Source organism: Serinus canaria, chromosome 3 (assembly GCF_022539315.1).
Source record: "Serinus canaria isolate serCan28SL12 chromosome 3, serCan2020, whole genome shotgun sequence".
NCBI classification, from domain to species: Eukaryota; Metazoa; Chordata; class Aves; order Passeriformes; family Fringillidae; genus Serinus; species Serinus canaria.
The window spans coordinates 36033025-36511631 of record NC_066316.1 but is presented as its reverse complement, the minus strand read 5'-3'; the positions used below and the strand labels follow the sequence as shown (position 1 = coordinate 36511631).

Here is a 478607-nt window from a genome sequence, read left to right as displayed (position 1 = left end):
GTCCTAGACTTTGTCTAAGACAGAACTGATGGTGAGGAGCTCTAGATGAGCTGCAAACAGAATCAATTCACTCTTGGTCAGATCTGGAGCCTTACAGACCCCAATGCCACATACTTCTGATTTGGGCAAGACAGCAAGGAAAGGTTTCATTCACAGAGTAGAAGCAGGGGCTCATGCCTGGCAAAAGGCTGGAGTCCTTATGAGCAAGGCCTGCCTGAAACTGTTACAGATACCTCTTGTAAAGTAATTGCCTAGCAATTACCAAGTTTTGTCTTTAAAACCACTCACTCACCAGACTAAAAATCAGGTTTAGGGTGGAAACCTGACCAACCCCATAATGTGTCCCCAAATAAGCTCTCTAGCTATTGGAAAACCAGGAGGTCAGGTTGTTGCTAAAGCATGTTCCTCTCCCACATCCATCTGCAAACCAGGATTCCAGGAGCACACCCTCATTTTGGCTGACAGTATCTGCCTGGAAGACACTGAGGAGGGATGAAGGCTAGAAAATTCAGTTCCCAGTCTTTGAGATGAACACAAAGTTAATGTTTAGTTGCTCTGGAAAAGGCCATCTGTGGATTTTACGGTTTATGATAGTTAGTAGTCTTGACGGTGGCCGTTCTGGCAGTTTTGGAGGCTGACATCTGCTATTTAACCACTGAGCAAAGCTTTGCTGGCTGTGACCACACAAATGCTTTACATTGCTCAAAGACCACTTTCATAACCTCTAGGAACAAGTAGGTAGCTTGGAGGTCCTGTCCACTCTCAGGAACTCTCCTGGCAAGTGCTGACTTGGGAAAAGCTTCTAGAGGCCAAACCCCAGTCCATCTCAATGGGAGCTTGTCGGGGAAAAGACCTGCATTCATTTTCATACATGTTTATAATGTGTCTCTTCTGTGGACCCTCACAGCACAGGTTTGGCACCCAGGCTTTGCGTCAGATTGCGAGTTCCATACCAACCAAATGACAGCCAAACAAATTCAGCTGTGTGTGTCTGGCACATGTCCATATTTCCATTTCTATTTCCTAGGAACCCAAGTTTCCAAGGAATCCTGCCAGACACGTCAGGATTATATGCAGAACTCGAGGCTTGCTGTGGAGAGGAAGTCCCACCTCCAGCAATGAGGGACCTTTGTCACTCACTTTAAAAGGAGCAGGGACTGTCCTTGTCCCTTTCTCATCCTTGCTCATCTTCATTCCCTGAATGACAGAACACCAGGGAGGTGGGAGAAAGCCCTGACATTTTCCTATATTTAGTTTGTCAAAAAGTGAATTGCTCATGGTAGTTGCAAAACCGAAGGAAGAGGAGCACAAAGCCACCCTGCTGGCTGGGCTGAGCTCCGCAGACTCCTCCACACTGGCACCCTTGGACACTCTGTGCCACCCAGCCCAGCCCCCTGCAGACTGCCCCTTGGAGCTTGATTGAAACGGGCTCCTGGTGGCACTGAGGGAGCTGCAGTGCTCCCACTCACCCTGCCTTTCCGTGCCCATCCGTGCAGAGGGACTCAGCCTGCTCCCTGTCTGTGCTTTAGCTGGATTCCCAGGGACACTCCTGGGGAGAGTCATGGCAGCTGCCTGGTTTTATTTAAGCTGCCTGCTGCTAAACTGTATTTGATGGAAGACTCACAGTACCCAGCAAGGGGCACTGAGGGAGCCAAGAAAGACACTGTAAACAGCATTTTCTCCCAATTTCTGAGGACAACGGAAGGCATGGCAATTACTGAAATGATGAGCAGGATAACAGCTGGCTCCTGGCCCTGCTGCTGGTGACTCCTGCAGCCCTGGGGGCTGGTGTAGCTCAGGCTCACACCTGCCCTGAGTTTCCAGAAGCTCAAACAAACATTTCTGAAGGTTGTATGTAAAGCCATTAAGATACTGTGAAATCCACAGAAAAGCTTCTGGACGGCCCCTGAGCTGGGGAATTTCGGACTTTGCACCCATCGAGCCCTTCTTTCTGCTATCAAGGCCAAAACAATGGGAGTACCCTTTCCATGCTTGACAATCAACATTGTGGTGGCATGAAGCATCCACAGAGCAGGTCAGTGACAAACACTGTGTGCACACTAAACAAACCTGTAGCCTAGCAAGAGGGCTTTGTACCTGAAATCTGTGATGGGGTTGCAGTTCACGTGAGAGTACCAGGGCACTGAAATACTTCCACGGTGAAAAAATTATTCTGGGACTGATACATCCACCCAGTAAAATCACCTAGACTCCCATGACTCATTTATGAAATATTTATTTATTGCTCCTCTGAACAATTCCTTGCTTGCTTTTATGTTGTTGCTAATAGCTTGCTTTCCCAAGTTTTCCACATATTTGCAACACACGATGGCTCAAGATGAAGGTTTCCCAGTTCTTTGTGTAGATTACTGCAGTCATCAGCCAAGGCACGGGAGCCTTCTAGGAGGTTGCTGCAAAGCTATAGGTAGCTTCTTATTAAGGTGCTTTTAAGGCTGTTCTGAACTGGCCATTTTCACCACTGGACATCACACAGAGTCCAGGACAGTGCACAGCCTTTGCCTGTGCACAGCCCCTTGACACATCCCAGAGCAACGACAGCCCCTCACTTGTCCCTGCAAAGGCACGGGATGTGCAATGGCACCAGCTAGCCAGAGGCCTGCTCAGAGGCACCGTTTCATTTTGGGATTCATTTTGTTGTCTCACTGGAAGCAAAAAACCCACTGAGAGAAAACCAAACAATCCAGTGTCTTGTAATATATATGTCCTATAATGTAATAGTTATGTTGAAGCCAGCTATGAAGATTTAGGATGTTATTTCCCCTCCTCAAACAGGGACTTCTAGTAAAACTGACCCTCATGCTAAGCCATTTTGACCTCTTCATAAGCTTACACCATAAAGTGTGGAGGCTGTTATACTGCCTTATCTTGTTGGGATTGTAAACCTTTGAGCTCTAAATTCTATAACCCTAGAAATTCTTCCCTAGGCAGGATGGAATAGAACTTTCTATTTTTTTTTTTTTAATGTACTGTGAGGTAACTTGTAGTTAAACCTGTGTTTCAGGTGGGAAACCTGTAAACTAAGGAATCCTACACCTGGCCCCGTCCTGGAAGCTCTTTTTGGCTGCAGGACCACGCTGGCTGGCCAGGAGCTGGGCTGCTCGCTGTGAGAAAATTCACACAGTGCCTGAGGTGTATGGCAGGGCTGAGTGAAGACTGACACAGAGACACTGGTGCCACCACACCTGCCTTCCTCTGCCTGGGACCATCTGCTGGCCTGAGGCACCTCAGGGTTTCACTGTTTTGATCTGGTAAACTGCTCAAGCTTTTTCCTGGGAACTGCAGATGGCAGCTGCAGAGGGCATTCAAGCCTAGTCATAACGAGATTGTCTTTCCTTGGCTGCCTTTGCAAACCCCCTCCGTGGGCATCCCCAGGTGGCAAAGCCCTGCTCCACAAAGAGAGGGTGGCACTGTGAGCTGCCCTGGCAGGGCAGAGCCACAGCAGGCTCAGCTGCCATGACCCAAAGAGAGCCCAGGCACAAAACAGCCGCCGTGACCCAAAGCCAGTGGAGGTGTGGAAGACTTATCCTGCTTTACCGTGGTTCTCTGATATTTGCCAAAAGTGAAGCAGAAAGCAAACATTCACTTCCATGCCCCTTCAGAAACTATTATGTTGTGGTTGGTATTTTCTAGAGACCTTTTTGCACCCTGTTCCCTCCCTCCTCCCCCTGCAACAGGAGATGGACACTTGATGTCTTTTTACAAGGGGAAAACCTCCACAGCTTCAAGAGCAAAGTCCCCTGACGAGAGGCTGAATCTGCTACAGAGCAGGACACAAAGTGGGCAGGAATGTGCTGGTTTCTCTGCAGTGGGGAGCAGGGAAAAGGGAAGATCCCTGAGGCTCATAAGGTGTTCACACTGCAGTGCGAGGTGGATGGCCCCAAAGAGCCCCAAGCCCCCTTGTCCTGTACAGAGGAAAATGCAACAAACTCCGAGGTTGGCTTTGGCACACTGCCGCATTCCCCCACCTCTAGAGGTGTTGCTTAAGGCACCACATCCGGCAGGAATAAAATCCTGGCCTTTGCTTCTCTCAGCTCCTCATTTGGCCCTGGCCCGAGCTGGGATTCCTGCCCAGATCTGTGCTGGCCTGGCAGGACTCGGTCACGAGGAACAGCAGTGAGGATAAAGCCTGGCTGGGCCATGAGCTTGACCTGAGCAAGTCTGCAGGGCTGCAGAGCTGGGCTGACTCTGCAGCTCTGCAGAACAACCAAGCAAACCAGTCTTTCCCCAGTTCACCAACAAGAAAAACCCTTTGCTCCTACCATCCAATAACCATCATTTTATGTCACGCAGTAGCAGATTTCAAAGGGTTCTTCCACAGCAGAAGAAATGTTGGTCTGTTGGGGAGCTTCTCCACTATCTTGGAAGGACACGTTTTGCCAAGGCTTTGGATTTTAATGGTTAAACAGTTTTCTGGCCTGGGTGTATCAGTCCCTTTTATGGATTGCATAAACTGCTTTGGGGCCGCAATGAAATGAATTTGGACAATGCCCATCTGAAGGATTTTTATTGATTTTCCCATTTGTCAGCTGTAAATAAGGCAGCATCCTTGCCTGGGTGCTGGCAGGCTGCCCCTTCCCAGACTTGGGATCAGAATTCCTCTGGTCTTTGCAGAAAACACCAAATCAGATTTTTGTTTATTGTTCTCATATTACGTAACAGTCCCCACAGAAAACATTTGGTAATGATAAGTAGTCTTTGTATATCCTCATTACTCTGACCTTTAAAAATACTGTTATTTACTGGTGCCTTCAGCCACAGATGTTCAGAAATTAACATTCCCAATCATGATAAGAATTTTCCTCAATCATCATTTCTGTTAGCCTGATGGGGAGCATCACTCTGCAGTAATTGTATTCTGATCACAGTCTCACCCATGGCACAGGCTGGGTACACAGTGTTGATGACATTAGTGAGAGCAGAAATGCAGACATTGCCAGCACCTCACCCCGCAGAACTCGACACGACTTTCACAAGGAGACTGAAGTACAGCAAGGAGGGGTGGGAAGAGCAGAGGCAAACCCCCAGCTGTGATACTCTCAGGCACATGGTGTGACTCCTGGGGATGGTGCTGTGCAGGGCCAGGAGCTGCACTCAATGATCCCTGAGGATCCTTTCCAGCTCAGCTCATTCTGTGCTTCTGTGGTCTTTGCTGCTCCAGCTCCAGGCTACCAGCTGTCCCTCAGCTGCATGGCTGCCACTATAGGTATGGAGAGCAATTCCTCTCCACAGCAGTGTGATTCCTGAAATTCCATCCAAAGACTAAAACAGCCTTTCCATCCTTCCCTGTGGGCTCCTGCAGCGTGCTGCTGCTGGTGGGAGGGATGGCAGCTCCAGGGCTTCGTCACACATCACCTGGGTGTCCACAAGGAACAGAACAGGGAGGATCCGGCCAGACCTCTTCTCTACCTGTTTTATCATGGGATTCTCAGCACCGCAAAGAGAGGCAGGAACAGGAAGACAGCACAAGAAATACTTCATTAAAAGGAGCTTCATTAAGAGTAAACAGGCAAGAACTGCTCAGAGCAGTGCACAGGGCCTGGGGGAGGGGAAGAGTGGTGCTCTTCTAATTTGCTCATCAGACACCCTTCTCTATTACTGTCTCCTGGTTCTTGCTCTGAAAGTCAAGTGGAATTGTCAAGAGGGATCACCTGTGATTTAAAGTGCAGTTTTCCTTCAAGACGTATGTAAATTTGCCACCTTCCCATTTGGAGCCTCTGGGACTGGGAATCAGAGCTGCTGAATTGGAGGGGCGGAGGAAGAAATCACTGCTCTTTCCTCAGCTTGTCAGCCCCACTAGACCAGCCCTTAACTGAAACAGAGATGGGAGAGCAGGCTCCTTAGCTGGTACCTTGGGGAGCAGGGAATGGGACCAGCAAGTGGTGCCTCACCCCAAGAGATGGAGGGGACCTCAAGGCATAGAAGAGGCTGCATGATTCTTCTCTTCCTCCTGTCCTGGGGGCAAGGAAATGAGAAGAGATCGTGGTCTGTCCTGATTTAGTCATCTTTAGAGTTAAAATGAACTCAGGCAGGATGCTTCAGCCCTGCCCTCCTGCCATAAGCCCCATCAGAATTTGGTTAACAAGGAGCTGGAGCATCTGAGAGTGCTGAAGAGCTTGTTGTGTGTATGCATTTCTGTGTGTGCCTGTCTCAGTGGCTATACAGAGATATGTTTAAAAGAAGGTTAATTGGTCTCCTGGGAACTATAAAGAACCTGTTAGGTTCCTTGGTGTGAGCAGTGACTGTATGAAGCCTAATTACCAAGCCTGAGTTATTCTTTCATATGGGGGGAGGGAATCTCTAAGGTTCTTATTAAAACCTACAAAAAGTCTAAAAAACGATGGAGTTAGAATTGATTTGTCCACGTTGATCAGAAGTGCAGAGCAAATAAAAACATTGAGCTTTCCCCAGGAAATATTAACAGGGATGACATAGGCCTGGCTTACACATTACTGTTGTGGGGATAAACATAAACCATTGTGCTAAATGGCAAGAATTGCAGACCACAGACTTTCAGGTAAGGTGCACTCCTTTTGCTCAGGGCTGGGAAAATTTACACTTTGATATTCTTGTAGGGTGCCCTTTATAAAAGAGCCATAACAAATCTATTTTCAGGCTAATTAAATTTGTAAAAAAGGAAAGGAGTTTTGTTTGGAAAAATGTACATTGAAAGGAAAGAGAAAATAGTAATCTGAATAAGAATAAAAGAGAAAAGGAAGAGAGGAACTCTAACATGGCTTAGGTGTGAAATAAAGAAAAGCACTTGCTTTGGATTTTTGGACGATTCTTTAGATGTTGTTGAGGCTCCATGGGTGGAAACAACTTTGTCTGTTTGGAGGAGGTACAGTGTAGACAGGAGCAGCTCACTGCTCTCTGCCCATGCTTGGCCCTCAGTTGTGGAGGAGCTCTCACAGAGTAATACCTGCAGTTGTGACAATGGCAGAGATGCCAGTCCCACCCGTGCCACCCACAGCCAGCGGTGGCAGGGCTGTAACACAGACACTGCCATGTTGCTGCAGCTCTGACACCAAATTCATGTGAGGCAGTTATTTGAAGAGTCATAGCCAGTTTCTGTCTTGTTAGGCTTGTTGGCGGGGGGTGGATTGGCTGAGGAGGGGAGGGGAGGGAGGGGAGGGGAGGGGAGGGAGGGGCGGGGAGGGGAGGGGAGGGGAGGGGAGGGGAGGGGGGGAGGGGAGGGGAGGGGAGGGGGGGGAGGGGGAGGGGAGGGGGGAGGGGAGGGGAGGGGGGAGGAGGGAGGGAGGGAGGAGAGGGAGGGAGCGGAGAGGAGAGGAGAGGAGAGGAGAGGAGAGGAGAGGGAGCGAGGAGAGAGGAGGAGGAGGAGCGGAGAGGCAGAGGAGAGGAGAGGAGAGGAGAGGAGAGGGAGGAGAGGACAGGAACGGACAGGAAAGGAAAGGAAAGGGAAAGGAAAGGAAAGGAAAGAGGAAAGGAGAGGAAAGGAAAGGAAAGGAACAGGACGGAAGGAAAGGAGCAGGAAGGCACCAGAAAGGAAAGGCCAGGAAATGAAAGGGAAGTCAAATGGAAAAGTAACGGGAAAGGTGAACGTCCCTTAAGTCACCATCCCTTCCTGTACCGTCCATGTCCCTGCTTAACCTTCCATTACCTTCCTTCCCTTCCCTTCCCTTTCCCCCCTTTCATTATTTTCCAAGGATCAACTATAAAGAAACTCAAGCATGGACATCTAACCCTGTCTGATTTGCCCAAGGTCAGACACAATTTCTGGTGCAGCAGAGGAGCCACGCCAGAACTCCATGTCCATAACTGTAAGACCTTCCTCCTTTTTCTTGTCTTATGGGAGATTTAATTCCGTTTCAGGAAAAAAAATCCTCATAATTGGCACAACCTCTGTGAAAAATGGAACTCTGTTCATTAAGAGCTTTGCAGTGGCCAGGGACTACTTGAAATATACTGGATGGGGAAAATGCCTCTGTATTCCATAAACATGCTCTGTAAAATATAACACGTCTAAGAAAGGCTCGCTTAAAAACCTAGCTGTCAGAGAAGAGAGTTACAATGAGAAGCAGAAAAAAAGGCTCAGTAGTGGGACAGTTTTCTTGGCATAAACCCATGCACAACAGACTTCACACACAGGTTGGCAGACTCAGAGAGGTCAAAGCTCTAAAAAACTGGTTTACTGCATTTTCTCTCTCTGCTTTTCTTTTGCTTTCTACTACCTCTACTGTGCACTGGATAATAGTCTGTTTGCCAAGGTCTTGGAGAGTTTTTACTTCCAACATCAGGTCAGCACCCTTGAGGGGCATGGATACAGAGAATTATGCCATGCTTAAAGAAATAACAGAGTTTAGGGAGCATTTATTTTTATTTAAGACAAATATTCTGTTCAACTGTAATCAGTTATTCTTAGCAAAGCTGTATCATTCCCCATGGTTTTTTCCCTGTGTTCTGCTACTGCTTTTCTTCCAAACACATAGCATGATTCTGCTCCCTCTGGGTGCAATGCAACATTGTTTTTCCTGGACTAATTTAAGGGAGAGTGACAAAACACAGGTGACTCAAAATGCATTCCTAAAACCTGAGGTGAACTCAAGGAACCATGGCCTTCCAAAAGGCAGCAGAAAAGCCTCCAACCTGCGGGAAGCAAGCAGCAAACCTGCCAGCATTACAGATAAAGTTGCAGTCTGCCTCTTTCTGACTTTAGCATCTTTATCTTACCACTAATACCAGCACCTGAAAAATTTGACAGATATTATTCATGAAAACTGAAACATGATGTCTGCGCTAAGATAACATTACTGGATTTGGAATGAGTGCTTATCTAATGTTGCCTCCTCCCTGGCACCCTTGCCTGCTGCTGGGCTTTCAAAGGATGCATTCAGGTAAATCCCTCCACAATCACAGACCAGCATTCTCTGCAGAAAATAGACTGGAGCAGAACCATCAAAAGAAAAAAATCTGCCCACAACAACCTCCCCTACAGCAATGCTGGTGGCTTTAGTGCCTGGGAATCTCCATGGGAAATTGCTCAGTAAACGACTGAAAACAACCAGAAAACGTGACTCTTGCCTTGACCAAGTTGAAAGAAATTTTGCATCAACAGTAATGAATATAAAGCATGGGTTATATATGCTTGAAGGTTATATATGAAGTCCCCTCCATTTGCAAATCTTAGTACCAGATATGTAAACACCAGAAAACATAAGCATGATCTTGACACAAAAATCATGTAAATTCCAATATGCATGTGCCCATTTAAAACCAGAATACAGGCTTTGAAGACTGGCTGTCCATCAGTACTTTGCCAGAACTCCCAGTAAGTGCAAAGGTCTGACCTTTTCCCCCAGACAATTTCCTTTCTCTAACAGCAGGAAGACCCAACCAAGCAGTGAATTTCTGTGAGGATTACTGCACTTCTTGGATGGTTGACAGGACCTGGCCTCTGGCAGCAAGCCATGCTATGTACTCCAGAAATGCAGTGCATTTCAGAGGTTGCTGCCTGCACTTTACTGCCGGGCAAGTGAACGCTCCAAATGCTGGAACAAATTCAAACATCTTGAAAGGAGATATCTTCCTCAGCCCTGGCATTCGTGTGCCACGGCTGTAAATTACGCCCGGAGTGTTCATTTTCTCTTTAAATGGGTTCTCATCGTGTAATAATTAATGGTGTCAAGTTACTGGTGTGAAAAAAGCCTGACTTTACAACAACGATGGATTAATGAAGTAACAGTCATGGCTGGAGTAGCAGCAATAAATTGTTAGAGGAGTGACACACCTGAAGCAATACTTTCAAAGGCCTTAAATTATTTGAGTTTCAACGTCCCTCATAAATTTTGGCTTTTGTTAATATTTGTTTCTGTGTTAAAAATGGAAGTAAACAGCTCTGGCAAGATCAAGTCTCTTGCTGATGAGCATGGGGAAATGGTGTGCCTGTGCTTCCCAAGACATCCTTGTCTTCCCAAGGGATGACAATGTTCATCTCTAGGTCTTTGGGCTTCTCTGACTGGGGATGTGACATTTAAACCCCACAGACTCAGAAAGGTCTAGAAGACATAGCACTGAGCTCACAGGTCCAAACATCTGTTTTTAAAACTGTTATGAAGTGAGAAACTCTTGAAGATGGCAAAATGGGGAAAAAGCAGAGTAAGCAACTTCTACCTATGATAAAATTTTTTATTTAATCCATTTTAGTATTCAATATTATAAGGTATGAAATGGAAGAAGAAGACAGACAAAGCCCAGGTCTATTGGGAGGGAAGAAAATCCCATATAAAACCATGGGAAACTTATTTGATGTCAAAGAGCACTGGATCAGGCTTTTGGAAACCATACCAAAGGGCAAGGCAAAGTGAAAAAAGTATATTCTCTTAATTTATAATGTGTCTGACAAGAGATTCCTAATTGCCAGCATAAACTGATACAAAAAATTGACTGCTGATATCAATGAAATTAGATCACTTTGTAACTGATGAAGACTCTGCATGCATTTCCCAATAATTACAATCAAATAATTAGGTATTGTTAGTTATTGTCAATAAGACTGATGATTGATGACAAAAAAAAATCCTCTAAAAATTACAGGAATTCTGCCAAACATCAACTCAATTCAGACCATACAGCAAAACTGATACTAAACCTTTTTGTAAAGCAAATAGGACCTAAAGAAAAAACACTAAAACCATTGAGAAGCTTCAGAATTAAATAGAAACCATTTTCTTTGTCCTTGAATATTTTGTTTTCCAGACTAGAGATTATCTTCACTGTATTCTCATCATGGCCTCACACTCTTCCTTTATCTCCATCAAGACTTTCATCAAGCTGTGATCTGTCCCATGGGTCACCTTCATAATATTATAGGCCTTTAGGAAAGAACAGAAAGGGACATGTTAGGCATTGTGCAGACCATGCAAAGGGACTGGACCCTGGAGCAGGGTGGGATGCAAGAACTGGTCCTCAAAGGGCTGGCACCTGGGGGCTTGAGTGCATGGCATGGCTGAAATAGGAAGGAAGCATCCTAAGCTGCATGGTGATTTGTCCCTGACAAAGAAGGAGGCATTGACACGTTATTCCTAGGTGTAAAAACCCACAAATATGCTGCACAACTGGGTGTATGGAATAGCAGAGAGAGATAATTTTCCACTGAGACATAAAGGCCATTTCAAGATTGGTCAACTACAACACCCAAGGTTTTGATACATTATTTAAAAGATGATGTTCATGGTGTTAGGAGCCTGAAAGTACTGTAAAACTAGAAATGGATTAATGCTTAACCCATGGAATAAAGTATCTTAACTCTATCAGGAGCAGCTATACATAATATCAAACAAATGAGCACATTAGTAGTTTCACTGTCAAAAAGCATGCAGGGGAATGGGACTTTGCTGCTCTTGCCAGGGACAATTTTCTCTGTATGTTTGTCATCTTCTACTGCTGGGCTAATTTATGCTTGCTGATGTCGCCTGTAGTGTTGCTGATTTCCTGCCACACATATGTCTGCAATGCTCTTTGCCCAGCTCCTGTTTGGATCATCACTTTTTATATGGCATTTCTGCTCCTTCCTTCTATTAAATTCCTCCTGCAAGGAGCGAAGTCCTAGATGGAAGCTGATTCAGCACTTCTGAAGATAGAACAAGGGAGCTAGTAGTGTACATGCAGGAGAAAAGATCAGAGATTTTTCATCATCTGAAATTGAAGAATTGCAAAACCTAAATGCAGCCTATGTTTCAAAGGATTCCTTGTCCTGTGGCTGATAAAATTCAGATAAATTTGCTTTGAATTGCAGCATTTCTTCTTGGGGAAGAAATGTTGAGGAAGAGGCCTCATTTAAATTGGATAGACAAAAGTAAATATATATTTTTGTGAATGAATGAAAGCCAACTTCCAAATTATGAAGACTGGCAGGCATATGGAAATTCCAGCACAGTTTATTTTTGCATCAAATTTGTTAATTCTTAAAAGAGGGAGGCAGCACAAGATTGAAAAAACAAGTTGAAATATCGGTCAAAACAAATCATAGTGAGCAAGGAGCTCTAAAAAGAGTCAAGTATGTTTTAAGCTACCACAGTGTCCTACTACTAAATGATAAAATTTGCACAGTTAAAAAGAATGATGGAAAAACTTTCATTGCTTTTAGAAATGGCACAGAAATGTGAAACAAAATCAGAAATACTAAATTTTTGTAACATGCAGCTGCACACAAACTAACTAGAAGGATCACCCCAGAGCAAAGTGGCTGGGTGAATTGGCCCTGGATCCTGACACATTGGTGCACAGTGCTTGCATGCCCTGTCCCAGAAAGCTGATGGATTTATTGTGAATGATGTATGCTAAGAGCTGTGCATCTGGATACATCAGAGTGACAGTCCTGGGGCAGCTGACCTGGATCTTCAGCCCCACTACAGCATGGAGGTCAGGCTGATAGTGATGGGCTTGGACCCTGACACCCTGAGATGCACAGCCAGAGATGTGTGTATAGATATACCTCCATTAAAAACCAATAATCCTCAATATCAAACCTAATATTGAGTTAATGCTACCATGGCTGCCTTTCTCCCACCTCCAACATTTTCTTTCCACTTCTTTTCTTTAGTAAGTATGGCAGACAAAAGCACTCAGTCTTTATCCTTTTGTTTCCTTGGAGGAAATAATTTTTATGCAATGTACCATCTCACACACTGCTGCACAAGTCAGAACCAGCTGCATCAAAGTCAGAACTGCAATGCCTTGTGTAATCCCTAAATTCAACTGGTATTAGGCTATGTAGCTGTTTTGGCAAAGGTCAGTGCAAAACTGGGATAATTTCAGCTCCAGCGCAAGGAATTGTTTCACTGGACAGAAGCAGGAACATGTGGGTGGGCTCTCTGCCCACTGCCCTGCTCTCAATCCCACAGCTCCCCAGCAGAGCTGAGGCTGAGCAGATTTGTGTGGTCTGTGTGGTCTCCCTCCCAGCTCAAAGAGCAAATCTAATTATGAAAAGCTACAATGGCAACACAGGCCACGGCGTCATCAGCTGCACCCTGAGGAATATAAATCCCTTTGGAGCAGAGGCAGGGCTGCTGCCCCATGAATGGAAATGAGGAGCAGTGCAGGTGTTTGTGCCTGATTTGCAGGGGGATGGAAGAGGATGCCATGGCCATGGCTGTGGGGAGCTGTGGGCAGGTGCAGGATGGCACAGCTCTGTCACAGGGAAAGCAGGCAGCAAGTGGCCATGTGCCAGAGTGGCAGGAAGCGTGGGCTGGTATTTCAGAGGGAGTATCTGTGCTTTTCCATCTCTCCTGACTGAAGAGTACAGGTTGTTAAAGCAGGCACAGGAATACTATCAATGACAGCTGGTAAACAACTCAGTGTTTGAAGCAAACACCTAGAGAAGGGATTTCTTCAGTGTTCCTGTGAGACCTGGGAAGGATTTTACCCCAGTTCCTGAGCTTTTTTGCCTCCAAAACAGGGAATTCTATAAGAAGGGAAGCTGTACAGTACCTGTTGTAGATGTTCATGAGACAAGACAGCTGCACCCATCAGCTCATGGGGGACAAAGTATTCCCATGACCATGCCATGTCAGGCACCTCAAATTGTTTTTCAGATTGGGCTCCAGTTCCTGTGTTTTACTGACAAAAGCTTTCCAGATCTATAACTCAGTCTGTCCTCTATTAGATCTTTCATATGTATGTGTATGCATCTAAAAAGAATATGTTGGTTGTAAAATATTACCTTCAGTTTTCATTCCAGAGGAGTATTGCCTCTCTGTAAAACTTCTATTTCAAAATCTAGCAAATAAGATTCTGCAGGGCCCAATATAAGTTTAGGGGGTGATTTCTTTCTAATAGGCAACTTAAAGCCCTCCACATTATTTAAACCTTTTTCAGGGTTGCAGGGCAGAGAGCTAAACCCAAAGGGCCCTAAGAGCAAGGTGGTTAGGATAGTGATTCATTTTTTTCTGGCACAGAGAGCAGCAGTGAGGGCTGGGCTGCAGAGCCAAGCCCTGATTTTAACAGACCCTGTCTCTGCTGCAGAGGCTGTCAGTCCCCAGCAGCACTGAGGCTGCGCCTGATTAAACAGGATTTATATGAGAGGTGAATTCCACCCAATTCCTCTGCACCTTCCATATCCTTCTTCCTAATGCCACAGTGAAATTAGTCTGACGAGGGCTCCAACAGGGTGCTGCTATTCAGTGTCAGAGTGCATTAAGAAGAGTAATGAAGCAGAGAAGGTAATCGAGTTTCTGCTCTGAGCATGTGGCATGCTCTGCTGACACATCTAATCACAAAGGGGCAAATTGTGTTCTCATGTAACTCCAGGACATTACCTGACTAATATTAGGAATCACATCCTTTAGTCACAACAAACTGGGAATTATATCTTCCTCTAATTTGTTCCAGTGTAGAAAGCAAGGAAGTGAATCCGTTGCAGAGCTCATCTGAAGAAGTTACATGGAGAAACAGGATGACAAGAAGCTCTTCCTCCTCTCAGCTGTGCTCCCAGGGAGTGGGAGTTCAGTTTCTCCTTCTCCCACACTTGGGTGAAAAAGGGGAGGCTGAATAGGGAATAGGCAAAGCCATGACAGGATTCTACACCTCAGTTGCAAAGCACTTTCTGTGTCCTTGTGGAGCACCAATGGCTTGGAGTCTCCGTTAGAGGCTCCCTGAAGTAGGACACAGAAGGGAAGCAGCACCTGAATGTCCCTTGGCAGAGAAAGAGGAGGTCACAGCCTAGAAAAGGTTTCTGTGTTAGGCATTGCCCAGTTTCCAAGGGATCACAGTGTAGCAATCTGGCTTGCAGCTTCTTCACCAAAAGCATAAATCCCCACTGCAATGCCCACCTTCACTGACTGGCAGCATTCATTTGTCTCTAGGGGAATTTGCTCCAGTTAAATCCAGTATCACATTAGAAATGCAATTAGAGCAATGCCTGTTGATATAATTGTAGCAGTGTCAATGAAAACAGAAGCTCCTCTGACTGGAGTCTCATTCTACTGCTAAAAGGAAAAGTCTGAATGTTTGGAAATTACAAATATTTTGGGGGAAAGAGCAGAGGGATTACCTGGCACATGACAGATATATGACATACTTCTGAATAATACATAAAAATAGAATTGATTACTCTTCTGCCTGCTTTATAATGATCAGAATTGGCTATAATTCAAGTAAAATACATCAAGTGAAGATTTAAGTCATACCAAGACATTGCAAGAGTGGCATCATATTAAATACTAATTTATTACTTCAACATATGAATATTATTCAGCTTGCATCATTAACCAGATGTTAAAACCAAAGAGGTATGGGGGTTGAAGAAAAGGTAAGTACAAAATACTAACACCTAGAGAGTCATGACTGATGTTATCTTTATAGGGGTCCTGGGCAGGAGGGGAGCAGCACCCCTCCCTCACCTCCAGTGGAGACAGCCATCCCCTTCTCTCCCAAGCAGTTGCCACAAAGCACTTTGTATAGCATGGACATGAATTGTGGGGAATGTAGAGCCAAATTCTTCACTTCTTTCCAGCACTGGTGCCAGAACTGGGCCTGCTCCTGCCCAGCAGACACAGGCAAGCCCTGGGGCCAGGTGGCTTTTGGCAGCACCCAGCAAAGGCAATGAGGAGCTGTGTCAGGAACTGGAGGGGAGCCAAGAGCCAGGATGGGGAGCCACATGGAGCATGTAAGTGTCTTCAGGGCAAGCTGATCACAGGACAATCAATAACATAAGAGAATAAGACCTTTTTGAAGGAAACTAGAGGCAGCACACCTTCCAGGGGGAGCAAAGCACCCCAGCAGTGATTGAGGGCTTGAGATGGGAGGCAAGATTCTACATCCTGAGGACATGTTGCACATGGAAAGGGATTATTTAATATACTTTAGATGACACTAACAGCAATATAACAGCAGGACAAATCAGAGCCTGAGGTACCAGGAAATGAATATAAAAGTCAGCTCAGGTACAAGAGGGATGGCTTAAAGCTGAAATGTAACTAACGAAGCACAGCTGCAAAACCAGATCAAAGATGATGAATGATAAGAAATAGGAGGATCAAGGGACATGCCTGTTGATTTCAGTGTGGCTCACAAGAAAATACACATGTTAAAGACAACGTTTTCCAGCCAGAAATCACAGAACCTGATAGGGAATAAGGAGGGTAGGCACTGCAGCTCTGCTCCTGTTCCTGTACTTTCAGTGCTCTCAGAATCACTTTGCTATGGGAATAAGGAACATATGAAGCACTGAGATAATTTATCTCTTCAGAACTAGTAGTAATTTTTCATCCAGACACCTCTGAGCTATCAAACTGTAATTAGCTGTGACTGTTGCTGGAGAATGTCAGTGCCTGAAATGCTGTGCTGAGCCACAGTGACCCATCACCACACCCAGCTGCAGTCTGGGGAAACACCACGGTGGAAGAAGTTGTGAGGAGCATCCAGAGACATGAGGGGGGAATCACACAGCAGTTTTGGGGGAAGCAAGGGAGGGGGATAGAGGAAAAATATTTCACCATACTGACCTGCTTCAAGGTTTCCAGTGCCTGAGGAACCATGCCTTGACTGTACTGCAGTTTGCCCACTCGCATCAGCTGGACAGCCCTCAGTGGATGGAAACCAGGATAATACAGTCTGTAGAGGAAAAGGGAGGAAAATGTGTCACTGTCAGCTCTCACCTTCACAGTCACTGCCTCTGCCGAGAGCTATTAGGGTGGGACTGCAAAGTCATTGTGAATGTTAATAAGGTACTCAGAGAAAATTAGCTGCAATGCTGAGAAGCATGAAATACTGAGGGGAATTAGCAAATTATTACTCTCCATCCCAGAGGAATGCCTTTAACATTATCCTGTTAGAAAGTGACGGGAGTGGGATTATTTAATTTGCTACTGTTGGATAATACAATAGCATTTACTGTAGTTAGTGTTGCAAACAGAGGTCCTTGACAATCTCAGGTCTCTGGAGAGGCATAATTTTAAGAGGAAGCTTCTTCAGGGAACCCAGTCCTAGATTGTCCAAGATGAAGGAGTTTGACTGGAGTGAAAGCAGGTATGTAACATCATGAGCACTGCTTCTGAGGATTTGTATGCTGCTCCCTGTTGCATAAAAAGAATTGGTTGTGTACATTCAAGGAAACATCTCAGACTTGGCTTGTTCATCTTCACAAACTATCTGCTGGTATGAGGATACATTCCTGTTCTTAATTAAATTCAAAGAAACAGAGATTCTGTTAAAAAAAAAAAAAAACATAATTATGCTCTCTTTTTTCTAGGAAGTCAAGGGAGAGTGGCATCATCAATAATTGCTCTCAAGGTGCTCTTGAAATGTTCATGGTGGCTGCTCCACATTTTTAAATTCCACTGACCCTCAGCTCATCATTTGTGGATTGTACCCCAGCCCCATGTTCTGGATGTGCAGATCATTCTATTTTGAAAAAGCAACTTGGGGGCTGCAGAAAGCCATGGATACAACTTGCCTGGAACTGGCCTCCAGAAAACATGAGGTGAAGGGACACACTTGGAAGTTAAGTTAGTTACAAAAGACCTTACATATTTTTTGACTAACTATACCAGAATCATAGAATAGTTAGGGTTGGAAGAGACCTCTGGAGATCATCCAGTCCAACCCACCCATCAGGGCAGGGTCACCTAGAGCAGGTAACAAAGCAACTCATCCAGGTAGGTTTTGAATTACTCCAGATGGAGAATCCATGACTTCCCTGGGTGGCCTGTTCCAGTGCTCTGCCAGCTTCAATGGAAGGAAGTTCTTCCTCGTGTTTTAGGTTATGGCCACTGCTCCTCATCCTGTCACTGGGCACCACTGAAATGAGTCTGGCACCATCCCCTTGGCACCCTCCTTTGAGAGGCTTAAATGCATTAATGAGATCCCCTCTGAATCTTCTCCAGACTGAACAGGCCCAGCTCCTGCAGTGTCTCCTCATGGAAGATGCTCCAGACTCCACATTGTCTTTGTGGCCTCTGTTGGACCCTCTCCAATATCTCCTTCTCTTTCTTGTGCTGAGGAGCCCAGATCTGGACACAGTATTCCAGAGGTGGCCTCACCAGGGCTGAATCATCTCTCAGCCTGCTGGCCACACTTCCCTATGCTCCCCAGGACACCATTGTCCCTCCTGGCCATAAGGGCACTGCTGGCTCATGGACAACTTGTCATCCACCAGGAACCCCAGGTCCTTCTCCACAGAGCTCTCTCCAGTAGGTCAGTCCCCAGTCTGTGCTGGCACTTGGGGTTTTCCTCCCAATTTTCTGCCCAATTCTCCAGCCCATCAAGGTCCCACTGAATGGCAGCAGAGCCTTCAGGTGATCCATGACACTCCCCCAGTTCAGTGTCATCAGCCAACTGGCTGGGGGGGCCTCCTATGCCACTGATAAACAAGTTGGATAAGAATGGGCCCAGTATTGATCCCTGGGGAATGCCAGTGACTACAGACTATGCAAATGAAAGAATAAAAGCCTTAAGCACAGCTCACCAGAGACAAACATCCTACTTGATCAAAGAGCATTTATTTTACTCAAGTACACCAGCAGTTGTGCTTGAGCAGTGTCTAAAAATACAAAATGAGTCACAACTTCAGGAAGAATTGCCAATAAGCTCTCCAAAATCTACTTTTTGAAGGAAATATTATTTTGGGTTTATGCCAAAACTGTGATCATCAGAGTTCAGGGTGACTATTAATGAATGATACCACTGCAGTCAGGAAGACACTTAAATTTGCATGAATATGATTAAATGCATGCTAAGACATTAAATGATGTAAATTTGTACAATGTAGAGAAATGTTCTGATAAGTCTGCATGTAAATGAATAAGTTATCTTTCTCTGTTAGATTTTCCTAATAAAGATGCAAACACAATTAAATACAAGTAATTGTTTAAATGGCAGCATATCTTGCTGTCCTTATAAATCTCTAATTAGGATGTGTAAACATAATGAAAAGTGTTTTCATACCCAAATTCCCCTATTCCACTGATCCCACGCAGTTTCAGTGAAGACATACAGAAATACATGGAAAGCATGCCTGGCAGGATCTCAGCAGCAACAGCTTTTGATCTGCCAAAGCCTCTCATGAAACAGCAGAAGCCAATTCCTCAATGAGAATAATCCATCCTGAATTGCCACAAGCACCTCCTGCTCAGCCCCCTTGTGGGTTGCAGTTCAGAAAGGCTGAAAAGCCAGCAGGCAAGAGAGAAGAAAAATGATAGCACTTATCTCAGTCCACTGACCACTCAGGAACTTCGAGGGTCTGGTTAAACAAACACTAGGAAATTATCACTAGGTTTATTTTTAGATTTAGTTTCTGGTTATTATATCAACATGGTGCTATCCGATACTAGTGAAGTAGGGAGAAAATGCAGAGATTTTAGTGTGAATTAATGAAGAGTAATAGAAATTCCAGCACTAACATGGACACAAATGGAAATAATGAGCACATGCACACCTTCATAAAAATTGAAAAGAATATGTTTGTATGAGTGTATCCTTCTGCTCTTCTCTGTGATTGCTGCAAAGGAAGGAGTGAAAATGTCATTTCTACTCCTCTTTGCCACCAGAAGGCCAGGATGTCTGGGGAAGGATCATAGCCACAGGAGAAGGTGCCAGGGAGACAAAGGTTTTTGCATGGGATGATAACCCATCTCTGTAGGCCCCATTAGACTGTTTCTGCCGTGTCCTGACAGCTCTGATTCTTTTGCCACTGCTCTTTCACAGCTGCTTCACATCTCTGTCGCTCCTCACCTTCATCTTTCATCCTATCAACCATCTTTTTAATCTTCCTTTCCTCACCCTTCTGAATAACCAGCCCCATCCTGATACCACCACAAAGAGGAAACGTGGGTCCTGCCTCACCTGCAGCCAAATGAGGGCTGGCAGCTCAGGCAGGAAACTCCAGGCTGTGCTTTAGTTCATCAGTGTGGTGCCTGCTAAACTTCACACGACACAGCGTGGGCCCATCAGAATCCAGAGTACGCCCCTCCATGCAGACGTGCTTCTGTCTGCAGATCATGCATTCACCTGCAGTCACCTGCAGGTCTGGGACTGTGGGAGGTGCAATGCCAGGGAAAACAGGCAGCAATTTAGCAATGGCAGGTACTCAGCCCAAACTACCAGCCATAAACTAAAGCAAGGGAAAACTTAGGATGAGGACAGAGGAGGAGTAAAATGTGTGAAATGAGGAGCCCTATGCTCATAAATATTTATAAAGCTGTTTTACTGAGCTGATTTATGCTCTCATCTTATGCATGCATATAGTTCCATTTTGCAAGTCTTAAAACTGGCATTTGAAACAACTGTTTATTTTCATATTCTGGAATAAATCTATTGAACTACTGGAACACTGTTTATGGAAGGACATCCAATGAGTGAGTTTACCAGAGAAATCCGGGCAGCTTGCAGCTCTTCTGGGAGATGTGCAAGTGGGGAAGATGCTGTTGGCTTCTTCAAGACATTCCCAAGACTCAGTATTATGAAACACTGGCGTGATAGAAAGAACTAAGCAGTGTCAGGCACTTGTGGGCCAATTTATTATCCCCATGCATTGCTCTGAACAAAAGCAAGTGGATACATTTAACAATAAGGAAGATATTTACCAGCCAAGGAACTGACACCTAAAGACTGTCAACAAGAGACCAAGATAACTGTAGAGAAATACATGCTGTAAAACATGTTACAGCTTGGGAAGAGTAGGATTTCAATCTGAAAAGGATTTTATGAGATTTATGAGGGCCTGAGGGACAAGAAGGGAAACAGTAACATCCTGAAAGCTGAAGTGAGCATAGTTCTGTGGAGTGATGCTTTCTTGCCCTTGGCACTGGTCAATGCCCAGTAGATCACTTGCAAAGAGAGATTAAACAAAATACAACCAACAAGTAAAGCTGCACTGTAAACAAGACAGCTGGAGGAGGCTGAGGAAGAGCTGTACGTTTTGTATCACATCCTCTGCTCTTATGAGGCAGCACAGCTTTGTTCCCATCTATGCCCAGCAGCATCCATGCTGGCCTGTTCCTCCTGCCTGCCCTCCTGCCTGTCAGCTGGTCCCCCCAGTATGGTGTCATCTGCAAAGCCCACAGAAGTGCCTTCTGTTGCCTCCTCCAGGTCACTGAAAATGGTGTGAGACAGGACAAGTCCCAGGACAGACCCCATGGTACCCCCGCTGTTACTGGCATCCAACAGGACAGACAGCCCAACAACCCTGGACAGACAGCCCAACAACCCTGGCACCCAGCACACCCCCAGGTGGGGTTGTACCTGTAGCTCTCTGCTCACCTGGGCTACAACACCCTGACCTGCGTGCTGGCTCCCTGACCGTCTCAGCCTAGCAAAGGTGAGCATGCTGTGAGCTCTCAGTGCCTGTTCTGCAGGTAGCCATCCTTCTGATGGAATTACAGGGCTCACACGCTCTCAGATAATCCCTGGCTCAGCTCTTATCCTGGGGTGTGCCTGGGAGGCTTCATAAAGAAGGCACCACCTAGCTAACTATTCAGAAGCACAAATGAAAGCTATTTTCCAGTATTCAGGTAGCTTGCACCAGTGCTTCACTGTTCCAAGCAGCAGCAGTTCCTGCATTTCATTCCCAAAATACAAGGATACCAATTTTCACTCAGTAAAGCAGTGGCCTATATGATGCAAAAGAGTAGCTGTTTCTAAGGAAATCCACTGCTCCTCTTGGTAATTCAGCCTCAAGGTTTGCCTTGATTAATCTCCAGAGAAGTCACTATTCATATACTTTATAAAGAAAAGTATTTTTTTTTTCTTCATTCTATGTATTAGCTCTGAATCGCTTGTGTTTCATGTAAGGAACAGTGTAAAAACCACAACCCTTGACAAAATTTAGCCAATTCCTTCTATTTCTTAATAATGTAGTTCCATTAATTCCACTCAACTGATCTCCAATTACAAGGTAAGCAGTCAGAGCTTTTGTGCTCCCTTGTGAATTAAAGCCTAGTATTAAAAAAAAAGAGACTATGCAAAATCACTGCCTTTTCTGATGACTCATATTCTAAAAGAGATGTCTACCATTCCTTGCAGATCAGTCTGTGGGGCTAACATTTATACTGCTGTCTTCAGCCTAGTGTAATTAGAAGCAGGAGGATTTATAAAACCTGAAATAAAGGTTTGAAATGGAAATGTTACAAGTCTTTTTACTGAGATGACATGTAAAAGGTGAGGCTATACATATAACTGTAAACTGGTTTTCAGTACCTTTCAGTGCAAGCAAATATGACAGCATAGAAGACATAAAGCAGCGTCAGGAGCCCCAGCAACACAGAAGGGAAAAAGAGGCTCCAGGGCTTCAGCAATGGTGGTAAGAAAAATATAAAGAGGAGAGTATCAGCCTCACAACAGAAATGTACACCACAAATACAGCACCCAGTAAGTTCAACCTTCTCTTCTTTCTCTGGCTTGTTCTTGATTTCTGAACTCTTCATTATCTGAGTACATTCATTAAAGCTGTTCACTGAACTGAAGCCTAGGAATTGGTTTTATGTTGTCCAGTTACTTGTTTTTTTCCTTAGTCAGTGATGTGAAACAAGTCAACTAATTCACATATTATTTCTATTCTTTGGCTGGGATGCTGATTGGGTTCTACACACTAGAACTATAATAAATATTTTCAGGAAAAATGTAGGGACAAATGCTTATTTCTACTAAAAAGTATGACATAATCAAAGAAATCACATGCATCAGGAACACAAGACAGGTAAACTAACTATACTCATTTAGGAGTTTACATATCTTCAAGTCAAAGGTGCTGCTCAGTCTGATCTGCACAGAATTTCACTTAGCAACTCCTGCTCCAGACCCAGCAATTTGAGGCTAAAGTAGTGCTTAAGAAGAAATGTTCTATTTATAGAAATTAATCTTTAGCAGCTTTATACATAATTTGGTCAATTTTTTATTTTTGAATGAGCACAAGCCCTGTGCAAGAGTTTTGCCTGGAACAAAGTAGGCTGTGGGGTTATTTTTGGAGAAAGTGGGAATGTGTCATTGACACTGGACTAGGTGACTGTTTTGAATGCTGAGTATTGAAAACAGTCTGGTTGGAACTTTGAAATTTTTAAGACCAATATATCTGTATTAACTGTTGTAAAATATTTAGGGGTCCCTGTGAAAGCCTTCAAAAAATATTGGCTTGGCTTTCATGTTAATATTAAATTTTTAAATTAGAATAATAATAATGTTAACCTGTTATTCTTTCTGTTTTTTCTTTCTCTTTCCCATTCTCTTTTTCTTCTTAACAACTTCCTGTCTATCTATCATGGATGAGCAGGTAAGTTTAAATCAGTTCAGTTCTTCACAATTCCCATTATACCTCTGCAGCCATGCTGTTTTCTGAGTAGAATACTAAATCCCTTACCTGTGGCAGACCTGATATACTCCAGCTGCCCTGGAATGTTTATTGTCCATTTTATCTCCCCATCACAGTGTCTCATGGAGACGATCAAAGCATCAGTGCACAGTTTAATTCTGGCATCAGACTTTACTATTTTTTCCTGGATTTGACCTCTCTCACTTGGATTTTAGGATCAGCTCCCCAGCACTAGCAGGGAGGTTTTCCTGGAGGAAACCACGAGTGCAGACCCTTCTTTAAAGCATTATAAAAATGCTTTGCCAGCAACGGGAAAACACTATGAGAAGAAATTTTATGCTGGGAGGTCTCTTACAAACTAAAGCAGGAGAAATTGCTTTCTGTGATTACTATGCAAAACTACTAATTGTCCCTAAGAGACTTCTTCTGGTCTAACCAAATAACACCAGAAAATGGTCATAATTTTCTGAGCCAGCTGGGGTGATACCAGTACAGATGTGCACACCTAACACCTCTGTTCAGAACTCATTTTGAAGACTCCATACCCTAATAAATATATCCTGGCTGTATATTTTTGCAGCCGAATTTAAATGTGCTGTCTCTCTCTCTTTGGATTGTTTTGTATTGGCAAAACTCTTGGTTATTTCCCAAGTATTGAGATCTTCGCCAATGCCCACAACTCATGTATGAGCCTCATCCTACTAAGCAGCAAAGTGCATGGCAGGACAGCCTTTGTTCTGCACAGATAGGGTATGGAGGCCCAGGCAAATGAAATAGTTTGTGCAATGTTACAAGGTAAAATCTCTGGGAAAGTTAAACCTTGATTTCATTGCAGCTCTAGGATGGCTTTTGGTTCATGCAGAGTCTGGGTCTTGTGTTTGTGCTGCCTTGCCTACCTGTCTGGCTCTAACAATCCAAATGAGAGTAAACATCATTTTAGAGGCTTAACTGTAGGCTTGCTGTATTTTGTAAACAAAATGTAGAGACAGTACCCATAGTTAAGAAACTTTTGTGCCAGACTGACAACCTATTTTTCTATTTCTTTTATCTATTCTGTTGTCACTCAAGAAATGTCCTGTTATTTCTGTGAAACAACTGCCTCTGGAAACTATTCAGGATTTAGATCTGTGAAAAAAAGTTTCAAAATATTTTTCATCACATCTGCATCTCATATTGTTCCATTACTATTTGTTTCAGTAATTTAACTGATGTGATCAAATAAGCAATCATACTTCTTAATTGACTGAATTCTCAAGAAATGTTAGCTATCCATCTCAGAAATTATTTCTCTCTGGCTGCTGATCATTCTGCCATATTCCTTATGATGATAATTTTATGTCACATTAAAATGAATATTGTTCCAGATGTTGTCTCTGCCAAGATTTGAATGATAACTCCAATAAAATGAAAAAATGGGATAAACTGCAATTTTAATCTTGGCTCTTGATCTAACTCATCCACTTAAAAAGCTAACTCTCAGTTTGAACTGTCTGCTTCAATGTTCTTTCCTCCTCTGATATTTGAGATGTTAAGGAAAGAAAGGGTGCCCAATCTGGAATGGAAATAAGAAAAGATTTTTTATGTATTGTCTCTTTGTCCTGGCTGAGCTTCAAAACATCTTGTAGCTGTTAGGGTTTTTTTTTTTTTTTCCTAAATTCACCTCTGCAGATAAAGGTGGCAGTGTGGACTGTCACTGCAGATAGGAACACACTGTCTCCACCCTTGCATAACCAGGAGAGTAAGAGACTAAGATCAACAGATCCTTTAGTTCAAAGGATTTATAAAATGATTTTAAAAGCCATACAGATTATATTGGGAGAATGCCAGAAAGCACAAGAAGGGTAAGAAATGCAGCAAAGGAACAAAAGGAAAGCTAATTAAAGAGAACATGTATGGGAAGAGAAACAAGAAACTGAAGGGAAATGTACACTAGAGACACTGTAATTTGTGAAAAAGATCTTGGCATCATCTTCTCCTCCAGCAACGAAACTCTGACCAGCTGTTGATGGTATGAAAAATGGCTCACTTTACCTATCTCATGCAGCTGAGAATACAAGATTGCAGGTACAAGAAATGCAAGTTTAGACTTTGGTCTTGATCAGAGACCTACAGGTTTACATGGTCTCTCTTCATCCACAGAGAGTGGCAGGAAAATGTAAAGCACTGATGGATCTCTATGCAAGTCACGTACTACCTTCCTCTAACTGATTCCCTCTGCTATGACACCAGTCCCCCAGTATCTGAGCCACCCACATCTAAATACTACTGGTATCAGCAAAGCTTGGAGAAGTCAGATGAGTGTGTGTGAGTGTTCACAAGCTGCAGAAGGAAGGATGGAACCGGCTGCACTGACATCTTCAGTGCAAAATGCCTTCTCTGTACTCACCAGTATCCCAGATCACCCCAGAAGTCTGCTGTAATACAAAAGTGAGAACATGTTCATTTATGACCACACCTGCCTTACAGCCTCACCTCTCTTTTCCTTTTTTCTTTTCCTTTCTCCCACAATGTTGTTACCTTTCAACATTTGTCAGGCCCGTGCTTTACCAGCTGCCATTTCAGTTTGTCTGTAGTGTTGGATACCACTCTTGTAAAAAATAATAGCAACAACAGCAACTGAATTAGCATTTGCAAAACTTAGTGACATTCTCATGCATAACTTGTTACCAGCACGTCTGAACAAGAACTCTATTACCCGATGTCAGATATCTCATTTAGACAACTAGCCCTACTCCTCCTCATGTCTCAGCTTTTCCATCTGTAAAATGACAACACAAACCTCTTTATTCAGTAGACTAATATGAAGGCTACATCCTATCATGTTTGTGAAGAGCTTTGACAGTTCTATAGGAAGATTCTGTAGGAGTTCAAAATATTAGCAATAGCTCTGAAAAGAATGGCAAATCCTTGGTAGGCTGCAGAGTTAAAATGTGACAGCCAAGCAACACCATCTGTCCGAGCTGGAGAGCACGTAACTTCTATCCAGTTGCTCAGCTGGCTACAAAATTTCTTGCATGACCCAAAAGGCATGTAAATTGCTCCAGAGCTTCCTAGGAAATAAAACAATCTGGAAGAAATGGGAGGGGGAAAATAGCATTCTTTACAGAAAAAAAAAGGAGACCAGCTATGAACTTTATGAATAGCAATCATGAGCAATAATCTGTCCCAGGCTCCAAAGCGCTGCCTAAAATGCTAGCTGAATATAAAGGAGAGATTTTTTTCAGGTAACACACCACAGTGTCTCTTCACAGCATGGAAAACAGTCTGCAATACTTCAAGTGACCAAGGCATGCTTGAACTCTGTTTGTAATTGAAAGTAGCATGTTCACTGAGCAAGCATTTTTCAGGGAAAGACAGGGTTGTGGTGCACCTTGATTAATGGGTATGTTTGTACCTTGGCAGTACAGGCACGAGGTAAAAATTTTTAAAGGGAAGATCTCAAGCCACCATTTTGTAATTGTATGTTATTGTTCCAAAAGATTGTAAGGATTTTCCATATTGTACCTAGCTATAGTTATGTGGCCAAGCCACTCAGGCTTATTTAGACAAATATGAGAGTATGAAAGATACTCTCCAATAGACACTTTCCATCAAATTTCCTCAGTATGAGGTTTTGGATTGAATTTCTAGATTAAGTCATTAGAGGTCCATATTTTGACATGATGAGGGTATATTTCTATAGGCAGGATAAGGGATGAACAATTCATTTAAGCTGAAGTGCAATGCATTCAGTGACCTACTGAATACACCTGTTGTATAAAAACAGAAACAAAGTCTTTGCAGACTGAAAATAAAGGGAGCAATACACAGGAACCCTGTTCCTAAAGAATTAGCTGTTTTTTTCTTCTACTTAGTGCCAACTAGATGAAATACATAATGGATCTGTTGCAAGGATGTTTTCTCCAATCATGAGAACTCCAGCTCTTTGTAAGGAGAGCTGTGGAAGGGTGGCCACTTCTCTGGGCCAGACCACAGGAGCAGTGGCTGAACATGTCCCTGAAGCTTATGGCCTTGAGCCCACCACAAGGACAAAACCAAACCAAACCAAACCAAACCCCAAGCAAACAAACAAACAAAACTAAAAACTCCAACCAACCAAAAAACCCGCTCTGAAAGCTGCAGAGGACATCCTTTGGAGTTACTTGACAGAGACTTGATTGTGGTGGAGCACACTTTGGGCAAGAATCCTCTGAAACAATCTGGCAAATGTTTACCCTGCATCCCACTCAGTGAGGGCAATACAGGCACAAAAGAGGAGCTACAACTGCACTATCATGCCTAAAGCACATGAGTAAATGGCTTGTAACAGTCTAAAATTATGAAACAGTGAGCAACCACATTCTCTCTCAGCTGACTGTATGGAGGCAATTACCACATTGATTTATGGATGAGTGGGGATGGAGGAGGGGAAATGAGCAAAAAAACCCATATGTGGACTCTGTCAAGTACTATTTTTTTCTATCAAATGTCAGTTGGTTCCTGCTGAGCTAAAGAAAGACTCTGTAACACTTGGCTCACGGTTCCCAGTAGTGGACCTCTGTGCAATGAGACCAGGTTCACAGTTCTAGCTCAAACCCTAGCCAGCACATGGGGGAGAGCTCCAGCAAGCTGCTGTGCAAGTGCAGCAGAGCTGTCAGGGTAATCAATCTGTGGGTGTTGGACCACTATTTCATCCCATGTCCTAGGTTATACCCCTTTGTTGGCTAAAGCTCTCTGGCATAATATTTACTTTTGGTTTCCCATTACATATACCAGCTGTGTTTGAGGCAGAACTCCAGTCTGTCTCACAACTCATTATTTCAAACAGTAAGAAGAAATTCCCTTTTCTCCTCTTTCCCAGATATTTTTCTTCTCTGTTTTCCTCTTCTAGTTTTTGCATCTTTCTTTCATAGTTTCTCTATCCTTACCCTTATATTTTCTTCTTTCAGTATTCTCTGTCCTAACAAGCTGCCTTTTTTCCCCTCTAACCAACTCTTATTATATTTTTATTCACAATTTTAATATTCCTTCACTCCAGGGTCCTCTCTACCTACCTACAACCAAAGTGCTAAGCCCTGTGTAGGCCGACTGCTCGTTTGGATGCACAATATCCATCTTTGAAGGAGCTGCTAGACCACTAACATCTGTTTCAAAATAAACTCCCTTTATGCACTGCAAATTACATGTTAAGACACGCAATGGTGTACTGTGCATAAAGCCTCAGGAAACCACCCATTGATCTATGATATGTCCATTAATCTCTACAGCCTAAAGGGCATCTTTCTAAATTTGTACAGGAGCCAGGCATGAGAAGAAATCTGTCAATACCCTTTTGTGAGGCACAGGAAAAACCACATACTGAGTCTTTGCTATTAAATGCGAATCCATAGAATGAGGCAGTCATCAAATTCTAAAATGGCATTTACTTGCCTCAAGCAAAAATAAAATGTCATGGCTCCTTCTAATTTTGCAAAGTACCACAATTTGATTGTCAATTTGTGATTTGTCTGAAATACAGCTCAGATATCTCCTGGCTTTCATGGCATCCTTTCTGAGGATTTTTGTATCCCTTCCAGTTTGTATTTCATGCTGGACTGGATGTATCTTAATAGAGTGCAGGAAAAGGCCTCTGCTAGGTGACAGCTTCTCTTCCAGAAAAATGGGGATCTTTCCTGGAATTACCTTGCAATGCACATCAAGTCACTGCAAGTTTTGTAATAATAAGGATTTCATGCTGCCCCTCTGATCTGTATTTTCTTTCTTTCTCTGCTCATGCTGGTACATCAAGTAATGTTCTCAGTCCACTTCCTCCCCCTTTTCATGAAAGACACATCTTTAAAAGGGCTCTACTAATTTCTTACTGGCTTTCAGCAGACTTTTTGGGAAAAAAAAATTACATACCTTATCAGAGTCCTTGATATTTAGTTATTTACACTATCACTTAAGAGGGACAGCTGATGAGAGTTGTACCTTCATATAAAAAGTCCTTCCAAGTTTTTATAAGTTACTATAAAGTACAAATAATATTAATAATGAGTTTTACAAAATATGTACCTTTTGCCAATGCTGGTTGGAGGCACGATACAGTAGTTTCTATAAAACTGCATTAACTGTATTAACTGTATAAAAGAGTATTAACTTCTTTGTGACATTTGTTTAGGAATAGAGATGAGCCATGAGGGAAATTTTGCTGTGCATAGATGTACACTGACAGCATGAATACTACTGTGTAGCAAAAGTATTTCCATCATGACATCAGGAGATTTAAAATGAATGCAGATTGCCTAAAAGATGAGCCCAGACAGATTAAATATACCCATGCCACAATTTTTTTTTGATTCTTACATGATAGAATGCGGATCAAGTAATTTCATACAATATATCATGCAATATTATGCAGCACACAAGAAATAATAGCTCAAGCCAATTTCATGTGGAGAAATACTTGAGAAAACAATCACTGAACGAGGCTATCTTCCCCTCAACAGAGAAGCCATAAATTGAGAGATTACTAGGTTAGAGTACAGGAATGCCTTGTTTTGTCTCCATGCCAGAGCACATACACTCACCTCTTCCATTCCTCTCTACCTTACAGACAGAGATTCAAAAACTTAAATAGGTTAAAGACAATTTATACATACTTTGGAGGAAGAGTGCTTGGCCAAAGCTCAGGTTCATACTTGCCAGTGTACATGAGACTATCACACTTGATTAGAAATTGTAACTGCAGTATGAAACCGTCCTCAAATGACAACTTAAAATTTTCAGCACTTACAATATGTGGGCAAGCAGAGTGATTTTCAGGAGGAGTCTGGAAGTAACTGCAATTCTTGGTAGACATAATTCTTCTGCATAATACCAGAGACAGCTTGTCTACCTACAGACTTTCAAGGTTAATTTGAATTCATTAACAATGTGAATTTAAAATTAATCACTTAATAATCACTTCAGCCATGTTGTAGATTCTGTCACTGAAAACTAACACAGAGTTATTTCATATTTAGGTTGATTCATTTCCAAAGCAAACTGGGCCAGACTGCAGTAAATTGAGAAAAACACATGTATTTGAAAAGATTAATTAAAGCACTCTAAAATCTATTTGGGTTATTTACCCTTGAAACACAAGCTTTGGTCAAACAAAAATGGTATGCCTCAAAACCAAAAGCCCTTCACTCTTGTGATCATTGGCTCAAAACATATGTAAAGATAAAATCCTATGATGATTATCATGTGATTGTCCTCTCTTTAGAACAAAATTTGATGGTTTTTATATGACTTGTTCCAAACAAAGAGGAGATAGCTAGGAAACTGGCTAATCTGGAAGGGAAAAAAAATTCTATAAAATGCTAGACAAAATGGGGCAAGAGTCAAACTAGACACAAGACTATATTTTGCATTATTAGGTTAATAAACTGGTTGTGCTCCATTTTGATCCAAATTTGATGGTACGATAACTATAAATTATGAAGTATTAGTTAGAAGTGGCATATTGTGCTTAATGTGCTAGCAACTACTAACCCAGCAGCAAACACATAATCAGTTGCTATAGTAATTCTAATCTCCACCTATGCCTCAAGAACTGTTAAGGGATGTGACGAATTCTGTCCTTTGCAAAATGTGTACTTTCCCATAATCGTGTTTAGTGGATTTTCTGCAGAACCCCCATGTGCATAGTGCACAGATCACACAGTGCCTTATCAGATTCAAATAACTGATTTGAATTTTTATTGAGCTTTCCTGACCTTTCCAATATACATCCAATTTGTGGTTACATCTTATATATATATATATATATATATATATATATAAAATTGATCTCAAATATCCCACTATGCATGTTTTTAAACAAAGGGAAACATGAAAGCAGTTTACTAGGAAAATGAAATCTGACCAAAAAGAATAAAAGGAGAGTACAGTAGTTAATTATTTCAAGCTTAAAAACTGGAAGCAATTCTCCCATGTGTATAAGGGCCAGTTCAGGTCCTGTACATCAATTAGGCCCACTTAAAGCACATTTTAAAGGCTTAGAGAGGATTTATATGGTGCATAAGCCTGGGGCTGTCTGCATGTGAATTTCATCCCCTATGAATATACCTGTCAAGATAGCTGAAATCTGAACATTAAGGAGGTTGTTAGCAAATCAAAATCTAAATTTGCAGACATTGTTACCTCAATTGTATTTGTCTCTTTCCTTTCTCACAGCAAAACAAAGTGGTTACAAGCACAAAGCAAGTGCAAGAAACAGTGGCCACAGTACTAAATTCTCTCATTTAAGCTGCCCTTAAGAGGAAGATGGATGGTACTCTCTGAAGAAAAAGATTTTTTCTCTGTCTTGATCTTCTAAAGGAAGAGCTTTTAGCTGTAGTCCATAAAATTAATTTCTATGTCAGGAAATGCAGGGAACAACAAATACTGCACCAAGCTCACAAGACCCACAAGCCTTCTATTACTTGTTGTGTTCACATGAATATAAGACCTAAGATGCATGATTAAATTTCATTATATGTGGACTTGGTATTAATCCCTGATGAGCAATTATTTAAGATTCATGGATTCTTAGTAATGACATGTTTCCCCATTCCTTCACATTTCTGCATTAGTGATCATTTCTAAGGAAGGCAAAATCCTGAAATCTGGAATCTCTACTTACCCCCAGAATTTTAGCATTTTTATTTGAGACATGAAACATTTTGACAAGTATTCAACTACTTAGATCCATGATAAATTATTACATAGAGGAAAAACTTCTGGAATAATTCATAATTCGTGGAGAAAAGTCAGATACTTCCTGTGTGAAATTTGCTCTGAAAGCATATGGAATTCAGGCTTTGCATTCTGTTGGAATTTTTCCTTGAAGATCCTCTCTGATCTCTCAACAATACCAGAATTGAGAGAACTTTTTTTTTTTTCCCTAACTTAATTTCTGGGCATTTATCTCTGGATCTCCTGATTTTTTCCTTCATGTCAAATTGCCAAAATATTGCCTTGTTTAAAACTCTCTTGAGAAAGAACATATTCTGCATTACCTGAAGAAAGCAGAATTTTTACCTCTTCCCACCCTTTCATCATGTGTCCACGTTCTTTCCAGAGCTTCCTGCAGTTGATTTTAAAGAGTTAACAAATCATCAGATCAATAACTACAGTTGAACATGGCTTGAGAAAACTCTAACATGACAGCAAGTGTAGAATTTATCCCAACAGTGTATTCATGCTGACAGCTCACAGAAATCTAACTTCAGATGCCAGGACAGGAAGCTTTGTCTTCCCAGTTTCCCAGTGTATGCAGTGCACAGTCAAGGACTCCTTGAGAAGGAAATTCAGAATATCCAACTCCCCCTGCTGAATATTCCTCAGCATTAATAATTCAAGATCACTTTATGAGCTCAGTTTTCTGTCATGTTGCCTCAGACTCCTAACTGTGGCATAAATTGTGTCACACTTTGATTCTTCAAATTGAAATGAGGATCCAGAACGATTGATTTTGCTTTTCATTTACTAATCTTTAATAAATATGGAAAGCTTCAGCACGGTGCATTTCTACAGGAGCAACACACTTGCAAAGAGAAAAGCTATTTACACTATAAACATCCTCATATAAATAAGCTGGATGTGCAAACTTCATCAATGATCACATTTACTACATGCTGTAGCAATAAATGTCTAGAGACTAAAAGCACAATTCTCCAAGGGACACAGTTTCTAATTTCTTTAGAAAACAAACACAATCTACCATGAAAAATGTAATGGTACTTTAATTACCAATCAGTGAATACCATGAGATATGCTTGCCTTCATTTTTTAATACCTTCTGCCATTTCCAGCAAATTGTGGAAAAAAAAATGGATGCCTTGAGTATTCTTCCTGTCTATTTCCACCAAAGAAAAAAAATAAAAGTAGAAAAACCCTCAAAATGAAGATTCAGATTCTTTTGGATCAGTCATACTCCAGGAGGAACACTAGCAATAATGAATATGGATACACAAACGCAGCTGCAGCATTCACATCAATAGCAAAGTAATGCAAAAATTTGCCCCTTTGGTAGAGTTCTGCTACATTAAAGTGCTAAAAAGCTCTTGGCTGTCTTACTCAAGGTTGCATCTTCGTTTTATAAGGTCAGCACTCTAGCATTTGGAAAATATTTTGTATTTTGCAATATTTACCACATTTCCTTCTCCAGAGATGTTGTAATCATTCAGGAATAGCAAAGCATATTGCATACATAAGAAAAACCTTATGAATAAAAACATTTCAGCATTTTGAAGAATTTCATTAAATGGGTATAGAGCTAATAAAAATATCAAGCTGCCTGCAGTGCAGTCTAGGCTGGGTTTTATACCACGCCCCACATACATACAGTGTCCTCTGAACAGTAGAAAATGTTACATTATATTGGCAAAGTCTCTGTAATTCTTAAATCTTCTCATAACTGAAAACCAACTTACATTCAAAAAGAATTTCTGTTTATTGTTATGGGGTGATGGGCAAACCAGACCAAATGTCTTCATTTGGGTCTCAATGGCTTTTGTTCATGCTGACCTCCAGCACAGGAGAGCTTCCTAAATATCAAAGTGTAGCTGAATTATTTAATTGAATATATTGTTATATTTAGTACCTAGCACTGAGAAAATAGCGAGAAAGGAAGTGTGTGATAGGGAGAATTTTTTTTGTCTACCAATGCTCCTAGAAAGAGGATGGAACAAAAATGTGTGTGCAAAGCTCTGTGCTCTTTACCGTGGTAACACATTTGATGGCAGGACACATGGATTAGCTAAAAAATGAACATTACAAATGTAAATATACCTCTGGGAATAAGGACATTTTATCTTTGGTAAACGTGCATCAGGCATAGCAATGTGGATATTATTATTACTACTACTACTATTACTATTACTATTATTTCCATTTAAAAAAACAATTAAATAATGATACAAATGATCAGAAGAACCCATGCTTCTCACATGAGAAATCCTTCCTGCTGCTTTGCTGGAAAGATACATCTCACAATAAAAGGTTTGGCCTCTAAAGATACAGTACTGTCAAACTGAAATATCAAAATGCTCTCACTTGGCTGTCACATCAGGAATTAATATTATACTGAAAGTCTAAATGAGGCAGAACCAGGTATTTTGAGCAGCACATTTCAGATTAAAGACCTTGAAAGGATCCTTTCAGAGGAAACCATCTTGAAATTTTTTTCTCCATATTCTTTATTTGATATTATACTATGCAGCACTCTAAACATCCTGTTTTGATGAAGAGCAGTAGGAAACCCAGGAAAATAGCACAAGCTAACTATGGAGAAAGCACCTTTTAAAATAGGTTTATCCAAGTTGATAATGCATAGATAAGGAATATTCACTGGAAATAAGCAATTCTGAGTGACGTCTTGCATATATATTTGTTCAAAGCCTTCTTGTTTGTCTTGCAACTATTATCATGATGAAAGAGTACAAAATAAAGGAAATCTATTATGATTTTTTTTATGACAACTGTGAAATGTAAGTTTTTTATTATCAGAATAGTATTTTTTAAAACAAGCACCTGGAAAGCCTTGATGTTTCAGTGGCATCTTAAAATCTGACTAGAAGTTTCAGAGGTTAATTTTAGTCATTGCTTTCTTACTGCTGTGCTCCTTTATTCCCCCAGGTTTTCCATGGACAGCATGAATTTGCATAGGCAATACAGCATTGAAGGAAGAGGCTAGAGCATAGAAAGCTGAAAAACTGTTACATGAAAAGTCAGAATAATTTGCTGGTGTTTCTCAGAACACGAGTGTTTCTTAGGGAATTTGCATTGGAAAATAATATTCTTCTAGAGCATTTGCTCTATTTCCACTGTCCAGGATAACTAATCACAAAAGCACTGGTATTAAACCAGTTAGCAGAGCTGAAACCCAGCAAAATGTGTCAAAAGTAGATGAATTTAACCTTGCAGTATTCAAGGAATGGAAACTATACCCTGGGGCACATTAGAGAAATACATGGATAGTAATTATCTAAAAGGAGATAACCAGTGTGGATTTAGAAAGGCAAGAGCCTCCCTAACTAATCTACTTGACCTTTATCATGAGGCTAAAGACAAGGCTGATAATAGGCTCTGCAAATAAAAGAGTGTGTTTGTATTTTCAGGAGGTCATGTGGGCGTCCACAACAAACAGATGAAAGGGGTGAAAAGAAAATAGCTCTATAAAAAACCTCAGAAAACTCATAAGAAAGCACGTACTGCAAGGAAAAGCATTTAACCCTCCACTGACCACACAACTGCAGCAACTCAACAGCAGCACTGGGGCAGCATTTCTTGCACCATCCACATGGTGAGTTTTCCAGTAAAGTAAAAGGTAGCTAGAGACTGTTAGTTCCATGGGAGCTGCTGGTCCTTTTAAATGTAAGTAAAAGAGAAAGTTTTATAGAATCCACAGGAATTTTAGTGTAGGTAAAAAATAGACTTGACAGACTAAGGAGCCATAGTACATAAATCCCTTTCTACACTCAGCTTTTTTAAAAATTGTTTATCTTGTTCTTTTTTTTTTTTTTTAATACAGCAGATAAACCTAGGGAAGGTAATGCTGTGATGGGTAACAAAGGTAAAATTGCTCTCAGAAAAAAGAGATCTTTCTTGAAACAGCTCTTCTAGTTCATGACAGTCTGCAGACGCTTTGTGCAAAGAATGCTTGGGCCACAGTGAAAGCCTGACAACCAGTGAAAGCCTTCTGACAACCACTTTCAAACCCCATGGAAATTAATGACATTTGGAGGATGCCCTCATAGTTTTATTTCCCTCTAACCAGGTGCCAAGGTGCTCCTCTGTCCATTTGGAATAGAGCAGCCAAGCTCTAGTGAGCTGAGTATTTTTCTCTTGCCTGCACTGCCTGAGCACGGGACATAGTTCCCTTCTCCATGCTTGGAAGATGGAAAAGATCCTCTGACACCTTGGTTGGAGGAATGACAGTTTCTGGAGGGGGGACTTTGTGTGTCAGGGGCAACCTTTTCGCTGGACTAAGGAAAAGTTAAGTTCTAGGGTCTTCATCCTTTTCCCAAAGGAGCAACTGGAAGGAGGACTGGATTTCTATCTCCTGTGGTAAAAGGAGATGCCATTGGTGATGACTCATATTTGTACTCTGAAGTTGCTGAGGAAATGGGGCATAAAAGAGAAGAAATTACAGAAATACACCCCCCATTCACTCACCCACACACTCCTTAACTCATTCTTCACCAAGGGACAGAGAGAGGAGGCAAAGAAATGAAGATAAATAGTTCAGAGTTAAAGAAACAGTGAGGAGTATAAAAAGAATTGGGAGTGAAAAGAATGTGATCCAAAACATGTCTGCATCTGATTTAGGTACCAAGACAAAGAGAAAAAGAAGAACATGAACTTAGGTATTCTAGAAGACCCATACTGTGTCTAACACCAAGCATTCACAGATCTTTAAACTTCAGAACAAAAATGCAACATGGTCTTTCCTGGAACATTTACTTTGTCCCCCTGCCTTGTTTACTGAGCAGACAGTGGCCATTGTCAGCTCTCCTTGATGGGGTCAGGAATTCACTTGCACACGTCCACTTCTGTCTTCTCGGGCAGACAGGCTAAGAAAATATACCTGAGTCAGCAATCTTGCATGTGCAACCACTGAGTCAACTTTCTCACCTCAAACACCAGGTTTTTCACCCTCAACAGAAGATTTATTTACTGTCCTGTTCTCACCCTGAAGTTAGCTAAGGGATTTTGAACATCTGGATTGCTACTTTATTTTCTGTTGATAGTGGTACCACTGGATCCAGCACAAACACACTGCATTACAATTTTTCCTTTCTTTTCTCTGTTTCAGAATGAGTGGTTTAGGTAGAGTATTTTGGGTACCTCTGGGAAGTCAGGAACCACTCAGAAAGTGTGAAGTAACAGGGTTGAGAACACGGAAAAGAGGTGAACTACATCTTACACTAGACCATACAGCAAGTTAGGCCATATGGTTAAAAAAAAAAAAAAATCTATGTATAGTAAAAGAGAACCCTCTGCAAATATTTTAAGCATTTGATCATATAAACAGCATCTGGAAATGTATATGTTGCTTCTTTTTTTTTTCCCCTCATTTCAGAAGAGTGCTAGAAGCAGCACAAAATATCCTGTACTTTGCAACGAAGTAGAACGTATTTGTCTGCATTTTAACTGAATTTATCAGGTCCTTGGTTTTGTTTCACAGTCAATGACAACTTGAATTCTACTATAATAAATATTCATAGCATGCATATTTCAGTCGTATGTGTGAATTAGTAAAGTTAAAGCTTGGTTTTCCTAATTAAAGCCATTAGTAAGGATTCCAAGATGACTTTGTGCTTGTGGAGAAACTTGCGAAAGAATTATCTCCATTTTTAAACTCCAGCATTTGGCTGGAAGTGTCTCAATGCTCAGCTAGTATGGTAGAAAGAATTTTTACCTGAGGGATAAAATCTGAGCTTTGAGTTTTAAAGGCTCATAATACAGTCACATAGTAAAATATTCTAAAATATTCTAAAATACGCTCATTTTAAGAACTCTACTAAAAAGAAATCTGAGAGAGCTGCACATATGCTCATGACTGTTCTGAAGGCAAAGGAGGAAGTAATTTTGGGAAATAAATTTGTTGTTATTCATTCCTTTCTCAGCTCTGTTAATAATTTGCTCTGTTCGAGCCCAATTTTAAGAACACTGATGGAGGCCAGTGACCTCCAGCTGAGTTGAATCATGTGGGGGAATGGCACATTCAGCTCCTGAAAAATCATTACTGGAAACTACAAAATGCAAGATGGTGGTTTATCTAATATAGCAACTCCCAGGATATGGTCCCTTGAGGATTGCTTTGGGTTATGCAAGGGTCTCGCCTTGATTTAAATATCTCAATTTTAAATGTTGGGAAAGCATCCAAAGGTGAGGTGAGAATTATCTAGAGCAAGACACCGTTTGGATAGTAGAAGCAGTGATAGTATTTGTGGGCAAACACAGGCAAGCTGCTGCTGTTTGTCATTTGTAGGTTGTCTTCCAAGAGAAAAAGGATGTCATTTGGAAAAGAAAATACATGTCTTTAGCTGAGATGGGCAGGAATGTGGGAAAATAGGGAAGACAGTGCTTGGTGTTATGGGAGACCATATGGAAAAGAAAGTAACTCAGACATTTGGTAGGTGCCAAAATTGCCTTTGAAAAAAGGAGTTGATGCTCCCCTGCAGTCGACAGACTGAGTAGCCAAAGCTACCTAATCAGTGCTAGGGTACCTAACAAACTGAGATGTTCACTTGTCATGGCTCAGTCACACTAATAGGGTTTCCCTTCTGCAGCCAGGCTGCCCTTCATACCTGGAAGGTATCCTTCCTCTACACATCCATAAAACTGGTTTGTTAGATTTCAACAAATCCCTCATTAGAACTCCTCCTCCTTGTCACAGTTCCTGGATAATGCCTCGGTCATGTAGGAATTGGTGACCTGTCACCCATGCACACAGACTCAGACTGTCTCAGGCTGGAAAGAACTGATGTCCTGGTCACACTCTATCTCACTGGAAGCCTGTCCTTCCCTGACCTGCTGGCTTTATCTTCTGTGGCAGCCAAGGGAAAAAAAAAAATCCCATTTTCAGCCTGATAACAAGATTTATGGGGCCATCATCTGTCTGCCTGTTCTTCTCTAGTAATTTCTGAATCCATTGGTCAATTTTAGTTAAATTTGGCACTGAAGTAGAAATCTCAGAGATGTTCTGGTAATCTAAACCACCAAGATAACAGAAGATAAAGATACCAGCAGTACATTCCCCAAGGTAAAGAACACAGTGTGAGCTTTGCCCTGAGAGAGCTATGATGGAATGCACGCAGGAGAAATGCTATAAATTCTCTGCTCCTGAAACTCTGCTTTCTGCACTATAAATTCATTATGCCCATCTGAAATTCTAGAGAATTCCAGTAAATTCTCTGATGTGTAACAGGTACTGCATGAACACTGCACTATAGCTGTCATTCAGTGAGCCAGCATAAAAGTCAGTCAGTCAGAGGCAAAAATCTAATGGAAAAATAGCTCCTTCAGCTCTGGAGGCCAGTGAACAGCTCAGTGGCTGAGCACTAGCATGGTGATATTTTGTTCCTTTCGAGCTAACATGCCAGGAGCTTTTTCCAGGCAGAACCTACCCTGGTGTTGATCACACTGTCATGAAGTACCTGTGCATTAAGAAGCAGTGAAAGCTACAAGGAGCCTACTAAACTGATCTCTGAAGTCCTGTGATCTGAGGAGTCCACAAAATGCAAATTTCTAGCATGCTCATTGCACATGTCTTCAGCCAACTCTTCTGTATCCTTCTACATTTATGGACAGCACTTCAGGAAAATCTGTGGCTTACAAAAGGCAAACATTTACATGTAAAGAAGAAAAACAGATCTCCTGAGTGACTGTTGTTAGCAAGCTGTCTTCAGGAGGAGAATAAACCAGACAACATTCTTTAAAGTATGCTTATTAATTAATTTGGTTTTTTTCTGAAATAAAGTAGCATTCTTATTAGACACAGAAGGTTGGATATATCTTAAATAAGTATCACTTGACTCTGGTCTGGTATGATTTGTATTAGAAACTTGAAGGTCAGTGATAGCTTGGACAAAGGGCAAGCAGAGACTGGCACTGGGGATGAAACAGGGCAACATGCAGTGACACAAGGCAGACATTGTACAAAACTGGAGATATTTTCACACTAAAGTAGGAGCAATGGTGGCAGCTATTAAAAACAAAGTAGTACAGAAATCAGGGCTTGCTCCTTCAGACTGTATTGAAACATCCACAACACTTCCACAAACAACATAATACCACATTACACAGTCAGAGGCTGGATTTATTCTTACTAGGGACATACTGGCCCCATTTTCCTAATACTCCAAGTTAAATATTATAATTACCTCTGGTCCCCCTGTTCCACCAACCTCTGTCTGCCTTTAAAATATATTTCTAAACAAAGTCACTGTACTGAAGTCACTGAAACCCAAGAGCTGTGACAGAGTAAGAAGAAGGTGGCAGTCATGCAAGTATCCATCTTCACACCAATGGATACACAATCTTAGAATGCTTCTGGCACAATATCCAATATAATCCCCATGTAAAAAAAAAGTTTCTGAGAAATAATAAATACCAGCTTATTAAGGACTGTCATAGTTTGTGACAAACTCTTACACTGCACAGTGTGCTTACCAAAAGGAAAGCATTGTAGTTGGACAGCTTCAATTTTTTAATTATAAATTCGATTTTTATTTCCATGAACTCATTCAGTATATTTTGTCTCTGATGTTAAGTTACAAGTTCATAACTAAAAAAAAAAGCTTGATAATGTTGGGTTCTTTTTTTAAAAAATTATCCAAAATCCTTTTGCTTAGCATAAGAAGGTGCATTACACAGTGAAGAGTGTTATAATGATGGCTCACAAAATTTCCTCTGCTAAGTTACTGCTTTTCTGGGTTACATGATAAAATATTTTTTTATCTCCATCAGGGTGTGAAAAGCAGGTATATTCACCTATTGAGAACAAAGTAAAAATGCAAAATGTGGCTATGCTAAAATTAGAGCAGATTCATTGAACCCAGGGAGAAATAAAAACATCTGTCAACATATTGTAACAAAAACTCCTGCAGTGATCAAAAGCTGTAAGTGTAGCTCACTTATAGAGAAGTTAGCTAATTTAAAAATTATGTATGGGAAAGGAGTCAGGTCTTGGATATATAAAAGTGACCATTCCCACAGAGATGGGAGGAAGTGTAACACACTGCAGGAACCACACACGGGAGATTCATGCATAGGAGGACAAGTGCATGGGACTGACTGCACTTCCAGGCATGTAAGAGAAGAGGACCTGTTGCAGCATTGCTCCTGAATAACCAATTATCCAGAGATAAATTTTTCCAGCTGACTTTTCCCAGGGATCTTTTTTGTCAGATGTGACAGATACAGAGAAGACAAGTAACAGGCACTCTGCCAGGGGTGGGGAGAACAAAGGAGAGGTCAGAAGACCAAGTTTCCTACCTGGCATGTGAGATGTGACAGCTCTGAAAATACTGGGGGCATTTCCCTATGACTCATCCATAAGCCACGTACAGCTGACTGATCTAGAACCAGCACAAGAGATGAAACTCAAGCCTCAAGGAAACCAAGAGAACTCTGCCAATAACTACAACAATGCCAAGTATTCCACCTGATGGCCTTGAACTTTTTCCAAAAACACTGCGAAGGATTGTGTTGACTTTGATATATGAAAGAATGCAGACTCAACAAAATTTCTCAACCTCGTCCAGGCAGTGTACTAAGAACTGCTGTGTATGCAGTGACTTTTTCTTCCACATAATGGAAGAATTGTTGTGTATGCAATGACTTTTTCTTCCACATGATCTTCAACATGATCTTCTGAAACAGCAGACATAATTTAAGATTTTCCTTGGTTTTAAAATTTTTAACCATTTTTACCATAGTATTTTTTTCTCCATACATTAAAAAGAAACCAAAACTAATTAAAACATACCAACAAAAAGCAGGCAGGAAAACAAATGTTTTCACTGATCCTGTGTAAATTCTGTAAATCTAAAGCATTCATTGAGATGCTATATCACAGAGCACTATGTGTGTTAAATGCAGATGTTGAGTTCTGATGGCATAATTTCTAAGAGAAGTATGGGCCCCAGAATAAAGAAATATACTGGCTGCTATTTATGGCTCGTTCATGTAATTTGTACTTTCTCCCTCTCCTCAATAAGAGTGACTTCTGCCTATAGCTGTGCCACTGAGGAGAGCAGCAGAATCACAGCTTTCAATTAGTTGTGGGGGCACCTAAATTTACCAAACTCCTGGTGACTTGTGGTTGTTTTATGCTAAGATAGGTGTCTGGTGCAGGAGTTTTTTCCCCTGCACCAGGACATTAAAAACTGCTTTCTGCTATGTGAATATTTTGGTGTCTACTAATACATTCAAACCTGAGCTTAAACAGCTTCTCTCCTTATAGGCACTCCATCTGTGGCCTCTTATCTTCTGACTTGTAGGAACCTCATACACTTGACATCTCTGTCTTTATGCAGGTTGCCAGGTAGCACTGACAAGCAAAGGTACACACACAGATAACACAATCAGAGAAGCCTCACTCACACTGAAATGTCTTTAATTTCTAACTGGTTGCTGAAAGACCAAGCTCTTACTGGGACAATGTATGACAATCTTTCTTTTATGGCATGTCCCTGGACCTTGCCGTTCTGCTCTCCAGTACTCTGGGTAGAAAGAATATTCATGACACAATACTGGTGTGGGTAACAACTAAGGGTTTGGGTCTGTGTTTTTCTGTGCAGCTATACACATTTTGCCATGTTTTGAATAGTCAAGATTCCCTTAGGAGGAGGTATGACATTTATTGAGCCTTTCAAAATCACGCTAAGGATGTGTCCTACTAACACCTTAACACATGCAAAACAGCTTAATAGAATATTATATACTGTACCCTGAAGAACATATAAAATGTAGTTTTAAAGTTCACTGAAGACTGCAGCACACACAATTCACAAGAGTAGAATTATATTTCCAGAGATACACTTTTAATATTATTTGTTACTCTGTTTACCCCAGGCAAATTTCTCACTATCAGCTGAAACGAGATCTGTGCCACAGGTACAGAAATTCTGCACTACACAGAAGGCAAGATGGCAGAAATCCACATACTCTTTTTAATTTTGGCAGATGCATTGAAATGCTTGCTTTCAAATAATGAAAATCTAGCCTTTCCTTTGGTTCACTTAATAAACAGATTTAGTTCAGTATAAAACAATTAGATAAATGTCAATGTAGGCTGTCTGCAAATTCCATGCCAAGGTTCAATTTCATCAAATTCTGAAACAGAAAAACCAAACTGTTGCTGCCACAGTAGCACACAACTCAATGTCCTTAAAGTAGCGGTGAAGCATTACACAAATATAAGAGTCATCCAGATCTTGACATGGGTTTTATTATTTTTCAGATAAGCAGGTGGAAGAGACCAGAAAGTCTTCTTTAAGGATGCAAATGTAATGTCTTCCTTACATTCATACCCTAATAGAATTCAACTTGCAACCATTGTCCGAAGAGTTTTACAGTGTGCTTCAACAGATCAGCAGGATACTTAACATTTAATTTTAAAATGTTACAGATTTTTATGTAACTTCCATGCAAAAGTACCTTATTTTTATAGGTGTTATTGATTTATACCAGAATTTTAAGACATTCTTGCCATGGACCTAATTTTCCATTTAACTGTAATGAGACTCCAGCATTGTATTCTTCATGTTGTTGTATTCTTTATGTTGTCGAATCCTTCATCTTTTTTTTTTTTTTTAGTTCCTTAGGATATATCCTCGATTATATGCTAATTTTTACTTATTATTTTAGGAGAGAAGCATGCCTTCTAAACACAAGTCCCTTCATTACGAGTTTCTGTGCACTTACTAATGCTAGGTTCCCCACGTGTAGCTACCAGCACCTTACTGAAAATTCAAACACATGTGGCCTGTGTTTATTTGGGTTAAAACAAGTAAGCATCAAGCAAATCTGATAGAAGCTGCACACTTTCAAGAATCAATCCATTTTACAGGTTCCATCTGCTCTTAAGTGCTTCCCAGAGAACAAACACTGTGTCAGTATACCACATATTTCCATTGCACTATCCCAAACACACTTAAGCTGCTGACAGATTAATGCTTAGCTCACTTGTGGCATACATTCTTGGGTTCTTACACATGTTCTTATAAGGAAATGGAACTCACTAAGCACTTAATCACAAGCTGGGGCAGTGTTATGGCCTGGAATACAACACACTAACTCTGTTTCAGGAACAGGCTAAGGTATCTCTATTTAAGCCATCGCTGTCACTACCACTGCCAAAGGCCCTGGAAATCAAATTACCTTTGTCAACCTCAGTTAAACAAAAGTAAGCAGAAATTTGCCAAAGGGTAGCCCTGAGAGCCAGGGATGAGCCACCTGAGGAGCATGCAGAAAGGGCCAAAGGAACGTGCTGTTTACTGGAACACAACTTGTCTGGCTTAAGCATGTGCATATTTGCTTGAATATATTACAAAGAAATCTTGGTAAAAGGACTGCAAAGACAGAAACCAATTTATCAAAAAACAGTATTAATTGAAAAACTGAAGTAAAATACAACACAACTTTCTAAAGATATCCAGTTAGTTGTGGATTTACCTGATTAGGAAGCAGTGACAGCAAGAGGAACACATCTGAGTATATGCAGACGTGAACATACACAATGAATGTCTTCATTTGTGCTTGGGAGAAAGGTGAAGTTTCATGGAAAAGCCTTTGCATCCTTACTTGATGTAAACCAAGTTCTGTCAGTTCAGAGCAGTCAAGAACTTCATCTTGTTTGATGATTAAATACAGGACACAAAAAGGAAGGGGTAGTGCTTTTTGGGGTGAATGGCAGGAAAATTGTAAGCAATTATTTTCTGCATTCCATCTGGTAAATATTTATCCAGTTCTGACCACTGAAAGAGATTTCATAGAAGAAGCCTCAGTAATTCCCTCCCTAGGCAGACTGATCCCCCACTATGTACCCCACACTGTTATCACCAACAGTGATACTTGGAATCATAAATGTTGGAGAAGACCTCTAAGCTCATGGAGTCCAGCTGTTAACACAGCACTATGGAAATCACCAACAAACCATATCCTCAAGTGTCATATCCACACAGCTTTTGAATGCTTCACCAGAGATGGTGATTCCACCACTTCCCTGGGCAGCCTATTCCAGTGCCTGACCACCCTTTCAGTCAAGAAACTTTTCTCAATATCTAATCTAAGCCTCCCCTGTTTCACCTTGTGCCCAGTTCCTCTCATCCTGCCCTATGTTGCCTGGGAGAAGAGACTGGCTCCCAGAGAAATGCCTTCTCCAGTGAATTGTATGTTGCTGAGCACTGTAGTGAGATTGGGATCCACAAGCCAGCCCTGATTTCCATGTAGATGTGTCCTTTCAATATATGAGAGACTTCTGTCACTTTTCTCTTTTTTAGCTTAGCAGGGTCTGAGTGCAACTTGCCGTGAGTTTTTTGTGTCACTGGATGCAGTCAGTGCTCTACCCTGGTGTTTTTCAGATGCAAAGATCAAGAACAGTGACAGCCCTCACCACTGCAAAACAAGATGGGAAAAGTCCTGTCCCACTGCAATATCTGGAGTTGGTTGTTCTTTCATGGACTTAGTTTAACACATCATAGGTTAACCACTGGACTTTCTTGTTCTCCTCAAGGTATCAGAAGTCAGGAGGGCTTCCCTGGGACAGTGCTGCTCTCAGAGAAAGGCAGGAGGTTGAAAACATAGGGTATTTAATAAAATTAACAATTTTAGTTACGTCAATAGACTTTTGTGTCACAGATTAATGTTGATGCTCTCTCACATGGAAAAGACCTTGCCACCCACATTTCCCACCCCTTCCACCTCTGTCTTTTTCCTCCATTGGCACAAGCAACCTAACACAATTTAATAGCATCTCTTGATAAACATCCAGCATTGGTAGAGCTGGCTCAAACTGCAGACTTGCCAGCAAGACAATACACAGATGAACTGCATCCAGACAGGTAGCAACAGATAAAGCTTGAGTATGCATTCAGGATTTTATCTTACTGTAAGCACGCAAACCTGTTTTCCATTTCAAAATTCTGAGATGTTGAATTGGTAGAGGTAGTATTACCCAAGTTGGTTAGGCATTTTGAAATCCCTTGAAAAACAAGAGAACTTATGCTGGCACAGTACTGAGACAAATATCTGAGATAACTTATCTTTAGCTATGGTCATGAGACTATGCAACTAATTAGTAGGGCATTCCCCTGGCCATAAGTTACTCTGTGATTTTTTGGTAAGATTTGAGAAGTTGTGCTGCATTTCAGAAGACACAATGTCTGTGTTTCGGAACATCTCCAACTACAACATGCAGCAATTTTCCTTTCTTCTTAAGCAAGGTCTCCAGTCATATTTACATAAACATTTTTATAACATATAATTTGTGCTGCTCTCTAAAGCAAAGTACTTCACAAAATGCTTTGGTAAATCTTGCAAATTAGCCCTATGCTGAGAAAATTAATCTCCTAAATATTTTTTCCTTTTTATGACTGTATATACTGAGACTTTTGTTTTGTAGCAAAGTAGGATCTAATTCCATTTTTCAAAGTCTGCCAAGCACACTCTTGCATGAAAATATTTTTTTTTCTCGTTCTCTTTTATATTTCATCAACACTGATTCAAGTAGAAAGACCTGGTTCAGGATGCTTCCACTTGTTGGCTGTCACTTTTGCCAGTTTTCAGAAGGTTTCTGAAAGGCTGGCCAGCCTTAAAAGAACAATGTATCCTTGGTGTGCATCATTCAACATACCTGAATTAAGATGTAAATGAATTCATGATGTTGCTACAATGAAAACACTTTGATTCCAGAACTTTATCTTCACTTCTGGCAGCCCATCAGCCGTATCCTGCAAGAGCACACTGCATGGCTAGAGAAAGCTGATTTTCCTTTTTAGGAGAGTGTTTGCAACTTAGGAGAGTGTGGCAAGTAGCCATTTGCTTTGCCCTCTCCCTTTTTAATATTTTGTGGTGATGGGGAAGAGTTAAAAGAAAGGCCTTTTCACCCTAATTTTGATATTTCTAGGCCTCTTGTCATTGTTCTTTGGTTGCCTATATCACAGACCCATGCTCTTCCTTCACTGGACATGTGTGCATTGCATTCCTCGAAGACGACTTTATTTTGGTTTTAAAATATGTATTTTTTTATCATTAATCAGTGGGCTTGCACTATTTTCTGAGAGTGATTCTTTCCTCTCTGATATATTTCTCTTGCTCTCACATTCATCAGTTTTCATGGCCCTTTGGGTGGCCACTTTCTGTGTCTGTGAACCTTTTTCCTTAGCAGCACTATAGCCTGCCTGCTTTTTAGCCTTCCAGCACTTGTAATCAGTTACCATCTTTATTCTGCTGTCTACCCAAAATCATTTGCTTTTGTTTCTTCCTTCCTACTTTCATCTTCAAAGTCACCTAAATAAAGCTGATTCAGGCTTCTGTGTCTTGCCTGATGATAAAATGACAAACTGAACCTGAGAAAAGAAGTTCCAGTATACTCAGGGGAAGAGAAGAAGAGAGAAGCAGGGAATCACCTCCTTAACCATGGAACTGGTTTATCTGAAGGCTGAAAAGCATCTCAGGGCTGGATACCAGCACACAGTAGTTGGGATTCTGCCCTCAAGCAGATAGAATTTCTAATAGAAAACCAGAGTGGAAAGGAAGCACTTTTTGTGGCAGCCAAGGGAATACATGCAGAAGGGTTTTACAGTTGACCATAAGGTCAATACAACATCAACTCTTTCACTTGAAGTTGCATAATCCAATATTAGATGCTGTCCAGGTAAGTAAGAAAAAAAGATTAGGCATTGACTAAATTTCTGAAGGCCATAAACTGCTGTATTTATGAGGTAGCACAAGTAGTGTTTCCATAGCAGTTGGTATTCTCAGCATTTCCCTGTGGCATAATTCTACTGCTAATTATATAAAGCGGAGTTATAACCCAATGTGGCTGTGTTGATTCTCATACCAGAGAAATTATTAGATAATTTAGAATAAGATTTGATACCTAGAGTGTTCTTTGTATAGAAAGAATTGATTTTCTGGTTTTATGGGGTTAAGGAAAATTGATTAACAGACCTTGACCAGGTCAAGTGAAACACAGCTCATAAGGATTTGGTATGGTGGACAGGAATATGCATGACCCTATTAACAAAGGTAACCTTATGCACCCAAAAGTAAGGATATTCCTGGTTTTCAGGTATATCCAAGTAAAGCATTCCTAATTACATCTTCCACAACATTTTAGCCCTTTTTCTCAATAACAGGCAAATTCAAGATCCGGTGAGTTTGTAGCCTACCATCATATCACCAACCATGTGGTCTCTAGGATTTGCTCACTGCAGTAACTTACACTTTCCTCCCATCTGCATGCTCTTCTCTTTTTTCTTCCTTTTCCTATCAATATGAGTCTGTGAAATCTCAGATTTACTCAGCATCACCTATTTTACTACAGAACCTCTGTGATCTTCATTCTTTGCATTCCCTGCTGCATGGATCATCTCAATAGGAACTTAGTAACTCATTGTCATGGCTCTTGTTTGACAATACCTCCTCCTTCGATTTTCAGGCTCAGCACACCCCTCTTCAAAGCACCATCTTTGCATCTCCCACTCTCCCTGGCTGTTCACTTTGATTCACCCTTTAAACAAACTATGTTCTTCAATTTCTTTGCTCTCCTTATCCACTGCTCCTTTCCTCTTCTCTTCCTCATGACTGTGGTTTTCTTTTTCAGTAACTTTTCTGGTTTTTCAATGGGGAAAAACACTGCCTTTTCATCTTTTTCAGCCTTTATCTCTACTATCTCTTCTCTTGCTTAAATAGCACAATTTTACTTTTTCACTACTGTTCACATCTCTACCACAAGAAACTCTTAATCGATTTCCACCTTGGAAATACTGCCCAGTCTCCTCTCTCTGCTTCCTCAACTCAAATTGACAATTTATTCTAACAAAGAAATAGGTATTTTATTATTTAAAATCAGACTCTTCCTAATTTTCCCCTCAGAGTATGCATTGTTCCTTACAGCTTCTCTTCTCCTGTTTCCTTCATGCCCTCTCTATTTTTCTCTTTCATCAGAGATAGAATTGTAATTTATCTGTCTTTTTAAGTGATTCTCCTCCCTTTTTTCTCCCTTTCCCCATGATTTCTACCTCTAAAGTAGCTTTTGCAAAGCAATGATCAGTTACTGTCAAAGGAATCCAAAATGCCATAGATGTTTCATATGTCTCTATTTTTTAACTGTTAATTGCTCCCTTGAAATCACTTGCCAAGCTCATTTATGTTTAGGTTCTAACCAAACTTTTGTTTAGAATCTCTATGCCATCAATGCCACCCTTTTCTTCTTAGCAAAATCCATACAGACACTGTGAATTCCCCAAAATTGTTCTCAAAATTGTTTCAATAGAAAAACTATGTGGCTTTTTTTTTTCATGGCACACAAATCTTTTTAATATCTGCTCATGCATATACTCACTTCTGTTTTTTAAGCATGTCCTTTAACTAGTGTGTAATAGCAAGCAGACTAATGAAAAGAGCTCAGGGCTTAATGCATAAGCCCTTACTTTGTAAATTGCAAGCATGCACATACAAAAAACCAAGAAAGGATCCCCTGATTACAAGACAAAAATACCAACTATCAGTGCTTAAGTAAAAAAGAAAAGCAAACAAAGCAAGGAATACCAAAAGCAAACTGAATCTTTTGGCCCTGGTAGACAGACAGACTGGGACAGAAATCCTTATTCGAGGTAAAGCATGAACCTCTCTGGATGGTCTAACATCTTAATCTGAAAGTGATCCTACAGTAAAAAAAAAAAAACAAAAAAACCCAAAGAAATCCCTGCAGATGAAGTTATCATTGCAAAGAACACAGAGCTTTCAAGATCTGTGAAATCCAAGAACACCTGGAAATGCTATGTGTGAAATTAAGAAATCAACACTTGCAGTTGTGTCAGAGAAATATGCAACTCTGGGAAAGTTGGTGATTTAGTTCACCAATATCACTAGGAGATCACTATCTGTAAAATTAAAATTCAAATAGCTCTTGACATAAATGAAAGATGAAACTAGAAACTAAACCTGAAACTAGAGATAGAAAACTGAAGATAGTAAGCACCCCTATACAAATATAGAGCTACTGGACATACACTGACCCAAAGATCTTGCAGCAATGAAGCTATTTAAGGAAATCTTAGCCCAAGAAATGTGGCATACACTGAACAAGGTACTGCAAATTAACACTGCTGTTGCTGAACTTCTACTCATGTGTGATAGAGTCTATTGGACAAGCCAGTGGTCTCAAAATTATACCCAAAAACCAGATGACATGACTGGAGAGAATAGTTAGAATTGTTACCCATATGCACAATATGTGAAAATGAAGAAAGGTGGAAGGGGGAGCACTTATAGGAGTGTGGGTTTATGGAAGTCATTGAGGATTATGCAGGTCAGTATCACTTTGGGGGACAACTCATGGTTGTTATGGAAACATACAAGAAAAACAAAACTAGGAAAGAAGCAAAGAATTGAAGGTCATGGTGCTATGCAGACATGCACAGCAAGCAACCAGCAAAACAGAAAATCCATTTCCTACATGGGAAAGGGATTGATCAGGTCACAGAAAATTGAGGCACCAGACTTCAGATGTAAAACCTCTCTTTTTCATTTTTTGGAAAAGGCTGTTGGGACTGGAGGGCAGGAAGTAGGGAGGAATAGAAGACAGAAGTGGTCTGCTGAAGTGTTTTAATGGATTCCTAAACACATCAGCCCACTGGCAAGCATTATCCCTGTGTATGGGCAAAATAGGTACACTGAAGCCAAAAACAGTGTAAATATTGTTACAAGCATCTGTCTTTTGGAAGAATTACCTACAATTAACCAGAGACAGTACACTCTCTTATTTATACTGGATTTTTCTCTTCTTTTGACACATTTTGCTCTAAACATTAAATGCCACGGGCATTTTCTAAAACCCCCAGCATAGTGAATAAGGAAGATTTAGTTCTTTCTGTTCTTTGTTTCATTATTTCTTTAAATTGCTTTCTCCACCTTGACATTTTTCTCTCCCTCTCGGGTGATGCCAGAGGTAAGATTTATGTTTACAACTGATGGTTTATGATTAAGACATTGAACTTTGGTCACGGAATTAGTACTGTCTCTAGGTTCAGAAAGCCGGCAGCCACGCTCGAAGCCCCGGGGGACCTTCCCTAACCAGGGTGCCGACTGGGACGAATCCGGGCTGTAACCCTTAAGCAGTAGCATCCCCCAGTGGCCCTGGCTATCACTGCAGTGCAGTTTTGGGGATAGTTTTCGGCTCCCTAGCTTTCAATGTAAACACCAATTCAATTCAAGTGCCTCAGAACTAGCCAGTACACAGAGGTGTGTTGACCTCAGTAAAGAATCAAAGGTATTTGATTTAAAAAATTATTTCCAGTCATTGCATATATCACGTGTGTATTGCAAAACACATAGCTCTAAAACCAGGATTTTTTTCCTAAATGCATTCATTTTCCTAAAAGCAGACCAAAAGAAAGCCAGACTCTATTGGAAATCCTTCTTGAAGAAGAGAAAATAGGGTTAGAGTTTGTTCCAAGAATATTAAGTTCTATAGCTTTTTTTGGCTTTTTTACAAGATCATAATTCAAGGGAAGGATACTATAGCAACCATCAATTTTTAATCTACCTTTTGATAGAAGTTCACATATTTAGAAAATATAGACCATCATATATATTGAATTAGATTTCTAAATCAAAAATTCCTGGCTGGTATTTCATTAACCCAATGAAAATTCAACCATGTTCCCAGAAAAAGACAAGAACACACCAGCCATTGCTCTTAAACCCAGCCCTTTGCAGAACAATCCAAAATTGCACTCACTGGGATTGCTTTCCCTGTTCCCTAAATGAACTCAGTCACTGACAAAAGGTGAAGTAATGGGGTACTACAGAATATTACTGGAAGGGGTGGAGAATAGGAGGAGGTAGAAGGGCAGACAAATGATGCACAGATAACACAAATATGGGGTGCTTGCACCCACCCAGCTCCCTCCCACTGCAGAAGCAGAGCAGTCACACTGCACAAGCCCTGCATTTGTGCTGACTCAGAGGAGAGGGGCTGCAGGGGGAAGGACATCCAAGGCTGCTGGGTGGAGAGCCAGAGCTGCACTTCTGCACGGGATGAAAAGAAGGAATTTTCTCTTGTGATACTGAAGCCCCCCAGTTACTTCTAATGCTGCAGCACTGGAGATGAAGGGATTTCAATTAAAACAACCCATCTGAAAATCAGTGGGATTTCTACATTAGCTTGAAATTCAGCAGGGGATTATAATCAGTGCAGAGCAGGAATCAATGAACATTTTTGTCGTCTCTGTATCGGAATCTCACCAGATCTGATGTCCCATGAGCCCAAAGAGGTGACATGGTGCTATCCAGCAGGTAAGCCCAGCAGGCCTGTGGTGTCACATAGTCACTTCTTTTCCTCCTCTTACCCTTGTCACAATAGCTGAGGACATCTAGCTGAGTTTTATAACAGATGCATTTTTCCACTCCCTGGCAGCAGTGTAAAGCACTGAATACTTGAGACAAGGGGAAAATATACCCCAAACCTAATCCCCAGAACATATGTGCCTTGTCAGTAATTTAAGGGCTAAATGCTGGGTCCTTCCTCTGAGGTAACCTAAGGGAAATCTGTCTTTCTCAGTATCTCTGAATCTGATCCTTCACGAGCAGCAGTCAGAGCTGAGTGTGAATGTGCTAACTGAGACACGACAAACCCATGTAACACCTCTTGCTGATATTCTGTTATTCTGTGGTTAAGGCTCATGAGGATTTTTGAAAGGAAGTTTATTTTTGCAAGCTGCTGAGTGCTGACTATGACATGGGGCAGCTTTCACTTAGGCAAATGTCTTAGCTTTGGTTAAGGCTCTTGGACAGACAGGCTATTAATGTGGCATTTTCTAGGAAAGCCTTGTAGATACCCTTGGCTTAGGCTTTTCAGTGAAAGTACATGTTGTAAGTTTTAACAAAAAATGGATGGCTTTGGTTCAGCACAAAAGGAGAAGGCAGCTTTTCATCTTGGCAGACAGCTCCTTTCTTTTTGCTAAACCATTTCAGAGGTCCTGAACAATGCTCCTTATGGGTTATTATTGCTACCTAGAAAACTGGGCCTGGTATCCAGTGTGACAAATCAGTTTTATGTAGTACAGATATATCTCTGCCACTTACATGACGTGGATGATTCTGAAAAAGTCAGCAACCATCATAATGAAAACATACATTATGATACAATGTGTCACACAGCACTGAAAATTAATCCTGCTGCTAAAGAAATGGAAAATGCACAATAAACACATTACCTGAAATTAAAACTGGTTCTGACCAAGTCTCCAGAGCCTTTAAAGTTGTAACAATGATTTCCTATTTATATGGACTGCGCGAATTCTCAGGTGATTCCCTGTGGAGATCTGTATGAATACTTTTTCCAGAGCTGAGGAAAGGAAAATAGGTAGCTATAATGGAACTGCAGGAGCAGCCAAGCAGTAGATTGATTCAACAGGAGAAATTCAATGTATCCCAAAGGATTTCCTAGGATTTGCTCTCCTGCTGCTTAGGGCACAATTTGTTGTAATGAGAAACTGAGGATTTTGTTTCAGGTGTGTCAAAGCTTGCAGTGATGACTTGAAGGTATAAAGAAAAAGAAACAACTGAAAATCTCTCTTAAATAATTATTTTGGGTGAGGAGAGACTAACGACAAGCTCTCCAAGGTGCAAAAAAGGTCAAATATCTCATGTAAATAATTACTATCTTAAGAGATGCTAATTGGATGCACAGTCAAATCCTTCATCTCCAAACTGCTGCATGAAACAGCTTGAAAACTATGGTACACTTCAGCAAGCAAAACAGAGAAAGCTTTATTAAATTATCTGGTAAGACTGCAATTGGTCTCACTGTAATCTCTGCTCTCAGAAATATCTGCAGAAAAAAAAAATGCTCAGTTTTCAGTTGTGAAGAACTGAGTTAACAACTTATAAAAAACCCAACCCAAAACAACTGAGGTTTTAGGTTTTTTTATTTAAGAGGGGAGCATTTAAACATGCAGACTACTCTGTTCACCTGAAGTGTGCCACAAGGTAGAACACTGGCAGGGAGCATGTACTGCTGCAGTACTACATAAGCCCTGTGTAAAAGGTTAAGTGGGACATGCACAACGTGAATTTCACCCTGAAGAAAGGTGAACATTTTTTGGCACTCATGTCCTCCTCTGTGACAATGAACAGCCATTATGAACACAGAGCTACTCCACAGTTGGGATGCACCATAGCCTGTGCAGGTTTTATCAATGATCACTTTTTGGTGAAAGCTCTGACACACTATGTTCCTCAAGAGAAGCCCTGAGTTTTATTCAGAAACAGGCTGCCATATGGGATTTCCTCAGGCAAAATGCTGAATGCTGATGGCATCTTCATTTGATTAAGGAAAATATGTAACATCTGAAATGTTCATATTCACAGTGGAGCATATTGTTCAGCTCTAGCATACCCCTCATGCTTCTCAGCATCACACAGTGTACTGAAACTGTATTGAAACATCACGTGGTCCACCAACAGAGAATAAATGGATGCTGTAAAAAATACCTTCCTGAGAATGAACATTCATGTGTGAATGACATTGTACCTGGACACTCAGCACAGGCTCACACTTAGTTACAAACAATGCTACTATTCAGAACTCAGAACCCAGAGATGTGAGTCTTTTAAAGCTTTTAGCACACTGACCAAAGCATCTGCCCTTTCTCTACTAGATGGCCAAAGTTGCATTACAGCTCCAGGCTCCAATCAACTTCAAGCCTTATCACAGATATGAACACCTAGACTATCCTTCCTTATCAACAAAAGACCATCAGACTCAGAAAATCCCCCAGCACATAGCACAGGAACAAGTACTGATCATGAGAGAAGAAAAGCAAGTACTTCACCACCTTGATCTCTCCCCAAAATAAGGACCAGGAGCTTTTTAATTTCCAGTTGAAATTGCATTTTGCAAGACTTTTTAATTCTTTCTGTAAAATCTATGTGTTGAGTATACAGAGAATACACATTATTTCAACCAGCCACCTGTCCCTCACTTTTGCCCTGTATCAGCATAAAACACTGATACCCTCATGTCAATGGAGCCTGAAACAGAAAGTGAGTTTCTGATCAGGGATGGGGCAGCATCTGAACATGTGAAAAAGCAAGGAGACAATAATAAGTTGTTATTATTATTATTATAGTTCCTGTTATCCTTTTATTTGCTTGCAGCCTGACTGTGAAAGCAGAATGAGCATCCTGCTTCATTCACTAACCTAGAAAGCAATGCAAGATAGACACAAGAAATAAAAACCAGTAAGAAGTATCAAGATGAAGCACAGTCTTTTCACTTTTAATGGTACAGCCAGCCCTCCCCTATCTTTGGAACCAGCTGAAGCAATGACACCCCTTACCTGTATGGTTCCAGAGTCCTGCTGCCATAATACAATGCTTCTTCCCAGGATTCAAGGTTAATACAGGCATCCATGGCACAGTCAAGCATTTTCAGCTGATAGATATTTGTATCTGGTAGATGACCCTTGTGGCTCCTCAAGAGATTCTGGCATCTTGCCAGAACATGCTTCCACTCTGTTATTGGCCTTAGTTAAAGAAATATATTTAAGCAGACAAAAATACAATTTCTAAATGCTGTTTAGCAAGGAGCAAGAGCCTCAAAGCATTAAAATAGAAAAGCTGCCATCATTCCAGACTCTGCTACAATTCTTGAAAACATACTTAAATGCTGAAGTGGCAGCTTAGGTAACTGTGCTTGGTTTACAAGCAGCAAAACAATTTTTAAAGAAGGCAGTATTTGAGCAAGAAATGGTAAAAGAATTTTATTTGGGTACTGAAACATTATTTACTTAAGATACTCTAGTTCTTAAAGCTAAGGGCAAGAGTCCATGGAAATGTCTTTAATGTTTTTTTAAAAGTCCCAGCAGCTAAAAAAAGAATATATATATATATATATATATATATATATATATATATATATATATATATATATATAATGACTCATTCTTTTATGCTGCAAAATTTTTGTAGAATTCTGGTGAAATTAGAATCTTTTCTTGAAATTAATGAATTTTCTCCTTGAAACACTCATGAAGAGCATTGTGACTTTTTTTTCTTGTACAGCTGCACGTTTCATGCATGAGAAAGAAAAGAATCACAGTTTTGATGTCTGAGTAGTTCAGGACTAATGATATTGGCAGTAAAAGAGATTTTCACCTCCAATACTACAAGAAGATTTTTTGTGAGGTTGGAATACCAACCTCCTCCTTTTGTGAGGAAAGATAACCTTGCACTCACTTTATTTGGATATTCCTTAGCACAAATCACTTTTTTCATTACAGTCTACACTGATTTGACTTCTCTGAGGACCAGATTCTTCTCTCTCTGACTGCACCTAATCTGAATCCCAAAACTTGCAGTTTTCAGATGAGTATTACCACCCGTGATTGTACCCATGGGAGTCCCAGAATGCGAGCAGTCTAAACACCAAGATACTTCTCACACAAGTAAGAAGACATGAAATAAAGAAGAAATTAGACTTACAGCAAGAGAGGTGATAACATTGATTGTATTATAGCCCTTTCCACACAATCAGCTCAAGGAAGTCCAGCAGTTATCTTCACAAATTATTGCAAGTACTTTTCACTCTAATCCAGCAATGAATTTAAAGTGTACAATGATAAACCTATGAAGTAATTAGTCCATCTTGAACATGGGAATATTTACATACTTAAATTTTAGAATGTGACCACCACGGGCCAGGATTTATGGCATGGTTGTTACAAGGCTAAACTAATTATTTGTGAATTGCTCTCATGCCCTTGGACTGAAAGAGCCATATAAGGGAAGGAACGTGTTATTATAAAATTGCCCCTTAACCTTTATATCTTTGGCAAACATCCATGTATTCTTTACAACTGATTAAGGACAAAAAACAGAAGAAAGAGGGATGTTATTTCTACTTGATACAATTTTTGTAGAAAGTACAAACCACTGACATTTTTGAAAGATTACCATTTTAGCTGATGCACAGTATGTCTGCTTTTACGTCTCATTATTCTGCTTTGTGCACTCACCAGCATCTGATAGCAGATGTGCTATACAACAAAATTTTCAGGTAAGTAAAATTGCAAACTAGAAAACCTGCCATCAGCTGCAACAGTACCAAAGAGCTGCATATCCTGCATCAGCCCAGGAGTAGAGGAGGGCTGCCCCAAGCAGCTCGAACTGTAAATTCAGCATTTCAACACCCCACCAGTTACCATCAGTAGGTCAGAGTGTGGGAGTCACCAACTTTCTCAACTGTAGAAAGTGTTGATTTAATTAGTTTAAAAAATGATATTTGCAGGAGCTAATACCTATGTGCCTCAGTCTGCCAGGAAGGATTTCTAGTCACTATTGGGAAGTGGACAAAAGTCAAGTTCCTGCTTCAATTCTGCACTGGCCACTGCATGGCAGTTACCACTAGCATTGCGGTGCAGTGCAAGGAAAGATGACACCTTTCAAATTGTGCATGACTGAGAACAGAAGCTGAACAGACAACAAGAATAGATTTCTCCAGCCAGTCCCAATGCCTTTTATTACCACACGTTTGATTAATTTAAAAGTATCAGTTAAATCAGTAATCTTAATTAAAGACACTCGCAAAATACATTAGTGCAGTTTCTCCTGCAATTTGATACAGGAATATTAAATAGGACCAGTATTCTGACTGCATAGTTTAAGCATAAGAACTATTGCACCTTCAGGTTGCATATCTATAAGTTAACATGCAGGTTGAAATGTGGACCCTGAAGATCTATTTCAGTTCTGTCTGTTTCAGTCCAGTGACTACAGAGGAACTTCAAATAAACTAGAAATGATGTGAGATTAAAACAAGTTGAGATTATTGTTTCCCCTTTGCTAAAAAAAATTAATCTCTCTGGATTAGAAAGAAACAAACCAGTGTAAGGGACTGGGCTTTTTGTTACTGTATAAATTGTGATCATTTGTTTCCAGCCTGGAATATCACTATGCAAATTTGTTTTTCATGATGCCAAAAAGGAGTACTGGAAGATTAAATTCTTTCTAGCTTGAGAGAAAACCCATGTTTCTGAGAGTGGGAAGGCATCTTGCCACAACAGGCCAAATTCCCAGTCAGGGAAATTCCACTGAATAGACCAAGATAAGAAAGAGATTAATAAACCCATAGTATTCTAGTAAGAATCTCTACCTCTCTTCTGCTCATCTTTTTTTGGTTGCTGCTGTTCACCAATTTCTTTAATTGAATTGAATATCTACATGACAGCCATTAGACTCCAGTTCTGTTTATTAGTGCAAGATCATTTCATTCAATTTGCTTAATTATCAATTATTATTATATATTATTATATCTTATTATAATGATGCTATAATGTCTGCTGTGAACCTGTCTGTGATTATTTCCTTGTTATTGTCATTGCTGTGCAAAGAATGAGACCCTGTAAACGTTCACACCGAAAGTAACAGGACAAAGAATTTAACTTTGCCCAAATTAAGCTTTCTTTTATTTAGAAGTGGATTTATATGAAATGGTGGGCTGTGATAGCAGAAATCTAAATCAGAGCCAAAATATCCTTTCATGTCCTTGGTTGTTACTACCCCTCCCATGAAGCAGTTCCATTCCAAGTAATGAGAGATTCTATTATTAATACAATTAGGAATTTTACACATTTTAAACATCAAATGAATTAAAAAACATTACAATAAAGAGAATGTAAATATAAGGAAACTAATCTCAAGAGATGAACTAATGCATACTCATGGGATCTTTTCACAACTGAATGACAGACTATAGCCTGTCACTGAAAGGATACCTTCTTTTGATTTTGGATATCTCACTTCATTTACAGCATCTTTGACTTCTTTCCAGGCATGCTCTTCACCAGCCAATTTCTCAGCATCCTGGAAAATGGAAACAAATGCATATAATGAGAAAAAAACCAGTAAAATGATAATATGCAGTAATGATGAAAAAACAGAGTTAAAGGATTTAGCTGTTAAAAGCTACTTGCAGAAACTGTATTGCTGTTTTCATAAACACAAAACCCCCATTTCATCTGGAATTCATACTCACCCTGTTTTGTAAGCAAATGAGATGATATAGAGAAAAATGAATGCAAACTTGGAAACATGAAACACTCAAATCAGATATTAAGTTTGCAACAAGAGCTACGATCAACTGGAAGAAAAGAATTAATAGCCTGTTTTTACTATCAAAATGTATTGGGGAGATTAAGTTCTTCCAAAGACCTGCTACCTAAGACTTCCCTTAAGCACACTGTAGAAAGGATTTAGCAAATAATTTTGCTTAACCACATGGAGATTATAGAGGCAAACAGTGGGAGTTACGCTTCATCCATTACAGTTATAAACATGATGTTCCAGGAGAAGTGTACAACTCAGAAAAAAGCTGAACTATCATTTAAATCATCACTATTTCTTCCCTACTCCATTGGATTTTACAAGCTACATTTTCCTATCACTTTCTCATAAAGAAAAAAAAAAGTTTAATGGCTACAGCAGTAAAGAGAAAGTTTCCCATTTCAACTCTCTAGCGGTGACTAACTGAACTTTAGGCAAACCACTTGGAACAAATGCATTAAATCATCTACAGACACAGTTAAGCATCTTGTGGGATTTCCAAAAGCATCCAGTTCTTCAATTTCCATTGCTACAGAACTAAAATGCCTTTAAAACTCTGGCCTGTATACACTGCAGTTCATTACTGCTCTCTCCTTATAAAAGACCCTGCTACTTTGAATAAGAGGTTTTTTAAGTGCAAAGTATTGCAGGAATATTTTTAATGCAGTTCTAAAAAGATTCAGCAGGGGTAGAGGTCTGCAGAGGAAGAGAGAAAGTGTGTTAAAATCTTACCAAGCACTGTGAAACCAAGAGATGCTCACCAGGAATCACAGAAGCACCTCCACTCAAAAGCCTATCATCTGTAACTCCTTAGAATTGTATCATTTACTTATTCCACTGCTCCCCATTTGCCATAAATTCAGAAAAAATTTACAGTGAGAATCAGCACTCAGTTTCACATTTAATTTGCAGTTTTGTCTTTCCATCTGCCTCATGAAACAGCAGACCTCTGTGGATTCCAGGGATGATTAAATCAAGATTAAATCAAGGTTGTTCTCAGCTGCCCTACCTTCCTGTAGAGCCTTACAAGGGGAGTGGCCTGACACCACTGCATTTTGTACATAAACTTCCCTTACAATCAGTTCTCTGAACAAAATGATTACCTGGAAATAATTTTAGGCAGAGCTGAATTTGCCACCAGAAGGCATAAGGTGAATGTTAGGACAAACCTGCTGATACCACAGAAATTTTACCAGCACAGTGAGTGAACCTGCCCAGCCCTCTTCCAGCTTTGCAGGAGATGGACACTGAATCTCCTACTGCCAATGTAACCTCCACTGATTTTTGTGGGACTACATCTACTTCTGAACACAGCTGGTTAACCTGGAACAATCTCTCTAAAAATGCTTTCATGGATCAGGTGCTGCTCATTGACTGATCTAAAAAATAAATCCAGCCTATAAGATACTAATAATGACATCTGTGAAATCCTCCATTTAAGGAGCTATGAAACCAGAAGAATTGTTTTGTTATCTTTTCTCACTAGCTCAAGTATCTTTCAGAGTGTTTCTCTAAATGTTGTAAGCCTAGCAACTAAAACCTCAGAAGCATGGGAATTGAGAGAGATTTATAAGTGAAAGAAGGAAAACAACTATGCAGCAAGGCCAAAGACTTGGGGCTCAGTTTGCACATAGCAAGACTGATGGATGAATGACTAAAGTGTTCACTCAGATGGGATTAACCTTTCTCTGTCTAGTGCAGCTTTTGGAGTTACTGTTGTCTTCTAGCATTTAATTAGCAGCATAAAGCAGGGCAAGGTTGGGGGTTCCAACCTTCACTCTAGGGCACAGAGTTAACTCAACACTGGCTTCATGTCCAGGTAGAGAATAGAGACTGTCTGTTGGGCCAGTAAACCCTCAGCCCTCTCTGGATGGATGGTCTTCATCCTTTTTGCATGAGAGTTTAGGATGGAGGGATCTGGGCAGGATGCCTGGCTCTGGGAAGGATTTAAGTCACAGGATTGAATGAAATGTTTTCTGTGTTCTTAAAATGAGGCATTTTAGGGATTGGCTGACATAAGAATAAGCAAAGATATGGCTAGCTTGGCATTTTACATTTCTACTGTTCTTCATCAGATTTCCACACATGAAAGAAGTCCTGTCCTTTCCTAAATGCTCTAGTTCAAGGTATAGAGACTGTTTCCAAACAGGCAGCCAAGCAGGGGCTGCAAAACAACAGGAGAGGTTGTCACTGGGAACACTGCCTTCCAGCCAAAGAAAGCTTATCTTATTTCTGCTTGAACTATGGTTTATATGTTTTTATCCTTTGTAAAACTGACATTTGCTGGTTACATTGCACTCTTTTAATCCATTTGTATATTTAGAAGAGCAGATATTGGTCAGGGAAAACTTCAGTCCTTCTTTTTCACTTGTCTCAAGGCAGCCTGGGAGTCCAGTACCTCCTACAAAGCTTTGATTACTTCTGCCTATGTGGGACTGGATAGCTGAATACTGAAAACAGGCACATAATGAAGATGCCATTGGACATACTTCAAATAGCAGAAGATAGATAGAAGAAAGATAGAAAAATAGAAGAAAGATAAGCTTTAAGTTGTTTTTCTCCCTTGGAAAACACCTTCAAAGTCATGGCCATGCAGTATGATTAAGCCAGTTACAAACACAAAGCTGCCTTGGAGTTGGAACTATGAAAAGAATTGACATGATTAAAAGTTATACTGAATTTTTTAATTCAACCTAAGAGCATGGCTGTAACAGCTATGAGAGATACAGCTTTCTGTGCAGTAATGTCCTTTCAAAGATCTCTTTTGAGAATCAGTTCCCAGTCAAACCTCCAGGTGTGCAGAGCTGCCAACATTAAGGATGGACTTTTTTTATTTTTAGAAAAGAACACCAGCTGAAGAGAAAAATAAGCTTTTGAAAAAGAAGGAAGAGCTGGCAATTTCTGCCTAATTATTTTCCTTATTTCTAACTCTGACACTAAATGCAAGAGTCTGTTTCTCAGAACAACAAAATATTTTTCTCTTGGTCCAAAATATAATTAGACCAGATAATCTAGTCACAAAGCATTAACAAAAGAGAGAGAAACAAGAGAACTGGAGGGTGTCTGATGAGGACTATAATCTCTTTGAAGACTGGTCAAATATAAAATGATCTGCAGTTCTAGCTTTAAGTGATAGAAAGTTTTATTATAAAAGCATCATCTCCTGGAACAAGTACAGACATCAGACACCACAGAAATAGCATTTGAAAATAATCACTTCTTCCATTCTCTAGTATTTCTATCTAAAAATTACTTCTCTCTCTCTGTCTTTTCTGCTACTTGAGTGTCCTGAACACATTCCATCCTTAATGGAACTGTCCTTAGAAAGGAGTGTAATCTACAAAGTACAGATAAATGCCTCTCTTTCCTTCCTCTTCCTTCACACCACTCCTCTTCCCCCAGTTACTCCTCTGTTTCTTATTCTTCCTGAAAATGCTCCCTGCCTATTTGTTTCAGGCACCGCTGCTAGTTAGCAATCACTGTTCTTTGTGATCCCAGCATTAAAAATCCTGATTGCTAAAAGATTCCCACATGGACAGCATGTCCTTTAATATTTCTCTTACCAAAACAAGCACATGCCAACCAGTAAGCACCATTGCCCTCTCCCCAAAAGTGCTCCCACAGCCCCACCACTGCTCATCTGTTATGCACTGCCCCTCCAAAACTTTCCTGACCACTAGAAAGATTTATTAAGGGCTAGTTCTCCTTTCACATTCAGGATACAGTATAGTTATGAGACATGGATTTTTGGTCCTCTATACAGAGTTCATCTTTCTCCTTGTCATAGGTGGAGGTAGAGAAACAAGCCCAACATTCCACAGAGAGGAAACCATGAAGCACTCCTCACCTCCCTTCAGAGAAGGGAGATCTGGCAACTGGAATATCCAAATGGTGAATAACCCCTATACCTCTTTTTCTTCTTCCCAGCATTCCTCCCATTTGAAGTATGTCCAATGGCATCTTCATTATGTGCCTGTTTTCAGTATTCAGCTATCCAGTCCCACATAGGCAGAAGTAATCAAAGCTTTGTAGGAGGTACTGGACTCCCAGGCTGCCTTGAGACAAGTGAAAAAGAAGGACTGAAGTTTTCCCTGACCAATATCTGCTCTTCTAAATATACAAATGGATTAAAAGAGTGCAATGTAACCAGCAAATGTCAGTTTTACAAAGGATAAAAACATATAAACCATAGTTCAAACAGAAATTAGGAGTCTAACAGGAAATATGATTGGATAGGATATTTTTGCAAGACTGAAAAATCACAGTAAATAATAATTTTTTCTGAACACAAAATAGATTTCAAAATAATAATAATAATAATAATAATAATAGTAATAGTAACAGCAGCAGATAACCCTGTTCTCCTTTTTTTGTGAAAACTTAATTTTTAAGTTTTCTGAACTTTCGTACTTTAACACCTTAAAAGCTGTAAATCTCTCAAATACCTAACCATTTCACAGAAACTGTTGTTTATTGCATATGATTTGCTTAATTTTTAAAAATTTCTAAAAGTTTAAGCAACTGCAAATGTGCATCTGAATAGAACAGAGGAGCTCATACACATTTAAATCAGGAAATAACATTTTAGAACAGATCTGATACATTGAAAGCATAAATAATGGTTTTGTATTTCTGTTTCTATTTTAAAGTGCAGGAATTGCTGCATGTTTATTTCCAGTAAACTCAGTAACTCATTGTTTTATGCTAGACAGCAAAGAAAAGCATTAAACGAGCAACGACACTGCACATCTTCTGAAGTTTCCCTTTCAGAGAGATGAAGAGTGTCAGTGAGAAAATGTGGTACACAAGCTGTGATATTGCAGCTATGCTAAGTTTCTGACATGAGTTCTTCAGAGCAAAAAGGGCAGGAGGGCCTGCCAGGCAATCACAGGTGCAGGCAGCTACAGGCACAGCAGAAGAAAAAGCACACTTGAGTGATTCCTCAAAATAGCTGAGATATCTCCTACAAAACGTTTTCTGGATAAAGTTTAAACTCAGAATCAAAGACTTCTCATCTCTTGTTCTGAGGGCTGTGGTTTATAGACGCCTGCAGCTTCAGCTGAGGATTCACTCACCTTCAGTCTCGTGGATGCATTTCATTAAGAACTACAAGTATGTGAAATTATCAGTGCACACAGCCCAAGATTTACAAGGGATTTCTGAAGTTTTAAAAGCTCCCTTGCTCTGCTCCATGAAAAATAATGCCAGGTTCACAAATACCAGTTTATCTATCCTCTGCAACCCACATAAGGTTATCCTCACCAGAAGCCTTGTGTTTTCTGTCACCTGGCTGGGAAAAATGGCAATTCCAAAGGTACTCTATTTGCAGACAAAAAACTGCTGTGCTCCCTGCAAGGCTACTGAGAGGGGATGGGCTTCAACTTCTGAGCAAATTGAATTTGTACTTTTTAATTTTGAATTCTGAGAGTAGAATAAGACACATTGGAGCTGGATGCTGTATTGAATCTGTGCAGGGCATTGCTCAGTATTAGGCAGGCTGCATTCCCTCACACAATCAATAGCAGCTCTTCATGCATTACTGGCTCTGGTGTCTGGAAGTGCATAAGAACTGCACAAGCTAGTAACACTCTAAATCATACAGGTATTGGAAAATTTAGCAGTTCTTCACACCATTCATGTTTAAGTGCTCTACTTAGGCACTGAGATCAAGATGAAGGTCTTCCCACACCCTGCATACAAGTAGTGCAAAAAAACAAATGCCTTCACAGGGCAGTGTGAATAACCTTCCCTTAACATTATCCAACTTAGTTACAACATTACTATATTTACATAGAAATTTAAAAGTGACATCAAAAACAAAAGCTGTGGGAATTTTTTTAAAATGAGATGCTTTCAATAAAGAGAAAGATAAGATCAGCAAGTGTATTTTAAGAACTCACTTCAATTTAATAAAATTAAATTGGACTAAGATAAGTCCATCTTAGATTTAATTAAGCCAAACTGTAAGGTAAGAGAAGCAAAGAGACAAACAATTCTTAACCTCTACCACTGCAAGTCCAATATTTGCCAGGTTCACAATTCTGCACAGCAGAAAATAGTAATTCCATTTCTGTCAGAGTCGTACTCCATTCTCCTTCACTGCAATCCCATTTCAGCTATTAATTTATGTGATTTTTTTTTAGACACACACATTTTTAAACAACCTTTTCAAAGATCACTGCATCTGTATTTTGTATGATACATGGGCAATCTCATAAATGTGAAAGAAATTTTATAGTGAAGAAAACTGACATCATTCTTCCTACTGACTCCCTTGCTATATAGATTCAAGATTATAGATTTCCTTGCCAGAGGAAAACACAATGTTTTCTATTTCTTTTGTGAGTGTTCAGACACCCATGCTGAGATTCATTTGCTCACATGTAGATATTTGGGCCACCCTTCACTATGACAAAGAAACACTCTCTGGGTGCAACTTGCATTATCCTAAAGCAGGCTTCTAAAATATGTCAGATGAATAAAAGTCAAAGTCTGTTCATTCTTCTGCATTTTATCCATAAAGAAAGTCTAGAGCAACTAGCTCAGATGATGACATTTATCCTGTAGCTGTCTGAGATGTGGTGAAATAAATTGTAGCTGTAGATCCCCCTTTCAGATGTAGAACACCCTTGCAGTGGTGGTGCCTTATATTTCAATAAGTCCAATTTACCAGCAATTCCAGTTACTCTCTATTATTTACCTGTTCTCAGAAATGCTTATTATTCTCTCAGTCTTTGTCATCCATTAATTTTACTGGCAATGTTTTTGCAATTCCTTTCACTTAATTCATGAAAATGCTGTGTACTCTACAAACAGGGTTATTATGAATACACTTTGGAATTATTTCATAAACATTATATATAACTGATTATTATGGTGTATGGTGATTTAATATTTAAGTGTATTGTCAGAACAACCTTCAGAGTGTATATAGAGTGTGCAGATATAAAAATTCCTGTAGTTAGAGAAAATACACCCAAAAAAGCTCAAAGTTTTCATTAGTCTCAAACATCAGAGCCCAATGGAACTTCTTTAAAACCAATAAAACCCAGATCAAGTGTTGTTATTAGAGCTTATCTGTTTTACATCCACTCTTTGTAATAAAAATCTCAACAAATAATATTACAGACAGCATTTTCTGTCTTAAAAAGCAGTATAAAAGGATGTAATTAGCAAGAAAGCATGATAGTATCTAAAGACAGGTCTGCCAAAATATAATAAATACACAGGGCTAAGCAGCTAAACTACATCATAGCATCTTGCTACTTGGAGACTCCTCAAATGAAAGGCACATGTATTTAATGCATTCAAGTCATTTCAGTTAAGTGTAAGTCATTCTGGTTGCTGACCCAAACATTTGCCATATTTATTTTTAAACGAAGTCCCTTACATACTACTACTCTTTCTGGAGTCACACTTGCCCATCTTTGTGTCACACACAGCTCAGGCCCCTGGGGATGACTGACACTTTGCAGGCCCAAGACCTCAGTGCCTACCCAGTCAGGGTGATGAGCAACAGGACTGAGTTTTGTGTCTGTAACAGCACTGCCTCTATAAATCTCCCTGTGTCAGGAGCTTAGGGTTGACTGCACAATTCCCATCCGAGCTGCATAGGTTACAAGCAGAAATAAAAATTGATTGGACAGTGGGAAGAACAATAAATAGAAGTTCACTATTTATCAACTCATAAAAACCAGAAATGAGGAAAAGAAGAGGAAATTACTTAGCAGGAGTGAAAGAGGGCCTTATGCCAGATCAGCCAAAAATTCTTGTCACGTTTGTAATTCCATTGTAATTTCCAGCATTGGTACAAAAACAAGCCCTGTGTTAGTTCATCTACCTGAGCAAAGACACTGTTCAGCCTAATCCCTAGCAACAGTGAGACTGGTATTTCACAGACTGTCTTAGACATTGTACATTTGTTAAGGCAATCTCCAGGTCTCCCACAGCACACAAACTGACAGCTATAAGGCAAATCTTCTTTATTCCTTAATTCTGCATCCTGTGGAGATATGGAGTGGCACTGAGTGCATTTAGGGGCTCAGAAGAGATTTGTAGGTCCAAAATCCTCAGAATTTTCAGTTATTCACAAGGTATAATCCAATCCACATTCATCAGTTCACTGAAATATGCACTTAAGTTCAAAAGCATATATAAATCCCATTGAAGTTAATATCTATGCAGATGACTAAATACTTCACTAACTAGAAATGTAGTTACTTGTGAAGTTCAATATATGCTTCAGTGATCTGAAGAACTTGTTCCCATTGAATTATTGGTTCTCACTGAAGATATACTGACATTACTTTAGATTCTATTTTTGAACACTAATATCAAAACAATTTATTAACTTAATGCATGAGATACCTCATGATAAAATTGTAGCTATAGTAATTCTGCTTTTTAAATGTATACTGCAATGTAAAAATATAGTATTTACTTCAGCATATGCTTTCTGAATGAATGGGTGTGAAATACAGGAGGCTGATGGTTTAGAAAAGAACATGCAACATAATTAAGATCATACATAGTTGATCAATCCACTCTACACCTTAAAATATTTGCTGGATCTCAAAATTCCTAGAGTACTACTAAAAACTGGTTGCCTAACTCACTAGCATGCTTCTTGAATATTTAGCATCAGTACTCAAATCCACACTCTCCAGTCTCCAAGTGTTTTAAGGTCATGAATAAAGGAGGTTGAATTAATTTTTTACAGCTGCAGCTCCCTGAGTGAGCACAATACCTGGAGTTTCCTCCTCTAGAATTTTGCCAAAATATTTGACTTCTGACTAGATTAATATTAGTTTAATATAATCAAAGAAGAGGTTTTCAAATACTTTAAAAAGATTATGTAGAGCGTTTTAGTCATTTCAAAAACTTCTTTGGAGAATTATTATTGACTGTCCCCTAACTAACACCAATTTAATCAGCAAAGGTTTTTCCAGGGTTTGAGGGAAGCAGTCAGAAACACTCCACAAGGCAAACAAGAGCTTGAAACAGTTTCCAGTACCTTTCTAGTACTCTGTTGTTCCAATTCGAAAATAGGAACATTTTAGTCATTTTCATGAAAAATATGAAAGAAAGTGAAAGGGACATGCTCTAAAACATCCCAATGCCATGAAAACTATTATAAGACCCTTGAATATTTCTCAGGGCCTTTATTTACTGTCTGGATAGCTGTAGGAGCTCTGCATGCATGCAGCTGGCTCCTGTTGACTGCCAGTGTTAGAAGTATTTATGTGCCTCAGCATTTAATGGTGATGGGCCAAGGTCACTCAAAGGAAGGAGAGGCAGCCTCCACCACAAAACCTGTACTGAAAATTAGACATCTTGACTTACCTAAAAACAACTGCTCATGGGACCTGATGCAAGAACATGATTTGGTGTTACATCATCTACACTGGATTTCCAGTTTTCCAAAACACTCCACAGTACCAGTAATCTGTGTTCTGATAAGTACTCTCCTTTGAGAACTTCACTCATTGCTTGAGAACAGACAAACTGTCCTAAAATATTTCTCCCAATCAGATGGATGAGTGCTGCCCTTCCAAAAAGCTACCTCAACACTTTCTTTGTAACATTTCTTTTGCAGGTCAGGGTTTGTGGCAAGGGAGAAGCAGCTTACTTCATATGGACCCTCACCCTCATTAACCAAATCCAGAGTAGTAGCTACAGAACCTCACAGTATCTCTCTCCAAAATGTCTAGAGATTGAAACTACTGTATTATTAGATAGTAGCTGGAATCACATCTAAAGCACTCAAAGCTCAGAAGGATTTCTTTTGTGCATGGGAATGATGCAAGCTTTACATAAAACTGTACACTTGAAATACTTTGAGAGTAAAAATTTTGTTTTCTAGATATTGTCAAAGGAAATGCAGAAGCTTTATTTTATATCCAGCACTAAGACAAAGATTCATACCATAATCAATATGATGCAGCAACAAGTTTTTCTTAATGAGGGTGTTCAGATAAATCTTGGGCACAATTGTGATACACTGTTTTACTACAATCCCCAGTTCAAACCACTGCTGATGGTATAATCAACATCTTCCATACAATACACTGAGCAATCCCATGGAAAACAGCAGAACATCCTGCAGTGGGTCAAAAAAATTGCACAATCCTCTGCTGTAACTCTCGTGGCTGGAGTACAGACAGCCTTCTAAAGCCTGCTGGCTTCTACACACACAAAAGTTTCTCTTCATGTCTCAGAATAGAGCTCACAAATACAAAATTTATAACTACAGCTTAGTTACTGCATTGTTGTGACATGAATTAAATTATGGCAAGAAGCTGATATGGCACATTGCTTATCACAGCAATTTTTCAAGCCAAAGCATTTAGTCTGCAGTTTTACAGTCTCAAAAGTTATAGGCTTCCTTGTTATTCAAATGAGCTCATTCTTGCTTTAATACACCTCAGAGAATATTAGTTAAGGACTGGAAATGATTTAGGCACTGAGGATGATTCTGTCTTTCTCAACCTATGGTGCTTCCCACAAATTCAGCCAGAACCTCAATTTTGAATTATTACACTGTCAAAAAGCAATTAGAATGAAGTCATGATACCTGATGACCTTGCCACACAGTTCTAAATCAGTCAATCAATATTTGAAAAATAAAATTTGGCTTGCAAAGGGTGCTTAAGAGCTTAGAGGCAGCTGGCAGGAAAGCAGGAAAGACAGCTCTCTTAATTTAAATAAGCCTAGAGTGAAAGATACACTTTCACAACGTGGCATGGGAAATAGCAATGTGAGTCTTTGTGGTAAGTTCCATACTGAGATATACTAAAGAATAACTCATCTTTTTTAAATTTACTCATATAATGGGCATTTCAGCATCTAATTTATGAAGGGAGATATGAAATAGTGCTTCACATTACCTAACAGAGGTCACAAAACAAAAAGCAGCAAAAGGAAACAACCCCCAGCATGTACTGGATGTGGAACACATTGTTCATGAAATAGGAAAATCTTTTAAACTGTCCTTGCATGTTCCATGCATGGACCTTTGCACACACCTATGCATACAATACTGCTTTTCCCATTCCGACCTGTGTTTGTCCAGTGTAGGTACATGCCCACTTCACCCCAAAAAGCAATCACAGTGAAATGGACCAGAGAATATTCTGTTCTTCCAAGAGAGGGAATGGTTTAGTTCACAGATTTAATGATGGGTAGATTACCAGATAAAAATCAGGACCTCTGGATTAAACTGTTCCCAGACTTTTTAAAGCCATAACTGACCCATATAAGGTAAAACCATGGTGACACTTATGGGCTCAATGCGCACAAACCTGCTTAACACAACCAGCCATTATTCCTCTCCTCTGATTGGAATTTTCAGCAAACTAGGACAACAGGCTCTGCAATGAAACTAATCTTTACCAAGCAATTACACCTCCTGTATTTGCAGTAATTATTTCTAGTGATTTCTGGGCATTGTATGGACAGTAAGTGATCTCAGAAAAAAATACACTGTAAGAAAGGAAAGATTTATCAGGACAATTTTTTTTGGCTAAGAAAAACGAAACAAAAGACAAATTGCTGAGCAACATTAAGTATATAGTATACAATGAGGATGGCATTAAGAACCAGAAATTTGGAGTATGCAGAAAGCATATTTAGAATCTGAAGAGAAAGACACATAATGCACTGATATGAAGGAGAATCATAAGAACATAGTAGATAACATTTATTCAGAATGGAAAAGGTTCCCATGGACTAGTATTGGGTGATGTCTTCAAGGCAATATCTTCAAGAAGGAATGAGTTAAAAACAAAAAAAACTTTAGCTGAAATTACTTAAAGATGTCATATTAAAAAAAAAATATCAATGAGATAATAAAATTGTGTCCTATTTTAAGTAACTTTCAAATTTGCTGATAAACAGTAGACTACTTTTCCACCTTTTTTTTTCCTCCATGTTGGTGTGATTTCAGATTGTTTGTTGACTTTAATGTTGCTATTATTTATAAAATCTGCAGTATCAGAATCACAGCTACATTGTTTTTCAGGGTTTTAGACTGCACAGAGTAAAAAGAATATTTAACCTAAAAGCTGAGAGTCTAAGAATAGACAAACCAATAAAATGGAAGGATCAAAATGTACAGCATGCCCATAAAGGCTGACTTTATGGTTAGCCCATATAATTTTGCTGTCCTAGTTTGGGTTTTCAAAGGTAAATGATAAATTGCTTTGCTGTCAGAAAGGATTTTGCTTACATCCAGAGAACCAATGAAAAAAGATATTTCCAATCACTTTCTTCGATTTTTTTCTTTAAAATTCATAGCTCATTAAAATATACACTTGGAAAGAAAAAAGATCCAAGCTCCTATTTTTACTTGATTTGGAACAGGAATCTAGAAGAAAGATTCAGTGCACATCCTGGACTTGCCTGAATCTCACCCATCACCTGAAGCACTAAGAGAGTTGTGGGGCTCCCTTAGCCCGTAGGGTCTGCTCTAGCAGCTAGGAAAAAATGTCATGCTGGCTCTGATGTAGATATTATTTTGTCCAAAGTGGATGACCTTCAACCAGAGAGATTCTTGTATCCAGAAAATCAAAACTCATTCAGTCCAGAAATCTGCAGTTTAAAGTTGCCACATCCTTTTTGTTTTTTTAATGACTTATGGGATCTGAATTGAAACCTATCATATTTCAATCAAATTACCTAATTAATGGCATTTTAAAAGATCCAACACACTGCAAAATAGAAAAATGTGACTGATAAACAGATCAAGAAAAAGCATCCAAAATCAAGATTATTCCCTAAGGTACTACTGTTATTAGAAACCACCTTGACAGGCTGAAACACATAAGATTTTATAGGAGCTCCAGCAAAAGAGAATTCAGAGATTCAAGTTCAGAAATGACTGGCTTGCATACATATTTAGGGGAAAAAAGTCTCTCCAAAACCATTGCAGGAAAAAGTGTTTGGTAAGTGATTTTTATGACCTAGTCTTATATTTAAATGACTGCTGTTTCTCTCTGAATATTCTATGTTTATTTTAGATTGCTAATCCACAGTGAGACTTTTCTTATTTCTGCTTGTCATTCAGCAGAAACCAAACAGTGACTGCTGTAGGAATGACAACATCTGAAAAAAAGAAAAATTCCTACCATTAATATCTAGCTCTAACACTCCCAAGGAAGCTGGACATCCAGAAAGGACAGATCCAGAAGGATCCAGGCACTTAAATGTAGCTGCAACAGTCTAAAAAAGTGTTGAGAATGCCCTCTCTTCCTTTGGTAAAAAAAGTGTTTCTCCTCATAACATCTGCCAGAAGATTTAAGTTTTCTATTAGATGGATGGATCCGAAAAGAATGAGATTCTGCTCCACTGGGATGAGCAGAAAGCCAGACTCCCAGGAGGGTGCCAGACTCCCAACTTCAATGTTTGCTTTAAATTTGAACTCAGTGGACCAAACCAATTCAGGTTGCCCTATTAAGGATCTCCTGACAAGGCAGAGAATTTACATACATCTTTCAACTCATGTCTATTTATAAGAACAGCCAGATCTTTTCCATGACCTTGACAACCCAAGTGAGCTCCAGCTGGATGCTGCCAAGTGGTGACCAGAGCACACTGAGGCAGTCCCCAAGCAACTGGGATAGGCAAGCTGTCATGGAAAAATGATCACAGTGCATTTGCCACTGTCTTTGGAACTGCACTTTAGAGGGAAAAAAATTACAATGCTGAAAGATGGAAGGAGCCTCAGAAGTCATGTAAGAAATGCTAAGAAGCTGAAGACATGATGGCTTTGTTAATGAACAAGAGATCCCAGAAATTAGAAGCAGCTGCCTTGTTTTTTACTGTTATTTTTGGCACTAGAATAAGAAAAGCCCTCTGTCCTTGGCTGTTTGGAAATCCATCCCAAGAGGGTAGGATCCTCTGAAAGAAAGAGTGTTAGTCTGACTGCTGGATTTCAGGAATGAATCCAGGGTTTACATCACTACCAAATGCCTTGCCAGAGGGAAGAAATAGCCAGCCACCTATGGAGAGAAACAGCATTGTGTCCCAGCAGGCTCCAGTTACTGCCACTGACTTTTGTAGGCACTGGTTACATTGACATGGGGCTGGAAGAGTAGGTGGGTGAAACATGACTGATCTCCTGTAGTTTGCTTCAAAGGCAATTCTAGTGGCAAAACAGTAAAAAAGACAAGGAATAAAAAATTTCTACAATTAAGTATTGCAAATTCTGTATTTTGATAGAAAATTAATTAAACAGGATTCTATTGGAACAAAATCCTGATAATTTTTTAACACACTGCTTGGTACTTAACAAGTTTTTAGAATCATGACTAGAGAAACAGATGCTTCTAGTTTTGTCTTTGCTTTGATCAAAGGGTTTAATGTTCAGTTAGCTGTATAAAGAGACCTGTTTCCAACAATCCTTGCTTCGCAGGCTTCATCTTCAGAATTAATTTGGAGGTCTATCTTTCATATCGTACTTGGGAAACTTAGTGAGAATGTAAATGTCTAGATATAAATAAATATTAGGAAAACTGGGACACAAACTTATGGAACTTCACAATTCAGCAATTTTAAAGGCACTTCTTAACATATAATTTTGTGTTTCTTGTGTCCTAAATATATGATCCCTGAGGGAGGGTGACATTTTTGTACTCACACCAGTAAAGTGATCTTGCATGAAGCTTATACATCCTAATTAAAAACAACAATCAATAATAATACTCTTCATCTAACAACACCTCTGTAATTTAAGCACATATTCTTCAAAGGTATTGCTGAGAACAAACATTAGGATCAAAGTTGAAAATGTTGTATAATGTACCTTTGGTCATATTCAGGAAATCTGGGGACAAATCAACCACAGACATATGCTGCAGCAACTGATTTGATCAATTTACTTACATTTGATGAAGTTCAAAACTACAGTTGTTTTGCTCCCTCTGCTAGAAAAACAACATCAAAACTTCAGGTTCAGGAACTTATTTGGGGGGTGTGGGTTTATAACAGAGCTGGTGGATTTATGTAATAACAGGTAAAGAACTGCAGGTGGTGTTTTTATGTAGAGGTTGATGGCTTGGTTGCTGTTCAGGTGACCTGATTTTGAGAGCCCTTGAGCTGGAAAATGGACTTGTGATGCTTCCTACCAAAATTCAGGCTGCAGTATAAGTAGGTACTTTTTGCAAAGCAAAAGAAATTATTAAAGGAACAACATGCTTACTGGCATTATGCTGTTATTAACTTTGGCAACTCTCAGACACTGGCCAAATATAAAAATGATTCAGAGTCAAGTCCATTGCTTTTGACCTTGTAATAAATAAAAGCTTTCCAAAAACCAAGCTAGACTAAAATATTAAATCCCGGCTCCAAAAGAGAAACCTGACTCAAAACAAAACCATTCTATAAGCACAAATGTCCCTGAAATCCTTGGCTGAAGATGAACAACATGAACAATTCTCTGGCTCATGATGTGGAAAAAACTGTTCTTCATTTAAAATGTTTGTCATCAGTGTAAACCCATCTTTAATTATAATTAATGGAAGGGGCTTTTATGTGCTGGAATATGTTGCCTAGAGTTCAGCCTGGCACACATTCCTGAATTACAGTGGAGATTGATCTTAAAATGGAGCAAAGAATGATGTGTAAAGCTGTCAAAGATACAATGAACTGAAGACAATACAGTAGCTATAACTTAAAGTATTGACAGAGAGGAAGTATTCTATGAGTGATTTTTAGGAAGACATCGATTTTTCCCCTCTTTTAGTTCCAGATTTGTTTTCTCTAACTTTGGACAAAAGTCTTGTTTAGATTTGTAGTTAGTGCCATTTAATTTCTCCGAACCACCAAAATGTTCACCTCAATCTTGTCTTAACCAGCTTACAGTGGTGTATTTGTACTTGCAAGGCTGCTTGACCAGCTGCTAGAAGACACTGGCCAGCATCATAGTAATTCCTTAGAATTAAAATGCAGCTCACATTGAGGCTCAGGCACAAAATTATTTAAGATTCCCAGCTCAGCTATTGCCACTGTTTGCTTCTATGTTTTCTCATCCTTGATAGCAGCTATACACCTAGATTATTCTGTGACTGTGTTCACAGCTGGAGAGGAAGATAAAGAACTACTACTGTATAGCAAAGATTCACTTTGGAGTCCTTTCACCTGCAGTGACCAGTGAGGAACATTCCCTCTCATTTTGCATGCAGTGCCACTGTGACTGCTGAGCCATGGAACCCTTCCCTTGGTCTGGTGAGTGCCAGTGTGCATCAGTTGATGCTAAACTTCAGTAACTTTGGCTTCAGCAAGAGTGCCTGGGGTTGGGCTGCAGCCCCTTTCATGACACTGAAAATGTAGGCTTTGCCTGTCTCTAATATCTGCGATATTAGAATCTCAGATCCTGACAATTGTGCAAGGGAGCTGTGTTCATCTAGGCAGTGTTGGAACTGCACTCTGGTTATCCATGTCAGCTAGCACAGAAATGTCACCGTGTCAGTCTGGATTTTGTGTTTATATATATTTCATGGAGCAGCATAATTTTTCTCATCAAATTTTATCTGTCTAAAGAGTGGGCAATTTACTTCAAGGCATTCCTTTAACCTCTTTTATCCATTCCAATTTTCATGGATTTCTACTGAAGACAGTATGAATGAGCTACTTGTCTTTGCTCTTTGTATGAGGGAGGCACAAAGCACACAAATAAACCCCAAACTATTCTGCTACAAGGAATTATTCTCATTTTAAAAAATCCATCACATAAAGCTAAAATACCTTAGAAAATACAGCACCTTTATTCATTATCCTTTGGGCACCAGAATATTCAGCAGAAGTATAAATTACGTATAAATTATCTTCTTCCTGCATTTTTAGAGACTGAACAAACCACAGCTTCACAGAACATTCACAAAAATGATCCCCAATACAGTCTGATCTGTTTTCTAGTCAAAAACCTGTTGAGCTCCAATTGAAATGGTGGCTTCCTACCAATTATGAAAAAAAAAGGGTTGGATCTTAGAAAACACAAAAGTTGGTCTTGAATAAAACAAACTTCCCAAGGTCACTTGCAGTCTAGTAGTTGACTTGAGAACAGAAACATGGTACCATCTTCCTTTTTCACTCAGGCATTTAACACTAAATGAACAAGCCTTTAAAAATACAGCAGGAAACATAAATTTCATTGATAATTATCTTGCCAAGTGTTTTTATAAATATGAATAAATAAGGATGCATGTAACTAAGTACAAATAAACATAAGGTTTATGGGCTCTTCGTATAAACTTGTCACATATATTTCACAGGGGATTTGCAGGATCACTTTCAAAATATCACAAAAGATGTAGAATAAAAGCTACAGTACAAATCACTTGACTTAAAACTTTATTATAAATTGATGTGTGCATCTTGAGAGCTTTCACTAGTCCCTAGTATGTGATCACAAGCACACTCAACAAGACTGGAGTAACACAAGCTCTAGAAGTGTTTTCTGTGTCTATAAATGTGGTTTCAAAAAGGGTTCTAGCTTTTTGGATGAGATGACTGCAACTGAAAAAAATCCCCAATACACAAGAACTTACTTGAATTGATAAAGCATTTCTGGAATTTGCATTTTTACCTATAAGAAAGATACATGAGATGAATTGCTGTTGACTAAACGATCTTTTTTTCTGCAAAACAATGTTGCAATATGGGAATTTACTTTTAGCTGACTATATTGATTTACAATATTGACTCTACCATTCTTGATGATCCAAAGTTACAGCTGTGCCTATTCTATTAACAAAGATTTTGCTTTTTAAAAATTTTCTAAGATGACTTGGAAATTTGTCTCAGGGATATTTCAGAAGGGATGTTTTGAATGATTTTATCAATTTTAAGCATCTAACTCTAAACCCAGAATTTCCAAAAATATTATCTCCTGCTGTACCTGCAGTGTTACATGACTCTCAGCTTACTGGCAATGACTAAGATAAATGGGAAAAAAACCCCAAGCAAACTAGTCATGTAGAGATTTTACAAATTCAGTTGTCACAGAGAAATGGAACACAGTACTACGAGGACTGCTGCAGATAACATTTAACACTCTAAACTGAAACTGAGGATAAAGATGTGCTCTTCATAGACATTAACAGACCTAGCTGCCATGATGCTTCTAGACTTTCACAGACCCTCTTAACGTGGTAGCAACCAGACAACCACAGAATTTCAGAATGCGGTCACAAAGAGCTTTCCAAACATGTCACAGTGTCATTCCCAGGGAAATTTTGTGAAAGGGCAAAACAAAGATCTATAGATTATGAACACAAATTAAAATATTATTTCAAAAAGAAAAAGATCATGAATTAATTTTAACCTATGTATGAGAGTACTGCTTTCATTAATATATGCACTTATAATTTCACTACAGTATTTTTTGATGTTATATGTTGATTCTTACAATGACACATACACCAGCCTGGAGATATTATTTCCTAAAACGTTCCACATGCTGAATGGTCTTTACACCACTTGCCTACCCTTTGACAAACTGTTAAGTGATCCTTGAAGACTCTTTAGCCTGCTTATTTTTCTTAATCATCATTGCATCTGTGAGGATGCCATTTACCTAAAACTAATGAAAAATTTCATGGCACTTGAGTGACCATCTTTAAAAGAAAGATAAAAAGAGGTCTTCACTTCACTGCCTCTGAGTAGAATTGCAGCAGCTTTTATCAGGCACAGAATGCCAACACAGACAGGAAGTAATTTAGCATTATGTCATAAGCCTGAAATTTTCTGTGTTCTCTTTTTTGAACTGCCTACTGATGAATCAAAGCATATGTTGTACTTTAAACTTTGGGGGTTTCTTTTTCTGGTTTTTTTTTTTCTGCGCAGCTATTATTTCACAAACCATATTATGCTCCTTGGAATTAAATTTTCATCAATACCTTGCTTACTGTTTCTAATCTTACAGGAACACATTTAGCTATGACAGGGGACTCACTTCAAACAGGCATTTGTGAAAATAAGAACAACTCTACATATAACAAAAGAGGCTAAGTGCATAAAAACTGCTATGAAGCCAGCCTCATTTTGCCCATTCCATTTAATCTCTCATCAGCCTCTGAGACAAATTTTGTGTGCCAAGGTTGTATAAATATGAAGCAAATCAGAATATAATCAAATGAGGCTAGGCTGAACCCTAGTAAGTGATCATATTGAACAAAAGTTTATCTACCACAGCCACTGACCTGCTACTCCAAGAACTTGTGATGTAAGTGAGCATAAAAACTACAAAGTCACCCAAGGATGTTCACCATTCTCTCTAACAACTGCTCAACAAGCTTGGTAGTTCTTGAAAATTACTGATGCAGGTGTTTGGCAAAATTAATTCAACATTGCTTTGAGGATAAGCACAACCTTCCTGTAGTATCAGACAAGTGGCTTCAGTTGAAGTTCCAAGATTACTCTTTTGAATAAAAAAAGTGCCAACACTTCCTGCTTGTCTTTCACAGCAACAAAAACACGCAAAGAGGGCAGAGGCAATTTTCTCCCCTCTACTGGCCATTCATTTGTAGCAAAAGATAAGTATTATGATAAGGAAGGAAAGCTGCTGACAGGCTTTGAAAATTCACTGGCAAGGAATTTCTTCTCCCAGCCTACCTTCTCTTGATTCTGGCAGAGTGGACAATCACATTCGAAGCAATACTGGCGCAGCAGCTGCTTCTGGCGTTCCCTGGTAGGCATCAGTGATTCAACGTAGCTGATGGTGAGCTGCATGCAGAACATTAAGAAAAAAGAGTTGGAATATTTTACAAAATATCCATTCTCTGTGTATATATTAGCAGAGGCAACATTTTTTTGGATAAAACATTTTTCCCAGCATAAAATAAAATGCTAACAGATTATTTTCTAGAAGAAATTGACTACTTTTACAGAAGGCGAGAAAAAGAGAAAGATAATTTCCATGGAAGAATACTTTTTCACATTTCAAGATCAATATTGTTTGAAATTATTAATTCCACCCAGAATTATCAATATTTCAACTTTTAATCCTTTTTTGTAGAAAAAGGAAGGATAGCAAAGAAGCTATGCATAAAGTATCTGAATCCCTTGTACATTAAATCTCATTTTCTGTCTAGCTCCAAAGCTTAAGTGTGTATTTATCACAGCTGTTATACAATATCCAACTATCTCCAAATTTTTTTTCTCAGGGAAGCCCCTACTTTCTTGCAAATATATGTTTGAGCCTGTGGATAATTCCTCTTATTCCATACCCATTTCCAGTATGTCTGTGATGTTTCCCTTGTGACCAAGGAAGCACAAAAGCATTGCAGTCTTAAGTTGTTGAAACTACTGACAAGAAGATTTATTAAAATGATAAAAGAAAATTTGTGCCTAAATTTGTGCCATTTTTCAACTTCTTACACTGTACAGAGTGAATTCCAATGAGCTACAGAGAAGTCTGTAGTTTGTTCACTTTGATGCCTGCCAGAAAGAATTTTACAGGACTAACCATTCGTAGAGTTCTTGAAGTGTTTAAAGTGCTTCAGAGGCACAAACTAATGATAAGGAAAAGGATATAACAAAAAACCAGCTCAGTTCAGACCAGTGTACAGTCACATGTTATTCAGTGATTACACTATACGCCCAACACACTTTGAAACACTCCAGAGGGGTCAGAGCTGGAAAAAAATCAGGTCACATTATTTCATCCTGAGCCTAGATACTTCAAATAATTGGGAGAATTTTCACACGGTTTTCAGTTGAATCATGAGAGTCCATTCAAAGAAATTACAGGAAAACCTGACCAATTTTAGTAATCACTACGAAATCCATTGTCAGAACCTGCATTTTTGCAAATTAGTGGGCATTCTAATTGAATGAGCAATTAACAAGCAACTAAAACAATGCCTGCATTTTTTTTTTTTCATTTATCATTGCAGTGAAATTTGAATACATATTGAAGGAGAACTGTGTTAAAAGAAGTCTACTGAAATGGCAAAGTCAAGCATTTAAAATAAATATGGCCTCACAATTGAAGATTAATAGTATAATTAATGAAAGAGACAAATTAAAATTCCACAATTAATCAAAAGTTAGCAAGTGTGAGAACTTTGTTAGGTTTAGAATTCTAGATAATGTTGTTCTGTCTCAGCTTGTGCATGTCTGAGCCAAGAGAGGATTAGTTTCACCATACTGGCTTACAGCAGAACAGTCTGTACTAATATTTTACATGGGAGCCTTACGCTTCCTTCTGATCTTTCTGCAGTGAATGGATGGAAATTGTGCTGCTTATTTATTTTCCATCCTTTCTTCCAAGCTTTTTCTCTTCTGCTCCATTATCTCCAATGTCCCTCTAATTCTGTCTCTTCTCTACCCCTCAACATATTATTTTCCTGTCTTATTCTCAACACTTGATTATCTAAACCTGTTTCCTAGCCATAAATTCTAGCTCCTTGCATAGCCACTTTTGGTACCATGAGTCTCAGATCTGTCCTTTAGCCTTATCCTTCACCTTTCCCCACTGTGTTCCCTTGCTTTCCCAAGTTAACAGTCCTTCTTGCCCACTCTGATTTCTCAAACCTCTTCAGTGACCCCAACAACTTTGTCCTCACTTCTTTCCACATGTGGTCTTAATCTGCATCCTCCTTGGTGTGGTAAGAAAGATCTGTCTCCCTTCCTTCCCACAAAGCATTTTCCATCCAAGCTGCAGTCCTAACCATCATCCTTCAGACATTCAAAAACCAATTTCCCTCTCCCATCAAAAGCCTCCCAATCTTCATGTCTCCTTGCAACTCACAAGTGTTTTCTGTCAAAATCACTTTACACACTGGCTGTTCCCTGTCTCTTGTCCTCTGCATAAACATCTCTGGTTTTGACTCATGTCCTACTGGACTTTGGGTTCAGGTGGCATCCAACAGTAAAAAGGATTTAACCAAGTTCAGACACAGTGCAAGACAGTAGGAATCCTGGAATCTTCTGGGAAAAAAATAATGTGAGATTAGTCTACTCTTTGCCAAAATATTTAAGACAATGGTTTAAGCCCTGTCATTACTATTGAAAGCATCATTAGTCAGGGTTTAGTTATAATACTGCAAAATAAACACAGTGCCAACACCAAATATACCTCACCTATCCAGCCTACAGGCTTCATCCCTTTCTCTCTTTATATTTTTGGTTTCCACCCCCTCCCCCCTTTTTCATTTATATTGCAGAAACCTTGGGGGTAGGAAGAAGTTAAAAAAACCCATTTATTTTTCAGAGGTTGCCAAACAGTTGTGGATATGAAGAGTCACGTACCAACATGCTCTGGATTAAAACATATGGCTGGGCAGAAAGAGGAGAGGCTTCATCACATTTATCTCTCTTTTTAGCATTTTAACGACTTAGGGTCTCTCTTGCCCAAGTTCAAATTCCCAGCCCTGCCAGCAGAAATCCATAAGGGAAAAAAAATGTTTGTAGCTGGGAGACTGAGTGGTAAAACATAACTAGAATATTTAGAAACATGATCAACCTGACAGTGACTGAGTCTATACTAAAAATTTAATTGTTTAAAACCAAAATTTCTGTATTCAAGTCTATCTTCTGTCCTTGCTTTAATTTTGGATCACTTCATTAGATTCAAGGCTCATTTAACTTGTACATATTTAGGAAATATGCCCATTTATCAAAGGTTGTCTTAATGGTATTTGCATGTGGGATGTATGCTACTAATTAAAACATTACTTCAACTGACCAAAGCTTGCCTCTTTATTGCATGGTTTATAAAGAATGCAATAAATCTCTTCCCCCCAAACTGGAGAATATATATTAAAAACATTTATGAAGGCAAGGAATTATTTAACAGCCATGTGACTTATTGACTCTTAAGACTCTCCCCTTAGAAATACTGCACTGTCTGAGCCCTGCTTCTTGCTCTGACACAGGAATTCTTTAATCATAGATATGGTGGTTAGTTTCTCATGTTCCTCATCTGCCAACTGAGGTAGACACAATTTTCCAGTACTGCCACGATGCAGTGGACTTAATTTATGAGGAGTTTTGTTGTTGTTGTTGGGTTTTTGTTTGGTTTTTGTTTGGTTGGTTTTTTGGGGTTTTTTGTTGTTTATTTTTTTTTTTTTTTGTAACAGAATATAAGCCACAAAATTTCTAGACAGAAAATTCTGTAAAAATTTAAAATCAAGTATTTCAATGCTAGTGGAAAAGGAACAAAAAGGGAATATTCTTGGTTGTGCAGTCATGGGTCTCAGAATCTTAGGGAGGGTTGTGTACAGAAATCTGGTCCTGAGACAGAGTTACAGAAGTGCTTAACAGTCTGCACTCTTTCTGTTTTGGCATATAAGATCAAAAGGCCTTCTGCAAGGGTGCAAAACCTGCACAACTTCTAATTCAAGGAAAATTTTTTTCTAAAATCTTAAATGAGACAAAATGTAATGTGTCAAGCATACACAGATAGAAAACTTCTCACAGAAATACAGTAACAAAACCACTATATAAATTGGTTGAAATCTATCATGAAAATAGATTTATTTGCTCATCTGAAATCATTATTTGTTTTCAGTATTTAAAAAAAATGTTGCTCTGTAAGGTACAGTCAGTTATATGATATTCTGAAGAAAGATACAAATTTGCTCTAACTGATCTCTGAAGCTGGTGAGAAGCAAAGCACCCATTTTGGAGCAGAACTGCACCTCAGCTAATCCATTCTGTCTCCCAGCAAGACTAATTGCTTTGAGAGGAGAGAGAGGAGAGGAGGTGAAATCATCTCGTGTCTTCCTGCAAAACACCAGGTAGACTCAGCAACTAACAAAAAGTCAATTGAAATTATAGCACACATCTTGATGTGTGAAGCACACGTGTTATAGCACACATCTTGCTGTTTGAAGTGGTTACTTAAGGGTAAGGAAATGATGAAGACCTCTTAAGAGTAGGCTGCTTGTCTTTTTGACAAATCTAGCTGATAGGCTGCTTTCCCAGTAAAGGAGCCCTCAGAATCTCTAGACATATAATTTTTGCTTTTCTTTATAATTCTTCCCCATATCTCACCTTTCTTTGCAGCATTTAAATTTCATTTTTGCGAAGAGCTGCAAGTAGAGGAAATCTTTGTGTGTTGTCAAATTAACATCATCTAAAGTTACAAAAACTGTAATAGTCAACATTACAGAGGAGTTGTGGGGCTCCTTCCCTAGCAGAGTTCAAGGCTGGGTTGGATGGAGCTCTGAGCAACCTGGTCTAGTGAAAGGTGCCTCTGCCCACAGCAAGGGACCAGACAATCTCTGAGGTCCCTTCCAACTCTAAACATTCTGTAATTCTGTCATTATCTTGAAGAGCCACAAGGTGTTATAACGAGTTCTGAGATTCTGGAATCAAAGTTCAGAATGCTGAGATGACCACAATGGCCAGTCATCTCAGCTCCCCAGGTCTCTGCTTTCCCTGCAATAAGAGGTGGTCAACAACTCCCTAGTGTGAGTAAACTGCTGCAGTGTGCTCTGACAGAATGTGCAAAAATGTATTCCTGTATGGATGGAATAGTCCTCCTCTACTGAGCTTGACTTGCTACCTAGCTTCTTATTTCTGATAAATCTTAGTGCTTAATTTCTCTGACTTATTTTATAGATGATCTCATGCTGTCTGCATCTAGTGTAAGTTTGAACAGGATAAGAGAAAATTTCTAGTGATTATAATTTTCTTGTTGCTTCATGACTTGAAATAATGTTCATCTTACCATCTCAGAGCACCCAATTTATTCAGAAAACCCAATCAGTTTCCTCCCTGACATGCATCTTCATTAGCTCAGATCATGACATGAGTTAAAACTCAGCTCACAACAGATGATACAGTTTCACGTACATATGTTTGTAAATTCAATGCCTGGCTATTACTAAAACTGAGCTCACCCTGCTGCAGGCAAGCAGAAAGGCAGTGTGGAAAGTTGCATCAAAATCATCATGCAGAACACAAAATGAAAAGAGGTAGAAGTTGTGTATAAGGAAAAGTAAATAGGTACTGACAATAATATTGAACTGCTGACTTGTACAGACCCTCACAAAAATTTTATTTCCCTTCTTACTCCCATTACAGATCTAAACCTAATACTGGCTTTGTAGCTTTACTTTGTCTCTTAAGCCTTAAGCCCATTTTATTTCTGGTAAGACATTATAGTCTGCTGTATTTCTAAAAAAGCAACCCATCTTAGTGAACTAGGAAGCCAAGAGGAAAGTTATGGTTTATGGATAAAATAGAAGGAAAGTGTCTATAATAATACTAAAACAAGAATGCTGGACTGAAAAAATGTCTATAATTAATAGCTCCACAAACATATATTGCATCCTGAAAGGTTTCTCTTGGCAAAAAGGTAAGCAGGCAAATACATTTCTGTTGGTTCTTAACACTGTTTTCCTGAAAATCGTATTCTACCACTTCCTTATTTTGATGGACTAAAAAAATTTTCTACCATTTACTTACTTTCATGCCCTAGTACCTTTGAGAAAAGATTATAAAAGAAGAAACTTCATAGGGAGGTAAATAAATTCTGTGCCTAAATCAAATAAGTATGGTCTTCATATTTACAGTGTTTTAAGAACAAGTGTGAATGAATCATATTTACATTAGGTTATGATTTTGAAATGACCAACAGCTAGGACTGTGTAGGTCATTGATGCATCTGAAATTACATATCTGCACACCTTTCCTTCCAGGTCTTACTGAATTAAGCAAATTCAGTACTGCATCGCTACAAAACACTTTTATTTTTGATTTCTAGTCACAAATGCTTATTTTCAAATTAATACAAGTGCTATTTTTTAAAAAAGTAGAGAATACCTTAGATCAAATCACAAATCTCTTGAAAAGGATATTTTGAAGTCTTTCCTAGTGAAATGGACAAGCAAACAAACCTTGTTTTGTTGCTTTCACTGTCAATGAAAGGTTTACTACGACTGCATGGTTGCCGCCTGACAAATGTTATTGTTGCAATGACTTAGGGAACACTGCATTCCACTCAGAAATACTCCAAGTGTTCCCATCAGGGTAAAGACACTCAAATACAAACAAAATGAAGTGCCTAGAGGAGGAAAGGAGGAACAGGAATTTATCAAGACTGCTAGTGATTTATGAGAAGTAATGATTACGGGGCCCAGGCAGTGTGAAGAGATGATTCTATTTATCATTTTCCTCCTGATAGCTATGTGCTAGAAAGTGGCATCAATATATCATCAAAATATTAAGCTGGTGGCCCGGCAGTCTGGAATTTATTTAGGGAGATGTCATTGTTGCAGGTGTCTGTGATGGAAGGGAGGACAAGTTAATTACCTCTTCACCAATCTGGATCTCTCGGACAGAGTGAAGTAAAAGCTGGAATCCTTCAAAAACGATCACACAGTTTGGGTCACAGCTGTGGTTCAGTAAAGACATGCTGTGAGGGGTGAAAGAAAGAAAAAAAAACTTAACAGAGGAGTCTCCTCTGCCATTTCCCATTTATCATTTGAAAGTAGCTAACATGATTACATCTGAAGTATCAAGCAATTAAGTCATGAAACAAATAAATTCCCTGTTAAATCAGCTGCTCCTGGTTAGGGGAGGAAAATGAATGCTTAGAAGATTTATATTCCTTGGTAATAGGAGCCATGCTGGGATCTCTTCAAATGTTTCTGCCTTTTGTGTATTCAGGGCAGGAGGAAGGCAATGGCCTCCCAGTGCCTCTCTGGGAGCCCTGATTCAGGGGACTGGACAAGAAGGGAACAAGGTAACCCTGTTACCTTGACACTTCCCTTGTTACCTTGACAGTAATTCCCTTGGCAAGAGGGACTGAGCTCTATTTCTGCTGCTTCTGCTCAGTTTCAGGGCACCAACCTTATCAATTACCTGTCATTGCAAGCCCAGCTCAAAGAAGCCAACAACCAACATGTATTTCCTATCAGGAGAAAATGGAGCATACTATGTCCCAAAGCCAAAGAAGTTGGTGTATAAAGTTGAGAGAGGAAACATGGCCATTGTCTCCGTTTTAAAGCAGATTTTGGCCCAGCCTCTGTTCTTGTGGCATGTGACAGCTGGGGCAGCACAGCTCATTTGGGAGCTGCTGGCACCCTCAGGAGACACAAGCACTGCACAAGCACACCCTTCCCTCTCTCTGAAGGAGGCTGCTAACAACATCTGCTATATAATTCTGAATCACCAGTTTCCTTAGCTGAGAAACAACTGACTTTGCCAGGCAAACGTTTCTGCTGTAGCAGAAATGGGGTTGATGGTTTTTTCCCTATGGGAATGACGGATTGAAAGAAAAATTCTGGCATTATCAGGCTGGAAAAAGAATTTTTGGCTTACCAAATTCTGTCCTTGTCCTTGTCTGATTCAGTTACTCAAAATCCCAACTGATGGTGGTAAAATAGAGGATGTTGCCAAGGGTCAGAGCCCTGCACCAAACCATGTTTATTTAGTTGGGTTTTTTTGACTCTTGCAGGAGCTATCAACAGGGGTCTGACTCTTTTGGTATCCCTTCTGGCCTAATAAATATCTGTGGTTAATCTCCTCAAGAACCCACTGGGAGAGTGTATCCCTTACACTTATTATGAGATCACTGGGCATACTCTCAAAGCTGCTCACAATGTGATGCACAGCAGGGCCATAGGATTTTACCTATTTCAAAATATTTTGTGATGCTGAAGCTATCAAGCCATACAACAACACAGAACCTCTTAATAAGGCTTAATAAAGAACCTTTAAATAAATCTTGTCTCATGGAGACACTAGTGTGTTTGATGGCAATTTCCTCTGGAAGCATATGAATTCATCTGGGAGGACATTTGCCAGGACTTGTAAACCACAGATTTAAAGTTCTCAATTTTTCCAGCTGTTTTGCTATAACAAAATCCTAAACTGCTCTGAAGTGACCCAGGAAAGAGTCTCCGGCATCCCTTGGCAGTGCATCATCATTGAACACAGACAGATATTTTCTTCACAATTAAGGGCTTTTTCAACCAAAAGCAAGCATTTCCCTAATAATAATGCTCAAAAATAATATTTCATTTTTCTCAATTATTGTTTTCATTTCATTATGAAATCAAATGACTGCTTTGCACTCTTCATGACACTAATTTCCATGTCCTCCTAACTACCTTTTCCTCATCTTTACTACAAAGCAGATCTCAAGATATTAAGTGTCCTTAGTTAAATCTTACATATAAGATTAGAAAGAAAAGAAACAGCAGTAACAGGCCAACTGAGGTACTGACAAACATAATTCAACCATGCATCAACAAAAAAATTAGATGGCAAAACATACTTTCAAACTACATACTAATTTTCCATGTTTATGATGACAGGTTACTAATTCTATGAAGATAAAACCTTCATTGGTACATACTTCTTTCCTAATACAAATAAGAAACAATAATTTTGTACATCAGCACAAAATTACTGTTACTGTTACAACAGTAACATCTATCTCTTAAGTGACTTATCTTTTCACCTTACTGGTTTCTTTGTTATGGTAATTTACTTAGAAATATATCAACCTTTTCCTTTTAATTACTAATTCTGAAGGCTCTCAGCTGCAAAATATCTGTATTCTAAAGCATCATTGAACAGCATTCCCTTACTAGTCCCAGTTACACATTCTTGATGTCAGCATTTATTCTTACTTAGAAAAGACTACCACCTCCAAAAAAAAAAAATATAAAGATGTATACCATTTAAACTGTTTTAATGCTGTAATAAGGACTATTAAGAATGCTTTCAACTAGATTGTGTTTTTTTTACTCTTCTTTAATTTATTTCTGTTTCCCAGTTTCTCATTTAGACATGTTACCTGCTGGTTTGATGGTCCTTACAGCTACCTTGGAAAAAAGGAGAAAAAAACTGACATAGATTTTGCCTGTGAATGAAACAGTGTCCATAGTACCTGGGATAGAGGCCAACACCAACATCCTGCATCTCTCCATTACTGATGGTGAAACAGTTACAGGTCACCTGTAAAAACAAGGGAAAAAAAATCCAGGATTACCAGAATCATTTGGAAACCCCACACTCGAGTGAAAAAAAAACCCTTCCAAAATAAAATGAAGGGGCAAATGGTAATTAGATGGGAAACATTCAAGCCCAACACTAGTGCTCTTTCATTTTAGAGCAATCACATCTGGGACACACTCTCCTGTAAAACTGCTGTCAATTAAAGGCAGAAATATTAGTATCCTGAAAAAATGTGGGGTTAAACACATGCAGGGGCCCTCCTTTCCTGAAGTAGAAGGAAAAGAAGAAGAAAAAAGCCACCCTACACAGAGTCTGAGAAGCTCAGCCTAGGAACAACCTGGCAGAGGATAGTGACTGCTGGTGAAAAGAGTGGCTGTTTTCCATGCAGGAAACTCTGCTGATACCAGGCTCTCACAGCACCTTTCAATGAGTAGCAGTGGAACCCAAAGAATACATAAATATATATATATATATATATATATATATATATATATATATATATATATATATATATATATATATATATATACACATACACACACACATATACATATATATATGTGTGTGTGTATCTATCTATCTATATATATATATATATGGGACTGATTAGAAGTAAATAGCAGCCTCAGTTGTGGCAACCTGATATGGGCACAAATAAATGCAAAATCTTTCACATTATGGGCATTTTGGTTTGCATGTAGAAGATCTGATGACAAAGCATGTTCAAATTGCCATCCAAGGGAAATACAACCTTTTCTTTAATTTCAAATATTCAGATTGTAAATGTATTCTTCCTTCATATAATCATACAATATTAAAATGTTTTTAGAAAATAATGGGGAAAATGGAAGATTTCTGTAAGCAGATTTAGTCCTACCTCAAACTATCAGACTGAGCCTTTTTAGTGTTCAAGATATATCACCACTTAGTAAATGATTAACAAGTACAACTTTCATGTGCTTAAATGAAAAAAAAACAGAATTCAATTGTGAATGTATTTTTTAGGTATTTGATTTTTGGGGAAGAGCTGGTTTTATTGGTTTTTTACATTCATTTTTTTAGATATGTTGATCAGCTATCATTGATGTATTAATATCTTCTTTAGAAAAATACTGGATGATACTGCACATAGAAGAAAAGTCCCAGGTCTCTTCTGCATAGCATTGGATTATTAATGTCATTAATTCTTATTAGAACAGAAAATTAGTTAAGAGTAGGGTTTGGCAGACACGGAAATGAGATTTGAAAGTTGCAGTTTTATTCACAGAGTAATTGTCCAGAACAGTAAATGCACACCTATGCTTTAAAGGGGTACGCTGAACAATTTGAGAGTATAAATTATCCTATAAATTGACAAATTATTATTTATGAGACCATTAACCATAAGGTGAAAATGAAATCCTCTTTCAAAATTTCTCATAAATTATGACAGCAACATTAATTTAAATAAATGTACATGCAGTAGGGCATGTGTTTTTGTAAACTGTTAAACAATACTTTGATTAGTCTATTATTTATGTAACCCTTTCAAATGTTCCCTATCAATTACCAAAATCATACATCTTAGTTATTTCTTTCCTGTTGACATTGGGTATAAAGTGTCAGACAACTTCAGAACAAAGATTAGTCCATTTCAGGTGGCAATTATCCTGGTTCTAAAAATATTGACTTGATTTTGGTATTTATTGAAAAAAATTGCCTTCCAGGTAAAATAGAAAGAAAGCCAGCTTTTGTGTGCCTTAGCTCTCTCTAACAGATCATAAAGTCGCAGAGGTCAAGCATCTCCTAGAAACAAATGAATTCCTCTTTCTTGCAAATCTCTTATTACAACCATAACATATTTATATTAATATTATTGAATTTTGATCACCATAGAGTTATAGAGACGGTTTCATCTTTTTCTACTGAAGTTATATATTATATTATGTGAAAAGTTTTACACACAGAAGTCACAATAGTTTTACTTCTTCCTTTTTGAAACATGCATCCGTTTTTTATACCAGGATATCTTCAAAGAAAAATTTGAGATGAATGAATGTGCTGAGATTCAGACATCAAGGGCTATTTTTAATAGTAGTTCACTGTGAGGTACTTTTTAACCTCTCAGATATTTTCACAATAGACAGGTGCATCTCAATATCCAGTGAGGCAGTGAAATGCCATCTAGTTTCTAATTATTTACAGTTTCAAATATAATACTGGGAATCCAAAGTATACAGGGCCAAATCTAAAAAGGCATTTAATACACAAACACAGGCAGAAGCCTAAGTGCTCCCATGAGTTCTGAGCTGTATGATTCAGTGCACAATCCTGCCAGAGGCATAGGATGTGTCAGGTGCTCTGAGGTTTGTTTAATCTCTGAGAAGACAATCTTTCCCCCTTTTAAGCTCAGGAATGGAAAACAACGACGGCAATACACAAATAATGTGTGCTGCAGATAGTAACCCTAGTCATGGCTGCTGTCTGTGCTCAGCAATGGAGAGAGAGGAACTGAGATTAGGGTGGAGAGGGAAGGAAGATCTCACCATTTACAGTGTGAGAAATTCTGATGTAATGACAATCCTCCATAGACAGCTAGCAGTCTACAATGATAGAAAATATGAAATATTCATAGCCTGCTACTATATGGTTGGGTTTCTGTTCTCTTTTAGATTTGTTACAAAGTTTTTTTTTTAAAAATCTACCTAATCACTTCTACATTTCTATTTATAAAAACTTTTAGGATGTTTTAAGTCTGACTTCAAGATCTGTTCTATCAAGGGGAGTGACAAGATTTCAAAAAAGAATTGGTATTGTAGATCACAACTTCCAAGGAACAAAATGAAGATGGCTTTTTTTTTTTTTTTTGAGAACACCCAAAGAAAAGTCAGTTTTTCTAGCTTCCCAAAATTCACAGATGCAGCTCAAATAACAGCCAAATCTGGAGTATCCAAATTTCTGCAGGAGAGCATGAGTAAGCTGCTTGTTCCTGAGGCAATTGTTTACAGATCAAAGCCTACTGGGACTGGAAGTTAACTAACTGTTTCTAGGGGAAAAAACCCAACACATAAACCCAAGGCAAAACAAACATTTTCTCATGCATCACAGCATTTCTTTCAAGTTGCATAGTTATTTTGTGCTATCTTTTTTTTATCTTAACTGATCCACCTTATTCCTTATACTACAGTCAGGTCCTATGTGATCACAGATTTAAAAATAAGAAAAATAAGCAATTCTCAGCAACTGAGTGCTTCAATAACAGCGTTCTTCCATATGCTCCTTGTTGTCTTAACTCCTGCAAAATCATTTGTCTCAGTAATTTAATTTGTGTTGGTCTCTTCTGAATCCTTTAAAAATTCCTCTCTATCCAGCTACAAAGCACTAAGACAGCATATCCACATACAGAAACAGAACCAAGTACTCACAAAGTTTGTTATACCCACAAATAAATAAAATTGCCGCGTATTTCAGAACTTCAAAGTGCAAAGACAAATTCCTTGCTATTTCTAAAATTTCTGAAAAAATTTTACATCTCCCAGCAGGAGAACAAAGGGAAAATTCTAAGGGGGGGGAGTCACAAACTTTTCAAAATGCAAAACTTCAAAATATTCTAGAGCGATCAAGCTGAATCATCATAGCCTGTTTGGCCACAGAGCCAAACTTAACAGTTAATAGAATTAACTTAACAGGTTATAGAATCACTTCCGAGTGTTTGAGTTACCTCCATGGCAATAAATCCTGCAAGTTTATTTAAAAGGAGGTGCTATTTGAGACAACCAACAATATTATATAAACTGACTGAATTAAATGAAAAGATTTGTTCTTTTGAGGCTGCACACATTTTAGAGATGTTCCCTTTACCCAGAGAGGTAATACAAGTAGAAGACATAATCTCTCCTAGACTGGTAAACACACAATGAGTAAACCAGCTTTACTGACTGGCCAATACTCTCAGGCATACCTTATCACCAAACAAAAATTACTGCAACCTGTTACATTTGATTTTCCCTCTGTGACTACTGAAAACTCTGTAAATTTACCCTGTAAAGAGGCCACTGTTCTCAAGATGTCTAAAGCTACTGTCTGAGCAATCTCTGTCATTGCCAGACTCACAGTCTAGAGAACAGTCATGATTTATTTTGGTGTTTGCATTTGACAGAGTACAGAGGCTTCAGTTTTGCAACATAACGAGCTGAATTTGCTCTCAGTTCAGACCTCATTCCTACAGCTTTATACTGAGGATTTGCCTTTGGGTTAAATAAAGCAGAGTTAGACTTGACAGCAGGACATTCCAGATTTGGAATTTCAGACACTCAGACAATGAAACACATCAATAAGGGTGTAAGGGAAAGAAAACAAATCATTATTGGCCAACACTCGCTGCACTGATCAAATTACAAACACCAGGGCTAATAATCAATCATTTTGTCTCCACGTGTTCCTGTTACTGCAGCACAGTGAGGCAGCTCTTACAACACACGTAAGAAACCCTCCCAAGGACTTCCAAAGGGTATATTGCACTGATAGGGTCAATACAATTTTCAGCTCTGACATACAATGACTCCAGCCATCCCTGTAAATGGTGTGTCACAGCTGGTGTATTCTAATCCACCACCAGGAAGAAAGCCATAACAAACCCTTTTCCCCTAATTTATTAACCCAATGCAATGTAAATTAAAAATAGATATTAAAAAAAAGGCCTTTCATGGATTATTAAGTTTCTCATTCACACTGAAGCTGCCTGGGTATATCACTGGTCGTGGCCAACTATTTAACAAAAGATACTGCAATGAGTTCTCGTGTTAACAGACTTCTCAAGAACTCAAACATTTTTCCAGGAGGAAGGGGTGAGCAGTAAATGCTATGTGAGGGGCACATTACCTCAAATGACCAAGGCATACTCCAGAGACCTTCTAGAACCACCACATCCCACTACAGTTCTGCACTGATAGCTCTTTCCCACTGGAAGATGAACAGAAAACAGGCACAGATGGTTGATAGATCTCAAATCTGCTAATTACTTCATTTGGCACACAGAGCACTAGAGCAACAGTGCTAAACTGTAAAGCCACAGCAGTGACAGGCCTGTCAAGCCCCTGCTTTAAGTGTACAACACTCAACTGCTTGTGCCTACAGTCCAGGACATCCAGGCTTTCTACTCAGACAGAGCTCCTCGCTCTGAAATGGCAGCTCTGTCCGTGGTGGGAAGGCATCTGCTACCTGAACACTGCCCTGGAAGGAGCCCTGGAATGAGGCACATTTGAAAACTAGACCTTTGTGCCTCATATATACATGCTTACAGGTTTTGCCATATCAGGCACTTAAAATCCAATCCTACAGTTCATTCAACTCAGGACACACTTACTGGCTTCCATGAGAGCCACAGAAACAAAATGAGATGAAAGAGATATCCGAAAGAAGAAAATAGGTGAAGAGGGGAAAAAAAAGCTTCTTCAGTGTTTTGACAGAATCACAGAAGAAACTGAGCTGGAAGTGACCACGAGGATCATTGACTCCAACTTCTGCCCAAGAATCACAGCATGGGCCCAAGTGTATTGTCCAAATGCTTCCAGACAGAAATCAAAACATATTAGAAGAACTTAGTCTGCAAATGTAAATAAGAAAACTTTCCCTAAGTAAAAGGCACACGTAGTTAATATGTTTATGATATTTGCTCAGAAGCCAAAGTATGCTGCAAAACCATGAAATTTGAAAAATTTGTTTCACACCTTGACTGAATTCACAAGTACTTAATTTTACTTCAAAGACTTCCTTATGATCTCTTGTGCCAGATCATCAACATTTTGGCTGAATTAAAGCCTACCATTTCTTCAGAGCTAGTTACACCAAAGATACACATTTCCAATTCCTTAGTTCTTCATCTTAAGCCTTTGGACATCTTTTCTTCACATCAACTAACAATATTTCAGGCCTTTTTTGCTATCCTAGCACAGGAAGTTTTCTGATGAGTGTGCAGAAGACAGGTATCCCTTGCAGATAGGCTGTCACCATCTACAAGACAGGAGACCAGAAATTTGCCCTGACATTAACAGATAATTTAGTGCAAGTGTGCTTCAGGCATCCCTTTACAGTACTCAGCTAAGTGGTGCAATTTTCATTGAAATGGAATGAAAATAGGTCATGGTAAATTACCTCCTCTCTCCTCAATCCCACACATACTTCTCCAATCTTTCAAATAAAAATATTTAGTTATGCAGCTAAATATATTTGATTACTAGGAATTTCAAAGCCATCATTACTAGGACAAATGTTATGTTTGCTATGAGCACCTTTTTCTTTTTAAATGCATGTGGAACATGTAGTTTAAAACCTGGACTTGAAAAGGTAAAGCTTGAAACATGCAAAATTATTGCACTCTTAGCGTAAAACAAATATCTTGAATTTTTGCAGGACTCCCATTAAAATTTTGTGCAACCTGTCTTAGCCTTTTCACAAATTTTCTTCTGACAACAGTCAGAAAGTCTCATGGTCCCCTTGGTGAAATTTTAGCTTTTACCCAGCTCTGTAAATGTTATTATTATTCCTGCTTTTTGGAACAGAACTGAAATGCATCTATTTCAGGAGCAGAACAGGAGAGTGAGAGCTGCAAAGCACTAATGGATCATATCACAGTATGCTTGCAGCATTTGGCATTATTAATTGGAGTGGAGTAGGAGCATGACATCCTTCTCTTCATCCTCATTTTCCTACTGGTAACTCCACTCCAGTGAAATGGGGCAGAGTTATTAGCTTGATTTCAACAGCCACTGCATGCCCACTTATTGAAAACACACTGCTTGTTTATGAATGGGATCAAACTTCATGGGCATCCAGGAGTCATTAACTGACATTGGGTTTGTCATGCCTATTTTGCTACAGATAGATGTTTAAATTCTTTGTAATGATATATTAAAAAAAAAAAAACAAGTTAGACTTACTATGAATTATTAGGGTGAGATTCAGCTACAGATGCTTGTATGAAAATTACATAGGCAAAGTCAAAACCTAATGAATTACTCTTACATAACTTCAGCTAATAATGTGGGTGGAACAAAGTACTACGTGCCACCTCTTTCCATTACTCAGGTGATTTCCTCACACCAAACTGCTAGGCAGTTCAAGATAGGTCAGAGAAATTCCAACCTAAATATTTCAGTCTTTGATGATGATATAGAGGCAATATACTTGTTATTCCTTTTGAAAGTGCTTGCTGAGCTGGACCTTCAAGTATATTTAACTTTTGAAGTTCATCAACCATAAGTCTTTGGATTTGGTCTATTTGGCTTCCTAGAATTTTTGCCTTGCCTTGCCTTTGCCTTCTCCCATAGTGCAATAATATCTTTTCTACTGAGCAGAGGGGATAGGGAACAAGGGGGACTATAAAAATCTGGAGAAAACTTTTTTATGCAATTGCTTTAAATTGTTTCTACTAGGAAATTTCTGAAAGTACAAAAGCTGAGAATGATTGAAAGAAATTTCAAAAGGGGTAGAAAAAAAGGAAACATCTCTTCCAAAACGTTATGGCCTGAAATGAGTGCTTTTTAATCTTAAAAACTTAAACAAATGTAAATAAATATCTTGATTTTGAAACTTCTTCTGAAACTGGCAACAAAACCCATTTGATTAATTTAGAAACATGGAAAGCATTTTTATGAAAAAACACTTTTTTTCAATTTTTATTTTTTTATATGCAGCATGTGGTTTTTGAACCAGCACTAGTCTCACTTTGCTACTTGACTTAAAATCTAAACCAGAGATGACTGGGGAGTTTTAGGACTGAACCTAAGACTTTTTTTCCTTGGTATGGTGAAAAGAAATACATGGCAACCCCATATGGAGCATATGACTAACAACCTGGCTGTGTCCATGATCACTGACGAGCCAGCCTAGCCCAAACCTGCTCTGTTTTGCATTAGCCAAACAAAATTTCAGGCTCTTATACTGTTTGTGCATTGAGGCCCAAAAGAAAACTGATACCACTGCCAGTTCCTTCAATTTTTCTTACACTTCTTCTCTATAGATAAGTTACTATTGTTTTGCTTTTGACATACAGTTTTACCAAAAGGAATAAGTGTAGTTCTTTTTATCATATCAATGAAGAAAAATAAAAAAAGTTTTAGGTAACTTAGATTTGTTTATTTTCCAACCTATTCCTGTAATTCAGACTGGGTGACGTTATTAGTTCTACAAATCAGTACATCAGACATGCCCTTTTGTAAATTCATCACCTTTAGTGACATAACCCCCTTTCTTCCCATTAAAGACATTAGGAAATCAGTAAGACAATAGGAATCACGTACTGTTCTTCCAGATAGTTGGCAGTCAAAAATCTTTTGAGAGCAGGTAATTTAAATTATGTGTAAAACCATGATTTGACAAATACATGTGCTGTTCGTAAAGTGCCAACAAAGAATATCCTAAATAAACTGTTCTCCTTTGAAATTTTTTGAGCATTTGGTTAGCATATGCCTACAGAATGCATTTTTTCCCACTCTTAGACCTTCCTTCCACAAGCAGGGTATGAAGAGTGCTGCCAGATACAATGACTGATGCTCCTGTGCCATAGCAGGTGATGTGTCTGAGGCAGCCTAGACCTGCCAGGAACAGGGAAAAGGAGTGGAGTACCACCTGGTATTCATCCTATTTATCAAGTCCAGGAGGCAATTAGAACTTTAACAGGAAAAATAAAACTGTGAAACAAAATCTCACTCTCTTTTTAACTCTGAAGCACTGAAATACCTAGCTGATTGCCTTAATGAGAGGTCTTTTGGGGGAAAAGAGTAGTGGCCTGTTGAAGGCACTGAAGAAATGGTTTAATCCAGACCACAGTTGAAGATCTCTTCCTGACTGAAAAGGAAAACTGTGCTCTACACATGTGCACTGCCACAGAAGGGTGAATATGCCCATAGAAAATAGCAGGAGATGTAAGCCAGAATATATAAGATGAAGGCAATGTAAGTATGAAGTAGAATAATATTTAATTTAAAGATGTGATGTGATGCATAGAACAAACTAAAGCTAAAGCAGTGAATTTAAGGTCTGTATAACTCAAGCACTCAATATTCAATGAGTTCTTGGATTTCCACAGAATGTGTGCATTCTTAATATCTTATCATTCTTAATAACTCCCCAAGGATTTCCAGCCAGCATTTCTTTTATATCTCTCTATTTTGGGGCCATTTTTTTTCAAACAATGCAATGACCAGGAAACAGTTTATATAATTCAGTTTTTGGAATTTCATTACACTGGACATCTCTCAACACAGCACATACATGTCCAGTTACAGTGAGGTACAGCTTTTGTGCTGATGCTGCTCATTTTCTCATTCCCCCAGTTCTAGTCCAACATTCTTGGACAATCCTATTTGATGACAAACCATAGTCAGTGAATGACATCTAACAATACTAAAGACTATTTGCTAGTGTTTTATACTATATTTGACATGAGGCAAATCTAAAAAACCCCCAGTCCTGCTCTGTGGTCCTGGTCTCCTTTGGAACACAGGGTGCACGTGGCACCCAGGACCTAAATCAGAACATTGCAGAGCTGCATTTCTCAGGCCAGGCCAAGGGACTTTGATTGAAAGGCTCTGGATGCTACAACCAGCTCCAACCAGAAATGACTGAAGAGTTGGTACCAAGTTACAGGAAACCCCTTTCGCATTTTGTCTGGATTCTTTTTACTTCTGAAGGTATCAGTAGAAAACAACTGCTATTTATGTCAAGAGAAGGAACCATGTACATGTATTGGGTGGTTACATGGGAACAGGGCTTTCAGTACCCACCATGCCTGTACTCCACAAACCAATACCCAGAAGCACCACTCCATCCATCAGGATTCCTTAGCAGAAGGCCATTACCTCAACAAAACAGAAAATTCCCAGCATACTGTTCCACCTACAACTGAACAGAATGCATTTTCCTTTGAAACAGTGTTTTTCTTTACCACATTAGATGTAGCCATTATACAGATTTTCTGCATTGTTAATATACACTATTATTATTTAGGAAAAAACATGCAATACTTAGAGAGAACATTAAGCACCACCTCCATTTGAGTAAGAGCCACAGAGAAAATGGAACAATTTACTCTAAATTAAGCTCAGACAGAGAACTCTGAGTCAAAGAACATCTAGCAATAAGTTGACAAAAGCACTGTAAACCAGCTAGATTTAAAGTAGCACAGCTAGAATCATAGCTTGCAGAAAAAGTCAGGAGAAAGCTGAAATTCTATGTATTCTTTCTACTTAATGAACTCTCTCAGGGCATACAGACTGTAAATTGGTGAGAAAATGGTCAAATAATTGCATTATTTGATCTTTTCACTTGTAATGGAAAAAAGAAAGTATTTAATTTTAAAAGTCTCTACCAGATATCTTGGAAATAAAGGAAGGTTATACAAACACTACATTGAGCTCACAGTTCAAATGCTTGTGGGTAGCTAACTAAAGTTCACAGACCTGTATGTAATTGCTGTCTACAGGAAATACTTGTGTTAGCAAAAGAATTTTCTCCCTGCTCCTTCACCTTTGCCCTTCCACAAACTCAGCAGCAAAGAAACTTCCTAAGAGCATTTCTGTGATGAACAAGGCTTTCTTCACCCTTACAAGATGAACTAAATATTACAGTCAGGAACAGAATCTTTCAACTTCTCAGAAATATGCTTTTAGCAACTATTAATTGATAAAGGGTATACTTATATACAAATAAGCTTGAAACAAAATAATCTACTCCCTGGTCATTTATCTTTGTCGAAACTTCACATGGCTGGGTTGGTTTTTTGGGTTTTTTTTTTTTTGAGCTTGCATCAAGAGTAAGAACAAAAAATTTACACTTATTTTAATGTAAATTGGCAGTGACTTCAGTGGCACCAGATGAGTTACACAAAACAGCAATCAAGTAGGAAGATAGTTCATAAATTGAACTTGAAATAAAATTTCTCTGAGCACTGAAATAGGGTGATCTAATTCCACGTGGTCAAATGTCTGTAAAATTCAGACAAAATAAATCACTGACAGTCTGCAAACTTTGATTTGCTTAATTCCTAACATAAGCTCTTCAGTACAACTGTCCCATGCTAACATTAAATAATAAAACATTTTTTTTTTTTAAACTAAGACAGTATCTGTGATATCATTAGATAGCCTGAATAGGGAAACTGGGAAGTTGAACAAACATTTTTAAAAATAACATTTCAATTTTTTCCCCCCTAGCTTGAGATACCTTGAAAGGCACAGATGAAAGGCACAGAAACTTTACATTTATCAAAATTGGTTGTGCTTTCCCAGGACTCAAATATATGTATCAAAATGATATATTGCCATTTACAAAGTGCCATTTACTGCCATAACAATACATTTTTCCATGGGAAAGTGACACTTTTGGGTTTGTACAAGTATCAAAGTTTCTTTACACAAAGAGCTGCATCATCTCACTTATACATGCAAGAGCAGGCAAGTAATTACCAGGGTGTAGCCTGCAAAGCTGATGCTTTCATTCAATTATACTTATGTTACAATTTTTAGGTTAAGTCAATAATCTTCATTACCCAGATTCAGGATATCAGAAACTTTAAGAACATGACCTCTGTATTTAGGACTCCCAACATGTGCTCTATTCATAGAGAGAGAATTACAATGGCCTTGTGTTATACATTCCAAGGGGGAAAGATGGCTGAGAGGGCTGTGATGGATTTACAAAACTAACAAAATATTTACAGAATACCCCTCTGAATTACAACACTCTCCTAGTGTTTTATGCTATTTTTTTGTGATATGCAGATTCACTCTTAGAAAATCCTTATGAACATTTTTCCTCCTCCTCACTTTGAGCTTTTTTCTCCCTTTTGTGCACACCTGATCTTTACATGTACCCAAAACAAGAAAACAGTGATTTCAGCAAGCAATGAAGACTAGCTGGTATTTCTATTACACCTGACAAAATGCAGGGTGACAGCAAAGAATAAAAATAAATATAATAATAAATATAGAATAAATAATCATTTTTGATCACATCACCTGTGGATCCTAGCAAATTCCTTGCCCTACATCCAAATGAAAACTCCAAATTTACACCGCAAAGCTCTCTTGTAATCATAACAAACTAAAGAAAGTGCAAAGTTGGATCAGAAATATGAACCACAAGGCAGAAGGTTATTCAAATCTACTGTTGCATTTCTTCTGCAGTTTATGACACTGATTCCCCTCCTTATGTTCACACTGTTTTTTACATAAACACCATGCCAAAAACCTAGATGTCAAAATACATTCTTCTGTCATGAATTAAGACCTTGAAAACTGAGTATTCAGTTATGATTATTTAAGAATACATTTTCCTTACATTTATATCTTGTCTCTCATCTGATTTGGCTGCATATGAAAATTTTACCTTCAAATTGTTATGACTACTTTCATGACTAGAACAAAGTAATTCAAAAACCCAAGAGATTTCACTCCAAGGAATCTTTCATGATACAATAAGATTTTAAAACAAAAAAATTACAAAATCACATTAGGTGAGTTTTCATTGTTAGCTTTTGTTATGAGAGCCATATGAGAGCAAACAAAGTACAGTCATTCCTTTTTCCACCAATGTGGAAATAATTCTCTTGTTTACATGTTATGACAGAATAGAATAATTCATTCCATCAATTCCTGTTTAAGTTACAGTTAAAATGTACTTTAAAACTATTTTACATGCTTTGTTATGTTTGGCCATTCATCTAAAATATAAAACAGCTGTGTGAAATTGTAAAATTGTAACATTTAGGTCTTAGAACAAGAATCTAAAATATCAAGCTTTCATATACCAAATACTTCCCTGGTTTTGTTTTGGTTTTGTCTTTTGCAGTTTTTTCTTTTGCCTTTAATTCTAATAAAAATGCAAAACATTTTGAAAGTTTAAATACTGATCTAGCCTTTGTAGTCAGCCTTTCCATACTGAGTCCAGCTGGTTTTCAATGGAGAGTCAGTAACATCACCTCCTTGGTGAAGTGGAAACAGGTGCCCCTTTCCATTGGCAAAGCTCTGACTTTGAATGAAGTACTGAAGCTTCACTGTTATTACCTCTTTGACATTTTATGCTCTCTGTGATAGCACCACATCAAAGTATCTTTTGAGCGATTACTATTTGATGGATCATCTCAGTCTGTTCAGATTGTGTAAGATATTAAAACCAAATATGTGAAAATTTTCCCTTAGGGTGAAATTTAGATTTCTAAATCTGTTTCTCCAAACTACATCTCCAAACCTTGAGTTAAATGTCCGTGACTTTTAACAATGAAGATAACAAGCAGGAAAAGAAAAAGCAACAAACACTATAAAATGACTGAATTGATAAAAAGAAATTAAATAGAACCCAAAACTACATGAGACGATGTATTCAAAACCAAGATCAAACAGATAACTTGTTTGGAATTAGCACTTAATAACAGTTTGTGGGTAGAGTGTGAAAGAGAGAATCTGGCAAAATACCAGTCAAGGCTGATGCAACTCAATTTCCTCCACCAGCAGCTCAAATGTATTACAATGTACAGGATGCAAAAGAACATAGGTAGAGTTTTGTTTCTAAAATTGTTGTACAACTTAGTTCTCTCAGTATTTCTAAGCAGCCATCCAGCTCAGACACATTCCTTACCTGTAAAGGCCTGCTGGTGTGATCTTGAAGGTGTCAGTGTGACAACCAGTGGCCAGCAGCAGCTTTTGCCTCTGCACAAAAATGCAGGGCTGAACTCAAGCCTTTGCAGCTGAATCTTCACCTGCCTGTGGATCTCCAGGTCCCTGGCTCCAAGCCACACTCACTAATTCACAAAATCTGTCTCTTATTAACTAAGGAGATATTACCAGTGGGACAGCTGGGGCCATGTAGACCACACACCTTGCCTTGGGAAGGGGGCTGGAGAAATACTGGAGTCCATCCTCTGACACCTTTGCACCTGGTCAGCACCTACCACATGGATATTGCACTGCCAGTTGTCTTATTGTAGGAATGACTGGACAAATCAGTATTAACACCTTGACCACATAATTATTCTCTTCTGCTGATTTACAAGCAAAAAGGTTCAGGTTGTCACCTAACTTTGTACAAACTATTCAGTCATTTGATGATGGAGAAATAAATGCTCCATGCTTTGCTCTTGTTTTAGAAAGAGGCCCTGCTCATGCAAGCACTTACAGAGAAATTTTTTTTTCCATCTGAGCTTTCTCAATAACTTTTAAAAGGTGGCTGACAGGTAGGTTACTCCTGCCATTTCTTACCTGCCTCAGTTAAGTCCCCCTGCAACCCAAGCCCTGTGAAAGGCTCACCCATTCACTTGAATATTGCTATTCCAGTCATAGCTAGTTGTGTTTTATGGCTTACTGTGTCTTAGTCCCTTCAGTGGGACTTCTGTAAGGAAGAAAATGTGAACTTCACATTTATTTTTTATTGAATACACATATGATTTTCATGCAGAATCTGGCCATTGGGAAGATTCCCAAGGCAGAAGACCCAGCACCATTCCCAGGATCTGCTGCATGAGATGGGAGGAAGACAGATACAATTGTGCAGGGTGCCTTTTTCCATGCTTATAATAATAATTATTATTATAATTTTATATAATATAAAATTATAATTATTTTTACATGCTTATTAATAAATATGTCACTGAGTAGTACTTGACAATACTTAAGGAAATGAATGCAGAATTCTCTTACCAGTGGAAACATGTTAAAGTGGGAAATCAAGTGAAGAACACTTTGTCTTAATAACTAAAAAATTATCTGCTCCACTATACTTCTCTAAGACTGGATAACAGCAGCAAAGGTCAAGAAAGCTGATCAGGTTCTAGGAGAGCTGAATCACTACCAGTATGTGGGAAGATAGAAGCAGGGATGTTTTAGTCAAAACCAAAAAATAATTACTGAGCTTCTAAAAAGCCATTATTTAAAAAGCTTTATTTATCCAAATCAGACACATCTATCCCAAGACATATAAAATGGCAATTGCAAAATAAATCTCACTGATATTTACTTATTCACACTTCTCCCTGGAGATCTCTGTGCATGACTATGAACATACTCTCATGCCACTTCATGTGTTTGTCTAAAAAAAGAGATGTTATTTAACAATATGGTCTTTGGCAGAAGTTAGACATAAAGCCACACATTCTGCAAACCAAGTATCCATAGTAACCAACTGCACAATAACTGAGCTTAGCTATTATCAATTTCAAAATAATTCACAAATAAAAATACAGCTTATTTAAATCAATAAACATCTGAGCCTGTTCATTCCCTTCATTTCAACAAGCAAATAATTTTCAAGAAATCATTTACCCTGCAAAAGCAGCTTTTTTCTTGACTTTTGGAATCCCTGATAGCAGACTGAAAATCTGTCAAAATTAATTTCAAATCAGCTCAAGCCTTCATTCTTGCTGTTGCTGCTTTTGACCTCCATGAGCCAACCATGAACTACATAGTAAAAACTCACACTCAAATACTAAAATTGTGACAGTTCCTAAGTCTGCAGACATGTATGCTGACTTAAAAATTAATGCTTTTAGTTTATTGCAGTTTATTACATTACATTGCAATGTAGATGCTAAATGTAAATCCCAGTCCCAAAGACAAGATGCAAGATGTCCTGCCCTAATACATTAGGAATTAAAGGAACAATGAATCTCAGAATATATTGATTTTTTATTTTTTAACCCACAGAGAAATTGTCACCCAGACCATGATGAGACTTTATATTTTGCAAATAAAATTTTCTTTTTTTTCCTCCTGGTATCATCTCATTATTGGAATGACCACTTTTGTAATTTCTCTTGCCTCAAATTCAGGAAGCAAAATAACACAGCATTTCATCAGTAGGGAGAAATGAAAAATGTAATGCTTTTGGATATCCTTTTCTCATTGCAGTGTCTCATAAAACTTAATTCCTGCTTCTCACTTTGGCAATTCAGTTTTCAGATGTCAGAAGGCCTGAAATACTATTTTTTGTCTATATATGTGTAGCTTTATATTTCTATTTGCTCAAGGACATCAAGCAACATGTAGACATTAATTAGTTAAGCATTACGACACCTCTGTGAAGAATGGAAATGCAGAACTGAATAATAAAGAAGTTGAATGTAACACCAAGGACACAAAGCACCTCAGCAGCAGTTTGGCCTACAAAGGAGTTTTCTTGAAGTCGTTGACTGTATCCAAAAGGTTTACGGTTAGAAAGGAAAAAAAACCCCTTAATGTTATTTCAAAAATAACAGAAGCATAAAATCCACAACTGAAATAGGATTCCTGGCTTTACCCTTCCCTGTGGCACACGATGATGGTGCAGAGCTGCAGTACAGCTGCAGGCACAGTGCTGTTCATGTTATGCCAGTTAAGGAGCCATGTACTATTTCATGTTTTCTGTCTTGGCTGCACGATGCTGTGAAATTGGACAGCAGCTCCAGTGCACTTCTCTGGTACATTTGCAGCCTGCACTTGCCTTTCTCTACTTATGCAGATTACTGCATGACTATTACACAGCAAACTCATCAAACAGAAAACACAAACGGGGGCAACACAAAGAGGAGGGGAAAAAAATTTCCTCAGCAGCCAAAACTCTTAAAGCTGCAGAGTGCTTTTAGAACCTCAACCACAAGGCAGGAAGGGAGAGCCCTGAAGTACCTGGGACAAGAGCAGCCAAACAGCACAAGACAATGAGATACTGGAGAGGGTCCAGAGGAGGCCACAAAGATGATGAGGAGTCTGGATCAGCTGAAGGAGCTGGGCCTGTTTAGTCTAGAGGAGAGAAGTGTGAGAGGGGCTCTCATTAATGCACATAAATACCTCGAAGGTGGGTGCCAAGTGGACGGTGCCAGGCTCTGTCTTCAGCGGTGCCCAGTGAGAGGATGAAGAGCAATGTCAACTAAAACACAAGAAGCTTCACCTCAACACGAGGAAGGACTTCTTTACACTGAGGGTGGCACAGCACTGGAACTAGCTGTTCAGGGAGGCCCTGGAATCTCCCACTCTGGAGACATCCAAAACCCACCCAGATGTGTTCCTGCACAACCTCCTCGAGGTGACACTGCCTTGGTTGGAGTGGATGACCTCCAGAGGTCCCTTCCAACACTACCTATTGTGTGAATCTGGGATATGCCAGGGCACAGGGAGGCTGCACAGCCCACCTGCTCCCCTTGCTCTGGGACCTTCACCTCCCACAGGCTGCAGCCTGCCTTGGCGGGGCAATGCTGCCTCTCCACACCCACAGCACAGACGGCGAGGGAGCGGCTGCCGTGGGGAAGGAACAGCTTTCCTGGGCCCCAGCAGGGCTGGGGGCTGCAATGTCTGTGGCCTCAAATGTGAGTGACTGCTCCAGGCCAGGAAAGCCCCCAGAAAATACACCCAGCACAAAAGATGTCAGGCTCCGAATTCACCACTGAACCCAACGCTGCTGGTGCGCTTGCTTGTGTGCCCTGTCAGTATTCACACTTGCCAAACACTTCTGACTTGGGGTCAGAAAGGTCTGAGTTGGCTCCTGTCTCCTGGTGAGCCAAGAAAGTCACTTGTGCCCCAGAGTGGGGCTCCCCAGGAAGGGCCCTTGGTCACCAGGAAGCCCTGAGGCTGTCAGAGCACAAAGGTGACAGAGCTTTTTGTCACTGCCTGGCAGCCACCAGCGGGCTCTGCCCTGTCCCTGCCCTGTCCTTGTCCCTGCCCTGAGCCCCCACGCTGACTGTGCACACACAGGGCCAATTTACACCAGTTGCTTTCTTCAGTGAGCAAGGTCATGGCAAAGCACTGCTTTGAAAAAGATTACAGTACTTAAGACATAATGACAACAGAAACAAATACTTTCTGTTCCTCCTCCCCACTCTCCATGACAGATGAAGAGCAACAAAAAAACTACAAAAAGCAGTGGAAGACTAGTAAGTAAACAGATGACTTTAAAACAGGTGTGACAAGAAAACCAGATTCTGGAAGAATTTAAATTATTTTCTTTCAATGAAAGAAGAAAATGTGAAAAGATTTCAAAGGCTGTCTTGCCCCTTCCCCTTCTTTCATGAGGAAATAGCCCTCAGTAGTCAAACACTTACTATGCACAAGAAAAACAATTTGTCATCAATAGTGCATTTTCCAAAATTATACTCTTGTCTGTATATTGAAAGCATGTGCAGTTTCTGGCTCCAAAACAAGTTATCTATAATGAATTTTCGGAAAGAAAAAAAGTGAGTTTTTTTCCTGAGAGAAGCAAAGCCCATATAAATGTGTGTAGGAAAATAATGCATGTGGGAAAATAATGTATGTATCTAGAAAAACATTCACTGCTATTCATTTTCAGTGGACAAATACTATGAACTATTTTTCTTGGAGTCATTGAAAATGCACAATGAAATCTGTGCTATTTTCCACTTTAGGAGGAACAGGTTGAGATGAATGGCAACTTATTTCCTTCTGTTTTCACAGAAGGCCCCAGCTAGAGAGTCTTAATTCAAATCCACATGGAACTTTTTAAAAACTGTGTGAAAAATTATGGTTTAAGATCATACACCCAAGTTTACATCATAGCTCAAAAATAATTTAAACAAATTTCCGGTTCTCTGGAGCCTTCATACATGCTTCTACAGGTATACATGCTGCATATAGCCTTCTGTGAATGATGCCTAAAGTACAAGGCTTCTTCAGGAAAAAAAAGGCAAATCTTGTCATGCAAATCCTAGTCTCACTGGAAATACCAGTTTTCCCTTCTAGAGTCAGTCCATAAACCTCAATAACAACACCAAGTAAACAGGAAAATGCAAATTCTTAAATTATTCATTCTGCTTTCAATAACTTTTCTTCAGTTTTCCTGCAAGACATTTGAAAGCCACTCTGTAGATGCCATGAATATAGGAGTGCAAAGCATTTAGATTAGTAGACCAGACACTTTGTTCTCAAGCAAGAAAGATTTTAACCAAAGTGTAGTGGTTGGTGTTAGATGGGACAGGGTACCTGAGCTATGTTTTACTCAGACAATATCTCTTCAGGAGATTATAATCAAAAGCAGCTGGGGCTCAGCCAAGTGAGAGGAGAAGATCCCTCACAGGAACAATAAGGAAAATTTGTAAACCAGATTTAACTGATGGTTTGTCAGGAAACGTTGTCTTGCAAAATCTTGAGTGTTTTATTGAGATGCCAGTCTCGTGCAATTCAAGCACATTTAACTTAAGCAATAACCTTTAGCAATAACCTGAGATTTGGGGAGTTTTCTGAATTATTTTCCTGGCATTTCTTATCTGTAAGACTTTTTTTTTATTGATGTTTAATTCTAAATTGGCATGAGTCAGGCACTTGGAGCTCAATCAGCCACAGCACTCCAAAGCACACCCAACAACAAAAACAAAGACATTATTCTAAAATGACAATAAATGTTTCTAATAGTACTGCTAAACAGTTTGCATATCCTACTATTGAGCTATTTGATTTCTCAAATCAAGAAACAACTAGAAGATGCCTGTGCTAATATGACCATTCCTGTAACAATTAGGACCATCCAACTTCTGAGACCCAGTAGGTGCTTTTAATACTGGACCAGTTCCTCAGCTGTGCATATCAGCACGGTTCAAGCAGATTTCACATGGTACTGTTATTATTTATAGCAATGAATGAAAGCCATCTGACAGTGACAAAAATGTAATATAATTAAGAAGGAAATTGGTTGCTTTCTTTGTAATGTTAAAAATTCTACCTAGGCCAAACTAAATTGCTGAATTCTTTTTGTCTGAGATTCACTCTCTTTTCTTTTTAACACATATCTCTGTTAAGGTTAGAATGAATTAAACATTATCACAAGAAAGAAAATGGCAATAAGTGCATTAATTGTACTGACAGCAGTTTCATTGATAGCACTCTTTCTTTACTGTACAGCAGTGTATTTGTCAAAATGTGGACTCTCTGCTCTGAGAACATGAAAATATAAAACCAACCAACTCTTATGTGAAAAAATCAGCAAATTGATCAAAAAAAATGTAGAAGTTTTATCACAGAAGTCCTTGACCTCCAAGACAGCTTTTCAAGTCAGTTAACTTCCCTTCTTAAAGAAGAACAATTTTCTTATGCTTATCTCAGACTGTGTGGGTGGATGAATGAAATCAAGCGTCTGTGAATCTCTCACAAAGATACCATGTCTCTGTTCTCAGGCTCCAACAGCATTTCTTGGTTTTATAAACCAACATGCCTGATGAATGATACAATTTTAGCCATCATTCTATATATTCAAAAGAATATGCATAATTATTTTCTAAATATATGCCTGATACAATCCCTGTCCAGGTTTTTAAACCGTCTAGCTCTTGCCCTCCTTTGGCAGCACTCATTGCAGGATCTGAGCAACTTTCCAACTGTCAGTCTGCACTCTGTATTCTGGAAGCCTGTCTTGTCCCAAAAGCTCCCCCAAAAGCACATATCTTTTTATTGTCTCATTCTGAAAATCTCCTCCTTCTGAAGATTACTGCATGGCTATGAAGAACTTCACTGACAGCCACAAAAACACTGCGCTTGTGCCAGTGCTATGTAAGACTAGACTGAATAAAGGAATCCCAAGAGATCATTCTGTCTCATGCCTTCCAAAATGTGCCAAAATTGTATCTATATAGAGGTGTTTAGTAGGGAATGGCAACACTTAATAGACTTCCAAGGAAAGTCCACATTAGTTACTGAATACGAAGATGCCAACATCTAACGCTATTTACTTCAGTAAACACAGCAAACTCAAAGGCAGCAGAGAGGATACAGAGGCCACACTGTACCCAAGGACAGAGTGTTCAGTTCTCAAGCCAGAGCAACCATTCTGCCTGGTGGGCTGCCATGCACCTGCACTGAAACAGAATCTAAAACCAGCAGCAGCCTCCAGTGCTGCACACACATCCTGGAACAAGACTCATTTCCTGAAACATCACAGTTATCCTAGTATTGACTCTGTCAGATAAATAAGCTTTAGATAGCTTGTGAGCAATTTCAGACTTCCTAGTGAAAAAAAAATCTAAGGATTTAAAAGAATAGATTGTAAGGTGTGGTCAGACAGGCACTGCATAGTGACTTAAATTAGTATTAAATTAGTTAGAGTTTACTTGTCATGAGAGAGAGGCTTGCAACAATCTGTTGCTGCATCTCAGCTCAAGGACTGTAACTTTTAGACATGCCAACTTAATAATTTACAATCATCTTCTCACAATTCTAATTTACATGACATTGGTTCAGCAAACAGATTACGCAGGTTGCAAACGACCTGCAGGGATATCATTGTATTAGTTAAAGTTGTAACAATGCAAATTAGGACAGTCCCCTGGCTATACACTCAGTCAAAAATCATTATTCTGGTGGTGCCAAATGTAGAATACATAACACACTAATAGGGTTTTCAGAAAATGTGGCATATCAGTAAAAGTATAGCAGCTACTGCCTTCCTGGCTTTTTTTTCCAGTGTCACATAAAAAGGTAAAACAAAATGTAGCAAGTAGAGGAAGACAGTGATAAAGACAGTGAATGAGAAAAAACCGTGTTATTTGCCTGTAACGCCCATCAATTCCTGCAGAAAAATAACTGAGAACATGAGCACAAATTTTCCAGCTTTTGACTTGCAACATACTTCCTCTGTGGCTTTGGTCAAATCACTTATCCTCTGTGTGACCCAGAGCTCTGCATTTAACAGAAATTGTTTTATCCAACTCTACCGTTCTGTGTCCCAGTTTTCTTTGTTTTCTCTCTGTCCTGTGAGGCTTCCATACCATTTCATAATATGATGCAACAACCACAAAAAGCTCAGGCCCTTTGTTCTTGTTTCCTACAACTTGCCCTAATGTCACATCCTGTTTTTTTCAGTAAATAAGCCCAGAGTCAAGCTACAGCCAAACCCCATGAAATATAAAATCTGTTCATGTGACATAAACCCAAACAAGTTAAACATTACTGTTTCAAACACATCTGAACTGTTAACCAGAATTCACTGACTTTGATTAGACTCATATCATCCTTCTCATATGGTTGACAGACAGATGCCAATTTCTCAAACACTGTTATGTAAAAATGTGCTTTTACATGAAAAAGATATCCAGAGGTCTTGCTTCAACTATATTGGATAATTCTAGCTTCTGCTTTTTTTGTTTGTAAAACACATGACCTGTAATGTTGCTTTACCAACGTTTTTTTCCAATTTTTCCAGGGAAGAAAACAGCAAGTTTTTTTAAATGTAGCTTTACAAGGTAGTAGCATTTTGTGTGACAGATAAAATTACTATAGTTAAGCTTACTGTAAATGAAGTACTTCTTAGTGAAAGATTGTTTTAATTCAATTATACTTTCATCCAAGAGGAAAAGAAAAAGCATAAAAAATACTAAGTGGTTAAAGAAACTTTGGTTCATGGGAAGAAAAAGTTTTCTCAAAAGAGGCCCTGAATACTTGTTGCAATTTTACTTGCTCAAAACCAACTGAACTGAGGAATTATCTTTCCCTTAAAAACATCATAGAAATGTATTCATGAAACTTTGTCATCGCTGAGCAAACAGATCTAAATTTTTCTTTTTACTGCAGGTGGTAATGAGTGGGTAAGAAGCAATGAATATCCTTTCAAGGAATTGCTTATTCATGTATTTCAAACATAATTTATTGAGAAGAAAATTCTCTCTTTTAAGACCATTTTGTCTTTGGTCTTTAAGGCCACCAGAAGAAGTGAGGAAGAAGACAGCAACATCTGCTGTCATAGGCAGATGCCCAGCACTGCCATGACTAAGGTCACTCTGTCTTTAGCATCTGTACTATACTCACTCCCCAGCACTGCCTCAGCAGGATGAAGAAGAGAAGAGGAAGACAAAAAGCAAGAAAATGTGTGTTTAGATAGACACTTTAATAACCAATCCTCACCCCTACCCCACGCTAGGGCTTTCTTTTGTTGATAAAGATGTCATACAGCCTGGAATATCCCTTTGGTGATTTGGGTCAGATGTCCCAGATGAGCGCCTGACTGCCCAGTCTACTGACTAGGAGAGAGCAGAGTGTGAAAAAGAGATAGCCTTGGGGCTGTTCCAGTGCTGTTTAGCAACAGCCAAAACATGGGTGTGTTTCTTACACTATTTTAGTCACAATTCCAAGACACAGTGCCATAGAGGCTGCTATGAAGAAAGTGAACTCCACCTTGGCCAAAACAAGTACAGTCCAGTACATCTGTAATTATTCTGCGTGTTGATGAACTAAAAAAAAAAATCAGTGTCCTCTATGCTCCCTAGTGCTCACTGCTCTTCTCTTGCCCAGTTACATTTACTCAGCTGAAATGTATCACAGCTCAACTTTACAAACCTGACATTTCTGTTGCTCTCCCATGTGATCTCTAACTGCTCAGTAAAGCAAGGGCACCACCACTGCTATTTTCCCTTCCCATAAATGATGCAACTCACACCTACACTGCTACAGATGACAGTTTAGAGATGGAATTTCAAGTGAAGGTTGAAACAATTAAAAATCATTGTGCTAAGAAATTCCAAGCACATAAAGAACAGAAAGTTTAAAGCAATTGGTCACAATCTATTTTGCCAAAAATCTCAGCGTCTGGGGAAATGATGCAGCAGGATCTACTGAGGGGATAATCAAGTTGGCAGAAGTAGTTCTGGAAAAGTTAAGAGGAACATGGATAAATTCTTCTGTATTTGCACTCTTAAATCCAGAGCATGTACCATTCCAAAAGATAATGTTTTAATTCAGTCTTAAATCATTGGCCAAAAAGAAAGAAATTGCAATGTTGCAGTCTGTGTCTCACAAAAAGAAAGACTGGATTACCACCCTAAGATTTTCAGAATGAGGACAAAACCCACCTTAAACTCTTTTCCATCTTTGATTATTGTCTCAAAATTAAATCTGTATAGTTCAGCTTAAACCTTTCAGTGTGCTTCTTCAATTCCAGCCACTCTACTGCAATCTCTGCTCACCAGAGATCTGTCCTCTCTAATAAGCTCTGCCTGGAAAGTCTGCCTGGGTTAAACTCTGCTTAACATTCAGCAAAGCTCCTTTCTTTATTTGCTTTACCTTTGTCACATACAATGTCTCAAGTAACCAATATCAAAGTGCACATTTGACATAAGAAGGTATGTCCTTTACACTTAGAAGGATAAATAGAAAAGGTTTGTATGATAAAAGTACCTTGAAATATCTTGATTCATTAAGTATGTTACTTTAAGATCCTGAGTGATTGATGTCAGAGCAAATGACAGGTAAACTTTTGATCTTTTTTTACAATTATATCAGATGGTCTAACAAAAGCCTACCTCAGTCTATAAGCCTCAGTTCTTTCTTTTGACATTCCTGGCTACAACACAGTTCCTAAATCCAGGATCTCTCCTAGCACTTGTCCTAGTTTTGGCCAGGACCTCAATGTAATTCAGTACCTGATCACATCATTGCCAGGCCTTGGGGAAAGGACTCTGGCTTCCAAGAAGAAGGGCATTCCTTCCAGAGGGAGAAAGGCATGGGCAAAACAGTCCAGTACTGTTTTATTTTACATGTAAATGGTTTCTTTGTCTTATACCTTTTGTTCTCTTCTGTTACTGTTCATTTTTTCATTTCATTGCTGTTAAATTGTTTTTATTTCAACCCACAATCTTTGCCTTTTGTGCTTTCAGTTGGAGGGACACTGAGTGGTGGGGTGGTTTTAGTGGGAGCATTAAATTGGAGAGTACCATTCCTAAGCCATGACAGCACTCTATGGAAGCCACAGCAGAACACTGCAGAGACAGTTTTGTATTTTCCCACTGATACTGATAAATACAACTAACACTGAGCTGAAGAAGTGACATGAGCTAAATTCTGTGTGTTCCTTAGTACATAGACCAAACTTTAATTCACTTTACTGTGATGTGTGCAGTAGTATTACGTAGTGGAAAGGCACTTCACATTTTTAATGTATTTCTGAAAATTTTATGTAAGTAAACCATTTATCAACTTACATAATCAGAGAGCAAATTTACTTTGAGAAGAATTCTGCCTTTCTGAGATGTAATTTAGCTTTCTGATTTGCTGGCTTATACATACAAAGTATAGAGACTTTATGAGGACCTCTCCAAAATCTTGATGTATCATTTGAGAATTATAAAACTATCTACCATTTGTACATAATCTTCCATCCAAAAGTATTTTAAAATTCACTACAAAATGTATTTCACATTGCTTGACACTGTACCTTGTTAAATAAGAACATTTTGAGCCCCACATCAACTAATGCTGCAGATGCTCCTTTATCATGAAGAGCTGTCACACTGCACATCTGGCCTGGACACATGGACACCCTGCTCTCAAGGGAATAGAAAGCATTACCCTAATTCTTGTTCCTTCCTTTCTGTTGTGCTCTTACCTGCAGACTTTTAGTGGGTTACATCACAACCCTCCTCCTCTTCCTCATGAGAGGAATATGAATGAGAATATGAGCCAAATTATGCCTTTAGCAAGCTCTATTCTCACACTCTGCTACTTAGTGCTCTCTACAAAATGATTAATTTCATTTTCTATCTATAGTTAATTTCTATGTCTTTTCAATTGATATATTTGGACTTTCTGGAGGTATTTGGAAATACCTCCTCAGGTATGGCAGTACCATGAAACACAGAAATAAGAAAGGCCATTTAGGAAGTCACTTTCAGTACTAAGTTACTCTTTGCATTATTAATATGTGATACAGAATTCGTACTCCAAGCTCCCAGTGAACTAGAATTGATGAGCCTGGAGGAAACACACACATTTACAATGAGTACTTCTCATGCAGTGCATGATTTGTAGAGCTGGGTAGCAATTGTGGAGATGCTGTAAACAGGAAAAAGCCAGCCAAGCTAGAAGGAATGTGCTAATTAAAGGATACAAGTGAAATGGAAGTTAAAAGCAGCCAGATAAGGAGAAGGGAAAATCCTGTCCCCAAACAAGAATGAAGGAAGGAAGGAGAGAGAAAGTGCCCCTTGCTAGATTTGCATATCATGTCCCAGGGCCCAGCCACAGCTAGCAGGGGAGGGAAACACTGATGCTTCACATCTCTATTTAGTGCAGCTCCCCAGGCAGCTTTCCTATTGAAAAAGATCTAGGAAGGAAGTTAAAAAGGAGGACGGACGACAAAAGGAACAAAAGAGAAGGCGCTGCAGTGGAGCTCAGAGCAGAAGCTGCTCCTAGGAAAGGGCGGTATCCCAGCAGCTCACTCTGCAGGTACATGCCAAGGACGGCCAAAGTCATTCCAGGCAAAACTAAGACACAGTGACTAAGGAAGAGGGCAAGTTCAGAAGCTGAGTAGTGGCATCATTGTATTCCTGGTGAGTTAAGTATTTAGGCAATATGTGTAAGTGAAGCTAATGCCTTTCATCACAGCAACAGATTGCAGTGTGGAGGGGGAAGAAAAAGACAAATTTTGGCTATACAAGCCCTTCTTCAAGAGAGCTGCTGAGGTGTGACACCCAGGAGCAACGTGTGAGTCAGGACAGCGCCCTCAGCTCTGGGACTTGGGTGAGATGTCCTGAAAAAGACCCAGGTTTGAACCAGAGGTATACCTGTGGCTATGGAATGAAGGCTTTAGCAAAACTTCATGTGCTTTCCATGAGCTCCCAGGCCTGGGAAGATGGCCTCTACCCATTGAAATATCCACAGATGTAAGAACAGGTGCAGAATTCGATGGCAGAGTCCAAAGTCTCCCAAAGTCCATTGTGAACCTGCTGACTTAGGGGACTTTGCATCAGGTCCTGAGATCAGATGCCATGTGGGAAGCCACAGACAAATCCATGAAGCAAAATGGATGGACATTGCAGTTCATATCTGAACTAACTCTTTCCATGGTTTTAACTCACAAATGTTCCTCGGTATTCAGCTAGCTGGCTTTTCTCAAACCCAGACTGCCAACAGTGGAAAAGAAACCTAAGGAGGAAGCACTTAAAACAATTAATAATCATTATAGGCTGGGTTTAGTTTAGCAAGTGTTATCTATGGTCTTGGAATATTTCTCTGAGGTTTTCTGGAAATTTATGAACCATGGGGAAAAAACTACTGATAATGCAAGGAACAGGCAAGAGCAGAGTGTTTTAAAACTGGAGAACCTTAAGGAGTTGCTGGGTTTGATTTATTTCAAAAAATATAAATCAGAGTTTTTTCCAGATTTTGTCCAAACTCTGAAGCATGAACAGAATAACAGGGAAAAAAATTCTTTTGACTTCTTAGAGCTCTGTAAAAATCTAAATTCTGAAGGTCTTAAAAGCAAGTTCTTCAGGAAAGGGAGTAAACAAATTAAACCACCATTCTTCTATTCCCCTCTGGTATCGACATTGTTAAATAGTCTCCAAATAACATTAAAGAGAAAACGTTCAACTGTTGAGGATCAGAAGGGTTTTTCAGTTTCAGTTTAATTAGCTTAAAGCTAAGAATATGTCCCACAATCTAATACCAAGTTCTTAGTCCATCTTTTCACATTTTGTGCCATTAATTATTTCTGTTATGCCGGTGGGAAAACAAAGATAGAGGCCCTAATCAGCGCTCCCAAGTGTTTGTTAATGAACTCTGAGGGGACCAAATAGTCATAATTGTCTTTCAGAACTGGAAACCTTCCTTGCAAATAGGTTCTTTGTCAGCATATCACATCTTTATATAGCTTAATGTTGCTTTTATCACTTTATTGCTTTTGTTACTTTTTCATGTGGGAAATGTTTTGATTAGATAGAATATACCCTCAGAGATTCATCCTTATCTTTCACAATAGCTATCTCTGCATTTACAGCAATAATTCAATCTGCATAATCCCAAATTTGTAGAATTTTCTCGTTATTTTATCATAGCACTTATCATCCTCCAACACACACAGACAGCTTAGCAATTATAATGACTGTATTATTACCATTTAACAGTGAGTTATAATGTTTGTGGTTAAGATAGAAAACCGGGCCAAAATCTAAATTTCAATAAAGGAATGCATCATTGTGGCAACACTAACAAGATCCTTTAGTGAATCCCTAGTATTCATCTGGACCTGTGACTACCATGGTATTTCTGGACCAAGATTCTGATTGAAACATCTCCCAAGAATGCTCTAAGCAAGCAAGGAGGCAGATTGTTTCTAACAATTGCCTAACACAGAGATTATTTCACAGCACATCTGCAAAGCCATTGGATTGTACCCACACAGCTGCTTCTAAGCAAGTCAAAGTTATTCCAACACCCAGCACTCAATTCAATTCAAACACCAGCCAAAGCAGCTGGACTGTGACAATGGCCAGCTGGCTGTGTGCAGGTGAGCTGGTACAGTCTAGACTGGGGTGTGTGCTGTGACAGCCGTGCTGCTGGAGCCCACGTGGGCAGTCTCTAGGTGCAGTGCACATCTCAGCTGAGTGCTGAGACAGCTCTATGTGATACATGTGATACAGGGTGGGTGAAGGGTGCTGACTCAGACCCCTCAAATGACAGGAAGGGGCAGGCGGGACTCCCCAAAAGAACACAGATGTGATCAGGTACAATGTTTATGTCCCTCTTTCCCCAAAGGAAATACCTGCCTAGCCTATATTGTTGCTGTTGGTTGGATCCCAACACCTGTGCAGATCTGCCTGTCACATAAAAGCATTCCTTTGCTTGAATACTAGTTCCCAAATGACAAATTATGCTCTTTTTTTTGCCAGACTGGGTGTGAACAAGTTGCAGTGCTTTGACTTTCCACCAATGCAGCCCTCTGCTGAGAACACTGCAAAAAGCAGCACTGAACTCCGTCCCATCTGTGTCTTGTGTGGTGTTTTTACAAAAACAATCATTCCCTGTGAAGTTATGGAGGAATGATGCAGAATGGACCTGGGTCTAAATCTGGAGCAGAGTAACTGAACTCTCATAGAGGAAATAAATTTCAGAGCAAGATCCAAAATATTTCAGGGAGGGGATAAACAGCTTGGTTTCTTCCTGTTTAATTCTAATGCCAAATTGTAATCACTAGTCTGCTCCTCAGCATAATCTAGAAAATATATAGTTTACCATGCAGTTCTTAAGATTTCAATTTATATTTAAACAAAAAGCAAATGCACACATACTTTAAAATCTGGTTTGATATCTTGAGACGAAATTGTGGCTCCATTTAATTCAGTGGAAAATTTGTCATTGACTTATGCACTTAATAATGTCAGCAGGCACTTTTTCACATAAAAGACTAAGGTTTCAGAATAAGCATGAAGGGACTGGCTTTGAAATGAAATTCAAGATTTCTTATTACTTTTGTTCCTCTCGTTCCAAAAGAAAAGAGAAATCAATATGGGTTAATACAACGTTTATATTTCTGTCATCCTGTTTTAAATCTAAAGTGAAAGGCATTGTTTTAACATTGCAAATGCTTCTTTCCTCCATAGAACTATAGATCAAGGTTTGACATAAGAAAAGCATAACCCTATAGGGAAGCTGAAAAATATTTAAAGCATTTTTTCATCATCTCTGAACACACGGAGTTCATTGCGTAGATTTATTACCATTAACTCACAATGTGTGCACTCACACATTTTCTTATTTTTGTGTCCTGTTCTTTCTTACTGTATCTGTGTCAGCCACCTCCCTTTCCTTCACATTAGATCCCTACTTAGCCAACATGTGTATCAATCCAGAAGGCAGGGCAATGGTGAGGGCAGCAGGAAATGCTGCTTTCGAGGTGTAACTGGCTTTCACAGTCAATGAGATCTTTTTGTGCTGGAAAACATCCTTTGTTGAGAAGAGATGTTTCTAGGGAGTGGCCAGAGTAATGAGACCTTTGGAAAAGCGGCAGGCATGGCCTTCCTTAGCCTGCACACAACATTCCCTGAATAAACCCTTGAGATTCCCCACCTGATCTAGGAAGAATAAAGGCTGAATTGAGACTAATCCTGAAAATCTCACTGAAAAACAAGTGAAAGTGACAATGGTTCCTTTTCTCCTTGCTTTTGGTTTTAGGTTTTTCTCTAAGTTTTTTTGTTTGTTTATGTTTTTTGTGCAAATGCAGGAGAATTTATGCATTGCTTAAATAATTCTAGGTAATACGATAGTAACAAGGCAATATGACCAGAGAGGATTTTTGATCACATAAATCAGGAGTATGATTCAATTAAAAAAAAAAGAAAAAGTGGTAAAATTTTACATTTAAAATTTTATAGTAATTTATAGTAATCCTAAAATAAATATACACAAAAGCATTATTAAATTATGGACTAAGTCATATATAAACCAAAATAGAAGACTAGGTTTGTGCTTCTAGTGACAGCTGTGCAGAACTATGGCATTACTTTTTTATTTTAATTTCTGATTTTAAAATTTCTTTTACTTTTTAAAAAACTAATTCATTTCATTTTAACATATGTATCCCCTAGAGCCACTGGGATTATATTGCTGGTATTTACCAATAATATTTATAGCAAACAATACATGTATGGACCTAAGCTTCCTTTTTCTAATGTCTGCTTTCACCCAGCTTGTCTGCTGGTACAGAGCAAGTGCAGAGCTCTACTGTTTCAGTAAAGCAAGGCTGATTTATACCAGCTGAGGATTTAGTCTTTCTTGCTTCCATGAATCCAAACAGTGTCTCACAGAGCTGTACAAATCTCTTATACAAGTATGTAACAGAAAATGTAGAAAGCTCTAAGATGGCTGAACATTTCCTCAGAGTGCTGAGACTTCCTGTTCATTACAGTGTAAGACAGAAATAACTCTCTGATGACTTGATCTCTTCAAAAAGAAAAGAATTCTGTACTGATATCTGCTAATCATGTCAAATTGAAGAAGCAAATTTATTTTACTATCCTCTGAAAACTGAAAATGATTAATAATTCTTTGCCCATGGCCTGAGGATCAATTCTGAAACAAACACTCCCTATTTTAGCCCAAAAAAATCACCTTACCCATCTGATTTACACATCACTGTCTAGTGAAGAACTAGGATGTGTTTCCCTACGTTACATCTATGATTTGTGCCACCATTTGTTAGGACATAAATCATTGAGCTTTATAATGCTTCAGATAATGGTATGTCATGGCTCCAGGGCATCTGTATGACCACAAAAATGAGCATGTAAAAACTGTCAGTATTTAACAAAATTATATAAAATCAATAACTTGCTAAGAAAGATTAGGCATTGCATGGACATGCAGGTGTAAAAAGTCCTGATGAGACAATACTTCAGGCATGCTGCCAATTATTATTAAAACATCATCCCTGAAATGGATTTTCTTCTTGTAAGAGAACAATAGAGTGTTTCCAAAAATGAAATAAAGTGCACAGTGCTGTCATGGTTGGGCAGAAGGGAGAAAATGTTAAATTCTCCTAGTTTTTCCATTTAAAAGAGAAAAATTTCTCATAAAAGGCTACTTTACAAGATGGAGTAAATCATACCATCTTCAAACACTGACTTTTGCAGAGGCCTCAGATATGACAGGTGGATATTTTTGCCCCTTGAAGTGTGATTTATAAGAAATGCTGTGTTTGGCAGGCTGTTATAACATGTCACAGTGCTATTAAATGCAAGTCAGAAGTTCTTTATAATTCATTAGCATTCTTTCTTGATTGGGAACTACACAGCCACCTGCCCCTGCTGTTATTCAAAAGTAAAGACAAGGTAGTCATTCAGAAAGTAGTGAACTGACAAGCATTTGGCGGGGACGAATACCAGAATATCACAAGACAAGTACAGAACAAGAGCAATGAAACTGCACATGATTTACTGGTCAAACTACTCATGTAAACTGCTGGGACTTATGCAAAACTTGTTTCTGCATCAGATAACCAGGGACTCATATCAGTATCAGGCAAATTTTGTAATTCCTTGTTTCTGAGACACTGAGTTTTACAGCAATCATGCACAAACAAAGTTGTTGCCCCACCATTTGTTATAATGTTCACACAAATGACATTAATACAAGAACTACCAGAGAAAAATCTTCAGCATTAAAAGGAAATCACTATCTAGTGTAACATGCAATTTGCACATTTTACATTTCTCATCAGTGAAGGCACTATCAGTTTCCAAGGATTCACCTTCATTTTTCATCTCCAATACAAGCAGTCTGACTTTTCTATTCATGCCAAAAATTCATTTCTTACACCAAGAAATAAAGAATCAAAAAGTCCTTTTATACAAACATGTCTATAAAGTTGATGAAAATAATCACTTATTTTTTTCCTGTTGTAGTTCATGCTGTAGACAGGCTGGAGGAAGCACTTCCCCTTTTGATTTCTTTACTTTGAAAATTATGTATCTAAATGTGAAATGGAGATTCTCTACATTGCTGATGTCTGTTTAGGAGAGACATTTTTCACAGACAACAGACTGCTAAAAGACTATCATTTGTGATCACTGACATTTCACATATCCAGGCCCAGAGACAGACTGTGATAGATTAGACCATTAGCTATGCCCTATTCTTGAGATATACAAAAAGAATATATATGCCCAAAAGTGTAGCTACTTAAGCTGCAATACACTTTTCTTCAAGTAATGTAAAACTTTAAAGAAATTCAGAAGCACCATATATTTTGATTACACTGAGTTACTAGCTCATAAGAGAGACCTGGTTTTCACTGAGCTACTTACGTGCCTAACATGTGAAGCTTTTACAAGTTGGATTTGTTGATAGAAATCCAGTCATAACAGTGAGAAAAGTGAAGTATTGCAAAGCTGAATGTAAATTATGCCACATGTGTGGCAGGCCAGTTTTTCTATGTGGAATTTGCCCAAGCAATTGAAAAGAGTGTGAAAGAGCATTGTGCTCTGGAGTTCTTCAATTCTGAAAATCAGTAACTAAATTCTCAAAATCCAAACACACTCTTTTATGCCTTAAAATGATTATACACCGAGTTCACAGCAATATTTCCTTTCTTCCTAAAAAAAAGAGCACAGGAAGAATACAATTTCTAGCTGAAACTTGAACTATGAATCACATCTATAATATCTATAAAGACTTCATGTGAAATTAATTTCTCCACTCTTATACTATACTTACTCGTATGCATTTAACATAGGAACACATACCCTTAACAGATTAATTTATTAATCACAATTTCAAAGTTTACAATTGTTGTTTTTTCATCTCTTCATAGAGAGTTGTTATAAAAGAGACTGAAAATAATCCTACACAAGGCAAGCAAAAAGGAAATACCACTGAACTGGCCCTCCTGTTATTACAGAGGAGAGAAGATAAGCTGTACAGCTGGGATTGCAATTTTCTAGACTGCAAAAGCCCAGCATTATCACTGTGTACACTCTTTCACCTTGGACCCATACACTGTGTACAACTCTTTCAGTTTTCAAGGAACTATTTAATGCCCTTCATCTGGAGGTTTAGACTGGACTGCAGGAAGCATTTTTTAACTGACTGAGAGGGTGATCAAATGCTGTAACAGGCTTCCCTAGAGAAGTGGTTACTGCCCCAAGCCTGTCAAGGTTTAAGAGGCATTTGGACAATGCCCTTAACTACAAGCTTTGTCTTGGCTGGTCTTTGTTCGGGCAGGTGGACCAGCTGATCACTGCATTCCAACTGAAATAATCTATTCCATTCCATTTTATGCTTCACACCTCTCCTCTAGCAAGTAGTAGGAAAGCAGGGGATCCAGATTAGATTCTAGCTCTTTTTAAAATCAGTTTGTGCTAAAATTTTAGGGGGTCACAGCTGAGGAAATTCTGTCAAGATCACACCAAAATCTTCAAGCTTCACAGTATGAAGCCTAGTACAGTGGAAGTCCTCTTAAGGAAAGTATTTACAAATAACAAACAGTGTTGAATGAAAGTTTCAGTGCAGTCTCTTTCATCAGCAGTTACACAAATCACCTCCTGCTCTACCACAAATATTGATTTATATTAATCACGAAACCTTCATGACTTGCAGGCATGAGAGAAAATCAATACAGTAATGTTCTTGTTGGTTTTCTGCCAGCCAGCATATTTGTGTGACAGAAGAGGGCACACAATGAAGCCCTGTGGTAAGTCTGTAGGTAAACAGCTGAGAAATGTGAGAGCAAAAATGCTGATAGTCAATGGAAAGTAAATCCTTTAACAGCCCTAACACAAATATGCTTTGAATGCTGATTTTATTCTTTCATCTCAGAAGCCTATATTTAGCATTCAGTATGAGAGAGCAACTCTAGGAACCACATTTCCACTAGGCATTTGGTACATCTCAGGCTTATTATTCAGATGTTACTGACAGATCTCCTCTCATACTCTTCATACATAAAAATTGCCAGAGAGAAGCCTACTTATTCAATACTAACAGTGCATTTAATTCACACCACATTTCTCTGTGAAACAAACACTGCTGTGTGACTTCATGACCCACATAACAACGTGCTCTTTAAAATAACACCTCCATGCTCTCAAACACACCTGTGTCAGGAAAATCAGCATATGGATGAATTAGTACTTTTGTGGCACTGGAACTGATATAACCAGATCTGTAGCATGGAAATCAAAGCAGAGATGCCAGCTGAATCACATAGCTAACAGAATGAGACTAAGTGGAGTAAAATACATCCATCTGTGCTGAGTGAGGTACTGACTCCTTAGACTGCTCTGTCTCCTGAAATGCACAAGGCCAGTGGAGCCAACAGAGATATTCCTGTTTATGTTTGAATGTTCGAGTTCCAATCTTCATGTAGAATTCTTTCTACTGAATTGTGGTTTGCTGCTTTCAAGTTTAACCTAGTTCTGCTTAAAAAATAGTACTATTATTCCACATATTTCTGTAATGGAGTGCAAAAATAAAGATTATAAAAAGTCACTGAATTCACTTTCCTAGAGTGTCCCAAAGTTCCTTTTGCATATAAGAAATTTTGGGGAAAGTAAGTTTTCTTTTCATATTGTACCAGGGAGAAAACCTAGATGCCACAATCTTAATTTCAGTTTTACATGCTAGGAAGTGAACTACAAGGTCAATGGTTTACAGCTGAAGCAAACTAAAGCAGAATCTAATTCTTACTAACAGAAGACAGCATAAGAAAAGTATGAGTATTCATTAGCAGCACTTCAAGAGATTATAATATGGCTAAAGTTGTTTTTAAAGCTAACTTCTGATATTAATGAATTTCAGCCATAACAGCTGTATTTAATTGACAAGGATGTCAGTTTGTCTTTAAACACAATTTATAAGAGGAACCAAAATTATGATCACAAAATGAATACCTATTTAAATCTTTAATTTCTATAACCTACTCCAAAAATGACCTCTTTGCAGTCATAAATTCCTCTCATGATAAAATGTTGAGATTTGCAAGAAAATGAAGGGTTACTATTTTCTAGCTCTCTCTAGAAACCCAGGAAATAACAGTTATATTGCGTTAGCCCTGTCTTAATGAAGCTGGAGGGACTGTCCAGAGAATATGAATGAAATATAAATATAAAATATAAGAAAAAACTTGGAGGTGTTACTCTTGACAGGTTGATTGGTGTTCTTTCTACTCAGGTCTGGTTTTCTCCAGTAAAGACACTGATTAGGGACAGGTGAATAACAATCAAGAAGAAACTGATAGACATAGTGTAATGGATTACTGCATGCTCTCTTTGATTTCATTTTAAGTCATAATTTTCTACTAATTTCTGCTACTTAGAGGTTGAACTATCTAAAATGGTTTTGTAATTTAAAACAATTGGTAAAAGTCCTAAAGTAGCAATGCTAATACAGGCTTTAGAGGGGGAAAACAAAGCAACAAGAAGGACATTGGAAATGTAAAAAATAATTTTACTCTACAATTTCAAAGAAGTTCAGTATGCATTGCATGGAATTCAGTAAGTGGTAAAATTTATCTGCAAGCATTATTTCTCCTTCTTTGCATACAGAACCCCTACATCATGTAAGAAATCACTGGAAAATATTTTACCATCTAAAAAAAGACCAGTGTAATATCATTCAGCCTCAGAAAAAATGGTGAGGTTTTATAAAACAAAATGATTTACAGAATGAAATGTTCTGAATTTGTTGTTTTTTCCTGTTTTGAAAGTTACAATATTTTTCCTGGTACTTTAAATACAGACAATAGTACTTTGAAACTAAAGCCTCAAAACACTTAATGCAAGCACTCTATATTTCCCTGAGTCCTTATGTAATGTTACTTTTCAAGAAAGTCTCCTTCAGTACAAAAATTACAATCCTCAAGCACGGGAGAATTGTGAGAGCTGTAGCTCCAGTGGCTGTCACTTCACCTTCTGGATCACCTACAAAGTCTGTGGTCAGACTCCCAGCCTTTTGCCAAGTTGAGGAATATCTCTGTGCACAAAGAGACTGGGGGAGCAGGCGGTACAGGAGTGAAGGATGAGGGAAGAGCACACCTGCACATGGCTCCCACGAGGCACCAGGGCAGCACACACAGACCTCAAAGTCACCTGAAATGAGACCTTGCCATTCAGCAAACAGTTTTCATTTCATTTGATTCACACCAAAGACAGCAGGTTTCCCTAGAATTCCATGGCAGAATATTTGCGTCTGAAAGCACTGAGAGGGAGCTGAGGTTATTGTGCTTTATGACCAGAAGAGACAGGAAACCAGGCTTTCTAGCATACTGCAACTCACAGAATTCATCAGTCGTGTGTTTCCTACCATGCAGGGCCAATACTGCAAGAACTTCAGCTCCAAGCAGCTGCAATACTTCTTCACAGCTAAATTCTATGCCTATGTAATTATATCCAGTTCTTCTGCACTTAATAAAGTGGCAGAAATTTACAGCAAGGGTTAGCATGAGAATCTCAGCCACCTTCAACGTTGGTATTAAGTACAGAATATCTCCATTTATCTCATTTGTTCCTGTCATAAACATCTTTAGAAGAATTCTACCTATTGCACAAAAAATTTATTTCCTCGAATTCCTACATCATGCATCACGGTAATTTCAACACTTATTTCCTTTCAACAATTCAGATAATTATGTTTAAGAACTTAGAACAAGCTTACATAAAGTCACTTTACTCTATTTATTATGTGACAGTTGCTGTATTACTCATGAGTAACCAGAGCCTGTCACATTGCAAAGTTTCATGAATAATATGTCATATATTATGCATGCATGTATAGTTCAGCATCGTCAAATATAACCAAACAATTAATAAAACAAATGAAGAATGCATAATTGAAGTGCTAAATCTGAGAATTCAGAACTGAAATTACTAGCAGAGGATTAGTCATCTGCCAGGGAAATATCCATTGTAAAGCAATCTGAGTGCACTCAACCAATCTACAGTTTTTTTAAAAAATTAAGTATCGCTATTAGAAACTGATTATACTTTTTAACAGCAATAAATCCCTCATGAAATTAGTTATTGTTTACCATAGTTGTAGCATTAACCTTTTGAAGCAAATTTAGCAAATTGCTATCTAATGATAATGACCAATTTTGAAAGGGATTACTCCTTAATTATATCATATACAGTAGTAGTCATAAGATATGATCATTTTGATGCCAACTGCACGTTAACAGAAAGAATCTGAATTGGAATAAACTGCAAACTGCATTAATCCAGAGTCAGTAGCTCATATAATTAGAAAGAGCATGAGGACTACTTTTATGTGTTATTTTTGTATGACCAAGGGAAAAAAAAAACAACACCTTTGGTTTACATTAGAATTATTATGACCTTTTAAAGGAGCTGCTAAAGCACGGACAAGTGTTTCCAAGGACCTATCTACTGTCAGACTTGTGCTTGCTCAATTGTCTACTTCATGTGACCTAACTAGCAGGACATAAGGAAGCATGGGACAGCCCTATTTTCAACACAGACATTTATTATTTAGGAGACCCTGAGTTACTGAGCTTTTACAAAGGGCCACTAGCTTCTCTTTCTACAAAACCACCAGCAGCAAAGCAAATAATGTCTCTAAAACCTGTCTATTCTACATAACATGTCACAAGCCGCTGTAGCTATAGTGTTAAATGCAAATTTCAAAATCTGATCAATGTATGCAAGATTATTTAATTAGGTTGGTGTTGGTTTTATCTATGGTTAAAATGGAATAAAATAAAAATGATCGCAACAATTCCAGTCTCATTCCAGTGGAGCTTCTGGACTTGTTTTGGATCTCTGCTCAGGCAGAACTCCTGTGTGCAGAGGAAGTGCCTTTTAGGGTTTGAGGTGATGGAACCATAGCAAAGACTTCTTATAAGAAGAAGGGATTCTCTAGCACCTCCAAACATTAACAGAAGTGCAAGAGAAATTCTGTAGCACCTCCAGAACAGAAGTGCAAGAGAAAAGGGCAACTGCCCCACCAACTAAGACAACCAAGGCTGTCTTCCCTAGTTCTAATAAATTAGTTCTAATAAATTAAGCAGTCTCCAGCATTTTCTGTGCATTCTAACCCATTCAATTCGGTCAGGAAGATGAGCACAGGATGTCCATTTTTATGCTTGCAGCAGCAGAGTCTCCAGAAGTGGGGTAGATAACAGATCTTCCAAGCAGAAAGTGGGGCTGTTTAGCAAAATGCAGTGATGTCCCACAGCACATGCCACTCACTGTGGCCATTTCTGCCCACGGTTTTGTGACACCGGCCAGTGGCTGTCACATCACTTCCAACACAGTGGCTGCCATCTCTTCTCCTTTAGTATGGCTGAAGAGCAGGTTTTAGAGTAGGATACAAGGTCACTCTCTCTCCTGCAGATAACCAGGTCCCTACAGCACAAGATCTAATGTGGAGGGACAAGAGGTATTTACTCCAAACTTGATTTCGGGCTCATTTAAGATTGACCTGCAGTACAAATGGCAGAAGATTTGTCATATATAAATTTGCTAAAATAAAGTAAACGGCACAGAAAATCTCATGTAATCCCCTGGTTAATCAAAACTGCTAAAGGGCTTAAATACTTAAAGTATTACAACTGCAACTTGAAAATCATCTTTGTTCATGTTTCTTGCTTATTTTTGTGCATGGCTGAGTAAAATCTCAAACCAGAGGGATAACTACTCCCAAACACGCAGGCATTTGGATCCAGATCTGAACTTTGTGGTTGGCCTTGCCTCCCCACTGGCTGAAGCCCAAACCTCCATTACCAAGCACCCCAAAGTGTGATACTGCTGAGAACACGTGTGGGAAACTTTGCTCTTACGCACACACAACTCCACAGTTGTCATCGCCTCAATCTCCACAGCCTTGGCTGCAAATCTGAATGAAGCCCAGTGGTGCCGCAGTCCTTTCCTCCCCCTCTTTAAAGTCATCTTTTTGTCCCCACTTTGAAATATATTTTCAGACAATGCCAACTGAAAACCCTCAAAGCTGGAATGCTTGCTGTCACTTAGACTATGCAAGGGAGAAAAGTTTTATTGGAAACATTCCTTCCCTTTCTTTTAATTTTTGCTGCTCCCACGCTGTTGTTGGCAGTTTTAGATCCATATCAGAAGAAAAGCATGTAAAATGCACGCAGCGAGGCAGTGGTCCTGTAAGGCACTTCATGTACACAAATATCTGCAGCTGTGCACTGCTTCTGATCTGTAGGAGCCTACACATGGGCACTGAGATCAGCACACATCAAATCCCTGTTATTAAATGCATGTGTCTTTAAAGCAATGAATCTTAATTCCTGCTAAGAGAGTCCAATAATAATAAGAAAAATAAATTATATTCACCCCCAGCAGAAGGGAAACTACAATCTCATTCTCTCTGTTCAGGTCATACCGGCCCAGAAATGCAAGAACACAAAAGACTAATAAGGCTTCTAGCGAGATGTCTTAAAAAACCTGAAGTACAATTAGCAATCAAATCATATTTACAGTTTTTTCCTCTCTACTGCCAGATGTCTTTTATGGATTTGCACTCTTGGTAGGCAGCAAGAACCATCAGCTAAAAGCCAGAATGGTGTATTCAGATTCCTACCTAATGTACACTTTAGCAATAAAGATAAGAAGCTGGAAAGAAATTAACAGGCAAGATATTAATCTCCAAGCACATTTAAATTGAGTTTAACTGTCTTACTGAAAGCAGTCCTTATAAACTTAGGAGCACAGAGCATAATAAAGGAGAAACTAAGTGATAATTAAGGAGTTGCTATATGCAACTGAGACTTGCTAGCCCAAAAGTTCACTTTGGCTTCATTGCCTGAAATCATATGCTGCAAATGAAGTAAAAACAAGAATAAGATTTATTGGAAAGCCAATGAATAGCAACCCTTTCTTGCAATTATTATTTTTCTTATATTTGAATTGAGCTATAACTACATGCTGACCTTTGAAATACATGCCTTAAAAGTACAGCATTTTTGTCATGAGTTTAGGAAATGAAATGTAAGACAAGAGACTTAGGAAAGCTTACAATAATAATTCACAGGAAATACTGCATTTCTGTCATATAATTTTACAACCAGCATAAAATCAAATGGGTATATATTTCAGCTGGCTTCTGGAGAGCTACCCATCAGTACAAATTCCCACAGAATGAAGCAGCCATACACCTCAAAAGGTACTGAATTTAGCAGAACCATATCTTGCAGCCTTGCTCATGCAGAAATTCCTCCCAATGCCTTGAGAAATGTTACTGGTACAAATAAATTAAGAGAGAACAAAAAAGCTGGCAGTATGCAGAACAAAAGCCTTTCTATTTCAACTTACCCAGGTTACTGATAAAATCAAATCTTTATGCAGGTTTGAGGTTTTGCCCTGATTTTATTTTCAGATTCACATTATATGTGCACATCTACATTCTGTCATTGATCCATAGTTGTGTATGAGGTATTTTGGGATATTTCTCCAGCCTGAGCACAACCCCTAGAGGAGCCACTTGTACTGCTTAACACAGCAACTCACAAAAGACCCACAGGTATCATCTGCAAGGAATATTTAATGATATGATTGGAACAGGTTGGTGATTTCTACCCTAGCTGACCCTTGTGCTCTAGTGAATCTATAGATCCAACAGGACACACATCTAGGCTCAAGTTTACATATTTCTAGTTTTACTCACAGAAGGACAAAATCTAGACTATAACATTTAGCAGAGAAATAAAAGAATTAATTACTACTAATTAGTATTTTTTAAAATACTTAATTCTACATATATTAGCCTAGGCAACAGTTGGTTTGAAAAGGCTGGAGATATTTTGGAGTTACTTTTGCTTTATTTCCCAGTGTAGTATAATCTTGAATTGCAGATATGGGTATCTGACATTACAGTATGCCAAGCAAAGCACTTCACACTTTCATTTATTTTTTCTACCCAGCAGATGGCCACCAAGCTTTTGCACTGAGGTGTATAAGAGCAGCTCTAATTACCTTTATCTTTGGACTGAGGTAGGCTTGGTATCTTTTAGTTACTTTCCTTCATTGTGAGTCTACCACTGCAATTTCTATTTTCTTGTCCTTGCTGTGAAATGCTGAGTCTTGGCTGTGTTTGTTTCAAAAATACTGCAATTCTGCTATGAGAACAGATGAAATTTTCAGCTGATAATAGATCAAAAGGTGCTCCTCTCAAGGCAGTCCCTAACCAGTTCACAGGTAATACAAATGTCTTTCTTAAAGCTGATGTCAGGAATATTTTGTCACTTGAAGTGAGGCAGGGACAAGCCTCAAACTCACGTAGATCATCCCCTCTCCAAAACACTGGCATTTTAATTCCTACATCCCTCTGGTGTGCAACTGATAGGCCTGGGCAATTCATCTCTGCTTTCCTGCATTCCCAATCTGCTGTCACCAGCTCTTCTTACACTGAAAACCAATCCTTGTTGGCAACTGGTCATGTAAAATATGACTTAAAAAAACATACCAGTAACTGTGAAGGTGGTACTATGAAATACTAAATTCAGACTGTTGTTGACTTTGGTATTACATGTTTGATGAGCAAGCTGGAATTCCCAAGTTGAGGAAGCAGTAATTAGCATGGAGGCTGGCTCAAATACACATCCATCCCCGAAGAGGATGGTCCTGTACCTGCATTCTTCATCCTTCCAACATCTAAAGCCATATTGTGCAGGTAACACACATGCAGCTTGTGACAAACCTGCAAATCCCCAAAGTTCTCTTGGTGGCCAGAGCCCTGTTCACATCAAAGGAGCATTTACTTTCCTTAAATGCAGAACTGAGATGACGACTCACCAAGTACTGGCAAAGGTCTCTGCAGGCAATAAGGGAGTGGTGAGTGGAACAGAGATTTAGTGGATGTCTTGACAATGCCACAATGAACAATGTGGAACTAATTTTATTTGGCATATATGCCCAAATTTTCTGTTACCAGGTGTTAGCAGTTGTCTGTCAAGGAATAAAAACATGACAACAAATTTACAACCCCTTTAACTGCTCCTCTGCCTTCCCATAAAGCATGTATACTCAGCTTTTACCTCCATTTCAATAATCAGTGATGCTACAGTAATATTTAGTGCTTTACCTTACAGCAATAAAAAACTGAGGAATTATGAGTGAATTCAACTTTAGTGGCCAAACTAAGTTCAACCTTTTGAAATGTCTTAATCTTACCGAACATTTACAGTTCTATTCCATATTTTCAAAGAGTTTTTTAATCAAAGACTTTTATAATCATTTAGTGAACAGAAGGAATTCTGCATTTGGAGGTCTGGGGATTTTGCCTACACAGTAAAGATCAGATTGTGATCACACAGATCTTTTACTATGAATTTTCCAATCTTTAGACAAGAATTTGGAAAAAAAGGATATAGAAGTTACATAAGAAAGAAAAGAAACAAAAAATATAAAGCAAAGGATTAAGTCTTCTTAATTCTGATTATTTTCTAAGGTACCTTTGTATAGAAAATTCATCATAATACACCCTTTTTCCTTGCTTTTGCTGAAAAATACATTAAAATAATTATGCCTGCCTTGTCTGAGAGAGCTGGTACATATTAAAAAAAATCTATGGGTCACTGAAATGGAGTTTTATAATAGAATGCATTTGTTGTACACTCATACAATGTGTATTAAAGTAAGAGGAAGCAAAACTTGCTACAAACAAATTTCATCATTTCATACTGTGGTGCATCTGTATAAAACAGCAGCTGGAACAACTCTGCAGGCTTCAATTAGTGGTTCTTAACACCAAATTACCAGTGTTGTACGTGCACAAACAGAAAGTGCCTCACCATTATCAGACAGGCAAGTGGATGTGTTATTTTCTCCCTTTTCTCCTATCCCTAGCTAATGTCTCATCATAACAACCTCGTCAGCTATCACTGATAATCTGCTCTACCTCTTGTCTTCATCTCAAACACAACCTCAAAAATGACTGTAAGTAATAACCAGCCTGGCTGTGAGCTGAAGGCAGGCAGGCAACAGGGAAAAGCTGTATGTGCAAATGGCTGACCTTCAAAAGAGCTGTTTGCAAAACATATGTGCTGCCACAAAACAATATTAAGTAACCTTTGCAGAGCTGCCACTCTCAGATTCACACTGAGGCTAATCAATATTGCCCTGCAGCACCAGAGAGGCATTTCCACACGCTCTTGAAGGCTCCTGGTTGAATGTCATTCAGCCTAATACCACTAACTTCAAAATAGCCCAGCAAACCCAAAAGAGGTAGCAACAAAGCAAAAGCCAGCCCAAAGTGCTTCCCCCAGCAGATGACCTCACTGGCACCCCCTCCTGCAAAAACCCTCCAAGACAGAAGCACTTTGAGGACCACCCAGCTAGACCATAGGAAATGAAGCTGATGAGGTCAGTGAATTTGCTGCTTCTATGAAAGAAGTTAGCTTTCCCTCCACCCAGCCTGTCTGTAGCTTTGTAGGAAAGAGGTTTTGTTTTATAAGTAAGGTTTTGTTTTATAAATAAGGGTCTGTGCCCATGAGGAATCATGGGGCTCACCATAAGTGCCCTTGCTGAGGGATTGTTTTCCTAACATATATCTGAATATTGGACTGCAGGGTCCCCACTCTCTCAAATTGCAGAAAACACTCAGCAGTATTATCCAGAGGGCTGGGTACCCAGCACAGCTTCAGCTGGAGCCCTGCTCCATTCGCCCCCAATGGGCTAATGGCTGCAGCTCAGAGCATGAGGCACTCACAGTAAAGGGTCTGAAGACAACTTTTTCCCTTCACATCACTCATTTGCTCTCCCTGGTGTTGCTCAGGCCTTGCAGCTCCCCAGCTCACAGCAGGAACTTCAATCCACTGTGTAATGACAGGCACACTCCAGCAGCTAAGGCAGCTCCTCTAACACACTGGCAGTCTAATTTATAAACTCCTTCCAGCATTTCAAAAATTAAAAAAAAAGCTTATTTGCCATGCATCTGATATACTTCCTCCATACAAAAAAGTCCGTGTGGAAACATAAATTTTTAATGTTCCTTTCTCCATTACTGATTCCCTCCATACTTTGTGAAGCACAGAATGATCTGTTGTTCATTTAAGAGTTTAAAATCCATACCAGTTTCTCGTAAGTAAAGCCAGCACACTGCTTTACTCAAGCGAGATCTACTGCACAAAGCACAATTACCCATCAATTGACTACACATCAATGGGACAGCACATGATTAGACAACAGTGGGGAATCCTAATGATCCCCTGTGAGAATTAGGGGAGTGCAAGCCTCTCATTTTCTGCTCCATGATGTGTAGATGAAAAGTGCACTGGAAAGAATACAAAATGAACGGCAGTAATTCTGCATCCTAACTTCATTTCCATGGGAATGTGGAACTGTAACAAGACCATGATGATCATATGGAAGATGAAATAAAACACTGACCACATTGTCTTAAGAGCACAATGACTTGTCCAATCTTTAGCCCTGATGTTTTCAAAGTGGCTGTTAGACACACACACGCTCAATCTCCAAGAATTTGGAGGTTCATCAATATCCACAGGTAGCTGTCAGATACACTGTGCTGCAGCTCTAGAGACATTTCACCTGATTCTGAGTGGAAAATTAATCCTCTGACAGGGCAGCCAAAATAATACAGCCCTCCCAGGGCCAGGCATAGTGCAACAGCACACTGCAAGGATGCTGACTAATTTTTATTTTTGTTCATTCCATTCTCCATCACATGGGTAAGGGAGAATTCAAACCATGCATATGGGTTTATTTAATCTTCTAAAGAAGAAAATAATTTTTAAATGAGCTATAAACCATGATTTCACACTCTATTCCTTTCAGCCCAGGACATATCAGCATCCCAAGAGAGATCTGAACGTTACCAAAGGCTATCAAATTAACAGAAATACATTGACAAAAAAGAGTTATGCTATGCTAGTGCAGCAATAATGGTGCTAAGTGATGGCAAAGCATGGCTAAGCTTAAAGCAAATTCCATTTTTTAGTGTTCAGAAAAATAAATGCAATTTCTGTCACCCGATTTTTGTCCTTGCTTGATTTTTTGACACATTTTAAAGGGATTCTGTGGCTTTTTCTTTTGTGGTTCTTTCACAATCAGTACTTTACAAGGTTTGACACAAAAAGCTCTTCAACAAAGCTGATCAAATTTCTTCACAGCTTTAAGAAAATTTAGTAATGTATACACCACAATACAAATTCAGGAGTTATACAGGGAAATTAGGGCATCAGTGTCCAGCACATGCAATTTTAGCAGAAACCTCCTGTCTTTCCTACTTTCCTACAAAAACCTAGTATCTTTCAGTAAGTGGATGTTTTACTGTTTTGAGTCTCTTGTGTCACACAGTAAAAATAACAATGTTTCCTTTGTTCCCTGGGCAGCCAATTTTGCGGAGCACATGCCAACACTATCAATGAAATTTTCCATACTAGATTAACCTCTTAGCTCACCTTGTCCACTACCAAGTGACTAATGTTATCCATATGGTATTCTCAAATATTACTTATTTTGCCAGTCTCAGTAAACCTAGTTTGGTTTCCTTCCTTGGCAACAGATGTGCATTGAATGGGGCTCTCAGTGAGCAAGAGCCCTCTAAAACGTAGCTCAGTTTTCTCTTGTTAACTTTATCCTCTCCAAAATCTTTCCTATCCCACTGCTCAAGTGCCATGCAATTAGTAACCTCCCCTCTTTCTTTAGTTTTTTCATCAGTACAGTTCAGTAGAAATCAGTATGACTTTAAGAAACTTTGAAGGAATTAAATGGTTGATTTAGCCTGAAACTTATTTATTATCATGTTGGGTGATGATCAACACGGAAGAGTAACAGTGAGGCACTTTTTACAGTGCTCTAAGCTAAGTCAGCAAAGGATTGGGAGAGAAAAGATGGGGCCATTTCTGTCTTTCCAGCATGCACTAACACCAAACACCTACAGTTTTGGCAGGCTTCTGAGACCTGCAGGTCTGGCTCAAACTCGTCTTTCCTTCCATTGCTCTGATTCTGTGGTGAAATATCTCAGGTAAGCAGAAGAATCTGACAGCACATCCATTTTTCTCTGATTTGTACTCACCAGTGCAGTACTTGAGCAGTTAATTATAACAAGCGGCGTACCAAAACCAGCGTGCTCTGGCAAACATCACTCAGGACACTTCTTTTGCAAGCTGCACACATACAAAGTGAACACCTCACTTCCACTTTGAGGAAGTAATAAAGCCTTTGGGTCACAGACATTGAAATTGCCCATATACTGGGAGAATTGAAAAGATGAAACACAAAGGCTGCTATGCCATATTTTGGACGACCTTCTCACTCCTAAAGTGCCCGTGACTATGTGATGTTGTTTGCTCCCTGTCTCAAGTCATTCCCTGTACATTCAATTAGCAAAAATAATTGCTTCATCACAAACTGAATAAAAATGCCAAGACCCATTTAGAGACAACAGCAATCATTAAACAAAACCCATTTGCAGGAGAGTTGAAGGCATTTCAAATACGCATATGAGATTTAAAAATAGAAGAACACTTCAGAGTGTTCAAACTGCAGACAAAATCCTGTTTAATTTCAAAGGTGGCAGGGTTACTAATGCAGCAGCTACTTCAAAGACGACAAAATAAATTGCTTTTTTAAAACACTGGCAGTTCCATCCAATATGATAGGAAATACAAAAGATTTGCCAAATATGAAATGTAACGTGCACAGGTTGTTCAAAAGATGCCTTAATTTGCATGACTGAGCACTACAAAAGGCATAATGTATCATCACAGTTGGGCTCAACTTTGGAAATTGCTGCTCAGTCATGAACCTCAAATAGTCAACCCAAAAGGCCATCTCTCCATTTTATTCCATAATGCTGGAAAAATAAAGTGTTGTTTATATAGCTGGAAGGCTTTGCTCTATTATAAAACACAACAGGAGAGTAATTTATTTAATATAATTATTTAGCATGTGCATGACCATAGATAAATAGCAATCCACTGAAGAATTTAAGGCCTCCCCTGAAATATTTTTACAATCCTCTCAAAACCAATGAACTTTTGACTCAATACTGGGTTTCGTTTTCAACAACTATTTCTCCTAAATCTGTTAGCAAGCTCTTATTACCTTTGCACTAAATGCAATTAAAACCCCAATACCATACACACAGAAAGGGATATGCCTGGTTACTGGGATCCTCATTCTAAGGCTGGGCTGGCAAGAGCTGTTCATCCACATTGAATTTTACTGGCTCCATACAGCAACTCGGCGAAGGTGCCAAATTAAATATTAACAGCCACATTTGGTTTATGTTTGAAAAGTTTCCCTTGCATTTAGGAGCTCATATAAACACAACACTGCATGGATAACACTGGCTGAGTCTCCAGGCTTCTCAGGTGTGCTGTTGCCTTTGCATCATATTGTCTCAATGTCCTTTGCATCATATTGTCTCAATGACAAAATGGTCACCTGGACAGATTCAGTTTACTCTACGGATCAGGTGATCCTTTAAGATGCCTTCAGAAGATGAGAATAAGGAAATACATAATGAAAACATTTAAATTTATCAACAAAAACTTGAAGCCTGTGCTTCAGGAAAAAAACCCCAAAATTGAGAGAAGAAACTGGAGGAAACTGGGGAACTGCACAGGTGTTTGCAAATAGTGGCTGGGTAAATAAATTCAGGCACAGGATAGGTACACACTGTGTGATGAGGGAACAGTTCCCTGCCAAGTCTCAATTTTTACCAGGACATACACATCTCCATCTGATCTAGAGAGCCAAAACAAGAACTCAAGCTCCCCAACTGCTTTGAAATTGAGAGGAATTGCTACCAGGACATTCAGTGATAGTGTAAACCATGAAAAAGAATGATTCTTAATGATTAGTATTTACTATATGATGGCTATTCATCCAGTTTTACAGGGACTTGAAGTATTCCTGAAAAAAACCCCAATAATGAAAAATAAATTGAATTTTTAAAGCTTTTTTCCATCACTTTCACATATGTGTGTGTATATCTATATGGATATACACATATAAATAAGGTACAATACTTAAATCCGTGTCTCCAGCTTCTATCAAACAAGACAAATGTCAAAGTAGTAATATCATACTTTTCCTATTAATAAAACAAGAGGATAATATCACCTTTCAGGAGTGGGAATGCTTCAGCATGTTCTCCCCTCCACTCCAAATTCATTGAACAGTAAATATTTCAAAGGGCTCAAGCTTGTTCGTTCACTCTTATTTTCCTCCAGCTTTGTATGGCTCCTTTGAAGCAGCTGTCCACAAAGGATCAGATACTGAGTTTTCTAATCCTGTTTCAATTTCTCAGCAAGACTTCTGAGTTCTATTAAAGATTAGGCAATATTTTTCAGTGCTGAGTCCTTCAAAGCATCTGAACAAGGAATGAGACCCCAAATTCACTAAACAAAGGTGACAGTGCTGTTGGCCATGAAACTCCTTAAAGGAGATCATTTCCATTAATGATAAAATAAAAATAAACCCCATGATTTAAACCAGCCCTTATCATGCCATCTGAATCAAAAAACATATGTACATAAGAAACTTCTACAACAAAGTAAATAGGAAACAACTGGGATTTTAGCAATTGTGCTCTATATGAAAAATGTTCAAAAAATGGTCAAAGTATATTGTGGGATGGAAAGCCAAATGTTCCTGTGTATTCCTTCCTTAAAATGCTGTTCTGTTTAGTAAAGATTGCAAACTCTCACATATAAAGTATGGGGTGTGAATCCTACCACAACAGTCCTGCAGGCAAGCATTTTCTCTAAATATGTATTATTCTGAGAAATTGCAAGTACCTGTGAACATGTGTATGTGTGTGTATATTTATCTGTGTATGTATGTGTGTGTGTGCCTGGGCACATTTGTGTGTGCCATCACACATTTGTGTTATGAACCTCCACATCTCACAAGTTCAGAGGTTCAAATTTCAGCTGGGTTGACAGTGCTTCTTAGTTAAATTATTCTTTATCCATTTCTGTGAAATATTTGTTGACACACAGGATGGAGATTTTGTTTTCTGAAATTTAGAATGAATCTTCGACAGATGTTTGGGTTATTAATGTCATGCAAATATAGCAAATTTCTTCTCTAAATATATTCCCCCTTACCTCTCCTACAGTTAAGGGATTTTAAGGGGAACTGCCAACTCAGGCTGATGACTTCATACCCACGCAGAGGCTCCTGCCCAGAAGGTTTCAGGATGGGAATGCACCAGTAAAGGTGAGTTCCAAGGTACAAGACAGGCTGCTGACCTTTAACTGCTCCTTTGAGATGCAGTGCCATATGGAGCCCACAGGCAGGGTGTGTGCTGGCACCCAGCAGTGAATGCAGAGGGCAAGCTGCCAGCCAGCTTCCCTTCCTGCAGTCAGAAAAGGGGCAGAGAGGGGCCCATGGCTCAGCTAAGGAGTTCAGAGAGCAGATCAAACCCTTCAACAGGGGAACTGTAACAGGAGAAAAGGTTGAGAATGTACACATTTAGTGGCACGTTTCAAAGTCAGACCCAAGTGAGTATCCTTGTGATATCCAAGTGAGTATTCCCTTCTCCTCTGCCTGTGTGCATGAGCATTCTGTGGATAGCTTCAGCTAGAGCCCCATGACTTAAAGGCAAGGGAGGCACAGTAGTGTCCAAAGTTGTGACGTGAACAAAACCAAAGCACAGCCCCTGCCAAGGGCAGCACTGCTCCTAAAACATCAACAGTGACACAGCACAGCTCCAGCTGGTGCTCCAGGCAGCTGCCCTGCCAAATTCTCAGGCACAGAGAGCAACAAGGAGACCTTGAGTTTGCCTGTCTGGCCTTCAGCAAAGTGGGGAATCCCAGTCTGAGTTTTGAGAATGTTCCTTTACCTTGTAAGAATTCCACTGTGATTTTTTTTTCCTAAATATTTGTTTGTTTTCTTTTTTCTGTTTGGTTTCGTTGTTGTTGTTGTTTTGGGGTTTTTTGGTTTGGGTTGGTTTTTTTTTTTTTAGAATAGGAGCCTGTTTAACACTTCCGCAGCAGTCTCACAAAGGTAAGCAGGCCTCTAAAAGGTTGTGTTCTACCAACACAGAAAACCAGAAACTGTCAGCAGTCCTTGTGCTGACAGGGTTCTCCTGAAGACCCATTCTGTCTGGTTTTGGAGCCCAGCTGATGAAAAAACAACTTTCTGTTATTGTCTTATTTCCTACTTCTCATTGCTTGTTTGCAAGTTACAGATCACGGGACTGACAAAAAATGAAACATCAGAAGTTTCATAGAGGAGGGGAAGAGGAAGAGGAAGAGGAAGAGGAAGAGGAAGAGGAAGAGGAAGAGGAAGAGGAAGAGGAAGAGGAAGAGGAAGAGGAAGAGGAAGAGGAAGAGGAAGAGGAAGAGGAAGAGGAAGAGGAAGAGAAGAGGAGAAGCAATTCCAACTGGAGAAGAGAAGAGAAGAGAAGAGAAGAGAAGAGAAGAGAAGAGAAGAGAAGAGAAGAGAAGAGAAGAGAAGAGAAGAGAAGAGAAGAGAAGAGAAGAGAAGAGAAGAGAAGAGAATAGAAGAGAAGAGAAGAGAACGAAGAGAAGAGAAGAGAAGAGAAGAGACGAGAAGAGAACGAGAGAGAAGAGAAGAGAAGAGAAGAGAAGAGAAGCAATTCCAACTGATTCAATTTGAAGAGCAATAGCATATGCCAAAACATTAGGATAGTATGAGATAGTTTGAGACCTTTTTTGAAAGAACAACCATTATTAAAAATAACACAACATACTGAAACTAAAAGATTTCCTCCAAATTTTAAGTTGACAGAGAAAAGCACAAGATTCCAAAATGCAGAGAGATTAGACAAGTATTTAAAAGAAATACAAATAACATCTCAAGTGAGCTTGGGTAAATACAGTGCCCAGTACCTGAAGGTGGTCTAGCACTTGATGTATTATAAGCCTTCCTTTTCCAGTACTAAATATAAGGATTTGGGAGGCTTTATCAAACTTTAGTAGTGCATCTTATTGCATTACTGTGGGGGGAGGAAGGAGACATGAGGAACAAAGGAGGGACCAGCAGGGGAATTCCACACCCAGAGTTCATTGGAAAAAAATACTGTAAGAGAAGGCCCTGTGCAACTTGCTTGGCAGATAACAGCAGCTGGCTTTCTTTACTAATGTTGCATCTGATTCAGAATTTAAAGAGGTTGAAGATTTTTCAGAACTATGCTTTTATTCTGCTGAATGTTTTGAAACGCAAAAAAGAGGAACTGCTTCAATTATTTATTCACTGTCCACTCAATTTTTCAGAAAAGGAAGATCTAAAAGCATATCTGGCAGCCTGTTTCTGTGCAGGAACACTCAAGTACTTGTCATCTGACATAAGCAAGCCAAATAATGCTGAGTCCCTTCTACTTTTTATTCCTGCAAAGGATTAAATTCAGAGATTAACCATGATGTCTTTCAACCACAGGCTCACATACTCATGAATAACCACAAGAGAACCTAAATCACTACTGAACATGTAATTTTATGTTGCATCTTCAAGAGCAGCATGTTCACTCTATAATAGTACAGAGACAGGGGTCATTCAGTGAGCTGATTCTGATATATGGCATACAAAGTTTTGGAGAGTTTTAGAATGGTTTTTCTATTATTTAGGTTTGGGAAAATAAGCTCAGTCTATTTTTAGGTTGTTATTTCGTAAGATAATTAAGATTGCAAGCAATTTAACTATTTTTCATAGTAAACCATAGACTGCAAAGTTACATTTAGAAAAATATTTCAAATATTTGCAATAGCAAGAAGAAATTCAACTTATTTTAAAAATAAGGCATTAAACAAAGATAATTTAGGGGTAGTGCTTGACCTATACATGTGTGCTGGAACCCTACTTTTGCTCTGATTAGCATCCAAAACTGATGAAGATTGTGAGCACCAGGAACAGGCTTTGACTGGATGATGAAGTACAGCAGAAGAGAAAATGAGCCTTGGTATGGTCTTGTTTTTTCAGTGGGTCAGGAGCCAGACCCACTGTGAATCCATCACTGTAACCCAATTCTTTCCTGCTATGTCCTGGAAAACTGCAATGTACAAGTCACTTCAAATCCCAAAGAGGCTTCCCACTGGCTGCAGCAACTTGGTTTGGGAAAATGGGCACAGATTCAGGTCATGATTCATTTTTCAACCTTTCCTTGCACATGTGGCATGGAACTAATAAGCAGCTTGCAAGCCTCATGATTGTCAGTAGCCCTCACACAACCTGACTTCTAACAGTGACAGCAGGAGTCACAGCAATGGGTACTCAATAGCCTCATATAATAAGCAGAACTGTCTAAAAGTCTAAGAAATACAGAATTAAGGGAATATTTTAGCCATTATTGAAGAAGCCAAATACTAGAAGTATGAAACTCTAAGGAAAACAGCATAATTATTCACATTCTAGCTTCCTTTATGTGTTCCTTATTGAAAAAAAATGTATTAAAGGTTTGCAACATTTTTTTCCTAAAATTCAGAATAGTAAATAAAGAATAAAACTGGTGCTAAATATGCAGTTACATTTTTACTCCTATATCTCATGAGGAAATATCATATGTCTATATCTGCAAATATTCTAGAAAATGAGACATGCATTTGAATCTTTGAGGTCTTATTTAACAAAGACAAATTCTTAATTCCTCACTTCAAATGCTGGCATGTGAAAACTGAACTGTTCTAAACACACAGAATATTGTGAAATATTTCTTTTTCGATCTTTTATTTTTGCTCTTTCTCAAGCAATTAAGACAAGTTGGAGAAATCAACACTGTTTTTCATAGATTCATTTTTAGCATTATCAACATTTTAGTTTCAACTTTTAATTGGTCTATTATGCTATGGAAACAGTATCATTTTGTTTTTACATTATGTAAATGATAATACAAAATTCAGAAATCAATGCTCTCAATAGAAGAAAAAAATGAAATACACACATTCCTATTAAAATTCTTATTCTGAATAATCTGCATATCTCAATGTAATGTGTGCTGATGGGAAGAAACATAGACCTGACTTTGAATGGAAACTGTTGGAAGTAGGGCATGGGCAATAAAAATGCTTTCAAATCATTCATCCAATTACATTTACATAAATCAAAGTGAGCTAAATGAAAACTAGAAACTTTGCAGATATTCACAGAGATCATAAAAGGAATAATGCATGTATTCCTTTCATGGTGCACTGGACATGGCTGAAAAATGTCAGTGGTCTGATTAGTAAGAACTTGCACATAGTCACAAGAGTAATTCAAACAGTATGTCTTGGCTTTAAACACTTACACAGTTGCATAACTTCAGAAAAATTTACTGCAAAAATACTCATTATATGCAGCTGCCTCTTAGAACCTAATATATATGTTGAGGTGATGTGCATTTGAGAAAATTACCATGGGCTAAACTGAAATGTTAGCACCAGCTGCAGTGCTGTATCTGCCTTAGGTTTTGAATTGTCCACAGTGAAGCAATCAGGTTATTTTAAAGCTCTTCTATAATTAGATCCCAAGTTCTTAATTTTGTTTTGAGCTTACATCAAGTTTCTTGTCATAAACACTGAACTCCCATAAGAAGTAGGAATAAGAGGGGCTGGAATATGGTAATGGACTGAGCCTTGAACCTATGTTTTAAAACCTGGATTCACTTCCCAGCACTTTTGCATTACCTTCAGCAAGTTTCTTCACCTTCCTGCACCTCACTGTGGTTTTTTCCCAGTGGCTTTTGCTGTTACCATTATATATTTAAAGCAGAGACCATTTCACATAATGTGTTTGGCCACTTCTACAGGGTGGCACTACTCCAAATTCAAGCCTTTAGATGCTACTGTGGCATCAATCAGAAGGTAAAAATAAAGACTTAAGATGTTTTCCAAATATCAGTGTTTCCATCCTGAAAATCTTATACTGTGACTAGTACTATCCAATAAATCATTGTTGAAAAAGACTAAATGTTGTTAATCCCTAATCAAAATATTTTTCCAATTTATTAACATGAAATTTATACAGGAAGCAATTTTAAATACTTACTAAATATTTACTCGCTTACTTACCATGATCTTATGAACCATTATGAAAAATTAATGGTGTGAGCTGAACTGATATTAAATTAAGTTTTAAAGCATTTCTGTTTTCTTTAAGCTTTTTTCTAAAAATGAATTCATCAGCATCTCAGTGACTGTTTTGAGGGAAGGAGGGAGAGAACTGCATGTGCTTACCTAAATCTGCTAATATGGTTATCCCTTCTGAATCAGGTGTCTTGGCATAATATTTTAGACCAGAGAGCAGTCCTTTCTCAAACAAGAAACATTCTTCTCAAAGTGAGAGCTGAAATCTGTCTCTCATCTCATTTCCTGTCTTTCTGGTTTTTAATCAAAATATATGAAGTCACTGCTTAAAATGGGTATTCAGTCACATGAATATTGTGGAACTGGTAGAATATAGATGTTTAGCAGTAGAAGAGAAGTGTGACAGAGGTTAAATCCCACTGATCTCATTCCTTATTGGAGCCAATGGATCACATTCAGATGATATTCAAGGCATCTCACATAAAGACTGTGAACCACATATAGGCCCCTATATGCTCCCCAGCAGTAATTTGCTATCCTGTTATGTAAATAGCTAATCATTCTCCAAAGTGTTGAATGCTCATCCAATTCCAGCAGAAACACAAGCACATATTTCAGGGTGCAGCTGAAACTGCGTTAGAGTGCTCTGAATGTGCCTCACTTCATCTGAAGGATACCAAATTGCAAACGTCCTCCTATAGACACACCCACACTCAAAGAGCAAGAAAAAGATTTCCCTCTTTTGATTAAATGCACTTATGGTATTTGTATCATAAAGCACTTTTAAATGTGAACACTCCTAATTATTACTGAGTAATTGCAACTCCCAAACTGACAACAGCTAATATTTATTTCTTTAACCAATCTGAATAATTTATCTCAAGTCAGTTTTAATGTTCCCTGTTACCCAGCCTCTTTGAGGATAGGAAAGATACATGATCCTCATGGGGCAGTTTTACCCATTGTACTGCATAAGGGAAGACTGGCAGTGCTCTTTCAGCATGTCTTGCTTTCACTAGATCTCAAGTTGATACTTGTGGTGGGTTGACATTGCCTGTACACCTGGTACTCACCACTCTACCATTTCCCTCCTTAGCTGGACAGGGGAGAGAAAATACAACGAAAGGGTTGTAAGCTGAGATAGGGACAGGGAGAGATCACTGACCAGTTACTGTCATGGGCAAAACAGGTGAGGCATAGGGAAATTAGTTTAATTTATTACTCATCACCTCAGACTAGGGACAGTGAAAAATGGAGCTATTCTTATAACTCTTTCTGGTGGAAGCTGCACAGATTTTTATCCCCTGCTTCTTGACTCTGTTATCCCAGAGGTGCTACTGCTGTCACTGATGGCCTTGGCCTTGGCCTTGGCCAGTGGTGGCTTCATCTTGGAGCTGGCTGGCACTGACTTTGTTGGACATGGGAGAAACTTCTGGCAACTTCTCATAGAAGCCACCCTTGTGGCCCACCTACACCAGTTTATGTATTATATTACAGGAGCTAACACAAACTTTGTTACTACACAGGTATCAAACTGCTCTTTCCCACTGTGATGCACCAGCTTCACACAAGTGACAGTCTGAGAATGTGGTGCTCCCATTTTTCCAAAAGCTTCTCAACAAGACTGGGCATTTTTAACAACAGAGTGCCTCTAGGGAATATCCTAGGAATATACCTCAGAAAGGTATGCCATCTTGCATAACAGCAGTTGTTCTCTACATGAAAGAATGTTACAACACCATATCAAGTAAAAGATCAGAACTTCAGTTTCTTTACAGAAAAACGAAAGATAGCGAGTGAATCGCACTTTCATTTTCCTACAATGCTCCAGGGTAACTGAAAATTTGCACAAGAAGAAAATATAGATAGATATAAATATTTCGTCTGCATGGAGCCACCCACTCAAATGATTAGAAAAAAACAAACATCACCAGCAGTAGTTGTGTAAACAAAGTAAAATAGGTATCTGTGAATATGTTTGTACTGCATCTTCCACTTTGTTTTTCTACTTGCAATTACAGCATTACCTGAGCCAACTTTTTGTATTTAGCGTGCCCTTAGTACCCAGCTCAAGTTATTTCCTAAAAACCCTCTCATAATCCACAAGACTACACAAGGTCAGAAATTTCAGCTATTGAAACCCTGCCATCTGAAGCTAGTTTTCCCATCATGAACACCTTCAGTTATCAGATTGCTTTTTCCACGTTTCCATTTTCACTCAGTAAATGAAAATTACATGCATCTCTATTTTAATGAGGAAAAAAATACAAAGTGAAGATCTCATGTCAGAAATCCAGTGGTTCAAATAAGACTGTTTTCCTTCCATCTCCCTACTCTTAATGCTTATTGCTCTTTTCCCCTGTGTTCATTAAACTGTCCTGTCTGCAGCAATATGAATCAAAGTCCACTCAGAATTACAAGACCCTAATGCAAAATGATCTATAAAGAACTTCATAATGCTGCTTAATTTGCCCATCTTTAGGGTAAGTTGCCCAAGATACAGAGATACCATTCTCATATCAGCTTTCCTAATGACTGGAACTCAGTCCTTAGATTAGTCCATCAGAAAGGATACTCATCAAGGCCAATTTAATCAGGTGTGTCTAAACAGTACCCAGTCAATGGAAAGAAAAACACTCACCAGCAAAGCCTAATCTGACTGCTGAGTCCCTGTGTGGAAGACAAACACCCTCTCCTTGACTGAGTATAGGTGGAGCTGATGGAGATATCCTTACTGAGCTAGTGTCAGCTTTCACAAAGAGCCCTGGCAGATCCATCTGCTCACCTCTATTTTCCTTTTTTCAGGCTTTACCATTAGAGGACAAAACTGCTGCCAAAACTCAGACCCCAGAATCTGAGTTTAAAACATCCTTAAACAGTCTCCATACCTCCAGAGTGTATACATTTAGCCATTCTGAAATTCAGATGCATGGAAATATCACATTTCCTACATCAAAATCTCACTGCAGTGGAGAGGCCTAGGAGATCAAAATCAGACTACAACTAAAAGCTTAGATATAAACACAGAATTTACAAAGTAAACTAAAATCTGAGCATCTGGGAAAAAAATTATATGCACATTTTTTGTGCAGGTGACAAACACTGAACTTTATGGGATATTAACAGAGGTCCTGTGCTGTTGTACATTATGTGGATGTATGCCACTAAAAATTAAGATGTGCATGTGGGTATTGACCGTGTTCATTCATGCAAGTGCACTCAAAAAAACATTCAGTGATATGAAAACAGTGTCATTGCATATGTATTTATGACTTTAAGGTGGATTCCTGCATTTTATAAATTTCTGAAGCGAGTAAAGAGTTGAGAAGGGAAGCTGATGCTGGGATGTTGATCATGGTAGCATCATCCCGGGCATCTGCACTGTGGTACAGGAAAAGGCAGGGCCTGGACAACAAGCAGCAGTGTCACTTCTTTCCAGACCACAGTCTTTCTGGTTGTGCAGGGAGCAGGCACAGGGAACACATCAAAAATACAGGCAAGATGTGTAAAGGAAAAAGAAATCCCAAAGAATGGACACTGACACCTATGCAATAAAAGATTACTCTCTAGGCTTCGTTACTTCCTTGGTTCCTCTGATATTCAAGGGTCTCACAGACTCACAAAACATCGACCTCCAGCAACCCCAGGTGGGTGAGAAGCACTCCCCTCACTACCCAGAGGGGCAGGAGCCAAGAGAGGACAAGAACAGGGAGGAGGGAGTCTGATGCAGCCTGGAGGATGGCACTGAGAGGTTTGGCCACCTGACCAACCTGAGATGAGAACTGAGGAGCCAGAGCACGTCTCCTCATTCAGCTCCTAAAGACAGAACCAGGGACTCACTCAAGCAAGACTTGCAAGTTCAGGCCTGTAAGCTCCAAGGAAAAGGACTGTTGATCACTCTAAATCCCGAGTGAAGCACCACCTTTCCACATTTTTCATGAATATGTCTTTCCACAGCCATAAATGTCTACAGAACTAGATTTTCCTATGCACATGGAAAGGGAATTCCCCACAATTAGGAAGACTACATAAAATTTCTTTTCCTTATTTGAATATATATAGCATCTAATTTCCCGATTGCCATATGTCGCACAACTATGTTCAGAAACACCGAAACAGTAAAACATACCTGTCATAAACTGTTCTTTTCAAAGCATACCACCAGCTAAACCATGGTAATAAAGTTAATTTTAACATAATGTGAAATAGGATAAGAATAAGGAGCACATTTCCCATGTTATGTGTATTTTCAAGTTTAAGGTACTCAAAACTAAGATGCTTACGTTTTCTAAATTTAAAAGCAACATGCATGGCAAATTATATTCTGGCCAACACTGCTTCTCAATCAAACATTCAGGGTTTTCCTGGACATACAGGGCTTTCACTGCAATTATTCAGGCAGAGTTAAATATAAATTTTTACCTTGAACCAAAGAGAGAACTTAATAGTTGGTAGTGAAGGATTACTTTCAAATTCTTCTTTAAACTCATTTCTTATCTTCAGTCCCATTTTCTCTGAACTTTAAAAATGAATGAAGGCTATTCAGTTTAAGGAAAACTGGCTGGATAAATCAACAGCATCACACATTTTGCATCAGACCAAATATTGATCCATGAAGGGTTATTTCTGAAGATTATTAGAAATGGAAAGCTTCCATGTGTTCTTTTTTTGTAACTCATTCATCTATTCCTATACAAATTGAAGTTTCATTTATGATTTTTATGGTTTGGTCTATACTTTCAAAAAATATTCAGGAGAAGTACACAAAAATTACCATGCCTTCATGAATTTTAAAGTATAAGTCTGCACTTTTAAACTACATTTCAATACTTTCAAATAAAATAATAAGCTATTTAATGCTTTATATTTAACTTGTTTTCCAAAGAAACCAAAATAAAAAATTCAAACATTTGGGAATCACAATTGCACCAAAGTTTAAGGGTCTGATCTCCCAAGAAAACCCAGACTCAGACAAAAATTTCATCATTACTGTCCATACCCAATTTCAAGGAGAATTAAAAGCACAGGAAACTTCTTTAGGAATTCTTTATTACATTGTGTACTCAGTTGAGGTTTTTGAGAACTCAGTAAAATTAATAAATTTCAGCTCAAAAAGACAAGGCACTATGTACTTTAGCTGGAAGCTATTTTATTTGTATATTATTTAAACATTTTCAAAAGGATATAACACAGGCTTTAGTTTCTGCCCTGGTAACTTTTTTTCAGCTGCTTTATAAGAAGTTTGCTGCTAATAACTAGATGGGATGTAAAGCACTAAGGAACATCAAAAAGTGGTTCTGGGATAAATATGTTTCACTGCCAACAAAGGAACTGAGTGTTTCTGCAAATCTAAGACAGAGTTTGGTTTTCTTTAGCAAGTGATGCTTTGTCAATGCTTTTAAACATGAACAGTTTCCATAATCCATTCAGTATATTAAATTACCAGTTTAGCTTTCAAGCAGAGTATACTGTCACAAGTCTGTTCTACCTCCCATATGTTCCAAACTTTAAAGATTTTCCAAATATCTGGTTTGGTCCCAGTGCTGTTCTATTGACAACAGGCCCAAACAAAATTTGTAAGGTAATGAAATTAGAGGGTATGTGACTTTGATCTGTTCTCTTCAGTGCACCACAGAAACCAGACCCTGAAAAGTACATCTGAAGATAAACAGCTCATAGTGTTGAAGCACTGTGGATTTTCAGCATTTCCTGTGCTGAAACAGCCTTGAGTGGGCTATGTAGATAAATGAACACCACGAAAAGCACAGATAGATCTGCTTGTGAGATGCTTAACACTGCCTGTGGGATAAACACTCATACAAGTCAAGATTCCACTGAGGATATATAAATTAAATATATCATTTGGAGAAACAATAAACAAAGATGCTGCACAAACTTAGAGCTGATCTGAGTAAGTGCAGATCAAGCTGATAAAATCTTGTGAAGTTACAGAACCTCCTGACACTGCAGCAGTGTCTGCAGACCCCTGATTGCACCAGAGGTGTCCCAGTTTCCATGCCACATACATTATGCTACATGTTGTACAGTGAACTGAATGAAAACTTAGATGAAGGCACAGGCCAGTGCTGACTTTAGCTGAAGTGGTGAGCAGGGTCAGTCTACCTGGGTGGAAAAATGCTGGAGAACCACTTCCCTTCCAGAAAACTGGCTGCAGGGAAGTGATAAAGCCCTAAAGCACAGGTACACCCATCCAAAGAGAGGCAGTTGGGTCATTCAAAGGACCTGCAAGAAACAGGGACAGGCACTTGTCTTCCCTCAAGCTGACTGGTTAGTGAGAGGGAACATTCCCTCCCAACACCTGCACCCTTCACATCATCTCCAGGAGAACATTTTCTAGTCTTTCCCAAGCCAGTCAGCAGCAGGCAAGCACTGACTTATGCACAAGTAAGGTGAGTATCTTCTCCCCACAGAAAGCTTTAATTATCTTAACCTGAATAGTTATGTTGGAAGCATCTACATTAAACAATCTCTTTAGTTTATTTAAGTGTGATAAGGAGGGAGTTAGTGCACAGTCTCAGTGTGGGAGACAGTTTCCTCAGACAAACAACACTTAACATCAGTGGAAGCTGAAGCTAACCAAATTCAGGCTAAAAATTTACTCACTGCCACACCAGATTGAAATGCAGAGGCTTTACCACTACCTGACACCTTGAAATCAAAACTTAGCTAACTGTTAAGGATGTGCTGTAATTCAGACGTGTTCATGGGCCTGACACAGCAACTATTGCTGTGGTTTGTTTGCAACACTATAGAGGTTATCACAGAAGATCTTGGCTCTGCCTCTGGCCACAGAGCACTTAAATCTATGATGCTACTCATTTTACTTTCACTTTGTCAGAAGAAAAGGTAAAATTAATCAGTCTGGATGTGAACTCAAGTCACCAGCCTAAACAAATAAGAAGGGCTAAAAGATAGAAACTCTTCATTTTAAGAGATTTTGCTGGGACAGTTTGAAGTCTATTCTACAATGTGAAAGGTTTGTTTTGTTCAGTTGGTTTTTTTAAGAGGAAAATGGCTGTGTCCTTATGGATGGCTTCACTCACAAATGTACATAAAAAGCAACGAGATCTTCCTACTCAAAACCATTTAATATAGAGTAATAAAAACAAATTAAATTGATGGAAACTGCTGATAAATTCGATAAAAAAAAATAATTACAATAAATTCCCCATAGACTTGAGGAATGTGAAATAATCGTTACCTGGCTCCAGGTGGAAACAATTTCTGTTTCCTTTCTGCAACTATTTCTGACATAGTTCAATTATAGTACAGGGTGAAATTAAGGCCTATTTTAAAGTGATAGGGCATGGCAAAGATATCTTGGAAAATACTTCTAACAGGCTTTCTAGCTGGATTCATCTGAAAATTCTCTTTGCTCTGTTTTATACTGATCATGGCAATAGTAAAAGCAAGAATAGCATAAGAGCATTTGTAGAAGGAAAGGAGTGTCATGAGAGAGCCCTTGAGTGCTCTCTGTGCCAGCTTTCCTCCTCCAACCTGAAAAATAAAATGTTGGTTCTTTGATGTTCTCCTATAAGTACTTTTCTTGTCTAGAGCATTTGCTGACAGCAATCTTCCAAACTCTTTATTCTTTCTAACAGTTTTTCTGGAAATGACTTTCTGAAATTATCCTACTTAAACAAATAAAAACCAGCCATCTTCTCAGGACTAGAAATCACTGGATTCATAGACACATGACACTGTAAGCAAAGATACACAGGAAAAAGATTGCAAGCAATCCATCAGGCAAAGCATCCAACAAAACCACAAGAATAGAGCCATGAGGAATGTTACTGTGCTGGTTTTGGCTGGAGTACAGTTGGTTTTCTTCACAGTGGCTCGTATGGGGCTGTGTTTTGGGTTTGTGCTGAGCATGGTGATGATAATATAGAGCTGGTTTTGCTATTGCTGAGCAGGGCTTAAACAGAGCCAAGGCCTTTGCTGCTTTTCCTAGACTCCCACTGGTGATGAGGCTGGAGTGCATGGGAAGTTAGGAGGAGGAGACACAGCTGGGACAGCAGACCCAAACTGACCAAAGGAATATCCCAGACCGTATGACATCCTGCTCAGCATATAAAGGGGAGGGGGGGGATGAAGAAGAGGAACATCTCAGTGATGCTATTTGTCTTGTCAAGTCACTGTTACCTGTAATGGGGCCCTGCTCCCCTGGAGATGGCTGAACACCTGCCTGCCCATCAGAAGTGGTGAATTAATTCCTTGTTTTGCTTTGCTCGTGTGACTTTTCCTTTCCCTGTTAAACTGTTTTTATCTCAGCCCATGAGCTTTCTCATTTTTACCCTTCCCATTCTCTCTCCATTTCCAGTGTTGGGGGAGAGAGTGAGTGGCTGCCTGGGGCTTGGCTGCTGGCTGGGGTTAAACCATGACAGTGGCTCAGTGAAAGCTTCAGGAATGGACATGTGAAGAGAGGGAACTTCCTTCAAGTACTCTCCTGCACTCTAAACACTTACAGCCACAGCTTTTCTTAAGCCAAGCATGCTTTCAGTCATTTACTAATTCTGCAGGGAACACTGCCAGGAATTTGCGTGATGTTTCAATACGCACAATGGCCTGTGGCAAGGATTTCCACTGATTAACAACACATGACGTACAGAACTGGCTGTTCCATTTTGCTTTGCATTTATCACCCACAAATTTAAGCATGAATCCTTTACCAACATTCAATAGCTGTAACACTCTTAGGAAGGATAAACACTACTGAAGTCTAATGTCCTACTCTGTCCTCAACTGGTTTTGGCCGTAATAGCAAAACAATCCGAATCACTCATCCAAAATGCTTCCTTGCAGGATCCCTGAGAAATCATCCCCTTGCCTAGGGTTTCCCACCTTACTCTAGAACAGGCATCATGAGCTCCATCAGCCACAGGCTGCCCACCAGGACCCAGACAGGGACACTTCTGTCACCTATCAAGGAAGTGGCACCCTTCCTGTGATAATCATAATCTCTTTCTCAGAGACATATCCAGTGAATGAGTGTTAGTAATAGCTTGCCTTGCTCTAATAAAACAGTCACACCGTAAGTACATTAAACAATGGTGGCCTCCTTTATTGCCACATGAATCAGAAAGACAAAAATCTGTACCCACTGATGGACCCTGCTTTTGCCAAGTTTGAATGCTGTGCTGTTATTTATTTAACTTTGGTCCTTGCAAAGTAAACAGATAGACAATTCTGGTTACACATATCTTTTACAGGGTTAGGGAAAATTAGAAACAGATGGTAGCAATACTAAGTGTACCTGTAAAAAATAAACACTCTGTTCTAAGGGTCTGGTTCAGAGCTATCTGAAATGAGAGAGAAGCTTTCACCAGGAGTCTGAAGGGGCACCTCACCATGCTGTGAGCTCTTGGTGACCGTGTCCAAAGCATCAGCCATGGGTGAACAGCCTGGTGCTCCCCTTAGCACGCAGAGCACGCACCCTCCTGGGTGATGTGCCCTGTGCACTTGCACTAATGGCAGGCAGGAAGAGAAGGGACACATCCACACCTCTGGTGTCTGAGTGGGCTGTGTTCCTCAGGAGAGAGTGTGCTGATGGTTGTGCAAGTGTAAACCACAGACAGGACTCCTCACCCTTCATGGAAATCAGCATCCCTGCAGGTGTGGAGCTGGAGAACAATTTTGCAAATACAGAGAAAAGAAAGCACAGGAAGTGGCTCCCCTACTTTGGAGTGACACTGACAAACTTCCATAGCTACACAGCCCAAAATAAATAGACTTAAGTAACTGTCCTGGTAACACTTCAGCAAAAGACTCCATAATTTTTTTTAATTATTCCACTAATTAAAGTAACTTTGGCAGTCTTCCTCCATTCCCCAATTAAACCAAACTCCTCATTTTTCTGTCAGCAAAGAAGTGAGACAGACCTTCATAAAAGAGAAATGTTCACAAAGTGCTACATTTCCTTCAATCAGAAAGCAAAAGCACAGATAAGGTATGAGTCCCACTAAATCAAGACCTACAATTAAAGAAACTGTTGTCTGCAGTCCATGGCAAATTTGTGTTTACATGGGAATTTTATCCAGCTTGTCACCTCATCAGCTTTCAGAACATATATTTCAGAGAATTTATTGCATAGTTAAATTATGCTGTCTCCTCAATTATTTCCCTTAAAAAGCATTAATAGGTCATATTATAAAGGTCCCATTTGTTTTTTTCTGGCTAATGACCAAGTAAAAGTTCTTTATGTAACCCAACATATTCATGTTTAAAAATATTTTGATTGCATCTAGAAAGATTTCAGAAGTTAATTTGAAAACAATTCTCTCTGAGTTCCATGCCGCCTTTATGATTTTGCAAGAATTTACAACCAATTTAAATTAGCATTTAGACTTAAAATGTAATGTATCATAATCCAATCTCTATCTCTTAAAAATTGTTAAAATTATTGAAGAAGACAAGCTACAATTTTTATTTTCACTTCAGCTAGGAGGGTTTTTTCAGTTCATTAATAGTATAGATACATATGCTGTCCATTCAAAGATGGGAAAATTGATGAAAAGTAATTAAGAGCACAAATTAAGTTTTGCTATCACTCTGAAATGAAATAACTATCACTAGATGCTAATTATCTGGCAAGTATAAGGAAAGACTGTCTGACAAGGGCATTCAGGGAAAAAAGTACCAGGTTTTTTAAGTACAATAATTCAATTTTTATGTGCTGCATGCTTCCTGCTCCCCTAGACAAGATCTCTGTGTAAGCACAGAGTGGATGTTTCTCTCCTCCCCAGCAGAAGATAAAGAAGGGCCAAAGAGTATTTGCAATGTCAGTCTCATTTCTAAGTCAAATTCAGCCAGCTATGAACAAAATTCTCAATATGAAGTAGTGATGATGCACTACTTTAATAATAGTCTGGGTTTTGTTTCTTCTTCCTCTCACAGATATGACCTATCTGTCAGGCTGAACTCTGGGGATCTTCTCCACATGCTAAATTATGCAAACCATTGCATTTTCTTTGAGCTTCCTGACATACTTTTACATCTACAGCCAAAAAAAAGGTGTTCCCTCCCTCTTCCCCCCACCCCTCCAGAATAAAAAAAAAAAGGCAGGCTGTCAGGAGCAGTGGCTCTCATCATTTCTATGCATGATCTAAGGGACAGCAGCCAACATGGCAGGGGGATGTTCTGTGCTCTCCCTGCAACGAAGGGAACAAAAGCAAGACACTGCTTAGAAGATTTTTCAGACCTTTCTAATCCTTAAAGGAACTGCAGGATTCAACCATATAAAAAAAAAAAAGCAGCCAGGTTCAGGGGAAGGGGTATGAACTGATGTGCCATGCCTTTTGGTTGAATTTGCCACAGCTGCTTCGCAGTACATACGGATGAACTGGGAAAATATATGGATGGTTACTTCAGAAATTTACTTCAATAAAATAGATAATTGGTATAAATGCTAAAAGAGGAAAGAAAACTCTTGCTCTATTTCTGAGCCACTTCTTTCTCCCTATAAAACCATATTCCCAAGACTCTGAGGGTAGAAATGCAGCCAGTGCAGCTGCCAGGACACAGCTGAGGGGTAATGGTATCTGCTGAACTTCAAGAGCAAAAGGCATTAGCAAACACAGGCAATGCAATCTCAAAATCTCCTACTGACAGGAGGCAAAAAGCCACATTTCCTACAGGCTCCTTCCTTGTTTATGTCTAGGAGGTTGTCTGAGACTAAAGGCTACTACCTTCCCTGTCACTTTTGGAATGTTATGTGTCTTCCTCTTCTTCCACTCATGTATTTTTTTTTATTTTTCAATAAATTACATATGTTCGTAATAGAAAGCACAAGCTACACAATGTGGATTCCTAAATCCTTGGAATTAATTAGTACTTCACTGAAGGGCCATTTAAGAAAAATGGACTTTTATTACTATGAGTAATCAGAGCAGTGCTGTTTACAGCAAGGGTATATTGTGGATGCCTCAAAACTGCTTTTGCAATATAGAAGAAACATTGGCAGCAAAAGGCACATATTGGCACACATCCATGCTGTTCCAGGTTGGTTATATTTACACTGCTCTGTAGAAAGCAGGCCCCAGTGGATATGTGGAAAGTATGTCAATATATCTGTGTTCAGCAGCCAGAGTTTCCTCTAAAAGAGAACAAGTTGTTTTTGTGCCAAGAGGAGGCCAGAAGACAACTGACACTGGACAATCACAGAGCTGGGGCCACGGTGCAAAACAGAGATTGAGCCAAAATGAGAGCATAAACATATCCACAAAATCCGTGTCACACACTCACTCGTGTAAATCACTTTAGGATACTTTGGAAGGACATCAATAGCATAAAAAATAATTTGTAACCTAATCACTGTGTGGGCATTTACCACCACAGCACACAGTACCCAGGGTCAGGGAATTAGTAAGATCTGAAGCTTTTCCATCTGCTTTCATTTTGCTTACTTTCTCCAACAGCAATACTTGGTGCACACTGAGTTTTGCTGTCCTCTGTCCATGGGCACATGCAGTTCTGCAGGTCTTAAACACAGAGGTAGAAAAGAAAACCAACAGAAACGATTGAGACAACAATATACAGCAGGAATATGAACAGCATCACATTAGGCAAAGCTGTTACTTCTTTTTTGGTTGCTTTTAAATCAGAGGCATTTCACTGTGCCTCTTTTTAATTAATATTTTTCCATAACAGTTTTATTTGTTGTGATTAAAGTGATATAATTCTTTACAATAGTTAAGCTATTTTATACAACACAAATGTCTCTCTGAGTCCCTGCTCTTTGTTTAAATTCAGAGAATTTAAGAATCAGTCTAGAATTTAACAAGACTGCACTCACAAAGTAAACCAGAAGGAATCCTGTTCTCACTGGACCACTATTTAAAGTGATGTTTATTTTGGCACTGGTAGTTATGGGATGTCTCTGTTAACATAACTGTGATCAATAAATGGACAACAAAGTTCTCTTGCAGGAGCCATCCATCTGCTACTTGCTGTTAAGGTAATGATTTGTATTCTGGATGTGTAGCCACATTACTACACGCTTTACATAATACAAGGATGCAATTACTGAAGCTGGGAGCAAAACCTTCATTTGTCTCATAGGTGGGGCAAATAAAAATAATGGCCTAGTGATATTAATACACAAGCAATATTACTGCTTCCATCTCTCCATTTTGATGCCAAGGACAATACATCCACATAAAACACACATCGCAGTATCTTGAGAACAACAAAAGGTTTCAGAAGTTATGGTATTGTAATAACTCCCCTTTCAGAAAGTTGATTAGACAATCTTAATAGGAAGTTCAGAGTTTCAACAACAAAAAATCCTCTGCCTTATTTAATGAGATCGTTTAATGAAGAGTGCTCAATTACACTTTTATGAAGACTTCCTCACGTCCCTTTAATTGCTCTTTCCCTTTCTAATTAACCTCTTGAATGCCAATCCAGCTTTCTTTCTGGCATGCCCATTACTGTGCCTTTCAAGTGTGATCCAGTTGCTCCCAGCCATGGCAGGAGGCACGGCGCCCACCCAGCGCCCTGCGGGAGGTGGCACCTGCGCGGGCCAGCCCCCCCTCCGCGGAGCCACCACGCACACTCTGCCTTGCCAGTCACCATGTGCTCTGCCCTCTGGTCTCAGCAGACTTTTGTGATTGAACTATTAAATGGAAAGAGCGACAATTCATCATGTTAATTAATCACAGAAATCAGTAACAGGAAGATTCACCAAAGATTGTGCACTTTTTTTCTCTTTCCGACAAAGAACTGAAAGTCCTTTCTGATTGACTGAATGCTGATCATTTCTGCAGCCTCTTGCCACTACAAAAGATGAATCTTATTCCAAGCTGCCTTTTGGGGATTTCGGCCAATATTTCTGAGGAAGTAGAGCAAATGATTCCATAGTGGGAAGACAAGATGTATTTTAAAAAGAAGCCAAAGATTTTATGGTAGTTAGGATGAAACTAGTAATGCTGAGAGAGAAGTCAGCAAATCAAGATATTCTTGTTATTTACAAAAATAAAGCATTTATTAATATTTGTTTTCTTCTTTCCAAGATAAACTACTAGAAGTTTAAACTACTACTCCACAACATTGTCTTTTTTTGCAAAGAAATATGGCAGAAGACATGAAAATTATATGCAGTATATCTGTTGCCTTAGTCCCCACTTGAGGCAGGGCAAATATTGCACAGACACAAGAAAATAATTTAGTCAAGGAAACTTGTCTCATAGCGGACAGCGACTAAAAAGTTTGCACTATAAAAAGCAAATTGCCATAAGCAATCCTCTGTTAAGCTACATAAAATCAAGGAGAGGAATAAAGACTGAAAATTCAGAACTGTCTGCATAGGCAGAGGAGAGAAGTGATTCAGGAGATGTAAACAATCTTGCTGCAAGTTTAGCTCTTTGCATGCCTTCTCTGTTTCTTGTCAAGTGCTCCCATAGAAGGAAGATCTTTGTACTCATAAACACACCCCTGGCCATAGCTTATCTTCTTGTCGTTCAAACTTCCTTGAACTGAGAGTTAAATTTCTCTAGAAGAAAGTTTACAGGCCACTGTATCTCTCTCACATTATCTACCATTTGTGAACAGCTATTTTTTGTAAGAGCATATTATTAGTGTGTTACAAAACCAAAGAAAGTAGAAAGGATTACTGAAAAACACAGTCATTTCCTGAAATCTCATTTAAAAACTCAATGTCTTCTAAACAAGCTTCCAAACAGGGTGAAGTCTTAGCTATAAGTTAACCAGAAACAAGCACTGGGCTTCAACCCCATGTGTCAATCAATCCTGGGAAGATCAGCTTTCTCAAATGTTGCTTTTGGCCCACCAGAGTTTTATTGCATTTACAGTATTATTGCCATAATTAATCAATAAACCAGTTTCCTGAAACAGCACTCTAGCTGCTTCGTTTACGTTCTTGTTTACCCTCAGATGCACATTTCTCATATGGGAAGCCTCACTCAGTCCCTCCTCACCAAGCAAGTTGGTTTTCAAGATCAGCCTCTATCAAATAACATTCCTGCACCTCTTATGCCTAAACTAAGATGTCAACAGTGTCTGTGTCCAATGTCTACCCCCCATAATCTTTCTATAAATGAATCACTGTCAGACCACACCTCTGGCAGTCGGTAACTCTTCCAAGCATGGCTGTCAGTGGATGTGGCACTGGCTGCACTGACAGGAAGTACAGCAGGGACACAAACAGTGGACTGGAACAAATGGGGGCTTATTTTAACCCCCAGGTACTTGGATGGTTGGAGAGACAGAGCCAGGCAAAAAGCAGTGCCAAAGAGCAGTGCAGAGGCTACAAGGAACTGGGAATACAACAAAAGGATAAATGCAACTGTACAAAGACAGTACCTGCTGGAATGTATCTGCATCCCTCAGACTTTAACATTTAAAGGGAGAGTATTTCTCCAAAACTTGCTGCTCCTAAGACTGAGAGGACCTGCATATCAGAGAGATTCAGAGCCTGCAGTCATATCATCAGTTTTTTCCAACGGGATTTAAATTCTCCCGGACACATATCTCAGGATAGGTTGTGAAGAAAGCCACCCCCGCTCCTCCCAACTTTTATTTTCTAGGCCGTGCTGAATGCTATGGACAAATACAATCAATTTAAATGCTCAGAAATGCCTCCCAAGTCTCCAGGCTGGACTTCACAGAAACAGCTTTCACTTCATTCTGTCAAAATAGAAGCTAACAGCATATGGGCATTCTGTAATATAGGGAACAATGATACAGACTCAGAAGTGAACTGACTGCACAGAACCCACATGAACAAATTGCAGCTGCTAGCAGGAAGCAAGTAAACTGGGTAGGCATAGAAAATTTTTAAACTTATAACAGCTTCAGCATAATGCATAGAATATTCCTCTGTTTCTGCTATAAATTTAAATCCAGGTCAACTATTTATGTGACCAAGTCCATCTTTCCCCTGACTCCTAGTATTTCAAACAGTTCCTGATTTGCTTCTTTAAATATCTTTGTTTTAAAGCTTTATTAATTTCAAAGAATTGCTGTATATCATACCAAATAACTGACTTCTGTGACATATATTTACCCCTGAGTGATGAATCAAGTTCCCTTTAAGAACAGAGGGCTTAGGTATACCATAGCTTTATTGTAGCAGGTTATTATTCTAATGCTTTCAAATGCTCTCAGATTCTCAATAGCAGATGCAACTCCCAGCAGTTTTGCTGTTTTCTTTGACCACCATTCAAAAATCCTATATACAAACACAATTTATTTTTCTGACACAGAAATAAACAGGCTGAAGTCAATACATTGAAATATCATCTCTATTTAGTGCTATGACCAAGAAGTCATGACTACCTTTTTGGAAACCTAGTATGTCATGACTATCTTTTAGGAAACCTATTGTCTCTTGAGTGAGACACAGACCATGATAATTCTAAACACCCAAAAGAAATATGGGGGTTTTGAGCCTGTTTTTAAAACATAGAAGATATCTATATATTGACACTTACAATAATGAGTACAAAACCACATATTTTCAGAGACTTCAAAGAAAGCTTCTGCTTTATTTCTTTCATGCAGAGTTAAGATGGAAAAAGATGGGCTTTTTTCATGCACAGTTAGGATAGAAAAATCTGAATCTTGTGAGAAGTTTGACACTGGATGTGTTTAACTTCACATAAATACAGCATTCGATTTTAAGTGAGCAGCTTCATAGCTCAGCAAGATTGCTTTGTTCTTAGTGACACTGGAAAACAATGGATAAGATGTCACACAGTACCAAAACTTTCAGGTTTCAGTTTTAAGACAGTGCTCTGCCAACTTCTAAACTACACTAGAACAATCCACATAGGTATTTTAAGAAGGAAAGAAGGAAAACCAGAATGAAACTGGGCAAACACAGCACATAGAGCCAAAAATGGTCATGCCAAACCATAAGGATAATCAATTTCTGGTATCTGCTCTGTACTGCAGAGGCAGACTGGAGTGAATGCTCATCCATATATTACGTTTCTCAGTCATGAACTTGGGTAGAGGACATTTTAAGAATTAAGAAAGTTTCAGGAAAACCTTATAAAGTGTCCTTTAAGACTTTATATAAACTCCCCCAGTACAAACCCAGATGCCCTTCACCTGCTGTCCTGGTGTAAAAAACTCATGCAAGCCCCACCAGGAAGTCTGGGAGCTTGGTCACAGTGTCATTCTAAGATAGAAGGAAGTCTGAAAGCTACTTGTCTCCTTTTTTTCCTCCAATCCTAAAATGTCAGCAGAATTTATGAAGGAAACATTACTTAGTAAAGGAAGACTTGCTTATTTTCAAACTTTTATGGAAATGGCATTGCAAAACCCATTTAGCATCCAACCATGAACAACAAGTTCAAAGTTCAATAACCATAGTGCATGGCACGATTTACACTTGCAAAGCCTTCAAGTCCTTCCAGACCTTTGCAGGAAGGATCCTGATCTGTAATTTCAGAAAACTAATTTGAAGTATTTCACAGGCATTTGTTTCCAATCCAAGTTACTTTAGTATGAATTTCTACTTAGCCTGGTGGGCCCCTGGTGGTGGCCTTGTGGTGGGACAGCTTCCCCAGGGCACCCAGGGAACTGTGCCCTTGGCAGAAAAGTCACCACAGCAAACACCACCTCCAATAACTCCCTGCTGCCCTTAGGTCTCTCCCAAAATCACAGAAAAGGGAATTTACATTTTTTCCAGCTCCCACTTCCAGTGAGATCAGCATTCTCATCTGCCACAATATTGGCATGATTGGGATGCATCAAACCTACAGCACTCACTCCCTTAAGAGATGCTCTTAAGAAACTGAATTGTTTGCTTTTGAAGTGACCTGACTGAAATTGAAGCATTTTGTTTAGATTTTCCCCAAATAAATCAAACTATTTCAGCAAAAGCAGATGGGCTTTCATGTGATAATTTGATTTTAATGAAATTTCCTTTTTCATTGTAGATATACTGGCATAGAATGTTGCAAATAAATTTCACAATGACTGGAAGTGTAAAAGCTGCCTGGATAATTCACTTGGTTATTGTTATTTTAAGAAACAATACTGAGAAATGGGAACTCAAGTCTAAAAATTAACAATGTAAGAAAAAAACAAAAATATTTTTCAGTAATGCAAATATGAGGTAATGAATACATACAACTAAAAGGAATAAAAACTGCTACCTCAGCAACACATGTTGCATATGGGAGAGAGGGCTCAGGCTAAGCTTGGTTCCAAAATTCCAACTGTCTATCATGAGCCTACAAAAGGGACAAAAATAAGATATCAATAGGCAACACCATTTCTCCTAACTCAGCCACAAGAAACAGAGAAATGGGGCGGCAGCCCTGACTGTGATTTTGCCAGGATTTATCCAAAGGCCTCTTGGAGACATAGAGAGTTTCCCTGATTCTAAATAAAAAATAAAAATTTTAAAAAATCAATACAATAAAATAAAATTTAAAAAAATTCAATTAAATTAAAAAAACCAAAATGAAATAAAATAAAATAAAATTAAAATTAAATCAGCAACAACAACAAAACAAACAAAAAAAAAACCCACCCAAAAAAACCCCAAATAAGAAGTGGCATGGGTAGCATCAACTCAAGACACAGTAATTTTCAAGCCTGCAACAGAGGCACAGATATTGTGTAAAGCTCATATGTTAGCACCTTGGGCATCTTCTGGCATATTTTCTTTTTCACTCATGTTTTGTCTGAAGTAAATTCTATTTAATCTTTTCATAGAAATGACAGGAATTGAAAGCATAATGTTTATTTGTAAGTACTTTTGATGGCACTAAATTCCAGAAGCTTTTCTCAGGGCCATGGCTTTTCCTTGAGGCACCTATTGGCAGAAGGGAAGGCAAATGCCAAGCATACCTGCAGGCTCTTCATGCAGGGTGCTGGCAGGAATTCTGCTACCAACCCAGCTGGCTACAACAGCTCCCAAGACTGGACGCACCTTCCTCTGCAATACTTGCTTGCAATTTTGTTCCCCTGCCAACTTGTTTAAAACCATCCAGAGCTAATCAAACTTTTTGTTGGTTTTTGGCTGCTTCCTTATCAAAACTTTACAAAACTTTAATTTCAGCCTCCTGAGCCCTGCAGCTGTAAATTAATTGAATAAAATTTACAAACATTATGCGCTGATAAAGCACTTCCAAGACTTTTCCCTATTCAGTTGACTTAGCTGCTTGGCATGACAGTTTTGCTTGACATGAGTTCAGAGCCTCTGGAAACCTTCCTAATCCCACTCTTCAGGCCTTGTGCCTATTCATGGAACCATGCTAACCCAACTCCTGAAAATTAATAAATCTCAAATGGTTTAAAGCCCTCAGAAGCATCCCTTGGTACACAGTCCACCTTCTTTATATTGCAGGCATCTTGTCGCACAGAGTAACTCTTATTTGAAAGACCTAAGAAGAAACCAGTCTAGTCCCCAAAGTTATTAACATTTAATAAAAGATCTCATTTAAGATTAATGTGGGTTGAAGCATAATTGCATTTACTACAGTCATTCTGACGTCATCTGCTTATGTATCAGTGCAATATTTCCGTATCAGTGCTCAAATAAATATTTTCAGTGGAATCACTGGATGATTTTTTTTATACTAAAGAAGAAAAAAATCTCTTTTGTCCATATAGCAATCCATAAAAACCCTCATCCTCATCATTTCAGGTAAGATTTTTGATTAGACCACAAAGCACAACTTTTTTGAGACACAGCATGCTGGTAGCAAATTAAAATGATTTCTTATATTCTCTGCCAAAGTAGGAGTAAAAACTATACATATTGTATGAAATATTTGGCTGCATGCTAAAGGAGTTTTCTTTTATTTTTATCTGTTTAATGTTTTGAAAACAACTGTTAGACAATAATCTGTAGGGACTACAATAGCCTTTCCGCTTAAAATGAAAATGAAAGTCCAAGTAACATCTCTGAGTCACACTTATTAGAGCTCACAAGAGAAGCACATGGAAGTAAAAATCCAGGCTGCAAATAAGTTGTTACATCAAGGCATGAATTAAAATGCAAGTCTATATCGACCTAAATTATATATGTAAATAGCTCTATGAAGTTTTGATGGGGATTAATTAATCCAAACAACTTTATCTCACCCCAAGATTCTTTCATTTCTATTTGTGTGGGGAGTTAACTACAACCAACATGATGCTAAAGTGATGCCAAAACCCAGAAGTACTGCTCTTTAAAGTAGCCAAAAGTTTGTGAAAAGTATTGGGTGCTTAAGGAAGGGAGGACCAGCTGTTGCCAAAACTGATATACTGGAAGAAAGTTTCACAGAAACTTTCTTCCATTCAACAAAAGAATGTGATTCAAAACAAAGTCCATAACATAAATAAAATATTGGAATCTATCCAGTCATGTAAGAGATGGAGAGAATACAAAACATTGCTCCTGTTTTGGCAGACTAATAATTTTAACAGAATGAGATCATCATTTGCATCAAACCCTTAAATCTACAGATGTGATGATGTCATGAAATTCCAAGAAAAATGTGGAAATATATTTTAGAAGTCAGATCAGAGCTATTGAATGACACAAAGAAACATGAAAGAGCAACGATTTTTTTAGCTCATCTTACTCATAATTCAGTCAAGCACACTACAACTAGCTAATATTTCATGGTCAGTATTTAAGCAATAAAAACGAAAATAAATTGAGGCCAAAAGAAAAAGAGTTTCCAAAGGCATCCTTTCAGTGCCCTTTTCCCACATCAGGAAAACAGAATTCAGGCACATTACTGCCATTTTTCCATTGAAAAGCTGCCACATGAATCAGCTGTGCCTTTAAGACCAAGTATTTGAAATGCCTTAGACTAATCTTAGGCAGAAAAAAAAAATAATTCTAATGTAGACTTTGAGCAATTGTTGCAATAATGCCCTTAATGGGACTGACCCCACACACACTGAACAAGGGACACCAGTGCCAGGGAGAAATATTCCACCAGTATTACTCAGCTGATCCCTGGAAAAATAAAGCAAGCCTCACCTAAAAAGGAGAAAAGAACAAGAAAAAAAAATTGAAAAGATGGGAATTTTCAACATCCAGTATTATGTCAACTTGATGTACAAACCCCAACTTTTTAGCTGCTCCTTCTAGTTTGAAAAATATGAACAATGTGCCTAGTACTTAATTTTTACAGTTCTAATCGTTATCTATCATGACACAGTCAAGTAGCCCAATCCATCTTAGCCAACACATACTTCATTAAGGAAGACGAAATACAAGTTTCTTCCTGTTGACAGTCATAGGGGAAAATGTTAGGTAATCCCAGAAGCTTTTTCCTTTAATATTTTTTTATTTAATATTATTGCAATTTCTAGAATTATAATTTTGAGGGGATGAGGGCATTTTATACAGAGACTATCAGTATTGTAGGTATGACACTGATGGAAACCAGGATAGTCTAAGTAATGATAAATCCTAAAACCTGATATGAATTAGATCTGCAGCACAGTGAGGGGTCACAAGCAGTAAAACAGGTTTTTAAAAGCTAATGTTTTCGAGCTTGTGTTTTGCTTTGAACCAATCATTTACCAAGGGTTCTGCTCCATTGCATCATCTCAGCATCATTTGAAGAGCAATCTTTTTCATTCTCTCATCACTCAGGCACCCAATCTTCATTCTTCACACCAATGTTTCAGTATCAAGAAGGCAGGCAAGTTCATTTGCGACTTGAACTGAAGAGCAGGAACTCTGTTGCCACTTCCCTGTGAGTACTGGGGAAAATACTGAGGCAGGCTATACATTTTATGTATCATCTCCTTACAAGTCACTTGACCTATACTCAAAAGTCCTGCCAAACCAATCTCTTACACCTAATATCATGGTTTGTATGCCATGTTACATTAGCTGGTTGGCAGGTTCTGTTGCTCTGTTATCAAGATGTTTAAGAATTAAGGGATGAATCTCCTTCTGCTTTTCTGTTAGTGATACTGAAAAGCTCTGAATATGCTGGAACAAAGGAGCTCCAAACTAGATAAATTATCAGGTTGCTTCAATACACATAAATAAATAGCAGAAAGGACTGCAAGCCTAACAATTCATAAGGGCTGTGAGAGACACAGAAGACCTCTGTTAAGTACAGTTAATGGCTAATATATGCATGTATGGGGTTTTTTTTAATGGAGACTTTAAAAAAATATATGATCCTATATAATTAACATTAAACTGAGGAGAACACTAAAGCTCACAAAATAGACAGATTTTTGAAATAAGCAAGAGATAATCTCCTTCATCAGAATAAATTTGCTTTTAAGAAATGTGATTTGAAAGTTGAATAGTAGAACTTATAAGGTACATGGTTCTGCCCACTATGAAAAATCTCAGACCATAATAATTGTATTTTTTCAATTCATGTTCTTTTCTAAGTTTTCTCAGGATTTTTAGCATCGCTGTTTGTTACAGACAATATATGATTGCCCCTTTGCAAAAGAGTGACAATTTCGAGGATTCCACCATAGGTGGAATAGCTTTTCTGGCAGAGAAGATCTGCTTTTTATTTTCTCCTTGTTTCTTCCTATTCACAACATGTGCACAAACTGAAACAACATAATGAGGATGCTGCAAACAGTTGCCAAACCACGCAAGGACAATTCCAGCAGCAGCCCAGATGAAATCACTTTGTCCAGGCAGGTGGTCAGAAACTACTCTTTCAGCTAGTGATATTTCATTCCAACTCAGCAAAGTGCCTTCCTGCACCATTTGCACTACCTTCACCTGACCCTCCATCAGAGATATGTCCCAGTAGGAACACTAACTCGAAACAGCAGGCACTTTCCTTTCTCCCTGTTCCAGTTTTGCTCCCTTGTTCTGAGGACAGAATGTATAAAATGTATAATGTAATGCTAAAACAGCACATCTAAAAAACATTTCAGAAAATAATGATGCAGTCCTAAAGCTGAGACCTCAGTCTTAAATGTGATGAGCCAAATGAGCTAGAAAGATAATTACCCTCTGTTGCTCTGAGGGAAGACTAAGAGAGGAGCTGGTGAGACAGGAGCTCGTGTAGACACAGGGATTCTGCTAGAAAATGAGCAGTGATGGCTGCATAACTCATGGGTGAGAGTCTGAAAGCTTTGCAGATGATCAGAAAGTGAGCACTGCACTGATAAGAGTGCAAAATTTTTATCTATGATGGACAGTTTCTCCCTAAATTATTTGGAGGCCAATGCACCAAAATTGTTATAGTGGATGCCTTTGGAGGCATTTTCCAGGTGAAACAGAGATTTAAAGCATTTAAGTCACACAAGTATGAAAGAGGTAAAATTACACTAAACCTGAAGACCAGGCTAATAAAATTAAAATGAAAAAAAAAATTAGGATGGGTTATTTTTAGGTGTCTTAAGAGAAGAACGTATAAAAGAGAAAACAGATAAATATACTTAAAGCTGCACTGTAAGTGCTGAATACTTCCAGTCATGCAACTCAGTCTGTGCTCTGACCTTCAGAGGGTGAGCACCAATTCCCCAGCTTCACCTCTGCAGCATTGGAAATTATGCTGCACGTACCTAATATATGTTTTAGTCACCATCTTTTGGCCATCCAAGCATCACAGAGAGATCTGGACTTCAAAGAGTGAAAAAATAACATTCACCTCAGATTTTAAAATGACTTATCAGTGAAATAAAGACAGAGACAGTTTCAAATAACTAAGCCAGAAATGAGATGTGTCTTTGCAATAACTAGGGAGCAAGGTGACAGACTGCCTATATCCATCCCAAAGTGTCTTCATCCATTCCACAATGGAACTACTTATGAAGCTAATATCATCAACAGTGTCTTCTATTCACTTAAAAATCAAGTAAGAAAGGCAACATACTATTAGATAACTGTAAATATTGCCCGAGGGCTTGTGTATGAAAGGATCAAGGTCTTTTGCAATTCTGCTGACAGATTATCACCCATTTAATTATTGAGGCCTCTACAAATTATGGAAAGACATGCAGATGTAATTAGGAGGGCTAGTCTTTTAATGAACTAACAAGAAGTGCTATAGGTAGTCAGACAATCATTGCTACCAGCAACACTAGAAGCTTTCTTATTAAAAAGTTAGTTTGCAAAGACAATTTTTTCAGGTGATGAAAAATGCATGCAGAAACCTAATACAAGTTAAATTATGATTTCTGCTCATTCTGAGCTCTCCTTTTATGCCAGAAAAATAGTCAGCAGTGCTCTGCTTCATGAGTCTCTTGGATGTGAAGGTAGCATAAAGTCATGGTTTCACACCTACACACAGGAACAGGAAGAGTAGTGTACTATGAATTAACTCAAAGGGCCTGGCAAAATCACACTAGGGTCCATGAAAAAAGTTAAAGTCCACATGTGACAGGACAACTGCCCACTTTCCAAAGTTCAAGCTGTAGGCAAACAGATGGGAACATTACTTTTCACAAAGCACAATCATGAACTGGAGTATTCACCACATTAAACCTTGCTAAAGCAGGTAAAATTAAATTAATTGGACTGCAGAGGTAGCATCCCAGTTCTTCAGGACTTTATTCACTCGAGGTTGCACACTTGTGTTTACTTCAGAGTCCTAGAAAGGATGCCCCAATCCCTCTCCTGGGTTTTTGCATAACAAATAAGTCTGGGAGAAAACTCTCTCCAGAGCAAGGGCTTAATGGCAGCTGTGTGATAGAAACTAAACTGCTCCCATCAGACCACAACAAAGGTTAACAAAAATCCAGGAGTCAAGAAGTGTGTTACAGGCTGTATAATAACACTAGTTTCATAGAACTCTTTTAATAATCATTCTTTTCTTTTTTTTTTTTTTTTTTTTTTTGTAAAACAAAGGTGTTGGAATCATCAAATCCTTCTGCAACAACAAAACTGAAGGAAATCCAACGTTGTCTCAGCCTATTAATAGGTTGAAAAAACAAAGGTATTCGATATTTCCAAAACATACTTGGCATAACTGTAGAATTTCACACTTGAAGTAGTAGGAATTAAATAGAAAATGTTAATATCTGAAGCTATTCATTTGTTACCTGTACATTCATTTGTTACCTAATTAGGTCATGAAAGGACTAAAGGCCACTGTGAGCCTGATGCTGTTAGGATCCAGCACACTGCAGAAAAAAAGGTTACTTGAACCTTGAACTTAGATGTCTCATCTCCTTCTAGAGGAACTTAGTTTAATCTTCTAACTTCTGAAAAAGAAACCCAAACCCATGTATGATATTGATTTAACAACTTAGAGAGTTTTCAGGAAAATCTTAATTGGAACTAAAATTGTATCCTTAAATGAAACAAAAGAGAGAAAAGACAGCTCTTAGAATAGTTAATAGAAAACCCCTGAAGTATCATTTTACTACTAATGTTATATATACATTTTACCAAGTACTTGCAGGGGATGACAGGTATTAAAAATATATTTTAAACCTACATTGATTCCAGCAGAATTTGAAATTCCTAAGTTGTTAAAGCAAGTAATTTTATTTGCCAGTAATCAATAAATTAACTGTAGCTTTACAAAGGCTGCCTTAAGTAAGCACAAGTACTAACATGACATCATTTGCAATAAAAATCCTGCATTATTGGGAACTTATGAACCTATCTAAAACCAAAGGTGCAAATCCTGTCATTATGAATGTTAATGGCAAAAGGCCTATTGAATTTAACAGCATTGAGGTTTGATTCAGTACTATTCTAGATCCAAAAATACTGCATATAATATAAATTATGAGACCTTGAAAGGACTCTAAAACCAACTTAAATATAGTAAAAAGAAAGCTTCAGTGACAAATTCAAATTAGTCTGTCTTAGAAAAACTAAATAGAAAGAAGGAAAGAGTATATCTTTGCCTTTTTTAGATAATTAAAACCTATAAATTGAAAACTGAATTGAAAATGAGAGCAGAAAATAAAGGCAATGATTAAATATTCACTGCATGCCAAGAGCAGCCCCTTAAATAAAGCTTTCATAGAGCAGCTGAGCTGATATCCTCTACTAAATTATGTTGTTGTTATTCATAAGTGGTTCTGACAAGAGTCAAATAGATGCAATAAAATAAAGTAGCATCATCAAATTTAAAAATAATAAAAAAATAACTTGGTAATTAATATAGCTCCACAGAAACAAAAAAACAAAAGCAAACAAAAGTGGGGAAAATCCTAGCATAGCTGTGAAGACCTTTGAAACCACCACATGCTGAACTTGCTGCACTGATAGACAGCTCCAATAACCACATCCACATACTGAATCACCCTTAAGGCATGGATGGCAGCAGCCAGGGGCTCACAGCTGGGGCAAAGGAAGAGGAATGCAATGTGAGCAGGGAGAGTCCCAGTGCGAGCCTGGGGCAAGGTAACTGCCCACAGAGCACCCAACTGCCTGCAAGCTGTGCCACTTGCACCAAAGATGTGAGTGAACCTAAACTGAAAGATGAGCTACCTTTCCACCAGGGACCCTTCACACTACAATGAGGACATGGAAAAATTGCCTATGTGCTGTAAGCAACATGACAGATTTCCAGCTTCTTAGTCACCCTAAGCCTCATGAAGTATTCCCTTGAACTGCTCCATTACTGAGTAGTAACTGATATCCAGAAAATACATTAGATGCCTCTAATCAGCTGATACAATCATTATGTCTGTTCTGCTAATGGTGCCTCAGATCAAACCATCATAGCAGCTCAAAAAGATAAGGAAAGAAATGGGAAGCTGCTGCCAGGGAGCGCGGGATTAATTCAGAGCAGCTGGAACATACACAGCAGTATTGGCTGCCTCTCAAGTAAGGAAAAAGAGGAGTTCAACCTGGAAATATCCTTTGGAAGAAGAATCAGAAGGATTCCCCAGTAAATAAGATTTTAACATACAGAGGGGGGAAAAAAGCATTCACTTCCCCATACTTATTACAGCAATATATGCATATCCCTAGCTAGTATTCTATATAATTTTCTGAAAAATCACTTTCAAGAGTGAAATAAATGTACTTTGAGTCTTTTTGATAAAGAAATATAAAAATACTATATCTATATACAGAACTTACTGTATATTTAATAATAATTTTAATTTAATACTACTATTATATAGAGAATCAAGCAGAAAGATCTTTTCCAATTAGATAAAGAAGCCACTTCAATGGCTGCTATCAAGAGGGCTGTTTTTTATTGTTCATTTCCAGTCAGAGAAATCTGTAGCTAATGTGGCTGCCCCACAACAGCTGCTAATACTGTAGAGATGCTTTTTTATAGTCTGGTTTCTAGCACTGCACTGCAGTACTGAGAGAAGTACAGGTAAAAGCAGGACACTGCCAGGCAAACACACTTAGCTGCACAGTCCCTATAAACTGTCCAGTGCAGGCACATGTTAAGGACATTTACTTTTGAGGTTAATAAAACTCGTTTTACAGTACACCATAGTCAGTAAAGGAAATTACTACCAATGACATTAGAAATGGACTGATTTTTGCACTTAGGAATACTTTTTACAGTTTGAGTCATGACCTAAAGCCCTAAGATTTTAACATACCATCAAGTGCCTTTTTAACAGTCTCTATAATCAGTCCTGTGGGAGCAGGAAAGATGCAGATTGTAAAGGGCACACAGAATTGGGCACATGAATTCATAAATGTGTTTTACTCAATCTCATATCCTTCAGTTTCTCAAGACTGAAATAAACCAAGAACTGGATTCAGAATCAAAACCAGTGTACCTGTATAATATTAGGAAGTCTAATATCTGTCCCTTAATATCTCTTTACTTAGTCAGAGCCAAAAGGAGGTTGGGAAGTATGAAGCACAGAGGTTGTGGAAATATTAGGAAGAAGCACAAAAGTTCTTCAGTAATGCCACAGGTAAGGCAGGGAAAGCTTTGGATTGAGTATATACACATGAGGGAACAAAACAGCAGGGTAATTTTTTTCCATGTTTCAAATCCATTACACTGCTATCATGTGCCCTGGTAACAAGTTTTGAAATTCTAGGTCATTAAACCCTTCCTCACAGGTCAGACTCACAGTGCCCATGGAGGCAGAGCTGCCCTCTCTCCTGGTTTCATCTGTCCTGCCAAAGGAGTTAGTCTGGGTCTCAGTGCCCAAAAACCAACACAGTGATGTAGCAGGTGGTGACTTTAGACCTCATACTACATCTGGGTTTCCAGGGGGAAGCAGAGCTTGTGCTCCCTGTGCACGTGCAGGCTTGGCCTTGATGGAGCTGGCCGGTGCTGCAGCTGCCACGAAAACTTCACAGCACCGTGACAAAAAGCACTGGATGTGACAAGGATCACTATTGTGGCTGTGACAAGAATCCCTGCAGCTGTGACAAAGATCACCATGGTGTCCTGCTGCTGGGATGCTGGCAGAATCCGCAGTGAAGCTCAGTGACGCTCGCTCTGTAATCCCTTTGACATGATTTTCCCAGGAGGAGCTTTTCTAGCAAATGTAGAAGGCTCAGAGGATCAGGGATTTCCCTTTGAGGTCCAGCAGCTAACACCTCTAAGCTGGGTTACAACCCCACCATGCTTAGACTGCCAAAGTAAAAATATTAATAAGGTCAAGTTATTCTGGTGGAAGGACAGCAAGATTTCTGATTTCTGGAGGACTTGTTTCCATGATGTCAAGATGGCTCTAGGGCTATTTTGCCATTGAACAAGTTCACCAGTAGATTTTCTGCTTCTCCAGCTGGATCCCAACAAATCTATGCAGCCTGATGGGATTCATCCAAAAGATAGGATTCATCTCACAAAGCTAGTTGATATCATCACAAAACCTCTCTCGATGATTTTTGAGCAGTCTTGGGAATCCAGAGAGGTCCAGCTGACTGAAAGCTGGCAAACATTGTCCTGTCTGAGCTCTTCTCTGTGGTGCCCAGTGACAGGACCTGAGGGAATGGCCTGAAGTTGTGTCAGGAGAGGTTTAGAGTGGATATAAGGAAAAGGTTCTTCACCCAGTGGGTGGTTGGGCACTGGAATAGCTCCCCAGGGAAGTAGGAGGACACCAGCCTGACAGAGTTCAAGTGTTTGGACAATGCTCTGAGGGACATGGTGTGACTCTTGGGGTGTCCTGTGCAAGGCCAGGAGTTGGACTTCTGTGATCTTTGTGGGTTCCTTCCAACTTGGCACATTCCATGAATCTGTGGGATTTATCAAAAATAAATGATTCTCTCTAAGGTTATCTCAATATTTTCAATGAAGTATCAAGTTGGTCTCTTTTAAAGGCCAAGGTCTTGCCCCAACATAAAGCTAAACTTGTCCCTGATATTTTGTGGAGAGTCTATAACAGAGATCACAGATCTGCTTTTTACTTAAAAAATATGACTTCCATTATATGGATCTATTTTCAGAGGCTTACTACAAGTAGTTAGTGATTTCAAATACTGGTATTTGGAACACAAGAGAGCAATACTCAAAAGAAGTTTGTTTGGTTCTCATTTTTTTGCTCGTAGGGAATCAACAAACTCTTAGCTGAATGCAGTACTCCTGTGTTGAATTAGAAGTGTATAAAGCAAAACAGAAATTACCAAACCAAATATTAACATGACATAACTGTACATGGTTTCAATTTTAGGATATCAATGTAACTAGCAAATCCACAAAGTAAGCCCTTTCAGCAGCCTAAAATAAGAAGAAACTGCTGTTTCTTCTTATTTTGTTTGTGACACTGACAGCAGCGTCACAAAGCTGTGAGTACAACAACAGCACACCATGGCCTGCCAGCAAGCAGCCAGCAGCCTGTGTGCTCTCTCATGCCCAGGAATACCCTTTAGCCACCTGTGCCAAGGGAAGCCACCTCTGTTTTCACCCTGGCACTCAAGGCAGCAGCTGTGACCACAAACTTTCAGGTGAAGGAGGGCTGAGTCTACTTCTTGCCCATGCCAAGGTTATCAGAGCAAATATCTTCGCGGTATTACCGCTCCTCCAGCTTGCTGCCCTTCTCTTCATTTCCAGTTGTGCTGACAAGAACCTGGTGTCATCAGAGCCCACTTCCCTCTTGTTATTGTTTTCCTCAATGGATTTATGTAGCTCTAAGGAGCTGCAAGCAAAAGTATCACTGCAAGAAATTGTTTAAACTCAATGCTGCTTTCTTGAACAAATAATGCTCTATTCTATTTCCTTCTCGAAAGCAAGGTGGGAGGTGACATCTTCTGTTAAAAATACCCCACAACAATCTACAATCTAAACTATAACAGTTCTGTTGATTTTGGGAGCCAGACAAGGCACAGTGTGTCCTTTGGGTTTCACAAGTTTGCCATGTGAATGAAATCAGATTCTCTGAAGGATAATTCCTGCCATCTCATTCAACCTCCGGTTGTCCACCATAATAAAATGTCACTTTGGCCTTTTCTTTATAAAAAAACACCAAAAAAATTAATAAAATACTAGATGGCAACCACACTGATATTCAAATTATGTAGGCATAAATTATAATTCAATTTCTAACACGGTCCTGTAGGACTAGCCATGAATTTGTACTTTTGTGAGAGAACCTGGGTTGTAATTTTCTTCATGTTCTTTAACATTATTCTAGGGCTTTATACATGGTCTCCATTATTGTATCTTGATCTACTGACAGTGAACAAGTGCTTACACAGTATTCTGTATTTCTTGGAGAGTCTTTATAAAATGCTTTCCTTGCTTAGTCTGCATTCATGTTAATTTGCACATTGAACACATGAAGAAATCTAGAGAAATTTAAGAAGGAAGTGAACCAGATTTGTTCATTCAACTAGTGAGGTTAAAGGAAGACCATGGTCTTTAAATGAAATAGAAGTAGACTCACACCACAAAATCCACCCTGCATAGAAGCTTTTCTTCAGCTAAGTTTACAGGACTGAGACAATACCCTGAGTCAAATAATGTCCTTCCCACAAGACTAAAAGCTGCCTCAAAGGTCCAGGTGGACCCAGTGATCAGCAGGGAGAGCGAACATGGGACAGTCAATGTGTTCCATTCCATAAGATCCTTCAGAAAGCCTCAAAGGTCTTCCCCTGAATTTCTGCAGATCTTCCTTCTTGTTCCATTAACATGCTCCTAATGTTCAGCAACCATTTTTTCACTTACAAAGCACCAGTTCTTAAGTTATAAAAAATAACACTTTATTTCAAAATAATTGCAGCATCCATCATCTAGCTCATAAACTGAGAGCTGGAGCCACTTGGTCATTTAGTTAATGGGTTCAAATAATGAAAGTTAAACAACAAAAAAACACACCACAAAAAAAAACCAAACCCAAATACATTAGATTAAAGTAACTTTTCATATTTTGCCAGAGTTTTCTTCCCTGAATTAAATTAAAATTTGCAACTATAAAGAGGCTGGCTTGGGGCTAGCATTTAAGATATACAGTATCTTAAAAAAAAAAAAAAAATATTAGGATGTGTTCCTTTTTCCCAGTACTGAAATGCTACTAGACCACATTTTATCATGGAACAGAAATTCAGTCAGTGTCCTTTATTTGCACTACAGCTGTCAAATAGGAGCTGAAGTTACAGAAACTTTCACAAATATGTGAAACTATTTAAGGTGTCTAATAAAGATTTTGGAAGACCAACTATGATGATTCGTCCACACAGACTCTAACCTGAAAATACTTTCTCAACACACATCACACTGCTTTGCCACAAACAAAACACTTCTTGTTCAAAAGCACAGTAAATTTTATCTAAAACTATAAATGGAGTGGTAAAGTGTTTATGTCAGTCAGTGAGTGAGATAAAGAGAACAGAAAAAGGTGTACTCAGAAGAAAAATAAGGTATTACAAATTTTCATACATCAACCTAAATACATTTACATCATCTCTGCATAGGGATAAAATACCAACTTCAGCTTCACTATTATTTCCTTCTTTTTAGAAGAGTAGGAAAATAATGTGACATATCATGGAGGATTTTTTTCCTAAAAGCATTGCTAAGTATCTTAGGAAGCTATAAAACCAAAAATAACAGGATGGACTTTCTCAGTAGGCTTTGGTAGACTGACCTCCACTCAGATAGGAAGTCAACAGAGCAAACTTTCAGGCAGCTCTGAGCTAGGCAGAGTGGCTGACAGGATAAGTGCCAGAGCCTCAGCCCAGGAGACTTCAATAAATTTGGGGGTTAACCAGCAGAAATGTCATGACCTTTGTAGGAAAGACATTCTGTGCTGTCCTTGTGAGCTAGCAAGGGCCTCCTGAAGATGAGAAGCCCCATATCTCTCCTGAAGGAAGACACCAAGGTTGTCACCATGGAGACAGAATGGAGGAGAGAAAGTTAAGAGATGTGGAGTCTGGCTAGCTCACAGAGTGACGTGGCTCCCCGATCACCTACTGGGAATTTTGTTTCTCTTTTATGACCAATGGGCAATGAATGTGTATGTTGGATTGGTGTCAGTGTCTTGAAAAAGTATAAAAGCAACGTTGCTAAAATAAATCACTCTCTTGCACCTTTTGATGGAGTCGTGTGCTTTTGTACTGTGTCGTGCTCTCTAACGACAGACCTTCAATAGCAAAAACCAGAGGGTTCTACAACCAGAGTGGAATAACCCCATGCACTGACTGAAACCTCACCAAGCAGCAGCCCTAGGGAACATGCCTGTGATGTTACAGAGAACACCACGCTGCAGAAGTGAGCCCTCACCGTGCACAGAACAAATTGCATGCTGAACTGTACCCGGAGGAGAGTGGCAGCACACTAAGGGAATCTCCTGCTGAGTCAGCCTGGGGAGACCCTCACTTCAAGAGGGATGCAGAGAAAATTGGAAAGCTCCAACTAAAGTGCCTAACACACATACCCTGTGCAGAGAGGCTGAAGGAGCTGGGCCTGATAATTTTGGTGAAGGAGAAACCACAGAGGTATTAAATATCTGCTTACAACTATTTGAAGGGCAGTTCTTTGGACAACACCATCAAACACCTCTAGGTAGGGTCAGACAGCATAACAAGGAAAACAACCACACAAAAAAGTTTCAGAGGTTAAAGTTGGACAGCTGGAAAAATATTTTCATTAGCAGCACTGGAATATCTTGTCAGACAGGTTGAGAGATTCTGTCCTTGTAGAGGTTCATCCAGACAAAGCAACGGCTGATCTGGTTCTTTGTTGCAACAGTCCTCTTCCAAGTAGTAGAACCTTGGATTATTGGAGGACTAGAACTAATTATCCCTTGAAGGGCCTTGAAGGTGGCATTTTTATCATTGCCCAAAATAATAGAGTTAAAAGCTATCCCTCCATTCATTCTCAATCTACTATTTTACTGATCATGTATTGTAACAGTTGATTTTTTTCCTTTATTTCCACTATATATTTCAGCGTGATACGTGTATTCACACAAAATCTCAGTGCTTCTTTACACCATTACAAAAAGCTGTTTTTAAACATGAACACATGTGCATCTGTCTAAACTGGATATCATTTACAAGACCTATGTCACAATGTTAATTCTTTTATTTATTGTTTAATTAGGTGGTGTTTCCATCACTGCACAAGGATTTTGATATTATAAAAGAGCTATATTGTTATACACTCACTGGCATCACTAACTAGACATTAAGCACAACTGAAGGAGATTTGAAAGAGTGCTTAAAATGCATCAGCCAGACAGGATCACCTCCTAAAATAATGTCATAATCCTCATCGTAATCTCTGTACTTGCTTAGAATGTACTGATGAATTTGCACCAAAGTGTTGTATACAAAAAGGGGGCATATCATCTGGGAAACAGAGGTCACTAGAAACCACTTTGTTCAATTAAATTCAAATGTTTTAATCAATGTCAAAGTTTCTTTCCTTAGAAGGCAGCTTCTTCTTTAAATTTCTAGCCAGGTAATGGTGTGTCAGTATTCAAACTAGACACAAATGGCATCCTTCATCTCTGAGAGAGAGCACATGTGCCAGTTACAGGCAGTTTTTGAATGGCTTTGTAAAGGTGTAAAGGAGAAGCTTAGGGAAAAGCAGCAGAAAGCCCATTCCTGAGTAACCTTAATGACTTCCTGAAATCCTCAGGGACTCAGGGCTGGGAGGAGGCTGGGGAATGGACACACCCCACATTGCTGAGCCACTGACCACCAGCTCTCCTCTGCTGGTGCCCACTCCCCAACCCTGATGGTGCCCAGCCTTGCCCTTTCCTTGCCACAAAACTCCTCATGCATTCCTCTGGAGGCAGGGATCACTGCTGCCTTGTCAGCCCATTTCTGATTAACAACCTGGCTTCGTTTGCAAAGAAGTGCAAGGTATTGTTCAAAGAGGCAGCCTTTGGTACCTTTGGTACCCTGGCCATCACAAATCATCTGGGCTAGCAGGGGTCTTCCAGAGGGCCAAGCCTGCTGGCAGCTAGTACCACCAGGGAAGAGATCCTACTTTAAATTATCCAGGAAAGAAAGTCTGTATCTGTTTGGCGGCTCACTAAGCATCTTAACTTTGAAGAGAAAAATAACAAATGGAGAAATCAACCAGCATTTATTTAGAAATCGCTGCAGTATGGGAAATGAAGAAAAGCAGCAACAGCAACAAAAACCCCACCCCAGAGAGGAAAGCTGAACGGCTGAGGATGTCCTTGGATGCTTTCCAATAACAGGCAGGCACACTTCATGCTGCTATAGCTACATAAAGGTGCTTGCTTGCAAATTCAGCAAGTGTGTTGCCATCAATAAACTGTTTTAAATAAGAAGCTTTGATGCAAATAGTTTGCTCTGATCTTTAGTTAGTGAAAGTAAAAAGTGTCTTACAGTAGCAAAGAGAATGCCTCTTCAGCAGATCATGAGTATGTCTTGCAGAAATACATATCCTTAAACCACCTTCAATACTTCTTTTCCATTTTGAACTCTTAGCATGATGCAATCCAAAAAATTTGAGATCAGAATAAACATCTGATTTCACACGAAACACAGACTATAATTATTTTTATATAATATATGCATAACGGTTAATTTAAGTTAAATTGCTACTGCCTACCTAAAATTATTAAGGAAGAATATTCAAAAATAATTTACCATTTGCCTATTTAAATAGTTGAAATATTGCTCAGGGTTAGCATGATTCACAGCACTTTAAATACCCAGAACAGCTCTCACTAATTTCTAGGCCCACAGCACTTTTGTTCAGATGCATCGCTGAGCACGTGCTGGCTCCTGGTGCTTGTGCCAAAGGAGACCCTTCAGAAAGAGAAACTTGATTTTGGGGCAAAATGCTGCCAGTGCAGAACAAAGGAGAATGGAATGGAATCGAATGTTCATCTCCACAGCACCCCAGACAGCCCCTATGGCTTGGGCAGGGGACAGAGAAACATTAAGGCATTTGTTTTCCAAAGCATACATTTTTTGTTCATTAGAGAAGAGATGGAAGATTTGTTAGGAGCGCAGAGGGAGTAGGTTAGACCAAAGCTTGATTCATGTCCTAGCTGATGCAGGTATAACTCATCCTGCAGGTATGGAGCTACCAAACAGGTAGAGAGGTGAGACAGGAATCCTATAAATGTCACCCCAAACTGTCAGCTCAGAAAATAGAGAATGAACACATGTCCATGAAACAAGTCTTCCAACAGATCCAGTCCCCAGCAGCAGCAGCCTGTTCCATTACATATTTTGTTCTCATGTATAGTATTATAAAATTGCTGTTCACATTACTGCAGCAGTTTCTGCCACTCATATTATCACCACAGGAATCAAAATCCATTTGGAGGCTTATGGGGAAATGCTGAGGCTTGTGCAAACAAGCAAGACCAAGCATTACAATAAACGCCAACAATATATAAACACAATTACAGTTTGGAAGTGAAATAACTGAATTAAGGGTGCTATCTGGCCAGAGAAAGCTGATTAAAGGCAATAGAGATAGAGGAAGTGAGATTACATCTAATTAGCTCACAAAAAAACCAAAAAAAAAAAAAAAAACCAGAACAAAAAAAACAGAACCTCCTCCAATTCTAAGGCTGATTAATTAATTAAAATTAGAAAAATATTTGCTATGTAAATATAAACCACTATATTTAAATTAAGAGTAGCTCATCTTTAGAATTAAATTTAGAATTAGAATTAGATTAAATTAAAAATTTAGAACTAGCTCACCTATATAAGGTTTAATAGCCATCTGTGGGAAAGGACCATAGATCATTAAGTACAGAAAAATACCTGACACAGCATATGCCACAGGTCTTTCCATTTCTTTTGTCCATCATACATATTGTATACTTAATATGAAGTAATACTCTGGCTTATCATGGGGTAATTTCATACAGATCCTGTATTTTTGAAGGAATGAGAAAATGTCTTAGAATCTATAAGAAGATCCTTAGAAAAATGATCTTTAAGAAAAAAAAAATTAAAACGAGAAGGCAATAAAATTTCTAAAAGAAGTTTGCCTTCCAAAATAAAATTTTTCCTTTTCCAAAAGAAATATGAGAAATGGAGCAAGTTAAAATGAGGAATATATCTCAAGCATATTAAAATCTAAAGCACTATGTCAAACTATAGCATCTTCAGGGGATAATTTTACATAGGAAACAAATAACAATATACACACATTTTCCAGGCATCCCAAGGTACTTCAAAGAGATCAGATGAAGGAATCAGGGTCAGCTGTCAGGAAAAAGTTCAGAACCAGCATCTCCCAAGATCCAAGCCAGAGCTGGATCCCCAACTGAGTTATGCACATTTATGAATATCTGGAAATTAAGGCAAGTTCACTGCTCAAATATACTGAATTAATGTCTCTGGAAAGCCAGAACCAGAGAATGAGTTTGGGCAAGGAATAGCTCAACATTCCCTTGAAATTAATTACTGAATTCAAATACTTTGCAGAGTCTACTGGCAGATGTAGGAAATGTTTCAGAATTAAAAAGTAACAATTATAAATAAAATAATTCAGAAAAGACTAGTAGACGAGATTTGCAGACCTGATCCCACAAACACACCATGAAACATAACTGCTGGAAATAATGTTACAAATATAACAGTTGATAGAAATAATTGGAAAGCTCCAGCTTCTTCTCAGTGTAAAGTCATAAAGAATGTCTCCATCCTATCATGTCAAGACCAGTCAGTGTCATTTTCCACAGACCAGAATAGCAGCTTCAGTAGGGATAGAAGAAAATTATTCAAGGAAATCTTTCCAGTTTCAAAAGCAGAGTTGCCACAATTATACCTTCCCATTTTCTTAAAAGTTTCTTATCTTTTCTCAACATTTTACTAAAATTTCTCATTTACCATATTGTTTTTTCTTGGCCAACACACACATCTGAGACATTATTTCAAAGACATTTCTGTAAAAGATATCATGGCAAGTGTAATAAGAAAGGGGAAAATAGGTCTATTTTAGATCCAACAGAACAATAACTTTTAAATTTTCCAAAAAATCCTGACAATCTATTCCTTGAGGGGTTTTTAGTCAAGTTTAAAGAACACAATTTATAAGGAATCTTCTCAGTGACTGGCAATTTAACAGAAACTCTACACACAGAGACCCCTCCTGTGAAGTCTGTACTGTACAATCTGACAGTTCACTGTTTTTATTTACAAATTCTTGTCTGAAAATAAAACTTATCTTCAACCCTTTATATTCTTGATGTTCAGATACCATATAAATATCACAAAAAGAATTGTGCATATTCAGTTTAAAGAGTCATTCAGACCCATGTTCTTATATACAAACAGACTAAAAGGTCAGGTACATGTACACAGACAAAAAGAAGCATCTATGTGTATTTATATGTGTATATATATATATATATATATATTTGTGTGTGTATATATATATATATATATACACACATCCACATCCACATATAGTTGTGGGTGTGTGGCAATCATCTGCACACAAACACACAATGGATATTCAATGCAAACACGAAACTTCAAACACACAAATTGCTTCTTAATACTCATCCTCCCATCATTTAATATAAATTATAATAATAAATATAAATTAATACTAAACTAATATGAGTACTTGAAATATTTAGTACATACACTGACAGTCTCTAGGATTAACACCAAATTTGACCAGAGGATAACAGTCATAAGAACTCTCACCAGCCGTAGCCTCTTTCTGTCATTTTTAACATCCAAAGGGTAAAGAAAACCTGATCTGAGCCAGGGTTTCTTTCTGCATGCTACAGATAGTCATCTCTGGCATCAGCAGACTAAGCCCAGGCTTCACATTGATTTTCTTTCTTCCTGATGTATACAGTGAAATTGAAGATCTATGCATTTCTGCTAAATGAGGTTCTGCCTTAGCTAATAGCAAACTATGACAATGGTCTGCAAAGAATTGGGTAAAGGAAAGCAGTCTTTTAAAAAAATTCACCACCAGCAGCTGTAAATTCATAACTGTCAATAAAATTGCTGAGGTTTTTATATGCACATTAACAGCATGCTTCAGTGTAAAATGGGATTCTTAATTCTTTTCACAGAGCATTAAATCATATTTAGGATTAGAAAGAATACTCAGGCAGCTACTGGCAGGTGCCCTCCCTTTCAAAACCTCTCTGCTCCCTATGTTTGTACTTTGTTGACTTCAACAATCTGATTGCAAAAAAATCTTCTTGAAGTAAAATCTAAAACCATAGGGTGCAGCTACACAATTTATGTTGGTTTTCATTGACTCCAAGAACAATTCCAGGAGCCCAGTGTGTTTTCTTGTAATGCCAGTGAGATACATTTCAAAAGGAATGTTAAGTTACAAGCAGAAGATGGTGCAGGATGGGGCTTCAGGATCCTTCAGCTGCATGGGAAAATGTTTTATACTTTCTGCATACTTCTGAGGGAGCACCTTAAATGCTGTGAGGATGGATTGATTAACTGGTAACACGGTTCCCAGCAGTCTGTAAGGACTCACTCAGGAAAACAGTGATACCCCCAGAGAACTATCTGTTATCAAAATGTTTCTCAGCTCCCAAATCTCACTGGGCACCAAAGGCACCTTTGCACTCTTGCTTATGTTTCATCCTGTCCCTCAAAAGGAACATGGAATGTACTAGACAAAATCTGTCCCTCTGATATCTTGTTCCCTAAGGGATTAATAAAACTATGTGACAATCAATCAGAGCACCTCCAGCCACTTGTCCACCCATCTTTCTCTTAACTTCACTGCCAGTGCAAACTAGCTAAGGCAGGAAGGCAGCACAGGAGCTGTGAGTATTTAATCCATGACTGTTGCTAAAAAAAAAAAATTAAATTGTTTAAGTCAAAGAACTCTGTCATTAGGACAATATATCACTTTTTAATATTTATTTTATATTATTATGAATTATTTCCTTTTAACTGTGGTACTTCCTTTAGGTAGGAATTTGACTTTGACTTGCAGTGTCTTTATCAGAGCTCTGTGCCTGTGCCCCCTGTCATGCTGTCCATCTGCTGCCCTGTTACGGGTTTGCCAGCCTTGTGCCCATCCCTCTGCTCCCAGGGCTCCCAAGAGCATTTCCACCCAGACCAAGGGGCTTTCTGGTGTGCTCATCTTGCACTCTCCTCTACTCAACTCAGTGTGCTGGCACTGCACATGAGGGGTGAAGCAGCCAGCATTCAGCTTCCCAACCTTCTCCAGAGGAAATGACAACCCCAGTGACCTGTTATTATTGAATTACATTTTAATGAAATGCTACTGCTGCACACCACTATGCAAAGAACATATGTGGCTGCAAGTGATTAATTACAGTCTTGAAGAAACTAATAAGAGATTCTCATGTTTAAAATACTTTATGGCAACTATTAATTTTTTCTCTCTAATTATCAGAATAGCAATGGAGTAATACACCTTTCACCTCAAATTTGCTTGTTTTTCATTTCCTTTATCTTTCAGGTTTTTCTATGCTATTTATTGGTTCTGTGCAACAACCAATCTTATGGATATAAACAACCAATTTATAGATATAAAATACATCAAGAATTAAATAAGACAAAAAAATTAATTTCATCAGAAATAAGTATTTTTTCCCAGAAATGACTGCCCTAGGAAATTCACACTATATTGTTTTCACATTTGCAAAGAGAATGAATTTTAGTATTGTGTCTCTCTAAGAGGTCTGTCTTCAGATGCTGAAAATGCTAAGCAGGAATACATCACCTTTAAGAAGCAATGAGCATCTACTGATAAACGCTGAAAATCCGTAGTAGTGTGCAAACCCAAAAGTACTGGCAATTTAGACTTATGTACACTAACTTCAGGGAGCTACATTCTCATTCCATCCAAAATAGAAATATGATTTTTCACCACGCTGGCCTGTTTGACAAACATGCACATCCCTATATTTTAAAGAGGAACCTACACAGGAACCAGAGGAACCAGTTATGGGAAATGGCTTTGTTTTTCTGTGATGGACTGTGAGGTACTCTGAAACCAGTTATTGACCCAAAACCACTGTCCAGCTGCAGAATTTCAGTACCAGGTCCTAACTGCTGAAGGAATATTGTTCACACTGATACGAAGTTTCATACTGATCAAATGTAACAAAACCTCATTTAATTTTTCACTAATTTTAATACACTGAAAAAGACTTCAAAGAACTTGCTTCTTGATGTCATTGTAAAACAAACAGAGTTGTTGGGTGAAGAAATGAAGAAAGCACCCACACACTGAGATGACCTTTCTGAATACTTTATGAACAGTCTGAATGTTATTTTTCAAAGCCAAACTATTTGTAAACCTTTTTTTTTATACGACTGAAAACTGGCCAAAGCCAGAAAAGAAAAAAGAAACCCTGAGGATACTAATCCATGCTCCCCTAAATTTATACCTTTTCCGCATGAAATAAAACCAACCACACCCTATCAGCACGTATGATTAAGATCTCTATTACAAAGCAGAACCAATTTCAGGAAAAAGCAGCTCTTTCAGGCATTCTTACAACGATTTTCAGTTTTACAGCAGGTCTGTGGTACCTCTGTCACGACACCTGGCTCAGCGGATGGCTGCGCACGCTCTGCAGAGCCACAGGCACCAGCCTGGCTTGCTAATGTGCACTGAGGCTGCTGCTGCTTGCGAGAGGACAGCCAGCTCAAGAACAATTATTTTGTCTTCTACCACTCCTGTTGCTGGTAGCTGCAGCCAAAGCACTTTAAATGGCATCAATTTGCTGCCATCTACAAGCATCAAGGTAGAACAAGACAAGCACAGACACCTATGGTAAATGCGCTCGCCTTCGCAAGCCTGGTGGGAGGATGAAAGCCTCGTTTTTTGGGAAAATTAACACGATGAGCTCTGCTGGTTTGTCCCCTGAAACACAACTCACATCCTCAGAAATGAGCAGCATAATGATGCTTTATTGCTTGAGAAAGCCACATATCCCAAGAGAATTTGTGTCATCATACACCAGGAGAAAGGCTGATGGAGCTGACTTTAGACTCTAATAAAAGAGGTGGGAAAGAGATGAAAAAACACCATGACAAAAGATGCTTTTGTTACTTGTTGAGATCAATCTGAATCAAAATGTGTTCAGAGTTATAATTTCTTATACAATTGAAAAAACTGCCAGTAGGAATAGCATGATTTTACTTTCCAATGTCGCTATAATTCTTATTCCTATCAAAGGAGGCTGAAAAAATTTCCAAGTTATTTCATTAGGAAATGCAGCTAATTTACAGGCAGGGTAATTTTCCCCCTACGAAATTGTATAATGAGCTTTAAACTCACTAAATAAAGGGTCTCTTCTCCAAGTGATTATGGTTAATTTACACAGGAATTAGTAGTGACTGGACCTCCTTTCAGAATTGCTTTAATAGAGCTGCGTTACCCAAAAAAAAAAAAAAAAACAAAAAAAAAAAAAAAAAAAAAATCAACAGCCTTGAAAAAAAATACTTCTCTGTGCAGCAGTGCCTACATACATTGTGTTCATAAATATCTTCTACAGGATAAGCACATAACTTTTAAATTTGGTATCAGAATCCAGAAACTCTCTAACGCTGATTTTATATTAAATTATTCACTTAGGCATTATGCTGATAGAATGTATAGAAAAGCCTAAAATAACAGATGGGCAGCAATGCAAGGGAGCAATCAATACTTTCATTTACAAAAGTTGCTGTCACTGTAGGCAATGTTAAATATTTATTCATATTTGTTGATATTACTATTATTATTATTATTTTATGGTGGGTTTTTTACTTATTATTCTGTCCAAAGAATGAACACTTTGGTTTATAGACAATTCTTACCAAATGTAGTCCAGTTTTCACATAGTCAAGTGGTAGCCAGAAAACCCCAGCATCTCCAAAATTCAGGTATTTTTGTGCATTTACATAGAAACTAGGCATTAGAAACCTTAGAGCAGCTTGTTAATGGTATCACTAAGGTAGCAGGTATCACACACAAATATCGTTTTTCCCTGGCAAGTTACAAAATGTAATTAAAATTCCTGTTACCTAAAGCAGTTGACCCTGAGGTTGTGGAAGTAGGAGAAATACATTTGGAAGTTTCAGTTAAAAATTTCACCTCCCCTACTTCTATCGTCTTCCTTTGTGGGAAGTCCTTATCATCTTTTCACTCTACCATAGAAGAGAGATTCATAATATTTAAGGTCTGGAAGGGGCCATTAAATCATGTAGCCTGTCCTCCTTTATCATGGCGTGCCTTTCATAGCAGGTCTACAGATCACTCAGAACCAGTGATATCTGTGGAGCTGGTTAAGTAAATCTAAGCCAAGATATCGAGAGTGGGCAACAAGACCATCCTATCACAGCAGCAAAGACAGCTTACAGGGAGTGAGAAGAAATTAATCTGAAAAAAAAAAAAAAAAAACCAGCAGTGAAAATGAATCATGGCAATAAGTGGGATGCAATCCATCCTCGGGAACCTGGCAGAGCCGTGGTGACTGGGGCACGGGCGCTGCCCCCGATGCCGGCGGGCCGAGGCGCGTTTGCGGCACATCATTGCCATCTGCTGCGCCGGGCCGAGAGCGCAGCGAGCGCCGGCCACGGGACAGCCAGACATCCTGCAAAGCCGCCTTCGCTACCTCCTCGCTTCCCTTTCACCCTTCCCACACCCACCCTGACGTGGCTGGGCCTCCCTCTAAGTCTGGAAGACGGGTGGGATCTGCTAAGTAATGCATGACCCGGCACCGTGCCATGGGCGCAGCCTGAGCGGGAGCTCCGCCGCGAGCACCGGGAGCTGCAGCCCGAGGCTGCCCTGGCAAGGGGCACGCACGCTGCCCAGCTCCCAGCAGCTCTGACAGAAGGAAATCCCTGGATCAGGTTCCTGGTGCAAAGTTACAAATGCTTTCTGGAGATGTTTTGTGCCCGGAAGTAATTTGCACACATTGGATCCAAACGACAAGACCAAAGAATTTGGGAGTGACAATGGTTTTCTCTGACAGAGATGTCTCTACTTCATCTTACAGAAATCCACCCTATGTATGGGTGAAACATCTGCTTCTGAAAGTGACTGCATACCCATATAATATATGCAAAAGGAACATATGCCTCTTGAATACAAATGTAGTAAAGCACCTGTGAAAATGCTTTTTAAATCATAACCAGCATTTACTGAACTGACACAAACCACTTAAAATAATTTAGATAATAAGCACTATCAAAGAACACAAAATGAACTTACTAATACCCACAGAATAATGAGGGACAACTTGCTGACAATATTGACACTCAACAAAGTTTGGCCACCACAGCAGCTCACATAAACCATTCAACCCACAAACTTAGATTATGTTTGAGTTTTGCACGACTGCACATAGCTTTTGGTAGCAACTGGATATAACCTTGGGCACTCCTGGGAGAAGGATAAGTCCACCCCCAGTTTTCTCCCTCCCTATCCCAGATCCAGGTACTATTCAAGCTGAGGAGGCAGCTCCCAGAGGCTGGGTGAGCACCCCCATTCATTGTGCCACAGAGCCACAAACTGGTGTTTGTTGGTTGATATATATTGCACACACTGAGCACTGCTCTGATACTTCAGGGAGACTGGGAATTGCTGCTCAATCTGTTTGGGTCAGCTGAGTGTCTTCAAACAAGTAATTTCTTGCCACCCCTCCAGCATCTCACTCCCTATCCCCCACAGAAATAGGGTAATAACAGCAACCTCCTCTGTGTAGCAGCTTGAGATTGTTATTTATAAGAGGAAACTATTACTGCTGAAATTAAGTCTTTACCAACTTCACCACATACGTGAATAACAGAGGTCCAGGAGCAATTTTCCAATCCATCTTCAGTGTTACTAATTTTAAAACAAAACTTTGTTGGACTCTGTTATTGACTATAAATGTTTTTTCCAGGGCAGACATGTCTGCCTCTTTACCCTTGTCTTTTCCAGCCAGTTTTTCTCTCTCATCCACCACAGCCCCCCTAACAGTGCCATACTGCTTTATACTTGTTGCACCAGCCACTTCATGACCTCTCACCTCAGCCTTCAGTAGCACTGAACTTCATTCAGCAGCTTCAGGAGCTCAATCATTGATTTGTTACTCAGACATGCTCAGCTGCTACATGGAGAGGTGCTGAAGCTTTGCACAGTGCTTGGAACAGAATATTGCTAAAACTCACAGAAACTTTCATTCTCCAAAGCAAATGTAAGGCTGACACAGCAACAATGCCCCAACACAACCAGCTGCTCTGATTTTTCTGGGGATTGACCTGAAAGAAGAGGAGGGAAGGTTTATTTGCCATTGACCCCAAAGAGTCATTTTTGCTTTGGACTCATTATTCAGGGTGTGTGGAAAAGGCACAGCACATCAGTACACAGACCCTCCAGAGAGAGGGTCACCCTGCAACTGAAGGAAGAGATTCTTCCATCTCTAACACTAAAGCAAGGATCCTGTCTCTTCTTTTTGGGTAGAATCAAGAACTGGTTTTGCAGATGAAGAAATGATAAATATTCATAAATGCATTTAAAAACTGGGCTGAAGAACCCCTCCCATGATTCTCAGCTTTGACACTCCTCACACACTAACACTTTCTGACCTGCAGAATGACACACATTTCTGTGCTATTTTACCAGTACCAAGCACTGCAGGGTAAAATGTTTTGCAGGAACAATGTAAGTATAAATCATAAAAGTGGGACACAGTATCTTTGTCCAAAATGGAGATGGTTTAACTTCACCAGGCAGTAAGCATCCAAAAGGCTCACAGGAGCACTGGCTATGTGTATATTAGCAGCTATTATAGACACACAGGAACTGGTCTATACACCAAAATTTAGTGCTGAGGATCTGTCACCCCCACTGTGTGTATTTCAGATTTTTCTGTTTCTCTGTTTAAACTTCAGACCAGCTCTGCTTTGATGCCTTGTCCTGAAGCTCACTCGCACCAGGTGTACATTCAAGACTCCCTGAGCACATCCTCTAGTTTAGTCTCAAAACCAAAAAGCATCAATTTCCTCTTTGTGTTCTGCTGCTCAACCAAAACCAACCAAAGGGGTCTGACTGGGAAATTCGCTTCAGAGGAACAACCCAAGCTGAATTAAAACATGAATATAGATGCACTTGTTGAGACACTTATTTTTTGTGGTCCATTAAGTCTTGACAAATGACCATATCTCAGTAATAACCACATGGAAGCACATCACAGGAACAGGATTTGAATTTTTGTTGTAGTTACATTAGACAATGACAGAACCCCCCCCAAGGACTTTAAGCATATATACACTGAATTGTTTCCATCCACAACCAGCTGAATTATTTGCAGACTGAGCTTAATTACAGCTTACCATCTCAGCAGGCACACCTCCACTGAAACTGGCTTGTTACCCTCTTTACAAAATCCTGTGATTTTTATTGCCAAAAAATATGCCAAATTTCCATATTAGTCACTCACTGAATTGCAGGGCATGGGACCCTGGGCATGGGCAGCATACCAGGGACACCAGCATCCCTCCTCACAACCAGATTGCCCTGCTCAGCTGAAGGATGAGATCCTGCTCTTCCCACATTCAGGATGATGTGGATGTAGAGGAGAGGACCCACAGGACAGTAGCAGAACCAGGGCTCAGGCAACCTCCTCACTCTAAGTGGGGTATAAACAGCCCTTAAGTTCCTTCTTTTTGTAGCTTTTCAGCTTCAAAGTCAAGTTAGCAAAATGGCTGTTGCTCTTGAAAGCACAGAAAAAAATAAAAACTTTAAAAAAATTGTAACAGGGAACACAAATTCCTCCACAAACAACTACTGTGAATTTGTCCCAAAAAAACCCATTTTGATCATCACTAAGATTTATCAGCCCCTGATTGCTCAGGGACATTATCTTGGCAGTGTCAACCCAGACTTTAGGCAAGAACCCAACATCATCAAAGCCACCACAGAAGTCAGTATTAATTTGCAACACTGTGGAAAGGGCCTCCAGACAGGAAAAAGGATGAAAATCACAAAAAGGAGGACATCCTCTCTTAAACCCAGATGGGGTCTCTCTGATCTTCCTCCCGAGGCACCCTGACAAAACAGAGCAGTGAAATTGCCACCTGTGCTGTTCTATAAACACTCCTTCACCCTGGAAACTGGGAAATTCAAACAATCTCAGATTTAGACCCTTTCACTCTCAAGAAACCAATCAACTTCTTTTCTGCTTGATACAAGTTTTAACATTTTAAAAAGTTTAAAAGGTGTTTGTTTTAAAGGTTGTTAAAGAAATAGTAGGAAAGAACCAAAACAGCATTAATTAACTGTTACCTTTCAACAGCTAGTGAACCACAAAAGCTTCAGTCAATTCCTTCCTTTTTTTTTTTTTTGTAAGTCAAACATTCAGGTTGTTATCCTCTGACACAAAATAAAGATTTTAAATTTTTGAGTGGAAGAAATTAGTGCCCTGTCCTCTTGCTATTAAGAAACATCTATTTTGCTATCATTCCTTTTCCAAAGCTTTTAGAAAGCCTAGTGAAAGTGGGAGCATACATTTCACATTTTCAAGACAGCACCTAAATTTTCATGTTACATGTTCCAATAAGGCACTTAGGAAAAAATATTTAGAAGCACCACAAGACACAAAGGTATCAGGGTAACTCATTGAGAACTGGCAGTCTCAGATACATCTCTCAGACAGCCACTGGTCTTATTCTCTCCTTCACAGATGGAATTACAGTGAGGAAAGAATTACAAAATGGGGGATGGAGTCAAACTGAGATGAACTGATATTTTATCATTATTTTAATAAATACATAATCTAGCTGCCTTATTTAGATAGATGCATTGGTTCCAGTGTAATTATTTCTATTGCCCATGGTTTTTGATGCTCTATGAGAGTAAATCCCTATCACCTAAAGCCAACAGAAGAGCTAATCTTGACTGCCTATAAAAGGGAAGTACTGTACAGCTGCTGAGACAAAGGGAAGAGTACCATTATTTCAAGTGATGTTTGGGATATTACAAAACCTTTTACAATGCTGAGAATATTCTTAGGAAAATGTGAGGCCTATTTTCTGACCAGATTCCAGATTTTTTTTGTGGTATCAAAGTGAAGAGTACAAGAGCAAAAGAGGTACCAAAGGAAAACCAGCAAGGAAACAGTGCCTGAAATGTTATGGTGAAACATTAAATGATCATGGCTGCAGCTTGCTGCCAGTGGAAATGAGGACACACTTCCCTTTCCAATACTGTCAGAAAGCTTGTCTGGGCAAGATGCCCAACAGTCCCCAGCCCAAATCACAGCCAACAAATTAATATAAGATGATCTTTCTGTTAAGGCTCTTTTTCATAAACAGGCTCATCCAGAATAGGAGCTAAAAAAAATAATAAAATTAAGAGCACAAATCTTCACCAGTTGCTTTGAAGAAATAACTTATTTTCAAATGCTTCAGCATAGCAGCTCCCAGGTAAAAAGAAAAAAGAAAAACTACCTCTAGAAATATTGCCAGAAAGGTGTACTCACTAGTCACTTTTCCAGGAAGTTTCATGCATGTAAGGCATTGCCTTTGAGACCATTTGCCACAATAAAATTAAACACAGCTGAAGATACAAGAAAATTCTCACATAAGAAAAAATTTTAAAACTTTAATTTTATCTCATTCTGAATAGCCAGTCTGCAGAAAAATTGCACAAAATGTATTTGACAGTTCAAGAATATAGGATATTATTTTGAAGAGATGCATCATATTTTTTTTTGGACAGTCTTTTTGAACAGTGATACATTTCAGTCCTCACTTTACCCAAAAGACTCATTGTTGTTGCAGCATGAGCAGCATTTGTGATATACTCCATTTCTGCTGGAAGGTGAAAAATATGCTAGGACACATGTACAATCTTAGGAGAACATATTGCAAGTTATGTAAAATTTATATTAAAAAACTCCACAATATAAATAGTTAGTGAGGGCTAGGGAGTTTTTTATACTTCTGCTGTTCAGAGGTAACTTTTTCATTAAAAAAAACCTGCTAGTAGTTAGAATTGGGGTATCAAAATCCTACTCAGCAAGTCCTTTCAGATTTTCAGAATTCCAGGCCTAACATGAGGCACTAGAGCTAGGAAATCACCTCTTGAAATCCTTTCCTGAAGTAGAATCATGAGCTGAGTCTGCCAGGAAGAACTATAAGAGTCCCCTCCTCACTTCTGAGCAGACAGAATACATGAAAACACACATGAAAAGCATCCATTTGTCCTTCCTATTAATATATACCAGCCCTGCAACCCACCTGCAAAAAAACTGAATTTATGGAAACATAACAATGGAACCAACTTGGCATGCAGGAGATAAAATGGGGATGCAAGGTGATAACAGTGTTTCAAAGGGCAGAAGAAATTCAGAATTGACCTCTACAAAGAATGTGTAACTCCATGTTCAGTATTGGGTCTTGACAATTTTAGTGTCACATATTTACTTCTCTGTTTAAATGTGACACAACATCTACCACACTTTTGTATGTGCATGTACAAACATGCATTAAAAAAATCTCAGGGAAAAAAGTGATAGTTGATGTACAGCAAGAATCCTATGGCAGAACAATTAAAAAAGATGCCAGAAAGCAGGCAGCACAACTAAGCTTCTTTGACTATGCTTTCTCATGCCATGAGAAAGCATAGTCAAAGAAGATCAGATAAGTAGGGCATAGGAATAATAAACATAACAGAATTACTAGATTTTAAAATAAATGTAGACTACATCATAAACTTACAGGTGCTGTCAATGTACAGTAAAGTTGAAAGAAAAATCCTCCATGACTAAGGATGAGTGAGTTGTGGGATCAGTTAAAGAGAACAATCTGAATTCAAAATAAAATTGTCCCCAAGACAAAAAAAGGTACCTGAGAAGGGAAGAAAGGAACAAATGTTAATGAACAAAAAAAAAAAAATCAAAAACAAACAAAAACCCAAACAAAAAGAAAAAAAGAAACAAACAAAAAAAACCCCACACCAATTAAGAATTCTATGGAGTTGAGCAGTAACAAGAAAAATGTTCTACAAAGTTAAAACTACAGGGAGGAGGAAAACACAATCACTTTCTAAGAGGATCAAATGCTCAAACAGCATCAGTGTCAAGTGCTGAGAGCCATCAGTCTTGCCACAAGAAAAAACGTGCCATGTACACTTATTAAATTCCCAGCACTGCAGTGCAAAGCTGTAACACCTTTCACAGTATATTAACAGTGTAACAACTGCCTCTAGAGAGGCTGGGAAGTTAAAAAGCTAAAAATTAACATTTGAATTTTAAAGTGTTCTTGGGTAGCAACTGAGTACCATATTAAGACTTTAAATTAATGGGAGCAGTGATGTATACTAGAAAAAACAGATTTATTTTATAACAACTGTGCACCACAGAGGATGGCAAGCCCTGTCAGAGTCCTGATAGTGACCCAGGATCTATCTTTTCACCATATGCTTCTAATAGGGTCTCTTCACCACTCTTGGCTTCAACTATAGGATCTCCAGAAGTCCCTTGCAACCATTCTGTGATTATTTCCCCAGCTGAAGGGGAAGAAAGATGACATATTTTAGAAAGCACACTGAGAACTATTAATTGTACTAGATAGATAATAACTCAGTGTTAATAATATTTTCATTAAGTCAAAGACTGGATAAGCAGAAGAGTCTTAGTTATCTTGCAGTAAAAAAGTTATAGGGACACCAACATTTACACACAGCATTTGTGTGAGATTTCCATTCAGTTAAAACAACTTCTAAGATGACTATAACTGAAAGGAGTTGAGAATGAAAAGAAACCCTCATTGTTTATGGTGTTTAAAGTAAATATTGTTTGCTCAACTTCCTTGAAATATTGCCTTGAGTATTTATATTTATTTCTTCCTGCAACAGATGAATAACACTTCGAGGAGAAAAATGTAAACCCAATGACATCTGCAAACATTCTGACTAGCATCTGAAACAAATGTTATTGTATGACTAACCCCTTACTTTGTTTATTCCTGTTAAAGAAAAAAACACGAATTCAAGTTTAGTTTTCCTAATTACAAAATATACTTACCATGAATTGTTGACTATTGGGTGCTTGTGCTACTTACCTGCAAAACAAGTCAAACAAACAGAGAGTTACTTCACAGCACAATAAACTACATAGGAGAGTGGATATAATTTAGGTGGCTTGATGAGCATCCCCTTTTTTGAATAGCAGAGTTAGATGAAAGAATGGAGGGAAGCCAACGATCCAGGGAAAAAAAAACATTTGAACTCCAGCTGGACTATTGATTATGTAAGAGGAAAGCTCAGTCTCAACAAAAGCACTTTATGACTTGAACACCACTGTCCCCAAGGTGAAGGGAAAAGTGCCAAAACTAAAACTTGCTAGCTCTGACTCAGAATTGCCTCTGTCCCACCTAAGATGAGCATCTGTAACATGGGACACAAGCTCTTTATGGGCTACTGTCTCCAGCATATTTGTTTTCCACACCAACTTCACAGGAGCCATGAACCAATATTGTTTATCTCCCGCAGAATTTCACAACTTAAATGAATTTATTAGCAAACTCCACTAAGACCTGTACACCCTCACTGAGAGTTGAGTAAGAACAGTTCTGTTACTGCATTTGACATTGCTGTGTCTTGGCCTCATTTTTTTTAAAAAAACTTTTCTTCTTCTGAAAACTATAAACATCTATTAAACTATAAGCATTTGTTACTATCTCTCTATCAAAGTTGAAAAAATGGCAAGGTTGCAAGTTATTAATAGCAGTAACTTTAAGCAAACAATGATAGAACTATTGGTTAGAAAGAGCCTCTGGACATCACCTACTCCAACTTCCTTTATTGGGAGTGCATAAAATTAGATCAGTTCTTGATTTTAGAAATCAATTCTTTGATTTCTATTTCTTTGAAATAGAAATTTCAAACAAGAAGTTCAATATGGAAACAACCCATGTTTAATTGATAAAATGTTTTGATTCAACAGTTTTCAGTATGTATTACTGTCAGACACTGCATATTTTTATAGCAGAAACACTATTATTGTGGTTCTTGGAGATACAAAGGTCTGAAGTTAACAGAGTTAACAGCTTGCTCATTCAAATCCCAATTTTGCAGGAAATTGTCTGAATACTCTTTGGTATGCAGCATCTTTGACATTATTATACCAAATACATGTTATTTATCCCTTAAATAATAAAATGTATACGAATAGGACAATTTTAAAGTACATAATTCATGCTTTACTACATATACATGATGTCCAAATTCTAAATTCATATTGGGGTCCTGGCAGCTTCCATAACAGAGAAGTCTGACAAGTTCATTTAAAAGTATAATCCACCATGACAATGATGCCTTTTGCTTTGAAGATTTAAAATAAAATACAATTTGAACAATAAAACTTCTCAAAACCAAAATCTTTCTTTTGGGAAGAAAAATAAACAAATAAAATCAGGGATGAAGGCAGAAGAAACAGTGGAGCCTTAAAACTGGCAAGAAATTCTCTCTAATAATTTTGCCACTGATCATGCCATAACCTTTGTTAAATGTATTTCATCTCAGCTCAAAATTTGAAACAGGTCTTGTGTGCAGTAAAAATGAATTCAGAAAAGTTTCATAGGTATATTCTCCTTTTAAGCCAAGTTTGTTAATCAATCATTCTAGAGAGTATAGAAAAACAATCTTTCGATTACTATCAGGAACAGTTACTTTTCACATCCTGAATTCCCCAGGTGATGTAAGGATATTAATACAATACACTATTCACAACATTATGACATGCCATAATTATCTCCATGGATGCCAGAAACAATTTTGACCATTGTGATACACTGGGTACTATCCAAAAGAAACAAACCCAGTACAGATTTTAAAATATGTGGGTGCAAGTGGACTATACTTTGATCACACTGACAAAAACTTGAAGAAAGCCAAGGGCAGCTGGGGCTGAGAAGGGATGATGCCAATTTAAACTTTAAGATTGACAGCTCTGTTTAGGTTAAGGAAAGCTGAGTGGATGTTTTTCAGCAAGGAAAAATCACTGTGGAGGAAGAGATGATGTAGGAGTAATATATTAAAAATAAATATGGAACTTGAGGGCATGTTTAATGTAAAGCAAGCCAAATGCTTTGCTAAAAAATGTGGCCTTTGTGGTCTTTAGAAACTATTACCATAATTTTTTTCCTCCCCTTGAGCTAAGTTCCTAAGAAGACATTAAAATATTTGTAAATGGTAATTAGTATTCAGAAACACATTTTAGCATGAGAAATAGAAATGTGCCCTGAGGAGCTCAGCCTTGCTGCCCTGAGACAAGTCTGTCCCCAACCCCAAACCTGGGCAAACAGCTTCCCAAGGCCTCGTGCTGCCATGGCTCCAGGGGCACAGAGTGACACCAGTGCTCACTCCTGCAGGAGTGAACCCTGGGAAAGCCCAAGAAAAGTGACAGCAAGGGACAGTGAAGGCTCTGGGTGGCACAGACACACAGGTCTGCCACCCTGGTGATAGGGAGTGATAAGCACTGCTTGAGTCTTCAAGAATCTGGAAAAATCTGAACTTGCAAACCAGTTGGAGGGAAGTAGAAGCGGCTAAGGAAAGTTTCTCCAACTAAAGTCAGCTCTGGGAGCAAACGTAATTTCCCAGGAGATCCAGCTCCAGTGTTTGCACAGGTCTGTTCTCACATGCTGCTTGTAATAATAATTCTCACCCAGGGTGCACTGCTTTAAGGAAGAACCAAGACCCTTCAAATTTGACACATCCTCTCCAGCAAAAAGCCAACAGGCACTTCTGCATCTGCTGCTACTCAGGACAAGCAATTAAGTACATGTGGTTTGGCTCTGCAGCCTTCCCAGACCTGCATTTGCATAGCACTTCATGCCCCCTCCTTCACTCCTGCACATTGGACAAGTCCTGCTTCAAGCTGGCTACAGAAACAAGGCCAGGATTTGGCCTCAAGAATTCCCCATTCCAAAAATTCCATTGATGTAACAGTTGCTGCATTCATATGACGACAGTAGAATTGCACCCACAGTGCAATCTGATGCCATGCCCCTGAGGATCACTTAAAACTACTGGCTTGAATCCTACCATGCACATTTTTTTCTCCAGGAAGGAGAAATACAAAACTCTCAATGATTTATAAAGAGCTGTTGAAAAGCCTTTACCAATCTCAGGAAAAGTTGGTTTTACTGGGTTTGGAAGGAAGGGGAAAACAACACAAAACTGTAGGCGTTCTTCTTGGTTTGCTTTTTGAAGCCATTAATTGATCAAATGGCCAACTCATCATATAAATACCTGGCATAGAGGAGAGAGGCTACAAGATATAAGGATGTGTTTCCAGTGAACAGGTTGTGATCCATTTGTTTCTCATAGGAAATTACCTCACTCACATTTTGCACAGCCATGGCCAACCTGCACAGCTACAGATTTCTGAACTCACCAAGGAAGGTCTCCAACTTCCAGGTTTTTACACATACATGTTATTCTCACCAACAATGTCAATGTCTACTGGGGCAAAAAGGAAGAGTCATTTCTGTATGTATGATAATTGATATCTCCAGAAAAACTTTCCCTAAAAAGGGTAAGGAACATCCCTATAGCTCTCCTTCAAAATTCCTAACGTCTTCTACTGTAATCTCAATAGAAATCTGCAATATTTGGGCTTTACCAAAATTTTCTTATTAAAACTAGCACTCTCCTTTGGGCCCAGGAGAGATCCCATGAGCTGGTTTCTTCCAGCAACACTCAGATGAAAGGATTTTTTTTTTGGACAACAAATAAAAATAATTTAATGTTAAATTCTGTTTTAGTATATATTTCTGCAATGCATATGTTATTTCCCTGATAGGACTGTATTTCTGCTTCCCAAACACATCCTGCCCTTCCCACAAAATATGTGCTATAACTGATCTACTTGGCCAAATCTAAGTTTAATACACATTAATAAAATCTATTGCCTAAAAGGTTTTATTCACTTCCTAAAAATAGCACTCCAGCTTTCAAAGGCATTTAAGGTGTAACTTCAAAGACATTACATATTGACCCAATGAAAAGCATGTTGAACCCAAAGTTTGGATCAAGCTTTTGGTGCTCAAAGAAAGCATTTTTAAGCATAATTATTTGAACTCAAATATATTTAATTCCATTCTGGAGCTATATCTTAAAAAAATAAATTTTCAGAAATAATACTTACAAAGCCATGAATTAGGTACTCTCTAAAAAAGAAATTTGAATGAACTTGCATTCACAAAGTTGGTGTTCTGGAATGAATTGGAACTTTATTTCTTATCAATGAATATTATTCACATCATTTTCTTCATCCATAAAATGTGAACAGCAGCTGTTATGCAAGTATTGGTAATGGGTTAAAAAAGGCTTATATAAAACCTAACCACTTTTGGAATCAGTAATGTTAACAATAAAAAATTGTTTTAAAATCAAATGTAGATCTTGGTGTAGTCTCTTTATACTCCAACACTTACAATAACAATGCACTTCATTTAGTTTCTAAAAACCTTAACATTTCTTGAAGTTATGGGGAAAATTCATACTCAAACAATCATTCCATACTCTTGGAATTCTTACTCAAACAATGAGTAACTCTTGCTGGACCAAGGACTGTAGATTTTGTAGATTCAAAAACCTGGAGAGGGAAATTTCTCCTGCCAATAGATCTTTATGTAATACACTGATTTCTCTTACAGATCTGACTTAATCTGGGTAAGTCCTCAGGTGCCTTGCCACAATTATTACTGAACATACAAATTCAGTTTACTAGCTTTAAGTAATCTGCATCTCTCCCTACACAGAAGTTATTTCCCGCATGTAGAAAAGGTGTCAGAATGAAAGGTTGTACATAAAAGCTGCACCATGGCTGATCACCTTGCTTTCAGCTTTTCCCAGTATGGTGATGGAAAAGCTCCAGATTTTATTTTCAGAAACACTCCTTTCTCCAAACATCAAACGCTCATTCATGATACCAGCACAAAAACTACTTCGAAACAGCCACAATAATAGCTGTGATCATACATGCAATTATGCATTACAAGAAATGGATGAAAGTTTTGTTCCAGAAGCTGGCAGATTTGCATGGATTTATTCAATCTGTGCTTTGGATAAAAGCATTCATCCCAACAAAGAATCTCAGGAGCTCAGTGGTCAGCAGGGTTGAAAGTCTGGGCTTGTGTTAAAAGATGACATTTGAAATGCAGTAAATATACCATTATTTTTAGCTCTGGACATGAAAAAAAAATTCCAGTGACACAAAATACAGTATTGCTGACCTTTGCTGGTCAAAACCTCATCTAAACCAAGGCAGTGGGGGTTCATACAGCTTAGTCTGCAATTCCATGAATTCAGTGTAAATACTCCTATGGATCAGTCTAGTTCAAAGACTTTTTTGGTCTAAAAACTTAGAGACACTGCAGTCACTGCCAGTGACTGACCTTGATGCAAACATCAGCTGATTATCTGGCAGACATCCCCTTTTTGAGCTGCATATGCCTTCCCAAATCAGTGACCATTCCATCTCTCATCAGCATGGCTATTTTCTGCTCTTTTGGAATTTTAAATACTGGAATAGAAACTATTCTTTTGATAACTTCCTTAATAATTTCCTCTTAAATATCTTTTAATATGTCCATTCTTTTCCTTATTTTGAACTCAAATGTCATTCCTTGCCTCTTACTATTTGTTTATTGATATTTCTGCATTCTGCCCAAGCCCTCACTGTTACACATACATTTAACACTAATCTGTTATTTTCCAGTGAAATATCTGTTCCATCAGTTCTCTTAGATCACTCTATTCCACTTATGGTCACTAAATACATAGCAGTCTGAAAGTTAAATATAAAATACAGAAATGCAGCAACTATGGAGAATTTCCACTAATGACTTCATACTCACAAATACTAGAACCTGCTTTTAGATGGAATTTGCTTTAATTGAGTTTGCTTTGCCAACAGGCTATCCAAAACAAAACTCTTAAGTGGATTAAAAAGCACTAGCTAAGCTTTCAATTACATTATTTGGCTTAAATTGCTTCTAAGGGCATAAAATAATGCCAAATAAATCATACCATTGAAAAATAATCAGCTGCTATTCTAAGGAAATTACTAAATTTTTGTTTAGCCATGGAAAAATACTCTGAGCTGGAATGCACAGGGACCCAGCACACACACTGAGTACACATCATTCTCTCTCTCTCACAAACGTCTCTCTTATGGGTTGACATATTTTTATCTTGCACTTCCTCAGCAGAAATGCACATACAAAAATGATGCCCAGTCACCTGAAACATCAGCAAAGCCTCTGGTCTGATGTGGGCTCCCTGTGACCTTCCCATGATGTGTCAAGCCTTTCCACAAGCATGCAAGGTGCAGGCACTGGGGAACACCTGGGATTTGCCAAGCCAATCGCAGACATGCTGTTACTCCTGTCCATGTGCTCAGGAAATAACAGGGCACAACAGGAGCAACCAAAATGCTCCCAGATGTACTGAAACGCCAGGGAAATTACTCCTGAGCACAGTGTCTACCCTGAAAAACACAAATGGTGTATTGAGCAAAAGGCTGCCCCTGCAGAGCCCCATGTCAAAGTCAGTTTGGCTTTCTTTCTGTTTCATGTATTTTTACAACTGCTCCTTTTGAAAGCTGCTCCAAGGCCTCACCACATCCTCGTTTAAATGATTTTTCTAATTAACAGTCTTCATTTATTCTTTCCCATTATAGCTATTAGTGGTAATGAAGTTACAGAGAGCAGTACAATGCCTTTCAAAGTCTTCATTTGAGTTCTCTGAACAACCAAACTCTTTTACTCCTCCCTATTCTTCATTATCAATCATTTTCATATCCCACAGTTCCTGCTCCACTTCAATTTCATCAATAGCAAGAGTTGATCTACATTTAAAAACCACCTCTGGAAATTCCTGAGCCAATAACTTTCAAGAATGCCTTTGCCTTTTTTTGTCAGCATGTCACCAGTGGCTGCTGCTGGTGGTTGATGGTATGGCTTAGCAGAACTGAGCTGTACACACTGGTCAGTCCTTTCCAGACTGGTGGAAATCTCTGGGAATGGTGGCTCACACTCCATAAGTAGTTCTTGTTAGCTGTCCCCAGCCACTGCAAAACACTTCTGTTGATCGAGTTTTTTAAGACAAGGTGGTCAAATATTGAAATAGCTTGCCCAGAGGAGTTGCAGATCTCCCTCCTTGGAGGCGGTTAAGATGTGAGTGGGCACAGCTCTGACACAGAAACCTGATCTAATCAGATCTGCTTTGAACTGTACTAGATCACCTCTTTGAGATCTCTTCCAACTTAAGTTATTCTAGAGTCTTTTCATTAGTCTATATATAGTGACTTGACCAGCAGTTTCTTAAGACTGAGGACAGTTATTATTGATAAGGTACTACTCATTTCACCTACTTTGCAAGATTTAAGCCAATGCCACAATTAATTTTATCCTCATTTTTCCTAACTGCAAAAACAAAGATATTGTTTTCATTTGCTGTAGGCTCTATGTCCACTTCTTAAGATCTGTTTTGAAAGTGGTCATTCATCCAAGTAGATCTGGAGTTTTTCTTTACCTTTCTTTCCAAGAAAGACAAGAATAACTTAGTTTTTTCTCTAGGTTTTGTACCTCTGACCTATGGGTCTAGTCTGACCCTACATTCAGTTTTTGAGCTCATTGCTGCAGCTATCAATATGAATGAGACTCCTTATAGTTGATGCTTTCAAAGATAGAAAATAAAACAAATTATAGACCTACTTTAGTCCATTCAATGAATATATTTAAGTAGCATTAGAGGGAGTCTTTTCACAGACATCTTTTTGGCATGCCTAAGCCTAGCCCAACAGAGCACAATCCCTTGCTGGTACTGGGACTATTAAGTAAACAAATGTCATATATCCTGAAATAAATGGGTTCAACCATCATTCTCCAATATAAAATTAACAGCTAATACAGCATGGTTGTTGTGCATCTTACTGTGGGACTGTCAGTCAGAGTCATGTTCAAATATAAAAATCACAATTCATTTTGCAGTATTTATGATGCAATGTATGAACACAGGTGTTTTCTGAGCAATGATGAATGATGAGACTAAAAACCAGACATCTGCACTGAGCAACACAAATAATTCAACTCCTGTTTGCTTCTCAAGAAGCACAGAGGAAATGCACCTTTAAGAAGCACCTGCAAATGCTTAACTATATCAGCTGTCAGGTGCATGTCTCCCCTCAACAATCTGCAGGAGAGAGACTTGAATTATTTCTGCTCAATTAATCACATTTCAACAAGCTGTAGTCCACTAGCAGCATAACATCATTAAAACCCACCCACACCTTTCACCTTAACCCTCCAGGCCAAAAAGCTAACCCTTCCTGGAGGCAAAAGAGCCTGGTCTTGCTATGGAGTCAGTAAACCCTCTGGTTTCACAGGTTGTGGCCAGTTTGGCTACAAAGCCAACTCCCTGCTCACAGGTGGGTATCATACAGAGATACCACCAATGAAGATTACTCCAGCAGGCAGTCAGTGCTCTGGGAGTTAGCACCAGCTGGTGCCAGCCTGGTGTCTTCTCAGCTCTCTCCAAGTACATTTGCAACAACTGGGAGAGCTGGCTCTCATATTAGGCTTTCTGCTGTAACCCTAAACTATCTGGAGCCCTTCTGTACTTCACTTGACTTCATTCTAATCTGCGAATTTACTTGCTCTAGCTCTTACAAGTCCTGAGAGCACACATTTAATATCTCAAATAGAGCTCTTTGAGATCATGCTGCCAAAATAGATGCACATACGTATAGCTTGAGGCAAAAGGGTATCTAACACTGTGAAATTTAAAAAAAAAAAAAAAAAAAGGACAAGGCAGGCAGTGCTTTCTTGCTGACAAATGTGTAAGACAATGTAGCAGACACACACTTTAGAAATGCAGGTGGGCTTTTACTCCTGGCAGTGCAATGAGAGAGGTAATTCCAGATGTGGGGAAAACGACACCCCTCAAAAAGGGATTTGCAATGATATAGCCCAGAGGAAGCCTGAAGCAAACTGGCACCATCTAGAAAGCTGGAAGAGAGCCAAACAAATTATGGCCCAGGCTCTTTGGAGCCCTGTTCCCCCCTTCAGTGGGAACTGCACAGGAAAAGGATGATTGTGAAAGGGCAGATGACGGGTAGAGCCCTCACTGCACATGGAAAGGAGTGTAAATTACACTCCCTTGTGCATACAGAGGCAGAGCCAGGTTCAAAATGCCTTATTATATTAAGCCACATTATGAAAATGACTGTTTACATTGGTTCATTAGTGTTTGTACAGGGCTGTGAACATGCAAAGTGGTAAGCATCAGCACAGGCATCAGCATGGTATCTCAACTTGGACAAGTTCATGAGTGTTGTAACAAAAGAAAATACACTTTACCCATAACAATTATCGCCTATAAAACGTGGTGTTTAGCATACTGTCTCTCTATGGCATTTCTGACCACAGAGAAAATGGTATCATTAGTGTGTAATGTTATACTGAGTAATTTATTCTTGCAAATGACAAAATGTGTGCAACCGTTAATAAATTATCAAATTCAACCCCTTAACTCACACATTTGGCACTGCAAGGCTATCTAAGTTCTGTGTTGTTAAAACACCTTGAGTCAGATTTAGTACAATGCCTTACGTTGTACTGTCTGGTGAAAGGAAGGTTACTTCTCAGCTTTCTATTTTTTCTTTATCTTTTAATTCTTTTGTAACTCTAGCAGACCTCAAATCAACAAGAGGTTTTAGGATTAAGTGCTGAGATCTATTGCCTGAGTTGAGTGCCTCAGCATCTCAGAAAGTCGGTTTTGTTAGGATGCCAATAGAGCAGTAAACACCATTAGCAGAAGAAATATCTGTTCTCTCTGCTGGGTAAAAGAGTGAAAGCAAGAGGGACTGCAAATGAATCTCTTCCCCCAACCTCTGTGCCCCTGCAGGGCAGGTCCTTTCCTCCAGACAGGCTTTCAGCTGAGCAATACCTGCTCATTGGCTGGGTCAAAGCAAATTCTCCAAGGCCTTCCTTGGTGCCCTTTCATACATATCTCTGCCATCCCCAAAGGTTGTCTGGGTCTCTCTGCCTCTCCTGGCTGCAGAGGCAGAACTCAGCATGTGAACTTGCCAGCTCTGCTCCAGCAGCCTCTCCTCCACAGGCTTTGGGAAAGAGCAGCCTGCCCTGTGCCCCAAAGGCATCTGGTGTTGGGGTCACAGGGGCCAGGGCAGCCTTTCCCTCCCCTTAGCTACAGCCTGTTAGAGGAGCTTGTGGCAGGAAGGGAACTGTTACACTTCAAGCAGGTTAATAATGAAAAGCCCCTTGAAGACTGGGGTGGAGGCCAATCTCACTTAATACTGGTATTAAAGACTGGAACAAAAATCTAACAATGAACAAATAAATTCCCTGAGACCTGAATGTCTGGAGGGAGGATTGGGGTTCACATAGCAGGGACTGGATTATCTGGAAGGGTAATAGAAATGGGATGAAATTGAATAGGTGTGTGCAAGGTCAGAAGCTTTGGGACTAATAACAAGACTTTCTGCTAGAAGCTGTGAGGTTGTCAGATGGAGGAACTATGTAGGGACAAGTATATTTGTAGAATATGGGATGTCTGCAAATCATTAGCCATGAAAAGAGTAAACACATCAGGTGATGTATATTCAGAAGAGTACAGCAAGATTAATTTTCCTTGTAAATGCCCCTTTGAGAGCTCCTGCTTTGAAATACTAAGGACAATGCCAACCATGTTGGAAAGAGTCCTTCCAACCAGAACAGCCCCAGAAATGGGCTTCAAAACCAGAAAATAATGTTTTGATGCAGCAGGACAGAACAACCTTGCTTCGTACTCTAGCAAGACCAGGACAGGATAGCATTCCTGTCTGGTCATTTGCCAGGCAAATTAAACAGTCCAAATGGAACATTAAGCTAAAAGACACACAGGTAGAGATTTTAAAAGATAGATTTTAAAAGAAGATAAGAAAGGATGAGTCTAGCAGAGAGTTTTGGAAGTGCCTTGTCTTAGATAGGGTTTGAAAAGTTCATAGAAAAGCGAAGGTCAGAGGATAAATGATGGAATAGGATCTCATTTATAGTAGAAAAATTTCTTCCTATGTGATACCAGATTGTTTTCCAAAACTTTCCTCTGTGTTTCTCTGCAGCACACCTTCACAAAAATTGCTTACTATTTTTTAGCATTGCTGAATACTGGTGGCAATATTTTTCCCCTCCATTTCTTGCAGAAGTGCCAATAGCTTTTTTACTTTTCACACTAATGCTCTAACACTGCAACTCTCAAACACCTGAAGGCACACCTGACTTCTTCTACCTGTTGTACCATGCAGAATCTCTCAGCAACAAGTAAAATGTGCAAAATGTGAAGGGAATGGGAAGTAAAATGTCCCCATTCTGCCTTGCTACAGCTGCCTCCGCTCAGCTGACTGTTATTACTTTTGTGATTTCTAAAAGAGTAGGGTGCATTCCTCCAAACCTGTGCTGTCACACTTCCCAAGCCAACAATGAGCCACCTGTAAGAAATACATCATCTCACTGCTTCCTCCATCCAAATACCATTGCAGATCCAGCCCTTCCCATTAAACAAAACCACTTGTTGTAGAGCAGCCTTGTCCTTAGCCTTGCACCACAGTAACTGCCCATGGGTTATTATCAGAGAGAAAAAGCACACAAAATACAAATCAGGCTGCCAGAGAGACTAAACCCCGTGAAAGAAAAACATCTGCAACAAGGAGACCTGAAAAAGTTGAATAAATAAGGCAGCAGCAAGCGTTTTGAGGAATGACCTAAAGGAAATAAAGAAAAAGTGGAATAGAAGAGTTTTCCTGATCTCAAATTCTGGAAGCACCAGAGACACACAGCTCCTCAGAGCTCTCCCTGTGCTTGAGAGTGTTTCAAGAAGCCAGAACTATTTCATGAGTGGTGCTAAAATAGTGGAAATGTATTCTGTGCTTGCTTTGACTAGACCCAGACACTGCAGAAACAGCTGCTGGAGAAGGACAGCCAACAGCTCCGAGCTCCAGCTTGGATAGTTAGCAGAAAGAGCAGAGAAATAGTTAAATTGAATGGGCAGAAAAGGAAGGTCTTCCCTCAGAGGGAGGTGTCCACCATCCCCTGATAAACAGCAAAGACATTTCTTGAGAGAGCTGTTTGCTGTTGAAAATATTAATTTCATCAGATTAGATTGGGTAAACATTTAAACTGAAGAAAAAAAGAAGAACATTTTTTGTCAATTTGAACAATACTGAACTTGAAATATTTCTATGCCCCTAAACCAGAATATTGCAAAATGCTGATTTTTCCAAGTGGAATGACAGAAAATTCAAAACTGTTCAGCTCACCTGGGGAATGGCAATTCCAATTTCCAATCAGCTTTCTCAGGTGTCACTGACAAAATTAGGCTTTGGATTGTCCCCATGCTTTAAGCTGGCTTTAAGTGGGCTCACAGTATTTTTGCCTTTCACTGGGGCAAAGAAATGCATTTATTATGTAACTAATAGCAGCACTGACCTCCTCTGTTGCAGCTTTTCAGGCCAGCTTTATTTCGTAGGTTGGAGATAAATGGTCCCTTCTTAAAAGTTAGGTACCAACTATTAAGCCATGAATTTAAATAAACAACAAGACATTTACAGATCACAACCCAAAAGCATGATCAGTTCCTCCTGACACTATATCCATTAGCTAGACTTTGCTTTTCCAACAGCCTCAGACTCAAGCCCAGTGCTCAAAGCTGCATCTAGTTTTTAAGTAAAACAAGCAAAAGTTTGATTTCTCTGGCTCCTTCTGTTAAAGAGCCAGAAAAATCAAAGGTCTTCTAAAGGTCTTTTTCACCTGCTCTAGGAGAACCACTTAAAAATTCCAAAGGCCTTAAAAATTTCATTATAAATGAGCTCCTAAAAAAGCTCAAGAGAAACAATTTTCTCACTTTCCATGTTAGAATCAGTCTTTCGCAATGACTGCACATTGGAAAACTGCAATTGTTGCCAACATGAAAAAAACACTTAGATCACAACATGAATTAATGAGCTTGCTTTTCACCTTTATCTCCCCCTTCTTCAGTGCTTTCCTCCCCCTCCCAAATAAATGAGCCATGTTCCTAATAAAGTGCTTGAAAGGAAGGCTGGGAAATTTAATAATAAAAAGCTTTCTGAAATTAAGTTTCTGGCACTGCTTTTAAAAAAAAGAAATTGTTATTACTTGGTCCTTTGCTTTTCCCCAAAGCAAATTTCAGTCCTTTGAGGACCACACAAATATAAAGCAGGTAATTTACAAACCTTTCATTTGGCAATTTGCCTGGTCCAAATAATGAAATATCATAGGAATTGCCAACTGACTATTTAAAGATTCTAGTGTAGGAAAAGAAACTGCACATTGCAGAAAAAGAAAGTCTCTGTCTAAACTATCAAACACTAGACCTTCAATGGGGCACAAATTGTTGAGCATGTTCATGTCCATGGGAAGCAGAAGGGAGCATTAAGAAGTGAAAACCCCATGACAGTTGCTAGAGTTCTTATCACATAATAAGTTTCCTAATCTCAGTTCTTTTGCATTTGCTGCACTGAAGATGACAAAGAGGAAGATACCATGTTTGCCTTATTTAAGTCCAAAACCAGAAATGAGAAAATATTTAGTGAAGCAAATCCAGACTTTTCCTCTGCTCATGTCATATTAAAATGAATTATCAACATACTCCAGACAATTTAGGAAACTGAAAACTGGCAACTAAAATGATAAAAACTTAATCAGGAGAACAAATGCAAAGCTATTTCTCTAATTTTGCATCAACTATAATGGTTTCAGGCTCTTTCTTACATAGCTCTCAAAGAGCAGTGTATGAAAATCAGGCTCCACTGAATTTTCTAGGAATTTTCCCATTGCACTGGGGAAGGACTGTGCCATAATGCAATAAATAATTCTGTAGAATCATTTAGGAAAGGACCTACAGGCTAAACTAAGAGGATCTGATATTGACATACATATCATGGTCACCTTCCTTGAGAAATAAAAATCAGCCAAGAAATCAAATTTGGAGTTTCAGGCTGAAAATCTGTTAGGTCCTGTGCATGTTTAAGTTTAGACAGATTAAAATTTTGAAACCTGTGTAAATGACACCTCAACATTTAAGGGCAGGGAGCTTATCAAACTATTAATTTTTCACTGAAAAGAGTTGAGAAGAGGCATATAGGTATCCAAAACAGGCAGCTGGCTCTGACATCCATTTTGTGATTAGTATGTTGCCTATCCAACAACAGAAAAGCATTCTGATGGATCAGAGCTACAAATTCTACACCATTTTTCACATGCTCAGAAAATTCTCCTGGAAATTGTGTTTTAAAGTGGCCAGAATTTTAAAAATACTATGAATAATTTCTAAACAGCTTCTTCCAAGTTTAGAAGAAGAAATGATGGATGAACAGTTATTCTTCAACCACTACTTTAAGTAAAATTAAAGGTTGAGACTATATAAGTGAAATTTTGGCCCTATGAAATATAAAGAGAAGTCACATATGCCAAAGTTCAAGATTTAAGCAATTCAAGATTAATCAGCATCATTTCAGTCTTAATTACCAGATCACTTATTTGATGTAAATCATTAATGCAATACCTGTTTTATTATTTTACCTTAACTCTAAAACTTCTAATAACTTTTTACACACAAAGTTTAGCAAATAAATATGTGTACTGAAACATTCCATATAATCTTGATTCTATCTTGATTTATCTCTCACATACAGATTTGTGAAAAATATACCCAAAAGATTTTATCTGTGGAACTGTCTCCTATAGTAATAATAAAAGAAGAAATCTATGAAGACTTACAGAAACCTCTTTTTCTCCCACAGGAAATGTCAAGGTCTTCTAAATAACTACCAAGGATAAGGTTTTTGAATAGGATTTCTGATTCAGCCACAAATAAGTTGCTATGATGTGGCTGGACTACTCTGTGCTTTGAGATCTACAGAAGGCTTAGAAACAAAATCCCATCACCACATTGAGCATTTTAAGTGCAGAATGGTTAAAAAGCTTCATCTTCTCCCTTACAAGAGCAATGTTAAGATACCACCACTGCTGGCCTATTGAAGGCTGTGGTGGGGCTGGAGGTATCCAAACCTCACTTGCTCCCACAAATGCCTCTTCCAGCAAGATCCGTCAGCACAGGCTCTTGGCTGTCTCCTGCCTTGCAAGCAGTGCAAAGCACTTCCAAAATCTTGTGTCATTTAAACTGCACAGAACACACTGGTTTAGCTCAATTAAAGCAGGTCCCCCTGGTAAAAAGTCAGGTTATGCCCTTAAAAGGTTAAATTATGCCACGTCATCAAATTAGACTTTGCTGTGGATAGGCACAATTAAAGCTGCTTGGTTTTTTCCTTATGAATAGGAATTGTATATTTATACCAAGAGCAAAAGGATCTCAGTGAAAACTGACAATGAATTAGAAAAGCCAGAATCCATAGGCAATTCTAAGAAGCATTCCCAAGTGCAGAATCTCATCCCGAATTTCAGAGGTGAAAAGAGAGCAGAGAGAGATTATCCTTCTACATCTTGTTCATGCCTAGTGTTTTCCAGGGAAAAAAACCCAAAACAAACAAAAAACCAAACCAAATTAAACCATGTAGCTTATAGATTCTCTACAGAGCTGAGCCAACTGTGCTGGGAGGAGAGATGCTCTGCTCCTGAAAAGGAAATATCCATGGCTTTGAGCACCAAGGGGAACAAAGCTTGTATGAACCTTTCCAGAGGAACAATTGACAGGGACCTTCAGCTTTACTCAGCTGAAAATGTTAGAAAATGGCCTTCTCTAGTTTTAGAGTGCATTCAGAAGTAAGTAACCAAATAACAGTACATCAGACAGTAGATTCCAAATTTCTGGAGCTTGCTTCTGATATCCTTTATAGGAGTGACCAGAAGGGTTTGGCTGAGAAGAGCCATGTCTGGCCTTTCATTACAACAGGCTGCATTTCACTTGAGAAGACACGACATCACCTGCTTTTACAGCACCACAGAGGTCTGGGAGAAGTGGGGCTTGCTCTTACAGCATCACTTGAAGGATCCTCAACAGACATCAAGCAAGGACACACACTGAGGGCATGGAAAAGCCACCAGGTCACAGCTTTGCCACTGATGTGCCCAAAGGAGTGTGGACCACACAGTGGGCTGTACATCCCAATGCCAAGGAGGACAACAGCCTCCTGGGTCTCTGTGTGTCTTAGTGTCACTGCACAGGGGTGGCTCACCACAGCTCAGCACCCCTCCACCTACTGGACCATTCCTTTCAGGGATATTGTCCTCCAGGATTCCTTTTAAACTGCAGACCTCAGACTAACCTGGGAAGGTAAATCCTCTGGAGACTGAGGGCAAATAGGATTACCTGCAACTCCCACTTCTCACCCAGCTGCACCACCATGGCTTCTCTGACATCTGCAGGGGAACAGAGATCACACAGCAGAACATCAAAGGATTTTGGGGGGTTATTTTACTTTTTCCTCCCAGGAGAAAGGAGGTCAGAGCTAAGAAACACTACTTGTTAATACTTTTATTCTGACTGTGCAATTCCCTCTCTCTTCTGGCTTGTGACATTTCGAGGTCTGCCACATTTCCCCACGGAGGGAGCAGCACATATGAGCCAGCCTGGCAGAGACTACCCTCCCCTGGGACACTCACACCCCTCACTCAGCTCTGAAGCACCAGTTTTCATCCTCATGCCCATCCTGCAGCAGGAGCAGTGCAGTGCCATCCTTTAATCTATGGTGCAGTAAAAATAAGTGCTGCTCACACTGTTGCAAAGTCCCCAGGCAGCTCTGCCCGGGAGCTTTTGTACTACACTGACTGATTGGAGTTTTCATTGCCTTCCTGGCCCCTCAGACACCAGCACCTCAGAGGATTACCCTTCTGCTCTTTCAAGCAATAACACTGAATTTCTGGGTAAGCAGAAATGTAATACTTCAGGGTGAAAAAGATTTTTAAACAGAAAGTTACTTCACCTGACTGAAATTGATGGGATAGCCTTTTGTCTATTCCTCTACTTTTATCTACAGGGAAGATCACCTCCTACAGTCCTTTGAGGGAGACCTACAGCAACCAACAGAGAACAGTTGAAATTAAACACTCCTAATGCCACTTTGGTTCTGCATTTCAGACTTCAGAAAACTTTGGGTCGGCCAGTTCGAGAAACAGACATGAATCCAAAGTCCAAGCCCAAAAAAAAGGTGCAAAAAACCTCTGAGGTCCTTGGAGCTCAGTGCTCCAAACACTGAGACATCCTAAAACTTCCTAATTGTGATACTGTTGAGGACACATAAACCTCAGAAAATGTGATCTCTTCATTCAGTGCACTCCTATAGCAACTGAAGATTTTCTCATCTTCATTTCAGTCAATATTTCTTTTAAATTTTTTTGCCTGCATATAAAGTGGGGCTGCTGTTTCAGAACTGCATCAGCCATGTACAATAATCAGCACTAAGTATTCCTGTCTGTAGAGTTTGTTTATTATTACTCTGAATCTCCTGATAATTTTTGCATTACTCTATATGGCTATATATTTGCCTTTCTGTATCTCCTTGATTCCTATTGTAGATGTAGGACCTTTCCTGGACTTACCTGTAAATAATTCTTGTACACAAAACAAAACAAAACAACAACAAAAAAGAAGCAAAAGTAGAAGTGAAATATTTTCTACTAATAGCTTAGGCAATAGGTTAAACTAATTCCTCCCAGGGGATGGGAGATTCCCCTCTGATTAGATTTCAGAGGAGTAGGAAGCAGACAATTAGATAATGAGACAACATCTCCCACTCTGGAAAGACTGTTTGAAGTGTTTCAAATATTTTTTTTAAACATAATTAAATTATGAATAGATTTGCTTTTTAGTTTTTAAAACACTCTAATTACCTTTTAAGTGCAACTGGATTTCATTCATTCCAGTGCTTAGAAAACATTTCTTTGTCTTAATACATCAGTGATAAGCAAAATTTCCCTTTTAGTAGTGTTGATTTATATTTTTGCATATTTATCTTCAACTCCTCCCACCCTTCCAATGACTAAATTTTCTTTATGTGAATGCCTATATTATGGAGCACCTACACATAATATCTTTTTTTTTGCCAAACATAAATAAGACCAATAACCTTGTTTTTATAAAGATTGCTACAAATATCTTGAATTTGTTGAAAACTGAAGCTAAAGCCATAATGTGTATTCCACTAAATTCCCATATAAGCTGTGAAAATTTTGATTCTTTAGTTCAGCTGAATTAACAAAAACCCCACTAAAACAAACAAATAAACAAAAAAAAAAAAAAAAAAAACCATTTTTTAAAATTATTATTTCTCTTCTGTGCATATAACCCAAAATAGCATTTTTGTAAGACAGAGGCAGCTGGCAGCAAAGTTGCCTGTTTTGCAGGTATTTGTAGTTGCCAGCTATCTGGAAGAGTCCCCAGTCTTGTCTCACAGCAAGTCAGGTTGTGTACCCAGCTGGCATCAAGCTACAGCCTTTATGGCAAACTGCAAAAGACTCTGAAGGAGGAACAGCTTTTCACAGAAAGGCAAAAAAAAAGAAAAAAGAAAAAAAAAGAAAAAAAGAAAAGAAAAGCAATTGGCCTGTGAGTACAAGACAAGAGGTTTAAGGTATTCAGAATGAAAATCTCTGCAAGAAGATCTTTTCTTACCTCTGGATTTCAGCTAGTTTGGGATCATCTGTCCTTCCAGTGTAAGTGTTCCCAGCATGCAGCTGGGAAAGCTGCCTAATCCAATCCTCCTGATCACATGAAGAGAATTTATCGTATGTCTTTGAGCTCTTGATTCCAGACAGATGACATTTTAATAATAACTTCTTTAGGACACTCAAAACTTCACAGACCCCTAAACAAGTGAAGGAAGCTTTGAAGAAAAGCAATTCTGAGGGAACAGCTACAACACATCTTACACTCTGCTGAACTCCTGAAGAGCTTTTAGTGTGCTAGCACACAGTGAGGACATATAGAGATTGATACAGACATACTGATTAACTGGCCTGTCTGATAACAGCTGGGGTGATGAAGATGTCAGTGTGCACCCCAGAGAGAGAGCACACTCTGCAGTGAGCTCAAAGGGAGCCCCAGCACCCATCTGCCACCAGGGGAGGGACTCAGGCACACCAGGCAGCACCTGCTTTGCCACCACCAAGCCAAATCACCCAGACTCCTGCAGAGAAATTTATAGGCATTGTTCAGCACCAGCTGGGTGCTTGTCCATGGGTGCACAAACATTCAGAAAAAAATGGGGAAAGAAACCCCATGCTTGCCATCATGGAAGAAATAACCACTTATTGTGGCAAAGCCACAAACAATTCAAGCGAGCCTTCACCAAAATGCTGTTATCAAAGCAGAGATAGGAACTGCAGGGACAGGAAGCCAGTGAAGGGTCAGGAGCCATCTAGAAATCATAGGAAGCAGAAGGCAGAAAGCCATGAGAATCACAGTGCTGATGGACAAAGCAAAAAACAAAATTCAAATTCTCGTCCTCGTACTTGGCCATAGTTCGAGCCACGGCTGCTGATGCTCCCTCACAACACAGGGTATTTTTAAAGAAGAAACTTCCAAATCTATGCAACTGTTCCTAGAAATTTTCACTATTTTGCAACATACAAACCAGAATTACAAATCAGCTTTGCCGTTCATACCCTGGATTGTTTTCATAGGCTGTCAAACTGTCTGTCTCTGTCCCTTTACTCACTGATTCACTTGTCACTTGTCTTTAAAGAAAACAGCTTAAAAATCTTGATTTAATAGGAAGAGTTAAAGGAAACAACACATTATGAAAATGCTTATAAAACATCTGTTACAAATCTTCAGTTTATTGCTTAAGGCATGGCAGCAGGTGTCCCACGCCCTCAAGCTGGTGAAAAATCTCTTCTATCCTGCAAACACATCAGCAGTGTCAAACTCTGAACATGAGCATGGCTCATCAGTTATTTAGTCAATCTAAAAGCCTCAAACTTGAGTGTAGTCTGAGAATGAGAGTGAAGATCAGAAGCATAGCAAAGATCTTTTCACTCATTTGACAAAATTATTTCAACTGAAAGAACTCAAAGATAAATCATGATTTTGGTGCCTAATAACTGCTCTATGTTAAAATGCTAGTTAGCAATGTTTCTTAGCTGGTTTTGGTTGAGTTCCACTTGTCTTTTTTAGTGATCCTTTCTCTTTTGCCATAAGGTTAGGGTGAGGTTAGGACATAATTTATGACACACTGCTCCTACCTTGGGGATGCTGCAGAGTGAATTTTTTGGGATTCTGAAAGAATCAGCTATAACTCAGAATGATAGAACTACTGTGGGAGTCCACTTCAGTTTGCTCTTTGTAGGTGTTTCACCCCCACCCCATCAGCACTCATCTGCAGATACTAGATTTTTTTGCTACAGGGAGTAATAGCAAGTTTCCATTTCCCTGACCTTCTTTCTAGCAAGCCTAATTTCAGTGTAATTCTTGAAATCCTCCCTATACTGATGGCCATTTTGGAGTCCATGGGGCAAGGAAAATGTCTTCTAACCAGGCAGACCTATACCATAAATCTCCCTTTTTCCACCAGTCTGAAACAGTGCTGCACACCCACCTGACCATTCCTTCTAATCTTCTCCCCTTTCACACACTAAAAAAGTCCAAACTGTTCTATGAGAACTAATTTTTAGAACTGAACTTTTAAGCCATTTTTAAAACTAAATCCAGGCTGTCCAGTGTGCCCCATAAAACTTTTTCAGCAAACATTTCTTCTGTTCCCTCATCCAAGCTACAGACATGAGTCTGAAACAGATTGTCCAACAACTTATATTGATGATTAAATTGCATGCCATGTTCTCTTTACCACAGGCAATGTTTTAGCTGCTCTGTTGTGTCCTGGTCTTGCTTTTTCAGAACTTCATGCCTTCACAGGTGACTCTGCAGTTTCAGATGAATTTTGCACATGCATCCTGCAAAGGCAATGGCAGGCAGGGTGCCCCAAACAGAACTGCACTGCAACTCTCTCACACAGCCAGGGAAAAAGGCCAGATGCATCTCTAATTTCCAATCTGCAAATGAAGCATCCTGTTTAATTTTGTGCTATTACATTATTCTCACTATACCATCCATCTTTAAATTTTATGGGATCCTAACAACGTTCTGGCTCCAGAAGGATTAAAGGATTGCTAAGTGCTGCTGTAGTACTACCTGGACCAGGTTGAAGTGAGCATTTAAATTTTTCAAGTTTTCTAACTGATCACACTGAGAAAAGATACAGTCATAGCTACCAAAAGATTTAAAATGATACAAAATTACTAATTTCTTAGTCCAGACTGCTTGACATTTACAAAATTAGCCTGATTTAAAAGGAAGGAAAAAATTACCTTGAGGGTATCTAAGCTCACAGGGTTATTAGCCTGAGGCTCACTGAAGAATGGTAATGAATTCATTCATTCCTAACATGGCAACACAGTTAAGGTAAAGAACACAGTCTCAAAATCCTCTGCACCCCATTTCCATTTAAATTCCTTATTGTTTATTAGCTGCCTAACTTCCCAGCCTGCAACACACTGCCTGCTTCAGGACCCAAAGGGGGCTTGGGACAATTCAGCTTCACCTTCACAGCCAGCACGTGGTAGGATTGCCCCACTGCAGGACTTCTCAGCTTTGTTGCATGTCTGTGTCTGCACTTGTGATGCAGGAGCAGGATCTAATTTGCCTGCTTCACAAAAGGTTCTGGAGAAGCAGCAGATGCAGTAACATCATGCTTAAGGAATTCAAAGAAGAGAAAATCCAATTTTTGCCTTTTTCTGTGACAAAGGAAGGAAGCGAAGAAAGCTGTTTTTCTGCCAGTAACAAAGCCAAGATTCCTGGTCTTTTGGCTATTGATTCTTATCAGTTCACTTGGACATTTTCAGGCTGGAATCATAAAGGTCAAAAATTTATATCAAGCAAGAAACATAAATAGAGTTTGCTGAACTTGCCTATCAGTGGGTAGGAGATGACTCTTAGCTCTGTATTTTATTTTATTACTACTGTGTCCAGATCAGCCACACACATTTCTACTACAGCCCTTGAGAACATGTCCAACGTGGCTTACCCAAGGGTCCAGGAAACTGAGCACTAAATATCCCAGAGCTCTCAATAAACACCAGTGGCAAAAATGACTCTTTAGTGCAGCTGACTGACACCTGCAGCCCCAGAGACAGAGAGAAATTGATGAAAACACCAGAGTGGTGAACAGGGCACAAAAGAAAGCATTTTATTTGGCCAGTCTCTGTGGAAGGACAAAAAAATAAACTGATAAATGAAAAGATCTCCACTTGATGACAAGTTACCCCTTGGCCCTGAAGCAGTCCAAAAGCTAGGCTAGCTTTATTGCACGATCACAGAAATCAGCAGTCAGATTGGAAAAGTTTGCTTACTGTTTTGGCAAAGTGCTTAAAATGGTATCAGATCAGGTTTTCTTCCTGACATTCAATCATTTTGAGACATGCCTGTCTCAAAAACTTAATAAGAAAATAAGGTAATGATCCTCAGAGAGGTTTTACAGAATTGATGGTATCCTCTCCCTCATCAAAACACAAGATTTCAACTGCTGTAATAAAATATTCACTATCACAGTAGTGATCCCACGACATTCCCTGGGTTATATTCACTAAAAACAATGCCCTAAATTCTATTGAAATGTAATGCTAGAGCAAGCCTAAATTGTGACAATTTTTAAATAAAATGGAATAAAATAATAAAATTTTGCAGCAAATCTGCTTGCTGCCTGTACCCAGTCCGATCTGCTGTTTGAAGAGCAAACCAAACGTTTTCCTTCTATCAGCAAAGCTAAACCAGCTCTCTTAACCCACAGATGAAGGTTTTCTGCCACTTTTCAGAACTTTTAAAGTAAGTGCTGGCTGAGCCCACTTGCTGGACTTGAGGTCACACCAGAAGAGCCATTCTGCTTGCCATGAGCTGTCAGGGTGAAAGAGACATGGCACAGGGACACCCACAGCCAAGAGCCACCTCCCCTTCCCTGCTGGACACACACCTGGCTCCACTTGCTGTGCATGTTGCAGGAGTTATGTGCTTTAAGCTGGGCTGGAGTTCAGCAGTCATGTGTGCCAAATTTTGCTCTGGATAAGTCATAAATCAACTCTGGCAAGCACGGATATCGAGACTTTGTGTTGAAATTTTGGCTGGTCCTCAAAGAAACAAGCAGCTTAGAATGCCATGAGCTCCTACGTGTGACTGATACACATTTTAAAGCAGTTCTACATTGCAAAAATTCCTTACAGAAACCTTTGGTTCTAAGGTATTTCAAATATTAGCTTAATAGAGAACCTCAAAAAGCAGAAGGCTACCTGCAAGTTTGATTCTTAAAAATTACAAGACTGTATTAGGTATGCCTGCCACAAAATAATGGAGCCACAGTAGCACTTATACTCTAAATTTAAAAGTTCCTTAACTACCCACAGATTTTCAGTACATTGAACAGTATGTGTCAGAAACTAAGACACTGAGTTCAGACAAAACTTTTTATCATAGCCTTGGATTTAAAAAGATAAAAAAAGAAAAAAGCAATTAAGTAGAAGAGATTGACAGTGAAATACAACATACTGCAATTGTTCATCTTATGATCAGACACTACCTGATAGGAACATACTCATTTAAGAGAGCAACTCTTTTTCAGTTGCCAAGAATATGCACACAGGAAAGGAAACACTGACTGCTTCAAGGAATTTAATGGCTCATCTCTAGTCTCAGAAGGTGACAATCTCCTAGAGCATCTACCATGGTCACTGCCACACTGTAAGAACACTAATTAGAGAGGAGTCTGGCTGAACTCTAAATCTGTATTTTCTTTATATGGATGTTTGAGCAAAATCCCACTTACAGCTTTGCTTGTTTTCCACTCTAATTGAAATCTGAATGATAAAAGCTATAGTTTCTCTTCTGCAGAAAGCTTTCCCACACTATGACTCACCTGCAATTCAGAGCTACCACATGACTTCTATTGAAATGTCATATCAGAATGACAAAATTAGCTTACTGTTATCTTTTTCTAGATGAAGACTATGTTCCCCATAAGAGTATGTGATCCCAATTACACGAGTCTCATGTCTACAAGTTCTTCTGAATGAATTATCACTGATTAAGGTGTGATGTAGCATGCAAACTGCCAGAGGCATCTGAAAAGCTCTGTTGTCAGTTGATGCATAATTTCCTTCAGTATTCAAAACAAAAGTAAGATCAGGTGAGCAGCAAAGATGCTTTCTTCACATGCAGAAATGTTTTATTACATATCTTCTCTCTACCATATTACTGCTTCCTAAAGTAGTTCATAACTCATTTTCCACAAAGCTGTCTACAATCTGATAGCCTAATTATATCCAAAAGTCCCCCTACCCTACCACTTTCCTCCCCCTACACTTCCTGAGCAATCATCTTTCAAAGGGAGACTATCACAACACCTCACCTATTCTCTCTTTGCAGCTAAAAATCACTGTTTCATGATTTCTCAGAAATCAGTGCCAGCGCTCCATCTCAGGTTCCTGACCTGTCAGCGCTGCATGGGCAGTCCAAAACCACACAACTCCCACGCTGTGCAGCTGCAAGGCTGTGTGCAGCATGTGTCTGTGGAGGCAGAGGGAGAGGAGCTGAGGCAGATCACTGCTGGTTTTCGATGCTTTGGAAACAAATGACAATATTCTACAAGCTGCTGTGATAATATGAGCAAATGACAGGCACGTATAACAAGCTCACAGATAAGGGACTGGACTGGATTTTCTCTTAACCACTTGAAATATTCTCTAGTTGAAGCAGAAGACAAACTCAGCTAGGGAGAAAATAATGTAAGTTGCAAGAGGTATCTCCAGCAAATGATAGATTTTGTTATGTATTCCCATATATAGCAAGCAGAGCACGGTGCCATGCCACACAAGCAGTGTCTCCTGATGTGCATTTCTGGAATACTGCTAATATCATGACTGCAAAACTAGGGATGTTGCTCTCAGGCACTACAGCAGAAAAGCAGTGGACAGTGTCTCATCTGAAGAGACCATGACATTTTGTTGCCCAAGACAGGGGTTAGTGGCATTCAAAAGCATCAATTTCTGTATTGATAAAAAAATAAGATTAATTGTACATTGGGATGACTGTACATATTGTGCATGTATGGATAAAATACATCAAAACTGGCTCAGTAATTAATCTTCCAAATGAGATTACAGAGATAAACCCTCTTTAGATTATCCTCATCAATATATATGAGAGCTGTAAAATCTTTTTGCAGCAGAAATTCAGGTTATTAAATCCTAAAAAAAAAACCCTGTCATTGCTGGCTGTGTTTCCTACTAGGCTAGCTTTTGACCACGGGCAGACTCAAAATACAGTAGAGAGCTTTCATTTCTAAAAATCTCATTGCTACTAATATCTTTTCAAATGTATCGGCATATTTTAATATCCAGTAATTCCACCTAATTATTTACAGGGCCCTGGCAGAGGTTCTGAGAGGGCAGCTGCAGCAAATTCCCATCCCTCATGTCCAGGGGTGATGCAGGACACTCCAAACAGAGAACACCCACCTGCACATCCAACAGCTTCATCATTCAAACCATGGCACTAATGAAAGAGAACCCAAGCAGACCTGAAAAGGCCCAAGAAGGCTCACTGTCACAATTAGCATTTCTTTAAAAGATGGATCTTTCTAGCAGAACCCTCATGGACAAGAGACTTCCAAAAGACAGCTATGATAATGTATTTTCCCAAGAATTAATATCCCTGCTTTCTTAATGCATGACAATGGCAGCCACTACCAAATGCTTTCCGTGCTGAAATTGCAAGTCAGTGCTTCAGGCAATCTTTAACAATTTTTGGTGTATTTAAAGCATTGCATGAGTGCCCCTATCTGTTTCATTATGAGAAACAGGGTATAAAGAATACCAGGATGCAACAGCTCCTTCAACTGATAAAGAAGTGTGGGTTTTAGTCAGCTGTATGCATTTTGCTTTGTCTTTTATATCTAAATGTGGTTTTCTCGTAGTATGTATCATCCTAAGACAAAGCATTTTGTGTGACCTAATGAGATCAGTGGACAGCAAATTCCAGCACACTAAATAAGAATTATTAAAGAAAAACCCTTTTTTGAATCCATCATCTCCTTTAGCACGAGGAATTCTAATTTTCTCCTGAATTTCCATCCTAGCACGGCAGCAGCCAGCAGCTGCTCTCCTGTCTGGAATATGCTGCTTTGAGTGCAGCCTCTAGTGAAATACACACATGAAACCTGACGCAAATAGAATCGTGAGATATAAGGAGTCATAAAGGAGATTTGATGAGCTTTAACTGCGGCCAAACGATACACAAGGAACATTCCCTGCAATAACATGCACCTCGTATGGATCCTATTTGCTTCCCCATGATAAAGTGGCAACTTAAGCTGCGAAAATTACTGCCATCCATCTCACCCCATGCATTCACATGCTTGGGAGGCCTAAGTGAATATGCAGCTACGTGTTTCGCAAACCAAATCTTTCTGCTAAGTCGAAAAACGGAGTTACGCACTTCACAGGAAATGATCAGGCAATGCATGAAGGCCTGGCACCAGTCCAGCCCATCCAAGCCCATCAACCCTGCTTCACACTGAACTCTTCTGCTCTCTAGGCCAGAATCAGATCCACAGTTCAAAGGTCCAATGACTCTGAAGAAAAAAGGGCAGAATTTATCCCTTAATTAAAAATTTTCTTTGTTATATGCTACACAGGCACGTCCTTTTGCTATTTTTCTGTGCACTGACAGTATTTGTTCTGTCCTCCCACAGGATCTCACTGATGTCACAGTGTGTTTATATGAAGCTTGATGTGTGAGGACCACATGGGCATATGCCCTATAGTGCAGATTTACAAGTATGTGTATATATAGGTTAATTGAACTAGATTCAACTCCAGTCCTCCAGCAGCAGTACATACCCATGAGGAAAGTGTTTTTTCTGCAAAACAGTGCTTGTGACATCTAAAAACTATTTTGTTAAATTTTCCTTTTTGTTTCAGTATATATCTTAAATACTTCCTTGAAATATGAGACATATTTGCATTACTTATGTCACTTTTCCTTTTTTCTACATTACCAGTTCTTTATACACTTCTATCACATTTCTATTTGCATGATATCTCTTTAAATATGATAGTTCTTTCACTCATTTGGGGGTTTTTTTATCTCTAGTATTATCATCAAACTTTCATTTTCTGCCTCTGGTCCCTTTCTTTATCTACTTTGCCTCAGAGAGATCATAATCCAACATTATTAATTATCTGACAGTGATATTGAAGAATATATTGCTGCTTATGTAATAGGAAAATCTAATTATTTTAATAAAGATATTATTGAATCCATCAGGTGAAACCTTGGTCTGATTTTTTTTTAAGACATTAACTCAGCAGAACTCTTACAGTTGCCATCTCTGTGACTGATGGTAACATGGCAGTGTAACATGGTACTGTAAATCTACAAGCAGGAACAGATTCCAAAATTTTGCCCTAAGAGCCAAACACTACAGTCTCTGCATACTTTTTGTGAAGCAGAATGAGCTACTGAGATATCATATATATTCAGAGGTCCAGGGACTGGCAGCACCATCTTCATCTGTCAAATGGAATAGATATTTAAAGCTGGTTTTGCCCTGAACAAAGATATGACAAGATATTTACAAAATTCAAGAAACAAAAGAACACTTCCACTCTCATATTTGTGGGGTTCCCAGACGAAGGAAGAAATGATGAATCTGACTGCATGTTCTTAGAAGGTTAATTTATTATTTTATGATACTATATTATATAAAAGAATACTAAACTAAACTATACCAAAGAATACAGAAGGGATACTTATAGAAGGCTAAAGGATAATAATGAAAACTTGGGACTCCTTCCCGACACAGCTTGGCCGTGATTGGCCATTCAGTCAAAACAATTCACAGCAGAAACCAATAAAACAATCACCTGTTGGTAAACAATGTCCAAACACATTCCAAAGCAGCAAAACACAGGAGAAGCCGATCAGATAATTATTGGTTTTTTTTTTTTCTCTGAGGCTTCTCAGCTTCCCAGGAGCAAAATCCTGGGCAAAGGGATTTTTCAGAAAATATGACGGTGACACTTCTGTCAAGACACAATTTCTCATTCTAATGGCCTGCCTGTACTATCATTGCTTTCAAAATGAAAGGTACACAGCACAACACCTACTTTTATACTCTTCTCCATGTACTGCTCTCTCGTGTTAGATGAACAATCCCTATGGATGTTTTCATCTAAGTTGCTCAAACACAAACCATGTGGGGAAGCTTACTATTCCCATTTTACAAATGAGAAGACTGGAACTAACTTTTTGTGTGGTCCCACAACTCAAGAAAACCGTGACTTGTTTGCCTCTCATGCAAGCACTGCCCAGAGCCTGCCTGCAGTGCACAACCTGCACCTGGCCAGCTCAGGGTCCCTGGGATGGCATCCACTCTGCAGATTGGTACCGAGAAGGCTGGCACATACAAATCCTGAAACTACTCACAGACCCATAAATATTTTTAGTAAATGAAAGAAGCACCTGTTTAATCAACGGACAAACTGCACAAGTAAGCAGCAAAGGCCAGTCCTGTTTAGTATCTTTATCAAATTATCTGGATGAGGGGATTGAGTGCACCCTCAGTAATTCTGCAGATGACTAAGCTGGAGGGGAGTGTTGATCTCCTGGAGAGCAGGAGGGCTCTGCAGAAGGACCAATGGGCCAAGGACAGCCCTGTGATGTTCAGCAAGGCAAAGTGCCAGGTCCTGCACTAGGGCCACAACAATGCCAGGCAGTACCACAGTCTGAGGGCAGAGTGGCTGGAAAGCTGCCTAGCAGAAAGGACCTGAGGGTGCTGATCAACAGTGGCTGGACAGGAGTCTGTGTCCGCCCAGGGGGCCAAGAAGGCTGATGGCATCCTGGTCTATATCAGCAGTGGTGTGGCCAGCAGGACCAGGACAGGGATTGTCCCCCTGTACTGGTGAGGCCACACCTTGAATCCAGTGATCAGTTCTGGGCTTCTCAATGCAAGAGGGACATTGATGTGCTGGAGCATGCCCAGAGGAAGGCAATGGAGCTGGTAAAGGAAATAAGTCATATGAGGAGCAGCTGAGGGAGCTGGGGCTGTTCAGCCTGAATAAAAAGGGGGACCCTTATCACTCTCTTACACCTTCCTGAAAGGGACCTATAGCCAAGTGGGGATTGGCTTCTTGTCCCAGGGAACAAGTGACAGGACAAGAGGACAATGCCTCAAGCCATGCCAGGGAGGTCCAGGCTGGAAAGCCTTTCCCTGAAAGGGTAGATAAGCATTGCAATGGGCAGACACTGCAATGGGCTTCCTGAGGAGGTGGTCGAGCCACCATCCCTGGCAGTGTTCAAGAAACAACTTGACATGGAACTTCACAGAAATATAGTCTATGTTGAGTTAGAAGGAGCCCACAAGAATCATCCAGTCCAACTCAGCCCTGTGCAGGACACCTCAAGAATCACACCATGTGCCTTGGAGCATTGTCCAAATACTTCTTGAACTCAGGCTGGTGTTGTGATCACTTTCCTGGGGAGCTGTTCCAGTGCCCAACCACCCTCTGGGTCAAGAAGCTTTTTCCAATATCCAGCATAAACCTCCCCTGACAAAGCTTCAGGCCATACACCTTCCTCTTTTGCCTTATTTCCAAGAGAAGATTCCTGTTCAGCCAAGCCAGGCTTCTTCCTTGCCTGCTTGACTTCTGGCATTTGGGAATTTTCTGTTCCTGTCCCGTTAAAGAGCTGATGTCTGAAAAGTGATCAGCACTGATGGACTCCAGCACACAAAAAAAAATTTTCCCAGGTGGCATTACTCACTAATTCCTTGAGCATCCTGAAACCTGCTCTCCTCATGTCCAGAGTACAGGTTTTGTTGTCACTTTTCCTCCTCTCAACAGGGATTTTAAACTCAATTGCTTCATGGCTGCTGTGGCCAAGACAACCACCGATCTCCACTTCGCTCTCGAGATCCACTCTGTTGTGCTACAGTTTAGTTGATATGGTGGTGGTCAATCAAAAGTTAGACTCGATAATCTTGGAGGCCTTTTCCAACCTTAATGATTCTGTTATTCTAACAGAATGAATGAATGGAAGGTAAGGAATGACCCACTTCATATCTAAATACTCTTTTGGTGGAATTCCCAGAGAAGGGAGAAAGCATGGGGAAACCATGGAGATATGTTAAGTCAAGAGCCCAAAGTGCCAGCACAACCAAGACCTGAAGCTGTTCACACAGCCACCTTCCACAGTATCAGGGCCTGGGCACAGCACCAAAAATGCAGAATCAAATAATGCAATGAAAGAAAAATTATTTACTACTTTTTCCTTCTTCTGTGGATGCAGAGACACATAAAGCAAAGAAATCTACATTAAAGATAAGGCTAATTAATTTGTGAGAGGGGAGGGAAAAAAACCAACCAAACAAAACAAAAATAGGATCAGACTTCATTACCCTGACAGCTTTTACATTGATGTACATAGAAAAAACTTGGCAGACAGAGCTGCTATGGTTTCCTCAGGATTGCTGAGGGACCTGGCGAACCGGCAGGAATATCACCAGGACAGGTTGTCCCTGAAAGTTAGCAGGCATAGTGATTCAGCACAGACTGTCAATTAAAATCTTTATATCACATTTTCTATCATCATAGCAGCAGGCCAGAATTGATATCCAACATTTAAGACTGAAAAAAAATGGTTTTAATTATTCTGAATTAACAGAGAGATACTGTTTATATAAGATTTATTAAAAGCCTTCAAACAGAAAACCGGGGGGAAAAAAGGGATGGAAAAAGCACAGTTCAACTTTAACTTGCTCAGTGCTTTTTCTGGATTTGAAAATACATATCATACAATATCATCTGAGAAGATTTCAGTGAACTCTTCTTGTATGCTGATACATTGAAGACATTTTGGGAGCTGTTTAGTGTAAATAATTAGTAGTAGTAGTTCCCTTCGAGAAGCAGTAAGTGTTCTCAGATACTGGATGGGCTGAGACTTTGAACTTTATAATCATGCCCAACTCAGGCCTCAAAGCCTGCTGCCCAGCTCCCCACAGGTGCAGAAGCACAAGGGATGACCTCAGGACCCAGTGGCTGAGTAAATAAGAAGGTTGTTCCTAAAAAGTCCCCTAAAAAGGGTGCCTGCCAAAGGCAGCAATGCCAGCAAGATCAGGTGCAGCAAGCACAGACATGCCTCCCAAAGCCAAAGCAACAAAGTGCCACCATTCCTGGTCTCTGTATGTGGACAGGAGTAACCCTGAGCAGGCAAAGGAAACAGAGAAAGGCATTTTCCCCCTAGGTATGACAGGGAACTTTCAAAAACAGCTTAGTTTTTGAACTAAGACAATTAGGGTGGCCCGTGATTCTTGACTCCTCAATGGACTCAAGAAGGGTATGAACACTGCAATGATCCCTGCAAGGAATGAGAAGAGGATGCAAGCAGAGAAGATAAAATCATTGTCAAAAATGTCACTCCTGGGTCCTACATATCCCCCCAGATGCATGTAGCAGCATTGCAGGGTACAGAAGCTATAAGCTTTCTGAAGCTAGGAAATTAGGGTGTTCAACACTTACATTTGGTAAGTGGAGGAGAGAAACAGGAGAGTGACTGCCAGCACTCATTGGGCTTGTTTAAATTGCTTTTCACCAGCACTATCAGCTGAACAGGTCTGTGCCAAGACACAAGCAAAAGCTATCAGTATAATAGCATTTTTATGCACTTCAGAGTGGTACTGGAAGGTACTGCAATAGGGATTAACATCAATATGGAGATATCCAGAAACAAGGAAGGAAAAAAATAGGTGGGTGGATTCAGAAAAATGAGTGAAAATACAAAATTCAGGAGGAAGCAGTTTTCCAGGGCACAACTGCACAGATTAGCAAGTTAGATGGTACCCAAACAAAATATCCAGCATTGACATTAACAATCAGTAAAAACAATCAGTAAAAATCCCAGCAGAAAGATGGAGATTCATTGAAATATAACACATTACCTTAAGTAATTATTAAGTTAATTGTTTAGGGATGCCAAAAATTATCTTTATATACTTCATATACTTTATAACAGGAAGAACAGAAGAGTCTCTTCAGAAATCAGTACAGTGACATATGAATAATGTTTGTGGAGTTCAAGGACCTTCTCTAAGTAGTCCAGAAAAAAAGAACCTCAAAACCAGACATTCTCCAATAAAAAAATCCTAACTACTAAAAATTTTACCTTCTGGTTTGTTTTTTTTTTAATCAGCTAATGAAACAATACCAAGAAGTTAGCTGGGATTTCCCATGCAGACCAGACTGAATTAAAGCTGTAGCAAAAGTCCAGACCAAGTAAGATGAACTACTCAAAATTTCATTTTTGCAGCACTAACACCTCTCTAGTGGTAAGTTTAAGGTTCTGGAGAGAAAACACTACAAAGCCATACAGCATCCTGCACTAAACATTAAACAGAATCCTTGACAGAAGTGTTATATGGAAGCAGGAAGAAGCATGAGTGGAGACTGTTAGACAATAACCAGCTTAACCCACGATGAAATAATGTACTGCACCAAGGTCTGGGTGATCAGTTACAGGAGATAAATAAATCTAGCACATTTCTACACACACCTCATTATAGAAGTACTTTCTAGAAAACTAACAGAACCACATACGCTGTAAAAAAAAGCAAATAAAGCCCCAGCTGACATGCAAAAAAGAAGCAGAAAGACATAATGTCTTAAACCCTTAAAATATATTGTGAGTATTTCCAGTCTATTCAGAATTTAATTCTGCTTTAAAACAGACCTTTAACATTCAGGTCTTTGTTAGCACATATGTCATTTAGTATGTGTCAGCACCTTTGGTACTTAAAAATCGCTGTGCATTTTGTTTTACCACCTATTTCACAGTTCTTTGTTCCTTGCACCACAAATAGAACTGTGTTTTTGAAAACTCTCTAGACACATGCTGCACTTTTTGCAATCTATTTTCTACAAAGAATTGCTCTCAAACTAGGTAGCGCTCTCTCTTGAACATGGTAATAAATACAAGAATGTTGAGACACACTCAGTAGTTAGTTATGCCCAATACCTTTTTTTTTTTTTTTTTTTTTTTTTTGAGTCTGGTAAGTAAATCATTCTTCACCTGCAAGTACATAGAGGCAATTATATTGGTTCCTGCTGAAAGCAGAAAAACAGCACAGAAAATAATAAATAGCAGAAAGAGGGTATTTAAATAGGCACTCAAGGTATGCTAGTTGCATTAAGGCAGGGATATATGATCCCATTTGAGCAGAACCTACAGAATGGCAGTACTGTGGTCTGCCCAAAGACTTAGGAGCTTACATTGACTGAACAATACAATAAAAAATGACATTTTTGGCCAAAAAAATAAAATTTCAACCATACAGTGAAACAAACTGATGGCATTCAAGAAAATATGAGAAACTGAATCTCAACAGTTGCAGGAGTTTTTTCAAGAAAAACAGGCTGATTAAGGCCTAAACAGAGAGATGACCTAACAATGTCTTTCTTCATTAAAGTGGCATCATTTCAGATAAATTCTACTGACCACAGTGCATTACTCAATAGGGGAATTCCAATTTTAGTACATCATAAATGATTTCTGAATTAGTATTTTAATGAGGTACCTTACAGCTGGCCTCTGCAATCAATGGGAAAATCAGATTTGCACAATGAAAATACAATATTTTCTTTTCCCTGATCCCCAAACTGACCCTAAATACTGACTCTAATATGATGTTGTAATGGAAAGGAAACTGTGCTATTACAGGAATCTGAAAGATCCCAAGAGAAGGTGGGGTGCTTTTGGGATTTATTAGATGTTGCCACTGCAATGCCCTTTCTTTGAAAAACTAGCACACAGTACCATTCCCTGCTGACTCTAAAGCACAGTGAATGTGAGCACAGCTCACAATTATGGCAAACTTTGAAACCTGTCAGTCAAGGAACAGAGTTGCTAATGCCAAACAAAACAGCAGATTTACACCTGGGAACTGAGGCTATAAAATAAGAAATACATTTTCTTTGCTCTCATTTATAACAATAGTGGGAGAATTAACTACAGGGGATTCTTAGCATATTTACAAGACACTACAGGAGGTTTTTAGCATATTTACAAGCAACAATAGCATAATTCTACTTGCAGAAGTTTAAATACTCTAAAGTCTACTCTGTCTTTAGTTTCTGTGATTTAAAGCATCTCTATCCACACCTTAAGTTTAAACAGCTCCATGCTCTACTAACTTGTCATGCTCAAATAGATTTTGATATGAATTCTCTAAAATCAGCAGGGCATTTCAGTTTGGAGTCTCTTTTTACTTTATTTTATGCTTTATTAAAAAAGGTGAAAGAAAAAAGCTTTTCCAAAGCTTCAGAATAACACTGATATTTATTTTTAGACTTTCTTTTAGTTTTCCATAATAAAATGTGCTGACACTAATGATGTGTGCAGTAGCTCTAGACATGAGATGTGTTAAGCTGCTGGGCTCTTCTTCTTTTACAGAGCAAGAATAAGAAATCAATGCATTTTCTATTCTGCTCCTTGGTGTTGGGAAAGATACCTGGAGGGGGATAGAAGAAACAGGACAAATATCAGGAATGTTCTGTGTCTTTTACATACTTGGTTGGGTGCAAATACCAAACTGGACCTTGTGGTGGTGTTCATAGGGGTCCCAGGTCGAGGGAAGAGATGAGAATCTTGACTCCATGTTTCAGAAGGCTGATTTATCATTTTATGATATATATTATATTAAAATAAAATTATATACTAAGACTATACTAAAAGAAAAGAGGAAGGAGACATCAGAAGGCTAGCAAAGGAAAGGAAGGGAATGATAATAAAATCTTGTGACTGCTCACAGCCTCGACACAGGTGGCTGTTGTTGGTAATCAAGTAAAAACAATTTCCCATGCTGGGTAAACAATTCTCCAAATCACATTCCAAAGCAGCAAAACATGGCGAAGCTGAAGCCTCTCAGCTTCACAGGAGAAAAGATCCTAATGAAAGGATTTTTCATAAAATATGTCCGTGCCAGGGCCTGGCCCAAACAGAAATCTGTTTCTGTTCTCCAGTCCTGGGGGAGATTGGGGCATGGGCTCATTGGACACAGCCATGCTCTGTGGCAGCTGTTTTGCAGCCAAACAGAGGTGGAGCTGAGGGGTGCTCAGATGGCAAGACTGGCTAAAACTCTCTTTGATCACATCCATCTCACATTTTTTTAATTTGAAATATAAAACCTAGATTCTATAAATACCGATCACATCACTCCTAACTTTTCTGTTTTAAGGGTTTATGTTAAAATGACGTCCCTGATCTAAGGAGTGCAGTGTGTGAGCACAATAATATACACAATTTCTCTTTGAGACAGGCTGAAGGACCAAGCCTGATCGTTTTCCCCACAGGAATAGCACCTACAGGAGGCACAGCAGTCAGCAGCATATGCTCCCTGCCACATTGCAGCCTACGCTCTCTTACAACATTGATCTGTGACGTGTGACTACAGCCTGTGGATAAAAATCACTTTCACTCCTCCTCCTTCACTGCATTGTAACACATTTACTTGCAGCAAGACTTGCACAAGCCTAAAAGGAAAGATAAGAGAGAAGACAGATGCATCTTCACCTGAATTTTAGAATGCAGCTGAGAGATTTTATAGAGAAACATCCCCCAGAGTTCTCCTGGACAGGTACTCATGTCCCGTGGGTAACTTAGCCTACCCACAATCAGCTAGAATCAAAAAAAGCCAGAATTACCAATTGCTTGAATTTGACACTAATTAACACTAACCAATTCAAAATATTGTCATATATCCTGGTAGATATTATTATTATTTAATACTTTATAATGCGTATACATTTTTAATAAAATTCTGGATCCATATCTGTAACATTTCCCTCATTTTTTTCATTAATTCTAATAAAAATTCATTCTATATTTATGCAATTCCAGGAAACTTACCAATTATTATGGTTGGAGCTGAACTGCAATGTGTAATCATTAAACTCACAAGATATATTCATCCAGGAATAATGGATGTAAGAATGTCCAAAAAACCCAAAATTTTCCACATGTGAGTTTCTTTTGTAAAAGCAATGCTTTAACCTCTCAGATGAAGTGAGACACCAGAGAAGATAAAATCTGAAAGTGGCTTTGCTATTTTTAGTGTAATTATAGCTCACTCCTGAAGGAAGGTGATGAAAAAGAAAGGAGAGTTTCAGAGGTTAGAAACACTGGAGCTTAAGATAGATCCATTTTCTGGTTTTTGCTTTCCCCTTAATTCTAAATACACCCATTTCATTAAATTAAGGCAGAATAAAGATATGGCACAGTATTTGTAGATTATCTGTTTGGGTCTTAGGCTATATACAGGAAGGGTTTTTTATATATATATATATATATATATATATATATATGTATATATATAGGGTTTAGTGCCTAATGTTATGGCACCAAACTTGGGTTTCCTGACACCATAAAGTCAGCAAAATGAGGCAGGTATCTAACACAGATGCCCTGATTTCTCTGTGGAAATCCCAATTAAAGAGCCTAACTAACTGGGACTGAGATTACACGGCATGTGGGACTCCTGGTCCAACACATGGTTTCATTCATTTTACAATCACAGTTACTACTGAAAGTAATTGTGATTGTAAAATAGGATTTTGCCTCTGAAAAATGAAGATGCTAGTTTGCCTTTTTTTTTTTCCTATGTCTGATACCATTCCTGCTGCTGTTGCACCATGGTGGGAGCTGCATTCCTCCACAGTTATTTCCTTGTCACTGCTCTGCTTTCCCCTCTTCTTCCTAAGTATATGACTGTGTGCTGATCCAAAAAACCCAGTCACTCAGAGCTCATGAAAACTGATCCTGGCAGTGCCTGAACTACCATCATAAATAATTTGGATTTAGACCCTGTTGCAAAGTAACAAGACTGCCAAATATTAAGCTAGCAAATAATTAGCTGAGTTTATAAGCTAAAAGCACTAAAAGCACTTTTCAACTTCATAAATTGTAACTGGTAGAAACTGAGAACTCCACCTCTAAGAAGAGATGCACTACACTTCTATAAACACAACTGCTCAATACAGCTCGAAATGTGCCAGTTAAAGCTCCCTGAGTATATAAATTCTGTTATCTGGATTATTTACTACTGTAGGATGTGCCACTTTGGTACTGTTCATATTACTTGCCTTTACTGTGTGTATATTTCATAGTCAATGAAAACCCATATTTATGAAATGATTAAGTGATACAGGATCTCTAAGGCCCCTTTCACAGTAAAATACTTTGACAGCATATGGTCTGACATATAATTATTTTACTCTATGATTTATTTATATGCTGTAAACTAAAAATATTTAGAAAGTTATCTTGTAGATTTGAATAATGGCCTATAAGAATCTGGCATTATTGCTATTTTATTCAGGAAAATACTATTATACATAGCCTTGTCTCAGATATGTTGCTCCATTTCTATGGCTTTACCATTTTGTATTACTACATCTAGAGCAGTTGAGGGATTCATTCAGGTCTATTTCACTTCATTATTCTAATTTAAGTGTGTAAAGCAGCTTGACTCACCTTCCATTTTCACTGGCATTTTTACAGCATAAAATTTGATGGCTACTCTATCAATCTTCACACAGATAGGAAATTTTTATTCAAAATTTGTGTGGCCTTTGAAAAGGCTGCACCAGACTTACTTGCATATATATGGTATGCCAACCTGAGCCTCAAGAGAGAATTTCCTTACTTCAAAAATTTTATGGTTTTAGGAAAACTACCTATGGAACACCATACACAACCATGAGATGCACAGTGCCCCTCAGTCCATCCCTTTGGAAAACAGAGGAGCCAGCAGGGGTGATGTAGAGAATTTTCAGTCACAGCAGCACACTGGAAATCAGCCCAAACTGAAGCTGTCTCCTTGCACTCTCCAGGAAGGCATTTTTCAGTGCATGCTGTAGCACAGGACACAGTGCATTTGCTTGAAAAGTGATCTCAAGAATCATACTGGCAACAAGTAAAACTTGAGCTATATTGATATTCTAATACACTGCAAAATGACTCCTGAAAGTCACTTTCCAAGGTTTTTTTAATGACTGTTGAAAGCTAACAGCAAACTTCTAGGACAGAAAAAATACTTTCTTAACTTGCTGCAAATGCCTACTGATACCTTGCCACAAAGAATGCTGCCTTTTAAGATTAATTTTAATGCATTCAAATTATATTCAAATTTCTGTAGGAGAGAGAATTGAATTCTACTAACATTTTTCCTGTCCTGAGGGAATATGTCCAGAATCTTCTTCATTTCACATCAGGAAAACCATAAAAATTAGAAAACTAGAAGACAATAGACTGAATACTTAATAGTGGCATAGCACATATGCATTATTTACAAGGCAAAAGAGCTGAATATTTGAAAAGTTGAAACCAGCTCCTGTATTAAAGAAAGGGGTATTTGAGATAAGATTACATGACTCCAATACTAATTTTTAGGCATTTTGAATTCAAATTCTACTCAGTAAGAATCACTGTAGATCACTGTATATTTATGAACAATAGCCAAAAACATCTTTTCAATTTTTAACAGAGTTGGAATAGGGGGAAAATCGACTTAAATTAAAAGAATTGAAGAAGCAAGTAAAGGCTTGCAGATTCAAATAATTTTGTTTCTAAAACCTGATTAGAAAAATATGTAACAAAAATTTACCACAAAATGACAAATATCTTGTGAAAAAGACCACCACTGGTTTATGATTTGAACCTGTCTCAGTGGTCTTTGAGCAGGCACTCTCAAAAACAGATATACTCTCCAGTGGAAGGGAGAGAATTAGAGTTTCCACACAGGGAATTTGACCCACTGTTGTTGTTGCAGCACAAGAACATTGTTTCAGTCACTCAAAATGTTTGACCAACTCTATGTCTTACAGAAGCCACAGAGCAGAAGGGATCTTTGGCATCTCAGGATGAGGCTAAACCTTTAAGCTGCTAAAAATAGGCCCATGTAAAGAAACCCCTATGACCACCTACTCTTGCAAGCTAAATGTAAGACCTCATAGCTGGTTCACAGAATCAAATATTTGATGAACAGGCAAGGCCCAGTGGATGTTTATGGAAAAAATTAACTCCTCAAAAGGATATAGTGTAGCACATGCATTGTAGAAGACAGAGCAGAAGGAGACAGAAGTAGCAAAGACCAAACCAGGATGTTCTTCTGAGATGTCTGAAGCCAGACCTGCCCTGCCTGGCAGGGAAAACAGCTACTCATGATTTGGTTTCACAGGCTGAAGAACATTCAAGGTCCTAAGAAATTCAAGTATACATCTACATCTACTTTCTTGTAAAATAAAACAATAATAAATGAAATTCTAAAGTGCTGCCCATCATTACTGCCCTGCAGTATGAAGTTATCAGTGTTCTATTACAAAATACATCTTACTAAACACTCACCATGCACATGTATATCTACAGAGTTATTGACTATTGCTGAGGCTTTGTGACCTCTAAGACCTCTCATTTGTTTCTACTGCCCAAAGGCAGCCAATGTGCTTTGTCTGGACTTATTCTACCTGAAGTCCAGCACTCCTGAGCCTAGAGAACTACTGCAAGGCCTGGAACTTACCAACCCATCCCACACAGGATACTCAAACAATTATTAGCTGGAGATTTTCTGGCAACTCTTCAGAGACCCTTATTTTAACATAGCAATACCACTTCTCATAAAATAATAAAATCACTAGGTTGGAAAAGACTATGCCCCTGTCGTGACTTCCTGTTATTTATGATTTCTGTTATTTTCCTGCCTTCCTTTTAGATTTTACTCTAGCTGCTCTTTCAGAACCAATTTTCATGTAACTGGATATTTTAATACGTACTTCATTGCCTGCAAGTGGCAGTGGAGTCAGAAACAGTGGGATTTTTGCTGTTTAAGACGAAGATGTACCCACTTCCAGAGTGATACTTCTTTTTGCTTTCTCTTTCTTCCTTCCTTTCTTTTCCTTGATTTACTTTCTCTTCAGTCTTTCTTGTATTTGGTAATATTTTTCATCTACTACACTTGTTAAAAGAAATCAGAAACAAAAAGCCAGTAGCAGATATCTGAAGCCACCTTTTCCCAATGTCACCTAGCCTGAATTAATTGTAGACATCTTGATCACTTTCCATTTCCACACAGATTTCTGCTTTCTAGTTATTTCCATATTCTCTGTATCGTTTCCTTCTTTTCTGTCAATTCTTTTTCTTTCTCTCATCCTTGCCTTCTGACATCACCTCATTCCATTTAATTCGATACCTCATTCAGCATATTAGCAACAAAAGACATAAACAAGTGGTGTTTCCCTCTCAAAAAACACGTCACTGTTAACATGAATTTTCGTGGTCAATTCAGAGACACTGTATGAGCGAAGATTACTGACCTTTCTCACATGGAACTTGTTAATGAAAATTATCTTTGTAGAGAAACATTTTCTGGGGTATCAAGACCATTTATGATGATATATGTACAGTGCATTATTATTATTTAATTCACACTTTAGATTTTAAGCTTAATGCAGAATGGCTGTGTTTTTAGGGTGGTCATTATTTATACAGAATACCTCACATTGCTTTGCAGAACCTGAAAACCTAGATTGATTGTCATAAGAAATCCTGCTTTGTATGAAACAATAGTTGCTGTTCTGGAGGAACAAAAAGTTAATCCTCAGGCTTTCAGCACATGTTTTTGGTATAAGAGCAACTTCCTCAGCGGCCCATCTTCTTTTCCCAGGCTTGTCCTGAAAACCCTACATTCTTTAAACAGCATAGGACCAATGTGAGAAATAATTAAACTTGCTTCCTCAGCATCATATCACTTCCCCAGAAACTCCAACTGATGTCAGCAGTACAAGCTTTAAAGGCACCTGAGTAGACTGCTGGCAGTTTTATGAGAGAGAAAAAAAGATTATAAGGGAACACTTCTCAGCCAGACCTACCTTGTCTGACTCTGTTTCATATCAAAGCTAAAAAATGTACAAAAACCCTGTCACCATTTCAGCTAATCACATTCTGTGGTTGCTGGCGTGTGTGTGCACGCACTGACCTCTACAATGTCATGACTTTCAGGTTGCTCATTGATTCCCAGGAATCAAAAATGCGATGCAAATAAGGAATTGCCAGTCAATTAGCTGTTATCACGAGCTCACAGTCTGTGGCAATGGGATGGCACACAGTTCTGCATGACAATTGGAAACAAGCCTCTTCCAGCCAGGTAAATATCCTCAAAGGCAAGACATGTCCCCTTTCAAAAAAGAGATGTAGTCAGCAACATGATTAAAGCCTTTGCACATGATAGTGGGCTGATTTTACATTTGTCAGCAATTTCAGAAGGTACGAGCCATCCCTTCTCACTTATCCTGTACATGTGATACCAATGTATTCACGGTTTCAGACTGCACACAGAAGGAAAGCTTTTCCTTTCCTCCTTATTACTCTTCAATTCCATCACTGCCAGCTAACTGTAATGAATCTACTTGGAGCTTCTTTAAAATGCCTATCATTTACCATATGTTCATGTAATTTTTAAGAGACAGCTATATAGTGCAAGTCGCATTTTTTCACCTACCAATATATGTCATTAAAATGAATATTCATGTGGCATCACCTACCAGAGTCATTAAAAGGCTTGTAAACACAGCCCACCAGTGCCTCTGGCACTCGTCAGTGATGAACTTTAACTCTCTGTCTGCAAGTGCTAAGCTCAGTTTAAAATAGAAAAACAAAATATTGGCATAAATTATCAAAGTTTATCAGTTTCATTAGAAAATTGGGATTTTTATAATACCTCCAGCATGCACTTACCTTTATTACAAGTCATTAAAAAGTTACTCTTGACTGGTCCAAACAACTACAAAAACATTTTAAATACATTATAATTTCTGTGGCTAGATTTCATGAAATTGCCATTATCCAAAAGGAAATATTTTTATCAATTACAGATTTATTATCATAAATCGCAGAAACCTAAAATGGTTTTTGCTGGAAGGGACTTTAAAGATCATCCAATTCCAACCACCCTGACATGGGCAGGGACATCTCCCACTAGACAACGTTGCTCAAAGCCCCATCCAACCTGGCCTTGAACACTCCCAGGGATGGACATTTACAGCTTCTCTGGGAAACCTGTTCCAGTGCCTCACCCTCCTCACAGCAGAGAATTTCTTCCTAATATCTAATCTAAATCTACCCTCTGTCAGAGTAAAGCCACTCTCCCTTGTCCTGTCACTACATGCCCTTAGAAACAGTCCCTGTCTCCCTTTAGGTACTGGAAGGCTGCAAGAGATCTTCCCAAGGCCACTCTTCCCCAGGCTGAACAATCCCAGTTCCCTTTGCCTTTCTGCACAGAAATGCTCCATGCCTCTAATCATCTTTGTGACCTCCTCTGGTCTTGCTCCAGCAGTTCCATGTCCTTCCTGTGCTGGCACCCCAGAGCTGGATGCAGGGTTCCAGGTGGGCTCTCACCAGAGCAGAGCAGAGGGGCAGAATTCCCTCCCTCCCCTGCTGCCCACGCTGCTCTGGATGCAGCCCAGGACACGTTTGGCTTTCTGGGCCGGGAGTGCCCATGGCTGGGTCATGTCCAGCCTCTCACCCACCAGCAACCCCAGCTCCTTTTCAATAGGGCTGCTCTCAACTTGTTCAGGTGAGGTACTGCAGAACCTGTGTGTGAAATAAAGGCTCTGTTGCATTTTCTCTTGTGGAAATTTCTCAGTGCAAAGGCCAATCAAACACCAGTTTGTGTGGGGGAAAAAGTGAGGACCAACAGCTCATTAGGAGCTGTGTGATCCAGAGTGCTCTACCCCAGCTTGTCCTTGTACAATCAGGTAACACATCCTAAGAGCATGTGAATGAAAAGGTGCTGCCATTCCACACCCACAACAAGGGTAAGCCTCATCCCACCTGACCCTGAATGTGTCCAGGGCATCCACAGCTCCCTGGACAATCTCTGCATTTGGCTAAACAGTACAGTAAAGAATAGTAAAGAATATGCATAAACAGTAAAGAATATGCACACCCTTAAAAACATGGAGTTTACCTTTTTTTTTTCCATATGTGCAGATTCCCTTTAGCCTATGTGTGAGAGTTCACTTTGGGAGCTCATTGCTCCTGAAAAGGTTTAGGCTCTCTCTGAGGGCTCACACTTTAAAGGAGCAACCAAGAGAAACACAGTTATCTGTCACTACTCCCTGGCCAGAATTTTTCCATCCACTGCAAACACTGCCAGGAAACAAATTCTTGTTTCATTTTATTTTAGGCAACAAAATAATTTCTTCCAAGCAGTCAGGTTTTTCAAAATATGAGTTCTTGTTGATACTCAGTTTTTTGGGAATGCAGCCTCAGTGTGAAATCCAAGGACCTTTGAAAATCTGGCCCTCATGCAAGCCAGTGCCAGATATACAACATATTGTATATACTGTGCTGAACATTCAGCACCTAAAAACCCTGGGCATGCAATCTCCCAAAAGGCTGGCAGTAACCATCCAAGCAAGTCATTTACCAGAATAAACATGGGATCCTACTCAAGGCAGGCAACTAGGAACTGCTCTGAATTTCCAGCAGTCTATTCTACACCATGTCAGCGCAAATGTCTTTATTTTCATTTTGGTCCTTGCATCACTGGACGACTAAACAGATGGTACATGAACAGTATGCAAAACATTTAATAATGCCAGGAAAGGTACAGTAATACCAGATGTTCTGGCCTGCTCACCTTGCTGTAGTTTAGATAACATTGAAAGAAAGATGCATGCCATTTTATTCTCCTTTTTCCCTCCTGAGTCCTCTTTTGGGGTCACCCCTACTAAAGAGAAGCTAAAACTAGGAAATTAGACTTAGCTGCTTTAAATGCAAGAAGAATTCTACACATTTTACCTTGCCCACTTGGTACTAAAGACACAAAAATAATGCAACCTGTAAAAGTGCTGCCTTCAGTCTATGGCCAAATATCTGTATAGCACATTAATTATGACCAGAATTTGGCTACAAGTGTTTATATAAGCTGAAAGTACAAAACAACACTAGCAAAAATGCTCCTCCTCAGATGAACTATGGGTGCTGGAATGGTAGGAGAAGAGGATACCTACCTCACCTTCCTTATGTGTCACTTTTAAAGCCAAAGAAGTGTAGCTCCTGAATAAGCATTGGTAAGACATGTGCTTTGTCACCTACAAGCATTTCTTCCTGGACAAACAGGAGCACATGGAGTCCTCGGGCCAAGTTTTTCCAGCCAAACCCATGTTGCAGATGATGATATAGAAAAATAGAAAATTTAGAAATACTCCTGCACCAACACATGGCTCTTGATTTTGTTCTTGCCCTAAGCACATATATTTTTACTAATATCTGAGCTTCTAGAAAGTAAAACAAAGTGAAAGTTAGAAACAAGAAAGGTTCATCTGTATTTACAGATCCAAAAATCACTACAAAATTACAAAATAAGCCAAAACTAAGAATTAAATTAATCCAAGATTTTGGAGAAATTATTTCAGTCTACATTTCTTATGCACATCTCAAGACACTTTCCTACTTCAAGTTGACTTTAGCAGGCACAGCTCACTCCTGCCTCACTGGAAGGGTTGAACTGCTTCCATTTTGGATTGTTGGCTACCTTAACAGACCCTGGTTCTATGGTTTGCCAAGATAAAAACATAAGTGTCTCATAGAAACCCTGATCTTAACAATATTTGAGCATTACAAGTTAGTTGGGGGAATCTTTGCATGAGAGCACACCACACCACAAAGGGGTATTTAGCAAAGTGGGCTCAGTAAATATAGGGAAAAAAACCTTGTTAGGCCACCTGGCCATTACAAGACAATGTTTCCCCCATGTCTGACCTTTTTTTAAGAATGAACAAAAGGTACTTCTAACATCCCCCTTAGCTCAGGTTCTCCCTCAGTGAGCCAATAAGCCTTCATTAAGCTATCCAAATTACGTTTTAAATTAAGGGAGCAGCACACATTCCTGCAAACGAGAATAAAGAGAGGCTTTTGGCAATGATCCTGCTCACTAATTATAGTATTTTATATTTATGCACTGCCTTTCATCTCCCAGGGTTCCAGAGTGCCTCACTAAGCAGTGGGCTCTGCTCACAACTGTTGCCTCCCCCTCACATCACTTCTGCTCACAGGACGGCAAAGTCTGACCATCTTCACAGGTGTTTGCCTCACACACAGAGACAAAAGCAGAGTGCCACTGTTGACACTATACTCAATAAATTTCATTAGCATGGAAAGCATAATACAATCAGGTCAAGGAAACTGGCCTCATCCAATGAAACCCAGATGAAAAAGGAAAGTGTTACAACTGGGCAAACCTACAGTACCTAAAAAGCAAAGGCAGCAACTAAGATACCTCTCCTAAACTCCTCCTAAGAGCAGTGATGTTCCTGGTGTTTACAGTTGCACATTAAAATTCCTGCCACAGGTGAAGACACTCACACTGCATAGTTAATCACAGCCACCTTTGACCATTAGTCAAAACCAAAGGCCACATGCCAGTATTCCTTAAGGTTGTGGCCCTCCTCTCCCCACCAGCTGATCACAAAAAGTGAACCACTATCACCATGCTGTCACTGAAGGACAAAAGCCAGCTCTCCCAACCAAGAAACCATGGATAACCTATGTCTGGGCACCACCTGTTGACAAAACAGCAGTAATTTGTCAGCTCAACTATATCAACTGAAGTAAAACCACTCCCAACAAAATCATCTCTAGCTGAGAAAGCCCCCGCAACACAGCCGTGCAGACTTCACAAAATCCCCTGCAGCTCTTCATTTCTGACCAACAAAAGCTGGGAAGATGGAGCAACTCCCACAGTCAAGGTCTTGGCAGAAAAACAATGCCTGCCCTCCCACACATCCCCCACCATAATCACAGCTGGGCTCAGCATGGGGCCATTCTCTCCCAGGCTTTTTTCTATTAAATGGAAGGGATTGTGATTTTGTTTTGTTCTAACAACTGCAAAGTGCTTTTTTTTTACCCCTGCAAAGCACTGCCATCCCTTAGACCCTCAGACCTTCTGTGAGTGCAGGGCTGTACAATCCCTCTTGGAAACCTGTGATTTTGTGCATTGTGCACTGAGTTGTGAGCAGGGCTGTAATGGGAGCTCTCATCAACCCATTAATTCATAACAAGCCACTCCACCAAAGTCACTGTTTGTCCACTTAGGATAGAAGGAAAGGAGAATGTCAGCAGTCCTTCAGCAGCTGCTTCAGCTCCCTTTAGACATTTGGTAAGTGGATGTGTACATAATCACATGCTGAAAAGGAAAAGTCAAGGGGGATGCAGCACTCTGCAGGAGGTTCTGGCACCAGCCACGGCCACTCAGGTCACAGGTCCACCAGCACAAGCATATGCTCCTCACACATCTCTTACAGAAACATCAGGAGCTTGGATCCCATCAGTCACACTGGTTTTAACCCCAGACAAACTTCAAAGTTTTTTTGCTTTACACATATATGAGATCAAAATAAGCCCCCCACCATCTTCAGCTCGCTGTAAACCAAAAAAGTTCTTGCAGGTCTGACTGGCCCAAAAATCAAAGTCCCTGAGCCTTTACAGGGAGACAACAAATCTGAAACCTTCACAGAATTTTTCTTTTTCAAATAATGACTAGTTGGACTTTTGTTTCTCATTTAGAAACTTTCTTTCCATGCAATTACAATATTAGAAGAAACTTGGTAAGAAGTGTGACAAGACAGAGCAATTTGAATTTCTGCAAGTGAAAAGTATGAAACGATTGCAGAAGGAGGACTCACTCTGCTGAGAGACACCTCCCATCTAGTGCTCAGTGAGCTAAACAGGGGAGAATATAATTTGCATAATGTTAAATTAGCAGCATAAATATATGCTAATCATACCCAGCTGCAAGCATCTCACTTTATCTCATGTGGTTAGAACAATGAAGTGATATAAAAAATTAAAGATAAGCTTGTATTGCAAAACTTAAAGGCAAATCCAAAGTTCCTCGAACTTGAAGCTTGTTCTTAGCTTGGCATCTTTAGAAGATTCCAGGCAGAGCAGTCCCTGGGGTCCCTTTGTATTTAACTTTCCCCACACGCCCTCACTGCCAGCCTATCTCTGCAAAGCCCTGCTGACCTCCTGTTCTCAATACACCATTTTCATCTTGCAGACTTTCTGTCAGCTTTCATTAAGTTCCAGATCAAGCAGAAGCAGTTTAGAAATAATTTAAAGCTTAAGTTGCCACCATCAGGAGTAAAGCACGGCAAAGCATCTAACATGACTGGAGCTGACAGGTCCCATTGAAATAAAAAAATCAAAATAAGGGTTTCTAAATTAATTTCCCCAAAAGGGAGGGTTACTCATGACTACAGCTTGGGTTATAGCAAGACTATATATTATGGGAATATATTAACTGCTGACCAGAACACAGGCTTTCTGATTAGTTTCTTCACAGGTGTTTAGAAAATACTTTTAAGTGCAGGCAAACAGAAATTTTTCATTAATTTCTGGTATGTTGTTGAAGGAAACAAAAAAGGTACCTATAAATCTCTGCATTAGCAAACCCAGATCATTTGCAGATGCATATACCACTCCAGACTTCTTTCTCCAGAAGAAAGCAAATCAAACACAAATAAAAGCAGAAGTTGATATTCAGGCTTTAAACCAAAAGACTATTACTTAAGTAAGGGACTTAGCAAAATCTAAGATACAATTTTGTAGCCTGGTGATGGTAACAAGAGTGGTAATGACTTTAAGGGAATGCTTGAGGGTTTTCTATGTCAAAATAAACGCAGACTCCATGCAAAATATTTGCAAATGAGAGAAGTTAGATCCTTGCATATTTCATGCATATACTTGTAAGTATGTAATAAAGCTTCTTAAAAGAAGCTTTTTTTGGTATGGGTACTGCATGTGTATGCACTGTCTGTTGATACAAAACCAAAACAGATTAGGAAAATCAATACTCAATTCCTTTCCTAGATTTTTATCCACTGTAGTACACAAAAGCAATTTCGGTCCTGGCTGCACTGGATCCTTACTTCAGCATTTATTAGATGAGTATATTTGTCATTCCTTCTGACAAATAGTAGATAACAGGGGGCAAATCAAGATAGTTTTATATTTAGTACATTTTTTTACATGTAAGCAAAACAGAAAACTGTTTTAAAAATATATATTTAGTTTCTCCAAGAGAGGAAAGAATGAGAAAAAGCATCGGCCATTTTTAGCCATGACCACAATCACTTGTATTCCTGGAGTCCAAGGGCTTTCTAAAATGTTGCCACTAGAGGAAGAAAGGCTGGTGTCAGGATTAGCTGACTGTTTCACACATCTGAATAAACACTGTGCATTCTAGACCACACTGTATGAAAACCATCATTTTCTCACAGTGACATTGACTGGTTTGCAGACTAAAGCTATAGAAACAAGAAAGAAACAGAGTTTTATGTTGGTCTAAAGAAGAGAAATGAAAATTAGTTTTAACCACAAAGTACATCAAAATATTCTGGTAACCTCACAGAATGAAACAGTTTGGGTGCTGAAATTTGGCTGCAGTGGAGTGTACCATCTAATTTTAAAATGATAAAATTATATTCATAATATCTGACCAGGACTTAGGTCAACTAAGAGTATTTCTTTCCTAACAAAGATTTTTTAAATTTTGTTCACTTTCCTCTGTGTTTCCCTTCTATCTTTTGAACAATGTTGACTGCACCAATTGTCCATGTTATAGCCAAATAACCATCATTAGCCTTTTGACTATATCAAGGACTCTGATTTTTCATCATGGCCTTCATGGATGTGTTCCTGTCCTCCTCTGTTTTCAGTGTTCAGTAGGATGTGTATGAAATCCATGTATTACTGTCTGTTTTTCAGGAGCTCCTGAAACTGTAGCACAGTGAAAAGAAAATGAGCCACAGCTCCAGGAGAAGGAACCCCCACTGAAGAGTAAGGGCAAACACACAAATTGCCTGGCACTGGAAATAAAAAGCAAATTGAAACACATGACTAGATGGACTGCAACATCTGCCTAGTGTGTTTTCATACACTGATGAAAAGGAGGGCCATGCATCAGAATCAGTGGAACATTAAAACCAGAAGGAAGTTATATAGGAGATGCTTTATAGTCACAAATTCAGGAGCCAAGAAAACAAGAAATGAATGAAAGCAATTTGAAAATGTCCACAGATCGTTCAAAAATAAAATATCACAGACTGAGATTTTGCGTTATGAATAGGGCTAATGAAAGTAAGCTGACAGTAACAAAAGTAATGATTTCAACAACTTTCATTCAGTGAAGCAAAAAATTAACAATTTCAGGGACAGAGATATATGTACCCACTCCTATTACAGAAAACAGTACATTAGCAGAGTAGCTAATGTCCAAAACTTAAGTATCACCTTCTTTTATTCCCAAACCACAGCCACACTCCCTCTGCTTTGTATTAAACTGGATGATTGCAACTGCTGCCTCTGCACTTCTTCACTTCTCTTCTGAATCCCAGAATGTAAGGTGTGCTGCTTATTGGACAAAAGACAGGCCTGGTTTAGTAAAATTATTCAGCTTCCCTCTCCACATCCATAACAAATAGATCATCTGCTTAAAACACAAGGAAAAAAGCTAAAATACCATTATTTCTAGGATATTTGTGGTACTTTAAAGACATCTATGCTCTACAAACTGAATTGAGACCTCCACTGTATTTCATACAAGTCCTCCAACAGTTGTCAAGTGGTAATGACTTTTACAGACTAGGAAAGATTAGCTTTTGTCTTTTTAATATAATATCTAATTCTCAATTGGAATAAAGTACTGAAAATGGCCTATTTCTGCAGAATTCCTTTCCTTTTCTCATGGTTGAAGTCATCTGTACCTTTCAACACCCTTGAAGCACTACATAAGAATTCATCTAAGAAATTACTGAAAGTGGTTTCAAAATAACCTGATTGTAACCCACATGTGTAATACTCATTATTATTAATGTAAAGTACAGGTATAGAGGAAGGGAGACTATGCAGCCTGAGACCAAGCATTTCACTGCTCCATGAATCTAAAAGAGTTACTGCCATTCATACCAAGCAACTGAAGCACAAACATTTCTTTTGCACCATTCCAAAACTATATCAAAGCGTGCTCCACAGCTGGTGGGTTTGTTGATGGCACTACACCTGTTTATTTCACAAGGTTTTAGTAGTGGGCATAAGAGAAACTGAGCTTTAAAAGGACCTCTTGGAAATAATGGAGTTACTCCCTTAAACTTCATGACTGAAATATATTCAAAGACAATTTAAAGAAAAGATTGCTCATAAATATAAATGTGTATTTTTATTAATTTGTTTAAAATACACGTCAATTTCTCAAACCTCAGAGGCTCTCTCTTATCTTTCTTCTGGGGAGGAAAAAGAAAATTCCCAACATGCAAAAGGAATGTAATTCATCTTCACTAACATTGTTTGTGATTAGTACAACACTTAAACCCCACTTGATGAACTGATTAACCAGTAAAAAAAAAAACCAGGTATTATTTTACACAACACAAACTACAAGAATACTTGTAAGGGTTAAACAGTGAGGTCAAGATTGTTGTGAATTGAAATATATTGCAAGTCCTGTTTCATAAATATTTGTGTATTTATGTTTATAAAACATCTGCACTGTTAGTTCTGAGGAAAGCATAATTATGACTTGATGGGCAGGCTAATAATTAGCATTCTTTCACCCCTATGTGGATCCTTATAAAGTCACATTTTCTTTTGTCAAAGCTGCAGCTGTACAGAAACCTCATTCCTTCTTAGACCATGCATTTACCTTCTGAGCATATAAATGGTATTATTGTGTAAACTTATTTAAAAGGTCAAATCCTTTCCTCTGGAGCTGGATAAGTGTTAAAAATACCTATCACGACACAAAATTTGTACTTCAAAGCATCTGAATTCCAAGGAAAAGCCATTTTGTTTAGTTTATCTTTTTAAAAAATAACCAACCAGACAAAATTGCTAGCATTATAATAAAGATCATTAAACTCAAATAATAATTCTGGGGGTGTGTGTTTTGTCTGCCTACTGGACTTCAGTCCTGAGAAGTCCCTTGTTCTTTCACCAGGCAGCAGCCCAGACCTGTTTATGGGGCTGTCCACAGCCCCAGAGCTCTCACCACACAGCTTATCTGCACAGTACTGAAAGCATTTATCACCTCAGGGACCCTCACCTACCCTACATATAATTACTGAAATGACAGCCAAGGTGGGAACAAAGTTTGCCATGCACTGATTAATTAGAAAATAAAACTGGAAAACCTGTGGCAAAAATTCTTTGGGGACTTCTTCCTGCCTCCAGTTCTGCCCCAGCACTCAGTGCCCCATTCCCTCCCAGGCTGAGGAAAACAGGCACTTTTCAGAATAACCAAGGGTGCCCTGCCTGTGTCACTCCAGGGACACCCCAGCTTTCCCACAAGCAGCCACGATGTGGTACAGACCATAAGCCCAAACCATCTGACCCAGATTAGTTTCTGCTGAAGAGATCATTATTTCTTTTAAACTAAAGGAATTCTCCTGTCTCCAAGCTCATCTTCTGGAAAAGAAAAGGCAGCTCCTCCCTCCAATATCCAGGGCTTAAAAACAAAAAGCCTGCTCACAACTTGGGAAACTGAAAAGGCAAACTGAACACTACCACAGATATTAACTTTTACTTAGTACCAACTGCAGTATTTTAACTTCTTATTCTCTAAATTGCAGTTTAATTATTTGTAGTTTAAAAATCAGATAGGATGATGAACCCTTCTCATCTTTTCTTTGCCTCATTCACATGGCCATGCCAAAAACCATCAGAACACATAGCACACAACAGAGCAGCAAAGGAATCTGATTTTCACTGCTCCTAATGGCAAAGATCTTCTGAAACAAGTGTTTTTGCACAAATTTGGCCTTCTGAGGTCTTCTGGAAGGAAATCACCACACTTTAACACCCTGAACACGAATTTTCAATTGACATCCAAACAGACTGCTCTCTCAATCTTTGTCTGGAATAAAATACACTTAATTTTGAATTGTAACAGTAAATAACATAAGTAAGCACATTCTGGGAGTTAAATGTAAATGACAAAAACATATGTTACACCAATGTTTATACAGAAGCATAGATCACATTTCTTGAAACACTCTAGTTATTGTCTTTCTAAGCATTGCTACAATGCCTTGAATACTAACGATGCTTCCTATAAAAGAAATACCACAAAATCATCCTACAAAGCTGGCTGGAGTGTCTTACTCAGAAGGCAAATATATCATGAGAATTCTACACAGACCACTGAGTGTGGGACTGAGAAGGACTGGGGTCTTCTTTCAGCCCTGTTGCTGTCTAATGTGCAGTTGCAGCAGCTTTTCATAGGGAAGTCTAACATTTCTCTGTCCCATTTCCATACATGCAGAATGGGAATAAGGACTTTTTTTCAACAAATCATTTTGTGATCAACAGGTGAAAACACGCTGTCTTGTCCAATCTGTCAAGCTTTCTCCATGCAACCTCATTTGTATTACTCATGCAGGAAGGATGCAAGAGAAAGATACTTCAGCTCCACAGAGCTAAAATTGTTCTCCTTGGCCATTCCCTGCTGCTGCTGTAACATATTTTGCGGCCAGCCTCCAGTACGGCTGGTGTTAAACAAACAGGAATGGTACCTACATCTGCTCACAGAAGGGTTGCCTAGCAACTGCAATCAAAGGGTGCTTTACCCTCACCACTCTACTGTAAATTAATAGAATTTTCTCTACAATATTCTAACACTTTTAGTGGCTATATATAAATGGTTTATTATTATTGTTATTATTATTTTTATTTTGTATTTAATGTGTTTCCTTTCATGATCTGATTCAGGCAAAAGCAGAGCAGCTAGAAAAGGTCAGATTATGAAGCACAAAAAGGTTCAGAGACTTGTTTGATGTAGAAATATTCTTTGACAGCTATATTGATGTAGAAATATTCTTTGACATTTATTTACTATACCCTTTTCTTCTGCCATTTCAGAATCTATTTCAGCTGCCCCATGGGAGCATGAAGCCATTAGCCTGAATTATCATTCTGAATGCAAATTTCACAGGGTAACACCAAATCATGAAGGTTTTGATTCCTGCATTCCTGATTCCTGAGATGCTTTGCCTTTGGAGAGGTTACAGGTCTGCTATTTGTTCGCATATTAACAGCATTGATTTTCAGTACACCTGACATTACAGTGCTCATTTATCACACCTGTAATAGCTGAATACCAGAAGATGTGCTGCAGTGTGCATGTCAACACAGAGAAAAGAAATTAGTATCTGAGATATTAAACAGGCTATGCAAGCAAGGAACCAAATCAATCAAACAGAGAGCAAAGAAAGCTGGTAGAGCCTATTCATCAGGTTTTAGCGAGTTTCATTTCCAACCATGCTGAAATAGGAGGAGAATTTTGATTTAAAAGGCTTTTACTGAAGACACTGAAGCAAAAAAAAATGGGACTTATTGGTGGACATTAAAGGTCTCGAACTCTCCTCATCACAAAGTAGCCATCTTTGCTAGCAGGAAGGATCAAAGAGGCTGGTAGAACCCAGATGTGCTTATTTACCTCCTTTCTTGCACTATGTCAAGGTATACTTTCACCAGGTCTGCATGTGAGCCTGCCAATGTCCTGGTCTACAGCCAGCCCTCAAAACGTCCTCCCTTTGAGGCAGCTACCCTTTGCTCTCCATCTTCCACACCACACACATTGTCCATGTGTATTTAAATGGCAGAAAATTATTTAAATTTCAACATCTGTCTCCCCACACCGTTCCATGTGTTAATTGTTAAAGGGGAAATGGCTTTGCCATTTGCTAGATGTAAGCATTTACCTGGACAGCAGCCAATGGAGCAGGTTGTTGTGCAAACATCCTGATGGAACAAAACCAGGCATGAAGCAGTAACAGAGAGAAGAACACACTTGTCCTCAAGCAGCAATCTCATATAAGAGTCCAGGCAAAACAACAAAATGAGCAAGATTTTATTTGTTTTGTCCATAACTATAATAAAGGTGAGGAATTTGAAAGTGCTTTGCTTAGAAGATTTTCTTTCTCCTCATTTCTTCTCCCACATATTAGTGCCTTATGCTCCATGCAATCCAACACCAAAAGCAACTCTAGCAAAAACAGCTCCTTAATTTTTCTGCTGTGCTTGTCTCTGATTAAAGGGTGAACTTTAATGTAAACAGCATTTCATACAAGGCCAGGAATTCACACAAAGTGGTAGGATGCAAGGTGGGCTTTTGATACTTCCAGAAACTACTGGAGGCCCGAGCCATGCACGTAGTGACCACAATTTAGCACCATCTGTGCTTGTATTAGGTTTCATAATCTTAAACATGCACTGTATTTGTGTGGTTCCCTCAGCAGCAGAACTGCAGCATATCCTGTCAGAATAGCAGCTAAAGATCCAGAAGTCTAATGCAAGATTGCTTAATAATTGCATAACTGTCTTGAAAATTCACTTTGAAATCATACCTTAACTCTTTGGAGATAAGGGCATGGTTGTTTGTGTAAGGACACATATTAAACTATTGTATTTTCCATCCAGGAAAAGTACCTTTGGTAAAGCTGACATAACTCAGCTTAAAAATACATTTCTTCACACTTGATTTATCCAGCCTGGAGAGTCCTAAAGTGGGGATTGTCTAGAATGTAAACAGCTCCATAATCCCAATCCGTCTTCTAGATACTTAATTCATATCTACCATTTATGAATGGAGAGGGAAGAAGGGTCCAAATGTGAGAGCACCACTGACTCACAAACTGGTGCTGATATTCCCTGCTCTGTTTTCCAATTCCTTTTGCAATAATTTCTGTTTCTACTTGTGAGGTTTTGATGTGTTGCCTTCTCTTGTGCATTGTTTAAGATTCCTCTATACTGAATTGGATCAAACACTAATCCCACAGTGTGCAAGCTCTTTCCTGTACCACGTGTGAGTGAGTAGGTTGTGCTGTTTGCACCCATACTGGATTTCACTGACGCCCTCTCTTCTCCAGCTAAGCTAACCAATACATCTTTTCTCTTTTATCTTTCAATCAATGGATCATTCTCTTACTTCATGGGAATTTAATATCTTTGAGAACCTTTAATGAGAGACTTCCCTTATAAACACTTGCAGACACCATCAGGGAATGACACTGATTTCTGAAGCATATCTTCTCTTTACAACTGCTGTGTTGGCAATCTCCATATGGCCTTTAAATTCACATAAATTAAGGGCCACATGCCCATAATTTTCAATCTTTACAACAGCTTCTATTCAATTCCTCTGAAATACTGCTTTGCGATTTACCTTGGAGCTATTTTTTAATTTCATTTTATTATTTTTTTAACAAGGATGTCATTAGCCTCTTGAAGTAACAAGGCAACAAGGTGGTTTTTAAACAGCTAGTTGCACACTAAATTGTTTGGCTACTTCTTCATGTTCCTTGTAACAATGCCCTGTTAATTTTTCTTAGTGGATCCACACCTTCACCTATCAGCTGTTCAAATTGAAACTGATCCTTCCTATGACAAAAAATTAGTTGGACCTAGTGCCTTCTAGAATGTTTTTAAAAATTATAAAGACAATTCTGCACAGATCAGCTAAATTTATCTTATTTATGTAGATCTTTTTACAAAAACATACATACATAAACACGAGTTTCATAAAAGGACAGAACTGGTAGAGAGTCTTTGACCGAGACACAAACTAATAAAGTAATTAAGCAAAGACACAAGAGAGCACTATTATCTTTAAAAGGTGCTTTTTGTTCTTTGGGCTCATATAAAAGACTATCAGAAACCTTCTGATGCCAAACAAAACAGAATTCTACAAGTTGTTTTCTATCAGTGATATTTTTGCCCAATGTCCAGGACGAATGATGAGGAGGACTCCATCTTACCAGAAGGCTAATTAATTACTGTATTATACTATACTATTCTATACTATATTACATTATATTATATTGTGATATCAATATATTACATTATATTACATCTAAACTGAACCTGCCAAGCACTCAACTCAACTCCAACTGCACAGCACCTCATGACTGCCAGCCAACAGTCCCAGCACAAACACACACACACACACACCAGGATTCCATTGGTCAGCGAGTCAAAATACACCAGAATCCAAATACCAATTCTCTTCAGGTAAACAATCTTCCACCATGCATTCCACTTGTGAACAAACACAGGCACAGCAAATGAGATAACAATTGGTTTTCCTTTCTCTGAGGTTCAGAGAATATGAATCCCAGAAATTTCTTGGGAAGTTGTGCCTTGCTTTTCTCTTTGAAGAGAAATGTGGTGACAGTTTTCCCCCCAAAAAAGCCAGCAAATATTAACTTGTCTCTGGAGCCAGGACTCCATGGAGTAAGTCCCTCAGGGGCAAAGGAAGGAGTGACCAAGTGGGTAGGGACAGGCAGGTGCTGGGTTTTATTCCACCAAAAGAGTCAGCCACTGGGAGGGTCAGAGGGACCCAAAGGTGAGACTGGGACAGGCCAGGGCAAACTGCTACACGTGCACAGCCACAGAAAATGGGACAAAGCTGTACCTCAGAGGGTGCCTTGGTGGCAGCTCAGCTTCTGAAGGCTTTGACTGCTCTGCTTACACTTGACAGCACCTTGCAGCTTGTACTGACCCAGGGCTGCATCAGAGACCAAACCCAGCCTTCCCTTTGCAACAAACACATTCACAGACCTATGCCTGTTTAATGAATATTAATTTGTTCATGAAGCTGTCAGGTCAATTTCCTCTTCAATCTCCATTATATTGCATGTTCCTTTTGTTGGTTTCTGGGGAAAAAAACCAGCAGCAGCCCTTATTTAGAAACAAAAAAAAAAGCCTCACTATGAGATTGACACGAAAGAAACTTGTTTCTCATCAGTAATTGCTTCCCCCTGGGCTTGACAATGTTTACAAATGAAAGCTTTTCCTTCCTATATGGCTTGACCTATCATGAATTATAGCTGGTGCTACTGATCCACACTCCTCCCTGCACACAAGGCTTGCTATCTCAATTTTGTACTGTAATTAACCATTTTCTGATGGCACATTATTTATTATTTGTCACCTTCAATTCTCCTGGTGTTTATACATCTCCACATATTAGCAGGCAATTCAAAAACTGTTATTAACAATATTAATATCCTAAGAGCTTGTTTGATGTGAGTGAGACATGGAGCTGGACTGCTTGACTACAAGGAATAAGGGGTTAGGGTTTTTTTGTTGGTGCTTATTTTTTAATTTGTGCATTAACTACCACCTTGCAGTCTTTGTTCACAAAAATCTTGGGCAGTCAAGGAGGAAATAAAAAAAAATAATGACTGAAATTTATAACTAATCTCATTTGACCATTACAGAGCTACCTAAGAGTGAAGCAAAGAAAAAAGAGAATAGGCATAACTTTGTTATTTTACCTTTCTATTAATCTTTTACTCTTGAAAAAAAATCAAAATAGGTCACATCTTTCCTCCCAAGACCAGCTTCAAAGTAAGTAGGACCTGTTGCACTAGAAGGAAAATCAAGATTTTTCAGGTATTCAAACCTAACTGCCCATATGATTCCTCTAAACTCAGGGTTGGGTTTTTCCTTACTCCTCCATATTCTCATTTATGCCAAGAGATAAAGGAATTCACTCTCAGACTCGACTCACTGTGCTTCAGAGCTGGTAATTAAAAACCTTTCAATAACAATCCTAGCTTGCTACACTTACCAACCTTTAGCCAGTCAGCTTCCCATTCTGCATCTTGCTCCACATTTCCCATAATCTCCGGCAGGCCACAGTTAACATCCCCCATCTCCCTTCCCTCCTCTCCCAAAGGGCACTGGGGCCAAGAGGGACAGCCTGCACCTTTGTGAGCTCAGGAGCCAAGGATCCGGCACCCCTCTAGCCCTTCTCAGGCAGGAAGGACACCAGAGCTCAGAGCCTGGGAAGAGTGGGACAAACACCCAGGAAGGAATGGGTGAGAGACATTGGAACAGGAAGAGCAGGCAGAGCTGAGATGGGATTCATTTTGTTCAGAGTTTTGCTTACAATATCATTGATGAGTACAAGCATCTGCTAAAAGGAAACAGTGTACAACCAGGATGTTTTTTCCAGAGAAGATGGTTCCAAAGGCCCCCCATGTGCTGCACGGTGCTCACAGCCCTGGGGCAGCAGGGGCTCACTGGGAGAACACCAGAAGCTCTTGGCAAGGAACAGACCAAGCCTCAAGCTGAGATGGCTTCAGGTGTGCATGAGGGGACAAAGCAGCAGCTGTTCTTCCCCAAATTTATTTGCTGACATAACAAACCAAGTTTAAAATGACAGAAGAGGCTCCCCACGCAAAGCACCTGTAAACATCAATAAGTATTTTCTTTTATTATAAACAATGCAACTTGAAATTATGTGCACAATGTAGTAATGAAAAACAAATTGCATGCTGCATAACTATTAGTGCACACTAACAGTCACATTTGATTGCTAAAGCTTTTGTTATCCAAAAAGTCAGAGGTTTTTCCCATTTTGCTATCCCATGAGAAAAAGGAATTGCCTTGGCAATGGTAACTTACTTGGGGTTGAAGTGCATCCAAAAGCCAGGACCTGCAAGCCTCTTATTTCTCACTTACTGTTAATTTAAACCTAATCTTTTTGTTTTTAAAGACTTGATTCAGGCCCTCTGATACATGCTGGACTAGAAATATATTGAAAATTGTGATTCTGCAAAGAACATTTTATAGACATCTCATATCACAGCAAAGTTCATCAGCTTCTTTTAAAATGCATAAATTAAAATATGCATTTTGTGGCCAATATTTAAATCAAAGTAGTTCATGTACTGCAGTATAGTTAAGACTAATTAGCTTCTCTGACAAATGGTGAATTTTCAGCAATTCAAGGTACTGAAAATATTTTCATTTATTCTCTACTCTTACTACTTTATTTTTCAGACATAAAGCTATGTATATTTATGTCTATTTTTCCCCCCCAACAGAAGAAATAAATTAACAGCATCAGGAAAATGGGATTTTACAATGAGTTAGCATTTATCACACCAAACCACTGAGACGCCTTGCTCAGCTGGAACTGTGCACATTCCCAGATGGTGTATTGGATTATAATTTCACAAAATTAGTTTACTCTCTCAACAGTTTCTCTTGCAATTTCCTCTGAAAAGTCATCTAAATACTTCCACAGTCTCTATTCCTACTCCCTGTGGAGTCTCCCAAATTTTTTCTGTATGGCATTATTTTACTTTGCTATCATGGAATATTATATGTAGGAATTTTGCTACTGAGATTCTATGGCATTCTTTTTATTCTTTCATTATAATATTTATATTAAGTTCTTTACAAGTTGGCTTTTTAATTTTTCATTATCCAATACCTTTCACACAGTTGACGCTGACTGTACCTGATATCTTTAATAACTACACTATAACTTGACATGTCCACGAGGACAATGAAAAGTAAAAAGTTATCTGTGTTGGCTTCTAGGTGATGGGAGAGCTGCACAAACCCTAGAAAGACAGCAGCATTTCTGCTGTATGGTAAGAGCAATTGGTTGGCCTGGGGCCAGGAGGTGACCCTGGACTTGTTGGATATTGGCGCTGAGTGCCAGCCCCAGGAGCCGCCTCTCCTGCTGCAGAGATGGGAAATGGTGGCAGACCCACTTTGTTTTCACAGCACACACTGCCCAAACCATCTGGTGTGCTGGTGGCTGAAGAGGAAGCAACAGCAATGACAGGCCAGAGATGGTTTGTGTTTACCTGCAGCCACATGAGGAACCCGGCACCAACTGGGTTAATGACCTACGAGCAATGGAGGCACCAACTTAACCTTCCTGAGACAGAAATTTCTCCTTAGAGACATCACCTGCAACAGTCTCCACCTGAAGGCCATGAGGCAGAGAGGAATAGGCTGATGTGGAATATTTAAAGATGAAACAGAACATTTTCCTCACCTAATCTGGGCTCACCCAACCTTAATTCTATGATTCTGTATTAAGTATATCAAGAAAAGAAACAGATTTACAGCTAAATTAGTAGATTACATTACTCAGAGCACCCAGTCTTAAAAATTGGTTTCATTCAGCCTTAGGGCTTGTCAGTGGCATTATACAATAAACAACCATGGACTGACATTATTCTCCCTTTGTTCTCAAATGAAGATTTCTCACTAATTTTTTTGTACAAGGGGAAGGAAGTTCATGTGTAATTTTTGGTGGTGAGACATTACAGCTCTCATTAATTTAACATCTCCTGTTAAACTGGAATGTGGCTTAGTTTGCTAAAATATTTGCATATTCTAGAAGTTCAGAAATTCATTGTTTGCTGTGCACATACATCCAATGTACCTCACACAGCAGTGGACCAAGCTCACACGATTAACAGAGCAGTTACAGTATTGCAGTGACACCCTTGCTGCTGCAGACCTCCAAAAGGAGCCCATTTTTGTGGTTTGTGTAGGTGCTGAAACAAAACACAATTTCTGATAAGCATCACTCCTGTTCCCAAAGATAAGTAATGAAACCCAGCCACAAACTCTCCCAACAATTCTGCTAAGTGAGCACAAGCAAATTTGATATCAAGCTAAGCCTCTTATTTGGTTATAATCACTATGTGGATGCACATTCCAGCCACACAGGGCATGTGCAAGCTGCTCAGTCAAACATCATTTCTGGTTAATGACAGAACATCTCATGCATAAAACATAGAAGTTTGTTTGGCCTTTACACTCCACCTTGTGCAAAGTCTCAAATAGTTCAGCATGCACAATGTATCAAAGAAAAAAGAAAAATTTAGGAATCCACAATCTTAACAAACGTGAAGCAGTAACCAATCATTACTGTTCCACTATAATCTCTGCTGTCCATAACGTCACTTCCTGAACATTGAAATGAAAAAATATTGTGTATATAATTATATATATAATTAATTAATATCATATAATTATTATATATCATTAATTATACATACATATAATTAATACACATATTCACTATGTGCTGCTCTTACAAAATCCTGCACACAGTGAAGCTATTTAAGCTGTCATTGGAACTGACACACTAATCAAAGCACCTGGAAAGCAACCATATTTTGAAGTGGAGCTGTGCTTTTTCCTTCTACCTTACTGGAGCTCTGGTGACTAATCTGTAAAATTATTCATGCATTTCTCCATCATTTACTCTTTTTAACAATTTCCTCTCTTTACTTAATGCAACAAGTTAAGCTTCATAAAAAGTGTAAAAAAGAAAATAATTAAAAACTGTTTCAAAATTCACAAATTTGGTGTTTAACAAAAATAAGCAAATCCACAATTCAGTAAAAGGATACATTTAGTTTTTAGTTAAGAAGTGTAGTTCTTTAGGATTTTTTATTTTCCTTCCTTGTGCATGGTTTTTGGATGACAGATTTTACTAGCAATGCTTCAACCCATGAAGGCTGCACATTGGAACTAGCATGCATAAATACATTTATACTCCTGTACATATAAGATCATATATACATATATGCCTGTTTACACACACATAAATGCACACATTGCTATATACACAAATAACCTTTCAGAGACCCAAATGCACCAGAGCATTTAAGCAAAGCACAAGAGGAAACAGGGTATACACAAATTGGTAGATCTGAAGATCTGCCACCGGCCTGGCAAAGAAATGCTTTTTCTCTGGCAGTTTGTGAACATATGCTCTTAGATGTGAGTCATATGTCAGACTACATCACACACACATATAAAATAACACGTCATTTACAAATTACAGACATTTCACATCTAAGCATTTCTGGAACATGACTGAATCCAAACCTTGAGTACTACAGGAAAGTTCATTGCAGAGACAATTTAACAGAGCAGAAGATGCCTTTCCCAAGATACCATTCCAAATTATTTTGGGTTATTTGCTAAGTGGACAGAAAAATATTGCTCATGTTTTGAACAAATTTCCTGTCAAGACCAAGAAGTGAGAAGGACAAACAGTCAGGCTGTGGTTATTCAGTCATCTCAGATGGTTTTTCCCCAACAGCTCAAGCCCCACCTGCCACACTGGAGATGTGCAGCTGTGCTGGTTTTGGATGGGATAAAATTAATTTTTTTCAGAGTAACTGGTAAGGGACTGTGTTTTGGATGTGGGCTGAAGACAGTGTTGAAAGAACAGGGATGTTTTAGTTTTACTGAGCACTGTTTACACGGAGCTAATGACTTTTGTGCTTCTCAACCCACCCCACCAGTAAGTGGGCTGGAGGTGCACAAGAAGTGGGGAGATGACAGAGCTGACCCAAGGGATATTCCATACCACACAGCTCATACTCTCTATATAAAGCTGGGGGAAGCAGGGGGGATGTTTAGAGTGATGGCGTTTGTCCTCCCAAGTCACTGAACATCTGCCTGCCCATGGAAGCAGTGAATGTATTCCTTATTTTGCCTTGCTTTGTGCACATTTTCTGCTTTCCCCATTAAACTTTTTTTTATCTCAACCCATGAGTTTTCTCACTTTTTCTTTTCCAGTTTTCTCCTTGATCCCCATGGTGAGGGAGTGAGTGAGCGCCTGCCTCGGGCTTGGCTGTTGGCTGGGACTAAACCATGAAAACAGCAGAGCCAGTTGGGAAGATATATTTTTCAAACACAGAGGAAACAAGAGTTTTCAGTTTTGACATAACTGGAGTTTCCTGTGCAGCCAAAGATCTTTCAAATGCCTCAAAGTACTTCATAACCTGGAGGAAGGACTTAGAGCTGGGGCTTCAAAGACCAAACCATACACCCCTGCCGTGCTTGATTCAGGGACATACAACCAATCACATCTAGCCCTGCTTCTCTGTCTTTAACCATCCCAGTTTCTCCAGTGGTAGGCCCAACCTCAGATCCTGAAGAAACAATAGGTTTTAATATAGGTGTGGGGGTGGAATGGTTAATGGTAAGGAGTTTTGGTATCTGAAGAGAAAGAAATTCCTACCCAGTCTATACTCTTCGGGCCCAGGAGGATGCCCCATGCAGCACTGACCACTCTACCAGAGGTGACTTTTATTTTCAGTTCACCCTGGATGGACTAGAACAAACAGGTAATATTCAAACACACAGCATGTTCATCAAAGTAATGAGTTATGAGAGTTGAGGGTTCAGAGAAAGCCATTTCCTGGTATTATCTTCCTTTAATCACTGAACATTGAACACCAGTTTATCAGAAAGCTGATTCTCACAAACTTTGGCTACCCACAGATAGCAAGAACACTTTTTCTCTCCCTATTTCTCTCAAATACTACTTTTTCTTTTCCCCTACAGCTCTTCCCAACCCCCCCCCCCCACCACCCCAATGCACACAAATTTTGTATTCCTCTCTGTACAGTTCTTTCTGATAGGAAATATTTGATTACATCTTCTTTTGTGTTCAGAGTTTTCTTTAAATTTTACTAGGATTTTTTTTGCCACTTTATTCTTGAAGTTGCCATTTCTGTGAATCATTAATTCAGAGATGCATGAACAATCTTACTTGATAGACTGTATATTATGTTACCTCTCACTTTCCTCTGTTATCTTACATGTTGTCAAATCAGACTTCAAATTATGTCACAGCTACTCTTTCTGAATGGTTAATTTTTCACTGAGAGTTACACAGATGGGCAATTATTTTAAGGCTTGAATACCTGCCAACAATTGTAGTAGCATGAAGCTGATCTCCAAAGCCCACACAACCACAGAGAACAACAAAAAACAGAACACAACTTTGAATGTCAACTATACCAATTTTTATGGGTGGCAAAGTTTAAAGAAAAATTTTCCACACCATTAAAAAAGCTTTCCATCACTACAAGCATCTACTTCTCTATATACAAACATCCAAAACTGCACATTTTAAATCCCACAGAAAAACTAGAGAGAACAAAATCAACTAATAGAATAACAATGTTTCATTTATTTGTGTTTTTTAAAAAAGCGCAACTACGCAGGGGACAAGTGGGGTAACCATCCTTTAAGCTTCATGTATTTATCTATAAAAATGAATAAAATATAAGCACCACTCTAGAAAAAGAAACATTACCTAGAGAAGTGGGAAGTGGGTCACTTTCCATTTCTTCTAGCCTGACAGCAGAACGGCCAGTGACTAATAAATCCTCTTTCAACTATCTGTTATTTACCCGCTGAAACTGGGACAAGAAATATAGAGAGTCCCTCAAATAAGCTTCTGAAAACTGTCCCTGCATTGTGGCTGTCTTCTGCTGCTGCATTCATTCTGCATCCTGACACTGCTACTGCTGCTGTTGACGCACTTACAGAACAGCCCAGGGCACAACTGAGATCAAAGGAAATCACCAAATGTACTTCTACATTCACCATGAACAATAACACACACATAACAGTGCACAGAAAAGTCTATCTATGCAAAGTCATACAGCACCCAGCCAAGTCTGGCACTCACCTAGAACACCTGCTGCCTTCCCTTATCTCCTCCTAAAAGCCCTCCAAAGTTTCTATCAATTTTCCAAAACTCTGAAACAAACCACCAGAGGCTTTGAAAAATGTACCTTGAGAATTACGACTACTTGTTTTCAACAGGATGAAACAAAACAGTGATAATAAGGATTAAACAAGGCAGCCACCTAGAGCAGACTTCCAACAGACAGCATTGCTGTGAAGCAGCCCATGCTTCAAGGTATACAGGGAGGAATCTTTGATATCCTGAAGAGATATCATTTACAGAGAGACATAAATATTTGGTTCCAAATCTATAAATGATTAAAGAAGTTAAAAGCTAACTACATGAGCCAGTCTTGTCTGAAAAGAAAATTCAAAAACTGTTGCAAACACTTCTTCAATGACATCGACTTTCTTAAGCACAGTACAGACTTCTCTCAACAGTGAACAATGGAACATGTGATGGTTCATGAGCAGACTCAGAAAGGGCTGGGTGCAGAACCACAAATTTCAAGAGAGTGCTCATTTTACAGGGCTCTGTTCAGTACTTTAGTAGATAATATTAGCAAGTGCCATCTCCATGCAATATATATCATTAGAATAAAAGGGAGAGTTCAGGCAAACTGTAAGAACAAACCCTGCTATTATTTGAGTATTTCCCTGATTTTATAATATTTTTTCCATTCGAGGTTTTTTTCATACATGATTCTCTTTCCTTTTCTCAATTTCTCTTCTAAAAATTTAGAAAATGGTCATGTTTGTAGAATGTCTGTTACAGAATTTTGAGGAAATCCTGACACTGATTTCAGGTGCATGAAATTGTGTTGGGCACATGGACAGGCATACACGGACACATGACCAGGCCTTGAGAGCAATGCCTCTTGACCTGAGTGTCCCACTAACCAATTACATTCCATGAGTAAGTAAGGATTGAGAAAATGAAGGGACCACACCAGAACATTTTACTCATTTATGATTAGCAAGGCCAACAATACATTCCAATGATGACTTTTAAAATTTCATTTCAATAAATTAATTATGCTGTTGAAACAGAGCTGTCTTCATAAACCACATACAGTTCTGATTCCAGAGCATGCAATAATTAAAGACATAGTCAGTAGCTCCTGCAGAGATTTTCTATTTTCAAGAGGAATAAAGTTAATTAACTTCTGGCTTTCCACAAGCAGGAAAACAAGAGGCAGCCTTCTAGACTGTGGTGATTTGGCCAGAACTGGTTTACTAAAGCAGCTTATCTATTTACCATTACATGGACTACCACATGAACATTCAGCTCTTCACAGAGGAAGGACTGACTGTTCCTCTTGCTCATGGCTAATTCACCCAAAACAGTCCCCAGACCTGAGTGGAGGTATTAATGGTGCAATCCATCAGCCAAAGGGAGGGAATACTGCACATCTCACAGAACCATGGGCTCAGGGAATGACTCTACACAGCAGATAACAGAAAAAGCAGTAGTTAGCATAGAGACAGGGAGCACGAGAAAAAGCAATGTACTACAGGGGAAATCAGGCCCATGATGAACCAACACAATTTCATCAGGAATTAATATGAACTCTTTGACTGCTCTCATTCAAATCAATGCTCTCTGAGCAGAAACCTACATGATTGTGCTGGCCTTCAACTAGGTGACTGCTAATTAGTAGCTGGACTGAGAAAGATGCTCCACTGTTTTAATACTTGAAAGAGAACTGGGTTGGCAACCTCTGTATAATTAGTTTCCTAACAAGAGAAAGGATTTCAGATATAGGATGTCTGCAGGAGGAGGGAGAGAGGAGAGCTCCATATTTATAAATATATTTTTGTTCATTCTTTTCACTCTGATGACCTCCCCTTTGTTTTCCTGCACAAGTTATCATTAATGCCATAATGCATATTATTAGCACATTCATTAGCACTGCTTTTCTTATGTCAACCTATCCTATCTCCTTGCCTTTCACATTTCTGTCAGAGAGACTCTCTATATTTAAATACATATACAAATTGCCAATACAGCATTCCTTTAAAAGGAAACTGCTACTACAGCTGACCAAAAAACTATAATTAAAACAATTTTTAATTACAGTATCTCTTTGAAGGCACTGTGTTTTTGCTAAGTATTAACTAATTTAAAATAACACCTGGAGTGTTTTTTCTTAAATCAAAGTATTTTATTTCACAGCAACATCTGTTGTAAAACATATTTTACCTCATTCACTCACCTGTGTTCCCCATATTCATTCATACCACCACTGACAGCAGATTTCCACTGATAGCCCAGAATGGCAAGATGCCACAGTCACTTGATTCAGTATTAGAGTTGAACCAAGGATGTCATTAACTACTAATACTGTCATGCCACTAATAATCCAAAAACTGAGTACAAGTCAAAATTAATTTTGTGCAAAATAAAAATAGTATTTTCTTAAGTTAAATTTTACATATTATTTTATCTCCATTTTACAGTAGATTTTGGAAGTATTTCAGTTTTGTAAACAAGAAATCAATGTAAAGCGCTTTCTCCCTCTCTTCTCCTGCTTCAGCTTCTCTTATTCACCAGAGCCAAACTCTCCATGTCTCCACCAGGAGCTTTTCCCATCTCACACAGGTCTGTCTAGCCCTGTAGAAAATCCAAAACACCAGTCCCACAGCAACTGTTTCCTCTCTCTCTCTCTCAAGACAAGGACCTACATTAGAGAATTATCATCTGCTTCTACGGTACAGATGCCCAAGGCAAGTGTGGAAGTAACTTCAGTCCTTCCTCCTTGGGATTCTCCAACACAACAGGCAAATTATTTTACCACATAGTTTCAGTGACTAATACCATAAAGCCATGAAAGCCCTCTTGGACAGCCTGTTGGAGAGGGAAGAATAAGCTATGATAATATTTTATAGGAAATTTCTATAAGCATCTCTGGTCTCCTGGACATTTTGGTGTTATTCGAACCTCAGAAATCTTCTGAGGCTTCACAATCTCTAATTCCAGGAGTTGTTACATTACTAGCACTGAAGAAAAATTAATATTAATTTTAAAAAATATATTAAAAAAGGAGAAAATTTAAATTCACAGAAAAAACCTCAAATAAGAAAAAAAAAGTCTCATTTGATTCAGATATATTTCAGTACTGTTATTATTGTCATGCAGCCTGAAATATCTAAAATAATCACAGGACAACAAAAACTGAAAGACAAGGTGAAGAACTGCTTGCTTACCAACATTTTGCTGCCCCTATTCCACCTCCCTTGGTGGCAAGAACCCTTTAACCTACTGTGCTGAGATTTGACTGGAAAAAAATTTTCTGCCAAATCCCAGCATCTGTAAAATCAAAGAGAAAATTTTAGAACTGGGTTCTATATCTGTACTGATTGGCAGTGGTCTTAGTCACAGATAGCATATAATTCTAACCTCTTTCATCTGAGAAAGGTACCACAGTCACATTTCTCCATATGGAGAGTTTATGAGACTTTACAGTAAGCTTTGGCAAGTTTTTCTTGTATAACTTTATGCAGGTTCATCCATCACAAGAAAGTTTTAAATTAATGACACTACAACATTTTATAAAGGAGATAAAACCCATTTCATTTTCCATCTTTCCTGACAAAAGTTCTTTTCTAATTTCAAAGTCCTTCATTAACTGATCAGGGATTACATTGCCATTAGCTAAATTTCATGTAAGTGCAGACAGATTAGAGACACAGGTATCTTAACATTAACCATTACTGTCTGAAGGAATGCATATTCCTTCTCCTGGCCAGTTAGCATCAAAAAAAAAAATAAATAGAAGTCATACTCACCTGCAATAATGAATAAAAGAGTGAATGCATAGACACTGGAAAGCTAAAGTGCATGTATTAAAAGAACAGCATTTCTTTTCATTTCTAAGAACATACCACTTCTTTCTAAACACTGTCTAAAAGGGGAGGGTTTAGGCTACTTGTATTTTTTTAATATGAAAAATATTCCATGAAAATGTTATCCTGTAAGCTAAAATTCTAATTTATAAGGCACAAGGCTTTAAATGCCTGTCTACATTTAAAGCCATGTTCATTTAACAGCCAGTCAGCCCCCTCCACCTTTAGCTATCTCTAGAGGGCAAAATGGAATGCCATTAGTAATTCTCAGTCTTGGAGGAAGCTCTGACCTGTGCACACAGTTTATCAAGCTCTTCTTTCTCTGCAACAGCTACAGATGGGGGCAATCCTCAAGAGACTTGCCCCTGCTGTTTTCTTCTGATGAAGCAACTTTTTGCATCTCCTCTGGTTTTTATTAACCAAAATACAGCTCCCTTTTAGTGTTTGAGTTTCCCCCCCCCTCCAAACACAAGGCTAGAGATGAAGATTGAATCCATCAAGGTTTAATGGTGAAAATGGCCACACCATGTGCTCTGTCTTCGTAAAAGTTAGTGAATTATAAGAAAAAAGAGCTGAGAAAATTCTTGGCATCAGTGGAAGAGTAGGCTCTTTACAAAGAGGCCTTTCACAATCTTTAAAATATAATCTTAACCCTGAAGACAAATACAACCCATGAATAATACACATATGCCACACCACTACCTTCATGAAGGCTAAAGTTTCATACACAGTTTGATCCAGAGTCAGCCCAACATAACATTGATGTTGATAGCACTACTCTGATTATGGTTTTATTATGTAAATTAAGGGAGCAAATTTTGCCTTAAAGAAGTACTAGATATGATGCTATTTCTGTAATACCTATGGTTTCTTCGTGGCATGTTTTTTTTTTCCTTTTTTATCTCCTTAAAAGCAGAGCAAACATTCCTTTTCATAGGGTAGGATCTGGAAAGGTTTCCTTTTTATTGAGATAGAGCTGTGTCCTATAAATATTGTTTCTACTATATCTGCATGATCTAAGATAATGGCTGTAATAGAAAAGACAATGAAAAATAATGAATGAGCTCATTTGAAATACAAGAGGCCTTGTCTTACTGGTAATAGCCAGAGGATGCCATAAAATAAAATAATCTCTTAAAAATGCCAGTCCACAAAAGTAGTCAATAGACATAATGATAAGCACTTGCTAATCAATAGTGATAAGTCAGTGTAACTTAGCTGACAAATATTTCTTCAACAACAGTTTTTCTAATAACTCACTAGCATAAACATATCAGGCCAATGCTTTCATAAGAAAGCCCTTCAGTAGATCACAGGGCAGCAGGATGAAGACAGCACCATACCACCCCCTTACCAATCACCCCAATATTCAGCTCTAAATTTTGCAGGACAAGGCCTCCCCAGGGACACTGCTGACTACCAAAGCCATATTTTCACACGAGGGGGAAGGACATAAGGAGTATCAGCACTCCTTGTCAAAAGCAACTGAACACTGCAGCACTCAGACATGCTTTCAGAGAATGTAGAAAAACATCAGCTACTGGGTAAAAGGAACTCTGAGTAACCACAGCTTTGATGTCTCTAATAAAGAGGTAAAGAATAAATAAGGAAAACTTATATCCTAGTCATTTGCTTCAATTGAATTGGACTGAAATGGCACACATTGCTGTTGACCATTTTGTAAGGGGTGGTCATGTACTTTCACAGCAGAAACCTTATCTGTGTGTGGGCAGACATAAGCAATAAAAAAACTTTTTTAGATATAACAGGCTGCAAGACTAAGTCTTACCTTTGACAAATGTAGTTGTTCCTTAGTCCTATCCATTTCCACATGATGCTGTAAGGGGTCCTAGCCCCATCACTGTGGCCAGGCCACCTATCTCTTTGGGCTCACCTTGGCTTCTCCTGTTCTCTCTCCACTCAGATCCGTGCTCTTTGGCCACCAAGGTGCTCTCTGGCCTACTCATCCCCCTCTATATCCTTGAAATTTTGCTTCCCAGTTTGCCAAGGATAGCAAGGTCCACTGCCTATTTGTTAAATTTTCAAACCTGCACTTTCATGTGCACATCAAGGAGCAGCATTTCACTTTCCAGGGCTTTGCTAGTTTTTGTGTAACACTGCACTCCCTGAACGATGGGATGGGCCACAAATATCTACAGCTGTTCTTCTTCTCCCAGGCTCACCTCAAATAATACTTTTATTTCCTTTATTTATTTTTTCTCACCTTTAAAGTGAATTCGAAGCTTCTAACATAAAAAAGACATTTTTAAAGACTGCTCCCTTTAAAGTTCCCAATCAAATTCAAGGTCTTGGAACCAATTACAGGCAGGGATTTCCGTTTGTTGTTTCTGATTTAAGATACTTATTTCTGCCACAAAACCAGACAAGTTTTAACACCTGCATAATTTCACTGCAAAAACAGAGAATACTCATGGTTTCTCAGACACCTAATAAATTAGGAAGGCATTGACTGGGTGTTAATTTTTAAAAGGTGAATCAGTCATCTATTTTCAACCTGAATATTTGGAATAAACAAGGACACAGGTTGTAGATATAGAAGGCATCACCTATTCTCCAAAATAATGGCCATGGTCATTATTGGACATGGACATGGCCAAGCCTTCAGTACTGTCAGAGAAGCCTGTCTGTGCATACAGCCATGAGGGAGGCAGTTCTTTCACAAGTTTTTGAGCCACAGCACCACCTCTGCCTTCAGTGGGCAACAAACACTTATCCGATTTGCCTTTCCCCCCCTAAAGCAACAGCACAAAATAAGTACATGAAGCCCTTTCAAATAAAATTAAGTCCCTTAAAGTGCACCTGCCTCTCTGGAAAAGTTGAAAGAACAAATCACATTAGTGAGGGTATCAGTTGCCTGAAGCAAGATTACTTAGCAAAACTGAGAGCCATGAGAGATGCACTGTTCTTCCTAAACAGCCCTGGGGACCAGCAGCCATGGCACAGGCACAGCAGCTGGCAGAAAGCAGCACCTGGAGCTCAGGTGGGGCACTCAGCACGCTCTCAAGTGAAGATGGAGGTTTCGGCTCACACTGCAGCATCTGGCCCCTAAGGTGTTACTCAAAGTTTTCAAGCGCTGCAATAAGAAGAAATTAAGAACCTCTGAAGTAAAAGAAGGCCTCTGAATAAGGCTGTCATCCCTCACTTCCTGCACAACAGGAGGTGTGTATTTCTACAGTGTTAGAAATGGATCTTAATATCAATGAGCCTCTGTACTCTGCATCTGGCTGCTCTGGTCACGGCAATTCAGACTGGTTTGATGTTTTAATGGCTTTAACAATCTAGCAAAACTTCAGATACTGACCTCACTGTGCAATCCTAACAGAACTCGTGAACCATGGAAATAGGTACACTAACATCACCAGAAGTTATTTTTTATTTCATAACAACCAAGTGTTATTGCCACACCCCCACAGATGTCTCATAAAATTAGACACTGAGGAACAGAAGCCATGACACGATATCACCTGGAATCTCAATCCCTGTGTGCATGTGTCTGTTGGGTGAAGTAGAGGAAAGCAGGGGAATTCTTCAGATGCATTATAAACTACACTTGAGTTACAAGGATGAAAGTAAATTCTGCCAAAACTTAAACAGATGTGTAAAGATAACAGTTAAAATATTCCAGTGGTATTATCTTCACATTTTAAGATGTGAAGATATTCCACATTTTAATACTCCCCCAGTTAACTGAGCAGATGACTCCTTTATCTCACAGTTGACAATTGAAAGTGCTTCATGAATGACAATTTTGAGAAAAAACATGAATTATATCTGAAACACAGTATGCCTCAAATCCAAAAAATATCAGCTGACTTTTCAATGCTGGCAATTATACATTTTTAAGAGAGTACTAAAATCAGTTCCTACAATTCCTTACTATTAGGGGGAAAACAAAATCAATCCAGAAGTGTTTATCCTTCTGCTTTGCTTGTGGGGGTGACGGGGAATATTACACAATGGTGTTGACTGGCTTGTAGTCAATTCAATAGAACTTTACTATGGCAACAGTTGCATCACTTCATATCATGCAGTCTCAGATGAAAAAATTAAACCAGCACCTCCTCCTTTTATTCCTGCACTTTGATCATCTTGGAGATGGACTTAAAAAGAACTACTTCCCAGATTTCCACATCACTGAGCCTGTACTTATAAGATTTCTAACTGATTGAGCAGATTTTTCCTATTTGCAATTAATCTAGTGAAAGCATTTTGCCCGGAAAGCTCCTTTGTGCTACACGGTACATCCAGTACTTAGGGGGTTAATGCATGAAATGGATCACTGGGTTGAAAATAGAAATCACTGTTAAAAAAATGTGGTACCAGGAGAATTAGGCACAACATAATATTGTAACCACTGAGAATTCTCAACAGTAAAATAAAGCCTTATACTCCCAGCATTTTCATTAGTTTTCCAGTAGTGCTGGACGCAGTGTGAATTACAATGAGCAAGAAAGCAGTGGTTGCTCTCTTTAAAGAACATGCAGTGTATAAGGGGAAGTCATTTCTTCAGATCATACTGTGCTGGTTATTGGTTTGTATTTGCTGGTATGCATTTCAGCACATAGAAATTATATTTCTCTCCATTGCAGGGGACTCTGCATACAGCCTGAAAAACAATACGTGTATAGAAGCTCTCAAAATGAATCTCATTGTAAGGTAAATATTTGTTTAGAAGCATAAATATTTGTTTTAGAAGCATAAACATAACAGATATAAATCTGTAGAAAGATCATTCTGCACCAAATTTTTTCATTGAGAGGATGTTTTTTGAGTCTGGACAGGATGTGCTGTGTTTTCATTAAAACTGCAGAAGATAATGTGAAGATAACTAAAAGCCAAAACCGGACAAAAATTGAGGTTAATATAAGCTTCTACTACAAAATGTTGTTTTCTTAGTAGTTGGCCATTTATCAGAAGAAAAAAGGAAAAAAATGAAAAAAAAAAAAAGCGACCAAAGCAAACAACAAGAAAAAAAAAAGCTCTAGGAATAAACTAATTTGGGAAAATAGAGCATGTATTTTATGTTTAATCCTGGCCCAGTCCAAACCACTCCAGTATTAAAATACCACCAAATTATCTTGGAAAAGAGGCAAACAAGCTTATGGGTACAGAACAACTAATTTCTCTGACACCTTAATTTTTAAAGAGCTACTTACATAGCTCTTTAAAAATTAAGCATATGATCTGTATTTAAGGGAAAATTTGAACTGATTCAGGCCTTATCTTGAGCCATCCAAATACTTATTTGGGGAATCTGTAAGTAGAGGTCAAAAAAAAAAAAAAAACCCCAAAGAAGATGCGCTCTGTGACCATTTGCTAAGCACAGATCTCTGTTTTCAGCTGCATGATATTATCTAGAAGGCCAAGCTCAGATCAACCTGCACAACCAATGGAAAACACAGAGCTTCTTATTCTTAAGAACCCAACCAGCCTAGATAAAATTGTACAGAGCCTGCAATATGCTCTATATCCCAACATCTTCTCCACTGGGAGGACTCTGGTATGAATTCAGTGACGTGCCACATGCAGAAGTCTGTAGCAAGTAACCTTTCTCAGAGCCTAACTTCATTCAAGTCCCTACATGGCAGAAAGCCTGCAAAGTGCTGAAAACCAATTGCTTACCTCCTAGATAATTACCCACCCTACACAATATGGACATTTCACATCTTTTACACACAGTGAATTTCAATGTCATTCACAGAAACACTGAAGACTGGAGAGAACCTCTGCCCCTGCTCAGAGTTGCCTACAGCAGGCTGCTCAAACCATGCCCCATCAGGTTTTGAGCATCTCCACAGATGGAGATTTTACAAAATATTTTCCAGTATCTGATCCCCCCAAAAAAGAAAAAGCTTTTTCTTTTGTCCAGATGGAACTTTGTGTGGTTTTTATTTCTGCCCACTGTCTCTTGTACCATCAATGGGCACTCCTCCACCATCCTCATTCTCTCCAATTGGGCATTTATACACAGTGACAAAACTGCCCCTGAGCCTTCCCATCTCTAGGCTCAACATCATCAGCTCAATCAGCACAACATTTTTTGGATTGTTATGTTCAAATTTTAACATTATGTCCTGTGTTGTCTCATTATCCACTTTCTTTTGATGTGGCACTGCCTTTCCCTCAGGAAAAGTGAGGTGGTTTTTTTGCTTGCTTTTTAAGGAACGGATTTAAAAAATTGTCATTTTTTCACTACTTAAAGGGAAAGACTTGTCTTTAAACAACTATGCCAATAACAGAAGACTAAATCTTGCAATTATTAAGTATTAAAGCTTTTTTCCTTAACAAATAATCTGATATTGTTCTCTTGAGGATTCTGTCTTCTTTTATCCCCCAAATGCAAAAAAAAAACCGAGCAAGCTGTTTACAAAGTCATTAAGATTAAATATTTACTGAGAAAAATAAATAAAATTCAAAAATTAATTTGGTGGTGTTTTCTGTTTTAGAGCATGTACCTTTAGATACCAAAATTTTGTTGGACTTCAGTGGCAATGAAAGGTTGGTAATACATTGTGTAGGGCATTTGCTGTGTTTTCAGAGGGATAACCAAAGTCATGCAGCCCCTTTGAACAAGAGACAGGCAAGGATGGGTGAGGCAGGGAATGGGCACCACATGATCTATCACCTGACACCATTTACTCCCCCTACAGGATAGCAAAGGAGAAGACCACAAGTTAAATCAATGGTGGCTTCACATCATGACATAAAAATTATCACATCACCAATAAAAATCACCACATCATGAAATAAAGATCTGAGGCAGCTCAATCACTGGGTTTACTACAGAAGATCTGTATTTCATGAGGAAGAGTCACAGGAATGAAGCAATTGCTCCTATGCAGATTGTCTGGGCTGAGCATGACCCACCTGTGAGGTTTGTCACACCTCCCAGATGCTGGAAAGCCCAAGGCACTCCCTGCTCAGCTGACAGTACAAAGCCTGGCTTTTGGAGCCTTGGATGCATTCACTGGCATCTCTGGTGCTAAAGGCACTCCACCCCCCAACCTCTTCCTGCATTGGGCACTTCCAAAGCAACCTACCAGTGCTGAGGAAGCTCAGGCAAATATCATAACCATGAGACCTTCATCTTCTTACCAAAGTCAGTAGTGATGGTTTTATAACACTTCTGAATAAGGACACTGCAACAGGGAGAGACTTAAAACCTTTATCCAGATCTGGATAAAATCAGCCAAACAACGACAAAATAAGGACAAAGGAGGTAGCCACAGCTGACATGCTAATAAAAATTCTCTTTGAGAATACAGATATCCAGCAAACAAAAGAAACAAGCCTGAAGAACTAGCAATCCGCTGTACTTTCACTTCAGTTGCTCTCCACATCTCAGAAAAACAATTTTAAGACCTTACCCTAGAACTCTCTCCATGGAAGTAAGACAGTGTCTAAGTGTCCCCCACAGAACTCTAGGAACCAGGCTAAGAAAGCATCACTTCTGCCTTGGAACACCTGAAGACTGCAGAGTACAAACACAACAGTGTCTCACCTGTCATGTGTTTCAAATGAATGTTTACATGTTTTAGGGGACAAGAGGAAGGATGAAGAGGCAGCAGAGACAACCTGTGATTAATTGACTGCAATCCTCATTCCCTGTCCCCTGTGCTGCTGCAGGGCAGTGGAGGTAGGTAGAGAACATCAGGAGTGAAGTTAAGCCTGGGAACAAGGCAGGGGTAGGGGTAAGATGTTTTTAAGAACTGTTTTTCTTTTTAATTACCCTTCTCTGATTTAATTGGTAAAAAAATAATTTCCCCAGGTGGTGTCTCTTTTGCCAGTCACAGTCATCACTGAGTGATCCCTCCTGCCCTTACCTCAACCCACAAGCCTTTTGTTATATTTTCTCTCCCCTGACAGCTGAGGAGGGGAGTGACAGACCACCTTTGGTGGGCACCTCCTGTCCAGCTGAGCCCGGCCTCACAGTAACACAGGTACCAGTTGTGCACTGTGTCCTCAACAGCAACACCTCCACACACCAAGGCAGTCCACAACATTATTTGTGATCATTAATAATCAGGAGCCAGGATCTCTATCTTTGTCCCACCTGAAAGTCCAATAAAATTACCATTTGTAAATCAAACTCAAGCCCACTCTTAAGTAGCAATAAACCTATGAATTGACTTTTCTGTGTTATCAGTGCCTAGTACAGAAAAAAAGTAATAAGCAAAAAAAAATATGTTTCATTTAGTGAAACCACTCAAAAAGGTTGGGTCTGTCAATTACAAAAGAAGCAACACTTATTTACTGCATTTAACACAGAAAACGTCTCATTTCCAATTAAAAAACACTGCCTAGGACTTCAGGTGTTTTTCAACAAATATCAGAAATAAAAAAGTGCATATTAGGGTAATCTGTTAAGAGTACTTATGTTTATCCAGGTGTTTAGTGTGATTGGAGTACTACATATTTGCATAACTTTTGGATTTTCTAGACGTTAAAAGAGAAGAAAACAGAAAGAGAAGCCTGTGATTTATCAAGTGATTTTTCAAGAAGGAAGAGTAATTTTCCTTTACAAGCCATCTGTACAGTTCACCCTGTAAATAATTTTCTGTTCAAGATAACAAAATCATATTTTACTGGTGGGTTTAACATACACGGCACAGTCCCTCCTCTATTATGTTCCACCACCAGAGGACTCATTAAGAATTACCAATTAACACAGCAGCTACACTAGCAGGCACAATAATGAAAGGGCATTTACACCTTGAAACTTGGTTTTCTTTCCTCTATTTTTAGCCATTTTTAGGGAGGTGTGGACAACATATTTGTATACAGTTTATGGATGTTTCTACCCCAATGTTTCTCATAAAGACAAATTGTGATCACCTTCCAATGGCACCTCACAAAATCTCCCGAGTCTTTATTTATTTATATGAAATCCATCACTGAGAAGTCTAGGAGCACAAACAGATTAAATACACTCCCTGTGTGCACCAAGGCTGCTGTCGTTGACATTGCCCAAGAAAGAAACTCTAGATTGTATTTCTTTTTTATCCCCTCAAGCCTGAGCACAGCAGGGAAAGTGTGAACTGAGATTTCCTTCCTGAGACTAAACCACGCTATTTACTGAGCATCCATCACAGACCAACTGATGGATGCCTAAGCTGTGGAGAACACAGCAAAGCTTCAAGCCTTTAATTTTCTTAGCTTCTCAATATACAGTGCTGAAAAGACCTAAAACCCCCAAAAAGGTGCTTGGAAAAGAAAATTTTAGCTTAGTTTGTAAACTGCAAATATATAGCCAGGTTTTTTCCCAAATATAAACATCAGCTTTCTCCTGTAATTTCCTTGGTATGGGTGCCCTCTAGCAAAGCACTGGTAAATTGATGCATTTCATTTTAATGGTCTGAGGTTCAACAGTACAGTTTCAATGCTGCCAGCCCAGCCTCACTGTCACACAAACAGAGCAGCCCAGGAGATCATGAATCCATGGAGAAAAAAAAGAAGAAAAGATGACTTTCCATGGAATTCTTCTGCACAGGGTATAAATTAGCATACTGATAAAGCAGTTGGGTCAGAGATTCCTCTCCATCATATGTTTCTGTTACAGAGAAATTCAAGGATATGTTGTACCAGGTATGATAAATTGTTTTCTGTGGGCATTTAGTTTTCACAGATAAACATTAAAAAAACTTATCCTTTCAACCTGGCAAGAAATTGCCTAATAATTAGGTAGCTTGATTTATATTTAACAGCCTGTGGGATTTAGGGCTTCCACCTTCTCTAAAACTGTCACACCTGTGCCCTTTTAGCATTACACACTAGCCTAGTGTTCTCATTAGAGTCTGGAGATTAATATTAATGAGACACATTCTCACTGGAGGCACACTAACTTACATGACTTTAATTTAAATTTTTGAGTGCAACTTATTGTGAGAATTTACCTTTATTACTATTATTTTCTAAGAGCTTTCAGGTTCTTTCTCATCTCAAATAATGTCAGAAATAATTCAACCTTGATTAAAGCCAGGAAAATAGTAATCAGAATTTATATTAAAAGGAGACTTCCGAGTCTGTAATCCTTTTCTCTTTAACAACAGATGAGTTGGTTTTGACTCAAGTAGACAAGCCTTGAGTAAGTAAATTATTTGTAAATACAGGGGTTGAGGAAGCATGCTACTTAGGATTATCAGAATTCCTAATTCAGGCAGCCTCGTAAGAGGATTGTGATTACACAGTAAAAAATTATTTTTCCTGTTATCTACAGGAAGAAGATGGAATGTAGCTTTGGAGAATGGGTTTTCTGACTGTCTCATAAGGAAGGAATTACGATGCAATTCAAGATTTAAAATTTCAGTCACCTTTCAGGGTTTCTCCAGGAACTCAATATAACACAGGAAAATTTACCCTGCTGAGAAGAAAAATCCACTGTGGAATAGCAGTGTATTATGATATATGTACAGTAAGGCTTCAACTGCTGAATCCAAACAGGCAGATCAAACACACAGGGACATTTGGATACTGCCTCTGTAGCAAAGTTAAAGTGCTCTTTTTTGAGGGCTGGGGTGGGCTTTTAGTCACAGGATATGCAAAAGTAGACTTGCACAATCCTACCAAATCTTCTCCAACTCACTATCAAATTTTCCAGTCTATTCTAGTTTTATTGACAACAGAAGAGTGGTCTGGAAGAGATCATATTTTAGCAAGTTACAGGAAAATTAGAGGCTGAGTGAAACAAAGGCAATATAAAATTTGTCCCTCTGAGGGAACATCAGCACACTGATCCAGTGCTCTGGCTGGACACAGGACATATTACCTCTTAGGTGATTTGGAAGAAACACAGAATGCAGTAATAGAAACAAAAAGCAGTTCAGGACCTAAACTTAAAAAAAAAAAAAAAAACTATTTTTTAAAATTTTCAAGATTTTTTGCAGATCAAAGCTGAGCTTCTAGATAACTTAGCAAAATTTATGGGACAGCTTAATTCTGCAGCTGTGCACTGATGCTTCTGAAATACAGCAGCTCACTGTCCTACTGAAAGTTGTCCTAAACTACATTATTCTCAAAGCAAATATATCACAGGATGATGCCAGCTTAAAACAGTTGCCATTCCCAGATTCTTCACATGCTGTAACATGTAGGAAAAAAAAACAAAAAAAACCCCCAAAACCCCAAACAAACAACAACAAACAAAACAACAACAAAAAAACCCCACCCACAAAAAAAAACCACATAACCAAACAAAAGACCCCACAAAACAAACAAGCAAAAAAATCAACCAAAAAAACACCCACAAACAAAAAAAAACCTCTCAAAAATTGCCTAAGAGGATTCTGAGAATGCTTCTTGTTCCATGTAAATAGAAAGTTCACTAAATTAACTCCCTAAGATAAGACTCCTAGATTTTGGGAAGACCTCAGCTAAATATAATTTGCATTTTTTATTTACTCATTAATAACGACCCAAACTCAATTATTTCCTCCTGCATAGGTTTCTATGCTTGGGAAAAAAAGTAGGATATGTCAAATATATTTAAAAGCCTAGAGCAATTTTGCAAAGAGCTTCATTATTGGCCAAAGGTGACAGGATTCAGCAGCCCTGCTCTGAAAGCAGGTTATTGCATGACCAATGTAGCTAAACAGGATTGTTTTGCATTAGGCCCCAGTGGAACCACAAAGAAAAATTAGCTGTTCCACATTACAAATTATCTTGTTTTCAGCTACAGCAGGTAATGGCATTTCAAGGTGCACTTACAGCATACGAGAGGAGGGAGGAAAAAAATTAGGTTTAGCCTGTATGCTTCACAATCTCATTTGTTCTCTGGATTCCATGATAGCATTTGTAAATAATTCAGATTTGCTCCCTTATTTTGCAAAATAGTAAAACTACTTAAGATCTAAGAAGCAACTGAATTTTAAAGTTTTGTTTACTACATATTTTACGGCATGCAGCAGGCAGAAGAGCAGCCAGGGCAGGCTTCCCTTGGGGGATGCATGAAAGTGCCAGGGAACAGCAGAGCAGGCTGGCCATGAGCTGGCTGCAGCAAGGGGATTTGAAGGAGAGCCTTCCAAAGAGCTACCCACAGCTGCACCAGAGTCTGTGCCTCCCTGGGACACACGTGGATCCAAGGGTGGAAGCACCATGCTCCCTTCTGCAGTCTGCCTCTATCCCAAGAACAGCAACCTGTAGCTGTAAACAAAGGCTAAATAAATTTAGTCCCTTTAAGCTTCTTCCCTAGTAAACAACTATTAGTTGTTGTAAATCACTTTCATTATCTGCTATTAATAGCATCTTTCTGTCTGCTTTGCTTCAGACCATTTGAGTTTGAAATCCTCTTCCAGGGAAGAGACCAAAGAGGGAGGAACAAATCCTACTGCATCCCTTTCTGTGTATTCATCACACTCCCTGGTCTTGCAAGGCAAATCAAGGCAAAATCTTCCCCCAAACTGGTGTCCTTTTATCCCATATCCATTGTGCTGAACATTCATATTCCAGCCATAATCCTTCATTACCTGTAACTCTTTTCTTTATAAATATTCTTTGATAGGATTTATGCATAAACTTGTAAGTACTTATTTCTGGTTCCCTAAAAAGTGCACAATTAACTATAATCCTTATAGCATCATTGATAATTTGTTTATTAATATGATTTCTGGCAGTTTGACATTCAGTCCTCACTTATCTCAGAACATACAGCAGCCTGGAAGCATTTTGTGTCTGAGACACTATAAAAGACACTGTAAAAAAGATTTGCAAAGTTTTTTCTACTAGGAAAAAAAACATATAAATTTTTCCCAAACATTCTATTTTAGGATGGGCAGAAAATGGACTGACATTATTCTTGAAGAAAAAGACTGGGAACGTTGGTTGACAAAAAGCTTAACATGGCAATGTCTAATTGCAGCCCAGAAAGCAACAGCATCCAGAGCAGAGTGGCCAGAAGGGCAAGGGAGGGGATCCTGCCCCTCTGCTCTGCTCTGGTGAGAGCCCACCTGGAGTCCTGCCTCCAGATCTGGAGGCACAGCACAAGAAGGACATGGACCTGTTGGGGTGAGTGCAGAGGAGGGACACCAAGATGTCAGAGGGCTGAACCACCTCTCCTGTGAAGAAAGGCTGAGAGAGTTGGGGTTGTTCAGCCTGGAGAAGAGAAGGCTCCAGGGAGACCTTACAGCACCTTCCAGTACCTAAAGGCATGGAGCCTAAAGGTGGAAAGCTGGAGAGGGACTTCTTGCATGGGCATGTAGTGATAGAACAAGGAGCAATGGCTTTACAGAGAAAGAGTGTTGGTTTAGATTGAACATTAGGAAGAAATCCTTCACTATGAGAAATGTGAGACAGGGGAACAGGTTTCCCAGAGAAGTTGTGGATGCCCTGTCCCATGAAGTGTTCAGGGGCAGGTTAGATGGAACTTTGAGCAACCTGGTCTAGTTGTCCCTGACCATAGCAGGGGGTTAGAGCTAGATGATCTATAAGATCCTTTTCTCTCTCGTTTAAAATTTGATTGTAGTGCCTCTGAAACTTGAAGGATAAAAAACAGAGCTGGTATTCAAGAATAAATGAAGGGTTTAGTCTTCCCATTAACATGTGGCATGCAGTTGCATAATCAGGGAGAGTAATCCTAAACTCACAATCTTATTTTGTCTAACCAACTCTCAGCTATAGTTCCTCAAACAACAAAACAAAGCAGATACACACACACCAAAAAAAAAAAAAAGCCCCACACAAAAGAAAAAAAAAAAAGTCAATATTGTTTTGATACTCCAAAAAGTAAACTATGAAGTGAATCCTCCACTCAGGTTTGTTATGTCCAAATTCCCACAACACCCTCTCTTTAAAGATAAGGGGCAGATAGCTATCCTTTTCTCTTACCCATGTGACTTGTCCAAATTCACTAAACCCAAGCACCACTGAAGGCTTTTCTCTCTCTACCCTCACATCCAGAAGGCACAACTGCAAGGGCTGCAGGAGCACAGCACCAACACAGCTCAGGTCAACAGCATCAACAGAGCTCAGGTCACATAGGGGCAGCTGGAACACTGCTAGGAAAGCATGGTGCAGTTGAGTGGGATGGGATAACAAGGATAACAAGGACAGCCAGCCTTATGGGATGAGCTTTGACAGGACATGAATGACAGAAAACATGAGAGAAACAGAACTGTACAAGCAGAAAAAATTTATTAAAACCCTAAAGAAAGAATTAGAGGAACAAAAAATTATCAGAAGCCTAAAAACAGAGAATAAGAAGGGAAAGAACACACAGCCTTCAATATTTTAATGTTGCATTTGCATGTGAAAAGGGAAAAGGGACAGTACAAAATATGAGACATGAAGATGTAGAGCAAAAAAACAATGGAGGAGAGGGAAAAGCAGAGAAGCAGTGGGGAAAACCCAAAAGCAATAGATTATAATGGTCACAGGTAGCAAGACTTAACAATTCCCTCCTTTGAAGAAAATACCGAGGCACCAAAAGCTCTTTGCTTTGTGTACTGAAAGCAGTTTGGCAGTAATATGGTTTAAACCTACCAATTCATGAAAATATTCTACAGCATCACACAAGAACCTTTCTGTACTTGAGTTTGAGTCTTAAAAATGTGCATGTGTCAGTAGGTCAGGCTTCGATAAATCTCACAAATGTTTGTGGCATGCCTGCTAGCATTAAAAATGAGAGGCAGATTCAGCAGTCTCCTTCCTGAAATCAGAGAATAAAAACCAGATTTCATTTTTTGTCCCAGATTTCTAAAACCCAGGAACAGCTCCCTGGTCCTGCAAAGCTCCAAGTGGCACTTGTAAGCCAGGAAATGCAAGTTCTGTGAGCATGGACCTAGCACTCCCACAAACAACAACTCAGTTAGAAAAGCTAAAGAAACCCAGGAGCTGACATCTGCAAGCAGAGGAACTGGCAGGGATGGCAGTGTGGCAAACATTCTGTGGCACCAGCAAGCAGCAGCAGCTGATGTTTGTCCTCCAACACCTTGGACACTACACTTCTGATTAGAAGAAAGTTGTCAACTATTAAGACCAAAATATATGTATTTCATCCTAAAATCTTGATACTGGGTATATTCATAGTTATGAATTAACTTCATAACTTGAAGTTATTCAGAGTTATAGAAAGTAGTTCTCTGTAACTACTTTAAAATAAATCTTTTTTATCTTTTTTTTTTTTTTTTAATTTTCCTTTCCTCCACTGCTTTTTCTTATGGACATAAGCATTTGCTTAATACAGAAAATATAAATCAGTCTTTTCATTCCAAGATTCTGGCAGTTGCTTAGGAATGAAGGCAACCAATGTCTGAAACAGGAAAAGAATCTGAAGGCCTGGCCAGCTATAAATCAAGGAACCCAGGGTGGGCTGCAGTTTTGCTCAGGCATTTCACACTTAGCAGACAGCACATTTATGTGCAGAGAATGAACTTCCTTTTTGTGGCTGGGCTGGTCCATCCTGCCTCTGCCTCTGCTGTGGATGGGGCCAGGGGTTAATACTGCACTAGGAACAGGGCAGCATTTAACACGATTTCTGCCACACTGAGACAAATACAACTGGAATACCTTCTAGTCATTAAACAGACTCTAAAGCAGCATGCTTTACAGTTTCTGGCTTAGGGTTACAGTGCACATTCCAATAATAAGTTAAGCTACATGCAAAAGCCAAATTTATAAATCAAATCTTAGCAGTGTTAACTAATATAAGAAACTATAACTATTAAAAGCTCAGGGAATTGCAACTGCCGGAAAGTCAGACTTATGGTTACAATTATTATATTGTAAATACATATGTATGGTATTTAAGAACCACAGACCCTGGAAGCCAGGCTATAAGGAGACAAAAATATTTATATCATTGTTAAAGTCATTGTAATCTAATCTAAGTTCAACAGAAACTTACTTTCTCACAGAATTTTTTTTATTGCATAAGATCCATTGGAAATTAAATTGAAGATATTCAGATGCTTTCTATTTTCCTTGTTTTGCTAATTTAATATATTCTGCAACTGACTCTGAAATTCCTCATTTTGTAATTTCTAATTATAATTCTCACAGCAACTGTACTAGCACCGCTTTTTGTTCTTGGTATTCACCCTTCACTTCAATGACATTCTAAAGTGATTTTTTTTTCTAGGAGACTTTTTTTTTTTCTTTAAATAAACAATCCACATAACTAAAGTATCTTCTCTTAAACTTAGAAGTTAAACAAAACTAGGAGTTTTTAACAGGCAAGGAAGTACTCAGGTTCCTGTTTTAGACTCATCCATATCTGTAAGTTTAAATCATATTAAACATACCTATATTATTTAGCACTGATGTTTGTCTGAAACCATCAATTAACATTAATCTTGTTGAGCTACTCTACAGAGGATCAATCCTTCATTTCAATTTAACTTTGTAAAGGAGTAGAGTTCAAGCTTGCAATAGAATTACACAAGATAGTATCTCTTTGCCATAAATATAGTGAGGGCTAGAAACACAACCCACAACAGCTGATGAGTCTCCTGATGTTAAGCTTTCTTCCCTCCTGACTGGTATTGCCCAGCCATAAGTAAGGATGATGGTAACAGAGCTTCATTAAAACATACATGAGCTCACAAATGCACAGCAACAGTTGCAGCACAGCAGCATAACACTATCTGAATGGAAACAGCAGTCCAGTAACAAAAGAGGAAACAAAGAGTTGCAGAAATGTTTGCAATGGCAGCCTCGCTCAGGATTACAGATTACAGACCAGGCTGCTCAGCAGGACTGCACAGTCTCACCATTCTGAGAGGCCTGGGCTTCCTGGTGTGACCTTAGAGCAGATCCAGCTTTCAGCACTGTGGTGAGCACAAGTTACCCTGTCAGCTGTTCTATCTTTTCCAATTTATCTAGGATGATGGTACATTTCTTGTTAATGAATAAATAATATTTTCTATTATACAAGCAGAATATCTTTCTAAGCAAGTTCTTCAACTACAAAACACCAAAATGTTTCTATACAAAAACTTGTATTTGTTTATGAACAACTGTCCCTGAATCTGCATAACTGTACAGCAGTCCAGAAAGAAAAAAAATATTTCCTAAAACAAATAAATAGAAGTGAATAGAAAAATCATCTCCACAGAATGACTAGAATATACTGGTATGGTTATATTGTCTTTTTCAAGCAAAGAGGGTCCCTGTCAACCAAGTCAAGATGACACCCCTCTATCATGGTGCTTATGTGTATGTCGCTACACTTTTTACTACCTAAAAGAGAAAGCTTTTCAGATCACAGAATCACAGAATAGTTAGAACTGGAAGGATCCTCTCGGGATCATCCAGTCCAACTTCCCTGCCAAGGCAGGGTTACCTAGAGCAGGTTACACGTATCCACATGAATTTTGAATGCCTCCAGACAGGGAGATTCCACAACATCACCACCTGTTCCAGTGCTCTTCCACCCTCCAGTCCTCATGTTGAGGTGAAACTTCTTGTTTTCTAGTCTATGGCCACTCATTGAGCACCACCAAGAGATGGTATAAAATACTGTGTCAGACCTTGCCAATTTTATAGGATCCATACAATACTGCAGTAGCAATCAAATCTCAATGCTGTCAAACAGATTACTAAAATTTCAAATGTCATTCTTACACATTAGCAATGCTACTTTTTCAACAGCCTAGAACAAATAACCAGGGGGAGAGTTCTTGTTACAACACGGCAAAGAATAAACAGGACTCTAACAGCACAAGGTATTAGTAAATATAATCTGCCACAAAACATGAAATGTCTCATCTTGGTTCTCTCTCACTCACACTCTTGTGCTTGCTCTAAACAACAGCAGTCTCATAAGAATTGCTCACCTCCTCTAAACCCTATAGGATAAGCCCAAACTTCTGCTGGTGAAGGATACAAGATCTTAACAGAGTGCTACAAGTGCATGAAAAGTTGGACACTGAAGAAGAAAATTAAATACTGTTTCTTGTATTTCATGCAGAGACACAACACTATTGACCAGGTGATCAATGGATTTTTGCTTGCTCAATGTGGAGCAAGAGTGTTGCTCCCCATTGAGCAGCAGTGCTGGGAGTCTCTGCTTCTGAAGAAAATTATCTTTTCAGGTCTAAGCCTTCCCAACGTCTTGTGAAGCTATATGTGAACCGCATGTCTCCTCTACATATCTTCTATTCTGAATACACATCTGAAAGCAGAGAAATTACCATGTGCAAGAGCTCTTGAGTGAACTGAGCACAGCATATCAGAAGTCAACGCTCTACCAGAAAAATAAGAAGGGTCTGCTTTCAAAACTTGGATGGAGTCTTTACTTCTCTCTAAATCAGTCCTTTGCAGCCCCTACCTAATGATAGCAAGTGCAATTTCCCATCTCCAAGGTGGCTGTGAGCCTACAGCCACAGCCCTCCAGGCCAGCCAGCCCCACAGTGCTCCTAAGGCCACTCTTGGGGGACCTCTTTGCCAAATGAGCTACACCATGCATTACTAACAAATAAATAAACAGGGTTATGTGACACATTATACATCTAATCCAAGTGTTCCTTTCATACCTTTAAGCGAATATTTCCCTTCATTTCAAAGCCAACCATTTCTGGTGTAACCCCACTAGAAGCAAAACCCCAAACTCATGATCCTTCAACTCGTTTCTTACTCTGAATAAGTAGCAGCCGCCAGAAAGAATACCATACACAAGAACACAAAATGGAGTTGTAACCCCAAAATACACCTAGAAACTGCTGTAAGGAGATTTATTAAGAACTAAGACAACCACTGCAGATGTACCAAAGCCGAACTGGCCTCTGCAAGCAGAGCTGACCACATGCTTTGGGAAGTGTGCTGCTATACACCAAACCTGCAGACCTTTTAGTCAGCTAATGTGGTTTCTTGGAACAGCTACTCTCTTAAATCTAATCAAATACCACCACAGAGGTGATTGATAAATGCGAGGAGTGTTTATCTTTTAGCTGTCAATCACACCTGTTACCTCTCCTAGGAACTGCTCTGCGTTTCACAGCGGGCTGAGTGTTGCGCGTGTGGCTGGCAGGCAGCCTGAACGTCAGGCCCTGTCCAGTACAATAACAACTGGCTTTAGAGCATCTAGCTTTGCACACAAGCCACACTGTAGCTATGAGAAATCTATCACCACCCAGGAAACATGAAAGTAAGCAACATTGATCCTTAGTCAACTTAGTGTTCAGCTCTTGAATGAACAACATCCATCAGGAAGCTCTTATTGACAACAAAGCAGACAGTCACCATGCCCAAAACCACCTTACAATTTGCCCTAGAGATCTCACAGCAACATGATTTCTGGGGTTTGCCAGATACTAGAGCTCAGCAGAGAATTTTATGGCATTCTGAGATACTCATAGCTTTGATAAACCTGGTACTGCATATTCAGGCTATTGTTACAGCAAAATGTATCATAAATTAGAAGATGTCTAATTTATTAGTAATCATTTACTAATCATTGTGGCTTTTAATAGTATGTTTGGTTAGGTGTAAAAAGCATTGTTCATCACTATGCTCCATCATAAACTAACTCCTTTTCCAACCAAACACAGGTATGGACAAAGAAAAAAGAAGCAGAGAATTTTGTGTTGGCAAAACCATTGTACTGAGCTACAATCAGCACAGCATCTTGGAAGATGAGTGATCTGTGGCATCAAATGAAATATGTCAAATGCATCAAATCAACAAACCCATTTTTAACATCAGAAAACTGAAAAATTAAATTAATGGTGAAAAATATGAAACTAGTTTTTCAAACCAGTTTCAGAGGGCAACTATGAAACTAAACCCTCCAGTTTCAACACCTATGCTATGCAAAATGGTAGCAATAAGAAAAAAATAAAGACAACAGTATTAATATAAATTAATTAAATTTATAAATTAACATGATCAGACTATATAGTTCTCTTAGAAAAAATGACACCTCATAAATCTACCAGACTTCTTCAAGGAAATCAGTTAACCTGTGGACATCCTACAGACTGGATGACTGTAATTTAGCTTTCAGCCTACCTGAATTTCCAAGAAAGGCTTTTACAAAAGTCTTCAACAAAACCTCACCCTTCCAGAAGCTGAGACTTTACCAAGTAAGAGAAAAAACACTATTTCAAATTAATAAGTAGTTAAAAGATAGAAAATTACTGTAGAAGTGGTTCCTTTTCAGAATGGGGAAAGGTCCTGTAGAGTCTCCCATGTATCTGTGCTTAAAACTACACTGTGTAAATGGAGGTGAGCTCACGAAGTGTAATGACAATATAAAATTAGTCGGAATAATTAAGTCTTACACTAATCACAAAGATCTGTGAAAATTCTATAATGAGCAACTGAAAAATAAACTAGAAGATGACATTCGACTTAGATAAACAGAGCAACACATTTATGAAAAATAACCTCATCAACACAAACACCATATACTTCTTTAGAGTCCAAATCTGGACACTGTTCAGAACAGAGATTTTTGTGTCTTTGCTTCAAGTTCTCTTAAAATATCATTAGCTGAAAGCCAAGCAGCAGTGAAAATGGCAAATTAAATGATAGGTGCTATAAGAAATAGAACAGAGAAAACCAGAAAAATGTCAATGTGACAAGTAACTGCATAGAGCATCCAGTTCTCTAGCACAGCATGTGGCCATGGCCACCTGATTTCAAGAGGAATGTGACAGAAATGGGAACATTACAGAGAAGAGCAATACCGTGCATGGAAGTTATGCAGCTATGTCTCTACTGAGAGAAGCTTAACAGACTCACATTGGAAAAGCCATCTTAGATATGAGAAAAATCTTACATGGAATGCAATGATCTCCAGATCATGAAAAAACACTCATTTTCTCACATATGAGAAATATGAAGCAGAATAGAAATAGGCCTGTCAGTCTCACTTCAGTACCAAGTGAAATCATGGAAAAGATTATTCTAGGAGGTTTTGAAAAACACCTAGAGGACACCACAGTCATCAGTCACAGCCAGCACGGCTCATGAGAGTAAAGTCCTGCTTGCTGAACCTGACTTCCTTCTACAACAGGGCAACACACCCAGCTGATCAAGGAAAGCCAGCAGACGTCCTGCTTTTAGACTTCAGCAAAACTTTGGATACTGTCTCCCACAGTATCCTTTTGGACAAAATGACCAGCACACAGCTGGATAAACACATCATGCAATGGGTAAGAAAGTGGCTCATGGGTCGGGTGCAAAGAGTTACCGGGAATGGGGTGACATCAGATTGGGAACCTGTCACTAGTGGGGTTCTACAGGGCTCGATCCTTGGTCCTGTGCTGTTCAACATCTTCATTAACAACATGGACACAGAGGACTCTGGGGATACTAAATAAGTTTAATGATGACACTAAATTGGGAGGAGCTGTAAACTTCCTCAGAGCAAAGAGGTCCTGCAGAGATACCTTGAGAAATCAGAGAGACAGGCAATCACAAACCATATGAAGTTTAACAGGGGGAAATGCTGGATTCTGTACCTGGAATGGGAAAATTCTGGTTGTGTGTATAGACAGACTAAGGAACAAGAGGCTGGAGAGCAGCACTTGGGAAAGGGACCTGGGTGTCCTGGTTGATGGCAAGTTGACTGTGAGACAACAGCGTGCCCTGGCATCTGTGTTCAGGGGTGCATCAGGCACAGCTTTGCCAGCTGGTCAAGAGAGGGGATTGTCCTGCTCTGCTCTGCACTGGGGCAGCCTCACCTCGAGTAGTGGGGGAAGTTTGGGGTACCACAATACAAGAAATACATTAAGCAATTAGAGAACATCCAAAGCAGGGCAACAAAGATGGTGAAGGGCCTTGAGGGGAAGCCGTGTGAGGAGTGGCTGAGGTCACTTGGTCAGTTCAGCCTGGAGGAGAGTGAAAGCAGACTTCATCACAGTTGACAATTTTCTCATGAGGGGAAGCAGAGATACAGGTACAGACCTCTTTGTCCCAGTGAATCCCACCCTGCTGACATCCTACTTCAGGGCAGAGAAAGAGAGAGCTTATCAGCTTTCCTGTCTTGACTTCTGCTCTTTCATCTCACTAGTGGTTTCCAAAAGGATACAGGAAAATCCCTCTGTAAATCACAGAGACGAACCCTAAGGAAGATGAATAAATCCCCACAGTATCCTCTGACCTGTTTCATGTATCTGTAAGCTGCTCTCAGTTTACCTTATAATACAGCTGCCATCACTACTGGCATTAACTACCACCTTTGCTGACACTTGCAGACAGGACCCACAATTCATGGCCACAAATTGCAGTCTCCATGAACAAGTTCAGAAAATTGTGGTCATCTCCCACCAAACATCACAAGCTCAGAGTCACAAGTATGCTGGATGTTGGAGGATTGATTCTCTCAATGAAAGCAGCTCCTCTCTCACATCATTTTTGTGTATCAGTGTGGCTTAAAAATTTTCAAACAGACAAATCATTGGATATTAACTCCTCTTTGAAATAGGTAAAGAAGCTGTAAAGTGACAGGACACTTGAGAATTATTCCCACCATTATCAACAGAACACATAGATAGCATTCCCATTGCAGAGCTGACACACAAAACAAAGTAAAAAAAAGTCAAGGAAAGGCTACAAAATACAAACAAGAAGAAACTCCATGTATTTGCCTTCATTTTCTATAATTCATGCATGAGTAAAGTAGGTGTTTCACAATACCATCTACTGAAGAACAAGGAAGGGACAAAGTGACAGGAGCAGATGCGAGAGTGGAAAAGCTCTTTGCAATACCTTATGGCACGCTCTGTTTAGATGCATGCCCAAGGTCTTTGTTTCTAATAAAGTTTACCTCCTTCCCACTCTGCACAATGCTGTCCTTCTCCTGAGTACACAAATGAGTAGTCCAAGCATAACCACCTTTTAAGGTGTCCTTCAGATTACATTTACAACTTATCGCTTATACTGACACAACTTTTCAAAAACTTTAATCCCACATAAAGAACAGAAAACAACTTTTTTCAAAAGTAATTTTGTATTTTTATAGTACTTATGTAAGATTTACATAATAACTTCCAAAAACTCTACAGGGCATGGTGGTATTAAGGGAAGCCAAGTGTTTGGATCACCCTCTAGAAGGTGGCTGTCTTTCCGTATCACAGAGTGATTCACTGCAGTCAGTAGGATGGCAAAGAAAAAAAAATGACATCAGGGAAAGCATCAAGGCTAACAAAAGGCTTAGGATGACATTCCCTTTAACATTATCAGTAAAAACCACATCGTTGATTATAACTGGAGTTGGAGAAGTGCTATATTTGTTCTTTAGAATAAGGGTCTGAAGTGATGTACCTATGAAGTTTCAATCAGTCACATGAAAAAGCAATTATGTGATAGCCACCCTGAAATAGCTAACACACCATCAAAAATATAATATTAAAAATAAGCAAAATTCATAAACAATATAATTTAAAATACTAAATCAATTAAACGCTTAAATCAATTATTTTTTTAATATTGAAAATCATTGCCCTCTTTGGAGAAAATGGATGATATTTTTATCTTCTACCTATCTTAGCATTAATGTTTTAATTTATAACTGATTTTAAAATGCATGGACTAAAGCAGTATCTCAAATACAATAAATGTTTTAAAACTCATTCTGTTAGTAATCCATCATTTCATCTTGATATAGCAAATAAATCTGCTTACAGAAAGAGTTTCTATTCTCTCCCATCAAAGCTATATAATCTTCAAACAAAGACATTCACTAAATTGAGGATTTGCATTTTAATAAATGTTATCAACCTAAGAAGTTATGAAAATTTAAAAAAAAAACAAACAGGAAAACTTCATAAAACTGAGGACAAACAATAGTTAAAATATGAGTTAGTAACATATGAGTTGACCTTTGGAAATATAAGTAAGTGATCCCTTTGCCTCTTCACAGGTTATATACCAGTTTTCATCTCTGGAAACTGCAGCAGAGATTAAATCTATAAAAGAATCTAATTAATGACACAAGCAGCAGCAATTTTTTTTGCAGCTGTCACTTAAAAGGAAACTCACTGGATGTGGATACATGCCTACAATCTAAAAGGTTAATGGGGCACTGCACATTTATAGTATTGAGCTGTGCTTTGGATCACTGCAAATATACCTGTGCATTTGTGCTTATCTGCTTTTTTATTGGAAATAAACTGAGCTATGATTTGCAAACAGTGTTTTCTGGGTTTACTAAATAGTAGAAAAAGGAGGTGAAATATGCAAATGAAACTATAACATGGCTATTAATGCCACTCAGAAAATTCAGAAAAATATTCCACTTTCAGACAGTTTTGCTAGGAGATCTTTTCTTAGTCTGTCTTTTTTCAACTACCAAAAATATCAACAACAAAGCAGAATCTTTTTCTGCTTTTTCACAGTTCTTCTCTCCCTGCAGCTTATTCTTCATCTAAATTCACAACTGTAAATTGGGGTGTCACTGTTAATTGCTTCAGAGACCATGAAATGTCAAAAAGTAGGTGGTTTTGAATTAATGCAGGAAATTAAGCATGGGAAACAGCAATTCCTCAAGTCCAAATTCATTAACTGACATTGTTTAAAGCAATTCACTTTCTTCTGTTTTCTAAGTTCAAATATTATTATGCAACACAGTAATTATACATGGGGAATTACAGTCATGAGGCTAAATTTTTTCCATTTTATTTACCTACTTCAAACTTGGCAGTTGAGAAGGAGGAAGGTGGTAGCTTTATGATCTTTCATATTTTTTAGCCTTCACACAACTTTCACCACTGAAACTAGCCAACAGATTTGCACAGTGAATTCTGTTGGTTTTGCAATTTTGATTTGATTGGCTGTAGATAGAGGAACCTTTTCAGCTCACACCACACATGCTTTATATTTATTAGTAACCTAGAACAGGGGAAAAAAATGGAAATGGATAAAATAAAAATGGAAGTAATACTGGAAGACAAAAGTTATTACAGTGTGCAGGACCAGAGAATACAATAAGGCACTTCAGAGCATACTAAATTAACTATTAAAGCAAAAGCAAAATATAATCTGTGTTGATGAACGCAAAACAAGTGGGAAAAATGAACATCCAAATTATAAACTCAAGAAATTCAGCAACACAAAGAGAAATAGTAGAAAAAAAATTTTTTTAACAAAATTCAGCTCATCAGCAGTTGTAGTTAAAGAGCAACAAAGATGAATAAGGAATAGTATGGCAATGCATATGGATTAAAATATGAAGGATATCACTGAACTGTTGGATTAAAGAGGAGAGTGAAGAAAATCATATTAAATCATATGTATGAAAAACAAACTGTGACTCTTACCTTTGGAAAGAAAACCTAAAAGCACATGACACTGAATAGTCTAGATATCAGTCATGATCTGCTCATATTTTAAGAATTAAAAAAATGAAGAGAACACTCAAAAGACAGTCCATTCAAAATGGGTAAATCAAATACTCTTCTCAAGTTATGTGCTCAAAACTCATTTCCACCAAAAAGTAAGTGAAAAAACCTTAACACATTTCAAGGCAGGAATGGATTCTCTGGCATTTGTCAGTAATACCATTATAATTTCAAATTAATTTCTAGGAGACATGTTAATCTTCCTCAAATCAATTGCTTGTGAAAATAAGTCCAAATACCTGCCTATTAAACTCCTATCTATTCTTCTAAAAATGTGTTGTTTACCTAGAGTTCATTACCTTTGAAATTTGGTGACTGCTGTAGATGGTTGCTATAACTAAATTAATTGCTATGATTCAGACACCTGTTTCCATGATTCCTGCAGGACCTCCAACAGCTTAGATGTAGAAAGCAAAGGAAGAGATGCCAAAAAATCCAATTTCCTACCTTTAGCAGAAGTAACAATTTCTTCAAATTGCCTTCATAAATTTCAGAATAGCTAGATATTTTGTCTGTTTCATTCTTTCAAAGCACAAACACTTTTTCAAATGTTTATTAGAGATGGCATTACAAAGATAAGTGATCAGAGAAGAAGCTGAAAGGGCACCAGATCCTTTTGGAAGAAACAGTCTGCACACCTTCACAACTATACAGTTCAGGAACAGGAGCTCATTAGAGTGTTTTACCTTGAAGTGCTGGAGAATGCTTATGGACAGCTGCTGTGGAGCAGTTAACAACAATGCTTTGTTCACATGTCTAATCCTTACACTCTCACAGCTTGAAACAACTCACTGAGTTTCGACGTTCATTGTTGGTTGAGGTTTTTTCCTTTTCCTTCCTTTGTAAGATGAAACTCAATTTGATATTCCAGCTTCAACAACATCATGAGAAAATGAAGATAGTTTCATTACTTGACATACCTCTCTAGTGAATTAAACTTCAATAGAAGAGTTTATTCCAGGCTACTGCACATCATCAGCATCCAAATGCACCAGTTTGAAATTAGTATTTAAATTATTTGTTAAGCTGAAGGAAAACTAACTTGATCTGAATAAAAGCAGAACCATGTTAACCTTAAACAAGTGCAGATGTGTTCAAGTAAGATTTTTCACTAATTTACCGAAACCAATTTTTAGCTAAATTGAACAAATTCTGAGTTTTTTCTTTTTTTTTTTTTTTTTAAATAAAATGACTAGAGAAGGAAAAGCTGGCACCTTTGGATTTTCCGAATGACAATGACGATCTTAAGTTAATAGTTCTGAAAGAATTCAAAAGGAAAAGAAATTCAATATCCTCTAGTGCTTATACTTGGGAAACCTATGAACAGGCAAAAAGGAGAGAGAGATAAGAATGAACTAAAAAGCCTCCAGTTTACTGGATCAATAATGCTTTAGTCTGTTTTCTGATTAACCAGCATACAGGTCATTCTTTCTAACAATCCCTTTGATCTGTCTCTGGTCTGCAAATGCTGCTGCATAGAGAATACCAGATTACATTAATATTATTATTATATATTGGTTATATTTATGTTCATTTTTATGAGTGTGTATCTCCTCTCTCCTCGCATATTCATATAGCTGGGTAAAGAATGGAGCAAGCCAGTGGATGTCTCCTATTAATTTAATCTAATATTAGAAATAAAAATTTATATTAACAGCATAGTGAACAAATTTATATAATCAGTGTATTGACAGTGGCCTAAGACAGATTTGACTTTGCTTTGTTTCTCCTTGTAGGAAATATGGGCAAATGCTGAAAAACATAAGGTCATCCAAATTATTTCGAGCAAGAAAACAGTGTCCTATTGATTTTCTTCTGAAGAACTCCTCTAATGCAATTTAGAATATTCTTCCAGCACAAAGAATTGTCATCCTTTCCCATATTGTCTATACTTTTTCACCATTGCACGTTTTACATACACAGAAAAACTGACATTTTGTTCTTGCCTTAGAAATAAAACTACTATAAAACTAAATGTTCAACAACATTAAGGGCCAAATGAGAAACTAAAGCTAAAAAGAACACAGCTCCTTATTATTGAAGTCTTTTTTTTTACCAGTTTAGCAGGGAGGGAAATAAATATACTCTTCAGAGGGCAAAAAGCTATTCAAATCACAGATTTCTACAAAGGTTTTTCTTTCAATAAGGACAACAAACCTCAAAGATTGTATAGCTGTCAGCATCTCTTTTGTAGCTACTGCACCAGGTAGTTTTGGCTGCTATTATTTCTGTCTCACTTCTACTACACTTCTGGATGACATGGCTGGCATGCAGAAAGCCTAGATAGTAAACTTTATTTCATTTTAAAAGAACCAAATTTAAATCACTAATTTATATATCATCTTAAAGTGGAGAGGAAAGACAAGTCTAATCATTTGACTTCTATATATTTTACTGAGGTTGCTTAAGGAGCATAAGAAGTCATAATAAAAGATGATAAAGACAGATAGATATGGTTCTGCAGAGCAAGGGACAAAACACAGCTGCTTAAACCTAAATATAGTGTCAAAAATGCATGCTGAATGTCTTCAGCCATTAGACAAACTTCCTGAGAACCCATTTTTGCCTACCTTTAGCTTGACCTTAGTGAAAACATGAGCTTCTCTGACTCACAGAATAAGCTTAGACAGAAGGGACCCACAAAGACCAAGTCCAAGGTCTGGCCTTGCACAGGACCTCCCAAGAGTGACACCATGTACCTCAGAGCATTGTCCGAATGTTCCTTGAGCTCTCTCAGGCTGGTGCTGTGACCACTTCCCTGGGGAGCCAGTTCCAGCCCAACCACCCTTTGGGTGAAAAACTTTTCTCTAATACCAACCTAAACCTCCCCTGACACAACTTCAGGCCATTCCCTTGGGTCCTGTCACTGGTCACAACAGAGAAGAAATCTGTTTCTGTCCCTTCTCTTTCTTGACTCAAATGACAGCTGAAGACCTCAGGACCTCACTAAATTCCTGGCTCCTCTTGAGACCATGCCTGCTCTGAAATGAAGAATTGACTGCTCACTGGAATTTATGTCAATGGAGTTAATCAAAATTACTTCTGAATGCTGAAGGTCATATAAGTTGCTTTGTTTTAGAGAAGATGAACTCAAAAGTCAAGATGATTTCTTAACAAAACCAGCTGATCACAGAGCAGAACTGCTGAAAATCCCATCTGAAGCCCACTGTTTTTAAGCATCTATCTTCATTGTCTCCAGATGTCTCCTACCCAATGTGTCTTCCAATCTTTCTGATGTCCTCCCCTTGAGCAGGGACTGCTGAAGTTACTTCATGGGAGAAGCTAGAGACATAATTGAATGTTAATACTCAACACCATTGCTCTACCCACATGTACAGGGTTGTTTCTCAAGTATTTTGTCCTATTTTTGTACGAAGGACCATTTGACAATATTGAGCATTGAGAATGAAAATACCTTCATAATTTTGGCCTACTAGTTTTCCTTAGTCCATTTTATTCAATGCTTTCATCAGCACAGCTCCCTCACATTTTTGAGGGAAGCTCACAGCACATAATTTCAACAAGAAATTATTGAAAGACAAACATTCTCTAGGTACACTACTAGATCAATGCTTTCTCAGCTCCCTGTTAAGATTATTTCCCTGACTTCTGGCCAAAACATAACTGATAAATATTGAGAAATGAAACTTTATTAGCCACAAAATTCACACATTGCTATTGCTGCCTTGTAGGTCCGCTGATTTACACAAGCACAGACCAGCTTCTGCCTCAGTCATCAGAAGATACTGAAATCAGTCACCTGAAATCAGCCACCCTTCAGTGCAAAGGTGCCAGGGTGTGCAATGGTTGTTGGGGACATGAGGCTTTTGTGTTTTTAATATTGCATAATAGTGTATTCTGTTTTCTTGTGAAACAATTTACCCATCAGTATAAATCTGGGGATGCTATCACTATCCTAGATACCTTCACACAGAAATGTTTCCTTGTCAAGGTTTGCACTGAAACACCCAACTCTACCACGTCTCATCCTGTGGGGGATTTATATATAGGCTATATATATTTTAAAGCAGTATTTCCACTTAGAGACATAGAAGTTTCCTGTTCTTTGTTACTGTATTTCATTAGCCTCAAAGTATGCAATTATAATGTGATTGCATCTCAAAACCTAATGATCATAGTAAATCACTTCCATATCATGGAAAGTTTTGCCAATATTATCCTTGTGACTCAGTTTCCACATCTTACAGGCACCACACTATAATCCTGATACACATTCTGCCAGGATAAAAGCTCTGCAATATAGTACTGATTGGGGAATCTTAGGCTTTGTACTAATTGACAAGACATTGAAGGTAATAGCAGGGTTTGGAGCAGGAATTGAAGAATCCTCACAATTTTGGTGCTCCTTTCCACTTCTTCTCTGCAGAAAACATAGCAGTCCTCCTCTAATACCCTAGCACACAATACTGGGAGCCCAGGCCCATTACAGGTCCATGAATAGAACTACAAGAGACATTTGTTTACAAGTCTTGTTGCTGGAACTTTTCAAATCAAAGACATACTAGCTCAAGACTCTCACAATCTTCTCTAAGTAAAGAGAATCTAAATACCCTTCATGGAAAGAAGCCCTTACTTATTCAAAGGAAGACTAGGAGTCAAGAAAAGAAAGGGTTTGTCCTTTGGGGAGGGGAAAATGGAGAGCCACAAATAGTTTTAAGCAAGCAATCCTGTTTCTAAGACCTAAGAAAAGATGGAGACACAGCATGTGAGGATACACCTTGAAAGCTGGTGCCCAGCATATTTGAGTGCAACAGCATAACTGAGGTAGGAAATGATAAAATACTGTGGAAGAGGAGAAGTCAGCTCCATTTTTTTGTGTTCAAGGCTTTAACTGACTAGAAAGAATAATGACTTAAAACCTGTATCCAAGACTCATTGATTCCTCTCAGGGGAACAAGATTGGTAAGAAATGTATTTTGCTGTTGTCTGTCTGGGGGAAGAAACACCACAGGTGGCAATGCAGACAGGTAAACACATGGAATCACATAAAAGAGGCAAAGAACTTTGAATTGTGGCAGCTCAAAAGGGACAACTGAGAAAGACAGCTCCCAGCTACTTTTAAACTGAGATTTATCACCACACTGCTCTCTAATTGAGGAAGGAAAATGGCACTCAACACTTGTAACATTCTGTAAGTATTTGCAATCTTGCAACAAGCAGTTTTTCACAAATTAGCCATAGCTAGCTTTGTAATGGAAAGCCAGCCTACAGGTGCATAATTGACAGTACAGGTTTTAAAAAGGAATACAGTTTGTTCCCAAATGTTCAAAATTATTTTCTTCCTTGCCGTATCAAATGTCATACAAGATCATTTAAAAGAATATTATATTCTAATGGGAAAATGTTTCCTTTTGAAGTATTTAAAAGCACAGTGAATAAAACTGTTTTTTAACTCATGACCTCTCTCCACAGAAAACATGGCCAAGTCACTAAGACCTTTGAGATACATAAACATGGACAGAAGTATCTAAGGTTTGTACCTGAAATCCCAAAGTTTGGGGAATCTTCAACCAGCTTTAGATACCTAAGTCAAAATTATCACAGAAAACCTCTGAAAAATGATGACAGATAGAAATACAAGATAGGTCCTTGCCCTGAATTCTGAATTTCATGTAATCTAATTAGATATATCTTAGTAATTCATTAAGTCATACCCACTTCAGTTACATAATACACAGAATGTGCTAGAGTGGAATTGGAAGAACAGAAAACAGCAGGAGGAGGATAAAGTTTTCAAAGAAAAGGAGATTAAAAATAAATCAAGACAAATTAAAAGTTGTTACATTTGCTGCTGCTACAAACAGTCATGAAATTTTCCAATAACATGATGTTATTCTAGTCTTTCAATCTTGAAATTTATTATGTTATTTCAGTCTTGACTGAGCAACATTTGAATAAAAACCCCAACCAGGGAATGTTCTCAATGTTATATTTCCTCATACAGTTTATATTTATATTTTACTTAAAAAACAGTACTTGTAGCCCTAGCCTCAGGTACCTTATTATGTTGCATCAATTACATCATTAAATTAGTATTTGACTTAATTTGAACTCTACTTATGAAAGAGTGATCAAACACAAACTGAGAATTTCTACCGGTGTCACTATTGAACTAACAGGAAAGTTAAACCTTTCTAAAAGATACATATCATTTACATTTTTCTGGAATGCAAGACTCTAAAAAGGATGTACCTAGGTAGTTCTACAAATGCAACACACATCAAGGTGGCAAAGACTGCAAACAGAAGACAAAGCCAGATAAATGCAGAAAAAAAGCAACTGCACAGAAAATATAAAGCTCACAGTAACTCTGTGTATCAGGCACTTTTTGGTTTTCCCTATTTTATCCTCTTCCTGCTCTCTATTTTGTATGTTAGACATGATTACCTTAAGGAATAACTATGGCCACAGGTGATCTCAGGCAAACACTAGAAAATTAGTGGTTTTAAAGAAGTCAATGCAGGTTTCTTTATGGGAGGGAGGGAGGAAGGAAGGTAGGAGGGATGTGAAGGTTCAGGTGATGGGTAAGCTCTATGCACATACCAGTACTCCTGCATTTGAAGAACTTGACCTGAAGACTTTCATGTACCTACCTAAGGTTCAAATTTTTCAGTTTAAACATGAGACATCACAGAAATCATTCATTTTTTCATATCCTGTTGTTTCTATGCTTTTCTTTTCATAATGAAGACAGACTTTTTTGCAAAGTGTCAAATACACCATTCACATACTCTTAAAGGACAAAATACTGAAAATATTGTGGGAAATCAGCAAAACTCCAGAAAAGTCATTGAATTAATAACCTTTTAAAGTCCTTTTAAAAAAGGATTCAAATCCCAATCCAGTAGGAATAGCAAAAATTGTTTTAGTCACTCTCTTCCAAGTTAGAGACACAGTTTATTTGTAGTCTGATTATACAAGCTTCACATTTTTCTAGCTCCTCAAGCGTACAGTGCTGCCATTTCAATTTCCATTGGTGCTAAACTGACCCCTGCTGGCACGATTTGTAGTTGTTGAAAACACCTGGATATTTTAAAAGATTTCTAAAGATGAAAACAGTTTCTTAATGGTACCCAAAAGTGTGCTGATACCTTTCCTTATACAAATCTTTCTAACACAAGGAACTCAAAAAATTACTTTCTGAAATGACCCAGAAAGAAGCCATGAGAGTAGGGGAGGAAAGATGAAAGCAGACATGTAAGTTTGTGTGGCTATTCAGCAAGTCTGTGCAGGAGATAACATTTTCTCCCCCATCTTAAAACCATAAACTCTTTCAAAGAAAACTATGCCACAACAAAAATACTTTAAAATATTAATATATTCACACATTTTTGAAGTTGCATTAATTGAGGGTTAAGATACTTGACTTTTTGGGGGGTTTAGTATAATGTTAACAGCAAGTGTTAAAACTGATGGTTTTTCTTGGAAATCTTTTTCTCTCTAATAGGACATTTTCTGCCAGAGAATGCAAATATGAGGATGCCCTGGAGTAATAAAATCCTCCTTCCCCATGGGTCCCATGACTGAATTTTCTCAGAAATATAAATTTGAAGGGAAAGCTGATTTTTTTTGGGTTTGGCCCAAGCTTCAGCATCTCATGCAAATAAAACTATTCATCAGGAGAAAGGTCATGCAAAAGCTGAAAAAGCACTGTCGCATTTTCCTAAAGGTTTTGAAAGTGCTTCTGTTATATGATCTGATTGCACTTCTCCCCCATTTCTAATTCTGCCACATTTCCTTTATTGCTATTCCCTGCCTGCTGAACAGCAGCCTTTGGGATGGACAGAAAAGGGAGCCCCAGATAATACAAGGTCTCATTTATGTATGTGTATATAGGTTGGTCCTTTTTTTAAATAAATCACAATAAATGGCATCTAATTCATTCTATATATCCATAATCAACATCGCCACCATGATGAAACCAACATGACAATCTGTTTGTGCTTCATATGTGTTTTGGCACTGAAAATTCTTCACACAAACAGCAGAACCCACAAAGCCTGGTCTCCTTGGCTTTCATTCACATTTCTCTGTGCTTCAAATATCTTGTGTCTATTGCTATATTGTGGTGGCCATTTCCTTAGTGCACACACTAAGGAGTCTCTTGCCTTCTCACCTACATATCATATTCCCTGAGGAAACCAAGCCAAAATCAAATGTGACTTGAAAATAAAGATCACAAAGAAGGAAAAGGAAGTTACAGAAGAGAAGAGCTAGAAAGTAATGTGGTTTATTTTGGAAGGGTTTTTTAGTAATAATTAGAAAGTGGCCTGACAGCAAAAAGAAACAGAAAACATTGCATTAATTGCATTGGGAAAATAGGGTCAAAGTCCACTCTACTTTTTAGGGTACCTGTTTTTTCTTGATCCTTTCAAAAAGAACTCAATCATTTCCCTCAGTAGTTCAGTCCTTTCAGTTGCAGTTGTAGCATGCAAAGCTATATATGCTTGGAAAGAAAATATTGAAAACAGCAAGATGGAGGATGATGTTTAATTTAATAGACAATGCAAACTAAAATTCTCCAAAGACATTTTTGGGAAAAATAGAAACAGGAGAAGTTTTATCCCACCATGCTTAGAGTACATTATTCTAGACACGTGTACACACATCTCCCTACGTTCTTCACATGTTTGAGTGTCACGTACATATGTGTAAAAAATATAATTATAAAAAAACTTCAAGAATATATCTGAAATACCTAGAGAGTTCAGATTGATGAAGTATCATTTGTAAGCATGCACATATTTTAGATGCAGCAAGATCAGCAGTCCTGATAAGCAACAATTGCCCAATCATTTATAACACTCCCAGACAGGGCCTACAAAATGTGATCACAACACTGTAATTTTTTTTTTTTTTTAATTTTCTTTTTTTTTTTTTTTGTTATCTTTAGATAATGATGTGGGTTTAGACATTCTGAAATATTACCTGGTTTTATTTAGCATTTAAAAATACTAAGACTGACATCAGTGAATTATTACTTATATGAGGAAATTATATTATTAAATTTCTAGGATGATCTAAAAATCATATCATAAATGAGGATTTTTTTTAATTTTAATTTTTAATATGGGTACGAAAGTTGTCAAGGTTTTGTATTAGTCTACACACAGGGGGAAAAAATCTGTGGTTTTGGTCAGAAGAGACACATTCTAAAAAGTGACAAAAATATTACTTCAGGTATGGAATTGAAGCGCTCCCTATGTCCATGGAGCATATCCCCCCCCAAAGTTGGCAATGATTATGTACATCCATTCCATTCCTTCCTGCTGAACTGAAATAAAAACAAAGCTTCAAATATAACTATTTAAAGAAAAGGGGGGAAAAAAAGCCCTAATAATTTTTCCTGGCTACACATCTATTCCCATCCATCACTTTGCAAGTTGTTCCAGACAAAATTTGCCATTTGTTTGCTAAGTGTGCAGAAGTACTGAGAACATCAAAGAGGCTGAGATTTACATTCTGTTTTGATGAAGGGACACAACCCAAGAACTTCCCCTCGACTAGACTAGGCTGTCTGAAAAAATTCTTCTAGGGATTATACAAAGAAGCCTATGCCTTTCATGCATATGCTAGGAGGTTGTTCTCTGTAATATCATAATCCAAACTAATGGAGAAGACTGACAAAACCTATGACCTTTTTAAATGGTATAGTACAAACTTGCTGCTGTCACTTACCAGCTGTAAATTTCTTCCGGCCATGTGTCAACCTCATTTCAACAGGGCAAATATAATATATTTCTAAGCATTCAAGTGGAACTGTATGTAGTATGCTACAAGAAAATGAGTTAAGAACACTCTAAAGTAAACTACTGCAGCTAAAGGAAAAAAAAAAAAAAAGTGGAGAAAATGCATAATGCAAAATACACTGTTAAAAAAAAAGTCTCCCACACCAATACTCAATTCCAGGTTAAAATCTTGAACAAGTAAAAATTAAAGACAGACTAACCCAACAAGTAAGTCAGCAAGAATTCCAGCATGTATTATTGATATAATCAATATACTCAGCAAAAAAAATTCTGCCCCAGTTTCTGCATCTGAGCAATATGTGCAAAATATGGAATGAGTCAATAATAACAAATTAAACAGGAACATTTTAAAGAAAAAAATTATCTCAAATAATTCAACTGTAAAAATAGTGTAATATATTTCATCTCTGATTTGCCATCTTGCATCTTCTATTAATCATTCATAAATTTTAACAAGTTAAAGACTAAATACATACATAAGAACATAGGCCCAAATAAAACAGTATTGAGTTGAATTAAATAAGCACAATAATTCTGCTTATGACAAGGAAATGCTATTTCTGCTGGTTAGCTGAGAAGGCTAGTCCTCTTCCCTATTCACTCAGCTGCACCTAAGCTTAAGCACCTTGCTGGAGTAGATCAGCCTTATTTCTCAGAAGGATGAACTGTTTTGAAAGCAAACACAAGTTAGGTTGCCCATATACTGACTCAGAAGCCAGGGCTGCCTTAGCACTGAGCTTACCAACCCCAGAGAGGGAACAGCTCGGGTTCACTTCCATGCTAACAGTGCTGGTCTCAGAGCCTCCCAGGTCACTAATGACAGCTGTACATTCAAAGCTACCTGCAGAACACTGTAACAATATGCTCAGTCTTTTCTTCAGAAAGGGTAATTTTGCTTAGGGTATCAAGGAAACTTTAGTCAAATAAGGTTATTTTAAACAAAGACAAAGCAAGTAGAGCTTGTTTTACTCTTTGCTCTACTCTTCACTGTACATTTAGAAGAACATGACTTGCAAACCATGTATCTTAAACACAGTTTATTAAGAAACAATGCCTCTGTTTCAGAATACATACAAAACACAGTGATCATACAGAATTTGTAACTGAAATTCAATGTTTTCTTCTGTAAATGGTATTTACTTGTTCACAGCAGTGGTAAAAGCCTAATTTGTGACTTGCATTTAGCCAGAAGTACTAGACCACACGTTTGGAGACCACTAGAAGTGGAGGAGGCCGACTGCATCTGGTTCTCTTTATGATTTGGGTCCTGCTTATTTATATGTGGACTTTAGCTCAGTTTCAGATAAGGTAATTTCCTAAATTAGGATTAATAAATAATAATTCTTCAAAAATTTCAGCAGTCTTTAGAAATGCTAAGAAAGGTAGATGAATGCTGAGAAACTTGGGAGACTACTACCACATTAAAAATATGTAACTTTTGCTGACAGATTTGATAAGAGCTGTTAAAATAGCTTAGTTGGCACAAATGTCCATATGCCTGGACCACTGAGTACAGCCACAATTTGCACATACAGCACGGGCAATCTATCTTACTGCAAACTGAGCAGAAAAAAACATTTTTTAAAAGAAACAAACCACCACACTGAAAAAGTCAACACAGCTACTCAACTGACTAAGGTATCCAGATTTGGGGGGGTTAATGGATATCAACAGGTTCTGTTTCAAAAAGTCTTCACCTTTCTCAGAATTACAGTTTCCGGTGTTGATCTGGCATGATGACTGCCACATCTCCTTTCAGTACTAAAGATTAAGTCTTTAAGTCTTCAGCAGACCAAATCTAATAAGAGAATCATGTTTTGGGTGGGGTTCCTCTTGTTTTCTTTCTAATGGAAAAGGTTGATATATGAATTCTGCCTGTAGAAGTTGGTTTAATAATTTCTGCCTATAGAAGTTTGTTTAGCTTTCACAAGTAAATCAGTTTATTAGTCACAGGACTATCAGCAGAAAGAATACAAATTTGAGAGCAGCCTTTCAAAATATTCAGTCAACTAGCACATATAAATAGCTAACATAGAATTTTAAACTGCACGTAATGGATAAATAAGTGCTTTCCTGGAGTTCAAACCAGCACATTATTAAGATTCCTAAATTTTAAGGAAACTGTAGGTTTTGTGTTCTTTTTGTTTTGCTTAATAAAAAAAGAATAGTTTAGTAATGGATAAAGGAAAAAGTTCTCAGCAACTTTAGATCTGAAGCCCTTGAAGTTATTAGCTGATCTCAGAGGCTCATTATTCTTCCATATCAGTCATCTGTTTTAGATGACATTTTCAAAGCAGATTGTGAAATTTAGGCTTTTCTTTTTCCTTTTTTAAAAATCAGGACATTAGAAGGGAAGAGAAGTAAAATATTTAGGCAATAAAATCTCAAAAAATTTAGGGGCCGGCAGAAATATTTTTTTCCCCCCACAAGGGAAAAGAAACCTTGTAATTATTTTATTGGGTTACTGTAACACCTCTACACCTTAAAGCAATAATAAAATTTGTTAGATGTGTCTAAAAATGATTCACCAGAAACCAAATTTATAAGACTTGGAAGAAATACCAGGATAAAATATTTCAGTACCAATTTGTTAGGGCTGAACCATCTTCTAGTTTTGCTCCAAATACACATTAGTCTCTCAACTCCTACATACAACTGCAATGGTATTTGCCACTTTGGGAGTTAGTGGCTTTTCACGTCACCTTCCTAAATTTACTTATCTTGTAGTTTTTGAAAACATAGAAATATATTGATATATTTGTGCAAAGAAGTTACTGGAATTGTTTCAGTGAATCCATACTGATGAGGACCATTGTTAAGATAACACTGAAAATGCACAAGAGATCCCATGTTTCAATTTATAATACCACTACACCTCATTGCTGAAAGACAAGCAGATCCAATCAGAAATTCTAAGTACCCTATACCAGCAAGAAAATGGACTAAAGGAAACTCAATCTCTTGTTAAAAATCACAGACCCTGCACATGCAAAATGTAATTAAAATCCTTCCCTCTTGCAATGGCTTTTCCAAGAATGGAAATACATGAAAGACATCCTTAGCACACCTATTGATTAAAGATATGATGCAGAAACTGTAGTAAGGCAAACTTATCTCTATTATGTTGCCAAAATTGTTTTTACCTTCTATAAATACACTCTACAATTTAATTGTAATAAGAATGTTGTTAAGCTTCTTTTCTTTATCTGAGGGTTTTTTACTGCCAAAGGCTTTTAGTGTTAACAAGAAAATACCTATATGCTTCCAAAGAGAAATTAGACAAAATATCACCAAAGAGCCCAATAAAGCAGCTGACATATATAAACCTCAGACACTGCCATTCTGAGAACACTGACAGCATTTAAATATACAGCAGCAGACCCTGGGGTCACGATACTCACTCCACCTGTAAAATTAAAAGATTTTGACCTTGACACCAAAGTGGGATAAAGCCACTAGCCCCAGACAGTTGGATTCCCTGAGCAGCAAAGATAAATTGTGAAAGAATCAAGAGGCATGCCAAACAGGGGAAGGAGGAAAGGACACGAGGGTCTGAATTCATAAAGGCAGTACAAAGATGAAGCTCAAAGAAAGCACAGAGATTTAAAAAATGGCCCTCCTAATGTATTTTACAAGCAAAGTTAAAATTTGCACTCAAAGATGTACTTTTTAGCTTTGAGCTTTCAAATAGATTTTTAAAAAGATTTGAAATGGCATTTCTAAATGCATCAAGGCATTGAGGTTTTACAACTCAAACCATGCTGACTGAACACACACTACATAACAAGTAAATTGAGTAAGTGTTTTGGAGAATGATGGCCTAACAGAAATTTACTAAGCAATCCTACCACTTCCATGTGAAACCAACAAGAAACATCTCTCCTATATTTACCACCTCTCTTGTTGGAGCTACATCATATATCACCTCAGCTCTTGACACCTTCCCAGTTTTCTCACTTCATTTAGTATCTTTTCTTATTCCCTGTCTTTTATTTTCTAATACCCTCAATCATAACATGGGTAGCTCCTCTTACCAGCCATTTTTTTCGCTCTATGCTCTGCTTTTTCTTTTCTCTCCATAGCCCACTTGCTAGCTTGTGTTTCCCCTACAACAGTCACCTATATTTTAAATTGTCTCCTTTCTACCTGGGAAGGAACTTTTTCAAATACTTTCTCAAATCCTTCTCTCTTTGTCTGGCTCTCTGTTACCAGCCCTCACTTCAGTGTGCTCTCCTCCTGCTTTGCTGTCTGACCTTTAAAAAGATAATTTTTGCGGCAGAACACTTGAAATATTGTAGCTCATACAGTCTGTTCAGAGATCAGTCAGAGCTGCAGCACCTCAGTAAATGTGACACCTGCAATCTACCTTTGTACTGAAATTGCTTTGCTCTGCAAAATTCCCGGTTCCATTTAACAACACAACATAGTCATTCCTTATTTTCTTCCAAACTCATCCCTGACACAGAAATGTGTATACTATCATTGTGTCACTCTGAGTACACAGACTCATTTTCAATTCCCAATACATGGGGTGGGAATGAAGAGAAAGCGTGAAAAGGGAGTGAGGAAGGTCAGCTAAAGTCCACTACAGGCAGGTTCCAAAGAACATATCAGGAGAGCAAAAGGCAATTTAAAAATTGAAACTATTCATTTTTTGCACTTCCTTCCCAAGTTGTAATTAGCTCACTTTTAATCTTGTGCCATAATACTTTAAACTTCGGTTTGGAAAAATATACAGGTAGCATCTAGTTCTGTGTCACTGTGGACTCCTTTGAATGAGAAGAACTGATCTGCATTTCCTCTGTGTGAAAACAGTTGTGAAATCCGCAGCTCTCAGAAGAGCCCGTGCACCTACTGCTCTTCAGAGCAAAGCAAAGCACAGCTCCTGATTGCTTTCCCTTCCCTACACTTCAGGGAGCTCCTCCTCTTCCTGCTTAGCTAGTGAAGAAAGAAATAATTAAGTGGAATATAACCAGGAGCATGCAGGAGCAAATGTCAACTGAACCTACACAGGAAAGAGACAAAGCATTGTCACCACCAAGCAGCCCTCCTTTAGCTACACACTGCTTGATACTTGGTAGGAAATCATTATGCTTCTTGTTCAGCCGTGTTCTACCCATCTTTCTCTTTACAACATGGTTTATACACAGGATTATGCAAGTGTACATGTCAATTTTTATAAATCCAATGGTCTGACTTAGCTATTCAGGCTTTGCAACCTCTTGCATACACTTTCAACGTTGCTCACAATAGAGGAACAATGAACTGACTTAACTACACTATAGCTCCATTTCTTGTAAATTGTTACATGGTGTAAATACCAGTTGAGGAGTCTGCAATAGTTCTGGTTACCATAATCCATGGAGAGTGTCCATAAATTTCAATACTAGATTATACTTTGACACACAATAAAAGTTTTAAATACAAAAACTCAGAACAACCAGTCAGGAAATTCTGAAAATGGGAATGCAGAAGAGAAACACATGTTTATGTTGACCTAAGAACCTTAGAATAATTTCTTAGAGTTAGAAGAGCACATGACACAATGTGGGGGAAGACAAGAGGCCACCCAGTTCTAGCAGTTCAGGAACCAAGAGGATCTTCTCCCTTCCTTTAGTACATTCACCCCATCCCAGGAAATCAGGCTTAACATTTATGACTTGCCAAAAGGCTAATGTTAGTGCAGAGTCACACTAACAAGTTAAAGACGTTGAGCTTGAAAGACTCAGGAATCCAGACTTTCTTATAGTCCTGGTAAATTACTCTGAAGAGTCTTGATAGCTATCAATTTCCATTTCTGTTAGTTGCAAGAAAATTGATGCTTTTCTGAGGAATGAGAGTGTGGAACGAGAATTTGAAAAAAAAAAAAAACCTACTTTATAGCACTCATTATAGCAAAGTAAAGTATGCAGATGCCATGTCTAAAAAGTTACAGACTACAAAACATGTGTGCACAATCCCACTTTTGCTAACAATTATTTCAGAATTCCTGCATCTGAAAAATTCAGGAAGCAAAGTGCATTACGTTTTGGGATGACTATATATTGAAATAAGCCATCAGTGTCTCAGACTGCTGGTCCAGTAACTTTATGATAGATAGATAAATTGATAGCATTCTAGCAAGACAGAGGTGATGAACAGCAACTTCAGAACAGATGACCCTTTGCTATCAGACCCATTACAAGAAATGCTGAACCAGTAGCACAACAGGAGCTAAGGTGTTCCAGACATGCAAAACAGAAAATTCCTTCTCTCTTCTCAGCTGGAGAAGTGAAACCCAGGCTCATTAGCTGTTGATAAAATGAAGATTCATCAAGCAAAAGATTCATCATAGGCAACTGTTTGTGTTAAAATAGAGTTAAGTGTATTATATTATATATTGTTCAGCTGGTTCTCAGAAAATGGAAGGCAGCATCATAATGCAAACATTATGTTGTAAAATTCTTAATGTATCATTTTGTTCTAAAATGCATGCTTAATACCTTAGGCTTCTCTGGCCACTGAACAGCACCACATACAAGTACAATGGCATGTAACAGTTTACTACAGGAAAAAATCCTACAGGCAGAATTTATCAGAACAAGTCAGTGTGGAAAAAAGCTGGTTTTATCATAATGTTTTCTACAAGAAGTAAAGGTCTGCATTGCCTATTTTATGTTTGCCAGCAAAGTGACATTTAATATTTCACTAATTCTTCCTCCATCAGATAAGTTTCTTGGCAGAAAAAAAGTGATACTTTCTCATCTTTAAATGTCAAAAATACATTTACTTTTTGGCTTGCAAACACTGCAGACACATAAAATCCAACCATAGAAGGTAACACAATCTCTCTAGGATTAATTATGCTTTTAATTAAATTAAAAGATTCCTCCTTACATGACCTCCATATCTGTCCCATATGCACATTATCTCTTCTCAGGCTTGTCTCGGAGGGCAACAGACTCCCCATTACAGAGCTAGATCATTTTGCCTTTTGTTGCTTTTGCCAGGAGGCTGTTTGGAATTTAATTCTTGTCCTTATTTATGAAATATAGCTTCAAGAACAGTTGTTCATATGACAAATATTCCATGAATTTGAATTTTTACTATAACAGTTATTAAAGAAGAAATGGATTAGATTTTTTGTCTTGTACCCTATTTTTGAAGACAAGTACAATCTGCCTTATAATTAAATTTCATGTGCCCAAAAGAAACCACTGTATCTGAATACTAAATACTGTAGACATCTAATTTAAAACATACACAAACATCTCCATAGGTATTTCACACACAAACTTTATGAGAGGCTAAATATTCCTGGGAGGTATCAGCAAAGCAAATAGGTTTATAGTGGGAGGAAAATAAAACCAAAAATAAAACAAAAATAAAAAGCAGGCATCCAGTGGATACAAAAGAACAGACAAACTGCAGTGGCATGCAGCACTGCATACACAGCAGGTTAAAAGAAAAAAATATTGTTCATTAGTCATCTTCTGCAGCAGAGGCTGAATAAAATAAACAAACCCTCAAAACTGAATTAGGTAAAGTCTGATTAAAAAAAGCAAAGCACATGGTAGAATAAAAAAGCCGTAAACAATGTAATAGGGACCTTACATGAAAGCAGGTTTGTAATACAATTCGAGATAAAATCCCTTTTCCTTTCTAAACAGTCACAGCAGCAGCATTAGTTTCTTACAAGGCTGTCACAAAACATGAGGGACTGGATATCAAGCAACTGCACAATGATGAAACAGAAGATAGATTCCTGACAAGTAGTAATCTTTCAGACCTTACCAGAGTTTGTTAGAAGAAAACAAATGGGAATAGGTCGACTCTTTCCCCCATGCACCTTAGCACAGCCTCATTCACATTTAATTTTGGTTTGACACACTTAAGTTTTATCACAGGTGACTGCACTGGATTGTGGGAAGTGGCATCCATCTCTCACAAAATCCTAAAAAGCACATTATATCAGCTCTCTGCAGAGGTCAGCAAGGCACTGGCTCATGATAAATTAACCACTGGGAAGTGTACTAACAGTATTGAGGATGAGGAGTGCTCCTCTGGGCTGGCCACCACCTCCCTTTCTGGAGGGCACCCAAACCCAGAGAAAATCTGCAGTCCAACACCACCAACACAGGCTTCCACGTGCAATGAGCAAGAGTTGGATGGTACAGCTTCTTCCACAGACAGCAGTGAAGAGGCATGCAATATTGACCCTTTAAATTAATTTTCAAGATTGGGAACTGATAAAAAACAAGGCTGATACCAGGATGGATGAAAGCCCTCACCAGTTTTTAACTAATCTAGGCAATTTTTGCTGGTAATAGGAGTATCAGAGTAATAGTAAGGTCAAGCAAATTATTAATTAAGTTTTGTTAGGGTCAGAAGGATGATCCAGGGCACTACAGGCCCATCAGCCTAACCTCAGGGAAGGTTATGGATGAGATCATCCTGAGTGCCATTTCACATGCAGGACAACCAGGGGACCAAGCCCAGCCAATAGGGATTTACAAATTGAAGGTCCTGTTTGACCAACATGATCTCCTTCTGTGAAAATTTTGACTTAATGTTTAAAAGTCTCTTCCAGCCTTGATGATTCTGATTATTGTAGAAGGCCTGGTTCAAATATCTCCTAATATACTCCTAAGCTGAAAAAATCTGTAGAGCCATGTCTAATTAGAAACAAAAAAACTGCACAAGGCAGAAAACCCTGATACATGAAACCCAATCCTCTCCAGGCAAGCCCCACCATTCAGGTAACTGCATTTACAGTTTTTGGCACTAACAAGCCCATGTGCCCCTCAAGAACAACTAACAAATATTACAAATAGAACATACAGTTATCACAAAATGATGCCCTAGAGACAGCATATGGAAAACAAATGAATTTAAGAGGATTGATTCTGAAAAGCAAAAGATAAAATACATTCTTGTACCTAAGATTTCTTAACTTTAAAATTAATTTTAAGATGGAATGTAAAGTACCACTTCCTGGAAAGAAGTACCTTGGCAATGTATTCAATATTCCTCACTTCAAATTCTTGTTCAGGAAGTTTAACAACCCTCTTCATCCAAGCTGTCAAAGCCCAACAGCTCCTCTGCAATGGCTATTCCAGTCCAAACTATGTTTTAATCTAGTGTGCTGAACAGTTGTCTAACAGAGTGGCATTTTCTCCTTACACTGTTAATTACCTCTGCATTTTGACTAAAATGGGGCAAAGTCCCACTGGTGTACTTTTCTAATATGTCTATCACTCTAGCATGAAGATGCCACCTGCATACTGAAAATCAACATGACTGAACAACAAAGGCAAAACATCTCCTCCCTCCCCATCATTGATTTGTTCTACTCTATGGGAGAGAGCATCTAATCAGGCATTTTCCAGGAATGGCAATTGCTGTTCTGCAATTCTTTTACTGGAAGAGCTTATCAGTTAGACAAGAGGCTGTGATGTTCCTGGAAGCAATGGAATTTCAGTCACTCTTGAGCTCAATGCCCAAGGATTCCCCTACTTACCCTCCTGGTACTGGGAGGTGTTCAGGCTAGATCCTGCCCATATTTACCACGTGTATCACACAGAGAGGCAGCAAGGAAGATAAGAACTGTGATTCACATCAAGAAATGGGATTTCACCCTGCTACACATTTTTAGTTGAGGAATACTGCCATAAATCAGATCTTTTCATGGACCAGTGCAAACTGCTGTAACAGACTCTCTTACATGAACTATTTTCAAACCTAAGAGAAAGTCAAAGTTTTTGAATAAAAATTTATTTTTCAGTCCAAAGGCCATTTCAATACTGAAGTGCCATCTGTTCCCGCTGTATTGAAATTTTTTTAATCATTGCATATTTTAAAATTAATGTTATCATGGGAAAAACAACAAATACATGAATACCAGTTGAAAACACAAATTTTAAATGCTGAGATAATTTTTCAAAAATAATTGAAAGGTGCTGTTTTATAGAAAAATGTAAACTACTTTTAAATTGGATTTTAAAAAAGCTGTTGGTTCAGGAGTTTTTAAATTCAGAAATGTTACTGCTTCTAAACTTGAAGGACAAAATTCAACTTCCCACTGTGCTTGAGATGATCCCAGACTGCAGTAGCAAGCCATGGAAGGGACGGACATGGATTACTCCAGCAGAACTTCAAATAAATACAAATACAGAAGTAAGGAAAGAAGACATGATACTTTTTTAGTCTAGGAAAAAGTGGAAAAAACCCACTCTGTGACTTCTTAAAGCCATCTGAATATCTGACAGCAGTAACTGCAACCCAAAAGAACAAGATAGTTTGCCATACAGTTTGGCAACCAGAGAAAGATGCTTTAAACATGGGGCAGAGGGGAAAAACAACATACCTCCTATCATTCATCCAAGTGGTTTTCTATCCCAATGGAAAATTCTGCCAGTTTTCAAAAATAGAGCTTGTCTTTGGATTCTTGTCTTTGGACTTCTGTACACATTAGGATAATTTGGAAAGCAACAAAAAGCTAGGAAATTATAAGTTAAACACTGTTTGTGTATTAAAAGTAGTCAAATGCTCCTTCTCCACAAGGCTTCCAGAGGCTCCCTGATGAACTGTCATCACCACACAAATTTCATTTGACTCTGATTTATTATGGTAAACAATTAAAATACTTTCTTGAAAAATCATTTTAACCTTATCAGAATACAGTGGTAATGTATACTACACTAGAAGATTTCTTAGAGCAAAGAAAATCTAAAACTACTTTCAAAAGAATGCTTCCCAGTCCCAAATCTGAAGTGTTTTCCCTTTTGGTATCAAAAGAACAGCCCTTCTTTACTTTACAATATCTCAGGTTACAGCAAAGTTTCCCATTCCAGCTAAAAGAAGAGCAAGTAAACCCATCGTTTTTTTTCATGTAAGGGAGGTACAGAAAGAGTATCACCAAAAAACATAAACTTACTAAGGGGATGGTTTTCTTTTTTATTTTCTTTCTTCTTTTCTAACATCTCCCACAGAATGAGTTATCCCAATATCCTTTTTCATAAACCACAACGGTTTCTCACAACTTACCTGTGAATACATTTCTTAACCTCTTTTTTACAGATCTTCCCTTTAATCTACCTGAAAAGGGAACAAAAACTCAAAAACAGTACAGAAAGGGGGGAAATAAATGGCTGAAGTGAAATGCATACACTTATTCTCATATACTTCTGCAGCTACAGTTTGCTGTTCACCCAAGTTTTATTTCCAGGGCAAGTACCACTATTTTTAAAATTACCTCTGTCTGCTAAGACAGAAATGACCTGGCCTCACTTCTAATATGCTCATGAAATTTCACCCAGAAGCAGCATTCAACCATAGCAGAGCCAAATTACTGAAGTTCTCATTACTTTCTGGCTGGTGCAGAGTCATGGTTGATATATGAGTCCGTCACTCCCAGCATTGATTTGCAGAGCTCTCTGAATGTCTCTGAGCAGTTCAGTTCCCTTAAAACATTTTTCTCTCCTCTCTACCATACATCATAAGTCAAATTGTCAAATCTTATTTCAATTTCTCTGCTACATTTAAAATATTCAGCAGATAAATCATTATGTTTTAGTTATGCATCTTCTTGCCTTTAAAAAGAAAAACACCCCAAATCATGGCAACTAAAAGAATACTAGAGAAAGAGCTGATGCAGCAATATAAGCTTCTCATGACTGCCATAATGGCAAATGTTAAAGAAAAATATTGCAGACATATTTTGCTGAAGTGTATTGGTTAAGCAAAGACTTTCTTGTGACCCATTGCAGGCATTGCTCACCTAAGCAGTCTGGGGGTGAAGGTCAGTGAATCTTTCACTGAACACTTTGTGCTCTCTAGCTCTCCTCTCTGAGTAGACTTAGAGTAATTGCATCATCTGCAGGTAAAACACAGACAAAAGAATAAGCCTCTTATTTAAGATCCAGCATGTTAAAAAACACTGCTTTGCTGTGTATATTCACTAACACAACATATTAAATCATAAAATCATTTTTTGACAGAAGTATAGCATGTAAATTCACATAAATAATTAATGACTTAGTAAAAGTTTCTTCTAAGAGAAAGTGCATGAGTTTAATTCTACATAAAACAAGTTAAGATGAATATTCTTCATGGGAGGTAAGGAAACTGCCCCCTCAGCATGTTTACCCAACTTGTGTGTGCCTGCACTACATCTTCAGTAGGTAATCAAATACAAGCATGCCTGTCAAAGGCCAGATGTGTTCAGCTGACAAACTGCTCTACTCAAGCAGGAAGGTAGCCAGCATTTTCATTTTCTTTTACCTACGTCATACTGAAACAAAATCTGAAGAAAAGAAAAAAAAAATCAGAACAAACTATCAACATAAATGTTGGCTAGCACTCGTTACTAAAGCTGGCATGTGATGGTGCCCTAACAACAAAGGCCCTAGGCAAACACACAAACCACAGGGTCTTTACATGTATTGTTTATAATCATTACCACACATTACTTTTAATCAAAGACTCTTTCCTTACAATTTTTGGTTACTGACAAAAAGGAGGATGGGGAAGATAAAGAGAAGCTCACCTACAATTCTTGCCACCTGATGAGAAAAACTGGCCTAAATAATATTTATTACTAATTTTAGTATGTCTAAATCTAAATTTAATTTCTTGTTATAAGTGGAATTATCTTCAGTTCAATTACTCCCTAAAGCACTCTGGATAGGACCAAAAAGTCTTGCTTAAACAACCTTCTACTTCATCTGTCTTACCTAAAATTTCTCCATGAATATTCCATGCAATAAAGCACAAGAAAGCTTAACACTTTTTCCCTCATTTTCAAATAATTCCTTTGGCTTTCTCCAGACAAAAAGCAATTCAAATAGCAGTTACTCTACAGGAAGTATCAGCTTTTTCACCAGTTCAGAATTGCTGATATGTATGCTTCATTTAAAGGAATCTGAAGTAGTAAGAAAGAATTCTCAACAACTGGGCCACTATACTTCATTCAGAAATATCAGTATGGTCAATAGGACTTTTACCAAGAGACATTTACAATCAGATCTTGAAATACTTTGCTTTTTGTAATACAGCATTCCTGGTGAATTTATTTTAAAACCAAAAAGAATTCTGTATTATATCAAAGGCAAATGTGGGAGATCAATTCATTTACTGAAAGGTCACTCACAAATTCGTTTTAGTAGAAAGCACTGAAAAACAAAGATGCCAAAAACAAACCCAACAGGAATTCTGAACCACCAAGCCCAGCTATGCCTGGACTTATAATTATGATGCCACCTTCAAGCCTACTGTTTTGTTTACTGCTCTCACAGACCTGAAAACTTCTAAATTCTATAACCTGCTTTTATTTCTCACACAGCTGAGAGTTACTTTCTCTGGGATTGGCTTTAACTGGTTCAGATCCCGACTCAGCCCTTTCTCTTTCTGGTCAGTTGAGTGCTAATGCTGAGGGGTAAGGAAGAAGCAACTATGTGATTACTGGAGGCAAGAAAGGGAAATCAACAGTTAACTCGCACAGTCATGGACTCGTGCATTCAGATACAGTTTGCTGCTGCTCAGATACAGCTTTATGATCACAAGAGGTGAATGCCTCCAGTTCAGACCTCTAGCCCAGTCCTGGCTGTGTCCCATCTCCTCCTTTACTCTCCTATGGCTCTTGCAGCCCTGCAAGTGGAGGATGAGACATTTTCCACTGGCTGACACTAGCAAAACACACACACACAAACACACCACCCTTTGGAGAATTAGGTTTCTCTACCAGCAGTGTTTCACAGCTAGCTCAGTTTAGTGTAGCACCAACACTCTTCTATTCATTTCCATTTCTGGCATTGGTACCTGGGGTCCAGGCACATAAAATTCACCAGTTAACACCTTCCCTCTCATCAGCCTGGCATTACTAAATCTGTGATTCAAAAATGCACAGTGTAATAAGAATTCAGATACAAATATCCTGTTCTGCTAATTTACGGTCAGGTACACAACAACAGCCAGGCCAGCAGCCAGGCCAGATGTTTGTCTACACAGCACAAACACAGTACAGGGCAACAGTCCAATATGTTTAACAAACTTTCAGCACTTCATGACTGTACAGTCACCTATTAAAAAAAGACTTAAAACCAAAGTCAAAGTGACAGCTACAATGGTGATTTGAGTACAGGCTCATATGGAAATGCACAGTGATAATTAATCCCTTGTGAGCAAAAGCTGTCTTAGCCCTATAACAAGGTAATTGAAAACTGTCAATTCTGCTCTGATATTATTTTTTGATAGTGATCTAATGTTTAATTATAATCATTTGGTAGCTGACTGGCACTTTTTATAATACCTGCCTTCACCTGAAAACCCTTGACATTCTTTTCTTATGTGAAAGCATTAGAAATCTAAATGAAAAATGTGCTTTTAAACTGAGTTTCACTTCATTGTTTGAGATTTAAAAATAAGATTGGGTGGACTATAACATGCTGTCTCTGCTATATCAAAATCATTGATCTTGTTTGCTAGAAACACACAAATCAATACAGCAAGTATAGATTGTAATAGACTAGAAATATAGAAGCATACATTTGATTCATGAGAGGAAATAAGCAAATTCATATAGCTCAAGGATTACTTTTTTTGTGATAGAAATAATTTTAATGGCAGGGAGACGACATTCTTTGAATTGTTTACCAAGGACTGTCTTCAGCAGACTATTTTTCCCATAGAAATGTCACTTTTCTGCTGTTTTTACACAACAGGCTGTATTTTCATGCTTCAGAATACCAAACTTCAGCAACAACACATTTTTCTGAAGCACCAACAAGAGAATGAGAATATAGAAAAATAAATAATTAGAAACAAAATAAAATCTGTAAAGAAGCTGGCATGGGTCTGGAGCTTCCTATGGAGAATGCTAAAAGGTAAGAAAGACTGAACTAACAGCCTGGAGGGAAAGGGTGTTTACCTGTTTTTCTCTTTAAGGAGTCAAATGCAGGTTTGGTTTCTGTCCAAAAGGAGGAGGTGGTAAAGAAAAGGGAGTTATTCCAGCATTTCAAGTGAGCTTTGAATCGTCTGGAAAATGTATAGGACCTTAAGTTTGTCCTTTTTAATCAAAAAAGCTCACTCATCCTGATCACAAATATGATCTCCTTTAAGAAACCTGTGAAGTATTCAAATACAGCATCAGTATGGCATTTACTTCACTTTCAAAATTTCCTTTTCTTTCTTCAATTGTTTAAATATACCACCCAAGGAATGCAGAAAGTTACAGAACCAATTTATTTTGTGGAGGTAACAAAAATTCAAGCTGTTACCATTCTAATTATTTTCTTGACATCCATCATATACTGCTTCTCAATTATACCATATTTTTATATGCCTTCTCATCAAATGCATTTACATTGACTCATATGCTAAAAAAATAATAATTTCAATTTACTAAGTGATGTTGACTGACAGCACACACAAGTACTAAAAGACAGTCCTGCATTTTTATTTATGACTATAAACATCAGATATTTGATACAATATGTGATCTGTGGTTAAATACATATTGCCTTTCTTCATAAACAAATATACACAGAGGACTAAATGAACAAAATGGAAAGTATTTAATCAGGAAATGTTTCACAAGAATTACAAAAATTTCTGGGAGAAATGTATTTTTGGTAGGTTTTTTTTATCTTTGAGTATGCTTTTTTTTCTTTGTGGCCACATTTGTACCATGTTCAGATTTCTTAGTGCAGGGAAAAGTTATTTATACTATAGGAAAAGTTCCCAATGGTAAAATACTCTCTTCTAGAAAAGTTAATATAATTAAGAAATGTCATTTTATCACTGCATTCACACCAACTACTTCCTTTTGTCTCTTGTTTCCCATTTGCAAGTACTTGAGAAGGGAGGTAGATATACTAAGTAAAAACAGAGTATTTGTACACAAACTATGCCTCCTTTACAGGAAGTACCTTTACAGATGTACAGGGGTTAGGACAAGGTTATAGAGTTACTACATCACATGTTTTATATAAAGCTGTTATACAGGACTTGCCTCAAAAATAATTTAAAAAATTAAGTAGCATTCCTATGTGACAAAACCTACTAAGCAAAATGTTATGGTTCAGACAAGTTGTAAATCCCTAATTGTAAGGATTATACTTCCAACAGCTACAATATTATAATTTGATTTGATTTTTTTAATGAAATAGGTTCATGTTTCATTGAGGAAGTTCACAAGTTCATTTTAAGTGACTACAAATAGCAAACTGTTAGTTTCTCACTTAGTAGTGTTGAAACTAGTAGTTAAAGGGTAGGAAATAGCTGGAATTGCTCTTTCATTAAATGTTTGAGGTACCTGGATCTACAATGAAGTCCAGCCAGCACTCTACTCTGCCTTGGTCTAAAGGAATGGTATCTCACAGTGGTAAGGCTAGCTCAGTATTTCCCATTTTCAGCATCAAATTTCATCTCTATAATCAAACAGTGCATAAAAAATCATTAGTAAGCATGTCATAACCCATAGAACCTTGTCGTAACTCAAATCTTGAAATACTTGGCTAAATCTCACAGCAACTGGCTGAGGATAAACTGGCATATTAAGCATTTTTGTCCTCCAGTTCTTGTTTTGTGATTTCTGACTACATTTTAAGCAGTCACAATTCTTCACACCCTACCTCCTAAAACATAATTTATTAGAGCTCTCTTTCTCCAAAAAAATCTGAGGCAGGGAGAGGTTACCCCCTCTAGTTTAAGGGGCAAAAAAAGCAAAATTCCCTAATATGTCGCCAAAAAATGCACAAAACATACATTCATAATACAAACCAAACCAGCCATGTCTTATGGAGATCTGACACACTTAAGGAAGAATACCAATATGGGAGCATTTGCAATCACTGATTCAGAAGAAGCTGAATTGACCTGCATCCATACAGCACACCAACCCTTTAAAATAAACATTAAATAGTGGAAATCATAAAAGAAAAAACTGTTGATATATAAACAATTTCCAGCAGAGGGTCAGTGTATTTGCTCTTGGAAATTCCCACAAGCTAGCTACAGAAAACTGCAGACCTCAACCCCATAAGGACAGTGCAAAAATTTTTTGGCCACTCTTCAGTTCAATAAAAGACATAAGTGGCATGTTTGAAAGGAATTTTGGTCAGGCACAGTTTAATTACACTGACATCATATAATCCTTTGTTCTATCAGACTGACTTGTGGAAGAACTGAGGGTTGCAATCATTTCTTCAGTCTTGAGCCACATGAATCAGACATGCATCTTTCACTGGAGCTACTGACCCCTGCATGAATGCAGCCAAAGCTGGACCAGATGCAGATGGTTACTGCTGCTGAGGCAAAACTCAGCTAAGGCCAGAAAATTGTGGAAATCAATCAGAACAGTAGGGGATTTCTTCAATACTTTGGCTTGTCAGTGCTAACAAAACTATAGCAGTAAGAGCATGGAGCTTTGCTCTGAGGTAGAGCAATCAAGACACAGTGCCATGGCTTCTGTGAAAGCAAACTTAGTAGGTGCAGTTGCCAGGTGAAAACAACACAGGGAATACTGGTCCTATTACTGAGCTGGTGAAATGGATTTCTAACAGGACAGAAGGAAACTCTTCCCCTTCTTGGAGTAAATACATGGTTGGTCTTTTACAAAAACTCACAAGTACATTTTAAAGAGAAATCCCCAGAAAAAGCCTAAGTCTCAATCAAGTGATGAAAGTGTGCACAACTGTTCTGGGGAAGAAATAAACTACATTTCTTTTCATACAAGATCACACCTCAGGGTCTCATTAATTCTTGACAAACTCCTATTCAAAAGGAGAGTCATAAGTAAGCACTACTTTTTTGTCTCTTCTCTTCCTATAAAGAAATATGCAAGAAAAGACAGTTCCAGTTATGCTCATTGCTACGTTTACTAAAGGCTGTCATATCTGTATTACTGTAACATAATCCAGCCAGACCACACAAAGCCAGCTAAAACCTGAAGGCAGTGCAGAAAACAGCTGCTTGTTTAACTTTTCTATATGCTGAGAAAATAATACAGCTTGCCTGTAGATTGGCCTCTAGCTATAGATTGTTTCTCAGATGGCAATTACTGTTTACAGTTCTACACAGGGCACCATTTGTTTACCAGCAAACATCCAGCTAACACTCTACTTAATAATATTTGAAGAAAATGCATAAATTATCATGTGTTTTCTTTCTATGAAAAATCCTTGATTCCAGAGCTCACTCCTCAGCAGAAGGCAAAGCCTGCCAACTTTAACAGACCAAGCTTGCAGTTTTTCTCCTCACATGGAGAATACTGGCTGCAGGACTTAATTATGAAAATTATTTAAGCATCATTGAGTGAGCAGGTCAAGATTTGCCTTGGGATGTGACATGAAGATGTAGCTTATTTTTCAAGAGGCGTCCACAATTTTTGCCTGTTAGATTTTAAAGAGAATAGTCCCATATATTCCTCATTTAAGTTTCTTTCTCATTTTTAAGAAACATTTCCATTTCTATCAGGTCAAAAATCTACTTTTTAAAATCACCTGCATAAAATTACAACAAAGACATAGATTTATGATAACACAAAGAATTTTCTTTGATTATCAGAAAGAATATCAAAAGATAACTTATCTCCAAATATGACCTCAGCATTAATTTTGTCAGTAAGCCACAAAAAAATGAGGATACTGTATTTTTTGAACTTGCTGTATCTCCCTCTGACAGTCTCAAGTCTACTGAGAAATTCTGCATATTTACTTCTTTCTCTGAGGCCAAGATTTGCAAGTTTTAAACAAGCTTTTGTATAATTATTGAATATCCATTTATCAATCCCTTTCGTGACTTCCTAATACAAAAGGCTTACATTTTCACAAATCCAAGACTTGCTACCACAATAACTGGAAAATGAGTTACTTAAAGATTTGGAAGCAATTTAGCTGTTTTCACTTACGGGAAGAGAAGATTTGACTCCATTCCAAATAAAACATTGTAGAGACAACATTCTTATCTCGTCACGCAAGTAACTAACAAACTAGTCTTATCTGAAGGGGTAAAATGAAATTGTGCATGGGGGAAAACCTTATTTTTAAAATGTTCCATCATTGTAAAACAAAAAATGTCTAGATCAAGACCATCCATTGTATTTCTATGACTATAAACCCCACAGAAATATTTTTTTGCAGTTCCCCACTGTATGAGACCACTACCTCCTACTCTTCCTCCAGGAATACATGCCATGATGCAGTGAAAGCTGGAAACAAGTACACACACACACACACAAACCACCTTTCTTCTCATCAGTAGCCAGCCTTTTACCAGTACCTTAACTAAAATCTTTAAATCCTAGAGAACAATTTAAGGAGTGCGTCCCAGCTACTTCTGCTGTGACATTTTGGTAAAGAATTATCAAGAGAGGACAACATTCCCAAATATTTCTGAAGAAGCTAGTAAGTTAAAACCTCAGCTTCAGAGAGAGTAGCATACAGCTTCTGACCTCTACGTCTTTTTTATAGAGAAAAGTAACAAAAGCATTGTCAAACTCAGTCACATGAAAATTCATCCAAGCATAATGAAATCAACTCTAGTAAGACACAGTACTGGTAATCTGTTGGATGGAGGGAGAAAAATACTGTCTGCCATACTAGCTTTTAAAACAGAAGACAATGTTTTCCACACACTGATTAGTTCAAGTAATTCCTTTTGTTTTATTCAACTTTTAAATAAAAGAGCTCAACTCTCTTTCATCACAGAACTAGAATAACAAGACTTTAGTCTTGACTCTTAAAAATCCCCAGAAGTTTGTCACTCTGCATCTATAAACAATTTCTCTTACAGCAAGAATACATGGTTTTGGCCAAGTGAAGATGCGATACACAGGGTAACAATACAATGCAATAAATATGGTCTGTACTGAAATAAAAAGTTTATGTTCATCCCAATGTCTTACCAAACTGCTGTAGTTTAGCCTAGTCTTTTGTTAGTGCTTAGGCAAATGAATGAAGTCATCACTGCCTGCAAAGACTTTCACTAAAGTATTGAAGAGCACAAGGTCAAGAATCTACCCCCGTGAGTCAGACATCAAAAAGCAGGTACAGGGAATATTCTCATTTTCAATGAATGGTGTGATAACTGTAAAATTGCACAAGGCTCTTAGTTAGCATATGATATATTTTTTCTTCATTTACATGACCAAAAAGATAAAACTTGGTTTAATAGCAATATTATCCTTCTCCACCAAACATGTAAACTCACCAATAAAACCCTATAAATAGTTTATCAAGGATCTATTTTCAATAAGGTCATAGAGTCACAGAACCATTTAGGCTGGAAAAGACATGGAAAATCAAGTCCTACCATTAACCTAGCACTGCCAAGTCTTTAAGTGCCACATTTACACATAGTTTAAACACCCCCTAGATGGGGACTCCAGCACCAGGCAGCCTGTTCTAATGCTTGACAATTCTTTCCACAAAAGAAAATTCCTAATATACAACCTAACCCTTCCTTCACATGAGGCTGTTTCCTCTTGTCCTACCACTTCTTACTTGGAAGAGACTGACATGCCACTCAGATCCCCCCTGTGCCACCTTTTCTACAGACTAAATCAGCTAAGACTCACTTGGTAAGATTTGATTTTCACCTATATATCGTCTTTATTGAGAATATTTCATATTTGATAGTGACATTATCATCAGGACAAAGTGGAAAATAACTGATGCATGCTGAACCTTTCATTGTATTTATTGATTGATTATCTTTATGGTGAGAAAAAGATACTGTGGCATTAAAATAAAGCAAATATTAAAAATAACCAAAAAACCCCTAAACAAACAAACTCCCACAACACATTTTTTATACTAAATACACTAAAAAACCAGCAAAAATACAGACTAGTGCTAGGTATTATTCACTTGTTTATAAATATAACTACTAATATTTTAACCAACAGCTCTATATTCTCATCTAAAGACCTGCTTTTTGTAGCAGGCATGTACATGATTCCTGTGAAAAGACAAAAATCATTTACTTGTTCACTTTCCCACATAAAAATCAAATGCAGATAATTTCCACCTATTGACCATAAAACCCACGTCATTAATCGCTATTGCCTCCTTGCTAGCAACCATTACAGTTTGTTTCTGGAAAGTATAGAGCTGCAGTTCCCAATGCTCTCCACTGCAATCAGCAAAGCTATCTGAATTTACTAGTTAAATGATTTTCACGTGGTATGGAGAAAGCAAAGAAACATAGAAAAATGACAAGTGTGCATTATACAGTTTAAGATTCAGTGATTGCTATAATTCCATACACCATTTTATATCCATGCTGTTTAATACCACTATCTATTTAAAAGATTTTTATGTGTTTGAAACACACAAGATTTAATTTTCCTCTGTTAGGGAGTTTTAATTCTTATTTTTATGAATGTGAGTTGACATGGGGAATTCCAGTGGCAGGCTCACAGATGATCAGGTTACTTTTGATAAACAGGATTAACAAGTCATCATTTAAGGACAGCTATTGCAGGTCTAAATAATTGTGGATGTGCAAGCACAATAACATGTTTCAGAACAGCCCACACCAGATTCTTTGTGAAAATGGGTAGTAAATACACAGAGAGAGAGGGACCTTTCTACCAATATATCCATCCCAGCACCCACCTACCTCTGCTTTAGGAATTTCCTGAGCCACAGGCTGTACTCATTTTAAAACTGACAGTGACTTGTTTTTCAAATCAGCAGACCAGCAGTCACACCAGTCTAAGACATGACAAATCTGATGTCACCTTCTCCCCTCAGGCCTTACCTTTTGATCTCTGACTTCTTACAGATAACACTCCTACAGCAACACAGCACTAGAATCACAGGATGAAACGGCTCCCGCAGCTCCACCCAACTTACCAAAGACTGATGAAGTAGAAATATCATGTCAGAGCAGCCAGATGGTACCACTGATGAGGGAGAATATTCCAAAGTCCAAGGTAACAGCTGTCAAGGCAAACCTGCCAACTCAGAACTTGTCTGTAGCTACCCAGCATCTTGGATCCAATGCATATGGACCAAAAATAAATAAAAATCACTAAATGAAAACCTTTACTTGTCCTTTTCATTTCCTTCTCTCTCTCTCCCCTCACTCCCCTCTGGCTTTTCCTGTATCTTCCTATCTACAACAGGGAAAGGGAGGATCAGGGCTCAGTCTCAAGAATAAGTTGCCATTTATTCTGTACCATGCCAATGCAAAATATTTTTAATTTAATTTTAGTAAAAATGTTCTATAGCATCACAGAACATAGATCAGAATCTCATATATCTCTTTGTCTGCTTGGTATATCAACAAAACCTGTAATAATCTCAAAATTGAAAACACTAGATGTTTGAATCCCTTTTAAAAGGGCTTCATTAAAAACCATTCATTAAACCATTTGCCATCAGATCCAAAGCTTGTTTACTATGAAATGCTGCATAAAATGAAACTGGAACACTGGCCCTTTTTTCATTGATCTGATATCTCCCAACCTGCAGCTAACTGGGAGAATAGGAAAACACCACCCAACCCTTTACTCCTGCCTTTCTTGCTTCTTTCCTCTAGGCAGGTAACACAGTTTCTTGGTTTTCTACTCTCACTTTAAGAAGAGTTACTATTTTCTGTATTTAAATAGAAAGGGAAAAAAATGGGTTGAGTCAAACATACAATAGCTTGTTTTTTTCAGGTTCAAGGTTCAGGAAATACCAATCTTTTAAATTATAATACTATTTAAAAAAAAAGCCAATAATTGCATTAATATGATTAGATCACAATATAATGACCTAGTTCAGCTTAATTTATTTGATGGTAACAGGCTGTTAGACAAACCAGAGCTTTGATGTGGACTAGTACTACACTTTTCAGACTGGTTTAGTAAGAGAACAGAAACCAACGGAGCCTCCATTAACAAAGCTGTTTCTGAAGACTACATTTTAACACCAGTCATGTTATTCTAAACAGTCCAAATTGGCCTGCAAAAGCTTAATCTGGCCCCTTTTTAATAGAGACAAATGAGTTTGAAAACTAGTCTATCAAAATGGATTGTGTTTAGTTGTTTAGTCAAAAACAAAACAAAAAAAACATTATCAACAACAACATCCCTGTAAAGAAAGCCAAAAAAGTCTGGCAGCTTTTAATTCATGCACAGTAACCTACTGCATCTGGCTTTCCAAGGGCAATCCCAACCCTATAATTACCCAGCAGTCACAAATAGTTTTCCTAACAAAGCTGAGCCTACACAGAAATACCAGTTATAATAAGGATGCATTGAGATTATTCTTCCCTGTGTTTTCTAAAGCTTAAAAAAGGAAATTTCAGATAAATGCCAAAAGGAATAAAAACTCGAGCAATTTCATCCCAGATCATGTCACACATGATCAGCATTTCCTGTTTTCTACTCAGCTTCCACCAAAGGCAATTTCACTTTTTCAATTATAAGAAAAAAGAGTCCCATGAAATCTTATATCACATCTGTAACATACTTTTAAAGGGCAGAAATAACTCCACTGCAACCATAAAATTCATGAAGGATTTTGCTGAAAATTTCAACATTATGTCATGTGTGAATACAACTACTGTCTTCACAAAGCAGCAGGGTGATAGCAAATCACACTTAAAATAAATTGATTATAACTTATAATCTTGTTTTATCTATCTCCAGTCACTGGTTTCTTGACACACACAGAGTAGCACTATCCAAAACACAGACAGCAGTTACAAATAACACTAATATTGTTTACATTATGGATCTGTTAATCCAGTAACACTGCAAGAAGAGAAAATAAACACTGCAGTGAAATGTCTTATTTTATTTTGCATCATATTAAAAAAAAAAAATACCTGTTCAAATGACCTTTGGATTGCCTCTTCTGCTCTCTTGAAATCTCCCTAGCCTGTAGGAGATGCTCCTGCCTACCGACATGTTCTGCTAGCAACAATGCTCTCCTGCAGCCAGAAATTTCCAGAGGATGCAGTTCTGCAAGTGTGGCATTACCAGGCCCATTCCAACAGACCAGTGAGAAAGTCATTCAGATCCCAAGAGAAGGACAGACCTTTCCTAAAACAACAGCAATACTAAAGCTGTTCATGAAGTTTTAAGTATCACAATGGTTCTCCTTTTCTGTGAAGAAGACAGTGCATTTCAGTTAGGGAAAAAAACCAACATTGGTTTGAAGTCCTCAGGAATACCTCTGTAATAAACACACCTAGCCTTGGCTCTACATGTGTGGAAGAAAAATGCTGCAAAACTATCAAAATTACTTCAAAAGAATTATTTATTTCACTGTCACTGACATTAAAATTTAAATTCACCATTTGCTTGGAAATAAGTAAAAAATAAAGATTCTTATTTGTATTTAAATCTAACAATCTTTTTCAGTTCAGACACTGACAGTTCCTCATAACTGAGGGAGTTCCAGAAATTCACAAAAGCACTCATTTATTAAAACAATTTCATTCAAATTATTTTGGTGCAATCCAAAAGCTGTTTAGGTTAGACAGGTAGGCTGCTGGCAACAGATGTTGAAGCTTAAACTACTAGACATCAGACAAGGGATTTGTCACACATTGGAAGATATAAAAGTAATTGCTTCTTTTAACTCACCAACTACTAGGAATACATATGAAGTAAGTTTTCCTGGGTGAAGTCCATTAATAGAAATAATTAATAGCACAATCAAATGCTGTTTAAAGGGTATCTTTTAAATCACATGATATCTGTGAATCAATGAACCACAGCTCAACATTTTTAATTTAGAATGTACTTTCTATCCTTTCTGCTTTTGCATATAAACCTTCAAACTTATTTCCCAATTATTCAGTCATAGAACCACAAAGCCCTCAAAAACTGAAATGTTCAAGAGTTAATTTGGGGAATGTTTCAGCCTCAGAATGAAGCAGCAAATGAGTACATTTTCATCTGCTGCTTTTCCTTTCTCAAAAGAAGCTATCAGTGATGGCTTCCCTGGCAACAAGGCACACACACACAACATCACGGGTTCAAGCAGCTAATCAAGGACAGATGTCTCAAGAGAGCTTCAAAGCAGCCTTCTGCATTTCCAAGCATGTCTTACTTTTCTACAAATAAAAATATCCCTCAAGCTAGGAAATCCAGCTGAATTCTCAAAGTAAAGACATGATTTTTTTTTTCCAGTGTATCTTTCTATACTTTAATTACAGGTTCCCTGCCAGTTTAAATAAAGGAGTAGAAACATTTGCCACAGCCATATGGAAGCATCAAAGAAAAGTGTTTTCTTGGGAAATACTTCTAAAGTAGTTTTCATCCTAACTTCCAAAGTACTCCAGCATTCCTTTATGATGCTGAGTGTCTTAACTTATAATAAACACATCAATAATATTTTCAAACTGATTTCAGAGTATTCAGGCATAAAGTCAAGCTTCATTAAAGGTCTCTCAGGGTTTCAAAGATCATAGACTCTCATGTCCCCTTCTGTAGAACTTACATGTGCAGAAGTCTTGTGTGATCTAGAAGACTTCAGTTTCATTTTCCCTAGAAAATGCATCTACATTAATAAAACCCCAGGCAATTCTGATTTCAGTTACCTTTCTTTTGCATAACAACATATGTCTGTTACATATGTGAAACAGCTTATTGAACAGATTATTGAAAACTTTTTACAGCATATGACTACAGTGCAACATTAATTAGTAACACTTTAATAATAGCAGTGCTAATTAATTCTTCCTAACCTATAGCAAAACAGCATGTGCAATGCTGTTAGTGTTATCATTCCATGGTGTACTTTTCACACTGAACATAGATTGTGCTGATCATTATTCCAACACAACATCTCCCAGAACACAGAAGAGCTAAAATGGATATGTGGAGGCAGATTGATTTACCAAGACAGAACGACACGTGAGTGGATGCAGGCAGCTTCTGGCAACGAATCAGTGTGGGAAAAATTCAATTTTTTTTTCCCTGTTTGGTTTTAAGAAGCAATAAGTACATTGACACCCTGTCCCAAACTCCATTAAATTAATGATGGGACTCTCAATCTACTCGAATCTCAACACACAAGGCTAAACACAAGGTCACAGGGTCAGAATGGACACCCGAGTCAAACAGCATATATATACACATGATCCCCATACAGATCTGCAGTCTGGACCACAAAAGTACATCACCATCACTATGCAAAATTATCTTTCAGCCTTAAAAATCTTTCAGGCTAATCTATATAATTCTGGATATAAAATCTCTTGATTTTCTTTCACACAGATGCAGTTATAAAATCGGTGTTAGTGAAAGGAAAGCAAAATTGACTATTTAAAAAAAGCTAGTTCATTTTCAAAAAGAACAAGTGAACACTGGAGGATTCCATGGCCAGATCTTTTATCGTATCTTTTTTCCTAAGAACTCAGCTTTACTTGGAACAATAAATCAGTCACTTTACCTCACTATTCTAAATTCCACAATTGATCATTAGCTGTATTTAATCCACATCATTTGCCGTCATGAGTTAGAAGAGTCACCTGCCTTCCCTTTTGAAGGTACTCCAAATTCTCGGTGCAATTTTGATTCTAAAAAGTGGGACTCAGAGCTTCTATTTGCAAGTAGTAGCACCACAACAAGTAGTCAAACTTTGTTGGTCTAAAAGGGTGTTTTTCTGCCATAAAGAACTAAGACAACTAACAGCTCCCCACTGAAATGGCAGAAGATGTAAAACAGCTACCCACTGGAAAGATGAGACACCAGGAGAAAATTTGCCAAGCTGCAAATACACCCCTTAATTCATATTGCTACATGTAAAAAATCATTTCATGAGACCCAATGAGACTTCTAATCACTAAGAATATTAATTACAGAATTATCATCAGACAATCAAGCATTCCCTACTTAATCCTAGCTCAAGTAAATATCAATTGCCATTGAATGACAGCATGTTACACACTCCTACCTTCACATCTTGGAAAGCTGACTGTGAGAACTTTGGAGTAAAACAGTTCAGGAGAAAGCAACAGATAAATACAAATTACTGTTATTATGTGCTTGTTTGATCTAACAAGCTGGATGTAACAAGCTTCATCTTATTTCTGCTTATGCACCACTCCTGCCCTCCACCACAGCAATGCAAAAATGGAGTCCAGAGAAATCTCCTCAAATTGCACCCTGAAAACAGAACTCCAGTCCAAGGGGTATCAGCATGATTAAAACCATATAGTGACATATATTCACAACTCCCCTCTTCCCCGATGTGTACAGGCTAATGCTGGCAAAATAATTAATATAGAATATTATGAACTACAAAAATTAGTAGGAACTCACCAGCCTCTCATTGCCTCCGTTTCTCACACATAGGCACATCTACTTAAATTTCTAGAAATACCTGTATGCTTGTCCCCAAAAAGCACCAAGAGATGCTCTGACAAAAAACAGAGCAAGTTTAAAAGTAAAACTAGCAATTCTATGCTATTGCAACAGCTTCTCACCATCAGTCAGGTCATAGAATTTTACTCATAAAGTACAAAAGCAAACATGATTCTTCCAGAAGATTAGACAGCACAAATGCGCACCGTGCAAGCTGCTGTTTAAAATGCTGATATTTTAATTTGAGAATGAGCTTAAAGGCTGAAATTACTACAAAATGAGAAACATGTCAGCATTACTTAGTCTACATAATTTCTGCATAGCAGAAAACACTGATGTCACAGACAACATGTGCACCCTTCTTTACTATCTTCCCAGACTGAAGACCCAAACAAGCAAAGTAATTTTCACCCACAACCCTGAATAGATGTTGACAAAGCAGTAGGTTAGCACTTCACCATTTCCATCTTGACTAGGAGCAACACTTCACCACATCCTATTTATTTACATGATGAAACTCTGACTTCAATGACTTTGTGATGCATAAAAATACCCTTCAAAGAGTGGGCATCCAATCCACTTTCCTCTGAATGTTGAATGGAAACTTGGCCTTGATGGTAATAGAAGAAGAAAGAAGATGAATTTTATATTTGTGAGTGCAGGCAAAGCACAAGGTTTGTTGACAGACTGAAGAATATTCTTGTGGAATGTGAGGAGGAAGAAAGTTTTAATACTGCAGATTTCTATTTTAAACTAGAGAAATACTGCCAGATTTCCAAAAGTGATTATAAAAACTTTAATAAAAGCTCACAATTACTTTAAATTCAGAAGGGAGATAAGCTCAAATCCATTATTTGCAGTATCTATGACATTAGGGACACATTTCAATGAACACATTTAAAATTTCAAAAAGCCCATATATTTTCAAAGGATCTGTAAGAAGAAATACAATTTATTGGTAACTACAGACATGAAAAAAGTCTAGTCAACATTTATATAATCAGGAGGAAAGAAGGAGGAAAAAAAATTAAATCACCTAGGCAAATTAGGATGATTTTCTAAAGGGAATATTCCTCGATCTGACTCTCCTACATCTAACTTACCTGGGGACAGCATGGGAACTTCCAGTGTAGCTGTGTAAGGAGAGGCAAGCAAGAATGGTATGGCAAACCATCCTGGCAGAGCTCTTGCACCTTGCTTGCATGATCTGCTGCCAGCCACTGTTGCAGAACATCCATAAGCACTGTCATGTACTGTCATGAAACTATTTGAGACAGCCTTTGTCAGCTGCAGGTTGCTGTGGCACAAGCTGAGTGATCTCAGGCCAGCTGACAGTGCAGCAGTGCTACAACCACATTGTGACAGCTGCTCACCCATACTAAAATACAGGATCAATTCAATCATCCTATTGAGCCAGTACCATGGTCTAATTGTTTCTTTCTCCATCTTATGTCTACAACAAACTTAGGAGTAGTTTTAATGAAATAGAACATGATACACCACAATTACTGTTAAAGCAAAAAGATACACTCATATACTGGGGAACAGGGAGAGAACACACTTTTCAGGACTGAATTCCATGTACATAGGTATATTTAATTGACACCCACTGAAATGCCTACATGAGATACAACTTGTTGCACCCTCAATTGATACTTCAACTGTTACAGCTATTTGTCTCTGCAGCATACCTCAGACAGATATTATCCTCATTTTCAGAGAGACTCTGAAGCAGCTCAGAATATAGGAAGTCAACAACAGCACCACAAACACATGGTTCCCCATCCTGTACTCCAAGATCATGGTATTTTTCAACTGGCTATCAATCTACCACAATGCCATTCTGGATGAAAAAGAGTTTTGTTCCTTTTCATCTATTAAACATGTTGAACAAGTCTCAGAGCTGATTAATAATCCTTCCACACAAATTCCTAGCTCTGCCACAGCCAAAACAAACAAACAAAAAATGCTTTAAGCAACCCCACTGCAGGTCATCCTAAAGACAAGGATAGACCAGTTTGCTGCCAAAAGCATTATAAACAGGTATCCGGCTTATTCTCCTCAATCAGAGGCTTTTAAAATTGCTGATAGAGGATGCAAATGGTTTTAATTTACTACTCAGATCTTTATTAAACATCTCCATTACCTTGTTTCATGCTGGCTTTTCCTAAACATAAAGATGCCTCACCCCACACATTTTTTTGCATGTACTCCAATTGCTACAACCACTAAAGCTTTTTATCATTACTGCTTCCACTTCATTTCCATAAGGGTGTCAGAAAACAGGCAACAGACTGATGTATATCACATGTCAGAGACCACTGGCTTTGTAAAAAGTGTGTTTTGTGGATATGCTCTGAGGATAATTAGGCAAATTAATGGTAATTAACATCCTGGCCACCTGGGTTCTTTTCAGTGCTACACAAAAATATAAAATCTAAAAAAATTAGAAAATAAATAAATAAATGTTTAAAAACTCAAACTGTTGCAAAATGACCTACACTACCCTGCCATTTATTTCTCTAAACTGTTTTCTGCCATCTCACTACTTTCAGCTTAGCCCAACAGAAGAAGCATCAAGTGAACAAGAAGTATACAACCTTCCCTTCACACACACCCCCACCCCATGCTGGCTTGCTCCAGTCAGCAACTTTTCTATCAGCTTATGCTTTTCAATCTGTGCTGAATTAACTTCCTTAAAAATTAGTCTTTCTGCTTCCCTTTACTCTTGAAGAAAAAAAGCATGCTTTCCTATGACACAAAACCAAATTATTACAAATTCTACCCAACCACTCCTTGTAATATATTTTTGCTTTAAAACTCTTCTACCTCATTTTCTACACCTGGTACTTGTTATATAGTTTGTAAAACAGATGGTACATGCAACTAAATGAGAGGACCCCAATTATACCATAACTTCAATTTGAAATACTGAAGTCTTACAGTTTTACTTTCACTGTAACAAGCTTTGTTAGCAAAAGCTTACATTTTAATCGTAATCATGTACTTTAATTTAAAATCTGATAGAATGTTTGAAGCCTTGTTTCATGGTCTGGTATAATACCCTTTTGGTCTTCAAGGTAACTACTGTGACTGAAAATTAAGATAATTGCTATGGAAGATTATCTCCCGAAATTATAATTCAATGGGGAAAAACAGAAAATCATTAAACCTGAAAAATCACCTTAGACAAAAATAACTTCATGTAGTGACTCAACTTTAATTTGGCGAAGTAAAGAGAGAGGAGTCTTATCAGACTGTTTATCACCCTTCTTCTAGAGTATTGCTGCAATATTTCTCCTATTTGAGTTAAAAAATTACTATTTTTTCTCTAATCTCTATTCACCCTATTGCTCCTAAAGCTGATGCACGGTGGTTGCCACTTCCTCTGCAATCTTGACTTCAAGAAACAACATTGAGCTAAACAAACATCACGAGAAATACAATGCAAATCCTAGCAGCAGTATAGAACTATTTCTGAGAAATTTAAAAGATACAACCTAAGATGTAGGCTATTAAAAACAACTGTGCAACTATTCCAGTTGTCTTCACACTTGCTCATAGTTCCATTGTAGAAACAAGCAGCAGACTGTGACTGCTACACTGTGGGGTGGGACAGATGTGGTTTGGTTCAGACTGCCCTACAGAACTCCAGTGAAAAGGCAGCTATAGGAACACCTTCTATTAGCCTTAGTTTTCTTAAAATACTTGTCTGGTACACAAGAAAACTATAAAGAATTGTTGCTAAATCTTATTCAAGTTCTACTTAAGTAGAACTACTCAAGTGAAAAGCATTATTGCCATTTAACAGACATGTTGAAATCACAGATCAATTTAAATTTAAAATAAGGTCAACTTGGGATTTTCTGCATACTCCTATGCTTTCGAGAGCAGCAGAATTGAAGCACAAACTAGTGCTTAGTTTTCTCCTAACACATTTAATTTTACCCATTTCCTTTGAGTTTGGGTACTGCAGAGGCTGATCTTAGTTTGTTCCCCTCTTGCTAGATATTACAGCAATTCAGAATCAACAATACATGTTAGGCAAGTGACCATTCACGTTTTCTCAGCACAGCTATGAACAACTATCAGAATGACTTCTGTTATGTTCCTGTGGAGTACACTGGAAAGAGAGTACAGGAAAATTCTCCTGGAACTATTTTGGCAGTAATTAACACTGTATTTCTAATGATTGCAAGTCAGTTCTTCACAGTTGTGTGAAGTTTTCGATAGCTTAAAACCACATGCACACACAAATGCAGAGTCCATACTCCCACCAAACAAAACCTTATCAACTAAATCAACAGCACTATAGGTAAAAAGATAATCACAAATCTCATGCAGTAGACTTAATGATGGCAATAGTCAGAAAAAAAGGTTCCAATATAGTTTGACGAGCAGGAATATATTCTTACAACTCTAAAAAAAAAAAGAAGAGTCAAAAAGATTAACAAACACAAATGTATGTTAAGCACCTAAGCTTAACCAATGTTGTTTCAGGTATTCCTGTAAGTTATAAGACTTAGGCATTTACAATAAAAAAAACTATCAAAATTAAAAGGTTTTTGCGAAATAGTTTCCCGGGCCATGACTAAAGTAAATTTGTCAGTACTGGTCTTCAATTTACCATGAGACAGGGAAGCAATGTACATTAGCTTTGATTTACACAAAGAACAACGACGGATTAAACATGCACTTGCTTTTTTCCTGCCTCCAGGAAAAAAACTTCACAGCCTCCCAATCACAGAGAAACTGAACCAGTGCATCCAGAGTTAATTAGATTAGCAAGTCTGGCATCAGAAAGCAACCTTCACCTGTATGTCTTTAACAACTCTTAACATGCTTATAACTTAATCCTAATATTTCTTTGGACTTTCTTGATACAAATCGATTTTAATTTCCCTGATTCCAGGAATTAAGTTAACCAGTGACTCCTAAGTAAGAGTAACCTACTGAAAGCATTTCTTAAGAATATCTTGACCAGGCAGATGTATCTTGTATTCCAAGGTCTTCCCAGAGAACACTGAGCCTATAAAATCTGAAGGAGCAATGTGAAGATGAAACACACTTTATCAGTCACATCATTAATATCTCCTTCAATCTGCCCATAAAACAACACACAAATAAATTACCTTAATTTAGTATTCAGGCTTTACAAAAGCCAAATGACACTGCTCAACTCCTAGTTCTCTTCTGCCTATGAAGATCCATACCAAAATTTTGATAGGATAAATAAACAAAGGATTTTAAAGAGACTAGGATACTTTGCCTCTTGAGGGATGTTCCTCTGCACTTTACTTAAAGTAGTAAGTCCTCCTTACTATTTATGTGCAAAACAAAACCAACTACACCAACAGCCTAAACAGACAATTGGCCTTCTGGTTAAAACTTGTGGGCACAGAGATTGGCCTACAGCATCAAACCTGTATTCTTCTTTCCTCTTATGTCAATATCACAAACCTCAAAAAAGTGAGGCAAAAAAAATTAATCTGACATAAAAATTGCACACATGTTTCTAATACATATAGACACTTCTTTTTGCCCTGTCCTAGATTTACAGCTCTACAGTCATTCAGACCTGTTTTTACTTTTTGACCTGTGTCAATTCTAAACTGACCTGAAAAGGAAAGAGTAGAACAGCACCTGAGAAGATAGTGATGAGCAGTCCATCCACCACCTGCATTAAGAGGACTAGTCACCTCCCAAATATACAGGTGTGTGACCTCTCCAGTGAACTAAAAGAATGCAGCACACCTACTTTCAAGGTAGAATCTGCTCATAACAAAAAGGTGTCAAGATTGGTACTGCAAGAAAGACTGAAAATTTCAGAAAGCTAAAAATTCTTTGTCTAGTTCCTATCATCCCAGATGTGGTTAAAATACTGTCCAGAAATGAAATTTTGCACAACAGAAGAATAAGGGAGACTGCTGTTTCAGGGTACCATCTCTGTTCTATGTGCTGCCTTTTTCCCAACTTGAAAATGAAACTTGAGAGAATTTTAGAAAGAAGGCAATATAAAAGAGGATCTTTAATGGAGGCCTCCAGGGGCAGTTATGGGAAGATGTCCACAAAAGCTCACCTCCACAGGGATGAGTACATATTTATAGGTTTTAGGAAATTAGCATAATTGATAAAAAGCACCAATTAGGAGGACAAGTGGTGATTCAATTTCTCCTCCAGGTCAAGCCCCTCCTCTGGAGCCCCCCCCTTCAGCACTAGGTGTGCTTTGTCAATGAAATGTATCTCAAAGAGTTGTTCTGGGATTTGGTTTCCAGGAAGAACCAAGATAGCACTGGGGCCTTGTACCTGCCAGGGCTTGGAGCTCTGGAATCTGCTTTGTCTTTCTGCTAAGGGAAAGGCCATGGAAAATTACAGGGAAAACCAGCCACCAATACAATAGGCTACAGAGCTACAAAAAATATGTGTGAAAAATATAGAGAACATATAAAAGGTAAAAAAAGGCAAACCCCAAAATGGCATGCTATGGGGTTCCCTAAAATCTTCCTTTCCCAAAAAGTTTATGAACAGTTTAATCAAAATATCCTCTAGAAAACTTCTTTTCAATAAAATTCTGGTTTAAGTTTACTAAACTGCCCTAGAAGTCTGCTTGTAGCAGTTCATTAACTGTCACTGGGTTTTATTTTATTATAGTTTATCATTCTTAGAAATGTGAGGACCTGAAATTAGGAGATCTTTAAAATGGCTATCATACTAGCACACATCAGAATCTCTTTTATTTCTCATTGTTGGAAAATAAATCTTCAAACTGTTTCAAAATGCACAAAAAGTGAATTCTGACACAGTATGAGTAGTTGCACTTCTATGTAAAACACCAAGCCTATATTTGGTCTAAAAGAAGTCATCTTAGGCCTGATTCCTGTCAGTAGAGTCACAGGTTTATGATAGGTACAGAGTTTATTCAATGTCTTTAAGAGGTCCACATTATTCTGTCTGCTAGCATTAAAAGAACCATAAATGCATACAAAAATTTTATTTTTTATCCTACATCCACTAAATGTCTCAAAGGACTCCAGGCCACCTCCTCACACATGTAAGTAAAAGCTGAGGTATAAAAAGCAAGGACTGATTTTATCTCAAGGTTATGGAAACATCATTAAACCATAAAACCACGCTGTCAAAAATTTATCTTGACATTAGAAAATGTCTCAGTGGAGTTAAAGCCTTACCACGTAATTAGCTGCAGATAATTCTGTTTAATACTGAGGATCAGAATTTTAAAACAGTTGCAACCTTGATAAATGGCACGTTAAATAAACTGAAGCTTGCAAAAAGTGATCAGATAACAGAAATGAGAAAATTCAACTCCAGCTCAAAGGACAGTTGGTACAAAAGCAAATTGTCTAGTAAGGACAGGGCAACACTGTCAGAAAGATGGTGCATAACCCTTCTGAAACACCTCCCCATCCAGTACAGCTGGTATTTTCCACAGATCTCACGCAAATTCTGCCCCCATGGAAAGAAGTGGCCAAATTTTCTTTGATTTTCAGTGGGAAGTTTCTACAACTGCACACTCAGGAGGGATTCTCTGCCTATTAAGCATCACAGGCAAGCAAATAAAACTATAATTAATTTTCACAATGAGAAGAGCAGTGGACAGCAGAGAAGGAGGACTGCTTAAAAGAGCTTCCGAGAAGCTCTTTTGACCTAAATCAGGTTGGAGATTTTCCAAGAACCATCTGGAATATAGTCACCTCACCACAGGATAATTTTTCTCTTTTGTCTGGCAGTCTGTTTATTTTCCTTCTTGAGAATCCAGCATCAAACAGAATAAAAAATAACCTTTGACTGGATGTTTTTGTGGCATGCAATGAAAGAACTGATCCAAAAAAGTTCAATGTTCGAATAAGCACCTACTGAACTTGAAAGGAATGTTGGAAGTGATTGGGAAAACAAGATTACATCTTGAAGTTATGTATCTGTAGAATTTCTTTTTTCTATTGACCACAGAGGGAAGTCATCACAGCTGGTCTTCTCTAGAGTTATACTACAGAGAAGAGACTACAAAAGTCTCTGATAAGACTTTACAGTTCCCAAGTCTTAAATTTTACCTGCTGAGAATAAGCATCCCTACTCAGCTTTAAAAAAAAAAAAAAAAAATTGCACGGACATCCAGCTTATCTTCCAAAGAACATTCCATGGGAATGGCAGAAAACATCTGCTGCTACCTCCCTAGGGATGGGGAAATACTAAATTAATATTTTAATACACTATCACACTCATAACAAACTCGTTTGACAACCAAATTAGGAAAGCTGTAAAATGCCACATGGAAAATTAGAGAGTGACAACAAGGTCCTACAAAAAGCTTGACAGTTGTGCTTGACTGAACTCTGAACAAGATACTAATTTTACTCATGCAAAGCATGTGGCATGTTGACTGTTCTTTTCTCCCAACCACTCACCTGTCCAGTCTGATTCTCCCCTCCCTTCTGCCAGTTCTTTTTAGTATTAATGATATCAAGTATGTGTACACGTGACAGATCTATGTAATTTGCTCTCCATTTTCCCAGAGCAGACTATCACACAGACTAAGCAAAACCAGAAAAAGAAGGAAATGAGCCCTAGTTTAACGGACAAAAAAACCCCAAACAAACAAAAAAACCTTAAAAACTCAGCATTTTGCACTACATGCAATATGGTGGGGAAAAATTCACAGTCAATATATAAAAAATATCTTTGTGACACCAATGCTACAGTAGGGCAAATGTTGTTATTAACAAGAGCATTCCCAGTTCTCCAGTTAACAAAATATGGAGCTGGAAAGTCTTGGCTTTCACTCTGCCCTTGGTGGCCACTTACAATACATGGGAGGGGAGAGGAGATGCACATATGTGCACATGCTTGTGCATGTGTGTACATAAAAAAATTAAAAACCTTCTGCACTTTCTTCACCACTGTTCCAATGTGTTTAGTAGTCATCACACTGTTTCTGGAATGCCACATGGCCATTCCCCATCTCAAGCTTATTATTATGTAGAAGGCAAAAACATTTGGAAAGAACTTCTCACAAGCAGCAACTCAGTTCAAACTGAGAAGGCAGTGATCATCTTCTGATAAACAGTTTTATCTTCAGCTGCACAAATTCCCTACACCAGATAACACAATGTGCATGTTTCATGTGAAATGCATCTGACAAAGCTCAGGCCAAATCAGCATGCCAACACAAGACAATACAACAGCTTGAGTGGAGATGAGGTAGTACTTAAAGGGTTTTATCTATGCACCCTTTTCACTGGGTCTATTTCAGACTGTGTACCAGATTTTTCAGGTAAAATTGCAACTTTGCATCACAGCAGTCTAATCACCAATCAAAAAAATCCAGAAAAACAACACAGTTGATTAAATCACTCCTACTCCTGTCCACAGGAAAAAAAAAAGTTTAACTCTGCAAACAGACTTCTTTTAAATGTTAAAAAAATAATTTATAGCATTTTTATTTAATTTCTCCCAAAGAGGTTCTTTCTTTTATTTATAGCAGTAAAAAAAAAAAAGTTATACTAATGCTTACTTCATAAGAATACACTTACTAAATAATCAAAAGATAAATCTTATGGCAGAATTTATCAATCAAGTAGAAATCAAAAAAATTAAATGGAATTAAAACTATGAGTACTCTTCATATAAAACATTTCTGCTAGCATTGTTTGAATTTAGCTTCTTGAATTGAAGGTAATAAAATATCTATACCAAAAGCCAGCAATATTTAGTTAGAAGCACAATAAACATTTTACATACTGTGGAATCTAATTTTAAATACTTTATATGTCACCTTCCAGGATAAATAATCCACAAAGCCTCTAGAAAAAGCAGGTTGTAGGATACAGTACTATCACAAACACTAGCATATACTTTGTCTAAATGACAAAGTGGGATGGGAGGATATCTACAAATATATTTCATTTTGCAGAAAAAATTTAGGCTGAAGAGTGATGTTATATATTCTCCATTACTGTGAAAAAATTACTCAGTTTGATTGACTGAATTATATTTGAACTTTCTTAGTTTTTTTTCTCAACCAACAACTTTAACATGATCATTTTAAAAAAGGAAAAGAAAAAAATATCCTCTGGCTACTGTTTTAATTTTGAAGTGCTGCAATTATATTAAAGTTATACTTCTACTTAAATACTGACTGAATAAAAAAAAAACAGTTTGAATTCACTTTGTCATATATCACACTGTGAATGTATCTACTGAACTCCCACTCAGAAATAAATCGTGATCACCAGGAAAAGATAATTTATGAGCTGTCAAGCAACCAGATTTTAACACTTACTTTTGTGAAGATCTGAAAAAAGTCAATTGCAGGTGGCAATTGAGACTCATCCTGGATCTCAGTTTTCAAATACAGTTGCAAAGTCTGTGCAAGGTGCCTGAGGCCATCTTTCATTTCTTCACTTAACCGTTCAGCGTCTTATTGGGAAAGGGAAAAAAAAGTAGACCATGTCATAAACAGAACATTTCACCAACGTTTTGAAAACATCCAATGGCAGCCATACAGTCCAGACATTTCCAGTCCAGGAATTAATCTTGACAGAGGGCAATTTTGACAGAGGGCAGACACTTCTCATTTTTTGTGACAGCTACCTATCAACACACAGCAGAGTTTATCAGGTTGCTACTGCCAAATCACATGAATGCGACAGCAAGTTAAAGATCAAAAGCCAATAGATAAAGCAGATGTGTAAGCAGATGTAAGACATTACATCCAAAAATTAGGCATCTGGGTTTGTAACATTAACCACATTAGAAATATGCTTGGAACTTTATACAGCAGTACATACTTTTATACTGCATTCTCCATAGACGTGTCAGAAACACTTTATGCTAGCAGATGAAACAGAAAAGTATTTATGAACAAAAGGAGTTTCATACAGAGCAACTGGTAAACAATGAATATGAAAGAATAATAAGCAATTGTCACTTTTTTTATAAAGCAGCTCCATTCATGTCTTTCAGATAGAAATCCTGAAGCAGAAAGAATCATAGTGCCTCATTTTCTAATTAAGTGATCGTGCATGTACCAGGTCTCAACACAGAAAGTGAAACTGCTGCTGCCCTAGTTCACTGCCTGACTACCTGCTTCACACTTTTTCCTACCAGTTAGTACAAAATGGAGAATGTGAAGCAGAGCATATTCAAGCACCAGTCTATAACAAAAGGCAGAGATTTATGATGCACTATGAATCAATTCTATCTCTGCATAATGTTGAATTGTTATTTTATTATAAACACCTTTAGATGCTCACAGCACTACCCAAATGCAATTAACAGCGTGGATGTTTGCAGGTGATTTTGTAGGCATGAACGAATGTAAATGTTAGAAATTCAGATATGTATTTCATAATGCACAGAAAATCTCTGGTATAGAAAAATATGGTATCTATGAGGACTGTGTCTTCAAGAGAAGCAGCAAACTTTTAGATGACTGAAACAATCAAGTTTAAAAAATATAAAAGAAAAATTATAAACACACACTTGCATTTCTTATATAATATCCCTTTGGAAACAGAAATGTTTTTTCCTTCAAATGTAATTATTCAACACAACATGTGATTTACCTTAAACTATCTATAATACATTACAAAATGTATTATAACAGAGAGAAGAAGGCATGGTTTGTTTCAGTATTGGCAAATATAATAACCCTAGAGTAAAGAAGAGAAATCATATAAGAAGCATGTTACAAATGGACACTGTAGCTTAGGACAGATGTGAACATGAATACCAAAACCAACTGGAACTTCAGGGAGAAGTGATAGAGATGGAAGCAGAATGCAATTATCCACACTGGAATCTATCCAGGACATCAGAGCTAATGATCCAGAAATAAAATCCCATGGGTACCTTAATGGAAAATGATCAAGACCTGGTTTTCCAAGCACATTTTAAAAAGGCCAAAAGCAAATTGAAATTAAATTTGTGTATGTTTGCAGTTTTTGTTTTTAAGGAACTTTTGTCAATTGTTTAAGGAACTTGGTGTGGGAGACAAAATGCAAAAAAAGGGCTATGAAAAATTTTCTAAATAAGGCATGGGGATTTAGTTATGTAACTCTGGTTCTTACACAAGTAAAGTAGCAAAATATCTGCCCCATAATACAGCACACAAACTATTTTCTTAATACTAAGTCTTAGGAAGCAAAAACAAAGATGATTTCTGAATTGCTGTAACATAGGGAGCCCAGAGAACTAATGAAGGAAGGAATTGTCTTAAGATAAATGAGAACTAGCAAAAGTAACAATGCTCAGAGAGACCCCTCCTACTTAATCTGAGTTTCAGGACATATAAAGGAATTTCAAGGAACCACGGAGATTGGAAAAGAACTTAATAAAGGGCTGGATGCCTCCACATGCTTTGTGGTTTTTCATGTATTATATGTTTTAGCAGATAATTATTCAAAAAGTGTATAAAACGCTTCTATTCAGTTCATATGCCTACCACACTAAAAACCAACCAGCAGTATAAAGTAATGTGGAAAAGTAATAATGTAAAGCAAAATCAGACAGCATAATGTCAATAATAATTTTCAAAAATAAAATATTTTTGAAATTACAAGTGGGGGGTAAAACCCCAAAATAAGATTAAAATAATATCAATGAGAATTCTGTCACATTTCTGATTAGTGTTTAAACATTATCTGCTATTACAAAGATGCTTCCTGAAAATGTTTTTGTTTCAGATTACAGACTGTATTCCTAGTTCATGTGATCTGTTCAAAGAAATCTTTTCTCCTATACACTTCGGCCTCTAATGCAAATGCATTTCTGATTTTCCTACAGCTCCCACTAAGTACACCAAGAAACAAAAGCTTTATCAACATCATTCATAAATTGTGCTGCAAACAGGGAAATTGTTATGAAACAACAGGAGCTTTTGGAGCATGCAGAGGCAGCAAAAAACATCACAGCTACTACAAGTTCTCACACCAAGCCAAAACACTTTTGGAATACTTTAACTCTAAAAGCATAGAGACCATCTCTCCACTCTAAAAAGGAAGCCAGGAAAACAACACAAGTAAAGAGTTAGCCAAAACATTTACATAAGATTATGCACAGGTCATTTGTACTGTAGCCTGAAGTATCAAGTTCAGCTAATGTGTTAATGTCCTAAACACTTGGTGCTGTGCAGTTAAGAAGATTCCACAGGAATTGTTATTAAGACCCAGAGTAGGTACAGATGAAACACTACATGTGGATCTCTCATTTGTCTTCTCCTAAACTAACTGGCTATGTAGCAGCTATTTCTGTATCAGTGAGAGGACAGTCATCCCATCTGTATCACAGGCCATATCACCATTTCCTTCAGAATGAGAATTTTAGCAGAAACTTCTGGCCCCTCTACAGACTTTTGTACCACTTAGCCATTGCCACTCAGGCCTGTTCAACACCAAGCTTCTCCCCAGACAACTTATCACATTATTCCCCCTGTCTCCAGTCAACTCAAGGAAAGCTGAGATCATCTCCTGAAGGGTACTGAGAAACCAGTTTGTATGGAACAACCTGTTACAAAACAATCTTTGCCCACACTAGAGACAACTGCTGAATAAGTGATCAATATTTAATTTTTAAAGAGAGACTCTCCCGGTCCAGTTCCTCCTGCACCACTCTTGAATCAGCCATTGGTATAATAAAGACTCTTTCCTTGGATCCCAGCAGTGTAATGAAGCACAAAAGTCCATAGTCTACATCATTTTAACTTAATTTGAAGCATCTGTTTTCCATAAGCCTTTGTCACACAGATTGAGACTTTCCATTGCAGAAAAATCACTGTTTTAAATAACTGAAATCTATCCATTTTAATTTGCTGCCTTGTTAAGGTCTTTTGCCCTTGCAGTTTGGGACAAGGCAGCAGAATGTCAGGGTGTTCAAAAGTAAAATTATTACTATGTGTTGCATTTTTTATGTTTATACTGGTTTTATTTCTAACCATACCCATTGGTCAAGCTAGTTTGTAGCCAAAACTCTGAATAATACTAAAAAACATTGAGGTAATCAAAATATTCACATTACTCTCCAGAAAATCCCTCTAAACAAGATGCAAAAATGAACCAAGGATGTATTTCTTCCTTTCTAAGTCTTTAGGATGCCACAAAATATGAAAAAAATGTTTCCTATTTCAACATTTGCTCTGCTGAGAGTTTGTAATGAGCATCTGTTTCTACCCAAGCAGTTGAAACTTGTGAAGCCACAAAAGTAATAACTGCATAATTTCATCTTTTTTCTCCATGGAAAGGTCACATAGAAGAAACACATACACATACCCCTTTTAAATTTACCTTTCTTTCCTATTCCTGGAGGTCATGTTGAAGCTTTATGCAATAACACATAAGTATTAAAAAAGTAAAACCTCAGTGTAAAAGTATAAGCACTATTGTGTATGTATGTAGAAATATTGACACTGTATGTAGTAAGGCAGACATTGGGTAAATTAAAAAATGAAAAGGCAAGGTGTTCATTGTAAAATGTGAAAATAAAAATACTAAAGCAAAAAAAAAAAATCAGGAAGGTTTTGCTTCAAGACAACAGGCATGTTTTTCCTTTTATCTTTGAAATAACTGTTCTTTCCCACAGGGGTTTTCACCTTTGATTCTGTTACTCCACAGAGCAAACCTTCAGAAGGCAGGCTGCAAGAAAATCAGATGGCCCTTTTGTAAAGCAGACCTGGTAAGTATTTCCTGAAATCTGGCTGGCAATTACTTACTTGACTGAAGATTGGAAAAAGAGTAGAGTCTCTCAGAAGGGCATACTGATTGTCTGAGCTGTAGAGGAAAAACAGATCATTAACACTCCCATAGCATGTTTTTATCCTGCAAACACTCTACAAGACTGATTACTCCATGTGATAAACGTGTAAGATAATCTGGTAAGGCCAACAGCATCAACACAAATCCAGGATTTTGCATAAACTATCCTAAAAAACTAAATTTCTTTGTTGTTATAAGACTTTCTACTAATTTCTTTTTTTTTTTAACACTTTGGCAGCTTACCTTTAGTAACTTATTTAGCCCTTTAGAGCATAATTGAAATCAGATTATGAGGTTTGTAGTTTCAGAGTTCCTGTGACTCTAATTAATGCACAGTATTGCTAGGTACATATTTGCCCTTTAAAAACTGTCATGCACGAACTCTTTGAAACAATGTATAAAATAACTGTGAAATCATATTTTATCACCTCGGATCACAACAAAGGCCTGCACTTTTATTCAACACAGGCAGAATCATAGCAGGTTCAGCAAAAAAATGAGCAAATCCCTTTTGATTTACAATCCCACACATTTATAAGCTGCTTAAACTATCAGAAAATTTAGTCATGTAAAGCAATCAAACTGTCGGAATGTCAAACACCCAGGACTTCCATGAGAGTTTAGAAAAACATTAAAAAAGGTGATTGAGATTAAGAGGGTGCAGCATGGAAAGCATGGCATTATGCCCTCTAAAGAAAGGGCTAGCTACCAGTGCTTCTGCCCTTACTGCTCATTCAAACAACACCTAATGAGGCTTCCATTAGGTTAACAGAAAAGCACCAATAACTTCAGTACTATTGAAGGGAAAACAGTGTCTCCCCCTATGTTTTGCTTCCAGGCAGGAATAAGCTTAGAATGCTACCACATAGCCATAGGAAAAGAAAGTCAATAAACACGTCCCTTGAGCTTAGTAATGTCTGTTTTGGAATCTCTTGATCCTTTCAGTATTTCTGCAAATTAATCAGTAAACTTGTAATGCAATTTGCAGCCTAATTTTTTTCAGCACTCCCAGTCACTTCAGCCTTGTAGTTCATAATTGCATTAATAATGTAAAGTGAGAAAGTATTTACCAGAATTTGCTGCACTGAATCAATCTAAAAGAACCTCACTTACTAGTTTAAAAACAATCCTTCCAGCAAGTCTGACAGAGTCTGGAGGAAAATTTGGCACGATGCTCTTAAGACACTTGCATTCCTGCTTGTGGTCCAGCCAAGCTTCTTTCTATCAGGATATTTTAAAAAGGAAGAAAAAGAAAATCAGGTGCATTTTATTTTACATAACCTGTATCCTACTTTTTTTACACGTACACACATTTTATATACATATAGTTATCTATAGTTATATACGCACACAAACATGCTCAAAACAATATGCACTAATTCTCATTTGTTGTGGCATGAAGCAGCAACAGTATATAGCATATTAAAACAACAGGGCACAACAAAAATTTGGTACAATGACAAGTACTCGGAACCAAGGGCTTCTGAAGGTGACATTTTCTAGCAAATATGCAGTAAGGAAAAAAAAACATGAAGCCAGAAAACCAGTTTCTGTTAGGTGAGTGCCACAGAGAAAATGATTGTCTAATGTTAAGTACATGTTCAGCAATTAAAGAAAAAAAAGATAAAATGGCAGAGCTATGTGTAAGGGCACATCAGACCTGGAGATGCTGACATGTGAGTTACAAAGATTCCAAAGGCAATCACACAATTTTTTCCTAAGCTGCATTTAAGTGAGGGAATTGTTTCAGGTAACAAGGCATCAGCACCAGTAGTGTTTATTATATTTAATTCAGGATTTTTTCCCCTGTGGCTTACATGTAATAAATAAATGGAACTACTTATTTCTTTCAGATACATGAGAGATTTGTGATTTCATTTCTTTTACCCATAACTCTACAAGGCGAAAAAATGACACCAAGAAGGCATTAATCCAAATACAGTTAGTGTCACATGCTGTCTGGCAAATAAAAGTTAAGTATTTAGTGCTGAATAGAATTATCCTTGTCTAGAAAAAACAAAGTCATGCTTGTAAATGTCCAGACATCGTTCTGTGTAATATATTTATATTGGCATTTTTATCCAACTTAAACTAAAAATGTCCCTAGGAGTAAGCCTTTACTGTCAAATTTTTTCCTCTACATAAATGTTGCACAGAATTTTAAACATGCTAGAGGTGACATCAAAATGATTAATAACTTACCCAACCGGTATAGCACTAATGAGATGAAATATTCTGGACCACATAGCATCACATGCCATGTTTCTTTGAGAGCATTCCCACGTGGTAAGAATAGTTTAAACACACAGTGCTCTTGTGAAAAAGCACTTTGTCCAAAACTGATGCTAAAAAGGAATCACTCTGATTCCTCTGCAGAAGGAGCTACAATAGAATGGGGATTGCCTGTCACTTATTCCCAAATCAGAGAGAGAGAGGAAAGGTCCAAATGCAATAATATAATGAAATTCAAAAATATTTCTTCTTACTAGCCATAAAAAATGGATACAAATTACAGGACAATTGAAAACAAAGATTTGTGACCCTGGAGAGACCTGCTTTTAAAGTCAGTTTCTAACAATACTTCTTGGTTGGACTTATGTTAGTATCACATTTCCTGGCGGAAGGGTTTTCTTAATTCTGTGTATCCTGGCTTTCAGTCAAGGTTTTATATCCTATACCCAGCTCGAGTAAAAACACTGTCATGCAGAGACATGGCCACCTTGTATGACCTTTCTCCTCCTTGCCAGGGAAGGTCTTCCAATTTTGCAAAGATTCATTTTTCCCCTGTTAGAAAGGAACACCAATAGAAGGAGGCAAAGAAAGGCAAGTGAACAAGGCAAGGTTTCACTACACTTAGGAACTTGGAAAGAATATCTTTCTGTTTGTCTCCTCCCAAAGCACTGTCTCTCCTTCAATCTCAATGCATCCCAAGTGCAAATCCTCAGGCTTCACCCAAGGGAAAATGGTCAACACCCACAGAGATAGGTGCTACAGAGATGGTGTAGCACAGAGCTCTTAACTGGTGGCAGATTGAAAGTCTGCCCACTGAACCAGCACCAGACCAACTCCAACAGCTCCCTGCACAAGCCAGGATCACCTCCTGCTGGCTCAGGCCAGGGGCAAAGACCCCTCACAAACGCCTGCAACGTCTTGCATATTTTCAGCTGAGCCATTTTGCCAAGGCACATCCAATTCTTTCACAGACATATGCTACTGCTGTCTCCCTTTGGAGCCTGATTCTCCAAATGATCCTACAGAAATGTTGATGACAAAGATTTTCCTTGTCTTCTATGCAAGATCACAGAAAATTAACGCCTCCTGCAGATTAATGTGCTAATAAAAAGCTGTTAAAGACTAGAGATGATTTTTAAAAAAAAAAAAAGATATTTTAAGATATTTTTCCATTGGAAAGTTTTGATCTCTTAAAAGCAAGTAATCTGTCATTTCCAAAAATTTCACAAAATGTCTTTTTTTAATTATGATATTTTAATTTTATGACATTGTTTCAATGATGTTTGACAATATCACATTCTGAATTCTGCCTGAAATTATTCTTCTATTTTTCAGGGATTATCATCTATCTCATTGGTCCCCAATCCATGGGATATACCACATTAATAAACATTGCCAGGAGTGATCACAACAGTGATTATGAGGAGCGGTGGATGTGATAACCCTACCTTTGGTGAGACATCCAGCCAACATAACACTGCTTGAAGGAAGGCAGCCCATGAAACTAGGCATCAACCAGTGGAAAAAGGACTACAACAGGGAAATGTCAAATAGGGGCAAAAACCAATTAAGTCTGAGTGGAAAAAAAAATTTAAAGCAAAAAATCTATATGTACTAAATCCTGAAATCAGAATTCAGTTGCAAAAGTTCAGCCCAAAGAATCTCTTGTGATAAGTTCAAGTTTCACATTTCTAATATATTTTAAATTAAATTAAATCAGCTTGCTTCAACTGGCCTGAAAAAAAAAATGGGATTTTTTTTTTTTTAATTTGGAACAACTCACTCATAAACATATTTGAAACAGACATTATGGAGATTTGTAAAAAAATGGGTATTCTGATTTGTTTATAGATTTTTTTCAGAACTACTAGCTCTGCATACATATTCCCTTAAAAGATAACTATTCTCACTGCAAATTACAAAAAGAGAGACATTTCAAAGACGTTTCTTCCCCTTAAGGTTAGTCTGAAGATAGTTTTTTGTACCACTTGACATTTTAAAACAAATGAAGATTTTTACAAAACATTTGCAGCCTAAAAAAATTTTCCTTTCGGTACACTCTGAAATATAAATCCAGTTGTATTTACATTGAAGTTTCTTTCACAAAATCCACCATTATTCTAGACCCAGTACACCTATTGAATTAAACTTTTAAATTCAGGGTTTTTGTATTAATTCTGTTTTCATATAATGCATTAATTACAAAACTCCAGAAAAATTAAAGGTTTTAAGCCTAAGTGTTTTGAGTTGCAGTATCACACATTCAAAAATAATTAAATTATTCTGCAACTAAGTGTGAACTGCAAATTCAACTGCATAATTCGCACTTCAAAGTTATCTGTATTTATAAAACTAAAATAGTCCTGTTTTGCCAATATTCACTTTTTTAAATGTGCAAAATGCAGTTTCATCAATACCCTGCTGTTTATTTGTTGACCAATTAGTTCAATTAGAAGTGCACATGTTAATGAATTGCCCTTTAGCTACAGAGGCTAAGTAGGGCACAAAGCATTTGGTTTAGCTTTCCTAACAGCTGCTATAAAACCAGAACAGCACAATGGTTTAGCTTGCTTGTTAGAACAAATATGAATCAGAAGACAGTTCTCAAGAGCAGAGATCTGTATCACCTGTTTCAAGTCATCAATCCCAATAAATTCACTGCTTTGACTACAAAATAACTTCTTTTTTCCTGTTATTCTCTATTGCTACCCAGTATCATAGGATATTACATACATTAATTCAATATTAATTTTTTTATAGAAACAGTTCAAGAAATTATGTAACTGCCAATGCACAGTGTGTTAAGTGCAGATTCCTTTTAGCAGCAGTAGCCTGTCTCACTGAAATCCCTACCTACCACGGATGAAATCCCTATCCCCAACTACGGATGGCTTCCAGCATGCAAACCCCAGAGCTGGAAGCACAAAGCAAAGACACTCAAGATGGCTTCAGGCTATCCCTTATGAATCCTTGAAGAATGTTCAGACAGTTGTGCTTCTCAAAGAGGAAGCTCCAATTCTTACCTCCATTGCCTCTACACCTAAGTTGAACAGGTTATTGCATTACACCTTGCAGATTTGCTTTTGCAGGTCAGTGTCAGCAGTGTCTCATTTCATATTAGAGACCTGCCAGCAGAAGCTTTACCAATGACTCTCCTAGAAGATGTTTTAAACTTACCTTGCAAATACTCCAGTCTTTTATAGTCTTAATGGCCATGTTTTCCTTATGATCTCCCATAATAAATCTACCTGGGGCATTATTATTGCTGCTACAGTAAGCACCTAATGTATGTTGCACACATTTGCCATACAATGAATCAAAATGACAGATCTTCCTCTTTTCCCTCTCCATATGTTTTAATCCCCAAAAGGAGGGATTTGTGGGATCTTGAGAACACTACAGATTATATTAAAGCAGAATTGTTTCTAGAAGCACGTGATACGTGACAAGCTCAGCCCTGAAGAAAAAGACTTGGGGGTATTGGTTGACAAGAAGCTCAACATGACCCAGCAATGGGCACTCACAGCCCAGGGAGCCAAACGTGTCCTGGGCTGCATGCAAAGCAGGGAAAGGGATTCTGCCTCTCTATTCCTCTCTGGTGAGACTCCACCTGGAGTCCTGCCTCCAGCTCTGGCAACCACAACACAAGAAGAACATGGAGCAAGTCCAGAGGAGGGCTACAAAGCTGACCAGAGAGCTGGACCACCTCTCCTATAGAGACAGGCTGAGAGACCTTGCAGCAGCCTTCCAGTACCTGAACGGGGGGAGCCTACAAAAGAGCTGGAGAGGGACTGTTCACAAGGGCATGTAGTGGTAGGACAAGAAGAGATGGCTTCAAGCTGAGAGTATACGTAACTTAGACATAAGGAAGAACTTCTTTACTGTGAGGGTGAGGCACTGGAACAGGTTGTCCAAGGAAGCTGTGGATGCTCCATCCCTGAAGTGTTTGATGCTAGGTTGGATGGCATGCTTTGACCAATGCTTTGAGCAACCTGATCTAGTGGAAGGTGGAACTAGATGATCTCTAAGGTCCCTTCCAACACTAACTATTCAATGATGATAATGCTTTCATTCCAGGATTGTGGGAATGAAGACTTAACTTTAAAAGTTATAGAGTATTACTGCTAGTCTACTTTGACCAGTAGCTTCAGCTTCTTTTCTTCAGTTTTCTCTCTTTAGGAAAAGGAAAAAAAATTGCACACACATCCTCCCCCAAAAAAATCAACCACTACCAACCCTCGGCCTCCCAACAGCAACAACAACAACAACAACAACAACAACAAAAAAAAAAAAAAAAAAAAAAAAAAGTGCAAAACAGCGAGGAACCATTAGAACCATTATTTCCATTATATAAAACTTCCAAGTGTTCTACAAGGCAATCCTCTATATCAAGTCTTATATAAAAGTTGAGATTTGAGATTTTAAGCCTTTGAGAACTTTTCACCTTTGAGAAATATTTCATAGGATAGGATCACAGGTTACCTCAGGCTGAATGGATCTATGGAGAGCTCTAGCTGCAAAGCAGGGTCAGCTCTGGGGTCAGACCCAGCTCAGAGCTTTATCCAATAGGCTCTCCAAACCCTCAAACACAGAGATCACACAAACACCCTGGCCAGCCTGTCCCACCTCTTGGCTGTCAAGAGTTTCCTTGTATCCCATGCAAACCTCTGGTCTTTCAACTTATGCCTGCTGTCCCTTGTCCTCCTGCCATGCATCACTTTTCCCCTTGAAAAACTCCTCAGAGATGCAGTTTTCCTTAAAGCCTTCTCTTCTCAACAGATTCTTGACCCTTATTTCCTCTTAAAAAACTGGAATATACAATTTACCATTTTAAAAAGTACTCCTGAAATACAAATTGTTTTACTGCAGAATTGACTTAGAGCTTCCAGTCTACAGACAAGCTTAGGAATTATTCCTGCCCCTCTCACCAAGTACAGTCAAACAGCACACATTTCAACTTATTTTTGTCTTTTGTACTTATCAGAATCTCACATTTCTAGCTTTAAAAATACTCAGATAAAACAAGCCAGCATTTTTACCCACCCTGTCCAAAACTACAAATAAATTACAGTTTGGAGGTATGACAACATGCAAAACATACAGAGACTGTAAAAAAAAAGTCTTCAAATGCCTATTTTCTTAAACCCTTTACAGCTGTTATTTTTATCTTACCTGACAAGATCTACCACAGTATTTAGCAACCTTGCACTGAGAGCACCTGAGCAGATTTTCATTCCTGTTTAGAAAAAAAAAGAAAGAAAGAAAAACGGTTGTAAATACAGATAAAGTTTTGCATTTATCCTTCTTACCTAACTATCAATTTCCAAATATTCCAAGTGACAAAAAAAAAATCTTTAAAACAAGAATAGTCTAAAATGCACTGTAATGCAAGAAGAATTTGTACAGTTATGTTCAAAGCTATAGTCACAACCCTTGACTTGTGTTACTCAGCATCTCTGGGGCCATTTTGGACCAACAGGAAAATTATCAAATGTGCTTTTTGTCATGTAGCTGTAACTCTGAGGAGTTTGATTTTGTAGATAACATCATAATTAGAGCTGTGCAATACAGCTAGCTAATCTATTTACTATCTGAGCCCTATCTTAAGCAAGCATCACTATCTGTCTTAAACAAGACCTTGCTGTGAACCTGTGGCTGTGACACCAAATTTTATCTTTATAACACAGTCCAAAGTTGATATGTCAGCAGAAATTTCTATTCTAAGAAAACACTTCTGATCAGTGGACAGTGAAAACAAAATAAAAATTCATGGGGGAAGTATAAAAATCCAATGAAAACTAGGAGAACTACCAGACCTATACATTACAATCTAAAGGTTAAAAGCACCTCCTGATTTGTAGCACTGTTTTCTGATACTGTCTTAATTTAGCCATATGACTTAAGAAAACATTACTGAAGTTCTGTACACTTTTAGACAGTAAGTAAGCATTTAATGTGAAAGCACACACAGAGCAATTCTTGTACCTCAAATGTATAAGTAAAGATATTTACTCTGGGTGAGTAAAAATGAGACAGATTTTGAGGCTTCCCTTCCCTTTCATTTTCCTGTAGAAGATACTGAACATGATGCATTATTCTAGTAACATTGCAAAGTGTTCATTCTCATTTCTTAACATGCAAGGTTGCTTATGAGAGTTATGGTCATTAACTAGGCTGGGAAAACTCCATGGGTTTTTGTTGCTGTTAAAACCAAAGGTGAGCAATTTACATTACAGACACAACAATTATCTGGGCTCTGTGGACAGCACAACCCTTATTACTTCCCCTCAGAATTCCTTCTGGCCACCCCTCTGATCTTAGTGAAGAAGCACAGGTACCTCACTCAGTGCCACTATTCCCCCTGTGAGCTGCACAGGGCTGAACATGGCTCACACCCAACAAACTATCACCAGGAGTCATTCCTTAGTACCCCCTTCTCCATCCTTCTATAAGGCAAGGAAAGAGGTCTCAATCATGCCACTGTCCCCTTCTAAAGCTTATTTTTTAGTAATGGTATCTTTAGGTTGCTATAGTGTTTTAAATTTAGCTGCCTCACATTTTATTACATAGATTAATTCAGCTTTCCAATTTAATTGGGAAATACCTGTCTATAACAGCCTATTTCAAACTGAAGGGGCAAGTTTAAGTGATCAGATGAAGGACTTGATTTTGCAAGGTCCCTGGTGTCTGCACATCAGTACCAGATGTGCTCACTTCACTTGCACTCCCATCTGATGCAACGAAAATACGTAATTTGCTGTCTCTGCTGTCACCAAGAGAAAACTCCTCTGCTGTTGTCAGCCATCTAGAGACTGTACACCACAGAGTCAGATTCCCAGACCAAATGCTTTACAACGTGGCCTTTTTTCACTTACACCACTCAGTTGTTCCCAAATCTCAATTTCTCTGGGTGACTTCAAAAAGGCAGAACACTATCCACCCAAAGGGCACATGCAAACCAGACAGACCCAGCATGCCCACAAACTTCAACCTAGAACTTCTGGATAAACAAAGCAGCCCACTTATTTCAGCTATGATGCCAAAACTGAAGACTAGGGGCACACCAGAAATGGAGCATCCATCCTCTAGCAAAACCCAACCTTCCCTTTCCCTCAGGTCCCACAAGTGAGAAAGGTATTTTGCTGATATATCAAAGTTTTACTATGTTTGAATTATTAAAAGTAAGAGCTGGTGCATTATCTTCGGACTCATAAGCATTTGGGGAGTTTAGACAGCTGCATTAATCAAAGATTAAGATGAGCATTAGGAACAGTTCATTAAAATCAAGTAAAAATTGTATTTGTACTGCATAAAACCCCCTATTTTGTCATGCAATATTTTGTAGGTATTCACACTAACTACCAGGAGAAAAGCAATTTATAAACATTTCAGATATAAGTAGATGTTTTCCTGCAGCATTCTTTATCCTCCCACCTGAAAAGCCAGCCCTTGAGACAAAAAATACTAGCAGCTGTTGGATTTCTATAAACAAAATCTAAAATCTTGTACATGTACAATTGGTTTTTGATTTTTAAGGTGCAATGCCTGAGGATGATTCAGAGCTAGAAACAAGTGTGAAATCTTCATTTTGCTAGCTGGGGGGAGCTGCTTCATCTTCAAGGTTGAGCAATGACACAACCTTAACCACATTGTGGTAGAGTAGGATACACTTCTCAATTTAGATTAGAAGCTCAAGCAAAAACACTTTGAAGGCAGACTTTGTTTGTTCTATATGTTATTCACCAAAACACAATAAGGAGTTCAGAGTTGAAAAAGGAGCATGTGCAATTTTAGTCCCAAACACACTGAAGTTCCACACAGTCCCAGCAGCAACAGGTGAGATGCAGATTTCCAAAGCAGAGTAATTAAAACTTTCTGGATGCTGAATTTAAAGGAATCAATACCCACAGCAATCAGAGAAGTCCTTCCCACAGTTTTCACATTCCTCCATGAGAAGACTAGATGCAATAACCTTAATACACTGCAAGGATATCTGGCCTTGGTATATCCCCTCGTAATTTTCCAAGAGATACCAGGATTTACTGGAATCATTAGTGTCAAGTCACCAACACATATTCCATCTTTCTTTTGTAACACAACTACACAACTAGCAGATGCGTTGCCACAAAGCACCAAATTCCCATAGCAACCTCGGATAACGTTAATATTTCCTTTGTATCCCTTGTCCCCAAGGGTTAACGATGCTGCAGTAACAAACACATACACAAAAATCTAAGCACCACTCAAAACTGGATCTTTTGTCAAACTGACACTTCAGTCAGATTATTTGAATAAGGCTACTCCCTCCTGGTGCCATTTAATGAATGAATTATCCATTCATCTTTGAGATTTCTTTGAATGACAAGTAGATGTAGAATGCCTCTCAGAGAGCTGAATGGTAGAAATGAAATCTAATGAAATCATTGCTTTCTTTTCCAATCCTGCTAATGAAATCATTGCTTTCTCTTTCAATCCTTCTTTCCCCTCCTGGACCAAAATATTCCTTTGTATTTATAACATCTCTGGATGATGTATTTGTATTTGTCTTTGTATTTATAACATCTCTAAGTGTAAAACAGCATGATCTAAAGTTCTAACTCTTATAACCTTTATAGTCAGATTCACATATTCATATATAGAGGATTTACATATTTTAGAACATTTTAAGAAGTAAGGCAATTTCCCTGGTATATTTCTGTCCTTCTCAATATTTTGTTGATGTCATAGGCTTTATTAAAGGAATTTTAAAGTCACTGTCAGATACTTCTGTGCACTTCTTATTACCTGTAAACTCCACCTGGAGATAGTATCAGGTCCCTTAAAAGGTATCCACTGCATCTCACCCAATGTGACTAATTTAATGGATGAGAAAATGCACAAAATTTGATCTAATGGATTCAGTTATACTTTAATCTCTAAAAAAGTTTCTGCTGCAACAAAAAAGGAAAGATGCACCTATAAAAAATAAATTATTTATTTTCCAACACAGTATAAACAAGATTTTGCAAATGACCACAACCCCTTATAAAACAAGCAAAAGTAAGCATCTTGGCCGGTTCTAAAACAAACAGCCAAAACAAAACAAAAAACAACAACAAAAACCAAACCCCAAAGTAAACAGGGGTTGTCAGTTGACCTCTAACATAGTATTATGGTCAGGTTAAGAATCTTTCCTCTAAGGAATGTGGTTATTGCTAAATCTTGTCATCATTACAGTCTACAAACAGGTAATTCTGTTCAGAATTAGCTTTTCCAATGTGTACTGAGAAGGCAAAAGAGCAACACCAAATGCAGAGGTGGCTAGAAGAATTTCCAGGAGATTGATATTGATAGGAAACAATAGAAAACTTATGAGAAAGGGAAAAAACAACTAAGACAGCTCAACCAAAATTGCCCCAGTGGGCACATCCTCCCCAGACATATTTTTTTTCTTTATTTTTTAACTCATGATTAAAATCTTGAGAAGAAGTTGAAGAGGTTAAAAAGGGGCTAGCAGGTCCTATCAGAGCCACACCTGCACTCATGTAACTTAAAAAATATGTGCACTTCTAAAAACATCACATAATAGTTTCTGCTTGCCAGGAAATGGCCTAATAAATTTCAAATACCACAACAAAGTCAACCAAATACAATTAGACTGCTTAATTTATAATGGCAATGCATCTACATTTCTCTGCTGATTGCAGGCACTTGACTTTCAGCCCCACTCACAAGATAAGTGTCAGATACAACAGAACTGATTACAAGACTGCATTCAACATGCCTTTCCACATAGTTTATTCACACTTCTGCCACATCTTGCAGGAAAACAGGAGTATCTCACACAAATACCCCCTGCATTTTTGTTGTTGATACCGTTTATCAGCTAATAATCCTGCCCTGTACACATGAATGAAAAGAGCAGCTCTTTCCAACGTGTGTCAAGCTGAACTAATTTCCTGAACCAATTCTTAGACCTTTGCAATTCAGTCAAGCCTGTCAAGTGCATAAAGTCTACTTGGATTTTCTCAAGTATGTGCATTTCAGACCTGTCACAAAGTGAAAGCAATCAATACCTACAGTAAGTAAAGAAGTCATTCATCATTTTAACTAATATGCCTCTGTCTTTTAATAATAAAAATAAAGCTGTGAAGAGCCAACAGCCATCTTACATTTGGTAGATTTGAGAGCACGGGGGTTATGTTAAATGTAATTACAACTTTCTTTCCACACCTCTCTCCCAATAATGAGGTGTAGCAACACAGTTGGTCCCCAGCTGCTACTGCACTGCTGGCTCACATGGGCACCAGGCACTCTGGGGACAAGGATGAACAGTGCTGAGGGCCAGGCAGCACAGCCTGGGATATACATGGCTGTAACATCCCAAATCCAAGCCCTGAGCAAGCAACAACTCTGCAGCCAGTGAGTTGTGCCCCCAGCAGGGTTCCCAGCCCCTCTGGTGTCCTGGGTGTTTCGGCTCAGCCTGGCAGGCTCATGGCTCTCCCTTTGCCAGGAGCCCAGACCTGCTCTGCAGTCTAGGATGAGTTGGCAGAGGAGAAGATGTCTTCCACAAACACCATGGCCCACAGCCTCAGAAATAAGGAATAAGGCCGCCAGGCTTTTCTGCCCTAAGGTTATGCTGTACACTGCTCTCAGGTCCCACACTGGATCTGGGCAAACATGAGTACACCAGGTAAGAAGCCTTTGAATCCCCTGCTCCTAAAAGTAGTGAAAAAAATCTCCCATCTTCTCCACATGCACACTTCATTGTGTTAGGTATACAAATTAATATTTTTAAACCTAAGAGCAGCACTGGGAAATAGCATTCTGGGAGACAGAATTAGAGTTAAGAGATAGCAACTACAGCTAACAATCAATTATCAGAGTCATTATTCAAGAGAAAACTAAGACCTTTTATATGAGGAAAACACACCAACTTTATTTCCAAATAAAATGATCATCTACTTCATACCTGAACCTTCTACAGAAGTGGTGTTGCATTGCCCAGGTAAAAGAGAATGCAAGAACAACCAAAGCACCTAACCTTTTGATGAAAGGTTAGTTAAGACAATTTGCACTCTAAAGGACACTACTTACTAGCAGAAACAAAAATTTGGCACTCAGGATGATTCCCCATAACTTAAATCTTGGTTTCTGAAATCTTACTTGTAACCCTTACTTGAATGCCCACTTGCTGCTAATTTCTGTAATTCTTGTTATACCCAGACATCCGCTTAACACCCTGAAACATTTCTGCATATATTCTACAAGGAAAAATCAGAATTCAAATGGAGAGGAGAAAGATGATCCTTCTGCTTAGAATGAGTGTCAGTTCTGTTCAAACCTTACCATTTTTTTTTTTTTTACATAGGTACTGTCTGTATTTGGTTTTAAAATACACACTCCACTGATGTATGGGTCATACAACTTTAGCTGACAAGAGCTTCTGCATCTTATTTTTTCTCTGGTATTGTGTATTAGGTATATCTCCCATCATTCTTTTATGCATCTTACTTTTTCTTCTGAAGAATACCTGCTCAGCAAACTGTGAAAAACATTTTCTAACAAAATTTGTAAGGGTCCACAGTCATTTCTTCATTGCAGTATAAACTTTCCTGACAATCTACATTGGAATTTTAGTTTTTCTTCTTTTGTAAGTTGCAGGAGCCAAAATCAAGGCTGGGAAAAAAAAAAAAACCACAATGAAAAGACATCCAAGTGCTAGATTTCATTTACTTTTGTATAGAAACTGGTCTTTGTGTTCACCCAGTGACTGAAGTATTGTCAAATTTGGGTAAGAAACTGTTTATTTTTCAAGACCTCTTTGCACTATTTTGAGAAAGAACGGTGAGACATTCCTTGCTGAAATTGAAAAGTTATCTAGAGCCACAAAGATGTCGCTCCCATGGTTAAACTGAAAAAACAAACAAACAAAAACAAACAAACAAAAAAGCATTGATTTTTTGAAAATAAAGACACTAGAAGTGTAGTACTTATTATATTACTTGATAAAATCTAGAACAGAATTATACTCTTCTTCACTAAGTTGGTAAATGGTGAAATGCTTCAGATGTGCTTTCCAATAAAATTAGTGAAGGAACTTAGAAGAAGAAATACCAAAAAATATGGCCCTCAAACTGGCATGAAATTTAATCTTAACTTTGAATTCTACTTTGCCATTCAACATTTACCTCTCATCCTACATGAAAATACCAAAAAAATCACTCTACTAAAAACCAAAATATTTACCTTGAAAGGAATTTCAGTAGTCCAAGGCCCTAAAACTCATTCAGAAGTGCTCAGCATATCCCAAAACAAAGGGTTTTTGTCCTAGAAGACAAGACTGGCTTTGGAATATAATACCTTTTAAATTTATACAGGTACACACAGAGTATATGTACAAACACACCTACACACTTTATCAACATTCACAATGACTAAAACAAACACCATCACAACTGAAATCAGAGGCTGTGTGAAAACATTGTAATCATTCCCCCAGCAAAACTCACAGCTGTCCCCCACTGAGAGCACTGAAACAGCATCACAGCAGAAGGTGGCTCCAAGAGCATCAGGTAACTACTACAAACTGTCTGTGGCACCTCCTTGCCCTGCAAAGCTGCTTTGACACAGCTGCCTTCAAATCAAGGCCATCTCCAGGGCTTCCCTGCAGTGGGCATGCCAACACACCTCCAGCAATTTTAGGCTTAAACAGATTATTTTCAGTCACACAGTCCATTCATTCCACCTTGGGATTGCAATCAAAGAAGAAAGACAAATACTAAGATTATATTTCAAAATATGAAAAGGTCATATCTATAACTTAGTAATCTGGAAAAAAAGCTACATGCAATATTTTTAATTGCTTAATTCTGGAACACGTGGTTAAAATACAATGAAGCTAAGTATAGTAAAACATTCCACCTTTCACTTCTCCCTATAAAAATGATTAATTTTTTCATTAATCTGCTGTATATCTAAGTAGTTTTTTTCTTCAACAAGGTCAATGTTCCACCAAAACAAAGCTGTTACTCTAAAATATCATACTGATGTAAACATTTACATCCTGCTAGTATTACCTCCGGGATCATATGGATGTATAATTTTCAATGAAATACAAACCCCTCTGACCCTCTCAGAGAATAATATCTTCATGAGCTTTTTTCTTTTTTTAGTTCCTTTCCCTTCTTGACCACATTTATATTTCTGACATAAACATTTCTTAGAGATCCTGCAATGCCTATTCACTTGCTTTTCTTCTTCCAAATGTGAACATCTAGGCCCAAAAGATCTTTCATTCCCTATGGAACACATTTTGAAACTTCAGGCAAAAATCTTTGACAGACAAAGTAATACAGATAAGGCTCAAAATAAATTCCAGTGCTTTTTGCCTTGTAGATTTAGAATTGGGAAAGAATATACATCAAGTAAACTTAATTTTCAACCTGCTTAGCCCTTGTGGTCAGATCACATCCAAGTCAAGATTCAAATATAGATGACTGGAACAGAATAGTCAGTTCTGCTTACTTATTAGCTGAAGAACCTGCAAAGTAGAAAACAGGAGTAAAATTCAGGAAAAATGTGCTCCTATCAAACAGTAGAAAGGGCAGAGAATCAGCTTGTTTCCAGCTCAGGTGCAATCTGATATTGAGAGGTTTCAGAAGACATCTGAAGTGGTCTTGTCATGAACTCATAAAATCCCAGTGAAGACTTTTGCATTAGAAGAACATGAAGATGTTCCTGACACCTGTAACTCTGCTTCCCACTTCGATCCAGCCCTCCAGCACAGGATGGTTTTCTAATCTACCTGTTTCTCCTGCAATGCACTTTAAATGCACATAAGCTTCCCTCAGACAAAAGCACTTCTCATATTGAGTCCATCCTCACCTCCTAGAAATGCAGACTGTTCCTGAGAGTACCACTGTTTATCTCAAAACCTACTCTACACAGCTGTGAGACACTGGGGAAACCTGAAGAAAGATCGCTTTTAGCAAATCAATAAACACCTGTAATAAATTTACAAAGAGCTGCCTAACCACTTCTCTCTCAGTTTAGTTGGATGCACAGCCTTTTAAATTACCATTAACTGACACATTCCATCATATTTTTTCTCCAAATCTTCTGCATTTTATCCCTGTCATTTCATTATCTCCAGCTTTGCAAGCATTTTGGTTTGCTTGTCACTGTTCGTATTTTTTCTCTAATTTACTTTATTTCAACACCTTTCCCATTTCAGAATGTCTTTCTCCTTTTACAGATTACAAAGGCATTGCTTTTTTATCTCCTAGAAGTCTTATTTTTTCCCCACCATGCTCAAATCCTTTTTCACTTTATACTACTTTCAGCAATTTTCATATCGCATCAGAGTGGCACTTCCAAGCATTGATCTGAAAACATTTTACAAAGCTTCTTCCTATCAAGTGCTTAAATAAAATCTGTTATGTCACATCTCTCACTTATTTCTCCAACAGATTCTGGATGTCAATACAGAAGGGATGTCTCCCCTCTGTGTCCCTCCTTTACGTGTCACTGAAAGGTGGATTCCATAGGTCCCCACACTAATGCTTAATTTTGGAAATGTTCACCAGTAAGAATGAAGATATTTCATATTAGCATAGGAACAGCAATGCCAATAGAAATTATTCAGAAAATGCAGAACATTTATATTTACTATTGTCTCCTGTAAGTCAGTTAAAACCAAATTGTTATTTTCACAGACCTGTGTTGCACTCACTGGAGCCTCATCTGGCTCTCAAAGGTCTTTGTAAGGGTCTCCTGCGCTTTAGTTAACCTGCTTGTACTGAAACTCCTGCAGGTGCCCCCAGACTCAGCTGAGCCACTGCAGGATCAGGGCTTGCAGCAAAGCCCAGGCAGTGCCCAGGGCTGCCCAAAAGGCACCTGACAGAGCAGAGGCCAAGCACCCAACCTGGCAGGGCACCACCACCCAACAGCAGGGAGTAAATGAGGTACGTGAGCTAATTAGCAATCCCAGCACTATGTGTGCAGTGGGGACAAGTGGTTTTCAAGGCTTCTGCCAATTATGCCACCATAACAGGCAGGGAAATACCAAGGCTGAAGTGTTTTGTCATATTTGTTCACCTCTAGTTTGCTTCCTCCCCTTCTTCACTCTTGACAACACCCCTACAGATGCAGGACAAGGTGCTGAACCTATATCTTGCTCAATATTCTGAATTTAAGAGAGTCAGAGACGTGATGAAACTGGCCAAGATGCTGAGACTACTGATCTGAGAAAGCCTCTCCAAGGCTGGAGCCTTCCCAGTCCAAAATAAACAGCCAAAGGAAGTCATAAATCAGCTCCACTTTAGCTAATACTTACTCTCTGTACTCTGGTGACATCCAATGGCTAAAAGCATAATAGATGTTTCTTCAGTTTCAGAGAGCAGTTATCCAAGTTTCCCTTTTCCTTTTTTTTTCCCCCAGTAGAGAAGCAAAAAAATAGTCAAAAGAAATGCCTCTAACTATAGTAACACCCATATATTTTGAGGAAAAAAAAAGGAATTTTTATGATTTAACAGCTGTGAGCCCTACTGTTAATTTGCATAAGTCTACTTCCCACCTATTCTAGACAAACTTTCAGTAAGCAAAACCTACACATTTTTCAAAGTTTTAAAATTTGGCCATGTCCAGAAAGAAGCCCAATTCCAAAATGTGTTTTGGAGCCCCATGTCATCACTAGCATTAGTACAATTTTTTTTTACAATTTGAATTGACAGTTTGACCAGGAAGGCATCAAACCCCAGGAGTAATCCTGAAAATTTCCATCTCACTAATGGATGTGCCTGAGATATGCATATGCTCAGGCATGCCTGTAAATGGCAGCTCTCTCTCACAAACTGGTTCTGAAATTAGTATTGCTACATTTCTAACTACAGTCAATACCTTCAAAAAAGAGACCTATTCAAACTAGGAAATGTCAAAATAACTTAGTGTCTCCCAGAAACTATTTTACACAGATAAAGCACAGATAATACTTGCAAATAAGTTTTCATAAATTCTTGTGGAACTGTAGAAATGAAGATAAAACTTGAACTACTTTTATTTCATCTTGAATTTTTAATAAAAATTCCCATATATTTTCAGTGAAAACATCTCCATTTCCAACTCATTTCATCAGGCAATAAATAATGATGTTGCATCAACATGAGAAACAACCATGTGATTTTAAAAATCTGAAGCTATTATTTTAATATTTTAATTTAAAAAAACTATTTCTTAATTAATTCATGGCAATTTCAACACACAGCATGCTTCCCTACACTTTACCAGTTCTCATGTTTCTCTTAGAACATTCCATAGCAAATGTGAGGAGGTGCCAAGCCATAAGATCTGTCATAAGAGACTGCAGTTTAGCTTCCTGCTGATTTGTCCCAATGACAATACATCAGTACACACTTTTCTATTTCAAAACTTGCCACTGGTATTGAAGAAGCTTCAAATGGGCATAGTCACAGCAAGGAGGTTTAAACTAATAAGGAAAATCACAAATTTATATGGATTGGCCACGGATTTTGTACAATTACCTAGTCAAAATTGGGGTTTATGTTCCAGAAGGTACTATTTTACATCATTATAAGTCTTCAGATAATTCCATTTTCTCCATGGCCAAGAAATATGAGCCTTTAATCATTATACCGTAGCTTTAGCAATGGGTCATGAGTGAAATCAGATTATTTGTTTCAGTTCAACAACCACGGAATGAGACTCTGCTGAGCACAGTACAGAAAAATGAGAATTATGTTATTCCTTATTTGCAAGGGAAGAAAGTGAAGGTTTATTGTGCTAGGCAATTGCTGGGAGAGAACTGGAGATTTTGTTAATGTATGTCAGTGCTGATATGGCTTATAGGTATCAGTAAAAGTTAAATAATCAAAAGCAATGCTCTGCTTTGCAGAATAAAATAAGTGCCTGCTGTATATGTTGGAGAAAAATGAGCCTCTGGTAATTTCTAAAGTCAACCATGCCTCAAATCAATGAGCTGAAAAAGCCAGCAGAAAGAAATGATCCCCTGCAACCACACTGTTTTATAAAAATTTCACTTTCATCAAGATTGCAAAATAAAACGTTTTTTAAGTGCATGCATATACATGAATATATTCTTACCCATACATACACCACCTCTGTAGGCATTTTATTGCTGTTGTGACTTTTCATCTCATATCTGTTATTTCCTCCTGTATCTGTCTCCTGAAAGTGTTACACTCTAACTCATCACCTCTTCAGAGCATCCACCACCACTCCTGCAGTAACACGGTGAGACTCAGAAGAGGTTCCTCACCACCTTGGGCACCTGCCCCCTTCAGCAGCTCTGCCAGTGCACACCAGTGACTTGTGCACATTGGAAAGGCCAGTGCAGTATCAGAGGGATCTACGTGAACCCCACATTCAGCTCACTTTACTGCTTGAATTCTGGTCTCCAGTCAAACTTCACATCCAAATTGGTTACTTTGTCATTACAAATGGAGGGAGAGCCAGATGTTCTCCTATGCATGTTTCCCTCAAACACACTGCAGCATGCCAACAGCTTTAAGTAGCTTATGTTGAGTCCCCGATGTTGTTACATGACTGCAACAGACACTTAAGGTAAAACTGATTTAAGTATTTCTTATGAAAGCATGAGTTGTACAAAGCAAGGTTGTGAATGAGAGATGCAGAGAAAATGTTCCTCCACAGCACAGGTGCAAGACCAAGGGACTTGCAGACTGAGAGGCAAACACCCAACCTCTGTCACTCTGTCTCCTTAGGCTGTGCAGGAAATACTTGCCCAAGGAGATCACTTCTTAATGTCTGACCAAAAAATGCAAAGTCAAATTGTCAGCAAAAACAGTAACAGATGCAGGTGTAGTTTGGGGATTGGGGATTTTTGGTTTGCTTCATTTTAATCAAGACACTGGCTGTTAATAACTAGGAATATTTCTCAGCTAGCAAGTGGATTAATGCCTCTGATTAATTTCATACAGATTACTAAAACAGCTAAAAGAACCCAAAGTACACCTACAGTTTTAGCTGAGTATAAGAACTCCACATGAAATTACTTGACTTCTCCTTTTGGTGGAGTTCTCAAAACCTGAATACACCATCTGAAAAAAAGATCAGTTGGGTTCATGAAGAACTAGGAAAAGGAACACAGTTCAGTCAAACACAAAAACAAGTCCCACTACTAAAATATTTGTGTGAGGAATACCAGCACTTAGGCATTTGTAAGTGCTGCATGGATATGCAATACTCTGCTAACACAAAATAAAAATGAAAAAAACATTCCAATACGGGAAGGATAAAACTAATGACAAAAAGGTAAGGAATACCTTTAACCCAGTACAGTGCAGTTCCTGTTACCATGGCAAAATCCACCTTTGAGGAAAATGAGATTTCTTCACAGCAACAAAATTCCATTCAGTCAAGGAACCACTCAGATTTCAAATCCAAAACCTAACCCAGATATGATCCACACTGATTAGGTTTATTTAATTTAAAAGTAAACTGCATTTTGAAAAGGGCATGCAGTGTATATTCTACTGGTATGATGGTTTTCACACTGAACAGGTTATGTTTAAAGAATATATTAAAGGTGTTCAGGGCAGTCAATTAGAGAAATTACATATTTTAATTAGGCTGTGTTCTTACTTCAAAATAATTCTTGTTTTCTTCCATTTAGCAGATTGAACTTTCAGTCTGCTGTTATATCGGTATTTCTGATGTTCTGGAACACTCTTACCCAGCAGGGTTGAGTTGTGGCATCCCCTCTGCTGTGCACCAGTGTTTCTGAAGTCAGGCTAAGTGCATGCCGGTTCCATGTAATTAATAAAATGTGTGAAATTCACATCAGTACCTGCTGAATTCTGTAGAATTTCTTCACAACAGAAACATTCAAAAAACTGAAAAGCTTCCCTTTATACTATTTTATATATATATATATATATATATATATATATATATATAGATATATATAGATATAGATATAGATATAGATATAGATATAGATATAGATATAGATATAGATAGATCTATATAGATATATATAGATATATCTAGATATATCTAGCTATATATCGATATCTAGATCTAGCTCGATAGCTCGCTAGATAGATCGATAGATAGATAGATAGATAGATAGATAGATAGATAGATAGATATATGCCAGGTGTCTTCCAACTTTAAATTGGGAGAATAAATTGGAAGACATTGGTACAGAATAATTTCTTGAATCAGGGTCACACTTTTATACTTCATACAATGCTACTTTTTCACCTAATTTGATAAAAAGATCCCATCATGATACCAAGTCTTGGCACTGTTGAAGACGAGCCCTTCTTCAAGAGATAAAAAGAATCCCTAAGGCTTTGACCACTGCCTTCATTTAAAAACAAACAAACAAAAAATTTCCACAAGTTCAGTTTTTTTGCCAAAAAAAAAGAAAAAAAGGCAAAAAGCAAACATGATGAGGCAAGGACTGGTGGAACTGATGGATGAATCACACACACAACCTTCTTATACTATTCTTTTATATTCCTCATCCTAAACTATGGTAAGGTGCACAGCAGCAATGTCAACCAACAAGAGGCAGCAGAAATTCCTTAACCTACCTGGCTGGGAAGGGAAACTGCCAGGTTCATATTCATAATGACTTTTAAGAAACTTAGGTAGAAGTCTGGATTTGGTGGAAATCTGGATTAGAGCATATTTGGTATTAATTGTTCTTGTAAAAGTCATGAACCTTGAAAATGTCTGAACATTTTAAGCTAAGATGTGAAGTGAGTTTCCAAGACTAATTTGTGCTGGCAATGTCCAAGACAGAATTGCAAACAGATGTTCTAGGTCTGCCTGGAAAACTAAGGGATTTGGGGATAAAAGTCTTCTGAATGATTAAAGATATTGCCAAAATAAATAAATATGTGGTCATCTGCTAAAACTAAATCTATATAAGGACCCATCTATAACTCCAACCCAAAGTATAAATCCTATGAAAATATCAGGCAGATTAATATAAACTAGGCAGTGCCAAAACAGTTGTTTTAGGACACCAGAAGAACATGGTACAACTCTCTTTTAGAGTGAAATTATTATACACTTAGTAGTGCTACCACATTAAAAAAAAAAAAACATTTGGGGGGAAGAAAAAGTCATTGAGATCTGGACTCTGTTAGCTAAGGATAAAAAGAGACTATCAATTTATTAACACTTGGACATGGCCTTAGAAGGTGCTTTTATTTTCACAGGAACGTTGACTTTGAAATGAAAATTCGATTTTTTTTGTAAGCGCAGATATTTTAGAATGCTGGCAAGAAAAATGAAATGCTAGATTAAGTCCATCATTACTTTGAATTTCTGTAGCATTAAAATAACATATTCAGGATACCCTTAATTAATTGCAAACAGAGAAACTGGCAGAATAAAGCATCCTAACATCCTATAATCCTTATAATGTTTAACCAGAATGCTTATAAAAAAATTTTAAAATACCAGTTTATGACCATTTTTGTAGTGAATTCATGTCATGAATTTTGAAAAAGGAATTACTTGTTCCAGGATCTCTCCTACTCCTAAAATTTTCTCATTCTGTGTAATTACCAAAAAATACAACAACTCTCCTAGTAATGACTTAAAGAAACCAATTAATTTCCCAAATACTTATTGGTTTTAAACTGCTCAAGCACACTTTCTAAGAAAAATTTTGTTTATGAAAGCATACTTAGTGTGTATACATGGAAAAAATTTACATATTAGCACTTTCTAGTGGAAAATGTGTTTTGCTGGATGAGTGGAGAGCTGCAGATAAAAATACTGGATAAAGGCAACTGGGGAAATCAAAGGAGGAGATCCACTTACTCTGGGAACAAGAACTTGTGCTTTTTCTCCAGTGCTGATTTCCAAGTGCAAAAGCCCTGACCTTTACAGTAGAATGCCATGACCTTGGCTCAGCAATGGACCTCTATTGTGCCACTGAAGTCTTTGACAAAGTTTTCACCAACTACACTACTGCTGGATGAATGCAGAAGTAGAAAAACAAGTCACTCAACTGGGTCAGTTTCTTCCAGCAAAGATTGCTCTCCTCAGACCAGTGAAAAAGTAAATTAGCATTGACACCAGAAACACAACCTCTAGGTTTCAGGTCACACCAGAGCAGACTGTGCACTAATACAATGCAAAAAAAACACCCCAATTTCTGATGGGGTTAGCCAGGGAAATTGGGGTAACTTTGAGCTGCAGCCCCTGTGCTATGACCCAGCTGAAACCAGCAAGTGAAGCCAGCATGTGAAAAGCTTCAGGCACTCGCAGTACGCTCCAGTCAGTCACTCTGCAGCACAGGGACACATTCAGTCACACATTTTGTAACAAAAACAACCCAAAATCTGACCTTGGGGAAAAAAAAGTCTTGTACAAAAACTTCAGCACTAACTGAAAGCTGTTTAAGTGATCACTATTCATAAGTCAACCACCTGCACAAGGATAGGCAGGAATTAGTCCATTCTCCAAATGTAAGACTCACTGACACATTTATCAACAGACTCCAAAGCTACAGGCATGTCTGCTTCAGGAATTAGGGAAACAAAGGGAAGAGGAAAAAGCAGGTATAGATTAGAAATCTCCCCTTAGGCTGGTCTCAAGTTTTTCAATTCAAATCAAGTTTTGTGGGGACCATTCTCAGGACCCCTCTTAACTCAAAGGAGAAAGCAGCACACAGCTGTGGAGAGATGCTTACACCACAACTCAGCATGGAAATCACAGAACATATAAAACAGTTAAGTTTTGTGAACTCTTTAAAAGTCACCATGTCCCACCTCCTGCCCAAAGCATGGCTGACTTTCAGAGGCTGATCAGGCGCAGCACAATCTGTTTTGCTTAAATATAAGTGCCAATGAAAATTCCACAATCATCAACTCCACTGGTCTTGCTATACATCTATATATTCATCTCTCTGTAACGAGTACAAACCATTTATTTGTACTGGTGAGTAGCTACCAACATGAGCTGAGTCACCAATTCCTCTTGGTGACATCCAGGAAACACTGACACTCAAATTGCCACCCTGGGATCCAAGAGCAAGTATAGAGAATCAAGAGAGAGTAGAGAGGGACAGAGCAGATACCTCTTTGTGAGAGCTACTGGAAGAGATCATTATTTAGCATCAGTAGACAAAGGTCATATACACATGACCTGAAAATCCAGTTCTTTCAAACTGTCTGAAGACTCTAAAGGAACACCATCAAGTATACATGACACATTTTAACAGTCTCTTTCCATACTCCAAAGAAAAAAAACAAAAAACAAAAACAAAAAAAAAGCACAAAAAATAAAGGAGGGGAAAAAAGTCCCACACACAAACTACCACCAAAAAATCAAAAGAAGAAGCAGAAGAAAAGGATTTCTTTATATATTGACACATTTAAGAATGGTACTGGTGGGGGAAAATGGCTAGAAAAAGTAGCAACTAAAAGTAAAACTAAACCTCCCTCTAAAAAAATTAAATATCCATATACATATTTAATAAAAATAAATCAGTATCTATAAATGGCAGAAATTACATAATTTTTTGCAATTCTTGTAACCAGGAAGTTTACTATATTTAGGATAAAAACCCAAAGTGCGTGCAATTACCTATTCCTTCAATAACTACACAAATACTGTTAAAAAAAATAAAGCAGTTCTTTGTCTGGTGAAACAATTCAGCAAATCCATCTGAAAGAGGATGGGACATCCATACACAATAACATTGTGAGTTTGTGACAGAGATTCCTCCATTCATCATACCGAAAAAGGAAAGGAAATGTTATACAGGTTAACAGATTGGGAATATTCAAATTGACTTTGATATTCCACTACACACACACACCACCTTCCAATGATCACTGACCTGCTGCAGAATTTGTATGAATCAATGTTTTCTCCATGACCAAGATACAAAACTATGAAGAAAGACTATAATTATACAAATCTCTACTGCAATACATAATTTTAAGACTGTATCTATTTACAGTAACAAGGAAGGGACAAACATATCCTCAACTGTAGATGCTCAAGTGTCAGTGATGGCTTAAATACAAAATGCAACCTGAAAACTTACATTCTCACATTGAAGATTATGTTTTCTGATACAATATTTGCAGTTATGAAAGACAGCTTTCTCCAAAGCCTCTTCTGACCCTCACTTCGTAGAGGCTGAGGGGGAATTCTTTATTTTCTCCCCTGTGGCTGATCCCTTGCAGGTTCAATTGAACTCTAAATGAACACGTATCAATAAATTTCACTTCATTGTTTTGAGTTCTATGCAACTGATTGTTTTCCACAATGAAGGAAGAGGCAATGGATCACTGTCAGAAACTCATGAAATCTTTTAAGTACTGGCATCAGTTTCAACTCTGAACTCTGAACATTACAGCAGGAATTGAACTTTTATTTTGTTTGGAAAGCAACAAAACAGAGAATGAAATAGGAAAAAATGTAAAAGCATCCAGCAAATGCAAGGAGTAAGGAGGTAGACAAGAAAACCATCCAACTTTAAGAGACCCAAGCTCAAAAGAGCCCAAGGCAGCAATTTAGAGGAAGAGCCACAGATGTTGATCACCCACCCTGGCAGCAGACCAGCATTTGCAGAGCCAGGCAACGTGGCCAGACTCAGAGCAACACCTCTGCCTTTCCACCACTGTTCAGTGAGCAAATACCACAAGAAACGCACACAACCGCACAGGTGGACACATGCACCCTGCTTTCAAGGACATGCTGCCTCTCCCTTTTCCACAGGGGCAATTTGGTGCACCCCAAATTTCTCTTGCAACCAGTCACTGCTTCCACAAAATCCTCTCGTGCTGGAGGCTTCAATGAGCTCAAACATCAGCAGTATCACCAAGCCCTGTCAGTGGCGCTGACATTACACATTAGGCAGCTTGACTAAATTTAGTGCTGGAGCTGCTTTAAAGAAAAACAAATGTAGCTAATATGTGAAGGTGTGATACTCAATGGAAGACCAACTCTGGAATAAACACAAGTCAGAACAGCAAGGCAGACTCCCAGACAGGCTTTGTAGTCATTTCATCTCAGCTTCATTTGTATGTTGCCCCATGATGTACTTCAATAAAATTTGGCAAGAAAATCTTTCAGCAAAATAACAGTTGAGCTGTGTTTGCATGTCCCACAGGAGTCACACAAGGACTGATGCTCTCACTAATGTATATAAATGACTGCCTGAAGGTTGCACAGATGCTCCACTGTGCATCTGCACAGAGTATGTGGTCATTTTGAAAAGCCTTTTCCCAATCTGTTATGGAATACCTGTTTCTAGCTTCCTCACTTGGGGAATAAGCTTCACCATCAAATGGCTTAATGATAATTGCCTGATGTTCAATCTGTTACGAATGTAATGCATGATACTCCTGCCTCACTTTGAGGAACAGTTGCACATAAAGCAGAACTCACAGTACCATTTAGGTAGATGATAAACATGGCAATTTCATACACTTTGGAGTCTGCACTTCAGTTCCTCTACACAAGTCATGCAGCTTTTAAAAACTGATAAATTTTCCCCTCCAACACAGCTCCAACCATACTGCCTGTGAGCACTAATTACAGACTAATCAATGGAGTATGGTAGCCCATACTCCTTCCTAAATGGTTTACAAAGAATGAATAATAAAATTCTATTGCAAATGGAAACAGATTACCTTATTAGCATAGATTCTGGGTCTGCATTCAACCATTTGCTATCAATGATAACAAGAATTATTTCACAGTAAAATTGTTTTGCTCTCTCTCATCAAGTAGAAGAGAAAGCTGGGTATTTACTGCTTATGCATGGAGGGTTGAATACAAGAGTTCTCAAAGAGAACCTTAATCTAGCAGCAAGATGATTACTAAGAAAAAAAATAAATAAAAGGCAATGAATTTAAGATCACAAGGACAGAGAATTGTTGCACATTATTTCCACATTATTCCATTTGCATCCAATGATTCACAATGACTCAGGAGCCAAAAATGTCCCCTAGAACAGATTAAGCTGCAATAACAGAGAAGAATTAATTTCACACACTGTTACACTACACCTTCTCTAATTTTTCAGATACTCTGCCACGCTTACCTTAAAATTGGGGGGACAAAAAATAATGTCTTCAAAAACCCTGGTATATTGTGGTGGTTTCACTTTATCTTTTTTTTTTTTTTATTACCATTTTCTTCAAATGTATATGTAGATTTGGATTTCACAGAAGCTGATGATCAGTCAACAGCTGCAGGTGATAAAGCCCATACTTCTGTCAGAAGAAAAAACGTTGATAACTTGTCTATTTTGTAGAAGACAGGAATGATTTGCAATTAAACTGAGTTTTGAATGTATCTAAATTAAGAACTCAGCTGCTGTGTAAGAACTGTATCAAAATAATTACATTCCAACTCCAAAAAGAAGGAAAATTATTATTTGAACATATATCCAGATGTGGATCTGAATAAAATTACTTTGTTTCACTGAATACTTTTTAATATTCAATATTGTAACATATGTGCATACTGAAATCTCTCAAATATTTACCATCTAACCACACTTGGCCAGAAATACTTTATATATGTAAAAGCTATAAACCAATTTAAAAGGCAATCTGTTAAAGTTTCCACTTAAAATGGTGCACAACTTCTAGTTTTCCTGCCTGTTTCCCTATCTAGATACGAGACAGACAATATAATATTGGTTCAAAACGCAAACACTGAATGAGATGACACATTATTATACCACTCATAAATTTAGAGTGAACAAGTTCAACAAGATTTATACTGTACAGAACAAAAGCTATCTGTTATATTCTATTTTTGCCATAAGGATTATTACTACAGTAATGTACTCACCACAAAAGTAGTACAATTAGTGAACATTACTGCAGCATAAATAGCTACGGCAAATGCCCCCAAAAATATTTGCCAATTATTTTTAACCATTTAAAAAAATACAAGAGATATTATTTTAAGGGTCATGCCTATTAATTACAACCCAATTTTTTTTTCATCTATTTAACAAAAATAAGTCAGTCATAGGGTAATTTTTGTTCAAAAACAAACACACACACAGACATCAATATGTACGGTAAGTTTATTCATTCTCCTTTTTCTAGGGGCCACATAGCACCAGCCCAACTAACCAATTAAAACAAAGATTTAAAATGGGATTTGGCAAACCCATAATTTTTGGGTTTTATAAAGCAGTGATAGTATCAAGAAAAAACACATTGAGTATGAGTTAAATCCAAGAAGGCAAAAGTAAAATCTCTGATAATTGATACCTAAGCACCACATTGGGAGAATTACCTGTGAACTTAAAATCACCTTGAAGCTTATAAATGTCTTGTAAGATTGTTTGTACTATCAAACCTATCTAATAAGGGCAAAGTGCATGGTGACCACTGTCAAACTAATTGTTTCATCAAGAATCAGTAAGTAAAAGGCATTAGCTCTGTTATGCTCCATTGCATACAGTTACATCTTTGATAACTGCCCCGTGGGAGTTTATGGATCCTACATGACCCCTGTCGAAACTCAATTGACTTCTTCCCTGCAAATTCTATTAGAATTGGTCCCTGCATCACTGCCCACAATAATCAAGAGCAGAGAGGCTGATTTATGTATAAGCATTTTGTTTTAGTCAGTAGAATATAAACTAGATGAGGTTACAAGATAGCTGTTTAAAAAAGTCAACTGCGCCCCATTTTGTATGACTTTTTTTTTTTTTTTATATTTTAAGTCTTTAGTTTAAAAATTGGAAAAGTTTCAGGAACAAAGCAGAGGGGAAATGAGAAATAATTTTGTCTAAATATTGGTCTTTCAAAAAGTACAATAATTCACCAAAAAAAAAAAACCCATCACTAATATAGCATGCAAATGTAACTGCTCCAAAGTTTACTTACAGCAAGAAGCATTATTCTTACAGATTTTAAAAGTTCCTAGTAGGAGCAAAACTGAACAATTTCTTGAGAAAGCATATGCTATTTATTAGCAAGTTTAAATATCTGCATTAACCCTTTTTCATAGACTTGGGAACCTCAAACAAGGAGCCCATAACCTTTCATTTTTCTGTAGTTATTGACTTTCCTCTGCTATAAATATTTAACACTGTTCAGTTCCTCATCTCAGCTTATATTTTTAATATATTAAAACTGACCAACAATCTAAAATCTTTATAACATGGAACACTGGTATAACAAAGGTACTAACAGAATTTTATATATTTCTTTTTCATTATTTTCATCATACTCCTAATTTTCTACAGTTTAAAATATCCTACAAAGAAGGATCCAAGTAACTTTATGTATAGAAGTTGCTCTCATCATTATGAAAGTCCTAATAAAATCTTCTGAAAATAATTATGAAATGATGAGAAGTGTATACTTACAGAAGAAAAGCAGATACATTTAATTAGCCAAATATCATACTCTAATACACAGGACAATGAAAGCAAGAAATACATGAGCTATCAGTTTCATGGAAATCACAGAATGAACATAACCATAGTAAAATTTCAGGAGGTTATGATGAAGGTTATAGAAGTTAGGAAGGGATCATTCAAGAATGTTTACGCAAATGGAAAACAGAATAGCAATATAACACAAAATGCAAGAGATAAGCAGACTACAACAGCACCAAAAACATTTAACCACCACTAGTTTAAATGCACTTTGGAAGCAATTTGAAGCCATGCAAAGATAGTCAGATTTCAAAGAGTACTGCAAACACTTGAACTAGATACCAGCATAGAAGCTCTGGAAGAGTTAAGCAGCCAGTGTAGAAAGTGAAGGAAAGGATTTGAACAGTCCCAACCACAGGAATTATTTACCTCCAATGCAGAGACTAGAAAACCTGCAAATACAGCAGAACTGATACTGAGAACAGAGCCTTGCCGAGGCCGACTTCACTATCCTGACAGAAGTACCCCTCTGCTGGTTTGTTTAAAATTGATAAATCCTTCCATTAAATATATTAGCTACATTGTATTTTAACCAGAGAGCAACCAATATCTCACTGAGAATACAGGAAAACCCACACAGCTCATTAACCATGTATACCATAATCCTGACCACTAAAAGTCAGGATGCATCCCTTAATCAGGCTTGTTTCACTGTTGTTTCACAAATCCAGAACATGTCTGTCTAAATCAAATTGATCTAAAATTTGGACTAAACACAGGAAAAGTTAAATTCAGATGAATACATACTGGTTGTCAGAAAGCCACATATTTATAACAAGTTTTTCTTTAATAACAAATTTTACAGTTTTGCAGCCAAAATGTGCAGTACCTATATGACCATAAGCCTACCCCTCCAAAGAATTCAACATTTCGTCTTTCTCCATCAGCATACAGGTATTTAAATGCCAAAAAAAATATCTTGCATGTGACCAGATCAGCTGGTAACCATTCTTCAGCTACATTCATAGAAAGTGCTCTTCTTGAGATCCTTTTTTGCACAACAAACTCCTCTACCCTTGCTCTCTCTCACCAGAGGTGATCTGTGCATGCTCTCACGTCTTGCCCCTCCATCCCTGCAAGCTGCAGCACACACGGTCCATTACACTGCTGGCCAGCGTGCTGTGCCGCCCCACTCAAAATAAAGCACACACACCCCTCCAGGCAAACTTCTCCACTTAATGCTCCATCCCAGCTACTTCAAACTTTGTATCTAACAGCTCTGCAAAACCCCGAGCAGAGGGGCTTAGCCCACCCTGAGCCTGACCGAATCCACCTTTATATGATGCAATTGTATTTCCTTCTGTAAACCTCATTAACAAAACAAACCATATTCTAACAAGAAAAATACCAAGGGAGAAAAAAATCTTTCAAAGTCTAAATAAAAGTATAAAGGCCTTAAGTAAGGAAGTATTTATTAAAGCCCCCACACAGGCATGAATTGGAATTCATGTAAGGTACAGCTACTGAGACCAATTGGGAAGAAGATCAAAATAGTAACAGTAGGAAAAAACTTGCATATTTGCATATCTTCAAATTCTTTTAAGTATTATGAATAGACCATTCTTTAAAAAATACCTGCAACAGATAACTGCCATAAATTAAAAACAACAAAAAGTAGAACTTCGATTCTCATTTTAAATTTGCCTTGTGGAGAATATTTATTAATTGTACTTATAAAATATACTGCTAACAAGCCTTTGTCAAACAAAGTATTTAATATCCATGCAAAATTTACTACTTTCATCAAAGAAAAAATAAAATATACCTCCTAAAAATACACTAAAGCCATATGACAAAAACTACACATTGTTTGCACATGACAAACATTACAATCTTTAACAGAATATATAAATACTTCAGGCTGACTATGAATCTTGGAATTTTATCCATTTACTTGGAAGAGCTAACTCAATCATAGCAGTTGTGGGATGCCTAGAAAGTCTGTTAAAATTTCTCATTTATAGTCACTATTGCACTTTTCATACTCTAAAGACTGATTACAAGTTTAAATCTGCTTTTTAAGGAAAAACAATCATGCTTCAGTGGAAGAATGACCACATCAAAGTCACTCATTATGTTCTCACAAAGACCATTTACTTAATGAAAGGAATTAAGAAGAATACTTCATCTGAATAAATTTATTGCCCAAGACTAAATATATTACCCAGGATTAATGTCCTTAACTCAAAACAGAATTATCTTCTTTTTTTTCCTACTGTAAGTACATTTTTGAAAATGTCTTCATTTTGTAATCACAGATGACTTTTCACAAACAAACAGTCTTAAGTCTGGTTTTTTTAATGCAGTACTCTATTTGAAATATCAGTTGCACAACAAAAGAAATTCTAATATTTGGATACAAAGTTTTCTCTGGCAAATTGAAGCTGCCCTTTCTAAACCAGGAAACACTTGTGGGACTCCAAACCTTGTCAGCCACCACACAATGCTGTAAGAACCATAGATACCCAAACTGGTGATTAGCAACATAGAGGCTGCATCACTCTGTGAACACCTGACAAATAACTGGGCATCCAAGGGATGAAAACTCTACAATTTAACAATTAGAATCAAACCTCCTAAGAGCAACAAAAGACTAATTAGGGCTTTAAAAGAAATGCTATTCTTAGCATAATACACAATTTCAGTCAGTCTACACTAGTTGAAACCTGAATTTTATTCTATCAAAACTAATTAACTCTTTTTGTCTTTTGGAACCAAACCAATTCTTGAGTTTTCAGGCTCAAGATCCATGCCTTAGGCATACAGCCAAAGTTTATTTCTACCAGTTGTCTTCACTGGTTTCCAAAACATTCTGAATTTTGAACAAATATGAAAATGCACTGATATGTTTGTACACATTTGAAAGCTACTGTTTTTTCTCAGAAGTAGACTTCTAACAAACACCTAACTCAACTAAGGTAACAGAGGTAACAGAGTTTGAAACTCAACCTTTACTTTTTATTGTTTCTCACATAAACCCCATAGCAAAGAGTAACTGTAAACCATAGTCCAGACACTTCTCACTACTTTGTGCCCTGCTGAGCACCCAAAAGCCAAGTTAAGTGCCATACTGCTGGCACCTAGTGAACAGTACAGCCTCACTGCTGACCTCTTGTTAAAACAATACCCTGCTGGTTTCTCCTGAGGAAGCCCTTATTCATTCATTACAGGTACACAAGAAACAAGGAGTTCACTGCTCACAGGGTTTTAAAGAAATTAAATTGTCTCCTCTAATGGGACCATTCCCATTGTTCAGAGAGTAGACACACTGCACATGATGGACTATGAATATAGATTACTTGCAGCTACATCCTGGAGTACTCCCCATAATCTTTGAATAAATTTGCATGTATTGTCATTGATCTGGATTGGTCTGTAGGAGAGGAAAACCACAGCATGAGCTTAGATGTAATTAATAATTCTAGTATCTAAAATCAGACATTCATGAACCACCACAAAAATTCATAACTGACTCTTGGGAAAATGGGATCCATGCAACATCAGAAACACAGCTAAGGAAGCTGTAAAATAAACACAATTTAACAAATAAACCCAGGACAATTTACATATGATGAAGCCCAGATCCACCATCTAAAGGAAGTAAACTCCAATGTTCATATACTAATTAAGAAGAAACAAAGTATGGTTTGTTCTGTTTCTTTTTTAGTATTACCAAGACAAAGTTTCTGAATAAGAGGGGAAAGCTTGAAGCTTTTAACCACATTGCACCTGATGGGAATGGGCAATAGAATGAGCAAGCCATCAATCTTACCCTACCCTTGGGCCACCAGTTACTGCCAGGCTGCAAAGCCCCAGCCATGATGCATACACCCAGTTCTTTAGCTCCACTTGGTTCCAATAAAACAGGGTTTCTTAGACCTTCCTGCAACCATTTCCTGTGTGTCATTCCTGCACGATCTATGGCAATGCATTTTTTTTCCCCAGTGTTACTCTTGAAGGCCAGCTGAAATTTCCTATTGTTTCTGGGTACTCCAGCCAGGCTGCAGAGGAGAAGGTTTGGTATGCAGTCTACCTTTACTTCATCAACAGCTCTAATTCACAAACATTTCTGGATGCAATTACAGGCACCTGGAAATTGGTGCAGTGAGCCAAGACAGATGCAATGTTCACACTGTTCTCAAAGAAAAGCAGCAGAATAAGATTTCCCCTGTCAATCCTGAAATACCACAGCATAGTGGAATGGCACATGGCTGAAGGGTACACTGCAGTCCTGCTACTTCCCATAAAGATATTAGTGAGGTGGGGAGAGAGGCTTATGCATCTTTAAGGCACACCTTTAAAGGACACACAAAATAGAAGGATGCTTAGTAGAGCAGGAGGTAAGCAATGTATTCTGCATTTTTGGTTCTATTTTGTATTAAGTTTTGGGGTTTTTTTAAATAGCATGTAATCTGGGGTGCCACTAATCTGACAGCTCCAGATGAGGTAACATCCAATTGCTAATTAAACTTGGTCCATTCTCTCAATAATCAAAACACAAGTTCAACTATCCTCTGCAGAGGCAACAGCAGCAATACCCATCATGTGGTTCCCCTCAGCTTTCAGTTCTTGAGATAATTCTTCTGAGGACTCCTGCACCCCACAAACCTTTCCTTAAGATGCCAGGCACAATCTCATTTTGCTCACAAATGTGATTGCTCTTGCATTACTTTACCCGAGGTCCCCCTACACTTCCAGAATGCAACCAATTACAGCTGAAAAACACTCCTTCCCCCCCCACCATAATTTACTAGTTAGCAACAGATGTCCTTCACCAGAATTGTTACCTTTTTTTTAATAATTTGTTTTTTCACAAAGTAGGATGCTACTTGTTACCACAGAACAGCTGAAGAATACATTATGTTATTTTGTGATGCAAACTAGTCTAAGAAAAATAGTTCTGAATTGCAAAGTTAAAGCTAAATAAAAGTTCTGTCCTTCCCTATGGCATACTAACTTTTTTTTTCCCAGTATATATGACAACCACGAAGAAAGAATATCTTTTAACTAGAACTGGCACTGAATTGACTCTGGCAGAAGGTAAGACAAAACTCCTGCAACATTCAACTCCCTTAAAATCCATCACATACAAGAGATCTGTGAGCAGAAAGAAAAACAGCTGGTCAAGTCTTTTTGTATCAAATCAATCTTTCCTCACACAAGTAAGTCACATGATCATATAACTGTTCCACTCTACTCTGTCTGCTTTAAATTTATTCTGAGCCACCAAAACCATTTCACAGAAAATTCTATTATCACCAAAGTGATCACATAAAGACAAATGATGGGAAACACACCCAGTTATTCATAGCAACCACAGCTGATATATAGAGATTTTGTACACAGCCAGTAACAACTGAACATGCAAGACTATAATACCACCTAATTTTTACTTAATAAAATCCACAATTGTTACTTATTCCACATAGCAACAGAGTATGTAAATTTTATATCCTATATCATATTTTGCAAAGGAGGAGAGGTCTTATCTGCACAGCTTTTTTCAGAGCATAACCCATCCTTCATAGTTCCAGTTTTTCGTTGTCATTTTGTTTCTCATTAGCTAATTAATTTCTTAGCTGGCAGAGTATTCAACAAATGCATCAAGCAACAATAACCAGACCAAAGAAATAATTATTTCTCAGGTAGGTACAGAGCTTTAGATGATAGTTAGTATCTACAGTAGTTTCAAACACTTCAGCATAAGAGATTTCCAGTTTAAGACCCCGTCAACTGAGCATCTTCTAGTCACAGAGTGACTCATAGTCATTGTTTACATTCTGCTTAACAATTCCCAATAAAACAGATCTATCATTGGAAGATACTTTTTCATTTCAGTGTTGACCATGCTTCCTCATTCACCAGAAAGATAACCATGAGCACTGAGGGTACATTTACATCTGGGGGAGAACGTGCACATTAAAGCCAGTGTGTCTGAACACAAGGAACTGACCCCATCTTATCTGATCAGTGTAACTGGAACCCTCCTCATCTTTGTTTTGGAAGTTCTTCTCCTTTCCCAGTGGGGTTGGGTTTTTTGAGTAATTCTGCACAACTAACCTCCAGAACAATGTCAGCCGTGCAGTGTCATAGGATGGGCTCAACCATGAGAAAGGAACAAAGATACTTAAGTACAAACTGCATCAATAGTAACAAAGACAATTTATCAAAATAGTCACTTGCTCTTAGAAATGAAAAAGAAATGGGCACATCCAAATACATAAATCATGTCTTCTCAACATTAGGATATTTACTATGCCCACATTCAGAGAAACAGTCTAATATTTTTCGATAGCAAAAGGGATCCACATTTTGTTTTAGCAATGTTATACAGAATAGTTCACAAAAACAGGAGGGAAAAAAAACGCTAACAAAGAAATCTTCCTGTACATAAATCAGGCTTGAAAATTCAAACTTGATTTTCTAAGCAAAATCTAAATCCACAGTCCAAGTTTTAATCAGAAGTAACTTTAGCAAATTAATTGTTTAAAAATCCTACCATTCTGAAAAATGCTGCAGGCTTACTTTTAGGTCTTCTGCAAATAAGAGGAGGAAAATTTAAAAGGGGAAAAAAAATGTTGAAGGGGTTAAATAAAAAAAGCAACTCCAAAATATATAGAGATCTGAAGGATTTATTTTTCTTGTGCCAGACATGTGAAATGCACATTTCACTAGTACTGTAACAGATGTTCTGAGTTCTCATGTATTCTTGAAGTATAATTTTCCAATTCATTGCAGCATCTTATAGAAATGAAAGCGTAAGCATTCATTTCCTGAACCTTGAGTTCAAATACTGATTAGGTCAGAAATGAAGTGAAACGGCTCAGTCCTACAAGATAACCCATCTCCTGCACCTTATGTCCAAGGTCTAATCCCTTCAGCAGGAGTGGCCACACCTAAACACCTCCTAAGGTCAGACCTTGTGTTCACAGAGAATAGAAAGCTACAAACCTAATTCTACTGAGAAATCTGATTGCAACTGCAAAAATATCTTTAAAATAGAGCATAATTTCAAATTTCAGATTAGCTGAAGCACGTGGAAGGCATCCACCAAAATTAGTGTTGAAGAACACCAGCTCCTATTCTGTTGGGGACACACAAGAGTACTTTGGCCACCTAGAAAACAAAACCAAAGTATCATGAAGCTGCAGTTCAATTTTGGTGGGTGTCTCTTGCTTTTCTTGCTGCTGGCCATTTCGCAAGTGGGTAGACAAGCTTCACTTGTAATTTCTCCTTTTTTTTAATTTTAAACTTATCTTAGAGAACTTTAACATCTGTCAAGAAAGATGAAGTTGCCTAAGTCTTAGAGACCAACACTGTTTGTGTCTGCCACTGATTTTTTTAATGATCATCCTTTCATTGAAACTGAACATGCAATTAAAAACCTAATCACACTACTGAGACTTTTTAGACAAATTAGCTTTTTGAATGTTGAGTATTTAAAGTAAGTTTAGAAACAATGTTAGTCAAATGCAACTTAAAATTGTCAATTAGTTTAAAAAAAAAAAAAGCAAGACAGAATAGTGTTTTTGCACAACATAGAAAAGCAATTTAATTCTGGGTATTTGTTTGTTTAGGCTGGGGTTTTTTTCTACAATTAAGGATAGTGCAAATCAGGCTTTCTCCAGGCATATTTTTAAGTACCAATCATATCTATTCACTTCTTCAAACTATATTAATCCTCTTGAATGTTTATTCCCTGGGCTGCTGCTACCTGTGTTCACCAGAAATGGCTCCTCTGCCCAACATCCTGGAAAACAGGATTGTCAAACAACTTTGTTTACACAACAAACCAGGACACATCTGCTCTCCCTTTGGAAACATTTTGGTTGTGGAGGCCGCCCCCCCCAAAAAAAAAAACCAAGCCACAGAGGGCCTTGGTCATTGGTGAAAACCCAACAGCTGAACTCAAGTGGTGAAAGGAAACCACAGCTCCTGAAGATGGGGCCAGGCTCTGCTTGTAGCAAGCAATCCAAAAGCAACGTGGAGCACCTGACCTCCACACCCAGCAGCACCATCACACAAGACCTAAATACCACTTTGGGGGGCTTAAAGCAAAGCACAAGGGCAGCAGCTACACTGACAACCCCCAGCATAATTAAGCAGTTGAGTCTTTTAGTGTGTGGAGAAGGGACATTTACTTCCAAGTTCACTGCTGAAACAGGCTAAGGAACAAGACTGAGTAATGGGAAAGCATCACTCCTCATGGACAGTTCTACAGGAACTACAGTCACATCAACATACGTGTTCATGCTGTACACACTTCAGAGTTGATTTTCTGTCAATGAGGCTTTGTCAACACACAATTATGCACAAGATGAAAAACTAGTACAAAGCAAGAAGAGAGTCCAAATGTTTTTAATGATTTTCCAGTAACTGCTATGATATCTTTAAAATAGAAAAAGATGTAACTTTTATTTGAAGGGTTCCTCCAAAAGCCTGATATTGAAGGCAATACTGTACAAAGCTTGGTGGTGAATCTCATTAAGTAAAAGGTCTATTTGATGGCCTACCACCACCATGTTACCTTGCACAGAGTGACAGCAGTAACTGCACTGCTTTAGTAGAAACTTGCTTCCTCAAATGCACACCATATTTATTTGCTAAACAAAATGTCAGTAACTTTAAAATAAAAATCAAGAAGAAGGAATGAATGGATTTTTTAAATTAATTCAATCTAAAATTGATTGGGAAATAACTTTGCCAAATTAAAACCTAAAATTTTTAAAGACTGCTCAAACATTATTTTTTATTTATTTCCACTATGAGGTAAGTTTAAGAGAACATAATTCTCCCAATTAAAAGTAATCCAGATTTTTTTTTATTGCATAAGAAGCATATATATGCATAAAAAGAAAACACACCCAACCAAAAAAAATGCACTTTTGGAAATTACTAATTCTAGGAGTCATAAAAGCTGAAAAAAATTTAAACCTTTTTTCTGTCTTTATTCTAATAGGGGATAACTGCAGAGGTGAGTCCACAGAGATGTTATTCTTCCTTACTGTGAACTCACATCCCCAACAGCAGTAAACAGGAAATACACATGTCAAGGGCAGACTTTATTTCATAGGTACAAGCCTAGGAAAAACTGGAGGTCATTAATTTTCACCAGTCAGAACAAATACTAAGGACTCACCACGAGGTAAAGACAAAACACCTGCTTTACTAAAAGCTATGATGAGCTTGTGGTAAAATTGGAGGCATTTCAAAGCTGAGAGAAGTTTTGCTCACAGAATGGGGCAGGATGGCAGGGGAGGAGAAGGTTTCTGCTGTGTAGTCCTGGGAGAATGCACAGCCTGGAATGACATTCTTAAACCTATAACCACTGATTAAACATTGTCTTAAGGCAAAAATTCTACACAATGAGCTTAAGCATGCATTACGGTTTGTAGTTAAGTTATTATCTGCAATAAACTGATAACCATTCATTAACTCCTGAACATAAGAGACAACTGGCAAGCTATTTCATGCATCAAAGAATTTACAACAAAAGGGAGGCAAACACATAGTGCAGGTGACTTTGTACTGGGAAAATAAAATGAATATTTAAAAAGGCCATTACCTTCAAGCTGTAAAATGGATCAACATGGAGATGTTCCAACAAATGCAGTTTTTAAAACTGATTCTGAATCCTTATGTGCTATAAGCAGAAAAGTAAGCATAGTCTTTCAATTAATAACAAACAGGTATTAGTAAAGTACTTTTTAGTGAAAATTGATTTTAATATTAAGGCCTATATCAACAAGTACTAAGTATGTGCTTTAAAAGTAACCCTAACTACAAGGGTTATAAAATGGTATGGTTACTGACAGATACAGCCTGTAAGACTCCATAGGGGGAGGTTAAAAAGAAGATATGAAAATTAAAAATTAGTAAGTCTCAGTGCAATGGTTCTGAACAGACATATTCCCAAAGTCACAACTTCCAAGGCAATCTCTAAGGACAAGATCTTTGGCTCCATACTAATTTCTAATGCACTTGGGCATTCTGTAAATTATTTCATCTGTCTCAAAGCAGATGAGGGGAAGGAAAGCTGCAGCAGTGACCCTATGTCAGCTCCCCACAAAAAAAGCCAAACATCACTGTATTCTGTGCACACCAAACACCGACATTGCTGAGAGCTACTTGTTCAAAGACAAAATATGTCCTTTAATAATTCAACTCCCCCTGAGACTCAAATACAAGATAAGAGGCTAAAACCACCTTTGAAACAGGATATTCAGAACTGCAGGTAACATCCACGTTCATTGGTACAGACCGTGATATACCTGATGTGCTTTTCTGCCACCAGGCAGCATAACCACCCCGATGGCATGATGAAAACAGCCCCAGGCTCTCCAGCCACATGCCTTGCATTGAGGCTTTCATCTCACAGCCCTCCTGACCAAATAAAAGACAAAATTTTCTACTGCCTGGCTCAAAATCCAGTTCCCTCCACACCACTTCACCTACAAGATCATAGAGATCTTTTTAATTAAAAAAAAAAAATCTTGTCTATTTAAACCTTTTCTACCCTCTCTGAAAGATGCTCTTCAACTTCTAGAAATTGAAATCTTGTACAGAAATTATCAATCTCTTCCCAGTCCTGTATTTTCCTTGTCATTTTTCAAATGTTCCCATGAATCGCACAGAGGGTCATAGCCATGTAACATTCTAGAGAAAATTAGGACTTCAGGTCTCACCTTTCCAAATCTGTCTGAGATTTTTACACAAAAATCAGAAAGCATTTTTCGTAGCTTTTCATGCCATAAATACATTGTTAACTTCAGCTTCCATCTGCTAAATTTTTTCTTTGTTTTGGAAATTGATTTATACTAGAATATCATCCATAGCAGACAACTACTTTAAAAAATTGTTGTGTTCTTCCCTTATAATCAGTTTTCCCCAGACATAGTTAATATCTCTTCTGCTATGAGCAGCTCTCCAGGTTATGTCTCCTGAGTCCATTTCAAGTAAACAATTTTTCACACATTTTCTTCAGTCTGTTGTAATTCACATTCCACTGGCCTCTACTGTTCCATCTATGGTATCAGTTAAACAGCATTTCTTCCCCCCACACAAAGACTTTTTTTTTTGCCAAGGACAAGCAAGTTTCACAGCTTTTGAAACTGAAAGGAACAATCATAACATCCAGCAAATTGCATGAGCCATAAAGTTTTGCATGGCAAAGCTTTCAGCTCTGGCACAATTAGGACATATTTTACCAATTTTAAAAAGCCATGTTAATTCCAAGTATACATATAAAACTGCTGGTGTTGGACTGTTTCCTAGTAGTAGACTGTTTCCTAATAAATTTATAGCAGATATGCTTTCTGCTGCCTATAATCACTTTTAAGATTCTTCAAGTAGTTTAAGGCAAATTATTGTCCATAAGGTGATATACAAACATATAATTTAAGTAAATTTATTTTACACTCTATCAATAACTTCTAAATATGTGGGTGAATGCAATAAACCTCAAATCTCTCTCAAACAGGTAATCTAGGAAAGACCTTAAACTTAACAGATAAATGAAGGGGTCTAATCCTCCAATTATGTATCTGAACTACAAGGTTTTTTTCATCTGTTGTGCTCCTCATCCATGCATTAAAATATACACATCAGCTGACAATATCTTCAGTTTTATACATGAGCAAGACATTTAAAAAAAGAGGTGAGCACAGCCATTCTTTGATTTTATTGACTCCTCCTCTCCCAAGCTGCGTTCAATGTCCATGCAGGATAAAGGAGGAAAATGACAGCCAGTCCTTACAAGTGGGTTGTGAACACAAGTAATGTGACATGTATTATTGCCAAGGGAATTTTTAAAAATGCAGTGAACAGCACCAGAAAGTGTTAAGGGCTCCCTGCAATACCAAATAAAACAAACACCATCAAAATATAATCCTGGAAAATCCAGTAAATTCCTAATCAACAAAAAATTAGTTGAATATATAATTTGGCACACACATACCAAATTCCACACATTCATTTTTTTTTTTATCCTAGATTCCATAAGTGGCATTAACTCAGCACTAATGAATCCAACCCATGTCATATTTTATATACATGTAACTGGATTCTTCTGTCATTACACTTTTCAATAGAAACATGAATCCAGTAAAACAACCCCATGCCAAATTTTCACAAAGTCTTTACATGGGTCTCAATCTTTTGCATACAATGCTCATCAAGTCTGCACTCCTTATAGAATTTCATTAAAAACTGAATATAAGTAGTTTTGACATATCAGAACACAGAATAAAGCAGTAATCACATAAAACAGTCAGTGCAATTCAATCAAAATTACTGCCAAAGCAGCAAAGGCTATTAATTGGCAGCAAAACCCACATATAAGAAATACACAGACTGACTACATGTCTAATAAAAGACTAGGTATCCCCTGGAAGTGGCAAGATTAACTTCTTTCAGCACTGGGTTGCCAACTACGAGCCTCTATAACTTTTCTGTTATTTTTATACCTGTCACTCTTTTTAGTGCTCATCAGCACAGTTCATCCGCTTTCTTAGCCACAGAAAGGGACATTCTATATTAAGAAATACTTACTTACCTAAGTATGATGTGCTTATTTTGTGGAACAAAACCAAAATTAAAACAAACAAACAAACAGAAGATCCAACATAATACTACAAAGGATCTTACTGATGATAAAATACATTTCATTGCTGTATCTGTTTTGCACCTGATATTATACATATCTTGGGTGGATAACTGCATAGCCTCCTTCTCCTGGGGCAAAGGCTTCAGATAAATCAATCATCACATACTGAGTTTCATACAGTATTTCAAGAAATTGTTTCCATGGCTATTCCATCTGTTGTGCAGGAGTATCAACTACTATGACTGTTTTAATATGACAAGTGGATAAAATTCATCAATAACTGAATAGCCAGTCTCATTTGCTAAACCAACATAGATGCTTATGACCATAAATCTCTGAAGTGGTTTTCTGTCCCACTTCATTTTTGCTTTTAAATCCTTCAATCTGTTTTTGCTTTTTCAGAAATCTGGACTGAGATACTTTCAACAGCTGGAGAGGACTTGGAGGCAATATACCACAGAAATCAAAACCAGCTACACAAAGTACAAACCCACACCAACCTTCAGTCAATTCTTAAAATATGTGTATCCAGAGTTTGATCAAAAAAATCTTTTTTCCAAATGAAATTAAACTGTAGTGTACTAGCCTGGCATAAACTTTCTCATCCCATCCGATATTCAATAAAGATTTTGAACAAAATGATCTGCAAGGTGGAATTTAGCCCACACAAAGAAGAAAAGGTGTCATAGTTTATCTTACCAGGGAGTAGTACTTAACACAACAGGAAAAGAAAGGGAAAACAAAACCAAAAACAAAACAAATAAAAAACTACAAAAATCCAAACAAACAAACAAAAAACCCCAGCAAGACAGCACTCCATTTTGAACCTTTATGTTAAAGTGAGCTGCTTTCAAGCTCTTGACTAATAAATAAAAACAAGTTTCTGCCCAAGAAGCACAAAACTCAGTGAAAAAGTATTTTACCCTAAGAAACATAGACAGTTTATTTCACCCTCAGTATTTCCTGAGACAAATCCCTCCTCCCCGAGGACCATGCTTCACCAAACATCTCAACTTTTCTCCCTATTCTACCATGCTCCTTCTCACTACCAAGAATGCCATCACCAAAGAAACTGTCTTTTCAGATCACCACTGCACACTTAGAGCAGCTGAATGAGACATTTGAATTAGATTGTATGAATGAGCCATATTTGGGTGAGTTGTAAGAAAGGGTTTACCGTTTATAAGACCATTTTAATCTCCTCTTTTTACTTAGTAATGATCTTTTACTCCTTTTTTGCACTTCTACATCTTTTGTGATTCTGAGACCATTACCACTCCTAATCACACCTTCATAAATAGTGTTCAACACACCTTCTTGGTCTTTTTGCTTTGAATGCTTAAACCTGATGACACAGGCAGCACACAAACACTACATGAACAGCCAGGGCAAGCCTGCCCTGAGTGAGGCCAAAACTGTGTTTCCTACCTATTGACTGCAGGATGAGAACTCGGAGGCCAAGATACTTCAAAAAAAACCTCAGTCTTTAATTTCAATTTAAGTTTGAACAATGACATTAATATCAAAGCTGAGCTGAAGGCAGCTAGCAGTTATGATGATAAACAGGAAAGCTAAATATTGCATGAATAGGGGATTGCAGCTTGAGTTGGCACAGGAATTACTGGGGTTCAACCAACTGTGTTGAACACCAACACCTACCTACAGTCATCAGGATTCATTACACCCTTGGGAATGATTCAAAACTTTTGCTTGGCCTCCAAATGAAATCTTTCAGTCAGCCACAGAGGCGCTGTGAGAACTGTGATTGCTGGAATTAAGCACAGATCCCAAAATGAGTAAAATCAGTTTCAAAGATGAAGTCAGAAAAGTTGATAAACCCCCACGGAACCAAGACTTCAACTGCAAATGTTTGCAGTGCTTCTACTGCTAAAGTGACACTAGGATATGCTTCTGAGGAAGTAAAATATGACTGAAACATGCCTTGATTAAGAAATGAGGGTGGGGTCTCACAGTCCAGGACTAGGCTGGACTACAAGGCAGAAAAAATTGCCCTCAACACTAACAAGCCAGTCAATCCTGCACACCTGAAAGCCCTAATTCTCCTAAAGACATCCATAAAGGCTCAGAAATTCCTCTAACTGTCCTTAGAGTTTCATCTTTAGCTTCAGTAGACTAAAGGCTACTACCAGACTGCACAGCCCTGACCCCTGTTCAATGGCCACTTCAGCTCTGTTCCCCCAGCAATTAGCTGTTTCAAGGGAACTAAGATTTTTCTTTTTTGGCATAGTATGTTTTTTGCAGTTTATTTCTCTGCACCAGTGTATCACAGGTCATATGAACAGCAAAGTGCCAAATGAGAAGCAGAAGGGGCAAGCCGGAAGGAGATCAAGGACTCAGGGGAGCATTTTCAGCAGCTCCTAGCCAGCACATCAGGTAAGTTGTCAAGCAGATCCATAACCCACTTCAAAACATGAATGGCTAGGGCCGAGAGACATGCAGAAAATTCTATCAGCCTCACCCATCTAATTTGGATAATTCAAAACAGCTGTTGCAACTGGTTCTGAAGACAAGATTCTTCAAGGGAAAACAGCATCATTCCATACACCATATAGGCAAAAGCACAGAGTGGCTTTTGAGGACACTTAGTGGAAGTAATCTCTAACAATTCATGAACTCCAATACTTATGTGCAAGATATCAGCAACAGTTCTTAAAGAATTTAAACAATAAATTCCTAACGCAGTACAAAACTTTGAGCAAGTCACACATAATTAAAAACTTTCTTCAGGAAATATCTGGAACTAATTGTGTTGTCGCGTTACCTAGAGGTTACCATATTTTAATCACTCATGTTTTCCCTTCTAGTGCTGATTATAATTTTGTACTTGCACAATTACAGTTCAACCTCAGGAAAAGCATACTGAAGACAATCCAATCCACAAACTTATTTTCATCATTATATCAATAACCACAAGCAAAGAGTATTTATGCAGAGCATATTAGTATTTTAAAACTTTAATATTAAGGACTGCACCATGCAGAACAGAAATACAGTATCAGGTGTGCATTGCAGATACACAGCAAAACCTAAATTGAGTAAAATCTACAAGAATGCTAAAACTTAAATGGTCAGACACAGCTTGACAGGACAACAATTTTGATACCATACCTTTCAAATTACAGAGCAGTATAAGCATGAAAATTGTATACACAAAATCCCAACACAGTAATAGCTTTAGGGCCCTTTAAAGCATGTCTAAAATTTTCATTTTCCATAAATGATAGGCATGGCAATAAAAACTCTTGACCTGGGAGAATTTATTTTTAACAATGCCTCTCCCTTTTCTGTTTCTCCTGTTATTAACAGGAGCAGAGCCAGGCTGGCAGCAGCAGACATGAACAGTCTCAAGACCACAAGGCAGGGGAGGAAGGGAAGGAGATTAGCAGTGACCCATATATTACCCAAAGCAAGCCCACAGTACCCAAAGCAGTGAAGAGGCACCAACTGAAGACCAAAATGCTATGCAATGAAAAGAAGGGTTTACAGCTAACAGAACCTGAATTACATTCTCAAAACAAGCCTCCAGGATAAATAGTCAGGTAACACACAAAACTCCTGGTCTACTAAACCTCCTGACACACTAAAAAGGGTGCTGTGAGGGAAGCAAACCAAACTAACAGGCAGGCCAGGACAACTTAGGAATGCTATCCTGAATGCCAGAGCTTCCTTCTTCCCCCTACTTCAACCTGACTCCAAACAGAAGGAATGGGAGGTGGAGCATAATTTCTCCTCCAGACCTTCTCCGGACAGGACACTGAAGGAAAACACAGTCTGTGTCCTCACTCTCTCTCACAGAAGACTTTACTGGCAGCATGGGACAGCAGCCTGAAAGCCACTTCTATGGCTCCAGCTGGCATGCGGGCAGAACAAAAACCATTTCTATCCTGCTTTTCATAAAGTTGCTTCAACAATATGGGATTAAGTTCAAATGGGGAAGGGAGAGTCTCTTCTAAGGAAAATGCTGCCTTTTTTTAGGCTGTCATCCAGCTACAGAGAGAAACAGTACTGGTGGTGATGGTGCTCAATTTCTCAGGTCTTGGGAAACATTCTCACAAATGTACACAGAACCTGAAATCATGATACTTTGTATAGCTTCTACTTCACATATAATTTTGTTTCACATGCTTGGCTCTTAGTTCACACTTCACATATTCCAAGAGTCAGTGCTGCAATTTCACTCCTAATTGTCAAGATGCTCCATCAAATTATAGCATATTATTCCCAGGATTATCCTATCCTGGAAGCACAAAAACATAATTGCTCCTAATACTTACAATGTGATTACACACATATTCTCTACTCCATAAGAAGTTACACATCTTGAAAACTACTGGAACTCTGTCTAGAATTTTGACTGGCACTGAAAGGACACCAAACACATCATATATCTCACATTTTAAAACCCTTATTGACTTATTGACAAGGCACCAAGTCATGCTGACCAACTTTATTCATTAGGGTGGTAAGTCTAAAAATTATGTTCTGACATATCTTTAAGGAATTTTAAAAACGTTGTTGTTCCATTCTATAAACAACCATGGAACAACAATATTCTACAGGAGGGAAAAAACCAAAACATCTTTTTATACAAGCAAACTATAAAACATGGATATTTGGATACTGTTTATCGAAAGAACTACAATACTTATCTTCATTTGATGACAACTGATGTAAAGTTAAAAGTTAAAGAATGAAAGAATCAAATATTCATTTTCCACACTCTAGAATCCTTGTAGAGAAAAACATACCTATACTAGGAACACCTAGAGCAACAAGACAGGATTTTTTCAAGAAATTAGCCTAAATTTAAATGTATTTCTGTATTAACCAGCAACAGAAGTATTTTTCAGATATAAACATGGAGGCAGTGTAGATTTTACAGCCTTGTGCATTACTGGAAGTTGCACATATGCTAAACATCACATAAAAAAAAAGCATTGCACCTAATCACCCAGCAAAGCAGGAAGCAGCATAACTTGGCTGTTGTGCTAAAAGGCTCTCTCTTTGCTGCTTAAGGAAGCATCTTCGCTATTGGTGAATGACAGAACCTTCATGGAGAAACTCCCACTGCTGAAGAGTCAAAATGATGAGCTCCTCTCCTCTCTTGACCTCCCTGCTGCAGTGTGAAAAGGGCCCACTTGAACAGTCAGCAACCAGCTCTCCTCAGGCAGAACCACACAACTCTAAGGCATACCGTGGTAGGAATGATCACACAATCACAACCAACCCCCTTGTCACTCTGAGTCAAATCCTGCTTCTCTCCACTTAAAAAACTGCATTTAGTTTTGTACCTTCAGGCTGCCATTAACTTTGACACTCTACTCTTCAACAATGGTATGCCAACTTTCATGGTGATGAAATAACTCAACATTGTCTTAGTAGCAGTAATTGTATTAGCAGGGATAGTAATAACAAAGCAGCCAATTTAAGAGTGTGTAAATGCAGAAAATACAGGACTGAATGTAAAGGTGTTTCCATTTGAATATTTTTAAATCAGGTGAAATCAAGCAAGGAGAAGACAATTGCTGGCCTGTGTTTAGTATACTGTAATCACTCAACTCTTCAGCTTGGTTATATTTCCCATATACTGCAACAACGTTTGCATTCTCATCTAGCTTATCACCACTCCTGGTTTTTCTCTTTTTAAATATGTTTAAAAAACTTGTAGTCATTGAAAAATACATTCATACTTCCCCTTAACCCACTTCCATAGTCTGAACCTCTGACCTTACCCAAACAAGAAACACTAATGCCTTTTATTTCATAGTCTACACATAATGTTATTCATTACTTATTCTCATATATTAATTTTCCTTAAAGGTATAAATGGTATAGCATTTTGAAATAGGGTGGTGTTACCTCTTTTTCCCTACTTTTCCTGAGATTCAGATTCTATAAAGTTTGTTTGCTTGCTCCTAAGTATCAACTAAGACTTAAATATTCTTGCAATGGATTCTTGTAACTACAGGGCATCACAGAACTGTTTTGTGAAAAGCAAAGATATCACTGACTTCATTTTGATTCCATATCTATAACAGGCTGAGTATATTTTCAATTCAAAATCTGAGAGTCAGACCAACATTAAAGAGGTATTAAAGCATGGAAGCAGCCATAAAGAAAACTTAATTAGTAAGAGAAAAAAATCTTTTCTGTTGCATTCCCCAGGAAACTATTGGAAAAAATGCTGGCCATTGAACTTTTGTCACACTACAGATATTCTTGCAAAAAACATACCATCATGCAATGCATCATGTTCTACCAAGACACTGCTTCCATACAAATACACACTGCCACCACTCAATTTTAACTTGTATTTCAGAGCAAATCTTTATTATGTATCCTATTTCAGGGCAGTATTTTTTATAATTACTATCAGAATACCATTCAAACAGCTATGCTATTGTATTAAGCCATCTACAGCACAGCATTTTAACCCAGCCTTGTATTAAAAAAAAACAATGTGAACCTCTTCATAAGAAAATACAGGGTTCTACTTGAAGTAAGAAGAAATCACAAAAGGGGAGACAATGACAAAAATCTGCCATCTGCTCTACATACAATGTAGACCTAAAAAAAAATGACTGAAAAATTTATTGTCACTATAAAAACAGTACTAACAGCCCAGTAAAATAAGGAAGGGCTGTTAATATTTCTACCATTAGATGCACTGTGTATATATATATATATATATATATATATATATATATACACACACACACACACACACATACATATATATGTTCTTGGATAGAAATACTTCAGCACTTTAAATCCACAATAACATTCACTTTAACTGAGTTAAGACTAAGCAGAACTACTGCACTACCTGAGCTTTCCTTTCTAAAACAGAGCAGCAACCTGCCCCCAACAGCCAACCTTACCCTGCTTTGGTACATCAGACCCTTGCTGTAGGAACTTGGCCAAGGTCACAGAGTAAGTCAGGACCATCGCAGGCTTGTGACCCCAAATCCTGGCAACACCATGCTGCCTCTCAGCATGCAGTCCAGAAGGAAGATACTCTGCACTTCACTACCCATCTTTTGGCTCACCCAGCACTTCTCATACAGCCTAAAACTGCATCAAACAACATTCACTACTACAAGCAGAGAGACAAAAGCATAGAATTACACATGAGTGTAAAGCCTCAAACATTAATTGCATATATAAAAGGATTGCTAAAACATTAATTGCATATATAAAAGGATTGCTAAAACACTAAATCAATGTTAAGAACTAGACTTTTTTTAAAATTGTGTTCCTGTACTGCCACCTAAAGATCAGAGTGAAAAACAGGAACAGTAGTGGACAACATGACTTTTATCTTTATTCCTGGAAGAGAGCAGTAAGTTTTTGCAGCTACCTCACTTTGAAAAAAGAGCACACCAGATTTAACCAGATCAAAACCAGATTGATGAAACAGTTCTATTTCACATCACAGTTCAGCAGTACTTTACTAATTGCCTAATTTCTATGCATTCAAAAAAAAAAAACCCCAAACCCTGTATTGATGTATATATATCCTTTAATTAGATAAATGTCAGCTTGGACAGTCATGAGCTATAAACTCTGTCTACCCACAGCATATTTTGCAAAGGAAGACAGATTGGTGTGGAAATATATTTTTGACTTCTTCATTTACTTTTTTAAGTTTAACCGCTATCACTATATAGAAAAAAAACCCCAAAACTACAAATTAATAGCCTCTTGTGATATAACAAGCTGGTAATACCATTATTTCTCCCAACAAAACATGACCTGGTTACACGTCTACATTCAAACACCTCAGATTCACTTTTATTCCACCTGTTGCTGCACTCAGCCTGTCCTCTGAAGTCTGCAGCCTCTCACAACTTCAAGCAGAAAAAGTTCAGTCACCACCCCAAAAGGCTCTGATGTGACGAGTCAGACTTCACAGACATAAGAGCTAAAAATCTTTTGAGCTCGGTGGTTTTTTGGGCATTCTTTGGACAGGTTTTTGTTGGGTTTTTGGTTTGGCTGGGTTTTTTTTTTCAATATGCTGAAGATGCAAGATGCATCTTTTAAGATGCAAGCATCACCTGGAATAGATTTGTCAATTTCAATTTTTTCTTTGATTAAATGAGACGCATATTCTCATGCCTGTAAAGGACATGAAGCAAATGACCTGGACTGTTTCTACAAACAAAACTTCAAACTTAAACTTAACCCCCTTCCCCCCCACTCAAAAAAAAAAAAACCGAAAAAAACAACAAAAAATCAAACGAAAGCAAAAACCTAAAAAAGAAAAGTTAGTGATATCGAATTTTCTCCTGTCTCTCTTCTTCATGTAATGGCAATCGATCACACAGGGGTTTGACTCATCTAGCCATATGTTTCAGGTATTAATACATAGATGTTACTTTAACAGCTCTGCCACAATCCAGCCTGCTGGGAAACCGCTCTAGTTTAAAATCCAGTTTTGTTTTTGTTTCCTTCTAAACAAACACAAGTTGCCATGTGTTTGTCAGTTTCCACTTGCAGGGATATGCGGCAGGAAGGCAGGCACTTATTTACGGCATGTCTCCAACCCACGTGCTCTTTAGCGGGATAAACCCGGCCAGGCGGCACGGAGCTCCAGAGGGCCGGTGCCTTCCCAGCCCTGCGTGCCCCCGGGCACAGCTGCCCTCGGCCGGGCACAGCTGCCCTCGGCCGGGCACAGCTGCCCTCGGCCGGGCACAGCTGCCCTCGGCCGGGCACAGCTGCCCTCGGCCGGGCACAGCTGCCCTCGGCCGGGCACAGCTGCCCTCGGCCGGGCACAGCTGCCCTCGGCCGGGCACAGCTGCCCTCGGCCGGGCACAGCTGCCCTCGGCCGCGCCGGGGGCCGGACCCTCCCAGCACCGCCGGCCCAGCGAGAGCACTGCGCGGAGCGGCACCGCCGCCTCCCCCAGCCCGGAAAACCTCCCCAGAACAGCAGTGCCTGGGAAGAGGCGACATCTTCAAAAAAGCCGCTTTAAAAAAAAAAAAAAAAAAACACAAACAAACAAACAAAAAAAAACCCCAGTTAAAAACAGCGGCAGGAAGCGGCAAACCCCGCACGTCAGCCCTGGCAGCACATAGCCGAGGGACTCGGCTCAACCAGCCCCTCTCCGGAGCACGCATCCCTTCCCATCCCACCCCGCCAGGCACAGCCGGCTCCTCTCCGGAGCGCGTATCTCCATCCCGCCCCGCCAGGGACAGCCGGCCGCTCGGCGGCCGCTCCCGCCCGGCCCGCAGGCACGGCGCGGCCCCGCCCCGGCGGAAGGGGCGGCGCTGCTGCGGAGCGCCGGATTCCCGCCAGTACCTGCGCAGGCAGCGCTCGCACACGCTGCCCAGCTGCTGCTTGCTGAGCACGTAGGCGAAGGGCGCGTCGTGGTAGAGCAGCTCTCCGGGCCGCACGCTCCGGCGGGAGCGGAGGCCGCTGCCCTTGCCCGGGCTGTGGAACCGCTCCAGCGCCGCCGGCTCCATCCTGCCGCGCGCGCCGCCACCGGAGAGGAAAGCGCGGCCGCCCCGCCCGCCGGCACGTGACCGGGCGCGGCCGCCGCCATCTTAAATCAGGGCAAGGGCGGCCCAGGGGGGATGGAGCCGGGATGCGGCACTCGCGTGTCCTGGGCCGGCGCAGCACAGCCGCACTGACAGGTGCAGGGCAGCCCTTTGCCCGAAGAGGCAGCTAATTGCACGTACAACAGAATCCCAGGATGGGTTAGGGTGGAAGGGACTACAGTGCGTCATCTGGCGGAACCTCCCTGCTCAAGCAGGCCTATCCCAGAGCGCATTGCACAGGACTGCATCCAGAGGGATGTTGAATATTTCCAGTCGGGGGAATCCACAGCCTCTCTGGACTATCTGCTCCAATGCTCAGTCACCTGCACAGTAATGAAGCCTTTGTTCATGTTCAGGTGGAACTTCTGGGAATTAGTTTCTGCCCCTCGCCTCCTGTCCTATTGCTTGGCACCACTGAGCACAACCAAGCTCCATCCTCTGGGCACCCTCACTTGAGATATTTACGCCCAAAATATTAAACAGCTTAGTTTACAAAGGAAGGGCTGTAATATTGATTCAGTCAAAAGATGTGGGTGCCATGGGACAGGGAGAGAGAAATAGCAAGCGTTTTGCACAGCGGCTTGTGAGAGATTTTAGGGAGTTGGAAAGATGTGATAACCTGTTGACCATAAACAACTTGCAGGTGCTGTTTTTCTAGCTTATTTTTCCACCTTGTTTTTCCGTTCCTTTCAAGGGCAGTGCATGAGAAAGATGTTAGTGTTAGCCAATAGAATAGAATCCATCTTATCACTCAATAAAAACCATGCAGTTCTTTTGAATGAAGCACTTCTTCGCCTTTGCTACGATCCTGCCTCTCATCTGTTCCTGCCCTGACCCCGGCGCATGAGCGACAAAAAGACATCCCCAAAAAGGACATTATAATTGTGAGCTGGCATCTATATGTATTTCTGGATCTCACTGTGATCTGAATACAGAGAAATATGACTGGGCCAGTAGCTGCACCTACACTCTGGTGTTTCTCACTGAGAATGCACCCCATCCATCAGATTACTTTTTGTCAGAACCATGAGTTAGACCAGGTAAATGACAACAGAAAAGGCAAAATTTGCAGAATTAAATAAGAGCATTAATCTGAAATGTTGGTTCTCAAACCCCGTGAAATAAGTGCTTTCTGTATGGGTCCGCATAACTTTTATTCATTTATGAGATTACACTCATGATGCAGGCTAAATGTGCTGAACTGCAGATCGACTTTGCCTGGTTTTCCTTATCACGCCTATAGAGGGAGGTAGGGCTTGTGTTTTGGAAAGGAGTCTTGATTCACGCTGTCAAAGAACACTGAGACATAGACCTTACAGTTCTGCCAAGCAGCTGTGCTAAAACCACTCAGTTTTGTTCTCAGTAACTGTTATTTCAGTCGGCAATTGTTTTCATCCAAGTTGCAACAAGGTAATAAGGAATGGCAATATGCAGATCCAAAACACTGCTATTAGGAAGAACCAAGGTACCTAAAGCCAGAGGACTCTCACAAAAAATATATTTTGACATTTGCTTAATGCTGCAATGATGTAATTCATTACCAAAGTAACTGGCAGCAATCTAGCTATTAGTGAAATCATTATGCGTGTTACTGTGCTTATCTTCAGCTCTTCTAGCAAATTTTTTAAATGTGTTAAATTACAGTGATATTGTGAGTTTCTCAAGAATTAACCTTGTTAGTTATTAAACTATAAGGCAAATAGCTCTGTATTTGGCCTGTATGCTTTACTTCTTCACCGATTAAATGTTCTGCATTTTCCTTTCTATGCTGTTTAGTTTCTAAGCACACATCACCCAAAACCTGTGCCAAAAATAAGCCCAGTAATAAGAGAAGTTAACATCTGCCTCTATTAGTGGATAAATTTAAGAAATGAGTGGTCAAACAAAAAGCATGAACCTAAAGGCCTACCCATGAACTGCAAAAAAGTGCACTCGGGGAAGAACTAATATAAATATATATTACCAGATGTAATTTTCATTATTTTCTCTTTTTTTTTTTTTTCTTGGCAGGTTTTCTCACTTATACGTCTAGTAATACAAGAAAACCTTGCAAAGTACAAAAATACATCAGAGGGAATGCCAGTCTTCTGTCTCACTGACACCCAAACAAAATGAAAATCACAACTTTGAAGAGCCCAGCTACTCTAGGAAGATCTGAAGTATGTCTATCTGAAGAAAGGGACTTCCATCAGCTTGGCATAAGCTGTACAGGAAATAAGCCACAGAAACTTGAAAACAGCTTTTAGTTGACATTGCATTCCAAGTGCTATGAAAATATAATTGCAGTAATAGAGATTTTCTGTAAAGATAAGCTTTCAAACATAGCATTGAACATTTTAGATATCTGGACTTCTGTGTGAAGGGCCTGAAGAACTGAATCTGGATATGAACATCTACAGGTTAGTGACGAATCTGCCTAGGAGGGCCATCCAACAGTATTTCAAACAATGGTGATCAATGGAATGCCCACCTTGGATGTTTTTGGAATCATCAGTCTGAATTTTCTCGAAAGCATAATGATAGTAGGGCTGTATATCCCAGTAAGTGCTTATTTAGCCCAAGAATATATTTAGTTGAATTTAATCCCTGTTATCAGCATGGTATTTTTATATGACCAAGTCATACACAGACCTAAACAGGTCAGACTTCTCAGCAGCTGTTTGAAGTGCATGACACATTCTGGACGGAAGAAGCTGTCAAGGAGTGTAATGAGGGCAGTTTTGAAGGAAATATCACTTAATTGTGGCTGATGCTGCTGAATTAGTCATACATCCTTACTGCCAGGAGACACCATCAGGGAGCTTTAGCTCTTCTATCTCAGGACAGCATGTTTTACAACATGAATTCAGAGAAACAGCTGCAGTAATGAAATAATTCAAATTCTGCTCCCTACTCATAAATGTGCAATAGCCATTCCAAACAACACAGCACAAAATGGATTTTTTTTTTTTCTGGGAGCAAAATATGGCTCAAAACACAAAATGTTAAATTTTGGATTGTACAAAACTGGTGTCACTAACAGCATAGAATAGCTGTCAATTAATTAGTTGAAAGCTTGTAAGTACAGACCAATCTTTTATGAACACGTAGCTCTTGAAGAGGTCTCTTCATTTTCTGAGTTGGTGTGCTAGTGAAAAATTGATTCTAGAATGTTAAATTAAAAATCACTGCAGAAACATTTTAAGCAGAAATTCATAATAAATTTCACATATATATCATCTGTTGATTTTTTTACTGGGAAATTTACCAAACCATTCTACTTTATTTGTATCTTCCCTGCCCCAAACATGTCAATTTCCTTCAAATGACAGAAGCAAGCTCGGGAAGTTCTGAGCTGTTTGTTTATTTGGGGTCGTTTCAATACGTCAACCACATCAGTGCCTAAAGACATTACCAGTAATCAACAGTTTCATTTGGGGTATCTTAACCACTCCTAATTTCCCTTGGGCTTCCTGTGCTTACTGCATGTTGTGTTCTCTCTGCTGGGGACAGTCAGTGTGCCTGTTTTTGGCAGTGACAAGTTAAACAGCCCACACAAGGAAAGATGCAATAGCTGTTAAACAAGGATATCATGTGAGTGAACAGACATCTCCCAGTGACTTGTCCTTTCCAGAAAAGTTACTTGTTCTTTCCTTTTTCCCAACATCTACAGAAGAAAGGTATGGCTTTGCTAATTACTACTGTCTTACAAAGCTCAGGTCAGAGTTTTCCATCTGCAGCCCCACAGATTGTGTTCAGTCTGACAAAACAATTAATTCAACATGCTTCTCCGTTTCTTCCTATCACATTTGCACATCCTAAACTATACCACACAATCTGTTTCTCAAGTTTATGCTGGTATTTCCATCAACATTATCATTAGCCTGCAAGGTTGAGCTCTAATTATTAAAATGCCCAATGCTGAACAGGTTTACAGCCAGTACAGACACATTCCATGTTAACAACCCCTTATCACAGCATCTACTGGATTAATTACTGCAAGGTCACAAACTTCTTCTAGCTCAAAAGTGAACTGACTATGGAGTTCAACTTAACTGACCTAATTCCAAGTGGCAAAATTTCTCATTAACTGGACCAAGTTTGTTCCTGTCTCTATTTGTGTTTGTTATGATTTAAATATAGGTAAGCAGGAAGAGCTTAGGCAATTGCTAGCACAGTCATAATTTTCTTTCTCAGATGGCACAAGTGATGAGAAAAGACTAGAAAAGACTTGGCATCTCCAAAGTTACAATCAATATAGCAGCTATGATACAGTGGTGCTTTAATAGGGAATGCCAAACACCATTTTTGGACAGCTCCTCAAAAAAAATGGAAGAGTGAGAGCAACACTTAAAAGTGTTCTACTAGATAGTGCATCACATGTGGTTCATCTTTCAGAGGTTCGTGTATTAAATCAGGCTCGAAGGAAAAAAAAAAGACAGTTTTGCAAAGAAAACAAATACAAATAGTACAACATTGGTTAAAAATTGTTGTCATCTGATTGCAGGGGTTCCATACTGTTGTCTCCTTATCACAAAAGTTTCATAGCTTCTTGGTATTTTCTCTTGAGCTGCTGCTGCTCCTCCAAGCACTGACTCTTTCTTCTTCACACAGTAGCCAACTGACTCCAGTTCCTTCTCAACCAGACAACCCACTCTTTTATAGAACTCTTCTTCTCACTGGTTACAGCAGTGGCCTGTTAAAGTCAGGCCTGTTCCTAATCTTTGATAATGGGCCCAGCTGCAACTCCTTAGGGGTAAGATTACTTTCTACACTGTCCTTATTTTCTTATATTCTGTCCCCCTACAAAAAAAATGGTAGCAGAAATGTATGACAAGGCTTTATGTAAGTTTAAAATTTGAAAGTGAAGTCAAAGTTGAACATTATCCTACAAAAGCTAAAATCCTGCAACAGTAGGAATTACTGAGTGGATAGCATCAATTAATCAAATATATAGACCTACTTAATTTTCACTCCCTGTGTATTCATATACAATAGTCATTTTCACATTTTCAATATTTTCCATGAATACTAAATTCCCTTTTATAATGGCAGGCATTTCTCTCTCCATTTCATATTTGTGATCAGGGCTAAACATTGCTTACACTTGGCCTTAATAGTGGATTTCTATTGAGCATTAAATCTCATTTCAAGTCCCCAGTTAAGCAATATTCCTTCCACTTACAGACTCCCACTGCTAGTCTCTGCATTGGATCATTAAGTGCTGCTTTGCAACAGCATCAAAATAAAACAAATTTCTTTTTCTCAGTTTGTGTTTGAAATGTTATCAGCACACAATTGAAGAAATTTTTTTAGATAGTGGTGGTCTTACATTTAATGTATATAATACTTCTCCTGGTATGTTGGAGGTGTGAGACATCTTGCTGCAAGAGCAAGGTGTTTTCATTCAAGGTAGGGAGGGGGAATAAGCCCAAGAGATACAGAAGACCAGTAGACAAGACAGTTACCATCTGATGAGACTGGAAAAGGTGGATTTACTTCTGTTACTGCAAGGTTGCCATTCACTGACAATTCACAATGACTACCTCTGAAATAGTCAGAGATGTAAGCAGAAAGGAAGCCTCAAATCTTGACAACCTGCACCAGAACACCAGCAAGGCTCTGAGACAGACTGCAAATTAAGCCTTAGCCTTTCCAGGACTTTCATGGTAATATTACAAAAGCTCAGCAGCAGCTTCAAGAGGAAACTACAGCCTAGCTAGCAGAGTGAACTGAGGCTGCTCAGGCTGCTCACTTTGTCATCAGCAGCCAGATGAATGCTTATTCATCTGGAAACAGGTTGCCTTACAGAGTACTACAGCTAAAACCAGAATTTTAATAGAATGGTTATAAGTAATTTTTTGGTAGATGTATTACGCATTAAAAATACTGGCAAAGGTTTCAAATAAGATGATTTTATTTTTGTAAAAATCATTTATACAGCACTGAATATTCTGATGACTTTCAGACCTAAAATAATCCCTACCCATATGTAGGTGTTTGTGTATTGTATTACAAACTAGTACGTGTTGCCCCTCTTATTTTCAAAAGAAATAACTGTTACAACTTTTCCTCAGGGATATCACAATCTTTATTTTAAGCAACTCTCAGTTAATATTTTATCACCCTGTCATTACCTTGTCTTCTATTAACATACCACTATTCATTTATTAGCATTTATTGACTTTAGGCTGCAAATTCAGAAAAACAGACTATGTTGCAGGCTCAGTGGTTGTAAAGACCTTTGTATGCTGTGAATCTGTCAAAAGGGCATCCAAATCATTAAGCACTAAAATAAAAACCAAACAAATAATAATTTGGTCTGGTAATTTTTTCAAATGTTGTAAATACACAGCAACAGTGTAACAAAACGTTGCATTTAAGTGGTACATCCAAAAGTAGCACGAGCTTTAATAAGCTCCTGCGAAAGTTGCAAAGCTTGTCCTTTCCAGATAGGATTGTGTGCAAAGCTTGTCCATTCCAGATAGGATTGTGAAAGATAACCGTGAATTCATTACTTTCATCCTAAGTAGAATGGCTCTTGTTACTTGCTAAATTTTTCCTGTTTGGACAGGAAATCATATAGCTAACAGTATCTCCGATTTTATTTAAATCACTTTTTATCAAAATAATCTTCCAGAAGCAAAGGTGATCTTCCAAAAGCTTTAGATTTATAAGTTCATGGTCCTTGTACTTGCCAAGACTTCATCATGGAAGAAGGTCTCAGCAAACAAATCGGAGTTTTGCAAAGCCTCGAAAAGACGCTTATAGTCTTCTGGATACAAGTTACACATTGCAGCATTTTTGGGAATTTCTAGTGCTTTCAGTAATGTGTCACAATTGTCCAAGCTCCAGGAACTGAAACAAACAAACAAAATCATAATGGAGCATTAATTTCTGTGAAAAATTAAAAAGCAAGAAACATTATCTAAAGGTCCACTCTTTCACAACCTCTAGAAGAAGCTAACCTCTTCTTGCAACACACTTTCAATCCACACTGCAAACAGGAAGAAACCTCTGCTATTAAAACACATCAACAGCAAAAAAAGCCCCCAGCACACACTGACAACACCAAACCACACAAACCTCCTCATTACAGGATAGGTACTTGCTCTCCTTCATCCACCCTGAATTCATAAGTCAGTAATAGGCATTACAACCTAAAAAGGTTGCTTCAGTGCTGGAGAAATTAAAGCCAAGGATGACTCAGTATAGCATGAACTAGTGACTTACACCTCCCAGGTATTTTCTTCTACACGTAAACAGATGTATCCACCCTCTTCCCATCTACATCTTTGCTATGAAAGCTATACTTTTATAAATGTGCACATACATTAACTATTATCCCAGACAGGGAAAAAGTGTATAAATACACAGAAGATGCATATTAGAAGCCTTCAGCTTCCTGGCTTGAAGGATCAAGTGGAGATGAGGTATACCACTGAGCTTTAGGAAAGAAATCCATTAAGGCTCTTTCCACTTGTCTTTCTAAGAGAGCTACTGGAATTCAGTAGCTTATTTTTTCCCCCTTCCTGGAAATTAACTTTCATAAACTACTATCAGCAAATGAGGAGTATATTCATTATTTTCATCAGCAAGAAGTCAGTGCTTTCCAGACTGTGAACACCTTCCATTTCTTGAAAACAGAAATCTACTGATCATAAAGAAACGTGAATAGCTTGCACAACTGGTAAAGTCTAAAGCCTAATTTTTTAATTAGGTAACAGCCATTTGAGGACATCCCCATTCCACCTTCTATAACCTTCAGCTGTTTTCATTAGTGTGACTTTGATGTCTGTTGTAAGCTGAATCTCTTTCAGATTTTAATTTCTGTAACTGCAAAACTCATGGTAGTTTTATTATTGTATCTGTAAAGTAAGGGAAAACTTCTTACAGATTCATGACCTAAGGTCCATTGGAGGTACAGGAATTACTGCACAAATATATTCTAAATACTTTCCAACCTTCCTGACAGGAACAGTCCCCAAAATACTGTATAGTAGGTTGCATAATGAAATCTTTTATTCTACATGTTGATGATTAATTAAAAATTATTTAATGAGGGTTTTTTTATAAAGGTAGTGTTTCATCTGCAAATAAATACTGCTTTGGGAACATATTCTAATATTTTCATATATTTCTCTGAAGTATAAAAAATTTAATTCTTTCTTACTTACTTTAATCTATCTGTAAGTTTAGACTTAGGTTTAGCAAAAGACTGTTTCACCATGAAAATAAAGGTAGATGCATTTGAGGGCCTCAAGCCTCCTGTAAATAGATTTTGCTGAGGAGTCAGTCGTACCAAACAGAAATGGTCATTTGGCAGCCGCTGCAAGAAAAACAGAGTAAGTCACTGAAAAAATCACTTTTTAAGACAGTATCTATTTTAAGCCAAGAGTTTCATCTTTGCCACCAGTAACATTTCTTATCAGAAGTCTTAACAAGATGATTTCATTGGAAGATGAGGCTTCACCGCCCTGTGCCTCAAACTGAAAAGGAAATAGAAAACAAAAGAAACATACTATTACTTGGGGTTTATTTCTATATTTTTAGACTGGACTTTCTTAGTTGAAATAGACAATACAGGCTTGATGTGAGTTTTCAAGATATTATATGGCCTATTGTATTCCTATACTATGCAAGATATCAGACCTGCCTTTTATATATAAAGACAGAATTATGTGAGTGTAACACTAAGACACTATTGCAAAAAGAGGATTTTATAAAACTAGGACGAAATGGAGTCTTCAAAGGAAATAAATGTACTTCTGCATTGGCAGCAATGGATGTATTAGATCTGACATCTGTACTTCTTAAGTTGTCCTGGTACATCTTGGATAGCCCACCTGATGGGCCTCTCCACATGGCTTTCCAGCAACACAACTAAGCATATAAGGCACACCCAGTTACTTACATATTACAGAAGTATTGCAAACTACACTCAACACAGCACCACAGCAGTTTTCTAGGGAGCATGAAACTCAAAAAATATTAAGTAAATGTGCTTTTATATTATCAGAATTAAATAAGAATATTCCTTTATTATACAAAGGAACATCATTAGTTTTCCAAAGGAGAGAAGTAAATAACTTTACACAAGGTATTTTTGTAGTTCTCAGATTTAAGTTTGGAGACTCACGCTTTTCCACAATTAACTTGCACATGAAATCTATAATAGACACATGAATAACTATTTTAACCAAAACCAGCAGCATACTGATTGTGTATTAACTGTGGTAACACTTGTTTTGTTCAAGCAGGTAGATGTGACCATCAATAACTTTCTCTGACTACTTCACCTATTCATAATCCTTTATGCTGTTTACTCACTATATTTTTCCATCTCAGACAATAAAGATACTAGTTTATTTCAGTTTCCAAGAAAATAGCAATTCTTCACTCCACTTTAGATGAATTTCCATGCTGCCCTAAATTTTAATTAGAACAGTTCTTAAAGAACACATCTGCAAATGCTGCTATAAAGTTACTTTAACCTTTCATTAAAGGTAGTTTAGCTGCATCTTCAGAAGAAAAGCATATACAACAATCTTACCCCAGCTTTTGGTATTGCCAGTCCCCCATTTTTCAAACTGGTTGCAAATGAAGACCATGGTTCCTATGGGAGGAAGCAAATGTATTATGTATTTTGGAATTAAAGTGTTTTGTTAGAATAGAATAGACTATTTCAGTTGGAAGGTACCTACAATGATCATCTAGTCCAATTGCCTGAGCAATTCAAGGCTGGCCAAGCTAAAGCATTTTATAAAGTGCACTGTCCAAATGTTCTCTCAAATGCTGACAGGCTTGGGGCATTGACCACCTCTCTAGGAAGCCTGCTATGGTGTTTGACCACCCTCTCAGTAAAGAAGTGCTTGTTAATGCCAAGTCTAAACCTCCCCTGGCACAGCTTTGAACCATTTCCATATATCCTGTCAGTGGATACCAGGGAGAAAAGCTCAGCACCTCCCTCTCCCTTTCCCTCCTCAGGAAACTGTGGAGAGCAGTGAGGTCACCCCTCAGCCTCCTTTGCTCCAAACAAGACAAGCCCAAAGCCCTCAGTTACTCCTCATGGAACATTCCTTCTGGTTCTTTCACTGGTTTTGTTGTTGTTGTCGTCTGGATGCACTCAAGGACTTTCACACCCTTTTTAAATGTTAGGGCCCAGAACTGCCCTGGTGTTTAAGTGAGGCTGCACCAACGCTGAATTCAGTGGACAATCACCTTTCTTGACCAGCTGATGATGCTGTTTGAGGAACCCCAGGGTGCAGTTTGCCCTCCTGGCTGCCAGGGCACACCCTGCTGACTCAGACTGAGCTGCTGCCAGCCAGCAGCCCCAGGTGACCAGTGGCCAGCCAGGTGTAGCCCAGATCAGTACAGCCCTCTGAGCTCTGCCCTTCAGCCAGTTCTCCACCCAGTGCACCCTGAACCTGCTCATCCCACAGCTGGACAGCTTTTCCAGAAGGATGATGTGAGGGGCAGTACCAAAAGCCTCCCTAGAATCCAGAAAAATTGCATCCACCATTTTCCCTTCATCCACTGGGCAGCTGACCTTATCACAGGAGGGTATCAAATGGGTCAAACAAGACTCTCCTTTGTGAAGCCATGTTAATGCCTGATGAGGGCATTGCTCTTCAAATGCCTTTCAGTAGCACTCAGTAGACTCTGGTACTCCCTAATGGTTGGAGGTACTGAGGTTTAACAAGCAAGTCTGTAGTTCACAGGGTCTTCCCTCATATTGTTCTTTGTAGGAGGATGAACACTGGCCTGCCTCAGTCAGCAGGGACCTCCCCAGACTCCCAACACCTTTGGTACCTGATCAAGAGAGGTCCTGCTATAGCTTCACTAGCTCCTCAGTACTCTGGGGTGAATTCCATCAGGCCCCATGGACCTCTGAACATTCAGCTGATACAGCTGGTCCCTTCAGCCTCCATAAATGGAAAGTCACAGTTCCCACACTTTTTGCTCAGGGGGCCAAACAGCCCATGGCTTATCAATATTATTAAAGGACTGGGGCAAAAGAGACATCAAATCCACTAGACATCCAGTAGACATCCACTTCTACTTTATCCCTGTTAGTCAGGTGACCTCCTTCAAAAAGTACTATTCTTCAACTTCTTAATATTTACCTTCATGTATACCTTGTAGTATAAGGTATTTGGAAGACAATGGACAGTGAAACCTTATTTTAGATTAGCAAAACATTTAAAGTAGGACAGTAGGTTCCTATAAAAATGGAGCACAAAGATAAATCTGAAAAGCATTAACTAACTGAAAGTTGATGGCCATGTGCTGACAGGGAACTGGGGAGACAACATAAAAAAAACTTTTAAAACTAAACCACAGCATGTTTCACAAGGTAAGGAAGTACTGACTAGTAGGAGAAGCAGGTTTGCTTGGAACATTAAAGCACCAAGCCTCAAACAAATTTCCACTGAACACAGCTCAGCAAGTCAAAAGCATACATGATGGCAAAATTCAGAGGATATGACAAAGAGCAGACTATGACAAATTGGAAAAACAGAATTCTAGTTTCACACAACCATTAGCAAAATGGAAAAGGTTTATCTGGTGTGTAAACATCTTTTTTTATCTATGAGAATCTGAGAATAAATGTTTCCGAATACAATGCCTTGCAGTGAAAACACTGACATCATAGTGAATGACAATGTTGCTTAATTGAAAGAGTTTTACACAAAACATGACTGTTTTAGCTTTTGACAAAAGTTTTCAACAGTTCTCCAACTGATTTAAACATCAAATTAGTTTCCAATTAGTTTGCAATGGTAAACCACCATAAACCCTTTTCTAAATGCATGTCCATACATAGCTTTAGGCCATATCAGCTGGTACAAAACTCTTACCTTATGCAGTAGTTCAATTTCATACCCTAGTTGTGCAAGTACAGTAAGTGCTTGATAAATCTTCGACTTCCCAGGCTTTGCTGTTAATATCTAAAAAAATGGCAAAGAGCAAGGATTTTTGTTGCAAGAACCAAGACTGTGTCTTATCTAAGCAAATTACACACACACACACACATATATATATATATATAAAAGAGTAAGAAATTCAGTTAAGTCTAAAATTCCAAGGTAAAGTTACATTAGTCCTCTAAAATGTTCTTTGTGCTATTTTAATATATCTTGTCAGAAGACAGGGCTAGAACACATAATATTTGAAATATTTCTTCACAGCACATATTTGGATAACTGAACTATGCATGAGTCTCCAGCATATGCTTTCTGGTTCCTTTTAAGGCAGAGAAGTTTCACACAGAAGAGGAAGAAGGATCAGATTTCATATAAAACCAGTAACTTTGGCAAAGTTATCAGTTTGCACTGATAAGATAATATTCCCAAGAAGACACACAAAGTAGAGTAAGTGAAACATCAGGTGACCACACTGAACATTAAGCAACTTGCAGAGTCATCATCCTGATCAATGTTACAATTCAAACTCTTAGGGCAAGAAAAAAAGAAAAGCTGGTGATTATTCTCAAAAAAGAGCAAGGAAAGAAGTAAATTGTAGCAGGGACATGTCATATGATAAAAAGCAAGAAAAACCAAGAAAAAAGGAGTAAGCAATGTCTTGTTAAAGAAAGTTCCAATAGCTTTTACCTCTTATGTAACAGAGTTCACATTATAACCAGCAAAGTTAATTAAAAAAAAAAATCCCATGAAACAGGGACTACCTTAAATGAATAAGCTGCCCTGTATTTGGCATAAAAAATCTGACCACTAAAACATACTATACAAGTGGGTATTTCAGTGGTGTCCAAACTGTCATTTCAGAGAAGAATATACTTCAGACATTTAATTTTTTTCAGTGAAGTGTTAGACACAACACTGGTTGTGTAAGCAAACCTGGAACTCCTTGTCTACTTCAAGTAATCAAAGGTTTATGACTCCGTACAATCCTACCAGTTTCACTGGGGGGGGAGGAAAAAAAAGTCATCCTTGAAGTATATGCACAGTTCTAAAGCTTTGGGACAGCCTAAATTACAAATATGTAATCCAGAAAAAGCTCTGCCCCTTAGTGTACAGAGAATTAATAAAAAGGAGTGTAAATCATTATATATTGACTCTATTCTTTCCAGTACTGCATACATAACAACTTAAGAGGACAAATGCATCTCACTGTATTGGTATTTAGTGACTCAGAATCCTCTTCACTCGTGTTTTTGTTTTGAATTCAGTCTTCGTTAACTACTACCTGCAACTAGTAAACAAATTTTTTGCAAAAGCTTGGCACAGAATTTAATCATCTCACAATTTACAATGGAAAGCAGCTAGTCTGCTGCTGCATATACTTCTCAAGGACCGGTCTTCACAGTTTTAAGATCTGCAGTTAAATGACAACAGAATGTTTCTTAATAGTGCTATCACAGCATAAAGCTAACAAGGAAGAAACTGACAATACTTAACAATTCTGGTAGAAAAAAAATTCACAAGCAAAAACATTAAGTATACAATATAAATGGGTTTGTGTTCTGTGAAGCACTACACCTTCATTACCTGTAAAGTGCCTTGCACATACCGTATACTCTTTTTCACTTATAAAGAGGTTGAGTTCCACTCTTCCATATCTGTATACGGAACTGCATTCATACATGGCAAAAAGAAGTCTCCAAAGTCTGTTTCTTTCCAACTGTTGTGGTACGATTCCAAAAACTTTCAAAGGAGCATCTGTTTCCAACAACAGCAAAAGTATCTTTAAAATTTTGCAGTATGTATTAGACAATTTCATTAATTCTAATGTCTAAACTACAAAGAACTAAGAGAAGAAAACCTGTGAGTTCATGTTGTTCAAGAATAAATACAATTCAAGTCTTAGTCAAAGCTAAGCCCAGTTTGCATTAGACAAAAACTTTAAATTTCAAGAAAATATCTAATTATCTGATATTGCCATGGGGTGGGGGGTGGGGGAGGGGTGGTTCTGAAGCTATCATGAGCCTTAAGCAAAGCTGAAATGTAGAAAACGGCATCTGTTACTCCAGTTTGTGCATTAAAGAGAACATATATCTCAAGCGAATCCCTAAGTTTTTGCCAAACTGCCTAAGCACCCTTCAAAGACATGTGTTTGTAACATGTGGGATCATAAACATATACCTGCCCTCCAAGGAACTGCTGCTACACCCAGGGTTTCAAAAAGTTTTTCAGAAGACACAGCAGGTGGTTTCAAAGCTCCCTTCGCCATAGGATCCATTCTGAAGAAGTCACCATAAATCACCTTTAACTGCCCATCCCAGCCACTCTCTAGGGACTGAATTAAAATAACTTCAGGTGAAGAAATCTGGATTTGGTAACTAGTTTTGCAAAACATCCAACCCAAACAAAAAATGCATTCAAGCACTACCTAAAATTGGTACCCAGTCAACAAGAGTCAAACCTCAGAGCTGCTTCTTACAGATGATAAAAAGAACAGCTTCTTTCTTTCAGCTGATAAAAATAATTGCCCCCTTCTCTGTGAAGGGCATTTTGACATTTTTTGTGCTGTTCAAGTCGAGCTTTAAACCACATTCTTAAATTTGTAAGATGTTTTGCAATGTTTGCAAAAAAACACACAATCTACTAAACTAAGGAAACTGCTCCTTTTAATAATTTGAAACTAGAATTTTTCCTATCTGTGGAAAGGATACCTTTTATACACATTTTAAGTCAGGTGAGTCACTGGTTCCAAACCAGCCCTGTAATGCAAACCTAGAGTAACTTCTGCAGCTCTGTGTCTGACCCCCTCTGAATCCATGAAGAGCCCAGGCGAGCAGCAGAGGACAACACATGTATCAATTGCAGGAAAACAGATTAAATAAAACTGTGAGATAATCTGAATAACTTAGAGCATTTTTACAGATTTTTTACAGCTTCATACAGAAGTCTTGCTTAACCATAAACATGTACAATGACTCCGATCAGTTTCAAATTTATGCATGAAATTTTATTTATGCATAGAAAGACTATGTATGAACTTGAATTCCTACATACGCAAAATGACAAATTAATTTAAAAACATTTTGCATTTGTGATGTACAGTGCCAAACTATATACTGTTATTAGGCATTATATCAGATGTTGCAAGTAACAACCACTGACTAATTCCTTTTTGATCCAACAATTACACAATTTAAGCTAATTTCACATTTTCCCTTTAATTTTGTTTTAGAAACATGCAAAAGTATACCTGTAAGTCTGTAAGAAAATCGGAGTTACTTTCCAGAGCTACCACTCTAAAACCTGCCTCAAGCAGAGATTGAGTCAAAATCCCAGGACCTGAAGTAGGAAAATATAGAAAAAAAATTTAAAAAAAAAATTAATATCACGTTTTTGTTTCTAAGTGATTACCTTTAGTGATTTTCCCAACACAACACTTGGGACAAATCATCTTCAACAGGAGATAGCTTTTGTTTGTTAAACACACTTCAAAACAAGAGTTGGAGAGATGATTTACAAGAACCTGCCCGAGATTTCTCACTGAATTACACTGAGCACAGCGTTACAATTAGATACTGAGCAGCACTGGAGATAACGTTTTGAATATTTCAAATACTTTTTCTTCTGCCAACTGAAATACACTGTGAAACCTTACTCATCTTTAAAACACATTCTGCAGAAATATAAACAAAAAATCCCCCCAAACCATTAGGTAACTGCAGAGGATCTGCCATAGCCCATAATCCTGGGTGTGCTTTTACTCATAAATTTCGCCTACAAGACCACAGCATTACCTGACAGAAAATGCCATCTCTGGTCACTCTACAGCCAAGTTTTAACACGAGTGATTCAAGCCTCCAGACTGCACCCTCACTCATCCCCCAAGCTCTGCATAAATGCGCTCCCTAGGCACACCCCGGGGCCCGCACCCCGATGTCCCGGGAAGGTGCCGGGGAGCGGGTCCGCGACATCCCCCGGCCGGGACATCTCGGGCAGCTGCCACCCCCGCCCGAGATCCCGGGAGAGGCACGGCCCCAGCCCCTTCCCGCAGCGGGGCCGGGGTGCCGGCACGGCCGGCGGCGAGGGCGGCAGCTCGCACTGACCCCCCAAGGTCACTGGGGCGCGCCGGAGCCTCGGGCAGCTCACCGGGCGCGAACTCGAGCAGCAGGGGCTGGGGACCGGGGCCGGGGCCGGCTCCGCCCTGCAGGCAGCGCCGCACGGTGCGCGCCAGCTGCGGGCAGGCGATGAAGCGGCGGACCACGAGGCTGCTCCGCTGCTCCTTACGCACCAGCCGCTTCTCCTTCGCCGGCTCCGCTACCCGCAGGGACGGGTACTGCCGCCCCGCCGTCACCCAGCACGGCGGCAGCCCGCAGAGCAGCGGCCGCAGCCCCGCTGCCAGGAGGCGGCCGCAGCCCGCGGCGCCCAGCGGGGCCCGGCCCGCCAGCATCGCCGCGCCGCGCTCCCAGCTCCGGGTGCGTGATCGCCGCGGCAACCGGAGCGTCACTTCCTCCTCTGCCCGGCCTCGCCAGCGCGCTTCCGCTCCGCCGTCGGAGGGCTCTCCGCCCGCCGCCCGCCCTCTCTATGGTGCCCGCCCCGCACCGCCGGCAGCCTGCGGCAGCACCAGCCCCCGCGCCTCCACGCCATGCCGGCTGGCGGGTCCCGGCCGCCCGAGCCGCCGCGGAGCTGAGGTGAGCTGACAGCGGTTTATCCGCAGGGGGAGGAGGAAGGGAAGATGCGATGCTTCCCCGGTGCCGCGCACCGCCGCCGCCTTCTGCTTGTGTCGGCCGCCGCCGGGCGCTCCAGGGCGGGTTCGGGCCGCCGGGCGGGCGGCGGGAAGGAGCCGGTGCCGGGCGGGCTGGGCGCGCTGCCCGCCTTGGCCCGGGTGGGCAGGTGGCGGTGCCGCGGCTCCCGGCCCCGGCGCGGTGCCCCCGGAGCGGAGCACGGGCAGGGCTGGGGCGAGAGGCGGCTCGGGAGGGGGCTCGGGCCGGCGGGCAGCGCTCTGCCGGGTGCCCGCGGAGCGATGTGTGTGCTCCGTGTGTCGGTGGAGTCCCAGAAGCTACGTATTTAGTTTGAGGTTTGCCTGGGTGTTTCACGGGAGTCTTTGATCTCCGCGTCTGCAGCTAAATAGTCACTTCGGGACTCGGTGGTTTGTATCGCCCTGCCGCTCTCAGCAGGTGCAGGATTCTGCTCCGGCCGATCTCCGGCATCGGTCCTTGCCGGCTTCTCTCTGCTCCATACCTTGTTGCAAATTACGGTTTAAGCGAAACCTGTAATTTTCGATAGCAGTGACGTTGTCCTTTCGGTAACATCCCCAATGCCTGAACGAGAAATAACTTTAGGATCATCTTCAAGACGTTTTCAAGTTTTGCCAAACTGGAGCTCATCCTTCAGGGATGCTGTGCCAAAACCTGTCAGTGGCAGGTGAGTGGCCGCAGTGTGATGGAGGCAGGGAGAGAGAATCCTTCCAAACGTGTTTCCCTGCTCCCTGTCTCGTTTGTGCAGAAGGTAAGAGAGATCTGGCAATCACAGCATACACCTCGTCTTCAAAATAATGGTTCAGAAGTAGACTTTCTGTGTGATTTTCTGCAAATTGCTTAATTTCTCGTATCTTGTTTCTCTTCTTGTGAATTGAGAAATTAACACTTCCCTACTTACTAAACAAAGTCGTTTTGTTTGGTATATCACTCAAAAACCGAAATTGGGATAGAAAATTGTGTCTTTGTTGTTGTGTTTTGGGGGGACCTACATGTGGCATGAAGAGCAACTGGGCTGAATTTAGAGAAATGCCTTAGTAAATGCAGCAGTCCTTCAACTCTGCAATTTATTTTTAAATACTCAGCTTTTTTACCCTGAGTGCTGTAATAGTTTTCCCTGGGCCTTAAGGGAAATGGACAGATTGTTCTGCTGGATGATGGGATAGACCTCAATCCATTTTTAAACGGGACTTTATGTTTTAATAGCTTTTTCCCTCTCTTACTAATTAGTCTGATAATTCAGTAATTTGTAGGAGGACTTTTAGAACATCAAGCAGAACTTGGTTTTCTTAGAGCAAGTGTCTAGTAATGTCCTAATTCAGCATTCCTAATCAAAATTTATTGACAGCTATGGCTACAGAAAAGTTAGCTATAATTTTTAGCTCAATTAATGAATTTTGGAAGTTTGTGTTGTCAGTTGGAGAACTCAGGGGTGCTAGGGTCATCTTTGAATGGGCTGTTCAGAGCAACTGAGTTTATTCAAAGGAATGTTTGCTAATAAAAGCCAAATGACAAAATGCCCTGACAAGTCTTCATACACTAGAAATATATATTTCTATACACTTTTCCTCATGACTTTATTTATTTTAGCTTAGTGCTTGCCTGGATTGAACCACAGGTCTCTATGACCTAAACTCATGGTTTGGTTTTTTTTCCCCCACTAGAACTGCTAGATATATGCTGAATCTTTCATGCATAAAGGACTACCTCTTTATGACCTCCTCATTATCTTTGACAAACTGAAGAAACCATAGGAAAATGGTAAGTTTTTAACTTTTTTTTTTAATTTAGAAATTACAATGTAGAAAATTGTTTAATACATTGAAGTGTATCACAGGGACATTTTGAACAGTTATTTTTACATTATGGTTGATTGTGGTATATGTTTTCTAGTTTAATCCAGTTATCAACACATGCAAATATTTGAATTTACAGTCTTACCTCATTCTGCCTTATGCCTTTGTAATTTATGTGCATTCTTGAGTGCTCTGGAATTGCTTCCTCCTAATTATTGTTCCCTGAAATAAATCAGAGGGAATCAAAAGGGTTACCTGTTTGATTGGATTCCAGTCTATGCTTGAACCAAAAGTGCTCATTAGTTGTATGGGTCAAAAGGATAGTAAAAAGATTTGATTTGTTTTTTTACAATGGTTCTAAATACTTTTTGCATTTACCTTTATTTGGCTCAGTTCAAAGCTTATTTTCCAAGTTAATATAGTAGCATTATTCTTTTAGTATTATTTTGCTATGTTGTAATGACTTAGCCTTAGTAAATATTGGCAATAGTTTCTAAGTAAGGGTGAAAATTGCAGAACTACCTGGGTCTTGATCTCAGTTTTTCAAACTCTTATGCCCATGCTTCATTTTAAGTACAAATTTGGCAGAATTTCTATCTTCCACAAAAAGAACCTGATGAGTATGTCAATGGAAATTTGCATGATGGTATTTTTTCCTTGTCCTCTAAGGACTCAGAATACAGCTTAGGTTCGAAAGGTTTACATGTTACCAAATATCACCTCTGATGTGACTTTTAGAAAGAGCTTTCAACAGAACGGAAAGAAGCTCTTACAATAGAGCTGAAAGAATCACTTAAGCCTATTTGCTTCAGTAATGTGAAAATAAAATAATCTGCTTCATGCTTGAGTTGACAGAAATGTCTCTGCTTTCTGAGATGCAGGATGCTGCAGAATTCTTGTTTTCATTTATTTTGTTAAGCATACTTGAATAATTTTGTTGTAATGCTTTGGTTGGTGACCAAGGAAAATAGTAGAAGGAGTGGTAAGAGATTTTTTCAGAAGTGCTCTAAGCACTGCACACTCAGGAAAAGAGTCTCCAGGAAGAATAATTGTTTTTAAATTGATCAGAGAGTAGCCTCATTCTTCTGTCATACTTTCTAGCCATCGCTGTCCCCCACTCCAAGCCCGTATATGCACAAAGGAAATCTCCCAAGAACTGAAGTAGCATTTAATCCCATGCCACAATCTAGTTTGAGATCCAGTGAGTTTGCAGCCTGTGGGTTTATGCACATCTTCCTTTGAAGTGAAAGTCTGCCTTTATAAGGAGGTCAGGCAGTTTTGTATTTAGAGCTGTTACGGTCTATAAACCTTAACTTACTGCTTTCCTACATGTCCTCTGTTGACAATTAAAAATTGCTTGACATTTGGATGGGGGACAGTGGCTAGGGAGTGGGGGGAGTTTTGCTGTTTGGCCAAGCTATTAGTAGCAAGGGAAATTAGAATCCAAGGTTCCTTGGACGCTCGCCTGCTCCATGTGACAATGTAGATTCCAGCCTCGCGCTGAAAACCTGATTAATAGGGAGTTACTGTCCATTAAAAGTCTGTTAGAGCAATTGTGCAGATCACTGGAGAGTGACTGCCTAGGTACCAATTAAGTGAAACTATCAAGTCAGTTCTCCTTTGAGATAGTTTCTGAGCACTAGGTGTGAAGTCATGTGTGCTAGCATAAGCTTGTTTGAATGAAAAAGTTAAACCACTCCTTTGCTATTTTTCTTATGTAATACCATGCTGTTTAATAGGAAAGCTTTTTCATACTAGGTGCAGATTGACTTTGCAGCCTTACAAACACTGCAGCAAAGTTCACAGCTGACAAAAGAACCATTCAGAACAAAAGTAAACATTTTTAAAATTATCTGGTGCCTTGAATTCTGTCCCTGTTGATGCTAACAACAGCATCCATATTTTATTTCCCTTCTAATGAACACTAACCAATATTTTTGACAATTTCAGTGGAGAGGTGAAGGGTTTTGTAGTGTGAAGATGGTTGCGTAAGCTGTGTATTATAAGGCATTTTGGCAGGGTTACAAATTTCTCACTCTGTACTTTGTATGTGTGTACAGAGAATCTCAGTCCCTAGGGCTATCAATCTGGCATCTTTCATCAGCACTAAATTTACTGCAAATATTTTTTGTGTGCATGCAAAAAAAAAAAGCTCTATAAACCTTTGTGGGGAGGAGCGAAAAGACTCAATAGATTCTTTTTCTGTTTATTTCTCTCAGAATTTCTCTTCGTTGAATTCTGGTGAGCATGTTCTGCTGACTTAAATTCACTCACCATGTGTTTGTGTGTCTATCTCATCATAAGTCTTTATCCAGAAGGCTTTTGAAATGTTGCCTTGCTCAAGAGCCTGTCGCACCAAAGATTTTTTTACTTGTTCTTTTCTTATTAATCTACTTACAATATAACTGTGATGTCTTTGAAACTGTCTGGCTAACTGATAAGGAAAGTGAAATGCTGTTAGTGCCAGAGATTCCTGTAGACAAATTTTGCTGTGTTGTGTGCTTGCTTTTTAGGAACAGAGCTGCTTAGCATGAGTGTGAAGTTTTTTCCACTGCTGTTCCATTACGCTGCTCCACCTGTCCCAAGTGAATTGCTAATGTGTGGCCTTAGCATGTGAGCTTTAGCACTGCTTTTCTCTATCCATGCCAAAGATTTTCTTGGGTTTTTTTGTTTGGAGCATTAATGTTACACTGGAGGGCAAGTTCAGATTAATTCAGAATATCTTTAAAAAAAGAAAGAACCTAAAACTAATCGTGGAATTTATTTTGTCTTGGTAAAATGAGCATGTGAGGAAGATTAAGTTCACTTGATGAATATGTTACTAAATAATATGGAAATTCATGATGTACATTTTGAAGGTTCTTTCTTAGTGGTTATAACTTGGAATTTTGTGTGCTTTTAGCCTCTGAGTAAGGGCATGATGATTTTACTACTTCAGACCAACATTTCATCTGGGCCTGGATCACAGTTCAGATGTTGTTCATTCTGTTTTTTACACTTCTGCAGTTGACCCACTTTGACAAAATAAACAAATTGGGGTGCATCTTGTCCTGAAATTACACATTTGTCAGTTGTTCAGTAATAGTTTGGCATTTTCACTGACTCCTGTCTTTATTTTATAAAGTGACATACACCATGCAGAGCTTACACATTTGTTCCTAGGAAGATTTGATCTTAGCAAGAGTTGGCATATAAAATTACTCTTTATCCAATGTTGTTTTGGGAGCTGCTTAGTTTCTTACCTGGATTTCTCTTTTTCTCCTGGAAGACTGTTGAAGTCTGCTATGTTAATATTGAAATATAACATCATAAACACAAGGAGAAATAATAGTCATTCAGTTTCTCTATGGGCTGTTGAACTTCTTCTGTCATGGAATCATTGAAACAATCTCACTTTGGGTTTTAAGTGAAATTAGTTTTTATCACTTCACAGTAATGAGTTTTTGTTAATGTTTGTGATAGTGGGGATTTTGTAATGAAAATATCTTTTTAAAATAGAAACTGCTTAAAGTGACCTTGATCATAGTTTTTTGAAAAGCTGATCTGAAACAAATTAGATCTCTGTTTACAGACTCAGGTATTGCAAGCATTCAAATTCTGTAAGGAGAAACTGGTAACAGTGTGCTTCAGAAAACTTCTCTAAGATCTATTAGTCAAAAGTATGTGCAAATTGACAGCTCATATAGCCAATATCTGTTTACACAATTAGAGTTGAAACGAATTTACCATAATAACTTCCTGTTGAAAGGGGGAAAGTTGAAACAGCACTCAAGGCTAAATTCACCACTGGGGTTAAGTAGTTGCAGCTTCATTAACTTCAGTCCAGTTACACCAGTGATTAATTTTTTGGGGGCTGTGATTTGCTTAACATAAGTCTCTTACAGTTCATACATGATTAAGTTCTTGCTCATGCATTTAAGGGCCAAAAAAAGAAAGAAAAAAAAAAAGACCAGATTGAATGCATTGTACCTCCTTACAGTCCCTGTATGAAATATTTATTTCATAATCTCTCATTGTATTAATCTTTGCTACATCCCTGTGAAGTATATCATTACTTTGTGGTTAAGAAGTGCAATACAGATGATGTAACGGTGTGATGACTTCATGGAGGAGGTTCAGAGCAAAGAAGGGATTTGATCTCATTCATTTGTGTCTGACACTGAATAATGTAAAAACTGGACCATCCTTCCTTTTGGAAATATAAGGCAAATAGAAGCAAGATTTTAGTAGAGCTGCTGAGTATTCTGATTTTCTAATGATGAGAATTATTAAAGCTCTAACAATTAGCTCTGTTCTTAATTAACCTTCTGGTTGGACCTGCAGGCTTGATAACAGAGGGACTGCAAGTATGTAATACTTATCAACAAGAATTGTTTCATAACTTCTATGGACAGCTTTCCATTCTACTTGTGGTTGCTTCTGGCCTTGATCTGATTTAGGACCTTACTGAATATTTTTTAATACTTTTTAAATTTTTTTTCTGTGTGTTGATGAAGGCGATAAAACTTGTTTGTCCCTCATCAATATAAAAAATTATTTAATTCAGTCTTACTATGAAATGTAATTCTTAGAAAGTCTTGAACATTCTTTCTTCAGTTGGGCAACTTTTAGATAATTGCCTCATTCTTCTTCGAATTTCAAGGGATCTTTTCTGTCATTTCTCCTTTTTCATATATATTGAAAATTGTTACCTGAGATCATGAGAGACTTCATATCGTATTTTTTTAGCAACCTCTTATGAGATGGTAGGATCTGATAGCTTTCTCAGGTCCTTGGAAAGATTTGGATAAGAGTGACTTGATCTGGTTAATTCTCATAAATATAGTCTGTGGATTTGCAGGACTACTTTTTCTTTTTTTTCCTGTAAGGAAAAAGTACCTATCCTAGAAAAGATGCATAAATTTGTCTAGTAAGAAGCTTTTCATTTTTGTTATGCTTTGTAATCAGTCTTGTGCGCATGTTCTGAAGTGTAACAAAAATTGGAGAGTTCTTCAATTAGAAAGAAAATTTTAAAATCAAAAAAGGCAAATTACTACTTTGCAGAAGACTTAAAAGGAGGTTCATGCATCCCAAGGCAAGACCTGTTACTCATAGGTTATTCCTGAACAACAGTTGTCTAGACTGTTTATAAAAGAGCTGCAATGATGAGAGTTCTCCATTCTCCTAAAGCAGTCTGGTCTGTTGCCTTTTCTACCATATCTCTACCCAAGACATGTTCTGGTGTTTTGTTGCAGACAAGAAAAAAAAAAATTGAACACATCAAATGGTGAGGTTGCTTTTTTGTTCTTGTAACATTGAGTAAAATTTGTTCTAGTGAAGCTTGAAACCCAAAACTTTTCAGACTCTTGGGGGACTCATCATTGTGTATTTTTGAGTGCTGACAAAGAGGCTGTTTGTGTGAAATTTTTGAGAGAACTGTCATATGTTCTATTAAAAGCTACTATTTGTTTCCAGACAAACCTCTTGTATTTGGCTACATGACTGAAACATATTTTTTTAAGTAATGTTAAATGTGGAATAGTAGATTATGCCTGGCAGTATGTTTATCATTGTTTATTAAAACTGTGAATAAGCAGTATGACTAGGAAGCTTAGAAGTTGAAAATAGCATGTGAAACTTCCTCTTTAAACCTCACTATTCCTGCTGTTTATAGATGTGAAGATCGTTGTGCCTTTAAATGCCACTGCTACTTGGGAAATGTCACTTCAGTGTCAGAAAGTGCAAAACCACCAAAGTGTTCACGCTCAGACATTTTTGTAAATTCAATGAAATTAGATAAACCACCCTGGTATCTGAATGCTTCTTGAAGGAAAGCAGACTTAATGCATTTGAAAAAATAGACCTCTTAATCTGTATATCTGACACAGAAGAAGAAAGCACATAGAAAGATATTTTTACCCCTAGTACATTTTTTTTCAAAGCCAAGCAGGGCAGACTGAATAGTCAGGAGGCTGTTAATGAGATTCTCTTATGGTGAGGCTGTCCAGTAAGAGGGTTGTACATCAGTCTGTTTTTTGAAGTGATAAACTTCCAGAGATTCTCTTATGGTGAGGCTGTCCAGTAAGAGGGTTGTACATCAGTCTGTTTTTTGAAGTGATAAACTTCCAGTGAGTCCATGCTGTAAGACAGCACAACAGCATGGGGGGGTGTTTCTCTGCAGAGGTCTCAGGTTGGATAATGAAAGCATACATATGAATATCTTTATTTCCCTTCCTTTAGAAACAGCAGCACTCCAACTATGATGTTTCACATAAAACACAATGCAGAGAAGAATTCTGTTAGCTGGAATCGGTCTGGCTTTGTGAGATGATTACAGCAACAGGAATTCATTAATTGCCTATCACCTTTGTCTGCTGTCTCTTTCTTTCTGTAGCAAACTCTGTGATGGTCAAGCACGTCTTCAGCAACTGGTACTCTTCTTGGTTGTGGTGAGGCAAGGGCACTCTGGTGATAATATTCCAAGCTTTTTTAGGTGTATATTGTCTTCTACATGAAGAAGCAAACTGTTGTAGAGAAGTTGTGTTTGCACTTCTTTAAAGAACATATGTGCTCTTTGTTTATTAGCTCCTGTAACAGCATAGTAGACATTGTCCTTTTTCTTGCAAGCTAATGAACTCGTAATGCTGTATTGTATGTAGTTTTTACATGGTGTCATGTAGATGTTGGGTCATTTAGAGTTCCCCCCCATCACTGAATTGTCATTTTGGTATTAAATATAAATGTTCATAAAATTAGATCAACCCTTTTTCTTTCTATGTAGATGTTAATGGGCAGTAAGAATAATTTCCAGTATATGTTTTGATTGTGTATGGCCATGGTAGTTTTCACATGGGTTTTTATTAATTTGTAGAAGATTATTTATCAATATGAAAAGAGATACATCACAAGAGAATCTTTAAATTATAGTATCTTCACACCAGCTATCAGAAAGCAACAGATTAATACTTAAATATTAAATATATGGAAATATATGGATTAAATATATGGAAATATATGGATTAGGTTTAGTTATTCTTTAAATTTTTATGTTTCTGCCATTTTCCTCCTTTTGTTCTAATGGTAGAAGCACCAACTCTGTAAACATAATGATTTTTAAAACTACTTTTTTCCTTTTTAATGGAATCAATTTTTTTTTTCTCTAGGACTTGTAAAGCTGCTTGTATTGTAAAAAAGTGTGTAGGGGGGAAGATATTAAAGCCCCTGCAACAATAAAGAAAACCAAATTCCTTTAATACTAATTAGTGCCTATTTTTAACCTGTCCTTAAACCTCAGACTTGCTGGATTTCTCCTTTAAAATGATGGAGATTCCACAACATCTCTAGACAGCCTGTTTGGTTGTTTCCACAGTGACCTTTTTTAGACTGAATTACTATTGCCAGATGTAGTGCTGACCCTTCCTTTCTAAAACTCTTCTCTTGTTGGGATCCAGGTTCTCTTGTGTACATCTTGTCCTGTGTATATGGTGCACAAAAAACCCCCCCATGACTGTAATTGATTAGTGCCTGGTAGACCATAATGAATTCTCTTGTGCATTTAACACTTGCTGTATTATATCTTAGGATAAAAAAAAGCTTGGACTCATGGACAGTTTTCTGTCTGGTATCTCTTTGAGATGCTTTTCACCATAACAAAATGACTGGTTAATCCCTATTTCAGATAGATGTACTTAATTATTTCAAAAGTTTGGGGATATTCTGTTTGTGTTAGTGAATTTTATGTTATTCCTTTTGGAGCACTTATTGCTACAATTAATTTTGAATTAAATCCTCAAAAATACTTATAACTGCTTCTAACTGCAGACTATACTGCTATTGTGGTTTATCATCGAAGTTAATGAAAATATTGCATAGAAGCAACACTAAACCAATCTGAAATGCCCATTCATTTTGAATAGAGCAGTGATGGTGTTATAGTGGGGAAGCTGACTTTCAAAGAATTAAAAGATTAAATCCCTTTAATTAACACAGAAAAATAAATGGCATGAGAATGAGGGAGGGGAAATCGTGTCTTTGGCAGAAGAGCTATATGAAGCCAATCAAATGGAATAAAAAACAGTTTGATGTAAACTTTTCAAATGTTAGGAGAAACAACGTTATGATCTGGATTGTTCTGTAAGATACATCCAAGATCAGTAAATGAAATACTACACTCTATGTTCAGTAAACATTCACAGAGCCCACCAGCTGTTCAGGATAAAGGAGCTGAGTTAGTATGAAAGGTTAAGGGGCCTAGTGGTGTTTGTGGTTTTGTTTTGGTTTCAATGCCCTCTTCAAATTTTAACCATGACAGGTTAGGAGTGATCCCACTTCTCACTGTCTGGGTTTTTTTGTTTTGTTTTGTTTTTTGGTTTTTTTTTCCCCCAAACAGCTATATTTAAGGTTATATTTCCATAGTGGGGATAGATGGAAAAAAAAATGAGCCACTGAAAATGTTATCAAAATTATATTGAGTTGTATGAAGTACATGAAAGGGAACACTGATGAGCATGGGCCTTGTAAAACTGAAGCAATTTCTCTAATGTACATACTGTTTGTCCTAAAGCAAATAAACATACAAGCAATTTCTTCAATACAGACTTTGTCTTTTAGCTACTTGACAAATATTTTCCATTTTATTTTTTATATGTGCTATAATCACCATGATTACATGTGCCAATTGTATGAATCTGTGTGGCAACTGAAGCTCTTTTATTCATCAGTACCTTTTAACAAAGGTCAGCACAGTTCTACTCATGTTAGCTTTTATTTCAGTTTTGGGCAACCAGTGAAGGGAGGAAAAATGGGCCTATGAAGAAACAAACATTTTTTATTAACATGTTGTTTATGTTTACAATTCATTTCAGTGGTAAAACAGTAAATGCAGGAACTGCATGTTATGGTATTTTAAATGTAGTTTAAATCACAAGGGACTTTAATTTCATTTTTGTTTATAAATAAGTGTTTCTGCTTTTGTTTTTAGACAGCACTAAAGTTCATTCTCAGAGGATTTAAATTCACTTTGATACCTGCCTAGTGCCTTGGTAAACTCAAAAGGAATTACAAATAGCAGCATTGAAAATCAAGAAGGTAAAATATTTCATCTGGATAGGAGGGGAAATACTTTTAAAAGATCAAGGGCAAGAGTGTTCTCAATTCCTTGAACTAGCTCTTTTTGGGTTTTCATTCTCTAAGGAGTCCTAAGGGTTGTAGAAAGGAATAGATCTTCAGGGCTACTTTTATTTGGAGAAATACTGAGTTTCAAGCAATAGACCAAGAAATGTTGAGCTCTCCAGCTTCTCAGCTACAGAGGGACTATCGCTTCAGCCAAATGTTCAAAGGAAGTGAGTTAACATTTTCCATCAGAATGTCAGCTTCCTCTACAGCAAATATCACTTGTCAAAAGCATCTTTTCTCATTTTTCACAATCAAATAGGAAACACCTTGTTCAAATGCATTTATATTTCTCTTTCCCTTTGCTGGCTGTTGAAAGGATAAACTGTTTTCTACGGATAGAAGCAAGACGGTGGTGGTAGGACATTCTGATTTTTTAATTATTGCTGTTAAAACTAATTCCTCATTGGGTTTGGGCAATTTACTTCATCCTCTTTTGATGCATCATTTGATCTATGAGCTGGGGAAAGCAGCAGTAATTTTTATTTCATGTGGCAGAAAGACTAAAATGTGAACTTTTCAAATATAATATTGTGTTTGGGGTTATTTTTTTAGTGCTTTAGAAGAGGTATCAATAAATCAACATAACTGTAGTATGGGTGTCTAATAATATCTAGTTCTGATTCTTTCTGCTCTGATTAAAGTTCTGTCCTCCTCTTAACCTGTAAATTTGTGTTTAATTCTCTTTGAGAGAAAATTGCTTGATTAAGCAGCATCTTTCTAGTGAACAGATGCATTTTCCAGATAAGTCCTCAGTGTCTCCTCTGTAGTTCTTTGTCTTTCTGGTGCTCAAGGAAAACCAATTATCACCTAATGTGGCTGCCAGAGGAAAATGCAACTTTCATCTCTATGTACAATTCATAATTCTTCTGGACTGGGATAGAATATTTCAACTGGAAGGGACCTACAGTTATCACCTTGTCCTGAGCAACTCAGGGCTGACTAAAAAGTTGAAGTGTGTTGCAAAGAGCATTGTCCAAATGCCTCTTAGGCTTGGGGCATTGACCATCTCTCTAGGAAGCCTGTTGCAGTGTTTGACCACACCCTTAGTAAAGGAATGCTTCCTAATGTCCAGCCTAACCTTCCCTGGTGCTACTACACTATATGTTTTAGGGTAGGCAGTAATTTTTGTTGGACTGGTATGGCTGGAAGTGGTTAGCCAGTTCTTCAGGTTGGAAGCAGAGATGGAGTTGTCCTGGGTGGTGCTGGCTTTTGCTTTTGTATTGCCCAGCTGGTGGTGCCTCGTTGCTCTCTGTGTGCTTCTCTGGAACTCCTCACCATCTATTTAACCAGGCCTGTACTTTGTGTGCTCGTCTGTGAGCGTGTTGTTGGAGACTGTGTCAAAAGCCAGCCGCAGTAAATCACATCCATTATTCCCCTTCTTCTGCCAAGCAAGTCAGTGTTTTGTAGAAGCACAACTTACCCATCATAAATCCATGCTGACTGCACTTGTCCTTTACAAGTTTGAAAATGCTTTCTGAGCTTGCTGTAAGACCTTCCAAGGACTGAGGTGAGGCAGAGCAGCCTGTAGCTCCCTAAATCCTTCTTGTTGTGCCTAAGACAGCAGTGATGTTTTCTTTTTCTTTTATTTTTTTTTCTCAGTTCTTTTAGCAACAATGATGTTTAAGAAGGAATAATTTGGGAAAAATCAAATTTATTAATCTTTGTCAGAAATATGTTTCTATATATGAAGGAAAGCCTACTTATTCTCTGGAATTTTTTTCCATTTTTCTGCAACTTAGTTCTTCTAGCAAGTAAAATGAAAGATTATCTTGCAAATTTACCAGGTGTGTATTTCATTTACTCAACTTGTGTATACTAAGACTTAAGAAAGCCTGGTGAAAACAGGTATCCTAAAATGTACTTTTATTGAAAGCAAAGATAGGAAGCTGCTGTAGGAGGCTTACCTAAGCTCTTCTGTAATACAAGAGTGCTTGCTGGTTCTTGGCTTCACTCTTGAAAACGTGAGCTAAATCTAGTGAGATGAACATAATGAGCATAATTTTGGGTGTATGGTTGCTAAATTAAACAGCATATTGCCGTGCTTGTAAAGGCTAAAGATAGGAACTGATACAACAATGGTCCTGTAACATGTAGGTCTTCTGCTAAGCTACTCTTTTTTTGTTCCCCTGAATGTGTCTAATTGCAGCATTGATTGGAGACCACCTTCACAAAAAGGGAAAATTGACTCCTGCTGAGAGTTGGTGGGGGTTTTGGTTTTTTATCAAGAAACCATCTGTTTCTGTGTATACTGAACACATGTTGAATGTTTTCTTGAAAATAATGTGACAATTGAGGCAATAAACAATTTCTACTTCCATCTAATTCTGATAACACAGTTAATCTATCTGCAAGTTTGGTCTGATACCATCACTGACAGAATTAAAAGTTGTTCTACTTTTATTCCTCCCTGGGTTATTTTTATTTCAGGCAAACTATGATCTTATGTGACAAGAATGCTTTTGTTTTAGCCATGGATTTAAAGGGGGGGGAAGGAGGACGTGAGGTGGCTTCTGTTTATCTTTTTGTTTTTCTCATTACCTCTGCTGTAACAACAGGAGCACTGTTGTAAAGATCAGCTGTGTTTTTGCTCAGGTACTAGAACAGTAATAATTGGATGAAAATACAACTTTATAGGGATTTTTTGTATGTAAATATCCCCCACACTAGGACTTTAAGTGGGTCAGGGATAAAAGAGACTCCCCATATTTTTAAGCTGCATCACTTGAGAGTCTTTATTGCTGGCACTGGCTGACATTATTTATCTGTTATACTATACATATTGTTAATGCTTCATTCCATTTTAAATTTTAGGTCTAAAAATATCTGGAGGGAGATTAAGTGGTTCAACAAGTAACGCTCTAATGGATGACAGAGACTTTCCACCAAATGATCTGCAGATAGACTCAAAGGACAGTCTTCCTACTAACTACAGGGTAGAAAGTTTGGCATCTCATTTGATTCCTTCAGCTGATGAAAATGAAAATCAACTTGACAGTGATGGGAATGAGGTTCTGACCAGTAGTAGCATTGCTATGGGACGCCAGGATAAAGGTGAGCAGGATAACATCAATAATAATGAGAATATGGACAGTGGAGACTGGATCCCAAGCTGCAAGGAAAGTGAGACTGAGAGAAGATCTGTAAATGTCCATATGGACCCTCAGTTGGAGGAAAAGCCTGTTCCAGAAAAACAGCCAGGTGGAAAAAGAAGTCCAAGAAGCAAAAGAAGCTCCAATAAAAAATCTAAAGGTACTTCATTTACTTTTTTTTTTGTTCTGTTTATTTCAGAAGTAACACTGTAGTTTAAATCTGTGAGCTGATAAGAAATATATCTTAGGTGTTGTACTAATTATTTTTAGCATTTCACTAAAGGTTTATTGGGTTTTGGTTTGTTTTACTTTTTTTTTTTCCCAGAACTGCTGCTGGTCTTCAATCAGATTCAACTCTATATGTTTTCACCTTCTCTATTTTAAACAATGGCTGTATAGCAAATGTGACACACCAAGTAAACAGGAGTAGAGGGAGGTACACAGTGTCAGTATGGAAACTGGGCTGGTGTCCAAATCAGAATGGACAGAAATTCTGGCATTAGGGTTTTGCTCATTTGAACATTGTGCTTGAGTGCAATATTTTGGTGTCTTGATCCCATGTCAACATTTGGAATCTTGTTATGAGTACCAAAGAGCTTGATCTCACCCTGCTGTTGTAAAATTTACTTATATTTTTCCAAGCTTACCAGATAAAAAATTTTCAACTGCTGAGAAATCATGGATGAGTTACTTTAACTCATAACTAAGGAAGAGATTTATGAATCTTTTTCTCTATAAGCACACCTGTTATGATTGCTGTTAAATGTTGCCTTTCTAGAAAAGATGACATTTGACTTCAAAAGCACATTGTTCATATTCCTCTTCTTGCCAGTGACTAAAGCAGCTTATGTAGAAAATTACATTTTAGTCATCTTTGTTTACTTGTGACTTGCTCAGCAGAATATTAGTGATCATTAGAGAAGCCAGTCTATCTCTCTCAACATGATTTTACTTTAAAAGAACAAGTACTCGCACTTGCAATGTGTCTGAAACCCTCTAAATAGTTGTTTGTGAAGAATAAAGAGTCATTAGTTGGATTATCATCTGTCTGTATATGCTTGGGATCTGTTGAAGCTCAAATTATCCTAGCTTCTCCTCTCAGGAGTCTGGAATGCAAGTTTAACAGTCACTGTACCTGGTTGAAGATCCTTCCCCAGTCAGGGGCCACCAGAGCATTTGTAGGTGAGAGTATAAGGACAAGGCAAACGTGTAGTCATTTGTTTGCATGTTCTGCTCCCCATCTGCAGCAATGTCAGGACTTCCCCAAGTGGAAATTGATAGACTATAATACTTCAGAGTGAATTTGTCACTGACTTACAGTTGTTTTTTGCATCCATTTCAGTGTCCTGGAGTAAGCAGTTCCAGATTGAATTTGTTTATTTTTTGAAGAAGCAGCTCCTTTTAGCCCTTTTGATGCTGTAGGAAATTGAGAGGGGATGGACAAGTGTATAGCTCCTAGATCCCAATTTTTTCTCACATTCTTTTTGTATACTCACCATAGTTTTGAATGTATTATAATTATATGTGGTTGGGGAGGACTGCTGAGCAAATACATGTACATTTTAACTGAAGAATTTAAACTTTGGTAATTATTCATAATGATATTCCTTGTAAAGAGTTGTACTGACTTTAGTGTGGTAGAGGTAGTGATTCATCAAGTTTAATCTGTTCTGATATATTTTTGTAAATATGGACTTCAGATTATGCATATTCTCTGAAAATAAGTACATCTTTTTTCAAAAGGTCAATCCTGGCATAACTTAATATTGTCAAATCATTATATGATTCCTTAACATGGTAACCTGCACTCAGTCTTTTTTCCCCAAGTTAAATTCTGCAACACATGCTTTTTCTGTAAATTATTCCACTCATTTCCTATAGCAGCTTGAAGGTGGAGGAAAGAAGGAAGTGTTTGGGATGGAGTTGGTGTTAAGGGAAATAAAATATATTGATATAAGATAGTCAAATTACATGATAATTCAAGTAATGTTATTTAATTTAGGGTTGTGTACCAAACCAAACTAAACAAGATTTTGAGCTTGCTCAGTTGAAGTTGTATCTTTACCTCCAAACTTGTATCTCAAAATGTCTTCTTTTAAAAATGAATAGTTTTTAAATACTTGCTGGTCTTTTTTCCTCAATCATTCTTGAATGAATCAGTCTGAAATAGCTTGCTGTATTGGGTACCGAGGAATGTTTAAAAAAAGAAATTGCCATATGTTTTCTGTACTAGAAACTTCTGTTACTGGTGACTTAAGCTAGTGCTACTGAATAAGAAAATTCAAATTCATATAAAAAACAGAAGGCAACATCCATAATTTTATTTTGATAGCACATCACTCATACTTGCACCTTGGATTCATCCTCAGGTGGGTAACAAAGAGCGCTTAATTTCATATACTTGCAGTACTGAAAAAGAGAAAAGCCTGAGACATACTGAAAAATGTGGGGTTTTATTCAAAAAGTGTGTCAGCATTTCATCTCTTCTAGGCAAACATGGGGCTGCTTCTGTGAGCCATTGGGGAAATTGAGAGAAAGTTTGCATCTCCCCATGTCTTAGCAAACTTTGTCACACCCAGCTGGGAGTGGAAGGGGTCACTTGAACCATTTGTGAGTCTGGCAGAGCAAGAACTTGAACCTGGCTCTTTGCCACAGACCTGCTGAGTGCTCTGGCCACTGATGTCTCCTGTGTCTTTTTCCACACATTTTCATAAAGGCTTTGGTTCCATTCTGGGGTGGAGTAAATATCAGTGCTTTATACAGTGAAGGAAAAAAAAATCCTTCCTTATTAAAAAATCAGAAATATATGTAAGATACCTGTGTCTGTCTGCTTTGGACACTAAGACTGATTGATTCCTGGGAAAAGTAGAGTGCTGTTTTCAAGAATGGGAGAAAAAAATAAATGGTGATCCTAGCCCATCACATCTTTATAGTGAAATAGCATTACCAAGTGTTACAATAAAAGTTCTTTGTTGTAGTGCTACTAAGGCACAAATATTGTCTCTTGTGTTGAAAATCAAACAAGTTAGAATCAACCCACATAACTGTAAAGCCTCACTTTCAAAATCAGGGCAGAAATTTGTGGGCAGGATTTGATTCCGAGTGACAGCTCAACCATATGTACAAATAATAATGTACAAATAATAATGTACAAATAATAATGCAGTTTATGGACTGTGTTAGCAACAGTATCATGAAAACATTAAAATCAAGGTTTTTCATGAGTTGCTGTTGAGCACGTTGCTGTCAATGTTCATGTTTTGATATGACAGGTGATTATTAACTGCTAGTAAAGTACAGCTTGAAGTGAAGTTTGGTTTCTTTGTTTGTTTTTCCGAGAGGAAAGGTTTGCCAGAACACGAGGACCCTCTTGTTCTGGTTTCATGATAATGTGCTAAACAGGAAGCTGTATTTTTAAAGACAGCCTTAATTCCATCTCTAGAAGTATTTCCTGGTTTGTATCTTGCATCCAGTTGTGTCTCTTGTTGCTTTTGGCCCACAGGAAACCCAAATAAATACCGGAAGATCGGAGATGTGCATTAATTTTGAAAAAGCAATGTTAAGTTACACCCATATTTTTTCTGGCAGTAAGCCCTGTGAAAATAGCCACCCACAGAGATTATTAGTAGTCCTAACTTGGATAGTTTACTAAATAAAGAGTTTAAAATAATCAAAAGTAAAATGGTGGAACGTTCCATGGACAAGCTAATGCCTTTCTTAGATTCTAAATCTTAAACCTGAATCATCATGATTGGGTTTGAGAGGCAATGAAATCAAGGGGGGCTGAAACAGAGTGCCCAAGCTGAGGACACAGAGATACTTGAAACAGTGCCCTCAGCTGTCCATCTTTCAAATGATAACATGATTTCACAAAATGTTGATTGGGGAACAGTACTCGTTAGAATTTGAGTTTATGAAAAGTTTATTGGGCACATTTCTGTGGCCAAATTCTCTAAACTGTTTTAAACAATTGTGGGACTCTTTTTAAGTTCAGTCTTATGCAAGTGTGTGAAATTCAATGTTTTATGGAGAAATAAAAATTAGTTTATTAACTGTTGGAATCATCTGTAGTTTTCTGGTTGCTCTGTGTTTTATAGGAAGCTGTAATTTATTGCTCTCTGATCTTTGTGAGAGACTGATCCAGTCAATATATGGGTTTCTCCCACTGCTGCTGTCACTACTACTATTTACCCTTCTTTCTTAATCCCATTTAACATTTTCTCAATCAAAATACACAAGTTTTGCATTTCTAACAATAAAATGTGGGATTTACATCCAGAAAGTTTTTTTTTTCTCCTGTAATATTCTTGTACTGTTATGCTTTACATTATTTTTCATATCTCCACCTGAATGCCTGACTTTTTTTGAATTCCGTAAAACTGGAAACAGACAACAGTGAACTGCCAAGAAATGTACCATGGAGAACCTAGTTTTCTGTCTAGCAAGAAGTTCTGGGATCTAAATTCACTTTACACATCCTTGTGTCATTGTTACCAGCATAGATCAGCACTACTGCCTCTTTCCCTGGGCACTCAAACCAACAATCCAGCTATGTAGGGGGGTCTTCCTTTTCACTCAGCAGGAAAGTCCCTTTAGACATCTCTCTCCTACAGCAGAATGCCACACTGGCATCATCTACTCTTTCTGTCCTTTAAGATCCTGCAGTCACTGTGAGGAGCCACTGTGTTACCAATAAAAGCCAGGAACCCACTGAATTGTCCTTCCTCCCGTGTGTCTGTCCATCCCCAGGACACCTCCTTGTCTGAGGTCCTTGGCAGGAGCAAGGTGACAAACTGAAAACCTCAGTCATGCTGCCCTCACCTACCTGCTATTTGCCCTTTTTGAGCAAAACTGCATTCTAAGCACTTCTGGGTCATCCTGGTCTCTTATTAATAAGTCTCTATAACACTTTGTAAGTGTTCTGATTCTTTTCCCCCATAAATGAAAGCAGGGTCCCATTTAGAAGTGTACAGATGTATCTGATCTGTGTTACTGTGTTGTGTGCGGTAGGTGAGCTGACAGTGAGACAGACCTGGCACAATTGATTGTGACAAGGCCAGCATTTAGTTTAGCAGCAATGGTGTTTAACATACTAGGTTTTTATTCATAACATTTGTAGTGAAATTTCCCAAAAAAGGAACTCAATATATTTTTTTTTAATCCTAACCTAAGTACTTGTCCTTTTTTAAGGCATTTCTACAGTGGGAGCCACAACGATCCAGGAGGAAAATGCTCTTAATACAGATACAGATTTTGTGCAGGCTGAAAGTGCTGTTGAAGCAAAGGAGAACTTTCATCCAAAAGAGCAAAAGCAAACATTGCAGTCCCTTTTCTCTTTGCTCCGTCAAGAGGTTGAGCAGATGGATTCAAAGATACTGCCCCTGTGTCTCCATCAGGTACTTTCTATGATTTTGGGGTGCTGCCTCCAATTTTATTTTTATTTGAGACCTTTGTTCATTAGGAAAAATATGCATAAATGCAATTTATATCAATACTCATATCTAGACAAGATACTTTGATGCATAGCAGATGGTCAAGGCAAATATCTCTTCTAAGATCTTCTAATATTTCTTAAATTATAAATTGCCTTGTTAGCATATTCTGTAATTAAAGAAAATTCTTAAGGATGGGTTTCTGACTCCCCAAAAGGGTGAAATTAGTTTGGCAGAAAGATTTAGCAAAATCTTCTCTTCTCTAGCAATCTACTCTTTAATCTACCTTGAGTAAGGTTTGTAAGACACTGGTATAGTTACAGGACAGCAGATACCTAAATAAAAATTTAAGTCTGGAAGTGCTTTTACTGCTGCAGACATCTTTCTAGCATAAATTTTATGCATGAATATTAAGATTTAAGGTTTTCTTAGTGTACACCTTTATATTAGCACAGTTGCCACACCTGCAAGACCAAAGGGAAAACTGTGGTTTGCAAAGCAATCTTTCTTACAAACTGGCCAGTATGTTGCCTTTTTTTTCTGGAGGTTATAATGCAGAACAAATATGTGGATAGAGCTTGATGCAGTATTAATGTCCAGGTGTTGTTTAGTTGTGTCAGACTAGTAGCAGACTAGAAGAGCTCTGCTTGGTTGTGATGTCTCATATGGGCCATATGTAGATACTATACCTGTCTGATTTGACTTAGCTGCATTGTCTTTATTTTGAAAGATATTCTAAATTTCTAAACTGCAGTGACATTCCTGCATTCATCTTCTTCAATACAAAAAAGCAATTATATGGGAGAAAGAGGTTTCACTTTAGGATTGCACATTATAGATAATCTACATTTGACAGGGAATTTTAAATTATTTTTCTTCATCCATGCTTGGGCAAAGATATTTGATACTCTTCCTTAACTTATGTGAAGCTTAGCTTTAGGGTTAACAATTTGGTTTTAGCCTCATCAAATTTGATGTTTTTTCATGAGTCAGTACAAAGGTCATTTTTGGAAAACAAGATAGAGCAAAAATTTAAAATGCTTTACAAACATCAAGGGGATCAATTGCACATGATGGAGGTGAAATCTGTTGTTTTTTATATGAGGAAGCCAAACCCTGAGGGGAAGAACCTTTTGAAAGTCATACAGGATCTGTGACAGAACAGAGAACAAAATCTGCAAATTCAGATTGAAATACGTATTCAAACACTATCTCTTTTTTCCTAAAAACTCTCAAGTATTTTGAATGGAGCATTTAAAAGAAAGCTGAAGGAACTTACAAGGCTCCTAACCTGTTTTTTTAATAGAGGACAGGAGGGGGGAGGATTTTAAGTTTAGCATTCCTGTAAAGTGAGTCTATTGAGAATTTTTTTCCCTTTCTAGTGAATTAACCTGTCATCTTCAGACTCTTTTTTTTTTTTTTTTCAGATTACTAATACAGCCTGACAGTAACATTAAACCAAGTCTATTAAATACTCTTCTACAACATTATTGTTCTATTCTCTATGACAAAATTCAGTGTAAAATTCAGAGCTGCATCAGATGTTCTGGAGTATTAACAGTCCATGATGTTTGTGGGAAGCCTGTATTGAATATTTAAATACTATTGGATAATAGGGGTTGTTTTAAGAGTCAATTTCTAGTTAAAATAGGATGCAATGATTTTTTTCCTAATCTTGAATGGGATTCATTTGGTTTGTTTAGGACTTGTTGCAGAATCTAAGAGGTATTTTTATGTAAAACATGGGTAGAGCTTTGACAGCTCCAAAAATTCTTAGGAACCTATTGTGGACAGCAGACAAACTGTGCAGATAAAGAACATTGAAAGTCACTTACCCATTCTCTTTTGAAGGTACTGGACCCAGAATGGTCTAGTGGTTAGCAGTAAGGCTGAGAGCCAGGAAATACAATTTGTAATCTAGACTCCTCTATCAAGTTGCTGTCTTTTTTGAGCAATCATCTTCAGACATCTACAAAAGTGCTTATTTAAGCCCTCCAAATCATGACTACTTGAATCAATCCCAAAGATCTTGAGCCTGAGTTTTTGAGTGCTCCCACAGAAGTCATTGGGGAATCATCTATGAGGTGCCTCACTGCATCTTCTGCCATCAGCATGCCTGCAGTCCTGGACACATTTTGCAAGCTCTGCCCTTGCTCACCATGCTTGGCACATAGGAAGGCTGCCAAAATGTGCTGTCCCCAAGGACTGATTAGCTGCTGCTTGTAAAGGTCACTGGTAGTGTAGAGCTCTGTGGAATACTTCTGAGGTTTATATTTCTTGTATTTCATCACATTTAGAAACAAAGTTGTCAGTATTCCTCAGCTTTTTAGGAAAGACTGCACAGTTTTGTAATGAGCACAAATAAGTTATTGTTGCAATTCTCAAATATTTTTTGTTTACTGGAAGACAAAAGACGCTTCTTTTCTCATCAGTCAGGAAACCTCCATTTGTGTTTTAAACCATTGCAATGTAATGCTCAGGAGAGCACAGCAATGATCTTAATTTGATCAAATGTAAGGAAACATTGGTCAGGACAGAATCCAAACTTTTGAACTGGTATCAGTAAAAATAGTACTTCTGTTTTAGGTCATTTTAAAGCTTTCTATTAAGATAACTAAAAATGTTTCTGAAATGTTTTTTATAGTTGTAGGAACATAAAACCTTACTAAGGTTTTTTGGTTTTATGGAATTCTGTAAATTACATAAAATCAAATCTGTTTTCTGTGAGAGGACTTAATATTTCTGTGGTCTTTGATGCTCTTTTAAAACCTTTTTCCTAGAATAGGAATACATGTATTTTGTCAGAATATGCATATATTACCCAAACTAGATAGGAACCTGCAAACTAGATGTTTAAATTTGTGCTAAAAAGTTTGTATTACATCCTTGCCACTGTCATGAGAATTACAAATTCTTTTTTTTTTTTTTTTTTACTTTTGCAGATAGCTGAGACCTATTTTCAGGAGGAAGAATGTATCCTTTTACTTGCAGAAATTGTTGCACAGTATTAGAATAATGTGGTATGATAAAACATAAAAGTCCAATGCTTTGTTGTTAACTCACATCTTGTGGGTCAGGGTTAGAAAGAAGTGAACAACCATAATTCACCCATGAGTGAATACACAGTATGGTAGCAAATCCTCCTTAATCAATGGAATGTGAGTTAAGGGATAAATTCACTTCCAGCAGCTGTACTGATGCAATCATTAGTAGCTGTACACAAGGAAGTAAGGAAACATTTTCAAAAGACTTTTGTTTTTATAAGATAACTTCTATTCTAAGTACTAGTAACTGGGAAAATGTCCATTTTAGAGATAGGGTATGTATGATATCAAATAGGGTACTTACAGTATTGATAAAATTGTCACAACAGTTGATTAGAATATGTAGTAAAATGTCTAGATTGGAATAAAAATCCAAACACCTGGAGCTGAGATCAGCAACCTGCAAACAATAGCAAAATGGTGTTTGAGAAATGCTAATCAGTCAAAATCATATTAAGGCAGTTTGAAAAATTGTTGTAGGAAACATGAGTACCTGCTTCTAGGAACAGTTTAATAGTCCAGTTTATTTTGATTTGTTCCTAGATAATTCAAGTAAGTTTGGTCAAAAAATTGTAATAGTTGAACTGCTGATAATTATTCTGATATATTTCAGTAATTGTGTGAGAGAATAATAATATTAAACCCCAAAGTCAAGTCAAGAATTTTAGAAAAGGTGGTTTTCCCTTTGCTTCAAAGGGAAAGTGATCAGATTATAAAAAGAAGATGCAGTGGTAAGCCCTTAAGGTAGATGTGATTCACTAAGATGCATCATATATTACAGAATTTGTGCATACAGATTATTTCTTTACTATGTGATTTGTACAAAAAAAAAATACAGCAATGGGCAATTGTTTAGCAGGCTAACAAGGCTTAAAAAAGACAAATTATGCTAGCCTGTAGATAAAACCAGAGAGCTAACAGTTGCAATGTTATAAAAGCAACAAATAAAACAAAATATCCATCACGGTTTTAGAGGACTGTATTTTTGTTTTGTTCTCCTAATTCAAAAGTGTCCATCAGAAAATGTGAATTCACAGCACAAATTAAAGGCATGAAAAAATTCTGTAGTAAATTGTGATGCAGGGGGGATACAGTAAATTTAAAATATAAATGGCATGATAGAAACAGTTCCTCTGTCATTGGAGTTGCTTTAATTGAAAGGCATTCTATTTAAAGCTGATCAAAGGAAATATTTTTTAATGCAATGTACACCTGATGTGTGGAATTCAACACCACTATATAATACATATTTATGAAGGATATCTCCACTGTACCTCCAGCCATCAGTTTCCTGAGGTTAATAAAGAACTTGCTTGATCATGTTGCACTGTATTAATTATCCATGACAGACATTTTAATTCATCCAGTGTGGAATCTCATATTAAAAATAATTCAGGGTTTGTTGCTGAGATGCTCTAAGGCTCTCTCTGTGATCTGTAATTCTGTTTCTAATAACAGATTTCCTGAAGACAGGGAATATTCTTTCCATTAATATTGTTGTTCATAAGCCATGCTATTGCATGAGGCTAACCAGAATAACAACTACTGGTTGTGTTTTTGTAATAATTACTCCAGTGTTTTAATTAGCATGAATAATGGAAAGTGGGTTTTCTGTATTACTAAGAACCTCATTCACTTCTGTCCTCACTGTATTGTAGAATTACATTTCAAATAGCTGGTAAAACAGCTTCAAGCACCACAACTAGCAACCCAGGCTTAGTGGAGCTAGCATTATCCTGACTATTGTAAAATATGTGACTATCAATATACCTTTGTGAATATATTGAGAACCCTAAGCATGGGGAAAAAGTTCTTCCTATAGAAGGAAAGTGAGCAGAATCTTCAGGAAAACAAAAGGTAAACTCAGCAGTCCAACAGTGTTGTGTAGTGGTTGAAAAGGGGGGCAGGTATTTTTCAAAAGTTGTTTTAATACTGTCTCCAGCTGGTCAGTAGAAAGGAGTCATATTAGTCATAATTTCAGTTGGTCATGGTTATTGGCATGTATTTGTATTTCTTGTGAGATCTGTGGTGACTTAGTTTTGCTTGTCATTTCCCAGAGATTTCATTTTTTTTGGTAAAGTTATCAGCATAGTAACATTTCAGTCATTTCTTTTCAAGAAAAATCTTCTGTTTTGCTTCAGGCACATGGGAAGAGGTAGCTGCTGAAAATAATAGGACTTTAATTTTTGAATGTTTCTCATGTTTCTCAACTTATTTTACTTCTTGCCTGCCATTTTCATGTCTGCTATTTTTTCTTGCACAGAAATCAGGATGCTAGCCATTATTCATTTTGATTCACTTATTTCAAATATCAAGTGTGTAATTACTTCCCTTTCAAACATGATGCCAGTTATAAGTAAGTCATACCATGTCCAGATATGTGTGCATTTGCCTTTAACCTTCCATTCAGATGAGAAGGCCATGAAGTTCATACAACTTGAACGACTTTATCATGAGCAGCTGCTTGCAAATCTTTCTTCCATACAGGAACAGTGGGGTGAGTACCAGATAAACTAATATGGTAGAAGAAAGACTTTAGTTTGTATTTCTAAATAATACATTTCCGGGATAAAAAAGTTACATAGCAAAAGCAGCATTTGTATCAGAATTTCTCTGAGCTTGCTGAGCTTGTTACAAGAAGAATATTCATGCTTTGGAATTTTTTGCACACATTTAATTATAAATGTGGAAATAATTTGTAATTCTTTATTCTGTTAATCGAGATTTTGATCCACAGTTGTTTCAAGCTCATTTTTGGGTTAGGATTGCTGAGTGTGATGTGATGAAAATAAAGTGTCTTCTGAAAGAATAGGATGCTGTTCTACCTCATCTGAAATGAGACTGTAGAACATACACAGAAAAGTTGTCAATATTTCTCCACTAATTCGTTTCACCTGTTTGTGTTATGTTACGCTACTTTTATAGTATCTTGAGTAAAAATTATTTTTATTTAATTTAGAAAGAAAATGGAAGACAGCAGTTCCCAGTCCAGTTACAACACTGAGGAATTCAGATAAAGAGCTGAGTGGCCAAGAACTGGAAAAGCTTACTAGAGTTTGCTCTTCACATCAACAGTAAGTATAAGAAAGTATTATTACTCCTCAAACAAATATGTTGCTGCCCCTGTTGTCTCCTTGCCATTATGGGAGTTTTAAAATAATCAGTGTCAAAATAAAAGTTGCATCACTGACTTGAATTTGGTTATAAAGTGGTGGTTCCTTCTGATATGTAACTAAAATACTTTTGCCATCAGTTTTCATACTTTTTCATATTGTTTGAGGAATGCATGAAGACTAAATCTGAACTTGTTTTAGCAAATCATCAGTTTTCCAGAACTGGAGGTTTGATTTTTTTTTATTTCAACCAAAGGGAAAACTGAATAGTGTTAATTTAGGAAGAGAGAGACTGTAGAACTAATGATTGTATTCATGTTTAGTTCCTATTGGTTTAATCATTGCTTCAAAATGCACATGTCCAGCATCTCACACATCAGCACCCATACCTGCCCTATAGGATTTCATTCCCAAGTTCCCACATTTTAGGACAATTCCTAAATGCTTAAAGTAGTTCTTGTCACCTTCTATCAATTTCATATCCATTGCATTTACATGAAGCAGTGATTCTGTACTTTCCTAGCATGACAGTGTTCTGAGCAGTGAAATCTCAGCTGGTAGCTGCTTTGCCTGATCCATCAGCCTCCTGAATCAGTGCATCACAGTACAACAAACTGGTGCCCAGGCTGCTGTTCTGGGTAGTAACACATATGGGATTGTACCCATCAGGTAGGAGGAGGAGATCTGTTCCTTCATGGGTGAATGTCCTACACTGTCCAGACATTGATTTTAATGCACAGATGGAAAAAATCATACAAGCTGCCACTGAAAAATGATCAGCCAACAGCAGTAAGGAAACTAACTGCATTCCGAGGCTGTGACAGGCAAGATGCTCTCAATTAGGTGGGAAGAGAGAACTTTCTCTGGTACTTTTGCGTTGGCTTAGTCAGTCTGGATATAACAAAAGCCAAAATGTTCCTGTTGCTCCTAAAGAGTATTGATTTGGTTATCAATTCTTTTCTTCTGGGTGATGGTACCAAAGTTTGAAAACAAAAAATTCTGGCTGACTGCCAGAATCCATGCAGGGATTTTTCACTCTGAATGCCTTTGGAAGGAGGCCATGGAAAGGCATCCCTGCATCCCCACAGGAAGAGGGGTAGTGTGGCACTAGAGCTGCACACAACCTGGTGAGCCTACAGAAGGGCTGAGACTCAGGTCTGCTGCAATGAGCAGCACCTCCCTGTTGTCACCTGGTTGTCACCTTCTTGAGAATAACTCTGCTTTCTCCTTCATTTCAGTTTTGAAATATTGTTCCCTGTTCTGAGAAACCCTGCAGTTTGATAAAAATTAAGGCTTGTGTTCATTTGCTGTGATCAGTGCTCTGGATGTAATACTATTACTCTTTCAGACTCTCAAGGCAAAAGCCTATTTGCTTTTATTGTTTCATGTATGGTTTTTTCCCTAAGCTTTAAACTCATTTTACTTTTTAATTGAAATTACACTTGAATTTTTAATGAATTGCATGCAGGTCTTGGAAAATGTGAGCATTCTGCTTTTTTAATTGAAAGTAATGTAAACTTTTCTCCTACTCAAGTTTTACAGCTATGTACTGGACATGTTTGTCTTTTAAAGGTAGTTTTGAGAGTCCTTTATTTGAATTTTAAATGGTAAAATTTAAAAGGCAATGTAACTTTTTGAAGTTTTTGTTAGAGAATATGAGCCTCAGTACTCTCCCCTTGTCTCTCCAATATTTTTTTCAGTAGCTTTAAATAAAATGTTCCACATTTTATCTTCATTGCTGTATGAAAGACTGCAAGACAGATTGTGTGTGATAAATCACATTGTGCATGAATATGTATCCAGCTGGCCAAGTCCACACTGTGAGCAGCCCTGATTCACCTGTGCATCTGAATGGAGTCAGTGGGAGCTGCTGTACCTTACAGAACCCAGAAAATGTCCCAGTCTGTGGAGAGGGAAATACGGGTTTTGGGGAGGGCATTTCATTCCTCCATCCCTTTTATAGTGATCCCTGTTTTAAATAGTAATAGATATCAAGTTCTTAGATGATTTTTAAAGTTTGTAGAGTTTCTTCTGAGCATGACCTTTTACAGGAATGTACATTGCTTGATATGTTGCAGTAAATTTTCTTCTGACTGCTTTCTCAGTTAGGTGGAACAATGTTAGGGCTATTGGTCTTCTGATGATATTCATGCAAGTACAGATCTGTGCTTGAAAGTATGCTAGCAGGCTGGCACTTTGAATAGAAGAAGAGTTCTGTGCTAATTTTAGAGCAGAGCAAAGGTTTCTAAGACTTCACTCATATTTATCAAGAAGAATGTTGCTAGTAGGTTATTTAATTCATTCTTTTTTTCTTTGTTGCTACAGGCCGCAGGCATCCAAAAATAAGGTAAGCAGCTGTTTAATTGAATTCTGCTTTGTCAAAAATTGGTAATAAGTATATTTTAAATATTAGATCTTTATTTAATATTTAAATATTAAATATTTTAATATTTAAATATTAAATCTTTCACGTTTAGAAGCTTTTTGAAGTTTGAATGTTTCAGAAAGCCACAGCATTCCTGTTTAATTCCAGAAATTATAGGTAATGTTATCATATTTTACAGCTAGTAGCTGCAGAAAATACATGGGAAAGCAGTTGTTTACCTCAGTTAATGGAATCCAGAACTTTAAAGGAAAGAGAAGCTACTGCTTTTAAATCAGGTATGTGTGTATGCATGTACATGTGTATACATTTGTCTTAAATATTACACTGTAATGGCATATTCCTATAAATAAAATAAAGCTATTTCATCTGAAGCTACAGCATTTTTTGGATCTCAACAGATGCACAAATGGATTTTTTTTTCTCAGCACAAAGGATAAAAAATGCAATTTTAATTAGTCATCGGTATTCATAATTGTAAAGTAATTCTAGCCTCCATCAAAAATAGTCTTAAATGTGCATGCATTTATATTAGCTTATATAAGCTACAAAATTGTATAAACTGGAGATAAAATGCATAATTGTATGTATACAAATACAGACTAGGTAATCATCCTGCTGACAGACACTCTAGGTGTGGCAATGGAGTGCAGTTAGCAATGTTAGTAACTATTGTAAGTTACTTGCAGTGTACTGATTTTGAGATGCATTTTTCTGAAGCAACACAGAAAATTATGAAGCCTTTGGGGGGGTCTTGAAGAGAAAAACATTCAGTTAATTGTTTTCAGTACATACTTCTATGTCATTTTCAGCCTCATTTTCCTTTTTCTGCCTTGAGGCATGGGCCTTTTTGTTTGAGTAATTTGTTAGAATCTTTGGGTTCTTATGAAACATTTACAAATTAATGAATTGTTAAAATGGAGACAGTGTGGGAAAGAATATTGGTAGATAACCAGGCTGTGCTTTATCTTTCCTCCCTCTGAGCAAAATGTTTCTGCTATTTTGTCATACTGCAGTTGCCAAAATTGGCTTAAGCTAAGTACCTTCCCTTGAAAACAACTAGAGTTCTTCAGAAGATGAGAACTGGCCTGGATGAACCTAGGAGGTCTCTTTCAACCTAAACTGTCCTACAAGTGTGTATCAGCCAGGATGTTCAGCAGAATCAGAAACTAATGAAGATACAGAGTCACAGTTCCCTATGTGTGTGGATCCTCCTTATCTCCAAGCTCTTTTAGCATGACCCCTGTACTGCCTTTTCTCCACTTCTAGTCTTGTAACCTAACTAAACATAAAGCATTAGAACCATGAAACAAACATGTTCTACAGCTCAGAAAGCAGATCAAAAGAACACAGTGCTTTTTATTTTTGGATGGTTGGAAATTCCCATGGAAAAAAAAATAGATTATTACAATTTTTTCTCTGATTTTATTCCAAGTGGAAACAAAAGCTTTCTGGAGAGCAGAATTTCTGAACATTTGAACCTTCTGAATTCCAGGAGCATTTGTTTCAATGTTGAAACACTCTAGTACAAAATCTTAACATAATGTGGAAGGAATTAATGGTGTAAATGGATCTTTTCATGCCTTTCTTTTAATGTAAATCTTGTAAAAATACCATCAAAAATCTTTGGGTTCCTGTGGAATGTTGGTAAATTGATAAAGCTGTCATCCAATAAAAAGCAGTTCTGCTGAGAAATTTTCAGCTGTACTAAGTACTTCCAACACCAAGATAGGAATATTTCCACCCTATCTCGAGTTTAAATGGTTGAGATTTGCAAAAGATGCTTTTCCCAAGATTAGTGCTTTCTTGAGGAAGCAGTGAATTCTCTCTCTGGAGTGTGAGCAGCTGCTGAGGCAGCAGTGGTCATTGGCTGCTGCTGCCCTTCAGAGTCAGTGCATCAGTAGCCTGGGGGTGAATGGGTTTGCTTGCTGTGAGTCAGAAGGATTTGGGTAGGGAAGGCAGCAGTGTGAACCACTACAGAAATCTGACAACGGTGATTCATAGTCTGAAATACTGTTCAGGTAACAAGCTGGGCCTGAGTGATCCAGCTCAGGACTAGAAGCACTGTGACTATTTGGGACTGGTTCTTGATTTTGCCTGAACCCCAGCAGAATCCTATATTGCAATAAACATACAGTTCCTAATATTTAACCTTTTCAGCAGTGGCTTAAATGCATGGGCCTTCTCACCAAAAACTTAGAATGCTTGACTTCTGCTTTTTAGGTGGTTTTTTTCTCTACAAAAAAAAAAAAAAGAAAAATGAAATGAAAAATGAGAAGTAAATATGTAAAGTTTTACTTGTCTTACACATTTTTCCACCAAACCACAGGAAGAGCTACTTAACTCACTTAACTGCTTGTAGTAGAAGTCTGGCTTACAGTAAAGCAGGAGAAGGAAACTCTCACATGTTTTGAGAACTGGTCTTCATTTGGATTCATATTTAATAAGAATTTATCAATAAGGATACATAAAATGCATTTTAGCAATATCTATATTACATTGTAGAGATTGTTGTACTGCTCTATAGTAGCATCTTTGAAGTAAAATCAACTTGCTTGGTAATGTCAAGAAAAAATTACTCCATTGATCTGATGAGGTATACAGGAACATAGTTTGAGCCTCTGTAGGCAGTTGATCCTAAGAATTCACAGTTCCTCTCTCGTGGGGCTGACAAACAGCTTTATAAGAAGTCATCCAGTCAGGATTCCTGGGGCAGTACCTAATTAGATTTCTACCCTTCTGTGCAAGGGTTGTGAAGGGTCTGTTCTATTATATTTTAGTTTCTGGCAGATTTTCACTCTGAATCTACCAACAGAGAGAATTTGGCCTTTAATAATATGTGTGTATATTAAAATATGAGATTTGATACATCCCTTTACCCATTAATTTCTTCAGCTTCTGACTGAAAGCAGAAACTTAATAGCCTTTAGTGTTAACTAAATATAAATTAATGTGTTTCATGAAAACCTCCCTAATGAAATACTGAATTTAACAAAACCCTTAGCATAAGTCTGCAGTGTGTGCATATAGTTTAGACTCATTTCCAGGATGGGGAGGAAGTCTTTATACCCTGTTTTCTTTTAGGTTCTATGGGATTTGTTTTTAATTGGGACGAAGGACAAAGATGGAGAAATGAATTCTCCATTGGTAGATTACTGTATATCAGTACTCTGTCTGCTAAACTGCCCTGGATTAACAGGACAAAGTGGTGTCTAAAGTTCCTGTGATGAGCAAACCAAGTGTTGATTCTGATGTATCTCTGTCAGAGGGAAAAGAAATCATTTTTTAAATTACCATAGGTGGTTTTGTTGCTAAAAAATTTTCTGTAAACACTTTGTTGTACCTCTGTCAGTCAGGCAAAAATTACTGCCCCTGGTGGGTATGTCTTCAGTTAACTTGGTGTAGCAAAGGCATCTTTTCTAAGTCTTCAGGTATTTGTCTTAACTTGCCCTCAGTCTATAGTGGGCATGGCTTCCCTGAAGTAGTTGTAAGTATTGAACACTGCTGAAAACTTGATGTGAATAATTATTGCACCCCAGTTCTTGTGCATCAGTGGTTAGATAACAGTGCTAGGATCATTTATTACTTTCTTAGGAGCAGTGCCCTGAGCTCAAGGGACACCTTTCACAGTAAAGAATCTGATTTAATTTCCGATTCCATTTAATCTTTGTTGCAGTTGGGGCTGCCAACAAAGATGCCTGTTGTGATGTGGATGTATCCACTAGGAAAAATTGACAGATGGTAACAAAATCTTGTACCAATAATCCAGGCTGTGTTTGAACTCATGACCTGTATGTGAAGGGCTCGGTATCCCATTACAAATCCCTTGAGCTATCTACTCATCTGGGTCTACTTTTTAAAAAGTCCCTGTCTCACACCTATTCTTTCAGTGTTTTACAGAAGTTAGGTTCCTTGTACTCTTTCTTTCTGTTAATGTCATTCTGATGTTTTTTCCACATTTTGGTTTGCTTGGATATTCTCTTTTTCAATTTTCAAGTTTGCCTTTTCTGCCTTGCATTTCATTATCCATTAAAAGGGGGATAGTTTGGAATTTATTCAGATTGTTCAGTACAGTGAATTAATGCAAACATTTGTTTTAATGAATGTGACTGGTTTGAGTGATAAGTTCAGGAAGTTGTTCACATTTTAGAGAGGTTTTAACATGTGAGGAAGAATAAAATTGGCATGGAGAACTCAGTTAAGAAGGGCATTGTTTGATATCTTTATTAATCTGTTCATAAGACCTTTCTGCTCTTCACTATGACCAAAAAATGCAAATAAGTGTTTTCTAAAGTTATTAATTTGTTGATTGAGGGTATTGCTGTTACTGCAACAACAGTCCTACTATAACATAGTCTTAACATAGTTTTGATTAAAGTATGGAAGGCAGTTTCTGTCTTAGCTAGCTTACTTTGATATTTTACTTCTTAACAGCCTCTTTCTCTCTTTTTAAGCCTAAAAACAGAGGTTTGGCTTTCTTGTAATGATTAATACCTAATAATTTCATAGGTAGTTTGGGCTAAGCATCTGCTCCTTCATCAGCAGATCATGCCAGTAGTAGGTGAATTCACAAGCTATGTAGAAGTCTTTGTGTCTCTCTGAAATTTCAGATTAGATAAAATAATTTTCATATGTATTGTAAATAGGAATACAGAAACAAGTTGCATCAAATTGCATTTTTAATGTGTCAGCTTAGTGATCCAAAAAGCAGCATCTTTTTATGCTTTTTATCCTTTATGGGAAATGTAATTTCTATTTAGTTGAGTGTTAACCAAAGGAGCTATTGATCTGCAAATTTAAAATTTATAATTGCAACTTCTTTAAAGGAAATGCAGATATCTCTCTAGGTGATAGAGACACTGGCATCAAGGTACAGTTTTCTGTAATTAAGTGCATTTGTCTGAACTCCAGGCATCCATGAGATGACTCATGTAAAATATCCATTAGAAGAAAAGTGACTGCTCAGAAAAATACTCACTTACATATTGGAAGTAGCTTTTTTCAGAAGGATACTGAATCATGTGCTTTACCTGGAAGAATGTGTGCAAATACTTTTTTTTTTTTTCCTGAATCAGGAGGCAGAGACTACTAACAAAAGTTATCCTGACTGGAGCATAAAATACCTGCCCTTTATGGAGAGCATTTTGAAGCATTAGGTTACAATGTTATCAAATCACAGTATACTCTTTCCCCCCTGGGCTGATGCTTTGAATCATTTAAAAACTCTGGAACTGTTTTTCCTATTGCACTTAGGTACTGAAACTTGTCCTGGCATTGCACCAAAGAAAGAAGATAAACAGCTGAGCTCTGCTTGCCCAGGTGAAAACAAAACTGAGAGACAGACTGAGGCAGCGAGTCTTTGGGTAGCTGCAGGAAAGGACCACATGGAGGAGCAGCACTGCAGTGCTGAATCAACGTTGGAGCCACACACCCAGTCCACAGGGACAGGGGGCAGGCCTTCCTCGGGCTGTTCATCATCTGGGGATGCTGGTAAAGATAGCAGTCTGCAGCTGAGGGAAAGACAGCTCTCCAAGGATGCTGTGAAAATAGAAGGGGCTGGGGAGCCTGGAGTGAAACTCCCTCTTGAGCCAATGGTAGATGCTTTGGCTTTAACAGATGATGATTATTTGCCTACAGATTTGGTTCCTTCTGATAAAGATGTGCCAGCTGATAGAAGTCTGCTCAGATCAAAACATGCTGCTGGGTCTTCAGAAATTCCTAGTGGCCAGCTTGGAAATAGTGATTTAAAGCAGCAACAGATACAGCCAGAAGATGATGATGATGATGAAGATGATGATGATGAAGATGATGAACAGTCTTCATGGGACAGAAGTGCCTCAGGTGCATGCTCTGGGTGTAATGAAGTGTCTGAGCCTGAGAGCACTGCCCATTCACAGGTGTGCGAGGAAATACAGAGAGCAGCAGGACAGGAGGAGAAGGCCAATAATGAACAAGAAGATTTATTTCTGAGGTTTTTGAATGGTAACATAATAGACACTGAAGAATCTGCAGACTTAGCAAACCAGGAGGACTTTGACGCTGTTCCAGATATTTCACCCGAACGAGCATCTTATAACTCCCTGGAAGCTTTATCACTAGATGACAGCTTTTCTTCCCTTGATGAACTTACAAGAAGGATAGAGATTACTGAGGTAAATATTGCAAATCCTATAAAATCTTTCATGTTTATCTCTTAAAATATTTTAGATATTGACAGCTTCAAAATATGTTAAATATTCCTTTATGTATCACTTTTTCAAATCTGAAATCTATACATATTTAATTGTTCTGAGTTACTCAGAAAAAAGTTTTGTCTTGCCTCTCTGTCTCCTTTTTGACCAGCAGTACACTGTTACAAAAATAAGATTTATCTTATATATGAGTGTGATACCAGGGGGAGTTTAATTTCTTTTTATTCTGACAGAGACTGTTAAGAGGTGCTCTCATAATTCCTGTTAAATCAAATTTTGTGTCAGAAATCTACATAATGCCTATGATGTACCATCATTCATTTCTATGCAAAGAACAAAGTTTGCTTTTTTGTGCTCATTCCGTAGAGGTAAGAACTACATACATATAAATTCTGTATATGAATGAATGGGTTTCTGATTTTGTCAAGTTAGGCAGATTTTTTGTTCTTACCCAAGGTAAGAAAGAGCTTCTAACCCTGAACCCACCTGATAGGCCTGTAACAAGGGTGAGTGCTTCTTAAGCTAAATTGCTGTTCTGAAAATAGAGAAGATTTATTGCTTTGGGACTTTCTGGGAGAGTGTAATGGCAACATCTTTGCTTTATTTCTCTTCTGGTTTTGCTGCATTTGGATCCTTGAGAGCATTTTTGTTAAAATTAAAAAAGAGTGCATTGTGAAATGCTGTTATTTCAGATGCTGGAGGGGGAAGGCTTGTATGAATGTATCTTCTTAGTTCATTTCTATTTTAAAGATCTTTAACAATAGATTATCCCCTGGCAATAAAGTCACAGTACTCCTCTACAGATCACGCTAATGCACAGAGACCAAGAACCCCCACAGTTGCTCAAGGACAGTGGCCAAGCAGGGTACTAAGTACTGGAGATCAGTGCTGATGTTATTACATGTTTGGTAAAGTCTGCAGAGCTGAAAAGAGAGCATTTTGGTCTTTTTCCCCACCTAAAGAATTTCTTACATCCTTTCCAAGATCATGCCTCTTGTCTTTTTGTGTGCTCTCAGGAATTATGCCACATACCAGCACTGACAGCCATGTGCACAAAGCTGTACACAAGCAGATGTGGAAACCCACAGACATATTAATAATACATGTATCCCAGATTTTCATAAGTCCATTGGCTTGTGTTCATTTGGAGGGTGGTTTTAAAAAGGAGCATTTTGTTGACAGTCTGTGCTAAGCCTGAATAGGGGTATAACAAAAGAGTAATTTAAGTATCATCCCTCAGCATTAAATTGCTTTTGAGCCCACTAAAAGTGCTGCATTTTAGCAGAGGAGTACTGTTCCATTTCACATAGATATACCCTAAATTAATCCAATAGCATCTATTTTTAAATAGCTGTGTTTGTGCCATTTGTGTTCCAGAGGATGGGGTAGGAAGCAGCATATTGATACTGTTAGAAGAATTATGCTTGTATTGATTGTCCCTGTGACTGATGATGATGCTTTACAGGGCATCTAATTTCAATTCCAGTTTGCTCTCCTGATGCTGGGACTGCCAGTACTCTGATGGCAGAGTTGAGTCTCTGCAGAGGAAAAAGTACCTTGAGTTTTTCCCCAGTACTTTTTCTGGCCATATAAGGCATCATGTTGGCTGCATTGGTGAGAGTCCACTTGAATCTTTCTTAGCAAGAGGCCCAAGTCTGGTGTTAGGCAGGGGCTTAAATGGGAGAGGGGCAGAAGGATTAACGTCAGTAGCAATTAAAATTTGTCATATGCAGCATCTGGAGTTGTTTTGCAATACTTGGGATTTCTAGGTGCCACAGGGTGAGGGGAGGACAGCACACCAGCTTGTATTGTTTCATTATACACTTTTAGGATGTTTTTCCAGTTAATCTTACCCATCAGTAGCCTAGGGGTTGTTTTTCAGAAGTGATGAGCACCCACAGCTTTCTTGGAAGACACATTTGAAAGAGTTTGGCACCCCTGAGAAAGCAGCATTGTTAACTTGTGTTCATTGATTCTGTTTTAGTGCCAAAATAAGATTGCACTGAAGTTTTGATGAGCAGATGGAATCTTTGTACCCAGCTGTAACACTTCTTCCTTTCCTGTCCCCTTGAAGGCTTTGAAATTGCATTGTTCAGGCTATGGCAGCCTGAGAAGATAAAAGTGGTTTCATGCACTGGTTGTTAATGAGTATCTAGAAAATGCAGTGGTAGCCACATGAGTGAAATTAAATGAATCACATGGAATGTACCAATGTGGCAGTAAAAAAGAAAAAAAGTAATCAATTTGACTGTGATAAAACTTTGTCATGAACTAAGTGTTTCCAAAACTGCCATGAACAAATTAGAATGGAAGGTGGAAGTAAAGATAATTTTGAAATAACCTGGGAACAAAACCCATATGATTGGATAAAATTTCCTTAATGTTCTTCAATTGACATGTAATAATAATTTATTGAAGATGGAGAAGGGTAAATACTTGTGTATGTATTTATAGTTAGGAAGTTTTTCTTGGCTCCATATTGAGATCCAAGAATCATCTCATGCGGTTTTCTAATTTAGATACTTAGTCACTTGCTTTTAGTTTATCATTTACAATAACTAATTACAAGAGTGAAAATTCACCAAAATCTGACTCTGGATTTAAATAGCTGCAAAACTGAAATAGTAGTTTTCATGTTGTACAGGCCCTTTTACTGGGTGTATCTTCACTAGTACAAACCATCTAAACAACACACAAATGATGGAAAACCACAGGCATTTTATAGAAACAAGATTCATACAGCTAACAAAGAACTTTGGAGCACAGTCAAAAGCTGGCAACAACAGATATTAGAAGTTTATAGCTCTTCTTAAATATCTTTGCTCTCATTTCTCTGAGAATGAAATGACATACCAGTGGCAAAACAAATTGTAACCTCAATAAAGTTGCATTTTGCTATATAAAATAAAAGGTTGTACCATAAACTTTCTATGTGAGAGACAGGGAAGTGAGTAAAATCTTAAATTTTTTCTTTATTAGAAAATTATAATTAGGAAATTCTTTTTAGAAAGCAAAGATAGTGAGACTGTCTACCAAAACATAAATCTTTTGGATGGCAGTTTGTATACCAGGAAATGAAGTCTCCACTAGGTTTGGAGGCAATGTTTTGGATCCTCTATTCTCTTGTATAGCTTGGGTCCTAGAGCTTTGAGTTTGTAAGAGCTCTGCTCCCATGTGCAGTGCTTACAGGTATCAGGTATTTGTGGCTGTATAAAGGAGCTCAGGTACTTGCATGGCAAATGCATCAGCAGGGAAAATAGTTACCCTCAGTAGCTGTGGTGGGAATGCTGAACCTGCTAAGTCAGCTCTCTTTCAAACTCAAATTACTTATCTAATGTATTTTATTAGCAAAGGGGTTTGCCTGCTGTTTGTTTGTAACACAGGGCAGTCTTGGGTTTTGTCATTTTGGGGATTACTCCTTTAAAAAAATCTGGTGTTGCTTGTAATAAAACTGCAGTCCTTTGGCACGTAACTGAATAAGGAATACAGCCCACAGAAGAATACACAAACCTTCTTGAGTAGATTTCTGCATTCACACCAAACTACTTCATACAATGAGCTTTTCTTCCTAGTTCCCAGTTTGTAGTACCTCCATTTTGGGGGTTTTTATTTATGTCTATATGCTACAATGAATTCTAATTGTCAAGTTCAGTATGTTTTCTCTCAGAACTTGAATTACACGGCCTTATTTTCTTAGTTCTGTCCAGTATGTTTATAAGTATAAACACATCTTATTTGTTGAAAATAAGCACAGTGTAAGAAGCTTTTTATTTTATTACCAAATGCTCTTTTAAACAGAGAAGAGGCGGGTAGTTTAATTAGTTTATTTTTTCTAATTTTGCAACCTGGTAATTAAAATTTATCTGAAAAATGTGAAACTTTTGATTGAAGCAGGTTCGTATTCTATTATTGGTGGGGAAAAGAGAAAAGCTTTATTTAACAGAGTTTCAATTAACCAACAGTCATTGCTGCTTTCCTTTTTGCCTTCTTGGTGAAAATGCCACCACACACCTGCATGCCACTTTCAGTTCCTGTACAGTGACTGCAAAAGCTCCTGTCAATGGATTTTGTGAAGGCCAGCAGAGCTGAGTAAACTCAGTTACAAAGATACTCCAAGACCATCTTCTCCTAATTATCCAACTCAGAATTAAGAAAATATCTGATGTTTCAATAGGGTCCTTTATGCAGCTCCTTCATGTAAGAGCTGTTTGCAGGGCAGTCTGGTGCAAGCCTGCATTTTTCTGCCTGTGGTTCAAGGCAAGCCTCTGCCTGACTTGTGGTCAGATGTATTAACCACAGTTCCCTCATTAACTTCCAATTTAAATAGTATATTCTGCCTTTTTTAATTCCCCCTGCCTCCTGAAGAGTGGAATGCAAAACTTCATCTTGTGTGGCAGCTAAGTCCTTCTCCTTGGATGTTTAATTAGTGGGAGGTGGATCTAATATAATCACTTTGTGTATTGTAGACAAAGATAAAAAACCTTAAGTTTATAACTGATAAAATTCCAAGGCAGATGAATTTTAGTCATGCCATGGAGCTGAGTCAGGAGAGGTTTAGATTGGATATCAGGAGAAGGTGGGTGGGCACTGCAACAGCTACCCAGGGAGGTGGTCACAGCACCAGCCTGGCAGAGCTCAAGAAGTGCTTGGACAATGCTCTGAGGGACATGGTGTGACTCTTGGGGTGTCCTGTGCAGGACTAAGAGTTGGGCTCAATGATCCTTGTGAGTCCCTTCCAGCCCAACATATTCTATGATTCTATTCTAGGGAATAATCATGTAAAGGGGCCATTTTTCAAAATACAGTTTATGGCTTTTGTTGAGATAGAGAAGTAACACTAGCCACACTGATTTCTATTGCAAAATCAAAAGCATTTGCTTCCTCTTTTTAAGCAAAAGAAGATGTTCAGAATAGAGAAACCCTAATGTGTTGTATCACATTAGGTCTTTATACATTTAAAATAAATCCTGAAATGTGTCCATGTAGGCTGACAGGGAAAGTAAATGAACCTCATTGTAGCAAGTCTTTCCTCCAGAAAGCCTTTTATGTAACTGTAATTACTGCAACACATTTCCACATAATCCTGTCAAGGATAGCCCTCTGGCTTTAGGCTTGGAGAAGACACAAGTTTGTGACACAGTCATTCAGAAACTACCAAGAGCCAACAGACAAAAGGAAGTGCCTCAGGTTGCAGTGACGACTTGCAGAACTGAGCACCACTTCTAGTCTTAGGGCAGACTGGTAGGAATGCCCTTCTGTCTCTGGGTGACATTCCCACCTTGTGCAGTCCAAGCCACTTGGGAATAATCATGCCAGGAACAGCCAGCCTGATGTGTGGGTGGTGTGGGAGGAGCAATTGATCCTCTTTATGAAAGCTATGCTGTAAGCAGAAGCTTAAAATAATCTACTAAAGGATAGCATTTCATCTCCACCCTTCCAAATAAATAAGTGAAATTAAAGGTCTCCTACATAATCCCCCTTCTTTGTCACAACAAAGAAACGTTAAGTGTTGATTTTTCTGCTGGCCTTTTAAATTTTCATGGCAGTTTTGCAAGGCTAATTTAACATTACCAGTAGAAGCTGCACCTCAGTGCACTCATCTGTTGTGATGAGACACTTGCAGACTATTATTTCTGGGTCATTTGTGCCAACTACTGGTCCTCTGCATGTTGACTGAATTTATTTCCTCTGCCTCCACACTTCCACTACTTTCCAAGTACTTCCTTACATTGTTTCATTAAATAATCCATTCAAGCTCTTGAGCAGATAAACAAAAGGGAAAGTGACTATCAAAAGCCTGGCAGAGATCAGTTTTATCCCCTGAGTTGTTCTGGGTAGCGTTATTTGCCCATTTGAGAGCCATAAAACACTGGCAGACCAGAGACCTGCCAGTGGAATTGCCACATTTATCAGTTCAATGTTGCAGAGGCCAAGGCTGCCCCGGTGCCTATTGGATTGTGCCCTGTGTCTCCCTGTGTGCAGAGCTCCAGCTCTCTGACTGTAATCAATGCTTTATATAAGCTCACAGCATCAGGCAAGCTTAAGGACATAAGTTATGAAGTTTTTTGCTTTCTGTTTCTCTACAGCTCTTGGAAATGCAAGGCAGACAAGTTTTTTATGGGTGATCTTCTAACTTAGATTGCTGTTGTCTGCAACTACTTGGAAATTTGGGGTGGTTTGAGTTTTTGTGGAAATTAGAGGCCTTTGGGGTTATCTAATAGAAGAGCTGCAAATTCAATTATAAACGTGATATGTTTTATCTGTAGCACAAATGTATGCATACTACTATTTCAATTTAACAAATGTTACTGCTGATCTACAGAATTAAGTTTTTTAAAGTCCTACTAAGGTCTAAGAAGAAATAAGTACAACATTTTTGAGACAAGGATGCTCACAAGGTAAAAAAAAAACAGGGCAATTCTAAACAATACTTTAATTTCTATTTATTTCTAGCACACCAGGAACTACTTGCTTAGGAAAGCATTTTTCTCCTGGTACTTCACCTACTTTCATTTCATTAATAACTAGGATGTTACAGACTGCTCAACCAACCCAGTATGGCTTAGCATATATTCTTGCAACTAATGGAAGTGCTCTAGCAAAGAGAAGAGAAGGTGTGGTTTATTGACTTGTTGACCATAGTGCTGTTTGTGCAAGCTGTTTGGGTGACCAGCCTGTAGGGGAGGATTTTTGAGCTGCTGCTGTATGCAGAGAGCTTATTACAGTGTGGAGCTGGAATCTGTCCAGAGCACTGAAGCTTTCTTTTTCCCTGGTGTTCCCTCTCTTTGGTTCTGAGCCCCGCTGGAGCTGCTTGTCCCCCCTGGGGAACCAATTGCAGTGCTGGAAGATTAATCTCCCAATAAGTATCTGATGGTCTCTGCAGGATTATATCTTTGGAGAGGCAGCAGCAGTGTGTCATTGACTTCTTCCTGCCCTCTATGACAGTGATTTTGACACAAATCCGCCTCACCACTGCCCCTGCCCATGTGAGCTTACAAAGGAACACAAAGTACAGTCCAAGCAGAAAATGTCTGTGCATTTCACTTCTGTAACAATTAAAGGCAAGCAGTGTCAGTCAGCAAAGAATGATACTGCAGCTGTCCTGTCTGTTCAGGACTTGATGTCTTCAGGAAGGAGGTTTCACAAGTGCTGCAATGTTTTAGAAAAGTAGACTAGAAACCATTTATTAACTGTTTAGCTTGGTTCCTCCCTGAGACATTGTGAGAAAGCAAAGTGTGAGCTCTGTTTAACATCTCTTGTGCCACTCACTGACTTTCCTGATAGATTACCCCAGTGGAAGGATTGGTGTCTATACTAAAGAAGAGAGATGACAGAGATGGAAAAACAATTGCTCAAGTCCAGCAAAGGCAAACAAAGAGAAGAGTGAGATTCCAAGAAATGGAAGACACATTGGATCAAGGTAGTTTAAGTCTGTTAATTCATGGATTGTACTCTTGGGGTGCAAATATTGTCAATCTTTTTGTTCACAGCAGCAAAGCAGGATTTATTGAACATACTCCCTTTTTTTAAAAAACTTAGTAAGTAAAGGTGGTTGATCAAAGATTGTTTATCTCTACCAGGTTTGGGTTACAAGGCTACAGAAGGATACAGTGAGCACACTTCTGATTTAAAGCTTGGTTGAGAATGAAGTCACTGCTTTTTTCCTCTGGCTGAATGATTTACAAGTGACAAATAACTGAAGTCCTTTCATTAATGTTCATTGCTTAGAGGTGGGGGTGTAGGCTTTCTCCCTAAATCCATTTACTGTGTAGGTAGAGGGGTGCAAGAGAAACAAGTCTGTTGTGCTTTGTCCATGAGTACATTTCCAACCCTTTCTAGTGGTTTCCATGCCATGGGAGGGTCTCAGATTTTAACCTTGCTTTATAATTTAACATCTATACCTATTTGCCAGCTGTCATTAAATCTGGCTTTACATAACCTTTTGATGGGCTAAATAGCCTCATGAGAAACACAGTATGCTTCTCATGTTATGCTTTTTTTTATCCTTTAATTTAGAGTCTCTTACTCAAATTGAAGAGATACTAACAAAATACTTTTGATTGCTAATGATATAGAAAGTTCTATCTACTGTATATGCCAGCCACTAAATGGTATAAATTAGTTCTTAAAAGTGTTAGCATGTCTCAAACATTCACAGCCTAAAGAGACCCTACCCCATCTTTTTCTTGAAATTATTTTAAAAGTATTTATGTTTTATTTAAAATTCCAATTAGAGTTATTTCTATGATTTTTCCCCAGGATTTAGTGATTCAAAAGGAAAATTGTTTTATATTGTTATTATTACTTCAAGTTTGATTTCAAACACACTCCAAAAAAACCACTTGAATGTTTCTTTTTACCCCATTTCTTCTCCCTGGTGTAGAGTGAAGGGAGTACAGAAATTTCCTTAGAGCCACGTCAGTCTGACAAAAGGCACAGATGTTGTTCATGTGTACAGACTGGCAAGGACAATGAGGTTGTGAGGATGTAGCAGCACCTCTGCAACCTCTGCATTGCTCCCACTCTGGAATAAACAATCATGCAAGGAATTAGCAGAGGATAACTGAGATGTAAAATAACCCCTCCCATCAGCCTACACTGAAGGTTTTGTGTCTGTAGTGAAAATGTGAGAGTAATCACGAGCAGTTCATTGTAGTGCAGTGTCATTAGAAATGAAGCAAGAATGTTTCCATTTGGTTTTGTTTCAAAGCCTTGGTTTCATTTGAGCTGTTCCATGAAGGATGGCTTTGGTGTGGAGCCTTCTCCCAGGTGAGCTTATTGTGCTTCAGTGTGGAATGACTCCACCAGTGTTCCCAGCAAGGACAGGTGCACAGACTGCAGAAATGGAGCAATAGACTTATTTAGATTTCTGAAGAGACTGAGGAACATAAAATTCCCTGTGTATTGTGGTCACTTTGACATGGTGAGCATTATTAAATGTGTTTACCTCCTGACCCATTCATGATAAAAGCCCATCTCAGGTTTTCTCACATGTATTTGTATTGCTTTGTATTGCATCTTTTTTCACCTTTGCTGCTCTTATTTGCAGATGAAGTGTCTGGTGGCTCCTGTATTTTGCTGATCCTGCTGTGCATAGCAACTGTTTTCCTTAGCATTGGAGGAACTGCACTGTACTGCACCTTTGGTGACATGGAATCCCCTGTGTGTACTGATTTTGCAGCCAACATGGATTTCTATTATACACAGATACTGCAGCGTGTGGAAGAGCTGAAACACTGGATAGCCTTCTCATAGCTGAAAGGAGTGGACACAGCACGCTCAGACCTCACCTGTGGTTACTGGACAGAGTAGAACAAAACTGTGATTTCAAGTTCTTTAACACTTGCCACCTGCAGGTGATGTGTATTTGATGAGATACTTTCACATTTACCTAGAAATCAAGAAAATTTTAGTTTAGCAGTCAGGTGGCAAAATGTTCACATCTGTTCACAACTGTAGCAGCGTGGTATGGGAGCATAAAAAGTTATTCTCTTCATCCTTTGGAAGGTAGGCAAGTAGCTTTTCATCCATTTGAGCAAGTGAAGAAGAAGGAAGAAAATTAACTGTCTTCTGTATTCTCTCCTATTGCCACACATTGTGTAAGCAATCTCTGGAAGCTTAGTAAAACTACAGCTTTAATTTACAGCTGTTTGTGCAAAGGTGTTGCCTCCAGCTATCATGCAATAAGTCTCTGTTTTATGGAAACGTTATTTTTTTTCCTAAGTCTTGATGTTTTTATCCATTTTATTTCTCCTGGTGAGCCATGTAATTATTTGGGTGGAGTGAGAAGAGTGCAGTGGCATTCACAGAGCCCTCATTTGGTAATTACCAGGCTGACCCTGTACCTTATAGCTTGGAGTGAATATCATGAATGGGATAAATCTGCTGGCAGATTTCACTAAATTTCTTGGACCTTTACTCTCAGTATCATGTGGGTTGTTTTAGAAATGGAAGGTTAAAAAAGAAATCGCTGGTCTCACTAAACACAGAAACAAAAGATGTTTACTAAATTATTCATATTAAATAATCAAGTGGCTTTGGCTCATTTTAAAGCACCTGGTAGCAGGTGTGGGGCTGACTGGGTTTTCCTCCAGCTACGTCACTGACTTGGAGTAATCACTTTGTGCCTCAGTTTCTCCTCCATAAATGGGGAATAATGATCCTTGCCTTTGTCTATGAATATTTATTGGAATTAGGGCTCATGTCTGATTCATCCCAAATGAGTGCACAGGATCCCAGAACTGTTTGGCTGCAGCCTCTGTCAATGAGTAAAGGTTCTGTGAAGGGGGACTGATCCAACAGAAGAGGTTCAGAGGCTCACTGCAGATCCACAGCCTGTCAGTATTCCAGGGCACTTGTTCCAGCCCATAAAGCACATTTGCATTTATTTGCCCTGCAGTTCTGAGACCTGTATTGTAAAATCTGTTCTTTCTCTATCAGCTTTACAAACAAATTGAGATCAGGACAGAGTCATTTGAAATGGGTGTTTCTGTCACTCGGTGCTCAGCCCTCCCTGTGTGGTGGTGAGAGAAGCCTGGCAGGACAGAGAAGGTGAGAATTGGACACTCAGGGCCTTTGGGCTGGCAGCTGTTCTTGCACAGAGCACACTGGTGCAGCCCTGCTGACAGGGTGAGTGTGAAAGGATTCCTTTACACCTCAGGAAACAGCTTTTTTGAGGGGCCCACTTCACTCCACTCTGTGATTTCCTGCTTACTAACCTTGTACGATGCAGCGTGTTCAGGTTTAGGACATGACTTTGTAAAATGCTATGAAGTGAAACCTTTGAGATACTGCTCAGAATTATAACATTAAAGATCATGCTTTCTGACATTTGCAAGCAAACTGTCCCTCTAGTGAGCTTGGTTGTTCCTAAAGCACTGTTACACTTAATGGGTTTTTAAAGTGAAAGTTAAAATCATGTTTTTTTCTAGAATAAACTGCATGTATGATTTCTCTTTTGGTTTTCTCTGTGGAGGCTTAGTTTATTTATACCCCAGGGAGCCTCATGTGCAGCTTTATACTAAACTAGCAAATTTCAAATGCCCAAATTAATGAAAACTTTTGCTTTTAGAATGAAACTTGAGAATGGTAGCTTGGGGGTTGTTTGTTTGTTTGTTTGTTGTCCTCAAGAATATAATGATGGGCTACTCTAAAGGAGAAAGGGAAAGACACTTCTGTGTTTTAAAGTGTAACTGGCTGGTTCAGTTTTTTATTTGAATTCTGGGTTTGTTTGCTTATTTATTTAGTTTTTCATTTAAAGAGAATCTTAATTTTCTATTTTGGCAATTTACTCACAGAGTAATTAAAAAGCATGCTTTCAGTTAAAATATGTATTTATAGTGACTCTGTAGTTAGAATATATTTTGAGTTTTTGTAACTTTACATTGAGTGTTTCTGGATATTAAGTTTATTCCTAAAGAGACAACTGTTCATTTCAGCTTAAAAAAAAAATATTTTTAACTTTTTGTGCACTTCATCACCAAAAAGATCAAGAGGTATATATAAATCTATTTATTCAAAAGTATATCAGACATGGATATCAAAGATCCACAACTTTTAGGTTCATTTAATTAAAACTGTTGTAAAACAATTATTTTATTTAAAACTATAAAGCTATTTAAAGTCAAAGCAATTTTTAAGAACTTTTTCAGTTTCGAATCAGTGATCCAAATCCTGGTGTTTTCCCTTTGTGCTGTGTTCCTGGTGCAAAGGCTCAGCAGTATCAGCAGAACTGCCTCCAAGATGAAGAGGAGGTTGTGCAGCACGTCACCAACACGTCCCCACGGAGAAGCGAGCAGCCAGGTGTTCTCAGACACCCTTCCCTTGTGACTTGGAGCATCTCTTCAGCCTTGCCCAGCTATGCCAGGGTGGCAGCCCTGCAAAGTCTCCCAGGATCTGAGGGAGCAGAGCAGGCACATTTGCACAGGCTGTCTGGCTCCTGAGCTGAGCTGCTCACGCCTCAGTTGCAACCAAGGGTTCAAATCTGGATCCAATTTCTGTTGGCATTCCTTTATGAAAAGCTGATGGTGCAAACTCCTGCTTTGTGTGACAGTTCTGTCTGTGCTACTGGTCTGTGGGATTACCAAACTTGCAGCTATCAGCAGAACCAAATTTGCTTTGCATTGGAGCTCCAAAGAGTGAGCAGGCAGGCCTGGTGTTGGCCTTCCTATGTGTTCTGTTCCCTTTGGAATACTGGTGACATTGCTTCCAGCTGGGTGACCTGAGGGGTTGGGATCTTACAGAGAGGTAAATCAAAGCAAAAAGAAATGGTGGATTTGAACAGTTATTACTCATCTGAGTGTTTGAGGTAAAATAATACCAAGCAGCAGCTAAGATTGCATCAGGAGGAAGAAAGCAGTGGAAAATGCACACTCTTGGTGCATTCTAAAGCCTTTTGTATGTAACTTTTTATTCATTATTTCCTTGCCTGCCACTGTCTTTATGGCTGTTCTGCTTGGAATAGAGGGACCATACTGTGCTGAGTTGAAAACATTTGTAGTTGGTAAAAAAATTCAGGAAATGGTTCCATACTTGACAGTAGTTTAAAAAACTTTTCATAAAATATGACTGCATTTCAGGCTGCTAGTGTACCTTCAGAGAAGTTGTGCCACTTAATCATCTGCAGCACTCTGCTAGAAACCCCCACCTTCCTGTTTATTCTTTGAGCATAATTATTTCAAAGAGATTTTTGTGATAAAGAGAAAACTAACAAGGCTTTTTATGTAGATTCAGCATTATGCTGACAAAAGATCTGACCACATAATTAACACCCTTACCCCAAACAGCCTAGACTAGACCAAGAAAGCCACTGTGCTGTAGTGTAGCCACACTAGACTACAGGCTTCTTCTCAAGACAGCATAAAGAAGCAAACATTCCACAACCCAGGTGTGCCAGCAGAAGTTTATGATCTAGAAACAGGCTGTGTTTTAATTTTTTTTTCCCATTATCCTTGGTTTCTTACCTGGAAAATGCATAGTAGCCCTGGTGACAAGCAGTAGGAAGTATTGGAGCAAAAAGGGAAACTCTGGTTTAGGGTTCTTGGTGGTAAAGGGCAAGTTTGAACTATCAAGTAGACAGAGTACATGGGAAGTCCAGATTGTTGTGTGACTGGGTACTGTTCCACTCAATAACCTAAGGGGATGACCCTCCAGAGGAAACATGTTTGCCTACTTTGTACTGTAATGTAAAACCAAGAACATCTGAAAGGAATCAAAGTTATTTGTAACAAATTTATCTTAAGCTTCCTTTAGCAAAAGGAGTAAATAACTGTCTTTGAAAGTCACCCAAGCTTGTAATTTACATACTGTAGCAAAAAAATAAAATAAAAACTGTCCCAAAGAAAATATATTAAGCTTTTTGGATACTGTGATTTCTAAATGTCTGAAAAGACTGAGATTTTCTGTGAAATTTAAGTAAATGAACAGTACCTCCAATAAGAATTTCATTACTAAGCCCAAACCAGAATGGAAAGTGAGGATAATTGTGTAAGGTTTGGTCTGGTTTTTGGTGTAGTTTTCCTGGGTGTGTTTGTGACAATAATTAAATAAAAACCCAGTTTCCTCACAGAGCCTGGTGCTGCCACACAGGTGGGTTTCAGGTACTAAAATGTTGCCTTACTATATCATTGTGAAAGCAAATTGACAGATGGCAAGTTCAGAATTCCTAGTAATTGCTGGGTGGCCTGGAGAGTGGTCACAAGGCATTCTGCTCTCTGACCTCTCTGAAATAAATAAGAACACAAACAGTTGCAAGTCAATCCAACCTAGTAGCCTCTGATCTGAATAGGAGTGTATCAATACTACATTCTACAACACTTTCCCACCTGGTTTTATTCCTTCTGGCTCCTTTCCACTTTACCACTTCTTTCCCAGTATGAAACAGCACATTCTCTATCATTCACAGGACTATAAGGGAATTGAGTTAAGAAGGGACCTCAGAAATCCTCCAGTCCAACCTTCTGCTCAGGGCAGGGTCAGCTGAGATCAGACCAAATTGCTCAGGGCTTTATCCAGTTGGGTAAAAATCCAAACCTTGAAACCCCGCAAGGATGAAGACTGCAAATCCTCCTTGGACATATTTCTCTGCCTGGCTGTGCTCAGGGTGAAAAGGTTTCTTTTCATACCCTGTATAATCTCTCCTTCAATTTTTTGTCTCCTGGTATTCACTGCTGTGAGGGCATTTCTTAGTAACCTCCTCAGAGAAATCATCTCCAGGCTATACACTATTTTCTACCACTGTCCTTCTGATTCTTCTCCCTTTGTTGTCCACAGTATCTTCTTTCCTGACAGCGATCCAGAATTCTCCTATTAAAATAGGGATCCTGCATCCCTTTCCTCTTCCACCTTACACTTTGAAATTCAATAGCAAGATTTAGAAATCAGCAGTGAGGCCACAGGCAAAACTGAAACAGCAATTACAGCTACTCTTGCAGTAAAAACTCTTGGCTCTCACTGGCTCACCAGTGTGCAGCAGTGGTGGCAGAACTTGGGCTGATTCTTGTACTACTCTTAAATAGATGATGTTTAAAGGACTGCATGCTGACGTCCATGTGTCTTAGTGAAATATTTGAAATATTTTTCTCTAAAATAGCTACCCAAGAAAGCCTAAAGTATTTAGCTATTAAATCCTTTCTTAAAAATATTTTTTTAGAATTTGTCTCCTTTAGAATTTAAGGTTCCTTTATATCATTTGTGATTTGTATTACTTGGAATTAAAAGTCATGGTAGTTCATGTTGTCATAACATGAGCCTAGGGTTTACTGATTTCAGTAATGTCCAAATATTGTGGTCATCTCTTGAAGAAAATGATGGTGGGGAGTAGGTGCATGCTGTTTTACAATTGCTCTGTGACAGCTGTTACTGAATTGATACCAGTGAATTTCAGCCTAAGTTGTCCACTTGGGTTCATCCGGATTTTTTTATTTTTCTAATATGGCAAACAGGCTAAAATAGAAAATATAGAGACAGCACTGAAGCACAGCCAAAATTTCTAAGATATGTCCAAAATTAGACCAAAGTCCTCTATTAATCTGAAATTTTAAGCTGCTCTTCTTGAAAACAAGTTTGAATCCATCTTCACATGACATCAGATCCGTCAGCTCTCTGCCTCTGCTTTTTGCCAAGGAGCTGTCTAGCAAAGTGTCATCTTTTAGCCAAGTTGGGCCCCTGGTGTAGCACTCATTTGTTAGGCTGCTGGGAAGGTTCCAGGAGCACTTCTGTCAAGTGCCAGTTAATGATGGTGTCCCCTTTCATTGCCTGGCACTGAAAATGAGTTTAAGCCCCAATGTTGTGCTTTCGTAGACTGATCAACTTTAAAGCTGTTACCAAAAACAGCTTTCAGAGTGAGAGCTAAGTGTTTTTCAGAAAGCACCATGTGCCAAGCACTGCAACGAGAAAACTTGACTGGTTTTGCCATAACATGTCCAGACTCCACAGTTGCTGTTTGCAATGCAGGGAAGCAGTGCCCATGCTGTGTTTCCAGCAGTGCACCCCTTAAGCTGGCCAGGATTCATTCTGTGCTCCTGAGCCAGCAGCCTTGCATGAGAAGGGAGTGGTTGCATCAGAAATGATGAAAGCATACATGCCCTAGAAGTTGAGCAATGGGAGGTGGGAGATGTTCCTTCCATGTAAAAGTTACACCTAAAACTAGAAGGTTTTTTCTTTTTTTTTTTTTTTGTACTTTCATCTAGGAACCATTAATCAGTTTTCTTTCTTATCTTTTTATTAGAGAAATACAGCATTAAGCCAATTCCTCTGTTTCTTTTCCAGAAATAGGAATTAATGCTTTTTGCCAGAGAGAACGTGCATCTTGCCACTTGATGCTGAGAATCTTCGTGCTTGTACAGCTTTTCTCCCAGAATTTCTGATTGAATGGATAGATTGTCTCTGAGGCTATCAGAGTAGCAAGAACATTTTCACACTGTTTTTCCTGAGCCAGCTGAATTCAGTGCATTATGGAAGGGACTTGCAGAAAAAAAGGGAGGGGAACATTTGAATCACTAAGGATCCGTACGGTCAATTTCAGCAAGACAAAATGTCAGTATCTACCATCACAGAAACCAGCTAGGTTGCTTCAAAAGACCCACCATAAATAATAGAAAAGAGTATGTTTGAAAAGAGTTCTAAAGCAAAAAAAAAAAAAAATTCTGAGGTTTCTAGTGACTTTTCAAAGATTTAAAGATTTATGTAGAAATTGATAAATAAGAGGGAACAACTTCTCAGTGTTACACAAAGGTAAAAATAAAGTATCTTATGGGCAAAAGGGCTGCAGAAATAATGTGGCATAGATTAGCTACTTAGATCAGCTATGGTAAATTTTTACTGGAAGGAATAAAAAATATTTCTGATAAAGGTATTTATCAGTGATGGGGTTTTTTCATCAGATTTTACACAAACAGAAAAAAGACACACAATAGTTTAATGACATCAGGGAGGGAAAAGCACTAAGGATTAAAATACTGTTAAATTCTTTGTAGATTCTGTAGGAGCGAGTGGTTTGTACAAGGTCATGTAGCAGGAAGAAGAAGACCAAGATCAGAGTTTATAAATCCTATTTTATGATCTTTTGTCTTCTTCCAGTTCCCACTAGGACAACACAGATTAGGGAAGATAAATGAGTAGACTTTTGTTCATAGTCTCTTTGACTTCACACAGCTTTGAAGACTTTCTTTAAAGATATTTTCATAGTATAAATTTTGTGGTGATCTTAAGGAATCAATTATATTCAAGGGTTGAATTTCCTTTCCAGTATGCAGGACAAACTGCAAATGCCCTTTGGGTGTATTTTTAGTATTTGATATCATCATAGCCATGGTAGCTGGTTGCTATTTACATGTATTAAAACAAATGGTATCAACAGACCACAAACTTGTGGGAACACAAAGTATAATGGCAATTTCTATCATCAGAAAATGAGGCTCAGGCTGTCTGCAGTTACTTTGTGTTTCACCATCTAATTCATGCTCTGTTAAGTACCAGGGAAATAACAATTCTCAGCAGAAGGGGCCCTGCTGAGAATCCTAATCAAGGCACAATCTCACAGCTCTGCTGGGCTTCACACAATACCTGTGGCTGTGCCAAGAGGGAGGAAACAGAGCGATGTGGAAAGAAACTGCAGTCCCCAGATTCTGCCTCCCGGCAGAAATGAACTTCTTGTGAGGCACAGAAATGTTTTGAGTGGATGTTGTCATCACTGTCTGCAAATGTGAAAGATGAAAATAATTTCAAATGCTCTTGGCATCCTGAAAAAATGACTTTAATAACCCTATTTTCATTTCAATTTTGTGTTACTGAAAGTTTTCCCTTGGTTGAAAGCAAAGAAAATTATGCAATGGGTTTTTTGAAGGTTTTTTTTTTGTTTTGATGTGTACTGTCTCTTGTATTTTTCTATAAATAGGGAATTACTTTTCTGTGTCAATTCACTGGGTAATAGCCCATGATTTACCTACAAAGGCAAAGTAGATGGCCATTAGCAATAAGTGACTCATGTATTATAAAACAGTCCCATTAAAGGACCCATCCCTATCAGTCATGCAGGAGGATGATGAAACAATATTTTCAGTGAATAAGCTGAATTTTGCAACGCGTAGCAAGCCTTGCACAGCCCACCCACACTGCCAGCTCAGTCTGGCACTTTGGTGCAATTTGTGCTGGGATCTTTCAGGGCTAAAATGTCTCAGCACAGAGCAGCCAAGGAGGCAAGTCTTCTTCCCTTTGCTCCTTTCAGCACAGGGATGACCAGGTCTCTCAAAGCTTAACAGCCAAGAGTTGTCTTTAAAGACACCTGCAGCTTCAGCAATGAAACCCCAAAACTATGACTCAAATGTTCTGCTCCCAGGAGATCAAGCAGTGTCCTTTAAGACTGAGCCTGAAATTGTTTTGCCTCCAGTCCAGCACAGAAGAGGCTGCACAGCTGTCCTGTGGTACCAAACCTGCTGATATTCATTAAGTGGATATGTGTAGCATGAGGGATCAAAGACTTTGGGATCCCTGAACAAAAGCATCATGGAAATCCTAAAAAAGACTTGTAGAAAGTTTTGAGAGGAAGCAATGCTGCTGAGACTGCCTCATGATCTCACTGTTAATCATTCAAATAAGAACAAGTTTCTTAAGGTAAAAAGGCTGCATTCTGTGGCACTTAGAGAGCACTTACCATTCACAGTCATTAATTTAAATATGGTTTAACAGGTCACACTAGATCAGAGACAGGGCAAATTTAATTTTATTTTCTAGCTATTGTTCGGAACTGCACTGTTAAATAGAAAACTACTTCCTTTCCAGGTTTTGAGGTGGTTTTTTTGTTATTGTTGTTGGGTTTTTTCCCTAGTCCTTATATTCTTTTCCACTTTATTTTTCTCAAATCTTCATCCCTGCCTCTGGACAAAATCCTTATTAACTAATTGGCTCAATAATTTTTATTTTTTATGTGGCTAGAGAAGGAAATGGCTGTGGCTGGAAAAGGCTGTGCTGTGACACCATTTGAAGTAGTTGGGAGGAAGAGTTGTTGAAGTGATAAGAACACAAACCTGGAACTTGTTGGGGTTTACTTTAATTGTCTGCTTTTCCACAAATTTCCTGTGTGTTCTTAAGCACATCACTTAATTCTCCTGTGTTTCAGTGCCCTGCATATGTAACAGGGACAATTCTCTGAAGGTCCCTGTGTACTCATTCTAATGCTCCTGAGAGTGAGTGGAGTCTTGGTAATTTCAGAAGTAACACATTTTAAGCAACATCAGCAACTTGCAGTCACACTTCGACTGAGCTGGCTGCCCTGCATTGTCACAAGTAATTGCAATGAACCCTGCAGCTGAGAAAAGAAGGGAAGAAAACCCTTCTTCTTATTCACTTTCTTTTTTGAGTTTTCTGTGAATATGAAAGCTGTTTCAGAGGGGCTGTAGGAAAGAAGTATGGGAAAATTAGGGAGATACACTCTAATATTTCTGCCAGTTATTGTGCTGGGCCATCAGGTAAATAATTGCATTCAGTTTGGGAGGGGGGTTTATGAGTTGTTTTAGCATCATAATGACTATACTGTGACATTTTACAGCTATTTTAAAATACCTGCAGAAAATAAAAAGCTGTAGAAATAAAAACTGCTTTTGCCTCCCTGCATTTCCCTGGAGTGAGGGAGGGGTAAAGCCAGTTACCTGATGGATTTCAGTCTCTGGTATCTGCAGGGCACAGACTTGTTGGTCCTTCCCACTTTATTTCACCTGGAGAGGAGCAGAGCTTTTAATGGGCTTCATGTTGCTGGTGGTCTCTGCAAAGGGTGGGGAAAGGAGAGGGGGAGTTGGCAGAAATAAACTGTGGAAAATACAACCAGGTTGTTTTAAAAAATGTCAATGCTAAAAGCTTTGCAAGAGAATGTGGCAGTGTGTCCCCCATCCTTTTCACATATATACCAATTAAACTTTTTTCTACCTGTGACTCACTGTAGTGACAGGATTAGTTGGGATTTAGTGATTTAGATATATTTAGTGATTTAGATTCTCAGGTTCACAGAGAAATTACCCATCACAAGCTATTCACTGGAAATCTTGAAAATAATGTGGGAGGCTGATATAAAGGAAGAAATGAGCCAAATTAAGTTACATCTTCGAGTTCAAACACAATCTAGAAATTCTCTAGTGCAGCTGCCTCCAGATGCAACCTTCTGTCACAGGTATTAGCTGTGGAAACTGCCCTTGACTGCAGAGAAATTCAGGCATTTTGTTGGTTCTGTGGTTTTTTCCCTCTTTTTGTAAGTCACTTTCTTGTAGGGTTTTGTGCAGAAGGTAGAGAATTTTGCCCATTTTCTTCCAAATATGTACCCAGGTGGTGGCAGAGAAGAGTGATGGTACCATAGTCTCTTACTGAGATAGAAAAAGATTATGGTCACAGCAGGTAGCACCCATTTTTTTGGTGCTATTGTTACATTATGTGGACCCATTTTTCAGACCCATGCATATCCTATTCTTTTACTAAATACAGAGAAGCCACCATTTAATGCTGTGTATCCTTATGTCACACAGGAAAACCAGAAATGGATGTTAGACAAATAATCCTATCAACCCCTATTAAAATTCAATGTTAGATCTCTGTGAGCTGAAGTATTTATCTCAGCACATCTCACTGAGGTGCTGCTTCTCAGCACCCCATGATTTCCAGGGCACATTTGAGTAAATGGTAAAAATCCTTTAGGAGGTGGAGGGAAAGGGCAGGTCATGTAATTAGATGAAAACAGATCATATGAATGGGATTTTCCTTGTGATGGAATACTTATTGCCAATCTATTCAAATTGGAGAGAGACAGAGGAACGAGGGATATAACTGTATCATCCTTTCTTCAGTCTATTTCTTGTTTCTCATTGTTTCTTGACCCCAAATATCTCATTCTCCAAAACAAAATTCAGACTCCTGCTGCTGCTGCTTCTGTTACTGTATGGAGTGCTGCTTTCTAAAAGTAAATTACTGATAGACTATGCTGGACATGTCACCAGCAATGCATATTATCATAAGATATTTGCTTCCTTCTGAGTTTTCCTCCTTTGGTATTTCACTTAGGTGCACTGCAAATTTCCAGTGTAACTACCTTTGAATTTCAAATTCACTTCAAACCAGCCCATGAGCCAGGCATGGTCTCTGTACTTGGCTGAGCTTGCACTAGTTTAATGGGCATTGTTGAGCAGCCTTCTCTCAAATTATGCAAAATTGTTGGCAGAGATCGAGTCTTCTGTCTTTTTAGGGCCTCAATATTTAAATATTTAAATACTTCAATATTTACAAGAAAGCCTGCAAACCCTGTAGTTAAATGAGTGCTAATCCATCACCTCAAGTGAATAGTTCCATAAGCAGAAGCTGATGTGGAGGAGGCATGTAAACTAAGACCTAAAACCACTCATTGAGTAAGGAAGGCAAAAAGAATACTGAGCAGCTTCCCAGTGACTATGTGAAAAGGAATCCTTGAAACAACAGGATATGCCCATGTAATTAAAGACAGCACCACAACACACAGGTACCAAAAGCCCAAATCACAAAGTTCCAGCAGTCTTATTTCTTGGATTGGAGGCATTGGCTTTACAGTCTTAATAGACAGTGCTCTTTAGAGAAGCAGCAACTGAGCTGCATTGCTTTGAAATACTCAGCTCAATCAAAAGCAAAACAATTCTGAGTGTTGGCCTATTTTCTTCCAAAACAAAATCACAGTGAAATGGAAAAAGCTGTCAGATAGACCTGCAGAATCATCTCTAGCTAGAGCAAAACCAGATTTTTATATGCTCACAACACTTCTTACACAGATATTCTGGTGTAGATTTGTCACTGACCTTTCAATCTTGGAGACAAGTGTTTTATTGCTATTAAAATTAGCATTTAAAGCTAATTATGTACCATACTGCCTGGCAGTGCAAATTTCATTTCCTTTCAGGAAGGGAAACGGGATCCTGTGAAACAGCAAAGAAAGGCTCTGGAAAGGAGATATGATCAAATGAAATGCAATTGGAAAAAACCCAAAAAAACCAGAGAATCTGGAGATTTAGTGACTACAAGAAAGTGGTCTGGGAGGAGATGAGGTGCAGTGCAAAGGACCAAAGGAGGCCAAAACTAACCTCACAGCTGTTGCAAAAGCAGGGAAAAAAGCAAGGAGGCAGACACAACTTGGAGGGGAAGATGTAAGGGACATGGCATGGATACTTAAAAAAAAAAAAAAAAAAAAAAAAAATCTTGTTTATAGTGAAAGCCATCCAAAGGCATGGCATGCCATCAAGTGCAGGGACTTGCACCAAAGCTTGCCCAATTGGTCCCCATTGAAATCACAAGATTTCGTTTCCCTTCCCAAAATGTACTGCTTCACTTCTGCATTCTCCAGACAAGAGCAGCAGGGAACACAGTCAGACCTTTCTCTGCCCTGTTCCTCTGCCCAGAGCCTGGTACTGCCCCACAGAGAAGAGGCAGTGCAGGAGCAGCCCAGCTCCCCAGGCTCCAGCCCCCTGTCTGCCCCACACTTTGCTGCACCATGGCCAGGGAGCAAGAGTGCTCAATTTCCCTCTCACCACTGCAGTGAGCCCCACAGAGGAACTCGACTTCAAATATATTTGACATGTACCCAAAACTAGTAAAATGCTTTGAGACACTCTTGACTTTTTTTGTTTTAATGCTAAAGAAGAGAAAAATATGTCGTAGTTATGATTTGACACCATGATTTAATTTCGAGCTGTTAATCTCATATTTTTTCAATAAAAAACATACTGAAAGAACCCCACAGCCAGCTGCTGTCACTTTTCTGTTGTTTCTATGTTACTATCCTGGTATAAATTTTATTTCTTTGGTTCTTGTAACATTTCACTTCATCAGGAGGAAAACAGAATGATAATGCCTGATTCCTTTTCATGACACTGACATCTTGAAATTACTGGGTTTTTTTCCTTCCAGGTTAAGTAGAGAGGCTGGAAATCTCTTTTAATAGCAGGTTTTTATTTTCCTGCAATTCATCTTTTTCATGCTGGCTGGGTAATTTAATTTGTTGTTGACCTAGTTTCATGTACAAAAAATTAGACTATTATCACAAAATCTTCACCCTTTGCGACTTAAAAAAAAATATATGCTATCAATTACTTTATGTTACAATACTTTTCTTATTGACTCCCCTGTTTCACACAAAAACAGTTTCTTTGTAGCGGCCTTGATGATGATTCCTTTCTAACAGTGAGATGTAATTACTGCCAGGAAGGGTGACACTGAAATTTAGCCATGGACTAGAGTTTGAGCAGCATGGCACGTGCTGGAGCTGTCACGGACACCACAGCTCCACTGGCAAAAAGGGGAAGGAGGCAGGAAAACAGGTTAAAAAGCAGGTTAGCTGTGTGATTCTTGCCATCCCCTCTAGGTGATCGATTCTTCCTTGCTTGCTCTCACTTTGGTAGCCCTGGGAGGAGCAATCAGTTCTCTCAAAGCTTTTTGGCAATTTGCCCCACTTCTAACAGATTTTGGGGAGGAGCTGGACCCAACTGACCTTGGACAAGAGGCTGCAGCTGTGAGTGTCATGGCTATGACTTTTTTTGGTTCCACCTAGAAAGGGAATTTGTCCCAGTTCCACCAATGAATGACTCATTTCCTGGACATGTAAGTCAACATAAATCTCTGGTGTCCGTAAGGAAAATGCAGTTGTTAGTAATTTAACTTCCAGGGGACTTAAGGTAAGTTCAGCTTCTTTTTTTTTAAACTATACTTTAGATTTGGATGCAGATCCAAGGTATTGCTGCTTGGCCAGGAGTTTGGTGGATCTGGGACAAATTCCCAAAGTGCCTCCAGCAGGTTTTTAAGGAGGCAGGATCTGCAGAGCAACATTCCTGGAACTGCTCCGTGACTAAAGCTGAAGTCTGTAATAACATGTTCACTATTAATGTTTCTGCAGTTCTCTCTTCTAAGTATGGATGTACAAACAGTCCATGGAGACCTTCATGCCCTCTGTACCCACCAGAGTCCTTTGCCCTTCTCTTCCCAGCTGCCACAGGGAATTATGTGGGAGAGGGAGAGATGCAGCTGCATGTAATAGTGATGCTAGGTCAGCCTGGGAGAAAGCAAAAGGGCCTAGGGGAAAGGGAGGGAATAAAATGGAAAACATTACAGCCACAGTTTTTGGATGTGGATGAGACAGAAACTCCTCATGAGCCTTCTTTGTAAGGTTTGTTTAGGGGTATCCTCTGTGCAGTCTAGAATCCCTACCTGCTAGGTGATTACACAATATGTTAACTGAGATTTCAGATATTTTATGCAATCTGTTGTTTCTAGGAGACTGATAATCAGAGATAAAGGCTTCCTCTGTATGTTGTGTTTTCAAGACTTTGTGTTGTATCCCAGGTCCAACAGTGTTTTTGTGGTCTCAGCTAATTGTTGTGTATTACTTGAATCTGATTTTTTTAATTTAAAACTCTTGTCCCTTGTGGCTATGGAGAGACAAATATTTTAAGAAGATTGAAGCCTTAGAAACTATAACTTAAATATGAAAAGCTTTAATTTCACTAGACTGTATTCAAATATTTCAGGGTCAATATTTATTGTCCATCACAGTGTACACAGATACTACTTGTTTATATCCATAGACCAGTGTTAAATCAATCTCATATCCAGCAAAAGAGATACAGCAAAAATTAAGATGTTTTGCAACCAACTCTAACCCCAAAGTCCTTGAAAGATCCTCCACCTGGAGGATGTGAGGAAGACAGATGCCATGCATGAAGAAGGACTTCTAGTTGTTTACACACAAGAAACTGTTCTTCCAATTTTTGTAAGACATCTGTGCAGAATCCAAATGAGTTCTTGGTAACATATTATCTCATCAAACTGAGGAGATGTCCTCTCCCTTCCTGTCTGTCAGTGAAATGCAGGTAAGTGTGTGAAAAGCAGGTAAGAGGTCATGTGCTCTGTGTTCTGCCTGCACACTCGGCACTTTGAGAGGCAACAGAGATAACACAGAGAGGACATCAATGGGAAGAGAACACAAGTGGAGGATGGAGACAGGAGGAGCGAGCTCTGGGCACAGCTTGATGGCTTCCCAAAACTGGAAGGACAGAGGGAAATCTAGAGACAATCTTGTTCAAGTAAGAGGCCAGATACAACAGTACCCCTCGCTGCGTTTAGTTTAGCTGTGTGTACATCCCAGTCTTGATTTTGGCAGAAATTATTATTTTCACTTTCATCCCTTCACTCTTCTCCATGGTCCCTGCAAGAGAGAGAAAACAAGGAATATGGGGCCTGATGATCTGAGATAAGAGATTATTGAGAATTCCCACAAAATTAGTCACGGTCTCTGGGAATGCTGATAAGCAGAAACCTCAAACCCAAACAAGCATTCAGATTTTTATTTCTAAACAAATGTTGACCTCTGTGCAGAAAGCACTTTGCAGGCTGCTGCTTCAAAAATAGAACTTTTACACACTTATCCCTTCTATGGGTTCTTCCCATCCCTCCCTGCCCACACGAAATGGAGCCCCCCTCCCTGCGGTCCTGGCCCTGGAGGCGGGAGCAGAGCGGGCGGTGCCCCCTGCTGGTCCCGCCGGGATCCTCTCGGCTCCTGCCTCGCACCGGCTCAGCACACAACCGAGGAGTATCCCGGGCTGGAAGGCACCCAAAATGGCCATCGAGTCCAGCTCCTGGCCCTGCACAGGACACCCCAAGAGTCACATCCTGCGCCTGAGAGCATTGTCCAGACACTTGAGCTCTGTCAGGCTGTGCTGTGACCGCTTCCCTGGGGAGCTGTTCCAGTGCCCAAACACCCTCTGGGTGAAGCCCTGACACAACTCCAGATCATTCCCTCGGGTCCTGTCACTGGGAACCGCAGAGATCGGTGCCTGCCCCTCATTTTCTCTCACAAGGAAGGTGTAACTGCAGCGAGGTCTGCCCTCAGTCTCCTCCAGGCTGATCAGACCACGAACCCTCAGCCACTCCTTTCATGGCTTCCCCTCTGAGCCCATCATCATCTTCACAGCCCTCCTGTAGGTGCTCTCTGAAAATTTTCTATCTTCTATACCAGCACCAGAACACTGTACTTTAGTATCCATAGCCTGTAGTTATTCTTAAGCTACAATGTCCTAGTTTCAGTTTCCCCTTCACCCAATGCATCTTATTTATTCCTCTAAAGAAGATTAGTAATTAAAAAAAAAAAATCCAGGATGTTGTGTACAAAATAATACAGAGTAAGCAGGACAACCAGAGCTCTTAGTATTTATCACTGGTATAGAATCATTAAAGGACATGAGAAAGTGTTCATTAGAAATTACCTTTCCTCTGCAGAGGCAGGTATGGCTGTTAAGCACATAATGAAATATAAGAGCACTCTGTCTCCAGGCCCATTAATGAGCCTTTGCTGGTGCTACATCAGCACTTGCTTTGTTTCAGTGATGTGCTGTTTTTTAACAAGGCCTTGGCATGCTGCCATTAACTCGGTTTTATGTCTCTTTGGTGTTTTCATAGCTGCAGGCCAGATGGTTTCAGCATTATATTCTTCCTCTAATATGAAAGCTGATCATGGTGCTCCAAATTACCTTCATTCCACATGCTATATATTTCGTTGTGTATCACTGTGCATTCAGCATTAATCATTTCAGCTTAAACCAAACCCAGGAAATTTTGCATTTTGCAATTAGGCAGCAGGTAGAGTGAGCACAGCTGTCAATGGGGCTCTGACTCTCTTGGGAAGCCTCAACTGCCACTGGATTTGTAGGATGGGGTAGAGCAATTAGTTTGAAAAATTCCATTTCAGTGTTGAGTGCATGATTAAATGGTGAACTAGCCTGGGAGGTATGTGGAGACAGTGCAGTGGTTTCTACTACCACAGCACTGAGGTGTTTCCCCCTCTTCTGACATCTTTGCAAAAACAAGCAAACAAAACTCCTGCTGGTGAGCCTGTGATGAGCCTGATGTGAGGGGCAGGGAAATGCCCGGTAGTGCCAAATGCAGACTCCTCTTCCTCACTTGGGCAAATTAACTTTACAGCTTTCACTCATCCTGATGGGATAGCACTTCTCATTCTGCTCTGATTAACTTCATGGCTGCTCTCTTGCCCACTCCTAAATGTGTATCTGGATTTGTGAACTCCAGAAATGAGCTCTGGGTGAGGCAGGGCAGTGTGAAGCCAGGAACTATGAGGGAACTCCTTCTCTGCTGCACCCAGAAGAGGGTAGGGCTGCAAAAGGTGGTTACTGGCACATATCTAGGAGACAAGAATTTTTTTTGGTGAAACAGGAACTTTGAAAAAGGAAGAAGATCCGTAACAGAAGCTAATTTGTAGCAGTGGCTGAATGATGCAGTAAAATGCAGTCTCATGAGCATAGCAAAAATGATAACAGGACAGAAAATATCAGCAGCTGGGAAGAGTATTTCTGGTGGCCACAGTTTGCTGTAGCAGCCAGCAGTGCCTAGACAAGAGTGTATAACCAAGACAAGGGCTTCCATATTCCTCTGTAGCTTAAGCTCATTGCATAAAAAAAGGTCCCTTCCATTCCTCATTCCAGAAGGAAATAATTAAACTGGCAGGTAAGAAAATGGCATTAGGAAAACAAAAACAAAACAAAAACAAACAAACAAAAAAACCAACAACAAAACAAAACAAAAAAACCAAACATGTCTCAAGCTGCATGCTCCATGAGATTTTGTTTTCTATTTTAGGGTTTAGGGGTTTTTTAATTACTGTAAAATTGGAACAAATTCAAGTATTTTCCAAACTTTGCAAATGGGATGGGATTGTGGGAGGATGCCAAACCCTGGGGGGGGGAAGGGGGGGGATTTAATGAACTGCAAAATCTCCTCTTTAGCATTAGTGTCCATGTCTTAGGTTTCATATAGTGGACATTAGTAGCCATGTCTTAGATTTCATATATCATGAAGAAAATTGAGCAGTCTGAATTTTAAAAAAGTTATTGATTTGCCTATTCCATAAGCTATCAAGTGAACTGATTTGTATGCCAGCCTTATTTCTGACAGCTGCTTTGCATTCATTCTGCCAAAACCCTCTACCACACTCCTTTCCACCTCTTAGAAAATATTTATCTTACCTGCAGTAGGAATTTATACAACCCTGCTGATTTTGTTTTGCAAGTGGTTTGGAAAGAGTTTTGTTTCAATCTGTCTCCGTCACCATTAAAACTGCATTTGGTCTTTTGAGCTTTTCTAGAAACTTCTGAAAAGAAGAACTTAGCTCTGTGAAGCAGAAGTGGTGTGAGCTGTTACCGTGCAGGTACAAAGATCCCTTGCCTGTTTGTTTGTTTTGAAAGCATTTGTGTCTGAATTTAGCCTTTCAATCAATAGGTACACGGCAGCCAGTAGCTGTCTCTGAGCGTAGGAAACCAACACATCTCACTAGAGGGAGCACAGACACAATTTCTGGGCTTAGCAAGGCGCTATTACACCTCACCATGTTATTTGCCGTGTGTTTTGTCGGTAAATCTCCCCAGCTCATTAATTTACAGTCCCTGGGTGGGCAGCTACATAGCCTGCATTATGAAAAGTACACCGAGATTTCAACTGCAGATAATTTGCAAATCAATACTGAACTGGGCAGGGAAACCTCAAATTTTGTTTGTTAGCACTGGTAATTATTACCAGAATACCTTTTTGGAAAGCATAAAAATGGGTCAGAAGAGCTTTGTTTCACTTCCTGCCTTCCTGTTCCCTGCCAGTGCTTTCCTTGCCCTTCACTAGAGTCTCGGATCTGAGTACTGACACCTTCTGCTGCACGTCCTGCTCCTGCAAACCAGGGTACCTGCCTCAGCCACCCTCCTGGCACAGCAGCACACCTCAGCCAGAGCCCAACCTTTGGCCTCTGTCCCCGACCTAACCCACTGTCCGACCCACAGCACACCAGGATTCACCAATGTGCTTTATCTCGTTTTGCCCTTATCTCTCCTTCCCCGCCGCTGTGAGCTGCAAGTGCAGGCTTGGGCAGCACCTGTGCTGCTGCTGGAGGTGAGGAGCAGTCAGCTGCACTCTGTACAGCAGCAAGGCTCTGTTGGCTCGCTCTAACTGCTGTTGGGAAAGTGTTTATCTGCTGTCCCAGAAGTGATTAAGGAGTAAAGCCCTTTAACAATGTGGTCAGGTATTATCTGCCATCAGGCTGTCCTCCCCATGTCATGCAGTTGCTGCTCACATGGAGGCTCTTGTTCAGGCGAGAGTCGGCACACGGCAGACTTGGAATCTTTGATTTTAAAATAAATTTTTATTTTAAAACCACCTGTAAAAAAGTCTGTCTGGCACACCGTGGGAGCCACCTTTGCTGGAGAAGACTAAAATACTGATATGAGTTGGAAGAATCGTCCAAAACACTTAGGACAGTCTTAGGCACTCTGCTAGAGGGGAGGTGCAACAGGAGGAGGTCGGACAAGATCAGACAGTGGACTTTTACCCTTATCACCCCACACATAGTTCAGGTTGTAGTGAAAATGTTTGATAAGGTCAATTCCTTATTTCATATGAGTTGAGCCAGCTTCAGTAGATGACAAATAAGAAGTTCAAGTAAAACATTAAATAACTGGTTCTCACCTTGGTTAAACACCTTGATGGTAACCCAGAAATTCACAAAGGTAGGAAGGAATTTTCTCTCTGTTGGTAATCAAGACTCTGGCCTGGTACAAACCAATGCAGGCCTCTACACAGGCCTTGCAGAGTTACCTGGTGTGTTGCAGGTCTCTCAAGAACATAGCAAAAAGAGCTGCACTGCAGATATTCCTCACTTTGGAGGACCATTTAGTTCTTTGGGATATCTCAAATTTCAGTTACTGGCTCTTCATGCTGCTGAGCAGCCAGTTTTACAAAACAAGGGGAATTTGCTGTCTCTGCATTACATCCTGTGGTTTTGTTCTTTCTATCCTCACAGTGAATGCTCCATGCACTGTCTGCTCAGTTTAGGACTGAGGCAAGGCAGTGGTCTGAAAGTTAAATCTCTGCTTTTACAGAATGAACAAAATTTAATAGTTGGTTAATCTTGTGGCAATTCTCAGGAAACCTCCTTGATGAGATGTATTTGTGAGCAGAAGAGTTTGAAAAATGTGCCCCATTCCAACATTACAGACAACAGGGATCTGTTAGGGTCTTTGCTATGTGGAGGTGGAAGACACCTTGCCTTTGTCCATGCTACAGACAGATTTAAATTCAATTGCAGCTGTGCTGTGCCAAGGTCAGCTAGGAGCTGCTGAATAGTAACTACACAGGAGACACAGAGGGATCAGCTTGGAAGTGTTGCTCATCCCCCTTATTTCAGCACAGGAATACCTTGTCAGTCTACAGTGGCTGAGAAGACCATTTGAAAGTGTTCTCACCCCCGAAACTCTGCAGACATTCTGTTGCACAAAATATCTACACAGAACAAAGACAGCTGCACAAAACTGAATGGTGTGCTCTTTTCTCCCACTTTCTTTCACAGCAAGAGGAGGGAGGGAAAAAAAAGCTCCACCACTGCACCATTTCTTCTCACCTTATCAGGAACTCGCTGCACTTCAATCTCTGATAATTCCTGAGGATGTAGCATTGTGGTGATGCAAGATCTGGCCCCTTACCCCCATCTGGCTTCTTCTTGATCTCAGGGACAATCCTTAGGCCTCAGCCTTGATTATTGGCTCATGGGCAGTCAGCTCCCCCTGAGCTTATCAGAAAAACTGTCTGCTCCCAATACTTCTGTTGCCTAACGAGCTCCTGTTTTCTAACAAATAACCTTGAAAACTTATTTTTGTCTGAGTATCAGCCTAAGTGGAATTTTATTATTATTAGACTTCTCAAGGAAAATTCCAGTAACTACTGGCCTGGACTGTGGCCACAGTGGAAATTTACTGATGACCAGAGTCAATCATCTTGCAATCCTGTAAAGAGTGGCACTGAGTGAGACCCCCTGGGACCCCCTGGGCTGCAGCACATCTCCCTCTGAGCGGGACACCTCTGGAGCTCAACAACCCAGTGGACCATTGATGACAGAGCCAGGGCTGATACCCCACTCTCCTCAAGGCTTAGCTGCCGAGAGATGCAGAGGCATCTGCTGTGAGTACTTCACTGAACTCCTGGGGAATTTCTCACAGGTACACCTTTATTATATACTATGTACTCTATATAGATGTGTGTGTGTATGTACTATACCATATGTAGTACATCCTCCTTTGCATCTGTGAGTGTGCACAGGTGACTTGATTGGCATGCGGTACAACAAGTATACTACAGGTGTTCCCATCCCACAGTCATAGTTAGATTAGATTGTAATTAAATTATTGTGCTTATAACAAATCCTATTTGCTCATTTTGTAAATGTTAAATTAGTCAATGATTAGGTTGTGCTACATTCCTTGGATATAAACCTTTGATCAAGTCTGACACTAAGTTTGGCAAGGGGGGCTGCTCTGAACCTCTTGCAACCACAAAGGGGGCTCCTTTATCCTTTGGCACCCTTGCCCTTCTCCAGCTTTACACTTTTGGACTTCCAGTCTACAAAATCATTCTAGATTGGTTCTAATATGGTTTTCCTTTGTGTGCTTTATCTGAGTAACAATGGTAGAGTGAACCTTGCCATCAAACTTCATTGTGCTTTTGCAAATTTATATGATACACACACAGTTATAAGATATATATTTATCTTGCTTTTGCTGATACCTTTGCCAGTAATTCCATAAGCAGCCCAGACCATTCATTTGCAACAAACTTTAGAGAGAGGGTGTCTTCCAGGGAAGTTATGATGGCATAAAGGCTGTAAAAATCTTATAGGGACAGAAGAAATATCTATGTGCTCTGCTTGCAGAATGAGAGAGGGAGATTTGCACTGAGATGCTGTAGTTTCTGGGATGAAGATCAGAGTTTTTTGAGGGACCATCCTTCCTAACCCTTAACCTAAAGGAAGCAGGTGCTGTGGATAGCTGGCCTCCCATGAGAGCAGTTCAAGATAGTACTGAGAAAAAAGAAGTTTTTGGAGGTGAAAAGATGGAATATATTACCTCTGCAAAGATAGCTACAAGGCTTCTGTGAACAGTTATATGTGTGTAGTTCAGCTGTGATTTGCAAATGTAAGAAAAAATGAGCAGCTATGTTTTTGCCAATGTGTAAACTGGATAATCTGATGGTCCTTCTTTGTCTGTGAATAGACAGTATGTAAGCTGAGAGAAGAAAAGTACTTGTGGATACCCTGCATGAGCCCGGACAGATCATTCAAATGCACTGAACAGAAGCACCTGGGTGTGGGACCAGGCATTGCACTGGCCCCCAAGGGCTTCTGTAGGCAGCTAAAGTCAGTAGAGTCACAGAGAGTAACATCAAGGAGCTGAATGCTTTTGCCTGTGAGCAGTTTCAGCTAATTAGAGCATAGGGATATTTTCCCTTTATAATGATCTTGCTGAACTAAAATGCAAGGAGTATTTAAAGGACTATTAGACTCTGGTTTTATATTCACAACATACTTGAGGGAAAGGTGGCTAGAGAATTTTACAATTCAGTCTAACACTGAAGACTGCAGACAGAAAGAGCAGGGGATGTATCCAGCCATCCACTTCCCCTTGTTGCAGCACAAGGCTTCCTCACAGTTATCATTCTGGTGCTTTGTCACAAAATTACACAGCCAGTTTCAGATGTCCTGTCCATTGGCACCTGCCAATCACAGGACTTGTTCTCCTATTGGCACCTCCCTTGCTGTGAGGAATGGGTTGTGCTGGTTACCCTGTCAGCCACATTGCTCAAGTGGCACCTCTTCTTGTGCTCCAAGCCCTTCACCTTCCATCCATCAAAGTTACATCCTCAGTCATTTCCATGTTATCATGCCTCTGTTGCTATTTTTAGCTTGTACTATATACCTTGAACTTGGGGATTTTTTTCCTGGAAGATGTCTCCATTCCTGTTCCTGGCTAATTCATTATTTCCCGGGTGATTTTCATGCAACTGTCTTCAATTTGTAACAAAGTGGCTGAACAGGAATGCAGTTTTTTAAATGACATTTTCAAATGAAGACAGGTTTTTATTTCTTTCTATGCAATCTAATGCTCAACATTGCTAATGTCTCCCACATTTATCATCCTCTGGGCAAAACATTTATCCTTATTTCTCTTAGCATAGCTGCATTCCAGTTTTTAACTTCTCTAGTAGAGATTAGCTTGCATTTTCTGGATATTTTCACTTTTAAATTCTTACCAGCCTTTAATTTTTTTTTTTCTGCAGCTATCAAAGAAAGTTTTCAAATCTTTAATTGTTGTCATCAAAATGAATACTGAGCTGTGGGGTACTGCAGAGCCCTCAACAGGAGAACTCTGACATTTAACTCCTAAAGTCCTAATTTACCGGGTGTCCACTCTTATTGTAGAGCATTCTAACACAGCACTGGTGATTAGTTAGTGTCACCAGAGAAAATGTGCTCTTCTTCTACATTGTCTTGTTTGGTCTCCCTGAACTGACAAAACAACACGTTTTTCAGTCTTTTCATACCTGCGTTGCAAGTTCAGGGTGAGAAGAGGTAAGTGCAGTAAATACAGAAGGAAGAGCCTGAACTCCAGTGAAAATCAAAAGCTTTGACCTCAGCTGTACTTCAATGTGACAATGGTGCCTTCATTTCCTTTCCTCGAGAGATTGTTTGGAGCTGTGTATGAATGGAAATGTGCACAGAGCTTATTAAAAAATAAAAGGATGGGATCTGCAAGTATTATTATATGCTGCCATCTGTTGCTTTGTAATCTCCAATTCAGAAATAAGCAAAATAGGTAGAAATAACTTTGTTAATGTATTATTATTACTTGTCTAAATAAATATTTGTTTATTTAGACAAGTAATAATAACACATTAACAAAGCCTATATATATGTATACAATATACATATTTCATTACTATATATATGTATACAATATACATATTACATATGAAAATGTATAAAATATACACATTAATCTGTATGCATGCATGCATACAGATTCAGATGGTCCCACATTTGGGGTCACAACAACTCCATCCAGCAGACCAGGCTCGGGGGAGAATGATGGAAAGCTGCTCAATGGAAAAGGACCTGAACAAGAGCCAGCTTGTGCCCAGGGGGCCAAGGAGGCTGGTGACATCCTGGCCTGGATCAGCAGTGGTGTGGCCAGCAGGACCAGGGCAGGGATTGTCCCCCTGTACTGGTGAGGCCTCACCTCGAGAGCTGTGCCCAGTTCTGGGCCCCTCACTGCAGGAAGGACCTTGAGGTCCTGGAGAGGGTCCAGAGAAGGGCAACAGAGCTGGTGAAGGGTCTGGAGCACAGGTCTGATGATGAGCAGCTGATGGAGCTGGGGCTGTTTATCCTGGAGAAAAGAAGGCCCAGACTCTTGTCACTCTCCACATTTCCCTGAAAGGAGGCTGGAGCCAGGTGGGGATTGGCTTCTTCTCCAGGGAACAAGAGAGAGGATGAAAGGAAATGGCTTCAATTTGCACTAGGGGAGGTTTACACTGGATATTAGGAAAAAATTCTTCATGGAAATACTGGCCAAGCATTGGAACAGGCTACAGGGGGAAGTGGTGGAGTCACCATTCTTGGAGATGTTTTAAAAAGTGTAGGTGTGGTGCTTAGGGACATGGCTTAGTGATTGACTTGGCAATGTTAGACTTGCATTTGGATTCAGTGAACTTAAAAGTCTTCTCCAACCTAAATGAATTTATGATTCAAGATTGGAATTAATTTTTTTAAGGTTAGATGACATTTTAATTTTAAATCAAAATTAAAGTAAAATAAATAATGCATTAGTGAACTGCCACATGTGGCAAGCCTCTTGACTTGTCAGTAGTTTTTTAGTTTGAGCTCCTCTTTTTTGCCCCAGTCTAGATGGTTCTGTTTATTACAAAATTTAAGTTCTGTATGGGTTGGCATTTTGATGCTAATTGACTCTTGATTATAAAGTAAATAATCTGCAAAAATTAAGGGTAAAATTGCACTAAAAACTGTGGGCTTTGTTCCAGAAACTCTTGTTCTTACATTCTTAAACAGAGAGTAACTGTAGCAGGTACAGAGATGCCTGCCTTTTTGCTTTTGCTTTTTCTAAATCCCTTTTATACTCACCCACATTACTCTTCATTCCCCGCAGTGATTTATCCATGCATTGTTAATCAACCTTGTTTCCCAACACCTCTGCCTACTCTTATGTTCCATAGTAACTTTTGCAATTATGCAAATCAACTATCTTATTTCATCCTTGGAGGTATGTGACAATTGTGTTTTATAAAATTGCCTTCATACAGCATTGTGTAAATGACATAATATTGTGCTCTTTCTCCTACCTTGGTATTATTTTAATTAAAACCAGCAGTAATAGAACATCTCCATTTCCACTTTAGTAAATAAAAAGTGCCCCAAAGTTATAAATGAGAAAAAAACTTTACCACAATTATTGGTGTCCAAGAAATATATGAATATTGATAGAAAGGAGTTTATTGGAACAACTGCTGCATTAAATGAAAGGGCATATGGGTGCTTTTAAAAATGCTTGAACAGATTCCTCAGATCCTGTGAGGTGCTCCAGATGGAACAGGATAAGCTAGCAAAGGGAGGCAAGCCCATTTAATCCCAGGAATTTGAAAAGATACAGCAAAGAACACACAGGAATGTTGTGTTTCACTTGCGTGCTTTTCTATCCCAAAGAAACTAGCAGGAACCTATAGTAGAGGAAGTTGTTTTAGACTGAATCTAAAGGAGGCTAAATCTGAAGTCTAGCTAAATGAGGCTTTAAAGTATTGAAATCCTGAAATATCTTTATGCAGATCCATGTGGAAAAAAACTCTACTGCAAATCTGAGAAACAAAATTTTAAAAGAAACAGCAGTGTCTTTTTATTTGGTGATTTTCTGAAGGTGATTCAGGTCGGAACCTCCTTTGCAGAACTGCACTTGGCAGCAGATCGGGCATTTCTTGTCTTCCTATTGGACAAGAAAAACTGTAAATCATCCCACTGCTTTCCCACAGAGTATTTTTTGCAATCCTGCATTGTTGATACTAACTACGGCGATGGGTTAACCTTTGCCTTTAGTCAAGTCTGCTGTAAGCCTTCCATTTAAAATCAGAGCCTTGACATCACCTTGATGTTTGCTATTTTGAAACCTACCCACCTACTTGTTAGTTCAAAGGCAGGAATGGAAACTAGCTTAGAGACTTTGAATTTTGTTCTCTTTTTATGCAGAGAGCTGGAGTGAAACTGCATACAGAATTCTTCAACTTGTCAAACAGAGCTCTCCCAAGAAACAATTACTTGAAGCTACCATAGTGATATTTAATGCAAACAAAAAGGAAAAAAAAAAACACCCTAGGTTTGCCACGTTTGATAGCCCTCTGCTCATTTCTTGTCCTTCTGTAATTCTTAAACCCTGATTCTCTCTTGAGTAAGCTGCAATTTACATGAGTTATCTTGCTCCAGTGATGCGTTTTAAAGAAACACAGCTGACATTGAAAGAGCAGGTGAAATCTTAAGAGTTGTGGATTGATAAACAGGGTAGGTCTGCCCAACTTGGTGTAATATTTCAGTCATCAAGAGGAGACAGGGCACTCAGCACTGCATGCAAGCTTGTGCTTGCCAAGCCTCTGCCTAACTACACAATGAAGGTCTTATCAAATACATATGGTCCAAGGAGGCTTCTGCAGTCCTGATTCTTAACAAATGGTTGAGTCAGAATCATAGGTTTATAAATTGCCTTGTTTTCTGGCAGATAACATGGAGAGGGAGAGTGGGCAAGAGAAACATCTGAAGCAAAGGGATAAAGAAAGAAGGCTGAGGATCCCAGCCAGCCCTGCAAGCTAGGTCAGGATACCTCTGCAAATCTGCAGACTTATTACAGCCTCCTGTCACTGAATAATTTTAGAAGTCTGGAAAAAAAAAATTTTGTTTACTTCAAATTGGGGGGAAAATATCTAATGTGTATTGTTGCAATGTTTTTTCAAAACTTTTGCAAGAGAGAAAAGAGAATGGAAGACCAAAACCAGCAGCCTCAAAGAAGACTTTCCTCTGTTGCTCTGACAATTGGTGGCAAAAGAGAAAAATTGAGCATAAGAGCAAAGTAGCTCAGAGGAGTTCCACAGTATTGTGAGCACAGATGGAAATTATCCTGGTGTGTAGGAAGGAGAAGAAGGTGGTAGAGACAGCTTGACTGATGATGTTCATTGACCTCATACACAAGAAACTGGTTTTGCAGGATTGCTCTGTAAATCAGATCAACAAAATTATCTGAATTAAAAAGGAACACAAAAAAGTCTTTGTCATTCCCTCCCCCACTCTTTGTTTTTTGTTAGACTGAGTTGTTTCACTGACACAGCTGATGGTGTAGGCCTACAAACAACTGCTTCAGCGTTACTCAAGGAGTTGATACCAATGCTTGGAGGAGAGGATCTGCTGCCTCGGAGATGAGATGTTTAGCATATATTCAGAAAGGTCATTACTCTTCAGTACAAATCTGAGAGGGGAAATGACTTGCTAGGCAGCAGTCATTTGAAAAAGCCTCTGAGGTGGAACAGATTATGACCTGCAGGTGCAGCAACAATGTGACACTTGCAAAAGAAAAAAAGAAGGCAAGTGTTTGAGTCATGTAGAACCAGATGCAAATCCCATCATTTCACATAACCTTCTCAATCATTTTCACACTGACAGGGTGAATGTGGGGTCTAGTAGTGGCCATTACATTACCAAAACAATGTAAATTTGTTGAAGATAGTTCAGAAGGGAACAGAAGAAATCTATGTTCAAAGTGGCCTGCAAGAAAAAAAATCAAAGGAATCTTTTTAATAAAGACTAAGATGATGCATGGCAGCTTCCAGCTCTGCAGCATCTTTTTATATACTCCTCAGAGATGAAATCTTTTGTCAATGTCCTCAAGAAACAGAAGAAATAGTATGGGGCTAAAACTACAAGATCTGAAGATCTAGCTTCTTGTCTCCATCCATATTTATAACAAATGCAGGAGGAGACTGCCTGAGGAACGGTATGAAAGCGTCTATCACTGGAGGTTTTTAAACAGGTTAGACAAGCTTCTGTTGGGAACAATTAAATATGGTAGGTGCTCCCTGGGAAAATGGGCCAGTGAGGAGGATTCACGAGGCCGCTTCCCTTTGCAGGACATGCTACAAGCCTCTGGAATTCAGGTGAGCAGCCTGGCCATGAAAACACAGAAAACGTGGCCTCACCACCCCGTGCAGTCAGGGATGCTCCATACTGAAGTTCGTCTGCAGGGCCACCAATTCCCCCTGCTGCAACAGGAACTTGACATGTTGTGTCGTTCTGTTTCAATTGTTGAGCATAACATAAATATTTGCTGCAATTGTGGCGTAACAGTGTTTCCTTTTATTTCCAGGTCATTAAATTTCTCTTTTTTATTAGTAACAGTTTTCCAACCACCTGTATTACCTGTGCTGAAATCCCCACAGAGCCACGCTCATCATGAGAGAGGATATCTGCTTTGGGACCAAACAATGGTGACCCAGAGGAGGAGCAGCAAGTTGATCAGAGGGATGGAGCACCTCTCCTATGAGGAAAGGCTGAGAGGATTGGGTTTGTTCAGCCTGGAAAAGTGAAAACTTCAGCGTGACCTAATTGCAGCCTGAGGCGAGGCTATTTACAAGGCCATGCAGTGACAGGAAAAAAGGAAATGGAAAGAGAGTAGGTTTAGATTAGGTATT

The 478607-nt window shown here is 38.6% G+C and overlaps 3 protein-coding genes across 5 annotated transcripts; 1 reads left to right on the top strand and 2 right to left on the bottom strand.

Moving 5' to 3' along the window:
• Positions 1-10329: 10329 nt before the first annotated feature.
• SMYD3 (SET and MYND domain containing 3) lies at positions 10330-390509 on the bottom strand. The gene is made up of 12 exons (XM_050973100.1): positions 389408-390509; positions 345224-345287; positions 338933-339040; positions 337777-337834; positions 333352-333488; positions 87960-88027; positions 85373-85475; positions 78722-78832; positions 58786-58873; positions 55351-55525; positions 16482-16590; positions 10330-10850 (listed from the first exon to the last, which is right to left on the bottom strand). Exons 1-12 carry the CDS (start codon positions 389569-389571, stop codon positions 10749-10751), a joined length of 1287 nt encoding a protein of 428 aa, XP_050829057.1. The 5' UTR covers positions 389572-390509; the 3' UTR covers positions 10330-10748.
• Positions 390510-395519: 5010 nt separating this feature from the next.
• On the bottom strand, positions 395520-406029 carry TFB2M (transcription factor B2, mitochondrial). Its single transcript, XM_030236218.2, has 8 exons — positions 405696-406029; positions 404800-404888; positions 403731-403884; positions 403159-403307; positions 401487-401576; positions 399179-399241; positions 397803-397954; positions 395520-396483 (listed from the first exon to the last, which is right to left on the bottom strand). The coding sequence occupies exons 1-8, from the start codon at positions 405994-405996 to the stop codon at positions 396297-396299; spliced, it is 1185 nt and encodes a 394-aa protein (XP_030092078.2). The 5' UTR covers positions 405997-406029; the 3' UTR covers positions 395520-396296.
• Positions 406030-406086: 57 nt separating this feature from the next.
• CNST (consortin, connexin sorting protein) lies at positions 406087-451459 on the top strand. Of its 3 annotated transcripts, XM_030236112.2 has the most exons (13): positions 406087-406237; positions 407968-408064; positions 410319-410340; positions 420064-420501; positions 425532-425737; positions 428716-428746; positions 431228-431314; positions 431777-431891; positions 434256-434277; positions 434495-434591; positions 439567-440465; positions 447789-447924; positions 449554-451459. In XM_030236112.2, the coding sequence occupies exons 2-13, from the start codon at positions 408062-408064 to the stop codon at positions 449757-449759; spliced, it is 2262 nt and encodes a 753-aa protein (XP_030091972.2). In that variant the 5' UTR covers positions 406087-406237; positions 407968-408061; the 3' UTR covers positions 449760-451459. The 3 variants fall into 3 exon arrangements, with proteins under 3 accessions (XP_030091972.2, XP_030091973.2, XP_030091974.2); XM_030236113.2 differs by lacking the exon at positions 410319-410340 and having other exon boundaries at positions 406088-406237; XM_030236114.2 differs by lacking the exons at positions 406087-406237; positions 407968-408064; positions 410319-410340 and adding an exon at positions 417512-417607.
• The last annotated feature ends 27148 nt before the right edge of the window (positions 451460-478607 follow it).

Excerpts from the sequence above, each read along its gene's own strand:
- SMYD3 (XM_050973100.1), bottom strand. The coding sequence starts at position 389,571 with ATGGAGCCGGCGGCGCTGGAGCGGTTCCACAGCCCGGGCAAGGGCAGC. Across the intron at positions 333,489-337,776 it reads TTTTTCCAATCTTCAGTCAA|ACGCTGAACGGTTAAGTGAA; the intron begins GTAAGTAATTGC and ends TTTCCCAATAAG. Across the intron at positions 58,874-78,721 it reads TCTGCCAGAATCAAGAGAAG|GATGCTGAGAAATTGGCTGG; the intron begins GTAGGCTGGGAG and ends TCCATTTTCCAG.
- TFB2M (XM_030236218.2), bottom strand. The coding sequence starts at position 405,996 with ATGCTGGCGGGCCGGGCCCCGCTGGGCGCCGCGGGCTGCGGCCGCCTC. Across the intron at positions 404,889-405,695 it reads GCTGCTCGAGTTCGCGCCCG|GTCCTGGGATTTTGACTCAA; the intron begins GTGAGCTGCCCG and ends TTCCTACTTCAG. Across the intron at positions 403,885-404,799 it reads ATTTTCTTACAGACTTACAG|TCCCTAGAGAGTGGCTGGGA; the intron begins GTATACTTTTGC and ends ATTTTAATTCAG.
- CNST (XM_030236112.2), top strand. Across the intron at positions 431,892-434,255 it reads GTTTGCTCTTCACATCAACA|GCCGCAGGCATCCAAAAATA; the intron begins GTAAGTATAAGA and ends TTGTTGCTACAG. Across the intron at positions 434,278-434,494 it reads CGCAGGCATCCAAAAATAAG|CTAGTAGCTGCAGAAAATAC; the intron begins GTAAGCAGCTGT and ends CATATTTTACAG.